Source organism: Heptranchias perlo, chromosome 6 (assembly GCF_035084215.1).
Source record: "Heptranchias perlo isolate sHepPer1 chromosome 6, sHepPer1.hap1, whole genome shotgun sequence".
Taxonomy (NCBI): Eukaryota; Metazoa; Chordata; class Chondrichthyes; order Hexanchiformes; family Hexanchidae; genus Heptranchias; species Heptranchias perlo.
In genome coordinates, this window is record NC_090330.1 from 37,426,873 (window position 1) to 37,875,264 (window position 448,392).

Here is a 448,392-nt window from a genome sequence, read left to right on the forward strand (position 1 = left end):
CAAATAATCGTCAAAGTAAAAATGAAGCTGGTTGTGATGAAAGTGTGTTGCAGCTGTACACTACAAACAAGGCATAGACTTACCTTGGCAGGTTTCCTAATGTATTAAACTTCTTTCACATCTGAGAAAATGACCTCCTGACAGTTGAAACTGCATTCACCTGCTCTCCCACCGCTTCCCATGCAGCTTGGACTGATTTCTGTGACGGATGACCTTGAGACCCAAAGAAGGCAGCCCTCTTTTGATGCACGCCCTTCAGCATCACATCTATGCTTTGAGGTGGAATCCTCCCTTCTACATGGAGTTTGCTAGTACCCTCAGCCATCTCTTTCAATTCAACCAAACTTTTCTTGGTGCTAATTTCTACTACTGCAACTGCCTCTGCCCGTTTAAGGTGTACAGCGGCTCTTTAAATCTGCTCTTCCATCAGATATTCCACTCCCGTGGCCTGCACGGTCCCAGCGCATGAACCAACCTGTGCTGAGAGTGTAGAATAATTAATTAAATGATCTCAGAAAATACCATGTGATCTGCTCCTCCTACAATGAAAGATGTGCTCTCACACTTTCGGGTGCATCACCACTGAGTTAACAGAAAATGTACTCTATGGTTATTAAACAAGCAGCCCATGAGTACACAAATTAGTAATAAATGCAATTTATTGGTTTTATTGAGGAATGGGAGTTGATGGTTGAGATAGTAAACTGAATATTCAAATGAATTACTGTGAAGCAGAAGGCAGCGCAATTCAATCCCAGTGCTGCTGGTCACCTAAACCTGCTTGCCTCATTTTGAGAAAGTCCTGTCAGTTCTTAACTAGGTTGCCACATCACACCTCCCATGGAAAGTGTTCCATTTCTACAAATAGACACAGTCCAACTTTCCGTGTTCAAACAGTGACTCCTGTTGGTCTAAAACAGACTAAGATTAGCATTAATCTCCCAGAAGTCTGTGTTTCAGGTCTTCAAATCTGGAGTGGATTGAGTGGTCAGAAAGAGGGAAAGAAAATGGGAGAAATTAGGAGAAATCTAAATAAAAAATGAACGTTTCAAGACCCATGTAACAAACACTTTTGTTTATATGATGCGAGTTACCAACATTAAAGCTTTTAACTCTACAGCTGCAAATTTAACAGAAAGCGAACATGCTTCTAAATTGAAATTCATTTCAAATATAAGGGTAAAAAGTAAAAATATGGCTGATTCTTTTTAAAAGCATAGTAAATTAAACAGATGAAGAAATGCATTGGTATACATCTGAATAAATAACCTTTTATCAATAGTGTCTTTGTCCTGGGGATTATCTTAAGCTATGTTGGTAAGGATTTTGCAGCAGCATCAGAATGTAGCTTTGGAGAATTATTGAAGCATGCATTTCATCCATACGGATGGGGTGGATATGTTAGTTTCCTTCTCTTTCATTTCCTGGGCAGTTATCTCTTCAGATGTCAGTGAATCCAAACTGTTGCTGTCATCCTCAACCAATGCAGCTACAAATTTGCAAGAACATATTTCAGAAGCTGATATTACTTTCAACTCGATATGAATGGTCAGTATCAGAACTCAGAAATAATAACTATAAGCGCTTTTCAAAACAGTTGAGACATCCATATAGGAGTTTCTTTGTACAACAAACATACGTATTATTTTCAACGTATTACCATTTTATGGCTACGTAAAATGACTAGCCAGATTTTGAAACTATTATGCATGAGTAATATATGCTTATACTGAGCTGCAAGAGGCTGACTAAGATACTGATATTGAGGTTTTGTTGAGAGAAGGTAAGAAAACAAGTTTGGCCTGAACAGGAATCCAATACTGGGACAGACAGAGTGGGTCTGAATCTCAAGACAATTCAGGTCATTATGTGCACACTGACTATGTTGTCTTCAGAAGATTTAAGTAGATTGTACAAGCAAGAGGCAAGCGAGTTGCCAGAGGTCAGTTGAGTGAGAGGGTACCTTAGTGAATGTAAAGAGTTTGGCTGGAACTGGATTTTGGTATTAAGAAGTGTGATTGGCTTGAAACTACTTTTAGTTATGTGAATTTCTGAGGCCTTTATTATAGCAGGACAGTATAAACCTGTGTTGTGTGGAAATTGCATGAGGTGGGAGGGCAATTACAGGTGTAAGAAGTGTCTCCAGATTGACTTGTTCGAGCTCAAAGTTATTGATCTTGAGAAACAGTTGAAAACACTCTGCACTATTTGGGAGAAGGAATGATCCCTAGAGTGCACACTTTGGGTGGTGGTCACGCCACAGCTAGAGAAGATTAATGAGGTTGAAGAAGACAAGTGGGCAGCCATTCAGTGCGGTTTGGGGAGGAGTGGGGAGTTACTACTAGTACAAGAATAACTAGTTTAGGAAAGTAAATGTGTGGCAAGAAGTATAATAGAAGGAAAGGGTTCCGATTCCTGGAGCACTGGTACGTTGTAGGGCAAGACTGAACTAAATAGATGGGACAACCTACACCTGAACAGAACTGGAATAAATAACCTCACGGGGAGGTAAAGCAGAGCTGTGAGGCAGGATTTAAATTAATTTGGCAGGGGAAAGGGTAAGCAAGAGAGTAGAATAGGCAGCTTAGAAGGAAAAAGAAGCTTTAGGTGTATCGGTAATAAGGATGGGAAAAGTTAGCAAGAAGTTAAACAGTTAAAGTTACATTCGATCTTAATATTGTTTAAAACATTGCTATATAAAGACTGCTTCTCTTACCATTGCCATACTTTTAAAAAAGAATTCTAATTAACGTTAACATCTATTTACCATTTTTCACTGGTAAATGAACACAATAAACCATCCAAAGTATCCATAATGCAAGAACTCCATATTGCTACTGATGTTAATTCAACTCCTTTACAGCACTGGGCTTAGTTTACTCAGTAATGGGGGAAGAATTGCTCTGGTTACAATAGATAACAAAACCGTTAACATGCCACCATCCGACTTCACGTGTGGAATGGGTTTCCTGCTCGGGCAGGAGTTAAAATTGCATTCTGGATCTGATCTGCATATTTAAAAAAGGACCCCTCCCGACTTTGGGCGAGCGGCTTAGCCTAGAAGTGCCAGTAAATCTGCAGGATCCGGGCAGGACATTGGCGGGTAAGTCACCCAGTGGATTTTAACTGCTCAACTGCCTGGGAGGGTTAAAATCCATCCTATTCTTTTTGAATGCATTTATAATTCAACACACATAGCGAGCAGAGTAAGTCTTCCCCCAAAGTCACCAATACCTACTATTTAAGTAGAATTACTTCAAACATTAATAGAAATATACAAAGAAAACCAAAGGTGAATGATTCTATGTTTTCATAATGTATTTGCATCTGTACACAACACAGTTTCTAACCCTTTAAGTGTTGGAAGAAATATACACATCTTTTCCATAATATGATTCCTGTAAAGCTAGTTTTCTGTAAAACACCAATGATGACTGTTAAAACAGGTAGATTGAGAGAGGGGATTTGCTAGAATAGAATATTTCTTGGAATAAACTGAAAGGATGTATGAACTTATTTTTATTTTGGTGCATAATTCTACTACATGCCTGAAACGGATGAATGGATTGAGATGTAACCTACTTAAGTGATTTATTAGGGCACATTTTCCTCTTAAGTTTTACTATACCAGTAGTTCCTCTAATAGTGCTTGGTGTTCTTGTTTTTGATTATGCCTCTGTGAAGCACCTTGGGACATTTTTCTAATTAAAGGCGCTGTATAAATGCAAATTGTTGTTTTACATTGTAATGACATAAATGACAGGAATATCGCATATTACCTATCATTTGCACTACAAGCTTTGCTGAACGATAGAAATACTGGTGCAGGGTTGCTAAGTTGGTGAAAGAAGGATTTAAACTTTAATGGACCAATACAATCGATCACAGCAAAGTGGGAGATTTAAATATTTTAACTTTTTTCAGAATTCTACCTTTGCTATCAGCCTTGTGATGCTGTGGCAGGAGCGACAGCATTTTCCTCCTCCCCTACCCAAATGACGTAACTTGCCTGTGGTGGAAACACTACTGGGAACCTGCTAAAATTATTTTAATTATCTTGACCTTGGGAAATCAGCCAGAGCAGAAGTGCAACCGTGAGGTGAGGAGAGGCCCCGCCTTGCTGAAGTTGTCCTCAAAACATACATTTTCTTTTAAAAAAAGACGAATTCCTTGAAATATTATTTTGTATTCAAAAAAGATTTAGTAAACTTGTTCAAGAACAATTAAGAATAAGCCTTTACCACTAACATATAGCCATCCAAATGTCTCATGGCTTACTTACATTTCATCTCGAGTACACGATCAGTATCTTGTTTCTTGTCTGTTGCCTGATTGGGAATTTTACAAAGAGAGATGAGTCAGAGGAACAGTAACAGTTTTTTTACTAAGTGATCACACAGCACCATTATTATTTTTTTAAACCAGATTGATCCAGATATTCACCTTGAGCTGGGTTAGTAGGAATTCCAGCATGCCATGTCATCATTTAAATTGGTTTTCCTCATGTTTGAATGCCCCATTTCAATTATTTTTTTTCAACATTGGTTTGCTTTAGTGTGCAAAATACTGGATACCCTTCTCCGACTGAGACTGTAGGTAAGTGATGTGCAGCTATACCCGTCATCACCACTCTTGATCAAGTTGCTAGGCATGTTAGAGTGTCTTCATTTTGATAGCGGTGATGGGTCTTGGAATTCTACCACTAAACCTGAGATCAGGCAGACACTGAGCGATGTGGCATGACCCATTGGGATAATCACCATTCAAAGACCCCTGATCTGATATATGATTAGGACCACTGGTTCTATTCTAAAAAAGAAATAACTCAAATACTTCAGTATTCCAAGGAGCAATTATACCAACATGAACTAATGAATAAGAGAAACATGCAGAAATTCTCCTGAATTTACTTAACAGTTTAGTCAAATCTATCCATATATTTTATGTTTAGAAAAATCACAATACACAATTATTAATACAGATATTTATGGTCTTGTTATACTACATCAGTGGTGTTCAAACATTTCGATGGGCTAGTCCCTTGCCTATACTGACAGGACGTCCTGTCCTATCTTCCACAACACTGTATCAGCTACCAAAAGGAATACAGTGCTATCATTGCAGAAAACAGCAACAGAAATAATGTGCAATAAGTCAGCAAATACAATCATGCAGATGGATAGAAATCTGCTGACCTTCAGGACTCCCTGAGGTCTCCTCAAGGACTCCCTGGGACCCTAGTTTGAAAATCTGTAAGTGACACCCCTTTCTGGAGGCACTAAACTAAATACTAGCTCACACCCTTTACCCACTTGTGTGATTTGAATTTTCATTGGTCTATACTAGATTGTTGATTGAAAGCTTGACAGCCATTTTCAGTCTGGCAGTTAGTTCTCTTCCTCTGTGGATAGGGCGAGAAAGTAGAACTGAGGTCAAAGATCAGCCATGATTTTATTGAATGGCAGAGCAGGCTCGAGGGGCCATATGGCCTACTCCTGCTCCTATTTCTTATGTTCTTATGTTTCTTGGGTTTCCCTAAAGCACAGGTCATTGCCCAACTGAAAGGTCAAGCCAATCACCAATTCCTAACAGTTCTTTTTAGCTGGCTGCCAGGAGGTTCATTATGCCAGCTTAAAGTGACCTCTTCCCTGATTGTCCCTTCCTCTTTATTGAGTGGTGATAGGCATTTGCTCAGTGCATTGCCCCTAACAGCATGGTTGAAACTGTGAACTTGGGGAACTGTGGGTGCAAAACCACATCCAATCACTCCCTGGCACAGTACATTAGAGTACCAATGATCTGTGCCACCATATCACCACCTCCTTTATGTTGAGATCTGGAAGCGGTATACACATCTCAGCATTTCAACCTACCACCTGCTAGTTCAGAAATTGGGGGAAATAAATATGATTGTGGCTGCCCATCAGTTTCTGCCAGACCTTGCAACTGTTTTCAACTCTTCAAGGGAATCTCTTGATCACTCAAGGGCAATTAGGGATGGGCAATAAATGCTGGCCTTGCCAGCGACGCCCACATCCCATGAATGAATAAAAAAATAACTGTTTCTGCTCCCCAGCAGAGTTAATGCAAAGCAAAAACAAAGTGAAGGAAAAAAAATCCACATTTGCCTGCATAAAAAAGTTTATAATTAGCTAGATAATGGGGGTAATTTTAACCCCAAAGGATGGGTGGTTTGGGGGCGGGTGGGAGGTTAAAGTAGCAGCATTTTGAAGCGGAACCTCAACCTGGCTCCAAGGGCGCATTTGGATGTGCACGTCCACACGAAACCCTGAAGTCCTGTTCCCACTTAATCCCGGCAGGCGGATTGTTAAAGGGACAATTTACCTCATTGAAATTGTTGAAGTACTTAATTTTTTGTGGATTCTAAGTCTGAAACGGATTTAACCTCACCTGCATTGGTTTGCCATGGCTTCTCAATCTCGCCAGTGAAATGGAGATGAGATTCCTGCAGAAGTTGATTTGGCCCTTTAAACCTCTGATTGACACATCTGAATAAAAGCTTAAGCACTGCAGCTGGTCTCAGAGTTCTCTCAGTCATACGTTTGGCTGAGAGTTCTTCTAGCATTGAGACTGAGGGTTCTTTATTGAGACTGAGAGTTCTTCGGTGAGACAGCTTTAGGAAGTCTTTGGAGCCTCTTAAACTGATAAGATCAGGATATGGGGGGGGAGGTGGGGCACAATGGATGTATTCGAGGGGACATCTGAGGAGGAGGAAAATGAGCATCCACGTTAGCCATCTCGTGCTGTGTTGGGACCTGCTGGTGCACAAAACAGAGGGTGCACAACAAGGGCTTGGAAAATAGCAGAAAGGGGACCAACAGAGGGGTCGACATTGCAGAAGGCACTACCCACGTGAGAGCGTATACAGGCAGAGGCTGAACTTCCTGGACCTCTCTGATCAGCAATGCCTACACAGGCTCAGATTGAGTCAGCAGGTGTTCGTAGTCTCCTTGAGGAAGAGTTGCTCCCGGCTGGTTCTGATGGCCATGCATTGCCCATCAGAGAAACTGCCCTCAATTTCTTCTCTGGGTCCTTCCAGGGCGCCACTGGCGACATCTCCAGGGTCTCTCAATCATCTGCACATAAGTGTATAAGGCAGGTGATGGATGGGTTCTTTGCCAGGGCATCCGATTACGTGAACTTCCCCCATGACGACATCAGCCAGAATGAGCAGGCAGTGGGTTTCACCTTTCTGGCTGGCTTCCCACGGGTGCAGGGCATAATCTATTGCACACACATAGCAATCCAAGGACCACCACATGAGCAAGGAATCAAGGAAAGGGCTACCACTCCATCAATGCACAGTTGGTGTGTGACCACAGGAAGAGATTTCTGCAGGTGTGTGCCAGATTCCTTGGCAGCTGTCATGATTCCTTCATTTTGCACGAGTCCAACATTCCATACTTCTTCCAGATAGGAGACAGACGTAATGACTGACTTGTTGGAGACAAGGAATACCCCCTGCAAACATGACTCATGACACCTGTGAGGAACCCCACCAACGAGGTGCAACTGCAATACAACCAGAGCCACATGACACCAGGTGTGTCATTGAGCAAGCCATTGGCATGTTAGAGATGCGCTTCAGGTGCCTGAATAGTTCTGGAGGAGCACCTTCATTACTTACCAGCGAGGGTGTCCAGAATAATCCTGGTGTGTTGCGTTCTGCACAACATAGCGCAGCAGAGAGGATAACAGGTGGAGGAGGACGAAGAGGAGGATGATGATGAGGAGGAGGCAACATTGAAGAAGAGGAAGAGGAGGTCGAGGAGGAGGATGATGATGAGGAGGAGGAAAATGAAAATGGGGCATTCATTGCCAGACCATCCACGTACATTGCTGCCAGTAATGCCAGGGATGCCCTTATATCTCACAGGTTCTCATAATGACAGTTGCAAAATAAAGAAATTGAGATACTCAGGCCGCCCATCACAATCACCACAACCACCAGACCCCTCCACTTCCTTTGTACAAAACAGTCATTCAACCATGCGTACACCCATTGCACATTCGCCCAATGGGTATTTTCATGTATTGGTAATTATGATGAAGTAAATGAAAGGGTGACTTGACACTCGGGACACAATGATGGCCAAGACGTGGTAGTGGTGATAATCAATAAATGTAATGTGCCAATAATAAAAAAAAAGGAGAATGAACAATCAAACATTTCTTCAAACACCCTTGTACATACGCTTGGTGAACTACAATTGCTTTAACTTCCTTTTCCTACTGCTTCTACATGGTGCATCCCCTGTGGCTTCAGCAAAGATAGTGGCAGGCTGCTCAGATCCCTGCCCTGACATGCCAAGATGCTTTTGGCCCATGACCTCTGAGTTTGGGAGTCTGTGAGAGCCCCGCCAAACATTGCTCCAGCTGCACCCGTGCAGGGGCAGACTCAGCCATCTGGAGAGGAGGCAGCATTTTGGTTACTGGTTGAGGGTGGGGGGTCAATGGGTGAGATGTGGGAGCACTTCGAGTGGCGTTTCCACTTCCATGTCCCCTCTCGCCATCATCCCTCTCCCAGGTCAGTGCCACATCACTCCTACCACTCTGCTGGAGAGCAGCTTGGTGCAGAATAATGATGACTTGTAAGGCCACGGATAAGGTATCTGTCATTTTGTTAAGGCGGCTGACATGTTGGCATCCAAAGTCTGCACGGCCGTGGTCATGGCCTACACAGACTCATTTGAGAGGCGTGCTTGAAGCTCAATGGAGGCAGCCACTCTCTCCATTTCAGACATTCTTGCACTTACCTGTGACAACATCCAATAGTGTCGGAGTTGGACCCTTTTATCCTCTCCGCTATTGTGGAGAGTGTGAGTGGCACATTTTCCAGTACCTTGCAAAGGGGCAGCTGTACCTTAATCATCCTCCTTCTCAATGATGGTCTCTAGGGTTTAGCATTTGTGTCCAGCTGAGTAGAGCTTGGAGAGGAGTGCGCCATTCGAAGTGGACTCTCCACAGCTGCCCCTGCTACCAGTGTCATCTTGTGCTCACTCGTGAGTGGTGAATCACCAGGTGACAACCCAACTATCTGGCTAACAGGACCCACTGAGGTACCAGTATCTGCGCTAGTGCATGGCTGTATGTCCTGTGACGCTGCATCCTTAGAAGGAGGTCCTCTGAGGAATCAATGTCTTCCATCTCGCCACATTCTTCTTGAGCGCACGAAGGTCCTGGAAAATGACAGAAAGCGACATTAAGTATTCATCGGCAAAGGACAAAGATAGAACAGAAGTTAAAGTTCTCAATTGGAGAAAGGACAATTTTACTAAGCTAAGAAGTGATTTAGCAAAAGTGGACTGGAAACAGCTACTTGAAGGTAAATCAATGTCAGAGCTTTGGGAGGCGTTCAAGGGGAAGATTCAAGGGATGCAGAGTAAACATGTTCCCACAAAGAGAAAGGGTGGGGCTGCCAAATCTACAGCCCCCTGGATGTCAAGGAGCATACTGGGTAAGATAAGGCAGAAAAAGAAAACTTATGTCAGACACTGAGAAGTAAATACTATAGAAAGCCTAGATGAGTATAAAAAGTGCAGGGGTGAAATTAAAAAGGAAACTAGGAAAGCAAAGAAAGGGCATGAAAAAATGTTGGCAAGTAAAATCAAGGAAAACCCAAAGATGTTTTATAAATACATAAAGAGCAAGAGGATAACTAAGGAAAGAGTAGGGCCTATTAGAGACCAAAAAGGAGGCGGAAGATGTTGGTATGGTTCCTAATGAATACTTTGCAACTGTCTTCACAAAAGAGAGGGATGTTGCAGACATTGTAGTTAAGGAGGAGGAGTACGAAATATTGGATGGGATAAACTTAGTGAGAGAGGAAATATTAAGAGGATTAGTAACTTTGAAAGTAGATAAATCACCAGGGCTGGATGAAATGTATCCCAGGCCATTAAAAGAAGCAAGGGATGAAATAGCGGAGGCTGTGACCATCATTTTCCAATACTCACTGGATAAAGGCATGGTGCCGGAGGATTGGAGGACTGCTAACGCTGTACCATTGTTTAAAAAGGGAGCGAGGAATAGACCGAGTAATTACAGACCAGTCAGTCTAACCTCAGTGGTGGGCAAATTATTGGAATCAATTCTGAGGGACAGGATAAACCGCCACTTAGAAAGGCACAGAGTAATCAAGGACAGTCAGTATGGATTTGTTAAGGGAAGGTCGTGTCTGGCTAACTTGATTGTATTTTTTTGAGGAGGCAACAAGGAGGGTCAATGAGGGTAGTGCATTTGATGTAGTTTATATGGATTTTAGCAAGGCTTATGACAAGGTTCCACATGGCAGATTGGTCAAAAAAGTACAAACTTATGGGATCCAAGGGAAAGTGGCAAGTTGGATCCAAAATTGGCTCAGTGGCAGGAAGGAAAGGGTAATGGTCGACGGGTGTTTTTGTGACCGGAAGGCTGTTTCCACTGGGGTTCCGCAGAGCTCAGTACTAGGTCCCTTAATTTTTGTGATATATATCAAAGATTTGGACTTAAATGTAGGGGGCATGATTAAGAAGTTTGCAGATGATACAAAAATTGGCCGTGTGGTTGATAGTGAGGAGGAAAGCTGTAGACTGCAGGAAGATATCAATGGACTGTCAGGTGGGCAGAAAAGTGGCAAATGGAATTCAATCCGGAGAATTGTGAGGTAATGCATTTGGGGAGGGCAAATAAGGCAAGGGAGTACATGATAAATGGGAGGATACTGAAAGGTGCAGAGGAAGTGAGGGGCCTTGGAGCACATGTCCACAGATCCCTGAAGGTAGCAGGACAGGTAGATAAAGTGGTTAAGAAAGCATATGGAATACTTTCCTTTATTAGCCGAGGCATAGAATATAAGAGCAGGGAGATTATGCTGGAACTGTATGAAATACTAGTTAGGCCACAGCTTGAGTACTGTGTACACTTCTGGTCACCACATTACAGGAAGGATGTAATTGCACTAGAGAGATTTACGAGGATGTTGCCAGGCCTGGAGAATTTTGGATAAGCTGGAGTTGTTCTCTTTGGAACAGAGGAGGCTTAGGGGTGATTTAATTGTGGTGTACAAAATTATGAGGGGCCCAGATAGAGTGGATAGGAAGGACCTATTTCCCTTAGTAGAGAGGTCAATAACCAGGGGGCATAGATTTAAAGTGATTGATGGAAGGATTAGAGGAAAGTTGAGGAAAAATGTTTTCACCCAGAGGGTGGTGGGGGTCTGGAACTCACTGCCTGAAAGGACGGTAGAGGCAGAAACCCTCAACTCATTTAAAAAGTACCTGGATGTGCACCTGAAGTGCCGTGACCTACAAGGCTACGGACCAAGTGCTGGAAAGTGGGATTAGGCTGAGTGGCTCATTTTTGGCCGGCACAGACATGATGGGCTGAATGGCCTCCTTCTGTGCCGTAAATTTTCGATGTTTCTGTGATTCTAAGCCCTTTAAGAATTTTACACGTTTCAATGAGATCACCTTTCATTCTTCTAAACTCCAGAGAATATTGGCCCATTCTACTTAATCTCTCCTCATAGGATAACCCTGTCATCCCAGGAATCAATCTAGTGAACCTTTGTTGCATCCCCTCTAAGGCAAGTATATCCTTCCTTAGGTAAGAAGACCAAAACTGTATACAGTACTCCAGGTGTGTACCAGAATCCTATATAATTGCAGCAAGACGTCCTTACTCTTATACTCCAACATCCTTGCAATAAAGGCTAACATACCATTTGCCTTCCTAATTGCTTGCTGTACTGGCATGTTAACTTTCTGTGATTAGTGTACAAGGACACCCAAATCCCTCTGAATACCAACATTTCTTAGTCTTTCACCTTTAAAAAAAATTCTGCTTTCCTATTCTTCCCACCAAAGTGGATAATTTCACATTTCCCTACATTATATTCCATCTGCCACCTTCTCGCCCACTCACTTAACCTGTCTATATCCCTTTGCAGCATCTTTGCGTCCCCCTCACAGCTTACTTTCCCTCTTAGCTTTGTATCGTCACCAAACTTGGATACATTACACTTGGTCCCCTCATCTAAGTCATTGATATGTACTGTAAACAGCTGAGGCCCCAGCACTGATCCTTGTGGCACCCCTCTCTGTTTTCTGTCTGTTAACCAATCCTCAACCCATGCTAAAATATTACCCCCAATCCCATAAGCTCTAATCTTGTGTAACAATCTCCTGCGTGGCACCTTATATCCAAATATACTACATCCACTGGTTCCTCCTTATCTACCCTGCTAGTTGCACCTTCAAAAAATTCTAATAGATTTGTCAAACATGATTTCTCTTTCATAAAACCGTGTTGACTCTGCCTAATCATATTTGATTTTCTAAGTGCTCTGTTACTATGTCCTTAATAACAGATTCTAGCATTTTCCCTAGTACTGATGTCAGGCTAACTGGCCTATAGTTCCCTGTTTTCTCTCTTCCTCCTTTCTTGAATAGCAGGGTTACATTGGTACCTTCCAATCTATGTGGACCTTTCTAGAATCTAGGGAATTCTGGAAGAGCAAAACCAATGCATCCACTATCTCTGCAGCCACCTCTATTAGAACCCTAGGATATAGGCCATCAGAGCCAGGGGTCATCATGTGTCTGAAAGATGTTAAAGTTCTCCCAACAGGCATATGCGGATTCCCAGTCTCTCCATCTCCCCTGGATAAGGATGCAGCTGTCCCACTTATCTCCATGGTCACCTCGTCGGCATCTGTGAGCTAGACTATCTGTGGTCATCCACCTCCAGTCCTTGTCCTCTTGTGCTCTCTTCTCCAACAAGGGGAGAAAGAGCAGACCTGTGAGTCATTGAAGGTGCCGTATTCACCCGATGGATGCATTGCTTTGGGTAAGTTTGACTATGAAACAGATGCATCAGAGGCTGACTATCAGATAGATGCATCACATTGCATCAAGATTGGGGTGAGTGGCAGTGGTGGGTGCATAAACAGGGAGGTGAGGAAGTGCATAGAAGGCGAAGGCTTGTTGATGCTGCAACTTAAGTGGGTGTGAGGAGTGATGTGATGGAGTAGGGCTGCCAACACAGAGTGAGGTGGTGGGGGGGGGGGGGGGTTCTTGCATGACACAAAATGTGGGTGAATCAGCAAATGTACTCACTTTTCCTGACTTAGTTAAGTCATTAAAATGCTTTCTGCACTGCAGCCAAGACTTGGCACCGTGCTCCTGCTGCTGACCTCTTCTGCCACCTCCAACCAGGTCTTCTTGGTGGATGACCTCCCCCTGCTTTTCACAGCACCCAGCAGTATTTTACCTGACACATCCAAGAACCTGGGTGCTGCCTGTCCTCTATGTGCATCCATCTCTTCACTTCCTCCTTTCTCCTCCAACATCCATTTTTGGATTGGTCCTTTAAATAGTGGACTTCAGATCGTGACATGCGGGTGTGCAGTACGCTGCTGCGCAGCTTGGAGATGCGAAACCCGGAAGTAAGATTAAGTGCTTCAATTTAGTTGCGATTGCAGATTCCGACGCGCTCCGGGTTTCTCACACAATTATCTACCCACCCGCTGAGTTCCTGGCTCCATATAAAAATCATGCCCAATGAAAATAATTTATACAGAATCTGCAATGATCTCACTGTAAAAATGAGAACCTTCACACAATCTCAACGGTTGAAAATAATGGTTTCCTAAAGTGCTGCCTGATATGCACTGATTCCAATTTTACCTTCACTTTTTTGTTGCCTTCCTGGGTTTCAGAATTTTCAGTAAGCTGCTCAATGTCAGAAGATGTAGATTCATTAAGCTCACAGAAGACTGTCGCTGGTTTAATAGATAAACTGCACAAATATTAAAAATTAAATCAACACATTGATACTGAGATCTTACTGCAGCCAATTGTACAGCAAAGTTTATAGTTCTAATGCATTTCCAAATGTTGTGAAATTCACCATTCAGAATTACATCTAAGTAGTGGATCATTTTACATTAATGCTGCGTTAGGTGTCCTGTGGTTGTAGTGCATTGGTGCACTGAGGCATTGCACTGCAGGTAGCCGAATTCTGTGGTTTTGTAAGAGTAATTTTGTAAATAATAATGATTTCAGTGATAATTGTTCACTCATGTAGCTTTAAATTTATGTCTAATTGGAGGACTGACCTATACCTTTTGTATTTCTCATCCAATGAACAGACAAGAAAATTGTTATTGGTTACAATAATTATTAATGTGTGTGGAGTACAAATATTGTAATGCTGCTGCTGGAGAGAATAAAGTAAGTTTCAAATGAAGGGAAAATTATCTTTTTACAAGTTGGCAAGCTTTACATGGAGGATAGAGATAAATTAAAGATCTTTTTAAGAGCTTTAAACATTTCAGATTGATTTAAGTGACTGAAAAGATCTGTATAATTCAAATATGACATAGAATTTGGAAAAAAAACCCAAATCCAGCATATTGAGATGTTTTGATTCGCAGCTTTTAATAAAATAAACTATTTGGTCTTTAAAAACTGAAGTTAGAATTGCCTTCACTGCCCTCTGCGCCATTTATTATAGCTCCTTCAGTAACAGAAAAATAGATAAAGTATTTCTTTAACTTTCACATTGTTACAACATTTTTTCTGATTTCCAAATGCACCTTTTCACAAAAGATCTGGTGCACTTAAAAATATAAGGGCCAGTTCTTTTGGGAAGTGGCTCAACATACTAAGCACGTGCCCAGTGTGTAATCAGGTGGATTGTTCCGAGCGCAGGTGGCATTAAGCACCTAATTCCGTTGTTGCAGAAGTTTGCAGCAATTCAGAGGCTGTGCTGAGAGTGTCAGAGGCCTCTTAATACCTTTAGAAATTATGCAAACTTATATTCATAAGTCCCACACGAATTTTCTCATCTTTAGCTACAGTTCGGCTTTTAATTTATTATGTGGTATTCTGGGCCTTTTTGCGGCTGGATTTTTGCGATATTGGAATCCAGGGTAGAGCTCCAGCCATAGAATGCTGGAGTTGCCAGTCTCAGGTGGAGCCACACTGCTCAGCATGGGTAATTCTATTACGCCTGCCCATGGCTGTTATGGATTTAGATGACGAAGAGGATTTCTGGCAGAAGGAACAAAGGCAAACACGCTTGCACCACAGGTGTCTATTGGCCATGGTACCAAGTTCTGTAATCCAGGCACACTTCATCATATCAGAGGAGACCTTCCTTCAGCATCTTCATTTTACAAAAGTGGTGCTGTCTATTGAAGCCAGTTCTGGAAACAAGATCTACCAGAAGGACAGCCCTCCTGTTGCAGTAAAAACCAGCACCACATTAAACTCTTACACCACTAGTTCCTTTCTAATCATCATTGGCGACATTTTCTACATCAGTCAGACATTGATCCACTGATGTATCAAGCAGGTCACAGAAACCTTGTTTGCTGGGGCAACACTTTTGTCACTTTTCAAATGGAAAGGAGGCAATAACACAAGAGGGTATAGCCTTTTAGCAGGTGGCAGGCTTTCATCACATGGAATTACGTAGAATGTACTGCACAGATACAGGCCATTCGGCCCAACAGATCCATGCTGGTGTTTATGCTCCACAAGAACCTTCTCCCTCCCTACTTCCTCTAACCCTATCAGCATATCCTTTTATTCCTTTCTCCATCATGTTTATCTAGCTTCCCCTTAAATGCATCTATGCTAATCTCCTCAACTACTCCTTGTGGTAGCGAGTTCCACATTCTAACCACTCTCTGGGTAAAGTATTCATTTAGTTCCTCAGCCATGCCTACTGCCTCCACAAGAAGATCTTTTTTGTTCCTAATCGGTTCCACCCTTCCTTTGTCTACCCTTTTACTATTTATATGTTTATAAAAGACTTTTGGGTTCCCTTTTATGTTAGCCGCTAATCTATTCTCATTCTCTCTCTTTGCCCCCCATATTCCCTTTTTTATATCTCCAATGTACTTTCTGTATTTAGTCTGGTTCTCTACTGCATTATGAACCTTACATTCATTATAAGCCTCCCTTTCCTGTTTCATTTTAATCTCTATATCTTTGGACATCCAGGGAACTCTAGCTTTGGATGCCCTTCCTTTCATCCTTGTAGGGATGTGTCTACTCTGCACCTGAACCAACTCCTCCTTGAAGGCCTCCAATTGTTCAATTACTAGTTTTGACTACCAATTTTTGATACCAAACCACCTGGGCAAGATCCCTTTTTAACTCGCTGAAATTTGCTCTCCTCCAGTTAAGCATTTTCACATTTGATTGTTCTTTGTCTTTTTCCATAACTATTCTAAACCTAATGATATTATGATCACTGTTCCTCAAATGCTCCCCCACTGAAACATGCTCCACCTGTCCCACTTTATTCTCCAGAACTAGATTCAGCACTGTTTCCTTTCTGGTAGGGCTGGAAACACACTGTTCGAGAAAGATCTCTTGAGCACATTTCAGGGATTCCTCCCCCTCTTTGCCGTTTTCTCTGTCACTGTCCCAGCCAGTCTATATTGGGATAATTGAAGTCCCCCATTATCACTACTCTATAGTTCTTGCATCTTTCTGTAATTTGCCTGCAAATGTTCTCCTCTATCTTCTTCCCACTATTTGGTGGCCTATAGTATATACCCATTAGCGTAACAGCTCCTGTATTGCTCCTTAATTCTAAGCAAATAGGTTCTGGCTTTGACCCCCCAACTACACTTCCCTTTCCTGTGCTATAATAGTTTCTTTGATCAATAATGCCATTCCCAACCCCCCCCCCCAACTTCTTTCTTTCCCTCCCTATCTTTCCTGAATACTTTGTAGCCAGGAATATTAAGTACCCACTCCTCCCCTTCCTTGAGCCAGGCCTCTGTTATTACCACTATATCATAGTCCCATGTGGTGACTTGAGCCTGCAGCTCACCAACCTTATTTACCATGCTACGTGCATTTACATACATACACTCTAAACTCATCTTATATTGCCTCACAATTGCCCCCTGACTGATCCCTCCTATTTTTGAACTATTCTTTACTCTAGTGCTAATTGGCAATCCCAGTCCTCTGTGCACCTTGTTTCTCTTCTCTCATGTTTCATCCTGGTGCCCCTCCCTCTGCCAAATTAGTTTAAATCCTCCTCCACAGCACTAGTTAACTTCCCAGCGAGGTGATTGGTCCCAGCTTTGTTGAGGTGCAATCCGTTCATCTTGAACAGGTCCCTCCTGCCCCAGAACTGGTCCCAATGCCCTAGGAGTCTGAAGCCCTCCCTCCTGCACCATTGCTCCATCCACGCACTAATCTTTCTTATCCTACTATTCCTATACTCACTAGCGCGTGGCACTGGGAGTAATCCAGAGATTACTACCTTTGGGGTCCTGCTGAGGAATTGCAAATGGAGCTGAGCATTGTGCAATCATTAGGGAACAGTCCCACTTCTGACCTTATGATGGAGGAAAGGTCATTGATAAAGCAGCTGAAGATAGTTGGGTCCAGGGAACTGCCCTGAGAAATTCCTGCAACGATATCCTGGGGATGAAGTGATTAGCCTCCAACGACCACAACCACCTTCCTTTATGTTAGGTATGACTCCAGTCACTTGAGAATTTTACCTCTGTTCCCCACTGATTTGTTTCACTAGGGCTGCTTGGTGCCACACTCGGTGAAATGCTACCTTGATGTCAAGTGCAGTCATTCTCACCTCACCTCTCGAATTCAGTTCATGTCTCTGTATGGACCAAGGCTGTTAAGAGGTTTGGAGTCCGGTGGTTCTGGCAGAACCCAAACTTCTTGCAGGCTGGGTCATCCACCATCAGTGTGGGTTCTCTGCTGATGGCTATGCTCTGCTTTGCCCTTTTTCAAAACTGAACCCTTTCAACGTTAGGAGGTAAGAAAGGGACACCCCAATGAGCACCTTACATTCAAAGGATGAGTAGAGAGCATGTAAGTAGGTATAGGAGCCATAGTGAGTTATCTAGAAAACATGCCAGGGTACAGTAGATGAAACAAAGTCTATCGGTTTGGCAAGCACTAAGTTGGAGGTACAACTTCAGAGACAATGGGGGCAATTTTCACCTTCACCACCTGGGCAGTAATCTGATGGAGCGGATTGCCTGCCCACTGTAGAACTGGCCCAATCTTCATCCCAGTGATTTCAATGCTTTGCTGACTGAATTGCTGATGTGGCTGCTATTGTGGGGCTGAGTGCTTGGTGTATGCAAAGCACAGGCATTCCTTTGATTTGAATGGGCCCCCATTAGTCTTTCCTCAGTCTGGATTTAAAAAAATATTTGTATAAACAATGCACAGAGGATAGCTTTCATTTGATTTGGTTACCTCCGGCCTTGCTTGCAATTCAGTGGTTCTATTTGGAACATTTCCTTCTCCCCCAAAAATTGCTACTTTCCTTAGGGACACCTTCTTCAGTAAAACATTTAAACCATCCTCATTGAAGGGGGCAATTCTGGGAATTCATTCAACCATGTTGTGAGGTAATATTCAACCTCCAACAAAAAACAGCTGCCTCCCTTTCAGTGCAGCGACCTTTTCAGATTTAGTGGACTCCAGATTCCCTGCCCCCATATTACACCATATTCCCTATGCTCATGAAAAATGTGCAGGAAGCATGTGGAGTTTCTTTAAATGGCTTGTCCCTGTAGAATTCAGTAGGGTTGAGAAGCCACTCTAGCTGCACGGGCATATGTGGGAGTGCTAAGAGCACAGGCCATTCGGAACCATGATCAGGGAATTGGCCCTGTTATCTATTTAAAATGTTCCAGTGTATTCACAATCAGCTGTTATTTACAGATTAACAGACTTGACAATGCACAAATAGCATCTTTAAACATTGGTAATTCCTACCTCTCATTAATGTGACCTATATCCTTAAATTCTTCTTCAGAAAGGTCTGTCTCTCGATCAGAGATAGTTACTTTCTGCAATTCTTTCTCTTCCTGGTGATTCAGGGTAATCCCATTTTCTTCCTGAATTCTCTTCAACAGTGTTACGACTTTTTCTTGTTGATGGATGAGCTCAGTATATATTACTGGAGCCTTGTCAGCACAAACTGATGCTGCTTTTTCAGCATCACAAGGTTCTTCTTCTATTTTCTCCTGTAGCTTGGAGTCTGCAGCCAGCAGTGATTCTTTCTTCATTTGGACATTTTGTATGATTTCCAGATGTTTCATATTGTCAAGTGATTCAGTTGTTCCCTGCAGCCAATTGTTCCTTAATTCAGTATCAGCACTATTACAGTAGATGTCACACTGAGAGGTAACTTTACTGATGTAAAGATCTTTCTCATCAACTATACTTATGAGAGCAGGAGCTGAAAAATCTTTCTTCTCTTTGGCATGTTGATGCCTGTCAGTGACAATGTCTTGGAACTTATTTAGTGCTTCATTTATTGTTTCGTGCTGGTGGGTGCTGTCAACGGCAGTCCTTTCAGTTTCTGGGGGATGCAGTTGGTTTTCTGAAATTGGTCTTTCTAGTTTAAGTATGGACACTTCTGGTACACTTATTTCTGCTGAAAGGTTCTCAACTGCCACACCCATTCTTTTCCTCTCTTGTACTGTCCGTGTAAAATCTTTCTGACTATCTTGTTGAAATAGATTTTTACGTAAGTACAATTTTTTTTCCTTAGGTTCGTTGCTAATTTGAGGGTCTGTGAATTCCAACTGTTCCTTTTCTTCTGCAAGACTTTCAATGAGTAAATGAGGATTTTCTGGTGAATTCTTCTTCAATTCTTGTTGACAAATGTTCTCAGAATATGGCCCCACAGTCTGAGAATTCTTTAGTAATACAATACTGAAATTGTGCTCTTCCATTACTTTACCTTGCAAATTACCAGTAGTCCCATTTAGCAGAATGTTATCATTTTCAGTGTTAACAATTATTTCTTGAAGTTTTGCGTTACTGTCCTGAAGTTCTTTACCTGCTTCATGCAGATGGTTGTTCCCTATATCTACCTCTTTCAGTTGATGGTTCAGGCATTCAAATTTTTTTTCAAAGTTTGAGACTGCAACTGCAGGGAGCATTGTATCTCTGTCCAGTTCGGCAATAGATGCCTGGAGATTAATTTTGCTGTTCTCAGGCCCCTTTAACTTACCTTGCAAATCAATGGTTTTAGGTAAATCTTTTTGCACTGCTTTGTCAATGTGACATTCCTGGTTCATTTTCATTTCATCTTTCAGCTCAGTGATTTTAAACTTCAACAGCTTTTTTTCTTTCTCAAGATTATCAATTGAAACTTGAAATGTTGTATTATCATCCAGCAGTTCTGTGATCATTTCCTGGAGATCATTATTCTGATCTATTAATATCTTGCATTTGTTTTTTAGATAAGCCTTCAGTTTACTGGAGGTGAACTGCTCAACATCTAGCATTTTTTTGAGGTGAGTTACATTTAATTCAAGTATTTTCTTCTCTCTTTCAATGTTCTCCATGGCCTTCTGGGTTTTTTCACTACTGATCTGTAGTTCCTTGATTGTCTCTAGTTGTTGAATGTTTTCTAAATCTAAGGTTTTGCTATCATTCTTTTCTTCAGATGTCTGAACAGATAACTTTAGATATTTTTTACTCTCTGGGAAATTTTTGGGCTGTTGTCTGGAGCTATCTGGGTTTGTTTTGCTTTGTGTGTGGTGCTCAGGTTCCATTGGCACTGAGTTACTGCATTGTCCCTCTGAGTTGCAGACACTACTGACTTGAGGAGTTTTTTTCTCTTCTCCAGACTTATTAATGATCTCCTGAAGTTTTGCATTGTTATGTGTCAGCACATTTAACTTTTCTTGAAGTTGTTGTAGTTTTATGTTGGCTTCCTTTAATTGATTAGTTAGATCTGCCACACTTTCCCTACAGTATATTTGTTGTTTTTTAAATAGATTTTTAAACTTTAAAAGAGACTCTGTAAGGGACTCTTTTTCTATCCTATACCTCTCAACAACCAACTTATATTGTCTGCTTCTCTCTTCCAGTTTTTTTGTTTCTCTTTGAAGTTTAGTAGTTTCACAGACCTTTCCCACTGGCTCAACATCATTTTTAACTTTAAGTTCACTGAAGCAGTGTTGCTCTTTAAGATCACTGCCTATTTCATCTTCTGTAACTCGTAGCAATGATTTATCCACATCAACCTCTAGAGTTCCATTTTCATCCAATAGATCATCTATCATATCTTCGAGCTGGCATTTTTGGTTTTCAAGTAACTCGATTTGGTACTTCATTTGAGCTTGCATTTCACAGCCATTTGTCTGATCCATAGAAAGAATGCTTTCCTTTCCGGCCAGCCTAGTTTCTAACGATTTCTTCTCTTCCTCTTGTTTTTTAATAGTCTTTTGAAATTCTTCATTCTTTTCCTGTGCATCTTTAATATTTTTTTGTAGCTGCTTTTTTTCTGCATGATATTCCTTCTTTTGGATCTCCATTTGAACCTCAAGTTCATTAGAATGAAGTTCTTCTCTTGCAATCTTTTTCTCCAGTTCAAAAACTACGGCATCCAGGAAGAGTTTTTCATCATCCTGAAACATAAATTCATTTTTACGGTCTAACAGTTGTTTGCATTCACTTTCACGAGGATCAATAATTCTTGGAATACCTTCACAAAATGTATTTTTCTTCTGTACCTCACTTTCATCAAAGTGTTGTTGTATTTCTCTCACTTTTTTTTCCAGTTCAGAAACCATGGCTGTTAGCAGGCATTTTTCTTCCATAAGATGCTCAATGTACGCCTGAAGGTGTTTGTTACTCTCCATCAGTTCACTGGGCATTTCCAATAGATAAGTATTCTTAAAGACTGCTAATGTAGACTGATTAGTCATATCTGGTGTTTCATTTCCAACACAACATAGCATCTTATCTGTAAGTTTGACTTTTATTTCAGAGTTTACAAGGTCTATCATTTTGTCTGCTTTTTCAACAGTAATCCAAGTCTCACAAGCTTTATTGGTGTTGTCTTGCAGTTCCTCTGTTCTGGCTTCTGGGCAATTATTCTCATCACAATCTGTTGTCTTCTGTTGGTTTTTCATTTGAATACCTTTCTCATCAAAGCACAGATTTTCTTTGGTAAGCTTTGTCTCTAGCTTGTTGACTATATTCTCGGGAAGCTCTTTATCTCCTTCAAGCTCCTCCATGCCCTTTATGAGTTTCCTATTATTTTTTTGCATTGTTTTACTTTTCTCCTGCAGACTATTACCAGAACACTTCGGACCCAGCTGGTCATCCTGCTGAATTTGTACATTTAACTTCTCTGATTTTAACTTAGACTGCAATTTAGATACTGTGGTTTGTAGCAGGAATTTCTCCTGGTTAAGTTTCTTAATTGTTTCCTTAAGATCTGTATTTTCTGTGAACATTTTTGACAACATACCTCGTAGACTTTCAACCTGATTGATATATACCTTCCACTGATGGTTTACCTTGGCTTCTTTTTCACTAAATTGGAACTGTTCCTCTGTAAGAATATTCTTCAGGGTAGCAAGTTTGACATCTAACACTCCATTCCGTTCCAGAGACCAATTAATTGTTTCTTCAAGTTTCATATTACTACTCAGAAGGTCCTTTATTGATTTTTGCAATTTAGAATTTTCAGAGTTAGCTGCTCGTTGCTGGTTCTGCATTTGAGCTTCTATTTTATTCGAGAAGGACTTTTCCTCAGCAAGTCTTTTATCCAGTTCAAATACTTTTTGTTTCAGGAGAGCTTTCTCTTCTTCGTGTTTCTCAAGTGTACATTTATATACCTTCAGCTGCTGAACAATTTCTTGAAGAGTACACTCCTCTGTATTTAACAAGCTATCCTTATGCAACTGTATCTTACTGATTTTTCTCTCTAGATCAAAAAATGAAGCCTGAAGATATTTGGTCTCAACCCCAATATTCTCAATGGAGATCTTAATTTCTTTGCTAACCATTATCACTTTAAGGATTACTTGTATAAGTGAACATTCTCTGGAGGCTGGTAACCTAGTAATAGGTGATTCAACCATGGTTTCGAGCTCTGGAATAGAGACCTTTTTCTCACTATAACTTTTTCTCTCCTGACAAATCACTAAGAGATGTTGGTTTTGTGATTTTCTGATGTCAGACTTATAAATCTTGTTTTGTAATTCTGAAATGTTTAGGCTAAAATGAAGGCTGATTTCTTGTAGTTCCATAACAATCTTGTGAAGACAGTTGATTCTTCCGTGTAGTTTCAAAATGTTGTCTTGAGTGTCAAAAATGTTTTCTTGCAGCTGTGAGACTGACACCTGATGTTTCTCCTTCATGATATCAATAACCTCTAATGTACTTAGTACTGCTTGCAGCTCTGATGAAGAAGCTTCAAACTGGTATTTCCTCTTTTTAGTTGCCACAATTGTAGGTTTAGGTCTTGCATCTTCTTGCAAGTCATAATTAGCAATCCAATGATGGGTTACATTGTGCTGCACTTGTGAAATATATTCTTCTAGACAGCTGTTTTTCTCTCCAAGTTCATTGATTTTGATGTTTAACTGTGCATTCTTTCCCTGCAGGTCTGTAACTAGGAGTTGAAGCTGTCTGCTTTGTAATTCAGCACCCTCTAACTTTAATGTCTTACTTTGTAATTCTGAAACAATTGTTAATAGTTCATTTTTATAGTCCTGAAGGTCATTGTAATTTTTTTGTAGATTAATATTTTTGTCTTCAAGTTTGATGATAGTGGTTGTACATTCATTACTTTTTCCCTGAAGTTCTAGGATCATGAATTGGAGCTTTTTATTGTCGAACTCAGCAGCCTCAAGTTTACAGACTTTTTCTTCTAGTGTTGAAAGAGAAGCTTCAAGCTGGTGCTTACTTTTGCAAAGTTCTGATATTGTGGCCTGCAGCTCCCAGTTCTCATGTTGTAGCTTCAAATTCTCTTCTGTCATATTATTCTGCAGTTCTGGAAATGCAAGAACCTGACCATTCTGAGAAACAGCTGTCTGCAGTTTGAAATGATTTTCTTCTAGTGCTGAAACAAAAACCTCAAGTTGGTATTTTTTCTCATCGAGTTCTGAGATTATGGTTTGCATTTGTTTATTTTCTTTGCGTAATTTTTCCATAATATCCTGAACCTGAGTGACATTATCCTGCATTTGTAAATAAAATGTTCCCTGACAGCCTTGTTTCTTAGCTAAGTCCAGGATCATGGTTTTCAGCTGATCATTCTGTTCCTGTAGTGTTAAGATCCTGAGATGAAGTTCCTGATCTTCAGTTCCAGCAGTTACCAGTTTACAAAGCTTTTCTCGGACAGATGCTTCCATTGGGCTAATATTGCCCTGCAGCTCCACAATAATAGAGTGAAGTTGTTCATTTTTCAAATGTAATTCAGAAATCATAGATTGTAGTTTGCTATTATCTTCCTTTACCTCATCAACTGCAGTTTTCAGATAGGTAATTGATTCCTGCACATCAGACATATGGCTCCACATCTTGTAATTTTTTTTAATCAGATCTGCAACAGTAGATTGCATCTTTGCATTCCTTTTCTGAAGGTTAACATTCTTAGTTTTGAAATCATGCATTTGGGCATCTACATCCAGATTAGTTGTGAAAAACTGATCATTTACACTCCGAAGCTCTTCAATAGCTGTCTGCAACTGCTCATTTTTCCTATTTAGTTCGGTTATTTCTGCTTGCATTTCGCTGCTCTTCAACAGTTGATCTTGGAGCTAAATGAATGACAAAGGAACAACAAAAGATTTTGTATAAGATAGCACACTGATTAGTACTCACTTGTGGCTCCTGAGCAATCAAGGCTATCTTCTACAGCCATGTTTCATGACACCTGTGCAATATTACAGGACACCAACTAAGCACAGTTATAATGAAATGCTGGCATTCACCTGGCTGGCTTCCCATCCTCCATCCTGCCTAAATATCAGCTCATTCAAAACTTTGCTGCCCATATCCTATCCTGTACCATTGCACTCACCCATCATCCTGATGCTCGCTGACCAACATTGGCTCCAGTCCTCTAATGCCTCCAATTTAAAATTATCATCCGCGTGTTTAAACAGCCTTTCATGGCCTTGCCCCTCCCTATCTCCCTAACCTCCTCCAGCCCTACAACCCGTCAAGAACTCTGTGTTTTTCCAATTCTGGCTTCTTGTGCATCCCCCTCTCTCTGCCTCACCATTGGCGGCGCTGCCTTCATCTGGCCAGGCCCTACGCTCTGGAATTCATTCCCTAAAACCTCTTTGCCTCCCCACCTCCCTCTCTTCCTTCAAGACCCTCCTTAATAACCAACTCTTTAACCAAACTTTTAATTATCCCTTCCAATATCTCCCTTTTTGTCTGATTATGCTTCTGTGCAGCACCTTGGGACATTTTTCTACACTAAAGGTGTGATATAAATGCAAGTTGTTGTTGAATAATCATTAAGCACACTTGGGATTTTGAAGCAGTGTTACAGGTGACTTAATAGATCTGGGGCATCCTACAATACAGCCTAGCCAACGTTTTAAGGATCATTATTGTTGTGTTGCATGCTGCATAATTTTGCCTACAAAGAGGCATCAACATGCAGGCCACAGAAATGGAAGGCCCAGAGGAGTATCAAGAGGCCCATGGAGAGGAGCCTGAAGAGGCTGGAGAGCAGAACCTAATGCTAGCAGCAAGAGCCATTTGAAAGCTTTCATGCAAGACACTTTCTCTTACCAGCATTAAGAATTTAATCTTAAAATTAGAGCTAGGTCATTTTGTCATGGAATCAGGAAGCACTTTTTCACTCAATGGGTATTGGAAATCTGGAACTCTCTCTGCCAAAAGACTGTGGATGCTGGGTCAATTAAAATTTTCAATACTCAGACTGATAGATTTTTCTAGGTAACCAAGGTATCAAGGGATATGGAGTAGTCGAGTAAATGGAATGGAGGTACAGATCAGCCATGATCTAATAGAATGGCAGAACAGGCTCGTGGGGGTGAATGGTCTACTGTTGTTCCTATGAAATCTATAAAGAGTATAAGAGAAGCAAAAACATTGAACAATTGATTAAGGAACCCAAGTGAGCACAGATCTAATATTAAGTAAAGTAACAAACAGGAGATGATTGAGCAGGTTAGTCAGATAACACCTTGGGAACAGTGACCACAATATGGTGAATTTTAAGGGTAGTCTGAGGAAGTCCCTGGTCCTGGCTGCTCAGCAGTGGGTCTTGACAGTACTTCCCTTTCTGGTTGTTAACAACGAGAGATAAAACATGGTGCACTGACGCAAGCAGTCAGAGAGTAAGGTTTTTAAAGAGAAAGCTGTGAGGGCTTTTGTTGAGAGAGGATAAATGCAGGAGAACAGTTAGAACTTGTCTTGTTTAAGTCAAATAAGATAACCCACGGATGTGGAGAAGCATGGTGTGCACTTTATTTTGTATTACTATTCATAGATAAGTTTTACTGATTGAATTATATTAGTCTGGCTCATAGTTGCTATTCTCTACGTTCACTTTATTGTGAAATAGATATTTCAGCTAAGGCAGTCACCGATAGGCTGAGGAAGTTAAAGCAAGACAAGACACCAGGCCCAGATGGAGTTCATATACGAATGCATAGCAAAACATTCTTGCCAATATTCATTTCATGCCTTATCTCACCAAGTGTTTGTTTGGTCCACCTTCAGAGAGATTGAAGAAGCATATGTGCAAAATATACGAATATCCAGTTCAGATCACAAGGGGATAATTGTTATGTTCTTGGATTATGCTATCGTACAAGTAGATATAGGGCAAGGTGAGTCAATTCCCATAAAAGTAAGATGTTTATGGAAGCAACTGGCACCACTGAATCCAAGAGGTATCTACGGCAGATCTGAATTTGTAACAGTTAGGTTTATGGCAGAAAAGAGAATAACTAGAATGAAAACATTCAACTTTAGAAAGGTAAATTGTGAGTGGATGAGGGTCAAGCTCAGAAAACTAGAGGAGAAAAGCACTGAGGAAAAATAGATCATGTTTAGAAATACTATACACAAAGTACAAGACCGATACATGCCATAAGGGAAAAGACTGACGTGGTAACAATGGAAGTAATGTGGAGAAAAAGAGCAAAATAGATTGTTTTTAAAGTATAAAGCTATGGGCAGTGTGCTGGACTGACAAGGTAAAGGAGGTTAAGCAACTGTTCAGAAAAACTAAAATAGAAAATAAGATTAGGATTAAAAACAATGTCAAACATCTCTATAAATATATTTTCTATAAGCAGGTGAAAAAGGAACGGTGGGAGCCATGAAAGATCCCAAAGGTTATCAATCAGGTGACCAAGGATTGGCAAATGTAATAAATCTTTTCTGCATTCTCAAAGGAGACCATGAGCAGTCTCCCCAGCACGGAAGTTGAATTTCTGGGGGGGAGCAAAGGAAAAATACTAAAAGAGATAGATATTTCAGCTAAGGCAGTCACTGATAGGCTGAGGAAGTTAAAGCAAGACAAGACACCAGGCCCAAATGGAGTTCACATAAGAGTGTATAGCAAAATATTCTTGCCAATATTTTTAAAGAATCATTAGAAACAAGACTAGTACATAAAAACTGAAAAGTAGCTGACACAACTCCAATCTTTAAAAAGGGCAAAAGAATGTTGCAGAAAACTATAGGCCTGTTAAGGATAAAGTAATAGATGGCATTCTGAAAGCGGGGATAATGAAACGCATAGACAGGTATGGTGTAGTAAGAAGGAGTCAGCATGGATCTATGGGAGGGAGGTCTAGCCTAATAAACTCACTGGAGCTCTTTGACCTTGCTGACTGGACCTGTGGATTTGATATCATAGTATCATAGTAGGTACAGCACAGGAGGAGGCCATTCGGCCCATCGTGCTTGCGCCGGCTCTTTGGAAGAGCTTTCCAATTAGTCTTATTCCTCTGTTCTTTCGCATAGCCCTGTAAACTTTTTCCCCAAGTATTTATCCAATTCCCTTTTGAAAGTTACTATTGAATCTGCTTCCACCACCCTTTCAGGCAGTGCATTCCAGATCATTACAACTCGCTGCGTAAAAAAACATTTCCTCATGTCGTCTCTGGCTCTTTTGCCAATCACCTTAAATCTGTGTCCTCTGGTGACTGACCCTTCTGTCACCGGAAACAGTTTCTCCTTATTTATTCTGTCAAAACTGTTCATGATTTTGAACACCTCTATCAAATCTCTGGAACTCCCTTCCTAACAGCATTGTGGGAGAACCGTCACCACACGGACTGCAGCGGTTCAAGAAGGCGGCTCACCACCACCTTCTCGAGGGCAATTAGGGATGGGCAATAAATGCTGGCCTCGCCAGCGACGCCCACATCCCGTGAACGAATAAAAAAAAAATCTCCCCTTAACCTTCTCCACTCTCCACATAACTGAAGTCCCTCATCCCTGGCACCATTCTAGTAAATCTCTTCTGCATTCTCTCTAAGGCTTCGACATCGTTCCTAAAGTGTGTTGCCTAGAATTGAACACAATACTCCAGCTGAGGCCTAACTAGTGTTTTATAAAGATTTAGCATAACATTCCTTGCTTTTGTACTCTATGCCTCTATTAATAAAGCCCAGGATCTCATATGCTTTTTGATATATTTAGATTTCAGTAACGTTTTTGATAGTGTGCCACATAAGAAATTAGTTCACAAGGCAGGAAGGCATGGAATAGCAGGCAAGCTTCTGAGGTGGATTGGAAATTGTCTAAACAGGATAAAGCAAAGGGTGGTTGTGAATGGAGCTGTGTCAACATGGTAAGGGGATCAGTAGTGAAATGCCACAGAGATCAGTGCTGGGGCTGTTCCTGTTCACAGTGCGTACAAATGATTCAAAGCTGCGGACAGAAACAAAGCTATTTGAGTTTGTGGATAGCATCAAAAAGGTGATGGTTCAAACAATTGGGAAGAGACAAAACAAGTACATTGGGATCTGGATAGGTTGGGAAGGTGGCTGATCAATGATCAATGAAATTTAGTGTGGATAAATGCAAGGTAATAGGTCTCAGCTAAAGAAAAAAATTGGTACATAAACTGAAAGGCCCTAGGCAACAGGACACAGCACAGGAGAGGGAAATAACACTGTGTGGCAGCAGTAAGGAAAGCTAACTATATCTTGGGATGTAATGCCATGAAGAATAAAGCACAATTCTCAGGAGTTATTAGTAAGTGTGTACAAGGCACTAGCATGACCATATCTGGAGTACCGTATACAATTCTAAGGGGTCATTTTAACCTAACCCGCCTGGCAAAAAAGTGACAGGATCGGATGGTCATCCATTTTACTCCCCGCCTGATTTTACTTTTCATTGAAGCCAATAGAAAGTAAAATCGGTGGGGTCAATCCGACCCTGTCAGTTTCCTGCCAGGCAAGTTAGATTAAAATTACCCCCCAGTTGCTGTAATATAGCAAAATTATCCGGGTATTGAAGGCATTGCAAAAAAGTGCAACCAAGCGAATACCCAATTTAAGGCATCTAAGCAAGAAGGGGAGGTTAAATAGCCTGGAAGTGTTTGGAGGAGAAAAGGCTCAGGGAACACATTCAAGTATTTAAGATTCTTAAAGGAATAGTTGAAAATTTTTTTTATAATAAGCTGTAAATGGAAGCATTGTTTCTCCTAAATGTAGCAGGACGGGTTGGAGTGTGTGGTGAATAACTTAATTCGAAGAATAAGAATGAGGTTCATTTTCTTACTGTCCTGTTGCAGAGTTTAGTGTGTAGTTTCGCCACTGTATTAGTACTGCCTGACTTGCAGTGATATCACCCAGTTACCAAATAGTCCTTCTTGTGCAACAACATGAATGTTGCCAAAGGGCTTGTGCGTCACTAAAGCAGGTGTAAATTATAAGCATCACAAAGCTTGAGCATTAGGAACTTATGAGGTGATTATCACACCTAAACAAAAGCTCTTGTCACATTGATTGCCAAAAGCTGCCGAAAGGTCATCGACCTGAAACGTTAACTCTGTTTCTTTTTCGACAGATGCTGCCTGACTTGCTGAGTATTTCCAGCATTTTCTGTTTTTATTTCAGATTTCCAGAATCTGCAGATTTTTGCTTTTGATGGATGTTATCCACTGGTCAGTTTTGTGAAATTAGGCAATTGATTAGATATTAATTGATAGCTGCTAACTGCCTTATGTTGATATGAATATTAATACTTTCTGAAAATCACAGGATCTCTGCTCAGTACTTTACATGCATACGGTGTAATATGAATGGACAGTGGGCCTGAAATTTAGATCTAGGCCAAAGGCATAGAGGCTGTGGAGATCAGAATTTGAGTTGAACCCAGTTCCGCTGGAAATATGCCTCATTGCTTCAATTTCACCATTTTCCAGTAAAGGAGCAGGCGCTAAGGTTCAAGCATTTTTGGCAATCAGTATGACAACAGCTTTTGTTTAGGTGTGATAAACATCTCATCAGTTGCTAATGCTCAAGCTTCGTGATGCCTATAATTTACACATGCTTTAGTGGCACACAATTCCTTTGACAACAAACTGTGGTAGAAACTCTTATATCTGTGAATAACGGAAACGTCACCTTGAAAGAAGAAGGTTCTTTCTCTTGCTGATAAGGTAAAAGTAATTGCAATGCTGAATGGGCTGAAAGTTTCCCAAATTCCCAGAGTGAAATCACTAAACAGTTTGGCGTATCACAGCCTTTTTAAAAAATATGTTGTGCTGCACTGTAATGTGCATATTGTAATAAAGCAAATGACAGGAATACTCCTTCAGTTATCCATGTGTGACCATTGTTACATCACTGTAATTGCAACCCAATGTGCATTCCATTGTTAGCTTCTTGCCAAACTTGATACAACAGTTAAAACAGATACAAGAATAGAACAGTTGAGTGAATAAAATTACTTGGCAAAATCATTATTCTTTACTTGCCAAATCAGAGGAGTTTTCCTCTGCATTTGATAAGGTGCAACATAAGGGAATTGTAATGAAAATGAATGCATGTGGTATTGAAGGGAATGTAGCCACTTTAATAGAATGATGTGGCTCGGGACAGAAAGCAAAGAGTAGGGATAAATTAATATTTCTCAGATTGGCAGGATGTGGGTAGCAGTCTACTTCAGGGATCTATACTGGGACTTTGTGATTCAAAGTCATATAAATGATACAGACAAATGCACAAGAGGCATGATATTGAAGTTTGTTGATGAAATCTAATTAATTTGCAAAGTAAACTGTAAGGAAGAATGCAAGAGAATGCAGGAGGAGAAATAAATAGGTTAGCAGAGAGTTCAGATAGTGGTAGATGCAGTTTAATGCAGAGTAATGTGAAGTAGTACATTTAGGAAAAAAACTGTGAAAGGAAGTATATTTTAAACAGGAAGATTATAAGAGAGGAGGAACAGAGTCTTAAATGTTGAAAAATAAATCTTTAAACTTGGGAGTACACGTAGAAAAGGCCATAAAAAACAAGTCGGATTCTGTATTTTAGGGAAATTGAATATAAAATCAAGGAAATAATGGTGAATTTGTATAGGTTATTGTTTAAGTTGCAGTTCTGGGTACCCCATTATAGTAATGGATACAGCAAACATTTACTAGAATAATACCAGGAATGAGAGGTTCTAGTTATGAAGAAAGACTTGAAATCCCGCCCCTCCCCCCCCCCCCCCCCCACTGGAACAGAAAAGGTCAAGAGGGATCTAACTGAAGTTTTGAAAATTATGAGGGTTTTTGAGAGGGTAAATAGTGAAAGATTGTTTCCACAAGTTGGCAAATCGGTAACAAGGGGACATAGACTGAGGATTATCACTAGAAGAATGAAGGGAGAACCTAGAAGAATTTTGTTTCTAGCAGAGTCTATCACAACATAGAATGCTTTACCACAAGTGGCTATAGTGAAAGAGACTGTGACATTATTTAATAAGGAATTGGGTAACTATTTAAAAAGGAAGAATATTAAAGAATAAGGAAAAGGCAGGGAAATGGGACTTGAGTAGATATCTGCTGTTAATAAATTCACACTGGCACAAGCACAATGGGTTGAACGACCTCCTTCTGTGCTATAATTTCTATGATCCCCGTGGTCTTTCCCCCTAAAACGAAGAAGAGTCATGAGGTAGATAAAGGAGAGAAAACAGTTACAAGTTCAGGGAGCTGCACAGTTTGTGTGACATTGAAATGTTATGCATATATGGCCAGGACAGTGGTGAATAAAGTGGCTAGTTTGGGAAGTGTTTTGCAGCACACATATCATAACCACAGTAGTTGTGAGTTGTTTTTTCAACAACTTAGCCCCTTGTCATTCAAAGAGTTCCTTCAGTTGAGGCACTGTGCTTCTGCCAGCATTGCAGTAGTTAAGGACGTGATACTACTCTGTATGCAGCAGCAGCAAGATCTAAAAAGTTGTTCAGGGGTAAGTTGAAGTCACATTGGTAGGTGAGGGTTGGAGAGTGGAGCTAATAACCCTTGGCACTAACCTTGGTTGATTTCCTCAAGCCCATCATCTTCTTTACATCCTTTCATGTCCGGGGAGGTTCTGAAAACCGCATTTACCATTTCAACTATTTCTTCCCACGCCTGGTAAACTTGACACTTGGTGGTGGGGATCTCCTCTCTTCTGTATATAACTTTAGTCACTTTACACACTCATTGGACCAGTGCCTCCAGAGCCTGGTCATTAAATCTTCTACATTCCACGTGAGCCACCAAATTTCTGGACACAAACAAGTGCTGATCTTGGATGCATTTTTAAACTGGCATAAGTGCCTTTTAAGACCCTTAAAATGTTGGTTAAAGCTAGATGGCAGATACATTCAATTAGCTGCCTTGTTATAGTGCATGGACTAGTGCACTGGGGGGAAAAACACAGTCATGCTTTCACCAATGTGTTAAGTAGTGTTCACAAACCAATACATGGAGAAAGGAGTATTCATAGTGAGAAACTGACCTCTCATGGGGTTGCTGCAGCTGTTGGAAATCACTCTCCAAAAGTACCAATAGCTATTTTAACATTGACGTCTGCTCTAGTTCAGAGACTGAAAATGGAATTAATTTCTTACAGAATATATACACTCAAACTAAGGACATGTCATTTATGCACAAAAATTAAGAAGATTCTTCAAGTCTATAAATTTAGAGACTTGAAGCTATCCTCAGTTCTATTCTACTGTACAACCTTTGGAACTTACACATTTAAAACAACTATGAATGTGTGAATGCAGTCGGAATCTCAGCCCCAGACTCACCAGTAGTGCATCATTTCTCTCCAGTGTACTATATAATTGGATTTCATTTTCTTGGCCTTTCCGTTGGCGTTTCAGCTCTCGTTTCTGCCTAAACAATAGGAAAAGGTCATTAATGTTTTCAGCTGAATTCAAGAGACTTATTTTTGGTGCAATGTGTATCAAAATTGGTGTAACTTTGTACCCATTGTCAAGTATGTGGGGAGACGAGAGAAACTGGGGTTGTTTTCCTTCGAGCAGGGAAGGTTAAGGTTAAGATTTGATAGAGGTGTTCAAAATCATGAAGTAAATAAGGAGAAACTGTTTTCAGTGACAGAAGGGTCAGTAACCAGAGGACACAGATTTAAGGTTATTGCCAAAAAAATTATGCAACGAGTTATTATGATCTGGAATGGGCTGCCTGAAAGGGTGGTCGAAGCAGATACAGTTATAACTTTCAAAAGGGATAAATACTTGAAATGGAAAAAATTTGCAAAGGTATGGGGAAAGAGCAGGGGAGTGGGACTAATTGGATAGCTCTTTCAAAGAGCTGGCACAGGCTCGATGGGCCGAATGGCCTTCTTCTGTGCTGTATCATTCTATGATTCTGTACTGGAAGTATACTGACTGTTCCTGCTGACCTGAGGTGTTTGTAATGATTGACAGCTGCATGAAATCTAATTGAAATGGTTGATTAGTAAACAGCAGAGGGCAGAATTTTCTTTTCAGTATCCAGGCATAAAAACTTGGCTGGCCGAAGTCCTTATCACAAATTTAGGCACAGGCTGTTCATGACTTTCTATCCATTAGATGTCAGGTGCAGAACAGGTAAAGGGGAATCTTGGATCAGTCTTGGCTATTGCCATTACTCTCATCTCTGATTCAGAAGGCCATGGGTTCAAGCCCCACGCTTGGGCTTCAGCACATAATTCAAACTGATATTTCAGTGCAGTACTGAGAGAGTGCTGCTCTGTTGGTGCTGCCATCTTTTCAATGAGATGTTAAACTGAGGCCCTGCCCCATGTCACTATTCGAAGATAAGCAAAGAAGTTCTTCTAATGTCCTGGCCAATATTTATCCCTTAACCAATACCACCAAACACAGATTAACTGGTAATGTAATACATCAACATTGCTGTGTGAAAAATAGCTGATATACAATCTAACTTCACTATAACGAACCCCCTTGGGACCGACAGAAATGATTATATCAGCATGTTCACTATAGTATGGTTTGGCGATTTGCTGTATCAGAAAAATGTGGAAACGACCAATTTAAATTGAACATCATGGTTAACAAGTCTAAAAAGATCTTCAGTTCCAGGTAATGACTGTGTGAAGTTTTGCACAGTTGCGACTGCTTTTCTGAACTTATCCAGTGAAGGGATTACTCGTTCTGGGCCTTCCATGTCCTTGTCATCAGAAGTTTTCTCATCCTCTCCTGATTCAATGTCACTGATTCAATAATTTCCTCATCACCGTTGTCCCATTGCAGTTTGTGTGCAGATGGTGGACCGTCTTATCAGGCAACAAATGTATACATCATGCGGGATTCGTACTACAATAGGTTATCTTTCAATCAGCCTCAGCTTGAATTCTATTGTTGTATCTGGGCCGGTCCGAGTCAATTATGCTTGAGTGTTTGTTGTAGTAGGGCTGATTACAATTGAAACCAGGTCTTGCCATTAGGATCGTTAAAATCGAGGGTTGGTTATAAGCAGGATTCATCATTACATCAAATTACATCGAAACTACAGCACAGAAAGAGGCCATTCGGCCTAACTGGTCTATGTCGGTGGTTATGCTCCACACGGGCCTCCTCCCTCCCTACTTCATCTAACTCTATCAGCATACCCTTCTATTCCTTTCTCCCTCATGTGCTTATCTAGCTTCCCCTTAAATGCATCTATGCTATTTGCCTCAACTACTCCTTGTGATAGTGTGTTCCACATTCTTATCACTCTTTGGGTAAAGAAGTTCTCCTGAATTCCCTATTGGTTTTATTAGTGACTATCTTGTATTGATGACCTCTAGTTTTGGACTCCCCCACAAGTGGAAACATTTTCTTTACGTCTACCCTATCAAACCTTTCATTATCTTAAAGACCTCTATCAGGTCACCCCTCAGCCTTCTCTTTTCTAGAGAAGTTATACTGTATTTGCCTACATAACAACAGTGATTGCATTTCAAAAGCAATTAATTGGCTGTAAAGCACTTTGGGATGTCCTGAGTACATGAAAGGCACTCTGTACTTTCTTTTCCTCATGCATATGTTGCTTCCTATTCTTTCTGCGTATGATATTTCAACCGGCTGCATTTTGTTTGCGAGAGTACTTGTACACGTTTTGGAGGTGAAATTTGTCTTTGCCCAAAGCGCAAAATGAGCGATAGCGGATCGGCAGCGCGTTTTACACTCCTCTCGATTTTCAAGTCAATGGACCAGAAATCGGGCAGAGCGGCGAGGCAATGCTCACTGCAGCTCCTGTGAATTAAATTAACAAAAATACTTACTGTGGGCTCTGTGGCGTCGAACTGCTTGAATTTGAACTTAAAAAAAATTGTCCACTATCAACCCAGCCTCTCAGCAGTGTGAGTTGCCACACGGCTAGAAAAGTCTGCGAGGTGAGGACACGTCCACAAAATCTGTCAGGAAGAGAAGTCACGCCCACAGGTTCAGTCTGCATTGCTCAAGCAGAAAGCAAACTTCATTCATTTAAAGTTACTATTCTGTATGTCATTGTAAATCAACATTTAAATTTTTTTTTATAAAAAGCCAAAGAAATTAAATTTAACCCTAAACCTAACCCTAACCCTAACTAATTGAATTAAATTAAAGAGTAAAGGGAAAAGTAAAAAAAAATGTAATGACCAAAAACTATTAAAATAAGATTCATCAGCCGCACTCACAAGACAGTCCAGAATGTCACCCGAGCACAACGCAACGCCATCGATGCTCTCAAGACCAACTGCAACATCGTCATCAAACCAGCGGACAAAGGAGGAGCCATCGTCATACAGAACAGAACGGACTATTGCAAAGAAGCATACCAACAACTGGACAACCAGGAACACTACAGATGGTTACCCGCAGATCCGACCAAGGAACACACCCACCAGCTCAACAAACTGATCAAGACCTTCGATCCAGACCTTCAAAGCATCCTACACGCTCTCATCCCACGTACTCCCCACGTGGGAGACTTCTACTGCCTCCCAAAGATACACAAAGCCAACACACCCTATCGTATCAGGCAACGGAACCCTGTGTGAAAACCTCTCTGGATACGTCGAGGGCATCCTGAAACCCATCGTACAGGGAACCCCCAGCTTCTGTCGCGACACTACAGACTTCCTACAAAAACTCAGCACCCACGGACCAGTTGAACCAGGAACACTTCTCACCACGATGGACGTCTAGGCACTTTACACCAGTATCCCCCACGATGACGGCATCGCTGCAACCACCTTCTCGAGGGCAATTAGGGATGGGCAATAAATGCCGGCCTTGCCAGCGACGCCCACATCCCGTGAACGAATAAAAAAAAAAACAGCATCAGTGCTCAACACCAACAACAGCCAATCCCCAGACGCCATCCTACAACTCATCCGCTTCATCCTGGATCACAATGTCTTCACCTTCGACAACCAGTTCTTTACCCAAACACACGGAACAGCCATGGGGACCAAATTCGCACCCCAATACGCCAACATTTTCATGCACAAGTTCGAGCAGGACTTCTTCACTGCACAGGACCTCCAACCAACGCTATACACCAGATACATCGACGACATTTTCTTCCTATGGACCCATGGTGAAGAATCACTGAAGAGACTACACGATAACATCAACAAGTTCCATCCCACCATCAAACTCACCATGGACTACTCCTCAGAATCGGTTTCTTTCTTGGACACATGAATCTCCATCAACAACGGGCACCTCAGCACCTCACTCTACCGCAAGCCCACGGACAACCTCACGATGCTCCACTTTTCCAGCTCCCACCCTAACCACGTCAAAGAGGCCATCCCCTATGGACAGGCCCTACGAATACACAGGGTCTGCTCAGACGAGGAGGAACGCGATGGACACCTACAGACGCTGAAAGACGCCCTCATTAAAACGGGATATGACGCTCGACTCGTCGATTGGCAGTTCCGACGGGCCACAGCGAAAAATCGCAAGGACCTCCTCAGAAGACTAACACGGGACGCAACCAACAGAGTACCCTTCGTTGTCCAGTACTTCCCCGGAGCGGAGAAACTACGCCATGTTCTCCGCAGCCTTCAACATGTCATCGATGACGACGAACATCTCGCTAAGGCCATCCCCACACCTCCACTACTCGCCTTCAAACAGCCACCCAACCTCAAACAGACCATCGTTCGCAGCAAATTACCCAGCTTTCAGGAGAACAGCGTCCATAACACCACACAACCCTGCCACGGCAACCTCTGCAAGACATGCCAGATCATCGACACAGACACCACCATCACACGAGAGGACACCACCCACCAGGTACATGGTTCATACTCCTGTGACTCGGCCAACGTTGTCTACCTCATACGTTGCAGGAAAGGATGCAGACACTGCGACAACAGATGAACGGACACCGCGCAACAATCGTCAGACAGGAGGGTTCCCTCCCAGTCGGGGAACACTTCAGCAGTCAAGGACATTCAGCCACCGATCTTCGGGTAAGCGTTCTCCAAGGCGGCCTTCGAGACACACGACAACGCAAAATCGTCCAACAGAAATTGATAGCCAAGTTCCGCACCCATGAGGACGGCCTCATCCGGGATCTTGGGTTCATGTCACGCTTCACGTAACCCCACCAGCGAAAAAAATTTATCTGTTTTTAACACAACGGGTCATTCTCTGTCTTTCTCTTCCTTTCGGATGTTTCTCTCTCTCTCTCTGTTTTGTGTTCTGGCCGTTTGTGTATTCGGTGGTCCTGTAGGTAACATCACTCTGTCTGAACACTTTGATTGCCTTGACAACGGGCAGTGGAAAGATTATCTATAATCACCAGGTATTGTTCTCTGACTATAAATGCGGTAACCTTCCATGGAATCCCACACTCGCTCACCTGACGAAGGAGAAAGCCTCCGAAAGCTTGTGATTTTCAAATAAAACAGTTGGACTATAACCTGGTGTTGTAAGATTCCTTACATTTATTAAAATAAGGAGTAATATGAGACTCTACATTTTAAAAGTTAGTTTTTAGTTGTTTGGCAGTCATTAAGACTTACCACACTGTTAAAGTTTAGTTTAGACCTGGTATTTTTTAAGCGTACCTGTTTGGTGGTGTAATTAGTTACTTTCCAGCTGAGCAGATAAGCAAGTTGGTGCTTTTTCGATGATTTCTCTGATTGTAGCGTGTGATAGCCCTTTAGTTCAAAGCTGTCATATGGCCTGCGAACAACTAAGAGCAAGTTCCGGGAATTTCCGCATTTCACTGTGCGTGTGCAAACGTGGGAACTTGCCCTTCAATCCACCACTAAAAACTGAGAGCACTGTTGAGGTCCTCCATGATTTAGGGAACGATTTCTGGCCCAATGGAAAAGAAAATTGGGCACAGTGCAAAATGCACTGCTGATTCGCTGTCACCCATTTTACGTTGTTGCCCAAGGTGAATTTATACCTCTTTGTATTGAATGCATTGGTTGTTATCTTCCAAAATTCTATAGATAATGGAACAGTTCCTGCAGATTGGAGGGTGGCAAATGTAACCCCGCTATTTAAAAAAGGAGGGAGAGAGAAAACAGGGAACTACAGACCAGTTAGCCTAACATCAGTAGTATGGAAAATGCTAGAGTCTATTATAAAGGATGTGATAACAGCAGACTTAGAAAATATCAATGGGATGAGACAAAGTCAACATGGGTTTATGAAAGGGAAATAGTGATTGACAAACCTACTGGAGTTTTTTGAGGATGTAATTGGTAGAATAGATAAGTGAGAACCAGTGGATGTGGTTTATTTGGATTTTCAGAAGGCCTTTGATAAAGTTCCACATAAGAGGTTAGTGTGCAAAATTAAAGCACAGGGGATTGGTGGTAATATACTGGTATGGATTGAAAATTGGTTAACAGGCAGGAAACAGAGAGTAGGAATAAATGGGTCTTTTTCGGGGTGGCAGGCAGTGATTGGTGGGGGACCGCAGGGATCAGTGCTTGGGCCCCAGCTATTCACAATATATATCAATGATTTGGATGAGGGAACCAAATGTAATATTTCCAAGTTTGCTGACAACACAAAACTAGGTGGGATCATGAGTTGTGAGGAGGATGCAAAGAGGCTTCAAGGCGATTTAGACAAGTTGAGTGAGTGGGCAAATACAGGGCAGATGCAGTGTAATGTGGATAAATGTGAAGTTATCCACTTCGGAAGGAAAAACAGAAAGGCAGAGTATTATTTAAATGGTGATAGATTGGGAAATGTTGATGTACAAAGGGACCTTGGTGACCTTGTACACCAGTCACTGAAAGCAAAAATGCAGGTACAGCAAGCAGTTAGGAAGGCAAATGGTATGTTGGCATTCATTGCAAGACGATTTGTGTACAGGAGCAAGGATGCCTTACTGAAGTTATACAGGGCCTTGGTGAGACCACACCTGGAGTATTGTGTGCAGTTTTGGTCTCCTTACCTAAGAAAGGATATTCTTGCCATAGAAGGAGTGCAGCGAAGGTTCACCAGACTGATTCCTGGGACGGCAGGACTGTTGTATGAGGAGAGATTGGGTTGACTCGGCCTGTATTCACTCGAGTTTAAAAGAATGAGAGGGGATCTCATTGAAACGTATAAAATTCTGAAAGGGCTAGACAGACTGGATGCAGGGAGGATGTTTCCCTTGGCTGGGGGGTCCAGAATGAGAAGTCACAGTCTCAGGATACAGGGTAGGACATTTCGGACTGAGATGAGGAGAAATTTCTTCACTCAGAGAGTGGTGAACCTATGGAATTCTCTACCGCAGAAGGCTGTGGAGGCCAAGTCACTGAATGTATTTAAGAAGGAGCTAGATAGATTTCTAGACATAGAAGGCATCAAGGGGTATGGGGAGAGAGTGAGTATATGGTATTGAGAGAGAGGATCAGCCATGATCATAATGAATGGCGGAGCAGGCTCGAAGGGCCAAATGGCCTACTCCTGTTCCTATTTTCTATGTTTCTATGTTTGTGCCACAGGCCTCATTAAGGCACTTTGCTTACCACCCCCCTTCACTGCTTTCAAAAATTTACTCAAACCCTCCTCTTCAACTGTGCCTTCAATTTGCCATCAGAACCACTTTATTTTTCTCCACCTTTCCCCATGCTTAGTTACTGGAAAGTGTTCTGAGACATCTTTCTGCATGTGGTACCTCTACATAAATGTTGTTGTTAAGGCTCCAGAATACATGCAAAAATATTTAAATGAACACCTGGCACAATTTCCAGGCTTTTGTACTAGATCGCACTTCTGGTCTTCAAAGCCTATTTTGAATGAACACGAAGGAAGCTCCACATGTGGTGGAGTTCTTAAATGGGAACAGACCTCAGATGTTGCTTTTTTGGTTGCTTTGGTACCTTTTTGTACTGTGCTTTTATTGCAGATTTTTTCAATTATTATGACATTTTTATTAGTATGGGGGGGAGACAATATTTATTTACACATTACATCCCAGAACAATGGTCTGTTATTGGTAGCTAAGTAGCTGGAAATCACACTGTAAGTGAAGCACTTACGTATTGTATTAGGAAAAAGAGGGTGGTCAAGAGCAATGTGGGCCCCTTAAAAACTGATAATGGTCATATTATAAATGAAAATAAGGAAATGGTGGACATGTTAAATAATTACTTTGCATCAGTATTTACAGTAGAGGAAGATGCTGGATGCCCCAAGAAAACTAATTTTGAATCAGGCACGGGGACTCACCATAATTAATGTAAGCAAATTAACAGTAATGAAGAAAATAATGGCACTAAAGAGTGACAAATCCCCAGGGCCAGATGGTTTCCATCCCAGAGTTTTAAAGGAAGTCGGTGAGAACATTGCAGAAGCCCTAACTATAATCTTCCAAAGTTCTCTCAATTCAGGAACTGTTCCTTTAGATTGGAAAATTGCACACGTCACTCCACTGTTTAAGAAAGGTGAGAGAGGGAAACCAAGGAATTATAGACCAGTTAGCCTAACATCTGTTGTCAGGAAATTACTAGAGTCTATAATTAAGGATAGAGTGACTGAACACCTTGAAAATTTTCAGCTGATCAGAGAGAACCAGCAAGGATATTCACATCCCGTGAACGAATAATAAAAAAAAATTGTAATGGGTCGGTCACGCCTGACAAACGTGATTGAATTTTTGAAGTGGTGACTAAAGTAGTGGACAGGGGAGTGTCTATGGATGTTGTTTATATGGACTTCCAAAAGGCATTCGATAAAGTCCCTCGTAACAGATTGTTAGCTAAAGTTGAAGCTCATGGAATTTTGTACTGTTAAAATGGAGACCCGCAGCCTCCTTGAAAGCTTTTAGTGACCAACCCACCTCCTGAGAGCGGGTTGGTTGCCCGTCCCTCATCCCGCCTCTGTTAAAACCGGAAATGGTCGGGTTGGACACAGGTTTTAGATTTTAAACATTTTTACTGGTCCCCGCCCCCAACTCACCCATTTTTCCGAGTTAAAATCATGTCCCAGGACTCCAAGGGTTAAATTACGAGGAGAGATTACACAAACTAGGGTTGTATTCCCTGGAATTTAGAAGATTAAGGGGTCATTTGATTGAAGTTTTCAAGATATTAAGGGGAATTGATAGGGTAGATAGAGAGAAACTATTTCCGCTGGTTGGGGAGTCTAGTACTAGGGGACATAGCCTAAAAATTAGAGGGCTTTCAGGAGTGAAGTTAAGAAGCACTTCTACACACAAAGGGTGGTAGAAGTTTGGAACTCTCTTCCACAAACGGCAGTTGATGCTAGCTCAATTGTTAATTTTAAATCTAAGATTGATAGATTTTTGTTAACCAAAGCTATTAAGGGGCCAAGGCGGGTATATGGAGTGAGGTCACAGATCGGCCATGATCTCGTTGAATGGCGGAACAGGTTCGAGGAGCTAAATGGCCTACTGCTGTTACTATGTTCCTAGATGAAAAAAGAAGGCACACAAAAAGGATTTCTTCCATTGTATACTTTCACGGCATCTAGGTACAAACTGCAAAGTCCCATAACAGGGAGCGGCTAAATGTAAGGTTAGCAATAGAGGTTGATTTTAACGCGGTCCTAATACAACATTTCATGGTTGAATTGGAACACATGCCGGGAAGATCAGTAGGCACTTGCTGCACTTACATTATGCCAACAACCATATTTTCAGGCCTTGACACATCTACCTGTGAGGATAACTACGTTCGCAGGTTCCAGCATCTGCTAGAGCCAGTTGCAAAGCTTTGCCTTCTGCTGTAAGGGCACCTGTAAACAATCTGCAACACAAGCATAATAGTGGTTTTCGGCCTCTGTCTCATTCATGGCTGCCACTCCTGTGTTAGCTAACATTCTGGCCATGTATGTATTGTAAAGATGATTGATGCATCTGTGAGCGTTGCCAACATTTTTATGTCATTTACCCACTGAACAGGAAAAGGTTAAAATCTGCCAGGCCTCATTATAATATGATTGATGCTCATGGTTGATCACCATGGCAGAACAACTGCCCACTTTTTCTGTGCAATTTCCAACTCCAACCAACTTTACTTCTCTGCCTCCCAAACTGTCATACATTTTGCTATTTAACTAAATAATAATATAAAATCAAAGCTTTATATAAAAATAAGGACAGAATGTATGATTTTAAAATGGTAACTGAATTATGTTTGTGTACCCTAGTCCAATTATCCCCCGTCCTCCAACTTCACTTCATCTACACTTGAAAGAATTAACTTGTATTTATGTAACATCTTTCATGACTTCTGGATGTCCCGAAGTGTTTCACAGCCGATGAAGTAGTTTTGAAGTGTTGTCACTATTGTAATGTAGGCAATCATAGCAACTAATTTGCGTTCAGCAAGGTCCCATAAACATCACTGAGATAAATGACCAGGTAATCTGTGTTTTAGTGATGGTGGTTAGGATAAATGCTAGCCAGGACACCAGGAGAACTCCCCAGCTCTTCTTCAAATAGCATCATGGGATCTTTTACGTCCACCTGAAAGGGCAGATAGGGCCTTGGTTTAATGTCTCATCCAAAAAATGGCACATCTGACGGTACAGCATTCTGTCAGTACTGCATTGGAGGGTCAGCCTATATTATGTGCCCAAGTCTCTAGAGTGGGGCTTGAACGGATGACTTTCTGGCTCAGAGGTGAGAGTGCTACTGCTGAGCCAAGCCTGACAATATAATTTGTCTTGACTCCCCATGTGCAATACCACAGAGATTGACATTCAGAAATAAATTGTTGCAAAATTTGGTACATTTTTGTGCATGCTTTTATAAGGGTGCAGTTTATATGCCGAACATTTAAAAATACTGGTCATTCTCACTCTGACCTTTCTGTCTTTGGCCTCTTACACTTCAGGAACAATATCGCATCTGCTTCCTGTGCACAATTCAGAACTTTGGTCTGAATACTGACCAACAGCAACAACAACTTGCATTTATATAGTGCCTTTAACGTAGTAAAACATCCCAAGGCGCTTCACAGGAGCGTTTTCAAACAAAATTTGATACCGAGCCACATAAGGAGATATTAGGACAGGTGACCAAAAGCTTAGTCAAAGAGGTAAGTTTTAAGGAGCCTCTTAAAGGAGGAGAGAGAGGTAGAGAGACGGAGAGGTTTAGGGAGGGAATTCCAGAGCTTAGGGCGTAGGCAGCTTAAGGTTCGACCGCCAATGGTGGAGTGATTAAAATTGGTGATGCGCAAGAGGCAAGTACTGGAGGAGCGCAGAGATCTCGGAGAGTTGTCGGGCTGGAGGAGGTTACAGAGATAGGGAGGGGCGAGGCCATGGAGGGATTTGAAAAGCAGGATGAGACTTTTAAAGTCGAGGTGATCCCGGACCGGGAGCCAATGTAGGTCAGTGAGCACAGGGGTGATGGGAGAACGGGACTTGATGCGAGTTAGGATATGGGCAGCAGAGTTTTGGATGAGCTCAAGTTTATGGAGGGTGGAAGATGTGAGGCCGGCTAGGAGAGCATTGAAATAGTCAAGTCTAGACGTAACAAAGGCATGGATGAAGGTTTCAGCAGCAGATGAGCTGTGACAGGGGTGGAGACGGGCGATGTTACGGAGGTGGAAGTTGGCGGTCTTGGTGATGAAGCGGATATGTGGTCGAAAGCTCATTTCAGGATCAAATAGGACACCAAGGTTGCGAACGGTCTGGTTCAGCCTCAGACTGTGGCCAGGGAGAGGGATGAAGTTGGTGGCTAGGGAATGGAGTTTGCGGCAGGGATCAAAGACAATGGCTTTGGACTTCCCAATATTTAGTTGCCGGACAAGCAGTGTAACAAATGAGAGACAGTGGAAGGGTCAAGGGAGGTGGTTGTGAGGTAGAGCTGGGTGTTGTCAGCGTACATGTGGAATCTGACTTTGTGTTTTCAGATGATGTCGTTGAGGGGCAGCGTGTAGATGAGAAATAGCAAGGGGCCAAGGATAGATCCATGGGGAACTCAAGAGGAAATGGTGCGGGGGCAGAAGTGGGAAGGGAAGCCATTGCAGGTGATTCTCTGGCTACAACTGGATAGATAGTAATGGAACAAGGCGAGTGCAGTCCTACCCTGCTGGACAACGGAGGAGAAGCATTGGAGGATGATGATGTGGTCAACCGTGTCAAAGGCTGCAGACAGGTTGAGAAGGATGAGGAGGATTAGTTTACCATCTTCGCAGTCACATAGGATGTCATTTGTGACTTTGATAAGGGCCGTTTCAGTACTGTGGCTGGGGCAGAAACCTGATTGGAGGGATTCAAACACGGAGTTGCGGGAAAGATGGACACAGATTTGGGAGGCGACAACATGTTCAAGGACTTTGGAGAGGAAAGGGAGGTTGGAGATGGGGCAGTGGTTTGGAAGAACAGAGAGGCCAAGGGTAGGTTTTTTGAGGAGGGGTTGATGATGGCAGATTTGAAGGGGAGGGGGACAGGAGAGGGGAGGAGAGGGAACCATTAACAATATCAGCTAACATGGGGGCCAGGAAGGGAAGTTGGGTGGTCAGCAGTATGGTGGGAATAAGGTCGAGGGAGCAGGAGGTGGGTCTCATTGTCAAGATCAGCTTGGAGAGAGCATGAGAGGAGATAGGAGAGAAACTAGAGAAAGATGCAAGTTCAGAGATGGGGCATGGGAAACCGTAGGGGAAGTTTGGCTTGGTGGGGTAGGGGAAAGGAGAGAAGCGGCAGAGGCAGCTAAATGGATGGTCTCAATCTTAGTGACAATGAAGTCCATGAGCTCCTCGCACTTTTCATTGGAGGTGAAGGTGGAGGAGGCTGGGGAGAGGGGTTTAAGAAGACAGTTTGTAGTGGAGAAGGGAAGCCTTAGAGAAGCGTTATCTTTGCATTCCAGGTTGATCCTGGAATAGTGAGCCGTTTTGGCAGAGGAAAGCAGGACCCGATAGTGTTTTATGTGATCCAGCCAGATCTGGCGATGAATGGCTAAATCAGTTGTCCGCCATAAACGTTCAAGCCTGCGTCTCTTGGACTTAAGGGAGCGGAGATGAGGGCCATAACAGGGGGAACGACGAGGGTGAGAGAGTGTAATGGTTTTAATGGGGACAAGGGCATCAAAGGTGGAGGTGAGGGCATGATTTAGCAAATCGGTAGCTGCAGAAATGTTGTGGTGAACGGAGGGCCAAAGACTAGACAATTGGAAATTTGAAAGTGCAATTGTAAGTGACTTGCGGGAGAGTGTTTTCCAGGGGCGGACACAGAAGGAAGTGGGGTTGGGAGGGAGAAGGGGGAGGTGGGTGGTGAGGGATACAAGAAAGTGATCAGAGATGGCCTGATCCATGATTGACACGATGGGAGTAGAGAGGCCACATGAGATGGTAAGGTCGAGGGGGTGGCCATGAATATGGGTAGGGGAGTTTATATGGAGGGAGAGATTAAGGGAGGAAAGGAGTGCAGTGAACTCAGAGGAGAGAGGGCATAATGAGTTGAGATGGCAATTGAAATCACCGACGATGAGAAGTCGCTCGGTGCAGAGGCTGAGGAAGGAAAGCAGTGAAGAGATCTCAGTGAGAAACTTGCCGTGGTACTTGGGTAGGCAGTAAGGGACGATGATTTTAAAGGAGAGTCGAGAAGGGTGGAACAAGGTGAAATGCTCAAAGGAAGAGAAGATGCCACAGGAGTAGGGGGACAGACCAAAGTGTGATTTGGTGATAAGGGCCACACTGCCACCACGGCAGTCTGGGCAGGGCAAGTGGCGGAAGATATAGCCTGGCAGGGAGGCTTCATTAAGAGGGAAGATATCATCACCCATCAGGCAGGTTTTTGACCGCTGGCAGAGTCAACAGGGTCAGCGCTGGGAGGGGTGAGTGGGACGGAAAGGAGATTGGCAAGATTAGCCTCCTCCGGGCACGTTGGGTGGGGAAGTCGGTGAGAGAGTAGGATGGGGCAGTTGGGGTTGCTGCTCGTAAGGAGGCAGCGACGAGTGCCTCGATGGGCCCTTCGGGGATGCCAAGAGAGGCACAGAGGGAAGCTGTAGGCTTATCTAGGAGGGAGTCAAGCCTGGGACGGCAGCAGTTGCGTAGGAAGGTCGCGGAGTGCTGAAGGGTTGGGGTAGGGATTTGGGGGGGCAGAGTACCCGAGAAGGAAAAATGAAAGGTGGCATGATGACAGGAGAGAAGGGCCTAGGAGGGGTAAAAAGAAATGAAGAAAAAAAGGTGAAAAGAGGTGAAATAGAAGCGATGGGCTCGGGTCCGGAGTGGCAGCCAAAACGTACACGTGAATGGACACAGGGAAACTCAAGTTACATAGACGTGTTTACATAGCAAGATTAGGATAGATACATCCTGGTAATAAACAGGGAATAGAGAGGAGACAATAGGAGGGAGTTCAAAGATAAAGTCAGAGGTCCCGTGGTGGGATAAAGTTGGCGTAGATAAGGTGGAGTCAGCTTGGAGCACCGACGAACCAATGTCCAATTTCAGAGATTAAAAAAATAGCAAATCCTGGCAATTTACAGCAGAATCCAAAAATTAATTTCAGATTTCCACAATTCACATTTTTTCTTTTTAATTTCAAATCTGATCTGTCTCCCTGTCTTCCCTGCTGGATTCTCCCAATAGATGTCATTTACAGTCTGCCTTTTGGAGTCATGTCTGACTCACCCCATTTTTTTCAAGTGACCTTTCAGATGACTGAGATGACCTTTCCTAGCACTTTATACATCTCTTCCCATAATTTTAAAATCTATTAATTGGCTATTAAGCCTGTGAGCTACCTCTATATAAAAGTAGTTAGCATATTTGAGCTCTAACCTCTATCTGCCTTCCCTTCCATCTCTAGCTTGAGAGAACCAGGTCTGATGATGGTTCATATTAATAATAATGATGTTCGGAAAGAAACTGACAAAAAGAAAGTAAAGTGAGAATTAAAATAAATATTTAAGATAAAATACCAGATGAAGTTTAATATATCTTCAGAAACAGCACTGATAGATGAGACATATTTATATTATCCTTATATTTTGTGGTCTCATCATTTATAAATTGTGATTTCTACAACTAGAAAAAAGACCGTACCTATTCAAAAGAACCTTCAGATTTCGAATCTCAATCTCTTTTTCTTGAAGTAGCTTAATATTCTCGTCACAATGCTTACATTGTGCAGTTTCAATCTATATGAAGAAAAGTACAGTTTATAATTAAAGCTTTTCTTTCATACCTTATGGATAACTCCTGAAACCGATTAACCCGCGCCCCTTCGTTGAGTTGCAGGCAGCACGTGACATTCATGCTGCCTGGTGATATACCTGATTTCTGCAAGCAGCCAGACCTTCCTGCGCCGTTGAGTGGCTGCTCACCAGCAGGGGGCCCAGATATCGCGAGTGGCTAGCACCACTTATAGGCAGCCTGCACCTCTTAAAGGCAGCCTGCACCTTTTATTTGCAAAATATAAGATGGGGTCCGCACGGAGTCTGAACGGAGATCAGATATCGCACACGTAAAACACAGATGCAGGTTGCGTCCCTTTGTTTACAAACTATTGAGTTATGTTAAAACATTGAATAAAGGTTGCACACTACTAATTCCCACATCCTCCAATCTGCACGCCAGACCTCACAAATCTGCTGATCTGAGTTTGTATCAGGCCTGCGAGAAAGCATGCACCAAGGTTCTCTGATGATGCACTAGAGGCCTTGGTGCAAGAGGTGGACAGAAGGAGGGGCATCCTATATCCGCTGGGGGGCAAGAGGCCCTCCAGACATATGCTCCCGAGACACTGGGAGGCAGTAGGGGATGAAGTCAATGCCAGGCGCTCAGCACCATGAACATGGATGCACTGCTGGAAGAAGTTCAATGCTTTGACACGAACGGTCAAGGTGAGTGAGGTCAACTGTCAAGTGGCGTCTCCTACCAACTATATCACTAGCCGCATCCACTGCTCCACGCACTACACCCCTCCATCACCCATGTACCAACAAACTCTTTCAATCAGTACTCAACTCTTCCAATTAGATGCTTCCTCTCACTCTCAGAAATTACCACTGTTGCAAACCGCAAACCCACAACTCACAGCTCACACACACTGGCAGCTATTCAACCATGATAGCCACATCGCCCAAACATCTTGCAGGACATTCACCGACACACGTCCCGCTTTCTTGCAGGAGAAAGTGGCACATAACAGGAGGCAGCAAGTTGCAGTGGCTCCATGGAACATGAACCTGCTGTCCTCTCGCAGGATGTCAGCTTTCCTGTCCCACCTCTGCCACTCCGCCAGTGCCCTTGCTGTTGCCTGTTAGCAAGCCAGCCCACTTCCTGTAGAGTATTGAAACTTTATTATAGGAACATAGGAAGATAGGAACAGGAGTAGGCCATTTAGCCCCTCGAGCCTGTTCCGCCATTCAATGAATCATGGTTGATCTGTGACCTAACTTCATATACCCGCCTTAGCTCTACATCCCTTAGTACCTTTGGTTAACAAAATTCTATCAATCTCAGATTTAAATGAACAATTGAGTTAGCATCAACTGCCATTTGCAGAAGAGCGTTCCAAACTTCTACCACCCTTTGCGTGTAGAAGTGTTTCCTAACTTCAGTCCTGCAAGTCCTGGCTCTAATTTTTAGGCTATGTCCGCTAGTCCTAGTATTCACATATAGGAGACCTCCGAAAACAGGTACAAATACATCAGCAGCCAGAAGCAATAATCCAGCAACTAACCTGTAACTCCTACATGATTCCTTTAAATAGCGCTGGTAGGGGGTCCTCCATGCTGTTTACGACCTGTTTAGCTGTGCGAGGTCAAGACAGTGTGTTGGTTGGAGCGTTGAGTTGCAAAATTGCATCTGTCCCTTTAAATCAGCATTACACACTGATCTACCTCATATTCTCACTACTTAACACGCTGCCGGCATTTGTTATCTCCATGTGCGCAAACACCTTTACCACGATGGAGTCCGGCACATGTCATGTTAGGAGTGTGCGTGCGCATTGCAAATGCCATTTTAGCTCCCTTGCGGCTCAATTTATAGCTCTAAGTGTCTTTTTATTGTAAATGATGCCTGATTTATAAAAGTCTGCAATAACAGTTTTATTATGAGTAAAATTGGGTTCAATGAGAAAAAGAAAATCAGAACTGTTATTTTGTGTTATGTTGGAAATCATTAAGGAAGAAGGAGGTGTCAGATTACCAGGGCAAATTAGGAAGACTACAGTGGTTTCAGTCCCACTGGATTACGGAGGGACAAAAATCAGCAAGGGGCTCCATTCCTGACCATTGTCCAGTGGCCTTTGCTGGAAAGTGTGTATATGTGCACTTAAGATGAGGACAGCATCAGGCTTAGTTGTCATATCTTCCATACCAGCATGCACTGTCTAGGCTTACACATGGCCACCTAGGCAAGGTACTCAAGGCCCGCTAATATCTGTTAAATTGTGCCACAGAATCAGTTCTTTAGGTGTGAAAGAGAAATGAGAAGAAAGTTGATACAGGACATCCCACATACCCTCGGGACAACCCAATTCACTAATTTATTCATGATTAATACATTACTGTGAATCTGCAGGTGACTGTATGCATATTTCTATTTTTTCCAAGTTATTTTCTTCCCCCCTCCCATGGCCATTCACCAAGCTCAGCTGAAAGACATAGCTTGAGACCAGATCCCGGAGCTCGACCCAAGCTGCTATCGAGCCTAGAGGTGACAGAAGCCTTGTGTCAACTTTGTTGTCCAGTTTTCTGTCACCCTGCTTATAAAAGCACATATCCTACAGTGGCATTGATGAAATCAGAAATTCAGGAGTGCAGGAGATTGTAGCCATGACTCCATATAGTCAGAGTAGTGGCTCAGGGTAGTGTAACTCCAATATTTGCCACTATAGTTTTTATTTTTTACTTTACCTGGAAACAGAAATGAGAATGGTTGCTAACAGTTCCAGATGTAATGGCTGGTCTCCCATTCAGAAAATCCGAGTCCAGCCTTCTCGAATTCCTCCTTACTGTCTATAAGTGAGCCTCACAGGTTCTGGGAGGGCTGTTAGATGGAATAATTTATGGATACAGGGCACCCGATTTATTAAAGAACAAGTCTGGCAGATGGGGATGAATCATCAGGTATCCCACCACACAAGCTGTTAACTAATACAGAGTCACACTTACAAAGGCTAGGTTGAGAATGTAGAAAAAGGAGGTAAAATAGAGAGGCAGGAGGAAACTACAAAATAAAACTATCAAAGTATTTAAACAAATCTATCTTAAGCCTCTCTTTTTGTTATGTGGTATCTTCCAAACACAACAGCAGCAGGTGAATATGGGAAGAACTGCACCGATAATGCTTTCTGCAGAACATATGTTGCTAAGCAGCAGTGACAAGGGCAATGTAACCTCAGACGGTAAAATATAACAGTAATATTACACTTGAGGATTTTAAAGTATGATGGAAACAGTTTACTGTTCCAGAGCAACTGTTGTCATGAAAGGCTACGTGTCAGCGCAAATATCTAGTCTTGCATGCATCCATCAAAATGACATCGAGTTTATAAATAGCTCAATCTCTCAAATGTGGATATGTAAGGAATGAGACTGAAAGCTGAGAAGATGGAGGTCTGTTCAAGAACTCGGGAGAAACATCAAGAGTAAAAATAGAATATGTAAAATTACTCAAAGTCCAGCAATATGGAGAAGCAATGAATAAATGAGGGGAAATGGGTGGAAAAGTAATTTAAATTTTCAAAAGAGTTTTACTTTTTATTCATTATTTGGCTCATAAATATGTTTAGTTCAACATCCAAAATTGAAATGGCTGCAGTAATCATATTAAGATTTGTACGTATGCCAAAACTCGCTATATTTAATAGAGTTGCATCTTAACACATGTTGCTAGATTCTTAAAACAGTTCAGGATCTGCTGCCTCTCTTCCAGTTATTGCAAATAGTATCTGCTAATCACTAATCACTAATTGAATCCTTCGAAAACTTTTTGAAACCTTGAAGGCTTCCATGGATCGCATTAATGCATAATGTGTTCATTACCAGTTTTTCCTAAAAATTGAGTCTCGTTCCTTTATGAAAATCCCTACAGTAGTTCTGAATCCAATCGGGTTGTAGTAGAATTCAAAAGAAGTCAACAAGATTTTTATAAAATGAGCTGTCAATCCTTTCGAACAATTTCAAAAGTCCTGTAGAACTTTCAATTCTGATTATCACTTTGGAAGCTTGTAAAAACTAACTTTTTTTTTGGAAAGGAGAAGTTCATGTATGTATATACAATGTCTACCCTCTCCTGTTATGACTGGGATTCTTCAAACTGTTGAGTCTATACTTGAGTATGAATAATTGTAATAGGCAAGTTACATTTTCTTAAAAAAAACTTGACAACATGGGGCTAAATTGGGCTGCGTAGCCCTGTTTTGTAGGCACTAAGCGGACTCCTAAGCCTCGAAAATGGCGTGTGAGATGCATGCGCACACTTCCGGCGTGACGTGCGCAGGATGCCATATTAGTAAAGGTAGTGCACCTAACGAACGCTGGAAGTGAGTTGAGTAGGGAGATTATAACGTAAATCAGTGTGAAGCAGCAAGCGGCATTTTCAAACTCCCTGCTCCAGCCAAAGGACTGTCCTAACCTTGCACAGCTGAACAGGAGTTAAAGGGCATGAAGGACCCCTTCACCAACGCTATTTAAAGGGAGCGGCAGGAGTTACAGGTTAGTTGCTGGATTAGCTATTCTGGCTGCTGGTACAATCGTGGGTGTTTGTGGAAGTTTCCTATACTTGTAGAAAGTTGCGATATTATATAGAAAGTGGTCTGGGTGGTCATGCAATTCTGTTAGTGGCATTTAAAATAGTGTGCTGAACAAGGTTGTTTCCAAACATGGGTGGCCTGCTAGGGCTTCCTCTGGGAATTAAACATGATTGGGAGCATGCAGAGAGGCCACGCAAAGCAGGACAAGCTGCTAGAAGAGGGAGGAGGAGGAGGAGGCGCAGTGCACTCAGCAGGAGGCCATATCCAACGAGGGCCTTCATGGACCAATTCCCTTACTTCAACTTCAGCGATGACCAGCGCATCCGACGGCTGCGGTTCACGAAAGAGGTCGTGACTGAGATTTGTCAACTGCTGCAGCCACAATTGCAGCCTCATGGCAGGGCAAGGACAGCATTGCCTGTGGCTGTCAAGGTAACCGTGGTGCTTAATTTTTAAGGCTTTGGCTCCTTTCAGGCTGCTGCTGGAGATATAAGCATATCTCGCAGTTTGCAGTGCACTGCAGTATAAGGGAGGTCACTGAGGCTCTGCACGCACTCAGAAACAGATTCATCACATTCCCTCTTAATAGAGACAAGCAGCATGAGCGAGCACGAGGGTTTGCTCGCATTGCAGGCTTCCCCATTCAGGGTGCCATTGACTGCACGCATATTGCCATGCATGTTCCACATCTGAACTAGGCCATATTCATGAACAGAAAGGGATTCCACTCCCTCAACATGCAGCTGGTGTACGACCATACGCAGTGCATCATACAGGTCAATGCCCACTATCCTGGCAGCAGTCATGATTCCTTCATACTGCATCAGTCCAACGTGCCACCTATATTTCAACCAGCACGGCAAGTCAAAGGCTGGTTACTGGGTGACAAGGGTTATCCCCTCATGAAGTGGCTCATGACTCCGGTCTGGAACCCATGTACACGTGCACAGCAGGCGTACATCGAGAGCCTTGCTGCCACACGGAACATCATAGAACACATCAAAAGTGTCCTCAAGCAACGCTTCTGCTTCATGGACCGCTCTGGAGGAGCCTTGCAGTACTCAGTTGAGTGGGTATCAAGATTTATCGTTGTATGCTGCATGCTGCACAACCTCGCCATTATGAGGGGACAGCCCTTGCCACCACCTATCTGGCGAGAACCTGAGCAAGTGGCAGAGGAAGAGGTGGAGGAGGAGGAGGAAGTGGAGGAAGAGGCATGGAGGCAACAAGGTAGACAGGCCAGGTCTCTGCGTGATCAGATTATTAATGAGCGATACCAGTAACCTCGGCTACACCTCCCCATTTACCAACAGTCCCACACTCCTTACCTTTCCTCTCCCACATGACCATCAAATCGTCCTCCTTATGATTACACATTGCTTCCTCCCTCAGCTCATCGCAGAAATCAAAACCAACATTAAATACAAATTCATAGAGTTATTGATTTACACATCAAATGATTCAAAGATATATTATTCACCCTTGTGCATTTCCTTAGTGCCTTCATTCATGTGCCTTTATCTTTCCTACTACTCCTACAAGGTACATCCCCAGTGGCTGGAACATGGGTGGTGGAAGGCTGCTGGTCTTCAATTGAGGAGCATGAAGATGGCCTTGGAGGGCAACCTCGAGCAGCTCTGGGCTGGGAGGGCCCGGTTTCAGATTGCACCATCTTGGCATGGGCTACAGCAGTCTGGCCTGGCTGACTGACAGGGGTGGGAGCAGGAATGCTGTCATCCTGAGAGAGGACAGCAGGTTCGTCTTCTATGGTGCCACTGCCACTCTCCTGGGGCCGTGCCTCAGCAATCCTAGATGATCTTCTGAAGAATAGATTGCTGGACTACTGTGACACCCTGGAAGCCTGTTCCACAGTGAAACCCAGAGCTACGATAGCAGTAATCTGAGCTCCCAAAGCAACAGTGGATGGCAGATGTTTGTGATGCAATGGAAGCTGTGACATCAGTCATCAGACGCTGCAGCATGGTGGGTTCCACAGGTGTTCTAATGGAGGTAACCACCCATTCCATGTGGGAAAGGATGGGCTCCAAGCTCTGCGCAAAGCCATGTGCCAAGTTGGAGCTGGACTCCTCCATGCCTCTGCACATTGTGCACAGGCTTTCTGGCAGGCTTTCCAGTGCACCAAGCATTTGATTGTGTACACCCATCAGCCTTCTTCTGTAGCCTGGCCCATCAATGTCATCATCTGAATCCTCTGCAGCAGAACTAGTGTTCGACCTCGCCCTCCGGCGACTTGGCACCTGCTGCATCCGTTCCCCCAGCCCCGGCTCCTGCACACTTGTGCCCGGTGTCTCACCATGTACAGACCCCTCCTCTATCCTAGCCTCTAAACTACGCGCAGTCTCTGAACTGGTGGCTGCGAGTGTAAGATCAAGTGACGGTGTGTCTTCATCATCACTGTCGTCTTCTTCAGCCTCCTCTGACTGTGCCAGTTCCAGTTCTTGGGTATCTGAAGTGACAAAGGGACAGGGGTGAGTTGCAGTATGTGGAGAGAAGAAAGTATGACGTGCGTTCTTACACCATCTGCAGCACGTGAGCCATAAAAGATTGTGGGATGAGGGAGAAGTGGGAAGCTAGGAGAAGGATTCAGTATGCAGAGACCCTCAATATCGATACCTCCAGCACCGCCTGTGGCCACGGCCGCAGTGACGGCCCGTCCAATGATAGACAGCACTGTCTCCTCCATGGAGGTGAGGACGTGTAGGCATGCCTGTCCTCCCCCAGTTCTTTCCTGCTGCCTCCTGCAAGAAAGAGGGAAATGTGTCAGTGAGTGTCCTACACTCAAGATGTTTGGATGATGTGGCTGTCACAGTTGAATAGCTGCCAGTGTGTGTGACCTGTGATTTGTGGGTGTGAGGTTTTCAAGAATGGTAATGTGTGAGGGTGAGATGAAGCATCTGGTTTGAAGAATTGCGTATTGATTGCAAGAGTTTGTTGGTAGGTGGGTGACGGGGGTGTTTAATGCATGGAGCAGTGGATGAGGCCAGTGGTGCAGTTAGTAGGATATGCCACTTGACAGTTGAACTCACTCACCTTGACCACTCGTGTCAAATCATTCAACTTCTTCCTGCACTACATGCATGTGCGTGGTGCGCTGCTCTTGGCATTGACTTGTGCGTGACTTCCTCCCACTACCTCTTCAGCATATGTCTGGAGGGCCTCCTGCCCCCCTGCGGATAAAGGATGCCCCTCCGTGCCTCCATCTCTTCCACCAAAGGCCTCTAGTGCACCATCGTGGACGCTTTCTCGCAGGTGCAGCCATTCCTCACTATCCTGCAGCACAGAGTTAGTTGCCAAATGAATTCCAGCTCTTCCTGCAGCCACAGTGCACCTCCCCTTTAAGAGTTGCAAACTGCCTTTAAGTGGTGGTAGCCACTCCCATTATCAGGGTCCCCTGCTGGCGCGTGCAGCCAATCAACAGCACAGGTAGCACTGGCTGCACACAGCTATCATTTAAATGATCAGGCAGCACAAATGTTATGTGCTGCCTGCATCGCAACCAACGGGCGTGGGTTAATTGCGGACCACGATCCCAACGCCCGTTTTTAATTTAACCCCTCATGACTGCAAATACAAAATATGTCCAACAAGAAATATAAATACAATATAAACTTTGAAACCAGTCAAATAAACAAGATATTAAACAGAGTAATTGTATTCCTTACAAATAAAAAAACCCTCATGGAATTACATACAATTAGGACACTGATTGGGATAATATGTGCCGATAGATATCTGAAACTTCCACTCAAGATCAGCCTATTCGCTATAGTAACAATTGGGTCCATTTTATCATAGTCTAGAATGGATTCACGGTCACCTAACCCCACAGGAAGAAGGAGAATGAAATGCAGAAGCTGGAATCTTACCGCTACGCTCCCCATTATCATTCCAACTTGCAGGTAATTGTGATTCATGTGATTCTATAACGCATCAACAGGTGCAAACATATGGTTCTTATTTCAACTGGGGCAAAAACATCAGCCATTCTGTATGACATGAAAGAAGCAGTTGCATTTTATATGTTAATGAATTAATAGCACTGTTTTTAAAGGATATTTTAAATGGACATAAAATCCTTGGGAACTTTGCAATAAAATCCAATGTTTGCATAGTTGTAACAAGCACATAGCTAGAAAAAGATAAGATTCACTTTGAATTATCTTACTGAGTCATCAAGAAAGTTACACACTCGCTCTAGTTAAATGCATACATTCTTTTGTGAAGTAACTGAATACATTTGCCCATTAGTCTGTGGTATATATGGCTTTCACTATGACACTCGAGACTGCTGACTGCAGGCTCTGCCTTTAAACATTCAGAAAGGATGGGATGTGGTGCTTACAAATAGCACAGTAGGCTCCATAGGATTACACGAGAAAGAGGTAAAAGAAAATTTAATATTGGAGATAAGGAATAAAAACAAAAAATTCTGGAAGTATATAGCAAATTGATTGGTATCTGACATCAACATTGTTTTCAAGATCTCAGTTTACTGGTAGAGAAAGCAGGGGCACACATTGATATAATAAATCAGATCATTATGTGTATCTGAATCACTTTTTTCAGCTATACCCAATGATTTGAATTAGATTTAAAAATCTATTTTTAAAATTTTTATTTCATGGCAGTTCTAGCAAAGACGAACCTTGAGTAAAACTTTCTGATGTTTTTTAATCCACATAATAGACATTAGAAAAATTGAAGCTCATGGGATTAAAGGGGCAGTGACAGAATGGATACAAAATTGGCTAAGAGACAGAAAGCAGAGAGTAGTGGCGAACGGTTGTTTTCCAGACGGAGGGAAGTATACAGTGGTGTTCCCAGGGGTCAGTATTAGGACAACTGTCTTTTTGATTTTTATTAATGATGTGGACTTTGGTATAGAGGACATAATTTCAAAGTTTGCAGATGATACAAAACTTGAAAATGTAGTAAACTGTGAGGAGGATAGTAGCAGACTTCAGGAGGACATAGACAGACTGGTGAAATGGGCAGACACATGGCAGATGAAATTTAATACAAAAGAAGTGATACATTTTGGGAGGAAGAATAAGGCGAGGCAATATAAACTATATAGTACAATTTTAAAGGGGGTACAGGAACAGAGAGACCTGGGGGTTCACATTCATAAATCTTTGAAAGTAGCAAGACAAGTTGATAAAGCTGCTAAAAAAGCACATGGGATCCTTGGCTTTATAAAGAGAGGCATAGAGTACAAAAGCAAGGAAGTTATGCTAAACCTTTATAAATCACTGGTTAGACCTCAACTGGAGTATTATGTCCAATTCTGGGCACCACACTTTAGGAAGGATGTCAAGGCCTTAGAGAGGGTGCAGAGGAGATTTACCAGAATTATACCAAGGATACGGGACTTCAGTTATGTGGAAAGATTAGAGAAGCTGGGATTGTTCTCCCTAGAGCAGAGAAGGTTAAGGGGAGATTTAACAGTGGTATTCAAAATTATGAGGTGCTTTGATAGAGTAAATAAGGAGAAACTGTTTCCACTGGCAGTAAGGTCAGTAACCAGAGGACAGAAATTTAAGCGAATTGGCAAAAGAATCAGAGGGAAGTTGAGGAGAATTTTTTTTATGATCTTGAATGCACTGTCTGAAAGGGTGGTGGAAACACATTCAATAGTAACTTTCAAAAGGGAATTGGATACATAACTGAAAAGGAAAATTTTGCAGGGCCATGGGGAAAGAGCAGGGGAGTGGCACTAATTGGTACCTCTTTCAAAGAGCTGGCATAGACACGGTGGATGAATGACATCAACAATAACAACAACTTGAATTTATATAGCGCCTTTAATGTAGTAAAATGTCCCATGGCACTTCACAGGAGCGTCATCAAACAAAATTTGACACGGAGCCAAATAAGGAGATATTAGGATAGGTGATCAAAAGCTCAGTCAAAGAGTTAGGTTTTAAGGAGCCTCTTAAAGGAGGAGAGAGAGATAGAGTCGGAGAGGTTTAGGGAGGGAATTCCAGAGCTTATGGCCTAGGCAGCTGAAGGCACGGCCGCCAATGGTGGAGCGATTAAAATCGGGGATGTGCAAGAGGCCAGAATTGCAGGAGCACCAGAGATCTTGGAGGGTTGTAGGGCTGGTGGAGGTCACAAAGATAGGGAAGGGCGAGGCCATGGAAGGATTTGAAAACATGGGTTATAATTTTATAATCGAGGCATGGCCGGACTGGGAGCTAATGTAGGTCAGCAAGCCCAGGGGTGATGGGTGAACGGGACTTGATGCAAGTTAGGATACAGGCAGCAGAGTTTTGGATGAGCTCAAGTTTATGGAGGGTGGAAGATGGGAGGCCGGCCAGGAGAGCATTGGAATAGTCAAGTCTAGAGGTAACAAAGACATAGATGAGGGTTTCAGCAGCAGATAAGCTGAGGCAGGGGCGGAGACGGACAATGCTATGGAGGTGGAAGTAGGCGGTCTTGGTGATGGAGCGGATACGTGATCAGAAGCTCATCTCCGGGTCAAATAGGACACCAAGGTTGTGAACGGTCTGGTTCACCCTCAGATAGTGGCCAGTGAGAGGGATGGAGTCGGTGGCAAAGGAACGGAGTTTGTGGCGGCAACCGAAGATAATGGCTTCGGTCTTCCCAATATTCAGTTGGACAAAATTTCTGTTCATCCAGTACTAGATGTCGGACAAGCAACATGACAAATCAGTGACAGTGGAGGGGTCGAGAGACCCCTCCTTCTGTACTGTCTGATTCTATGATTCTATGACTTTTGTGGAGTCTGCCATACTATTTCTATTGTAAACAATTTTACAACACCAAGTTATAGTCCAGCAATTTTATTTTAAATTCACAAGCTTTCGGAGGCTTCCTCCTTCGTCAGGTGAACGATGTGACGAAGGAGGAAGCCTCCGAAAGCTTGTGAATTTAAAATAAAATTGCTGGACTATAACTTGGTGTTGTAAAATTGTTTACAATTGTCAACCCCAGTCCATCACCGGCATCTCCACATCATACTATTTCTAAGCATGATGTCCCTCTGGAATTCTCAATCACTACACCCGAGTTAGTGGTCTACAGTCATGAAGTGTATATCTGCTATTCAATACAGACCATGTGCCACTCAACTAGTTACACAAAGAAACTATGGGGGTGATTTTAAACCCCAAGAACGGGTGGGTTGGGGGCAGCTGGGAGTTGAAAATAGTTGTTTTTTGGGTCGTGACTGCAACCAGGTTTTATTTCCGGGTTTAACATTGGCGTGTAAAAGTACAGGCTTCCCACTGGGATTGCAAAGTCTGAAAATTTTGCGGTTGCGACCCAAAATAACAATTATTTTCAACTCCCACCCACTCCCAACCCACCCGTTCTTGTGGTTTAAAATTATCCCCTATGTGTCACAATATAGATATACAAACACACTGTGTATACGCATAGGGATGAAGCACCATAAGACCCTAAGAGCATAAGACCATAAGAGATAGGAGCAGGAGTAGGCCATTTGGCCTCTCGAGCCTGCTCCGCCATTTAATGAGATCATGGCTGATCTGATTTTTACCTCAAGTCCACTTTCCCGCCCTTTCCCCATATCCTTTGACTCTCTTGCTGATCAAAAACTCAGCCTTGAATGTATTCAATGACTCGGCCTCCACAGCTTTTTGGGGTAGAGAATTCCAAAGATTTACGACACTCTGGGAGAAGAAATTCCTCTGCATTTCCGTCTTAAACGGGTGACCTCTTATTCTGAGACTATGCCCCCTAGTTTTAGATTCTCCCATGAGGGTAACATCCTCTCAGCATCTATCCTATTGAGTCCCCTCAGAATCTTATATGTTTCAATAAGATCTCCTTTCATTTTTCTAAACTCCAATGAGTATAGACCCAACCTGTTCAATCTTTCTATTGTTGCTATTGCTTCTGTTTCTAAATTATTCCACCCTTGCCATGTATTATAAAGTTATTTTTAATGAACAGAAGAAAAGTAACTACTACTGGAAGTATTATAATTAAAGAGTCTCAGATTTTAACCATGCATATTGGAGTGTTTGCATTTAACTCTTTCAAAACCAGAGAAAATCCAATATGAAATAGTCAGGATACTCAATCCTTAACCAAACTTTTAAGAAAATGACCTATAATATGCCATCTTTTCCACTGATCCCAGTTCTCCTGCTGATATGAGAAGAAAATGGAACACCGAAATAACTGGGAATTTTAGTAATACACTCCAATCAAAATTGCTAACTTGGAGATGCTAGTTATGTTTGACAGTGATGACAGTTAGATTTGCTTGGCTCTTGCATGGCCTTCGTTGGCAGTTGAATAAATATTGAAGTAAAAGTGGTAGGTTGTCTCAGTGAAAAATCTCGGTCAGGAAGGCACTCTGGCAGTGCATCATATTGTTGACAAAGAGCCTGTTACAGTGCAGCAGCACATGTTTGCAGCCAGCAATTATCCACTCAGCAACTCTCAAGTCACAGCTGTGCTATCACTGGGAGGTACTGAGCAGAGACTGGGTTCTTCCCCACTGGGAGAGGGAGAAAATACAAAGTCTCTTGTATGCCTTTTAGCAGCTGTTTATGGAATAACATTCATAGAAGTCTAGGTAAAGGTCACATTGAGCTGCTCAATATTGTATGTCAAGGGGGGAGTGAATCTAAAATAGAGGAGAAAATAAGTACAAAGGGGATACATTTCCTTTTTAAAAATATAGCTATTAAAATGATCAGTGGTATGGATTCAATATTGCACTTATATCGAATACAATGTGGTATCAGTGAGCTGGGTGGTACAGTATGTTTGAGCTCCAATACATTGCACCACGTTAGAATGTGGAATGATTTGGGGTTTACATGTATCTGATCTCAGTTGTGCTACGGATCGAGGCACTCGGGATAGTGAAGATAGGGACTCAAGATAAGGGAAGAGAAGAAAATGTCTTAAAAAGATAGAGACCTAGAATTTGCCCATGCAGCGCCTGTTTTTGGGTACTCACTGGCCAACTAAGCTCCCAATATGGTGGGCAGGAACCTCACGCTTATTTCCAGGCGGATGTGCCATATTGGTTAAGGTACATGGGCAGGTGACAGGTGCGCAAGTCGGGAACATTTAAAGTTCAGAATAATTTGTTCAAATTAGGGTCCTGCACATCTTGCTAAATGGCAGGAAGGCCTCCTCACCAGCACCATTTAAATGGGTCATGCAGTACTTAAAGGATATTTGCTGGTTTATCATTTCAGACTGCTGGTTGATTTCTGGGTGTTGCTTGGTGTGTTTTATTACTCTGGAAAGTTCACTTTGTCTACACAGAGAAAGATTTTGCTGGTCTTGCACTGTTGTTGTTTGCTTCAGAAATAGTCTGGCTGCAGACATGGGTGGTCTAATAGGGCAGACTTCAGGGCTGAAGAGGGGGAGCAGCTGCCAGAAGGAGGAGGAGGCGAAGGCCACTGCGCAGGAGGCCAGATCCACAGGGAGCACTTCTCCTACATTAACTTTACTCAAAAGCAATGCATGAGGCGCCTTCGCTTCACCACGGAGGCTGTCACCGAGCTACATCACCTGACGCAGTCACAACTCGAGCCTCGAACCAGGGCATGGACAGCTCTGCATTTGGCTGCCAAGGTCACCGTGGCCTTCAACTCGTATGCCATGGGCTTCTTTCAGGCTGCAACTGGTGACATATCTCACAGTTTACAGTACACAGATGTATCAGGGAGATTACTGATGTTAATTGTATGAATGATATCAATTAGTGTTAATTGTATTCAGGTGGTGGGTGTCAATTGGGGACTGTCTTGTATCCTTTTTATAGGAGAGCTTAGCTAGGGTGTGGTGTGCGTTTAAGAGGAATCTATGTGACTAAAAGCTTGGAAGAAACTAAAGACCAGGCTCTAGTATTCTATCCTTCACCACTTGGCTATCCAGTTTTAACAACCAAGGGTCTCTAAGTCAGGAGGAACATTTACATCTCCTTCCCTATGGGCAGAGCAAAGCAGGACAAGAAAACACTAGGTTTCACCTGCATGGTAGGCTTCCCCAGGGTACAAGGTACTATAGACTGCACACACATGGCCTGGCATCACCAGCCTGGCATCTTTATTTATCGAAAGGGATTCCACTCCCTCAACTTACAGCTGGTTTGCGATCACAGGCAACACATCATGCAGGTCTGTGCCTGCTATCCTGGCAGCAGTCATTGTGTGCAAGCTCTCTGGCAGGCTGCCCAGTGAAGTTAACATTTCCTGGTAGATGCCCATCAGCCTTCTTTGATAGTGTGGGACATCAAAGTCTACATTTGCGTCCTCTGCAAAAGAACTAGTATGTGACCTCGCTCCCTGGTGAGTTGGCACCTGTGGCTTCCTATCTCACTGCCATAGCTCCTGCGCACTTGTGCCTGGTGACTCACCACATACAAATACCTCCTCTAATTTAGCCTATAAAGCCTGCATGGTGCCAGTATCCGAGCTGGTGCTTGCAAGAGTCAGATCAAGTGGCGATGCACCTTCTGGAAGGCTGGGCACCTCTTCCTCCACTAGCTGAGGGGGGTCCTCATTCTCAGCAGCTGAAATGAAACAGAGGGACAAGGGTTAGCTTATGGCGTGTAGGGAGAGCAGAGAGAAAGAAATGGGTGTTATAAGCATTGGCAGCTTGTCATGCAGTGTGTGTGGAGTGAGGGAGAAGTCAGAGGGACAAAGGATTAGGTATGAAGGAACCCTGCGGGATGTCTCCTCCATCGTTGACAGTCGCCATGGCCTCGACTCTGTTCCTGCCCATGATGGCAAGCACGCTTTCTTCAAGGGGGAAGAGGGTCTGCAGGCGGGCTCTTCCTCTTCCATGGCAGCCTGTTGCCTGCTGTTGTGTGCAACCTTCTCCTGCAAGAAAGTGTGTTTGTGAGAATCTTGTGATGTGTTTGGATAATGTGGCTGTTATGGTGGAATAGCTGATAGTCTGTGTGTGAGTTGCGAGTTGTGGGTAAGTGAGGGTTGTAATAGTGATGATTGTGTGAGTATGAGGAGAAGGAGGTGTAGTGAAATGTGGTGCAATGATTGTAGGAGAGTGAAACAAAGTGGGGGAGGGTAGTCCTGTGAGTGTTGTCAGTGTTGTTATTAATGAGGCTGTAAGTGGTGCATCTGTGAGCAGAAAGTATGAGGGCAGTCTTCTTACCTTAACAACTCTAGTTAGATCATTAAATTTATTGCAGCATTGTAGCCCAGTCCTGGGTGCAATGCTCTTGGCATTAACATGCTTGGAAATTTCTTCCCACTATTGGTGAAGTAGATGCTGGGACAGCTTCCTGCCCCCTTGGGAGAAGAGACTGCCCCTCATCATCTCCACTGCCTGCCTGCACAAGGGCCTCCAGGGCAGCATCGGAGAACCTTGGTGCCTGATTCACTACATCCTTCAGCCATTCCTTCAACACAAGTTCTTCCTGGGTGTTTGCTGCAATAATGCATCTCCCCTTTAAGAGGTGCTGGCTTCCTTTAAGTGGTATTATAGACACCCGATATCCCCCCCCCCTGATAACTGTGCAGCCAATGAGTAGCACGGGTAACATTGACTGCACGTCTGTGTCATTATAATCAGTAGGCAGCATATTACATGCTGCCTGAGCCAACACTAATAGGCATGTGCAGTGCTCGCCCCAGCCCCTGCGCGCCTGGTTTTTAGGCGCGATTGGATTTCTAGGCCAGAGTTTCTTCTAGAAGCAAGCAAATACTGAGTCTTTTGCTGAAGCCACAGAAAGATAGACATTTTCGTTCCAACAGTTTGCAAGGATTATTTTAACCAGCAATGTGAGAACTCTAGAAGGCTCCATAGCAAGTATAGCAGACAGTGACAGGTGTTTGTACGTGCACTATGCAAGAAGCATGGTGCTGGATCCTATTCAAAGTGGAAAGAACTAGAAATAAGTGTTTACAATTGCAAATGCTTTATTTGTCCTTTGAAAACAAAATAGCACTTCAGCCAGGTAGTATAAAAATTAAGATATTCTACAAACCTACAATCACAGGTCTGGCTTGAACCCATTGATCACGTGCCAGATATTTTGCCAAATCACAGCCAGGTCCCTAATGTAGGACACCTCACAACAAGGTATTTTCCTTTCAAGAGAAGGTATAAAATTGACGTACACCGACTCACCACTGAACATGCACCAGTGATACAAATCATTACTTCCACACACCATCTACTTAGCTGAATAGTTCATGATGATGATGATAAAATTTGAATAAAATTCAAGTATGTGCACTATAGAAATATTTTATACATGTTATGTGTGTGTTTTAGAGAAGACCAAAAATTGGGGAAAAATTTAAGTGATAAATTTTTTTTGTCTTAAGATATTTTTAAAGCATTGAAGCACTGCATAAACTGTTTAAATAATTAGTTTGATGAATTGGTACTAAAGATTAGTATACTAATGCTCAGTACAATGAAACAGGGATGAGCTCTGTTCTGATCTAATCCATGCTAGCTGATATTGTAAACGGTTCCCTCTCGTCTGGTACGGTCCTGCTCCCTTTCAAAACTGCCGCCATCGCTCTCCTCCGCAAAAATCCCACCCTTCACCCCTCTGTCCTTGCGAATTACCACCCCATCTCCAATCTCCTATTCCTCTTCAAAGTCCTTGAACGTGTTGTTGCCTCCCAAATCCATGCCCATCTTTTCTGCAGCTCAATGTTTGAACCACTCCAATCAGGTTTCCACCCCTGCTGCAGCACAGAAACGACCCTAATCAAAGTCATAAATGACATCCTATGTGACTGTGACCATGGTGCACTATCCAACCTCATCCTTCTCGACCTGTCTGCAGCCTTTGAAACGGTTGACCACACTATCTTCCTCCAACGTCTCTCCTCCGTTGGCCAGCTAAGGTGAACTGCCCTCGCCTGGTTACATTCTTATCTATCTAGCTGTAGCCAGAGAATCTCCTGCAATGGTTTCTGTTTTTGCTCCCACACTGTTACCTCTGGAGTCCTCCGAAGATCCATCCTCGGCCTCCTCCTATTTCTGATCTACATGATGCCCCTTGGCGTCAGGTTCCACATGTACACAGACAATACCTAGCTCTACCTCACCTCATCCAAAACTCTGCTGCCTGTATCCTAACTCGCATCAGGTCCCGTTCACTTGTGCCCTGTGCTCGCTGCTCTACATTGGCTCTCGGTCTACCAATGCCTCGAATTTAAAATTCTCTTCCTTTTGTTCAAATCCCTGCATGGCCTCGCCCTCCCCTATCTCCGTAACCTTCAGTCCTACAACCCTCTGAGAAAAAAGAAAGATTTGCATTTATATAGCGCCTTTCACGATCTCAGGACGTCCCAAAGTGCTTTACAGCTAATGAAGTACTTTTGAAGTGTTATCGTTGTCATAATATAGGAAACGCGGCAGCCAATTTGCGCACAGCAAGGTGCCACAAGCAGCAATGTGATAATGACCAGATAATCTGTTTTACTGATGTTGGTTGAGGGATAAATAATGGCTAGGACACTGGGGAGAACTTCCCTGCTCTTCTTTGAAATAGTGCCATGAGATCTTTTACGTCCACCTGAGAGGGCAGACAGGGTCTCGGCGTCGCGTCCCATCTACAGTGCTGCACGGAGTTGGAACTCTGCGTTCCTCCAATTCTGGCCTCCTGTGCGTTCCCGATTTCCCTCGCCCCACCATTGGTGGCCGTGCCTTCAACTGTCTAGGCCCTAAACTCTGGAATTCCCTCCCTCTCCGCCTCTCTACCTATCTTTCCTTATTTAAGACAGTCCTTAAAACCTACCTCTTTGACCGGTCACTTTTCCTAATACCTCCTTATAAGGCTCGGTGTCAAATTTTGTTTGATAACGCTCCTGTGAAGCGCCTTGGGACGTTTTACTAAGTTAAAGGTGCTATATAAATGCAAGTTGTTGTTGTTGAGCTATGTCAAGTGGGCAGGCATTGAGCTCAGGCTTCAGTATCTCCCAGAAAGGGGGAGGGAAAATCTGAGAAGAGATTTGTACTAGGGTGATCCTGGATGCTCCCTGGTGACCAACTATTGGGGCATTCCTTGAAGTTTGGGAACAGGTTGTGAGCTCGATCTATCAGTTTCAAGATGTCAGACCAGGCAGATGAAGAAAAAAAGGGCAAAACCACCCACAAAAATAATTCTATGGAAAAATTAAAGTTTGAAAAAAAACATATTTTGACATTTATAATATTTCTGCATACACATAAATGAAAAGCTTATTTGAATTAAAATGATTGTATTGCATTTTCCTATTACTTTTTCTGCTCCTAAAGTATTTCATTTTTTAAAGTTTATAGTAAGATTTACCAGGTATATAGTTAATTAAAAAATACTCAGAATCCACCACTCCTCCGGCCCATCCACTCAGTGACATACCTTACCTGTGACATCATTGCTTTTATTGCCAAAAATGTGGTGCTCTCCTCCCTCTTGGACTACTTTAGATCCCACTCAGAGATTCTCTGCCCAGACTGCATTTGAAGATAGACAGTGAGTGAAGCAGGGCTTTCTGCCCAGATCTGGAGAGGCATTAATAGCTGCAACATTTAGATAATTTGCTCCATTGGTAAAGTATAACGTGCATGCTTGTGGACTAATATGTCAAGTAACAGCTGTTGCTCTTTACAGACTTTGTAAATCTTTACAAATGTGTGAATTATTTTCTGAATTATTCAAACATTTTAATAATGAACAAAAGCTGGTACAATGAGCTAAACTAGGCACCTAGTAAATATGAAGTTTAGCTGTTAACTTATTGTATTTTTTAGATGTGTAATTCTTCTCCAGTTACTGCACTTTTTAAGTAGACAAATATCAACCATAAAATCACAGCTTCATATTATATTCTCTCTATATAGCTGATCCTCCACTCGTTAATTCTTTCAGGACTGCTATACCATTTTACACTAAAATAAAAATAATACAACCTTTTTTTAGTTTACTAATAAGATATTGAAACTATGTATTGCATTCCAATCGATTTTTCTGATTCTGTATTATAATACCCATCATTATGAAATGGAAGAGAGAATTAGTTTTGCAAATGACTTAAACTAGAAGATTTTGGACTTTGTAAACTGCTAAGGATGTTCAGTACTCAAATGATCAGTTGCAGCTCTAAAAAGATTAAAAGTATTCCACAGCAAAAGAATATGTGAAGCTTTTTGATGCCAATGTATTACAAAAATATTTAATACTTTAAACCTAATTGGCTTCATGAAACAATTATTTCACAGGTCTTCTCTTCCCAGTGTCCCAACAAAACAGAAATCTGAGATTTGTGCTTGAGACATGCAATTATATATAATTCCTTAAAATGATACAAACCCTAGTCATAAACAGTAAGCAATTTTACACAGTCCAAAACAGAAAAATAAATACTGTTCTTAAAATTATTTAGTATTGTTACTTTTTTCCTGTTTTAGTTTCCTAAATATCTTACCAAGGATTTTTAATTTCTAAAATAAACTCACAAGTAATAAGGTAAAGAAGTTTCGAGTTAGAAATACTAGATCACTTAGTGTCAGAACCCAATGTATTTTTAGATCATGGCTAGTAGTTTAAGTAGTAGTAAAATAGTTTAATATTCATCTCTTTGACAGATATGTTGAGAGCTGTGGTGTTAGTATCAAGCATAAATCAGACTTCTTTGTAACCCGATAGTACAGTGCTTCAAAGTTACAGAATGCCCTCCAAAAGTACATAGAATAAACTAATCAAAGGTGATTGTAATTATGTTTGTTGTGCTTGGATGTGTTGGAAAATGCTTCACATGTTCTCAGTTTGCCATTATTAAGGAATGAATTTTAAGGCTGTAACTATAACTATGAAGAATCAGCTTGACCTCAAGAAGCTTCTGTACTATCCTTAGGTGGCCATTGCCAAATATTAGATTACAAATATCATAAACATATTCATTGCACAACTTTTAAGCTCATTTCATTACTAGTTAACTCCTGCCTTTACTAAAGCTACATTATGCACTTTTTTGGTATATTTTTGTGCTCATCAAGGTGAGGGATGTTGGTGGTGGGGAATGAAGCTCTTTTCCATTTTGGGAACTTTGCGATAGTATTGAAGAATCCCAGGTCTTGCATAACATGGTTCAGAAGCAGAGCTAAGCTCCCTGTACTGAGTAGAGTTTATTGCATCCTAGCAATGTGCCTTGATTCCAACTCCTGAAGATCAACCCCAACTGTGATTTTTTTAAAATCCTTTCTGCACCTCTGACCCTTAAATCCTCTGAGTAAGATTTTCAGTTTACTACCAGCTTTGGACAGTTATGTGCTGTGGCCCCACATACACTGGGAGCTGCCCAAGGTCAATTCAGTTAGATTGCTTGCAACAAACTGAGATACGTGAGACTTTCATCTCAGCAGTCTGGACTGGATTTGAATCGAAGTCCCAGAAATGAAAGAAAAGCATAGTAACTCACTATACCTCCCAGTCATCTACAATGCACATTTTCAGCATAATAAGAAATTATATTTAGCAGGACAGGTTAAGAGCTGATATGTTTTCAATGCCGTTTTGTTATTTTTTTAACTTGTTAAGTGTCGACAGTGCTCTACAGAAAACAACATCTAAACTAACAGGAAAGATCTGTGTAATCTTTATTTCAGACAACCTAAAGGTGTAAGGAGTGTATTGAAGTACTGTTCAGCCTGCTGTTATTCTGAGGTGTTGGCTCACCTGAAGTGGTCTGTTTCTGTGGAACTGCTTGTGGCATCCTGCTCCCTAACACTCTATAACCATGGATAGATCCACACAAGAGCTCTTCCTGAACTTTATGGTGGTTTTGATGACTGTGCTACTTATGTGGCTCCTTGTTAAATCCTATCAGGAGTGAGAGACAGTCCTCTTTGTAAAACTAGCTCTTACAATAAATTGTGTCAATCTGTCATGGCTTCTGTTGTTCTTTTGCTGTATCTCTAAGGAGGCTATTCAGTGGCTAGTGTGCCAATGATTTAACTGTGCAATCGTTTGCTTGAATTTTGGTACTTTGTACATTACATCTTTGCTAAATGCCCTATTTTTACCCTCTGTAATGTATTTGAAAGGGCATGTGTCACCCCGTTCGTGGTTTGGGGGCATGAACATGATGCGTGAATTTGCCTGCAAAGAGCGCAGTCACTTTACAGTATCACCTTTATAATGTTGCATACAACTACAGCCATTAGGGGCAATGGCCTGCAACTCTACATTCTGACCACCTTTACTCATGCATGAGACAACATGGTGGTGACGATGATGCCCATCAAGGATGTCATCATATTTTCAAGCAGACTTTTAAAACACAAGCTTGGCGTCAAGTAAACTTTACTTTTTTTGATTTATCTCTTTTCTCTACTATATTGTTCAAACTTGGTGTTGCCCAGCACCATGGTTTTTGGCCCTTTAACTAGATCTCAAATTTCTGGTTTGAAATCCAGAAATACAGGATGACACATGCCCTTTAATCCAAGCAGCTACCTGCTTTGCTATTGGCAGTACTATGTGATGGTATATATGTGGTTTTGTTTATCAAATGGCATATGCCACTTACATTTCAAAGAAAATTTTCATTAAAATGGTCAATGCAAAGTGATTTCTGTATAGTGAACAGTTTGATTTATACCTTTTGTTCTTTCTATTCCTTATTATACCTACTCTTGAAATGAATGGTTAACTATTATCTTCACTTTAGATATGGCCTGTAATATTGCTTGAGGCACAAAGTCATGTATAACAAATATACTGTCTTGATTGAACAAGTGTTACAGTGTTAACCCTTAACCTCCTTATGGATTTCTACAGTACATTCAAATGTTTTTTCAGCAGACTAAAGGTTAATGTATCTTCCCTTCATGTCTCATTTTGTTGTAATTAAATATATATCCAAACTATTTCATTGTTCCCATGTTGCTTTGTTCACTGTAACACCAGAACTACCTACACCAGTATATACAGTACAACCACTTGTACTAAAAGTATTGTCAATCTTAATAACTAAATAACGCCACGGTCGATTATATTCACACAACCTGAAAATAACAAAAAATGAATTATAGTCCATTCAATTACATAGTTCTTAAATGCTACTGTGTGCTCACAATATTTTATTGTACTAATAAGATGGGTTATGCTTTTGCAAAACTCAATAGTGCTGACCAGCAGTTGGAACGCAATGAAGACTTATAATGAAAATACATGTTAGATGCTAGTTTTATGGGTTATTTACTTATATTTATTTTGTCCTGGATATAAATATTTTTGTCCTTGCTATTCTCCGGCACATAGGCAGACAGGTGACCTGCACCCAGAGCTCTTCCCACATTGCGAAGAAGTGGGAGAGGGCGGCTGGTGTATCTCACCTCCTGATCCTCTTTTTTTCTGTGAGGTAGTGTCTGGGGTCCACTCTGTATCTCACCCCAACAGCTTGGCAGAGAATCCAAATTGTGGACAGGCACATGCACAAATTCAAGTCCTAACACTCCATACAGTTTTTAGATATATTACTTTGTCTTATGAATTAGGAGTGGCCACAGTATATCGAGGTTAAAAATGGCTTTAATTAGACACATCGGGGGGAATTTGGACCCTTCCCCACAATGGGCGAGGAGGGGGGGTTAAATTGATAAAAATGTGAAACCTGACCCCAACCCGCCGCGAACGGGCCTACTTCCGGTTTAACTGCGGAGGGTTTGGGCGTTCGAGTAACCCACTCTGGAGAGGCGGGTCAGTGATTATAATATTTAAATGTGGCTCCATTCCTCAGATTTTGGGAGCCATTTGAATTTAACGGCTGCGGGCCAGGTTTCCCAGGTCTCCCTGTAAATATCAGGGCCAAAAGTAAGACATGCTGTTTTCCTTTTCATCGTACCAGCTTTATCTTCTTAGATGATTGTCATTATGAAGCAGGAACACAAAACGAGCTGAAATTCACATAAGAATCAGACTTATCGGACAATGGATGTTATTTGTTGTAAATTATGTTTGTTATGATCAGATTTATAATGGTCACAACAGAAAAAGGACCAAACGTACAGAAAGGAAAAATCTGTCACATCAATGTGTTATTTGAATGCCACATGAGCAGGGTGGTGGATGGGGTGCCAATCAAGCGGGCTGCTTTGTCCTGGGTGGTGTCGAGCTTCTTGAGTGTTGTTGGAGCTGCACTCATCCAGGCAAGTGGAGAATATTCCATCACACTCCTGACTTGTGCCTTGTAGATGGTGGAAAGGCTTTGGGGAGTCAGGAGGTGAGTCACTCACCGCAGAACACCCAGCCTTTGCCCTGCTCTTGTAGTCACAGTATTTATATGGCTGGTCCAGTTAAGTTTCTGTCAATGGTGACCCCCAGGATGTTGATGGTGGGGGATTCGGCAATGGTAATGCCATTGAATGTCAAGGGGAGGTGCAGAGGAGATTTACAAGAATGGTACCAGGGATCAGGGACTTCAGTTGTGTGGAGAGACTAGAGAAGCTGGGATTGTTCTCCTTAGAACAAAGAAGGCTAATGGGAGATTTGATAGAGATGTTAAAATTATCAAGGGTTTTGATTCAGTAGATAGGAAGAAACTGTTTGAACTGGCAGGATGGTCGATAACCAGAGGACACAGATTTAAGATAATTAGCAAAAGAACTAGGGGGGAGATGAGGAGAAATGTTTTAATGCAATGAGTTGTTATGATCTGGAATGCACTACTAAAAAGGAGGTGGAAGCAGATTCAGTAGTAACTTTCAAAAGGGAATTGGATGAATACCTGAAGAGGAAAAATTTACAAGGCTATGAGGAAAGAGCAGGGGAGTGGGACTAATTGGATAGCTCTTTCAAAGGGACAGCATAGGTATGATGGGCTGAATGGCCTCCTTCTGTACTGTATGATCCCATCGTAATTATAGTTAGTTGTATAAATCAGATATCAAATTTCACACTTAACCCAGTTTCAACCCAGTACAAATATACAAATACTAAAAATGAAGGCATTATCGTGTATAGAAAACGAGCAACTTCATCTGTCTCCATATTATAGGCTACTAACATTCCTTAGTAAGATCTCAATATAAATTTAGATGAGGCAGGCTGTTTGTCCCACCTTAGTTCATTGATCAACAATTACCTGACTCTGAAGTCAATTTCAAGTGTTGATGTTTGCATGAGGAAGAACCCCCTGACACTAATTCTAAATTTGCCCTTTGCCATTTTAAACCTGTGCCCTCCTGTCCTACTATACCCAAATTTCTCCCCCATTTGGTCTACTGTTAAGACTGATTTTAGTTCTGTGTACTATGTCTGATAGTATTGTTATAAAAAACTGTTCCCTACCTTCCACTACTCTGTAAGTCTCATTATTTTAGTACTGTATAAACCAATCTTACAAAGAATTCTCCAAGAGATTGTACAAACTCATTCCATGCTGTACAGGTTTGAAGACAGTCAGGTTACAGATCATTGCTAATGGGAAGAAACTGTTGAAATCCGTTACTGACACATTGCTAAAGGCAACAGTAGGAAAGCAGGATAATGAAACACTCGGCTACTGTTGTGTTTAGCTATGACCCAGGTTTTACCAAGAACTTTCCCTAACACTCTGTGGCCTAGAAATTCGGGCGTACCCATTTTTAGGCACGGTGGGGGGGGGGGGGGAAGCACAGGGTACTTTCCCTGCGCCTGAATGGTGAGGCCCAAGGCTCCCTGATATTGGGCCTCCGGCCTCATTTTAATGGAGCTGGAGAGGCAATGAGAGCCTACCGGTGAAGAGGAGTGCAAGATCGGGCTGCTGCTAGCATCGCAGTGGCCCTCAGTTAAGTGGGTCCTGGTGCCGGGTCCGGAATCAGGGCCAGGGGTCAGAGATTGGGTCAGGGGTTGGGTCCGGGTCTGGGATCGGATCGAGGATCAGGATCATCGCCGGGAGTCGGATGCAGGATCAGGAATCGCTGGGCTGAGGATCTCGGGGACCAAGGTCGGGTAGGGGCCTCATACAGGCATTAGGCCCCTTATTTGTATAAGCGAAGGGCCTAATGCCTGTTTCTGGCGTGGGTAAATATGACAGGCTTCCTGACCACCACATCGAGGCCTTAGTAGTCCGAGTAGCGCCCGAGATACTGGTGCTGTTAGGACCAATTTCTAAGCCTGTGACTTCCCTCATGATCATATTTAACAAAGCAACAGAATGTAACCATCTTCCAGAGTCAGCAGCTGAACAGTGATATATCTGGTGCCATACAGCAAATTTTGACTCCGATAAAAATTTTCATTGACTCAAGAAGCTAATTATAATGTCCAAATTTGACCTGCCAATAAAATATAGGCTGATCTCCTCTTCAGTTTGCAGCTGTAGTATGTTTCTGCATCTTTCCTCAACACAGCTTCCATTTCTTGTATAAAATAGGCACTGCTGATAAATGTGTTATGGTAATAAATTGTGTGAAGTGTCCATAACAGCAAAGGTCAGCGAGGATAGGAGTGATAGGTAAGTGGAACTCAATACAGGAAAGGATGTAGGCAGCGGAGTTCTAGATGAATTGGAGTGGCCATAAGATGGAGTTCAGAATCAAGGCAAGAAGAAATCAAGTCTGAAGGTGATAAAGGTGTGGGTGAAGATTTTGGCAGCTGTGCGGGTGAGGTATGGATGGAGGTAAGTGATATTGTGGAAATGGAAAAGGGCAATCTTGGTGACAGGCTGGCTGTGGTGCTTGAAATTCAGCTCATTTTTGAACAGGAACCACGGTTGGGTGTTGTTAGTTGATCAGAAGTGAGAACCATGGTTGACTTTTGCTCTCACTGAATCAGAGCGCTGAAGCTTTCTGCTGGAATCAAATTGTTTACTGTCACTGCATTACTAGAACATTTACAGAGAATGATTTTTTTTGTGGCTTTGTGCCAACTAGTATTATTACTTTTAATTATTCCTTACCATTTCTCCAAGTTTTTCAACATGATGCGTTAGGTGTTGGAGTTGTTTCATCTGGTAGCACACCTCCTCATAAACATTAGCAGGTAGTTGGTTTCCAACAGGGTTTGCGAGCAGGGAGTTCCCTGTTGAAGAATCAGTTGTACACATGGATGAGCAGCTGCTTGGTGGTATGGCCATTTCTTCACTTCCACATTCCAGGTCAGGTAGGGTTAAAGTAGAATCTGAACTCCAGAAATTGGATTGAAGATCATACCTCACTTTCTCTACAACATTCTGTGAACTGTGATAAGAATGATCCTCTGGCTTTTGGAGCTTTGTCATTTCAGAGTGTTCTTTCTTCATCTGCCTTTCTGTGTTCTGGCAAACAGATTTAATGAAGTGTTGAAGATGGTTCTCAAATTCAGTCTCTCCATGAATCTTCCATGTTTGGAAAGGCATTGTACTTCTGGGGTTGATGTGAATTGCAGGAAAATTGGAAAATGAAGATGGCTTTCTGGTGTTTAATTTTGGGGTTTGTTTTGAGGTGGAGCTGTAGCATCTTTTAGCACTGCGACATTTTTCCTGGTTACATGTTGAGAAGGCATTAGGAGAACAGTGGTGTTTCCCCATTTTTGAAGTCATCTTCACGTGATTTTCCATAAGGATTAAATCACTCTGGTAAGGTGTGTGAGTATGGGAGGATGAAGTGTACAGCTTGAATGTTCTGCAAGAAATTAATGTAAAAATTTACTATCTGCAAAATATGTACTTATTGCTAAGCTAGTTTAAATGATGCTCGGAACAAGATATTTTGATTAAAACACATTTTAGTTCACAAAGCTATTTATCAGCTAACGTAGCATCTTGGCTGAGCTCTGGTACATCAGTTGTTGGTGTAGAAAAGTGCAGGGAATTCAGAATAACATTGCCTTGTAACTATTGATTGTTTTGTCATGGGAAAAAATGTCAGCGGAAATAAAAACGATATTGCCACTGGTATATCACATTAACAAAGTGCAGTCACAGTGTTGAACTGACTGGAGTTACGAGAAATTGGCAAAATGGGTGGGATTTTAACTGCCAGCGGGATTCCGTGGGAAACTATGCTGGTGAGTTAAATTCCCCCCTTCTCGCATCCATTCCAGGCAGGAAATGGGAAGTTGGTGGTAAGTGATGGAAAAATCGTGAGGCCCGGAGGTCTCCTGCTGACAGCAGGTAAGTGGTGGGATCGGCTGTTGGAACGTACCGCAGGGATCCCACAAATGGGGGGGGGGGGTGAGGGGCAAGATCGCGGCAAGGGAGGACTAAGCTCTCCTTGTGGGGTCAGGAGGAGCACTCTTGCTCCTTTTGGCACCACAAGTTAAGTAAAAAAGATTTAAAATTACCTTTTTGGGCCTCCTCTGACCTCAATCCTCTTTGCTGCAACTGGCCTGGCAGGAAACTCACTGTTGCTTGCTGTTCAGGCCGCCTAGTAAAGATTGCTGTCTGGTCCCGATGACGTTATCGGGACCTGACATGCATATGTTAAAAAGGACCCCGCCGGGTTTGGGTGGGCGTCCTTGCTATCTCCTCAGGAGAGCAGGTGAAAATCGGAACCTGTCAGCTTCCGGCGTCTCCAGGGCGTATAAATAACTTGCTGATTTTAACAACCCACTTGCCGGGCGTTTAGGGTTAAAATCGCCCCTATTGACCAGCATGGAATGACAATAATAAAGTGATTTGTACAAGATACAATGAGAAAGTGATAGGCCTAGAATCACAATAGAAAGGGACAGGCTCAGCGTCACAATGTGAAAGTGACTGATGCAGAGTCACAATTAAAAAGTGCAACACATCTGTCAAAGGCAGTATATGAAAGGATAATACTTTTACTCACAGTTATCCATTAAGTTTACTTGTGGAGAATCTTAACAGATGCAACATGTCATGACATATCTATTTCTTAATTTATTTATTATGGAGAAAGGGGACTAAGTCCACAACCTAAACCTTGACATTTCTCAGTACACAGCTATTGAAGACAACACTGTGTTTTACACCAACCAAGTAGTATAACTTAAATATATTGGGAGAGACTTTCAACTTGCTACCAAAATGGGTGCAAAGTGGACAGGGTGATGTCAACATGAGGCACAAACCCTTTTCGGGTTCATGCCTCATTTAGATTTGATGGATGAGCTGTCGGCGTGAATTGTGCTGGCAACTGGACATCTTGCCGATTGGAGGGAGCAATTTTGGGCAGGCTCAATGTCAGTTCCTGGTGGTCTGCACCTCTTACAGGAAAGATGTAGTGCTCGTTGTGGAGCTCAACTGAAGGCTGCTTGTGTACTGGAAGGCAAAAAATGTTGACTGGAAGAGTGCCCAGATTCTTCAATAATGCCCAGGCGGCATTCCCATTCCACGTAGCACACTAGCAGTCCAAATTAACTAACAAGAGATTTACCTAAGAAAAGCTGATGATCCCCTTAAATATTGCTACAAATAGCACCCTCCATACTTATGATTTCACTGGACGCCTAAAAGAAGCCCCGATGCAGAACGGTGGCGGATGAATCCTGTGTGTGAGACAGGCATGCAAAGTCGTGACCCAACTTTCAGTGCCTCACCCCTCATTTTAGGAAGTAAAACAGGTATTCCCAAGTTGAAAGTCCCCACAATGTACTGAAACAACTGGAGTGCAGCATGAAACTACTGGACTCCAGTCATCTGAAAATGCTTTTTTTCCAAAAGGTATCAAAAACTAATTTTGACAAAATTTTCCTTTAATTAAAAATCCTCATTAATAAAATTGCTCTCCTTGCCAGCCTTCCATCTTCCACCCTCCATAAACTTGAGCTCATCCAAAACTCTGCTGCTCGTATCCTAACTCGTACCGAGTCCCATTCACCCATCACCCCTGTGTTCGCTGACCTACATTGGCTCCTGGTTCACCAATGCCTCAATTTTAAAATTCTTATCCTTGTTTTCAAATCCCTCCATGGTCTCGCCCCACCCTATCTCTGTAACTTCCTCCAGCCCTACAACCGTCCGAGAACTCTGCATTCCTCCAACTCTGGTCTCTTATGCATCCCCCACTTCCTTCGCCCTACCTTTGACGGACATGTCTTCAGCTTTCTAGGCCATAATTTCCTGGAATTCCCTCCCCAAACCTCTTCCTCTCTCCACCTCTCTCTTCTCCTTTAAGGCACTGCTTAAAACCTACTTCTTTGACCAAACTGTCCTAGTGTCTCCTTCTTTGGCTCGCTGTAAATTTTTTTCTGATAACGCTCTTGTGAAGCGCCTTGGGACGCTTTGCTATGTTAAAGGCGCTATATAAATGCAAGTTGTTGTTGTTGCAAAATTGCTCTCTGATAACAGTGTATCTCCAATAGCTACTTAACCAGCAAATAAAAATGTTATAAGTTCTGGCCCAGTGACACACCATATTAGTTATTAGTGTCATGGAACAGCCAACTTTGGATTACAGTTTCAGCAACTATTGCTACTGTAGCTTCTCCTCGCCTATTTCTGCTTGGATGTTAGGGCCATCACCAAAGGAGATAGAGTGGTGACTAGACAGGAGTGAATATCAACAGGGCTTTTACAGATGCACTGAAGCCTCCACAACACAAACAGGAATAAAGATGGACATTTTAAACAAAATTCATAGTAATATTTTACTTCAAAGAAAACTGATAAATACTTACAAAAAACTAAAAATAAACATTGAAAAATAAATAAAAGTATTACAAAACATATAAAATTTTACCTCAAATTGGAGTTAATATGAGAACCAGTCAGCTGTTCACACAGAATGTTTTCCTGCAAGTAAGGACAACAGTAATAATATTACATTTGTTTCCTAGCAAATTAATTCTAAGATGATGTCATAACATACACTGCAGATGATATCATGAAACTGTTTATGACATCACAATAAAGGATTTAAAAAAAAATATTCATCAGCTTTGAACAAGGGACACATAATGGCTAGAAGTAATATAGTAACCTAATAGTTATGATACTGGACTAGCAACCCACAGGTCTTGCATTCAAATTCTACTATGGCAAGTTGAGAATCTGATGATTTGTGGAAAAACAACCACGAAAACTTCTGGATTGTTATTAAAACCCAACATGTTCACTAATGTTCCTCAGGGAAGGGAGTCTGTCAACCTGACCTGATCTGGCCTACACGTGACTCCAGTTCCACATTATGTGGCTGACTCTTAATGACCTCTGAAATGACCTAATTGTGAATCACTCAGTTGTAAACAATCGCTACAAATTTGTGTAGTAAGAAGCAACTCAGGCATCAAAATAAAACTAAGGAAACCTCCGCCCAGTCAACCCTAATACTATCACATTCTGACTCCATACCAATCCCGGACCCTCAGAGCTTCAGATCAAACAAGGTCAAGGAAACCTCCTGCTGAATGCTCCCCTAAAATGATTAATCAGTACTCCTCCGTGGAGGAAGCTCTGAGGGAAACAAGGGCACAGAGTGTTCTCTGGGTGGGGGACTTCAATATCCACCACCAAGTGAGGCTTGGTAGCACCATCACTGACTGAGCTGGCTGTAGGACGGAGCTGCCAGACTGGGCCTGCGTCAGGTGGTGAGGGAACCAATACGAGGAAGTAACCTCGTCCTTACCAAATACCTGTTGCAGATCTTAATAGCATTGGTAGAAGATATTAAAAAGTAACTGCACTGGACACAACAAAGGCTACAGGCCCTGATAATGAGCTAACCGTTACCCTAGCCAAGCTCTTCCAGCACAGCTATGACACTGGCACGACCCAACAATTTGAAAGACCCAGTATGACCGAAATACAAAAAACAGGATAAATCTAACCAGGCTCTTTCTAGTGCTCTTTCAGCCTCCTCCCAATTATCAACAGTGATAGAAGGAGTCATCAATAGTGCCATCAAGAGACACCTACTCACCGATAACGGGCTGGTATAGAAAGGATTAATCTTGGGTAGTAGCAGGGTCCCTGCACTTAAGCTGGTGATTTAATGAAATTTGTTAGATAGTGTAGTAGGGAAAGCTAGCATGGGTATGTGAAAAAGATGCTGGGGATGAGAACAGCTGGTGCCAGAAAAGAAAGGTATCTCACCTGGCCTAATGGGCCTGGAGGCTGCCAGGTTTCCAGGGATGAATAACTGATCAGCTACTTGAATTAACGTGCTGGATAATAAGGTGTTGGGATCCATTGAGAGGAGGTGCAAGGACTAAAGTGTTAGTCTAGCATGAAGAGAAACATCTGTTTTGACTGAATAAAAGAGTGTGGGAACAAATGGGGAATACAGCTGGTGAGACATGCTGACAGTCACATAACCATGATAAGAAAAGGATAAAAATAGAGGGTCTGCACATATACATGGACCAATGCTGAATCCTCAACAGACAAAATCTCGGTGACGTGGCTCCCAGGACAAAAATATTATCATTGTGATCGCTGTGTTCTGTTTGGTAAGGTTGTCTCATACTGGGATGTAGTGTGATGTCCTCTTACTGCTATGAAATATTGCTGCTTTGCTGGTATACTTGAAGTTCGTTACAAGTAAATATTCAATTGATTGTTAAATACATATATATGTAGTCATGTCTGATTCAAACAGGCTTAAATCCAAATTGTGTTTCAAGATTCAGTACATCATCATAAGGTCAGGAGTGGAGTTGTTCACTGACGATTCAACAATACTCCGTTCCATTCACAAGCCCTCCAATAATGAAGCAGCCCATTCCAGCAGGAATTGGATAACATTCAGGCTTGCATTAACAGGTGGCAGGTAACATTTGCATCACATAAGTGCCAGCTAATGACTTTCTGAATAAAGAGAAATCTCAGCCATCTCCCCATAACCTTCAACGGCACCACCAATGCTGTGTGCCCACCATCAATATCTTGAGGGTCACCACTGACCAGATGCACTAGACCAGCCATATCGACACCTGAGCTACAAGAATAGGGCAGAGCCTGGGGATTCTACAGCTTGGATAGCACCTCCCTCCCCTGCCACCGAGAAGGACAAGAGCAGCAATATCATGGGAACACCACCACCTCCAAGTTCCTCTTGAAGTCACACATCATCATGACATGGACATATATCGCCCACCATTCCTTCATCATTGTTGAGTTTCCTATCTAACATCATTGTGGGGACACCATCACCACAAGGACTGCAGCAATCAAGGAGAAGGCCCACCACCACCTTCTCAGGACAACTAGGGATGGGCAATAAATGCAGCCTTACCAGCGTTGCCCACATTCCAAGAACAAACTGTCCCTAGTTGTGACATGATAAGAACGTGTTTAGAATTTTGCTAAGGATACCGACCAAAGAAAAACTTCATGAATGAATTCACCAGGTAGCTACACATAGGGACTAGAGCAATTCTTCTCACAGTATGAAAGTTTGTAACTCTAGAATGTTGTTAAAATTCAGCATTTCATAAAATAAACTATCACATTCAATGCAATAAAAATTGTCATATAATAATAACCTAAACACCTTCACATACTGCTGGTTACTAATCCATTACTATTTGTTGGTCTTCTAGGGGGAAGAATTGGTGTGGTCACTATGTGTAGTGACATTGTAAACATTTTTTCTGAATGCGTTTACAATGTCACTGCACATAATAATTTTGCTAGGCATAGCAACAAAACCAATTCCCCTCCTACCCCTATAGCACCATCATTACATCATTAAAGACGACCTGTATTTTTTCAGTAATATCCTGTTCTCCTGAAGACAGAGACTCTTTCTGGGGAAGGATTCCACCTGTAGCAGCAGCTCTTTACTATGATCAGTGCCTTGATTTCTTCATAAGTTTTTACTTCTTTCTCTACTTAATATTGCTATGTGGGTACTGTACTTAGGGCTACTTTTAAGATGAGTAAAACTATAGTCCTTCTGGAACTTTACAAATTCTTAGCCTATCCATTAACTAACAGTACAGCTGGGTTTTTCTGCTTCTGCACTTGCCAGCCACGATTTTCCTGTCCATTAAATGAATGGGGTGAAAATCATGGGCTGACAAGCACACAAGTGGAAGTTCCAGCCTACTTGTTCAGGTATCCCATAGCAGACAAATACAGACGTCAGATGTATCAGCACCGTTTGAGATGCGCTTTTGGTTAATAGAGCAATTTCTATATTTCATCAGAAGTGATCTTCAGTTGGGAGATAGGTACCCGCTTTCAATTTGAACAAGTTAGTTCTGATCTTCTGCTACATACGCATTGACAGAACAAAAGGAATCAGTTTTTTTTTCTCTTCTCTCCACACTTGGGACAGCTTCTAATATTTGTTTAAACTGCTGCTCAAGTTTTGCTTAGATGATCTCTGCACCTTCAGAGCTCTTGGCAGCCTACACATACTCTGTCCAACATTTCAGCATGTATTGATGTAGGAATCACCTAAGTGATTCTTAATATCAAATATGTTGAACTGTCAGTTCCCTACAATAATCTGTGTGGTACCTTGATCCATGATCAGCTTTCAGATTTAATTTATCTGAAGTTTGTTCCTCATCCCCTGTAGCCAGAATGCTTTGCAACATAACATCCATATATGAATGTGTCTCTGCTTGAGAGCTTTCATCTGCTTTGGTCCCTCCTGATAGTGGAGCTGGTGCCAAATATCAGCTGATATTACATTTTTTCCTGGTTCATGCAAATGGTACACAAGAATCTCACAAGGAGAAGGCAGAGCCTTTGTGTTCTAGATGGCAATTAATTGATATTTTTATAAACCAGTAGAGACATCGAAGGCTTATAGTCAGTCTCAATATAGAAAGAGTTTCTGATGAGATACTCTTGAAATCTCACTAGTTCTAATAACAGCAAGAGTGACTTTCTTTATTTGTTCACACCTTCCTTTCATGGCACCAATTGATCATGAGGCATATACTAATTGCAGCCATTACCTGAAGTTCTGTATGGCAATGCAAGTGTTCAGCATGCATGGGTCTCACTTAAATTGAATAATTATTTAAATCATGCTTCTGTCCAATTCTTCTGACTTTGGACTAGGCTCCACCCATAGCATGCATCTTGCCCATGTAAACTGGGTGTATTGGATATTCTGGGGCCTTGCCTGTTCCAGTGGGCTTCTTAACAACAGCAACAACTTGCAAGGGAAAAAATGGACACTGAGCCAAAGGGGGAGATATTAGGAAGGGCTGGGTTATAAGGAGGGTCTTAAAGGAGAAGGAGATGGAGAAGCTGAGGAATTTATAGATGGAAGCCAGATTATGGCACCTGATGGCACAGCCACCAATGGTGGAGCAAAGGGAGGATGGGCAAGCACAAGAGGCTGGAGTCAGAAGAATGGAGAAGTCGAGCGCAGGGTTGTAGGGCTGGAGTTGGTTACAGGGATAGGGAGGGGCGATGCCATAAAGCGATTTAAACACAAGGATGAGAATTTTAAATTTGAGGCATCAGGGGACCGGGATTCAATGTAGGTCAGCAAGGACAGGGGTGATGGACTTGGTGGGGATAAGATACGGGCAGTAGAATTTTGAATGAGCTGAAGTTCACAGAGGGTGGTCTGCCAGGAGAGCAGTAGAATGATTGAATCTGGAGGTGACAAAGGGACAGATGGAGGTTTCAGTGGAAGATGGATGGAGGTTGGGATGGAGATGGGCAATGTTGCAGAGATGGAAGTAGGCAGTCTATCATGGAAAGAATATGGAATTGGAAGCTCAGCTTGGGATTGAATAGAATGCCAAACTGGCAAACAGTTTAGTTTAGCCTGAAACAATGGCTAGGGAAGGTGATGGAGTTGGTGGCAGGGGTACAAAGTTTGTGATAAGGGCTGAAGGTGATGGTTTCGGTCTTCCCAATGTTTAGCTGGAAAAAACTGCGGATCATCCAAGACTGGATGTTGAACAAGTAGTCTGACAGCTCAGAGACCATGCAGGAGTCAAGAGAAGTGGTGGAAAGGTAGACCTGTCAATGTACATGGGGCAGCTAACCCTAATATTTGTGGATGATGTTGCTAAGGAATAGCGTGTAGATGAGGAAGAGGAGGGGACCAAGTATGGATCCTTGGGGGATTCCAGAGGAAGCAAAGGCAAAGTAATTTAATGTTGCATAGTTATAACGACGAGTATTTTTTGCATATTTTGTTAAATTTTCCTCTATTTGTTGGGGTTGTTTTTGCTTTCTTATTTTGGTCAACACTTTCCTTCATCATTCTTGGTTGCTGCTGCCAATTAAATAGCACCAAACAAAGTGGTGAGAATCTTTGGGGTTTCTGATAGCGTTACATGATTCGGATAAGGAAGACGAGTTCATGAGGCACCAACGAATGCAGGTACAACACCTATGGATAAGCATTCGGTGCACCAGTATTCCTGGTTACACTGGTTACTCTGCAGTGACATCCTCTTAGTGTTTGTGTCCTGCTCTGTCCTTATTTCCAGGTTGGTCTCATCCACTTTCTCCTCCATAGTTAGGCTTCTTTACATTGTAAAGTTGCAGAACACACAGATGACAATCAAAAGCAAAATACTACAGATGCTGGAAATCTGAAATAAAAAGAGAAAATGATGGAAATACTCAGCAAGTCAGGCAGCGTCTGTGGAGAAAGAAACAGAGTTAATATTTCAGGTCGATGACCTTTCATCAGAACTGGAAGAAGTTAAAAATTTAACAGTTTTTAAGCAAGTTCCGAGTCAAGGAAAGGGGGAGGAAGGGGAGGGGAGGGAATAACTAAAGGGAAGGTCAGTGATAGGGTGGAGGGCAGAAGTGATTAAATGATTAAATCCCTTCCCTATTCTCTCCTCCCTTCCCCTTCCTCCCCACTTTCCCTGGCTCAGTACTTGCTTAAAAACTGTTACATCTTTAATTTCTTCCAGTTCTGATTAAAGGTCGTCGACCTGAAACATTAACTCTGTTTCTTTCTCCACAGATGCTACCTGACTTGCTGAGTATTTCCAGCATTTTCTGTTTAATGCAGATGATAATGGCGATTTTGGAGACCCTTGCAGGGTTGCACTTTACGTTGCCCCTTGATCTACTTCTAGATACCAAAGATGTGCTTCATATTCACCCTGATAGATGCATAGGTCTTGTATCTTGTTCTGTATCTGTCTATAGCTGCTGCATGCTATCCTGCATGACTGCACAGATGTGCCTAGTGGACTCCTCCATACTTCTCTCTAGGTCTCGCAGTATAGTTTGATTCCTGAGTGCAATTTCCTTTTATACGGACGTACTGAGAGGTCTAAAGCCAAGGCACTGTAGCTGAGGAAGAATCTGAGCCAGCCCTTTGGCCAGCTGGTTCATCCTCCAACTCTGCTGCTATCACCTGTTCTTCCTCACTTGTTCACTGTAACACGCCAGTGTTACCTCTGTAAGCTCACTATCTACATCCTCTAGGGTGGGTGTAACTCTACTGATGCTTGTGTTGGTTGGTATGATTCAGGATGTTATGAGTTGTTGGTATCTGGGACTTCCTCCAGTTCAGGTTTGTTCCCTTCTGTTATATGCCTTGCAAGTAGTTACACGCAAGTATTGTCCATTGTGTATAAGTGAACTTGCATCATGAAGTTTGATTGTGTTAGAAGGATTTGCTGTTTGATTAAAATCTCTTTTAAGATTTTAGTTTGACTATAGTTTCAGATGCAAGTTGCAGTTTGTACTTGATCCCTGCTGTAGTATAGCCATGAATAGAAACATTTTGAGAGAGTAATTACTGAAAGATTATTTCCACTGTTTGGCAAATTAGTAATAAGGGAGCATAGACTCAGGATTATCACTCAGGAAGAACAAAGGAGTAGGTCAGAAAAAATTGGAGGAGAAATTCAACTTGCACCCCAAACAGGCTGCATGTTGACAGAGCAAGTGCTCCACGTGTCGGTCCATGTCGGCATTGGGCTTCATTTAAACGGAAGCGGTGAGCTGTAGGCGCCATCTGGTCATCCCGATGCAGCTCGCTGGTCGGGACCTGACAAATTCCATGCGGCTCCAATGTTAAGTCGGCCTGCAGGTAGGTCCTGGTGGGGGAAGGCAAAGCTAAAGGAGTGCGAGTTCAGGCTGGTAGTGGCCTGCAATATTTTTGCAGAGCCTGAAGGAGCACTCCTACCCCTTCTGACTCTACAAAAATATAACTTTGAAAAAGGTTTGTGGCTGTTTTTGAGTAGCCTCCAGGGATCCCTTTAAGGACCGTTGGTTAGACCGCTCAAGACCCGGTACAACTAAAGAAGGTGCTGATGGAGGAGGTTAGCAAGAGGAGGGACCACCTCTTTCCGCCCAGTGCAAGAAGGTATCCTGGCTGACAGAGCAGATCAATGCCTGAAGCATTGTTCCAAAGACCTGGTTGCAATGCAGAAAAATGTTCAATGACCTGTAAAGGGCTACTAAGGTAAGAGACCTAACTCATATCTCTCATTACTCTCTGCTTGGCCTTGCATTATCTGTAGTCTCAGATCTTACACCCTTCCCTGTCCATCTTTCCACCACTCTCCTTTGATCACACTTCACTCCACCTCCTGCTGCTTTCACCGTACTGTGCATCTGCTACTTTCGTCATTATCATTTCCCTCACCATCTCACAACTGTGCCATCTTTCACACAGCAGCAACACTATTCTAGCCTGACATGCACATCCTCATTACATCTCTCCAGGCGAACAATGGCACACAGTAACAGGGAGCAGACAACCACAGGAGGGAGCTCAGCATCCATACACATCTTGTCCCCTCTGGAAAAGACAGTAATTAACATAGTGGTCAGGGTGTGAGGCTTCTAGAGAAGCTGGAGAAGTCCCACATGTTTTTTTTTGATATCTCACTCTTTTTGACTTCTCACTGAAACCTCACCCACACATTATGCATGACAAAGGGCTGCTGCTTTCAGCAGTCACTCATCTGTTTCAGTCTACTATTGCCACTAACTGCTACCCTTGTCCGTCTTCTTTCCCAAAACTTAGAGGGCACAGCCAGACTGGAGGAAGGAGAGGTCATCCCTCCAGTGGCAGTCAATCTTACCCAAGCAGGCACTAGCTCAGAGACTGGCACCCTGGGTAGTTTAGAAACTAGAGAGGTCTGCACTGGGAAATTCACTGAGCACATGTGCGCAAGAGCAAGGGCAGGTGGATAGAATGGCCCAGGATGCATGTCGTTGGAGGTTGACCTCTCATCCCAGCCCTGCTGCAGAGGGCGGAGATGTAGATCTTGATTCCCAGCCTACAGAAGGGAACTGTTGGTTATACAACACAAATTTCTAAGGCAGCCTGCAAACGTCCGCACAATGAAAGAGAGTATGGAGCAGTCCAGTTCCAACTTATGCAAGGTCTTTGTGCATGGTATCCAGACCATGCAGATGGAAACTCAGACTGCTGCCATCTTGACTCTAGCCTCCAACATGTCCTCTGGCTTGCAAAGCATGAAAGACAGGATTGATAGAAATATGGGAACATAGGAACCCATTCAATCTTCGAGTATGTTCCGCTATACTATTAGATCATGCCTGACCTGAACTTCATCTCCATTTACCTGGCTTTGGCAGCATCTCATCACTCCTGCACTCTGTTCTTGCAGAGCAGCGGGAGTGCTGAGGCACAGCCCCATGAGAGTCACATTGGCTCCATGGGAAATGCAAATGCTGTCCTCTCTCAGGATGACAACACTCCTGCTCCTCCATCACACACTCAACCAGTGTCCTTGTTGGTGCCAGACAACCAGCTGGGTTTGACTGTTGTGGCCTCCACTGAGATAATGCAGTCTACAGCTGGACCCTCTATGGCCAGAGCCACTCGAGGTCATCCACTACGGCCATCTCAGGAGTCCTCAATGGAAATTCAGCAGTCTTCTACGTCTCTTGCTGTAGCCACTGAGGATGCACCTCATAGGAGCGGTAGAATAGGAAAGCAAGCTTATAAAACAGGCACCAACGGTTTGCAGGAAGGTGATTTTTAGTTCTCTATGTTCAGTATAAACAATTATCAAATAGTGATGTAGTACCTTGATATAGGAAACATTTTGTTTCTTGGCTTGTTTTTGGTCTTGATATTAGTTATGTAAGGGCAATACCCATGAAGTTGGACTGTATGATTGCATTCAGATGGTAGTTGTGAGGACTGGGTTAGGTAGGTGGAGTGACTGTTGGTGCATTAGAGAGGGCAAGGAACATTCATGAGCATCCGTTATCAATGAGTTGTTGCCTGAGAGCTCAGGCAACCGATAGAACTGTTGGGCGTTGCTCTTCCTCTGCAGCCTAAGCTTCCTGATCCCCTTCTTCCTGTTCCTCCTCTTGCAACTCCAACACTTACCCTTTTCGGGAGGAAGCTCATGTGGAGCATAAACACCAGCACGGACCTGTCGGGCCAAATGGCCTGTTTTGGGTTGTACATTCTATGTAATTCTATGTAATTTCCAAGACGAAGATGTGCAGCATGCAGCACACAATGAGAAATCTTGACACTCGCTCCAGGCTTTATTGAAGCATGCCTCCAGATCTGTCGAGGCATGGGAAGTTTTGCTTGAGGAGCCCGCTGGTCTGTTGTACGAGAAAGATCTAATTTTCAAATAAATCATCGCAGATACTAAAGGGGGAGTTATAGAAACAGGCAACTGGAAAGTTGGGCAATGCAGTTTAAGTTTTATTATTGCCCTACTCTTCAAAGTCAAAAACATAGCAAATTTAAAAAGACTAAACTTGGTGCATTCATTTCTTTTATTGTGGTTAATAAAGTTAAACAATCATACACACAACAGCATTACAACTACTATTGAATAATATTTTGAATTTTTAAAAATTGTTTTTCCAATGATTACTCTTAACTTTCCAATAAAGTGAGTAAGCAGGTGTGTTGTGTTAGAGGTATACCGTAAACCTCGTCACCATTTACTACTCTCTATCCTTCTTAAAATACCTATACAATGATGTCCACTTCAGATCAACTCCGCAGAGCTCATACCCACTTTCTGCATCATTCCAGCACGCCTTCTGATGAATCAGGTAAGGAAAAACTCTAACACTGCCAGTAGAGATATCCACAGTCTAGACTACTTTATGGCCCTAATCTGGAACGATAATGCAATAACCTAGCAAATAGCAGCCAACAAGATTTCATAAGGGAAAGATCCTACCAGACCAACCTCAGTGCCTTTTTTTGAGGAATTGACATCTCAAGTGGACTGTGAAAAGCTTTATAATATGGTGTACCCAGATTTCAAGAAAGCCTTTTATAGACCCCCTTCCAAAGGCTCTCACATAGGCTCACAGCAGTTAAGAATTTAACATAAAACATTAGGCCAAGCACAAACTAATTTCTAATCTCTGCTATAACATGTCCCATGTAGCAGTCTCTAATCACATACACAAATTTCTGATTCTTTTGCTTCTAGCACAAGCACTACCCGAACTCCAGTCAATATCTGGGTAATTGTTAAAACATTACCCTTGCTAGATGTTCTCCTTACTTTCCTGTGAAATAGACCAATATTGGTCTGCTACAAATTCTCACCAACTGTTTCCCTCATTTAGCTGACCATAGACATTCACTCGCTATTGTTCTGCCTTTCCTGTACCTTTATGCTTTTCTTTATATGAAACACAGCTCTGCCACCCTTCCACCTCTATCTGTCTCTTCTGAATAGTGAGTAGCAGACTTAGCACTTAACATGCCCAATCACCGTGGACAAGCAAATAAAATGCTGCATTATATTACTAAATTAGTAGAGTATAATTTATAAGGATGTGCACACCATAAGTCCAGTTTTGGTCACAGAGACACAAGGGATATATTCAAGCCTTGGAGACGATACAAAGAAAAGCTACCAGGATCCCTAGTATCAAATGACTCAATTATGAGGAAAGACTGGAGAAACTTGCCCTCTTTATCCTTGAAAGGACATGATAGAGAGGACTTTAGAAATAAAAAAAATATTAATTGATACAGAAAAGGTAAATCCAGGTAACTCCTTCAAGATGGGCCATGAAAGTATGATAAGGGAGCACAGGTTCAAACACGTGAAAGCCAAATTTAGGACTGATGTCAATCGCAAAGAGTGATTAACACTTGAAATAGACCTCTGAGTGGAATAGTGGAGATTAAAGCCTTGGAGACAGTTGCATGCTGTGATGGAAGAAGGCAGGGACAATACTTAGGTAATTAGCGACAAGAGACTGTAGCTATGATGGGCCAAATGATAATCCTCATTTATCCTGCGGGGGGGTGGGGGGAGAGAGATAAAGCAATGAAAATATTTTTTAAAAATGCTTTTAAAGTAGATTTTTAAAAGTTGCTGTGGCCTTTAATCATCACTAGGTGTCTTTAGCAATCTAGCAGGAACATTCATTATAAATAATAAAATATAAATTGATCTGAAGGTGGCTTCACCGCAGCATATTATTGTCTTCCAAAATTGGGTTAAATATCTATGCATAAATACATAATGATCAATTAAATATTAGACCTGGAAGCACATTGCTAATAAGAAAGGCAATAGCATAACTCTTTGTACTCTGTTGCAGAGACCTAAAGATTATAGTGGGTTATAAAAGAAAAATAGTTCCAATGTTGTCGTTGCATTAAAAGGTATCACATAGTGTTGCTACTAAAAAAAAACACACACACAAAGACAATTTTACAACCAAGTACTCACTTTAAACTCTACTTAATCTTTTTAAATTTCTAAACCAAGCATTAACCTGAGCTTTACATTTTCAACCTCAACAGTTTATAAAATTGTTGGCTATTGCTATTGTAAATATCTATCATATGTAGAGTACTATTATTCATAAATTTGAAAGGAGAAAGTTCTCTAGCTTTCAAACCCCTAACATTTTATTACTGCATTTTTCTTCAGTTTTAAGTAAATCAAATTTACTTTACAAGCTGGCATAATATTCCACTGGTACAGAAAAGAGTGAACTAATGAACTCCCATTTTATATCCTTTTTAATAAATACAAAATAAATGAAATGTTAACAATGCTTGGAATCATTATATTTTCACAGTTGTTGATTCAGTGCCTCAAACACTAATAATCCCAGAAAAGTTGACTTTGTTGAGTCATAGTGTAACAGTTAAAATGTTTTCTTCGTGTCCCTTCTGATCAGGGTTCAAGTCCCAATGCTAATAAACACTGAAATTTATCAATCATTCATAGTGAACATTATTGTAAATATTTGGCCATATTGAAGGAGGAGAGTTTCTCAGAATTTTCTCACCTTAACCGTGGAAAAACTAAAGTGCATTTCACTGCATAGCCAGATGTTCCCAGTCTGGTGAGCACAAAATGACATTGCCCTTGGTGTAATTTTCAGCTCTTCCTCCTGCACTCCTTAAGGAGCATACATAATATGAAAACCCAAGAGGATTGCAGTTTTTTTTAAGTGGAAATTGTGTATTTGCCTAATCACCACAGAAAAGTCACAACATTGAGTATAGTATTAATAATGTATTTTCAAAATAAACCTGTGACCTTCATCCAGTTCCATTTAGAGATAAACAGCTGGAATTTCCACCAGGGTTCCTAGATTTCCTGCTGTAGCTTTGGGGAAAACCCAGAAAAACAACATAATTGGCCAGTTACACTGTTACTCTGGGGTTTCCGCCAAAGTTACAGCAGGAGAGCAGGAGAATCCCCATGGAAATTCCAGGCAAGTTTCACTTTTGGCAGGGGGGTGGGGGGGGAACTGGCTGTAGTCGCCCGTTATACTCTCCGCCTGATTTTCCCTTCCACTGAAGAAAAATGCCCAGTCCGCAACCCCAGTTTTCCATTTGTGCCAAAGTGAAAATTAACACCAATGAAAGAAATTTCCGCATTTCTTTTAATCAGGTTCATTTTACAGTTCTTCCTGATTTTTTTTGTTTTCATGCACTAATACACTATACAAATTACAATGATAAAGTAGTCCTCTATTTGAAGATAGTATTAGCTTATTTTACCATGCGTGATTTTAAGACTCTACAGTACAAATAGATACATGTAATTTGCAAAAAAGTGATGTGATTTACAAGCACATTCATAGGAAGTTGTAGAATTACAACTCAATGTAGATATCAAGCAACTGGCGAGATCAAACCGTTTGAGAAGAAAAACTTCATATTATTTTGTAGAAAATATGTGTAAAAGACTTGTGTATGACAAATCAATCAGGTGCTTCACTACTCATTAGGTTCATGTTTGAATGATTTCTGGGATAGTTTAAAAAAATTGAGACTAAACACCATTTACATCTTTTTTTCCCCTAAACTTCTCACAAGTCATATATCAACATTGACGAAGGGGGTGAACAGGACACTTGCTCCAAGCTCTCCACCAATGCAATTTTAAATTGGCATCTAGGAGGTGTACAAGAACATGCAGCAGGAGAAGAGTCAGGAGTTTTCCTTCCCTTTGACCATGTAGGGAAGTGTTTGACTTTTATACACTATTGAAGTTTGGGTCAGGAACTCAGGGTTTCCAGAGTCTTCTTCAGCCTGGGCAAGTGGCTTGGGACAGGGACAGAACTGGAATCAGTGGCAAGGAAGAAGAGTTTACGGTGGACACTGAAAACTATGCCTTCAGGGTTTGCAATGTTCAGTTGTAAGAAATTTTAGTTCACCCATAATTTGATGTCAGACAGGCAGGTGGTTGTGGGATCAAAAGATGATGGATGTTATCAACATACATATAGAAGCTGATACCATCTGCAGAAGATGTCACCAAGGGGCAGCATGCAGATGAGGAAGAGGAGGGGGCCTTCTTAGGTAATAGTGTGGGGGCAGGAAGCTGGTTGTGTTTGGACAGAAAGAAGTGGAACCATGTAAGTGTAGTTTCATGAAGCTGTGCAGTGGAAGAGAGGTAATGCAGGAGGATAGTGTGGTCATCCATATTCAACACTGCTGAGATTGAGGAGGGCAAGGAGGTAAATTGCACTGCAAACATATTCACAGAAGATGTCAGCCATGCTCCTGGTGTGGTGAACACAATTTCATTTCTCTCCCTTTTTCCTAAGGGAAACGATTTATAACACTTACATTCTAATAAATCTGCAACTAAAACTAAAAACCTTTTTTGACATTTACCATCTTTTGCCTTCTATCTTATACCCATTTTTATTATTGGTTAAGAATATTTCGGAAACAATCTGCAAATACGTTGTGTAGAAAGTGTTAGAAGTTAGCAGCAGTGTTGCATGGAGTTCCAGGATTGATGTCTGCTCTATGCTAAGTTAGCTGATCTCAACTGGGGTGGAGGGGAGATACTACAATATACACATAGGGGTAGATGTTTCACTGGCTCCGGCTGGCGAAAATGGAGCAGTAGCGCCCTGAATTTCACAGGAGAAACTTACCGCACCGTTCCTGTTGCTGATCCAGCTGATACCATTTTTTTGGGGTCCTTTTGCTAGGCAAAAGAGCCTAACAAAAGAGCAATGCAACAGCGGGCTGCAGTTTTCAAGATAAATGGCGACAGACCTGTGCAGCCGCCTAAAAAGGTTCCTGCAGCCAATTCTACCAGCTGCCCATTCTTTGGCTGTGGCAGTAAAGGTAAACAGAGCCCTAAATTTTTTCCACCTTGGGCTCCTATCAGGCTGCAGTGAGGGACGTGGCTCACATCAGTCAATCTGTAGCCCATGTCTGCAGTAGACAAGTGATGGATACACTAATGAGTACATCGAGTTCATACTTGAGGCAACAGGAAAGAGCTGTGGGATTTGCAGCAATTGCAGGGTTTCCCTCGTACAAGCAGCCACTGAATGCACACGTGACCATCAGGGCACCGTCACATGACCCAGTGCCATTCCTTAATAGGAAAGGATACCACTTTCTTAACGTGCAGCTGGAGTGCAATCACCACCAGAGAATCATGTAAGCATGAAGCTACCATGATGTACATATACGCCAGCAGTTCACCATCCCCCACTGTTTGACGAGCATAAGCAGGTTAGAGGCTGGCTATTGGGGAACAAGAGGACCCTTTGTACAATTTCTTCTGACACCTCTGTGGAACCATTGCAACCCGGCTGAATGAAGAGACAACATGAGTCATGGCAGAACTAGAGCAATAATGGAGCAGACAACTGGCGTGCTCAAGCAACAGTGCCTGGATAGGTCAGCAGGGATTTCTTATGTGCAGGTCACAAGGAGTGCCTTACATTGTTGTGATGTGTGGCCTGCATAACTTAGCAGTTCAACAGGGATAGGAAATGGAGCCAGTACCAACCAAAAACCTCCCATCTGATGAAAGCGGGCCTGAGGACAGCAAGGAGGAGGGTGAAGTAGGAGGAAGACTGTCCCATGCCAGCAGCTGATAGAGCAATGTTTCAGCTGAAATGTACTGTCTGCCCACTCCAACACTCAAATTAAAAGTCATCTACACAATATGAACAAGTCCATCTACCCTGTAATATAGAAGCTCCATCCATTGACACAGATGCCACCTACCACTGCTGACTCTGTTCCTCCTAAAAACACACAGTACAGATAAAGTCTCAATTTGCTAACATCAGCATTTAGAAGCCGGCGGAGATGGTAGAAACGAGGGACTGAATGAAGTTCAAACTGGTGCCAATCAAAGCTATTCCTGTACAGAAGTCCTGGCTGCAGCGTCCATAGAGGTGACCACATGCTCTATGATAAACCGCAGAACACTAATGTTACACATGCTGTAACTATATTCCTCCATACTCAGACATGCTGCAGAAGGCTGTCCAGTACCACCAATAATTGCTGATGCATATCAAGCAGTTTCCTTTTATAGGCAAAGCTTTGAAGTCGGTATCTTTATCCTTTACAGTAAGCAAGGACCTGGGTTTGCCCTCTGGTGAGCTAACTTTTCTACTAGCTCTTGCTCACTTGTGGTCTATAAATCACCTTGTCCACACCCTTCCATCTCACTATCCCAACTGTGGTGCTGATTTCTGTGCTGGTGCTTGGGAGGGATGGACGGTGTTGCTTCTGGAAGGTTGTCCCCCTTCAAGTCTTCTCTTGTAGGATCTGAGTGATGGGAAGAACTTAAGAGAAAGGGAAACGGGTCAGCGTGGTTGGAAAAGGTTATGTAGCAGCAGATGACTGGCAGCACTAGGCAGCACCAGTGTGTCACGCTAGATTGCTAGAAAAAAGAGGAAATAAAAAAATAAAAAGACAATCACCCTACTGAGTGCTGCCTCCAGCCTTGCCACCAATGATGCTCCTCAAGCTGCCTTCACCAAAGATCAGCATGGCTTTCTCCATCTGCCTGAGGGCCTGAATGGAAGCAGATCTCCCCTCCCATGGCTCTGGTACTTTCCTTTTGTAGTGTGCTAGCTTCTTCTGCAAAAACAGTTGGAGTGAGTCAGTGTGTGGTTCTTGTGAAAAGCTGTGCAGCTTTGTGAAGCATCTTCATCTAGTAGCAAGTTGGGAGAAGGATGGGGAGGTGTTCATGTGCAAGAGAGTGGCTGCAGTGAGAAGTGTGTAAGCAATTAGCAGAAGAGCAATTGGCCTTCCATTTGTGACTAGGTGAACAAAGACTGCTGTTATGTGCCTATTGTGAGGGCACCAGCAGCAGGTGAGTGTGTGATTGTAACAAGCAATAGATCTGGTACAGTGACCCATTGTAATTGGAGAAGAAGTATGTGGATTGGAGAAAGCAACAGTTTGGAATGCTGGGGAGGGGGGAGCAAAAGGAATGGTGTTGCAGGGTAAAATGCAGAGAAATAAAAAGATATCAATCTTACCCTTGCTGTCCTTGTCAGGTCATTGAACCTCTTGTGGCACTGAACCCATATCCTCAGGATGATGCTGCAGGCATTTGACAACTTCAGCTTCCTCGCTGTAGGCTTACCGCTCAGTTTGTTTAGGGACCCTGGTGCCATTTGAGGGGAAAAAGACCTGCCTCCATGCCCTCAGCTGCTCCACCAGGACCGCCACTGCTATGTCACTGAACCAGAAGGTTCTTGATTTGGTCACCTTGTTGAGCCTTTACAAATTCACACAACCAGCCACTATTTCTTATGCATGAAAGGACATGCCTTTTTAAGAGATGCATTCACCCTTTAAATACTTGCCTGCACTGGCATGGGCGGGCTGACCTCACCACTGCCAACACATGGGTAGCCCGCTAATTACATGCAAATGAGGCTCTACCGTCAAAATTGCCCAGGCTTCCGCTCACGCAATCAAGCGACTGGATGAATCACTATGCCCACCAGACACCTGAAACCCGCAGTGGAAATCAATCCCATACTGTTCCCAGGCTAAGGAAGACCAAAATCCATTATGAGCCTTGAATGCCATCCAGTGATCTACACTGCAAACTGCATGCATAGACAGTAAGTGACAAAATGATTAAGCTTGGTTGTGATGGTCAGCACCGTCAAATAGCTTGCCAACATTCATCACCTCGAACTCAAGATGTGGAATGGTCACTTGGATGAGGGACCAGACAACTGCTGTGTCCATGGAATCACATCCCTGCTTATAGGAGAGAAGGGGACATTATTTTGGGAAAAAGAGTTAACATGGAAATTAATAATTATTTAAATTAAAAATACAATTTAAACAAAAGTTACTGTCATTTATCACCAACTAATAATTGACATTACAATTGATTTTTCCAGGGATCCCGATATCTGTTAAACTGAATCACCTGACAGTGAAACTCTGTTAAAGCCCTGGGCATTGGTGATACTTCCTCCCATTCAGATCTGCTACTGTGGTACACCTGCACTTCATCTGTGATTTCATCAGGAGCATAATCCCCACCCAAAATATAAATCTTGTCTGCAATCCCAATAGCCCCTGCATTAAAGCCAGCACACTCAAACGAGCCCTCACCTTTCCAAACACAGGTCTTTGGACAAAAACTGTAGACTTTGTAAGTGGAAAGATCACAAATGTACAATGTGCAATTTACTGGGACAGCTTTCACAAGGGTGGCATGAAAAAACTGGCCAAATTCTGCAACAAGTTCTGACCACTGATCAGAGGACACGTTGTATCTGAAGAAACAATCCATTGATGGATTGAAGATATCAGCTATTTCCACCTCAGATCCAAGGACATATATAATGTTATTGCAGGCACTTGCTTCTGGATAATAAATTCCTCTTGGCAAATGGCTCACCGATCTCCATTCTTTGGTAAGAGGGTTGTAGGATTCAACATTTAAAAGGCTCTGGATTTCTCGTGCTCCTCTGGTTTTCCCACCTACTACAAAAAGCTGGCTCATTGCAATAACCGATGTGTGCATGGTCCGAGTGTTTTTCATTGATGAAACAGAAATGAAATTGTTTGTCCTTGGGCAGTAGCACCATGTCTGGTCAGTTGCATCATGACATGTTTCTGCAATGTGCAGTCGTATTGATCTACTGCAGCTATTCTTACATCCTCCAGTAATAAATATTTTTTCTCCAAAGATAACCAAACTTGACCCTGGAAAATCAATCATATTTGTAGCAGGCAATTCTTTCCAAGTATCGCTTTCAATGTTATAACAAAATGTATGCTTAATCACACCATTTTCTTCAGTTTTGTGAACAAAGATGTATTTTTCTGTTGTGGATGGTCTTGCATCAGGAAAGAGCCCATTAAACTCTTGAAGTTTATTGAGAACATCACTGATGGATTCCATGCATTCAGGATTGTTTGCCAGTAAGCTTTCTGATCTCATAAAGTCCTCCAGAGTTTCTTTGGATAGCTGATGCAATCTTACCAGATTAATCAAGTGAGGCAAATGCTTTTCTCTTGTGTCAACATCATAACGAGTCCACTGAAGAACAGCATTCAAAATAGTGTCCTCATCAGGGACATTCAATGCATCTGCTTCAAGGCATTTTCCTAGTAGTTCAGCATTCATTTCTAAGAAATCATTGGATTTTAACAGAAGAGAGAAGTGCTGCACTACAAATAGCAAAGCACGATTGTACAAAGCAGTAGAACCATAACCCTCAGACAGAGACAAAAGTTGTAAGCAATTGGTGAGATCAAGGGTTTTGATAAGGAAATCACTGCAGGCTTTAGCTAGCAGGGACACTTGAAGAAATGAAGACATCTGAAAGAACATTTCAACATTGGTCTCAGATATCTCCACATGCCCTGTGTAAGCAAAATCCAGAAATGCCCTCACAGCCGCTGGAGATAAATTAGTGATTTTTACACTTCCATCATCCCTTTCCCTCATGTGAACTTCAAACATGGCTCTGCAAGGGAAACAGTAACATAACTACAGTCTTTAATATGACATTACATAAACTGTGAATCTTAAATATTTCTTACATGTTTTGCAGCTTCTATTTAAACAATGCTTAATACATAATATAGTCTAGATTACAATTTCTCAAATTACTTTTTGGGCAGGTTTTCTGCAAGTGCACAAATATCAATAATATTTTTTTCTAAAAATTTAAAACCAATTTAAACATACTGCAGCCATTTTTTTAGTTCATGACCAGAAAACCAAAATGACTGTCAATTCAAGTATATTTGAAGCATAAAAGATGCAGGGCTATGGTGAGTGAGCAGTGCAGTGGAAATAGTTTTGGATTGCTCCAGCAAGGTGCTGGCACAGACACAATGGGCAGAATGGCCTCCTTCTGTGCTGCTACTTTCTATGGTTCAAAATGGAAATTAATGTCTTTGCAATGTGTAATATTTGTGGACAACTGTCCTTTTATAATAATATATGTGTGCTGTAGCATCTTAATATGGCTGAATTCTGTCAATGTTAGAAGTTACAAAAACTTATGTGAGCATTAAACTAGACTATCTATAGAAGTAATGAGGTTGGAGCCATCTAATATAGGTTTTACCAAAACCCCAATATTAAACACACGATGGAGGATGGTTGCTTCAACAACCTCAAAAGAATTTGAACTTCCATTTATAGCTGTAGAAAAACACTTAGAAAGGCATAGGCTAATGAGAGACAATCAGCAGGACATGCTTGACCAACTTGATTGATTTTTTTGAGGAAATTACAGTGGATGTTGTATATATGGATGTTCATGTGTTTGATAAGGTTGTTAAGTGTCTTCTTATGAAAATGAAATGGTATTAAAGAGAATGTAACATGCATAGAGAAGTGGCTAGCACACAGAAGGTGAAGGTTATGAGTAAATGGATGGCATGTGGGTAGTAGTGTACCCCAGAAATTTGTGCTGGGATCCTTTTTGTTTTCAATTTATATTACTGCTTGGGACATAGGCACAAGAGGAATAATCTTGATTTTGTTGATAAATTAGGGGCCTTGGAGGAAGAATGCAGGAGGACATAAAAAAGTTAGCAGGTGTGGGCAGACAGATGACATGCAAAGAAATGTGGAATAAAATATTTTGGGTAAATGAACTGTGTAAATAAGTGTACCATAAATGATAAGATTCTTAACAGAGTGGAGGAACAGAGAGCTCTATGGGTGTAGTTATGTAGTTCTTCAAAAAAGGTGGGAGTACAGGCAGGAAAGACCATAAAAAGGCAAATGGGATTCTGGGTTACATACATAAGGCAACTGAATATTAAAACAAGGTAGAATTATATAATATGGTAGCACAGAAACAAGCCATTTGACCCTTCAAGTCTGCACTGATGTCTTTCTCCACATAGCCATCTAGTTTCATATCACTTGGTTTGCCCCATTTATCCATTAATACTTCTCCTTTTCAAACAACTACCTAATTCCCTTTTAAAATAATTATGGTCTTTGGTTCAACAATGATTTGTGGCAGAGAATTCCACATTCAAACCATCTGTGCAAAGAATATTTTTTCTAATCTCCTCTTTGTTGCTTTTTGTGATTATCCTAAATTTATGCTCTCTTGTTATCATCTTGCCAACCAGTGGAAACAATGGGCACGATTTTAAGATTGAAGAACGGGTGGGTTAGTGGGGGGGGGAGCATTCAAAACCGCAACCATTTCACCGAGGCGGGACGTGGGGCGGGTGACCAACTCGCCCGCTCCCAGGAGGCGGGTTGGTGATTAAAACCTTTCAGGGAGGCTGCGGGCCTCCATTTTTGCAGAGTTTCTGATTTCAACCCCTGGGAGCTGGGATTCCCTGGCCTTCTCTTTCATGCCACGTGAAAGAAGGTGAGAATGCCCGAAACTAACAGGTAAGCGCCTTTCTGGCACAGCTTGTGGGCCCGGAGGAGCAGGAGTGCTTCCCCCGGGCCCAACAAGCCTACCTGTAGCGACCCTCCAACAATCGCAGACACCACCCCCAGTCTCCAATCGCACCCTCCAACGATCACAGACCCCCGCGATGACCCCCGATCCTGACATCCCCCCCAACCGTGACTGACCCCCGATCCCTCTCCCCATGACTGACTCTCCCCCCATGCCCACCGGTGCCCCTGTGCCCCCCATCATCCACACAATCAAAGACTTACCTGAACACGTCCTCTCCTTGGCTGCTCTCCCGTCCTGTCAATCGGGCCGACCAGTCAGATGGCAAACCGACAAAAAAATGACGTCCTTACGTCGAGGTCGTAAGGACATCCGGGAATCCCGTACTTCCGGGTTCCCCGTCCGCAATTTGAACCCCACCCCCACCCCCTTCCCGGCTTGGGGTCAAAATCATGCCCAACCTTATCATAACCCTTGATAATCTTCTAAATCTCTTATTATATCACCGTTAATCTTTTTAGGGTTAAAATCCTTTTAGTTAAAAATACCCTAACTGAAGTTTCTCTTCATAACTGTAAGATCCTAGCAAGTCTACGCTGTACCTTTTCCACTGCTTTTATATGGGGTACTCTAAATTGTCCAAAATACTCCAATGCATCCAAAGATCTTGTGCAAAATTCAACATTACCTTTTTGCTTTTGTATTCTATGACTCTAGGTACAGAAACAAGAATCTATCTGCACTTTTTATGGCTTAATCTACTTGTGCTGTCACCTTTACTAACCAGTCTACCTATGCACCAAGGTCCCTCTTCTCTTCTATTCCTTTTACAATCTTACCATTTACGTGTATTTTCTTTCCTATTCTTACTTCCAAAATATATTACTTCCCATTTTCTACATTGAACTGCATTTGCTGCCTATCTGCCCATCCAGATAGCCTATGTCCTACTGCAATTTGACACAATCCTTTTCCCAATTTGCCATATCTCCCAATCTAGTGTCACCAGCAAATTTCATTACTCCTTCAATTCCTAAGTTCACATCATTTATCTATCCATTATATATTAAATTCGGTACATGGTACTCATTGTAAATGCCTTTACTCCTGTAGGTGTCAGCTTTGGCTCAGTAGTAGCACACTTGCCTCTGAGTCAGAAGGTTGTGGGTTCAGGTCCCACTCCAAAGACTTAAGCATGAAATCTAGGCTGACACTCCAATGCAGTACTGAGGGAATGCTGCACTGTCAAAGGTGCCGCCTTTCGGACGAGACATTAAACCAAGATCCCGACTGCCCTCTCAGGTGGACGTAAAAGATCCCATGGCACTATTGCGAACAAGGGCAGGGGAGTTCTCCCTAGCCAACATTAATCCCTCAACCAATTCATTAAAATAGATTATCCAATCATTATCGTATTGCTCTTTGTGGGTTCTTGGTGTGCGCAAATTGGCTGCCACATTTCCTACATTACAAAAGTAGTTCTATCCCAATGAAGAACATGCCTATCAGCTAGCCATGAAACAGTACTGTCACCTATGTGTCACTGTCTATTTAAAAACAAACCACCCCCACCCTCAATTGTCATCAGAAGATGTTTCAATCCAGGCAGCAATAAATGTGCTGCAGTCTGGCAAAACGCTGGGGCCTGACAGGTTCCTTGCTGAATTCCATAAAGTTCTACTCCCTCTGCTAATACCAATGCTGTGGAAACTATTCCACCACATACAAGACATAAGCATCCTACCAGGTTCACTCAGGGAAGCAACAATCACACTGATACACAAGAAAGGCCAAGATCCCACCTCATGCACATCCTATAGGTCCATACTGCTGATCAATACAGACTGTAAAATACTAACCAATATACTTGGCCTCCACAGTGCTAGCTCTAAAATAGTCCAATGGAACCAAACAGGTTTTATTTGGAGCACCAGGGGACTATTTAATGTGATTGCCTGTGGACATGTAGAAGGTTTTCCTATCAGGTATAGTGGGACTTCCTGCTCCCAGTGCTTAAGAGAATGATACTTGACATTTGGACTAATACATCTATTCACATCCCAATTCTACAGCATATACTAATAGCGACAGCTCCCTTGCATTTCCTTTCCAATATGGAATCACACTTGGATGCCCACTATTCCCCCTTTCTTTTTGCTTTGTCATAGAACCAACAGCCATAAGGACAAATTCATCCATCCATGGAATGAAGGTTGGTGCGACTGTGCACAAAATAACTTTGTATGTTGACAACAAATGTAAGCAGCTCTGCTCCTTCACTACCTGCCATCTTCCAAGTCATCAAGGAGTTTGGCCAACTTTTTGGTTACAAACTTAACGTGTCCCTCACACAAGGCATTTCTACACAAATATACCAATCCTACCCCTCTCCATGGTTAAATATAGGTTTAAGACATCTGGGTGTAACAGTAACCCCTACCCATTCAATCTTATACAAGAGTAATTAATCCCCCTCAATTCATTTGTAAACAATTTTACAACACCAAGTTATAGTCCAGCAATTTTATTTCTCCTTCTGAGGAAGGAGAAAATCTCCGAAAGCTTGTGAATTTAAAATAAAATTGCTGGACTATAACTTGGTGTTGTAAAATTGTTTACAATTGTCAACCCCAGTCCATCACCGGCATCTCCACATCATGACTACCCTCAATTCATAGCAAGTATATACACTGACCATGACAAATTGGGCCGTCTGCTAATATCACTTCTGGGGCAGGCAAGTACAATAAAGATAAATATGCTGTCCCAACTCATCTACCTGTTACAAATGTGTTTTGAAAATGTATTTTGTGCAGAAGCTTGCCTAAAATGGTTAGCTAGTCCACAGTCCCATCTGAGTTGTCAATCCATAGCTAGATAGATAGCTTTTTGGCAACCAAAGATATTAAGGGATATGGGCCAAAGGCAAGTATATGGAGCTAGATCACAGATCAGCCATGATCTTATCAAATGGCGGAGCAGGCACGAGGGGCTGAATGGCCTACTCCTGTTCCTATGTTCCTATGTGTCTTAAATGTGGGATGGGTTATTGTTTTGAAGAGTTCCCAAACAATGATCCATTTGCTAGCAACGTCTGGTCATTCCAGCGACATCTAGCACCTTGATGATGATAAATCTCTTATCTCTGCTAGTCTTTGAAGAGAGGCTTCTTAAAAATCGACATAGACATCAGAAGTCAGTCAAAGTAGGAGTACAGCTGCAGTAGAAAAGCACTTTGGTAGCAGAAAGGCTTTCCTTTTTACATTAAGATTAGATACCCTAAAGTGGACTAGTGGAATGTGAGTTCCTTATATTTTTGTAACAGCAATTGTACTGATTTTACCAACTAAATTTCATCATATTCAGTGTTCTGTATGTTTCGTCTACTTTGGAATAAAGTGGCTTACAAACCAAACAAAACTACCTCATATAGTGTTAACTTGATCCATCTTCAGGGAGGTTAAAAGGAGTATACGTGCTTAAGAATGATGATCTAGTCCAGATCACAAGGGAGTTTCATCGTTACACTCATGGGTCCCACCAACATGCTAGCAGATACAGGGCAGTGAGATTCAGCATCCGTAAGACAGTCACTGACGCCACTAAACCCAAGGAGATACCTGTGGCAGACCCGGATTTGTAAAGCTAACTAACAACAGTCTATCACCACACTTTCTCTTCCCAATAAGGGAGCACTGTAGTAGGTTAGGCACTACAAGCACATCTAATAGGGTCATCAAAGGAAAACCCAGCAGTAGGCAGTAGAATCATAGAATCACAGAAAGGTTACAGCACGGAAGGACACCATTCAGCTCATCGAGTCCATGCCGGCTCTATGCAAGACCAATTCAGCTAATCCCATTCCCCCGCCCTATCCCCGTAACCCTGCAAATTTATTCCCTTCAAGTACTTATCCAGTTCCCTTTTGAAAGCCACGATTGAATCTGCCTCCACCACCTGCTCTGGCAGAGTATTCCAGATCCTAACTACTCGCTGTGTAAAAAAGTTTTCCCTCATGTCACCTTTGGTTCTTTTGCCAATCACCTTAAATCTATGTCCTCTGGTTCTTCACCCTTCCGCCAATGGGAACAGTTTCTCTCTATCTACTCCGTCTAGACACTCCATTATTTTGAATACCCCTATCAAATTTCCTCTCAACCTTCTCTGCTCTAAAAGAGAACAACCCCAGCTTCTCTGAATTCAATCCAGAGAAGTGTGAGGTAATGCATTTGGGGAGAGAAAACAAGGCAAGGGAGTACACAGTAAATAGGAGGATACTGAGAGGTGTAGAGGAACAAAGGGACCTTGGAGTGCATGTACACAGATCCCTGAAGATAGCAGGACACGTAGATAAAGTGGTTAAAAAGGCATAGGGGATATTTTCCTTTAATTGCCGAGGCATAGAATATAAGAGCAGGGAGGTTATGCTAGAACTGTATAAAACATTGGTTAGGCCACAGCTTGAGTACTACGTATAGTTCTGGTCACCACATTACAGGAAAGATGTGATTGCACTAGAGAGAGTACAGAGAAGAGTTACGAGGATGTTGCCAGGACTGGAGAATTTTAGCTATGAGGAAAGATTGGATAGGCTGGAGTTGTTTTCTTTGGAACAAAAGAGGCCTAGGGGAGATTTAATCGAGGTGTATAAAATGATGACGGGACCAGATAGAGTGAATAGGGAGGACCTATTTCCCTCAGCAGAGGGGTCAGTGACCAGGGGGCATAGATTCAAAGTATTTGGTAGAAGGATTAGAGGCAAGCTGAGAAGAAATGTTTTCACTCAGAGGGTGGTGGGGTCTGGAACTCACTGCCTGAAAGGGTGGTGGAAGCAGAAACCCTTAACTCATTTAAAAAGTACTTGGATGTGCACTTGAAGTGCTGTAACCTACAGGGCTATGGACCAAGTGCTGGAAAGTGGGATTAAACTGGATAGCTCTTTTTCAGCCAGCACAGACACGATGGGCCAAATGGCCTCCTTCTGTGCCATAACTTTCTATGACTCTATGATTCTCCTGTCTATCCACGTAACTGAAGTCCCTCATCCCTGGAACCATTCTAGTGTTGCTGCAGAGACCACATTATTTTTAAAAGGGAATTAGAGGCCGCTTATTAAAGGGTAGGGGAGCAAGCAGGAAAGTGAAAATGGACTAGGTTGGCTCATGGAGACTTGATGGGTTGAATGGTCTGTTTCTGTGCTGTAACATTCTATGATTCTATCTCATTGTTGTATGTGCAGTTAGTTACACTTGAATACCACTTTTTGCTAATGGTGCATTTAAAACTCCATTCTTGACTTGCCTTTCAATTTAATACAATACACAATGTATGGACTTTTCTTCTGTAGTTAATAAAATGTTGAACTCAAGCTTTTTTGTTTTTTTTAAAACAGAGAATCACAAATTTTGAATTGCTTTGTTGCATTTTTAATTAAATAGCAGAAAGTGCCTTTAGGTCCAAAGATTTAAGTGATTCCTTTCACTGGTTGACTGACTGATGAAGAATTTGTTAATGGTGTTTGGAACTCTGCAGACAGAAAGATAATTTTCTTCTGAAAATTACAAGAATCTTATCTAGCTTCACACTTGCATAACTTATTCACATTGTCAATGGTATATCTGAATGTAATTTTGTTAAGAATTAAAAATTCAAAAAGAATAATGAGATTGAATGCTGGTGTTTCAAACAGTTTAAGACTTTTGAGCTCTGATATAGGTCAGTCAAATTATTCAGTTTCTTTCTGTGTGTGGTTTGCAATCTATTATATGATGTTATAATATGATTTAAAACAACAGCTGATGTTAAAAATAGCAGCAGATGGTGCAAGGAGACTGAATTTACCATTCAGTGACACAACGTTGTTGCAAACCAAAAATTTTCTTTGCCCATCTGGATGTTCTTGCAAAAGATAATTGACACACAATAGACTTTTTTTCTATGTTGCGTTTTAGCACTTTCAGTATTTGACAAGACTTTCATGTTTCATATTTACATATATTTGGAAACAAGTACAATAGTTGCTTTAATCTATAGAACTGGATCTATGTTTAATATCCACCATTTTGAAGGGAGTTAGGTAGCAGAGTGTGAGATTGTCCAATAAGCAAATCAATGAAAGCAGGATAACTGGTATTCCTTAGGGTATGTACGCAATTTTACACGGGCAGATTACAGAAAAAGTACAGCTTCATAAGGAGCAAAGTCTGCTTATTGAAACCACTGTTAAGACTGTCAAGTGAGAGGAACTATGTAAATCCGAGCATCACAGAACCCACATGTTAATTGTATCCATGTGATTTATATCAATTAGTGTTAATTGTATTCAGGTGGTGAGTATAAATTGGGGCTCTCTTATATCCATTTATAAGAGCTTATCCAGGGTATGGTGTGTGTAATGTGGAGCTCTGTGAATAAAGGCTTGGAAGCAACTGAAGACCAGGCTCTTGTATTGTATCCTTCACCACCAGGCTATCCAGTTTAGAATACCACAGAGGATGCAAAGTGAGGTAGAATTAGCCTTCTATTGATTGATATTCTAAAAACAGTGTCCAAGCTGAAGCAGTCAGTGAAAATGGGTAAATTCAGGTGTTCATGATATCTACATCTGATTATTGTACTGTTTTAATACTGCTGAACTCTGTTGCTTAAATACTTTAGTGTGTACAAGCTCCATTGTCGTTTTGATATTCCATTATACCAAAATCATTGACAGTGTAATACCACTTCAGTAAGCAGGTTACAGCAACTACAGGTTAGCCTGCAAGTTATGCACCTCTGTGCAAAGCGCAATAATGACAATAAAGAATTGTAGGAGATAACGTTCACTTACAGTATTTCGTATAAAACCGTTGCACCAAAGGGATGCTGAGACGCATACTAAATTACAGTTGACAATGCAAACAGTATCCGAAAGATGTCCCTTTAATTTACCTGAAAAAATCACTGCATGCAGCCAGAATACATCTATGACATGGAAACTTTTCTCCTTTGACAAATATAGTGAAGTCAAAGAATACGTTTTGCTCCCGGAAGTTCTGAAGTACATTCAAAACCTGCTTGCCGTGGGTCTCAGCTAACAGAGAGACTGTTCTCTTTTCAGTCACTCCGTTGCAAACAGCCGTAGAAACTGAATCCATGATCGACTTGGTTCACGTCTCAAATCTGCAAAGATAAAAATATTCTGTATATTTTTGTCGCAAACACACTTTCAAGAAATACATCTCTTACTTTCAATACAATTTACAATCTTTAGTCAAAACATGACATGTATAGCCATAAAGTGATTTTCTTAAGTTGTCAAAATAGAGCAGTTTTAGTTAAATTACCTAGATTATGTATAAGCGTATGTTTTAAGAAAAATTGGGGGAGAATTTATCCATTTGTTTTTTGATTCAGTCTGACTTAAAAAAATCTTTTTAAAACATTGTCCCTTCTTTAGAAAATTGTGTGAGACACACTGAACCAGGCTGATAAGGTGCACAAACAACCTACTCTTAAACATAACCATTCGGTAATCACAAGAAGGTATACAAGATGTTTGCCTCGTTTCAAGAGATAGTCCTTCAGTCTATGAATTTTTCTCCACATGGAGTGTTTCCAGCTCCAAATGTGCCATCACAGAGAGCTACTGAACAGAAGCCAGCCACATCCTAGAGGGCAGGAGCAGTCAAAGAATTAAGTACTTTGGCACCACTCACATCTCAGTGCCTCAAGGAGAGGCCTGGAAAAATGAAATGAGGCTTAGCCCTGGGTGAATCTAAAAGGAAAAATAAAAATACATTTTAACAAGCATTCTGCATATCATGAATAAAAGTTGGAAGAATGTTCTAATTATTGTGATCCATGAAAAAGCTTCAAAAATACAATGCTAGTATCTTACAGCTTTTTCCTGTACAGTAAAAGGCTCAATCATCTAGGTATTTTGAAACATACTTCTTGGGTTAATAGACTTAAAACACCCTTGATAGAGTTGTACTTCTTCCTCTAACTTAGAATGGTTATGTTTCATTGGAGTGACAACAGGTATTCAATCTTTGAAACAACCCATTAGACAGTTGTGAATGAATGTTAAATGGATAAATGATACACCATACCCAATCTTGTAATATAAATACCTGAAGAAGTGATGCTAATTTATGGAGATATAGAAAGAGGGTGTTTTAATGAATATTGTTGAACATTTTGTAGTTCAGGAAAACCAGTTGATATTGTGAGTCATATCTGAGGAAATATTTTTATTTTTATTTCTCTGCATATGTTGACTCCAATGCATTAAACAAACACAAAAAGAGCAATAAACATTGGGAAGTAGGGAGCTTTCCAAAGTAACAAAATGGCCATAGGACTTCTTTGGAAAGAACAACAATTGGTCTGTGTGGTTAGTTGGGTTCTTACAGTAAGTGCAAGGCCAAACATGAGGGTACATTGAAATCTTGAATGAAAGGAGCCAGGCAGTTAAGATACGTTTGTGCAAGAGAGAATGACAGATCTGTTAATCTTATCCTATTCCTGTGCATCTTTCTCTATAATTTGTCTTTTCCACAAGAATGAATGTTGTTTAGTTGACATTTCTGTAACTCCTTGTGACAGGAAATTTTGAAATTAATAAAACTCTCAATTTAAAAAAAACCTGTACCAAGCCTACTTAACTGGCATCACTGGCTTTAAATCACTGTTCATTCACAGCACTGGAACAGCTGATAAATATTCAGGAATACACCACTCAATCAATATTAAGAGACTGATGCAGCTAGAAAGCTCTACCATTCTGACAGTATTGATCCTGATGCTGATTCAAGTAGCTTAATCTTGAACTTGCCAAACAGATAATTTAATGTTTTTCACAGTGGTGTGTACCACTTGCTAAGATTTATCAGCCCTATTCGAATATATCGATGACTTCACTGTAAAACAGTTCACTGTTTAAATGTCCACTGTGGGTACCACAGCTCGGACAGAGACTCAGAAGTAACATGGCATTGAGTATACGAACACCCTACGCCACAAATTGCTGCATTGGATTTAATGAGAAGCACCGATAAAACTAGGCTTTTCTCATTCCACCTAGATGCAAATTAAACGCAAAATTAGTGGAACAAACAACAGGGTGTAAGAAGCGAGCACTGCAATTTTGTGCAGCAATGCAGGTTCGACTTTCACCGGAGCGAAAAATTCATGTTTTAATTTTAAAAAATCTCGCACAATTCCAACGAGGCCCAAACATACGAAAGCTGCATTATTTTTGTTGTTATTAATTAGCAGAGGTGAGAAGTCTTATAATTTGCGTCAGATTAACCGCGGCTTTACACATTTTTGGATATTTCATCCGCAGCATCCTTCAGTACCCCATTCTCTGCCCATAAAGCAAAAGATTGATTCCACCTTTATTTTGTGTTCATTATGCTGCCCATATGTGAAATGACACATCCAATACAAATACATATCATACGGTCCAAACTGATAAAGTATTCTATATTCTGACAGATACTCACTGCAGAGAATCAACGTTGGGGCTCTCACTCATACTGCCATGGTGACGGGACAGGAAGCGCCGGGTCGGGACCGGACGTGAGGACTGCCGCTCAGGCGCCACCTTGAAGACAAATAGAAAACAGAGGCACTGCCTGGCAAATTAGCTGCTGAAAGCAACGACCGTGAACGACATAATCAAACCGCCTGATACATTGCTCCGGCAGCTTGATGGAAACACGGGTCGGCGACGCTCTGCCTTGCATTTGTGATGTGGAGATGCCGGTGATGGACTGGGGTTGACAATTGTAAACAATTTTACAACACCAAGTTATAGTCCAGCAATTTTATTTTAAATTCACAAGCTTTCGGAGACTTCCTCCTTCCTCATTTGCCTGAGGAAGGAGGAAGTCTCCGAAAGCTTGTGAATTTAAAATAAAATTGCTGGACTATAACTTGGTGTTGTAAAATTGTTTGCATTTGTGGTTTGATGTCTGAGCGCTGCTGGGTTACGTTCAGTCCTGAGGCTGACAAGACGGGGCTGCTGCAGCTGCACCAGTGTTTTCTGCGGGCATTGCAGACAATGCCGACGTCATTCGCTCATTTAGGCTTAAATTGTGGCATGAGCTGTTAGATGATGGAGAAAAATAAACACGACTTCATATGGGGTTTGAGCAAGCGGTCCAGAAAATTCCTGCCATGGAAACCAGATTGTGCCACCCCCCATTACATCATAATGTGCCGTTTGAGCATGGCATTGCCGTCATCTTCTGCAGTGGTGTGGCCTGTGATTAGCTGCAGTGAATTTGTTCTGCCATTTTATGTCCTCCTAAGAAGCAGGGTTATCTTAAGGCAGCTGCGAATCTTGGGTCACAAGGAGACCCCAACAGTATGTCCGATACTGAATTGCCTCTTTTAATAAACCCGTTAGGAGACTCTGGAACAATCAACCCAAATAAACTGACAAAAGTGCCCCCATTTTAGAGGGGCACAATGAATAAACACCCAACTCATACAAAAGAAAAAGGAAACTTATCAAATTAAATAATATTATTTGCAGTATCGACTATATACTCCAGCCCCTGTGGTGCCCACCGGTCCTGGAAAGCCTTCCGATACTGAGTTGCATAAGACCTCCCAATAGTGATTTGTCTTTTCAATTTTACTAAGTTGCTAAATAATCATAACTGTTGGTGGGTTGGTCTCCCACATCCTCATTCAGACATTTGTCTCCCAATACTCAATGGTTCACGTTCTCACCTGGAGAGGTCTGTCAACGCCATAAATAACTCGTGTTAGCAGGATTTTATAGGAATTCATTGCTGGAGTGCAGATCATTATATATGGATGAGTAAGGGTATTTGAACCATCCAGAACAACCCTACGTTCCCCCCAGTGCTGCACCTAGTTGTTTCTTAAATGATTCCAAGGTTTTTGCCTAAACCACTCTGCCCGGATTTCATTCCATCACTCCTGAAATCCGACCCAAAGTTGTCTTATACTAGTTTGAAACTGTGTCCCCTTGTCCTACTCTCAAGGTTTAATTTAAAGCAGTATTCCAGATCCTTTTCATACCATTTACTATTTTATATAAAGGAAAATCACAGGGAGAAAGTAATTGTAACAGATTCTATGGTCCTGTTAGTGTAGGAAAGTAGACAGAAGGACTAATTTTATGTGTATATAAATATGTCTTAATTTGGTATGTGGGGCATGCATTTCATTGAAGACTCATTATAAATACCTGCAGTACCTGTTATGCTGTGATAGGTTTTTTTAATGTTAAAGGTGTTAAGGTGTGGCACAATGGCTGCTATTTTATAGTCCAAGTTTAGCAATCTGGTCACCAGGTTCCCACAAACCATTCAAAATGTTTTGGAAAATTTTCTTCATTCACCATTTTTTCTCAGTAACTGAAATTTCTATGTCCAAAATAAGGATTTAAACAAAATTTTAGAAATAAATATATTTCACAATAACAAGATTATCCACTGAATTGTCATTTGTGTCTTTTAAGGCCTTTGTTAAAGTTTTTACTTGAAGGCCTGATCCTCTCCCAAAAGCCTGAGCTTGGACTCAATGGGTTGTAAATTGGGCCAAGTAGGACCCAAAATGATGTCTGGAATGCGTGCGCACACTTCTAGCGTAACGTGCGCCGGACATCATATTGGTAAAGGCATTCGCGCACGCGCAGGTAACGAACGCCGGCAGCATGTAAAATAAGGAGAATATGCAGTAGATCAGTGTGCAATGCTGATTTAAAGGGACAGATGTGATTTTGGAATGCAACGCTCCAGCCAACACACTGTCTTAACCCGCACAGCTGAACAGGTCTTAAACAGGATGGAGGACCCCCCACCAGCGTTATCAGGCAGGAGTTACAGGTCAGTTGCTGAATTATTCCTTCTGGCTGCTGATGCATTTAAATTTTTTTTTGGAGGTCTCCTATATTGAATACTAGGATGAGGGGACATAGCCTAAAAACTAGAGCCAGGACTTGCAAGAGTGAAGTTAGGAAATGCTTCCACAAGCAAAGGATGGTAGATGTTTGGAACACTGTTCCGCAAGCGGAAGTCAATGCTAGCTCAATTGTTAATTTTAAATCTGAGATTAATAGATTTTTGTTAACCAAAGGTGTTAAGGGATATGGGGCTAAGGCAGGTATATGGAGTTAGGTCACAGATCAACCATGATCTCATTGAATGGCAGAACAATGGCAGGGGCTAAATGGCCTACTCCTGTTCCTATCTTCCTATGTTCCTATAATAAAGTTTCAATACTCTACAGGGAGTGAGCTGGCTAGCTGACAGGCAACAGTAAGGGCACTGGCGGCATGGCAGGGGTGCGACAGGAATGCTGTCATCCTGAGAGAGGACAGCAGATTCATGTTCCATGGAGCCACTGCCACTTGCTGCCTCCTGTTATGCGCCACCTTCTCCTGCAAGAAAGCAGGACGTGTGTCGGTGAGTGTCCTGCAAGATGTTTGGGCAATGTGGTGACATGGTTGAGTAGTTGCCAGTGTGTGCAACCTGTGAGCTGTGGGTGTGCGGCTTGCAGCAGTGGTAATGTGTGAGGGTAAGAGGAAGCATCTGATTGGAAAAGTTGAGTACTGATTGAAAGCATTTGTTGGTAGTTGGGTGATGGGGGGTGTAGTGCGTGGAGCAGTGGATGCAGCTAGTGATGCAGTTGGTAGGAGATGCCACTTGACAGTTGACCTCACTCATCTTGACCACTCGTGACAAAGCATTGAACTTCTTCCTGCACTGCATCCATGTTCATGGTGCTACGTGCCTGGCATTGTCTTTGTCCCCTACTGCCTCCCACTGTCTCGGGAGCATACGTCTGGAGGTCCTCTTCCCTCTCCCTCCCCCCACCCCCCCACTGCGGATATAGGATGCCCCTCCTTCTGTCCACCTCTTGCACAAGGCCTCTAGTGCATCATCAGAGAACCATGGTGCAGGCTCTCTCACAGGCCCGGTACAAACAGATCGGTAAATTGGTGGGGTTTGGCATGCAGATTGGAGGATGTTGGATTTAATAGTGCGCAACCTTTATTCAATGTTTTAAAATAACTCAATAGTTTGTAAACATAGGGACGGGACCTGCATCTGTGTTTAAGTGTGTGATGTCTGATCTCCGTTCAGACTCCATGTGGACCTGTATCTTATATTTTGCAAATATCAGAGTCCTGCAAATGTTGAGTAGTCCAGTTGTTGCTCATTAAAAATCCCAGAGGTCCCATCATCACCATGCTGCACTATATTGCAGCACAGATTCACTTCCCAATTGACTTCCACCACTCCCTTCAGCCACACTGCACCTCCCCTTTAAGAGGTGCAGGCTGCCTTTACGTGGTGCTAGGCACTCGCAATATATGAGCAGCCACTCAACAATGCAGATAGCGCTGGCTGGACGCAGCAGTCAGGTAAATCACCAGGCAGCACGAATGTTACGTGCTGCCTGCATCTCAACGACTGGGTGCAGGTTAATCGCGCACTGTGTCCCCCGCCCCCCCCAGTTTCGGGGGTTATCCAATATAACCCCCAATATTTTTTCCCTGAGCTGTGACTCTGAGCTGAATTTAAATTGTGCAGTCTGAACATGTAGACTCCACCTAATATTCCAGGATGTATCAGTACTGTTCAGTCAGCTGTACTGATGGAATATTCTAGCAGTTTCTCCTCAAAAGTTTTTCAAAATTATTTGAAGGAAAGCTAGCAGGCAAATTTCAAAATTTTTATTCAAGAAAATTCATATTGAGGGTTTTTTTTAAAAACAGAGAGGTTGCCTGTTTATTGTTCGCGAGCGTGAGTGTGTGAGAAAAAAATGACAGATTACAACTATAGCTTTTGTTTTATGTTCTATAAACTTCAGAAAGTGTAATAAGCTGAGAGAGTTTTCCCCATTGTAATTGAGCTCATTTTTCAAAAAAAGTTAGCTGAATTTAGAAGCAAACTTTACTGTATCTTCTTTCTATTTGCCTTCATGCCTCAAAAGCTGCTGAGGCCCTCACAACTGTTTCTCCCTTTGACAACACAATGCTTTCCTGTCACCATGCACATTATGCACACTGTCTTATGGGAATCAAGAGTTATGGGGATTGGGCAGGAAAGTGGAGTTGAGGCCAAAGATCTTATTGAATGGCAGAGCAGACTCGAGGGGCCGTATTGCCTACTCCTGCTCCTATTTCTTATGTCTTATGACTATAGTAAGTTGGATCGTATATGGTGAGGGCTGAAAGCCTTTGCCCAAGGCACATATTAATTTATTTCTGCTCTTCCTGCAGGAGAAACTGACATACAACAGGAGGGAGACAACCAGCACAGGAGAAGATCCTGCCATTCTAGAAACACTCAGTCAGCATCGAAGATGGGAAAGCTTGAGGCCTGTCACAGCAGGGCTTGTCAGCAACTTCCCTTCCTCTTCTCTTTCTACTTAACTCTTTCAGTCATGCACTCACTAACATCCTGAATGTGACAACCCGGTTTAGCATTGGGTTGCCACTGATCTGCAAGTGTTTTCCTCCAAAACTACATCCTAACCCTTGTCCCTCTCCCCTTTATCTAGGTCATTCAGAAGATTTGGACACTAGTGCCAGACACACTGATGTAAACCCCGATGACAATGCATCGTCATTTGCTTTTACCCTTCCAAGCAGCAGCACAGAAGTCTGCATCCCATTTAACTTAGTGAGTTTGAGGGGATAACACTGGGGCACTTTCAGAGCACAGACGATCAGGAGGAGATGGAGGTGGAAAGGAAAGCCAAAAGAAGAGCTAACCAGATGGCCAGCTCATGTCCTAGTTCTACTGAAGAGGACAGAGATGCAGACTTCAGTGGCCCAGCATTTAAAAATAAATGATTTCCGTGCACCTCTTGAAGGTATTGATGTGCCTGCCAGGGAGCTTCCAAAACATGTCGGATAGTATGGTGGAATTCACTTGCCACTTGTATGAAGGTCTCGCGCATGGCATTGACATTCTGCATTCAACCTTCGAGCATGTGGTCTCTTCAGTGGCTGTTCCAGCTAAGCCCTCCCTGCAGGAGTCTGTAACACCAGTAATAGCATCTCTCAGGGATGCTCATATTGGAGCCTTGCAGGCTTTGGGCTCAGTCATCCTCTCTACATTGGATAGGCTGGGAGATTGAATAGGAGATTCACACTGATCACTGATCTCCTAAAGTGCATCCTTCCGCAGATCAATGGGAGTACTGAGCTCCAGTCTAGTAGGAGTGGCAGCTGTGCATAGGCAATGGAAAAAGATGCCATCTCTCATGATGACAACACTTTTGTACCCTTGCGACCCCCTGAACCAATGACTACAATAGTGCCTGAAAGCAAGCTGGACCAGATTGCCTTGGCAGACACTGAGTTGTTGCAGTCTGCAGCTGGGTCCTCTTCTGCCTGAACTCCTAGTGGTCACTGACCACGAGCATCTCATAAACCTGGGTAATATGTAGGCCTTTATGCAAGCCAGAAAACCACAATGCTGTTTGAAATTTTTATGTGCAGAGAATGTTTATATGGTGGTTGCTGATCTTGCAATGTTACATGACATGAATATCAATTTTGGGCAGATGCTGTTGATTGTAGGGTGGAAGGACTGGGACAGACATTGGAGCTGACTGTTAATGCAAATGAGCATGGATTGTTCAGTTGAAGTTCTCTTTAATGAGTTATTGCGAAAGAGCTCTGGCTGCAGGCAACTGTTATTTCCATGCCGCTTCCTTGTAATCTTCCAGGCCATCAGTGTCTTCTCCCTAATCATGCTGAAGGCCTTCATTCAGTGGTGGCTCCACGTCTTGTCCCCCTAGTAGAGAAAAGATTGTAACCTACAGCAACCACAATTGTATGGGGACCTCTTTCTGGGAAGCCACTAGAACTGTGCAGGCGTCTGAATTGTGATTTGTGGATTCGAATTGTCTGCTTGATGAGGCCTCTAGTTAACGGATGGATCTGACTGTAGCAGAGCTCCGCTCCCAAGCATTCAGTTTTTAAGAGGTGTCATAAGCCAGATGTGCAGTGACAAACGGTGGGGTAATGGATGACTGATGCAATATAAAAACATCATAGCAGCTGCCTGGAAAGAAGGCACAGACTTGCACAATGTGCTGCTGGTCATTACTCACAGGTGTATATTAATAGTGTGGAATATTTTGAGCTTCATGAAGACAGGTGCATTATGTGAAGGAGCCTGTAGGGCAATGTGGGTACAGTCAATGATGCCCTGGACTTGGGGGAATCCTGAAACAGGTGTGAACCTCAGATCTCTAAACTGCTGCTTCTCGACATCCATGGGGAAAGTGATAAATGTATTTGCTCCAGCAAACAAGGCATCAGTCATCTGTTTAAGACAAGGATGAATTGCAGAGCGAATTATGTTGCTTATATCCCCTTTGGCAGTCTGGAATGAACTGGAAACAAAGAAGTTCAAGGCTGCAGTAATCTTGACTGCATCAAGCATTGCTGTACCAGCTGTATCAGTTGGCTGCAAATCTTCTTGCAGGATCTGGTACAACTCGGTCACTGCCTCCCCGCAGAATCAAAGCCTACTTAAGCACTGTTCCTCTGAGAACTACAGGTGTGTTGTTTTGGGAGGGTAAGGATTCCTCCAAGCAAACTTCCTTCTATCTGCTTCCCTCCAGTTGCAGCTTTTCTTACTTCTTCCTTCGGCTCCTTCTTCCCCGCAGCCCCCCACCCCCCCCACCCCCACACCCCCGAGGGGCATTCCTAGAAGGATCTCCATTAAAAAAAAATGCAATGCCATAAGTCCTTTCAGGCACGCCTCTGCTTTGCCTCAGCTAAAACTTTGTCACCTCCAGACTCGACTATTCCAATGCTGTCCGGGCTGGCTTGCCACCCCCCACCCTGCGTAAACTTCAACTGAAACAAAACTCTTCTGCCAGTATCCTATGTTGCACCAAGTCCCGATTGCCCATCACCCCAGTCATCACCCCTACATTGCCACCTGGTCTCCCAATGCCTCAAATTTAAAATTCTCATCATCTTGTGTTTAAATTCTTTCATGGCCTCAGCCCTCCCTATCTCTGTAACATCCTCCAGCCCTACCACCACTCCCCTTGAACACTCCATTCCTCTGACTGGTCAATTGTGCATTCTCCAACCCCCTCCCCCGCCACCCTTCTCACCCCACCATTGATGCCTGTGCCTTCAGCCATCTAGGCCCCACAGTCTGTAATTTCCTTCCTGTCCTCTCTACCTCCCTCTCCTCTTTTAAGAACCTCCTTCAAACCCACCTCTTTGACCAATATCTCCTCCTCTGGCTCAGCGTCCATTTTTTGATTACGTCTCTGAAGTGCTTTGGGACATTTTTCTGCATTAAAGGCAAGTTGTTGTACATGCAGGTATTTTTTCTTTCTGCATATGAGATAGAAAAGTGGACAGGGAGTAGGAGGGACTGAAGAGATAGTATAGGACATAGGCATACATCTTGAGGATGATGACAGGTATACATCATAAGGATAATGGGAGAGATAACATCTCTTAGAGGTCTTATTAGAGTCTAGAGAATGGAGGATAAAATTTAATGTCAATTAATGCAGGCATGTTCTTTATCAAGATCATTGAGATTAGAGTTTTATAGCATCAGATTAGAGGGGATGGAAAGGAGGATTCAGAGACAGTGCATTGAGAAGAAACAAGAAAATGTGCCTGGTGGAGAGGCAGGAAAACAGCAATTGATGTTTCCTTTCCATGAAGTTGCATTAGTAGTTCTAATAATGGATTCACAGATGTTGCAAGTTGGCTTTGATCTTACAGACCAATTAAAACATCAGATGCAATAGGCATAATTTTTACACATGACAGGCATAATTCAACCAAGATGTAGTATCAGAAATGAAAGAAGGGGGATGAGTGAGGTGTGAAACTTTCCATGCCAGCTAGAATTACTTCACTGGCACAGATATAAGATTCAAAAGAGTGAATAGAGCAGTCAGACAAGGGAAAGGCAGCACAATGTAGTTATTGTTTAACAATGATACCTGGAAACATTCACTATTGTTTCCATCATTTTTTTATTTTTAAAAGACCTAAATGTGCAGTCAGCATGCTATTAACAGCACTTCTCATTGTGTTCTTTTGTGGCAAGATGGTGGAGCTCCACAATACTGTAAGCTTGCACAAGATGGTGAAAAGATGCACACAGAAATATGATAGATTTGCATTCCTATTTGGGTGAAACAACCATCCCAATCTCAATTTTTAGTAACGAAAAAAAGTATCCATGCTCTGAAAAATCTTGCAGGATGTCTAATTTATTAACTTAATATGAAGACTCAGTAAGTGTAGAAGCATTTATTCAGAATTATGCCAGGAAAATGAAAATATGTTAAAGCATACAATAATTTCCACTTTTTAATATTCAATGTGTTAAATAAAATAAATAATTCTAACATACTGTAACATAGCTATGCAGTACATGTTTTCTCCAAGACTTTTAACTAATAGAATTAAGTTCAAATTTCATGACTGGACTCACAACTATCCTAATATCAATTATTTTAAATTGCTACAGTAGCATACATGTCCTTTTACATACAATTGTGTTTCCTCTACCATTAGTACTTGTTGAGAATACTTAAACATAGACCAATCTGTTGATTTTTCTGTACACGACCTGTTCCAAATCTACACTCTTAAACTTCGACAACATCCTCCAAATAGCTTTGTATTTATTCGACTAAAACATTTATGTTAATTTCACTCATGTCACTGAAGTAACTGTAAATCTAGTCTGATACTTTTAAGAGGTAGTTTGATTGAAAATTTGAATTCAACTGAATTCTCAACTGACATTTGGGCTTTTACATCTCCATTCCCCGTTTCAACAGATTTTTTTTTATCACGGAAGGGAAGGGGAAGAAACGAATAATTTGCATTTATGTGGCACCTTTCATGTTTCACAAAAAAGTCTTAGTGACTATTATGTAGACAAACATAGTACCATCATTCACACAAGATTCCACAAACAGCAATGAGATGAATGACTAGTTAATTTGTTTTGTGGTGTTGGACGAGGGAGGAATGATGATAGGAATATGCTCTTCTTCTAATAGTGCCACAGGACCTTTAATGTCCAAGTGAACCACTGGAAAAGGCAGTTTAATGGATCACCTGAAGGACACCACCTCCAACAAAGAAACACTCCTTTAGTACTACACTGGAGTATCAGCCTCCGTTATATCTTCAATTCCTAGAAAAGGGTTTGGACCAAAATATTTGCACTCAGAGGGGAAAATGCTATCTACTGGAGCACACCAAAACCAGTCTTTTCCCACAAAAGCACACCTCTTTTCACAGGGTCAGTGAGTGAGGTTGACACTGGCTATGAAAAAGAGTATAAAGCCATTCCCTTTCTCCCATTTGAAGCAGCGTGGTGGTGAGAAACTCTAGCTGCAGACCTTAAAAGGGGAAAGGAGAGGAGAAAAATTCTAAGTGAAAATACTGCATTACTTTAATGAGATCTAAATGTAATGTTATTCATATCTAAGATGAATTCTGGACTTTAGAATCTTCTAAAAGGCAAATAATGTGAACTGAAGATTCTAAGTATTTGACTGCTGGGGTGATCATTGAAGAAATGCCTGTTAACATTATGAAGTCCAAATCCATGCACAACGTTTCAGATAATTTAAGACTGTAAATACAGTACTCTGCTAACTACTGAAGTAAATGTACATTTAAGAAACATAAGAATTAGAAGCAGGAGTAGGCCATAGGGTGCCTCGAGCCTGCTCTGCCATTCAGTAAGATCATGGCTGATCTTCTACCTCAACTCCACTATCCCCATATCCCTTGATTCCCTTAGTGTTCAATAATCTAGCAATCTCAGTCTTGAATATACTCAACGACTGAGCATAGACAGCCCTCTAGGGTAGAGAATTCCAAAGGTTCACAACCCTCTGTGAAGAAATTTTTCCTCATCTTGGTCCTAAAATGGCCGACCCCTTATCTTGAGATTATGACCCCTAGTTCTAGACTCTCCAGCCAGGGGCAACAGTCTCTCAGCATCTACCCTGTCAAGCCCTCTAAGAATTTTATACGTTTCAATGAGATCACCTCTCATTCTTCTAAAGTCCAGATAATATAGGCCCATTCTACTCAATCTCTCCTCATAGGACAACCCTCTCATCCCAGAAATCAATCTAGTGAACCTTCATTGCACCCCCTCCGAGGCAAGTATATCCTTCCTTAGGTAAGGAGACCAAAACTGTATACAGTACTCCAGGTGTGATCTCACCAGAGTCCTATATAATTGCAGGAAGACCTCCTTACGCTTATACTCCAACCCCCTTACAATAAAGACTAATTACCATAGATACATAATATGCCATAGGTACTTAAACATTTTGGGAGGGAGGTGCTGGGTGCAAAATATATTTTTATAATTAACAAAATGGAGCCTTATAGAATAATATATCTGACCTATTTAAAATGCATACAATAAATTTTGATGTCGGACCAACATAAACAGTTATATTTGCTCTCATTAAATGCTACAGAGTTCAACTTGAAACAACGGCTGTCCAAGAGAAGTAACAACTGATGAACCAAATTTGAACTGTGACCTTAATTCTTCAAGGGTTGTACTAGTTGTTCTACATTACGTCCAACAACTATTCACAGTTAACTGTTCAAAGACACAAGTCCAAGTTGTCAAAACATTATTCAACATTTTTTCTGCCACAATGTTATTTTAGAAAATAAAATGTGATTGAAATTGATTGTCCTCAGAATTCAAGAGAATGGTAGTTTTCTGAATGATAGACAAAGCATAATGCTTTATCCACATGATATAATTCCAAGATTCTTTCAAGTATAACAACTCCACCTTTGTCATTTACTGAAAATTAAATCCTTTCTGTATTTAAAAAAAAAGCTCGATCATTATTTTTACCATGATTTACTTTCTTAACAGTAGCAGCAAAGATTTTATTAATTAGTACTGTTAATAGGATAGTCGGAACAGAAGTACACAGACTTAATGTAATTGTCCCACCAGTTCTTAATTTAAACTGCTCTTCTCTCTTCTGACATTTGGGGGGTGATTTTAACCTAACCTGCCAAGCGACAAACAGGTGGGTTCGGGTTGGCCGCCTGCTTTACACCCAGCCCGATTTTACTCCAATGAAATTAATGGAGAATAAAACCGGGCGCCATGTAAACTGGGTGACCTACCTGCACCCACCCATTTGCCAGCCGGTGGGATAGGTTAAAATGATACTGTTGGCTTTACCTATGCTGTTTTACCTTTTAATTTTCTTACTCACTTTCCTTTTTCTAGTTTCCCAAATCTCCTTTTCTGGCTTAATGTCTTCCTTCTATTCTTTCCCTGTTTCTGCAACAGTACTGTTAGAGATAGATAAGCCTGAAACCAATTAAATATGTTTTAATACTAAATTCAAGAACATGGAAGTTTTAAAAAAAGGTTTTGCTTGTTTTCAGATCTTAAAATAAACCAGAAATAACATTTTACTGATTTCATTTCTGTACGTTTTCCAGTCTGATGCATTTAATTATAAAAATGAATTAATGCATGTAACGTGAAGAATGAACCAGCTAAAACAATCACTCCAATGCTTAAAGTGCAATTTTACATGACATTTATGTAAGGAGAAAAGTTTCATTCAGAATACCTCCTCAGTCATTTCTTAACCATACTCATATAATCTCAATTCTAAAGTGATACCAATATTAGCAACTTTATTCTGTAACTAGAGAAAGAGTGGATAATACCTTACCTGTTGTAGCTCTGTCTTAATACATTGTTAATTGTCTGATTTGTATCAATTAGGGTTAATTGTATTCAGATGGTGGGTATCGATTGGGGACTCTTTTGGATCCTTTTTATAGGAGAGCTTAGCTAGGGTTGGGGTGTGCAAGAGGAAACTCTGTGAATAAAGGCTTGGAAGCAACTAAAGACCAGGCTCTAGCATTCTTTCCGTCACCACATGGCTATCCAATTTTAACATACATCATCTCACCTTTGCTGAAACACTATTTCTACTTTCTGTGTCAAAGATATAACAATGTTCTCTCAGGACTAAAGCAATATTTGCATATTTAGTAAAAACAGCAAATAAGTATATAAAGTGCACATTGCACATTTCTAACAAATTAAACATCTAAGGAGCAAATTTCTTATTCAACATTTATTACCAACTGCATGTATAGAAATCCTTCCCTTTAGATATTTTACTAATGGCAGAGGTTAGACATGTTTAAATTTAGATATGTAAAAACAGCAGACATATGCAAAAGTTCTGAAATTCATTGACTGCAGATTAAAGACATTTGTTGAGATAATTGGTAAAAAAACCAAAATTAATACTCTGTCTCTTAATAATATGAAATTAATACTCTAACCATACTAATACAATATTAATACTCTGGCCCTTACTAATATTCTGTAGGGCAATTTTTTAAAAATCGCAATTCGAAAGCATACAGATTTTTAAAACACAATCTGGAGGAACCTATGATTACCTTGACATCCTACTGGATTTTAATACATTTATATGTTCCAGTAAGATCTTATACTTCAATGTTTTTTTTGTGGGGGGTTGAAGCAAAGAATAATACAATCACTAGTTTTACATTAAGAATCTGATATTTTGTTTCAGTAAAACACATTTTATATTACGATCAATGAAGATAAGAGGGCAAAATGAGAATACAAGCTGCTGAAAAACAAAGCTATAGGCAATTTGAGGGCCATCACCTTAATTAAAAAATGGTTTGTTTGGTGGGGAAGAAGAAAAGCCATGCATTATTTTTGCTATTATATGCACAAGAGACATGATGATGCATTTGAACATGATGTATACTTTTATATCATGTTTCCATAAATAAACACATTTTCACGTAGGTGATGCCCCTTTAAGGAACTTCATGTACTACATTTTTTAAAAACTACAGGTTGTCCAACTTTTGCTTTTTAAACATCAACCTAAATTTTTTGTTAATATATATGTCAAGGTAAGGAATAAAAATGCTAAAAATGGAATTTTTATCCATTCTGCAACCAGACATCAGGTTAGCAGATTAGATATGGCACTGGTGTGATGAGTCACAAAGTTTCCCATATACCAGCCTGGGAATGCACTTTAAGCCACATGTTTTATTCTACATCTCAATGAGTAAGATTAATAATGTCAGTCATTGCCAAACTGTAGAATACATTTTCTGCTGAGAACAGATAATCCTCTGGACATATGACAGACTAGACAAACTATATGCCACAGAACTTTTTTTAAAAAATCTGTCAAAACAGGAGATATTTGCTCTAGCTAATCTACAATTAAGCCCAAAGTACAAATATGTAATACACTTAGCCACCCATATTTATTGGGATGTTAAAATGACCAAATGTATGGTTTAATCCCATAAAAATGCATTTATATTTGTACGGTTATACAAATGAACTATTCCTTTGATCAAAGTACATTCTTCCATACTAAGTATTATCTGTAATTTTGTTAAGATCATGATAAAACTTTTAAACTAAAGGACTTTCAGAACTACAGACTACAACATTACAAAGCACAACAAGAGAAGTGCAACTTATCAGTGCTGATGTATGGAAACATTTAAAAAAAAAAGAAATGTCTCTTCAATTGATTAAAATGTAACACTCCATGCTGCCACAATATGAGCAAGTGTTTATGGAGAATGCCTCCAGTATTCATGTGAATGTATAGCATGTGTAGTCCTTTTTACTGCACCAAATAGAGAACTATTATACTTAAAACAAAGCATGCATACAGTCACCATGGTCATCAAATATGCTGGTTGTGATCAGAGGTGAGGCAGTGATGTGAATCATGGCAAGACCAAGGTTTACAGATTCATTAGACTCTCTGAGGCTGCAAAATGAGGGCACAGGGTCATGTTTGGGTTCTGAAGCTGCTTTATAATCCGCTTGTGGAACTTTTCTCGAACACGATTAAATTCCATTATGTCAAGAGGATCCTCCTCAATCCAGAATTTGTGAAACTCATGCATCAGGTAGCCTGTATAGAACACAGGGGAAAAAAAGCAGATTTTAACATTTCTCCATCTTGTAAGAAAAATATGTAAAGATCAACAAACATTTATTATAATTCAGTTTAATTTGTTCAATTACTTAGATGCCATGAAAGCAGAGCTTGCTAATTTACTAAGCTTCCAATCTACTAAGGGACTTGATATATTACATTGGGCAACAAGAGAGTGAGGTTGCAATAATTGTAACGAGGACAAGTCATTCACAAATTTAATACTGGTGGTTGCTGAGAGCACAGAAATGTTTGGATAATGTATAATGTATAATGAAAAAGGCAAGCCAGAGTTTTCCAGTGCCCTAGTGCATGTTCAGAAACCTTGGTTCTGAAAGTGATGGCTAATTCTGCATTTGAACTTCTACATACAAGAGACACAGCCTTTCCAGGCTTTGCATATCTGGATCTGAGCACCAAAAGACAGTTGAACAGCAAAGTATCATTCACACTACTATAAAAGTTTTACATCCAAGCTTGCAGGTAACATTAATGCGCATTAATGCATTTATGTCGGAAAGAACTACATTTCAACAACAATGATTCTCAACAAAAGACATTTGAGTCTAGAACCTACTTACAGAAGATCTTATGGAAGTGAAAAAGTGATGGTGCTTCAGGGGCAACATTATACAAATGGGTTTTCAATGCCCCACTTAGTAGCAGAGTATATGCAAGGTCAGTGATATTAATTCCCACTATTGCAAATGAAAACCTGTAATGGAGAGAACAATAAATAAATATAAAAACAGCTAAGAATTGAATATTTTTATGTATATTTAAAAATGTAATGGAATCAGGATCGTGTAGCATTGTAATGATTCAGCATTGAGTCAACAGTTCTCCTCACAGTGGGTTCCTATTTGGTAGGGTTGCCAAAGAAATGCACCTAATGGACGCAATAGGAAAAAAAGAATGGCAAATCATCCCAAGTACCATCATACACACCCTAGCAGCCTGTTGTAGAATGTCACTGGAACAGGCCTTAGAAGAAATGGTTTACCTTCTTGGCAATGGAATTGTACACGGCACAAGGACCTAAAAAAGGTCAGGGAAAAATATGCATGCGTGTGTTTGTGTGTGTGTGTGTGTGTGCGCGTGCATAGAGAAGGCAGAGTGCAACAACATTCCTTACGTTGTCATTGGAGCAGATCTTAACAATGTCACATAACAGTAGTTTTATACAAAATATCTGCTAATACAAGGCAGTAGTTCAACATGGTGATAAGAGATTACTAAAAGACAAAGGTACAAATATCTTTTTACAATATTGAGGGAATATAGGCAATTCAGAAGAAGATAGTTTTCCTTTACACTATTGTTGCTAGTAAGAGACTAAACAAAGGTTTTTGCTGAATTTATTGTAAAAATGAATTCCCAAAGCAGATTTTTCTTGGATTCAAATTTTTAAATATAACTTTAGAGGGATAGAATTGAAAAGCAAAGAAGCTGTGTTAAACTTGTATAGAACCGTGGTTATACCACACTTGGAGAATTATGCACAGTTCTGGTCACCATATTATAGAAAGGCTATAGAGGCATTGGAGAGGGTACAAAAAAGATTCACAAGAATGATACCAGGACTGAGAGGATTTCCTCATCAGGAAAGGCTGAATAGGCTGGGACTCTTTTCTCTAGTTAACAGCTGACTCAGTACATTCTGTATAACCAATATAGTAGCAATTATTGCCAAAAACAAACCTGTTTGAGTTGCTTTAGCTTGGGCGTTTACAGAACAAAACTTCAGTACCATTTGCTTAATATATTTTGGTAAAGGGATCACTTTTCCTGTCAGTAAGTTGTTCCTAATAAGCAAATTCTCTACTGCGCCACAAAGCATGATTTCTGTTTCAGAATGGCATTTACAGCATGTAAATACGAAGTGTACATTAATGCTTGACAAAATAATATGCATAACAATCATTTGGCAAATAAATTAGCCGTTTTATGTCTAACAAAATAGGTATAGTAATTTTGGATATCAGCAACTGGGCAATATCTGTGGAAGTAATAGTCCCAGACCAGTTCTTATAAATTGATTTACATAGGAACAGGAGTCGGCCATTCAGTCCCTCGAGCCTGTTCTGCCATTCAATTAGATCATGGATGATCTGTATCTTGATTCCATCTACCCGCCTTGGTTCTGTAACCCGTAATACCCTTGCCTGACAAAAATCTGTCAATCTCAGTTTTGAAATTTTCAATTGACCTAGCCTCACAGCTTTTTGGGAGAGAGAGTTCCAGATTTCCACTACTCTTTGTGTGAAGAAGTGCTTTTTGATATCATCCCTGAGCGGCCTAGCTCTAATTTTAAGGTTGTGCCCCCTTGTTCTTGACTTTCCCACCAGAGGAAATAATTACTCTCTATCTACCCTATCAAATCCTTTAATCATCTGAAACACCTCAATTAGGTTACCCATTAATCTTTTTTATTCAAGGGAATACAAGCCTAATCTAGGCAACCTGTCCTCATAATTTAACTCTTTTAGCCCCAGAATCATTCTGGTGAATCTGCGCTACATCCCCTTCTTGGCCAATATACCCGTCCTGAGGTGCAGGGCCCAGCTGGGGTCTAACCAGAGCTCTGTAGACCTGTAACATAACTTCCACACCTTTGTATTTCAGCTCTCTTGAGATAAGGCCAACATTCCATTACCATTTTAAATTATTTTTTGTACCTGTCCACTAGCATTTAGTGATTTCTGTACTTGGATCCCATATGCTTATCCACAGTTCCTAGCTTCTCAACATTTAGAAAATACTCTGATCTATCTTTCTGAGGTCCAAAGTGGATGTCCTCACACTTTCCCATATTAAATTCCATGTGCCACAGTTTTGCCCATTCACCTAATCTATCAATGTCCCTTTGTAACTTTCTGCTCCCATCTACACTATTTGCTGTGCCACCTAACTTAGTGTGGTCAGCAAACTTAGATATAAGGCTCTCTATTCCTTCATGCAAGTCATTTATAAATATAGTGAAAAGCTGTGGCCCCAGTACAGATCCCTAAGGGACACCACTAGTCACATCCTGCCAATTTGAGTACATACCCATTATCCTTACTCCCTGCCTCCTGCCTCCTACCTCCTAACCAATTTCCTATCCAAGCCATTAGGTTGCCTCCAATTCCATGTGCCCTCATTTTTGTTAACAGTCTCTTATGTGGAACCTTGTCAAATGCCTTCTGAAAGTCCATACAGATAACATTCATAGACACTCTCTTATCTACCACGTTTGTCACCTCCTCAAAAAATTCAACTAGGTTTGTTAGACATGACTTACCCATTACAAATCCATGCTGGCTCTCTCTGATCAGTTCATATTTGTTCAAGTGCTCAGTCACTCTGTCCTAAAACAGATTCTAGTAACTTCCTTAGATTAATAGGCCTTTTTTTTTGTTAAATGGGAAAATTCTACTTTTCCATCATTTTTCTTGCTGGGCTACCAACCATGCCCAAAAGGACAGATGGCCAACATGCTTTTGGGCCTCTTTAATTCTGAACTAGGTGCTGGTTACAGAATGGCATTAGTAAGGCTCGGTTGCAAATTGTTTCACTCATAAGCAAATCCAGCAATGGCATTCTATAACTAATTAGAAGAGATGCATCTTTCCATTCGAGTCTTCTTCTCTCAGAACAAAAGCTCTACCTTGGTTCAGCTCAGCACCATCCGTGGTCAGGAATTATGGAGTCTGCTCTATTTTAAAATAGGGTCCTACCAGTCTACTATGCAGCATGTTAGTTGTGCACTAACTCAATGCACTAGCAGGCCTTTTCAGTCTCCATGTCAAGCTTATCTTTGAATGAATTTCTATGCAAAGTCTAATCTTGCAAGTTATAAAGTACAGTTGTACCAAATATTTATCATCCTTCCTCAACAGATGGTGTTTTCTCAAATAAAATTTTTGAACAGAAGAACGATTAGTAATTATGCATGCAACAATTTATCAGTTGGTTTGTTAATCTTCTTTCCCATGAGAACTTACAAGTGAAATACTCACCCAATTGCCTTATCAAACTTTTTCTTTTCCCATTCTTTTGTATTCATTTTGCTATTTAAAAAATAAAATATTAAAAAAACTTAACATCAATTACTTTTCTGAGACTAATGTCCTTTTGTTCATTTAAAGTCAATTTGCACTGTATTTATTACTCCAAACACATGGCAAGCAATTACATTTTAGTCATAAACATCTGTACACTTTCCAAACTAAATACATTTCATAGGTCTTGTCTGCATCCCTAACTTCATGTACTAGGCAGCAAGTAAATCAGTCCTTATAATAGGTGTTATTTTATTTTGTTTATTTAATTTGTTTAAAGCAGAGAGTTCATGTGAATATTAAAATCATTGTTGTCAAGATAGAGGTGAGAGATAAAAAGAAAAAGTTGGAAAACTGAAATAAAAACAGAAATGCTGAAAATACACAGCAGGTTCATCAGTTCTGAAAGGAAAAAGACTGATTAACATTTTGGATAGAAACACTTAATTGTAACTGAAAATGGAAAGGAGGCAAGTTGCTATAAAGGACTGACCAAAACAAAGAGAAGTGAGAACAACAGGTGATGTTATGGCTCAAGTATTTAAATTTTCATTTAATTTTAGATAGTGTTTCAACTTCCACTTCAGCTTCTGCCTGTGCTCTAATTTTTAATCCCCTTGTCCTGGTATTCAAGTATAGGAGACCTCCAAAAACAGGTACAAATGCATCAGCAGCCAGAAGCAATAATTCAGCAACTAACCTGTAACTCCTGCATGATCCCTTTAAATAATGCTGGTGGGGGGGTCCGCCATGCCATTTAAGACCTGTTCAGTTGTATGAGGTCAAGACAGTGCGTTGGCTGGAGCGTGGAGTTCCAAAATCACATCGTCCCTTTAAATCAGCGTAGCACCTTGCATAATCTCACTACTTTACATGCTGCCGGTGTTTGTTATCTGCGCATGTGGCGTCCTGCACACGTCACGCTGGAAGTGTGCGCACACACCAGAGATGCCATTTTGGGTCCTTAGGAATCCGTGTAGCCCCCACTATGTTTCATTCAACAATTGATCTTGTGCCCCAACCTGCTCAGACTGGATCCTCATAGGGAACATGCATGTATTCAATATATCCAATGTACTATATGGAGAACATCAAGTAAACAAATCTGTAAAAGGATAGGTCATCCCTGCCCTTTCTGCTGTTACATTCTCGTTCCTTCAACCGTCAAAACCACAACCCCTTTTACCAATATCTTGCCTAAGAATTATTTTTATATATGTCTGCATTCTCTTGTAACAACATCATAGTATTCTTTCGAACAAATCCACAGACACCTTGACGAGGTGGCCACTTATTTTACAAGTGAATATAATAGCAAACATTTGAAAATATTTTACAGAATAGTTAATGGGATTGATTGAAGTACAAGGTTCAAGGGAGTGGGTCCAAGCTTTAATAAGCTCTGTGTCCTTATTTTTCTGGTAAAAACACTGGAACCTTCATTATGGCCATTATCAGTCCTATCCTGACGGAATTATTGATCTGCCACAAATGTATATGTGGTAGATACTTGGGCTGTTACTTCATATTAAAACATACAGTCTATTTCTGCTAATTTGATTGTTCCTATTAAATATCCTTATCTACCAATGGCTTTTGTTCCATTCTTTTGATGTTTCAATGTCTCCCAAATGCGCACTTTAAAAATGTATGCACATTAAAAAGTCTAATATCTGATCAGGCAGAACTGTACCAATATAGACTCTCCGGACACTAAATAATTCAGGAGACTTTCAGCGGTACCAAATAAATTATTAGAGACAATTCTTAGAGAAGGTCTTTCCGCATGAACAAGTTACATTTCTGTAGCGCTCCTCACATACAGATGCACTTTACAGTACAGAGGAAAATGTAAGAGGAAACAGGAAATTAGAAGCTTGAGGGTGCTTACAAGGCTTTTGGAAGCAGGGATGGAGCTGGTAAGATGGTGGGATTTAGAGATGGGAATTCCAGAGAGGACAGAATAGTGGCTAAAAGAGTGGCTATTGATGGTGGACTGGTGGGACTGAGGAATGAGGAAAAAACTGGTGGCAGAACAGCAGAGGGTGGTGGGCAGGTATAGATAGGGATTGCTGAAATTGGGGAAGGGATACACAATGAAAACTTCTACCCACCTTGTCATTGAGCGATGTGGAATTTTTACTATGCTACCCAGACACTGATGAGATGTTACATTTTGTTAGCTGTCTAAAAATCCATCCATCTCTGTTAACAAGTCAGCTTGGCTAAAAAAATATGAAGCTGAGAGTAAACCCTTCCATTTAAAAACAGGGAAGAATTTCAGTCCATAAACTCTTACAAAGCAAACAATAGCACCACTGAGAATGGAGTACTGAGACACCAAAAATAATCAGAGTCTGATAGATGAGCAAATTGTGCCATTTTGTGACAACGTGTATCACTTTGTTCTTGTGATACACGTTGTCACAAAAATTTCACAGTAATTAATAACTGGTTATTTTAGGAAAGCTTTTATAATTATTGCCTTGATTTGTGAACTTGCAAGAACACTATTACACCTTGTGTGAAATAAAAGGGAACACTGTTTATTCTATAATTCAGTAGCAATAAAGTCACAATATTTTTTAATATTTTATTTCAAGGTCGAGGAATTTTTTTGGCGTGCTCTATGAAATTTACTCTGGTTAAAAGATCAGATTTTATAGAGCAAATCTATTTTCAAATAATTTTATTTCTACTAATAAGTCTTCTGAAAACATCCAGGCTTTATTATTACGAGCTAGAATGGTCCACTGGAGGGCTGTCCGCCGGGGCCGCCAATGGTGGGGCAAAGGGACCCAAGATGCACAAAAGATGCACAAGAGTCAGAGAACCAAAGAGTGTGGTGGGGATATAAGGTTGGAGGAGGATGCAGAGATAGGGTGAGGCGAGGCCATGGAGGGATTTGAAGTTAAGGATGAGGAGTTTAAATTTAATATACTAGGTGACAGGTTGCCAGTGTAGGTCATCAAGAGCACAGTTCAATAAATAGCTGACATAATGTAGTGTTGCCAGCTCCACCCACATCATGAGAATAAATTTTTTAAAAAGACTTTGTCCTACAGTTCTCCTCCACCCAGTGCTTTCAGCTAGTGCTTTATTTTTGTTGACAGATAAGACTTTACCACCGAGCACAGATAATTTTAATGATCTTGACCTACGATAAAAAAATTTTTTATGCAAACTGATTATTTTGTCTGGTACTTTATTATTTGATCATATGTCATACACCATAGGATTTGAACCCTTCAAACAATTTAAAACTGGAACCAGAACTCACAACTATTTCACAATAGTGATTATGTATAATAATCACCCTCAATCAATTAACCCTCAAATAATCAATGGGCCAATGTATGCCCATACAAATCAAAGGTACCAAGCTTAAAGGCACTGCTGTCTAGTTGAACTGGACTACCAAGCAACTCAAAAAAGAAAAAAAAAGCATTTAAGGCCATGAAGGAAAATGGTACAGAATAAGACGGATTCACGAAAGGACATGCCTGGAGTGCACAAAGGGCATCAAAATGGCAAAGAAATTTTTTTCATTGAATATGGTAATAGAAGTGAAGAATAACAAGAAAAATCTTTTTAGTTATATTGAGAGAAAAGGAAAAACGAGCGATGGACTGAAGGCACTGAAAGTGGGATCGGGTGAGGGCATGACAACTGATTAACACAGGTTGCAAAAGTGCTAAATAAGCTTTTGCCTCAGTCTTTACCAAGAAGGAGACAGGTAACTTATTTGATCTGGAAAGGTAACTAAAGGGTGTTTCAGATTTAAGTGGTAACACTATTTACATTACTACCAGCATGGTTGCTGAACAGCTGTATAACCTTAAGGTGAATACATCTCGGGGGCTGGATAAGATGCATCCGAGAATCCTCAAGGAAATAGGGAGGAAATTGTAGGAACTCTGGCTCAAATCTTCCAGAAATCACTGAATGCTGGAGAGGCCTGGGGACTGGAAAAAGGCAGATGTTACTCCTACTTTTTAAAAAGGTAGCAAAAGTGACCCAGGAAACTACAGATCAGTGAGTTTGATGTCCAGTGTGGGTAATGTTATGGGAGCCCTAATTAAAGATAAGATTATGGAGCATCTAGATAAAAATAAAATCATAAAGATAGCCAATGTGGGTTCATGAGGGGAGGCTGTGTCAATCTAACTTTCTTTGAGGATGTGACAAAGAGGCTTGATAGGGGTAAGGCAGTGGATGTGGTGCATTTGGATTTCAGTAAAGGCCTTTGATACAGTTCCTCTGGAAAGGTTGGTGCAGAAAATAAAGAAAGCGGGAATCAGTGGGAATATATTACGATGAATATGTAATTAGTTGACCAATAGAACCCAGAGGGTGGTGCTACAGGGACTATCATCAGCCTGGGAGAATATTACCAGAGGGGTTCCACAGCAGTCTATTTTGGGAACGCTTTTGTTTAATATCATAAATGATCTGGAGCTAGGAGTCAGAAGCACAATGACTAAATTTGCGAATAGTACAGAGCTAGTGAAGGTGGCAGACTCCAAAGTTGAAGATAAGCTACAGGAAGATTTGAATATACTTGGGAATTAGACAGACAGATGGCAGATGAAATTCAATGCAGAAAAATGCGAAGTGCTTCACATGGGGACAAAGATACAGAAGGGACTACTACTTAAATGGAAAGAAAATAGTGTGCATGGAAAATGAAACTGACCTGGGAGTCCTGATTGGCAATAAATTGAAGCTATCCCAACAGAGCTCGATAACAGTGAGCAAAGCAAATTATATGTTGGGATGTAATAAAAGGCAATATTGAGCTAAAATCATGACACTTTATGAATCTTTGGTACAACTGTACTTAGAATACAGTGTACAGTTCTGGTCACCGCAGTACAAAGAAGATATTGCAGCTATTGAAAGTATATGGAAGACATAACCAGCATGATTGAGGGTATGAAAGGATTGGATTATGAGGAGCGATTATGTAAATTGGGCATGTTCTCACTGGAAAAGAGGTTGAGCAGTGATACGATTGCTGTTTTTAGGATTCTACAGGAACTAGACAATGTAGACCATGTCCAGCTGTTTCGCCTTGTCCAGAACAGTAGAACCAGAAGACATGGCTGTGCTTGAAGAGCAGTAAATTCAAACCTAATCTGCAGAAACATTGGCCTCGATATTACCCCCACTCCCACAACATGCGGGAGAGGATCGGGAGGGGGGGTGGGGGTTAAAGACTTAAATATGGGGAATGCGTCCCTGACATGCCTCGCAGATGCTCATCGCCTTTTTTACGGTGGCGGGATACTTCATTAATGTACTTAAATCAGGACAGATGTCAAGTGGATAATACAAGTGAGAACGAGGCTGAATATAGAAAGTTTAGAGGGGAAGTGGCAAAGGAAATAAGAGGGGCAAAGAGAAAGTATGAGAATAGTCAGGCAGCTAACATAAAAGGGAATCTAAAAGTCTTCTATAGGCTTATAAATCGTGAAGGGGTAGCAAGAGAAGGGGTGGGGACAATTAGGGACCAAAAAGGAGACCTGCTCATGGACGCAGAGGCACTAAATGGGTACCTTGCATCTGTCTTTACCAAGGAAGAAAATGCTGCCAAAGTCACAGTAAAGGAAGATGTAGTTGAGATACTGGATGGGCTAAAATTGATAAAGAGGTGGTACTAGAAAGGCTAGCTGTACTTAAAGTAGATAAGTCACCAGGTCTGGATGGATACATCTTAGGTTGCTGAGGGAAGTAAGGGTAGAAATTGCAGAGGTACTGGCCATAATCTTCCAATCATCCTTAGATACAAGGGTGGTGCCAGAGGACTGGAGAATTGCAAATTTTACACCCTTGTTCAAAAAAGGGTGTAAGGATAAACCCAGCAACTACAAGCCAGTCAGTTTAACCTCGGTGGTGGGGAAACTTTTAGAAACGTTAATCTGGGACAAAATTAACAGTCACTTGGACAAGTGTGGATTAATAAAGGAAAGCCAGCATGGATTTGTTAAAGGCAAATCATGTTTAACTAACTTGATTGAGTTTTTTGATGAAGTAACAGAGAGGGTTGATGAGGGCAATCCGGTTGATGTGGTGTATATGGACTTCCAATAGGTGTTTGAAAAAGTGCCACATAATAGGTTTGTCAGCAAAGATGAAGCCCATGGAATGAAAGGGGCAATGGCAGCATGGATACAAAATTGGCTAAGTGACAGGAAATAGAGAGTTGTGGTGGATTGTTGTTTTTCGGACTGGAGGAAGGTATACAGTGGTGTTCCCCAGGGGTCGGTACTAGAGACCACTGTTTTTCTTGATATATATTAATGAATTGGACTTGGTTGTACAGGGCACAATTTCAAAATTTGCAGTGAACAGTGAGGAGGATAGTGATGGACTTCAAGAGAACATGGACAGGCTGGCGGAATGGGCGGACACATGGCAGATGAAATTTAACGCAGATAAGTGCGAAGTGATACATTTTGGTAGGAAGAACGAGAAGCAGGTTGAGAAAGCGGTTAAAAAAGCATACGGGATCCTGGGCTCTATAAATAAAGGCATAGAGTACAAAAACGAGGAGGTTATCAAGAATATTTATAAAACACTGGTTCGGCCACAACTGAAGTATTGTATCCAATTCTGGGCACCACACTTTAGAAAGGGTGTGAAGGCCTTAGAGAGGGTGCAGAAAAGATTTACTAGAATGGTTTCAGGGATGAGGAACATCAGTTATGTGGATAGACTGGAGAACCTGGGGTTGTTCTCATTAGAGCAGGGAAGGTTGAGAGAAGATTTGATAGAGGTGTTCAAAATCATGAGGGGACTAGACAGAGTAGATAGCAAGAAACTGTTCCCATTGGTGGAAGGGTCGAGAACCAGAAGACACAAGTTTAAGGTGATTGGAAAAAGAACCAAAGGCGACATGAGGAAAGACTATTTACACAGTGAGTGGTTATGATCTGGAATGCACTGCCTGAAAGGGTGGTGGAGGGAGATTTAATCATGGGTTTCAGAAGGGAATTGGTTAAGTACTTGAAGGGAAAAAATTTGCAAGGCTACGGGGAAAGGGCGGGGGAGTGGGACTAGCTGGATTGCTCTTGCAGAGAGACAGCATGGGCTTGACAGGCTGAATGGCCTCCTTCTGTGCTGTAACCATTCTATGATTCTATGAGTCTATACACAGATGGGCCATTGCAGACGCATTTAGTGCCACTTACACCATAATATGATTGTGAGGTTGCCACTGTTGGCAGTTCTAAAGTCAGCAGGTAGCAAGCAATGTAAATAATGTGGTGCTTTTGTTGCCATAGATATAGTATATCATCAAAGGAGATTGGCCTGCACTTCCAATGGGTCATTTCCCTGCAAAAGTGTCCATAATTTTGGCACCTGGCGGGCTGAATGGCTAAAGTGCTCACATTCACTCCATATAGGCCAGCAAAGTAGCTTTTCTGTTATTGGCCTGTTCAGGTCTTGCCCGGGCATCAGAGAAGGTTGCAACACTTCAGAAAAGTTACTGTTTGTTACTTTATTACAAATAAACATTCACATTGTCTTAATGTGGATCCATCTGACAGCTATTGCCATTATTGCAAAAGCACTTCAGGAAGTGGCTCTGCAATTGAAAGTTAGTAACAGCTGAATTAATAGCACCAACGGAAGATGATGACAGTGGAATTGCCTGACAGCCCCTTAACGTAATGAATAATGTACTATCTGAGTGTGGGGAGAATTAGAGGGGTGCAGCAAAGAATGTTTTTTTTCTCTGTATTCCTCCCTAGGATATGGGTAGTTCCATGCAACCCCCTTCAATTAGAAGTGCTCAGGCTGTGAATGTTTCCTACACCACCACAGTTCAATAATCAGCTGACAAAAGTTACATCAGTTTTTTGCTTCATCCATTAACCATATAATGGACTAACACAGCCATCTCATCCAAATCTGAGAGACAGCTATTCCTTGGACTCATACCAAAGAGCATTAGGTTGTGTACTCAGTAATATTACCACTCAGCCCCAGATTCATTAAGCTGGAACACAAGAACATAAACAAAACAAGAAAAGGCTTATCAAGCCTGGTCATTCCCCAAATGCTATTGAGGGAAAGCTCCAGCAATAACATATCTAACATTATTCAACCTTGGCAGGTTGCATTCCACAGATGAAACTTCCAGGGTCCCTGCATAACTGCGACAATGTTATTAAGAGCTTTTGTTCATCTATGTCCATATTTATTCTTATATCTTTCAATCCCATTCTTAGTGTTTTCCACCCAGTCTACTCTTAATGATTCAAAGTTGTTTTTGCATGAATACAATTTGAATTATCCAATAATTTGAATTCAGAATGAAAATAATGCACAAAAGTGAGAAATTAATTCTAAAAATTGGGCAAATTTGAATTAAGAGGATTGGACCGTGTTTGAAATCAGAACTCATCATAAATGTAAGTTTTGCAAAAATAAGTAATGAATTTAACAGCAGTAAACTGAAATGCTCTGAGTCAGCATCTGAAACAGTAGAATGGCACTGTTGGAATCTAGTTTCGCAGTGGTACTAGTTTTCTAATACTTCAGAAGAGTACTTCAGAGGCTGTGATTTTGCTTTGACTCATCATAGTTTGGAGTATATATATTGTAATGGATCTGATAATTTATAAATGATTTTAGAACAAATTAGATCAGAGTAATTTTATAGCCATGATTTTTAGCCAACACTGTAACTGTTCAGGGAAATTTCATAAAATCACCTGCTGTTCTCATACTATATATTCAGTTCCAAAAAATACCCAGACTATTTCTCAACTCCTCATTACCCAATGTAAACTTGCTGTTAAGAGATAGGTTGGTGATTTCTAGTTCTGGGACATTGACAATATTTTAAGGGAGTTTGCTTAACAGAAGTGATTGGATTAAGAAACTATTTCCTTGCAATGGGAATAGTGTCATTAATGAATTTCAACTTCGTTACAGCCATATATTTTCACATCTAAAATAGATATTTCAACACTAATGATTGTCCAACAAGAATACTTATCAAACAATGAGATCAAATACAATGAAAGATGTATATGAATAACAAAAAATAAAGTGAAAGAAGTACCTTATATCTTTTTTGATTAGTTCCCTAAATGAAAAGGATGAAATTAAAATATAATAAAGGTCAGCTAAGTTAATATTGGTACAATATGTGAACCTGCAACGAAGAAAATAATCCACAGGATGGAAATGAGGTGAAGACATACATTCGGAATAACTTGTAGAAAAGGTGGGCAGGGGTTGCATATACTCCATTTGCTAAGTAGTTGAATTTATTTAAAGTAGAAATCTCAGCATCAGCAATCCTTAAAAATTGTGATAAAGTTAATTATTTTGTTTTTTGCAATTTTTTTAAATGATTGTTTCAGCAGTGATGGGTGACAATATTATTAATAAAAACAATTGTCTGTTTTTATTTCAGATTTCAAGCATCTGCAGTATTTTGCTTCTGACAATATTGTTATGTTGATGGGGTAACTGTGAAGAAAATGAATACTAGTAAATACAATCATCTTCCCATTGTTATTCAAGAATATAATGACTTCAACTGTTGTATGTTAATTTAGCTTTCCCACATAATATATGTTTCAGCAACGTTCATCTTTCACCTCCCACTAGGTCTCCTTAATCGATGAGCTCCACATGTCAATTTTCCAGTTTTTGATATTTGACTTTTTAAAGAATCTCTAAAGTGAGATTTTTTTAGCCTAATTTGTTGTGTTTCAGTAAGATGTCTCAATAGACTTTGCAGTGAAAGCAGAGTTGATCTTCAATAATATTGCTCTTATATTACTGCACTAAGGAATTCTATGCTGTGTTTTTAATTACAGTGTACAGAGCTGAAGTGTGGGTATAGAATGTTACAAGTGGTGCACTCTAGAGCAAAAAGCCTACTGAAATTCAATCCAGAGCTAATGACAACACATGCTAAATAAAGCATCTTGACCAAAGTTACCTGTACTTTGGCTGGTGAGAATCAAAAAGAACTTGGCGTGCAGTTGCATTGTCATGTTCTGCAAAAAAACTGAACAAAAAAGTTAGAACAAAAAATTAATATGGTTTATGTAATTCATACACAAGAGGCAAGGAGGGGAGAAAACAGAAAAAAACTTTTTAAAACATAGCTCATAATATATACTTACACCAAGTTATATAACCCCAACATCCCCATTCCTCTGAAGTCCGTCTTTGGGTCATCACCTTGGAAACCTATTTCACACCACTGCTTGCTAATTCGACCATCCAACGTCACATCAGGGCGAAGGAAAGTCCATAGCTGACAGAATTTATAGAAAACAAATGAGATATTTTCTGCACAAACTGTTTTTTAAGGAAATGATAATAAGTAGGATAAACAAGTTAGTTAGAATTCAAATTCAATCTCCTACCGTCAGTGTCTACACGGTATAAAATGTATACATTCATTTTAAACAAAAGACCTCGATATGATGCGGGAGTTGTTGATATCATTGTGTTTTTCAAAGTAAGTAATACTATTTGCAGTTACTTCAAAGTTTTTCCTCATTGCTATAAACCACTGAAGGACACCTATAATTTAATGTTAAAATTTGGAGAGATGCTTAAGCTTTAAGGTGAAGCACATAAATTCTAATTTTTAAAAAAATGAAAAATCACTAATTCCTTTAAGAAAGCAATTTGAAAACCAACTCATGAGGCTTGCCAAGTTTATGAAGTGATTTTCTGTCCATCGCCACAAGTTCAGTACAGACTAACTATTTTAATGGGAAGTGGGTCTAGCATTGTATATCCAAATGATTTTAGAAACATGGAACTAGGGGATTTCCATTAGGAACATAAAAAGACTTTAGAAAACAATATATCTCATTCTACCAACATTAAATAAGTAGCACACTACTGCAGAGGAGTGGAAACATAAAAACAGTTGTAGGTTCTGGAGTCTCTCTATCCACTGACCTTCAACAGCATTTCTTCATGTTGTGGATTTTCTGAATCATACTGATCTCTGCGGAGGCTTTCCACTTCTGTAATCAGTCCTCTATATCCAACAATCTGTAGGAGACAGGCCTGCAGAGAAATCCCAAACCTTGGCAGAATAAAATAGCTGTTTCAGGGTGTTTATATTGAGAAACACAATAGCATTCATACATGTGTAATGAAGTCAAGATGTTTCCAGGCATCTCAAGTACTGGAGAAATTAATGGGACTAAAAGCTGACATCCTAGGGTTCTAAAAGAGGTGGTTGCAGAGATAGTGGATGCATTGCTTGTGATCTTCCAAAATTCCCTGGATTCTAGAGCGGTCCCAGTGGATTGGAAGGTAGCAAATGTAACACTGCTATTCAAGAAAGGAGGGAGAGAGAAAACAGAGAAATATAGGCCAGTTAGCCTGACATCAGCAGTCGGGAAAATGCTGGAATCTATTATTAAGGACGTGGTAACGGGGCACTTAGAAAATCATAATATGATTAGGCAGAGTCAACATGGTTTTATGAAAGGGAAATTGTGTTTGACAAATCTGTTAAGAGTTTTTTGAGAATATAACTAGCAAGGTAGGCAAAGGAGAAGCAGTGGATGTACTATATTAGGATATTCAAAAGGCACCACACAAAAGGTTGTTACATATGATAAGGGCTCGTGGGGTTGGGGGTAATATATTAGCGTGGATAAAGGATTGGTTAATGGACAGAAAACAGAGAGTAGGAATAAACAGGTCATTTTCAGGTTGCCAGACTGTAACTAGTGGGTTGCTGCAAGGATCAGTGCTTGGGCCTCAGCTATTTACAATCTATATTAATGACTTAGATGAAGAGACCGAGTGTAATGTATCCAAGTTTGCTGATGATACAAAGCTAGGTGGGCAAGTAAGCTGAAAGGATGGCATAAAGATCTGCAAAGGGATATAGACAGGTTAAGTGAGTGGGCAAGAAGGTGGCAGATGGAGTATAATGTGGGGATATGTGAGGCTACTCACTTTGGTAGGAAGAATAGAAAAACAGAATATTTTTTAAATGGTGAGAAACTATTAAATGTTGGTGTTCAGAGGGATTTGGATGTCCTTGTACATGAAACACAAGAAAGTTAACATGTAGGTGCAGCAAGCAATTAAGAAGGAAAATGGCATGTTGGCCTTTATTGCAAGCGGGTTTGAGTACAAGAGTAAGGAAGTCTCGCTGCAATTGTACAGGGCTTTGGTGAGACTACATCTGGAGTACTGTGTACAGTTTTGGTCTCCTTACCTAAGGAAGGATATACTTGACTTGGAAGCAGTGCAACACAGCTTCACTAGATTGTTTCCTGGGATGAGAGGGTTGTCCTATGAGGAAAGATTGAGTAGAATGGACCTATACTCTCTGGAGTTTAGAAGAATAAGAGGTGATCTCACTGAAATATATAAGGTTCTGAGAGGGCTTGACAGGATAGATGCTGAGAGGCTGTTTCCCCTGGCAGGAGAGTCGAGGCAATTTAGGACCGATATGAGGAGGAATTTCTTCACTCAGAGGGTTGTGAATATTTGGAATTCTCTACCTCAGAGGGCTCAGTCGTTGAGTATATTCAAGATTGAGATCGATAGATTTTTGGACTCTAAGGAAATCAAGGGATATGGGGATCGGGTGGGAAAGTGGAGTTGAGGCCGAAGATCAGCCATGATCTTATTGAATGGCGGAACAGGCTCGATAGGCTGTCTGGCCTACTCCTGCTCCTATTTCGTATGTTCTTATAACATTACCTTGTGCCAGCTGCTAACACGTGTAATATACATTGATACTGATATGGATGTAATTTTGAAAGGGAAAAGAAACCTAAGTGTATAGTTTCCATTAATTAAATCACTTGGGCGACGCAGCATGTTGGAACACTAATGCAAATGGCCAAGGAGGGATGGGGTGCGGCTCTGTACCCAAATGTCCTTACTAAGTGCCTTTTTTTTTATTCGTTCATGGGATGTGGGCGTCGCTGGCGAGGCCAGCATTTATTGCCCATCCCTAATTGCCCTTGAGAAGCTGGTGGTGAGCCGCCTTCTTGAACCGCTGCAGTCCGTGTGGTGAAGGTTCTCCCACAGTGCTGTTAGGAAGGGAGTTCCAGGATTTTGACCCAGCAACGATGAAGGAACGGCGATATATTTCCAAGTTTGGATGGTGTGTGACTTGGAGGGGAACGTGCAGGTGATGTTGTTCCCATGTGCCTGCTGCCCTTGTCCTTTTAGGTGGTAGAGGTCGCGGGTTTGAGAGGTGCTGTCGAAGAAGCCTTGGCGAGTTGCAGCAGTGCATCCTGTGGATGGTACACACTGCAGCCACAGTGCGCCGGTGGTGAAGGGAGTGAATGTTTAGGATGGTGGATGGGATGCCAATCAAGCGGGCTGTTTTATCCTGGATGGTGTCGAGTTTCTTGAGTGTTTTTGGAGCTGCACTCATCCAGGCAAATGGAGAGTATTCCATCACACTCTTGACTTGTGCCTTGTAGATGGTGGAAAGGCTTTGGGGAGTCAGGAGGTGAGTCACTTGCCGCAGAATATCCAGCCTCTGACCTGCTCTTGTAGCCACAGTATTTATGTGGCTGGTCCAGTTAAGTTTCTGGTCAATGGTGACCCCCCCAGGATGTTGATGGTGGGGGATTCGGTTATAGTAATGCCGTTGAATGTCAAGGGGAGGTGGTTAGACTCTCTCTTGTTGGAGATGGTCATTGCCTGGCACTTGTCTGGCGTGAATGTTACTTGCCACTTGTCAGCCCAAGCCTGGATGTTGTCCAGGTCTTGCTGCATGTGGGCACGGACTGCTTCATTCTCTGAGGGGTTGCGAATGGAACTGAACACTGTGCAATCATCAGCGAACATCCCCATTTCTGACCTTATGATGGAGGGAAGGTAAAATTGCCGTGAGCCTGATACCAACTGAAAGTATTCCCACAGGAATTAAGGATAGGAGAGCCTTCCCCACTCTACCTGTGTACACTTTTTAGCAAGTGGTTTCAGCACAATGTTAGCAAGGACAGGAAACAGATCACACAAACCCCCCATCTCCATCACAGCTACAGATGATCAGTGGCATCAGAATGCTAAGGAAGGGAAAAACTTTAAAGGGTTTCTACACTCAAAAAATAAACAAAAATGAAGTTAAGAATAATTAACTTCTGAAACCCTAGTAAGTGTTATTACAACTACCAGAAGATGTTAAAAAAAATCTGTGTTTATATAAAAAAAACTTGCATTTATAAAGCACTTCATCACATCTTCAGGATGTTTCATATCACTTTACAAATGAATTAATTTATTGAACTACAATCACTGCTAAGTAAGCAGTGGGGTGTAAGGAGCCAGAGGATGGATCTCAGTGTCTTGTGAGTGAATAAAGTGCCAAATGTAAAATTGCCTTGAGCATTGCAGTGTGTCAGACACATTTTTTTTTGCTCTGGGACTTGTTCTATTTTGGCCTAGATTGAAGGGTTGAAAGTCTCCTTGCTGAATTTATTTTTTCTTGTGACTGCCCCTTTTTCTTTAACCCCTTCACTTGTCTTGAGTCGCCTGGGATCATCCCTGATCACACGGTTGAGATACCACTACTGCTGCTCTGAAATTTAGACCCCAGGTCACTCACCCTCTTATGGGGATTGCTTCATCTTGACATGGCACCTTTGTACAAGGCCCCAGCTGAAATTGTTGGTATTAGCCTGTGGCCCGACAGCACCTGATAAGGAAAAATATTTTTTTCTTGTGTGCTATTCCTCCTCTTTCTAGGTGCAGTTATGTCATATCATAATCAGCAGCTTGCCCAGGTGACCACTCTTCATAGCTACCATGATGGAGATGCTAAGATTTAGGCCTTGATTTTTAAGGGTGGGGGGTATGGAACAGTGCGTTCCAGCCCAGTAGCAGGCAGTGGACCCGGAGAGTTCGGGGACATGGAGGCCCTCAAAAATCTGGGAAACAATTCTGTGTTCAGCTGATCTGAGTGGGGGGGTTCCTTCAAGATCGGGGGGGGGGGGGGTGGTGTCCTTACAGATCAGGGGTCGGGGGTTGGTGGGTGTTCCTTCGATATCAGGGAAGGGGGGATTCCTACATGATCGGGGGGGAGGCTGGGGCTTGGGATTCCCTCGAGATCACGTGGAGGCCTGGGGAAATAAACAAAAGAGGACACCTTGAGGGGTATTGGGGGAGCACTCCTGCTCCTCCTGGCCCACAAAGTGTTCAAACAGAAGGAAATTCTTACACTGACCTGGCCTCTTCTGACCAATCGTCTCCTCCCGCCGTGGTTCTCTTGCCGGGCAGCAGACCGTGCAAGACCCCCCTGACTTGACTTTAATATTATGCTGCAGCGCCGATGACGTCATTGGGCTGTGACTTTTGCATGTAAAATAGGCCCTTGCCTGCCTTTAGTGGGAGCCTCGTTGTTGGCCTGAATCGCTGGCATTAATATTACAGCAGCCTGGAATACAGCGGGTTGGAGATGGGATCGCGAGGGGTGGTGATTAAAATTGAGGCCAAAGTCTCAGCAGCCCTGAGTTAGGGAGGGTTCTTGTCCTGATTCCTGTGATTCTTGTGTGCAAACGGAAGGCCAACCCAGCATCAGGCTTGGCTGTGATACCCTCTGTGGTTGAATTGCCCATTAACACTAACCATCTAGAGTCTATTCAGTTAATGAAGTAGAGTCCACAAACGCCTTTAAAAAGGGAATTAGATAATTGCTTCATAAACAGTAATTGAATGGTAAGTGATAAAAATTATTTAGGTAAATCAATTCATTCACATTTAACATATAAAAGCCACTCATTTACTGTTTACACAGAATAATAGATAGAGCTATGATATTCATTCCCCTCCCTCCTTCTTTCCCCTCCTTCCTCCCTTTCCACCTCCCTCCCTCCTTCCTCCCCTCCACCTTTTCCTTCTCCCTTCCCTCCTCCTTACCCCTTCTTCCCCACCCTCTCCCCATCCCATCCTTCCCCTTCCCTTCTTCGTCTCCCTTCCCCACTTCTCCCTAATTGCCTCTCCCCTCCATTCTCCCCCACCGTGTAACCCTGCTTGACCATAAAAATTCAAATTGGTCTGGATTACCTGCCTGCAGTGCCATGAGAGATTGACTAGTATAATACTGTATAAGTATATAATGCATAACATGATGTTACTTCAAGTGCACAAAAAATGCTTCATTCTAAATTGGAACCCTGGGAAAACACATCCCTCTCCATGGCTACCACTACCTTTGAGTAACCCCTACCATTTATTCTGTAAGGTTGAGGTTACTTCATTTCCCAGCAAGCAGCTCTACTACGCTCACATACAAACAGAATTGGCATCAGCCCCTCAAACATCGGGAAAACAATTCTGTGTTCAGCGTTGAATGGTTGTAACCTGAAATTCAGTCCTGGACAGAGTTACTTGCATGAAAAGTAATATTTACTGAGAGATGGCACTGCAGTGTGTGTGAGAGGATAATTACTGGCATATATCTTGCATTTGAATTTGTAATTATAAAACATTGTCAAATATGCCAAAAGAACATAGGAAATGCACAGTATAAAGTTCAAATTCCATTACTGTGGATTGGTATCAGGATTAATTCTTTTCAGCTGCATGATGTTATCGACAGTCCTCTCGATATCGTCAGTATGGGTGATCACGGCAGACTGGAGTAGCTGCCAGACAGAAAGAGAACAGATTGAAGAGATACAACCAAAAGATGCAACAAACTATTAGTCAAGCAGAAAATACTTCAACAAAAATTCATTTTAAGCAATTATTATTACATTGCAATAATAATAGTGTTTCATTATATGAGGATACGTTTTTTGTTGCTTTCAGTGGGTTACAGATATCAAAATTGATAGGTATTTCAAGATAAAATATATTAGTGAATCTCCAATAGTGTTGCTCATTATGAAAAACATGAAAAAAATTGAGCAGTCTATGAAATAATTAGAATCATAGAAGTTAACAACATGGAAACAGGCCCTTCGGCCCAACATGTCCATGTCGCCCAGTTTATACCACTAAGCTAGTCCCAATTGCCTGCACTTGGCCCATATCCCTCTATACCCATCTCACCCATATAACTGTCCAAAAGCTTTTTAAAAGACAAAATTGTACCCGCCTCTACTACTGCCTCTGGCAGCTCGTTCCAGACACTCACCACCCTTTGAGTGAAAAAATTGCCCCTCTGGACCCTTTTGTATCTCTCCCCTCTCACCTTAAATCTATGCCCCCTCATTATAGACTCCCCTACCTTTGGGAAAAGATTTTGACTATCTACCTTATCTATGCCCCTCATTATTTTATAGACTTCTATAAGATCACCCCTTAACCTCCTACTCTCCAGGGAAAAAAGTCTCAGTCTATCCAACCTCTCCCTATAAGTCAAACCATCAAGTCCCGGTAGCATCCTAGTAAATCTTTTCTGCACTCTTTCTAGTTTAATAATATCCTTTCTATAATAGGGTGACCAGAACTGTACACAGTATTCCAAGTGTGGCCTTACTAATGTCTTGTACAACTTCAACAAGACATCCCAACTCCTGTATTCAATGTTCTGACCAATGAAACCAAGCATGCCGAATGCCTTCTTCACCACCCTATCCACCTGTGACTCCACTTTCAAGGAGCTATGAACCTGTACTCCTAGATCTCTTTGTTCCATAACTCTCCCCAACGCCCTACCATTAACGGAGTAGGTCCTGGCCCGATTTGATCTACCAAAATGCATCACCTCACATTTATCTAAATTAAACTCCATCTGCCATTCATCGGCCCACTGGCCCAATTTATCAAGATCCCGTTGCAATCCTAGATAACCTTCTTCACTGTCCACAATGCCACCAATCTTGGTGTCATCTGCAAACTTACTAACCATGCCTCCTAAATTCTCATCCAAATCATTAATATAAACAACAAATAACAGCGGACCCAGCACCGATCCCTGAGGCACACCGCTGGTCACAGGCCTCCAGTTTGAAAAACAACCCTCTACAACCACCCTCTGTCTTCTGTCGTCAATCCAATTGGCTACCTCACCTTGGATCCCGTAAGATTTAACCTTATATAACAACCTACCATGCGGTACCTTGTCAAAGGCTTTGCTAAAGTCCATGTAGACCACGTCTACTGCACAGCCCTCATCTATCTTCTTGGTTACCCCTTCAAAAAACTCAATCAAATTCGTGAGACATGATTTTCCTCTCACAAAACCATGCTGACTGTTCCTAATCAGTCCCTGCCTCTCCAAATGCCTGTAGATCCTGTCTCTCAGAATACCCTCTAACAACTTACCCACTTCTTTGTAAAAATATTACTTTATTCCCTTGTCTCTCCTTTAATCTTGTTTCTTACTTTCTGCATCCTTTGCTTTGTGGTTTTCTTTAAATTTTCCTCCGCAATGTATTGATTTTGTTGTCTATCTTTGGCTTACCATTTTATTCTTCCTTGGTACCATATAAAATTTCTCAAATTGTTTGTTTTAGCTGTTAAGTTTATTTCATTCTGTTTATCCTTTTCTCTGCTGGCACTCAGTGGGGGAGACGTAGCAGAAATGGCCAATGAATCAGGGAGAGATGCATGAATAAATGGATAGAAGGAAGGGCGGAAGAAAGAATAATACAGTGACTTATGATTTAAAACTGTAGGATTGATGCAGTGTGGAAGCATAGATTACCTTGAACCACATCATCAGAATATATCAAAGGTTAAAATTGAAAATATCCACTGATAGATGTATATTTTCAATTTTAGCAATTCTCTGCCTCTTTGGGCCCTTCATATTTATGCATGGCAAATATAGTGGGTAGCGATTACATTTGTCTCCCAGATTGATATTATATACCTAGTGTACGCCTATAAAGGGTGGATCATGCATGAAGAACGACAGTTTGGCTTCATCAGGCCATGAGGTATGCCTCCATGGGCATGCGTTAACATAAATACTGCAAAGACTGCCTTCTGCAGGTTTACTGAGGAATCAGATTGCTATCTTGAATCAGACTTCGATTGATCTGGAAAGTATTTGTTTAATCCCAGGTTCTAGAAGGAAGTTTTCAAAGGATCTTGCAAACTGGCTTCAGACTGCTGTATTTGAATGAATTCAAGATCTCACATATACTGCTATTTCTATAAATAACTGTGTGTGAATTAAACTGTTTGGTAGTTTAGTCTATTATCAAAAAGTGTTGGGTGAGGCTCATATTATCCATCTTTCGAAGTGAAATGAGACATGGTGGAATTTATATGCACTAGCCAGTAGCAACAAAGATTTAATTGTTCACCCAGGGCACATCATCCCAGATTACTTTGCACATGAGGTGATGTTTCAGTTCATAGGGACCGAAGGCTTGCTTCTAGAAGGAAACCATTTGCGTTAAACATGAGGAAAAAGTGTCTGGAGGGAGTTCGAATTGGAACAGTAATTTTAACATATTGCTAAATAGGTCTCAGGGAAAAAAATCAATGTGAAATAGTTGTATGAATGATAGAAGTGTTTCATTTAGAAGACCACGCTCTCAAGCTTAGAAGCGGGAAGGTGCACGGTTCAGATTTAAGTACTTTACGCAAACAGTGGAGAACATGTGGAATGGACTGCCAGGAAAGCAGTGGAGGAAAATTTTAAAGGAGAATTTGATAGACATTTCTTGAAGCTGGTGATTGAGAGCGATTAGTTTTTGCGACTAGCCAGATGGGCTAATTTTTTCCAGTCTTGTACTTTCCTATGCACTTGAAAATAGAATAATGCAGCAGATTCAAGAGTGGAGAAGTACCAGCAAGTATAGCAAAGAGCACTGGCAGATTATAAGGGGTAGCAGCAGCAGAGATAAGATGGGAAGGAGAGCATGAGTACTGGCAGGTGGAGAGCAGGCAGCCAGCAAAATGGTGAATGAGGAGCAGGAAAGTGATAGACTGCCTGCTCTTCTTGTGATTGTTACTGATGCCAAACTGCTAGCACTGTTCTACTATACATCTGGCATTGGTATGGTGTGAATGATCAAGACTGTAGCAACTTGAGTCATGCAGTTCTACTGAGGCACTGTGTTATGGGATAGACTGACACCTAGTAGTGTAACTGCTAACTCAGATGAAGTATTCATAACAGAATTGGATCAGGCCTAATTCAGTAGATAACAAAGAAATTCACATCCGGATACAGCTTCCACATTAAATAATAACCATATATAGAATTCCAACAAAGTATTCTACTTACTTCATTCCTGGAGGACTTTAGTGATGACTCTGGCAAGAAAAAGTAGATATCAAATAATTCTACACTGCAGACAAATATATCCAACAGTTCATACTAAGCTGGAATGATGGAGATCCCAACCAGTTTACAGTGGCTGTCATTTTATTGGCTTTATTTAACAACATGTTTACTGCCAGTCTGCTCTCATCCTCGCAATGCAAATGTTGCCTATAACAGTGTAGTTTCAGTTTCAGAATGTAGTAGCTGTTGGATTAGAAAATGAAGCAGCCATCATGCACATAATGTGGTCTGTGGAACCAGGGAAGCACTGCCTTCTCTCTCTCTCTCACTACCTACCAACTTGATAGACCCAATGAGAAAGTTAAGTAGATTTTTATTATTTTTATGGAAGAGGAAGAACATTACACTGAATTTAAATTTAAATGTTGTAAAGGAAGATATCTCAATCATCACTATGTTTTGTACTTCAAAACTGCTGGTAAGAGGCAGTCTACAAACAGACACTTTGGCCCCGATATTACCAGAGAGGCGGGATGGCAGCAGGGGTGGGGGGGGGTGCGGGGGTGTGTGGGGTGACTGGAATCCGTTCGTTCCCCGTGCGATCACGGTTAATTGAAGCCACTTACTGTGGCTTCCGGGTTTCCCATCGGAAACCTGCGCAGCAAGCGGACTGCGCACCCGCATCACAGGCTGTCAGCTGGAGGAGCTCTACTTAAAGGGGCAGTCCTCCAATGCTGCTCCTGCAGCAAAGAACCAAAATTATAGAATGGAGCAGCCCAGGGGAAAGGCTGCTCCCGGATTTACTGATGCCTCACTCCAGGTCTTACTGGATGGGGTGAGGAGGAGGAGGGATATTTTCTACCCGGCGGACGGGAGGAAGTGGCCTATCTCTGCCACCAAGAAAGCCTGGCTCGAGGTGGCAGAGGAGGTCACCAGCAGCAGCAACGTCTCCCGCTCATGGATCCAGTGCAGGAAGCGCTTCAATGACCTAACTAGGTCAGCCAAAGTGAGTGCACTTACTCATTCTCCTAAACTCCATCTTCCACATCACCACACCCACCCCCAACTCATTCTGTACATGCCATAACTACTCTATCACATCACTCCTCACACCCACTCAAAGCTCATCCTCAACTTACCTGCACTTACTCACCTCCCCAGTACTCATCCCACCACTACCACTCAACCCAATCCTCATACAATGTCATGGCTCTGTCTCATACTCACCCTCTGATGCATCTCTTTCACGGTCAGCCTCACCCAAACCAATGCATTCAGTGGTTGGCCACGTCACCATCCCTCACACACGCCTCTCTACTTTCTCCCCTTATAGGAGAAAAGAGCCCAGAATGCATGGAAGAGGGCGAAGACTGGAGGGGGGCCGCAACATCAGGTCGTCCTCATGGACGCGGAGCAGGAGGCTTTTGAAGTGACCGCACCCTCGAGTGCCTGTCCATCGGGGACGCCGAGACTGCCACCCGACAAATGGCTGGTGACAGAACTTCAATATTCAGCACTCACAATAGCAAATGATGTTAACATGCCTTACCATCTTTAGCACCTCAACATCTGTCATCATGCTTAATATTGTCTTCTGTTCTCTTACAGGGCCTTCAGCGACCGCCGTGACGGCGGAGGGTGATTCCTCAGAGGACCTGCTGGCCTCTGAGGGGGCACCATCACATCTGAGCGAGCCATCCACCAGCGCAGATACACACACCTCGGTGGGTCCCCGTCCTCACTTAGTTGGGGTCGCACATGGTGAGTCACCACACGTGAGCACAAGCAGACACCGGTGGCAGGGGCAGCTGTGGAGAGTCCGTGTGGGTGGGAGCACTCTTCTCCAGGCTCTGCTCAGCTGGACACAGATGCTGAACCCTGGGGGTCATCCTTTAAAAGGAGAATGATCGAGGGGCAGCAGCACATTTGCGAGGTGCTGGAACAGGTGCCACACGCACTTTCCACAATCGCGCAGAGGATGGGGGAGTCAAACTCCTGCATGAGTGGAATGGTGGCACAGGTACAGGAGGAAATCTCTGAGCTACTGTCACAGGGACGTGAGGGCATCTCTGAGATAGTGTCGCGGGTAAGTTCGGGAATGTCTCTGATGGAGGGAAGACTAGCCTCCATCGAGCTTCAAGCACAGCTCACCAATGAGTCCATTGAGGCCCTGACAACTGCCCTTCAGATTCAGGGTGAGCAACTTTCTGTCGCCTTGAACAGGCAGGCAGGTACACTAGCACTGGCCTTACAAGGCTTCACACATGTCCTCCAAACTGTCGTCCAGCAGGGTGGTAGGAGTGATGTGGGCCTGGCCTAGGAGAGGGATGATGGCGAAAGGGGACATGGAAGAGGGGATGCAACTCAAAGCGCTCCCACATCTCACCCGTTGCCCCCCTCTCAACCAGTACCCACAATGCTGCCTCCGCTCCAGGTGGTTGAGTCTGCCTCTGCACAGGTGCAGGTGGAGCAGTCTTTGGAGGGGCCCTCACGGGCATCGAAACCCAGACGGAGGAGGCCCAAAGCATCTAATGGGTCAGGGCATGACCAAGAGCAACCTGCCACTACCTCTGCTATAGCCACAGGGGAAGCACCACGTAGGAGTAGTCGGAAGCGTAAGGCAAAGGTTTTGTGAGCACAAAGGGGATGCACAAGGGTGTTTGACAGTTTGTCATGTTTTGTATTTATATTTGATTTTTGTTAATGGCACATTAAATATTATTATTGTCACCACTACTGCCATGTCTTGGCCATTCTTGACTGGCTTGTGTAATAAGTCCCTTTCATGAGATTCACCATGAACACCCACACTTGATGCTACCCATTGGGTCACCCTACAGTGGGTGTATGTGTAGTTGCACGACTATTTTGTGCAGGTGCCTGTGGCGCAGCACTGTGTTGTGGAGCTCCACGTGGCAGAGGTGGACGGCGTGGACGGCGAGGCTGGTAATGTTGCTCGTCCTCGGATGAAGTGATGAATGCAGCTATGGCGACCCCCATCCTGACGGTGTGAGTTTGAGGGGGGCCGCAAAGTAGGTAAATGTGTTTGCACAGCTTTAGGGTATAAATTAATAATTTTGAGTGGAAACACAAAGGTGTTGCAGCCAAAACTTTGTCTGAAGTGACAGAGTGCCCTGCTGCAATAAATGAGGTAATCCCCCCAACTGTCAAATAATCCTTTGCATCTCCCACTGGCTGCTGGCTGAAATATGTCTGCTCCAACAGGGAGTATTTCCCACAGCACGGGAAACAGGATCCTTCAAAATTGCACCCCTGCCAAAGTCTCCACTCAGTGAGGTCTGTCAAGTACCTCAACTAGCTAAATAATTAACTAAATTATCATCCCGCCGGCTTTAATTGCCGGTGGGAGTGCTGCATGTGGGAGCTGCGTGTGCACCCGAACGCGTCATTGGGGAACCCGGAAGTGAGTGGGTTGGAGCCAGGCTCAGAACCCACTCCGGGATTCCGCCATTTTTGGAGCCCCACTGCCCCCAACACACCCACTCGGCCATCGGAAAATCGGTCCCTTTGGGTTAGAAATTCAGGCGCAACCATTTTCGGGCGGGCGGCGGCACAGGATAGGATCCCTGCGCTTGAATGGCGAGGCCCGTGGCGCCCCCAACAGGACTTCAGAAAAACCTGGAAGCAGGTCATGTGCCTTTTTTCTCGGCTGAAAAATGATACACGCTGCAGGAAAAGAAAGAAAAGCTCAATTTTTTTTGTCACCTACCTATTTTCAATGTCCTTTGAGCTCCAGGCTTCCTGCTGTAGCAGATTCTCTGCAGCTCACATTTTCCCGTTATTTTTCTCAGGGCGAATTTGAGAAAACGCCAGAGACATTTGCAGTAAAAGTACAGACACAGTTGGACCAACATCCTGAAGTCAAACAATAAAAATAAATTAAAAACAAAACCATTTCCATTTCATAAATACAAAATATATCAACAACCTAAGATTTAAGAACTTAGATGCTAACCCATATTGAAGTCATGTTTGTTTTTTATTTTGCAACCAACACATATTATTAAATATTTAAAAGTTGCTTTTCATAATCAGAGTCTTCATTTTCTGTCAGATTCCTTTTTCTAGCCAGTCTGAGAGTGCTCTGGTATGATGCCTCAGAACTTTATGGAATCCTTTCAGCCAATCTGCTGCTCTGCCCCTATATGTAGCATTATCAACAGCTGACATGTCAGGGAGACCACCACAGCTAGGGTGGTCAACTCTGTATTCCTGGAGGTTTCCTCACATGACCTCCTGCCTCCAACAGCCCTGCCAGTCATACAGCCTTTTTTCCCCTTCTCCAATATTTTTGTAACAATAAACAAAAGTGTTTAAAGAAAATGAAAAAAACCACACAATTTTAATAATGCCACTATGATTTTTCTCCTGGTTTGTTCTCAGCAGTGTCCAGGAAATTAATCTTTAATTCCTAGAGACTACAGGACAATCTTGGAGAATTGGAAACCCTAGCCAGAACTGTAAACTCACTTTTCAAAACATGACTGAAGCAATACTTCTCCAGCAGGCATTAATGCAAGATTAAACATTAGACAAGAGCCATGTTCATCGAATCTAATGGAAATATTGCCAATACATTTAACGCCTTCCACTATCATCCAAGCTCCTGCTAAACTTTGCTCTTTAAATGGTCACTTTTTTTTTTAAGGTGTCTTATTTTGCTATCAGTCAACAGAATCCCTGATCTTGCTCCTGTACTCCTACCAGTCTCCCCATCTCTAGTGTTTTATTTTTCCTTAATTTCTCTTGTAAGTCTTCCCCTTCCCTCCCCATGGATGGTTATCTTTTTTTCTTCCCAGACCACAAATGACTTGGAACTTAGAGAGAAAACTAGTGACTGGTTCCCAGGCCACTACCAATGCCACTCAAAGTCAAGCACTGGGAGGCAAGTGACAGCGACCCACAAATCATTTTTCTTCAGATTCTTTCTCCTTGTAGGAAAGCAAATGGCCTCTTCTCTGTACCTCCCCACAGTAATGTAGCTGAGCTTAGGAATTGAGTGGGAAAATCAAATCAGCTTGGTGGTGATGTGGCATGCCTTTAAAATAAAGTTTTCCTGGCAATCAAATCAAAACCAGGAAATCACAAAAGAAAATATATAATTGCTGGTGGTACTGAGAATCCAGGCATGAAAATCAAAATTCCAGCACTAATTATATTTCACAAAGGTAACCGTAAGAACCATCACATGATGTACATGGTCTTAAAATTTAAGCTTTGGAAATTTACATAGAATATGAAGGGTTTTGATAGAGTAAATAAGGAGAAACTGTTTCCACTGACAGGAGTGTAGGTAACCAGAGGACACAGATGTCAAATAATTGGCAAAAGAACCAGAGGGGAGAGGAGGAGAATTTTTTTTTACGCAGCGAGTTGTTATCATCCAGAATACACTGCCTGAAAGGGTGATGGAAGCAGATTCAATAGTAACTACCAAAAGAGGATAAAACCCCTGGTCCAGATGTATTGCATCCACAGATATTAAAAGAACTTAGGGAAGAGATGGCAGAGGCACTACTACATAGACATAAAAATTCATAAGAAAAGGGAATAGTGCTAGAGGATTGGCGGACAGTTAATGTGATTCCTATATTTAAAAAGGGAGATAGAACAAGTCCAGGGAACTATAGACCAATTAACTTCACGTCAATGGTAGGAAAGATAATGGAATGCTTACTCAAAGAAGTAATAAAAAAAATATAGAAACGAAAAATATAATAAAACATAGTCAGCACAGTTTTCAAAAGGGAATGTTGTGCTTGACCAACCTTATTGAATTCTTTGAAGTAACAGAAAGGGTAGACAAGGCTAATGCAGTATATGTAATATGTTTGGATTTTCAAAAGGCCTTTGATAAGGTACTGCAAAGCAGACACATGACTATGGTCAGTGCCTATGGAGTCAGGGAGCAAGTAGCAGAATGGATAGCAAGCTCGCTACAAAACAGAAAACAGACAATAGGAGTTAAAGGTAGTTACTCAGACTGGCAAAAGGTAGGAAGCGGCGTTCCACAAGGATTGGTGCTGGGACCACTGTTGTTCACCATTTACATAAGCAGTTTGGATTCAGGAATTGGAAGTTCGATTTCAAAATTTGTGGACAACACCAAATTGGGGCGTATACTTAACACAGAGGAGGACTGTGACAAAATACAGGAAGACATTAATAAACTTGCAGAATGGGCGTGTAATTGGCAAATGAATTTCAATATAAATAAGTTTGAGGTGGTACATTTTGGTAGGAAGAATAAGGAGGCCACAGACGACTTGGAAAATAAGAGTCTAAATGGGGTAGAGGAGCAGAGGGATCTGGGGGTATAGATACACAAACCACTAAAAGTAGTGATGCAGGTTAAGGCGGCCATAAAAAAGGCAAACAAAGCACAGGGGTCCATTTCTAGAGGGATAGAACTGAAAAGCAGGAAAGCTATGTTAAACTTGTATAGACCCTTGGTTAGACCACACTTGGAGTATTGTGAACAATTCTGGTATTCATATTATTAAAAGGATATAGAGGCAATGGAGAAGGTGCAAAAAAGATTTACTAGGATGATACCAGAACTGAGAGGTTATACCCATCAGGAAAGATTGAGTAGGCTGGGCCTCTTTTCTTAGAAAAGAGAAGACTGAGGGATGACCTGATAGAGGTCTTTAAGATTATGAAAGGGTTTGATAGGGTAGACGTAGAGAAGATATTTCCACTTGCGGGGGAGACCAGAACTAGGGTCCATAAATATAAGATAGTCACTAATAAATCCAATAGGGAATGCAGGAGAAACTTCTTTGCCCAGAGAGTGTTTAGAATGTGGAACTCGCTACCACAAGGAGTAATTGAGGCAAATAGCATTGATGCATTTAAGAAGAAGCTAGATAAATACATAAGGGAGAAAGAAAAAGGATATGTTGACGGGCTTAAATGAAGAAGGGTGGGAGGAGGCTCGTATGGAGCATAAACATCGGCATGGACTTGTTGGGCCAAATGGCCTGTTTCTGTGCTGTACATTCTATGTAATTCTATGTATGTAATTGGGTATATACTTCATAGTATCATATTAGATACAGCACAAGAGGAGGCCATTCAACCCATCGTGCCTGTACCAGCTCTTTGAAAAAGTTATCCAATTAGTCCCAATCCCCATGCTCTTTCCCCATAGCCCTGTAAATTTTTTCCCTTCAAGTATTTATCTAATTCCTTTTTGAAAGTTACTATTGAATTTGCTTCCACCACCCTTTCAAGCAGTGCATTCCAGATCATTACAACTCGTTGCGTAAAAAATGTTTCCTCATGTCGCCTCTGACTCTTTTTCTGATTATCTTAAATCTGTGTCCTCTGGTTACCGATCCTTAGAATCATAGAATGGTTACAGCACAGAAGGAGGCCATTCAGCCCATCGAGCTCATGCCGTTTCTATGCAAGAGCAATCCAGTTAGTCTCATTCCCCTGCTCTTTCCGCGTAGCCCTGCAAATTTTTTCCTTTCAAGTATTTATCCAATTCCTTTTTGAAAGCCATGATTGAAACTACTTTCATCACCCATTCAGGCAGCGCATTCCAGATTAAAGCTACTCGCTGCGTTAAAAGGTTTTTCCTCATGTCGCCTTTGGTTCTTTTGCCAATCATCTTAAATCTGTGTCCTCTGGTTCTCGACCCTTCCACCAATGGGAACCGTTTCTCTTTATTTACTCCATCTAAACTCTTCATGATTTTGAACACTTCCATCAAATCTCCTCTCAACCTTCTCTGTTCTAAGGAGAACGACCCCAGCTTCTCCAGTCTATCCACGTATCTGAAGCTCCTCATCCCTGGAAGCTTTCTAATAAATCTTTTCTGCACTCTCTCTAAGGCCTTCACATCCTTTCTGAAGTGTGATCCTAGAATTGGACACTATACTCTAGTTGTGACCGAACCAGTGTTTTATAAAGGTTCGACAACTTCCTTGTTTTTGTTCTCTAGGCCTCTATTTATAAAGCCCGGGATCCTATATGCTTTTTTAATAGCCTTCTCAACTTGTTTTGCTACCTCCCAGGTCTCTCTGTTCCTGCACTCCCTTTAGAGTTGTACCATTTAGTTTATATTGCCTCTTCTCATTCTTCCTACCAAAATGCATCACTTCACACTTTCCTGCGTTATATTTCATCTGCCATGTGTCTGTCTATGTCCTCCTGAAGTCTGTTACTATTCTTCACATTGTTTACTACATTTCCGAGTTTCGCATCATTTGCAAACTTCAAAATTATACCCTCTATACCCAAGTCCAGGTCAATAATATATATCAAAAAGATCAGTGGTCCTAATACTGACCCCTGGGGAACACCACTTTATACTTCCCTCCAGTCTGAAAAACAACTGTTCCCCTAGCCAACTTTGTATCCATGCTACCGCTGTCCCTTTAATCCCTTGGGCTTTAATTTTGCTAACAAGTCTATCATGTGGTACTTTATCAAATGCCTTTTGAAAGTCCATATACACATCAACTACGCTACCCTCATCAACCCTCTCCATTACTTCATCAAAAAACTCAATCAAGTTAGTCAAACACGATTTTCTTTTAACAAATCCGTGCTGATTTTCATTTATTAGCCTGTATTTTTCCAAGTGTCAATTAATTTTGTCCCAGGTTATTGTCTCTAAAAGTTTTCCCACCACCGAAGTTAGGTTGACTGGCCTGTAATTACGGGTTTATCCCATTCTCCTTTTTTGAACAGGGGTGTAACATTTGCAATCCTCCAGTCCTCCGGCACCGTCCCCATAGCTAAAGAGGACTGCAAGATTGTGGCCAGAGCCTCCGCAATTTCCAGCCTTATTTCCCTCAGGAAACTAGGATGCATCCCATCTGGACAGGGTGACTTTTCTACTTTGAGTACTGCTAATCTTTTAAGTGCCTCCTCTTTGTCTATTTTTATTTTATCCAATATCGCTACTACCTCCTCCTTTAGCTTGACATCAGTCGTCAGGAAAATGGTGGAATCCATCAAGGAAGTGGTAACAGGGCACTTAAAAAACCGTAACAGGTTAGGCAGAGTCAACATGGTTTTATGAAAGGGAAATCATGTTTGACAAATTTATTTGAGTTTTTTGAGGATGTAATTAGAAGGGTAGATAAAGGGGAACCAGTGGATGTAGTATATTTGGATTTCCAAAAGGCATTCGGTAAATCATAGAGTCATAGAATGATTACAGCACAGAGGAGGCAATTCGGCCCGTTGAGTCCATGCCGGCTCTCTGCAAGAGCAATCCAGTTAGTCCCACTCCCCCTGCCCTTTCCCCGTAGTCCTGCAAATTTTTTCCCTTCAAGTACTTATCCAATTCCCTTTTGAAAGCCATGATTGAATCTCCCTCCACCACCCTTTTAGGCAGCGCATTCCAGATCATATCCACTCGCTACGTAAAAAAGCTTTTCCTCATGTCGCCTTTGATTCTTTTACCAATCACCTTAAATCTGTGTCCTCTGGTTCTTGACCCTTCTGCAAATGGGAAGAGCTTCTCTCTATCTTCTCTGTCTGGATCCCTCTTAATTTTGTACACTTCTATAAAATCTCCTCTCAACCTTCTTTGTTCTAAGGAGAACAACCCCAGCTTCTCCAGTCTATCCACATAAGTGAAGTCATCCCTGGAACCATTCTAGGGTTCTTTTCTGCACCCTCTTTAAGGCCTTCACATCCTTCCTAAAGTGTGGTGCCCAGAATTGGACACAATATTCCAGTTGTGGCCGAACCAGTGTTTTATAAAGGTTCATCATGACCTCCTTGCTTTTGTGTTCTATGGGGGTGACTTTAAACCCCAAGAACGAGTGGTTTGGGGCGGGTGGGAGTTGAAAATAGTTTTTTTTTGGGTCACAACTGCAACATTTTCGGACTTTGCATTCCCAGTGGGGGAAGCCTGTACTTTTACACGCCAACGTTAAACCCGGAAATAAAGCCGGGTTGCGGTTGCGACCCAAAAAACAACTATTTTCAACTCCCACCCACCCCCAACCTACTCGTTTTTGGGGTTTAAAATCACCCCCAGGCCTCTATTTATAAAGCCCAGGATCCCGTTTGCTTTTTAACCGCATTCTCAACTTGCTTTGCCACCTTCAACGACCTGTGCACGTATACCCCCAGGTCTCTCTGTTCCTGCACCCCTTTTAGAATTGTACCCTTTAGTTTATATTGCCTCTCCTCGTTCTTCCTACCAAAATGTATCATTTCGCACATCTCTGTGTTAAATTTCACCTGCCATGTGTCTGCCCATTCCACCAGCCTGTCTATGCCCTCTTGAAGTCCTCCTCACTGTTCACTACACTTCCAAGTTTTGTGTCATATGGAAATTTTGAAATTGGACCCTGTACACGCAAGTCCAAGTCATTAAAATATATCAAGAAAAGCAGTGGTCCTAGTACCGACCCCTGGGGAACACCACTGTATACCTTCTTGCAGTCCGAAAAACAACCATTCACCACTACTCTCTGTTTCCTGTCTCTTAGCCAATTTCGTATTCATGCTGTCACTGCCCCTTTTATTCCACAGGCTTCAACTTTGCTGACAAGCAAAATTATGTGGCACTTTGTCAAAACACCTTTTGGAAGTCCATATACACCACATCAACAGCATTGCCCTCATCAACCCTTTTTGTTACCTCATCAAAAAACTCAATCAAGTTGGTTAAATACGATTTGCCTTTAACAAATCCATGCTGGCTTTCCTTAATTAATCCACACTTGTCCAAGTGACTGTTAACTTTGTCCCGGATTATTGTTTCTAAAAGTTTCCCCTCAACCGAGGTTAAACTGACTAGCCTCTAGTTGCTGGATTTATCCTTATACCCTTTTCTGAAAGAGGGTGTAACATTTGCAATTCTCTAGTCCTCTGGCACCACTCCCATATCTAAGGATGATTGGAAGATTATGGCCAGTACCTACACAATTCCACCCTTACTTCCCTCAGCAACCTAGGATGCATCCATAAGATGCCACATAAAAGGTTGTTACGCAAGAAACGGGCTCCTGGGGTGGGAGTAATATATTAGCGTGATAGTGGATTGGTTAATGGACAGAAAACAGAGAGTAGGGATAAACAGGTCATTTTCAGGTTGGCAGGCTGTAACTAGTGGGGTGTCGCAAGGATCAGTACTTGGGCCCCAGCTATTTACCATCTATTTCAATGACTTAGAAAAAGGGACCAAGTGTAATGGTATCCAAGTTTGCTAATGATACAAAGCTAGGTGGGAAAGTAAGCTGTGAGGAGGACACAAAGAGTCCAGAAAGGGATATAGACAGGTTAAGTGAGTGGGCAATAAGGTGGCAGATGCAGTATAATATACGGGTACGGTAGCATAGTGGTTATGATACTGGACTAGTAATCCAGAGGCCTGGACTAATAATCCAGAGTCATGAGTTAAAATCCCGCCACGGCAGCTGGTGAATTTAAATTCAATTAATTAAATAAAATTCTGGTATTAAAAAAAAACTAGTATCAGTAATGGTGGTCATGAAACTACCGGATTATCGTAAAAACCTGTCTAGTTCGCTAATGTCCTTTAGGAAAGGAAACCTGCCCTCCTTACTTGGTCTGGCTTAAATGTGACTCCAGACCCACAGCAATGTGGTTGATTCTTAATTGCCCTCTGAAATGGCCCAGCAAGCCACTCAGTTGTAAAATCTTGCTACGAAAAGTCATAATAAGAATAAAACCGGACGGACCACTAGGCATCAGACACGACAAAGGCAAACCAAGCCCAGTTGACCCTGCAAAGTCCTCCTCACGAACATCTGGGGACTTGTGCCAAAATTGGGAGAGCTGTCCCACAGACTAGTCAAGCAACAACCTGACATAGCCATACTCACAGAATCATACCTTTCAGCCAACGTCCCAGACTCTTCCATCACCATCACTGGGTATGTCCTGTCCCACCGGCAGGACAGACCAACCAGAGGTGACGGTACAGTGATATACAGTCAGGAGGGAGTCCTCAACATTGACTCTGGACCCCATGAAATCTCATGGCATCAGGTCAAATATGGGCATGGAAACCTCCTGCTGATTACCACCTACCACCCTCCCTCAGCTGATGAATCAGTCCTCCTCCATGTTGAGCACCACTTGGAGGAAGCACTGAGGGTAGCAAGGGCACAGAATGTACTCTGGGTGGGGGACTTCAATGTCCATCACCAAGAGTGGCTCGGAAGCACACGACTGACCCAAGCTGGCCGAGTCCTGAAGGACATAGCTGCCAGACTGGGCCTGCGGCAGGTGGTGAGCGAACCAACACGAGGGAAAAACCTACATGTCCTCGCCTTCACCAATCTACCTGTCGCAGATGCATCTGTCCATGACAGTATTGGTGGGAGTGACCACCACACAGTCCTCGTGGAGACAAAGTCCTGTCTTCGCACTGAGGACACCATCCAACGTGTTGTGTGGCACTATCACCATGCTAAATGGGATAGATTCAGAACAGATCCAGCAGCTCAAAACTGGGCATCCATGAGGCGCTGTGGGCCATCAGCAGCAGCAGATTTGTATTCCAGCACAATCTATAACCTCATGGCCTGGCATATTCCTCACTCTACCATTACCAACTAGCCAGGGGATTAACCCTGGTTCAATGAGGAGTGTAGAAGAGCATGCCAGGAGCAGCACCAGGCATACCTAAAAATGAGGTGCCAACCTGGTGAAGCTACAACATAGGTCTACTTGCAAACTAAACAGTGGAAACAATATGCTATAGACAGAGCCAAGTGATTCCACAACCAACGGATCAGATCCAGTTGTGAATGGTGGTGGACAATCGAACAACTAATGGGAGGAGGAGGCTCTGTAAAAATCCCCATCCTCAATGACGACAGAGTCCAGTACGTGAGTGCAAAAGACAAGGCTGAAGCCTTTGCAACCATCTTCAGCCAGAAGTGCTGAGTAGATGATCCATCTTGGCCTCCTCCCGATATCCCCACCATTACAGAAGCCAGTCTTCAGCCAATTCGATTCACTCCACGTGATATCAAGAAACGGCTGAGTGCACTGGATATAATAAAGGCTATGAGGACCCAACAACATCCCGGCTGTAGTGCTGAAGATATGTGCTCCAGAACTAGCCGCGCCTCTAGCCAAACTGTTCCAATACAGCTACAACACTGGCATCTACCCGACAATGTGGAAAATTGCCCAGGTATGTCCTGTCCACAAAAAGCAGGACAAATCCAATCCAGCCAATTAACGCCCCATCAGTCTACTCTCAATCATCAGCAAAGTGATGGAAGGCGTCGCCGACAATGCTATCAAGCGGCACTTACTCGCCAATAACCTGCTCACTGATGCTCAGTTTGGGTTCCGCCAGGACCACTCACCTCTAGCCTTGGTCCAAACATGGACAAAAGAGCTGAATTCCAGAGGTTAGGTAAGAGTAACTGCACTTAACATCAAGGCAGCATTTGACCGAGTGTGGCACCAAGGAGCCCTAGTAAAATTGAAGTCAATGGGAATCAGGGGGAAAACTCTCGAGTGGCTAGAGTCATACCTAGCACAAAGGAAGGTGGTAGTGGTTGTTGGAGGCCAATCATCTCAGCCCCAAGACATTGCTGCAGGAGTTCCTCAGGGCAGTGTTCTAGGCCCAACCATCTTCAGCTGCTTCATCAATGACCTTCCCTCCATCATAAGATCAGAAATGGGGATGTTCGCTGATGATTGCACAGTGTTCAGTCCCATTCGCAACCCCTCAGATAATGAAGCAGTCCGTGAGCGCATGCAGCAAGGCCTGGACAACATCCAGGTTTGGGCTGATAAGTGGCAAGTAACATTCGCACCAGACAAGTGGCACGCAATGACCATCTCCAACAAGAGAGAATCTAACCACCTCCCCTTGACATTCAATGGCATTACCATTGCCGAATCCCCCACCATCAACATCCTGGGGGTCACCATTGACCAGAAACATAACTGGACCAGCCCCATAAATACTGTGGCTACAAGAGCAGGTCAGAGGCTAGGTATTCTGCGGCGAGTGACTCACCTCCTGACTCCCCAAAGCCTTTCCACCATCTACAAGGCACAAGTGTGATGGAATACTCTCCACTTGCCTGGATGAGTGCAGCTCCAACAACACTCAAGAAGCTCGACACCATCCAGGACAAAGCAGCCCTCTTGATTGGCACCCCATCCACCACCCTAAACATTCAATCCCTCCACCACCGGAGCACTGTGGCTGCAGTGTGTACTATCCACAGGATGCACTGCAGCAACTCGCCAAGGCTTCTTCGACAGCACCTCCCAAACCCACGACCTCTACCACCTAGAAGGACAAGGGCAGTAGGCAGATGGGAACAACACCACCTGCACGTTCCCCTCCAAGTCACACACCATCCCGACTTGGAAATATATCACCGTTCCTTCATCGTCGCTGGGTCAAAATCCTGGAACTCCCTACCTAACAGCACTGTGCGAGAACCTTCATTACATGGACTGCAGCGGTTCAAGGAGACAGCTCACCACCACCTTCTCAAGGGCAATTATGGATGGCCAATAAATGCTGGCCTTGCCAGCGACGCCCACATCCCATGAATGAATTAAAAAAAAATAATGTGGGAAAATGTGAGGTTATTTACTTTGGTAGGAAGAATAGAAAAACAGAATATTTTTAAATGGTGAGAAACCATTAATGTTGGTGTTCAGAGAAACTTGGGTGTCCTCGTACACGAAACACAAAAAGTTAGCATGCAGATACAGCAAGCAATTACGAAGGTAAATGGTATGTTGGCCTTTATTTCAAGGGGGTTGGAGTACAAGAGTAAGGAAATCCTGCTACAATTGTGCAGGGCTTTGGTGAGACCACACCTGGAGTGCTGTGTACAGTTTTGGTTTCCTTATCTAAGGAAGGATATACTTGCTTTCGAGGGTTGCAACGAAGGTTCACTAGATTGATTCTTGGGATGAGAGGGTTGTCTTGTAATGAGAGTTTGAGTCGAATGGGCCTATACTCTCTGGAGTTTAGAAGAATGAGAGGTGATGTCATTGAAACATACAAGATTCTGAGCAGGCTTGACAGGGTAGATGCTGAGAGATTGTTTCCCCTGGATGGAGAGTCTAGAAGTAGGAGGCATAATCTCATAGGCTGAGATGAGGAGGAATTTCTTCATTCAGAGGGTTGTGAATCTTTGGAATTCTCTACCCCAAAGGGCTGTGAATGCTAAGTCACTGAATATATTCAAGGCTGAGATAGATAGATTTCTGGTCTCTACGGGAATCAAGGGATATGGGGATCAGGCGGGAAAGTGGAGTTGAGGTCAAAGATCAGCGATGATCTTATTGAATGGTGGAGCAGGCTCGTGGGGCCGTATGGCTTACTCCTGCTCCTATTCCTTATGTTCTTATATTCTTTACTGCTACAATGGTAGCATCCTCTTCTCTAGTGAAGATGGATGTGAAGTATTCATTTAGTACCTCAGCCACGCTCTCTGCCTCCACGAGGAGACCTCCTTTTTTGTCCGCAATCAGTCCCACCCTTCCTTTCATTACCCTTTTACTATTTATATGTTTATAAAAGAGTTTTGGGTTCCCTTTTATGTTTGCCGCTAATCTATTCTCATACTCTCTCTTTGTCCCTCTTACTCCCTCTTTTAGATCTCCTCTGTACTTTCTGTATTCAGCCTGGTCCTCTACTGTATTATGAACCTTACATTCATTATAAGCCTCCTTTTTCTGCTCCATTATCTCTAAATCTTTAGACATCCAGGGAGCTCTAGCTTTGGATGCCCTTCCTTTCCCCCTCGTAGTGATGTGTCTATTGTGTACCCAAACCAACTCCACCTTGAAGGCCTGCCATGTTCAATTACTGTTTGATTCCAATCCATCTGGGCAAGATCTCTTTTTAACTCACTGAAATTTGCCCTCCTCCAGTTAAGCATTTTCACATTTGATTGTTCCTTGTCCTTTTCCATAACTATTCTAAACCTAATGATATTATGATCACTGTTCCTCAAATGCTCCCCCACTGAAACATGCTCCACCTGCCCCACTTCATTCCCCAGAACTAGATCCAGCACTGCTTCCTTCCTGGTTGGGCTGGAAACACACTGTTCCAGAAAGTTCTTCTTGAACACATTTCTGGAATACCTCCCCCTCTTTGCCCTTTACACTGTTACTGTCCCAGTCTATTTTGGGATAATTGAAGTCCCCCATTATCATTACTCTATATTTCTTGAAAAGGAAAAAATTGCAGGGCTATGAGGAAAGAGCAGGGGAGTGGGACTAATTGGATAGCTCTTTCTAAGAGCTGGCACAGGCACTAATGGACCAAATGGCCGCTTTCTGTGCTGTATGATTCTATGATTCTGCAGCACAGAAACAGGCCATTCAGCTCAATTGGTGTGTGCTGGTGTTTATACTCCATATGAGCCTTCTCCCACTCTAATTACCTCTTCCCACCCTACCCCCATTTCCTTCTGTTTCCTTCTCCCTCATGTATGCATCAAGGCTCACCTTAAGTGCAATAATGTTATCTGCTTAAACCATTCCATATGGCAGCTAGTTCCACATTCTCACCACTTTCTGTGGAAAGAAATCCCTCTTAAATTCTTTATTTGCTCTCAGTGTCTATCTTATATTCCTTGATCAGGAATCATCCACAAATGGAAACAGTTTCTCCACATCCACCCTATCGAACCCCTTCATTCTTTTAAAGACCTCTGTCAAATGTCCTCCCTTTTCCATAGAGAAGAGCTCAATCTTTCCTGACAGTTGCATCTCCTCTCAATTCTGGAAACATTCTTGTAAATCTTTTCTACACTTTCTTCAGTGCTTCAATATCTTTTTTTGTAGTATGGAGACCAGAACTGTGTACAGTATTCCAAGTGTGCTCTAACTAAGGTTCTAAATAAATTTAACATTACCTCCCTGCTTTTGTATTCTATTCCTCTAGAAATGAACCCAGTACTTTGCACTCTTTGGAGCCTTATTAACATGTGTTGCTACTTTTAGTGATTGATGTATCCTCTACACCAATTATTTTCTTACCAAGAAATAAGTAACCTCCTTATTCCTCCTACCAAAATGAACCACCTCACACTTCCCTGTATGCAATTTTATTTGCCATTTATTCACCCACTCTGCAAGCCTGTTTATGTCTTATTGTATTTTGGTGCAATCCTCCACATTATTAGCTGTACCCCCCAATTTGGTATCATCTGAAAGTTTTGACATCATATTTCCAATTGCTGAGTCCAAATCATTTATGTGGAGACAACAATGGTCCTAGCACAGATCCCTGCAGGACACCACTTCAATTTTCTGCCAGTCCGAGAAACATCCCGTAACTGCTACCCTCTGATCTGTAACCATCTTTCAATCCATTCTGCTATCTGGCCCCTAACTCCACACGCTCTAACCTTTGTCACGAGTCTCTTATGTGGCACCTTTTCGAAGGCTTTCTAAAAATTCATGTGGACCAGACACAATTTCTTGCCTTACAAAGCCTAACCCAAAACCAAATCCTTATATGGGAGTAACTTTTCAGTGCTGCAGTCCTGATAAAATCAAGAGTTGGAATACAATTTCATTGAAAATTATCAAGGGATCAATTTAAGTGAAGTAATGTTATACACTTCAGTTCTTCAATTATGGCACAGAACAATGTACAATTTAAGATAGTCCTAGGCCTCTAGGTCAAATGTGTAATAAGAAAATACAAGCAAGTGATCTGCTTAAGGGATTTAAAACATCAAATTATCTCTTTTGGTTCATATTCCATTTTGATAGTAAGGCAGAACTAGGATGGAGAGGCTTTGCTTTGGAATATTAAACAGCAGCAGCAGCATCATAATCAACAACAAACATGTTTTTATATAGTGCCTTTAATATAATGAAATGCCCCAAAGCACTTCATAAATGTGCATAAGGAAAACAGACAATAGTTGTTGCTCTGTCAAAATAATAACATAGTTATCAACTATTATGCCTAACAAGATCAAGGCGATCTGATAATTTCACAGAATCTCTGGAGAAAATAGTACTATTCACTATTTTGTATTTATTACAAAGATAATTCGGACTAAATTAATACATAAAATGTGTAAAGCACAGTATAAAATATATCAAAAAGCCAAACTATCAAGTTTAAGCAATTCCCATTGAATGTAAAAATCTACAATTGGTGCTGGTATAACGATTGTACTATCAGTTGCCAATAACAGCAATAATTCACTTTTTCAGTGTGTAAATTCAGTCTTCACAAATAAGTCTTCATTTTTACAAAGTGCACAGATTCTTCATACTTGCATCACTAACCTTCCATTTCTGTTACATACTGCAGTATAACCAAGAGTGGGTTAATGTCATTGCACTTTTACTGGTTAAATTTGAAACATTTCTTCAGATTTTCAATTAAACACCATAGAGTATCAGCAAAAAAATGTGTGATGAAAAGGTGTTTTCAACTAAAGTTAAAATAGCACCAGAATGTAAAGCTGAGCTCGCCATACAAGATTTGAGAAATGTACTTTTAAATCTGGAAGTAATTTTTTCTTCAACAAGTCATGTAATGTCACTGCTCAGGAACAGAACATTTTTGACAAGGAATAAGCCTGGAGAATGAATCAATTTGATTACTGTATCATTATTCACATTCACAGCACCCCATAAGAAATTAGGGTATATCACTCTGCCTCTGAGTCAGAAGGTTCTAGGTTCAAGTCCCACTCTAGAGACTTAAGCACATAATCCAGGCTGACACTTCAGTGCAGTAACAAGGGAGTCTTTTGGATGAGACATGAAATCGAGGTCTTGTCTGCCCTCCGAGGTGGACGTAAAAGATCCAATGACACTATTTTAAGAAGAGCAGGGGAGTTCTCCCGGTGTCCTGGCCAATATTTATCCCTCAACCGACATCACTAAAAAACATATAATCTGTTCATTATCTCATTGCTGTCCGTGGTTCCTTGCTGTGTGCATAAGACCATAAGAGATAGGAGCAGGAGTAGGCCATTCGGCCCCTCGAGCCTGCTCCACCATTCAATGAGATCATGGATGATCTGATTTTTACCTCAACTCCGCTTTCCCGCCTTTTCCCCATATCCTTTGACTCCCTTGCTGATCAAAATTTGTCTAACTCAGCCTTCAATGTATTCAATGACTCAGCCTCCACAGCTTTTTGGGGTAAAGAATTCCAAAGATTCACGACCCTCTGGGAGAAGAAATTCATCCTCATTTCCATCTTAAACGGGCGACCCCTTATTCTGAAACTATGCCCCCTAGTTTTAGATTCCCCCATGATGGGTAACATCATCTCAGCATCCACCCTATCGAGTCCCCTCAGAATCTTGTATGTTTCAATAAGGTCTCCTCTCATTCTTCTAAACGCCAATGAGTATAGACCCAACCTGTTCAATCTTTCCTCGTAAGACAACCCTTCCATACCCGGAATCAACCTAATGAACCTTCTCTGAACTGCCTCCAATGCAAGTATGTCCTTCCTTAAATAAGGGCACCAGAGCTGTACGCAGTACTCCAGGTGTGGTCTCACCAGCACCCTGTACAGTTGTAGCATGACTTCCCTGCTTTTATACTCCATCCCCCTAGAAATAAAGGCCAATATTCTGTTTGCCTTCCGGATTACCTGCTGCATCTGTATGTTGACTTTTTGTGTTTCATGTATGAGGACACCCAGATCCCTCTGTACCGCAGCATTTTGTCGTATTTCTCCATTCAAATAATATTTTGCTTTTTTATTTTTCCTCCCAAAGTGGATGACTTCACATTTTCCCACATTATATTCCATGTTCCTTCATCCAAGTCATTGATATATATTGTAAATAGTTGAGGCCCCAGCACTGATCCCTGCGGCACCCCACTAGTTACAGATTGCCATTTTGAAAATGACCCTTTTATCCCAACTCTTTGTTTTCTGTTAGTTAACCAATCCTCTATCCATGCCAGTATATTACCCCCAACACCATGAGCTCTTATCTTGTGCAGTAATCTTTTATGTGGCACCTTATTGAATGCCTTTTGGAAATCCAAATATACTGCATCCATTGGTTCCCCTTTATCCACCCTGCCCGTTACTTCCTCAAAGAACTCCAATAAATTTGTCAGACACGATTTCCTCTTCATAAAACCATGTTGACTCTCCTTGATTGTATTATGAGTCTCTAAATGTCCTGCTACTACTTCCTTAATAATGAATTCTAGCATTTTCCCAATGACAGATGTTAGGCTAACTGGTCTATAGTTACCTGCTTTCCGTCTCACTCCCTTCATGGATAGGGGTGTTACGTTTGCAGTTTTCCAATCCGCTGGGACCTTTCCAGAATCTAGTGAATTCTGGAAGATTATAACCAATGCATCCACTATCTCTGTAGCCACTTCCTTTAAGACCCACGAATGCAAGCCATCAGGTCCAGGGGACTTGTCAGCCTTTAGACCCATTAGTTTACCTAGTACTTTTTCTCTTGTGATAGTGATTGTTTTTAGTTCCTCCCTCTCCTTTGCCCCTTGATTTTCTACTGTTATTGGTATATTATTAGTATCTTCTACTGTGATGACAGATACAAAATATTTGTTCAGTTCCTCTGCCATTTCCTTGTTTTCCATTATTATTTCCCCAGTCTCATCCTCTAAGAGACCAATGTTTACTTTAGCTATCCTCTTCCTTTTTATATACTTGTAGAAGCTTTTACTGTCAGTTTTCATGTTTCTTGCTAGTTTACTCTCATAATTTATTTTCTCCCTCTTTATTATTCTTTTAGTCATCCTTTGCTGGTTTTTAAAGTTTTCCCAATCTTCGGGCTTACCAGTAATCTTTGCTATGTTGTATGCTTTTTCTTTTAACCTGATAGCATCCTTTACTTCCTTAGTTAGCCATGGTTGGTTCACCCTTTTTGTGGAGTCTTTCCTCCTCACAGGGATATATTTTTGTTGCGAGTCATAAAATATCTTTTTAAATGTTTGCCACTGCTTATCCACCATCATACCATCTAATCTGTTTACCCAGTCCACTTTAGCCAATTCCACCCTCATTCCTTTATAATTGCCCTTATTTAAGTTTAATACAGTAGTTTCAGACCCAAGATCCTCGCTCTCAAACTGGATGTGAAATTCTATCATGTTATGATCGCTGCTTCCCACGGGATCCTTTACTTTGAGATCATTAATTAATCCTGTTTTGTTACTCATTACCAGATCCAAAATGGCCTGTTCCCTGGTTGGTTCCCCGACGTATTGGTCTAAGAAACAGTCCCGAATACACTCTATGAACTCCTCCTCAGGGCTATTTTTGCCAATTTGATTTGTCCATGTGAAAGTTAAAATCGCCCATGATTATTGCATTACCTTTTTTACAAGCCCCCCTTATTTCCTGATTAATATTTTGCCCTACAGTGTAGCTACTGTTAAGGGGCCTATATACTACTACCACCAGTGATTTCTTTCCCTTGCTATTTCTTACCTCCACCCAAATTGGTTCGACATCTTGGTCTTCTGAGCCAAGATCATTTCTCACTATTATACCAATTTCATCCTTTATTAACAGAGCTACCCCACCACCTCTACCTTTTTTCCTATCCTTCCGTAATGTTAAATAACCCTGAATATTTAGCTCCCAACCTTGGTCACCTTGCAACCACGTCTCTGTAATGGCCACGAGATCATACCCATTTGTTTTTATTTGTGCCGTCAATTCATCTATCTTATTACGAATGCTACGCGCATTCAGAAAAAGAATCTTTAATTTTGTCTTTTTACCATTCTTTCCTACCCCGGCCCATTTGCTAGTGCACTCTAATGTTTGTACACTCTGCCCCTTCCTGACACACTCTGTTTATTATTACCCCCATCACTTTCCTGTACTACTTCCTTGTCTTTTCTCTTTATCAATCTAAACTTCGCCCCACCTGAGCCCTCCCCCTCTCTATTTAGTTTAAAGCCTTCTCTACTGCCCTAGTTATTCGGTTTGCCAGAACACTGGTCCCAGCATGGTTCAGGTGAAGCCCATCCCAACGGGACAGCTCCCTCTTTCCCCAGTACTGGTGCCAGTGCCCCATGAATCGAAACCCACTTCTCCCACAACAATCTTTGAGCCACGCATTCATCGCTCTGATCTGATTTACCCTGTGCCAATTTGCTCGTGGCTCAAGTAATAATCCGGAGATTATCACCTTTGTGGTTCTGCTTTTTAATTTAGTCCCTAGCTGCTCAAACTCCCTCAGCAGAACCTCTTTCTTAGTCCTATCTATGTCATTGGTACCTACGTGGACCACGACAACTGGATCCTCACCCTCCCACTCCAAATTTCTCTCCAGCCCTGAGGAGATGTCCTTAACCCTGGCACCGGGTAGGTAACACAGCCTTTGGGACTTTCGCTCTTGGCTGCAGAGATCAGTATCTATCCCTCTAACTATACTGTCGCCTACTACAACCACATTCCTTTTTACTCCCCCCACTTGAATGGCCCCCTGAACCACGGTGCCGTGGCCAGTTTGCTCATCCTCCCTGCAGTCCCTGCACTCATCCACAAGGGCTGCAAGAACCTCGTATCTATTGGACAAGTGCAGAGGCTGAGGCTCCTGCAGTGCTACCTCCAGGATCCCTGTACCTGCCTCACTCGCAGTCACACCCTCTTGTCCCTGACCACGTGCCAATTCTACAGTATCTAGTCTAAGGGGCGTGACTGCCTTCTGGATCAAAGTGTCCAGGTAACTTTCTCCCTCCCTGATGCCTCGCAATGTCTGCAGCTCGGACTCCAGCTCCTCAACTTGGAGCCGATGTTCCTCGAGCTGCAGACACTTACCACAGATGTAGTCGCCCTGGACAAAACTGTCCAGTAGCTCCCACATATTGCAGCTGCAACATATCTCCTGCCCTGTCATAACTATTTTATTTATTTAATTGATTACTACAATGCCAATCAAATTATTTTTAAATTGGCTATGCTGTAAAGTGCGTTGGGATATCCAGAGGTCATGAAAGGCGCTATATAAATGCAAGTTTTCTTTCTATTTACAACTTAAAAAAAAATCCTTTAAAGGGCTAATTAGCATGGTTGCCAGTAGAGCAGTTAAATATACTTTCAAAATAATGAGTAGCAGTTTGAGTTGCACTTCTACCCCACTAGTGTAAGATTTTTGAATCGGGGTGGGTGGAGCAGACGAAGTGACAAGTTCCTACCAACTTTCAAAATGAGCGCTTTTAGCTCCCCCACTTTTTTCAGATAACACATTATACGGTGACACAGAACCCATATCGGTCATGTCACTGCAGTTCCAATGGAGGTAGGCTGAACTCATGGTTAAAGGTGGACTAGATCGGTATTTAACTGAAATGAAAAAAATAGCATTCTGCTGGCATCGTATTCATTTAAAATGTTTACATTAATTCATAAATGTATGAACAGAAATCACTTTGGTGCACATTATTGGCAGGATAATCCACTTTGGTTTCTGGTCGTTTAGAGTTGATAATTTTAGAATTAGACACTGCCTTAAACTAGCGTGCATCGTACATCGAATAAACACTTCTTTTTGTACGAGGCGAGAGTGGCTAAATCTGACAATGAAATACATTGGGATAGATGGATAAACAGTTTGCAGGGTTTATCGATCGGTAACCACTTTATTCATCTTGGATGAAAAAATACTGGTATTACAGATTCAGCGTTTTGTTTCTAGCGCGTTACATAACATTTATAGAAAGATATTATCAAAATGTGCACCTTTAAGGTTTTCAGAAACGAAATCATAAAATTAAATTGTTCTTTAGAAAAAAAAACTTATGTAATCCTTTTTAAGAACAATCTTAGGTTGTGTCGTAGGCTAAAATTGTAAACGTACAATTTCCGTTGGTGCGTTTTATAAAGGTTAGGGCTTTTGGTTAACATAATTAATTTCAATCAAATAAAAAGGACGCTACGTGGGGATTTAAAAGAAACATATTAACACTCCGTAAACTCATTGCGGATCATAATGATGTGGTTGTTTTCCTGTCCATGTTAACTGATGCTATCTGGTTCTATGAGGCTGCAGCTTGCCTCCATTTGCTGCATCTCCCCAAGATGTCATGTTGCTGAGAATGAAGGGCACGTAGCGCTGGCGGCTCGCAGCATCGCACTGCAGTCAGGGCCAGGGAGGACGCTTCGTATTTAATACCATGCCCACAAATAAGTGCAATCAATCCTCGAGTTTCTTCTCTCCCCGAAAGATGGAATGGATTGAGTTGCAATAGCAGCGATGGGATCGAGGACAGAATGAAGGATTTCCACCCTCACATACACAACACGGTAAAGAGCATCACCCACCAATCTGTCCCGGCCAAGAACGGAGGTACATTATCGGGGATGTTCAAAACCCAACAGCCGCATCTCGGGGCTTTGTTTCCACAATTTGTTTATTTATTTACTGTCCGGCTGCGGGGAAATAAATAATCGGGCGACCCTCATTTGTCTGTGTGTTCCTTTGGCAACCGTTATATATTATTAGATTTTACTGATAAATGGTTAAATTTTACTGGTTCACGGCTTATCGGTGAGATGGAAACATCCACTCACCGACACGACCCAGATACGATCATAAATCAGCGGCGCCCCTCCAATGGAGCCGGTTTGCAGCTCCGCACCTGCCCTCAGCATCCAATTCAAACCACTGAAGGATGTCCGCATCACTCCATTATTGCTTCTTTTTTAAAAATTATATATCTTTGTGCCTATTCATTTTAATTTATTTTCCCCTCCGCTGTAATTCGAACCTACTCACTCACCTGGCCTGACGTCGCCGCTCCTCTCCACCCGGGGCCGGGATCAGGACCACTTCTGTCACTCGGTGACGCTGTTACCATGACAGAAACTGCGGCGGAAGTACAGGCAAACGGCACCGGAAACAGGCAAGCACACACACCATCCAACCGGAAGCATCCGATAGACATATTCAGGAGGATATAAATCTACACACGGACAGAGTGAGGGAAATCCCATTTTACACATTCGATCCGTCAAAGCTGATGCCCAAGCAGCACTGCCGTCAGTTTCCGGGCGGATAGTAATTAGCGCCGGACAGACATGGCGGCTCCCGGCTGCAGAAACGTGAAATTGTCCAAAGGGCAAAAAAAATTACTGAGAAAACAAGTAAAAGCGCAACACATCCTCCTAAAACACGATGGCATCGCAACCGTGTCTGGGCCGACTAAAGTACGTTCGTTTCTCTTCTGCAATAGATTTTCCTCAGCGACAGTTCGTGTTTCAGTGATGCTTTTTGGGGCCTGCTGTTTTAAATGAACTTTAAAATCCGATGTGACTTCTCAAATCTGCCGAAAACGGTCTCTGTACAAGAGTTGTCAGTACTGGAGAAATGTTAGGGATAGGGTTATGATTAACATGATCGAGAACTTGCTTCTTCCCCTTCACCCCTCCCCGTCCATTTAGTATAATTTAACAGGTTCTGAATCCAAATTATTAATATGGATTAGGAATAGTAGGAACCTCAGCATTAATGTGCCCCCTCCCCCTATTGGATGTCGCCCCCTAACACGCGTCTGCTGTTTTCTTTCCTTTGGCCTTTGTCTACACCCTGGTTTTCCCTTGCATTCCCATTGCTTTCAGTCTCAGTAGCAATCTTTTAATTTTGACCTGTCCATTATCTGTTTCTCTTCTTGACTTGTGGTGTCTCACTTGAGTCAAGAGCTACCCAGTCCACTTATTATTCATCTACCTGATCTATGATGACTCATCTATCCAGTCAAGTACTAGGCATTCATCCTCAAATCCCCTCACATTCATCTGGCTGTGTAAATTCCTGTACCCTCCTCTTGATGGTCATATCCTGTTCATTCAGCTACTGTGTCAGCCGTAGCTCAGTTGGTGACACTGTTGCCTCTGAGTCAAAGGTTGTGAGTTCAAGTCCCAGAGACTTGAACACAAAATCTAGGCTGACACTCCTGTGCAGTACTGAGGAGCGCTGCACTGTCAGAGGTGCCGTCTTTTGGATGAGACGTTAAACAAAGGCCGCACCTGCCCTCTCAAGTAGACGTAAAAGATCCCATGGCACTATTTCAAAGAAGAGCAAGGGGTTTCTCCCCGGTGTCCTGGCCAATATTTATCCCTCAACCAACATCACTAAAAACAGATTATCTGGTCATTATTGCATTGCTGTTTGTGGGTCCTTGCTGTGTGAAAAATTGGCTCCCGTGTTTCCTACATTACAACAGCGGTTACACTTCAAAAGTATTTCATTGATTGTAATGTGCTTTGGGATGTTTTGAGGTTGTGAAAGGCGCGATATAAATGCACATTATTTCTTTCTTACCTGATCAGTAAATAATTATCGTAACTACTCTGCAACATATACAGTAAATGTATACTTCTAATTTCCAATCTGTGGTAGATTCTAATGACTAGATTAAATGGTCTCTGGTGAGATTTCCATGAATATTAAAGATAAACATTTTCACGTTTCTACTAAATGGCCATAGGAGTTGAATTTACAATCTGTGGTAGATTCTAATGACTAGAATACTTGCAACTTTTAGCAGAATTTAACTCCTATGGCCATATAGTCGAAACTTGAAAATGTTTATCTTCAATATTCATGGAAATCTTATCAGAGACCATTTAATTTGGTCTCGTCTGTGTTTTTTAACTTGCTGGTTTTATAAAGCGCACTTATTGCCAGTAGAAACTTTATAACAGTCTATTTTTAATGGTTAATAAAATCATTACCGGTGTAATATCCCACATTGCTTTGTTTTTATTAGCACCTGGTTATAGCCAATGGTGGTCTGGGCAATGGTGTCAGCCGACAGCAGCTGGTTGAAGTTTTACAGGAATTTGGAACAGTTGAGGCCCTTCTGATGCTTCCTAATAAACCACATGCATTTATGACGTATAGCACAATTCAAGAAGCTAGGGAGGCATACAATGCTCTTAATGGACGAGTCTTTAAGACTGATGGAAATACTCAACCTATCACTTTGTATCTGAACTTTGTGGAGGAAGGTAAGTTTGTTTCCATTTTTCTGATCTTCATTTGTGTTGAACTGCAAAAATCACATTCTAGGGTCAGTCCCAAGTTCTTTCATTTGTATGGAATGAAGTTATTAAAGATTTCATTTTGATGTTTTTGCACTATAATTAACTTAGATCCCCTACAATATCAAGACAGTTTGTTCATGAAGAGTAGTATTGTTCAGTCAATACGAACCCTTTCCCAGAAATATTATCCTAGCTTATCAAGGCCTTTTCTTTTCACTGTTTTGCTTTTAAAGCTAATTTTATAATTGTGGCAGAAAAGTATTAAAAATATTTCTTTCCTCAAAATCTGCCAAACCCCAGCTGATTCTGCACATCTACCAAAGCAAGGAATGCCTCCATGTGCAACTAAACCTCATTCATACCCACACTCTCCAATACTGCTAAATACCAGTTATCTACTGCTAACTGGTGCATCTTACATACCATCTTGCTGTGTATTACCAGTTTTAAAACTTGTAATGGGTAAAAATTAAAAACATAGACACATGAATATGTATAAAACAAAGGATACTTTTCACAGAATAATGGACAGTCGTGGAATTCAATACCCAAAGCAACAGAAAAAAATTCCAAAATGGAATTTGACTTATTCAGCCACTGTAAATCAGTGGCTCTGATATCCCTTAGCATAAGATAGTGAATTCTCTTACCTCATTTTGATCAACACTGGAGATTTACTGGAATACTGTTATCAGTTTAAGTGCTTTAGCGAACTAAAACCCCTTTTTCTAACTCCAATCTTAGAGGGTTTTAGTTTTTTTATACTTGCCTTTACAGTTAGAAAATACATTACAAGTACACATAGCATTTTGTAATTTACTGATGAATGCAGTGAAAAGTCAGTTGGCAGCTGTGGGTCAGGAAGCAGCAGTGAAAAATGTAGGACGGGGATTAATTCAATGCAAGCTTGAGCAACAGCACCTCATCTTTTGATTAGGCACTTTACGACCTCTGACCTCAACATTGAGTTCAACAACTTCAGATCATAACCATTGCTCCCATTTCTTTGGATAGCAGGTGCTGCTAATGGTTCCGTAGTTGCATTTACACCTCCTCCGGACCCAGCTTTTATTTCTTTATTGTCCCATTAACTTCCCCCTTTTTGTCTTGCACCATCATCTCTTTTGTCATTTAATCACTCCTGCCCTCCACCCTATCACAGACCTTCCCCTTTGTTCTTTCCCCACCCCCCTTCCGCTTTTCCCTAGCTCTGTACTAGCTTATAAACGGTTAAATCGCTAACCTCTTTCAGTTCTGATGAAAGGTCATTGACTCTGTTTCTCTTTCCACAGAAGCTGCCTGACTGGCTGAGTGCTTCCAGCATTTTCTGTTTTTATTTTTAATTCTTTGGTGTCTGCTGCCTCATTAATTTATTGATTTGTTGGTGTGCCCGCTGCTCTGTGAATTTATCAATTCAGGGGCACTCACTTCTCCCTTCATTTATATATGCTCTCGTGGAATCAAGCTTCAGGAGCAGTGGACCAACCCCAAGTCATTACAAAAATAAATGTTAATGATTTTTTTCTTCTTCTCAGGAACAGTGTGCGAACTGGTAATTAAATAAATAAACGTGATCTCAACAAATGTAGTGGGACTTTTGGGGCAATAATTCATTAAATCTGTCCTGCATAAATGTAATCTGGTTTCAGAGGTAGCGGTACAGCAATTAATTGATCAATAAATTTGCCCTCTGCACTTTAGGAGGGCCACACCACTAATTGGTGCCACCTCTGGAGTAAGACATTCTTGTAATATTTTTTTGAAAGAAGTTGCCATGCCATCTCTGGAGCAAATGAGTCAAATCAAACTCCAGCAGCCTCCAATGATAACCAAGAAATCCATAAAAACAACAAAGGACTTCCAAGCCAAGTCTCATGACAGAGCTGCCAGGTTTTTGCACATTATTCCTTGGAGTGCTGTTCCTGTATCGCTTTCTCTCCCTTTCTCTTTCCCTCTCCACTCCTAAAGTACTTTGAAAATTTAGTATCCAATTCAGTCAAATCATCCAGGAATCTTATCCTGTTAGAAAATTAATGTTAACATGATAGATAACATCTTTACATTTGTCAACAGCAGGCATGAATTAAGGAAATTGTAATTATTTGTGCTAATTAAGGAGTTTCACTTGAGGGGAAAAAAAGTTTTTAACATCTTTTTAAAGTTGTTGGTGAAGAAATTTCCCCTTTGAGCCTACCACCAGGCCTTTTGGTGATTGAGGAATTTATTTCACCTGAGTATGAGAAGAGGCTTTTGGCATTTGCAGATGGAAGTACAGACACAACAAAAGAAAACGGTGAGTAGTACAGAGAAAAGACAGTTGGTAGTGTTCAGAACCAGTGCCTATCACCTAAAAGTACCCAGTGCAGAATTCAGAATGGTTAAGTAATTGTTTATGCCCCATTGTGTAACCATTTTTGTGTTAATTTTAAAAGTTGGGGTAAAGAGGGAATACTTGTGTGTTGCTGCTATTCCATAATTTAATATATATAAACAACATAAAATGTTTCTTCTAAACCATTTTCTGGCTGATAACATGAGCAGGTAACCCACCTAAGCCCCTATCAATCACTCTGCCACTAATCTTGAGGAAGTAAATGATGGCAGATGAATGACTTGTTTTTTGAAGCAGGAAGGGTAAACGTTCATTTCCTTCAAGTGATGTAGTGCCCAAAATCTAGTGTTGTGATCAGTAACTTACCATAGAAAATAGTTGGCAGGAACCAATATCTTGCCTTTCTTTGGTGCAGTCCATTGATGCAGCAATGTGCTGTGATGTGTTCAATTGAATCTTTTTAATACGTCTCTGCACTTGTTAATTTTAGACCATATTTAATTCTACAAAATGGGCCAAGTAATCATGTCTAGCTGATTTTGATATGGTTCTGAATGGAAAGCCATGAAGCAAAGTGAATATACTGAAAGCATGATGGTCAGAAACAGATGGCTGTTGGCATTTAAATTAATATTTGTTTGTATTTTGTTAGCAGTTTTATTTATTTTTCCATGTAGCAGCTTGTAAATTGCAAATCCTTATTGTTTATTCTTTTACTTTTTTAAAAGCATGGGATATAGCAATATAAAATGATACAACTTTTATAGATCTTGTTAAATGAATGTTGCAGCATGCACAGGAATTAAATCTTTAAATGTTTTTTTCTGATTTTCATAGCCCAGAAATCTCTGAAACATCGAAGAGTAAAGCACTATGGGTACGAATTTCGATATGACAACAATAACGTAGACAAGGATAAGCCTCTGACAGGAGGTACAAACGAGACCATGTATTACTGCCTGTTTTGGACTTTTGCTGTGGTGCAATGTGTTTGGTGGAATGAAAACAATTGCAGAAAATATCACAATAAAAAAAACTATATATTCTGCATTGCAGAGTGAATGAAACTTGCCACATTCATCCAGGTGATTTTTGTTCATGCTGGATTTTTAAACTGACTTTTTAAAAAAAAATTAAAATTCCATTTGTCATGCTAAGCAGATTTGTACTTTAAAGTAAAGAATATACAATCCTCTTTTGCTGGCCTCCCACCTTACACCCTCGGTAAACTTGAGCTCATCCAAAACTCTGCTGCCGATGTCCTTACTTGCACTGTTCACCCATCATCCCTGTGTTCGCTGACCTATATTGGCTCCTGGTCTGGCAATGCCTCTGATTTAAAGTTCTCATCCTTGTGTTCAAATTCCTCCATGGCCTTGCCCCTCCTTATCTCTGTAACCTCTTCCAGCCCTACAACCCTCCGAGAACTCTGCACTCCTCCAATTCTGGCCTCTTGCGCATCCCCGATTTTCATCGCTCCACTATTGGCGGCTGTGCCGTCAGCTGCCTAGGCCCTAAGCTCTGGAATTTCCTCCCTAAACTTCTTCACCTCTCTCCTCCTTTAAGGTGCTCCTTAAAATCTACCTCTTTGACCGAGCTTTTGGTCACCTGTCCTAATATCTCCTTATGTGGCTCAGTGTCAAATTTTGTTTGATAACACCCCTGTGAAGTGCCTTGGGATGTTTTACTATGTTATAGGCGCGATATAAATGCAAGTTGCTGTTGTCCTTATTTAGGCAGAAGCCCTAAAGCATATTTTTGTTTATTTCCCTTGTTACGCTTGAAATAGAAACTGAGCAGCATGAGTCTTAGCACGATAGGATAATCCTATGAGAATTCTGTACAGGTGCATTTATGAGTGGGGTATATAACTGTTATGAACCTTTTAGTTTTTTTTAATCTAGTTTTCTTTAGGACTTCAGCTCAGTATTATACCATAAAATCCAAATATTTCCACCTCCCTGCTAATTTCTCTGCTATTTGGTTAAAACTTTATAAATAGTACCTGCATTTAAGTTGCCTCCTTACATTCGGAGATTTAAAAGGCTGCAACATGCACTGTAAAGTTCACAATACTGATGTTTTCTCATTGTTAGCCATTAGAAAACATAAATATTGTGCATGTTTAGTAAATGTTATTGAAAAGCGTTCTCCCCTCTTTTAAGATCCAAGGGTGGGCAGCTCACTTGTTACCTACATTACAACAGTGACTATATTTCAGAAGTGACTAACTTCATTGGCTGTAAAGTGCTTTGGGATGTCCTGAGGTCATGAAAGATGCTATTTAAATGCAAGTTCTTTCTTTTTTACAAGATGTTTGATGCTGTTCCAGTTAGTTACTAGGAGATGTAACCTGGCTGGTCAAATATAAATTCATTTTATAAGTAAGTTTAAAGAATCCATTCGTGTCCATCCTAAATTGTCAATTTAGTGTTCTAGTGCACTGTTTTCAAACCAAAGGTTTATTGAAATTCCAGAAATGAGGATCCCTGATCTCTAATGGTACTCAGACAAAATTTGAGAATATAGGTTCTTTCTTGCATCTCCACTAGATACTGTTAGCTGGTTGAGTTCTCCTTTATTTCAGCAGCACAGGAACCATAGTATCCCTCAGATTATTTGACTATTCCTGTCCATACTTATCGCTATAACATTCAAATCCATTCCCAAGCATTTATTTTGTTCTTTTGCAGTGAAAAGTTATATGCATTCATGCATTTGGATAATTTTTTGTCTTTGTTTTTTTAACTAGGTCTTCCTGAAATTTGTGATGACGTTTTAGAGCAATCCATGGAAAATGGATATGTAAAATTTAAACCTGATCAGCTGACCATAAATCAGTATGAGCCTGGACAAGGTGAAATAAGCTTTAACAATTTCAAATAGTATTTTAAGCTGTTATAAGCATGGGCTAGACAAGTAATGACAGCTAGAATACTCTGGGAGAATCTCTTGTTGTTAGCTAAATGTCAGTTTTGTTGATTTAGGATGACGTGCCTTGTGGTAGAACACAATAATTTATTTTCAACCTCTTTTTATACAACTATAAATTAGATAAACCTAACTTTTTTTATTTTTAAAATGTATAATTTTTAAAGAAGCCTTGCATTCGGTTTTTTAAAAAAAGTACACATTTATATTTTAGTACTTTTTGGTATTATACTCATGTGGAACTGACTAATATATGGGGGGAAAACTCATTTTAGGAGCCTCTGATTATATTGCATTGGTATCGAGGTTGACTTTTCAGATAACGTGTATAGTTTTATTCTGCATTTCACTTAGCAAATAAAGCTTCAAATGTAGAAATTGTGATTTGGTTTTAGTGCTTTTTATTGAGGATAATTAATATTGTATAATTTTTTGCACTTATTCTGACAGGAATTCCTCCCCACATTGACACTCATTCTCCATTTGAGGATGGCATCATCTGTCTGAGCCTTGGAGCAGAGGTGAATTCAGTTTTGGATCTTATCTAACCAGGTTGCTTGCTTGTTTCTTTCAGAAGAAAGATTTGTTTCTGAAGCGAACCTGTACCTTTTTCTTTGTGTTCCCCACTATAACTACTGATTTTACATTATTTTGATATTGACTGTTTGGAATGGGGTGCATTGTGCTTGTGTCTCCTGTTGTCATAAAGATTGTAAGGTATAAATTCTGTAGCCTTCATTTTGCAGCGATGGGTGTCAACTTGCAGCAAACATCCAGGCAGCAGGACCGCAGGCGTACTACATGCGCATGCTTCCTCGTCCTCGTACACTTGCTCGTTTTGCAATGCTCTGCCTCTTCCCACTTCACATCCATCTGACAATGGTGGTAATTATCAGCTGGTACAGGAACTAGCTAGTCTTGTAGTCAACCTATGTTTCCGTTTGCACAGTTCACCAACGGTTTAACTCTGATTGTAATTTTAAAGGTTGCCAGTGAGCCTGTACCATACCAGCTGTTACTTTCTTTACTGGTCATGCTGATGGGTGCAAGCAGAGCATCAGGACACAGGCTGGTGGGTTTTGGAAGGCAGAGGATTGAACTGGTCTAACATGGTGTTTATCACACTATTGCCTGCTCCTATCCCCATCCTGCTTTGCAGTGAAGTATGGCTCCTGCTCTTCATTTTCGCCTCATAATTAGCGCACAACTGGGAGATAAAACAGTTAATAGTATTCTTATGCTGTTGGGCTCAGCTGTCTGAATTTGGCAGGCATAGTGCTTTGGAAACATCTATTCTCAGTGGATTTAGGATTTATTAATCGATGAGAGTAGTGGCAAGAACATTGGTGAATAAATCCTCAATCCACTGAGAACATATGTTTCCAAACCACCAAGTCTATCTGATTCAAACAGATAGACGCAGTGGTAAGTAAATAAGGGCAAATGAAATGGAATGTTCCAGTTTTGCAGCTTAAGTCTCAAGTGCAATGAGTTGTGTTCTAGGAATTTGGCAGTGAGCTGGGACAAGCCTCTGAAGGGTGTTAAAAGTAATTCAGATTGGGAGATGCAACTAACATTAGTACATGTTCCCTCAGGGTGTTCCTAAGCAGCTAGCAACACTTCCTCTGCTTTTAGTATCAAATTCTTTCCAATTTTGGTATGAGATGTATATTGAATGTCAGCCATGGCTCAGCGACATCACTCCTCTGAGGCACTGCTGTTAGCGGGACCTTGTGTGCAAATTGGCTGCCACGTTTCCCTATATTACAACTGTGACTACACTTCAAAACTACTTCGTTGGCTGTGGAAAGCTTTGGGATCTGAGAGCCTGAAAAGCACTATATTAAGATAAATGACCAGATAATTTGTTTGTGATGTTGGTTGAAGGATAAAGGTTCACCATGACACCTGGAAGAACTCCCCCACTCTTCTTTGAAAAGTGTCATAGGATGTTTTACGTCTACTTGAGAGAGCAGACGGGGTCTCAGTTTGACTTCTCATTGACAAAATGGCACCACCAACAGTACAACACTCCCTCAGTACTGAACTGAAGTGCCAATATTACATGCTCCCATCTCTGGAGTGGGGCTTGAACCCACGACCTTCTGACTCAGAGGTGACAGTAGGATAGAGCTGACATCTAATTGAACCATTTTTAATTTGACCATTAAGTGTTTTATGATATGAGATTGCTGCTTTGGGAGTCCATGATTGAGTTCTATTGACCAATGGGATGATAAGTCAACTCAGTATGAATTTTCTTTCCTCGTCAATATCATGGACTCTGTTTGAAAGCAGCTGCTGCATGCACTCTTTATTTTCAGTCGTGAGCCTGATCTAAAGCTGACAGCAAACCCCCCCAAAAAAAATGTTTTTTCTGTAGCTGAACTGCAATAAACACTTCTTGAATAGTGTAATTAAGACTTGTGTTTTAAGCATTTTATCATTGAATGCATGGGTTCCTATTGCTTTCTCAAACAGCTTCCTACTTCTGTGGATAAACACTGGAGAATTTGCACTCGCACAAGCTTCCATCAAAGCTGAATTCTTTAACCATGTGGCGCTAAAATGTGGTATGCTGTAGACTGGTAGGAAATAAATTTGTGCATTCAGTTCATCACACTCTAAGCTTCCAGTTTCAGCTGTGCCACACTCAGCAATGCGTTTCCACAGTGAGGTTAGAGGAAATTGAAGTGTGTGTTACTGTTTTTTATTCTTGCGCACCAACTTGCTGCCTGAGGTCTGTGAGTAGGTTGCATGCTGCATCCTTAGTTGGAGTAAAGTGTGTGGAGGCCTAAAAGAAGAGCGAGTGAAAATTATAACTTGGTGGAGGAAATAGTTTTTTTTACACTAGAATATTCAATGTGTTACAATTTCATAAAGGAATATTTCTGATGTTGAGAGGAGCAGTTGTCAGCAGCTTGATACTTGTTGCATACAGATACCTAGGAGAGCATACAGTCTGCTTTTTGAACTAAAGTTGAAAAGTGCTGTCTGACCAACACTACTGCTTGTTGGTACTTCTAGACTTTGTATTTTAATAAATAGATTTAACAAGTGTAATTAAATGTGGGTTTCTCAGAGTTCTGTTGTCCCTTTTGTGATATCTTGGTTTTAATTATTGTATTTGAACATACCGCTCGAATTGTTCTCAGAAATATACATAGCAAACTGGTCATAATCCTGATGTTGGAATTCTTGGTCTGAACTCCAAGCATACTGCTACCCGCTAAGGTAAGACAACATGGAGAATACACTTCTGAACATAATTAATTAGGAAAATGAGCCAAGATAGAAATTCACAAGGAGACTGGCCTCACTATGCCAAAGTACAGTTACTTAACTTTAGTGATCATGAATTTTCTTTCTGTAAGGGAAACTTGAAACTAATCTTTCAGACCACTCTTGACCCCAAAATAATAACTGCTGCTGCATTTAATTTTGGTGGCATTTGAGCCTTTCAAAAGGAAGAGTAATACTAGGAAGTCAGATCTTAAATGCAATCATCAACAGAATAATAGCAAAGTTAATGGGCCGGATTTTGCTGTAAAGATAACGGTGAGGCTAACAGCACTCACCGTTGCTTACGTGCAAATCGAGCAGTGACTTCCGGCAACCGCACATGCGCACTTAAACACAGAAATCGGGAAGTTGCTGTTCCAGATGCGCTCCTCCTCCAAAAGCTGTGCGAAAATGGCATCTCACCGGCTGACTCATCATTCAAATGTATTGATCTGCGTGAAGTTCCTGTACTTACGCCAAAAAAAGTTGTCAAGTTTAAGTACCCTTTTAATGGCGTGATAAGTCTTAATTACTGCCAAACAGCCTCTCCAGCACTGAAAGTTAACTTTTACAAGTATGAGGTCTAATTTCTTCAGATTTTAATTATTATTGGGCATTTAAAAAAAATGTGTTTTTTTTTTACATTTTCTTTGTCTTTTTTATCTGTCTTTTAATTCAATCTTTCTTACCCTCTTTTTATTTCACTTTCTGTATCTGATTTGACATTGAATTCACTATTCTAACTTACACTTCCTGGTTCAGACTCTGCACTGCTATTAACATTTCTTCAATCTGACTGGTTGAGGAGATGCACAGTTGCTTGCCATGTTCACCCAGGTCCCAGATGCCCTGTAGAGGGCTCCATGTCGTTTGGCTATCCCATTGACAGTAACTCGCCGTGCCAAAGCTCATAAAGTCTTTGGGCAAGTGCAAGTCCGTCCGTTTGCTGCTCACAGCAAAATTCGGCCCAAAAATTCAGAATGCTACTGGTGACCAATTCATTTGATCTAAATGCACCTAGTTCAAAAAGGAAGAATTTTTTAAAATATATTTTTTGGAAACATTATTTATCCTCTTCTACATTGTATTATTCACTGACTGAGATCAGATGGCTAAGCTGCTCCATGCTCTGTGACTGAACAGCTTGAATTTTTAATATAGTTTTAAAACCACAACGGGGGAATTTGATATTGAGCAGGAGTTGGGAGAAGAATTAGTGGAGGTAGCCATAGGTATGTTCAACGAGGTAGGTTCTGAGGAGGTTTTTGAAGGTGGGGAAAGATGTAGTATAGCGTAGGGGTTCAGGAAGTAAATTTCAGAATAGGGAAGAGGCTAATAGCTGAAGGCTGTGCCACTGGTGGTGAATTGCGCAAGAGCAGTTCAATTTGACCTGCTTTTGAATTTTCCCTCCCTTTTGGTGGTGGGGGGTGGGGTGGGAAAAGGACAGCTAGCATCATTTCTGCACCTCCCACTGCAGATCCATTATTACTAGTTCACGTTACATTTTGTTAGTGCACAAAGTGCTGCAGTACAGGAAGGAAGCCTGAGGAAGGAGGAAGTCTCCGAAACATTTATCTGAGGAAGGAGGAAGTCTCCGAAAGCTTGTGAATTTAAAATAAAATTGCTGGACTATAACTTGGTGTTGTAAAATTGTTTACAATAATCTAAAGGATAAATAGTATACAGTCAACTGAAGGGCTTATTTAGATTGCAATAATTTTTTTAACTGCACAATAGCCAACAGAAGTCTCTTTTGTCAACATTATAGAAGCCATAAGTGTACTTTATCTTTGTACAACTGGTGTCTATTAAAGTCTGCAAAAGTAATGTAGAGAAGCACTTGCCAGAATTGGAATGTACTCACTGGCCATTGATTGTCACAGGTTGACACAGATGTGTTGCTAAATTTGTTGGTCTGAAATTAGTGAGCAAATATCGAACAGAATTGTGTTAAAGCTGTTATGTTCTCAAAAAATTGGAAGTGCTGCTAGTAGTCACTAGATTTTAATTTGAAAAGAATTGAGAATTCAGTGGTGTGAATTGATGTATTTATCCAGTTGAATTTGATTACTTTTTCCTGAAAGTTTACACAAGATCTATGTCCCCAAAAAAGTGTAAGCACAATATAACATTACTTACCTAGTTCCTGCTGTGTGTATTTATGCAAGGAGAAAATGTCTGAGCAGAATGTCTGTCAATTGAAGCTAATTGAAATTTGGCTTTTATGAACAAAAAATAAAACCTGGGAGTGGTGTAATGATATTGCAGGGAATGTTGTAAAAAGATGAGATAAAAACAAGAATGCTGAAGATCTGAAATTTAAAAAATGTTAAAAATTGAAATTCAGAACTGGTTAATCAGCATTTTCAAGAAAAAAGGCAATGCCCAGTTCCAGCATTGACTTATCTTTCTATTCTGGATGATGTTTGACCTGCTGTTCAGTTATAGCATTTTCTGAATTTTTATTGCAAAAATACATTATTGTTTTGTAGTCATTTTCCTTATTGGTGGATATCATGAAGATCTTCCTCTGCCCTGTGCTGAGACTATTAAAATATTTCTGAAATTGAAGGCACTTGTGAAACTTTGGCTACAATGGATAGATTGGCTGATGCTTCCCTAAAATTAATAATGGTAGGTTTCTGGCTTGGTGTCTCCTGTAGCTGAGTACCATAGACAATAACCAAACTGAAGTAGTAGCTGGTGTGTAAGCAAATTGTTGCAATGACATTCTTGTCTTGATGAACAACAAAAGAATTGCTGCAAGAAATAAACCCCAAGAACTTCAGATTTGTCTTTTAACCGGAATAAATAGCTAGGATTTTCCTTCTTGGCACGATCTTTGACATTAGAAAAGTGGGGTGAGACAGGCTTTCTGCCTGCCCAACTCACTCTGATAAGTTTTCCATTATCAGTCTAATTTAAATTTTTCAGGTGGGCCCCAGCAATATTCCTCCCTTGGGGATGACACAAAATTGTGGCGGCTGCTGCTGCAGGACTGCAATGCCAGCAACATTTTAAAGGGCCAAGGAGCATTGCCACTGTTTATGATGCAGCTCCCTGCACTAATATTTGCCTCAATCATCGCGCTCTCGTTTGCACCTGCTGTGGCTGAAAACACTTTTTTTCAGATTTGCCGCTGCCTACTAACATTGGACGCCTACTGCATACAGTGTGAACAGCAAGATTGAGGTGACAATGACTGAAAATATGATGCCTTCTGTCATCTTGCTTCATTCATCTATGCCCGACCTTATTTGGGCAGATTTGTCTGGCAGAAGTGACGGGTAAACTAGCGTGGATGCAAAAATGGGCAGGGATTCCTGTTTTTTTTTTATTCGTTCACGGGATGTGGGCGTCGCTGGCGAGGCCAGCATTTATTGCCCATCCCTAATTGCCCTTGAGAAGGTGGTGGTGAGCCGCCTTCTTGAACCGCTGCAGTCCGTGTGGTGACCGTTCTCCCACAGTGCTGTTAGGAAGGGAGTTCCAGGATTTTGACCCAGCGACAATGAAGGAACGGCGATATATTTCCAAGTCGGGATGGTGTGTGACTTGGAGGGGAACGTGCAGGTGGTGTTGTTCCCATGTACCTGCTGCTCTTGTCCTTCTAGGTGGTAGAGGTCGCGGGTTTGGGAGGTGCTGTCGAAGAAGCCTTGGCGAGTTGCTGCAGTGCATCCTGTGGATGGTGCACACTGCAGCCACAGTGCGCCGGTGGTGAAGGAAGTGAATGCTTAGGGTGGTGGATGGGGTGCCAATCAAGCGGGCTGCTTTATCTTGGATGGTGTCGAGCTTCTTGAGTGTTGTTGGAGCTGCACTCATCCAGGCAAGTGGAGAGTATTCCATCACACTCCTGACTTGTGCCTTGTAGATGGTGGAAAGGCTTTGGGGAGTCAGGAGGTGAGTCACTCGCCGCAGAATACCCAGCCTCTGACCTGCTCTGGCAGCCACAGTATTTATATGGCTGGTCCAGTTAAGTTTCTGGTCAATGGTGACCCCCAGGATGTTGATGGTGGGGGATTCGGCGATGGTAATGCCGTTGAATGTCAAGGGGAGGTGGTTAGACTCTCTTGTTGGAGATGGTCATTGCCTGGCACTTATCTGGTGCGAATGTTACTTGCCACTTATGAGCCCAAGCCTGGATGTTGTCCAGGTCTTGCTGCATGCGGGCTCGGACTGCTTCATTATTTGAGGGGTTGCGAATGGAACTGAACACTGTGCAGTCATCAGCGAACATCCCCATTTCTGACCTTATGATGGAGGGAAGGTCATTGATGAAGCAACTGAAGATGGTTGGGCCGAGGACACTGCCCTGAGGAACTCCTGCAGCAATGTCCTGGGGCTGAGATAATTGGCCTCCAACAACCACTACCATCTTCCTTTGTGCTAGGTATGACTCCAGCCACTGGAGAGTTTTCCCCCTGATTCCCATTGACTTCAATTTTACTAGGGCTCCTTGGTGCCACACTCGGTCAAATGCTGCCTTGATGTCAAGGGCAGTCACTCTCACCTCACCTCTGGAATTCAGCTCTTTTGTCCATGTTTGGACCAAGGTTGTAATGAGGTCTGGAGCTGAGTGGTCCTGGCGGAACCCAAACTGAGCATCGGTGAGCAGGTTATTGGTGAGTAAGTGCAGCTTGATAGCACTGTCGACGACACCTTCCATCACTTTGCTGATGATTGAGAGTAGACTGATGGGGCGGTAATTGGCCGGATTGGATTTGTCCTGCTTTTTGTGGGCAGGACATACCTGGGCAATTTTCCACATTGTCGGGTAGATGCCAGTGTTGTTGCTGTACTGGAACAGCTTGGCTAGAGGCGCAGCTAGTTCTGGAGCACAAGTCTTCAGCACTACAGCTGGGATGTTGTCGGGGCCCATAGCCTTTGCTGTATCCAGTGCACTCAGCCGTTTCTTGATATCACGTGGAGTGAATCGAATTGGCCGAAGACTGGCTTCCGTGATGGTGGGGATATCGGCACTTCTGGCTGAAGACGGTTCAGTACTGTCAGCAAACCAATGATAACCTAAAGAAAAAATATTCCCAGTATGTCTTAATTCCCTTTTGTCTAATGCTTATATACTTTAAAATCCCTAGTAATCTTGAGGGACTTCTGCTCCTATAATAAGGGATTTTAATTTAAGGCATTCAGTTTGGAGGATTGACACTTTGGAAATGCAAATGTTTATCCTTACCTAGTGCTGATATTTTCTTTCACCTCAGGGTGTCTGTGTCTGTCTCGTTTGGGGGGGGGGTGGGGGGGAGGAGGAGGTGTGTGTGTCTGTCTGTTGCAGGGCAGGTCTGTGGCAAACACTTCCCACCTCTATGTATTATGAAACTGTGACCATACGATGCAATTTAAATCTGGATACTGAATGTCTTTAAATCTTACACTTCGGAAAATTTTCTTGCAGAAATGGGATTCTTGTTTTACTGTAGATCAGGTCTGTTCCTGACAACAATCACTTAACTATTCAGGATCCTAAACTCAGTTTACATGGGATATAAAAACAGAAAAGGCCGGAAATACTCAGCATGTCAGGCAGCATCTGTGGAGAAAGAAAAAGAGTTAATGTTTCAGGTCGATGACCTTTCGCCAGTTTACATGGGACTCTTAGTCATGCAGAGTTGAATGTTATCCCATCAGCTGGACAGGATTTGAGTTGGGTTTCATCGATGAAAAGGCAATGATCTAACCCATTGTATCACTTGGGTCCAAAGTCTTATTTGAACTGGTCCAAGTTTGGGTATTATATTTATTTGGATTATGCTTAAAATCATAATGTGCAAAAGTCCTTTTTTGTACAAAGCTAGAAGGCTATGCAATTGTATGTACCTCAGTTGATGGTATGTTTAAAGTTCCTTCATGGTCAGGTGTGATTTATTCTGAATGCATCATTAAATTTCTACTCTACAACAACAACTTGCATTTATACAGTGTGTTTTAATATAGAAAAACATCCCAAGGCATATTCAGACAAAGATGGAGATATTAGGAGTAGTGTCTAAAAGGTTGGTCAAGAAGGCGGATTTGAAGGAGGGTCTTTAAAGGAGGAGAGGGAGGTATAGAAGTGGAGAGGTTTAGGAAAGAATTCCATAGCATAGGGCCTAGACAGCTCAGGCAAGGCCATGAATAGCCGGCGAAAGAATGGGAAGATGCACAAGAGGCCAGAGTAAGATAACCAAGTTTTTTTTTTGTTGGGGAGAAGGGGTTGTAAGACTGGGGAAGGTTACAGAGATAGAGGTGAGGCCATGAAAGCACTTGAACACCAGGTTGAGAATTTTAACTTTTGAGGCTTTGGGGGACTGTGAGCCAATATAGGTCAGCAAGGACGGGGGTGATGGATGAGCAGGACTTGATGTGGGATAGGATATGATCTCTCCGCCTCTCTACCTCTCCTCCTTTTAAGACACTCCTTAAAACCTACCTTTTTGACCAAGCTTTTGTTCACCTATCCTAATATATCTTTGTGGCTCAATGTCAAATTTTGTTTGATAACAGTCCTGTGAAGCGCCTTGGGACGTTTTGCTATGTTAAATGTGCTATATAAATGCAAGTTGTTGTTGGATGAGCTGACATTTATGGAAGGTGGAGGATCAGAAGGCAGACAGGAGATCATTGGAATAGTTGAGTCTGGAAATGACAAAGACATGGATAAGAGTTTCAGCAGCAAATGGGCAGAGGTAGGGCATTGCTACAGAGCTGAAAGTAGGCAGTCGTCTGATTGAGTGGATATTGGATTGGAATCTCAGCTTGGGGTCGAATGGAATGCTGAAGCTGCGGACTGTTTGGGACACCCTGAGATTGTGATAGGGGAGGGTACGAAGTTTGTGGCGTTATGGTTTTCCCACATTTTAACCGGAGGATATTGCAGCTCATCCAAGATTGGATGTCTGACAACAGAGGCATTGTAAGGGTTAAGAGAGCTGGTGATGAGTTAGAGCTGGGTATCATCAAAGTACATGTAGAAGCTGACCCCATGTCTTCCGATGATGTTGTCAAAGGGCAGCATGTAGATTACGAAGGGCATGAGGCCAGCAGAGATCCCCAAGGGGCGCCAAAGGTAGCAGTTCGGAGTGGGAAGAGAAGCCATTGCTGGAGATGCTCTGGCTACGATCAGATAGGTAAGATTTTGCCCAGCGAAGGCATTCCCACTGCTCTGGAAATGGAGGTGGATTGTGTGGTTGACTGTCAAAATCTGCAGAGAGTTGGAGGAGGAATAGTGTACCATAGTCACAGTCAGAGGATGTAATTTGTGACTTTGGTTCGGGCCATTTCAGTGCTGCAGCAGGGATGGATATCGATTGGAGAGAGTCAAATGTGGAGTTGCTGGAAAGATGGGCATGGATTTGGGAAGTGACGTCATGTTCGAGGACCTTGGAGAGTAAAGGGAGGTTGGAGATGGGGCAGTAGTTTGCAAGGACAGAGAGGTTGAGGGTGGATTTTTTGAGGAGAGTGATAATGGTTTTGAAAGGGAGGGAGACAGTAGCTGAAGAGAGAGAACCATTTATAATGTTGGCTAGCATGGGGCCAGGAAGGGAAGTTGGGTGGTTAGCAGTTCATTGGGAATGGGATCAAGGGAGCATGAGGTGAGTCTCACGGGCAAGATGAACTTGAAAAGGTCATGATAGGAGATAAGTTAGAGAAGAACGTGGACTCATGGCTAAAGCAGTGGGGAAGCCTAGGGTAGGTTTGGCTTGGTGGACAAGGGGAAGAGGGTAGAAGAACAGCAGAGGCAGCTGAACAAATGGTCTCAATCTTAGTGACAAAGAAGTCCATGAGCTGCTTGCACTTGTTGGTGGTGAGGGGTAGGGGAGATGTTTCACGAGATGGTTGGTGGTGGAGAAAAGGAACTGGGGTTTATCTTTGTTTCATTGAGCATCCTTGCAGCTGACCTTTATAGTTCCAAAGAAAGAAAGACTTGCATTTATCAGGATGTCCCAAAGCGCTTTACAGCCAATAGAACACTGTCCCATCACATAACCTTATGGATTTTGTTTTGGTCCATCATTTTAAAAGCAAATGTGTTTCCCTGTGGCAAGTAATATACAATGTTGACAGATGTTCTGAATTTGTGTGGCTGCTGTATTTTGAGTTTGCTGTCTATTATTAGAAAATGTTATTCTTGATCGTGATAAATCATGTCATTTTGTATCTTGCCAGGATGCCACTTAGCCATGGTGGGGTTAGTTAGGGTAAGGGCAACTTCCTTAAATAAGATTGTGAAATCTTTAGCAAACTTGTGGTTTACATATTTTCAGGTTTAACTGGGGGGTGGGGGGTGGGTAAGGAGAGGGAGGATGCACCTTTTAACTGGCATCTTGATTGAATAGGTGCATTTTGTACAATCCTAATGTTTCTGTGTTACAAAAGAACATAACTGTTCAGTAATAGTGCTCTGAATTACATTTTGATCTGACGTACTGGCAATTATTTTTCACATATCTAGTAAAACATGATAAAAGGAGTACAGCTGTGGACTTGATCTTTCACAAAACCATAATGTTTTTGATTTTAGAATTCCATATGTAAAATCTTGTTTTCATTGATATGGACCAGAAAGTTACTTTCAAGCCTAATGTTTTGGTTTTAATGACATTTGTTCAGGTTTCACTTTAAAAGTTTCAGCTTATTTTATCCCTTTGATTAGGTCACAGCTTTACAGCTCACTCCCAGGAATTTTGTTTTATATTGAGGTTATTAAAATTGAGCAATTCAGTTTGCCTTCTGGGGCCAATATACAGAGAGGGTAGGTGCAGATCTTCCTGTTACACAGAATTACACTGAAATTACAACATGGAAAAAGGCTGCTTGGTCCAACCAGTCGGCATTGGTGTTTTTCCTCCACACGAGCAGTAGTCCTAATCTCATGTGCCTGGCCTGTTCCCATATCCCTTTATTTCCTTTTCCTTCAAACATCTAATGCATTCTTAAATGTTGACATGTTCTCTGCTTCAATCACTATCTCTGGTGATGCATTCCATAGCCTCACAGACCTCTGTTTGTTTATAGTAAAAAAACATTTCTTCTGCTCCCTGTCCTAAATCTCTGTCCATTTAATTTTGGGTCTAAAATGAGGGGGCATAGATACATCAGTCACTGGAAAGTCTTTTTCTATCTACTCTGTCTCATCCCTTCATAATTTTAAACATCTCTAACAGATCGCCTCATAATCTTCCCTGTTCTAACGAAACCAGTCCCCGTCTATTTTAGATTACTTTGCACAGTGCGGTGTTGTGGAACAGGATTGCAAACCATAAGTCAAGTTTTTGGTTTGACTGATTACCTTACAAGCACTGACACTCTAATGCATCTGGAATGTAGTACACATGCTCCCAATAAACTAACTGCATATTAGAGCTGGAGAGTTTGTTTATTTCAACTCCTTTTGATGGCATGTTATTTTTTTGCTGCATCACCTCTAGATGGTGCTCTGGATTAGAATAGCAAGCATCACTCTCGTGTCAAAAGGTGGCTGCATTCCATAATTGAGTGTTCTTGTTTGTTGATCTCTCTTTTTTTTGATTCCTGTATTGCTAAATGCCAAAAGTGACATTGGATGCATTCTCAAAAAGGGACTACAATTGGTTGCTAATGATCAATGTAGGATTGTGCAAGCTCCATCCTGGAATAGATGACCTTGAGTTAATCAGAACACTCTGCTATGCCTTGTACTTTGATTTAACTGTGCACTTATCCGCACATGAAACCTTTACATTCTTCGCTACAGCTGTAGTGATGGAAGGAGTCGTCAACAGTGCTATCAACACGAAATGTGAATTATAGCTTAAGTAAAAGAAAGAGCTTGCATAATACATATAGCATCATTCGATTCCTCCAGCCAATTAATTACTTTTGAAGTGTAGTCACTGTTATGTAGTCAAAGGTGACAGCCAAAAGATACCATTTACTGGAATTAGTCCTAGGTTTTCTGTTTGGGAAATGCAGTGAGCCTAACTAAAAACATTTATAGAAGTATAGTTTCAAACTGTTAGATATAGCCATTTATAAATAAAGGCATAGAGTACAAAAGCAAGGAAGTTATGCTAAACCGTTCTAAATCACTGGTTAGGCCTCAGTTGGAATATTGTATTCAATTCTGGGCACCATACTTTAGGAAGGATGTGAAGGCATTAGAGAGGGTGCAGAAGAGATTTACTAGAATGGGGCCAGGGTTGAGGGACTTCAGTTATGTGGAGAGACTGGGGAAGCTGGGGTTGTTCTCCTTGGAGCAGAGAAGGTTAAGGGGAGATTTAAATGAGGTGTTCAAAATTATGACTGGTTTTGATGGAGTAAATAGGGAGAAACTGTTTCCACTGGCAGGTGGGTCAGTAACCAGAAGACATAGTTTTAAGGTAATTGGCAAGAGAACCAGAGGGAAGATGAGGATAATTTTTTTTACGCAGCAAGTTGTTATGCTCTGGAATGTAATACCTGAAAGGGTGGTGGAAGCAGATTCAATAGTAACTTTCAAAAGGGAATTGGATAAATACTTGAAGGGGAAAAAATTGCAGGGCTATGGAGAAAGAGCAGGGGAGTGAGATTAATTGGTAGCTCTTTCAAAGAGCCGGCACAGGCATGATGGGCTGAATGATCTCCTGTGCTGTATGATTCTATGATTTTGGATATAATTTTAACAGAAATTAGTGAGAGGACTCTGCATGGTGACATCTGTGACTTTGGAAGCCTGTTTTGAAAAGGTTATACATTATAAACTATAAACTATATTTATTTTGGTTTAGTAATGCTTCCTGGTGTTAAATTTATATAGTCTAGTCTTAATTTCATTCAAACTAGGTACTGTTAATCAGATGATCCTGTTGTTATGTTTAATGTAAATAAATACTACTTACTTGGTAACTTTGATGTTTGTCACCTTAAGATCCTGTGTGGATGCTGTCTGCTCAATCACATTCAATAACATCTTTGTCATATGTGTAGGTATTAGCTTCTCACATTCTATGAAGTGTTAATGTATTATTAACGATAGGGCGTTTGGTCTCGCTTTCTCTGACTCATTCTAGGCAGGCTGCAAGTTTGATCTTTATTGATTTTGCCATCACAGAAAATAAAGAAAATCAGTTAAAACGAAGAACTGTAATTGGAAATACTTCAAAGAACATGACTTATGAAGAAGAATCTGTTAAATGGCAGATTGATTCACTGTGGTGGGTGGATTTATCGATTTTGTTTTTTTTTGAAGATTTGGTGAATTAAAATGAAAAGCAGACAGTTTTCTTTTCTTTTTTGACAGTGACACCAGGAAGCTCTTGTCCAGCGCAGTGTATGTCTGTACTTTGTTGATAAATTAAACTCATCAATTAATTATCTTTGGGGAGGGGATTCACTTTTTTCCTCCTTTTCCTCACTCCTTTTTTTGGGTGGAACCTTGCATTTGCTGAGTGCCTTCTTTAGACTGGCAGAGTTTTAAGAGTTTCATGGCCTGTGCTGTTTTAACAGACTTCAATTTCACAGTTTCAAGGTTGATTTCTTGGACCCAGACGTCCTTTACAGCTAACTCTTTAGATTTATCTATTTCAATTGTCTCCATTGGGGTGCTTTACACACTTCTGCCTCAATCCAGTAGTTCTATCTTGGACGAGCACTTCTGACTGTCAGTGGTGCTCCATAAATGTTCGGAAAGAGGTAGGATTTCAGAAGGACAAGTCAGACAATTACTGGGGGAGGGCAAAGAGTGTTCTGTATCAAAAAGTCTTATTTTAGATAGAGTTCTATTTTGGTTACATTGCTATTAAATAGCTTTAGGCCTCAGTAGTTACTGCTAATGTGTCTCGGCAGCAATGAAAAAGCAACTTCTTTTCCTTTCCTCCCTGCCAAATTGATGTAAGACTTTGCGCACCTGCGACGTGGGAATTCAAATTCTGCTTTCAGAACTGTCTAGCAGTTGTCAGCTATGGCATTTAATTTTTTTTGCAATGATGATGAGGGATAAATGCACAGATTAACCTTGCTATTAAATATAGAACAGCACACATGCTGGGATGCATGTCATGTGGCCATAGCACATTGAAAGACTGAATTGATGTGATAAAACTGAAAGCAAAGCTCAACCAATCTGTTGATGTCATTCCAACCTGATGTCTGGAGTCTGATTGTTCTGTATAGTATTCATAGATGAAGTTTGTAGGGCAGTGTTGGTTTTATTTTGTTTCCAGCAAGGTTTTTTTTTGCTGGAGGCAAATGTGTCATAACCAACAACTAATAAGAAACGTTCATTATTGCTAATTTAGCACAGTTCAGCACTTAAGAATTTAAAATTTGTTAGCAGACTTTCTTGAATGCCTACTTGTAGCAGGTGTTTGTCTTGTATAACAATACTTCCCCTTGCTGGAGCAGATTCCTTCAAGCCTGGCAACTTTTTACTAATACCATTCAGATATTGTGGGTTTAGGAGGCAGAATTGACCCTTTCTGCAGTGTCCCATCATCCTGCTACACCAGGGTCTCTGGAGAGGCTGACTTATGAATTCCACAAATGGAATCCCTCTTTTTTTTCCACTTCAATTCTCTCAGAAATCTTTCCAGTACCTGGTCATCAAACTTTGATTTGTTTGACAACTTCCATAGCACAGGGAAATCGCATCATTAACAGCTGCCCAATTCTCCCTTTATGGGTTTAAATGGCTGCTTAGTGCTTTTAACAGGAATTGGCCCACAGCCCTAATCTTATCGCTGCACGGGTATTTTAGTGCACGACTTATCACTGCCGCATACTACTACCACTAAATTCCTGTCCGTCGGCTCAGTAGTGACGATGGGGCCAAATGAGTTCACTCCACTTGTCAGTTCTGAACTAGCTTGCCTGCTTCAGTCATCTGTATCCCTTTCTGTGACAACTCTTGACATTGTCTATCCTGCACTTCTTCGGTCTTCCTCAACTTCTCATAAGAACATAAGAAATAGGAGTAGGAGTAGGTCATACAGTCCCTCGAGTCTGCTTCGCCATTCAATCAGATCATGGCTGATCTTCTCCACTTCACTTTCCTGCCCGATCCACATATCATTTGATTCCCCTAGAGTCCAAAAATTTATCAATCTCAACCTTGAATATACTCAATGACTCAGCATCCACAGCCCTCTGGGGTAGAGAATTGCAAAGATTCACAAACCTCTGAGTGAAGAAATTCCTCCTCATCTCAGTCTTAAATGGCCGAACCCTTATTCTGCGACCGTGTCCTCTAGTTCTAGACTCTCCAGCCATAAGAAACAACCTCTCAGCCTCTACCTTGCCAAGCCACCTCAGAATCTTATGTTTCAATTAGATCACCTCTCATTCTTCTAAACTCCAGAAAGTATAGGCCCATTCTGCTCAACCTCTCCTCACAGGACAACCCTCTCATTCCAGGAATCAATCTAGTGAACGTTCGTTGCACTGCCTTTAAGGCAAGTATATCCTTCCTTAGATAAGGAGACCAAAACTGTACACAGTACTCCAGGTGAGGTCTCACCAAAACCCTGCACAATTGTAGTAAGACTTCCTTACTCTTGTACTCCAACCCCCTTTCAATAAAGGCCAACATGTCATTTGCCTTCCTAATTGCTTGCTGTTCCTGCATGCTAACTTTTTGTGTTTCTTGTACCAGGACACCCACGTCTCTCTGGACACCAGCATTTAATAGTTTCTCACCATTTAAAAAAATATTCTGTTTTTCTATTCTTCCTATCAAAGTGAATAACCTCACATTTTGCCACATTATACTCAATCTGCCACCTTCATGCCCACTCACTTAACCTGTCTATATCCCATTGCAGACTCTTTGTGTCCTCCCCACAGCTTACTTTCCCACCTAACTTTGCATTGTCAGCAAACTTGGCTACACTACACTTGGTCCCTTCATCCAAGTCATTAATATAGATTGTAAATAGAATCATAGAAAAGTTACAGCACGGAAAGGGGCCATTCGGCCCATCGAGTCCGCGCCACTCTATGCAAGAGCAATCCAGCTAGTACCACTCTCCTGCCCTATCCCCGTAGCCCTGCAATTTTTGTTCCTTTCAAGTACTTATTCAGTTCCCTTTTGAAGGCCATGATTGAATCTGCTTCCACCACCCACTTGGGCAGTGCATTCCAGATCCTAACCACTCGCTGTGTGTAAAAAAAAAAAAGAGTTTTTCCTCATGTCACCTTTGGTTCTTTTGCCAATCCCTTAAATCTATGTCCTCTGGTTCTTGACCCGTCCACCAATGGGAACAGTTTCTCTCTATCTACTCTGTCTAGACCCTTCATGATTTTGAACACCTCTATCAATTCTCCTCGCAACTGTCCATTCTAAGGAGAACAACCCCAGCTTCTCCAGTCTATCCGAGTAACTAAAGTCCCTCATCCTTGGAATCATTCTAGTAAAACTCTTCTGCACTCTCTAAGGCCTCCACATCTTTCCTGAAGTGCAGTGCCCAGAACTGGACACAACTGTTGTGGCCAAAACAGTGTTTTATAAAAGTTCACCATGACTTCCATACTTTTGTATTCTATGCCTCTATTTATAAAGCCCAGAATCCTGTGTGCTTTTTTAACTGCTTTCTCAACCTGTCCTGCCACCTTCAACTATTTGTGCACATATACCCCCAGATCTCTCTGTTCCTGTACCCCTTTTAGAATTGTGCCCTCTAGTTTATATTGCCTCTCCTCATTCTTCCTACCGATATGTATCACTTCACATTTTTCTGCATTAAATTTCATCTGCCATGTGTCCGCCCATGTCACCAGCCTGTCTATGTCCTCCTGAAATCTATTGCTATCCTCCTCACTGTTTACCCTTCCATGTTTGAGTCATCTGCAAATTTTGAAATTGTGCCCTGCACACCCAAGTCCAAGCCATTAATATAAATCAAGAAAAGCAGTGGTCCTAGTACCAGTCCCTGGGGAACACCACTGTACACCTCCCTCCAGTCCGAGAAACAACCGTTCATCACTACTCTGTTTCCTGTTCCTTAGCCAATTCTGTATCCATGTTGCTATTGCCCCCTTTATTCCATGGGCCGCAATCTTGATAAAGTGCAGCACGATAGGCTTATCATCAAACGCCTTTTGAAAGTCCATATACACCTCTTTAACTGCATTGCCCTCGTCTATCCTCTCTGTTACCTCATCAAAAAACTCTATCAGGTTAGTTAAACACGATTTGCCTTAAACAAATCCATGCTGGCTTTCCCTAACAAATCCATGCTGGCTTTCCCTAATCAATCCACCCTCGTGCAAGTGACTGTTAATTCTGTCCTGGATTATCGTTTCTAAAAGTTTCCCTACCACTGAGGTTAAACTGACTGGCCTATAGTTGCTGGGTTTATCCTTGCACCCTTTTTTGAACAAGGGTGTAACATTTGCAATTCTTGTTCTCTGGCCCCACCCCTGTATCTACGGATGTTTGGAAGATTATGGCCAGTACCTCCACAATAGCTGAGGCCCAAGCACCGATCCTTGTGGTAGCCCACTAGTTACAGCCTGTCAACCTGAAAATGACCCGTTTATCCCTACTGTCGGCTTTCTGTCTGTTAACCAATCCTCTATCCATGCTAATATGTTACCCGCAACCCCATGAGCCCTTATCTTGCGTAACAACCTTTTTTGTGGCACCTTATCGAATGCCTTTTGAAAATCCAAATATACTACATCCACTGGTGTTCCCCTTTATCTACCCAGTTAGTTACATCCTCAAAAAACTCTAATAAACTTGTCAAACATGATTTCCTTTTCATAAAACCATCTGCCTAACAATATGATGTTCCAAGTGCCCTGTTACCACTTCCTCAATAATGGATTCTTGTTCCATGTACCTCTATATGCAGGGTCTTGAAAGGTGCTCTAGCTGTTTCCATTCTTGAAATGTACCAAACATCGCAGTTGTCCTTCTTGGATTTTCTATATAAGTGTTGTTTCTTGTCCAAGCCATGTTCTTATTGTATCATTCCTGATTCTTTGCATCCTGGATACTCCTCGTATTCCTCTCAACCAATTCATCTCAACCAATTCATCTCTGCTGTTACCCATCAACATTTCTCATGTGCCAGCACTTAGATCCATACAATAATGTGGGGATAACCATCACTTCTTAAATTCTTACCTTTGTTTTTACCAAGATATCTTTAGCTTTCCATATCCTGCTAAATCTTCCAAAGGCAAGTCTAATCCTTCTTTTGATGTCTTCACAAATCCCATTCTGTGATACTAACCCACCAAGGTATACAAACTTTTCTACCTGTTCATCTGCATCACTACTCCATAAAACAGCAAAAGCAGGGGTTAACATTTAACCCTTAATTAACATGGAGACATGAGTGGCCCAGGTTACCTCTTCCTGTGGGAATCACCGGGCCTCCTTTTGGTGCCTTATCACAGCAATATAACTGACATTTAGAATGTAGCACGTACCTTATTCCTACAACTTTGTGAGGCAGTGTAGTATTTCTGTCCATTGCAGCAAGGTGAGGACCCTTCCCTTTGAAGTAGACCTATATACCTTCCTAATTGGTTTGGAACAGAATTTGGGTTCAATTATTAATTCAGATTAAATTTTCGTAATCTATTATGGAAAACAGCAACTTGATTTCACTGAAAATTTGAAAGAAAATGCTATGGTTTTTGTTGAGGAGGCAAGTGAAATTGAACAGAATTATCTGTTATGGCAACTTGGATCCTTTTGTGGGCGGTTTATTAAGTGGATTTGCATGTTATATACATCTCCCAGAGCTTCTAGGCATCTATTTTAACTGGCTGCTCTACCACCCCCTCCTATTTTTTATTTTTAAATTTCCTTTGCTTCCTACTCCATTAACCATAAACATTCCATGTCAATGGAAACTGTGATTCCATTTAAAAGTAAATTCTAGAAGCTACAATTTTTGGAGCCTGCACGGTACACAATCTGCCCACTTGTACCAGGCACTGAGTGGCCTAACCAGCGATCCTTAGAGACCGCTGGAGGCTGCCCAAAAGTTAGCCCAGGAAGCTTTCAGTTTTTTTTGGTGGGTCCAGGAGGTGCTCCTCCTAAGCAGCCCCCACCCCCCCCCCCCCAAAAAAAAACTGCTGGTCCCATTCAAGGCCCTCCTCCCCAGGCGCGACCTGCCAGCTAGGTCAGCGTGGGAACTGGTCGATTTCCTGCTTGGAACCCGCAGCTTGCTAATGTGGCTTGCGTCTCAAAGTGGCTGGGAACCTCATGCTGGTCACTGGTAGAAGGTATCTTGTGTAATAATCTTCCGGAGTTTAATAGAAATTAGCTTGTTACCCTAACACAAACTACTGATGTCTTTGGCTTTAATAAATGCTAATTTTATTAAAGGCTAATTTTTCTCATTTATTGCATTGAAAATAAGAACAAATTTAGTTAATAAATATCTACACAATATATATGTTGGAGTTTCCCATTACTATCAGCTCACACATTGGAAAACTGTTTTGCTGCCAGTTGAAATAAATGAGCATTTCAGTACTTTCCCTCTTCGTGACAGAAGTTTTTTTAGCTTGACATTTTTTAATTTTATATTTTAAAGTAATTTTGGATTTAAAGCAAAAAAAAATGTATTCTTGTTTTTATCTGTAGACTGTGATGGATTTTAAACACCCAACTGGCTGCAGCGTTGCAGTGATATTACCCCGTCGTAGTCTGCTGGTGATGACTGGTGAATCCAGATACTTCTGGAGTCATGGGTGAGTAATGTATAGATTAGACAAACTGCAAATCTTGCATAAATTTCAAAACCAATGGCGAAGAACAATTAAATTATCTGAATTTTGAGTCCTTGATAATGAGCTTTATAGAGAAACTATGAAGATACAGTTATGTATTTTTAATCCCCTTTGTCCTAATGGTCCACTTATGTTGTGTTGCAAAATAGTATCCTGGCAGTCAGCTCAAGGACTTTGCCTCTGCGGCTCAGAATGTGTTGTCTGCATGGAATGATACTCGTTTTTTTTATATATAAAAAGAAAAGCACTGAATCTGAAAAATGCTTAAACGATACAACTTTGAAAATAGAAAAGTTTGTTTGGTGGAGCCATTTGTCAAAGTTGGACCGGTTGCTGACATTTCTTTGTTTTGGCAGTAACCCAGCTTTTTTGGAAAGGATCAGTGAATAAGAACATAAGAACATAAGAAATTGGAGCAGGAGTAGGCCAATCGGCCCCTCGAGCCTGCTCCGCCATTCAATAAGATCATGGCTGATCTGATCCCAACCACAAATCTAAAGAACACAAGAAGTCGGAGCAGGACCCGGCCACATAGCCCCTGGGCCCTCTCCGCCACCCACAGGGCATTGACCGATCCGAACTCAGCTTCATGTCCAATTTCCTGCCCGCTCCCCATAACCCCTAATTCCCTTTACTTCTAGGAAACTGTCTATTTCTGTTTTAAATTTATCTAATGATGTAGCTTCCACAGCTTCCTGGGGCAGCAAATTCCACAGACCGACCACCCTCTGAGTGAAGAAGTTTCTCCTCATCTCAGTTTTGAAAGAGCAGCCCCTTATTCTAAGATTATGCCCCCTAGTTCTAGTTTCACCCATCTTTGGGAACATCCTTACTGCATCCACCCGATCAAGACCCTTCACAATCTTATATGTTTCAATAAGATCGCCTCTCATTCTTCTGAACTCCAATGAGTAGAGTCCCAATCTACTCAACCTCTCCTCATATGTCCGCCCCCTCATCCCCGGGATTAACCGAGTGAACCTTCTTTGTACTGCCTCGAGAGCAAGTATGTCTTTTCTTAAGTATGGAGACCAAAACTGTATGCAGTATTCCAGGTGCGGTCTCACCAATACCTTATATAACTGCAGCAATACCTCCTTGTTTTTATATTCTATCCCCCTAGCAATAAAAGCCAACATTCCGTTGGCTTTCTTGATCACCTGCTGCACCTGCATACCAACTTTTTGATTTTCTTGCACTAGGACCCCCAGATCCCTTTGTACTGCAGTACTTTCCAGTCTCTCGCCATTAAGAAAATAACTTGCTCTCTGATTTTTCCTGCCAAAGTGCATAACCTCACATTTTCCAATATTATATTGCATCTGCCAAATCTCCGCCCACTCACCCAGCCTGTCTATATCCCCTTGCAGGTTTTTTATGTCCTCCTCACTCTCTACTTTCCCTCCCATCTTTGTATCATCTGCAAATTTTGATATGTTGCACTCGGTCCCCTCCTCCAAATCGTTAATATAGATTGTAAAGAGTTGGGGACCCAGCACCGACCCCTGTGGAACACCACTGGTTACTGGTTGCCAGTCCGAAAATGAACCATTTATCCCAACTCTCTGCTTCCTGTTCGATAACCAATCCTCCACCCATGCCAGAATATTACCCCCAATCCCGTGATTTTTTATCTTAAGTAATAATCTTTTATGTGGCACCTTGTCGAATGCCTTCTGGAAGTCTAAATACACTACGTCCACTGGTTCCCCTTTATCCACCCTATACGTTATATCCTCGAAGAACTCAAGCAAATTTGTCAGACATGACTTCCCCTTCATAAAGCCATGCTGACTTTGTCCTATTAAATTATGCTTATCTAAATGTTCCGTTACTGTCTCCTTAATAATAGACTCCAAAATTTTACCCACCACAGATGTTAAGCTAACTGGCCTATAATTTCCAGCCTTCTGCCTACTACCCTTTTTAAATAACGGTGTTACATTAGCAGTTTTCCAATCTGCCGGGACCTCTCCTGAGTCCAGGGAATTTTGGAAAACTATCACCAAAGCATCCACAATCCCTACTGCCACTTCCCTCAAGACCCTAGGATGGAAGCCATCAGGTCCAGGGGATTTATCCGCCTTGAGTCCCATTATTTTACTGAGTACCATCTCCTGAGTGATTTTAATCGTATTTAGCTCCTCCCCCCCGAGAGTCCCCTGTTTGTCCAGTGTTGGGATATTCTTAGTGCCCTCTACTGTAAAGACTGAAACAAAATATTTGTTCAGCATTTTTGCCATCTCCATGTTTCCCACCATTAATTTCCCGGTCTCATCCTCTAAGGGACCTATGTTTGCCTTAGCCACCCTTTTTCTTTTTATATAACTATAGAAACTCTTGCTATCTGTTTTTATATTTTTTGCTAATTTCTTTTCATAATCTAACTTCCCTTTCTTAATCAATCCTTTAGTTACTTTTTGCTGTCTTTTGAAGAATTCCCAATCTTCTATCCTCCCACTAAGTTTGGCTACCTTATATGTCCTTGTTTTTAGTCGGATACTATCCTTGATTTCTTTACTTAGCCACGGATGGCTGTCATTTCTTTTACACCCTTTTTTGTGTTCTTTCATTTTACACACTCAACTGAAGATATTCTCTTAAAGACACTGCACCTCACTGTTCCTAGTCTGTGATGAAACTGCAGCAATGTTGTAAGCATGACAGTGGTCATTTTTTAATTATGGGCTTAATTCTAATTATACATTTGACTGTCTCCAGGAAGATTAATTTATAGGGGATGAAAGTCAAGTCATTCATGAGTCTGACAATAACTCACTAAACATGAAGGAATAGTTAAACAATAGGGCATGAGTGTCGGTACTGGTCCAGGAAATTGTGTGTGGGTATTCTGATTAATTGCAGAAATGGTTGATCAGTTTACAGCACCTGCCAACAATGTGTATGTACCAAAGCAGAAAATTGAGGATAGGTAGCTTTTATCTGCGATCATTCAGTTGGTCAATCCATCTACAGTTTCCAGGAGCTAAACCGGTATCTGTACCTTTTTATTTAAATATTTATTTCACAAGGCTGGTCCCAACCTATTTGTGATTTCTTTATCTATGAATCAACTTCATTTATCACTTCAGTGCTGGTTATGATAGGTTTATCTAAATAGTAGCATCTTGTAAGTTGTGAAGTGCTCAATCCTGATGCATGCATTGTCTTTTTTTGCATCCAACAGAATTACACCTAGAAAGTTTGATGTAGTGCCAGCATCAGAGATCCAAAAGACTGGAACTATCTGTGGTGACATCAGTAACTTGACCTTAAACAAGAGGGGAACGAGGACAAGTTTTACCTTCCGAAAAGTCAGGCTAACTCCCTGTGATTGTTGTAAGTGGTTTTTCTTTTTTCTGAGTTCTCCCTATGCCAAGCACTATTCCCTGACCAAGAGGTTGGCTGGGTGATTTGATCTCTTGAGCCAGTTATTGGGATGTATGTGAAAGTAGTCTGAGACACCATGCCATCTTTTTTTTAACCTGTGTTCCTCACCCCCGGATAATATCTGATGCTGCCAGTTGATTAGATGTTCTTGATATTAATACATGTGCTTTACAGATTATTTTATTAAGCCAAGAGTGAACGGTAATTGGTTTATATATTTTCATTGCACTGTTCAATGACCATAGGACTAGTGGACACGAGTACAAAATTCACAAGTTTTAAGTGTGGTTAGAGAGTAGAAACAACTTTTCCCCCTCATGTTAATGGACATCTGGAGCAGGCTTACCAAGAAAAAAGTTGATTTGGGCTAATTTGACACCCTTAAAGGCAAGCCAGATTGATATCTGTTGAGATTGCAGGCTATAGGAAGGTTATCAGCACTGCTTGAACTATTTTCAGGTGTGGCAACAGAAGGAACTTGCTGTTTCTTAAAGTAAGGATGGGACAGGGAAATAGTCCATGATAGAAAAATCATAAACTGACTCTAGGTGGAGTGGCCTTGATGAGCCGAAAGGCCTTTTTCACTCTGAACTTTAAGTTCTAATGCTTCTTTCCTTAGCTACAAGGCTCAAGGATATGATCAGCTCTTTATGGTGCAGCGGGAACACACTTCTGAAATTCTATGACTGTTGCTGCCATTTTCTCTCCTCTCACTGCTACAGCCCATTATAGAAATTAGCAAATAGTAATATCTTTCCAGCCTGAGGAATATTTTTAGTTTTTTGTAAAAAAAAATTCTCCTCAAGGTGAGGGATGTTGAGGAATTAAACAATGTTCCCCACTCTTGCAATGCAGTGTCAGCTTTCAGCACTACCAGATCAGTTTTGTCCATCAGCTTAGTTTGGTTGGTAGCACTATCGAGTCTCAGCCAAAACATCCTATTGCTGGAATACAATGGACAACTTCATAATGAATTAGTTAGGAGGATGGGAAATGGAGTGTCTGCATAAGGTAGAAGTTGGCTTACTCTTCAAGCAAACACTGTAGGTGGAGGAAGTGCACAATGTATTGATTTTGTGAAACAGCCAATTGAAAGGAAAATTCTGTGTAACGTCAGTGATTTTCATGATGCGGAGTTGACTTTGGAACAGCTATTTTTGTGTCAACTGAAATGTACAACAGTTTTACATGTGCAATTTTCTTTTAGTTCTAATTTCAGATGGTAAATTGGAGCTATTTCAATTAGAAAAAGGATGTTTTTCTCTTGTCTGCAGCTTACCCAGAAGTCTGTGACAGCCAGATTAGCCGCAAGTGCAGGGACCCCCCACCCACAGTCCCAAGCAGCGATGGGGATGCCACAAAGCTAGAGCACAAGTATGTGCACGATGTCTATGATGAGATCGCTGGCCACTTCAGCAGTACCAGGCACACCCCATGGCCAAAGGTGATCGAATTCCTCGAAGCACTGCCAGACGGAGCTTTTGTGGCTGATGTTGGTTGTGGAAATGGCAAATACCTGGGTGTGAACAAGGACTTGTTCATGGTAAATATACATTTCTTAATCTTCAGACACAAACACAAAAAATGGCTGTGTATAACTGCATTTTTTTAAATTAAGGCTACAGTGACTGTATTCAGCTTTGATTATTAAGAATTAATAGTTTCATGAGAAATTGAGCCTTTTAAATTTTACTGGGGGTGGTAAAGGGAGAGAAATGGTATCTTTTTGTATCCTATGCAATACTATAGCAACTGTAATAAGGCAGGCTGCCAAACTCTAGAATGTTTGGCTGGTCATAAACAAGACCCTCATTGTGGGTGAATCTACTAACATTCTGGCACCAACAGAAACCTGGTGTAAGGATGGCGACTTTTTCCTCCTCACCAAAATCTTCCTGTCTGGCTACACATTCCATTACTTGCCCTGCCCAAACATCTGTGGCAATAGTGACGCACTCATCAAATTGCACCTCAGCTTCTCTTTTTCACAACCCTCGCTTTTCCATCTGGCACCTTTTCCTCTTGAAGCCCCTGAGCCTCTTTCATCCCTCCCATCTCATTTAAAATGATTATTTCCATCTTGTACCCTTCCAAGCCCCACGTGTATTCAACACAAATCTCCTCCCTTCGCAACTTCTCGTCCTCTGACTTCAAAACACACCCAAACTCCCTTGGCTCCTCTGCTGTGACTTCTCTGCCCACACTCAATCTCCCCCTTTACATAAGTTCTCCAAACCACACCCATTGCCACCCATTTGACCTCGCCATCTGATTGGGCGTCTTCACTTTCAAGGTCTTGATCTCTCTGATCACTTCCTCATTTTCTTTTACCACCTGCATCCCTTGGCCTTCCTTCAATACTACAACCATTACCCTCGGCTTCAATTTTTAAAAAAAAACAGGCTCCCCCAGCTCCCTCACAAATTTACTCAAACTCCAGCTCCCACTCTTGTGGCCTCCACCTATCACTGTTTCTTTTGAACAACTGCCTTCTTGCCTGTGCTTTCAATGGATTTGCTGGAAACAAGTTCAAACGGCTGTCATCAACCCCATAAAAAGCCCACACTTGACCTGTCTGTTCTCTCCAACAACCACACCATCTCAATTTGCTCCTCAAGGTCCTTGAACATGTTACCATGTTCTAGCTCCGTGCCCATTTCTCCCAAAACTCCATTTGAATCCTGTCAGTCCGACTTCTGCCCTGCTCACATCACTGAGACCCTGTTGGTCAGTCACAAATAACATCCTATGTGAGTGTGACCACAGAGTGCTATCCCTCCTTGACCTCTATGTGGCATTTTACACGATGGATCTGTCATGCTCCTCTATCATTTCTCCTCTGTTGTCTAGCTCTGTGACACCGCTCTCACGTTCCATCTCTACCTGTTTAAACGCAGCCAGTGCATGTCCACCAATTGTCCACAGGTCCCTCCTCTTCATCAAAATACTGCTCCTTGGTAATATCATTTATAGGCATGGGGTTAGCTTCCATATGCATGTTGATGTCACCCAGCTTTCCACTAATTTTCTGGATGGTACAGACCCCTCTGTGCTGTCAGACTGCTTGAGTGGCAAGTTGTGGATGAGTGAAAACTTCCTCCAACTGAACACTGATAAGACCAAAGCCGTTGTTTTAAGCCCTGCCTTAAAATTCACTTACTTGCAGCTGATTAATCCCCTCCCCTGCGCACCCAGGCAATTGCTCAGGCTGAATCAGGCCTTGTGGAATCATGGCATCTTATTTGACCTGGAGTTGAGTTTCAAATCCCACGCCCTATACATGACTGAGACTGTTTACTTCTACCTCCACAACATCGCCTGCTTCTGCCCCAAATCCCCTACTGTCAGCAAAATCCTTCTTTATGCTTTTGTTCCTTCTTAACTCTCCATTCCAGTGTCCTGCTTGCTGGCCGCCTTCCTGCATAGATTTGAACTCGTTCAAACCTCAGGTGCCCGCGACTAAGCCCCACTCACCCCCGTTCTTGCTGATCTATACCTGCTCTCTGTCCCCCAATGTGTTGAATTTAAAACCCTAATTATCTTCAAATCCTGCCACAGCGTCACCCCACCAACATTCTCAGGCTTGCATCCTTTCCAGTGCCCTTTTGGTCCTCTGACACCATCCTTTCACCCTTTCATTGCTGCCAGAGGCTTCCACCTCACTCTGTGGACTTCCCTCCATAAAACCTTTTCTTCCTTTTCTCTTCTCTAATAAAAACCTTCTCAAAACCCTTTTTCTTCAACAAAGCTTTAGGCCACCACTCTTAACTCTTCCCTTGTGTCTTGGTTCCTTTTTATTTTCCCTCTGCAAAGAGCCTTTTAATACTTTTCTACATTAAAACTGTCATGTAAATGCAAGTGGCTGTAGTAATGAAGTCGAGTGAGATACTTGAAATCCTATTTCTCTAGAATACAAAGAATTAGTCAGATTTATAATAAACAATGCTGCATTCGGAGAAAAGAACATGGAGATAGAGGTTTGCACATATCGTAGCAGCAAAATTAGCTGAAATTCTCTTTTGCTCATTGAAAAAGAGCCACTAGTAGCAAAACATCTCATCTGCCACTCACTGTAAATACCAAAGTGTATGTAATATAGCTAACCCATGGGAAACTCCAAGGTAATCAAATAATACAACATAGCAGCCAACAGTTTCACCCTTTGGCCCATACAGGATCTCTCTCTACTCCTCTCTCCCCGAGCAGGGTCTTTCTTTCCCATCCCCTCTTCCTCTACCTGCACCACGCAACTGCCGACAGTAACGCTTTTCACCTGTATTTATTTTTGTTGTGCACTGCTTGTATTATAATTATCGTTAATATGGCCTATATTTTTTTAGACTGTTCAAACAAGTGGTGTTGACTAATATATATTCTGAGCACAGAGAGGGCATTTACATTGCTGGCAGCATGGGGTTAATAGTTTAATACCATAAGATGAAGGTACTTTTGTCTGTGCTGTGTCAAACAAATTATCTGCTACCACGAGATATGCTACAGGGCTGATAGAGTATTGACTGTGTGTGCGCATCAGACTCAATAATGCTTTGAGCTAGGTTTATCAAACTTTCAAAAGTGGTTGTTATTTAGGTCAGGGTACAATTGAATATGAAAAATATTTGGCTCATGGGATCATATTTTGTCCCCATATCTCCCAATTTGTTTCTCTCCCATTCTCTCCTTTTTGAAATGGAAAATCTCACTTTATAGATTGCTTCATATGACTGGCTAAATTGGAGCCAACGGAAATCAAAAACAGCCTGACCGTTGAATTTGCAGCCTCCAGCTTAATAGCCAGGCAGTGAATTACTTGTTCCACTGCGTTGGATCATTCTAATGTGCTGATCATTATAAATCCTTAAATGATTGAGATCTGTGCCGATCTTTCATTTCACATGTTTATCTGGATTCTTACTCTTACCATCAAAGCTTGGGGTTAATAACTAAAGTTGGGTACATTTTTTAAAGTTTGGGTGAGGAGGGAGATTGCCGATTGTGAAGTCTCTTAATAAAATTTACAATGAGAAGTTTGTGATCCACATCAGGTAAATGGGGAGTGGGTGGGAGGGGATTTGCATCTGATTGTGTGTGAGGTTAGATTGGTTGGTTTGATGGTTACACATCAAAATGTATCATCCATTCCTTTGTGGTAGCTTTTTGACAGAACCCCCCCCACCCCCCGCAAAATGTTAAAAGGGTACTGGTCTACGATGAAGATTATTTAATATCAAAATTAATATCTCAGCCATTTACACTCACTTCTGTATGTATTAAATCAGAATGTGTTTTCTTTGTATCCTAAGAAGTGACTTAAGATCTTATTTATATGCTTAATATTCTCTCTCTCTCAACTTTTAATCTGAATAGAAAATGATTCATTGGATTACTGAGATGAAACTGAATTTGTGTATTAAATGAGCAGAAGCTTGTTAATAGTTCATAGAATGGTTACAGCACAGAAGGAGGCCATTCGGCCCGTGCCTGTGCTGGCTCTTTGTAAGAACAATCAGTTAGTCTCATTCCCCTGCTCTTTCCCTGTAGCCCTGCAAATTTTTCCCTTCAAGTATTTATCCAATTCCTTTTTGAAAGCCACGGTTGAATCTGCTTCCACCACCCTTTCAGGCAGCGCATTCCAGATCATAACTACTCGCTGCGTTAAAAAAAGTTATTCCTCACGTCGTTTGGTTCTTTTGCTAATCACCTTAAATCTGTGTCCTCTGGTTCTCGACCCTTCCGCCAATGGGAACAGTTTTTCTTTATTTAATTTATCCAAACCCTTCCTGATTTTGAATACTCCTATCAAATCTCTTCTTAACTGTCTCTGCTCTAAGAAGAACAACCCCAGCTTCTCCAGTCTATCCACATAACTGAAGTCTCTCATCCCTGGAACCATTCGAGTAAATCTTTTCTGCACCCTGTCTCTAAGGCCTTCACATCCTTCCTAAAGTGCGGTGCCCAGAATTGGACACAATACTCCAGTTGTGGCTGAACCAGTGTTTTATAAAGGTCCAAAATAACTTCCTTGCTTTTGTACTCTATGCCTCTATTTATAAAGCCCAGGATCCCGTATGCTTTTTTAACCGCTTTCTCAACCTGTCCTGCCACCTTCAAAGATGTGTGCACATATACCCCCAGGTCTCTCTGTTCCTGCACCCCCTTTAGAATTGTACCATTTAGTTTATATTGCCTCTCCTCATTCTTCCTGCCAGAAGGTATCACTTCGCACTTCTGTGTTAAATTTCATCTGCCATGTGTCCGCCCATTCCATCAGCCTGTCTGTGTCCTCTTGAAGTCTATCACTATCCTCCTCACTACTACACTTCCAAGTTTTCTCTCATCTGCAAATTTGGAAATTGTACCCTGTACACCCAAGTCCATGTCATTAATACATATCAAAAAAAGCAGTGGTCCTATGACCGACCCCTGAGGAACACCACTGTATACCTTCCTCCAGTCCGAGAAACAACCGTTCAGCACTATTCTCTGTTTCCTGTCACTTAGCCAATTTCGTATCCATGCTGCCATTGCCCCTTTTATTGCATGGGCTCCAATTTTGCAGACAAGCCTATTACGTGGCACTTTATCAAAGGCCTTTTGAAATTCCATATACACATCATCAACCACATTGCCCTCGTCAGCCCTCTCTGTTACCTCATCAAAAAACTGAATCAAGTTAGTTAAACATGATTTGCATTTAACAAATCCATGCTGGCTTTCCTTTATTAATCCACACTTGTCCAAGTGACTTAATTTTGTCCCGGATTATAGTTTCTAAAAGCTTCCCCACTACCGAGGTTAAACTGACTGGCCTGTAGTTGCTGGGTTTATCCTTGCACCCTTCTTTTGAACAAGGGTGTAATATTTGCAATTCTCCAGTCCTCTGGTACCACCCCGTATCTAAGGAGGATTGGAAGATTACGCCCAGTACCTCCGCAATTTCCACTTTACTTCCCTCAGCAACCTAGGATACATCCCATCCGGACCGGGTGACTTATCTACTTTAAGTACAGCCAGCCTTTCTAGTACCTCCTTTATCAATATTTAGCTCATCCAGTATCTCAACTACCTCCTCTTTTACTGTGACTTCGGCAGCATCTTCTTCCTTGGTAAAGTCAGATGCAAAGTACTCATTTAGTACCTTAGCCATGTCCTCTGCCTCCATGCGTAGATCTCCTTTTTGGTCCCTAATTGGCCCCACCCCTCTTACTACCCATTTACTATTTATTTGCTTACAGAAGACTTGGATTCCCTTTTATGTTAGCCACCAATCTATTCTCATACTCTCTCTTTGACCCTCTTATTTCCATTTTCACTTCTTCTCTGTACTTTCTATATTCAGCCTGGTTCTCACTTGTATTATCAACCTGACATCTGTCATATGCCCCCTTTTTCTGCTTCATCTTGCTCTCTATCTCTCTCATTATCCAGGGAACTCTGGCTTTAGTTGCCCTACCTTTCCCCTTCGTGGGAATGTACCTGAATCATCTCCTCTTTAAAGGCCGCCCACTGCTCGATATAGTTTTCCCTACCAATCTTTGATTCCAATTTAGCCGGGTCAGATCCATTCTCAACCCACTGAAATTGGCTCTTCTTCAATTAAGTATTTTTACTCTAGATTACTCCTTGTCCTTTTCCATAACTAATCTAAACCTTTTGATACTATGATCGCTGTTCCCTAAATGTTCCCCCACTAACACTTGCTTCTCTTGACTCACTCATTCCCCAGAACGAGATTCAGCAATGCCTCCATCCTCGTTGGGCCGGAAACATACTGATCAAAAAAGTCCTCCTGAACACACTTCAGAAATCCCTCCCCCCTTGTCCTTTACACTATTACTATCCCAGTCTATATTAGGATAGTTGAAGTCCCCGTTATCACTGATCAATAGTTCGTGCACCTCTCTGTAATTTCCCTGCAAATTCGCTCCTCCACATTCTTCCCAGTAGTTGGTGGCCTATAGAATACATCCAGTAGTGTAATAGTGCCTCCATTGTTTCTTAACTCTAACCAAATAGATTCTGCCCTTGACCCCTCAAGGACATCCTCTCTCTCCAGCACTGTAATATTCTCCTTAATCAATATTGCCACCCCACCCTCTTTTTTTCCTTCCCTATCTTTCCTGAACACTTTGTATCCAGAAATATTTAGTACCCTATCCTGCCCTTTTTTAAAGCCAGGTCTCCATTATCGCCACCACATCATATTCCCATGTGGCTTTTTGAGCCTGCAGCTCACCAACCTTATTTACCACGTTTCGTGTGTTTACACACATGCACTCTATATCTTAGACCATCTCGTATTCTCTTAGTCTGATCCCACCTAATACTGTACTATTTCTTATTCTAGTGCTATCTGTCTCTCCCAGTCCTTTGTGCTTGTTGCTGCTTTCTGTTGCTACGTCCTAGTGTCCATCCCTCTGCCAAATTAGTTTAAACCCTCCCCCACAGCACCAGTGAACCTCCCCATGAGGACATTAATCCCAGCTCTGTTGAGGTGCAACCCGTCCGTCTTGAACAGGTCTCTCCTGCCCCAGAACTGGTCCCAATGCTCCAAGCATCTGAAGCCCTCCCTCTTGCGCCATATCTCTAGCTACGCCTTATCTTCCTATTTCTGTACTCACTAGTGCATGACACTGGGAGTAATCCTGAGATTATTACCTTTTTGAGGTCCTGCTTTTTAACTTCCTCCCTAGCTCCTGAAACTCTGACTGCAGGACCTCATCCCTTTCCTTTCCTATGTCATTGGTACCCACGTGGACTACAACTTCTGGCTGTTCCCCCACTCCCCCCCCCGGCAGTATGTTCTGCACCCTCTCCATGATGTCCTTTACCCTAGCACCACGGAGGCAATACTCCATGCGGGACTCATGTCAGCGGTCACAGAAACGCCTGTCTGTCCCCCTGACTATCGAAGCCCCTATGACTACTGCATTTCTACAGTTCACTGTGCCCCCCAGTGCAGTCCTTTGCCCCATCGTGCCATACTCAGGACTGCACTCCTTCGAGAGCTGTCGTCACCCAGAAGGCGGCCATTTGGCCCATCGTGCCTTTGCCAGCTCTTTGAAAGAGCTATCCAATTAGTCTCACTCCCCTGCAATTTATTCCCTTTCAAGTACAGTTGATTTGGAATTTGAGAATTTTGTGATTGTGTAATTCATATTTTTTTTAAAGTTCCTCTGCAGCACCTGTTTTTTTTCCATTCTCATTTAACAGGTGGGTTGTGATCGCAGCAAAAACCTTGCTCATATTTGCAGAGAGAGAAAATTTGAGGTCTTCATCTGTGATGGTTTGCTTGTGCCCCTGCGTAGTGGTGTTTGTGATGCCTGTATTTCTATAGCTGTTGTTCATCACTTTTCAACAGAGGTAACTTAAGACTTATCTTTCTGTATGGGAATGTACTGAGAATTGTAACATATTCCTTATTTTATTTTGTATTCTCTTGGTTTGAACCAGTGAATATTTAATAAAATATTGATTTAGTTTTTTCTTTATACAATAACTAATGAAGATAAAATCACTTAATCTGCCTTAAATTTTAGATCCAATGGAATGTGATAAATTCACGTTTAATAACTGGGCTGAATAGTCACCATAGCTGTGTGTGAAATTAGTCATATGATGTAAAAATGGCACCATTTCTGCTCAGAAGAGATTCATCTTTTTCATTTAACTGTCACTAAAGAGATTGTTGATGTGAAAGCCAGCCTAATCTGGAGTGAGATTTGAGAGATAAATTGCATGATCTATGACTATTAAAGTGTACTCTGATGATTTCAGTTGAAAGACTTACGAATGGAAATGCTCCCCTAATCTTGGCAAATATTCATTACATTTTAGCTGATCAATGCAAATGGGGGTGAAGGAAGGAAATAGACAGGCTTGTGACAATCTTTAAATAGACTCATACCACTTTTTAAAAAAGTAATTCCCAAACCTGTTGTAGAAACCCCATGCTCATTAAACACCCTGTCATTCTGCAGTTTCTTTCCCAAATTCCCCTACCTACCTCTCCAAGCTCATCTCTTCCATGAGACTCATCTCCTGACCAAATGCTTCTTGAGATTGCAAATGGCTCCCATTTGCTCTTGGAATATTCCTCTCCATTTCAAAATCACCATCACCACCCTTCACAAAAGTTCAACATTCACCCACCTCAACACTTCAACTACCACCTCCTCTCTCATCCTCCCCACCTACCGCCCTTCCCTTCATAGGTCCTTGAATATGTTTTTACCTCTCTGCTCCATGCTTATCTCTCTGACAATTCTCTGTTTGAATCCCTTCAGTCTGACTTCTGCCCTGCCCTTGCTCTTTGGTCCTCTGACTCTGACCTCCTATATATTCCATTCTTTTCCTTTTTCACTATTGGTCACAGAGCTTTCAGCCATCTTGGCCCTCCTCTCTAACTCCCTGCCCAAAGTCCTCTGCATTTTTACCTTCCTTCTCACTTCAAAAGCCTTCTCAAAACCCATTTCTTTGACCAAGCTATTGTTGAACAATAACAAATTGCTAGAAATATACAGCAGGTCAGCAGAGAATAGGACAAGTTAACATTTTGAGTGCAGACCCTTCTTCAAAACTGTATTTTGCTTTTTATTTGTTATATAAATATTGTTCTGTTGTGTTTGTTGCAGACTTGATAATTGTGAACTGTGGAGTACCAAGTTATTCCGCTAGTAATGAAGAATTTCATAACTCACTCAAATTATTAGTCCTCTCCCATTCAAAATAAATTGGATATTCCACTATACACTTGGCATAATGTTCTATATCCATTTAAGTTTTTACAAATGAAGACACACTTTTTCCAAAGTCCTGACATTTAACACCTAATCCATGCAAATAACAAAATGTTATAATGAGCAAAGTCAAAGAGTAGTAGCTTTTGTACATCTTTTTAACAGCAAGTTGCCTGCCCATCCCTTATCTGAAGAGTAGTACAGGGTATGAGGGGACCTAAATGGGGATGTGTGTGGATAATAGACATTACTGTACTTAAGCAGTTGTCTACATCAAGTTCTACTGTAAACTGCTAACTGCAATGTGTACAAAATATCTTGCTCCATTTTGCACTAGGCCTTGTTCAGTGAGAACATTTTCTTATTACAGGGAAGGAGGCTGTCAGCCATCAAAGAGATTGTGAGACTTCTACGACCGGGAGGCAAGGGACTTATTTATGTTTGGGCAATGGAGCAGGAACATAACAAAGTAAAATCTAAATATCTAGTTGAAAGAAAAGGAAAACTAATCCAATCACAAAAGAATTGCACTGAAATGCCAAAACAGGATGAATGCTCTTACATCAATGAAGATACTAATAAAATAGATTCAGCTTGTTTCAATCAGTTGGCAGACCTTACTAGGGGCACAGTTGGTAAACAAAACAGTGCAAAGCTGCCTATTCACACAAATCGAACCTGCTTTGATTCACAAGATCTGCTTGTTCCTTGGCATTTGAAAGATGGAGTTAAAAGACACCATAAAGCTGATTGTGCCTCGCCGCTGCCACCTACTGGGTCCAAAGAACTTGCAGTTTTCCATCGTTATTATCATGTTTTCTCTGATGGAGAATTAGAAAACATATGTAGAAATATATCTAGTATTAGGATTGTGCAGAGTTATTATGATCAAGGGAATTGGTGTGTGATAATTGAAAAATGCTAAAATGTTTTAAGTGGCTATTATGTACTTGTATCCCCAGATTTAGATTTTATTTTGAAACTTGTTTCACAAATGGACACATTGTAATAGCATGCATTTAAAAACAAATTCTATTTATGCTTAATAAAAGGTAATTACGACTAAGCCAATGCTTTTTCATGTCGAGGTGCTTGCCTTCATCACAGTCTTCAGCTTCAGGATGTCTAATAGAGGAAATGAAACTGCAAAAGTTTTGTTTTAAGATATTTTTCTCCTCCTTCCCCTCTTAGTCGGTTCACTTGAGAAGATGGGAAACAGCCTGACCCCAGGTCTCTCCAAGAGTCAGCCAGGAACAGTGTGCAAGGAGAAGCGTGACAGCAATCTAGAAGGAATGTCTGTCATTTCTCTCACTTAACATTACCTCACTGTGGCATGTCTTTAAATCAGGACCCCAGCATACAGGGCATCATTGGCACAAATCCATTAACTACTATGTGCCATAATGTATTGGAATGGCATGTCATTGCATTGGCCTGGAACAATGGGGGGTGAAATAAAATCTATTTTCACTAAGTGCTCAATAAAAACAACTTGAATGTACGATCACCATGGCAATGTGGGCGGTGCAAGTGGTGGAAAAAGTATTGTAAAGTGGGGTCTTCTGTAAAGGGCAAAGAGTCACTGCCTAATCCTATGCACTATCAATCGAATCATCCACAATAAGAGCTTTGTTCGTGAGTGAGCAAATGTTTTTGTTTGAGGGATGTACGCTGGCAATGACGGCCTTCAAATCTACTAGATTGGCAAGTGAACCATTCGTGTTTCTTCATTTTAAAATGCAAGAGTGCTCTAACTGAACTGCTTGTTATTGAAGTGGGCTAACTATTTTGAAGTTTTCCAACACTATATTCATTAACGAAAATCTTAAGATTTTTGTTAAAGTATTTATAGTGTTGGTTGGTTTGTTGCTTTCCCTTTCCCTTTCCCTTTCCCTTTCTTTATACCACAGCTGTTGTAACTGAGATTATGTTCCCAATTGACCTTTTATTAAACTAGATTTGAAACTCTCGGAGATGTTTTGTCAATTATAACCTGCATTTAAATTTATTGGATTCACATTGGGCAGCTTTTTATTCTATTTACTAATATATTTGTTGATACTGGAAATGAATGGATATGAACATTCCTGGTATAAATGTACTAATAAATCGAATGGAGAACAAGGTTCTATAATAGATGAATCTAATAAATTTAAAACACATACTATAATGTTAGTGACCACAAAGGTCAATAGTGGCTGATTTCAAGTCTAAGATATAATACTATATGTATGCTTTTTTCCTTAATTAGGCAGGATGGAAACTCTTTTCAAGCAGCATTTGATTTAAAATGCAGCGAACATAAAAGAAATGACAATGTAAACGAACCATTAATGAAAAGGGACTGTTCAATGATTTTTTTGGGGTGTCTTCTCTCTATCAGTAACCTAATCCAAATTGGCTAGTGCAAGGAGAGGAATTTATTCAAGGGTTATTATGACTAAGACTAGTCTCGATTGAAAAGTGCTTAATTCAATTTTTTAGCACTAGATTGCATATCAGAAGCTGTATTTTAGGTACTTGTGTTTCACATAGCAAAGTTGCACCATTGTTTGCTATCTCCTGCAGCAGAGCTACCAACCTCATCTATGACTGGTATAGTTCGGCCCATGGCTATGAAACTGCTGTCTTCAATAAGAACAACAACTTGCATTTATTTAGCACCTTTAATGTAGTAAAATGTCCCAAGGTGCTTCACAGGAGTGATTTTCAAACAAAATTTGACACCGAGCCGTATAAGGAGATATTAGGATGTGTGACCAAAAGCTTGGTCGAAGAGGTAGGTTTTAAGGATTGTCTTAAAGAAGGGGAGAGAGAGGCAGAGAGCTTTAGGGAGGGAATTCTAGAGCTTGGGGCCTAGGCAGCTGAAGGCATAGCCGCCTTTGGAGGAGTGATTAAAATCGGCGATGTGCAAGAAGCAAGAATTGGAGAAGCGCGGAGATCTTAGAGGGTTGTTGGGCCGGAGGAGATTTCAGAGATAAGTAGGGGGTGAGGCCATAGAGGGATTTGAAAACAAGGATGAGCATTTTAAAATCGAGGTGTTCCCAGACCGGAAGCCAATATAGGTCAGTGAGCAGGGGTGATGGGTGAATGGGACTTGGTGCGAGTTAGGATATGGGCAGCAGAGTTTTGGGTGAGCTCAAGTTTATGAAGAGTGGAAGATGGGAGGCCGGCCAGGAGAGCACTGGAATAGTCAGGTCTGGAGCTAACAAAAGCATGGATGAGGGTTTCAGCAGCGGATGAGCTGAGGCAGGGGTGAAGACGCGCAATGTTACGGAGGTGGAAGTAGGCGGTCTTGATGATGGAGTGGATATGTGGGCGGAAGCTCATCTCAGGGCCAAATAGGACGCTGAGGTTGTGAACGGTCTGGTTCAGCCTCAGACAAGGGCCAGGAAGAGGGATGGAGTTGGTGACTAGGGAATGTAGTTTGTGGCTGGGTCTGAAGACCATGGCTTCGGCCTTCCCAATATTTAGTTGGAGGAAATTTTTGCTTATGCAGTACTGGATGTCAGACAAGCAGCATGACAAATCAGAGCCAGTGGAAGGGTCAATGGAGGTGATGGTGAGGTAGAGCTGGGTCTCATCAGTGTACATGTGGAACCTGACGTGTTTTTGGATGATGTCGCCGAGGGGCAGCATGTAGATTAGAAAGAGGAGGGGGCCAAGGATAGCTCCTTGGGGGAATTCCAGAGCTAACAGTGCGGGAGCGGGAAGAGAAGCCATTGCAGGTGATTCTCTGGCTACGACTGGATAGATAAGAATGGATCCAGGCAATCTAAGGCTTTTCTTTGCATTCCAGGATGACCCTAGAAGAGTAAGCAGTTTTGGCAGAGGAGAGCAGGACCCGATAGTGCTTTATGTAGTCCAGACAGATCTGACTATGAATGGTTAAACCAGTTGTCTGCCATAAATGTTCAAAGCTTTGACCCTTGGACTTAAGGGAGTGCAGATGAGGGCCATAGCAGGGGCAACGACCGGGGTGAGAGTAATGGTATTAATGGGGACAAGGGCATCAAATTTAGAGATAAAAGCACAGTCCTAATCAATGGCTGGCTGGGAGTCGGAGTGCTGTCCTCTCTCTGCGGTCTTGTTTATGTATTGCTCCACGTGGCCCAGGTCTGGCCCAGTTCCCGCCACTCCGTTGTCCCAGTCACCCGAGCTAGTTTCCATTTTGTCTGGAGATCCAAGATGCAAACGCGTCGGCAGGGACACCATATAAAAGCCCCCAGACAAAGTGGGGGAAGGCTGTCCTTAATGCCGTCCTGATCCTGATGGCCACCTTTGCGTGGCTGCCTCAGGATGTGGATAGAGCCCCTTTATGAAAACACCAAGGGTCACTAAGTGCTGAATTCCTCTAGCAGAGAAGTGGGTTGAATGACCTCCCGTGTAGTAAACTAATTCTATGTCTCCGTCAACGCGAATGTTTGACAAATGTACTAATTGGCAACACTGCACCTTCCCGGAGAGACTCGGGGTGCGCGCGCAGCTCCCAGGACATTGACCTCTGTCATTACGACGTTTATTTTGGGGCTGCGCGACTGCCGTAAAGTTAGCGTTACTAGGTGAATTCGAGCTACGGCGGCAACATGGCGGAGTATGGAGGCAGATTTGAAAGTGGAAAAGCAATCGAAGAAAGAAGAGAATTTAAACGGAGAGCAAGAGAGGAAATCGTGGCCAAGGTATTGGCTCCGTGCTGTCTGCGCGTGCGCGTGTGCGGCGGCATCTTCAGCAGCCCGTGAGAATGATGATCAGGATCCGCGGCCTGAGTCCTTTAATGGTTAAAACCCACATCGCCAGGGGTAAACACTGCTAGAGGCTAAATTCATGTAAGAAGTCAATGAGTTATGCAACATTGGGGTCTGATTAATTCTTGGGCAACCTACGAAATGTCAGCTACGTATTTTGGTGAATTTATTTTAAAAATTAACCGTCACTCCCTATGTTTAATGTAAACAATCTTACAACACCAAGTTATAGTCCAACAATTTTATTTGAAAATCACAAGCTTTCGGAGGCTTCCTCCTTCGTCAGGTGAATGTCAGGAAATCCTTGAACCTTTCGCATTTATATTCAGAGAACAATACCTGGTGATTACAGATAATCATTCCAACTGCCCGTTGTCAAGGCAATCAAAGTGTTCAGACAGAGAGGTGTTACCTACAGGACCACCGAATATACAAACGGCCAGAACACAAAACAGAGAGAGAGGGAGAAACATCCGAAAGGAAGAGAAAGACTGAAAATGACCCGTTGAATTAAAAACAGATAACTTTTTTTCGCTGGTGGGGTTACGTGTAGCGCGACATGAACCCAAGATCCCGGTTGAGGCCGTCCTCATGGGTGCGGAACCCGGTTATCAATTTCTGCTCGACGATTTTGCGTTGTCGTGTGTCTCGAAGGCCGCCCCAGAGTACGCTTACCCGAAGATCGGTGGCTGAATGTCCTTGACTGCTGAAGTGTTCCCCGACTGGGAGGGAACCCTCCTGTCTGGCGATTGTTGCGCGGTGTCCGTTCATCCGTTGTCGCAGTGTCTGCATGGTCTCGCCAATGTACCATGCTCCGGGGCATCCCTTCTTGCAACGTATGAGGTAGACAACGTTGGCCGAGTCACAGGAGTATGAACCATGTACCTGGTGGGTGGTGTCCTCTCGTGCGACGGTGGTATCCGTGTCGATGATCTGGCATGTTTTGCAGAGGTTGCCGCGGCAGGGTTGTGTGGTATACTCCGCCATGTTGCCGCCGTAGCTCGAATTCACCTAGTGACGCTAACCACACAACCCTGCCGCGGCAACCTCTGCAAGACATGCCAGATCATCGACACAGATACCACCGTCGCATGAGAGGACACCACCCACCAGGTACATGGTTCATACTCCTGTGACTCGGCCAACGTTGTCTACCTCATACGTTGCAAGAAGGGATGCCCCGGAGCATGGTACATTGGCGAGACCATGCAGACACTGCGACAACGGATGAACGGACGCCGCGCAACAATCGCCAGACAGGAGGATTCCCTCCCAGTCGGGGAACACTTCAGCAGTCAGGGACATTCAGCCACCGATCTTCGGGTAAGCGTACTCCGGGGCGGCCTTCGAGACACACGACAACGCAAAATCGTCGAGCAGAAATTGATAACCGGGTTCCGCACCCATGAGGACGGCCTCAACCGGAATCTTGGGTTCATGTCGCGCTACACGTAACCCCACCAGCGAAAAAAAGTTATCTTTTTAATTCAACGGGTCATTTTCAGTCTTTCTCTTCCTTTCGGATGTTTCTCCCTCTCTCTGTTTTGTGTTCTGGCCGTTTGTATATTCGGTGGTCCTGTAGGTAACACCTCTCTGTCTGAACACTTTGATTGCCTTGACAACGGGCAGTTGGAATGATTATCTGTAATCACCAAGTATTGTTCTCTGAATATAAATGCGAAAGGTTCAAGGATTTCCTGACATTCACCTGACGAAGGAGGAAGCCTCCGAAATCTTGTGATTTTCAAATAATATTGTTGGACTATAACTTGGTGTTGTAAGATTGTTTACATTTGTCAACCCCAGTCCATCACCGGCATCTCCACATCATCCCTATGTTTAAACAGTTTATGATATGTCATCCTTAACAGATCACAAAATTGAGTTCTAGTATTCCGCCAACACTGGGAACTTAGCTTAAAGCCACAAATATGCGAAGCACTTGCTGCAGATTGGTGTCGTCTGAGGTACATTGTTGAACTGTGGCTCATGATTTGATTGTAATAACACTGCTTTCCTAATGTATCCAGTAAAAGGTTGATCAAAAAGCTAAATACTGCTGATGCTGGAAATCTGAAATGAAAACAGAAAACCCTTCCTCAGAACTGCAGTCTAGAATATCCTCCAATATGTGTGCATTAGTTCCCTCATTTATTTGAATTCAGCCCTTTTAAAGTTATGAACCTGGTTCCTGGTATTAGGCATTTCTGACTCCCAGATCATGTTAAACTTTATAATTCTGTAGTCGCGGACTTCCAGCGTGTTCCCACTTCCGTTTTATGTATGTTTTCTGGGTCACTAACAAATACCAGATCAGTATGAGCATTGCCTCTGTGGCTTCTATATAGTTTTAAATCGTCCGCATTCCATGTGGACATTCAGCGTTTTTGAAGCACTGTTCACGCTTTTATATAAAGATACATTGTGCAGCTCAGAGGGACTGCCCTTGCTTGGATCCACTCTTCCTATTAAACATATTTCCATCAATTAAACCTATTTCCATCAATGACTTGTCTTCCCATTCCTGCACCTTCACTTTTGGAGACCCCCAAGGATCTAGCCTTGCTCCCTGGCTCCTAGTCTACTTGCTGCCCCTTGGCAGATGGCATGGGGGTCAGTTTCCATATGTAAGTTGGTGACACGCAGCTCCACCGCCTGACCTCTCCGCTGCTTTTGTGTTGTCAGACTGCTTGACCGACATTCAGTCCTGTTTGAACTGCAACTTCCTCCAGTTAAAAATTGGGAAGACCAAAGCCATCATCTTTGGCCCCCACAAACTCTGCATCCTTGCCACCGATTCGATATTCGATCCCCCTCCCCGGCCACTGAAGCCAACAGTTCATAACTTGGCATCCTATTTGACCCCAGAGCTGAGCTTCCGACCCATATCCCGTCCATCACAAAGATGATCTACTTCCACCTCCATAACATTACCCGTTACCACCCTGCTTCTGCCCATCTGCTGCCAAAACCCTCATCCGTGCCTTTATCACTTCCAGATGCTCTTCTATTCCAATGCTGTCCTGGCTGGCCTCCCATCCTCCACCTTCCATAAAGTTCAGCTCTTCAAAAACTCTGCTGCCCTTATCCTGTCCTGTGCCAAGTCCTACTCGCCCATCACCTTTGTCTTGCTGACCTATATTGGCTCCCAGTCCCCTAATGCCTCAAATTTAAAATTCTCATCCTTGTGTTCAAATCTTTACGTAGCCCCTCTCCTACCTATTTCTGTAACGTTCTCCAGCCCTACAACCCTCCGAGATCTCTGCATTCCTCTAATCTCTTGTATGTCCCAAATCCCTTCACCCCACCATTAGCGGTCGTGTCTTTAGCCATCTCGGTCGTAAGCTCTGGAATTCCCTCTCTAAATATCTGCCTCTCCTCCTTTAAGGCCCTTCTTAAAACCCACCTCTTTGACCAAACGTTTAGTCACCTCTCCTGATATCTTTTTTGGCTCAGTGTCGATTTTTGTCTGATTATGCTTCTGTTAAGTGCATAGGAATGTTTTTCTATGTTAAAGGCACTATATAAATATGATTAGTTGTTATTGGATATCAGAATTTCTTAGTTAACTTTTTAATATTCCTTTTCCTCCCACTTCACTTAGAAAAAATGAATTTGACAAAACCCTTCAATTGGATAGTTTGTCAATTTTCAGTTGGCACTGGATGAAGTGTTCTCCTTAGTTCCCAATGCCAGTGCTGTTTAGTCTCCAGTATACCACTCCCATCTATGTAGTTGAGAGTTGACACAAACTCAACAGAATGTGTCTCCCTTACACACAACTGAGCTTATGATTAAAAGGTAGGTGTGTTTGATCTGACTTATACGATTGTGCTTGAAGGAATTTTTTATTAGATATTCATCATGGCTAGTCCATATTTTACTTCAACAGCATGAGTATTTCTTTATATGCCGAAAATTCAATGTGATCCTCCCCAATTCCCGAAAATTTTCAGTGTGCTGTAGAAGTATAACTTCTTCCAAGTGTTTTTTGGATCTGCTGTGTTGGATCTTAATCAGCTTTGGATTTTAAAAAAACGCGTAAATGTTTTTTGTTTTTAATCTTAAAATGAGAACTGACCAGAACATGACTGGGCAGATGGTGTTTTAGAATTTTTCAAAAGTACTTCATTGGAGTTATGTTGGTAAATTATTTTGATGCGTAGTAGAATTTATTATAAACTGAATGAATGAGGTTCCTCCAAAGTGCATCACTTTTTTCTTACTGAACCATACAGACCAGGAAGGTTATAGATTTGATCCATAACCGAGGGCTCCAAAAGAGGTGACTGCAAAGATAGTGAATGCATTGGTTACGATCTTCCAAAATTCTCGAATGGTCCCAGCGGATTGGAAGGTAGCAAATGTAACCCAGCTATTCAAGAAAGGAGGGAGAGAGAAAATAGGGAACTACAGGCCAGTTACCCTCTGACATCAGTCGTCGGGGAAAATGCTGGAATCCATTATTAAGGAAGTGGTAACAGGGCACTTAGAACATCATAATATGATTAGGCAGAGTCAACATGGTTTTATGAAAGGGAAATCGTATTTGACAAATTTATTAGAGCTTTTTGACGATATAATTAGCAGGGTAGATAAAGGGGAACCAGTGAATGTAGTATATTTGGATTTTCAAAAGGCATTCGATAAGGTGCCATGTAAAAGGTTGTTACGCAAGATAAGGGCTCATGGCATTGGGGGTAACACATTAGCACGGATAGAGGATTGGTTAACGGACAGAAAACAGAGGAGGGATAAACGGGTCATTTTCAGGTTGGCAGGCTGTAACTAGTGGGGTACCACAAGGTTCAGTGCTTGGGCCTCAGCTATTTACAATCTATATTAATGACTTGGATGAGTGTAATGTATCCAAGTTTGCTGATGATACAAAGCTAGGTGGGAAAGTCAGCAGTGAGGTGGACACAAAGAGTCTGCAAAGGGATATAGACAGGTTAAGTGAGTGGGCAAGAAGGTGGCAGATGGAGTATAATGTGGGGAAATGTGAGGTTATTCACTTTGGTAGGAAGAATAGAAAAACAGAATATTTTTTAAATGGTGAGAAACTATTAAATGTTGGTGTCCAGAGAGACTTGGATGCCCTGGTACAAGGAACACAAAGTTAGCTTGCAGGTACAGCAGGCAATTAGGAAAGCAAATGGCATGTTGGCCTTTATTGCAAGGGGGTTGGAGAACAAGAGTAAGGAAGTCTTACTACAATTGTACAGGGCATTGGTGAGACCTCACTTGGAGTACTGCGTACAGTTTTGGTCTCCTCATCTAAGGAAGGATATACTTACCTTAGAGGTGGTGCAACATAGGTTAACTAAATTGATTCCTGGGATGAGAGGGTTGTCCTATGAGGAGAGATTGAGTAGAATGGACCTATACTCTCTGGATTTTAGAAGAATGAGAGGTGATCTCATTGAAACATGTAAGATTCTGAGGGGGCTTGACAGGGTAGATGCTGAGAGCCTAGAACTAGAGGGCATAGTTGTAGGATAAGGGATCGGCCATTTAAGGCTGAGATGAGGAGGAACTTCTTCACTCAGAGGGTTGTGAATCTTTGGAATTCTCTACCTCAGAGGGCTGTGGATGCTCAATCCTTGAGTATATTCAAGGTCGAGATAGATAGATTTTTGGACTCTATGGGGATCGGGCAGGAAAGTGGAGTTGAGGTTGAAGTTCAGCCATGATCTGATTGAATGGCGGAGCAGGCTAGAGGGGCGGAATGGCTAACTCCTGTTCCTATTTCTTATGATTCCTGGTCGTTGCTGACATTGCGCATCTCAGCTGGGGTAGCAGTAGAAGCTATACAATTGGTATTGGGTTCTGCAGAACTGGTAAATTAGACAGAACCCCCATTCCTGATTAATACCCACTGAACTACTGGAAAGTGCATTTTTGTGGATGTCTTGTAAGGACAGGCTAGGCTGTGAAGATACCCATGGTCAAACAGCCTATTGACCCATGCTGTCCAGAGTCACATATTGAGAAAAATCATTTAGGCAAGGTACTAGGAGGCCCAGCTGCACTTGTTAAATTATACCCTAGCAGCAGTCAGCATCTTCAGAAGAGATGAGAAGGGGAGAAAATTGGCGAACAAAAAAAACTAAAGCTACGTTATATTTTTGATTGTAAATTTGCACATTGACGGCTGCTTTCAGTGATTTCCATTTTAAAAATATTTTCTGTTGCCTCTAGCAATTGGCTGTCAAAAATTAATTTTTGTACTTTTCCCATTAATTTCAATTGCAGTTAATTATTTTAAAAAATAATTGAGTTGCTGGATGTATGTTCCAATTGAGTTGCTGGATTAATATTCCTCATAGAATAGAATCATAGAAAGGTTACAGCACAGAAGGAGGCCATTCGGCTCATCGAGTCTGCGCCAGTTCTATGCAAGAGCAATCCAGCTAGTCCCACTCCCCCGCCATATCCCCGTAGCCCTGCAAATTTCTTCCTGTCAAGTACTTATCCAGTTCCCTTTTGAAGGCCATGATTGAATCTGCCTCCACCACCCCCTCGGGCAGTGCATTCCAGATCCTAACCACTCGCTGTGTAAAAAAAAAATTTTTTCCTCATGTCCCCTTTGGTTCTTTTGGCAATCACCTTAAATCTATGTCCTCTGGTTTTTGACCCTTCCGCCAATGGGAACAGTTTCTCTCTATCTACTCTGTCTAGACCCTTTATTATTTTGAATACCTTTATCAAATCTCCTCTCAACCTTCTCTGTTCCAAGGAGAACAACCCCAGCTTCTCTAGTCTATCCACGTAACTGAAGTCCCTCATCCCTGGAATCATTCTAGTAAATCTCTTCTCCCCCCTACTAAGGCCTTCACATCTTTCCTAAAGTGCGCTGCCCACAACTGGACACAATACTCCAGTTATGGCCAAACCAGTGTTTTATAAAGGTTCATCATGACTTCCATACTTTTGTACTCTATGCCTCCTATTTATAAAGCCCAGGATCCCGTATGCTTTTTTAACTGCTTTCTCAACCTGCCCTGCCACCTTCAAAGATTTGTGTACATATGCCCCCAGATCTCTCTGTTCCTGTACCCCTTTTAGAATTGTGCCCTCTATTTTATATTGCCTCTCCTCGTTCTTCCTACCGAAATGTATCACTTCGCATTTTTCTGCGTTTAATTTCATCTGCCATGTGTCCGCCCATGCCACCTACCTGTCTATATCTTCTTGAAGTCTATCACTAGCCCCCTCACTGGTTACTACCTTTCCAAGTTTTGTGTCATCTGCAAATTTTGAAATTGTGCCCTGTACGTCCAAGTCATTAATATATATCAAGAAAAGCAGTGGCCCCAGCACCGACCCCTGGGGAACACCACTGTACACCTCCCTCCAGTCCGAAAAACAACCGTTCACCTCTACTCTCTGTTTCCTGTCCCTTATCCATTTCTGTATCCATGTTTTTACTGCCCCCTTTATTCTATGGGCCGCAATCTTGATGATAAACCTACCATGTGGCATTTTATCAAATGCCTTTTAAATGTCCATATACACCACATCAGTAGCACTGCCCTCATCTACCCTCTCTGTTACCTCATCAAAAAACTCTATCAGGTTAGTTATACACGATTTGCTTTTAACAAATTCTTGCCGGCTTTCCCTAATCAATCCACCTTCGTGCAAGTGACTGTTAATTCTATCCCAGAAACTGTTTCTAAAAGTTTCTCCACCACTGAGGTTAAACTGACTGGCCTATAGTTGCTGGGTTTATCCTTACACAAATAACTTCCCATTAATACTAGGGAACTAAGGGACTAGTGAGAAGGAGGAATTAAAGGAAATTAGTATTAGTTAAAAAAATAGTGCTGGAGAAGTTAATGGGACTGAAAGCCGATAATTCCCCAGGCCCTGATAATTTGCATTCCAGAGTACTAAAAGAGGTAGCCATGGAAATAGTGGATGCATTAGTTGTCATCTTCCAAAATTCTATAGATCATGGAACAGTTCCTGCAGATTGGAGGGTGGCAAATGTAGTCCTACTATTTAAAAAAGGAGGGAGAGGGAAAATAAGTAACTGCAGACCGGTTAGCCTAACATCAGTAGTAGGAAAATGCTAGAGTCTATTATAAAGGACGTGATAACAGGACTCTTAGAAAATATCAACAGGATTAGACGAAGTCAACATGGATTTATGAAAGGGAAATCATGTTTGACAAACCTACTGGAGTTTTTTGAGGATGTAACTGGTAGAATAGATAAGGGAGAACCAGTGGATGTGGTTTATTTGGATTTTCAGAAGGCCTTTGATAAAGTCCCACATAAGAGGTTAGTGTGCAAAATTAAAGCACATGGGAATGGTGGTAATATACTGGCACGGATTGAAAATTGGTTAACAGACAGGAAACAGAGAGCAGGAATAAATTAGTCTTTTTCGGGATGGCAGGCAGTGACTAGTGTGGTACCGCAGGGATCAGTGCTTGGGCCCCAGCTATTCACAATATATTTCAATGATTTGGATGAGGGAACCAAATGTAATATTTCCAAGTTTGCTGATGACAGAAAACTAGGTGGGATCGTGAGTTGTGAGGAGGATGCAAAGAGGCTTCAAGGCGATTTAGACAAGTTGAGTGAGTGGGCAAATACATGGCAGATGCAGTATAATATGAATAATGTGAAGTTATCCACTTGGGAAGGAAAATCAGAAAGGCAGAGTATTATTTAAATTGTGATAGATTGGGGAATGTTGATGTACAAAGGGACCTGGGTGTCCTTGTACAGCAGTCACTGAAAGCAAACATGCAGGTGCAGCAAGCAGTTAGGAAGGCAAATGGTATATTGGCCTTCATTGCAAGAGGATTTGGGTATAGGAGCAAGGATGTCTTACTGCAGTTATACAGGGCCTTGTTGAGACCACACCTGGTTTCCTTACCTACGAAAGGATATACTTGCCATAGAGGGAGAGCAGCAAAGGTTCACCAGACTGATTCCTGGGATGGCAGGACTGTCGTATGAGGAGAGATTGGGTCTGTTCGGCCTGTATTCACTCGAGTTTAGTAGAATGAGAGGGGATCTCATTGAATCATATAACATTCTGACGGGGTGAGACAGACTGGATGCAGGGAGGATGTTTCCCCTGGCTGGGGGTCCAGAACGAGGGGTCACAGTCTCAGGATATGGGGTAGGACATTTAGGGCTTAGATGAGGAGAAATTTCTTCACTCAGAGGGTGGTGAACCTGTGGAATTCTCTACCACAGAAGGCTGTGGAGGCCACATTTAAGAAGGAGCTGGATAGATTTCTCGACACAAAAGGCATCAAGGGGTATGGGGAGAGAGCGGGAATATGGTATTGAGATAGAGGATCAGCCATGATCATATTGAATGGCGGAGCAGGCTTGAAGGGCCGAGTGGCCTACTCCTGCTCCTATTTTCTATGTTTCTATGTTTCTTACACCCTTTTTTGAACAAGGGTGTAACGTTTGCAATTCTCCATTCCTCTGGCACCACCCCCATATCTACGGATATTTGGAAGATTATGGCCAGTACCTCCACAATTTCCACCCTTGCTTCCCTCAGCAACGTAGGATGCATCCCATCCGGACTGGGTGTCTTATCTACTTTAAGTACAGCTAGCCTTTCTTCTACCTCTTTATCAATTTTTAGCCCATCCAGTATCTTCCTTTACTGAGACTGGCAGCATTTTCTTCCTTGGTAAAGACAGATGCAAAGTATCATTTAGTACCTCAGCCATCCCCTCTGCCTCCATGAGTAGATCTCCTTTATGATCGCTAATCGGTCCCACCCCCCTCTTACTATCTGTTTACTGTTTACATGTCTGTTGAAGACTTTTGCATTCCCTTATATGTTGGATGCAAGTCTATTCTCATACTATCTCTTTACCCCTCTTGTTTCCTTTTTCACTTCCCCTCTGAACTTTCTATATTCTGCCTGGTTCTCACTTGTGTTATCAACCTGATATCTGTCATATGCCCCTTTTTTCCGTTTCTTCTTACTCTCTCTCTCACTTGTCATCCAGGGAGCTCTGGCTTTAGTTGCCCTACCTTTCTGCTTCGTGGGAATGTGCCTAGACTGTACCCGAACCATCTGCTCTTTAAAGGCCACCCACTGTTCAATTACGGTTTTGCCTGCCAGCCTTTGACTCCAATTTACCCATGCCAGTTCTGTTCTCATCCCATTGAAATTGGCCCTCCTCCACTTGAGTATTTTTACTTTAGAGCAGTCTGTGTCCTTTTCCATAGCTGTTCTAAACCTTATGATGCTATGACCGTTGCTCCCTAAATGCTCCCCCACTGACACTTGCTCCACTTGGCCTGCCTCATTCCCTAGAACCAAGTCCATCAATGCCTCCTTCCTCGTTGGGCCAGAAATGTACTGGTGAAGAAAGTTATCCTGAACACATTTCAAAAATTCCTCCCCCTCTTTGCCCCTTATATTGTTATTGTAATCCCAGTCTATATTAGGATAGTTGAAGTCCCCAGTTACCTCTGGTCTATAGCTTTTGCATCTCTTTAATTTCCCTGCAAATTTGCTCCTCTATATCCTTCCCACTAGTTGGTAGCCTATAGAATACACCCAGTAATGTAATAGCACCTCTTTTATTTCTTAACTCTAACCAAATAGATTCTGTTCTTGACCCCTCCAGGACTTCCTCTCTCTCCAGTACTGCAATATTCTCCTTAATCAATACTGCCACCCCCCTCCTTTCTTTCCTTCCTTATCTTTCCTAAGCACCTTGTATCCTGGAATATTTAGTACCCAATCCTGTCCTTTTTTGAGCCAGGTCTCCGTTATCGCCCAAACATCGTATTCCCATGTGGCTATTTGCGCCTGCAGCTCACTAACCTTGTTTACCATGCTTTGTGCGTTTACATGCATGCACTGCAAACCAGTCCTAGACTTTCTTGTACTCTCTCTTAGTTTGATCCTACCTAATACTGTACCAATACTTGCTCTAGAGCTATCTTTCTCGCATGATCCTTTGTGCCCCTTGTTTCTCCTTTCCAGTGCTACATTCTGGTGCCCAACCCCCTGCCAAATTAGTTTAAACCCTGCCCCACAGCACTAGCGAACCTCCCCACAAGGACATTGGTCCCAGCTCCATTGAGGTGCAACCTGTCCGGCCAGTACCGGTCCCACCTTCACCTGAACTGGTCCCAATGCCCCAGGAATCTAAAGCCCTCCCCCCTGCACCATCTCTCCAGCCACGCATTCATCTGCTCTATCCTCCTGTTTCTATACTCGCTAGCGCGTGGCACTGGGAGTAATCCGGAAATTACTACCTTTGAGGTCCTGCTGCTTAATATCTTTCCTAACTCCTTAAAATCTGCCTGCAGGACCTCATCCCTCTTTCTACCTATATCGTTGGTACCGATTTGGACCACGACCTCTGGCTGATCACCTTCCGCCCCCCCCCTCCCCGGAATGTTCTGCAACCGCTCAGTGACATCCTTGACCCTGGCACCAGGATACAAGACTGGTGACAATGATGTGATTTCTGTTGGAATGTTGAACGATTTTTCTTATGTGGATCAGCTTGTAGTGGCAGTTTTGGTTTCTGTATGTGGACAATATGATTGGATGGGAAAGGAGCCTAAGACAAAACATTTCCTTCTCTCCCATGTAGGGCCCTGCCCCACACTAGTTACCTGCTGCTAGATCTTTGTCAGTGCTGCTGTCCAATGTGGTGATTTAGTTGGTGTGCTTTTTCTTATCCACCCAGCTTCTCTTCCTGTTCGGTGCTGACCACCCACACTTGACCTGTGACCTGTCACAATCAGGATAATTCTGTTTTAAAAAAAATTTAAATGATCTTTTTTTGAAATGCATTTTTGATCGTGATTGTTTTTTTTTAAAATTGAAAAATTCAAATGTCCAGAATGTGAGTTTGAGCAACAAATTATATACAGTCTGCAGCTGTTGATTCAAAGCTATTTTTTGCACAAAACGTTCAAATTGAGCATTTTTTAATGAAACAGCATAGCAAAACACTGCAGGAACATTTTAAAAAAAACATAAAACATCAAAATAACTAAATAAATAAATGTGATTGAAACTTGAGTACTGTACAACTGCACAATGCATAGTTTCTGTAAGTTACACACAGAGTATCAACACCACAAAAACATCAGGGGATTTTAGAATTCCCAGCAGCTTTCTTTTCTCCGCAGTCACCTAGAGCAAAATTTAACGGTAATTTGCTGCCGAGCTTTTTCTCACCTGTGTATTTTTCGTTGATAAAAGCTAGCATTCTGCTTGTAAAATAGGTCAGGCATTAAAGATGGCTTCTAGCCTATAATGAGAGAAAATGTCAGGAATTTTGTTCCTATGTTGTCAGGTCCCATAGCCTTTGCTGTGTCCAGTGCACTGAGTCTCTTCTTAATGTCATGGGGTGTGAACCGAATTGGCTGGACACTGGCTTCTGTGCTGAAGGGGACCTTGGAAGGAGGCTGAGTAAGATCAACTATAAGCGCAAGGCGCTTGCGAGCACTTCAGCCTTGTCTTTTGTACTTAAATTCTGGAATCTGCTATAGTTAAGGATGAGGATGTATAGGGAGCCTCTTTCTCCCTTTAATTACTTGATTGTCCACCATCATTCTCAACTGGATGTGGTAGGGCTACAGAGCTTTGCTTTGATTCGTTGGTTGTAGTTTGCTTAGCCCTTTGTTCTGAAGGGCATCTCATTCTAAAGTATGCCTAGTGCTGTTCCTGGCACACCCTTCTACATTCCCCATTGTACTAGGGTTGATCTTCCAGCTTGATGGTGATAGGGGAATGAGGGATTTGCTAGGCCATGAGGAAAACAGATTGTGGTGGTATACAATTCTGCTGCCCACAGTGCATCATGGATGTCCCAGTTTTTGGCTGATAGCTCTGTTTATAGTTTGTCCCTATATTTATTGCTTTTGACTACTTCAAAGCATGAAAGTTAAGAAATGTAGTTGATGTAACTGTCAGTATGGTGCTTCAGTTCTGGCAAAGTATCAAAAGATGTATCTCGCTCTTCCACAGGTGAACTATGCCTAGCCTTTTGCAGAGTTTGTCTGCCATTTGAGATTTACTCTGAATTTATTGCCCTGCCAAACTCTAAGGAAAAGTGTGTTTTGATATATGTATTGGGAAAAAATGAGACCTGTGATGAGCTCACTGAATAAATCTTAATTCTAGTGACGACACCCATTTTTAGGGAGGCCTGAATGTGAATGTCACTGAGAACTGGAGATTCACAGGACTGTTTTGATGATGATAATCTAGGTTGACTACCTATTGACCATTTATCAGTAGTACTGTCAAAATGAATCTAATTAACAATGTTACTGATACATGCTGAATAGGATAGTCAACCTTTTTCATGGAACCTCCTGCAGTTACATTAGTTTTATCAGCAAAGGATTTTATTGATTGCAGTGAAATTTGCTTTCTGTGCCTGTTAAACAATGTCAGCGAAACTTCTTTTGACATAAAATTAATTATGGATTGGAATCAGAAAGGTCTTGTTGGGTCGTACTAAACCATACTTTATTACTGTCATGCTGACATGTGCTCCAACTTAAGCAAATGTGTGAGCTGGTAGCTTGTAATTATTTTTAAAACTTTGTTTAAAATATTTTGTACATTTTTGCATCCAAGTATTGCTTTTCAAGCAATAAGAACACTGAGGTTTCTAATTTAAAAAGGCAATTTATTGTAATGTATTTTGGATACCCAAGTTTTAGACAATTACAATTCTGCATACACAAGTTTTTTCAGATGTTGTACACTATTGGGTGATTTAAAAAAAAAAATTGGAAAGCACAATAATAATTTAGCACCCGAAGGGATGAAATATTTATTACCAGTATCTCATGTAGTATTGATGTCTAATTTACTGAGAAATTATTTGGAAGGCTATGTCTTGAGGGAGCTTGAGGTGCTGCCAAGTTCTGTAAATCCAGGAAAGGCAGTTCTGTTCCATTTTTTAATAAAAGAAAACATGATTGCATAGTGAAAACCAAGCTGAACCCAAGTCCAGCTTACTTGTATGTTACTGCATTCTACTGAACTCCCATCTATTTTCATTAAAGGTGAAAGTTGTCTTGTTGGTAGGCAAGACTAAGGACTGGAAAAGCATGAGACTCATGAAATGTGTACTAGGAAGGCTTGCGTTTGTTTTCCTCTGGACTTTCACATGTGACCTTGCTGTGCTACCAGTGTGCTTTGACAAGTACTGTATTTTTTTTATTAAAGAGCTTTTTGTGATTGGTAGGTAGGTAGGCCCAATAAATATCCCAAAGTATCCTTTAAAGATCAGACTTGCTTCTTCATAAATTGTTGGTGTAGATATGAACATATTAGCTCTTTTTGGACAGTTTGTCAGGTGATCACGCTTATCAAAACGATTGCTTTTTTCAGTAGCTGAGGTTTTGTCAGGATCTATATCGTGCATTACTTCAAAAATCGGATTTGGATTTTTTTCAGTTATTGGCAGCATACATATTATCACAGTGTCACTTGTACTACTGTATGTATGTTGAAAACTTTTGTGTAACTGTATGTTTAAAATTATATGATAAAACCTCAGCATAAACTCTATGTTTCAGTGTGAAGTAAATATAAGGTAAGAATTCTGAAATGCCTGTTCCTTAAAATATCTGTTGTATGGTATATAGTATGACACACAGGACTGGTGGAGCACAGGTTCAGGCCGACAATCCCCCACACATGAATTCCAGATCTCGTTTAACTGTTACTTTCCCCCATATGGGGGAGGAAAATCAGCTTGAGAAGTCACTTGTCTTGCAAACTTTGTAGCAGCTGGCTCAGAGCAGATTTGGTGGAGGCACAGGAATAGGTTGTCTGCCTATTTTCTCATGTACTGGCTCATGATTGGTGTGTGACCAAGATAAAGTGAAGACTTTAAGAGGTGAGAGTAGTGTTCAGGTTTTTATTTTTGTAAGATCCTTCCAAAGAAAGGATGTGTCTTGTCAGTCTAAATGCTTGAAGTCAGGGTGGTCAACTTGGGATCATTTGGAATGAATACGATAGCCTGGGGAAAATGCTGGTCCTTATTACAATGACTATGCCTAATAGTGACAAAGGCAATGCATCCTAGTGAGCTGTCTCTCTACTGGAGACATAAACATGATGGGCAAATAGATGGCAGATGCAGTCCAATGTAGAAAAATGTGAAGCAGTACATTTCAGAAGTAAGAATAGGGAAAGGAAATGCTTCTTAAATGATAACATTTTAAATGGAGTCGAGGAGTGCAGAGACCTCAGTGTGTAGATAAAGAGGTCATTAAAAGTGGCAGCACAAGTAGATAGGGCCATTAAAAAGGCAAAATGGATTTCCTGGTTTTGTAAATGGGGCATAGAACACAAAAGCAAGGAGGTAATGTTGAATTGAATTAGATCTGAGGCTTCATTTGGAGTATTGTCTGCAGTTTTAGGAACCCCATTATAGGAAGGATATAAAAGCAGGACTGAGGGGTTATAGTTGTAAAGAGAGACTTGAAAAGATAAATCTTTTTCACAGGAGCTGAAAAGGTTAAGGGGTAATCTCAGTGACCTTCAAGATTATGAAGGGATTTGATCAAGTATATAGTGATAGACTTTCCACTAGTCAGTGAAATAGTCATGAGAGGGCACAAATTTAAAATAACACAAAAAAGAATTAAAGGGAAGGTTGGAAAAAAATCTTAAAACAATGGATGATTAGAATGTGGAAATCTATAAAATAGACAGTTGGTCGAAAAAGAGGAATATTAAAGGATATGGGGGTGGTAAGCAAGAGGGTAGGATTAGATTAAGTAGTTTATATAGAGAAAAGTACCAGCACAGAATTGATGGTCAGTTTCTAAGCTGTAACATTTTCTAATTCTGTCTGGCTTTAGTCATTGCTAGTGGTTTCAGAGGGAAATAGCACAAGTAGAGAAAAAAAAATGTACTTTCAACATTATATTTGGTTCAGAATAATTCAAAAGATCTAACAGTATCACAAATCCAAAAAGTTGAGATAGGCTGAATGGCTTGTTCCTAAGCTGTAACCGTCTGTGATTCTGTACAATGATGGCTACTGTATTGTCGGTGGAGACTGGGGAACTCTTTTTCTGCAGTATTAGAATTTCTGCGAACAAATGCTGCCCAAGGTGCATTCTTCCTTTTAAATGTGTTGAAGAAAATAAATTGCTTCCAAAATTGATCTTGTTTCTGCTAATAATTTTATGCATATAAACATTTAAGCTTAAATTCTTTTGGATTTTAGTACATGCATTTTTAAAATCTGTTTTTAAATCTAGCATAATATTCGAACAATCACTATTCTTGTACACATGGATTTAAAATGCTTCTGTTGTGCTGCTGGCTATTAACAAATAATTAATTACACTAAGTGCTTACACTGGTAATTATTTAACTTGCACTTGGAATTATTTGTTAGCAGATAAAATATACTAATGATTTTGATCCAGGGTGATAAATGAAATTTATTTAGAAGCTTGCCAAGGGAAGAATTTTTTTTATTGATGCCATATTGTTGTCAAAGGCTAGCTGACAGTTAGAGGGTCTATTGATGTATATGTTTAAATGCCTAGCAGGTATCATGGAACAAACACTGCCAGGCAGTGATAAATTGAAGTGTATGCTTGCATTCAAGAAGTATGGTACGTCAAAAAGCTGCTCGTGTGTCACCAGCAACATAAGAAATAGGAGCAAGAGTAGGCCATACGGCCCCTCAAGCCTGCTTCGCCATTCAATAAGATCATGACTGACCTTGGACCTCAGCTCCACTTTCCCGCCCGATCCCTATATCCCTTGATTCTGTTAGTGTCCAAAAATCTATCGATCTTAGTCTCGAATAAACTCAACAACTGGGCATTCACAGCCCTCTTGGGTAGAGAATTCCAAAGATTCAGAACGCTCTGAATGAATAAATTTTTCCTCATCTCAGTTCTGAATGGCCGACCCCTTATCTTGATTCTAGACTCTCCAGCCAGGGGGAACAACCTCTCAGCAACTACCCCGTCAAGCCCTCCAAGAATTTTATATGTTTCAATGAGATCACCTCTCATTCTTCTAAACTCCAAAGTTTTAGCATTGGAAGATATTTTATTACAGAATAGCAAACAGTAAGCATTTTTGACCTTTTTAGGTAAATAAACAAAGAAAAAGAAAGAACTTGCATTTATGCAGCGTCTTTCACGTCTTCAGGACATCCCAACGTGCTTGAAGTATAGTCACGGTTGTTGTGTAAACAAATGCAGCAGCCAATTTACACACAGCAAGGTTCTATAAACAGCAGTGAAGTAAGTGACCAGTTAATCTGTTTTGGTATTGTTTGAGGGTAGTCCTGGTCTTCTTTGGATAATGCCATTGGATCTTTTATGTCCATTCCTTCAATACAACATGTAGATGAGAAATAGGAGGGGGCCAAGGATAGATCCAGAGGTAAAGGTACGGGAGCAGGAAGAGAAGCCATTGCAGGTGATTCTCTGGCTACAACTGGATAGATAAGAATGGAACCAGATGAGCGCAGTCCCACTCAGCTGGACGACGGAGGAGAGGTGTTGGAGGAGGATGGTGTGGTCAACCGTGCCAAAGGCTGCAGACAGGTCGAGGAGGATGAGAAGGAATAGTTTACCATGGTCACAGTTACATAGGATGTCATTTGCAACTTTGATCAGGGCCATTTCAGTATTGTGGCAGGGGCGGAAACCTGATTGGAGGGATTCAAACGTGTGAAAGATGGGCACAGATTTGGGAGGCGACAATGTGTTCAAGGCCTTTGGAGAGGAAAGGAAAGTTGGAGATGGGGCGGTAGTTTGCAAGGGATCAAGGATGGGTTTTTTGAGGAGGTGGCTGATGATGGCAGATTTAAAGGGGAGGGGGACAGTACCTGAGGAGGGGGAACCGTTAACAATATCAGCTAACATGGGGGCCAGGAAGGGAAGTTGGGTGGTCAGCAGTTTGGTGGGAATAAGGTCGAGGGAGCAGGAGGTGGGTCTCATGGTCGAAATGAGCTCGGAGAGGGCATGAGGGTAGATAAATGCAAGTTCAGGGCTAGAGCAGGGGGGAACCGTAGGGGATGTTTGGCTTGGTGGGCTAGGGGAAGGGAGGAAAGCGGCAGAGGCAGCTGAATGGGTGACAAAGTAGTCCATGAGCTCCTTGCATTTGTTGTTGGAGGTGAGGGTGGAGGAGGCATGGGAGAGCAGTTTAAGAATACAGTTTGTAGTGGAGAAGAGAAGCCAGAGGTTATCTTTACATTCCAGGATGATCCTGAAATAGTGAACAGTTTTGGCAGAGGAGAGCGGGACCCGATTGTGCTTTATGCAGTCCAGCCAGGTCTGGCAATGAATAGCTAAACCAGTCATCCACCATAAACATTCAAGTCTGCGTACATTGGACTTAAGGGAGTAGAGGTGAGGGCCGTACCGGGGGAATGACCAAGGTTAGAGAGAGTAATGTTTTTAATGAGGACAAGGGCATCATAGGTGGAGGTGAGGGTGTGATTGAGCAGATTGGTAGCTGCAGAAATGTCGTGGGAAATGGAGGGCCAAAGGCTAGACAATTGGGAATTTGAAAGTGCCATTGTAAGTGACTTGGGGGTGAGTTTTTCCAGAGGCGAACGCAGAAGGAAGTAGGATTGGGAGGGAGAAGGGGGATGTGGGTGGAGAGGGATACAAGGAAGTGATCAGAGATGGCCTTATCCACGATTGATACAATGGGAGTAGAGAGGCCACGTGAGATGGTAAGGTCGAGGGGGTGGCTGTGAATATGGGTAGGGGAATTTATATGGAGAGAGAGATTAAGGGAGGATAGGCGGGCAGTGAACTCAGAGGGGAGAGAGCATGATGAGTCGACATGGACCTTGAAGTCACCGAGGATGAGAAGTCGCTCGGCGCAGAGGCTGAGGGAGGAAAGCAGTGAAGATATTTCGGTGAGAAACTTGGCATGATATTTGGGTGGGTGGTAGAGAATGATGATTTTAAAGGAGAGACAAGAGGAGTGGAACAAGGTGAATAAGGTTTATTGGGTAGAAAGTGGGGGAGCGGGGATGTGGGTGGGGGATCACCTTTTACATTACAAAGTGAATAGTGACACTGCGTCTGATGATGTCATTTGCTGTGCATACCCCAGGCTTTCCGAGAAATCAGAACGCTGCTGTTCATGCTCAAGAGCATGATCCAGGTCTAACGAGAGCGAAGAGGAGAGCTTGATCCATCTCCCTGTCTGGACCATGTTTCTCCCTCTATTACCCCGCCTTTGGACCTGGATCACACGCTCCCCCTTCATCCCCCACTGTGCTCCCTCCGGGTTCTCCTCCTTCCCCTGCTGCTTCTGCTTCTGCTTCCTGCGCTGCTTCTGTCCTTCCCCCCTGCTTCTGCTCCCGCCATCCCCCTGCTTCTCCCCGCTTCTGCTTCCGCCTCTCCTTCTTCTACCCTCCTTCCCCCCCCACACCCCCCCACCCTGCTTCTCCCCTTCTGTCCCATTTTGCCCCGCTTCTCTCCTTTCTCCGGGCTCTGCTCTCCACCCACCACCGTGTGGCTACCTCCATTGGCTGCATTTTTGGTGCTCGGCCTCCGGTCCACGCTTTTAGTGAATGGCAACGTGGGTGGTGGTGACCTAAAATGTGCATGCGTGGTTGGTGATCTACAATATGTGTGTGCAGCCCAACAAACTCCGGGCCCGAGTGCGAATGCGTGTCATCGATAGCGGAAGTTATTAGTCCCTGGCGAGAGATCTGGGGGTATATGTGTACAAAACATTAAAAGTGGCAGGGCAGGTTGAGAAACTCATTAAAAAAGCATACGGCTTTATAAATAGAGGCATAGAGTACAAAAGTATGGAAGTCATGATGAACCTTTATAAAACACTGGTTTGGCCATAACTGGAGTATTGTGCCCAGTTCTGGGCACCACACTTTAGGAAAGATGTGAAGGCCTTGGTAAGGGCGCAGAAGAGATTTACTAAAATGATTCCAGGGATGAGGGATTTCAGTTACATGGATAGACTGGAGAAGCTGGAGTTGTTCTCCTTGGAACAGAGAAGGTTGCGAGGAGATTTGATCGGGGTATTCAAAATCATGAAGGGTCTAGACAGAGTAGATAGAGAGAAACTGTTCCCATTGGCAGAAGGGTCAAGGACCAGAGGACATAGGTTTAAGGTGATTGGCAAAAGAACCAAAGGTGACATGAGGAAAAACCTTTTTACACAGCGAGTGGTTGGGATCTGGAATGCACTGCCCAAGGGGCTGGTGGAGGCAGATTCAATCATGGCCTTCAAAAGGGAACTGGATAAGTACTTGAAAGGAAAAATTTTGCAGGGCTACGGGGATATGGCGGGTGAGTGGGACTAGCTGGATTGCTCTTGCATAGAGCTGGCGCAGACTCGATGGGGCGAATGGCCTCCTTCCGTGCTGCAACCTTTCTATGATTCTGTGATTCTAGTCACGGCAAATATGGTTTTATTATTTGAGTACTGCTTAGCAATTGCTTACCGATTCTTTTCAGGTTTCAATTTAGGAAATTGGTTGGAATTAAGTATAGATGTGGACTGAAAATCAAAATATGTATTGTCTTGTCAAGCTTTGGCACAGTAGGTAGCACTTTTGCCTCAGATTCAGAATGTTGAAGCTTCATTGCAAGAGTTGAGCACATAATTTAGGCTGACAATTCAGTGCACTCCTGAGGGTGTGTTACGTTCTTCAAATGAGAAGTTAAACTGAGGCCTTGTATTCTGGAGTGATGATTTTGGGAGATACTCATGATCCCTTGGCAGTACTCGATGAAGAGCAGGAAATTCTCCACGAATCCTTCCCAATGTTCCTCCATCAACCAACATCAGCAAAAACAAATTAATTGGTCATTCATCTCATAGCTGTTTGAGATTTGCTGTGTGCAAAATGACTGCTGTGTTTCCCTGCATAATAACAGTCACTGCATTTCAAAGTAATTAATTGTAGGGAAGTGCTTTGAGAATCTTTTTGTATTGCGCTGATCCAAACTGTACATAGCACAGTCCCCACCGCTGGGAGGGGAGAGGGAGAGGTGGGAGGGGGGCGCCTTTGTAATTGACGCCTATGGTAATGGAGATGGTTAGTGCCATTTGCCCGATATAGGTGGGGATGGTGTAAATGGTGGGGACTGTATTCAAAATTCTTCTTTGCCATTTTGATGCCCTTTTTATACTTTGCATGCCTTTTGGTATTGAATCCGTCTTAATTCTGTGCCATTTCCTTATGGCCTTAAATGCTTTTTTTCCCTTCTTTACGAGTTGCTCGGTAGTCCTGTTCAATCAGGGAAGTGTACCTTTAAGCGTAGTACCTTTGCATGGGTACACATTGGTCCATTGCATTCAGAATCACTTCCTTGAAGGAACACCATAGTTCCTCCACTCCTCTAGCCATATTCAAATCTTCTACCCCCACTCTTCTCAAGCGGAGAAAGTTGGTTGTCTTAAAACTTGGCAATTTTGTTTGGGTTTTAGTAACTACCTATTGTTGTAATGTCAAATATGATCACAAGTACTCAAAGCCTTACCCACCTTTTGTGTTGGTAATTTGATCATCTATTACTCATAATCAGATCCACGATGTTTTCTCTCCTTGTTGACTCTTTTACAAACTGAGTCAAAAAACAGTCTTCCATTAACTCTAGAAATCACTTCCCTGTCTTACCAGTTGAGACATTATTGTTCCAGTCCATTTCTGGTAAGTTGTAAGATCCAACTTCAGTGAAACCTGTAAATTACGGACACCATAGCGATTTGCATCAGCTGTCTTTTTTGTGCTGGTGACCTTATTTTCAAAATGGTACCCAGTATCTATAAGTGGCAGAGAAACCATTCTATCTCTGAGATAGAGCCGTGCAAGAATTCCAATCCCAGAGGTAGAACATTTTGCCTGCCGCTATAGATACTGCTTAAAGAGCTCCCCATTCCACAAAAAATGTTTCTTTCACAAAACCCGCTGCTGCCTCGTGCTGACCTGGATACACTGACCTCATGAGAATTTTGGGACCAAAAGGAAGCAGGCTGCAAGGGGAAGCGCCAATAATCCTGACTCAGTGAATTTTCCAAATACAGCAGCTTTGCAACAGGCTGTGTCCCGTGTTTTAAGTTGTAAAAGGGCTTGGTGCATTGAAGGTTGTCTGTCGTTTGTAATTTGCGAGTGTCTGTGGTTTCAGAGTGCCTCTTTAATATTTTACTATGTAAGTTATTTGGTCTCTCAGAGAGTGTCCATTTTTGCAGGTGTTTGTTTTTTGGGAGTGTCCATTTATACTGGTTTATACAGGCTTCACTGTGCTATAGTTGGTCCCTTACTAGTCATTTTCCTTATTTTAGCCCACAGTTCCAGATCAAAGCTTTAACCCTGGCCTATGGGTCTATAGCATTTCCCCGGTAATAGTTTACCTCTGTTACCATCTATTAATTCTACTCAAAGTGATGCCGTGTCTGCTGTTTTCTTTTTTATACCATCTCTCACTTGTGCATCAATACTGCAGTTTATATATACTACCACACCACCTCCTTTTCTCCTGATATGGTGTCTTCTAAACAATTTATGTCCTTCCAGATATGCATCCCATTGATTGGAATAATTCCACCATGTCTCTGTGATGCCATTGATGTCCAATCTATCACCCTCTGCAAGGCCTTCCAGATCACACATCTTTCTTGTCAGACTTCTTGCATTAATGCAAGCACAGCTCCAATGCTTTTTACCATTCCCATTTACTTTATTAACATTTTTACTTTATTTATCTCCCACTATTGGATTAGACTTATTAAACTTGGATTTGTGTTTTCACTGGTTCCAATGTTATGACCTTGAGAAGCCTACCCACTACAGATTTAGGCTGACTAGTCTATAGTTACCTGGGTTCTCCCTTCTTGAATAGAGTTAGTACATTGGTATTTAGGTGTGAGCCTTGGTTCACTCTTACCTCTGAGTCAGAAGATCATGGGTTCAAGCCCCAATCTAGAGACTTGAGCACATAATCTAGGCTGACACTGCAGTGCTGAATTGTTGGAGGTGTTGCCTTTAGGATAAGATGTTAAACCAAGGCCCTGTCTGCCCTTACCGGTAGATGTAAAGGATCCCATGACACTATTCGAAGAAGAGCAAAGGAGTTCTCCCGGTGACTTGCCCAACATTTATCCTTCAACCAACATCACTAACAAATTATCTGGTCATTTATCTTATTGCTGTTTGTGGGACCTCCCTGTGCACAAATTAGCAGCCATGTTTCTCTACATTATAACAATGACAACACTCAAAAGTATTTAATTGGCTTTGAAGCGCTTTGAGACATTCTGAGACCGTTAAAGGTGGTATATAAATGCAAGTTCATTCAGCCATCCAGTCTTCTAGCACAGTTTCCATGTCTAAGGATATTTGAAAGATTTGAAAAATCGAAGGTGGGGCAACGATTCGCAGGGGGAACCAGAGGTGGGAGGAACTTTGATTCCACCAATAATTAATAGTAACTCACTGAAATTGCACTGATAATTAACAGTAATACTGGTAACACTCAGATTTCCCTCATAACTAACAGTAATACAATAACTCACTGATAATCCATATGTAACTGGTAGTAATAGGTGTGAGGCCCCAATATCCTACTTGTAACTAGTAGTATTCCTATAACCCACTGATATCCTAAAACTGCAACCAGAATCCACTTCCATTGCACAATGTCAGGCTCCCCAATTGATACCACATTTACTAGGTCCCATCTCTCTTCCTATCTCCTTGGACTCTGGCAACCTGTCAGAGCCGATCTGTACTTGGACTTCATACGTCAAAACCGGCCAGCATAGACCGACCTGAACCGAACTGAGAGATTACACTAAGGGCAGTGGGCTTGGTGTTTGGGGTACTTCTCATAGGGCACATAGTCCTAAACTCAGCTCAACACCAACATTTCTAAACCACTTCCTGTAGTCAGCCTCACTGAAGGAGAGTTTTCATAGAATGATAGAAATTACACCGCTAGGAGGCCATTCATCCCCCATTGCTTGTGCCGGTGCTGGCGCTCTCTCCAGTAACCCCATTCCTCCCCCCGATCCTTTTATATTCCTCCTTTTTAAACATTTATCCCGTTACCTTTTAAATGACAGTCTAGTTTGCCTCAAAAGCAACTTGTGGTGAAGCAACCCATGGTTTAATGAGTTGAAGAAACTTCCTTCTCCCTTCACCTTGGTTCATCCTGTGGGAAGCCTCAGCCGATGTGGGAAAAAAAAAAATTCCACATCGTTCACCTGAGGAAGGAGGTAACCTCCGAAAGCTTGTGAATTTAAAATGAAATTGCTGGACTATAACTTGGTGTTGTAAAATTGTTTACAATTGCTCCTCTCTTGGCACTGCTCCCACTCACCACGTTGCTGCTGCTCTCGGCTCTGCAGAAAATATTAATCGCCATGTACAATCAATTCCCCAGTCTCCCTCTCAGCCCCCCTCTCAAGTTCCAATCTTCTTGGCTCCGGCTCGCCCTCTCTCCCCTGACCTCCAGTCCCCTTCTCTTCTGAACCCACATCCCCAGTTTCTCTCTCTCCCCAGAGCCACCATTTCGCAGTCTCCCTCTTCCTTGATCCCCATTCACGAGTATCCCTCTCTCTCCCGAGCCCTTATTTTGCAGTCTCACTCTTCTCTGACCCTCCCGAGGCCCCCCAACTCCTGAACTTCCCCCGATTCTTGACTCCTGAGCTCCACCCGACCCTTTATAGTTTCCGACAGCTGGTCGCTACTCTCTGCAGCGTTGGGGGTGACACCGCCCGGCCAGAGGTTGGAAATTTAAATCACAAAGATCTCCTGGGCTGCGAGCAGCAACACCCGGGTGATCCATGCCCCATTCAGGGAGACTCCCGCGTATTCCGGGAGGGTTAGCTACCTTATTTGGTAATCACGTTCTATCTTGAAGGTAATATCTGGCACTTGACAGCTAAAAGCTGCTCTCCTGGTGAAGAAGGTAACTGGCCAGTTCATATTGTTTGTTCAATTTAATCCATGCAGCTCTATTGACCTCCGACTACCAAAGTCTGTACCACATGACAGAATTCAAAGTCCCCTCACGTTATCCTGTTTTTTTGGGCAGGTTGAGATTGAGTTGGTGCTACATTCAGCTTTTTTTATGCTTCTCCATTGGAAGCCAAATAGAGATTGCCTGAATCAGAGAATCATACACCATAGAAGGAGGCCGTTCGTGCTGACTCTGCAGATCTACCCAATTAGACCTACTCCCCTGCTCTTTCCCCATAGCCCTGCAGATTTTTTCTTTTCAAGAATTTATTCAATTCCCTTTTGAAAGTTATTTTGAATCTGCTTCCACCACCCTTTCAGGCAGTGCATTCCAGATCATAACAACTCGCTGCTTAAATAAAATTCTCATTTCCCCCTGGCTTTTTTGCCAATTATCTTAAATCTGTGTCCTCTGGTTACTGACCCTCCTGCTTATCTACTCTATCAAAATCCTTCATAATTTTGAACACATCTATTAAATCTCCCCATAACCTTCTCAGCTCTAAGGAGAACAATCCCAGCTTCTCTAGTCTCTCCACATAACTGAATATTTGAAATAAAAGCAGAAAGTGCTGGAAATACACAGCATATTAGTCAGCATCTGTAAAGAGAAAAGACAAGTTAACATTTCTCATGTCTGAATTTCGTCAGGTTCTATCTTGTCTTCTCTTACTGATCTGTGTATTTCTGGCATTTTAAGTTTTTTTTATTTTAGATTTACAATATTTGCAGTTTTAGCTTTAATATATATTGTTTGAATATGTTTTAGTTTTGACCCCTAGTAATAGTAGCGACAGTACTCCCTTCTGTCTGGAGTGGAATTGGCCCGGATGTAAGAGTTGAAGTGCTAGATTTTAGAACTGTGTTCAGACTTGTTGTGGCACCCAGTATCCAGCATGTGGCACTATTCATTTTAGCATGCTTTTTATGTATATCAAAGTATCTAAATAAAGTGGTAATCCTAATTGATAACTGAAATTATCCCATTATTTTCAGTTACTTACTTGAAATTATGGGACTTAAAAGGTTAAAAGCAAATTCCTGATGTGTACTGAGTTAGCTAATTAGTCAAAACAGTTACTATCTAGACTTGTATATGAAGAATGGGCATTTAGTAGATGTACTGGAGGGTGCCTAGCAGCTGTGGACCCACGCTCCAACATAAGTCAACACCTTCAGCAGGAGAGAAAATTAAAGGAGGAAAGAAAATCTAAAGTAAAATGTAACTATTTTGTATCAGGCTGGTCCTGTAAATAAAGCTGGATTCTTTTCATCCCTGGAGGTCATGATAAGATGAAACTTTATGTGAACTGGTAAAGGACAACTGCTAGATTTTGCTGCCCTTGTTATGTCTTTCTGTTTTGTTTATTAATCTGAATTGAAATCAGTAATTGGTATTGTGGTCTTTTTAAAAAGTGTATTTTGCAATGACATGTAGATTCTGTTAGTATCTCTGGCACCCACTTTAAATAAAACCACAATGCCAGGGTAAAAGGGAGGTTCTAGAGGCACCATATGTTCTAGGAATTAATATAAATCATTTTGATTGTATTTAATTTATTTTTAGTGGGAAATTCAATGACTGAAGTATTGGAATGGCTATTCTGATTTTTAAAGAACAAGTGCTATATGCTGCTGCACAAAACCATTCTGAATTGCTTGTTTTGGATCTGTACCGAGTAACCAGTGTAAGAGAACTTTGCATCAGAATATAAAGAAAGCACTACAGAAAAAGAATCCTTACGGTAACTGGAAAATACTCTGTACATGGCTGCAGAATCTCTTTCTCGTTATCAACGCATGTCTGTATTTTTAACTCCTGACAATACACTTGTTAACTCATCAGAACTGCCTGAATATAATAAAAACAGGAAATGCACAGCGGGTCAGGCAACATCTGAGAAATAAAGATGAGTTCATGTTTCAGTGGGGCATTTCATCAGAACTGGCATGGTCTAGAAGAACAAAAAGCGGACCAACTGCAAATATGCCAACTACTATATACCTTCTGGAGTTAATAACTCCAGGAAGCATATTCATCCACAATATTTTTTTTTCTCACTAATTTTCTCTTCTCCTTTAGACCATGACGTCTTTCTTGGGCACTAATTGCTGTCTAGTACTTGACCAAAAGGCCACAATACCAATTACTAATTTCAATTCAGATTAATAAACAAAACAGAAAGACATATCAAGGGCAGCAAAATCTAGCAGTTGTCCTTTACCAGTTCACATAAAGTTTCATCTTATCAGTACTTGACCAAGTGGTCATTCCTCATGTGTGAGGCTTGTCAGTGGGCTATCTGGCCATTGAGTGTGTCACAGGTGAACACAAACCTATCCATATATACACACTTCCAAGGTTGAGAGCAGGAGCTCCAGTGCATTTTCCTGTCCCCAGAGTTGCTGAGGCAGTAGACGATCATCCTGGCTGAGTTCAGAGAATTCATTATTGACTGGGGACCCTCCTGGTTCATATGGCTCAGTTACTCACTGAATAAACTTTAAACAAGCTATTTTTTTTATATACAACATACTATTTTTACTTGTTTAGATTGCAGTAAAATTTACCCTCTCATCCTGTATCATACAGAAGCAATTTTTTTTCTAAAGACTAAGTATGTATCTTGGGGGAAGGAGTAAGCCAGAAAATAATACTATTTTGGAGCAGGTGTTGCCAGTTCACTGTGTGACTTTGGTACCATTGTACTAATTGTAGTTGAAAAATCATTTACAGTAGACACAGAATTTTGAGTAATCATCGGCAGATAATTTCTCCATAAACCTGCAGTAATTACAGCACAAACTTTATTTGTTTCTGTGAATTGTCACGCATCATGGATGTGGAAATCACCTTTCTCAGGAAATTAGTGACATGTGGAATGAGAACTGCTGACAGCATAAAGAATGAGTAGAATAAATCCCTATGTAAAATTGAAATAAAGTATGTCCTAAATATTAACAGATACTTAAGAGTAATTATATGACTGTTGTCTAACTGAGGGGTTCAGATGTTTGTTCTGAACATCTGAAATTACACTGTTGTGATTTGATATCATCTGAACCCTTTAGATTGGATTGCAGCCTTGAAATCGCTCTCTAGAATTATGTATGCTCTATTTATTGGCTTCTTCAGCCGTAGCAAATGCTTGAGTGCTGTAGGTGTAATGTATCATGCTTCACTCTTTACCTAATGATTCTGAATCATCTGCATTTATCAAAGAATCATAGTAGGTACAGCACAGGAGGAGGCCATTCAGCCCATCATGCCTGTGCTGGCTCTTCGAAAGAGCTAACCAATTAGTCCCATAGCCCTGTAAATTTTTTCCCTTCAATTATTTGTCTAATTCCTTTTTGAAAGTTAGTATTGAATCTGCTTCCACCATCCTTTCAACGAAACTACGCTGCCTACATGAAAACCAAGAGCAGGGAGCTTGAGAAACTCGGCATCACCACCAGCATCGACCAAGCTTCCCCTGGTACCACGGTTGCAACCACAGGGAAGTCTATCGTCAATTTGTCCGACCACACCCTTCAACCAGACGAAATCGAAGTTCTCAGCCAAGGGCTCAATTTCTGCCCCACTACCAAAATGGACCCCGTTAGTCTCGCGGCGGACACAGAGGAATTCATCAGGAGAATGAGGCTCCGGGAATTCTACCACAAACCCCAAGATTTCAGCAGCGAACCCAATGAGACAATCAATGATCCAGAACAGCAGACAGAGGGATCCGCGGTACAGCAACCGAAGAGGAGAGGAGAGAGTCAAACTGGACTCCTCCGGAGGGTCGCTGCCCTCAGCTTGACATGTATGCCCAAGCTGTCAGGAAATGCGTCAATGCCAGATTCATCAGAAGACAGTCCAGAATGTCACCCGAGCACAACGCAACGCCATCAACGCTCTCAAGACCAACCGCAACATCGTCATCAAACCAGCGGACAAAGGAGGAGCCATCATCATACAGAACAGAACGGACTATTGCAAAGAAGCATATCGACAACTGGACAACCAGGAACACTACAGACGGTTACCCGCAGATCCGACCAAAGAACACACCCACTAGCTCAACAAACTGATCAAGACCTTCGATCCAGACCTTCAAAGCATCCTACGCACTCTCATCCCACATACTCCCCGCGTGGGAGACTTCTACTGCCTCCCAAAGATACACAAAGCCAACACACCCGGACGTCCTATCGTATCAGGCAACGGAACCCTGAGTGAGAACCTCTCTGGATACATCGAGGGCATCCTGAAACCCATCGTACAGGGAACCCCCAGCTTCTGTCGCGACACGACAGACTTCCTACAAAAACTCAGTACTCACGGACCAGTTGAACCAGGAACACTTCTCACCACGATGGACGTCTCGACACTCTACACCAGTATCCCCCACGATGACGGCATCGCTGCGACAGCATCAATACTCAACACCAACAACAGCCAATCTCCAGACGCCATCCTACAACTCATCCGCTTCATCCTGGATCACAATGTCTTCACCTTCGATAACCAGTTCTCTACCCAAACACACGAAACAGCCATGGGGACCAAATTTGCACCCCAATACGCCAACATTTTCATGCACAAGTTCGAGCAGGACTTCTTCACTGCACAGGACCTCCAACCAACGCTATACACCAGATACATCGACGACATTTTCTTTCTATGGACCCACGGCGAAGAATCACTAAAGAGACTACACGATAACATCAACAAGTTCCATCCCACCATCAAGCTCACCATGGACTACTCCTCAGAATCAGTTTCTTTCTTGGACACACGAATCTCCATCAAAGACGGGCACCTCAGCACCTCACTCTACCGCAAGCCCACGGACAACCTCACGATGCTCCACTTTTCCAGCTTCCACCCTAACCACGTCAAAGAGGCCATCCCCTATGGACAGGCCCTGCGAATACACAGGGTCTGCTCAGACGAGGAGGAACGCGATGGACACCTACAGACGCTGAAAGACGCCCTCGTAAGAACGGGATATGACGCTCGACTCATCGATCGACAGTTCCGACGGGCCACAGCGAAAAATCGCATAGACCTCCTCAGGAGACTAACACGGGACGCAACCAACAGAGTACCCTTCGTCGTCCAGTACTTCCCCGGAGCGGAGAAACTACGCCATGTTCTCCGCAGCCTTCAACATGTCATCAATGACGACGAACACCTCGCTATGGCCATCCCCACACCTCCACTACTCGCCTTTAAACAGCCACCCAACCTCAAAAAGACTATCGTTCGCAGCAAATTACCCAGCTTTCAGGAGGACAGCGTCCACGACACCACACAACCCTGCCACGGTAACCTCTGCAAGACATGCCAGATCATCGACACAGATACCACCATCACACGAGAGGACACCACCCACCAGGTGCATGGTTCATACTCCTGTGACTCGGCCAACGTTGTCTACCTCATACGTTGCAGGAAAGGATGCCCCAGAGCATGGTACATTGGCGAGACCATGCAGACGCTGCGACAACGGATGAACGGACACCGCGCAACAATCGCCAGACAGCAGGGTTCCCTCCCAGTCGGGGAACACTTCAGCAGTCAGGGACATTCAGCCACCGACCTTTGGGTAAGCGTACTCCAAGGCGGCCTTCGAGACACACGACATCGCAAAATCGTCGAGCAGAAATTGATAGCCAAGTTCCGCACCCATGAGGATGGCCTCAACCGGGATCTTGGGTTCATGTCATGCTATACGTAAGCCCACCAGCGAACAAAAGCTATCTGTTTTTAATATAATGGGTCATTTGCTGGCTTTCTCTGCCTTCTGGATGTTTCTGCCTCTCTCTTTTTTTTTCTGTTTGTTTTTTTTGACTGTATATTCGGGGGCTCTGTCGGTAACACCTCTCTGTCTGAACACGGTGATTGCCTTGGCAACGGGCAGTTGCAAAGACTATCTGTAATCACCATGTATTGTTCTGTGATTTATAAATGCGTAGGCTTCGAGGAGTTCCTGACATTTACCTGAGGAAGGAGGAAGCCTCCGAAAGCTTGTAAATTTCAAATAAAATCGTTGGACTATAACTTGGTGTTGTAAAATTGTTTACAATTGTCAACCCCAGTCCATCACCGGCATCTCCACATCATGACCATCCTTTCAGGCAGTGTATTCCAGATCGTTACAACTTGTTGCGTAAAAAAAATGTTTCATCATGTTGCCTCTGGCTCTTTTGCCGATTGCCTTAAATCTATGTCCTCTGGTTACCGATCCTTCTGCCATTGGAAACAGTTTCTCCTTATTTACTCCATCAAAACCGTTCATGATTTTGAATGCCTGTATCAAAACTCCACTTAACCATCTCTGTTCTAAGGAGAACAACCCCAGCTTCTCCAATCTCTCCACATAACTGAAGTCCCTCATCCCTGGTACCATTCTAGTAAATCTCTTCTGCATCCTCTCTAAGGCCTTGACATCCTTCCTAAAGTGTGGTGCCCAGAATTGAACACAATACTCCAGCTGAGGCCTAACCAGTGTTTTATAAAGGTTTAGCATAACTTCCTTGCTTTTGTACTCTATGCCTGTGTTAATAAAGCCAAGGATCTCTCTATCTTTAGTCATTCAGGGAGCTCTAACACTGATTGAATTTTTTGAAGAGGTGACTAAAGTAGTGGACAGGGGAATGTCAATGGATGTTATTTATATGGACTTCCAGAAGGCATTTGATAAGGTCCCACATAAGAGACTGTTAGCTAAGATAGAAGCTCATGGAATCGAGGGAAAAGTACGGACTTGGTTAGGAAGTTGGCTGAGTGAAAGGCGACAGAGAGTAGGGATAATGGATAGGTACACACATTGGCAGGATGTGACTAGTGGAGTCCCGCAGGAATCTGTCTTGGGGCCTCAATTATTCACAATATTTATTAATGACTTAGATGAAGGCATAGAAAGTCTCATATCTAAGATTGGTGGCATTATAAGCAGTGTAGATGAAAACATAAAATTACAAAGCGTTATTGATAGATTAGGTGAATGGGCAAAACTGTGGCAAATGCAATTCAGAGTAGGCAAATGTGAGGTCATCCACTTTGGACCAAAATAGGATAGAACAGGGTACTTTCTAAATGGTAAAAAGTTAAAAACAGTGGATGTCCAAAGGGACTTAGGGGTTCAGGTACATAGATCATTGAAGTGTCATGAACAGGTGCAGAAAATAATCAAGGCGGCAAATGGAATGTTGGCCTTTATATCCAGAGGACTAGAGTACAAGGGGGCAGAAGTTATGCTGCAGCTATACAAAACCCTGGTTAGAACGCACCTGGAGTACTGTGAGCAGTTCTGGGCACCCCACCTTCGGAAGGACATATTGGCCTTGGAGGGAGTGCAGCGTAGGTTTACTAGAATGATACCCGGACTTCAAGGATTAAATTACGAGGAGAGATTACACAAATTGGGGTTGTATTCTCTGGAGTTTCGAAGGTTAAGGGGTGATCTGATCGAAGTTTATAAGATATTAAGGGGAACAGATAGGGTGGATAGAGAGAAACTATTTCCGCTGGTTGGGGATTTTAGGAGTAGGGGGCACAGTCTAAAAATTAGAGCCAGACCTTTCAGGAGTGAGATTAGAAAACACTTCTACACACAAAGGGTGGTAGAAGTTTGGAACTCTCTTCCGCAAATAGCAATTAATGCTAGCTCAATTGCTAAATTTAAATGTGAGATAGATAGCTTTTTGGCAACCAAAGGTATTAAGGGATATGGGCCAAAGGCAGGTATATGGAGTTAGATCACAGATCAGCCATGATCTTATCAAATGGCGGAGTGGGCTGAATGGCCTACTCCTGTTTCTATGTTCCTAACTTTGGGTGCACTTCCTTTCCCCTAAGCACCATGTATTTTGATGATCCAGTTGCTAAAGGTACTACCCAATATACTACTAAGTCACTGAGACCAGAAGGTCCTAGATTCAATTGGGATACTACGTGTAACCATACCGCCAGCAAGAGTTAGCACCTTCAGATGAAGAAAGGAGAAAGTTGAAGGGAAAAGTCCATACTTTAGACTTTTTTTTCACAGAAAACACATACCTAGATAACTGATGTATTTTATGATGATTGTAAGTGTAATTGTTATATAGGCCTCTGTCTTCACTAAAATGCAAATTATACTCCTTATAGTTGTAGTAATACTGGTTGCAAGATTGTTTAATAATGTGCATTTGTAGGCAGATGTTAAAATGTAAAGTACCTGACTAGTTCCTTGCAGTTCATTGTGTGCAGGTACATATGCGTTATTAACTCTGAGTGCAGGCTCCATTTATACAGTGTGTGCCAACTGCCTGTAAGTTTTCTGCACATGGTATGTTTGGCAACAAATGAAGCTTTGCAATGCATTTTCGTGAAATCAAGCAAGAGTGTCATGGCCCACATTCGCTAGTTGGTAAGAAAACTTCCGTTCCGTGTTAAAAATTGCAATTTTGCAGTTTCATAAAGCTTGAAAAGGAAAAGGCCATTCAGTGCATCAAGCTGATTCCTTCCATAAACATTATACAATTTGCTCTATCAGGCAGTATCCCCTACATATTCTCCTGAGGTATGTAGGAAGGATGTGAATAATCACAGCTAATATTTCCAAGGTGATAAAGCTCTGTTAAATTTGTAGGTGTGACATCCAAAATAATTTAGTGAAATACCAGAATATCCAATTAACATTTGGACCTGAAAATGCTGAAAAAACTTAGCAGGTCAGGCAGTATCTGTGAAGAAAAGAGGCAAGTTCACGTTACGGGTGTGCTCCTTCTTAAAAACTGAAAAATAAAAGGCAGACAGGTGTATTAATACAATTAGAAAAAGTGGAGGGAAAAATTAGAACCCCTGCACCTCTCCCAACAACAAATCCAGAGAGGAATCACAAGCGGAATGGTGTAACATATCATCACAGTCAAGTAATGGGCAAAAAGATTAAAACAACAAAGAGGATATTACAGATTAAAAAGGACAGCCCCGCCAGCATAGTGTTCTATGGAGGAACTCCACCTCAAGCATCAACAGGTTTCCCTTGCCTCCCTTTTTCTGATTATATTAATACGCTTGTCTGGCTCTTATTTTTTCAGTTTGACTTGTCTCTTCGCTCCACAGATGCTGTTTGACCTGGTGAGTGTTTACAACATTTTCTGTTTTTGTTTCAGATTTCCAGCATTTGCAGTAATTTGCTTTTCTTTTAAACAGTTTGACCTGCAATCTCGTTTCAGCCCAGATTTGTTGCATTTCCACATTCCCATCAGTACTAGAACCATCGCTCCACAGATTATTTAGTTGTCTATATCTTTTGGTTATCTGTACAGTCTTCAATCCCATTTTAATTAAGACATTTATATTTTTTTTTAAAGAAACAACATTGTATTATCTTTTGCTGGGAGTCTGATCCACATATATAGAGAATTTTTTTCCTAATCTCTATACTTGAAGATTATTAATTTAAAATTTGCATCTTGTAGTGACAGAATTCACTTATATTTATCAAGTTATCCAAAACAGCTAAGTTCCTAGTACAACATTTAATGAAGTGAGAGATGTTGATGTAAATGAAAACCATATGCCTGTCTTTATTTAATTCTGGTTCTCTGCAACTTCAAGCTTAAATTACTAAACCCCTTGTGACTTTCTAATTAATGTATTAATTTCGCCAGGTTTAATTCGAGTGGACATAAAATGCTGTCATGAATGATTTGTGTCAGTACAATTCTAAAAGGTAATCTTGATGGATTATGTTGCAATGTTAAATACTTCCATTGGGGATGAAAATTATTATTGATCCAGTGCTAGGCTGCACTCCATGATTGCATTGCAGCACTATTATGCATCACAAGCCATCACGTTGTCATGCAGTTGGGAGGAAATAAATATTTCTTCATTTCAGTTTTCACAAGATATTGTATTATAATTTTCTGTTGTGTTAAATCCCACCTGAAAATTAAAGAATGTACGCTCCATGTTTTCTTCTTGCCTTTAGTAAACTATAAGCATTGTAAAAGCATTATTGTGAATTTAGAGAGAGTATTAAAAAAAAAGCTTTGTTAGTGAATTCAATAAGTTCCCAATGAAGAATACAAGCTTAAGTCTGAATATTTTAGAATGGGCACATTGAATTTACAAAACGAATGCTTCTCATTCTTTGTTCATAACATAGACAAAGGAAGTGACACACTGTCTAAATAAATCAAGTGAGTATTTTAATCATTCCAGAGCTGCTGGTAGCCTCATTTTTACAAGAGTTTGAATCTGACCACTGGAATCTTTGCGTCTCACCAAAAACCTTTAGCGTTCTACACTGGTGCGTCACAGGATGCAGTCTTTTCAGAAGTGAATTTCTGTACTTTTGTATTAAAGGAAATTTTTATTGATAGACCTCTGGGATGGAAAATGTTTTGATACATTGGTATTCAGATGCTTACAAGCGTGCCCCGGTATTGTAATGCTATAGTACAGTCTACTCTTAATTCTAAGTCCTTCAATTTAAATTAATCTGATTCAGTTTTTTAACATTAAATCCCCACCTTGTGTTATTTATATTGCTTAATTCAAATTATTGGATAATTTGTATTTTTTTTAGTGCAAAAAACGGCTTTGAATTATCAGGAGTGGATTGTACTGCGTTTGGCTCGAGGTTCATGGTGATCTGTGAACATTTTTTAAAATTTTTTTTATTTGTTCATGGGATGTGGGCGTCGCTGGCAAGGCCGGCATTTATTGCCCATCCCTAATTGCCCTCGAGAAGGTGGTGGTGAGCCGCCTTCTTGAACCGCTGCAGTCCGTGTGGTGAAGGTTCTCCCACAGTGCTGTTAGGAAGGGAGTTCCAGGATTTTGACCCAGCGACAATGAAGGAACGGCGATATATTTCCAAGTCGGGATGGTGTGTGACTTGGAGGAGAACGTGCAGGTGGTGTTGTTCCCATGCGCCTGCTGCCCTTGTCCTTCTAGGTGGTAGAGGTCGCGGGTTTGGGAGGTGCTGTCGAAGAAGCCTTGGCGAGTTGCTGCAGTGCATCCTGTGGATGGTACACACTGCAGCAACAGTGCGCCGGTGGTGAAGGGAGTGAATGTTTAGGGTGGTGGATGGGGTGCCAATCAAGCGGGCTGCTTTATCTTGGATGGTGTCGAGCTTCTTGAGTGTTGTTGGAGCTGCACTCATCCAGGCAAGTGGAGAGTATTCCATCACACTCCTGACTTGTGCCTTGTAGATGGTGGAAAGGCTTTGGGGAGTCAGGAGGTGAGTCACTCGCCGCAGAATACCCAGCCTCTGACCTGCTCTCGTAGCCACAGTATTTATATGGCTGGTCCAGTTAAGTTTCTGGTCAATGGTGACACCCAGGATGTTGATGGTGGGGGATTCGGCGATGGTAATGCCGTTGAATGTCAAGGGGAGGTGGTTAGACTCTCTCTTGTTGGAGATGGTCATTGCCTGGCACTTATCTGGCGCGAATGTTACTTGCCACTTATGAGCCCAAGCCTGGATGTTGTCCAGGTCTTGCTGCATGCAGGCTCGGACTGCTTCATTATCTGAGGGGTTGCGAATGGAACTGAACACTGTGCAGTCATCAGCGAACATCCCCATTTCTGACCTTATGATGGAGGGAAGGTCATTGATGAAGCAGCTGAAGATGGTTGGGCCAAGGACACTGCCCTGAGGAACTCCTGCAGCAATGCCCTGGGGCTGAGATGACTGGCCTCCAACAACCACTACCATCTTCCTTTGTGCCAGGTATGACTCCAGCCACTGGAGAGTTTTCCCCCTGATTCCCATTGACTTCAATTTTACTAGGGCTCCTTGGTGCCACACTCGGTCAAATGCTGCCTTGATGTCAAGGGCAGTCACTCTCACTTCACCTCTGGAATTCAGCTCTTTTGTCCATGTTTGGACCAAGGCTGTAATGAGGTCTGGAGCCGAGTGGTCCTGGCAGAACCCAAACTGAGCATCGGTGAGCAGGTTATTGGTGAGTAAGTGCCGCTTGATAGCACTGTCGACGACACCTTCCATCACTTTGCTGATGATTGAGAGTAGACTGATGGGGCGGTAATTGGCCGGATTGCATTTGTCCTGCTTTTTGTGGACAGGACATACCTGGGCAATTTTCCACATTGTCGGGTGGATGCCAGTGTTGTAGCTGTACTGGAACAGCTTGGCTAGAGGCGCAGCTAGTTCTGGAGCACAAGTCTTCAGCACTACAGCTGGGATGTTGTCGGGGCCCATAGCCTTTGCTGTATCCAGTGCACTCAGCCGTTTCTTGATATCACGTGGAGTGAATCGAATTGGCCGAAGACTGGCTTCCGTGATGGTGGGGATATCGGGAGGAGGCTGAGATGGATTATCCACTCGGCACTTCTGGCTGAAGATGGTTGCAAACGCTTCAGCCTTGTCTTTTGCACTCACGTGCTGGACTCCGCCATCATTGAGAATGGGGATGTTTGCAGAGCCTCCTCCTCCCGTTAGTTGTTTAATTGTCCACCACCATTCACATAGGAGAGCTCTTACCTATGCTGGTACACAGGTTCCTTAATTCAAACCACAAATTTGTAGAGTTATTTTCTTTTGGTCAGAAATGTTGGATTTTTGAAATGTTATGCCTATGTTAAATTATCAGTGATATGAACTGAACATTGAGTTACGGTTAGCTGAAGGCAAAGATCTATATTCTTTTCAATCATTTTCTTCGCCTCTCTGGTGTCTTTGAGCCTCTATGCTGTTCTCATTCATCTGTGAAAGCTGATAGTCTGGGATTTCATACCTGAGATCTTGTCCGTATGTTTTTTTAAATTGAGAAACCTAAGTGAACGACCAAGACCAATAGCACAGGACATTGCCACGACTAAAAACAGGAAAAAAGTCGAGATAAAGTAAGAATTTGTTTTTGGCCAACATGAGGCATTTCTTGCATCTTGAGATAAATGCACCTGCTGTTCATTTTGCTACTCCCTGCGATGGAACATTCTGCTACAGTGAGAGGCCTCCATCTTAGGATCTGATGAAGACCAGTGAACTGATGAGACCTGAAAACTGAATCCCAGAAGAAGCTGGACCAGCAGATCACTGTTAATCTCTTACTGTGTTAATCTTCATGTTAATTACAGGTTTTCAGTTGGTCACTACAGTTGTCATCTGAACCTAGACAGAAAATATCATAAGAAAATGTAATTGAGTGTTAAATAATAATTGTATTTTAATTTATATGGATTGATTAGAATATTGGGATTTTATTTCTTACTGGCTATTATTGATGTTTAGGAACTGTTACAAATTGTACACGCATAAATGCCATTGATATAAAAACAGAAAATGTTGGAAATACTCAGCAGTTCAGGGAGCGTCTGTGGAGAAAGCAACGGAGTTAACGTTTCAGACCGATGACCATTCGTCAGGTCATCGACCTGAAATGTTAACTCTGTTTCTTTTTCCACAGATGCTGCCTGACCTGCTGAGTATTTCCAACATTTTCTGTTTTTATTTCAGATTTCCAGCATCCGCAGTATTTTGCTTTTGATAAACTTCTTTGATATTAGGTTTTAAAAATATTTGAGCATTAACCATTTGCTAAAAGTTGTTTGGTTTTATAACAATTATTATAATGAAGTGATTATAGTTTATTTTAACAATTATTCATTTCCTATTTACTACCCTCCTTTCCTGAAAATGCCATACCTCACCCAAGTAGCCATTCTTCATGCGTGAGTCTTGAAACTGAATGTTGGCAGGCTGCTCAATTGTAGGGGCAACCGGGCCATGGCTGATTCTAACTTCACCTGACTTTCCAGCAGGGATCATTCTGGCTATGGTAGAGTAGTGGTTATGTTACTGGACTAATAATCCAGAGGCCTGGATAGGAACATAGGCATTGGAGTAAAAATCCCAAGAAAGTGAGTTCAAATCCCATCATTGCAGTTTGAGAATTTGAATTCAGTTTTTTAAAAAAATCTAGAAATAAAAAGCTGGTACCAGTAAAGAGACCATGAAGCTGTTAGATTGTTGTTTAAAAAAAAACACAACTGGTTCAACGTGTTCCTTCATTGTGACTGGGCCAAAATCCTGGAACTCCCTACCTAACAGCATTGTGGGAGCACATTCACTATACAGACTGCAGCGGTTCAAGGAGAAAACCTACCACCTCCTTCTCAATGGCACCTATGATGGGCAATAAATGCCTGCCTTGCCAATGACTCCCAGATTCCGAGAATGAATTGGAAAAAAATAATGATTGGGAGTGGCAATACTGGCATAATTTTCCCTTCTTTAGCCTAGAAGCACTGAGGCCAATTGTAGATAATTCCATGCTGACCAGGGATTGAAGCTGGAGCCTTCTTGGTCTGTGGTTTAATACTACAGCAAGTGATACATTAGAGGAGCATGTGACTACAGTTCTGTTTAGGAAAAGAAATGCTTGGTGCTTAAAATTGGGATAAATGTAAAATAGAACCTGCTAAGAAAAAGCTATAAAATAGACCAAGAAACTTTACCAATATCCGATGTAGAGAGAGCATCAGAATAATTCATTCATGATCTGATACAGTCTTTTTAAAAATGCCTGAAAGCGTGGTGGAAGCAGATTCAGTAGTAACTTTCAAAAGAGAATTGGATTTATACTTGAAAAGAAAAAAAAATGCAAGGCCATGGGGAAAGAGCAGGGGAGTAAGACTAATTGGATAGCTTTTTTAAAAAGCCGGCACAGGCATGATGGGTTTAATGGCCTCCTTCTGTGCTGTACGATTCTATTTTATCTCTCTCAAGTTTGGTTTCTGCCTCCTTTTAGGAGTCTTTGCACCAAACACATATTCAAACATTGATGCGTTATATCTGGAACGGTAGTGATATGGATCCTGCACCACTGTGTGATATCTATTCAATCTAACAAATGAGAGAAAGAGAGGATATTATAATATATGATGACGTGTTATTAGGCTTGGTCTTAATAGAAATGGAATTCCAAGAAAAATAATAAAAAATAGACTTATAAAATGTAAAACTGGTATACAATAGCAGAAATATTGATTGGATTGACTCTGTTTAATGTGCTGCGCATGACAATAAAAGGCTTAGTCCTTGAATCAGAAATTCTTTACAGTGGGAGTACTGGAAAGCAGTTGGGTACTTTGGGATTTTTTTGTTTAGATCACATGTAAGTGTTTATCTAGAGTCAACCATATTTGATTTCCAAAGTGACATTATCTTAATCCATGTGTTATGGTTGTTTTTTCTCATTTGAAAATAGCTGAATAAAAAGATCAAACTATATATTTGTAGAGAATCTTCAGCATTCACATCTTAATTTAACCTTTTCCTGCTTCATTTTAGGCTCAAGCTAAATATGAAAAAGAAGAGAAACAGAAGCAGCTTAAACGCTTACGCGGTGAGGACACATGGATTCTGCCAGATGTGAATGAGCGACTAGAGGAGTTTTCAGAGGTAATAAAAGTGTATTTTTTATATCTTAAATAGGTAACTGCTTGAATTAAATTCTTACTGAGGGTTTTGTTAATTTATTGTAGTGGTAACAAAAATATCAATCTCCAAATGGGGAAGAGATAGAAATGGTTTGAGCTGTTAAGTTAAATGTCTATTTTTTAATTCAATATGGATGATATCAGAGCATTGATGTTTATTGAAGAACAACAATAATTTGCTCTTCCATTGCACCTATAACAAAGTAAACATCTCACAGCACTTAACAAAGGAGAAAAAACAGACTTTGAAGATTAATAGTGAACAAAGACAGATAGATTTTAAGGAGGCTTTTTAAATTGGGAAGAGAAATAGCAATGATTTAGGGAGAAAGTTCCAGAATGTAGCGTCAACAAAGCTGAAGGCTCTGTCACTGAAGATGGGGGTGGAGGAACACACAAGACCAGATTTGGAAGAGAAGAAAGGGCTGCTTGTGTGTAAGGCTGGAGCAGGTTGAAAAGGTTGGGAGGAACAACACCTTGAAGGGATTTATAAACTTGGACAAACATATTGACTTCTGTGTTTTGGGAGATAGGAGCCCAATGAAGGTTGGTGAGGGCAGGGGTGATGGGCAAGTTGGATTTAGCATGGGTTATAATGGGGACAGTGGCGTTTTGGACAAGTTAGAGTTTATGAAGCTTTGATGCTAATGAGGAAAACATTGGAGACAAAGACTTGGTTGAGGGTTTCATTGGGGGTGACAGAGCTGGATGATGTTAATGGAGGTGGAAGTGGACAGTGTTGGTGATGGATAGGATATGGAGTTTGAGATTCAGCACGGAGTCACATGGGATGCAAAGGGTGCGCAGTGTGCAGAAAAGAGCATTTCTCCCCGATGACCTGGCCAATGTTTATCCCTCAACCAACATCACTAAAAAGGATAATTTGGTCATTTTTACATTGCTGTTTGTGGGACCTTGCTGTGCACAAATTGGCTGCCACGTTTCCTACATTACAACAGTGACTACACGTCAAAAAGTACTTAATTGGCTGTAAAGTGCTTTGGGACGTCCTGAGATTGTGAAAGGCGCTATATAAATGCAAGTTCGTTTTTTTCCCCTTTTTAAATATGCTTTTAGGTCAGAATTTCGCTTTTAAAAAGACAACCAGATTTTGATCATACTTCATAAATAAGTCTTTTCCTCATCAAAGAATGTTTTCCTTTCAAAACTGGGCACACGAGAAATCATTTGTATTTACCAGGATCTGATTTGTGCGGCTCTTTCCCTTGTACTTAATCATCCTTTCTGTTTGCCACACTGCTACCATCATTACAAATTAATCACAGTACTCAATCTGAGAACCTAAATGTTGTGGGAAATGTGTAGTTTTATGATCCTATCGTCGAGTGGAGTGCAAACTTTTAAAAGTGTTTTATTATTTTTATATTAATGAATTAATAGTAACAACAAATGTAATGGGAAATGCAAATACATAATCACATTGCCTGTTTTGTAATTGCACACTCCAGTGTGTGTTTGCAAATAAGAGAAAATGTCTTGCGAACAAAGGATAGCATAGAACAAGTTCACCAACCCTGTGCCTTCCACAGAATGTGTACAGTCAACCTTATCATGGACTGTATGTGCCTATTTAATTTCCACAGGGGATGTTCTGGATAATAACTCTCTGATCTGCAAAGATAACTGAGAAAATCTTCAGAATATTCATCCATCCATTCTATTCAATCCTGGCGTGCTGCCCTCAACAAGCAATATTCCATTCTGTAGAAGCTAATCCCTGCTTCCCTAATTCATGGCCCAGGAACAGAGGACAATCATGTTTAATGGAGTATTTGATCGCCTCTTTTAATAACTCACCCTATCACCTCCAATTCCTTCCCTAACCAGACATTTATCCAGCTGCTTTTTGAAGGAGTTAAGCAAAACAATCTCAACAGCTTTTGCTGGGACTCTTTTCCACATATTTGCTACTCTGTGGGTAAAATTAATTTTTCTACTGTAGTATCATTTCAGGTTTAATTTTAAATCTGTGTCCTAAAGTTCTGGGCTACAGTCCAAGTTAAATAGCCTGTTTATATCTGGATTACCTATGCCATTACAGGAAAGGTATTAGAACCAAGGAAAGGATATCGCAAAAAATCACTAGAATAATATCAGGAGTGAAAGGTTATAGTTAAAAGAAAGGCTTGAAAAATTGAAACTGGAACAGAGATGGTTGGGGGAATTCAAAAAAGGTTTTCAAAATTATTGAAGGTTTTAAAAGAGTGACTAGTAAAAGCCTGTTTCCACTAGTTGGTGAATCAGTAACAAGATGGTATCTCATGATTATCATTAGAGGAATGGAAAGGGAAGATTGAAAAACAATTTTCACATGGAGGGTTATTGGAACATGTAATGCTTTACCACAAGTAGCTATTTATGCAGACAATATAACATTCTGGAACTGGATAAGTATTTGCAAAGGAAGAATATAAAATGATGTAGGGAAAGGACAGGAAAATGGGATTAGAGCAGATAGCTTTGGTTGAAGATTAGCTTTGGCATGATGGATTTATTTGACCTCCTTCTGTGCTGTAATTTCTATGATGCTGCTCTGCATTTTTAAAACCTGGATTATGACTCCCTTTATCTTATCTCCTGTAGAAAGCATGTTCAAGCCTGTGAGTCTCTTCTCATAATTTACAGCGCTAAGTCACAAAATCATTCTTGTTCTGAGTTTTATCTAGCACATCAACGTCCTTTTGAAAGCGAGATGTCAATAATAGAACACAATATGCATAATGTGGCCTAACCAGTCATCTATTATAAATGATTATAATAACTTGTTTTGACCTGTGGCAAAATCCCCATAGGATGTAACTAGTGATTGATTAACTTTGTCTATAATGGATTCATATTGATGCAAACATTCAGTGAATGACCAATATTGCAAAAAAACCCACAGCAAATGAGTTAATAGGACTTGTAATGACACATGGTCAAAATTGGCAGAAAGAAAGAGGTTAACTTGCACAATTGTCATTGAGTCATTTAGATAATTATTTAGAAAGGCAGAACACACATATAACCATCATCGGATAATTTGTATCTTTTTTTATAATTATGTCAAAAATAATCATTAGGCATAATTGAAGAAAATAAATGGCTAGAGAGTTTCATGTGTATATCTTGTAATTGTGCCACATAGAATAACCTGGAAAGAAAGTTAATTTAATTTGGGCATGAAGCTTAATAACTTATTGATTTATTAATATGAGTGGTGTTCAGGTTCTGTCAATACAATAAGTTTGTATATTAGTCATGGAAAAACTGTTGGGCATGCTTTGATAGATAGTTACAAAACTATGCTACTGCCACAAAGACAACTTGAATTTATATAGCATCTTTAATGTAGAAAAACATCCCAAGGCACTTCACGGAGGCATAAGAGATAAAAATGGACGCCGAGCCAAAGAAGAAGATATGACTATGGGTGACCAAAAGCTTGGTCAAGAGGTGGGTTTTCAGGAGGGCCTTGAAGGAGAAAAGGAAAGTGGCGAGGAGGAGGAGTTTGGGAGGAAATTCCAGAGCTTGGGGTTAGGCAGCTGAAGGAATGGCCACCAGAGGTGGGACAGAAGGTGAGTAAAGCACAAGAGGCAAAGACAGAGAAATGGAGAGTGCAGGGTTGAAAGGTTGTAGGGCTGGAGAAGGTAACAGAGATGATGGGAGTGAAACCAGTGAGTGACTTAAACATAAGGATGAGAATTTTAAATTTGAGGTATTGTAGGACCACTGTCAAGCGCTCTCAGAATCTTCTATGTTTCAATGCGATCGCCTTCCGTTGGACACTGAGCCAAAGAAGGAAATATGACTAGGGGTGACCAAAAGAGGTGGTCTGTGTATGATCGGATATGTAAGAGTGGAACCAAGCAATGGCAATACAACCAAATTGGACAACGGAGGGGAGGCTGAGTGCTTTACTTTTGCAACAGAAATTATTTGGAACATAAAAGATTAAGATTTTGTGTCCAGTTCTGGGCCCCGCACTTCAGGAAAGATGTGAAGGCCTTAGAGAGGGTGCAGAAGAGATTTACTAGAATGATCCAGGGATGAGGGACTTCAGTTACGAGGATAGACTGGAGAAGTTGGGGTTGTTCTCCTTGGAACAGAGGTGGTTGCGAGGGGATTTGATAGAGTTATTCAAAATCATGAAGGGTCCAGACAGAGTAGATAGAGAGAAACTGTTCCCATTGGCGAAAGGGTCAAGGACCAGTGGACATAGATTTAAGGTGATTGGCCAAAGAACCAAAGGTGACATGAGGAAAAACCTTTTTACACAGCGAGTGGTTAGGATCTGGAATGCACTGCCCGAGGGGGTAGTGGAGGCAGATTCAATTTTGGCTTTCAAAAGGGAACTGGATAAGTACTTGAAAGGAAAAAATTTTCAGGGCTACAGGGTAAGGGCGGGGAGCGGGACTAGCTGGATTGACCTTGCATGGAGCCGGCGCGGACTCGATGGGCCGAGTCGTCTCCTTCCATGCTGTAACCTTTCCATGATTCTGTGAAGATTCCCTACTTCTTTGGAGTACATCGTTCCAGCATCCAGCATTTCAAATATATCTTTATGACATAAAAAAAATTCCACTGCTAGTTTTACAGATGAAGTGACCAGAGATGTTCCAGACTTTTTAGTAGCATGAGAACCCAATGTCAATCAGGATTGAAAATATATGTTTTATAGCAAGAACAAAATGTATTTTTGCTTGAAATTTTATGTTCTCATTTTATACTGCACTTTAGCATCGCTGTGAAGTGACACAAAAGTTGCTGTTTAACTCTATAGTCAGGTTCTGAATTCTGGAGAGAAGCGATCATAGACCTCCTGGAGGAGGTATACTCACAGAGTTGAGTTTGATACAATTTTGGATGCGAAATTGGTTTACAGTGCTCAGGAGGTCCGTTGGATCTCTACAGCACTTTATAAACTTACCCAAAACTTATTGAAATGAAATAAGAGTACGAATGCTCCTACCCACACTTTCAGTACATTCACCTAATAATGCCTGGAAGCAGATCTCTGTGCAAGATCAGTAACTATGGACAATATAATTGCACCCTTCTATTACATGGTTAACATACTGTGGTTTTTAGATCAGATCTCTTGCATCTTCATACATTTTTAAAAGTGGTGAAGTTGACCTAATTTTAAATTCACTAATATTTTGCAAAATTGATTCAATCAACCTTGAAAGGAGAAATGTAAGCAGATCAGCAAAGTGCTAGTAAGAAAATGTGGCTAAAAAATCCACGGTCATTGATTAGAATTAGGGATATCTAACACTCTGATCCGTACGTCACAACTGTGCATCATTTATTGAAAGATAAATCAATGGATCCAAAACTTCTGAAGTCCTGATAGTTGCAGTGATTCCCATGCAAAGAATTTTCTGTCTTTTGCATTACTCTGAAAACAAGTAAAACACAGTGGCACTTGGAACATTGCTAACTTCATTTTGGTTGTGCATCGTCTTTTTTTTATAGTGAAAGAGTTTTCTATTCATTAGACAGGTAAGAGATTAGGATGATTGTGGCCGACCTGGTGCAAGTGTTGAGAAGAATTGTCTTTTGATAACATTTTTCCTTGTCTGCTTCTCTCTTGCAAAAAGAACATATGTACATAAGAACGAGAAAATACCTTTCAGCCATTTGGCTTGCTCTATCATCCATGTACTTTTTTAGATCTCCCCCTTGAAAGAATTGTATACTTCTACTACTGTAGATAAAAAGGCTCACATGCACACTGGGTTTAAAGGATGAAAATGACAATTTTGTGGTATGTATGGTGGAAAAATGTCTTTTTATTTTAGGAAAAATGGCAAAATAAGGCTATTGACACCTTTACAGTGCTGCTACTAACATTAGCTCCAACTTTAGCAGTTTGTATGATACAGATATGCTTGAGTGACTGAATACTGGAGAATTCTGCTTTATCATTGTAATAGAATCAACTTTAACTGTTTAGCCCACCATAGAAGTTGGACATTTTGAGGCTTTAAAAAGGCAGTTCTGTTTTTATCCTTCATGTTCTTTTCATATTTTCAGTCCTGAGACAGTTGGTTGTCTTGCATCTGGGATTCTTGGAGATTAATAATTAGCATTGATCTGGATACTGATCATGAGAAACATGAGCTGGGAAAAGTTACTTGATTGGTCTTTACTATCCTGGCTCTAACATCACTTGATTTTGTCCCTGGTGCAAAAGAATGCCTGAAATGGCAAGACTCTATGCAGCTATATGTTTGCGACATATTTAGCTGTCACCTGTGGTTGCAATTGGATCGGTTTTGACATCGCAGCATCATTATGGTTTCATCACGTTAACTTCAATTGGGCTCAATTGGATTTAGTTGAACATTGACATTAACTTTTCAGCCAATCCACATTCAGCTGCTCACTCAGGCATGATTGAATACTATATCAAAATGAATTAATTATCTATAGTTCAGGTTACAGAGGTTTACGGGTGTTCATTTTCAGAAGAGAATTTGGACTTGCGCTGCTAAGAGGCTAGTTGCTGGTGCTTTATGTCAAAGTTTTGAAGTAAGTGAAGCTTTCAACAGTGCAGTTTTACCTTTTTTTTCAATAGTAAGGAGTAGAATTCCAGTAAAGCATCACAAAAAAAGTAAATGATATAATAAAGATCTGTTGAGTAACATGAAACATAAATATGAAACTAACCCCCTTAAATGCTGTTCAAAGTCACAGTAAAAAAAAGACAAACCTGATTGAATTTTTTGAAGAGGTGACTAAAGTGGTGGACAGGGGAATGTCAATGGATGTTATTTATATGGACTTCCAGAAGGCATTTGATAAGGTCCCACATAAGAGACTGTTAGCTAAGATAGAAGCCCATGGAATCGAGGGAAAAGTACGGACTTGGTTAGGAAGTTGGCTGAGTGAAAGGCGACAGAGAGTAGGGATAATGGGTAGGTAGTCACATTGGCAGGATGTGACTAGTGGAGTCCTGCAGGGATCTGTCCTGGGGCCTCAATTATTCACAATATTTATTAACGACTTAGATGAAGGCATAGAAAGTCTCATATCTAAGTTTGCCGATGACACAAAGATTGTAAGCAGTGTAGATGAAAACATAAAATTACAAAGCGATATTGATAGATTAGGTGAATGGGTAAAACTGTGGCAAATGGAATTCAATGTAGACAAATGTGAGGTCATCCACTTTGGATCAAAAAAGGATAGAACAGGGTACTTTCGAAATGGTAAAAAGTTAAAAACAGTGGATGTCCAAAGGGACTTAGAGGTTCAGGTACATAGATCATTGAAGTGTCATGAACAGGTGCAGAAAATAATCAAGAAGGCTAATGGAATGCTGGCCTTTATATCTAGAGGACTGGAGTACAAGGGGGCAGAAGTTATGCTGCAGCTATACAAAACCTTGGTCAGACTGCACCTGGAGTACTGTGAGCAGTTCTGGGCACCACACCTTCGGAAGGACATATTGGCCTTGGAGGGAGCGCAGCGTAGGTTTACCAGAATGATACCCGGACTTCAAGGGTTAAGTTACGAGGAGAGATTACACAAATTGGGGTTGTATTCTCTAGAGTTTCGAAGGTTAAGGGGTGATCTGATCGAAGTTTATAAGATATTAAGGGGAACAGATAGGGTGGATAGAGAGAAACTATTTCCGCTGGTTGGGGATTTTAGGAGTAGGGGGGACAGTCTAAAAATTAGAGCCAGACCTTTCAGGAGTGAGATTAGAAAACATTTCTACACACAAAGGGTGGTAGAAGTTTGGAACTCTGTTCCACAAAACGCAATTGATACTAGCTCAATTGCTAAATTTAAATGTGAGATAGATAGCTTTTTGGCAACCAAAGGCAGGTATATGGAGTTAGATCACAGACCAGCCACGATCTTATCAAATGGCGGAGCAGGCACGAGGGGCTGAATGGCCTACTCCTGTTCCTATGTTCCTATGTTCCCTAATTCTGCAAGCAATGAACAGATTTTTGCCCAACCCCAATTTTCTCTCCTTTCCTAAAGGTGCAGACTTTTGCTGCGGTACAAAGAGCATGGTTCCATGGGCACTGGCTTCCTTGGTACCTCACCCACGTTTGTAAACCTAGACAGTAAGTTTCAGCAAACCGTATGACCATGTGAGGCATCATAGCCAAGCCAAATGCTAACCCCACCTGAAGTCCATATATTTGTGTTTTCCAACATGATTCACTGAATAGTGATAAAGAGCGGGAATCCTGACTAATTTTTGTTTTGTTCCTCCTTAGCAAAGGAGTGCTGAAGCCAATTGAGGTCAGCTAACTAAGCAGAGACTGGAGTTTGAATTTTGGTCCTTCCTCGTCTGTAAGGTTCAGTTCCACACTAAGCAGTGTTCTGATCAACTGAGTAATCATAAGAGATGATGAATTAACAGTTGAAGTACGTTTTTATGCATCTCCTATGAAGCCTGCTTAGTTTTAATTTATTAAGGAGATTGCTAGCTCTCTGATTTCTTGCCCCGTGGACCAGTCATTGCGATACCAATTTCAAAGATTTCATCAAGATCTGTTCATGCAGAATGTTCATCAAGTAAAATGTTCTAAATTTAGTCATTTAAAAAATTAAGTTAGTTTCCAATTACTGCATTTATACTAATATATTTGAACACAGGTGTGAAGACATCGTCATAATGTCGATATGAAATTAAAGATTGAGAAATTCCCTTACCACTTAAGGCTTTCTTAATTTTAATTGCAAATAATTAAAATGTCATTTGCTTGCTGTATATATTAATGAAATATATGGTTGTACATTCCCAGTAGATTTTCCCAAGATTTTTTTTTAATCAAAATTGACATTATCGATGTTACCATGAAACTGAGTAATAATCATAAGCAGCAGTCTTCATAAAGAACAAAGGGGCATAAATTGCATCTATGTAATCAAATACATTTTGAATAATCAGAATACAGTAGTGAAATTATAGAACATTGGTACTAGAAATTTGCAATTATTTTAAAAAGCAAAGTGGTTTACAATACGTGAGATGCCTGACATTTTCAACGTGGTCACTGATACTGTAAGCTGGATGTATGCAAGTTGGATAAATACTTCCCTTAGCTGTGATGTTAACTTCACTTGACTCCCAATGTCCATGCCCATCTCCAAGAGTCCAATTTTGGTGGACTGTGGGATTGGAATAAAGCCAACCTGACCAGGATACATCAAGTGCCCCACCTTAAAGGGGAGACATCTCTAAATGCGCCGAGATGGGTGAGTCAAGCATGATTTTAAACGAAAGAAATCTAAAAAATTAAATGGTAAAGTCAGGGGTTATAAAACAAAAGATTCCATGCAATGCTCACTGGTCACAGAAGGTATCCAGTGCTTGTTGATGTTCAGGTGTTACACAATCGTGATCTATTGTGCAAAACATGGCAATATTTCCATGAGTCCTATTTTAAAATAGACTGGTGGCAATTTTGGGATTGGTATACCCTAACCTACCAAGATACAAGAAGTGCCTTTCTTTAGGGGCAACACCATTCAGGGAAAGGTGGCATTCCCAAACTAACGTTAAACAAGTAGTAACTAAATGAATGAAATTAAATCAAAATTAGGGGAAATCGAAACAAAAATTCCATGCTGTGTGCACTGGTTACTAAAGGCACCCAGTGAACTGAAGACATATTGGTGTTCAAGCGTCACCCGCATGTGAATTATGGCTGAAAACATGGGCAATATCACCACAAATCCTATTTAAGATAGGTTACTGGGAACTGTGGGAGAGGCTAAGTCTGAACCCCATGGTGATTCAGTGTGTGCTCCCCAGAGGGGCAATATTATTAAAATTTCAGGGAAGATAGGCCACAACAAACTAGCTTTAAACAAAACAGACCAAAGTAACAAATCAAATCAAAATTGGAAGGTCTAGGGAAATCGAAATGGGAATACCTTGCAGTGCCCGCTGGTCATAGAAGACCAGAAGACCAGAAGACCATAAGACCATAAGACCATAAGAGATAGGAGCAGGAGTAGGCCATTCGGCCCCTCGAGCCTGCTCCGCCATTCAATGAGATCATGGCTGATCTGATTTTTTACCTCAACTCCGCTTTCCCGCCTTTTCCCCATATCCTTTGACTCCCTTGCTGATCAAAAATTTGTCTAACTCAGCCTTGAATGTATTCAATGACTTAGCCTCCACGGCTTTTTGGGGTAAAGATTTCCAAAGACTCACAACCCTCTGGGAGAAGAAATTCCTCCTCATTTCCGTCTTAAATGGGCGACCCCTTATTCTGAGACTATGTCCCCTAGTTTTAGATTCCCCCATGAGGGTAACATCCTCTCAGCATCTACCCTATCGAGTCCCCTCAGAATCTTGCATAAGATCTCCTCTCATTCTTCTAAACTCTAATGAGTATAGACCCAACCTGTTCAATCTTTCCTCATAAGACAACCCTTCCATATCCGGAATCAACCTAGTGAACCTTCTCTGAACTTCCTCCAATGCAAGTATGTCCTTCCTTAAATAAGGGCACCAGAACTGTACGCAGTGCTCCTGGTGTGGTCTCACCAGCACCCTGTACAGTTGTAGCATGACTTCCCTGCTTTTATACTCCATCCCCCTAGAAATAAAGGCCAATATTCCGTTTGCCTTCCGGATTACGTGCTGCACCTGTATGTTGACTTTTTGTGTTTCACAAAAGATCCCTTTGTACCGCAGCATTTTGTAGTATTTCTCCATTCAAATAATATTTTGCTTTTTTATTTTTCCTCCCAAAGTGGATGACTTCACATTTTCCCACATTATATTCCATCTGCCAAATTTTTGCCCATTCGCTTAACCAGCCAATATCCCTTTGCAGACTCTTTGTGTCCTCATTGCAACTTGCTTTTCCACCTGTCTTTGTATCATCAGCAAATTTGGCCACAAGACACTCTGTTCCTTCATCCAAGTCATTGATATATATTGTAAATAGTTGAGGCTCCAGCACTGAAACCTGCGGCACCCCACTAGTTACAGATTGCCATTTTGAAAATGACCCTTTTATCCCGACTCTTTGTTTTCTGTTAGTTAGCCAATCCTCTATCCATGCCAGTATATTACCCCCAACACTATGAGCTCTTACCTTGTGCAGTAATCTTTTATGTGGCACCTTATCGAATGCCTTTTGGAAATCCAAATATACTGCATCCATTGGTTCCCCTTTATCCACCCTGCCTGTTACTTCCTCAAAGAACTCTAATAAATTTGTCAGACACGATTTCCTCTTCATAAAACCATGTTGACTCTCCTTGATTGTATTATGAGTCTCCTAATGTCCAGCTACTACTTCCTTAATAATGGATTCTAGCATTTTCCCACTGACAGATGTTAGGCTAACTGGTCTATAGTTACCACTTCCTTTAAAACCCTCGGATGCAAGCCATCAGGTCCAGGGGACTTGTCAGCCTTTAGACCCATTTGTTTACCTAGTACTATTATTGGTATATTATTAGTGTCTTCTACTGTGAAGAAGGCATTTATTGAGCTGGTAGACACTGCATGTTGGTGCTCAAGGACCACCAAGGTATGAGCTATAATTAAAAACATGGGCAATATCTCTAAGTCATACTTTAAGTAGGCTGATTAAAGTGTGGTTTTGGGCTAGCGCAACCCTTAGGGTCACAATTGCTTCTCCTTACAGGTACAGGAGTTCCAGGGAATAAATAAACTTAAATTAAGATCAAAACAAAAATTCCATGTGGTGCCAACTGGTTGTAGAAGGCATCCAGTGAGCTGGTAGGTACCATATATTGGTTTTCAAAACCCATCAGCATGTGAACTACAGCTCTTGTGTCCCTGGTTATCCCCTCAGTGATTCAGGATATGCTGTCTTTTTGACACAGTTGGGTAGGATGAAAACAGAATTAGAGGACAAAATAAGAAAGAGTGGGGCTGGGACCAATGGCGAGGATATTTCGGACCAACCCCTGGAAACATCGATACCAGTGTAAAGTTGCGGAAAGATGGTATACTTTGTGCGTTGCAGTGGTTGTCAGCTGTTTGCCATCCAGGCTCAGGTTGTGGAAGGATTCATCTGCAGCAGCTTAAAGCTAGTCAATACAAGCTAGACTGAAATGAGCGATTAGCCACACATCAAAGTATCAATAAGGGAGAAGTTTTTATGGATGAGATATTAGAGAAGACCACTTCTCGCTCAGTTTAGGAAAGGAATCTCCGGTACCTAAAGGAGCAGGGTGGGTCTCTGTTAGTAAGGGGCCAGAAGTTGCGGTCAGATAGTGGGGCAGGAGCAGTCAACCCTGGTGTTCTCCAATAGTTTCTCTCCTTTGGGGGGAGATAATGTGAGGATGTGCTATGTACTGAGGTAATCGAGCAGCCTATGTGGGAAGGAGGCAAAAAGAGAAAGAGTAGCAAACAAGTTGTGGCAATAGGGGATTCGATTATTCGGTTTGCGGATAGAATTCTGTGCAAAACAGACCCAGAAAAATGACTGGTATATTGCCTCCCGTGTGCACTGGTCGAGAATCTGACATCCTGGGTTGATAAAATGCTCGCGAGGGCAGGTCTGGAACCAAATGTGGTTCCATGTGGAAACGAATAACATAGGAAGAAGTAGACTGGAGGCCCTTTGTGCTAAATTTAGGGCATTAGGATGGAAGCTTAAAGAAAGAACCTCATGTAATATTTTCTGAAATACTATCCATGTCACATGCGAGTGAGGAGAGACAGAGGGTAAATCAAAAGCAAAATACTGTGAATGCAGGAAATCTGAAATAAATACAGAAAATGCTGGAAATACTCAGCGAGTCAGGCAGCATTGGTGGAGAAAAAAAGTTAACGTTTCAGGTCGATGACCTTTTGTCAAAATTGGGACAGATGGTAATTAGGCAGACCAAGGTCTGGCCAAGGATTTGCAGTAGGGAATCAGGCTTTTTTTCCCCCATTTTCAGGATATAGGCGTTGCCGGCAGGCTGGCATTTTATTGCCAATCCCTCCCTAGTTGTCCTTGAGAAGGTGGTGGGTCGTCTTCTTGAACCATTGGAATCCATGTGGTGAAGGTACTCCTACCAGGAGGTAGGGACTTCGAGGATTTTGACTCGGTGACAGTATGTGACTTGGATGGGAACTTAGAAGTGATGGTGTTGCCCTTGTCATTCTAGGTGTTGGAGGTTGTGGGTTTTGGAGCAGCTGCCAAAGAAGCCTTGATGACTTGCTACAGTGCATCCTGTAGATAGTACACACTGCAGCCATGGTACGCTCGGAGTGGATGTTTAAGCTGGTGGATGGGGTGCTGATCAAGTGGATGGCTTTGTCCTGGATGGTGTTGAGCTTCTTTATTGTTGTTGCAGCTGCATCTATCCAGGCAAGTGGAGAGTATTCCTTCAGGCTCCTGACTTGTGCCTTGTAGGTGATAGAGAGGCTTTGGGTAGTCAGGAGATGAGCTACTTGCTGTGGAATACCCAGCCTCTGACCTGCTCTAGTTGAGTTTCTGTTCAATGTTGATAGTGGGGGATTCTGCGACGGTAATACCACTGAATGTCAAGGGGCGATGGTTTGGCTCTTTCTTATTGGAGATGGTCATTGTCTGGCACTTGTGTGGCACGAATCTTATTTGCTACCTATTAGCCCAAGCCTGAAATGTTGTCCCGGTCTTGCTGCATGCGGGCATGGACTGCTTCATTATCTGACGAATTTTGAATGGATTTGAATGCTGCAATCATCAGTGAATAGCTCCACTTCTGACCATATGATGGTGGGAAGGTCCCACCGTTAACTTTACTGTCAGCTTGACTCAGTTGGTAGCAGTCTTGCCACTGAGTCAGAAGGTTGTAGGTTCAATCCTCACTCCAAGACTTTGGCACATAACCTAGGCTAACCCTTCAGTGCATTATTGAGAAAGTGCTGCATTATCAGAGATTCTGTCTTTTGGATGATAAATCGAAGTCCTGTCTACTTGTTCAAGTGGATATAAATGATGCCATGCCATGGTGCTATTTGAAGAAGAACAAGGGGGTTTCTGGGAGTCTTGCCAACATTAGTCCCTCAGTCAATACCGCCAAAACAGATTAACTTATTCATTTCATGTACTGTATGCAAATTGGATGCCATATTTACCTACATAACAATTGTGACTACACTTCGGAGGTAATTCATTGACTTTGAAGTATTTTGGGATACTGTGAGGATGTGAAAGACGTTATATCAATGCAAATTCAATGGGCCAGAATTTGATGTCAAAGTAACGGTGAGGCTAATGGCGTTGTTGTTATTTATGCGCAAATAGTGCAGCGACTTTAGGTGAGGGGCAGATATACGGGATATCCAGAAGTTGCTGTCTGAGATGCGCCGCTCTGCTGTTAGCTTTACGAAACTGGCATCTCGCTGTCTGCCTCACCATTGAAATGCATCGAATGGTATGAAGTTGCTATTTTTACGCTGTAGATACGTACTAAACTCACCACAGAAAGTTAACTCTTGTCCGTTCCAGTCTAAGTACCCTTTTAACAATATGATAAGTGTTAATTACTGCCAGTCAATTTCTCTGGCACTGAAAATTAACTGTTACAAGTGTGGAGTCTCATTCCTTCAGGTTTTAAGTTGGAGATTTTAAAAATGTAAAATTTTAAAAAAATGTTTTAACTTTTCCTTTCTGTCTTTTTTCTCTCTCTTAATCCAATCTTTCTTTCCATCTCTTTATTTCTTTTTCTGTATTTGATTTGACATTGAGTTCACCCACTCTAATTTACATTTCCTTCTCAGTCCTTCCGCTGTTTATTTCTCAATCCTTCAATCTGATTGGTTGCCCTGTTTACTCAGGTCCCAGATGCCCTGTTCCCCTTGGTGCGACGTTATCAGCTCACACTTTTAGCAACTTCCTACACAAAAAATGTAAAAACCTAAACGTGCAAGGACAAGTCTAACTAACGGCAGATAGCGTGAGATACCCTGCTACAGCAAATTATGGCCCATTCTCTTTTAGATTACCAGCAAGTCTGGAGAAATTACAGGCTCTCTGGAGCAGCCATTTAGATACTGTAGTGTCAGATACTGTAATACTAAAACAGACACTACTATTATAGCAATAAAGCTGCCCAGATGTCAGGAGTAGCTAAATTACTCCATCATTTACTATAAGATAAAAAAGTAAAGATTTCAAAAGCAATTTTAAATTTGAAAAAAAAATGCAAGTACTTTATTTCTGCTCAAGTCTATTTTCTTTCATTTCTCTATTTTCTTTGCTCTTTTATTATTTTAGCTACTTTTTTCTCTTTTAGCGTAACCTATCTTATCTTTTCTAATTCTTTTTTTTTGAAAAACTTTAACATTTTCTGGGGTTTTTTCTCTTCCTTTTGGCTACCACCTTCCATTTTAGAGGCACGAGTTACTTCCCAAAAATTGTTCTTTGGCTGATAATCAACTAAAATGTCAAATTTTCACCCATTCAAAGCCAAGTGATTGAAGAAGTCAAGTGAAAATGTCAAACCAGGAATGGTTGCCACCAGGCAAGTTATCTCATTGGTGGCACTTGCTTCCCTACCATACCCAGTTGTGACACAAAGGTTAATCGTGTGATATAAAATGTAAATCTCATCCGTGTCTTTGTTACCTCCAGACTTGACTATTCCAATGCTCTCCTCGTCAGGTGCCGACCTTGCACCCTCCGTAAACTTGAGCTCATCCAAAACTCTGCTGCCCGTATCCTAACTCACACCAAGTCCAGTTCACCCTTTGACCCCTATGCTCGCTGACCTACATTGGCCTGCACTCCAGCAGTGCCTTGATTTTAAAATTCTCATCCTTGTTTTCAAATCCCTCCAAGGCCTCAACTCTCCCTATCTCTGACACCTCCTCCAGTCTACAACCCTCCGAGATCTCCACGCTGCTCCAAGTCTGGCCTCTTGCGCAAGCCTGATTTTTATCACTCCACCATTGGCAGATTTGCCTTCAGCTGCCTAAGCCCTAAGCTCTGGAATTCCCTCCTTAAACCTCTTCACCTCTGTACCTCTCTCTCCTTCTTTAGGATGTTCCTTAAAACCTACCTCTTGACCAAGCTTTTGTTTCCCTGTTCTAATATCTCCTTATGTGGTTTGGTGTCAAATTTTGTTGACTAACGCTCCTGTGAAGCGCCTTGGGACATTTTGCTACCTAAAGGTGTGACATAAAAGCAAGTTGTTGTTGTTGTTGTGGTAGTAAATTCTTTCATTGAGATTCAAGTAGGCATTTGTTATGCAAATGAGATTAACCTATTTATTGCTAATTAAATATGTTTATAAATGCAAATATGTTAATTAGTCTGTAGACTTCGCCTGTGAATTAGAAATTAAAGTCCATTTTCAGGAAACGTAAAAGGAATTTTCATTATGCCAAAAGAACAATTGCCAGAGTATATTAATTAGCCAGAATTTGAATATGTAAACAGATCAATATGATTAGAAAATTGACTTTATTTAGTAACTGAACTATTATAGTTGCCTTTTAAACAGTTGAAAGTTGCCAAAGCACTGCTGTTTTAGAGAAATATCTAGGAATAGTTTTGACAGTTGGACAGCCATATTGTTGGACCAGTTCTGAATTACAGTGAAATCTATAAATTAGGGACGCCTAAGGGACTTGCATCAGGCGTTCTTTATTTGCAGGTGTTCCTATTTTCAAAATAGTCATTGTATGTCCAGTAAATTAAGTGGGATTGTCAATGAGTGTCTCTTTTTTGGAGGTATCCCTTTGTACAGGCTTCACTGTATGTCCATGAACTTTAAATTTTAAAAAGGATTGTATATTTATATACTTTATATCAAGCCCAAAATTACAATATAGAATTGTAGAATCTTACAGCATGGAAGGAAGCCATTTGGCCCTTTGTGCCTGTGCCTGCTTTTTAAAAGAGGGACCTAATTAGTCCCACTCACCGGCTCTTTTCCTTATCCCTGCAAATTTTTTAAAATAAATTTTGGTCAGGACACTGGGAGAACTCCCTCGCTCGTCTTTGGATACTGCTTGGGATCTTTTACATTAATCTCATCTGAAAAACAGCACCTCCAACAGTGTAGCACTCCCTTAGTATTACATTGAAGTGCCAGCCTAGATTATGCGCTCAAGTCGCTGGCGTGGTACTTGAACCGCCAACCCTCTGACTCAGAGGCAAGAGTGCTACCACTGAGCCAAGGCTGACACGTATATTGGAATATTTTTAAACAAGAGGGGCGCTAAATTGGGCCATGTAGTGCCTGTTGTTTTGGCGCTACACGGCTTCTCTGACATCCAAGATGGCGTGTTGGACACGCACGTTTCCAGCGTAACATGCGCCAGACGCCATCATGGTATAGGAGTTAGCAAAAGTGCAGATAACGAACGCTGGAATCATGTAAAGTAGGGAGAAAATGGCTTCAATCAGTGTGCAACGCTGATTTAAAGTATAAGTCCCAAAATGGTGTCTAATGCTCAACTGAATGCACAGTCTTAACCCCGACCATCTGAACGTGTTGTAGAGTGCCTGGAGGACCCCCCACCGGCGCTATTTAAAGGGACCATGCAGGGTTTACAGGTTAGTGGCTGGATTATTGCGTCTGGCTGCCGAGACATTTGTAACTATTTTTGGAGGTCTCCTATTCTTGAATACTCGGATGCAGGGACATAGCTGAAAATTTAGGGCCAGGACGTACAGGAGTGAAGTTAGGAAATGCTTCTACACGTAAAGTTTGGAACGCTCTTCTGCAGATGGCAGTTGATGCTAGCTCACTTGTGAAAGTTAAATCTGAGATTGATAGATTTCTGTGAACGAAGGGTATTAAGGGATATGGGGCTAAGGCGGGTATATGGCGTTAGGTCACAGGTCTACCGTGATCACATTGAATGGTGGAACAGGCTCGAGGGGCTAAATGCCACTGCCACTTGCTGCCTCTTGATATGCGCCACCTTCTCCTGCAAGAAAGCGGGACATGTGTCTGGGTGATGTGCCTGTCATGGTTGAATAGCTGCCAGTGTGTGTGGCCTGTGAGTTGCGGGTGGGCGGTTTGAAACAGTAGTAATGTGTAAGGGTGAGAGGAAGCATCTGGTTGGAAAAGTTGAGTACTGATGGAAAGAGTTTGTTAGTATGTGGGGGATGGGGGGTGTAGTGCGTCGTCAAAATCCTGGAACCCCCTTCCTAACAACACTGTGAGAGAACCGTCACCACACGGACTGCAGCGGTTCAAGAAGGCGGCTCACCACCACCTTCTCAAGGGCAATTAGAGATGGGCAATAAATGCCGGCCTCGCCAGCGACGCCCACATCCCATGAACGAATTTAAAAAAAGTTGGTAGGAGATGCCACTTGACAGTTGACCTCACTCACCTTGACCACTCATGTCAAAGCAATGAACTTCTTCCTGCACTGCATCCATGTTCATGATGCTGTGCGCCTGGCATTGACTTCATCCCCCGCTGCCTCCCCCTGCCTTTTGGATAGATGTCTGGAGGGCCTCTTGCCCACCCCACCCCCGCCACGGATATAGGATGTCCCTCCTTCTGTCCATCTCTTGCACCAAGGTCTCTAGTGCATCAGCAGAGAACCATGGTGCATGCACTCTCGCAGGGCTGGTACCAACTCAGATCGGCAGATTGGTGAGGTCTGGCGTGCAGATTGGAGGATGTGGGATTTAGTGCAACCTTTATTCACTGTTTTAACATAACTCTTCAGTGTGTAAACATAGGGATGGGACATGCATCTGTGTTTTATGTGTGCGATATCTGATCTCTGTTCAGTCTCTGTGCAGACAGTAGACTGTTATTTTCAGCAAATAACAGGTACCCGTTACCTTTAAGAGATTTCTAAGAAACATCCTCCCTTTAAGAGATTGGAAAGTGCAGATTGCATTGATTCCACATGCAAGGCCTGGAATGGAACGCTGATTGCAGGTAAGTCCTTGGGTGGGCTGAAACTTGCGTCCTGCCTGCGCAGCGGCCATTGGGCGTGGAGTAATAGCACATCATGCTACCTGTGCCCAAAAACGGCCCCTATCCAATTTTTCCCCCGAGGTGTTTGTATTGAGCCTTTAGGAAGGTCAATAGAAGAGTAATTTCTTTGTAATAAATAGTAAGAGTTGAATTTATATAGCTCCTTATGTCAGAATGTCACAAAATTGCTTCACAAAATGAATAATTCCTGAGTGTTATGTGGACAAAATGGCAACCATTCTGTGCAATCAGTATCCCCACAAACAGCAATGAAATAAATGAACAATTTGTAAGGTTTCCTTTCTCAGAAAACAATTGATAAATGCTGCTTTGACATAGATGCTTTCACATGTTTTGATGTACTATAACTTCCAATCATATATTCTGCTATTAGTGTCAATATACATTGTTTTTTGTTCACATTTGTGTGTGAATAACTAAGATTTTGATCCTGGCACTACAGTGGATTCAGTACAAACAGGGTAAAAGATGCAATCATATTCTGTTCATTTTGGTTTGTTCAGAAGCATGATTGACTGGTTACACACTTCAGTATTTTTGATCGGTTATGTACAAAAGTGGTAAATTTTCTTATTTTTAATAAGTTGAAATGTACCCTCTTACAGGAACATTCTGTTAAATCCAAAAAGAAAAAGGAGAAAAAATCAAAGAAAGAGAAAAAAGAAAAGAAGAAAAAGAACAAACTAAAGGAAAGGACTGATGATTTAAGTGACAGTTCTTCTGTACGTATAAGCTTAAATCAGGAAAACAAAACATCTAACAGCAAGTTTTTATGTTGTGAAGGACTGCTTTAAATGGGGGAAAAAAACACATTATGCAGCTGTTTAAAAATTGTAATTGTGGCACTTATTTTCTGGCTGCAACCTTTCCCTGATTGGCAGTACAGACAACTAGAGAGCTCAGAGTAGAAGAGGATTTTTTGCCCCATGTTGCCGTTGATCAGGCCATGTACAGCCTAGGCCAGATGATGTTTATGGAATACTGAGCCTCAACAATGTGTCTTTATCCCAGCTTTAGAAGAGCACCCTTACTGGGGCTGTATAGCAATTGTAGTTCCGACACCAGTGACCTGGGGCTCGATTTTCGCGTCGGGTTACCTGCGGGTTTCCAGCGGGGGGGGCCCCGAAAATCCCGATATCCGGTCACGTGACCGGATCGCGCCGAAATCCCGCCCACTTCCGGGTACCGCGCTGACGTGCGGGGCTGCGCGCGCAAGCCCCGCTGGTGGGAATCCCGCAGGCAATTAAAGCCAGCGGGGTTCCACTTGAGAGTACTTACCTTGCTTGTTGAGGTCAGTTAATGAGCTGAAGCAGCTGTCAAAAGAGGAAGTGTGGGATTTTGGGTTCAAGGCAGTGAGTTTCCCACACTGGGGGAAACAGTCTCTCTCCAACCAGGCGTGTTGCAGCCAGCAGCCTGTGGCAGGTGCCAAGGTGCACTCCACGGGGGAGAGCCCTCACCCACGCAGGAGGCCACCGCGTCACATAGGGCAACCCCTGCCCTCCACCACCCCCCGCCAAGCCAGAGGACAGACCGACACGAAACCGCAGCCCCAGTGCGAGGAAACACCCACCTACCCTGCACAACCCCTCAGACCAACACCTGCCAGATGGGTGGTGCGTGGACACCCTCGGAGGACGAACAGCATGACCAGCCCCAGCAGCCTCGCAGTCCACGCCGTCCGCCGCAGAGACGTGGAGCCCCCCAACACGGTGTTGTTGCACGCCCACCTGCACAGCAGGAGGGAGGGCTACCGCAGGGAAAGACGCATCGCAGAGGGCACTACCCTCGCCGCAGGGTCCACAGACCGAGGCGAAGCTCCCCGGACCTCTCCGAGCAGCAGTGCACACGGAGGCGCAGATTCACTCGACATGTAGTCGTGGAGATCTGCAGGCTCTTTCATGCCGAGCTGCTCCTGGCTGGCCCCAGCACCAACTGCTTACCTGTCGCTGTCAAAGTCACCACTGCCCTCCACAACTTCTCCTCCGCATCCTTCCAGGGTGCAGCCGGCTACACCGCCAATGTCTCTCAGTCGTCTGCGCGGAAGAGCCCTGCAAATACACCTGCACCTACTCTGCAGTAACACTGCTCTGCAGTAACATGGATGGCATCAGTGGTGGGTCCTCATAGTGATACCCAGGAGCGGGCATTATTGGACACAACGGACAGGATTCGCGGAGACATGGCAGTGGTGGTGTCAATATAATGTGTGCTGTTTGTTGCTCTGAAATTCAATATAGGTAACACCCAGGACAAACCCTCAGACACCCTTGTGCACCCCCTTCATGCTCACGACACGTTTGCCTTACGCTGCCTACTGCACATATGTGATGCATGCCCTGTGGCTGCAGCACAGGTGGTGGCAGGTTGAGTGAGGCTGGCCGTGAGGGAGATGCACGAGAGGTTGAGTATGGGATGGAGCAATGAGATTGTATGAGGATTGGGTCGCGTGTTAGTGGCAGGATGAGTACTGGCGAGGTGAGTAGGTGGAGGTAAGATGAGGATGGGGTTTGAGTGGGTATGAAGGGTGATGTGACAGAGTAGTGTTGGCGGTGCCGAAGGAGATGTGGGGTTGGGGCAGTGTTGTGGCAGATGGAGTGTAGGGGAAAGACTTTGTGTTCTCACTGTGGCTGACCTACTGCGGTCATTGCAGCGCCTCCTGCACTGTATGCAGGTGGGCGATATGTTGGTGGCGCAGGTGACCCCCTCTGCCACCTCGAGCCAGGCCTTCTTGGTGGCAGAGGCAGGCCGCTTCCTCCCGCCCGCCGGGGGGAAGATCTGTGTCCTCCCCCTCCTCCTCACCCCATATGATGATACCTGGGGTGAGGCATCATTAAACTGGGAGCAGCCTTCCCCCTGGGCTGCTCCATGCTGCAATTTGTCCCATTGGTTGCAGCATCTGTCAGTGGAGGACTGCCCCTTTAACTAGAGAGCCTCCAGCTGACAGATCGTACTGCGCATGCGCAGCCCGCCCGACGCGCAGACCAGCGCCGTGGACCCCGGAGGAGCAGGTAATTGATTCCTATTAGTGTGTTGCCTGCTACGATCGCGCGGGCAACCCACTAATTTCGCCGAGCGTGTTGACCACGCTCCTGGAGGACCACCCGCTGGGAACCCGCAGGCCTGCTAAATTCGAGCCCCTGGTCTCTCTGAGTGAGGCTGCCAACAAGCATACCAAGGTGTATGCCAAATTGTGGACTGTTTTATGCTGTTGGCCAGTCTCCATTAAGAAGTGGATTGAAACTTTCCAGCTAGAGGCCTTGCAATCAGCAGAAAGAAGAGACTTTGATCCCATGAGTCTGTGATAAATTCAAGCCAAGACTTAGAGGTGAAAGGAGAGTGTTGCAATGCAGTCTACACCATTCAGTCCTTGGTGAACGTAGATGTTTTGGGTCAGTGGGATAATTGTGGAATGGAGGGGATGAGTTGAAAGATAGAGCTCAGAAACACTGTGCTATTTGTTGATTCTAGCTGGCAAAACTCTAAACCGTTGCTGAAAACAACAACTTGCATTTATATAGCACCTTTAACATAGTAAAATGTCCCAACAGGAGTGTTATCAGACAGAATTTGACACCAAGCCACTTAAGGAGATATTAGGACAGGTGATCAAAAGCTTGGTCAAAGAGGTTTTAAGGAGCATCTTAAAGAAGGAGAGAGAGGTGAAGAGGTTTAGGGGGGAATTCCAGGGCTTATGGCCTAGATAGCTGAAGGCATGGCTGCCAATGGTGGAGTGAAGGAAGTGGGGGATGCACAAGAGGCCAGAACTGGAGGAATGCAAATTCCTTGGAGTGTTGTAGGACTGGAGGAGGATGGAGAGATAGGGAGGGGTGAGGCCATCGAGGGATTTGAACACAACAAAGAGAATTTTAAAATCAAGGCATTGCTGGACCAGGAGCCAATATAGGTCAGTGAGCACAGTGGTGATGGGTGAACATCAGAATGCAGAAAGATTTTCATAATTCATTTTAAGGGACAGTATGAAAGATTTAGTTTTATGGCTTGTCATGCCACTGAATAAGCTTTGTATATAGTGTTTTTAAATATTGCACGGATCAACATTATACAATATATTTGTACCTTTTTAAAAGCATAATATGATGGATTAAATTAATGTTACTGATGATTTATAAACTGAAACACATAATTCAATAAATCAGTGGCCACTCTCACATATAGACTAATACAATTGAAAAAATTTGTATGCATTACTTGCTTTATTATCAGTTCTGCTGTAAACTTGTTAATTAGTCTTTTCATCTACTGTGACCTTGGACAACTTAACATTCTCAAGTAGGTGACTCATAACAGCATGAAATTCAGTTGGATGGTCAGGTCCACTGCTATTGGTCTAAGCCCCTTGATTTGCTTTTTTAATGTATGACAAGTAGAGAATATTCTTTAGAAGACCAGCGGGATATTATATGCACAAACTGAGATTCAACCTATTTACCATTTTATTAATTTTTATTCAATTAATTTGTGACAAAGCTTAACAGATATCAATTAAGCGAAGCCAAAAATGAAAAACAGAGAAAATAGTGTATCCGGAGCAATAACATTGAGATCAATAGTTCTACGCATGCAATTTTCCAATCAGTAACACAGAAAAATAATTTTGACTCCTAGATTAACAGTTCTACAAACCTGTCCTAAAGTCAACTATGTTAATGCACATCCAATATTTCAAACAAAAATCTCTTTTATGGATAAACATCTGTCCGTGTCACTCATGTAATTGGTTGTGAATGTTTAAATTTGAATTAACTTTCTATCTACTTCAACTACTTTACCTTTTTGAACCATTATCTTACTTTGCCTTAGAGTATCATAAACATCAAACTTTTAAAATATAATCATATTTGTCAATGCATCCTAAACTAAAATGTACATTTTGATCCTGTTATTAATACTGACTCGTGAAACAATGGAATTTGAAAAAAAAATTGCCTGATTATTAGAAGATTTAAAAAATGACGAAGTAATCTTGAATACTGTATGTCATTAACTCTACTATGGTTTTTGTGAATTCTAGAGTTTATGAATTTAAGATAACTAAAAAGTTACTGGCACAGTGAGAATGTCTTTAGAGAAGAAAAAATAATTAAATCAGTCTTTGAAATCTTAAAACATTAATACGGAAAGATGATAAGAATTTTAAGTTGTACATTGTATAGTCAGTTAGGACTGTGGAGGGAAATTAAATTCATTGGGCTGTGAAGAAATTGCTATTTCATCTTTGGTATTAGTGGAAGGTGCTCATGCAACATTGAATTGACAAAAGTGAAAGAAGTTGTTAATAGGAAATGCATGATCAGTATGGTAGTTACTTACCATATCTGTGAAAGCCCTTAAAATGAGATTAATTGGATCTTATTGTCATAGTTAATGGAGAGTATTTTAATTGATTTTTATGTTTCAGGTTTCGGAGATAGAATGGATTGAAACTACTGCTAGTTCTAATCCTGGCAGCAGTGAAAAACCCTGGAAAGTCAAGGAAGAGCAATTAAGTTCTGCAGAAAAAACAGACATTGCTCAGGTATGAAAGAACTTTTCAGAATCTTAGAATATTACAACACAGAAACAAGTCCATAAGAGCTATCAACTCTATGCCAGTATTTTTCTCCACATGAGCCACTTAGTCCAAAATAAAACCAGAAAATGCTGGAAATAAACAGCAGTCCACTGCTTTGATGAAGGATATATACCCAAAGAATTATTTCCAGCATTTTCTGTTTTTATTTTAGATTTCCAATATTTGCAGTTTTTTTTCAATAACCATCTTGTCCTTTCTATTCATCCCATGCCCTTTAATATTCCCACTTTTCAAGCAACTATGTAATTCTCATTTGAAAGTGCTTGTAAACTCTGCTTCATCAACAGTTTGTGGCCCCAAATTCCTCATTCCAACCACCCTCAGAATTAATTATTTGTAATCATCGTGAATTTGTGCCCTCCTGTTACTGCCTTGTCAACCATTGGAAACAATGTGTTACTATTTACTCTATCATAACCCTTCATAATCTTGAAGGCTCCTAGCAGATCGCGCATCAACCTTCTCGTAAAAAAGCTTTAACTTCTCAAGTCTCTCTGTGACTGTAACGCCGTATCCTTGGTCCTCCTGCAATCTTTCACAGTCCCCTTGTCACAATTTGCATTTCCTTGATCTTTTCTTTTATTTCTTCAACAAATTCTATAAGATTGGTGAAGCACAACTTCCCCTTTGGAAATCCATGCTTATTAACTCATGTTTCTCCAAGTGATTAATAATTTCATACTGTATTGTACATTTCATACTGTAGTCTAAACTAAGACTAACTGGCCTACAATTTCCTGGCTTGTCCCTGTTTGCTTTTTTGCCACCCTCCAGTCCACAATTTTCCTTTCCATCGAATGTGGGAAAATTATCATCTGAGCTGTCACTATTTTGTCTGTAGCTTCCCTCAGGATCATCGATTGTAAGCCATCAAATCCCTGTAACTTGTTTAACTAACTTCTTCAGTACCATTCCTCTTTGAACAATAACCTCAACTAACATTTCTGCATTCACCTTCTATAATCCCAACATCTATCTCCTCTAAAAACTGAGACAAAATTTAGGATAACTGTCATTCCTTGAATCTTCACCACAAGCTTGCCTCCTCCATCTCTCAATGACCCTACTCCTACCTTGACTTAGCTTTTCTAATATGCCTGTAGGAAATCTTTGTATTGTTCTTGTATGTCTTTTGTTAATTTTCTTCCTTTGCTGGTCTCTGGATCCATTTTCCAGTTTTTCCTTCCATTTGATCTAGGCATGGTCTGTTTTTATCTTGCCCTAATTTACTTTTTCCAGGCAAGTACTCTTGTCCCCAGCTTTTCTGTTTCTTTTTCTTTTTCCTTTTTAATTCTTTATGCTAAATCTAATAGCATCGTGACCACTGTTTCACAAGTGATCCCCTACTTTTAGATCACTTACTTACTCTACTTCATTACCCAGAACCTAGTCAGGTAGTATTCCCTTTCTTGTTGAAATAGCAATTTATTGACCGAGAAAACTGTTCTGAACTGCAAAAAAAACTACACTTTTTTACCATGAACAATTCCCCTATTCCAATAATTTTTGGATAATTAAGATCTCCTACAATTATAATTCTATTGTCAATACTTGCCTCTGTAATTTTCTACAAATTTCATCCTCAATTTCCTTTCCACTGTTCAGTCTATAATCTACTCCCAGTCATGTGACTGATCACTTACTATTCCTCACTCAATCCAAAAGGATTTGGCTTGGACCACTTCTCTGTTTAAATCTTTTTGCTCTAGTGCTATGATATTGCCTATAATTAATACCTCTGCCCTTCCTCCCTCTCTTCCTTCTCTATTTCTCCTATTGGGCCAAGTGCAGGCAATTGGGACTAGCTTAGTGGTATAAACTGGGCGACATGGACATGTTGGGCCGAAGGGCCTGTTTCCATGTTGTAACTTCTATGATTCTATACCCCAACATAGTTAATTCACATTTATGACCACGCTGCAATTTAGGTTACTGCTATTATGTCCTGATTTTCTATTTTAATCAATGACTTAGTTCTCCAGTTTTGTTTTTTGTACTCTATGCAATAATATACTTAGATTTTAGTTTGGATTTTTTTGAAAGATCATAAACACAATTTTCTTGAATATCTTTCACAGACCACTTCACTCAACTAGAGTTTTCACTAAATCCAACTATTTGACAATGTTTCATAATTGTAACTCGATAAATTGTCACAACAGGGTATTCATTAATGTTTGGTTGAGGGTCACAATCCCAAGAAGTGGCAGATGTAGTCTTACATAACATGTACTACCCAATGTTGAACATGCGTTCTTTCCAAAAAAGGGGACATTGTAAGTACTTTTCGCTCTCCCTTTCAAATGCTCCAATTCATTGATATTCTGCAATTATTGTTAGCACAGCTGGGCTGTCTCTCTTAGAAACTAAGAAAAAGTGCTGACAGTCAATTGCTAATCAGAAATCACCAGCAAAAGGAGTTCTTATACTTTGGCAGGACCATAAAAGCAGCAGTTTTAGAGTAAGGAAATCTTGCTACAATTGTACAGGGCTTTGGTGAGACCACACCTAGAGTACTGTGTACAGTTTTGGTCTCCTTACCATTGGAGACGGTGGAACTAAATAACATGAGTTCAACTCTGCAGAATTTGTAATTTTTTTAACATTGTTTTAATTTATGTAGCCAAATATATTCTTTGATATATTCATTCTGTGTTAGAGGGAAGAATGGATGACGTTGGACTTCATGAGTTTAAAGACTGTATCCACTACAGCAATTCGAGCTGAAAAACAGAAAGAGAAAGACATGGAGCAAGGGAAGATGCAAGCGATGGAACAGGTAATGAAAAAACATGAAAGAAAAGAATAATTAACATCAGATAAACATATGATAGTCAATAAATTATGATACAGTATTGCAAAGTATCAATATTGTATACTTTAGTGTGCTACATTTATATTACAGTGCTGTCACTGTAGGTAACCCATCTCAAATGGTAGTGTGTATTATAAACGAAGTAGCACTAATACCCAGTATGCAGCGGCACAAAATGCCACTTGGAGGTATTTTGCCCTACACAGCACCTCCAATTTCTCATCTCGGTTTTGCAGTGCTGGCCTGTATTGACCACCTCCCAATAGTGGGGGAAGAAAACCAAGTTGCAATTGTGACTTTTCACAACTACAGATATGCAAACTTACGCTTGTACACTTGTTTTAATATTGTCACCATTGTTCCAAAATCTACTTGACCACATAAATGGAGAGAAGTCAGAATATTGCAGCAATACTTCAACAGAATTTTTTATAATTATGGGTTGTCTGCCATCACAGTATATTTCCTCCTCTATTGAAAGCAGGTGTATCAGTGATACCCATATTCTGAGAAGTGGTCGTGTCTGTTTTAGAGACATAGGGGGTAATTTTAATCTAACCTGCCTGTCGGGAAACTGACGAGATCAGGTGCAATGCCGGTTTTACACTCCACCCAATTTTTAATGGAGAGTAATATTGGGCGGGTTGTAAAACCAGCGTCCACCCAATCCTGTGGGTTTCCCACCTGGCAAATTAGGTTAAAATTACTCCCATAGGTTGGATTGCATCAAAGAATTTCTCCCTATCCAAGGCCTAGTAGTTGTTTCATAACCTTTTGTCTCAAACTACAATTTCTCATTCCTCCCTTGCAAGAGAATGTGTCAGTCTCCCGTTTGATAGTATTGTGCATTTGGCAGTGCTAATTCATGTTCTCAATAGGTTCATTGGTTTCTATTAGCAGAGAGGGGATGATTCTGTAAACTCAGAAGTAATAACAGTTAGGTCAAGTTGATTTCCACAGACTCTCTCAAACTTGGGATTATCCACATCGCTCTTGAACAGGCCTGCTTTGAGTAATAGGGACCATGTCTAGTAAATTCTGTGTATGATTTTGAATTAATTATCTTGCTCTTTATTCTGTGCCTGCCATATTTATTGTAGGCTATGAGTGTCCAAGCCTTTTGTTTTCATAGGCCACTAAGGTGCATACCATAGAGTTTCATGGGCCACTTATAAAATTTATCAATTGTAGAAGAGTGTTCCCATTAATTTGCATTTATCTCAAGCTGTATATACTAACAGATCTAGGTTTTCTGATCTAGGATTTATCCATCAGAGGCAACAGCACTAAGAATACCTCTTTCCAAAGGTTCAGGCCCATAAAATTCAAACAGGAGAGACTAGTGAAAAAAAAATATAAGCATAAATAGAACTGAAGTGCCTGGACTTTCTGGGCTCAGTTGCCAGGGCTGAATATGAACCATACACCATGGGCCCGATGTTAGCAGGGCTGCGGGTTCTCGGCGGGGGGGCTATCAGGCGCGTGGGTAACGCGCCCGGTGAAATCAGTGGGATTCGCGTACAATTGTGGCGTAATTGGAGCCACTTACCTCCGGCTCCGGGTTTGCCGCCGCTCAGCTGCGCGCCGGCGGACTGCACATGCGCAGTGACGTCTGAGCGCTGGTGGAGCTCTATTTAAAGGGAGACTCCACCACTGCTCCTCCTGCTGCAACCAACGACGTGGAGAACATGGAGCACCCCAGGAGGAAGGCCGCCCCAAGGTTTTCAGACTCCTCACTCCAGCTGCTGCTGGATGGGGTGAGGAGGAGGAGGGAGACGTTGTTCCCATCGGATGGCAGGAAGTGCCCTCCTTCTACCACCAGGAAGGCATGGATGGAGGTGGCAGCAGAGGTGAGCAGCAGGGGAAACATCACCAGGACCTGGATCCAGTGCCGTAAGAGGTTTAATGACCTAACTAGGTCCGGCAAAGTGAGTACACTTACGCAGTCTTCCACACTCCGTCCTCCACATCACCTCCACCACCACACAACCCCTTCTGCACTACCACCACAGCGCTCTCGCATCACCCCTCACATCCACTCAGCTATCACCCTCACCGTGCCGGCACGTTCTCACCGCCCCTGTCCCCATTCGAACAGTACCACACACCCCAATCCCCATACAATGGCATGGCCATGTGGCACACGCACCCTCCCATCTATCTCCCCACGCTCAACCCACCCACACCAATGCTTGCAGTGTCGCACCATGCAAGCAGTACTCAATCACGCCTCTGCGTTTTGCCTTGACAGGAGAAGAGATGCAAGAACGCCCGGGAAAGGGCCCGGACCGGAGGGGGCCCGCCACACGAGGTGCTGCTCACGGACGCGGAGCAGGAGGCTTTAGAGCTCAGCCACACGCTGGAGTGCCTGTCCGTGGCGGATGGCGAGGCTGGGGTTGCAGAAACGGCTAGTGACAGAAAGCTGACACTCAGCACTCATGATAGCGAATGATCTTAGCATCACTTGGCATCTGCCGCATCACAACATCTGTCCAGATGCCTAATATTGCCTTCTGTTCTCTTGCAGGGCCGTCTGCGAGCGCCGTGACCCTGGAGGGCAATTCCTCAGAGGACCTGCCGGCCTCTGAGGGTCCATCGTCACATCTGAGCCATGCATCCACCAGAGCAGATACATACACCTCGGTGGGTCCCCGTCCCCCCTTAGTTGGGCTTGCACATGGTGAGTCACCACGCACACGTGAGCATGAGCAGACCCTGGTGGCAGGAGCAGCCGTGGAGAGTTCGCGTCGGTGGGAGCACTCTTCTCCAGGCTCTGCTCAGCCGGACCCAGATGCTGAACCCTAGGGGCAAGCCGTGAAAAGGAGAGTCATCGAGGGGCACGAGCACATTGCTGAGGTGCTGGAGCAGGTGCCACGCGCACTCTCCACAATCGCGCAGGTGATGGAGGAGTCCAACTCCTGCATGAGGGGAATGGCGGCATAAGTACAGGAGGGTATCCGCGAGATAGTGTCGCGGGTAGGCGCGGGAATGTCTGCGGTGGAGGAAAGGCTGGCGTCCCTCGAGCGTTCCGCACAGCTCTACATTGAGTCCGCCCAGGCCCTGACAACGGCCGTTCGGATTCAGGGTGAGCAACATTCTGCCGCCTTAGACAGGCTGACAGATACACTACAGGTGGCCTTCCAAGGCCTCACACACGTCATCCAAACTGCCGTCCAGCAGGGTGGAAGGAGTGATGTGGGCCTGGGCTACGAGAGGGATGATGGTGAACGGGGACATGGAAGTGGGGACGCCACTCAAAGTGCCCCCACGTCTCACCCGTTGCCCCCCTCTCAACCAGTACCCGCAATGCTGCCTCCTCTCCAGGTGGCCGAGTCTGCCCCTGCACAGGTGCAGGAGGAGCAGTCTGTGGAGGTGCCCTCACGGGCACCGAAACCCAGAGGGCGTCGGCCCAAAGCATCTACCCGGTCAGAGCATCAACAGGAGCAACCTGCCACTACCTCTGCTGGAGCCACAGGGGTAGCACCACGTAGGGGTTCCCGGAAGCGTAAGGCGAAGGTGTTGTGAGCACATAGGGAATGCACGAGGGTGAATGACTATCTGTGATGTTTTAATTTATAATTGTTTAGTGCACATACCCAATAAACCCCACAGTTCTCACCACTACTGCCACGTCTTGTCCATTCTTGACCGGCTTGTGCAATAGGTCCCTTTCGTGGGGCTCAGCATGCAGACGAACGCCTGGTCCCGCCCATTGGGTCACACTACGGTGGGTGCAGGAGTAATTGCACCACTGTTCCGTGCAGGAGGCAGGGGAGGGGGCTGGTATGGCCACCCCTCTGTCCACGTTGGGAGGTCTGGACGCTGCGGGCAGTCTGCTGTCAGGGGAACCGTTGACATATCAGTGCCTCCCTGGCCTGACAAGCAGCCAGATGAGCCGGTGTTCGCCCCATGGGCCGTTCCTCCTCCTCCTCCTCCTCGGCCGCCTCCTCCTCCTCATCCTCATCATCGTCAATATGGGTGGTGGGTGTGGGCGGGGCCGCCTCCAGTGGCACCCCCCTCTGTTGCGCCATGTTGTGCTGGGCACAACAGACAACCACAATGCGTCCCACTCTGCGTGGCGCGTATTGGAGCGCTCCCCCAGAACTATCAAGGCACCTGAAGCGCATCTTGAGCAGCCCTATAGCCTGCTCAATTGTAGACCTGGTAGCGATGTGGCTGTCGTTATATCGACGCTGTGGCTCGGTGGTGGGGTTCCTCAGAGGTGTCATAAGCCACGTGTGCAGGGGATATCCCTTGTCACCGAGGAGCCAGCCGTTGCCGGTGTTGGGAGCGTGGAAGAGGGGCAGCACGGTGGACTCCCTGAGGATGAAGGAATCGTGGCAGCTGCCAGGGTATCTGGCGCACACGTGTAGGAATCTCTTGCGGTGGTCACAGATGAGCTGGGTGTTCATGGAGTGATACCCCTTGCAGTTGATGAACAGTCCTGGCTCATGTGGAGGTGCCCGTATTGCTATGTGGGTGCAGTCGATTACACCCTGCACCCGTGGGAAGCCAGCCACAGCATGGAATCCAACCGCCCTCTCCATCTGGCTGCGGTCATCCATGGCGAAGTTGATGTAGTGCGAGGCCCTGTGAAACAAGCCGTCGGTAACCTGCCTTATGCACTTGTGTGCAGACGACTGACAGACCCCAGTAATGTCCCCGGTGGCACCCTGGAAGGATCCGGAGACGAAGAAGTTGAGGGCGGTGGTGACTTTGACGGCGACAGGTAAGAAGATGCTGCTTGGTCCGTCCGGGAGCAGCTCGTCATTAAGGAGGCTGCAGATGTCCGCGACTACCTGGTGACTGACTCTGAGCCTCCGTATGCACTGCTCCTCAGAGAGGTCCAGGAAGCTGAGCCTCGGTCTGTAGACCCTGTGGCGAGGGTAGTGCCTCCTGCGACGCATCTCTCTCTGCGGTTGCCCTCCCTCCTGCTGTGCGGGTGGATGTGCCACAGCACCGTGTTGTGGAGCTCCTCGTGGCAGGGGTGGGCGGCGAGGCTGGTGAGGCTGTTCGTCCTCCGAGGAGGTCATGACTGCGACTACGGCGGCCCCCATCTGGGAGGCGTAGGTCTGAGGGGGTCCGCAAGGTAGGTAGATGTGTCCCCACACCGGGGTTGCGGTTCCAGATCGGTGAGTTTTCTTGTTGGGGGGAGGGTGGCGGAGGCCAACCTCTGTCCAATGTGCCGGAGTGGCCGCCTGCGGTGGTGAGGGGTCGCCCCCACCTGTCGAATGCACCTTTGCAGCTGCCATACTTCCGTTTGGATTGGGAGTGTTTCCCCCAGTGTGGGAAACAGTCTCTGTTCACCGTAAAATCCCACCCCTCCTTATAAAACAGCTGAATCAGGTCTGTAAACGACCGGAACGAGCAGAATAAATAGGTTCAAGTGGCATCCCGCTGGCTTTAATTGCCTGCAGGATTCCCACCAGCGGGGGCTGCGCGCGCACGCCGGCGCGTCAGCGGGGAACCCGGAAGTGTGCGGGTTCGCGGCGGGCTCCGGTCCCGCTACCGGATTTTCGGGGCCCACCCGCCAGGAACGCACACGCTGGCGGGTGCTAAAGTAGAGCCCCATATTTTGGATATATATGTTTTTTGGCCATATTTTTTTCTGTTCTGATCTATAATTGTATGCAGTTCCTTTTCCCAGATATATACTGGAAGAATTTGTTATTCACTCCTCCAAAAGTAGTATCAGCTATAAGGTGGAAGTTTTCTTCTTTTTCCTTTTGCAGTCAACATCATGACCAGTATCAACAACAAGAATGCTCCATTCAATTGGTGCATGATGATGTCCTCACTGGAAGCTCACATTTTTGACTTTATCACTGCAAATTACTAGGAAATAACATTGCTCTATATATCATAGAGATATAATCAAGAAACCATTGTATTTAATCTGGTTAATCAATGAGACAGTGGAACCCACAGTTGGCACTAGTCAACTTTCTTTCAAGCCTTTCTTCATATTGGATGGTGTTTAGCTCGGCTGGGCTACTGAAATACTGGATTGCAGTGCAAACTCAGAATTTAAAATCCTCAGTCATTGCTGTTCTCGATTCCTTCATGCTGCTTTACTCAAGGATCCAACTCTGCTACATGCAATAGGCATGAATTCCTGGTCTTACCTAGTTTTGTGAGACCAGGAATTCATGACCAGTATGTGCAGCAGAGTTGGATCCCCATGCAAAGCAGCAAGGAGGAGTCAAGAAATGTGGTGAATTGGGGTTGGAAGAATGCCTCTATGCACTTGGTGGGTTAGAAAGCAGGAGGGGAAAAATGCCTCCATGAGCTTGATGGGTGGAGGGAAGAAGAGGTCTTTGTGAAGTGGGCAGCCAGTGTTGCTTGGCTTTGACACCTAAAATTGTGCTATGCAATGTAAGTAACATACAGTTTGATGCATTTTAGGATGGTTTGCGTATCTCGGGCAAACACACTTGGAGGAAGTGTCTCTGACTGCATGCACTCAAGCTCAAAGTTGTTGAGCTTGAGGAACCGTGTTAGGCTGTATCACCTATGGAAGGCAGTAGGTTCCAAGAATTAGTCACCTTGCAGGCAAAGAGAGATAAAGGATAATGATTGGAAGTGGGTGGCCATCCTTTGAGGTGGGAAGAGAAGTAGGAAAGAAATGCAGGGGGTCCCTTGTGAGCATTGCATTGGCAAATAATTGTCAATACTGATAATTTATTCCAAAGGTGACAATTTGGGGATAGGCAGCCACGAGCAAAGCCACAGCACTGTGAAAAATGTTGACCAAGGGGTTGGGCGGGGGAGAGAGGAGAGCAAGAACACAATGGTAGTGGAAAATTAGATAATAAAAGGAATTGACATTTGCTTCTGTAACCGTAAATGTGAGTCCCGAATGGTGCACTGCCTCCCAGGTGCCAGAGTAAGGGTCGTAATGAGTTGTGGGCGGAGATTTGGCAGATGCAGTACAATATTGGAAAATGTGAGGTTATGCACTTTGGCAGGAAAAATCGGAGAGCAAGTTATTATCTTAATGGCGAGAAACTGGAAAGTACTGCAGTACAAAGGGATCTGGGGGTCCTAGTGCAAGAAAATCAAAAGGTTAGTTTGCAGGTGCAGCAGGTGATCAAGAAGGCCAACGGAACGTTGGCTTTTATTGCTAGGGGGATAGAATATAAAAACAGGGAGGTATTGCTGCAGTTATATAAGGTATTGGTGAGACCGCACCTGGAATACTGCATACAGTTTTGGTGTCCATACTTAAGAAAAGACATACTTGCTCTCGAGGCAGTACAAAGAAGGTTCACTCAGTTAATCCCGGGGATGAGGGGGCGGACATATGAGGAGAGGTTGAGTAGATTGGGACTCTACTCATTGGAGTTCAGAAGAATGAGAGGCGATCTTATTGAAACATATAAGATTGTGAAGGGTCTTGATCGGGTGGATGCGGTAAGGATGTTCCCAAGGATGGGTGAAACTAGAACGAGGGGGCATAATCTTAGAATAAGGGGCTGCTCTTTCAAAACTGAGATGAGGAGAAACTTCTTCACTCAGAGGGTGGTGGGTCTGTGGAATTTGCTGCCCCAGGAAGCTGTGGAAGCGACATCATTAAATAAATTTAAAACAGAAATAGACAGTTTCCTAGAAGTAAAGGGAATTAGGGGTTACGGGGAGCGGGCAGGAAATTGGACATGAATTTAGATTTGAGGTTAGGATCAGATCAGCCATGATCTTATTGAATGGCGGAGCAGGCTCGAGGGGCCGATTGGACTACTCCTGCTCCTATTTCTTATGTTCTTATGAAGCAGATGCAGAAGTACTTGGAGGAGGAGGAGGGGAGAATCAGCCAGAAGTCATGGTTTGTTTTGAAATCAGTGACATAGGGAAGAATAGGATTAAGATCCTACAAAAAGGGTTCCAGAAAATAGGCAGTATATTAAGAAGCATTAGGGCTATTAGATGATGATGATGGCGGCGGCGGCGGCAGCAGCAGCAGCAACAACAACAACAACAACTCGCATTTAGGGAATTCTGGAGTATGGGTCCTACGTGATTGAAAGCATGGCTGCCGATGGTAGGATGAAGGGAGGGGATGATGTATAAGAGGCCAGAATCAGAGGAATGGAGAGTTCAGTGGGTATAGGCAGGAAGAGCTTACAGATTTAAACACAAAGCTGAGAATTTTAAATTTGAGGCGTTGGGAGACTGGGAGCCAATATAATTCATTGGGGACAGGGGTGATGGGTGAGTGGGATTTGGTGCGAGATAGGAAACAGACAGCAAAGTTTTGGATGAGCTGAAGTTTACGGAGACTGTAGGATGGAAGGCCAGTCAGCTGGAAGACCATTGGATAGTTGAGTCTGAAGGTACCAAAGGCACGGATGAGGGTTTCAGCACGAGTTGGGCTGAGGCAGAATTGGAGGTAGGCGAAGTTATGTGGATAGAAGTAGGCGGTCTTTGTGATGGGTCAGAAATTTAGCTCATGGTCGATTAGGATGCCTAGATTGTGAACTGTCAGCTTTAGTGTGAGACGGTAGATGGGGAGGGTGATGGAAATCATGGCAAAGGGTACAGAGTTTGTGGTGGGGGCCGAAGCTAATAGCTTTGGTCTTATCAGTGTTTAGCTGAAGGAAGTTGCGGCTAATCCAAGATTGGATGTCAGACTATGAATTCTGACAATACAGAGGCAGTGGAGGGGTTTTCCTCACTAACTAAGATTTATATGATTTCCATTGCCCTCTCTTTTGAGTACCTTTACAAGATCTGTGCACTCTGTTCATATTTGCTTATATCAATACTAAATAATTTTACGACAATATAAATTTGATCACATGAACATTTGTTTTAAGTGGATCTCAAATCATAGTACTCTTGTCAGTGCTTGTCTGAGCTTTCCTCCCAATGTTTTTCCATCACTTCAAATAGGCTGTTCCACACACTCTTCTTCCTCCTTGATTAATGTAGAAACTAATAGTCATGGTACTGACTCCAATTCTTTTGGAGTTGTTTTTTCTGGACCTCAAAACTTTGGAGCTCCATGCATGTCGCAATCATTCCTTTCTCTACAATCTACAGGTTTTAAAATCCAAGTTTGTCCTTCCTCTTTTTATCCTTGGTGGTGTCCTGCTCCCTGGGCTTTGGACCTTTATTTAATTTTCTCAATAAATAATATATTTTGAATGTAAAATTTTAGAATGTGTGTATACATAGCAATTTTATTTCCCAAATAGATTTGATCTGAGATGAAACACAATTTCTTTTAACTTTGAAGGTGCTCATATAACTGCCTCTGATCATGCGCTGGTGATTGAAATGATGTCGAGGTTCAAGGTTTTCTTTCATCTGGCTTCCTTTTACGTATTCTAGTTTGGCAGAAGCTGAAAGTTGCACATTTCAAAACTTGTGATAAGTTTTGCAGTCACCTTTTGTTTCTGGGTTGCGGTGGATAAGTAAAGTTACAATTTGGTATGCAAAGCACAGGTTGCTGTTTATGCAAGTAACTTCCAGCTCACATTTCATGTCAGCTAGACCTGCATCATCTTAATAAATTGACAGCCACAAATTGAATCTGTCACTTTCTACACTTGCATGCTATTATTTAAGTTCCCTGCCTGGGTTATTTTTATGACAACACTTTTAGGTTTACTATAATGATGTGCAAGCTTTAGGCATCCTCACTTTCTACCTGTTTTAGGGGGGGACTGATAAACTTCTCTTTACTGGATTTCTTTGGTTTTAGCGGGTGTGAATGCATCAATTTTCAAAGAATTCCCAAATATAACACCATGGACAACGGAAGGAAGCATACTGAGTGATTTTCTTTTATAAGTACTGTAATTGTAAGTACGTTTCCAATTTCTCTAATTGATTTCCTCCATTATAGGCTGAGATACACAAAAGAGAACTGAATCCCTACTGGAAAGATGGAGGCTCAGGCTTGCCATCTGAGCAAAGTGACTCAGCACAAGTTCAAAAAGGTAAATGTAAAGCCAATTTCAATTTAGTGCTGTAGCCCATTTTGCTGTTATTTAAATTCTGTTGCTGCCTCTTGCTGTCATGCATCCTTTTTTATTTGAAAAGGTAGGCAAATTAATTGTGGCCTGTCCAACGCCTTTGATGACAAATTTATCTTTTTGATAACTGGACAGAAAGGTCCGTTTTCTATGGGATAAATTGTCCGGTTCCTCTGATGTCAAATTCTGGCCGGGTGAAGCATGTACTAGAATTCCCCTTTTGAAAATTGGTTAGTGAACTTAGCTTCAGTCATTGCTGGGTCTTGAACTTGCTCATGTGAAAGGCATTTTGATAGATACACTACCGTGGTGTTACAAAACTAGACTAAGGATCTCTTGGTTTTAAATCAATTTGTTAACAAACAGACTGGCATCAAAAAGTTGCAATGTAAATTCAGGGTTCTATCTGACTTCGGAGCAAAATGGAGGTAGACTTTGTTCCCAGTGATTCTCATTGCTTCACTGCAGAGTCAGGTTGGACTCTGACTCCAGATTTACACTGAAACTTCGGTGTAGGTCAAAGTAGTTTTTCTTTGTGCCAGTGCTAAAGTTGTAGTGTAAATTCAGCCTTACCCTCAATTTAAGAGACTGCTTTTACACAGACTGTCTCCGCACCATTAGTTGCACATTCCTTTTCTCTGTCATCTGACTCTCTCCTAAAGGGGAAGTGATTTTTTTTTTACAGTTCTCACTACATGTACCATGTATGTCAGTTGTTACCAAAATCTGAATAGTTTAGAATGATGAACTTGCATTTTGCATAGCACCTTATCACATCCTTGGGCTGTCCTAAAGTTCTTCTCGGCCATTTGTGACTTTGGATGGGGCCATTTCATTGTTTTGGCGGGATTGAAAACCTGATGGGAGAGATTCAAATGTGGAGTTGTGGGAAAGATAGACATGGATTGGGAGATGGCAACACGTTCCATGGACTTTGGGAGGTTGGAAATGGGGTGGTAGTTTGCAAGGACATGGGTCGAAGGTGGGTTTTTTGAGGAAGCGGTGATGGTGGCAGTTTAGAAAGGAAAGGGAGGACAGTAGCTGAGAAGAGCGGACCATTTACAATGTAAGTTAGCGATGGGGCCAGGAAGGGAAGTCGGATGATGAACAGTTTAGTGTGAATGGGGTCATAAGAGCAGGAGTTGGGTCTCATGGGCAAGATGAGCTATGAGGGGAAACAAAGGAGCAATACTAAGGAACGAGTTGGCTTTAGGGCAAGGGTGAGGGGAAGCCTTGGGGATCAGTTTGGCTTAATAGGCAAGGGGAAGTCAGGAAAACAGCAGAGGCAGCAGAATAGATGGTCTCAATATTATTGACAGATGCCCATGAGCTCCTTGCACTTGTTGGAAGTGAGGGTGGAGGGGGCAGGGGAGAGGGGTTTAAGGCAACGGTTGACACTGTTAAAAACTGGATAGCCATGTGGTGAAGGAAAGAATGCTGGAGCCTGATCTTTAGTTGCTTCTAAGCCTTTATTCACAGAGTTTCCTCTTGCACACCACCACACCCTAGCTAAGCTCCCCTATAAAAGGGATCCAAGAGAGTCTCCAATCGATACCCACCACCTGAATACAATTGCCAGACAAGTGCCAGGCAATGACCATCTCCAACAAGAGAGAGTCTAACCACCTCCCCATGACATTCAACACCATTACCATCGCCAAATCCCCCACCACCAACATCCTGGGGTTCACCATTGACCAGATACTTAACTGGACCAGCCCCATAAATACTGTGGCTACAAGAGCAGGTCAGAGGCTGGGTATTCTGCGGCAAGTGACTCACCTCCTGACTCCCCAAAGCCTTTCCACCATCTACAAGGCACAAGTCAGGAGTGTGATGGAATACTCTCCCCTTGCCTGGATGAGTGCAGCTCCAACAACACTCGAGAAGCTCAACACCATCCAGGACAAAGCAGCCCGCTTGATTGGCACCCTATCCACCACCCTAAACATTCACTCCCTTCACCATCGGCGCACCATGGCTGCAGTGTGTACCATCCACAGAATGCACTGCAGCAACTCACCAAGGCTTCTTCGACAGCACCTCCCAAACTCGCGACCTCTACCACCTAGAAGGACAAGGGCAGCAGGCATTGGGAACAACATCACCTGCACGTTCCCCTCCAAGTCACACACCACCCCGACTTGGAAATATATCACCGTTCCTTCATCGTCGCTGGGTCAAAATCCTGGAATTCCCTACCTAACAGCACTGTGGGAGAACCTTCATCACACGGACTGCAGCAGTTCAAGAAGGCGGCTCACCACCACCTTCTCAAGGGCAATGAGGGATGGGCAATAAATGCTGGCCTCGCCAGCGACACCCACATCCCATGAACGAATTTTTAAAAAATACTATTAATACCAATTGATACAAATCATACAATTAACAGATATTGGAGAAAAGAAGCTGGCAGTTATCTTTGTTGATCCTGAACATTATGATGATCCTGAATTATTGGGTGGTTTTGGCAGAGTGAGGCCTGATAGCACTTGACGGGGTCCAGCCAAATCTGGTGATGGATGACTAAATCAGTTGTGCGTAAGATACACTGATATCCAGGGGAACAACCTGAATGGAAGAGAATGATTGACTGTTTTACTGGGGCAATGGCATCAAAGGTGGAGGTGACGGAGTAAATGAGCAGAAAGATGACCACAATATTTCTGCAGCGAATGGAGGGCCAAAGACAGTTGGCATTTGGAAAGTGTATTTGAATATAACTTGAGGGGGAATTTTTTCTACAAGCCGACGTAGAGGAAGTGGGGTTGGAAGGAGATTGGGGGATGTTACTGGTGAGGGATACAAAAAAGTGATCAGAGATGGGCTTGTCTGTGATCAAGGCCATGAGAGTAGGGAGGCCATGGGAAATGGCAGGGTTATGTGGAGAGAGCAAAGTAAGGTAAGATGGAGATTGAAACTACCAAGGATGAGGAATCACGGGCAAGTGCTGAGGGAGGACTCGAGGGAGGATATCTCAGTGAGTGTTAAATGCTACCAGTAGCTACAATGTAATCAGAATATTTAATAAATTAATTTAACTTTTTAAATTAAATTTAGATTTTGAAAAATGGTTTTCTTCGAGTCTCCATTGGTGTACAATTATACCTGAACCTGGATTCCTCCAGTCTATCAGGTCTTGACTTTCAATGGAATTTCTCCATTCTGCTTTCTTTTGCCTATAAAAATCATTCATAACACTAAATTTAATGATAGAAATATTTTTTGACAACCTAATTCTAAATACAAATGATACTTGTTGTCGTGTTTTATTACGGTGCACTGTACCATTGTGTCTGTATGCATAAAAGATGTTACTGAGAGGTGTAACTTGTAAAATCTTAACTATAGTGTTTAGTCAAGAGTAGCACTGAATTGCGAAGACTGAGTGTTGGAGTGGGTTAGCAGACTGTTCTTTTACCTCTGAGGCCTGTGTTAGAGTCCAGCTCAGTCAGATGTGATGAATGTTTGCTGTGTGCAGACTTTAGTGAAAAGAGTTGGACAGATTCATCCCAGCTACTAATTTGGCACTAAATTAGCAGTCTCAAACAGAGAGACTCAAGGTAGCATCGCCAACCCTCACCTCCACCCACGACCACTGCAGAATTAAGGGATTATTGAAGTATGTGGGTGCTGAAGGCATGCTCTCCTGATCTGTCCCCAAAACTTTTGACTTTTAACATATTTGCAGCATTTTCTGGCAATCTAGAGCCGACTGTAATTCTGTCTTTCAAGTCAAAAATAATTTCTCCTGAAAGAGTTAGATATTTTAAATATAAGACAACACCTAAGAAAAAGGAAGAAAACAAGAGGGAGATTAAACAAAGAGTGAAAGAAGAAACAGAGACAGTGTTCCTTCCACCCATAGTTATTTTCTTCCTTTTCCTCGCTTGAAGTATACCTTCTCCATGTTAGAACATTGATTCAAGACTTGCTGCCAGATCTCTAGCGTTGCCACTTTACAGGTTTTTGGTGGTAATGGTAGTAGATGTTAGGATGAGAATAACTTAAAGAGGAAGTATATGTTACTGCATTGTTCCACAGTCTCTAAATCTGTACTTTTAAAATGTCCAAGTCACTTTGTGTTGCTTCATTTTATACTTTATGAATGGCTGACTTATAGACCATATGAGGCATGAGGAACTAGTCCAGGATGACTGGTTGTCTGATTCTATTTTCCCCTACATGAGGAGAACTCTATGGGCCCGATGTTACCAGGGCTGTGGGTTTGCGGCGGGGGGCTATTGGGCGCGTGGGTAAGGCGCCCGGTGAAATCAGTCAGCCACCTGCGCGATCGTAGCCCAATTGGATCCACTTACCTTGTCCTCCGGGACCCCCACTGCTGATCTGCGCGTCAGGCGGGCTGCGCATGCGCAGTAAGATCTGTCAGCTGGAGGAGCTCTATTTAAAGGGGCAGTCCTCCACTGACAGATGCTGCAACAAATAGAAAAAATTACAGCATGGAGCAGCCCAGGGGGAAGGCTGCTCCCAGTTTAATGATGCCTCACCCCAGGTATCAATACACTGGGTGAGGAGGAGGGGGAGGACAGAGATCTTCCCCCCGGCGGGCGGGAGGAAGTGGCCTGCCTCTGCCACCAGGAAGACCTGGCTCGAGGTGGCAGAGGAGGTCACCTGCACCACCAACATATCGCCCACCTGCATACAATGCAGGAGGCGCTCCAATGACCTCAGTAGGTCAGCCGAAGTGAGTACACTTACTCTTTCCCCTACACTCCGTCTGCCACATCACTGCCCCCACCCCACATCTCCTTCAGCACTGCCAACACTACTCTGTCACATCACCCCTCATACCCACTCAAACCTCATCCTCATCTTACCTGCACCTACTCACCTCGCCAGTACTCATCCCGCCACTACCACTCAACCCAATCCTCATACAATCTCATGGCTCTATCTCATACTCACCCTCTCATGCATCTCTTTCACGGTCAGCCTCACTCAACCTGCCACTACCCGTGCTGCAGCCACAGGGCATGCATCACATATGTGCAGTAGGCAGCGTAAGGCAAACGTGTCGTGAGCATGAAGGGGATGCACAAGGGTGTTTGAGGGTTTATCATGGTTGTTACTTATATTTAATTTCTGAGCAACTCACATCACATATTATATTCGCACCACTACTGCCATGTCTTCGCGAATCTTGTCTGGTTTGCGCAATAATGCCCTTTCCTGAGGATCACTATGAAGACCCACAACTGATGCCACCCATTGTATCACTGCAGAGTGAGTGTAGGTGTATTTGCAGGGCTCTTTTGTGCAGATGGCTGAGAGACGTTGGCGATGTCCCCGGTTGCACCCTGGAAGGATGCGGAGGAGAAGTTGTTGAGGGCAGTGGTGACTTTGAGAGCGACAGGTAAGAAGATGGTCCTCGGGCCAGCCGGGAGCAGCTCGGCATGAAGGAGGCTGCAGATGTCCACGACTGCATGTCGAGTGACTCTGAGCCTCCGTGTGCACTGCTGCTCAGAGAGGTCCAGGAAGCTGAGCCTTGGTCTGTGGACCCTGTGGCGAGGGTAGCGCCCTCTGCAACGCATCTCTCTCTGCGGTAACCCTCCCTCCTGCTGTACAGGTGGATGTGTCACAGCGCTCTGTTGTGGAGCTCCACGTGTCAGTGCTGGACGGCGTGGATGGCGAGGCTGGTGATGCTGTTCGCCCTACGAGGAGGTCATGACTGCAGCTACGGCGGCCCCCATCCGGAAGATGTACATCTGAGGGGTTCCGCAAGGTAGGTACATGTCTCTGGACCCCGGGGTAAGTGTGCCAGTTGGAGACTTTGATTGTCAGGAGGAGGGTAGGAGGGTGGTGGAGGCCAGACTTTGTTCCAAGTGACAGAGTGGCCTCCTGCAATGAGTGAGGGTCTCCCCCCCACCCCCCCCTGTCAAATGGACCTTTGCAGCTGCCACAGGCTGACAGCTGCAACAGGTCCATTTGAACTGGGAGTGTTTCCCCCAGTGTGGGAAACAGTCCCAGTTTGCTTTAAAATCCCACCCCTCCTCACATAATCCCTTAATCAGGTCAGTTAATGACCTGAACAAGCAAAGTAAATAGCGTCAAGTGGCATCCCACTGGCTTTAATTGCCTGCGGGATTCCCACCAACGGGGGCTGCGCGCGCACGCCGGCACGTCAGTGGGGAACCCGGAAGTGCGCGGGTTCAAGGCGGGCTCCGGTCCCGCTCCGGGATTTCCCGATTTTTGGGGCCCCCCTGCCAGGAACGCACCCGATAGCGGGTGCTAAAATGATGCCCTATGCCTTCATCCAGCATCTTTCCACAGCAGCACAGTTGAAATCATAAGCTCACTGTCTGCACCAACAGTTTCCTCTCGCACCACTTTGTGTGCAGCATTGTGACATTTGGGGAGGGGGAAGGCAAGGCTTAATATAAAATTGAAAACCCTGATTACATACCTGAGTATAGTTGGCTAAGAATATTTAGTATTGTATGAGTTGATACCTGACCTTGCACTCAACAGATGACCCACAAGCCAGGAATCATGCTTTCTATTCTGACGCTCAGGAATTCCTCCCCTTATTTCTTCACCGCATTTCCACCTGAAATGGGGACAGTTTGGGTTCCCACAGCCAAACACAACAGGAGCTCAGTAGCTTGCTGAGGGAACAGGAGCATCTTCTTTGCCAGTATGGGGGCATGAGTGAAATTAAGGAGAAATCTTTAGGAAGGGATTGGATGGGAGGTGATTTTGCTGTCCATTAAAATGAATGGGGGAAAATCGTGGCTGGTGATCACACAAATGGAAAACCTGGTTGATGGTATAGAAAAAGCAAATCCTAAATATTACTTCAGGATAAATCGTGACAGTAGCAGTAGAAAGCACAGGCTTAAAACAACCAACAGGTAAGTTTAGAGTTCGTCAAGCAATTTTGGCTGTGCATTAGTCAGTAGTTGGGAGAACGAAGGGCTCTGTGCACATGTGCATAAACACATTCACAGGTCTCTCTGGTAACAAGTGTGCAAATGCCAGTGAAATTTCTAAGATTAGAAACACAAGGGGCCCGAATTTAGCAGGCCTGCGGGTTCCCAGCGGGTGGTCCTCCGGGAGCGTGGTCAACACGCTCGGCGAAATTAGTGGGTTGCCCACGCGATCGTAGCAGGCAACCCACTAATAGGAATCAATTACCTGCTCCTCCGGGGTCCACGGCGCTGGCCTGCGCGTCGGTCGGGCTGCGCATGCGCAGTACGATCTGTCAGCTGGAGGCTCTCTAGTTAAAGGGGCAGTCCTCCACTGACAGATGCTGCAACCAATGGGACAAATTGCAGCATGGAGCAGCCCAGGGGGAAGGCTGCTCCCAGTTTAATGATGCCTCACCCCAGGTATCATCAGATGGGGTGAGGAGGAGGGGGAGGACACAGATCTTCCCCCCGGCGGGCGGGAGGAAGCGGCCTGCCTCTGCCACCTAGAAGGCCTGGCTCGAGGTGGCAGAGGGGGTCACCTGCGCCACCAACATATCGCCCACCTGCATACAGTGCAGGAGGCGCTGCAATGACCGCAGTAGGTCAGCCGCAGTGAGAACACGAAGTCTTTCCCCTACACTCCGTCTGCCACAACACTGCCCCCACCCCACATCTCCTTCGGCACCGCCAACACTATTCTGTCACATCACCCTTCATACCCACTCACACCCCATCCTCATCTTACCTCCACCTACTCACCTCGCCAGTACTCACCCTGCCACTAACACGCAACCCACTCCTCATACAATCTCATTGCTCCATCCCATACTCACCCTCTCGTGCATCTCCCTCACGGCCAGCCTCACTCAACCTGCCACCACCTGTGCTGCAGCCACAGGGCATGCATCGCATATGTGCAGTAGGCAGCGTAAGGCAAACGTGTCGTGAGCATGAAGGGGGTGCACAAGGGTGTCTGAGGGTTTGTCATGGGTGTTACCCATATTGAATTTCAGAGCAACAAACAGCACACATTATATTGACACCACCACTGCCATGTCTCCGCGAATCCTGTCCGTTGTGTCCAATAATGCCCGCTCCTGGGTATCACTATGAGGACCCACCACTGATGCCACCCATCGTGTTACTGCAGAGTAGGTGCAGGTGTATTTGCAGGGCTCGTCCGCGCAGACGACTGAGAGACATCGGCGGTGTAGCCGGCTGCACCCTGGAAGGATGCGGAGGAGAAGGTGTGGAGGGCAGTGGTGACTTTGCCAGCGACAGGTAAGCAGTTGGTGCTGGGGCCAGCCAGGAGCAGCTCGGCAAGAACGAGGCTGCAGATCTCCACGACTACATGTCGAGCGAATCTGCGCCTCCCTGTGCACTGCTGCTCGGAGAGGTCAGGGGAGCTGCGCCTCGGTCTGTGGACCCTGTGGCGAGGGTAGTGCCCTCTGCGACGCGTCTCTCTCTGCGGTAGCCCTCCCTCCTGCTGTGCAGGTGGGCGTGCAACAACACCGTGTTGGGGGGCTCCACGTCTCTGCGGCGGACGGCGTGGACTGCGAGGCTGCTGGTGCTGGTCATGCTCTTCATCCTCCGAGGGTCTCCACACACCACCCAACTGGCAGGTGTTGGTCTGAGGGGTTGTGCAGGGTAGGTGTGTGGTTCCTCGGACTGGGGCTGCGGTTTCGTGTCGGTCTGTCCTCTGGCTTGGCGGGGGGTGGTGGAGGGCAGGGGTTGCCCTGTGTGACGCGGTGGCCTCCTGCGTGGGTGAGGGCTCTCCCCCGTGGAGCGCACCTTGGCACCTGCCACAGGCTGCTGGCTGCAACACGCCTGGTTGGAGGGAGACTGTTTCCCCCAGTGTGGGAAACTCACTGCCTTGAACCCAAAATCCCACACTTCCTCTTTTGACAGCTGCTTCAGCTCATTAACTGACCACAACGAGCAAGGTAAGTACTCTCAAGTGGAACCCCGCTGGCTTTAATTGCCTGCGGGATTCCCACCAGCGGGGCTTGCGCGCGCAGCCCCGCACGTCAGCGCGGTACCCGGAAGTGGCCGGGATTTCGTCGCGATCCGGTCACGTGACCGGAGATCGGGATTTTCGGGGCCACCCCGCTGGGAACCCGCCGGAAACACGATCCTAAAATCGAGCCCAAGAAGTCCAGTTTAAAAAAGTTGACTTTGCACTGGTTATAATTTTACTACAGCCAGTGTGAAGTGGGAGTAGTATCAGGCTATCTCCACGAGGTGGTCTCAGAACCCAGAGTTTGAACTTGCACTGGTTTAGCTGCAGCTACAAAGCTGAAATCATTTCATAGCAACACAAAATTTGCAGTTCAACTTGCCCATAAATCATAATGGAAAAGTAATGGTCTGTTTTTTGTTTCATCATCAATCTAGCATAACCATCCTGCCTAATTTAGAAGCAGTCTGCTCTTTTGGGCACAGTTCTTTATGCTTCTATTTTCAACAGCTGGAAAGGGGTTTATTTATCAAAGAAACCACCTGTGACAAGTGATGCTGCGATTAGCAGAATATAACTACAACAAATAATCATAATAAAAACTTCTATTATAAAACAATTCTGTGTGGACAGAGATGTGAGAGGCATGCTGATGTAATACAAGTCAAGAGTGCATGAAGGTGTCTTTTTGCTCAGGAGGAAGGGTATAGAATGAGGTGGAGCGTGTACATGACCTGTGCAAGCAAGGGAGCATTGGGAATTTTTGGCGGTATATGGACGAGGGAGCCATCGGGGACTCCAGTAGGCTTCAGGGAGAGCATTTGGTAAATCTGGAAATTTGGTACACTGGGCACTGATACGGCAATGTCTTGCTGTACTAAAATTGGGATTAGTGTTTTGTTTCTATTCTTGAATTTAAAAAATAAAATTAACATATTGCTCTTACTAATGCCAAAATACTGAAGGCTGCACAGTTGATAGTGTGAGGTCTGTTTCAATGTATTTTTCAAAATTAAAAGTTTATTTAAAAAGTGAAAAGGTAGCGGAGATATCGTGGAGCCAAAAGTGTGCGTGTGTTAGAATCTGAAAGACAGAGGTTTATATTTAGTGCTAGGAATAGTTAAGTGGTTGACTTGAATATTCTTATATATTTATAAGAGTGTCTCCATTAATAAAGAACACTGTGATTGGAAATACTTCGTCTCCACGCTCCTCATTATAAGGTGTGTAAGATAGTCACTAATAAATCCAATAGGGAATTCAGGAGAAACTTGTTTACCCAAAGATTGGTAAGAATGTGCAACGCGCTACCACAAGGAGTAGTTGAGGCAAATAGCATAGACGCATTTAAGAGGAAGCGAGATAAGCACACGAAGGAGAAAGAAATAGAAGGGTATGCTGATAGGGTTAACAATTGTAAACAATTTTACAACACCAAGTTAATGTTCCACATTCACCTGAGGAAGGAGGAAGCCTCCGAAAGCTTGTGGATTTTAAAATAAAATTGTTGGACTATAACTTGGTGTTGTAAAATTGTTTACAATTGTCAACCCCAGTCCATCACCGGCATCTCCACATCCTGATAGGGTTAGATGAAGTAGGGAGGGAGGAAGCTTGTGTGGAGCATAAATGCCGACATAGAGCAGTTGGGCTGAATGGCCTGTTTCTGTGCTGCAGACTCGATGTAACTCACTTGACAGCTGTTCAACTGCTTTATTGAAATCCTTTTTGCACATCCTTAGATAAAACAAAATGCAGGATAGTACACTTCTAAAAGAATTATTATATAGTTGGCCACCAAGCTATGGGAAAACTTTCAGTTCCATAACTAAACATTACTTGAAAATGTAATAATTTAAAACCAATCTGTGTTCCCAGTTTCACTCTAAAACACTGATGACTTCTGGCATTGCTTTCAATATCTGCATTTATAGCATTTGTATTTGGAACAAACATGGAACTCATTTTGAATTTGATATTTTTAAACTGTTATTCAGTCACTGAAGCTAAGGTATTCACTGGCCCTGAATATGTAAACTGTTACATTTGGGCTCACATTGTTAAAACTATGTCTCAAGATTTTTTGACCATTTTACACAAGATTTTGGAAAAGGGTTACTTTTGAATGTTGGGTTTCTAATTTGAAGTATTCATGCAACTTTAAAAAAGATACGATAGGTGTTAAAATGCTAATGAGCTAAACTTTGGTGCTGCTTCCACATAGACAGTAAATAAATAAACAAATCATAAGTCTGTCTTGGCAATTGATAATCAGCACACTCCCATTGTGTTGGGAAGTCGCTGGTCCTTACTGGCTGTGAACAGCAGGAAATCAAAAGAAAATCGAGACAGAGATATTGTCAATCAGGATCAGAAAGGCTGTGAAACCAGTTAGGTTTTTAAAACAAAGCTGCATGAACAAGCTTTGGCCAGGCTCAGAAGGAGAATTCAGGTTAGTTAAGAGTAATTTGATTTAAGTTAAGTAAGATGACTCACTGATATGGGCAAGTGTGGCATGTTCAATATTTTGTATTATCACATAACAATCCTTATTTTAAGCATTACAAATTTTACTAAAATCATAATTTTAATTTACACTTAAACATAAATATATTTTGTAAATCATTGAACTTTAAAACTCAAACTTATTCCTCATTTTTTTGAACCAACAGCTACTATGATAGAAGATGGTGGGTTAAGCTGGCTGAAACAATCCTACAAGCGTATGAAGGAACAGGCAGAGAGAGATCAATGTCGACTGGAGGATGTAATTGCTGTGAGATATGGGGTGAGGGCTTTTTAAAGTAACTGTAGCCAAAAATGATTACTGGATTTCTAGTTTTCTTTTAACCTTCATCTTCCAATTCCCAAACTTTAAGTATCCCTTTTGGTTTCCCCTTATTTGGATAAGAAGCTGCATTTCTGTAGATTCATTCCAAGTAAAGTTCAATTTAACCTTGTACGCTACATTGCATTTGACAGATTGTATTGACTGTACTTGCATTTGCTCTTAATCCTTTTGCAGTCTACAGTTTATGAACATTTCTCATACAATGTGTATGAAAACTAAACGGGCCAGATCTTGCTGTGAACGGCGATCGAACGACGCTGTTTGTTAGACTTGCACTTGCCTACAGACTTTCTGTGAGCTTTTGCACGGCAAGTTATTGTCAGTGGGACAGCCAAATGGTGTGGTGCCCTCTACAGGGCATCTGGGACCTGTGTGAACAGGGCAAGCAACATATCTCCTTAACCAATCAGATTGAAGAATTGTTAATAACAGCGCAGAGTCAGAACCAGTGTGTGTAAGTTAGAGTAGTGAATTCGATGTCAAATCAAGTACAGAAAGCGAAATAAAGAGAGGGTAAGAAAGATTGAATTAAGAGACCGAGACAAAAGAGACAAAGTAAAAGTTAAAAAAATTATTTACTTTTTTTTAAATGTCCAGCAATAATTAAAATCTGAAGGAATGAGACTAATTTTCAGTGCCAGAGAGTTTGTTTGGCAGGGTAATGAAGATTTATTATGCCATTAAAAGGGTACATAGACTTGAAATGACGTGACGTAACTTTTTCTGCCGAGTTTAGTCCGTATCTACGAAGTCAGTACAGGACCTTCACACTGTTCAATTTGAATGGTGAATCAGCTGGCGAGATGCCGTTTTCACGCTGTTCTTGGAGGAGCATCGCATCTCGAACAACAACTTCCCGATTTCCGCATTCAAGTGTGCATGTGCGGTTGCTGGAAGTTACTGTTCGATTTGCACATAAGTAATGGTGAGTGCTGTTAGCCTCACTGTTATTTTTACAGCAAAATCCAGCCCAATGAATTTTTGAGTTTTAACAAAAGTAGATTTTTATTCTTTATATTTATACAGGTGGTAAGAGAATGAGTTTGAAGCTTGCTTTTGCTGTAGGCTGAATTATTATTTGATGAATTATAATGCATTCTTACACAGCAAGTTAATAAATATAATTAATAGCAGAAAATGCTTTAAAGAAAACCAGCAGATGCATGTAGAATTCCTTTTGTTAAAAAATATCAGTAAAATGTTATTCATAAAGATACTAACTTATCAAAGCAATGAAAGTTAAGCTTTTTATATATTTCTTTTAGAAAATACAGATTTGTATGGCAAAGTGTAATTTGACATTATAACTAAAATAATAGTCCTGCAAGCCCCAGGCATTGTAATGCACAAGTAGCTTTGGTTCAATGGCTCAAAATGAAATCTGCACTCAGGAGATGAGATGGTTTTTCTCCCACTTGTGTTTGTAGCCAACAATTTCACATTTTACAGCTTACTCCATTGCTGATTTTGCTTGTCCCATTGCCTAGTTTGCTACAGCCCTGATTTAGCCCCCTTCCTATTTAGCAATTCCTATTTTGCATTGTTAAATACCAATAAAGGCGACTTTGCATAAACTTTCCGCAGTAAAATATATATCGCGCCTGATTTGAGCTGACGTTAGATCAGCTGAAGAAACAGGAAGGTATGGAAGGTGAACTAAAACGGCAAAGCATAGACAACAATTGAAAAATGGAGATAAGAGCATAGACATGCACAGTGTCTCTCTGAGTGGACAAAACCTCTGACTGTCCCAATGGGAAAGTGCTCCACATTGCCTCAAATATTATGTGTACACTGAGGGCATGTGTTACCATGAGTTGTATTTCTCTTTGATGCTGCTTAGTTTGATATGAAAATAGTAGTATACATGTTAATATTGAGTTGTGAATGTTTATGTACACAGGGTCAGCATTTAGCCAATTGGAGTGCTAAATTTGCTAAACCTGCTTATATTCAACCTGCGCTTATCATAGCATAATTGCATTTTACTTTGTGAATGCAGGCATTGAAATTCAAAGCCTTTAAAGGCTCAGTGAACATCAGATGCAGGTACAGGTTGTAATGTGTCACAGTAAAGTTTTGAATTGAACAGAGGAGTTGGCTGTTGCTAACTAGCTTTGTATCTGGAAAAGCAGCAGCGTAGAGTTATTCAACATTGCTAAGCTGCGTATTTACTGGTAGTGCTGTAGAGCAACAAGAGCTTTTTTAAGATCACTTTTAGAATGAATTTCAATTAAATTATTATGTTTTATGAAATGTGTACATGAAAGTTTGAAGTTAAAGGTCTTAAATCATGATCACAAGATAGATTCAGCTGAAAAAAGCCCTTAAGTCCATTTGTGACTGCATCCTTCGATAAAGAAGCCCTGCCGTCCTCCCATGACAGTCTTTAGTTTCTTAAATGAGAATAGCAAAGGTGCCATTGAGATGAGAATATTTTTCACCTAATGCTTTTCAGTGCTAGATAGGCACTGATATTGAGACACAGATCAGTGAAAGGCCATGCTGGATAATGACTCATGATTTATAATGTCAAGTTATGAACAGCAAAACATATTATCTTCTTGCATAGTGATTTAACATTATTGTGCAAGGTATTGCAAAAAAGGGAAATCCAAATTTTGATTCAAGTACAGTAATATTTGTATGCTTTATCACTGTTTATCAAAATAATAGGTTTAACAGTATGATGAATGTGTACCTAAGTTTCTATGAAAATCACAATCTCAGCAGCACACCATAATTGTTTATTTTTTTGATGATTATGCAAAAAATGCATCCTCTAGAATCATCTGATTTCATTTCCTCCTTGTAGGTTATAGTATTATTCACTTGTTCCAGGAGTTGGTGGAAATGTATCTGGGAGTTGGTGAGGCGCTGTATCAAATGAACAGCATGGAGCACTCCCATGAACAATAATTTTACATAAACTGCAGCTTTATTTACACCAACAAAATGGCCACCAATTCAGGGTTGAACCTTGTAGATAAATCAGTTTTCCTTCAGCACAAAAGGCACTGGATGCAAGTATACTGCTCAACTGCAGTAATCAAGTTTGGCAAATTTAAATTTGTTAAATACCTTGTTAACTGCTTAACAGGTGGCTCAGCAGGATTGTTATGGGTGTATTCTGATCAGTTGTGCTTGAATTCTGACAATTTTGATCGTACAGGAATCACTATTCAAAATAATGCATTCCTAAAAGTTTTTTTTAGACTGGCCAGAATAATAAAGGTAGTTTTAATTAATGTTTAGAGCACAAAAAGTTATTCCACCTATCTAGTGTTAACAAAAACTACACTATTAAAAAGATCTGTTAAAAACAGCAAAATTGTTTTGCATTAGAACCGATCGAGAATCACACAAATGCCTGTTGAAGATAACTTAAATTGAGCAGTGTACGCCAATTATATTATACGTTTTGTATCAGTGTGACTGGCTTTCAGCTTCCAGCTAGTCACTAAGCCTTACATCTGATTGATCTGAAAACGGCATTCTAAGAAGGTATTTATGTGCATTAGTATTTGTGGGAATTAAAGTGATCTTATCAGATGAATTATTTTTATTATAAAGAATTAAGACTTTAGAATGAAGTGATAATGAAAGAGATCACAATACAAAGATTTTATTATAGTGACTGTTCTTATTTTCTCCCTCCCCTTCAGTCTATGGAGGTATTCCAGCAGAAGCTACAAGAAGCCGAAAAAGTTGCAGCATCAAAATATCAAAAAGGCAGCGATAGCACTCGGAGAGAGAGTTGGAAAAAAACAAGAAACTGGAGTTCTGATCATAATGATAGGAAAGAATGTGGTTCTCAAAGGGAACTGAGTGGAGGCAAAAACAGATGCATGGAAGGGGACAGAGATACTGAAAGAAAGAGATCGAAAGAAAGTTTCCATGGCCAATTCAGGCAGAAAGAAAGGGATAATGAAAGGAAAGACATTATTGATAGATACAGAGACAAATATAAGTCCAGTGACAGGGAGGCAGAAGTGGAGCGGGCCAAAGATGTATGCACAGATAAAAGTGGAGAAATTAACAAAATCAAGGAAGAAAAACATAAACAGAGAGGACAGAGAAATATTATTGGTAGAGGTTTAGAAAGTGATCATTTTCATGATATGGAGAAAGATAAATCTTTATCCTTAAACAATTTCAAATCTAAGTTTATGAAGCCTGAGGATGTAGCAAGTGGTAGCAGCAAATGGGGTATCACGTTTCCAAGCTCCTTTAACCGCATGCCAGAATCACACAGTTCCTATAGTAGTGGTTTTCAAAAACCAGACAATGGTAGTGATAGAATGTCATCATGGTGCAGAATCAATAGTGGAGACAAATCACCAGAAGATCCCATATCATTACCACCTCAGAGCAATGTTTCAGAACGTGAAGGAACCCCAAACTCTAAGGACAAATGGATAGAGACCAAGCCTAGAGAAAACAATCCTGTGGAAGCAGAATCTTCACAAAGCCAACAGAAGTCAAGTTCCAGGTTGGTGTACTTCAATAAATAAGGAAGCTTGGGTGCCGTTTCCTTTTGTTCATATTGCCATTATATGAGATGTGACATGTCAGTGCCAGAAACCACTCCTGTGACAGCAGCAATTGGCTTAGCAGATTCAAAGCTGCATACTATTCCAATGACACAAAAAGTTTAAAATTACTGCTAATCAGGAGGGGTATGCTGCAGAAATAAAATATTATTGTACATCAGAGCTGAAGTTAGGGTGAATGGTTGATGCATCATCTGGCCTGTAATTTCTGAGCGTTGTGCTCTGATAATCAGTACAGGAACCAGGTAATTTCTGTGTCCTTCCTCGCATGTTGAAATATTAAAAACGGAAACATATTAAAAAAGAGAAATTGAATCTGTACCCCCAGAGTTGTAGGTCAGCTCATAAGTGCTTGTTAGGATCATGTTTTTAAGATGCTTGGGGTTAGTGGCTGAGGCGGTGATTTCCACTCCAATTCAGGTGATCTGACTTTAAAACACAGCCTTGACTAATATTCAAATTTGGATGTCCTCTGTAGGATGAGTTTTGGTTTTTTTTTGTTTGCCACATGATTGCAGAACAAACGGGGGCAGATTTTCCTGTTCCCAAACCTGGGCAGATTAGATTACCTGGACACAACATGTGGAAGAAAATCGGGTGGACTTCCTTTATAGGTGTGCAATTCTCCCAACCTGATTTTTGGCTGAGTAGGACTTTGTGTGAGATAGGATGTAGACTGCCGAGTTTGGATGAGTTGGAGTTTGTGCAGGGTGGAGTTGGGAAGGCGTGCGAGGAAAGCATTGCAGCAATCAAGCCTTGAAGTGATAAAGGCATGGATGATGGTTTCAGTCGCATAGAGGTGAAGGCAAGCAATGTTTGAGGTGGAAGTAAGTGGTCTTGGTGATGATTTGGCTATGGGATTTGAAGCTCAGCTCAGGGTCATACAGGACACCTGTTGATGTCTTAGTCCTGTAGTCAACACATAAAGCAGACTGGAGAGATTTGAACACTGAGTGGTGGCAGAGGTGGGCATAGAGCTGGGTGGCATTGATGCACTCCAAGACTTTAGAGAGGAAGAGCATAAAGGGATATGAGAACAGGGCCGGCACATGGAATTAGGACTACTGCTCGGGTGGAGGATAAACACTATCATAGACTGGTTGGGCCGAAAGACCTGTTTGCATGTTGCAATTTCTATGTCATTCCATGTAAGATTAGATTGGAGAGGGGACAGTAATTTAAGAGGTCAGAGAGGCTCCGGTTTTTTTTTTAAGGAAGGTGGTGATGACAAATCAAATGCAAAATAGCATCCCATTCAATATTATCTTTGAACATGCTCCAATGAGTATTTTTTTTTAATGTACAATTTTAGGGTGCAAAGACTAAATATCCCTTCCTGTTTAAGACCATTTTTAATCTTTAAGATATGGTCACCATAGGATACATTTGGATAGCAACTCTATCTATTACCATTGTTGACATTGATCACAGACTATCTGAGTGAATTATTACTGAAGAATCCTTGAACCAGTTTAATTTAATTTTCTATGGCAATTAAATGTTCTTTTAAAAAGGGATTCTTATCTTTGGAATACAATGATATGCAATGCAGTGCTTAATCTTTTCTCATTCTAAATTTTGCAAAGACTATTGGCAAGACCCAGTAGATGATTTGCATATGAATAAAACATCAAATTTGAAGCATACAGTCTCCTGGAAAAAATGTTTAATTCTAGCACTTTCAGATTATCTTAGTTTTGATTGAAGTATATTTTTTTAAATTGCAGGTTGTATGGTTTTAAATATTCATGGGTTATATTTTGTAACTGTTTACATTTATATATTTATTATTCAGAGTGTTAAATCCTAATGTTTTCTCCCCTGCTCTGTAATTCATGTAACACATGTATGATTTTTCCTTACTTCCATCCATTTGTGACATCTCCATTGCAATGCAGAGTGGATTGATGCTGCATCCCACATTGCTGCAGTCACCACTATGCAATCATAAATATTTGGTAATGTTTTATTCTCTAAATCCCATTTGATAATGTATTAATAAGGGATAGCTCTAGAAATATGCATAAATGTCATATTATTTTATTTGACAAATCTCCACTTGGATAATGGAATTATGTGAAAGAACACCTGTTCTTTATCTTCACAGTTTAAAAATTATGGAACATGTTGTTTCCAGTAATCTTATATTCAATTTACAGTAGCTTTTGACCTTCTTGAGATGTTCTACTGACAAAGCTGTCCTTGACTTTATTCAGAGAGACTGCTGTAATTATAATGGGGGACATGAATCTTCATGTACCAACCTGTCGCTCACAAATTAAATAACATCAGTCTCAATTGTAATTAAGCTGATGACCTGTGGGTGTTACTTTAATAGAATTGAATGGTTAACACATTAGATTCAGTGCAGTTTCTTAGCCTTTGAACATTTTATTATTAATTGCTATAGCACACTCAAGTCTGCACATTACGACTAATGACAGCAACCGGAACTGAAGATTGTGGCCCAAATGACCTAGAGTGAAATTGCTGGTAATGAATAAGTCGAACAAAGGCTTCCGTTTGTCCCGAATGTACAAAGCAATTAGCAGTTCCCAATTAATTGCGAAGACTGAAGCCTAAGGCATTTAGTAAAAGCTCAAGAATTACATTGAAAATACAATGGATAAAGGCATGCTAGTAATAATATTGTAGCTATTTTCACAGGTTTGTCAGAGAAATATATCTAATCTGTGCATATTTTTAATTGAGCAACACCAAGCTGTTAAATATTCTATATAATCACCTAAATAGGTTATCTACATAAATGTTTAGTGTCAGAAACAGAATAAACGTTATTACCTTTAAAGTTAAGAGATTGCAAGTTGCTCTCTGCCTAATAACTGGTTAGATTATCTGTCAATAAACATTAACAAACATCCAACTTGCCACAAAATTAGACCTCTCCTCTTAACTCCATAAACTTTCCTGATTGCCATTTTGGGCTAAATCTGGTAGCCTGGAATCTTGTGTGTGCTTGACCCTGAGCTGAGTTTATTTACTCATACCTATTCCATCATCAAACCCACTGCGTTTCATCTTCGAAACATCACCTGCCTTTGTCCTCACCTCACCCCATTACTGCCAAGACTTTAACCCATGCATTTACTACTTTGAAGCTTGGGTTCTCAATTGTTCTCTGGAGCTCCTTTGCCTTGCTACTTCCCTCTCATGCTTTTAAAAATCTGTCCAAAATATTTCCGTAAGTCTTCCATCTCTTCTGTATGTCTCTGTGCGACTCTCGCACGTGTTACTTTACCAATGTACTCAGTTATCTATCTTATATTTTTTATGAACTAAGGTACACAGTAAGATGGAAGATAACATATACTGAGTTGGAGTTCAAGATGGGGAAAAGCTGTTAGAAAGGTGCAACAACATAGATGGTTGAGAGATTAGATAGGGCTAAGCAGGGGCAGAGCTAAGGTCGAGGGATTGGGGGAGTCGAAGTCCAGATTAGGCTGACTTGGTCAGCACAGCCTCGACGACATCCCCAAAGTTGCATTGCCGTTTGTGTCAGACTTAAAACGGCAGCATGATCAGAATTTAAAAGTTAAGTGAGTAAATTATTTACAGTCAGTTTTGCTGAGCTCTGATATACAAAATTGGCCGACCTCAAAGTGAAGGTGGGGGGTGGGGGGTGGGGGGTGCTCATGACAACTCCCAAATTCCACCACTCGGGCTAAGGGCTGGACCAGGAACACTTGGGAAGGCGGGTTGGAGCAGGTTCAGCTGGGAGTCCAGCATACTCTGCAGCACTGGCGAGAAACCAAAGTATTTGCTAGTGGGCAAGAGAGTTTGGCATATTCCATTTAATTGGAGCAAAATCCTGAAATTTGGAGCAAGTATTTTGTTTTTATATTTTAAATCTCACCTTTATTTACAGCTTACTTGAGCACTATGTCCACCCTGGATAATAAGTGTCGTCAAAGCCTATCTAATTTAGCAGTCCTGAAACCTTTTTGGGATGATCCCCAACAGAAAGTTCTCAGCCTCCCATGCTACTTTACTAATATTGGTACTGCTATGTCTGCAAAAAGAATCTCTTATTCCTTCACTTATTTCTCTTTATTTCCTTTTCCAGTTCTGTTCGTCTCTTCCTCATTTCTGCTTTCTGCATTTCTGTCTTTCTCTACCACTTCATTTCTGTCTTGGCTATCAATGCCACCCATGCATCTCCTCCTCCACATCTTGCACTCTTGCTTGTTTCAGTTCTTTCTTTTTATCACTCATTCTCTCGCTCTTTTCCTTCACTTCTCATTCTCTTTTGCATCCCACTTTCCCATCCCGCTGTCCTCCTCTTATGTTCTCCACATCTCACTCTCTCTCAGTCCCCTCTTTCATGTATTGGCGGGCTGGGAAGCACACATCTATGCGGGTGAAAGAGGATGCGGTTTTGCTCGTCTAGACATTGGTGAGGTCAGGATCAGGCTCTGCTATGATTTGCCCTCCCCATGGTTGAGTAGCATAACAGCAGTCACTGCCTAGGCTCAAGAGATGAAGAGGAAGCTCTTGATACTGCAACTATTTCAGATAGGGTATAAAATTGGGGTTGGAGTGGGGGATGACCTTTACGGCATGTATAGAGTAGCCAAATTTTTAGAGGTTTGATTTTAGCAATAGAACAAACCCCCCCCACTACAAATTGAAATAAATGATCTACTATTCAGCATTAGAAATTTATATAAAAAAAAGTTTATGAAAAGGTGCCTCTGCTGTGAAAGATAAAAAGGACATTAAACATTCAAAAGGTATTGAAAAAGGTGTAGATATCCGTTAGATCTAAATGTCAACTAGACATTCACACATTTTCAACTAGTGAAGCTGAGGACCAAGGTCACATTTGAGGATTGTGAGTGATCTAAAAATGTGTTGACGTGTGGAACAAAATTATCCCACATAAGAAGTGAGTGCAATAATCCCATCACAGGAAAAATATTGCATTGGATTCCTAGACCAAATCCATGAGAGACCAGACACAAAGTTAATGTGACACTTAATTTTATCCTTACAATCTCTATCTTATGACTGTTGTTGCCAGATTCCTCCCGTTAACATGAATCCTTCCAAATAGTTTATATCAAAAAAAACTGCAATCATACCTTGTAAAATGATAGTTTAGAGTATTTGCACCTTAAATTTGCAGTATGTAGGTAGGTAAATTTGTAACATTATATGTATGTTGAAAAACAATTAGTACTATAATGTATACTATACTGATATTAAGTGTGGGTTTTTGAGAGAGAAAGCCATTTCGGTTCTGCTCTTATGAAGCCTTCTTTCAATAACTGACAGGAATGTAGCAAGAATGTATTATATGAAGTGCAGTATCATAAAAGGCAAACCAGTCTGTTAAGCATTCATCTCTCTCCTGTTGCTGAGATTATTAGCTGCTCTGAAAACTTATAAAATATTCAGTCCTTCAATGTATGATTTCCATAGTTTGGGTGGTTATTAAAGGTGGCGTATTGGGGGGGGGAATATAGTTATAGGTTTGATTGCGTATAAATGTTGAAATCCTGCTCTCAAAACAACCACACTTCGGTATGTTAAATGGTGTAGAGATGACTTAATGTGGCTTTAATTTAACTGAAGGTTTTGAGATGCATAAACCAAAGTACTTTGTGAAATCAATTGTTCTGTTTTCTCCTTACATAGAGCAAAAAAGTTGAATTTGCCTGTGTAAGTTCGCAGAGTTTACCATGGCCCCTTGAAGTTGGGAAACATGCAAGGTGTCTTGGGATGTATGTGTGAAAGTCAATGTTTTCAATGCACTAGGTAAAACAACAACAAGCTAGTATCACACTGATTTGTTAAAAAGAAGCAAATGTGAACAGACTTGGGCCTTAAAATGAATGCTGTGTGATAATATTGTACAAAGTTGCATATTTGTCTGAAATTCCTTTGTCTGCTATTTTAATGAAGGCGCTAATGGCCTCTCCTAAATTAGATGAACTTGGTAAGCATTTATATGCTATTATTCTATAGTTTGATTAAAAAGCCTTCAAAGTCAGAGCAATTAAAAATAAGAACATAAGAAATAGGAGCAGAGGTAGACCATACGGCCTCTCGAGCCTGCTCCGCTATTCAGTAATATCATGGCAAATCTTCGACTTCAGCTCCACTTTCCTGCCCGATCCCTATATCCCATGATTCCCTTGGAGTCCAAAAATCTATCGATCTCAGCCTTGAATATACTCAATGACTGAGCATCCACAGCCCTCTTGGGTAGAGAATTCCAAAGATTTACTCCTCTGAGTGAAGAAATTTCTCCTCATCTCAGTCCTAAATGGCCAACCACTTATCCTGAGACCATGCCCCCTAGTTCTACACTCTCCACCGTGGGGAAACAGCCTCTCAGCATCTACCCTGTTAAGCCCCCTCAGAATCTTATATGTTTCAATGATGTCACCTCAGTCTTCTAAACTCCAGAGAACATAGGCCCATTCTACTCAATCTCTGCTCATAGAACAACCCTCTCATCCCAGGAATCAATCTAGTGAACCTTTGTTGCACAACCTCTAAGGCAAGTATATCCTTCCTTAGGTAAGGAGATCAAAACTGTACACAGTACTCCAGGTGTGGTCTCACTAAAGCCCTGTACGATTGCAGCAAGACTTCCTTACCCTTGTAATCTAACTCCCTTGCAATAAAGGCCAACATACCATTTGCCTTCCTTATTGCCTGCATGTGTGTTTCGTGTACAAGGACACCCAAATCCCTCTGAACACCAACATTTAATAGTTTCTCACTATTTGAAAAATATTCTGTTTTTCTATTCTTCCTAGCAAGGTGAATAACCTCACATTTCCCCACATTATACTTCATCTGCTACCTTTTTGCGCACTCACTTAACCTGTCTATGTCCCTTTGCAGACTCTTTGTGTCCTCCTTACAGCTTACTTTCCCACGTAGTTTTGTACCATTAGCAAACTTGGATACATTACACATGGTCCCTTCATCTAAGTCATTAATATAAATTGTAAATAGCTGAGGCCCCAGCACTGATCCTTGCTGCACCCCACTAGTTACAGCCTGGCAACCTGAAAAAGACCCGTTTGTTCCTTCTCTCTGTTTTCTATCCATTAACCAATCCTCTATCCATTCTAAGATATTACCCCCAACCCTATGTGCTCTTATCTTGCGAAACAAACTTTCGTGTGACGCCTTATCGAATGCCTTTTGAAATTCCAAATATACTACACCCACTGGTTCCCCTTTATCTACCCTGCTAGTTACATCCTCAAAAAACTCTAATAAATTTGTCAAACATGATTTCCCTTTCATAAAACCATGTTGACTCTGCCTAATCATATTATGATTTTCTAAGTGCCCAGTTACCACGTCCTTAATAATGGATTCCAGCATTTTCCCGCCGACTGATGTCGGGCTAACTGGCCTATAGTTCCCTGTGTTTTCTCTCCCTCCTTTCTTGAATTTCGGTGTTACATTTGCTACCTTTCAATTCACTGGGACCGTTCTAAAATTTAGGGAACTTTGGAAGATCACGACCAATGCATCCAATATCTCTGCAGCCACCTCCTTTAGAACCCTATGATGTAGCCCAGTGGGTTCATGGGATTTGTCAGCTTTTAGTCCGATTATTTTCTCCATAACTTTTTCTTTACTAATATTAGTTACTTTAAGTTCCTCACTCTCATTAGACCCTTGGTTCCCCACTATTTCTGGTATGATTTTTGTGTCTTCTACTGTGAAGACAGATACAAAATATTTGTTTAACATCTCTGCCATTTCCTTATTCCCCATTATAATTTCTCCTGTCTCAGTCGCTAAGGGACCCATGTTTATTTTGGCTAATCTCTTCCTTTTTACATACTTGTACAAACTCTTAGAATCTGTTTTTACATTACTTGCTAGTTTACTCTCATATTCTATTTTCTCGCTCTTCATCATTTTTTTGGTCATCCTTTGCTGGTTTCTAAAACTCTCCCAATCCTCAGACTTACTACTCTTCTTGGCAACATTATAAGCCTCTTCTTTTAATCTAATACTATCTTTAACTTCTTTAGTTAGCCACGGATGGATCACTTTTCCTGTGGAGTTTTTATTTCTGAATGGAATGTACATTCTTTGAGAATTATGAAATATTTATTTAAATATTTGCCATTGCTTATCTGCCATCATATCTTTTAATCTAATTTCCCAATCAACTTTAGGCAGCTTGCCCCCCCCCACCCCATACCTGTAATTGGCTTTGTTTAAGTTTAAGACTAGTTTCGGACTTAAGTACATCACTCTCAAACTCAATATGAAATTCTATCATATTTTGATAACTCTTCCCAAGAGGATCCCTTACTATGAGACTGCTAATTAACCCTGCCTCATTACACAAGACAAGATCTAAAATAGCCTGTTCCCTGGTTGGTTCCACGACGTATTGTTCTAGGAAACTGTCTCGAATGTATTCCATGAAGTCGTCCTCCAAACTACTTTTGCCAATTTGATTTGCCTAGTCTATAGGAAGATGAAAGCCCATAACGATCATTGTATTAACTTTGTTACAAACTCTTATTTCTTGATTAATACTCTGTCCAACAGTATGGTTGGATAATAGTGAGTAAGATGAAACGGAAAAGAGGGGCGTATGACAGATGTCAGGTTGATAACACAAGTGAGAACCAGGCAGAATATAGAAAGTTCAGAGCAGAAGTGAAAAAGGAAATAAGAGGGGCAAAGAGAGAGAGTATGAGAATAGACTGGCGGCCAACATAAACGGGAATCCAAAAGTCTTCTGCAGGCACGTAAACAGTAAACAGGTAGTAAGAGGAGGGTGGGGTCAATTAGGGACCATAAAGGAGATCTACTCATGGAGGCAGTGGGGATGGCTGAGGTACTGAATGAGTACTTTGCATCTGTTTTTACCAAGGAAGAAGATGCTGCAACAGTCTCAGTAAAGGAAGATATCGTTGAGATACTAGATGGGCTAAAAATTGATAAAGAAGAGGTACTTGAAAGGCTAGCTGTACTTCAAGTACATAAATCACCCTGTCCGGATGGGATGCATCCTAGGTTGCTGAGGGAAGTAAGGGTGGAAATTGCAGAGGTACTGGCCATAATCTTCCAATCATCCGTAGATACGGGGGTGGTGCCAGAGGACTGGAGAATTGTAAATGTTACACCCTTGTTCAAAAAAGGGTGTAAGGATAAACCCAGCAACTATAGGCCAGTCAGTTTAACCTCAGTGGTGGGGAAACTTTTAGAAATGATAATCCGGGACAGAATTAACAGTCACTTGGACGAGGGTGGATTGATTAGGGAAAGCCAGCATGGATTTGTTAAAGGCAAATCGTGTTTAACCAACTTGATAGAGCTTTTTGATGAGGTAACAGAGAGGGTAGATGAGGCAATGCAGTTGTGTATATGGACTTCCAAAAGGCATTTGATAAAGTGCTGCACGGTAGGCTTATCATCAAGATTGCGGCCTGTGGAATAAAGGGGGCAGTAGCAACATGGATACAGAATTGGCTAAGGGACAGGAAACAGAGTAGTGGTGAACGGTTGTTTTTCAGACTGGAGGGAGGTGTACAGTGGTGTTCCCCAGGGGTCAGTGCTGGGACCACTGCTTTTCTTGATATATATTAATGACTTGGACTTGGGTGTACAGGGCACAATTTCAAAATTTGCAGATGACACAAAACTTGGAAGGGTAGTGAACAGGGAGGAGGATAGTGATAGACTTCAAGAAGATATAGACAGGCTGGTGGCAGATGAAAAGTGCAAAGTGATACATTTCGGTAGGAAGAACAAGGAGAGGCAATATAAACTAGAGGGCACAACTCTAAAAGGGGTACAGGAGCAGAGAGATCTGGGGGTATATGTGCATAAATCGTTGAAGGTGGCAGGGCAGGTTGAGAAGGTGGTTAAAAAGCATACAGGATCCTGGGCTTTATAAACAGAGGCATAGAGTACAAAAGTATTGAAGTCATGATGAACCTTTATAAAACACTGGTTCGGCCACAACTGGACTATCATGTCCAGTTCTGGGCACGCACCTCAGGAAAGATGTGAAGGCCTTAGAGAGGGTGCAGAAGAGATTTACTAGAATGATTCCAGGGATGAGGGACTTCAGTTACGTGGATAGACTGGAGAAGCTGGGGTCATTCTCCTTGGAACAGACTCGGTTGCAAGGAGATTTGATAGAGGTATTCAAAATCATGAAGGGTCCAGACAGAGTAGTTGGAGAGAAACTGTTCCCATTGGCGGAAGGGTCAAGGACCAGAGGACATAGATTTAAGGTGATTGGCAAAATAACCAAAGGTGACATGAAGAAAAACTTTTTTACACATTGAGTGGTTAGGATCTGGAATGCATTTCCTGAAGGGGTGGTGGAGGCAGATTCAATCTTGGATTTCAAAAGGGAGCTGGATAAGTACTTGAAAGGAAAACATTTGCAGGGCTACGGAGAAAGAGCGGGTGAGTGGGACTAGCTGGATTGCACTTGCATGGAGCTGACGCAGACTCGATGGGCCGAATGGCTTCCTTCCGTGCTGTAACCTTTCTGTGATTCTATGATAACTACTGTTAGGTGGCCTATAAACTACACCCACCAGTGTTTTCTGCCCCTTGTTATTTCTTCGCTCCACCCATACTTATTCTTCTTCGTGATCTTCTGAGCCAAGATCTTTTCTCACTACTGTCTTTATCTCATCCTTTATTATTATGGCTACCCCCCCCCCCCCCCCCCGACCTTTTCCATTTTGTTTGTCTTTTCAAAACGTCAAGTACCCTGGAATATTTAGTTCGCAACCTTCATTGCCTTGCAACCACGTCTCAGTAATGGCAACTAGATCAAACCCATTTATCTCTATTTGTGCCATTAATTTGTCTATCTTGCTCTGAATGCTTTGTGCGTTCAGATAAACGCCACTAATTTTAAATTTTTATTATTTTTCCCTGATTTGATCTTATTCACTGATGCAATATTACCGTTAAACACTCTGTCCCTTCCTGACACTCTCTGCTCATCTTTACCCGAATCACTACACTGCTCTACGGCCTTGACTTTTCTCTTTAGGTTTATAAATTTACCCTTCCCTGAACCCTCCCCGCTCCTTTTTAGTTTAAAGCCCTATCTACTGCCCTAGATATTCGATTCGCCAGGCCACTGGTCCCCACCCGGTTTAAGTGGAGTCCGCCCCAACAGAACATCTCCCTCTTTTCCCAGTACTGGTGCCAGTGCCCCATGAATCGAAACTCCTGTCTCCAACACCACTCTTTGAGCCACGCATTTAGCTCTCTGACCTGTTTGACCCTATGTCAATTTGCGTGTGGCTCAGGTGGTAATCCAGAGATTATTACCTTTGAGGTTCTGCTTATTAATTTGGACCCTAGCTCCTCAAACTCCTTCAGCAGAACCTCAATCCTAGTTCTATGTTGTTGGTTCCTACGTGGTCCACGACAACTGGATCCTCCCCCTCATGTTCCAAGTTCTTCTCCAACTGCAAGGAGATATCCTTAACCCTGGCACTGGGCAGACAACACAGCCTTCGGGACTCCCGGTTAAAATTTTCCCAGTTAAAAATCATTCATATAATAATGAAAATGCTGACTTAAGAGTAAGTGAATCTTTCTGTGGACTCCTAGAGACTGCTGTTGACCGTGCCTGAATTGATGAAGTAGTTCTTTTAAAAATAAATTTACCAGGCTAGAAAAATATATTTTTTAATTACAGCCCCTGACTATATCAATTAAGTAAATACTTACCAAAATTCTCATTGAACTAATCATATATATGTATAGAAAAATGAATGGATTTAACAGTATGAATCCCTATGAATTTGTGCTGTTTACGCCAAGGTAAGCTGTTGAGCTCCAGAATTGAATTTAAATAGAATATAAAAAATAAAATACACTTTTTTCATCTTTATTTCATAAAGAGTTTATTTAAGTGTTGAAATCACTGTTAACAACACTTTTCAGTAATTTCTGATATGATGTTGCTGAATTTTATGAAAAGCAGTATAGAAAATACAGTTAACAAACAAGATTGCATGTTAAGCAACTTAATAATACATAATTTATAGATCAAGCAAAAGATTTTTTTTCTTTTATGATTGTGAAAGAAGCACAAATCCTGTGAGTCTTTGCATGTTTCTGATGATATTTTGTGAATTTTGAAATAACATTTCCTTTCTATGGATTTTACCACTTTCTCCCATGAAGCAGTGCTACTATTCCAGTCAGATCTGTTGCGACAAGTGAAGAACCTCAACAACCCCTCAGTGAGGAAGAGATGAATAAACTGGGAGCTAAGATCATCAAAGCAGAACTGATGGGAAACCTGGTAAGATTCAGAAGAGTTAACATAACTAAATTGTCTTGACAAAGCCAGGGTTGTTAATTGCAAAGGTGGTCAGAGTACTGACATTAAAATGCTTTTAATATAAGTAAACCATTTGTAGCTACTGTCAAATTTTGGTTAAGGTTGTATGTTTAACTGAGATAGTCCATGGTATCTTCTAAGTCAATGAAGTAAGGGGTTTTACTAGCAGCCCCACTTGGAAATCCTCAACAGCTTTTATTGGGTTTTTAATTAAACTATTATTTGCACATATGCAAGGATGCATACATACTGATATAGCCAGGGATTGTACTTGTATATATAAAAAAGCTTATAGCTGAATTAAAGAATTATTTAATCAACTCTGCAATTCAGCTAAGTCACTGACAATCCTTACAGCTCCATGTAACCAACCTCTTACGCCTTTCATGTTTATTGGAATCATTTTCAATTTTCTCGAGATTCAGATGTTTGGTATTCACTTTGAAGAAAGCCTGTAGCACTCCATACCATTAGCACATCTCTCTCTGCCACAATGTGAAAGAGAGATGTATTCTGGTGTGCGCTATGTATGTTTCCGTAAGAACCATTAATCTGGCTCTCAGTTCCCTCTATACTAAACTTTTGTTTCTGCAGAACCGTTTTCATTTCCAGAGAATGTTGTCAATATCCATGTCTAGGTTATTTTCCTAAGTCCATCTTATGCTTTTGAAGGTAATCCCTATTACGGCCAGCTGGCTTTTGTATGTGTTCATGGCTGTAGGGTCTCACCTCAATACGTTCCTGCAGTACACACTGGATTATGGTATATTTTACCAGTAGGAATTGAAACAAACTTTTTTTACGTTAAAGATACTATATAAATGCAAATTATTGTTAGTGAGGAGTAGAGATCAACTGTAACTTAGCCGGTAGCTGTTAAATCTCTAACGGTTGCAGCTGAAGGACAATATTATGCTTTACCCCTTATTACAATAATTTTGTTATATTTCACAATACACAAACAACAAAGATGCTTCCCCCTAAGCTACCTTGCAACATACATTGGACCTTTAAAATGGTTGCTCACTTCTTGTGTAGTGAACCACTGGTGTGGAGTCAATCTAGCCAAATTCCTTTGCTGGCAACAGGTGGTAGACTTGACTTCTAAGGTAAATTCAGCCACAGAAATATGATTCCTTTGAAGTTGTATGGAAACAAAGCTATTCGCAAAAGCTGCATTTTCCTTGACTATATTCAGTGGATAATCATTCTTTGTCAATTATGTAAGATGTTTGCCCTCCAATTTGAAATATCTGTGATAGTTATACTGCTATTGAATTATCCATAACTGTAGTAGCTTGTGCAGCTTTATCAATACTTTAGTACTTGGGTATTATATACGTACCACCGTCTATCCTAGTCTTCTGATAGATAGCATGTTGCAGAATGCCAGTAATTGTTAATGCAGAGAGATCAATACTGATGAAGTACTGACTATGTACATAGTCTTTCAGGGGCATGTAAGCATCTAGAACATGGGCTCAGGTGATCACCAAACAATTTATGGACCACATCCTGATTACACTGTTTTGGGGGCCTTAGTAACCAAAACAATGACGAGATCCAAGGATCCAAAAGAGAACCCTTGCCACTGTATGGTGGATTATTGCAATGGTACAACATGATTCTACCTGTGTTTGGTAGGTTGGTTGAATGTACATTCTAACAGACTGGGCATCAGGCTATAAACCAACAATTTATTTTGCATAGGACAGACTTGCAGCACCACAAACATTTTCAGAAAGCATTAAGTGCAGTGAGCAATTGGTGCTGGGCCTGATAATACATGGAACTGCTCTCCAATTTGCAACATTGCTACATGCCCCAAACATCACGTTATTGGTATCCATATGTTTGGCATGTTGTAACACTGAAAGCAACATCAATGTTGTAACATGGGCTGCTTGGATGTTTAGCTCAAATAGTGCATTTGGGTTCTTACATTACAGAAATTCTCCTTTTTCCTATTGAAAGAATCTATGCAATACAAGAGAAAAAGTGCATATTATACTTTTATGCATTATCATTTAGGATAACATTTTGTGAAATATGTTCAAAGTTTGTTTCTAAAGTATGTCTAGAATTTATGTTCATTGTCCTCTGCAGAAGTAAATCAAACTAATTGTGTAACGAAGTGAGGAATTTAATTCTATTAGTACTAGTGGTGTGAGAAATTTCAGCAGTGCAGTATTTCATCTATATTACTCATTCTAAATTTTCTGTGATCAAAGTCTTTGTATAGATATCATTGGTGTAAGTAAAGGATAAATGATGAGACATGTGGTATTATTTATGTACAATGAATGGCTGACCTTATAACTGTCAAATAAGAATGGCAATATTAATAAAGAGTTCTATCTAGAATGTAAGGATGTCCTTAAAAGTTGCATTAAGACAGAATTGAGAATTAAGAACTAGGAAAGGAAATGGCACAATTCTCAGTGTGCAATGGAGATAAGTTAGAGGAGAAAATCTGCAGGCAGTTCAGAGAGATGTATAAGAACAGCAGAATAGTAATAGTGAGTGATTTTACCCATCCCAAGATAGACTGGAATAAAGAATGTGGTGAAAAACTTTTAGAAAGCATCCAGGACTGCTTCCTGGATCAGTCCAACAAGGAAGGAAGTAATGCTCGATTTGGTTGTGGAAAATGAAGTGGGTCAAATAACTGATGTGAGAGTAGGAAACCAATTGGAAAACAGTGACTACAACATTGTTAGCTTCAATGTAAGAATAGAAAAGGATAATGACGAGCCATAGTTAATGGTGCTGGATTAGAAAAGGGCAAAACCCAGCGAGTAAGAGGGGATCTGGCCCAAGTTAACTGGGTAAAAAAGTTGACAAGCAGCAGAATAGATCAGTAGTGGGAAACCTTCAAATATAAGCAGGAAAGAGTACAAAATAAATATATTCAATTAAGGCGAAAAGAGGGTACATCAAAAAATAGACATAATAGACTTGTTAGCAAAATTGATGCCCACGGGATTAAAGGGATAGTGGCAGCATGGATACAATATTGGCTAAGAGACCGAAAGCAAAGAATAACGGTGACTGTTTTATTTCAGACTATAAAGGATGGTATACAATGGTGTCCCTCAGGTGTCGGTATTAGGACCACTGCTCTTTTTGATATAATTGACCTGGGCTTGGAAATAGGGAGTGTAATTTTAAAACTTGCAGTTGACACAAAACTTAGTAAAAGTGAGGAGGATAGTAACAGACTTCAGGAGGACATAGACAGACTGGTGAAATGGACAGACACATGGCAGATGAAATTTAATGCAGAGATGTGTGAAGTGATGCACTTTGGGAAGAAGAATGAGGAGAGGTGCTATAAATTAAATGGTACAATTTTAAATGGGATGCAGGAACAGAGAGACTTGGAGGTGCACAAACACAAATCTTTGAAGGTGGCAGGACAAGTTGGTAAAGCTGTCAAAAAAGCATATGGAATCCTTGGCTTTATAAATAGAGCCATAGAGTACAAAAGCAGGGAAGTTATGCTAACTCTTTATAAATCATTGGATAAGCTTCAGTTAGAGTATTGTGTACAATTCTGGGCACAACATTTTAGGAAGGACATCAAGGCCTTGGAAAGGGTGCAGAGGAGATTTATCAGAATGATACAAATGAAGGACTTCAGTTATGCGGAGAGACTAGAAAAGTTGGGATTGTTCTCCTTAGAACAGAGAAGGTAAGGCCAGATTTAATAGTAATTTTCAAAAGGGAATTGGATAAATACTTGAAAAGGAGAAATTTGCAGGGCTATGGGGAAAGAGCAGGGGAGTGGGACTAATTGGATAGCTCTTTTAAAGAGCCGGCCCTCCTCCTATGCCATATGATTCTATGTGCTCAAAATTATGAGGGGTTTTGATAGAGTAAATAAGGAGAAACTGCTTCTACTGGTGGGTGAGTCAGTAACCAGAGGATACAGATTTCAGATAATTGGCAGAAGTGCAGAGGGGTGATGAGAATTTTTTTTTACTCAGTGTGTTGTTATGATCTGGAATGCACTCCGGGGATAGGGCGGGAGAGTGGGACTAATTGGATAACTCTTTCAAAGAGTCGGCATAGGCACAATGAGTAGAATGGCCACCTTTTGTGCTGTATCATTCTATGAAAAAGAGTTCTGCGGATAAATAGAGAGGTTGAAACTAAACCGAAATGTAAAAAGGAGGCATATGATAAAGCCAGGTCTAATAATCTTGAAGATAATCATGATGAATATAGAAAATGTAGTGAGGAGGTGAAAAAGGAGATTGGAAGGGTTAAAAGGAATATGAGAAAAGACTAGCCGATAATATAAAAGGAAATAGTAAGGGCTTTTATGAACATACTAAAAATGAAAGAATAATTAAGAAGGATGACTGAGGGAGCCTAATTGTGGAGGATGAAGGTATGGTGGAGATAGTAAATAAATATTTTGCATTGGTCTTTTACAGGTGATGGTGGAAGTGATAATGTAGCTGTGCTGGAGAAGCACGTGGAACAATTGTTAGAGATAACTATAGAAAAGGAATTGGGTTCTAAACAAAAGGGGGAAATTGGTAGAGCACAAGGTGAATAAGTCACCAAGCCTTGATGGCATGCAACCTGGGCTAATGAAAGAAGTTGGAGAGGAGAGGCAGAGTTCCTGGCCACAATTCTTCAATCGTCCTTAAATGTGTAAATTGTGCCATGGGACTTGAGAATAGCCAGTGTAACACTTTTGTTTAAGAAGGGAAAGAAGGATAAACCAGGTAACTATAGACCAGTGAGTCTAATGTCAGTTATGGATGTACTCTTAGAATCCATAATTCAAACTAAAATTAGCTTTTAAAAGTGCAAGGGGTAATCAAGGACAGCTGGCATGGATTTGTTAAAGGCAGATCATGTATGACAAGTTTAATAGAGCTTTTTGAAGAATAGACTGATTGGATAGATAAGGAGATTGCAGATGATGTAATGTATATGGATTTTCAGAAGGCATTCAATAAGGTCTCTTACAAGTGGCTTGTAAGAAAAATGCAGGCATGTGGTATAAGAGGAAATGCAGCAGCATTGGTAGAAAATTGGTTGACAGACAGGAAACAAGGAGTCCGGGTGAAGGGGTGTTGCTTGGATTGGAGGAGATTTGGAAGTGGGGTCAGTTCTGGGTCCACTTTTGTGTTCAGTATATATAGATATTTTGGACTTGGGAATAAGGAGCACAATCCCAAAATTGCAGTTGTTGTTGACCTACATTGGCCCCCATGTAACAATTTCAGTATCTTAATCTTGATCTACAAATCCCTCCATGACTTTGCCCATTTCCTATCTCTGTAACCTCCTGATTTTTATACTTTTCCCCAAGTCCTTTGTTCCTGTAACTCTGGCCTCCCGCGTGCCTATATCTGTTCTATTATCAGTGCAGAATTTTTAGTTGTCTCAGCCCTAATCTCTGGAACTCTTTCTGTCTCACTTACTCTCTTCACAGCTTTAGGTGCCATCACAAAACCAACCTATTTGGCCATGCTTTTGGCCACCTCCTAACTCCCCCACTTATGCTCTGTACCCATTTTTACCCCTTCATGAACTTCTTTGCAATATTTTTCTATGTCAAAGGCTCTATATAAATGTTGGTTGTTGTTCTTCTGAGCCTAAAATTTTAATGTCAATGGGCTATTCATCTTCAGAGGATATCACAACTGTCCTTATGAAAGTCCACATATGCTCTTTCTAGCAGGGGTCAATGGATAGTGATCAGGAAGTGTGGCCCTCCCTGGCCTAGGGATGCGGAGGCTAATTGTGGTGCTTCTACTGCCAGCCAACTCAGCTCAGACCAGGAAGCAAACCTGTTCATATTGTCTTCTGTTTATACCACATTGTGGACGAATGATTAAAGTGATAAAAGGTAGATGTAATATTAATGGGAAGTAAATACTTAACATAAAATTGCAGAGGAGTGCCAGTAACATCAATGTAAATGTTTTTATGATCGTTCCCTCTGAAATCATCTTGATGAATATTTTTTCTGTGCTATAATCCATCTGGACATTCTGAATAATCAATAGAGTTTTAACTTTGTTTTTTAAGGACGTGGCATCAAAACTTAAGGCTCAATTGGAGGAAGCTCGTAAATTGAAGATTCAAGGACAAAATCAAATTACAACAACTTCTACAGCACCAAAGAGAACAGACAATGTGGTAAGACAGCACTGACAGCTGATTTAGGAAGGTCTAACTAATATCTTCAGTGCTTCTATCCATGTGGAAACTGATAAACAGCTGTAATATCCTGTCACCATAAATTAATCTTTTGAAATATTATGTGAGTAAAGTCAATGCGACATACGTTTTGAGGTTTTGATAACGTCAGAAGTATATCTGATACCCACAAAAAAAACCTTGCTACATTGAATTACACTGAACACTGTTCACACTATATTTTAGGCAAATGATTAAAATGATAAAAGTAGAAATCAATTTTAATAGTTGATGGGAACTATATTGATTGGGACCGGTTTGCAAGTCGTACGTGATATTAATGTAATTTTTTTCTACAGATCTCTCTGTGATATCATCTCCATACAGCATGAACATTTATGCTGTGTGTTATCTAGTCTGACATATCCATATCAGCACCGTACAGCCCTTACTGGTCCAGATTTAATTTTTTTTCAACTTTCATCTATATTTTGAAATCTATCTTCACTTCTTGATCACTTTTAAAATGTAATTTAATAGCGAGATGTTTTGGTGGATTTAGAAACATAATGATACTCTTTGTCTTAATTCCCTAACTATGGCACCACCTGCTACAAGGATATATCTGCCTTGGAGGGGGTGCAGTGCACATTTACCAGAACAATACCAAAGCTAAAAGGGTTAAATTATGAGGACAGGTTGCACAGCCTAGGCTTGTATTCCCCTGAGTATAGAAGATTAAGGGATGATCTAATTCAAAGTATTATAGTATCATAATAGGTACAGCACAGGGGGAGGCCATTCGGCCCAAGGGGCCTGCACCGGCTCTTTGAAAGTGCTTTCCCATTTAGTCCCATTCCCTTGTTCTTTCCCCATAGCCCTATAAATTTTTTCCCTTCAAGTATTTACCCAATTCCCTTTTGAAAGTTACTATTGAATCTGCTTCCACCACCCTTTCAGGCAGTGCATTCCAGACCATTACAACTCGCCACGTAAAAAAATATTTCTTCATGTCGCCTCTGGCTCTTTTGTCGATCATCTTAAATTTGTGTCCTCTGGTTACTGACTTTTCTGCCACTGGAAACAGTTTCTTCTTATTTACTCGGTCAAAACCATTCATGATTTTGAACACCTCTATCAAATCTCCCCATAACCTTTGCTGTTGTAAAGAGAACAACCCCAGCTTCTCCAGTCTGTCCACATAATTGAATTCACGCATCCCTGGCACCATTCTAATAAATGTCCACTGCATCCTCTCTAAGGCCTTCACATCCTTCCTAAAGTGCGGTGCCCAGACTTGAACCCAATACTCTAGCTGAGGCCTAACCAGTGTTTTATAAAGGTTTAGCATAACTTCCTTGCTTTTATACTCTATGCCTCTGTTAATAAGCCCAGGATCCCCTATGCTTTTTTAACAGCCTTCTCAACTTCTCCTACCACTTCAAAGATTTGTGTAAGTGCACCCCCAGGTCTCTCAGTTCCTGCACCTGTTAAAATTGTGCCATTTAGTTTATATTGCCTCTCATTCTTCCTACCAAAATGCATCACTTCACACTTCTTTGCATTAAATTTCATCTGTCATGTGTCAGCCCATTTCACCAGTTTGTTTATGTCCTCCTGAAGTCTGTTACTAACCTTCACATTGTTACTACATTTCTGAGTTCCGTGTCATCTGCAAACTTCGAAATTATACCCTCTATGCCCAAGTCCAGGTTATCAGTGTAGATCAAAAAGAACTGTAGTCCTAATACTGACCCCCAGGGAACACCACTGTATACTTCCCTCCAGTCTGAAAAACAACCGTTCACCGCTACATTCTGCTTTCTGTCCCCTAGCCAATTTTGTATCCAGGAACCAAGCCAGATATATGGAATTAAGATACAGTTCAGCCATGAATCTAATTCAATGACGGAACAGGCTTGAAGGGCTGAATGGCCTACTCCCGTTCCTATGTTCCTACACCAGTTACCATTCTCCCCGGTTAATGAGCCGTAGTCACATCTACAGTTTAGTAAATTTTTAGGTGTTATGGAACTGAGGTTTGCAAGCTTTTTTCTGTGAACTTGGGAGATGCGATGTGAAAGGCAAAGTGAATGTGAATTGTATCAAGGGAAAGATGTAACTTAGGTGGTTTGAGAGAATGAAGTTTAAAAACAAAGGTATATGGAATGAGGCTGGGAGTGAAGAGAATGGGGTGAGAAGGTTTGTATTAGGTTGAAGTGATCACAGCAAGAGAATACAGTGTATGACTGACTTTTCACGTGTTTTATGTACTTAATTGGGACTGTACTTCCTTTTTCAAATCAGAGCAGTATATTGGTTCTTCACAACACACTATTGGAAATACATACTGTTATATTGACAATTTCTGGTAATTCTACTTCTGGTCTCTCATCATGGATATTTCTCCATAAAATGTGGACATTTCTTTATGTATCTGGCACTTTTCAGTGCACACATGCTTACTTGGCAGTGTGTGCTATGTATCTGACTATGTTCATTTAAGTTATCCACTATTTTTGAAGTAATTGGTATGAAATGATCTTGGTTGAGATATGGAACCATTAACTTTTAAGAGTCAAAGATCAGGGCCGCAGGATAGATGTTATTTTTATTAAAAACCAACTGACTTTGCTTATACAATAAATCAAAGATGATATGTAACTGAAGTAAACATTTGTAAACAATTTTACAACACCAAGTTATAGTCCAGCAATTTTATTTTAAATTCACAAGCTTTCGGAGACTTCCTCCTTCCTCAGGTAAATGTTTCAGGAGCTCCTTGAAGCCTATGCATTTATACATATAGAACAATACATGGTGTTTACAGACTGCCCCTGCAACTGCCCGTTGCCAAGGCAATCACCGTGTTCAGACAGAGAGGTGTCACCTGCAGAACCCCCGAATACACATTCAACAAAAAAACAAACAGGGAAAAAAAAACAGAGAAAAAAAAACAGAGAGAGGCAGAAACATCCGGAAGGCAGAGAGAGCCAGCAAATGACCCATTATATTAAAAACAGATAACATTTGTTCGCTGGTGGGGTAACGTGTAGCGTGACATGAACCCAAGATCCCGGTTGAGGCCGTCCTCATGGGTGCGGAACTTGGCTATCAATTTCTGCTCGACGATTTTGCGTTGTCGTGTGTCTCGAAGGCCGCCTTGGAGTACGCTTACCTGAAGGTCGGTGGATGAATGTCCATGACTGCTGAAGTGTTCCCCGACTGGGAGGGAACCCTCCTGTTTGGCGATTGTTGCGCGGTGTCCGTTCATCCGTTGTCGCAGCGTCTGCATGGTCTCGCCAATGTACCATGCTCTGGGGCATCCTTTCCTGCAACGTATGAGGTAGACAACGTTGGCCGAGTCACAGGAGTATGAACCATGCACCTGGTGGGTGGTGTCCTCTCGTGTGATGGTGGTATCTGTGTCGATGATCTGGCATGTCTTGCAGAGGTTACCGTGGCAGGGTTGTGTGGCGTCGTGGACGCTGTTCTCTTGAAAGCTAGGTAATTTGCTGCGAACGATGGTCTGTTTGAGGTTGGGTGGCTGTTTAAAGGCGAGTAGTGGAGGTGTGGGGATGGCCATAGCGAGGTGTTTGTCCTCATTGATGACATGTTGAAGGCTGCGGAGAACATGGCGTAGTTTCTCCGCTCCGGGGAAGTACTGGACGACAAAGGGTACTCTGTTGGTTGCGTCCCGTGTTAGTCTCCTGAGGAGGTCTATGCGATTTTTTGCTGTGGCCCGTCGGAACTGTCGATCGATGAGTCGAGCGTCATATCCCGTTCTTACTAGGGCGTCTTTCAGCGTCTGTAGGTGTCCATCGCGTTCCTCCTCGTCTGAGCAGACCCTGTGTATTCGCAGGGCCTGTCCATAGGGGATGGCCTCTTTGACGTGGTTAGGGTGGAAGCTGGAAAAGTGGAGCATCGTGAGGTTGTCCGTGGGCTTGCGGTAGAGTGAGGTGCTGAGGTGCCCGTCTTTGATGGAGATTCGTGTGTCCAAGAAAGAAACTGATTCTGAGGAGTAGTCCATGGTGAGCTTGATGGTGGGATGGAACTTGTTGATGTTATCGTGTAGTCTCTTTAGTGATTCCTTGCCGTGGGTCCATAGAAAGAAAATGTCGTCGATGTATCTGGTGTATAGTGTTGGTTGGAGGTCTTGTGCAGTGAAGAAGTCCTGCTCGAACTTGTGCATGAAAATGTTGGCGTATTGGGGTGCGAATTTGGTCCCCATGGCTGTTCCGTGTGTTTGGGTAAAGAACTGGTTATCGAAGGTGAAGACATTGTGATCCAGGATGAAGCGGATGAGTTGTAGGATGGCTTCCGGAGATTGGCTGTTGTTGGTGTTGAGTATTGATGCTGTCGCAGCGATGCCGTCATCGTGGGGGATACTGGTGTATAGTGCCGAGACGTCCATCGTGGTGAGAAGTGTTCCTGGTTCAACTGGTCCGTGGGTACTGAGTTTTTGTAGGAAGTCTGTAGTGTCGCGACAGAAGCTGGGGGTTCCCTGTACGATGGGTTTCAGGATGCCCTCGATGTATCCAGAGAGGTTCTCACACAGGGTTCCGTTGCCTGATACGATGGGACGTCCGGGTGTGTTGGCTTTGTGTATCTTTGGGAGGCAGTAGAAGTCTCCCACGCGGGGAGTACGTGGGATGAGAGCACGTAGGATGCTTTGAATGTCTGGATCGAAGGTCTTGATCAGTTTGTTGAGCTGGTGGGTGTGTTCTTTGGTCGGATCTGCGGGTAACCGTCTGTAGTGTTCCTGGTTGTCCAGTTGTCGGTATGCTTCTTTGCAATAGTCTGTTCTGTTCTGTATGACTATGGCTCCTCCTTTGTCCGCTGGTTTGATGACGATGTTGCGGTTGGTCTTGAGAGCGTTGATGGCGTTGCGTTGTGCTCGGGTGACATTCTGGACTGTCTTCTGAGTGCGGCTGATGAATCTGGCATTGACGCATTTCCTGACAGCTTGAGCATACATGTCCAGCTGAGGGCAGCGACCCTCCGGAGGAGTCCAGTTTGACTCTTTCCTCTTCGGTTGCTGTACCGCGGATCCCTCTGTCTGCTGTTCCGGATCGTCGATTGTCTCATTGGGTTCGCTGCTGAAATCTTGGGGTTTGTGGTAGAATTCCCGGAGCCTCATTCTCCTGATGAATTCCTCTGTGTCCGCCGCGAGACTAGTGGGGTCCATTTTCGTCATCAAACCAGCGGACAAAGGAGGAGCCATAGTCATACAGAACAGAACAGACTATTGCAAAGAAGCATAATGGGCATAAAACATATAAAAAGTAATCTAATTGCATATATGTTATATTCAGGTGAAATTATTATAGAAATATACTTTATCAAGCTTTCTTTTTCCACAACTAAAAAAAAATGAACGAATGCCAATTTCTATTCAGACATAAATATGTTGTGCTGTAGTGACATTTGGCAGGTTACACCAGTAATTTCCATCTCTTACTTAATCACTGTCATGTTTACTTCATGATGTGGAGATGCCGGTGATGGACTGGGGTTGACAATTGTAAACAATTTTACAACACCAAGTTATAGTCCAGCAATTTTATTTTAAATTCACAAGCTTTCGGAGACTTCCTCCTTCCTCAGGTAAATGTTTCAGGAGCTCCTTGAAGCCTATGCATTTATACATATAGAACAATACATGGTGTTTACAGACTGCCCCTGCAACATGACAGTGATTGAGTAAGAGATGGAAATTACTGGTGTAACCTGCCAAATGTCACTACAGCACAACATATTTATGTCTGAATAGAAATTGGCATTCGTTCATTTTTTTTTAGTTGTGGAAAAAGAAAGCTTGATAAAGTATATTTCTATAATAATTTCACCTGAATATAACATATATGCAATTAGATTACTTTTTATATGTTTTATGCCCATTAAATAGAAGATCTTACTCATTCTTTAAAAGTTTAAATAAAGCCAACTCAACTTTGATCTTGGTTGCAAATGATCTAGGTGCAGAGAACTCATCAGTTTTTAATTAGTGTAAAAGGTTGTCTACTTATCTTTAAGAATACAGTTAATCATTGTTCTTCAAATATACTTTTGATTATATTGCAACTAGTTTGAAGCTGTTATGATGTAAAGGCACTTCTATATTGATAGTGTGCTGCCAGTGGCTGGCATGTGGTATTCGCGGCATCATTGGCACGCCAACAAAATTAATAAAGTGAACTTCATGCTTCTGACAACATCTGGGACCTACTTTTGGTGAGTCCTGAAAACAGCTGTTGGAGGCACAGGAAACAGGGGCCTTTCCTTATTGGCCATTGAACAGAGACTGGTGGCACACAGGTACAGCTGAAAGGGTAGATCTTGTCTGAGATCACAAATTAGCTTGGGCCCGTTTTTTGGGATCAATGCCTGCACAGATTGGGCGCAGGCTGTCCCACTACGAAATTGATTTGCTTTGTAGCCATTTTATGCGCGGAAAATGGGCGCAATGCATACCAATTTCTATCCCCATGAATCTTCGTTTCAGTGCTTCGCCCAAGCACTAATATAAAAGTTCTTTCAGACTATCCTCCAAATTTGATTTGGCAACTTTGCACCTGACTTGCACTACATATTTTATACTGTTCCAATGCTGGAACTGCCTTGCATCGACACAAAATATGTATTACATTGCACAGCGATTTTGAAAGTTGAAACCAGATTATTTTGCAGTAAATGTATATATTTATTGAAGAGGTTATGTCTTTTTTAACTAATCTAGGCTGCAGATGAAAATCAGGAGGTGATTCTTGTTCGAACAGATCAGTCAGGAAGAGTGTGGCCTGTTGGTGCTTCGGCGGAATCCATAAGACATAAAGGAGGGAAAAAGAAAAGACAGATGGTAAAGTTCACATAACCTTCAGTTTGATTAATAGTTATAACTTCAAGTTAAAACATAAGTAACTGCTTCCAAGAACTTGACTTGGCTCCTAGCAGAAGTGTCAAGATTCCACTTTGAATTCATTTCAGTGCATCTTACATGTTTTTCACTTTTAGCTATAAAACCCAGACACTCTGTTCAGCGAAGAGAAATTAGAAGATTAAGGTTAAACCTTGTTGCCATTTATATAATGCAAAGTGCAGATAGTTGCCTGATGGACTGGAGTTTGAATGGCCTCAGTGCTATTCCTTTCAGTTCACCAGAATTTCTTTCACTCTGAGAGAATGATGAGTATTATCTTCTTTAACAGTTGGTGCCATAGGTGCCTAAATCCTTCCACTATTTTAAATATTTATATCTGCCAGTATAAAAATTCTCATTGTGCTGCAGAATACACTGATTCTTCGGTGAAATTATGCTTAGATTTCTCTTGCTGTTTACAGCAAATCTTGCCCATGAATTCTGCTTCTCTTTAGAACAAATGACAAGTGGAATTTTGTCAACTATAATTTTATTGCTTTCTAATACGGAGTTACTAATGCCAAATGTAATGTCCGCCGTGAAATATCCTTTTGATTTCAACTAGAATTTTAGAATATACTAGTTGATCTATTGTGGTGTTGCATGCAAGGAGTCAAAAACAAGTGTAGTCTTCAGGTGAACGTGGGGAGATAATTGAACTAGGACATAGCATTTTTTATAAAATACTTAATTTGATTTATGATTTATAGTTTTATAGCTAAATTTGGAAAAATATGAGAAGCAGAGCTGGTTGTTTCTCTGCAATATTGGCTGAGCAAGTGAGAGTTGTAAAACTGAGGCACTAAAACACCACCACTGGCAAGTGAGTGTAATTACAGCATGACAAGTTTACACAGACAGTTTCTATTATTAATATGGACATAGAAATTTGTAATGGAAGAATTTGAATTTGACAACAGTGGAAAAAAACGTGACAACAGGAAGTGTGATTTTGTTACCAATGAGTGCATGCAAACATAAGATTTTTACTACATTGTAGATTCATAGCTTTGTCCTAGAAAGTTAGCGTGACTTTAAATAAAAAGCATGACATTTGATAGTAAGTACTAAATTAATCTAAATAAAGTATGTTTCTCAGTGAAAATGTACCGTTGGCCAACAGGCTGCTAAAAATTATGACAATACCAGTTAATTACTAAAGCAGTCAGTCTTATAGTTGAGAATTCCCATGAAGCTGAATGCAAAGTTGAACAGGTAAGAATTACTGATCCTTCCAGATTGAACATAATTTATATAAAAATGTACTAGTTCCAGGAAAGTGCAAGATATTTTTAGCAAGAGTAATTGATTTTTAAATCAATTAAATAAAAAGAGAAAACTGAATGCTGGAAATCTGAAACAAACAGAAAATACACATCAGGTCAGTGAGCACCTGTAAAGAGGAAAGATAGGTTATAATGTTTCAGTGGATACTTTTCATCAGACTGAAGTCTAAGCAATAAACAGGCATTTTAGTAAGGGTGAAAAAATTGAGGACAAAGAGAGGGGGAGCAGAGGCAAAGAGAACCAACAGATACATCAATCACAGAGAGAGAGAGAGAGTTAATGCGTTAAATGGCCTGCAATAAGCTAAATAAAAAATAGAAGATATCAAAGATATCCACTGAGATAATGAGGAAATATAGAAAGCACAAAAGAATGTGCAAATAGTGAGGGATGGGTGAAAAAACACAAAAGAGGTCCATGTACGAGAAGTAAACAATAATGAAAGAAAAACAACTGCAGATGCAGCAGAAATGGAATTAAAACAGAAAATGCCAGTGAGCCAAAATGGATCTACTATTCATGAGAAGAGCAAAAGAACAGGTCCACATCAGGGGCCTAGACCACTGTTGGCACAGTGCTCTGATAAAGGGCCTCTGACCCAAAAGTCAACCTGCCTCTGCTCCTCATTCTGTGAATAGAATGAAGGGTGTAGCTAACGTTTGAAGTTACTAAAATCAATTATTTTTAAACAAAAATAGAGAATGCTGAAAATACTCAGCAGGTCAATCAGCATCTGTGTAAAGAACAGACAAGTAAGTTAAACTTTCAGGTGTGGACCCTTTTAAACAGATTGTTTTGATTTTTGTTTATGTTCAATTAATTTTAAAGAAGGTTTCAGCACACTGCTTAAAATACTCTGGACTTCAGTAGCAAATGATCTAATGTATTCTCTTAGTCCAAGTGAAAGGTTAAGGTTCTTTGAAAATAAATGCTATAAATTATCCTTTACAGACTATATGAAGGTTAGTGTATTTAGTCAAAGGAGAAGATTATCAGTAGCAGGGCAAGTTACTTGAGGTCTTGATGCTGTATCCATCTTGGCTCTAAAAAAGGCAGTGATACAATAAAGTTACTGCTTTTTTTTCATTAGGCTATAGTTTATTCTTAACAGACCTCCTGCATGAAGCTTGCAGCATTATAATAATGCCATCGAATTGTTTCTACGGTTGATTGGAGTTTAGAAATGTGGTGTTTTTTGTAATATTTTACACAACTATAGTATAGCAGTGTCTTTGTTTCAGATTGAGACTCACCATGAGGGAGAGCGCATTAGGTACTTCCAGAATGATGATAATTTGAGTCTACAAGACTTGGTCAGACAAGAAAAGATGACTACTGCAGAGGACCAGAATGAAAGGTTCTCACGAATGGCTTCTAAAGTAAGAATCTCTTTTGGTTATAGTATAATACCAGAATATCTGCCAATCTCAGTTGCTAATGCAATATTAACCCTTTGTACATTACTCAGCCTCCTATTCTGTTTATTTGCAATATATTATTTGCTTGCAAATAGAGGTAATCATTAGCTGTGGAGTGCAAGTGCACTCAGACAACTGATTGGATTGCTATTCACCCAAATGGCTGGTGAATAAGAGCATCCTGAGTTAATTTTCACTTCAGTTTTCTTTCTTGTCCTATGGGCATTTCCATCAACTCTTCACCTCCCCAACAGCCTAATTTCAGGCTCACCTCAACGATGTTCACATGTTGTGTGAGACTTCTTCCAAATTCCATGAATGTTTTCTATCTTTAAACTCTGGGCCTTCTCTTAATTCTTGTAGTAGCATGGTGGTTATGATAGGACTAATAGGAACATAGGAAGAGGAGTAGGCCATTCAGCCCCTCGAGCCTGTTCCACCATTGAATTAAATCGTGGCTGATCTGTATCTTAACTCCATCTACCCTGAGCAACCTAGCTCTAATTTTAAGTTTATGCACCCTTATTCTAGACTCTCCCACCAGAGGAAATCGTTTCTCTCCATCGACCCTATCAAATCCTTTAATCATTATAAAACTCAATTAGATCATCCCTTAGTCTTCCATATTTAAGGTAATACAAGTTATGTAACCTGTCCTCATAATTTAACCCTTTTAGCCCCGATATCATTCTGGTGAATCTGCGCTACACCCACACCAAGGCCATGATATCCTTCCTGAGGTGCGGTGCCCAGATGGGGTCTAACCAGAGCTCTGTACAGCTGTAACATAACTTCCACCCCTTTGTATCAGCAACCCAGAGGTCATGAATTCAAATCCCACTGTGGCAAGTTGTGAAAATAAATTCAATAAATCTGGTAATTTATGGACTAGTGCCAGAAAATGACCAGGAAAGCTGCTGGATTTTTTTTATTTATTCGTTCATGAGATGTGGGCATCATTGGCAAGGCCCATCCCTAATTGCCCTTGAGAAGGTGATGGTGAGCCGCCTTCTTGAACCGCTGCAGTCCGTGTGGTGAAGGTTCTCCCACGGTGCTGTTAGGAAGGGAGTTCCAGGATTTTGACCCAGTGATGATGAAGGAATGGCAATATATTTCCAAGATGGGATGGTGTGTAACTTGGAGAGGAATGTGCAGGTGGTGTTGTTCCCATGTGCCTGCTGCCCTTGTTCTTGTAGGTGGTAGAAGTCGCGGGTTTGGGAGGTGCTGTCAAAGAAGCCTTGGCGAGTTGCTGCAGTGCATCCTGTGAATGGTACACACTGCAGCCACAGTGCACCGGTGGTGAAGGGCGTGAATGTTTAGGGTGCTGGATGGGGTGCCAATTTTTTTTTTATTCGTTCATGGGATGTGGGCGTCGCTGGCGAGGCCGGCATTTATTGCCCATCCCTAATTGCCCTTGAGAAGATGGTGGTGAGCCGCATTCTTGAACCTCTGCAGTCCGTGTGGTGAAGGTTCTCCCACAGTCCACAAGTGGGCTGCTTTGTCCTGGATGGTGTCGAGCTTCTTGAGTGTTGTTGCAGCTGCACTCATTCAGGCAAGTGGAGAGTATTCCATCACACTCCTGACTTGTGCCTTGTAGATGATGGAAAGGCTTTGGGGAGTCAGGAGGTGAGTCACTCGCCACAGAAAACCCACCCTCTGAAGCCACAGTATTTATATGGCTGGTCCAGTTAAGTTTCTGGTCAATGTTGACCCCCCCCAGGATGTTGGTGGTGGGGGATTCGGCAATGGTAATGCCGTTGAATGTCAAGGGGAGGTAGTTAGACTCTCTCTTGTTGGAGATGGTCATTTCCTGGTACTTGTCTAGCACGAATGTTACTTGTCACTTATCAGCCCAAGCCTGGATGTTGTCCAGATCTTGCTGCATGCGGGCACGGACTGCTTCATTATCTGAGGGGTTGCGAATGGAACTGAACACTGTGCAATCATCAGCGAACATCCCCATTTCTGACCTTATGATGGAGGGAAGGTCATTGATGAAGCAGCTGAAGATGGTTGGGCCGAGGACACTGCCCTGAGGGACTCCTGCAGCAATGTCCTGGGGCTGAGATGATTGGCCTCCAACAACCACTACCATCTTCCTTTGTGCTAGGTATGACTTCAGCCACTGGAGAGGTTTTCCCCCTGATTCCCATTGACTTCAATTTTACTAGGGCTCCTTGGTGCCACACTCGGTCAAATGCTGCCTTGATGTCAAGGGCAGTCACGCTCACCTCACCTCTGGAATTCAGCTCTTTTGTCCATGTTTGGACCAAGGCTGTAATGAGGTCTGGAGCCAAGTGGTCCTGGTGGAACCCAAACTGAGCATCGGTGAGCAGGTTATTGGTGAGTAAGTGCTGCTTGATAGCACTGTCGATGACATCTTCCATCACTTTGCTGACGATTGAGAGTAGACTGATGGGGCGGTAATTGGCCGGATTGGATTTGTCCTGCTTTTTATGGACAGGACATAATTGGGCAATTTTCTACATTGTCGGGTAGATGCCAGTGTTGGAGCTGTACTGGAACAGCTTGGCTAGAGGCGCAGCTAGTTCTGGAGCACATATCTTCAGCACTGCAGCCGGGATGTTGTCGGGGCCCATATCCTTTGCTGTATCCAGTGCACTCAGCCGTTTCTTGATATCACGTGGAGTGAATTGAATTGGCTGAAGACTGGTTTCTGTGATGGTGGGGATATCGGGAAGAGGCCGAGATGGATCATCCACCTGGCACTCAATATTGTCATAAAAACTCAACTGTTTCACTAATGTCCTTCAGGGAGAGGAACTTGCCATCTCCTAGCTGGTCTGGTTTACGTGTGACTCCAGTCCCACACTACGTGGTTGGCTCTTAATGCTCTCAGCTACTAGGGATGGGCAATAAATGCTCCCTTCCCAGTGTCAACCACATCCTAAGAGCAAATAATGTGTAAAAAATATTTTTTTTCTTATGCCCTGATCTTATCGCACTGTGCACTATTGGTAGCAAGGTATGTTACTTGCTTCCAGGCTTCAACCTATGCTGCTTTCAGGTGGCTGTTTGTAACAGCACTGCAGCAAAGGCCTTTTCTCTGAACTTCCCTGTCCAGAGCAATAAGATTGCCATGGTAACTCAGCAACATTGGGTGATCAAATCTGAACTCCATCACTGCTACTAGTTATTTTTCTTTAATATTAGGTGAACAGGAGATTCCATTCAACATTGAATTTTAAAAAAAATTATGCTAATTTTTGTCAGTGATTGGTGTTACAAATTCAGGACAACTTATAGATATATTCTTGGGTATAGTGGTGCCTGTTGCTGCCTTAAATGGTCTGAGTACCTATTTTTTATGGAAGTTGACTTCCAATGCCCTACTTCTACTTGTACAGTAGCGGGACCCAGGCGTGTACCAATGAAACTCCTTTGTGATGTTCGTTTCTTATGTACATATACTCTTCTCATGTCTCCGAAAACAGACTAAGTTAACACTGGCAACATTTGGTTTGGATTCTAAATTCCTTTATTCCATAGTTGGTAAAACATACAGAACAATGAGATTGACGAGAGTCGCTTGAAACAGTTGTTACAACTTCTGTTTGCATACTGTTAAAATAAAGAACACACAAGGATTTTGGTGGGCCGCCTAACTCAATTTAAAAGCACAATCTCTATCTTGTCCAGCTGCTCGGGACAGCGGTTTATTCCTGCTGCTCAACTCCTTGGTATGTGTGTTCTGATTTTTAAAACCTTCTCTCAGCCCCCCAGGGATCAAAAAACACCAAGGTATGAAGTACCTCTCTGAATAACCAGACATGACTAATGAAATGTCCATTGTTTGGGTCTCCAAGAAACATCTTCCCATCTTGCATTATGATTATGGTTCATCTATCTACTGATCCACAGCTCACCTTGGGGCTGTCTTGGGAAGCTCAACCCTTTTATCTTGTGTCCAAGTCCTTTTCATGAAACAATGGCCAAAGGATCCAGAACTGTGACAGTTGGAAAAGGAGTATTTTACATCTTTGTTTATTCACTGTCAATATCAAGCACTTCTGGATCGGGCTATGTGCTCTTTTCTCTGCCTCAGCAATGACCATTAATGCCAACCTCAGAGGACCATTCACTGCTCCAGTGTGAATTTTCTTATATCCCACGCCAACCATCCTTATTGTCTCTTTGCTGGACAGTTTCTTCTGAAGCTGTCTTTGGTTTTAACGTGTGGACCTGTGTACAGTAGGAAACTGGGCAGGACTGAACTGCCTACACTCCTTTCACTTAGTACCCTAACAGGCAACAGAGGAAATTTGATCCCTTTAATCTGGGCAGATTTCTCCTTCCATAAACATTGATTTATGACCTTAGATTATAGATAGCATTAGATCTTAACTAAATTTATGATGTGGAGATGCCGGTGATGGACTGGGGTGGACAAATGTAAGGAGTCGCACAACACCAGGTTATAGTCCAACAGCTTTATTTGAAATCACAAGCTTTCGGAGCTTTGCTCCTTCGTCAGGTGAGTGAAGAGTTGCATATATGCAGGGCCTTTATGCAACTCTTCACTCACCTGACGAAGGAGCAAAGCTCCGCAAGCTTGTGATTTCAAATAAAGCTGTTGGTCTATAACCTGGCGTTGTGCGACTCCTAAACTAAATTTATAACAGACTTCCTGTTATTGGGCACTGGAGGAATCAATAACCAAATCAATATTGTGGCAACATTCTGTTTAATGTTCGACTGCCAAGGTAACTCCATAAATATTACAATGAACCAAAAATGCTCCAAGAATTTGCACCAACATCAAATATATTAAGTGTTAAAAATAACACAATCCAAACCAGGTTTTGGTTGATGCAAAACTTTTAAAATCGGCTGAATGTGAAATTTTGAGTCTACCTTCAGCTCATGATGTTGGCTCTTTCGTGCAAATTTACACAATGTGCTTTACCCTCACAGTTTCTAAAATCCAATCTTCTACTTATTTGTTTCTCTCTCTTCGCTTTGCTCTGCTCAGTTTGATTTATTTTATTTCCTTGTTTCCTCTGTGGTTAGATAAGTAACTGATGTTGTATTTAAACTTCAGTCTCAACTTAATGTTTGCACTCCAAGTTTTCTCAACATGAAGCAGGTTATTGGACAGAGAGGGAATACTGATAACTTGAAGTACACACACCACTCGTATGAAGAGACAACCTTTTAGACATTGACATACATGCCGCTTCCCATCCTTCCTTCACTGCTGAGACAACACTGAATTGAATTGAATTTATGTACAGTTGTGTACACTGCCTATGTCTTCTATGCAGAGAGGAGAGGGAGAGAGAATAGGTAGAAAAGGACATAAATACATATAAAAAGAAAGTTACAAAACCAAAATAAAGAGTAAACTAGGCAGCAGTTACAAATTTAGTTCTAAATCCAGCTAAATAAATTGTACTTATTATGCATGTTTTGCATGGTCTATCTACAGTCATGTGCTCCTAACAATAAATTCTGACATTTTAGATTATTGTTTCAGTCTTATGATATGGCTATGTTGTGCAATAACTAGAGCTTTGAGTTTGCTGTTTTCTTGTTGCAAGTGTTGATCAAAACACAGTCCACTGGAGACGTACTTGATAGGTTTCTTAAAAGGATGTTAAGAGCTCTGAGACACTATTTATCATCCTAACTCCTAATTTTCTGCTTTATCGTTTGGAAATAAATCTCATTAGAGTACCTGACTGGGTAGTGTACTGATGGATTCATTCAGTAGTTTGTTGTGATTGAGGTTGATTTCCCAGAGTATTTCTGTTTTATATATTGATTTACATTGTTGATAAATTCAATAATGTCAAATACTTTTTCTCTTGGGAACTGTAGGAGAAACATTTCTCACTACTATGTCTGAAGACAGACACATTGGGCAGAATGTTGACACTGAGCCGGGTGGGCTGATGGTGGGGGGGGGGGGGAGGGGTGATTTTCGGGTGCAAAACCCGGAAGGTAAATTGGCAGTTTAATGAGGTAATAAATTTTACATCTGGGCTTCGTGCCCGTCAGCCAGCCTGATTGACAGGCCGGGGAGGAGATCGGATGGACCAGGACTTAGAGATCGGAGGTCGCTCGAAGTCGGGTGAAGAGTCAGAGGTGGGGGTGGGGGGGGTGCTGGAGGGTCCATCATTGGGTTGCCGGGGGTTGGGGCGATCACGCAGGTGTTCCTGTCAGCGAGGTGAGCTTGTTGGGCCTGGATGAAGCACTCCTGCTCCTCCGGGCCCACAAGCAGTGCGATAAAGGCACTCACCTCATGGATCCAGCCTTTCCCACGTGCTTTCACTTGACATGAATCGGAACCAATGGGAAACCTGAACAGGTAAGGTTAATTTCATTTTAATTTTCCAATACACAAAATATTAAGCACCTTAAGTAGCTCAGTGAGGTACATTGCCCTTTTAAGTATTGGCCCACTGGCTTTAAGTAGGGTTGGGACTTCCTGGTGTCTGCTGTGCACACGCATACAAACCTGCCTGGGTTAAATCCAGAAGTGGGCGAGTTGGAGCCGGGATGCGGTCCCGTTCCAAAAAGCTGATAATTTAACCTCGCACCCACTCCCAACCCACTCGTTCTTGGGGGTTAAAATTACCCCCATAATCTTTTTAATTCGATCTTTAGTATTAGTTTTGTAAGGGTTTAAATGCCACAGAGCTAAGAGTGTAGTGGGAAATAAAGCCTTCCATTTAGGGAAGTAAGTCTTTAAATAGAAAGTCGGCTGCAGTTGATATTTAGTGACAGATGATTTTGACTGTGTTGGCTAAGGACAGTGATGATGATTTTAGGTCCTGAATGAAAAACTTTTATGTAGGATGTGCTGTAATGCCATCAGTTTAATATATCAGTGTAATTTTTAATTTGGGCTTCATTAAATATTTGGCTACAATGGGGCATCGGGTCAGAGTTACCTGAAGTACAGTTGACAAATTGAAATGAGTACAATTTTTAATTTATAGGAATAACTTGATTATGACATTTCAGCATATATGCAGTCTACAGTTTTAATTTCTTGATGTTGCAGTGTACTTGAATACAATTCTTTTCATATTTTCCCAAAATGAACAGTTTTATTTATACAGTCTTTTGTTTGGTTAACATCAAAATTTAAGAGTAAGCATAAAATGTCAATCATCAGTGACATTACTCTGCTCCTAAAGTCCCTTTCAAACACAGATGCAACACATCAAAGACAGCACATGCTGTTATTTAGGAAGCCAGAATAGAAGCAGATCCTTGTAATAATAGTGTTTACATTAAAGAAATAGACTCTTACAGTATTACTGGATTTTAAATATGTTTTAAAATATTAATGAAAATTATTCTAGTGTTAGGTTTACTGTATATAATATAGTCTTAATGTCAAAAAACATATCATTCATGGTTATTGATTACCTATGCTTTTAATTATCTTAATGGGGATTTTCTTTTGAAATGCAGCATCTTATGGAGTGAATTTGCAATGGTGCTGTCTTTTTGATTCTCGTTTTAATAGTGTCTATCTGAATTTTATTGACTTACTGGGTAGAAATGCCAATTCATTACCGAGCCTCCTGAGACACACTTCCTTCACATAAATCTTCGATACTGGTCTCTACATCTTCTATTCCATCTTTTCTTCTAGTTATTTCTTTTACTCAGCTGCGCTCTAAATGCACTAACATAATCTGATTACTTAAGTGACCATGTGCTGTGATGTAATGATCCACTCTCTTTAGAGATAGTTATAGAAAGCCTCTCTTCAGAGAATAAGTGGTGATGTAAGGGCTTGAAATCTAATTAGTCTGTGCCAATGCATACTCCTTTCTAATTGTCTATCTTAGCACTACTGCTGAAATGAAAATTGGTCCATAAACACAATTCCTGTACATACGTAGATGCACTCAGCTTTTTTATTCACGAATCTTACCAGAGATGGCATTTTCAGGAGAAAAGAAGTGAAATTCTCATTATTTCCATCAGTGTCAAATTTTCAGAGTTTTCTTGTGTTAAAAGTAAAATTATGTATTGGATATGATTCTAAAATGAAAAAGAATGCTCTCAATCTAGCAAAAAATACAGTAAATTAATAAGAATTGTATCTTCACTACAGGGTATTAATGAGTTAATAATGTGAAACTACTAACTTCAAGTAGTTATTCTGTCTTAGATGTTGTAATTTTGCTCATCTGTAGTCATTTCCTTGAGTAAAAAATCATCCTTGGTAAAATTATGTTGGCGACTCATTGATAGGTCAGTTGTAAATGAGATACATTAATGAAATTATGTGAAAGAGTTTATTAGGTTCATTTCACAGATGGTGCTGTGATGTGATGCAGGATTTTAGAATTTCACTTTGCTATGGCATTAACCTCTTGATGGAAACTAGTAATTTCACATACCTCCATTAGATAATATGAAATAATTGATTTTCACCCACAATTCCCCACATGGTGGCATTCCAATCTCTCCTTTTCCTATGTTCTTATGAGGGCCAAGGGGCCAAGCGTTTCCATACAGAACATAGAAATTTGTTACAGAATGCATTGGCAGAGAGTAGGGAGCAGCTCATCAGTCCACTCTCTGAGTCTGCTAGGAAATCCAGAGTTAGGGGAAAATACCTATTCCCCTATTTTGTTCCCACCTTTCTTGACTACATCAACTCTTGTTGATGTAGGAATCCACATGTGCTGGCGAGCTCCCAAAACCTCAACCAAGTGATCATGATTCACGTGTGAGCCTAGACAGTGTGTTAACAGACTAGTAAATCTTGGAGAACATCACAACCAAGCCCAATATTCTGTTCCGCAAACGATGTTCTTCTCAATGGTCACATTGACTTTCCAGCAGTGGTCAATGGATAGCAGTCAATAACAGGAACCTTGTCTGATTTTTATTTTTTCCTTCCCCTGACATAATTGTCTGAGGCCATTTGTAGTATCCAACTGCTGACCCAGATGAGGTGAAAATTATATTTTAAAAAATAACTCAATTTCTTTGTTATTTTAAAAGAATACTTATTATAAAACATATAATACTTATTATGAAAAGAACATTTCTTTTAGATCTCAGTATGAGTTAACAATAAGGCAAGGAGTACAGTGCAAGCTAATTATGATGCACTTGTTTGTATGTTGCTAATTTGTTCATTATAAGCAGTTGTCCAGTGCAGCCTTTGTATAGTATTTTGAAAGTGAATCCTATGAGAGCAAGTAATTAGGATGTTATTTTAAATTAATTGAGCTGCTTCTCCTGTAGCTTGTTTTTTAAAATCATCTTTAGTGAACATAGTGCTTTGTACTAATCTGTTGCTGAGGATATACAATGCAGTTGCTGACATGCAGTTTCAAGGAACAGTATTAGCATGTTTATCTATCCATGAAAAGAAAGGTTATCAGACCCATATGCATCTACCCCATCCACTGGCTAAGTGCATCGCTGTACACCAACCATCCAGGAGCACTGATGTATTTTCACTTTTACCAAAACCAGTATGCTGAGTTAAAGAACATGACACTGTCAGAAATTAACTACTCTTTTATCTAACTCATAAGTGTCATGACACATTTTAGAGGTGGGTAAATATATTCTAAGAGATTTCCCATTGTAAAATGAGCAGCAATTAGCTGTCATGGTTCCAGTCATGGCAACAGGCTACCACTAGATGGAGTTTCAGAACCTGCAGATACCCACAGTTCAGCCTACATTGTTTTATAAGCTCTTAAATTACAAATTTTTGCCTCCTCGTATCTTTAAAGGATTGATTTAATTTTTATATTTTTAAATAAACTCTCAAAAAACTCCAAGATTGGAACCTATAAGCCCATTCCAGTTATCGATCAGCTTCCATTATTGCCTGCCGCACCTTCCACCTCTGAGGTCCTCACTTTTGCCCACTGCCCTCTGCCCTGCCTTTTCTGAATTTTTCAGTAGCTTATTTTTACATTAAAAGTATTTTTTTCATTAATTTCTCGTGAAATAATGATTATTTTCAAAAATCAAGCCGACTTCATTTAAAATTTTTAATATATTTATATGTTCAATAAAATTAAAATACTTTAAGTACTGCTGATTTTCAATTTTTTTTAAATGTAAGCATTTTGCTAATTTAAATTGGGTCACTGATTTTAATATTTACTGAATAACATTAATTATGAATTCCATATTTAACTCAAATACGATAAATAATAATTTTAACAATTTACTGAGTGAGATTAGGTATGAATATTGTATCCAATCGAGAGCGGAGACATTCAAGCTTTGAAAACAGTGCAAAGAGAAGCCTCGAAGCTGATTCCCAGTCTTAAAGGCCTATTAGGAGGAAAGGCTGGAGAAATTCAGGTTTCTCAGCCTTGAACGGAAGTGTCTGAGAGTTGATCATCCAGAGGTATAAAGGATAGTAAATGGTATGGAAAAGACAACTCTGGAAAGTTACTTTAAATTGTGAGAGTAGGACAAGGGGCTACAGATTCAAATTATTTGAAGGAAAACTCGAGACTGATATCAGGAAAAAAATTTCACACAAATTGTGATCAACACATTGAAAAGGGGTTCCCAAGTAGAGTAGAGCCAAACCCCCGAAATCATTTAAAAACCAATTAGATACTGCAACGGGGGGGGGGGGGGGATTTTATGGTCATTCTGAATGGATCAGCTAAGATGGGCTGAATGCCTCCTGTGTGATGTTGTGAAGTAGTGATTCTGATATTTTAATAAGGTGAGTAATGTTCTTAATATTTAAATTAATTAAATTAATTAATGATGATCGTAATTTTTTTTGAATAAAATTAGATGACTGATTTAAATGTTTTACTGAATAAAATTGGATTAATGGTGATTTCAATATTTTACTAATGAAATTGGATGAATTGTGATTTTAATGTACTTAGATTAGATAAATTACAATGGGTATATGATAAAATTAAATTGAATTAAATTAAACATTTTCAACTGCCCATTTTATCTTTTTCTGTAGTTTATGGAGAAGATGGATAGGGATTACTACACATTAGATGACATGTTTGTGTCAAAAGCAGCCAGAAAAGACCAATCAGGCCAAGAAGATGAAAGACAACGAAATAAAGCTATCCATGAGCACAACAGATTGGCTGGCCGCATGGAGAAATGTCAGTACTGCTTTGACAACCCAGAACTTCCAAAGCACCTTATCATTGCTATTGGTGTAAAGGTAAGGTAAATAGATCTTGAGAAGTTACCACAAGATTATGGACAATCAGTCCCTATTCTGGGTTAGCCTAGAGCGCCAACCCTCCAGAATTGTCCTGGAGTCTCCAGGAATTAAAGATCTGTCTCCAGGACACTGCTGCAAGCAATCCGGGAGAAATATTATAGGGGCATTAAAAAGAAGTTTGTTTTCTTTTTCTTTGAACACTTTTATCAGTTATAAAAATATTGGAGATAGGAAAAAAGGCTGTTTGACTAACAGTCAAGAATCATCTATTCAGATAATGAAGAGTCAGGCATGACAATGGATGTGTTGGGCAACCAGTGGTGAGTGGGGTGGTTGGTGGTGGAAGGTCATGTGATGAAACCTCCTGAAATGCATCCAACCAGATTTGGCAGTCCTAGACTAGACTCCTGTCCAGTGATTTTAAAAGAAATTAGCAGATCTCCTGTCACATTGCTCGCAGTGAATCAGAGGATTCTCTGTTTTTTAACAATAGGGGTATTTATACCTCACAGGAGATAACTTCAGGCCATTGATTTCCAATGATTGAATAGCGTACTGGTGCCCAAGGGGAAAAAAAGGGAGAGTAGCCAATGTGTTACCTTGTCTGCCCTGATTAGGTCGTTTAATTCCTTGCGGTGCTGATATGCTGTTCTGGGGTGAAAGAATTGGCACTCAGTACCAGTGCCATCTCCCTCCAGTTGGCACAAGACCTTTTTATGTAGCTTCCTCCCATGGTAGCACCACCCTCTGCTGCTGCTCCTCCTTCTCCACGATAATGACATACAAGGATATGCCCGTAAGCGAATGCCATACCTGCTCCTAAGAAGCCCCCATTGTGAATGAGAGAGGGGCGGGACAGATGAAAATATGCCAATGGTTTGACCCTGCCAGAAACACTTAGAAGCAGGAGCAAGTGTCTGTAGGCAGAATTGCAACAAAAAATAAAATTAAAAAAGTTACTCAGCTGCAGATATCGCTATTCAAACTCTCCAGATTCTTCAGGATCAAATACCCCTCATTCTGCCTGTATCAGCTGGTCCTGGCAGCTGCTGCACCTCGTACATCCCAGTTTAAGTTACCTAGAGTGCATTAGGAGTGGAAATCCAGGAAACTTGGAGCCACATTTTGACATATGCAAATTAGGTCAGTCAGGACTTGGAGGGCTGATTGTGGGAAAATTCAAAGAGCACGAGAAAACTCGGGGAAACATTTTAATGGTGGAAATCAGGTGGAAACGGTTGCCTGAAAAAAAATTTCCGTTGTCATTCATGCATCACTATTGCATTGAAATTACTGAGGAAAATCGCCACGGTCTTTTTGACAAGGTATTGGTTCAAAAATGTCTTCTGTTTGTGGAGTGTTTGCTTTAGTTGCTGATGCTGTACATCATAGACAAATGGAAGAAGGGTAATATGGGTGGAGGAGAAAGCTCCTTCACAAAGGATTTATCATCTTAGGATGAATTCGTTGGCTCTGTATAGCAGCTTGGGCAACTGCCTGAGGCTGTCAGAAGTGGCCTCACTGACATGTGACACACACTGTGGTAACAAGCTGGAATTGTTTTCCCTTTTTGTGACAGCACTTTTAGTCAAAGTGGACTGCTCACTTTTAGTCAGTCAGCTGGTTCACTTGAGTGTAGTGATGTATCATCAAACTTAAGAGAAACCAAACTCTTGAGAAATCCACTTAAGTAGAGTTTCTGTTTACCTGATATGGAATGTGCACACTTTCCCTGTAGGGACACAACCCAGTTACCTAATCCGAGAGCTCTGGTACAAGTTGGCAAGAGCTAAGGCATAAGGACTCACAATGTGCATAAGGGTTCTGTTGCAACTTAACCAGCAAAACACTGGAAATCTTGCTACTTGTCCAGATAGTACTAGCCTACTAGCCATTAAGGCATTGGCTTGCATGGTTATCAAGAGCTGAGTAGGAAGAATCATAGCTCCTAGTGACAATTCTATCCTTCCATGTCCCATCAGTTAAGCAGAAGTTCTCCAGATTGGCATACTGAGCCAAAAATGGTGCATTTCCACCATCCTCCTGGATACATACCACAGTCCATCAAATGGTGGTACCACCAGATTGATATTCAAACCTTTAGGAGCAACTGCTTGCCTGTCTGCAATCCCATCAAGATAAATAAAGAACAAACCTGAATCTATATAGTGCCTTTCACAACCTCAGGACGTCCCAAAGAATTCAGTCAATGAAGTACTTTTGAAATGTAGTCACTGTTGCGATGCAGGGAAACGCCACAGCTAATTTGCACACAGTAAAGTCCCAAAAACAGCCATGAAATAAATGACCAGATTATGAGATGATTTTTCCACTTACATTTATGCATTGGAGGAGCTATGAATTGAACTTGTTGTGAAATGTTCAGCAGGCAAAAGAAAGCATTTTGTTCATTTTCATTTAATTATGTGAATTGAGACATTACCTCTCTTTCCTAGGTATATTTGTGCCTGCCCAATTATCAGTCAATGACTGAAGGTCACTGCCTAATAGTACCTCTCCAGCATCACACTGCAGGTACCATACTGGATGAAGATATCTGGGAGGAAGTACAGGTCAGATTAACACTGCAAATTATCTTTATCTGCTTTAAAGTACCTTTCTAATTATGATATTTTATTAGACCATTGCTCTTTGTTTTCAATTAAACCAAGATCAAAATTGCCAGGCATTGCATGGGACTTTCTAAGCACTAATTACCAGCAAGTCTTGCCTTTTAACCTTATTCTCACAAGGTGAATGAAAACTAAAAAGTGCTTTGGATTGATGTAGAGCAATGACCATATGCTTGAATGAGCTTCAGATGAAAAACGAATATGAATATTCTGGTAAACACTTCATTCAGCCTTTTAAACATGTACACGTGACTGAGTTTGAAAGCTTAATGAGAAGGTTTTAAATGATGGCTATCAAAGCATGCAGTCAAACTGATGAAGGGACAGGACTTAATTTTTAGATTCCCCTAGATACTTTTAAAGGAATGCTCCAGGTTAGCTATTCCAAAAATGTAAATCAAACTAATTTCATGTTCGTGCACTGCATTCTCCCCACTGGCTCAGCTGATTAAGGTAGTGAATAGCTGAGCCACACGGGCCAAGAAGGTTCCAGGCTCGATTGTGTTTAGCAGATTTCAGCTGGGTTAGGGATGGGAAAATTAGCCAGGCTTTCAGCTCCTGATCACTATGCAGTAATTCCTACTGGCATTGCTTATGAATGATTCGGGATCAGCTGTGATGTTCCCAGAGGTCGAATACCCTGCCAACACTCAGTCTCAACTCATTAACAGCCTTTGCTGAGGCTCATATGTTAAAGAAGGCAATTGGAAGATGACTGACATCTGTGTAATGATGCCGAAGCAAATAGTTTTAACCTAGATTTTCCAATTGGTGTTATTTTAAGGTCAGCATTAAAGTAATAGCAATCAGAAAATCTAGGCTAATGCCTTCAGCAGAAGAGGAAAGGACTGAAAATTGATGGGAAAAAAGAGGGGATAAAACATTGCATCTCTTGGATCTCCTGACTTAAAAACAAATGTCATTGTCCATGTCTGCCTTCTCGTCATTGCTAGCATCTTTAAAAAAATTTTATGCCAGTCTGACTTGCTGTTGGACAGCAGTATTATTATGTCCTTGGATCTGTTCAAGGACTCCCTAAGTTCTGTGGAACCCATTTGAAAATCTATGCTATAGAGTTGAGATGGAACATTTCTGGAGGTTTCCGAATAAGCTGAAAATGGGCAGCTGGCTGTTGAAAATGGGGGAGAGGGGAGGCACTTTGGCCATCCCTTTGACACCTAAGGTCCACTCAATGCAGTTTTCGGGCAGGCCTGTAAATGGGTGAACAGCACGCAATCCCCCCCCCCCCCCCCCCGCGCCTGTTTCTAATAGTAGGCTGCTAAAATATGAAAATCAGGAAGTAAACAAGCGCCACTTACAGGCCATAAGGATGGCAGGTGTCCAAGAGGAAATGGTCAAAGCTAACATTAACAACTACCTTGAGAATTACAAATAGCTTATGTGCGCTGTGGCAAAATTCCTTCTTCCTTGGTATGCTTTGAGATGCATTTCAAACCTCTCCGTGCACTGGCAAAGAACTTTTTGGTGACCCTTAAATTGGCTGTAAATAATTTGAGGTGCTTTATCTAGCTTCCTCCAAAGACATGGGTCAATGGGTAGTGACCAGGAGTAGGGAAACCTGGTTGATTTTTCCTTTCCTAACCAAAGGGAATCCTGGCTAATATTTCCTAATAGCATAAACCAATGTTCAAATGTAGGACCTTGTTGTTAGATGATTTAAAAGTAATTTGCTTCCTTGTCAGTACAGAGGACTGAACTATCTGCCTTTTTAACAGCTATTCCGAAAAGCCTTAGTAAAAATGTTAGAAGACAAAGATCTCGACTGTGTCTTTTTTGAGACCAATATGCGTTTGAAGAAACGCTTTCATATGGTGTATGAATGTATTCCTCTACCAAAGGAACTGGGAGACATGGCTCCAATCTACTTTAAGGTAAGCCCTGAATGCTGAGAGTGATGATGGTGGAAATGGTCAGTAAATTCATTTTCTGAGATGGATAATTAAGAGCCTCCTAAATAGGCTTCTGTTGCAGAACTGACTTTTCATTGATCCTTAAAACAAGAGCTAATGACTAATCTTTACAGATATTTTAATAGAATGTTTTGGTACTTTAATAGAATATATTAGCAGAGTAATTTGCAAGAATATTTTATTCCCGTTTAATCTTATTCAGTAATTATTCTAGTCTTTCAAATTTAGGAAATGTCATTTTAGAAAATTTAGTGCAGTTTGTTGCCAGCGAGTGAGGACAGGTACAAGTTTGAGATTCGCTCCACTCTTTTCCTGACCCGAGCTCTGCCAAGAAAAGGCTACAGTGTCTCCTAGCGGGGCATAGGGAGGGAAAATTGAAGGGGAGATTCCCACATGTATAGTCTCCAGTACCTCCTAGGGGAAGCTGCACAGGACATTGGTAACAGGCTGTGTACCCATTCTCTCACCTGCAAGAATCAGGCCAAAGAAGTGAGAAAAAAAAAAGAGGATGAAACTACAAGATAAACGAGCGAAACTCACCCTAATATCCCCATAAAATAAAGTTTGCAAGGCAATTAAAAAGCAAAACTATAAATGCTAAAAATCTGAAATAAAATCAGAAAATGCTGGAGCTACACAACAGGTGCATCAGCATCTGTAAAGCGAAAAGACAGTTTTAAATTTTGGTTGTAGCACATTCATCAGAGCTGGAAGTGAAGCAAGCCCAGTAATAATACTGAGCAAAAAGGGGAGAGAATAGAACAACAGCTGGAAGTCAAAAGTCAGGAATGCTGACTTCTGGCACAGAGCAGTTAATGGACAGTAAACAAGCTTTTTAAAAAGTTGGAAAGAGGTGAAAATATGAACGATGTATGAAGATCTCATTGAAGCCACGAAAAGGTATTTAAAGAACAAGCATTAAAAAGCTATGTATGGTAGTGAAAAGGCACGGGAATGGTACACATAAGAAAATGGGGGAAATTAAAAAGGAAAAAAAACTGTCGATGAAGGAAATCTGAATTAAAACAGAAAATGCTGGAAACACGCAGTAGGCCCATTAACATCGATAACCGTCTGGGTGCAGACCGCTCCCCCCCACCCCCCAAAACATCAAAACTATGTTCCAATTAAGGATCTACACCTGAAAAATAATTAATGACTTCAAACTTCTTCAGAACTAGTCTGGACTTTGACCAGATGCTATATTAATTACAACTTCTATTTTAAATAGAAATATGTTTACCATTGAACAAGAAAATGTTGAGCAACGTTGCAATCAAACTTTCAGTAGAAATTTAAATGGTTGCAGCCTGAGATTTAAAGGAAAGCAGATGACATAAAACAGCTGGTACTGAGTTAGGAAATTGTTTTGAATCAGTAGGCAGGAATGAATCGTCTCCGATGAAGTCATGATTCCCATTATTTTAAAGGAGGTGCTCACTGACAGTTAAGCACTTATTTAGGGTCTTCCCAACCTGAAATGTTGGGTGTTCATGGAGGTTCGGGCAGCAAATTAAATTTAATGACGGAGGACTAAAAGTAATATTCTCCTTTAATAACTTCAAATGACTTAACTGAAATGTACATTGTTTAATACGTCAAAAGGATTATTCTAGATTATAATCTGTGGTGTTATTAGAAACAAACCTGAACGTTAACTTGTCTTCCGAATGACCGCTATATAGACCTTTAATTTTATTATTTTTATGCTTGCATACTCTAGAGTATTATTTCTGACTACAACTTGGACAGTATCTTCTTTCCTAAATTTGGTATAAGCTAAAATGTTCTGAACCATGTAGTTTCAAAGAAGAAAAAGTATTTTTTCCCTCTGAAATAGTTGTCAAATATTGGAAATCTAAATATAAACATTGTTAAATAGTATTGTTGGTCGTTTGTTTGCCAAAACATTTTCTCATTCAGATAACATTAATTGACATTTAGCATTACTTTTTCTAATTTATATAGCAAAGGGGATTTAAAAAATCTAAACACCAGATTGTATGAGAAACCATGCGCTGAGTAATCTTTCAGATTCCCAGAAGGACGCCAACAATTTTCTTGGAGGTCTGAAATAATGATCTCCTGTACCAATGTACAGATCATATATAAGCATTTAAATTTTCATAATATGGTAATGGTTGACTCACTGCTAGTAAATACAATGTACTCTAATACTGTAGTTTTACTTTTGTTTCCCTATTGTTGGCTTATTGATGTAATGCCTTTCCTAAATGTAGTTATTTTTCTTTACTGCAATAATGTACTTCTATTCTAATGTACTCAAAATACCACTTGTACAATTTATGAAAGAAAGCTATAATGGAGGCTGATGAAGAGTGGGCCATGAACAAGAAGCTAGTTGACCTTTCCACACGGGATGTCCGCAGAGCGGTAAGTACTTATTCCTGTTATCTAAGAAATTCTTCAAATATTTGTATCTAAGGATACACTTGTAAGGAGAATTTTCACTTTCCTGTTGCTGTAAGATGTACTAAATATCAGATGTAGCAAGTTCAAACAACTACATTTACAGACTGGATGTTCATTTCACAATGCATAACTCCTCCAGGGAAGAGACTGTGTTTCATAACATAAATCCCACTTTATCTTATCTTGGGCTCTTAACTTAGGCTCCATACTTGTAAAAAGATAAGTCTGAGTCAACATTTCTTGTCAGTTTATACAAATTTAATTCATCCTGAATTCCTCAGCAAAAATATCTTCCTTCATGGTCTGTGTGCTTCTCCAGATCTATTGCACTATGAAAAAGTAAGAAGTGCTCTTCAGCTTCATTCTGCTTTCACTATCTAGAATTTTTTAATAAAACCAGACTCTGCAAATGGTTACTCAACCAAAACGATGTCCTGACTAACCAATAGCTAGTTCATATGTATTTAGAATGACTTCTGGGAGCTTTAGCTAGGTTTGCTTCTCTCCAGTTCAATCCAATGTTGAGGTATTGATCCATCATAAAATTATGACCTTGTCAAAAAGTACAAATTCAGATAAAATATACCAATCAAGAGTATTTAATTTTCAGGCTACACTGAGCTGAGGTTATTTTTGTTATTTCTGATTTTCTTACATTTTTCTTTAAAACCTTCAGGAGCAAAATTTAGTTATCACTTTGGCAGTCTCTAGCAGTGCTGCATAGTGAATGTATCTTTGTTCTTTTCCTTCAGATGTATTGTGAATAGAAGAAAATTAGTTGGTTGATTTTAGGATTGAAGCTCATGTGTAAGGCTTGGAGCTGCTTGCTATTTACTCCCATACCAGAACTTTCTCATGGATATTGTTCTTGTTTTGGTTAGTCAGGAGCTATTCCCCCTTCTCTTGAATCTGAGTTTTTAATCATTCTACGCTTGGTTTTGTGCCTGCTTGCACTACTTGGGTTTCTTCTTGTTTAACACTTGCCTATTATTTATAATTGTTGTATTTTGATGGAATATGGTTTAATTCTGGCTAGATTGTTTTTTTTACATCAAACCGTAGACAATGACTTCCAAACATATAAGAAATGTACTATTTTGAAATCATTAAAGAAATCAATGTGCTAAAAAGTGGGGTAGGAAGAAAAACTCACATCAGAAAAAAAATCTTCTGCAATTCTGCAATAAATAATAAATATAAAGGTCATAGGTTTTAAAATTTTGGATTTGAAAACAATTCAAACAGACTAAATCCTTTGAGTTTTTATATATATGACCACATATCCGCTCCATTGCCAAGACCGCCTACTTCCACCTTCATAACATTGTGTGTCTCCGCCCCTGCCTCATGCTCATCTGCTGCTGAAACCCTCATCCACATCTTTGTTACCTCTAGACTTGACTATTCCAATGCTCTCCTGGCCAGCCTCCCATCGTCCACCCTCCATAAACTTGAGCTCATCCAAAACTCTACTGCCTGTATCCTAACTCGCACCAAGTCCTGATCATCCATCACCCTTGTGCTCGCTGACCTACATTGGCTGCCGGTCCGGGAATGCCTCGTAGTCAGACAAGGCTACAATGTTCCATCACTAGCAGCAGGAGGAAAAAACTCTCATTTGAGTAAGTCAACATAGTGGGTGGGATGAGAAAAGTCAAGCAGCAACAAAAGCTCACAAAGAAGGTATTGTGTACAGTTTTGGTCTCCTTACATAATGCAGGATATATTTGCCTTAGAGGGGGTGCAGCGAAGGTTCACTAGATTGATTCCCGAGGAAAGATTGAGTAGAATGGGCCTATATTCTCTGGGGTTTAGAAGAATGAGAGGTAATCTCATTGAAAGGTATAAAATTCTTAGAGGGCTTGACAGGGTAGATGCTGAGAGGCTGCTTCCCCTGGCTGGAGAGTCTAGAACTCAAGATAAGAGGTTGGCCATTAGGACTGAGATGAGGAAAAATTTCTTCACTCAGAGGGTTGTGAATCTTTGGAATTCTCTACCCCAGAGGTCTGTGGATGCTGAGTCGTTGAGTATATTCAAGACTGAGTTTGATGGATATTTGGACACTAAGGGAATCAAGGGATATGGAGATAGGGTGGGAAAGTGCAGTTGAGGTAGAAGATCAACCATGATCTTATTGAATGGAGGAGCAGGCTCAAGAGGCCATATGGCCTACTCCTGCTCCTATTTCTTATAATAAAGAAAGAACTGATGCAGCACCTTTCACATCCTAAAATGCTTCACAACTAATTACTTTTGAAGTGTCGCCACTGTTCTGTTGACAAATGCAGCAGCCAATTTGTGCAAGGTCCCACAAACAACAGTGAGATACCCCTAAGTTAGATGCATACATGTCTAGTATGAAATTCTGTAACCCTGCCCCACTTTGCTTTTAGGTTTGCATCATATCGTTAACCTATTCAGTTAAGTGTTTTGTTATTAGTACACTGTGCCATTATTTTCAACCGAGAAGCTCAAATTGGTTGTTTAAAATTTCATTATGTTTGCATGAGATGAAAAAGCAATCAAACTACTCCACCACATTATATGACCATCATTGTGGTTCATTAAAAAAACAGTCCCCTTTGTTTCATAACACTGAATGTCATCATTAAAATTGATATTTAATTTACTCATAATGCTTCAGCACTGCAGAAGGTAACTAAGTTTTTTTGGTTTGTCGGCCAAAATGCTCCAATAGAAGAGCTCAATTACAGTGAAACCATTCTAATAATTTCCCCATGATCGCAATAATTTAACTTCTGATGTATAGCCCAAGTCTTTATGATATATTTAAAAAATCAAACATTGGATGTACAATGTTTGTTGGAGCTGCAGTAATTTGGAGGCTAACACCTAATTGATGCACTTACATTGCAGGGTATTATCACCATCCACAGCAACAAAACAAAATAAGCTTATCTTCCCTTCATGTGAGGAAATGTTTTTAAAATCTGTTTGTGACAGTGTATTCTGCACTTGCAGGTTTTGTGCTCAGGAAAAACTCTCTGCATGGGGAATTGTTGACATGAATCTATATTCTACCATTCCACGCCTTATACTGGTATATCAGCATTCTGTGCTACTAGAAAAATCTAGACCCCAATCTTTAAATGCACAATATCCACAGTGTATTTTATTTTAATAAATAGCTTTATACCATAGTCTAAAAGGATGTAAAAAATAGTTTGTTGGTAGCAAACTGAGCTAACACAGATTTTCAAAAAGGAACATCTTTGCTTTGCTTTTGGCGTAATTTTGAAAATGCCAGAACAGAAAGTCACTAAGTTCAGTGTTGTTAAAACTGCTAACTAAACTGAAGGATGAGACTGTTTTGCAGGATGTGACTAGTGCTGTCCCACAGGGATCTGTGTTGGGGCCTCAACTATTCACTGTATTTATTAACGACTTAGATGACTGGATAGAGAGCCACATATCCAAGTTTGCCGATGACACAAAGATAGGCAGCATTGTAAGCAGTGTAGATGGAAGCATAAAATTACAGAGAGATATTAATAGATATTATAAGTGAAAGGGCAAAACTGTGGCAAATGGATTTCATTGTAGGCAAGTGTGAGGTCATCCACTTTAGACCTAAAAAGGATAGATCAGAGTACTTTCTAATTGGTAAAAAGCTCAAAACAGTAAAGGTCCAAAGATACTTAGGGGTCCATGTGCATAGATCATTACAATGTCATGGACAGGTACAGAAAATAATCAAAAAGGCTAATGGAATGCTGGCCTTTATATCTAGAAGACTAGCATATAAGGGGGTAGAAGTTATTCTACAGCTATACAAAGCCCTGGTTAGACTGGAGTACTGTGTTCCCTTCTGGGCGCCACACCTTAGGAAGGGTATATTGGCCTTGGAGGGAGTGCAGTGTAGATTTACTAGAATGATACCTGGACTCCAAGGGTTAAATTACGAGGAGAGATTACACAATCTAGGGTTGTATTCCCTGGAATTTAGAAGATTAAGGGGTCATTTGATCGAAGTTTAAAATATTAAGGGGAACTGATTGGGTAGATAGAGAGAAACTATTTCCACTGGTTGGGGAGTCTAGAACTAGGGGACATGGCCTAAAAATTAGAGCCAGGACTTTCAGGAGTGAGGTTAGGAAACACTTCTACATGCAAAGGTTGGTAGAAGTTTGGAACTCTCTTCCACAAATGGCAATTGATGCTAGCTCAATTGTTAATTTTAAATCTGAGATTGATAGATTTTTGTTAACCAAAGGTGTTAAGGGATATGGGGCTAAGGTGGGTATATGGAGTTAGGTCACAGATCAGCCATGATCTCATTGAATGGCGGAACAGGCTCAAGGGGCTAAGTGGCCTACTCCTATTCCTATGTATCCACAACCATGCTTTTTGCCGCATAAAAATCAGTACTTGAAACCTGCCACGAGTTGTGCATTTATTCCAACTGGATTCTGTTGCTACCAAGTTTCATTTGCTTTTATAAGGCTAGTTTATATAAGGGGCTTAGTGGACAAGTATATGATGATGAAAAGTCACTCCCCACTAAACCAAAATGTAGTAGCTTTTCTCTGATGATAGGTCTAGATCTCTTTCTGACTTCAAGTAAAAAAACTTAATAGCATTGTCAACTGAACTCACAAATATACAGCTGCAGACAATCGATGTAAGGCACCATTTTATGAAGCAAAGGCTCTAATGCTGTACTGAATTTAATTTATGTACCTGTATGTATGGTTCTCCACAGTTTGCCATTCTATATAATGAATGAAGTTCATGCACTTTCCCTTGCACATATGTCAGTGTCTATCCTGATGACACTTCATGAGCTCGCTGTATAGATTGCATTGCCAAGATGTCGATCTTTGTATTTGAATTGGTGATGGTCTCGTTAAATTAATTTCCAATTGCTGACAAGTTAGATTTTTTGTAAACTTATCCCATCATCAGAATCTTTTTACTACTAATTTATCATTTATGACCCCGGATTCTGTGTTAATCAAGTTGTCACTATGTCTGTTCTATTAGTATTTGTGAGTAATGGGACATAACTTATGACAAATGGTTATTATTGCTATAAAAATTTGATACGTGCCTGCCTTCTGCATTGTCATAGTCAGAATACAGATTTGTTGCCTTTCTTCCCATTAATCCTGTAAAATTTCAGGCACTTCTTGAACTTTTGCTGCCAACAACTATTCTTCACATCCTTTTAGGCTATGGTGCAACTTTCTGACTCAGAGGAGAGTGTACTACCACTGAGCCAAGCTGACCTAATGGATGGGTCCCCAACCAAGTACAATTGCAGCAATTAACCACACCATGCATGTCTATGCTTTGCCTGAGGTGTGAATATTCACCAGATTGTAATGTACAGTTCTGTCAATTTGCAGAAACAACTAGCAGTAACTGGCCTTAACTTTGTGTGTGCTGTGCCCAGCAAGAAAGAAATAATTAATTTAACATAGACGAAACTGCTTCATTTTTGTCATAAGCTGCTTTCAGTACATTATAAAAGAAACTAAGCAGCAGTGGTACCAATTTGGGAAAAAGAATTTGGTAGACTACAGGAATTTGTAACTGTTCTTTGGCCCTAGCCAAGACTGTAGAGTCTAAGACCTGCAAATCTTCCTTGAACAACGAACAAAGTAGAAGACCTAATCAGGTGCTTTCTGTATTTTGCTTTGGGTGATCTAGGATGTGCACAGGAAGGTGTAAAAGTCTGTAATATTGTTACTAATTTCAGCAGAGTTGAAGAAGGGTTTACTTTCTTAGTGATGTGATGAGCCTCCTCCTTACTTGTTATTTCAGGGTATCTGGAAGGTGCTACTCCAATGTGGTAGCTTGCTTGTAGTATTTTTCTTAATGAACTGGATAGCTTTTCTACAGTTGCTCGGTAGCAGATTGTTTAGGTTTCTTTTGATCTGAATTGGGCCCTTTACATGCTTTCCCGTTGATGTCCCTTGTATTATATTTTGAGATATCTTTCCATTCAATGAAGAACCTTGTGGGTTTAAAATGTCCTACATTCCTTAGAGGAGGTACAGGCTGTGATGTGGCCCCTGAAGGCTGTTTTGGTGTTCTCCGAAAATAATGTTTTGGAGATGATATGGCCCATGATCTTTGAAAAGGACAAGGCAAGCTTCAAACACCTAAGAGGGCGGACAACCTCTACACAATTCCAGTGTAGTAAAGGTATTAGATCTTGCTCTGAAGCTATTGTGCTAAATAGAGTTGCATTGATATTCCAATATAGCTCAAATGTGGTGATAAAACTTAAGAAATAGGAGCAGGAGTAAGCCATATGGCCCCTGCTCCTGCATTCAATAAGATCATGGCTGAATTTCACTTTCCTGCCTGATCCCCATATCCCTTCATTCCCTTAGTGTCTAAAAACCTATCAATCTCAGTTTTGAATATACTCAACGACTGAGCATCCACAACCCTCCGGGATAGAGAATTCCAAAGATTCACAACCCTCTGAGTAATGAAATTTATCCTCATCTCAGTCCAAAATGGCCAACCCCTTATCCTGAGACTATGACCCCTGGTTCTAGACTCTCCAGCCAGAGGAAACAGCCTCTCGGCATCTATTCTGTCAAGCCCTCTAAGAATTTTATACGTTTCAATGAGATCACCTCTCATTCTTCTAAACTCCAGAGAATATAGGTGATGAAGTTCTTGTAGAAAGTTCTAAGCAGAGCCAACAAGTCATGAAAACCCACAACTTCCTGCCAAAAAAGACAAGTGACAAGATCACCTTCACTGCAGCCCTCATAGTGAGTTATTAAATTCCAATTATAAAACACGATTAAATCAAAATATAGGAATTTGAGAACAATACTTTATATTTTAGAATGTATTAGTGTTATTTTCAAACAATACTGTACAAACATTAACCACTATTAGAAATGATCTGTTAATATCACATGAAAAACTTTCTCTTGGTAAATTCTATAACAAGTAAAATAACTATTAGTTATTATTAATCAGATAATTCATGATACATCATTAGGAATAACCATTTAATGGGAGATTGTATTAAAAACTGAGTAAATGGCAAAAAAAATTCTGGTACGAATACGGTATTTTTCATTGAAGTCAACAGATAAGTTCATTGACTTAATATTTGAATAGTATGTAGTTTGTTGAATGTGTTCACCCTGTAGCCCAGAACGTTTAATCTTAGGAGCGCAGATTTGAGGATCAGATGCACAGGTCAGCGCGTCCAACTAGCAGCACTCCCAACTCTCCGACCACTGGTTTTAACAGACCGAAAATTGTGAGGGCTACAAATCGAGCACGCTGACCTCAGTGGCTCATTCTCTGATATGCTCCTGTAGACTGAAATTTCGTGTCAAAAGCACAATTTTGCAATAGCAACCAATTCTGCCAAAGTTTTGCATAGCATGATGTTTTTTTCTATTGTAGAGTTAAAATGAAGAAAAGGTAGTCAGGATTTCTACAAATATTGGTCCCCTGTGTTATGCAAACAAAAATGAAATTAATGAGTTAGTAAAAGTTTGTAAACCTGTGATAACAATTTGTGAATCTTAAAAAATACAACCGTTTAATAGCACTATCTTACTGGCACAACAATGGCAAAATATATTGAAACACTAATGCACCGTGTCATGGAGGGATAGAATACAGGATCAGCCTCGCGATTCCCCACACTGTCATGGTGAGAAGGTAGGTACTGCCATACAGGGAGAATGGGAAAATTGGGAGTCTTGAATAGTGAGTTTTGAATCATTATATTCACTAAGACATGGGGAAGACAGCATAACATATTCTGCTTCTTAACACTAGTATACCAGAACTTGTTTTCATAGAAAATCAAGAGTAGTTCAACCCTTTATACGTTTTGGAGAATATTTTGTATTAATTGAAGACACCAGTGAAGTTGTAAATTTGTGTGGAATTATGGGGATGTGAACCCTACTAACAACTGATTTCAAACTGCACAACTTTATTTCACATAGGACCCTCATGGGATGAAAGTCTCCTCTCTGTTGACTATCAGTTTGGACCAGAATAAACCCACAGTCCTTGGGTCTTACAACTCTGACATTACCTGTGTTCATCCAGATGCAGACAGCTATACTCCACAAAACTAATAGTACATAAATCATCAATATTAATGACAATAATTGCTTTCTTTCAGGTTCCTAAAGGTCTCCCTTATTTTTCTGTGGATTTTGGTCTCCAAGGGGGATTTGCTCACATCATTGAAAATGAAGAGAAGTTTCCTTTTTATTTTGGAAAGGTAATTCCTTATTGCTGTGGAGCTTGGTGGCACAAACAATGAACTCCATGCTTCCATAAATCATTTTGGAAAAAATTCAATCAGTAGAAAAACTCATAAAATGGTAAACTTTTTGGCTCTACTCCTTGAGATATCGTGCTAATTATGGTATATTGAATTTGTCATTCAAATAATAAGTTCTTGTTGCTGGTGTGTTGTGCTGTGTGAGGTGTAATGATTTGGTCACAATGTGATTTCAGGGAACTACTCACAGACTCCTCCTCCATGTTACTTTTGATAGTTCTACTTTCAGTGCTGGAAGTCTGTTTTAAAAAGTCCAATTTAATCTCGCACAGATTAAAGATTTTTTTTTCAAAGCTGCATTTCTCTAGAAGTATTGTTGATGAAATCAGTAGTACTCACCAAAATATTCAACAATTTCAACAAAAAGTGGGATTTGAATCCATTTAGTGGTGAGATACTAGAGGAACAGAATATTTTCATTTGGCACTGATGGCTGTTGAATTGCTAATATCTGATAAATAAAACACATTTTAAGTTAAATAATTAAAAGCTGAGTAACATCCCTGGTAATCTAACAGGGCTGATATAATCATTTGGACAGGTTTGAGGAACTGCAAATGCATGATTCTACCGATGTACAGTGTGACCTCATTTCCTAGGCAGCATGTAGTGCTAAGGCGTGTGCAGTATGCTCACTGTGTCTTCTGTCACTCAGAGACAGGAAAGCAGATAGAACCTTAGAACCATTCGCCCCATTGTGTTTGTGCTGGTGTTTTTTCAAGAGCAATCCAAAACAAATCCCACTGTCTCACTATCTCCCCATTATCTTCTACTTCAAATATTTATTCAATTTTCCTTCAATTCACACAATGGTCTCTGCATCAACCACTCCGTGTGGAAAAACATTATATGCTCCATCAACCTTCTGCATAAAGACATTTCTTCTAACCTCTCTCCTCAATCTTAGTAATAATTTTAAATTGAAGTCCTTTTGCAACTGATTCCCCAACCAGAGGAAATAGTCTTTCCCTATTCATTCTATCAAAACACTTCATACTTTTAAAAACTTCTATTAAATCTCCTCTTAGCCTTCTCTGCCCCAGTAGAAACAGTCTGAGTATCTCAAGTCCCACCTTATACATTATCCACTCCATTCTGTATCTTTCCATTAAGTGTATATTCCCATTCTTTGTTATTTCTCCCAAAATGTATTACTTCACATTTTCCAATTAAATTACTTCTATGCAATCAGGAGTATTAATGAAAGTTGTACAAAAAAAGAGATTGCCTAAGAAACTAATAACAATTAGCCAGATAGTATGCCAACTTTCTTCACCAACACACTTGTGAAACTGAGTTGAAAGCATGGATTTGGGACCATAGTTCACTGCATTAACAGAGTCATCCAAGTGAAGGCAATGCAACTGTAAAGAACAAAGACATCAAAAATAGAATAGGATGCCTCAATGCTGGTTAAATTCTTTAATTACATTATAAAGGGTGGGACTTAATATTTACAGTAATTGTCTTCATATTAGAAGGTGGGGGGAATGCACTTCAACTCAGAGCACTCCCAGTGAGCACCTCAGACCAGAGGGAGAGGGAGGAAGTTAACCCTGACCCCAGCTGTGGCTGTGAGACTAAGTTACATTATCTTCAGTTAAAGTTTATCTAAGCAAATAAAATTTGATATTGTAAACAGTGGTGAAATTCCATCAACTCTCGAGACACTTAATCATCACAAGATATCGCGTGTGTGGGACAGGGGAGACAAAGAAGAAATAGAATAACACAAAAAGGGGGAATAAAAATTTGCAGAAGAAACATTGACATAAGCTGCTTTTTTTCTCTTTAAAGGAAATAGTTGGCGGCATGTTAGACCTGGAACCAAGGCGTTGGCGCAAACCAAACAGAGAAAACTTTGATGATCAGAGGAAGAAAGTGCTGCAGTTCTCACATTGGTGGAAGCCATATGACTTTACCAAAAATAAGGAATAATGTCACCTATTGCAGCAACATGGTCACACTGTCTTGAAACATGGTGAGGGGGTGGGGGGGAGGAGGACAGGAACTCTGCGCTTCTCTACTGTGGTTCTCTAAGATGATCATGGCAGTTTGAAAACACTGAATAATTTCAAGATCCCACTGTTTTTATAATGAAATGTTGAGAAGCCAGCCTATTTAAGATATGAATTGTGCTATACTAAAAATGATTTAGTTGCAAATTGATATCATTTTGCACTGTAAACAGAAAATCCAGGCTTCTTAATGCTTGCTGTTGTATATTTTTTTAAATTCATCCTAGGCTGTGAGACTAAGTTGCATTATCTTCAGTTAAAGTTTATCTAAACAAATAAAATTTGATACTGTAAACAGTGGTGAAATTCCATCATTTTACCATGAACTCTCGAGGCACTTAATCATCATAAGTTCTCCCTTCAAGTCGCTGAGGACTAGCAAAACTGCACATAAATGTGTTGAGCAGTCAACTTACAGCCAATACACAGGCTCACAATGGTGACCACAGGGTTGTGAAGCAAAAGTTTTAACCTTTATCAATCTGTTGCTATGTTGTCATTGTGTAAAACACCTTTATTTTTGAAAGAACCTGAGAATACCAGTATAAACATTTAGCTCCCTAACTTCATACAAAGAACAAATTGTCAAATTCATTATCTGATCTCTCACAATCTTTTGCATGATGTGGAGATGTCGGTGATGGACTGGGGTTGACAATTGTAAACAATTTTACAACACCAAGTTATAGTCCAACGATTTTTATTTGAAATCTACAAGCTTTCGGAGGCTTCCTCCTTCCTCAGGTACATTTACCTGAGGAAGGAGGAAGCCTCCGAAAGCTTGTAGATTTCAAATAAAAATCGTTGGACTATAACTTGGTGTTGTAAAATTGTTTACAATCTTTTGCATGAAATTGAAGTGCTTTTATTATTCTAATTCCATCCAACAGGTTGTAACTGTGGACTATTGCTATAAAGCACCTGAATTTAAGTGTTCATCAGTAGTTTGGGAAGGGATGAGTAATTCAGAGTTACTGTTATCACAGGTGGCCTATTTTTCATATCTCATTCCTATGAAAGCAATCTTATCAAATGGAGAATATCAGAATACATGGGATATCAAGTTTGATACAAACCGTGACCTGTCCTATTCACTGTTATATTTTGTTTATTTTTCTCTGTGGTGTATTCTTAAAATGTTGGTTACATACTGTTGAGTCGCAATTTATAATGGATCACGGTTTAATCTTTTACTACATAAAATGATGCGGACTTCCTTGCCGTTCAGTGCAGTGTTGAATATTAATATTGAGATGTAAATAAAACTTTTTAATATTTGTTTATTCTTGCTGCTGCACAATAATTTGAACTAGCTTCTTATCTTAAATGCTCAAGAGGCACTCTCTGCAGGAGATATTTAAATTCAAAGGATGATGGAATAAATGTCATTATTCCATCACCTGTGCAAATTAGTTTTAAAAAATTAATCCACACTCTATGGAACTGCAAGACTTCACACTTCAACGGATGTAGTATCTGCTGGATAGTAAATACTCCCTCCTGCTCGACGATGAGCCTGGCAAAAATCTTCCCAATACAGCAACTGTGCACCTTTGTGCAAACTGTAATTTATATGGTGAACATAAGGGGATTATTTTCCAAGACATAGTTGCATATTTAAAAACACTGGATTGACCTCCAGCCCTTAATGTACTGGTCACCCTACATTTTCACTCTTGAAGAAGCCTGTTAGCAGTGAGACATACAGTGGCAGCATGCTAGTGTTAGTCTATACAGTGAGTTTATCCACTGAGTAGCTGAACCATGAAGACCAGGAAGGTCCCAGGCTCTATCCGTGGTCTGTGCTGAGTTTGTTGATCCCAGTTAGGGTGCTACAACTTGCCTAATTATAATTTAATCAGATCAGGTAAGAATTTTTGGTTCTAATATGTTCCACTGAACATTTCCCTTCTGTTACTGTGGCTGTTAGTGTTCTCTGGATATACAGAGGTATCATACTGACTGCATGTCTGAAAACTAGCTGGGATATCAAATTTAAGGAAGTTACTGTTCCACTTTGTACTCAACAGTCATCAGTTTTAAGTCTGAATACATTTACCCAGCATAGAATTTTGATAAAGTTTTCAAAGGCTTTTCTGTTTCACAGTATTACTGTGTAATGTCAGCAAATGGAATAATTGCAGAGTATTAATCATGGGTCTAGTGATTAAAGTGTTAAAATATCCTTGGAGATTTAAAGTTCCTGGGATTACAATGCAGAACACTGTGCAGTCATAAATTCACTGAGCTTTTTTTTGATTATTACTTTGCTCAGAAATCTAATTTTTCAACATTCTTCACTTTAACCTTTTTTGAAAGCTGCTTGGGCTGCTAGAAGTCCCTCTACAAACAGGTCAACAAAAAGGGATTAATGGATTATTGAAGTGGCTGCTATCAATCTGTTCAGATCCGAACCTGCTGTAAAAGTACAAACAAGATGAGATTTTGTAGTGATGTTCCAATTTTTGCCATGTATGGAGTAAAATCAATGATGTGAAGTGCTACTTGTCTGGAGGGTAATGCTGATCAGAGAAACATTAAGATAACAACAGTTCAGAAGTGGTAGACACAGACAATTGGTGCACATGCGCTGATGATGGTTTCTGCCACAGTAGAGTACGAGGGACTCCTGTGGTAAATTACCTGTTGAGCCTATATTTAACTTCTTCGGAAGATACAAGCACAAGGTCATGATAAATGGATGTTTGTTCTTGCTTTCATCAATGACCTGGACATTTTTTTTAAAAATTGTTCTTGAGATATGGGCAGTGCTTGAAAGGCTTGAAAGGCTGCCCATCCCTAGTTGCACTGACAAGGTGAACCACTTGAGTCCGTGTGATGGCGCTGCCACAATGGTGTTAGGGAGGGAATTCCAGGATATTGACCCAGTGACAATGAATAGTGATATATGTCAGGATGGTGTGTGACTTGGAGACAAACTTAAGAGATGATGGTGTCACCATGATGTTGCTGCTCTCATCCTTCTCAATGGTAGAGGTTGTAGGAGAGGGTGGTGCTGGTGAAGTAACCTTGATGAGTTGTTGCAGTGCCTCCTGTAGATCATACATACTGCAGCCATAGTGCTCCAGTGATAGAGGGGGTAGATAATGAGTCCAGTAGCAGGGGCACCAATCAAGCAAACTGTTCTGGCTGGTATCAAGCATTTTGAATTGCAGCTGCACCCATCCAGGTGAGTGGTGAGTATTGCATCACACTATTGACTAGCCTTGGATAGGCTTTGACAGGTCAAGAGGTGAGCCAATTATCGGAGAGTACCCAGTCTCCGCCATGCTCTTGCAGACATGTTATTGATATGGTGAGTCTGGTTCTGGTCATTGGTGATCACAAATATATTGATGGTCAGGTACATGGAGATGGTGATGCTGTTGAAGGTCGGGGGAGTTGGCTGGGTTTTCTCTTGTTCAAGGTGGCTATTAGCTTGCACTTATCAGCCCAAGTCTGGATGTTATCCAGGTCCTGCTATAGGCAGGCATTGGCTTCATTCAAAATGAAGATAAATCAAGGTCTAACAGATGTCCTGCTCACTGTGTTGTAAAATTTATTCTGGTAATTTATCACAATTTCCAGCTACAGCACACAACGGGCAAGAGATAACAATTTATCAACTTGGTGCAGCTCAAGCCCATCTGTGTAGTGCATAATTAATGTATGTCTCAGTGCAATCTGTTCCATGTGCAATATATGCACTTAAATATTAGCTCCCCAGTTTCTATCATATGAGAGCAAGACAATTTGTGCTGGTGATGGAGGAGTTGATATGTAAGAGCTGGACAATCCAGGTTTGTGACAAAGGATCTGGTATTTCAGGTAAGACAGGTTGTTTTCATGTTAATCGCTGGTTCTAATCTTGTCTGGTGTCTCAGATGGGCTGTACAGATGCCATGCATCTCATGTACAAGCTAGTATTTATTTGGCTTGGCTGCAAGAGCACACTCAATGAATCACAGAAATGACTAATGTTTCAATTGTGGCCATTATGGCATAATAATGGTTATTATAGTATTGTAATATCCAAAAGGCTCAGCTGTGTGCCCCAACCATGATAAAAATTGTACAAAACCACATCAAAATGCTTAGGAACAGGAAAAGGCTATTTGGCTCCAACAAGCCCAGTTTTTTTTAAACTGAAAGTAGTATGGAATGGTACGATGGAATTCCAGACATATTTATTTAGATAGAACCATATAGGCCTATAAGTGGAGCAGGAAGTAGAAAATTGTGATGTTGATGTGTGCTTTGAATTTAGCAAATCAGTAGCCAGACTGAACACATTTTTTGTCTGCCTCTGAGAATGGCTTTCATTGAGCATGTTAATAGGAATTAGCTAGGCTCACCAGTAGAGGAAGCCCTGACAGAACAAAAACAATTTAATCATTTAACTCACAAAACAATTTTTATCTGGTATATTGCAATGCTCGTTTTAGCAGTTTAAGCCACTTGTGTTGAGAACAGTATTATTCACCTGCAGCCTCTTATAGGCTAGAGCAATTAGGCAAGTCAAAGCAGAGTCCAAAGTCCAGTGAGCAGTGCACTGACCTTCGAGAGCCACCTTCTCCTATCTTTTTCTTTCTGCTCCTTGATATCACAAGTCAAACATTTTTCTTCCCTCTTTCTTTGAAGTTTTAGTTGACTTCTTCAGAGAAAAGAAAAATATACACATACAAAAGACATAAAGTAGAACATTGTTAGTGATACACTCTCTTATGGTAGAGTGTGCTCTTGCAGCCAAGCTTTGGTGATGCTATTCACCTGCAGCATATCAGCTCAAATTGAATCAACTTGCAGAAATGGAAATGGGACCAATTTTAATTAACTGGATATCAAGGTTACATCTGCAGAATTTGGCTAAACAGGCACAATTCAGATTGGTGTATATTTCAATTACTGAGTTTCTTAAAAATTGCTTTCCACTTGTTTTGATAAAGGACAAAACATATGTGAAAACCTATTTGTATTGAAGGGAGAATATGGGATAGGTTTTTAACCTGCAAGTATTCTTTCCTCTGTGATTTAGGCAATCTATAGTGCTCTCATACTATTGGATTCTAATGATACAAAGATATAAATAAAATAACAAGGCTGAAATGTTCACTGGCTCAGTTTTTCTACTGGATGAATTACATTTTTTTTATATACAGAAATATCATAAATGCAGAAATCTTTAACCATGTGTTGTTGGTCAGCAATTCAAAGAGAAAGGTTAACAGTTCAAATCAGTTCCAATCATCAAATGAAACATTAACCTTTCTCTTTCATATGCTGACCAATCCACAGTACACTGCCAACATTTATGTTGTTGTTTCAGATTCTCAGCATTTTTTATCTCTATGTACATTTTAGCAGCTCTTAAATTTTCAGTGTATTTTTCCCTCCAAAAAACTTGCTATCAAAATAAATTTAGAGAAATTTAGAGAATTTAATGACCATCTCCAACAAGAGAGAGTCTGACCACCTCCCCTTGACATTCAACGGCATTACCATCGCCGAATTCCCCCACCATCAACATCCTGGGGGTCACCATTGACCAGAAACTTAACTGGACCAGCCACATAAATACTGTGGCTGCAAGAGGTCAGAGGCTGGGGATTCTGTGGCGAGTGACTCACCTCCTGACTCCCCAAAGCCTTTCCACCATCTACAAGGCACAAGTCAGGAGTGGGATGGAATACTCTCCACTTGCCTGGATGAGTGCAGCTCCAACAATACTCAGGAAACTCAACGCCATCCAGGATAAAGCAGCCCGCTTGATTGGTACCCCATCCACCACCCTAAACATTCACTCCTATCATCGCCGATGCACTGTGGCTGCAGTGTGTACCATCTACAGGATGCACTGCAGCAACTCACCAAGGCTTCTTCAACAGCACCTCACAAACCCATGACCTCTACCACCTTGAAGGACAAGGGCAGCAGGTACATGGGAACAACACCGCCTGCTCGTTCCCCTCCAAGTCCAAGTCACACACCATCCCGACTTGGAAATATATCGCCATTCCTTCATTGTCGCTGGGTCAAAATCCTGGAACCCCCTAACAGCAATGTGGGAGAACCTTCACCACACGGACTGCAGCGGTTCAAGAGGGCGGCTCACCACCACCTTCTCAAGGGCAATTAGGGATGGGCAATAAATGCTGGCCTTGCCAGCAATGCCCACATCCCATGAACAAATTTTTAAAAAACTACACTAAGATGACCACTTCTTGACAGCAAGTATTAAACTGCAATACATTTAGCTGACTGTTGGCTTCATAGCCTAGTTAAAAAATGCTGAGTACTTCTGTTAGCTGTTAACTATCAACCCATGTATATTGATGGAAGACCCTGCCAGTTTGGTGCTGTATAAAGAAATGATTTGAGCCAACATTCCTTTGTTTGTTTTATTAACTATGAAATAAGTGGTTTACATTCCACATGGACAGCGGAATTGAATATCACACTGGAATTCTTAAGAGTTGTTTTCGTATAAATTCCGTTCCTCTCTGCTGTGAGTTTATCGTGACAGTGTTCAAGACTTTTCAATAAACAGCAAATGTCAGTGTAAAGATTACAATCAATCAGTACAAACTATACTGAAAGCTTAGTTTTATCTTAATACTGCTTTTTTATTGTTAGTTCTCATTAACTTTTTTTAAAGTTAATCTTTCAGAATTCTACGATCTGGGAAGGTTAATTATCTGAGCAATTTTGAGCTTGCTGCTAATTCCAGAAAGTTGGGCCAATTTATTGGTGAGTAGATATAACTTGTCAGTCAAGCAGACTTGCTGAATGGAGTCTGCTGAAAGCTCTTTGGTACTAAACTGGCAAGTCTCACTAAAAAAGGGTGCAGGATGACTGTTGTGAGGAATAGAAAAATGTCACATGGGTGCAGTAGGGTTAGGGCACATTCTTGGGAAGAGTACAGGGAACTTTTAACTATGTTATACCTGTGTTGGGAATGCTTTATGCTGACATTGGTTACCTAAAATGAGAGTTTCCAATATGAATTGTCCCTCATATTGAACACAGAAAAAAAAATCACTAAAAAAGGAAAAAGAAAAATGCTGTTTATCCCTCAGGTTACAGAGCAATATTTCTGGAGGCCTAGTGATATATATGTCTGATTTTCACTTTTATTTTTAGGAAAATCCTGCAGGCTTATCAGAGAAAGCAGCCTTTCCAGATTTTTAAAATGTTGGCACCGATGGATAATGTAGATGAAAACTGGTTATTTAATTTGGGCTCTAAGCATTACAAGAATCACAAGACACAAATGTAAAATTAACAAGGCTGAAACAGGACTTGTGATTACAAGGGACATTTCCGACAGGGTCATGGTTATGTGGAATAGATGCCAAGATAAAGCAGTTATTTTAAATCAGTTAACATCTTTAAGATAGGACTGGACAAATATCTGGCTAGGAAGGTGAGGGTTATAAATTGAGATGACAGAATACTATGATGGTTTCTGAGCTACTGGCACCATTCAAGCACAGACAACAAAGTCATGGATGAATAAGAACATAAGAAATTTTGGACTGAGATATGTCATTGGGCCCATTAAGCCTACTCCATCCTTATATGGTTATTCTATCATGCCTCCCTCACCACCACCACTACTTGTCAAAGCCCTCCTTTAAGAGTCATGAGTGGAGATTTTGAAGTCGGGCCCAAAACAGGCATGATATCTGAAGTGAGACCACGGTGACTCCGCAAGGCCACAGAAGGCCTGAACCATTTTCAGGTTTGGTCTTGTTTAAATTTTACCGACTGGTGCCAAACGGGTGCTCGGCTGCAGCTCGCAGGTTTGGTGCAGTGGAAAATTGCCTGCCTTCAGCACAGAACCACTTCTGTTACTGTTTTCTCCTGTCTGAGAGCTGGCATGAGCCCTGTGAGGCCCTCTGAAAGGCCCCAAACTTTTACCAAGCGAAGGTAACTGATCCCTGTACAGATCAAGAGCTTTTCAAAATTAGCCCTTGGACATATCCTAGTGGAGTGCGTTTCGGTCACTCCGCAATCTGCAGGTGGTTTGGGGTGGAGGCCACTGTCACACCCTTGCAGGCAATGGTGTCCTGCCCCATCTGCACAGATGACATGATCGCTGCAATTTGCAACAGAGGTCAATGGCTTTGGGAATGAGAGCACTTATGGAATTTTGGCGCCAATTGTTTAAAATACTGCAACTACATTTATTATTTGTTGCATGGAGTTAATATTGCAATTATAAAGCTACTGCTCTCATGTGTAGTTGTATTAGGGTCTGTATTAGTGTCAGTGTGTGAGCTAAAAACTTTTTAAAGTGGGGTGGGAGGGAACTCTCACTTCCCTGAAGCTACATGCTGTTAAGAGGATAAAAATCTTGAATGTTTTATAAAATCAAAAAATATCATAGGCAAAGTTCATGCAATAAAGTAATCTTTCCCACTTAATCTAGGTAGATCATTGTTCAATCTAAGGTCTTAGCAGCCCAGGGGCATCAAAAATTGATAGTATTTGTGAAAGATGTCTGTGTGTGGCTAAATTGCCTTTGGAGAATAATTTTACTCATCTAAGGGATAGATGCCAAATCCTTCTCCTCCGAGTTAGAGGAACATGGAGAATGTTCCACTCAGTGGCAGACTACTGATCTGCTACATTGCACCTCAAATCATAAAATTGGCTGTTGAGCTGATGTAAACAACTGGTTAGTCAGCATGCAGCTCTCATCTCAGCTCAGTATTCTTCCTGACCTTGGCAGCTGATCCCAAAGCAGTCAGCCAAGTACCAATAGTAGCTTATTGTAGTCCAAAAAAGGCTTGGATATGGAGATTCGTGGGGAGGTAGCCCGATCTGCTTTGGAGGCCGAGGAGCATGGAAGGGAGCATCAGGAGGATCAGCATTTGGGAGACTCCTCAGTGACAGCTACAAGGGACATTAGAACTCAATTTATAAAGTATTCTCCTCTGTTTAAGTATCTCGTTGACACTACTGCTACTACTTCATTATGCCCACATCTTGGAACTTCATTGCACATCAGACCTTTCTACCCATGCCAGATCTGGCATGAGCCATGAATAAATGAGCACAAAATAAGTGCACCTACTCTTCTATTAGCACAAAAATAAATATCAAGTTGCCATCCTACTCCTTCACACCATATTTCACCTGGGTGTCTAAATGTGCTTTCCTTTCTCCTATTCAGTTACAACCTGAAGGCCAGTATCATGACAGGTGATTGGTGGCTCTTGTAGTACAAAAGACTCCTGGGACTGAAGTGGCACATCCTCGCTTAGACTATCTGGAGTATCTAAGCTCGTGCATTGAAGTGAGGAAGCAAGTGATGCAGGAGGTGCTTTGAGGGCTTTGGAGCCGAGAAACCTGGCGCAGCATCTTGTTCCAGGGACTCCTGTGGGGCCTGCTCTTTATTATTCCCATTGTCATCATCCTCATCATCTTGGTCTACAAGGAAGACATTTCTTCCTGCATCGACATCATTTATGTCTTCTTCATCTTCCTCTGCCCTTCATTGCTGTGGTAGTTTTGCAGGAAACAGGGTATAACCTAAGAATGGGTGATCATAACCTCTGGAGATTAAGTAGACAGTCAAGGGTGAGGAAACTGCACGCTGCTTTGCAGGAATCACATGGTGATTGTGTAGGTCTACACCCACTAACCTGCAGCCTGCACTGTCCCAACGACCTCATTGTCTCCTATAATTAAAGAGAAGTGCCTCCCCAGGAACTCAATGGCCTGCTCCTCATGGAGGCTAACCCTCTAATATTGGATATGCCTCCTCCGCTCCCCTATCTTTTCACGGGTTCTGAGCACAAGTTTCTTCTGAAACAAGATTGAGAGCATTAGGAGAGGGCTAGCATTTGCGGGATGTTTCCCACTTGGCATCAAACAACTAATGTAATAGATCTGCTGAAGCACTCTGTTAAAGTGGAGGAAGGGGTTTTAAGGCTTATCATGCAAATCATTCTTGTAAGGGTAATTGCTAACACATAATGCGAACTAGAGTTAGTGAACCTTTAAACCACCAAAGTGAGGAGGAGGACTTGTGCAAGATATATTAGAAGGTTAAGAAAGTGTTAATGTCCAGTGTCCAAGAAAGAGAAGGGACAGTGTTACATTTTAAACTGCTATGACTACATTTAGTCTTAAAGGTGGTTCACCACTTATTTATTGCTCCTCCAGCCTGCAGCTGACAGTTTAAAGTGAGTGCTGATTTGAACGACTGCACCTGAAGTTCTCTTCCTCATCCGCCGACTACTCCCATTTTAAATGGGAGCTACACCAACACCAGAGTATGCAAATGATCTGACCCCACAAATTATAGTGGGGCCAAAGCTGGACTCGATCAATGGACACAAGAACAGGTCAGTAGCGTTTCTTTGGGGCAACTGGCTGCACACAATTTTGAGGCCCTGTTATTTGCAACTATGTGGATTTTCAACTATGGCCTGAAATGGGTGCGAAGTCAACAGTTTGCTCGCCACAAGGCCACAGTTAGGAGACCAAAACCATTTTCAGGTTCGGGCCTCATGTGAATTTTACCAGCGAGCTGCGGGTGCCAAACGGGCACTCTGCTGCAGCTCACCTGTTTTGGACAGTAGAAAATCGGCTGACTTCTGCACAGAGCCAGCTAACAGGTAGGGCTTGTTGGGATGGGAGGAGTACGGATTCCGGGGAAGGGTGAGAACAGGCTGGCAGCTGGCCAAAAGACATTTGTAGGGTCTGGGGGATCATGAATGCTTCTCCTAGCGCCGTAAGAATCTTTTTTAAAAACCCCAAGGACTTACCTTTTTCTAAGTGGCCTCCAGTGATCATTTAAGGGATGCTGGTTAGATCATTCAATGCCTGGTACATCTGGGACTAACACGTACTATTTGTAAGTTAAAATAACATTTGGGGTCCCACAACCTCGATTTGCTTATTTAAACAGCCTTTCGCCTGTTTTGGGCAGGAGTGCTCGGTGTTCATTTAAAAGTCTGCCAGAAAATTAAATCAGGCAGGCAAATGGGTGTCCAAGGTAGCCACCAGATTTTCCTCTGCCAGTCCCCAATTATGCAGGTGAGAAGTAGGTGGCCAGCAGTTGAAAATCCCCTCCCCCTCAAATGTATTTTAGTGTCACTGGTCCGACTATTGGCATTGGAAAATCGCATCAGAGACAAAAGAATTACATTGGACTTTGAGAGAAGACGAGGCGGATATAGCAAGTTTAATAATATACATTGACGAAGATCTCCACCAAACCTCCAGAAAATTAATATAATTTGCTCAGTCAGTAAACATTGTACATTTGTCGATTTAACAATAAAGATCTCACAAGAACAAAAATAGCAGAAATACAGGTTTTGAGGAATGTACAATCTGAGGTCACAAAGATCCAGATTTATAAGTAAAGCTCACATCAGTGATTCTAAACCTTTCCCTTGAAACACAAAATAAATAATTTGGTAAGGACCTTAAATAAAATGAAGCCTAGAGCAGGATGTTGACATTACAGCAATACACCACTGCTAATATCACCACGAATCTCCACAGTTTCTGGTTTCTCAACAGTTTGCTCAGGGCTGTTTAGTCTCGACGGTGAGATCCCTCTATGCTTTCAGCCTCGCGCTGCTGGCCAGGTTGTATTTGATCCACAGCTGTACCTCTTCTGGAAAATCTGGGCACTCCACCTTCCTCTTACACAGGAATTGCAGTAACTTGTCTGGGGTGCTGTACAGTACGTTCTGCCGACACAGCATGGTGGCACACACAAAGCTGTCCCTGCAGGAGATGAACTCCTGCTCAACATAGAAGGCCTTTTCATCCCAGCAAAGAATCTGTTGGAGGGAGAATACACATTTCAGTAAAAACAAACACTGACTGTATTACCACAATAGTCATGATGTGGAGATGCCGGTGATGGACTGGGGTTGACAATTGTAAACAATTTTACAACACCAAGTTATAGTCCAGCAATTTTATTTTAAATTCACAAGCTTTCGGAGGCTTCCCCCTTCATCGTTCACCTGACGAAGGGGGAAGCCTCCGAAAGCTTGTGAATTTAAAATAAAATTGCTGGACTATAACTTGGTGTTGTAAAATTGTTTACAATTACCACAATAGGGCAGATTCCATACGTCCCGCACAGAATCATGCTGGCAGGGAGTGTGGGACAAAGACAGGGCTACGACGCCGTAGCTTTGATTCTCCAACCCAGCGCGGATTCAGCCCTAATATTCAAACTACCAACACAACGGTAGACTGAGATGCTCAAATCTGCTACAGACGTGATGGTTCATGTGCAACCAGGACTGGATGGGGCAAATAATGTATGTGGAGAACAATAGGACAGATACCTTTAAGAATTGGGGATTGTTCATGCAGAACTTGTCCTCAGGAAATTAAATGGCTGCTAGAATCTCCAAAAGCGAAGACTACAGATGCTCTGTGGAAAGAACATGGCCTTTTTTCATTCCGTGCTTATCTTTTTAAACTGTAACAAAAATCACCATTTCCACACTGAACTGCTGGGTTAGTGATGTCCATCACTTAAACATCAATTAATGTGGAATGAACCTGATGTGCAGTAATTTACCCTGAAGTGCAAAATAACCCAACATTCAATCAACTCTACTGACAGGATTGCATCAGGCAGCCACAACACAGTGTACAGCAAATTCATTGAAGTCTATTCCCAGGCAAGAGGAGGAGCAGTTTATGCAAAACAGACTCACTCCACAGCAGCTATGCTTTGATCTGGCTGGGGCAATCATAATGAGTACCTTAATTCGCAGGTCACAGCACATGGAAAACCAGATGGAAATTAAACTCTTACTACTACTGCTGCCGTTTAAGTGCTTACACCTGCTAATCCAATAATGGATCAAATGCAGCACTGGCTGAGAATCATCTACATAGGGGCAATCCAAGTCTGAGTAGCTTCTATAAACCAGCCGTCTCTGTTCCAACATACAGGGGTTGAAACTGTGCTATGCAATGTCAGTAATCAACGCGTCAACATGTTTGTACAAAACTCCCCTACATTATTTTAATGAGGGTGTTAACCCATTCATCATACAACATGATTTTAACACCCTGAAGAACTAATCTGTATCTGAACAATTGTTCTCCTTGTCCACGCACTGTCATTGACAGGACATTTACACTCAGACTTCTGAAAACATTTAATATTTTTACATACATTTTATCTACAGGAAGTATTAAAATAAAATTAAACTTACAACTCTTACACCTCCGTGAATCACCATGGGACATTTTTCTACATTAAAGGTACCATATAAATGCAAGTTGTTGTTGGCACCATTTGTATTTAATCTTCCTCGATATTCCAGCCAAAATAAGACAAGCAATTACCAAAGGCAAATACTTAACTCTGGCAGAGTTTTAGATAGTTAGTTTATAATTAATCCGGGCCAAAAGCAAAATCTCAACAGCAATTGAGAATAAAATATCAGCTTGTGGGGCAGAGCAGCATGTTACAGTAGTATGTGTCATAGAGTGATGGGTCACGAGTCTGCACGCATGATTTCCCACAGGCTGAATTACCAAACTTATACCGAGGATCTTCCCAATCAATCATGTAGATCAAAGCAGCAGCAAAGAAAATGTGGGTATATATGGAGGGGGGGGGGAATAGTTTTTAAGAAGGATGTTAAAGGCAGAGAGAGAGGTAGCAAGGCAAAGTAATATGAAGAAAGAATTCCATTGGGCAGAGTTGTAGTGATTGGTTGTTTGAGCAGGATGTATTGCTGAAGAAAATCCATCCGAAAGGGTCCAGCAAAGCCATGGAGGGAACTGAAGATGTGGGGAAAAGATCCTATATTCAATTTGCTGTGGCACGGGGAGCTTGGCTAGGACAGGATGGGGAAGGGGAGAGGGTGTGTGAGACTTAATGGGGAATCTGAACGGGCAGCGGGTTTTGGGCGCGCGGGGGGAAGGGACGGGCGTGACAGGCAGTGCGCCTGCCTGACGTCATCGTTCTGAGCATTTTAACTGCTGGGCCTCTTTGCACATGATTGGCAGGCTGACTGCCCAATTGCGTTGGTGATAGGCAGCCCACCCACTTTCAGGGCAGGATTTCCAGCGGGCCTGCAGAACACTATTTAAAGCGTGAATGCACCTCTTAAAAGGGAGGCTGCATTCACAACTCTGGCACCGGTCTCTGCATTTTCTGGAAATATCTCAAGTTGGTAGATCAGTAGGAAGCAAGGCCCCAGGTTTTCTGCTAGATCCCTGGAGATCCTAGTTGAAGAGGTGAGGGTACGGATGGATGTCTTCTTTCCATCAGATGGGAAAAAGATGTGAAAACAGAATATGCAACAGGCCTGGAGAAAGGTAGCAGAGGTAGTCAACATTAGGAGTATCACCCCCAGGACCTGGAGTCAATGCAGGAAAAGGTTCAGTAACCTGACCAAGCGGCAAGTGTGAGTTCAGGTCTTCATATCTTCATATCTCTGCATTACAGCTGGCAACAGCACTTTCCCACCCAACTTCCCCAGCACTCTGAACACTTCCCTCCCCTGCACCACATCCTCCTTCATCAATCACAAGGGGACACTCTACCACTGCTCCTTCTCATTCCAATCACATACTCATTGATTGTTTGCTGCCTTCACAGCAGCCACCAACAGAATTCTGTTCTGACCTGGTCGCAACTGAAAAACAATGAACTGCTCTGATGACTCCTCTCTAACTTCATAGTCCAGCCACCTTCTTTCCATTGAACACCATGCTATCCTGCTCGCAACTTGCTTTTTCCCCCCTCCTAGCATACACCCTCTATGAAGAAGCCCCACATGTATGCTTTGCACTTTGCAATAGCCATTCACTAAATCTCTCCCTCGGTTTCTGCAGGAAAAAATGGCTCACAACACAAGTGAGAGGAGCAAGACTAGGGGAGGACCAGCTAACATCTAGGCCCTTAACAAGATGGAGCAGACAGCCCTGGAGATGATAGGTCCATCAAGAGCAAAAAGCATTGGAGTTGGCGAAGCTTGGGCAACACTGATTGGGCGCCTGCCTATTACTTGTACTATTTCATTATCTTCAAGCAATCACACAACCAGCTTGACAACTTCATGCTACATAGTAAGCCTGTCATTGGCTACCGTCAGTGCCATGCAAACTCGCCCTTTTCTCCAGGTCCTTGTCAGCACCTGGACCTTCTGGAAAAGGATTCAGAGGAGAACAATTACTTCAGAAGAATGGTCCAACACTCCATTTCTCCCAAACACCAGCCAGAGATTGACACCCCTGGTAGATTAGAGAGCGTGTTAGAGGGGTCTGCTCTTGGTGAAGCACCCAGCACAAATAAGCAGGAGCAGGGACCAGTGGAAAGGACAGCCCAGAAGATAGCTTGCCAGAGGACAACTTCAGCTCCAAGCTTTGCTGAAGACAGAAATGCTAACTTCAGGGGGCCCAGCCTTCAAAAGTAAACTCCTTTCAGCACACATGCAATTGTACGATGCATTGGAAAGGCTGCCAAAGAGCTGCCGTACCACGTCTAAAAGTTTGGAGGAGTCCACTACCAGCTTGTGTGGCGTTCTGTTGCAGGGCATCGGCACTCTGCAGTCTATCGTGGAGCGTGTAGTCACCTCCACTGACACCGGATTCTCACACCAGGAGTCTGTGTCACCAACTTTTGCAGCTTTGACGGAAGCTCAAACTTCTGCTATACAGACTCTGAGCTCCAAAGTTTGCTCCACCTTGGAGAGGCTGGAGGACCACTTGGCATCACTGTTCTCAAGTCTGCTCTCCCACAGATAAGTGGGAGTAATGAGGCGCATTCCCAGGGGAGTGGGAGTGGCTCATGTTGCCCTCAAGATGTCAGCATGTCTGCTCCCTCACCACCCCCTCAACCAATGTCCGTTATGCTGCCAGAAAGCCAGCTGGGCCAGACTGCCCCAGCAGCAGCGGAGGCACTGCAGTCTACTGAGGCCCAGGTCCTCTAAGGCCTGAGCTCCCAGAGATCACTGACCACGAACATCTCAAGGGTCCTCACTTGAGCAATAACAGCCTTACACTAGCTACAGTGAAACCCTTTGTAGGAGTAGTAGGATTAATAAAAACATAACAAAAGGCACTATGGGTTGACACTTGGGTGAGAAATTATGCTAAGACTATTTTTGTTGCAGACTTTGAAGATTTCACATTTGGAACTTTTGTCTACAGTGTGGTTTCATAGTTGGTTATTAGACTGCATTGTCAGGATATCATAGATATGATAGTTGGTTTAATGGTGTAAATGTTCTTTATTTCAGGGTTGGAGAAGTGACAAACGATGAAATCAAGACTGTTAATGCAGAGGGGATTGTAGAACTTTTGAGGGGAACAAGCAGGTCGACCAAAGCCCTGCACTATCAACTCATCCCTGGTGTCTCTGGTTACAGGTGGTGTAGTGGCCCATCCTTCTCTGAACCTCTCTTGAATTCGCCAGAGTCTTCCTCATCAGATGGTGGGGGGGGGGGGGGGGGCGTTTCTTGTACTGTTCCCCCTCCATGTGAAATCCTCTTTGCATTATGAGGTTGTGCAATATGCAGTACACCACCACAATGCTGGAGATTCTCTGTAGGATGTTCTAAAGGTGCCCCCAGACCTATCCGGGCACCTAAAGTGTTTCTTCAAAAGCCCAATTGTGTGTTTGATGGCTCTGGTTGTACTTCATCTGTGCAGATGTGCTACCGTTATGGCGGGGTATCATAAGCCATGTGTGGAGGAAGTAGCTTTTGTCCCCTAGCAGCCATCCTCTGACATTCCTTGATTGGTGGAATAGTGGGGGAATGGTTGACGGGCACTGGATGAATAAATCATAACTGCTGCATAGAAACCTGGCACAGATCTCTGGTGATGATTATTGACCAGCTGCACATTGATGGAATTACACCCTTTCCTGCTAACGAATGGTCCAGGCTGGTTTTCGGTTGCCTTGATGGCTAAATATGTACAGTCTCTGATTTCCTGCAGATGAGGGTAGCCAGCCGCTGCAGTAAATCCCAGAACCCTTTCATTCTGACTACTGGCGTCCATTGGAAAGACTACGTGGTTGTTGACCCTGCCAAAGAGGGCATCAGTGACCTGCTTGATGTATTTATGAACAGCAGACGGACATATGCAGGAAATGTCTCCTGTAGCACCCTGGAAAGAGCCTGAGGCAAAGAGGTTAAGGGCGATGATGACTTGCACTGCCACAGGCAAAGCAGGGCTCTAGGCCAAGCAGGCAGTAGGTCTTGTTTCATGAGATTGCAGACATCTGCAACAGCCTGTCTGCAGGAAAGTCACTGAGCCTGTAGACCCTATGAGCTAGGTACAGCTCGCTTCGAGCAGCCCCTCCCCGCTGCTCCTCATGTCAGGGCAGCCTGCTGCTGTTGCTCCTCTTCATGCAACCAAATCAAATAGCAAGAATGGCACCCATCATAAACTGCGTGTTTACTGAGGGTGTGCATGCAGAAGAAATGTGGAAAAAAAAGCAATATCCAAGGCAAACGCTCCTGTGGAAATCTCAGAAACGCAACAGCAAACAGGTACGTACGATCTGAGTGCTTATAGATGAGTGCCCCCCTGAAGACTGCCTCTAATGACTCTTTGAAAACCAATCCCACTGGGTTTTACTCAGTGGATTCGGCACTGGGCGGGACATCCATTTTTGTACGTTAAAAACGCATCAGGGCCCAATGATATGCTATCAGCGGGTGCCTCGGACACTTAACACCTGAAATAATTGCGCTGTTAAAATGGCGAATCAAGCCAAAATGGGGCGGTAAGTCTCCAGAGGTCATTTTAACTCCGCCATTGTCCCATTCCGGCCAGGCAAGAGGATTTAAAATCACTCCTTTTGTGTGAAAGTTGTTTCTTCGTGTGTCATCAATGGCCCAGTCCGCCATTTTAGTTGTTAATGGGAAGGCCATGATTTTCACATTGCTGGCCCATGAACACCTCTGCTGGACATTGGGGAAGACACATGACCAGGAAACAAAAATCATTATCGTGTATTTTTTAAAACAAACAAAGCACAATTGTCTTAATATGCTATCTGTAGTATGATAAGTCTTCACCTGCTGACGATTGATTTTTAGTTCATAATTTCAGACCTCGCTTTCATGCCTCTGTAGCCTTTGGAAACTCCAAGAGATTCTGCCTCACCGCATCAGCATTTACGTTTAGACTTTGCAAAATAAAATCAGATCCACTAACATTAACACTGGCAACCATGACAGTAACATTAGGAGATGCAGAACAGAAATAGTACAGGAATTCAATATCCAGAATACAGCTGATTTTTCAAGCCCTCATACAGCAAGATATTTCAAATGGTGTGAGCATGCACTGAAAAATTGCGGGCCAAATGCACAAAGTATGTGAGGTACTTGCCACACACAGGATATGGGAAATCTACCCTTCTCTCAGCATCAGAGAAGTGGATGGAAAAGGGACTGATTTCAGAGTCACAAAACTGCAGATATTAGGCATCTACACATGATCTGAAATCAGTCTCCTCTCTGACTTCTGATAAAACCACTAAGCAAGAATCCTTTTATTTTTCTTTGGTGGCTTGATTTTATCTTTTTAAAATGTAAGGAAATTTATTTTGAAGTGCTGTATGATGTAACTGCTTTTAATGTTGATGGCAAACACCTTGATGTTGTAGTGAGGTAGCTTGCCACATGCAAGGACACAGGAAATCTACCCTTCTCTGCCAGCAACAGAAATTGGACTGATTTCAGAGTAACTCAACAGTCTTTAAAGTTGGTGGCAAACACTTTGATGTTGTAGTGAGTCACTGTATTAACATAATCAGAGACAAACTGGTAGGCAGTAGATGCTCCTTCTGCTTCATCGCTTAGTGACTCTGCATTCAGCTGAGCTGTCCAATTATCAAGCCATTAAAAGACTCCTTTGCTCTTAATAGCATTTGCTTCAAGAATGGAAGCTGCAGGGATGTAGGACTGAGCAGCTGTGCAAATGAGTAGGCAGGTTGGGAAGCACTCACGACAGACAGACAAGTGGTTGGACTCAGGGTGGCTGAATAGGAGAAGGAGCAGGCGGGCTGAAACTCACTTATGTTCGACACCTGCACTGTGCTGGTAATGCTGTTTTTGATCACAAATCAGAGGCTGTGAAATCCTCCTGTAGCCAGTAATTCTTTGGAAAAAATCTGATGAAAGGCATCACTGGTAGTAAAGTTAAATGTTCTTATTGCTTGGTCCGCCATCTTGGGTCTGCCAATAGGCAAGGAGTCTTCTCATCTCTCCGCTTATAGAAGGTCCGGTTGTCATTTGTGGCCTGTAGGGACCTCAGCCTGACATCCGGCCAGTTGTGAATGCACAACTCAGGCACTTGTAAAGTAATCCCATTGTTGCCAAATCTGCTGTGTAGTATAGTGATTTGGGGAGCCTACACAATTACAAACAGCTTCCAGTGTAAAAACACCTTTAAAAAGATAGGGGGTAAATTCTAGCATACTGGCGGAAACTTAGCCGAGGGGGGAGGGGGTCAATGCACAGGTGGGGAACTCTGAAATCTTTCTCAGGCCTTCTCTCAAGCGATCGCGACTCAATTGAAGGCCCTTAATGTGACTTCCAGGTTTCGCGTCTCTAAACTGCACAGCGGGCGCACTGTACACCCGAGTGACGTGCTGGATTATTTAAAAGGCCATTGCAACCATGGATTTTGAGGGAGAAAGGAGGAATTGAGCCAAATGGAGCAACAAAGGATGAGGCCAGCACCCCAGTTCAGTGACTCTTCGCTGGAATTGCTGTTAGCCGGTATGAGGAGCAAGATGGATACATTGTACCCAGCTGACGGCAGGGAGCGCCCTGACTGCCACCAAGAAGGCATGGCTCTAATGGGCAGAGGAGGTGAGCAGCAGGAGCACCATGTCAAGGACATGTGTGCAATGCTGAAAGCACTTTAATGACCTAACCAAGACAGGAAAAGTGAGTACAGTTACTGATTCATCTACATCCTGTGGTGCACATCACCGCCCCACCCCCGCCTTCACTCTGTCCTGCCAAGCCTATTCTATCACATCATTCCTCACACCAACTTCAGGCTCATTATCAACTTACCTTCACTTTCTGTGCACTTCCTCATCTCCCCATCTGTGAACCCACCACGCCCACTCACCCCTGTCTGATACTCACCCTCTGATCCATCTCTTTCATTGAATGCATTGCTCTGGGTGAGGCTGTCATCGGGTGATTGCATCACCCTCACTCACTCACATGTCTTCTTTTTCCCCTTTTAGAAGAGAGCACAAAATGCAAGGGAGAGGATGAGGATTGGAGGGAGGCCACCACAAACAGTAGCCCTGACAGAGGTGCAGGAGGTGGCCTTGGACCTCAGCCAAACAGTAGTGGAGAGGATGGAGGAGTCCACCTCCAGCACTAGTGGAACTGCGGCGCAGGTAAGTGCGGGAATGTCTGCGATGGAGAGAATGGCAGTCGCCATTGAGCTTCAAGGACGGCTCACAAACGAGTGCATTCAGGCCCTGACAACAGCCATGCGGACTCAGGGTGCCGACTATTCTGCTGCCTTAAACAGGCAGACAGATACTTTGGCAGTGACCTTACCACGTGTCACAGATGTCCTCCAAGCTGTTGACCAGCAGAGTGGTAGGAGTGATGTGGCCCTGGCCTCAGAGAGGGATGATAGTGAAAGGGGACATGGAAGTGGGGACGCCACTCAAAGCACTCCCACGTCTCACCCGTTGCCTCCCCGTCAACCGGTACCCGTAATGCTACCTCTTCTCCCGCTGGCCGAGTCTGCTCCTGCACAGGCGCAGGTGGAGTAGTCTTTGGTGCGGCCCTGACGGCCTCCAAAACTCAGAGGGCGTAGGCCAAGAGCATCTCAGCAGTCAGGCAGCCTGTCATTACCTCTGCTGAAGCCACCGTGTAGAAGCTGTAGGAAGACGAAGGCGAAGGTTTTGTGATCACCACGGGTATGCACAAGGGTGTCTGACGGAATGTCACGTTTTTCATTTCTCTTTGTTTTTTGTTACATTCACAATAAATGACATACTTGTCACCACCACTGCCACGTCTTGTCCATTCTTGAGTCCCTTTTGTGAAAGCATCCTTGCATATGCTTCATCGTGAATGGCAAGACTTCATGCCACCCATTGGGCGCGTTTACAATGGGTATGTGTGTGGTTGAAGGACTGTTTTGCGAAAGCGGGGGCGGGGGTGGGGAGGAGTAGGACTGGTGGTGGTGTTTGTTCCAGGTGGTCTGAGTACTTCACTATGCAGATCTCCTTATGGGAATCGCTCACGTGTGACTCTCTGCCATCATGATTAGCCAGATGTGCCGCTGCTCTGCCGATGGGTTGCCCATCGTCGTTCTCCTCCTCCTCGCCTGCTTCAATGTTGCTGGCAGATACGGATGCGCACAGGAGCTCCTCCACCTGTAACCCTCTCTGCGCGATTTGGTACAGGATGCAACACACGACTATTATTCTACACACCCTCTCCGGTAAGCACTGAAGGGATTCCCCAGATCGATCCAGGCATGTGAAGCACATCTTGAGCAATCCAATGGCTTGCTCAATGACAGATCTGGTGGTGATGTGACTGTCATTCTACAGCAGCCATGCCTTTTCTCACAGGTTTCATGAGCCACGTCTGCAGTGGGTAGCTCTTGTCTCCAAGGAGCCTACCCTTAAGTCTGTCTTCTGTGTGGATGAGGGCCAGGATGTTGGACACGTGCAAAATGGAGGAATCACGGCAACTGCCAGGGAATTTGGCGCACACCCGCAGAAACCTCTTCCGGTGGTCGCAAATCAGCTACGCATTGATGGAGTGATATCCCTTTCGGTTTATGAACAGTCCTAGCTCACGTGCAGGTCCTCGGATTGCCACGTATGTAATCAATTGTGCCCTGTACCCATGGAAAGCCAGCCAGAGAGTGGAAACCCACTGCCTTTTCAGTCTGGCTGATGCCGTCATGGGGGAAGTTGACATAGTCGGACGCCCTGACAAAAAAGCCATCCGAGACCTGTCATATACACTTACATGCAGATGACTGAGAGATCCTGGTGATGTCACTAGTGGCGCCCTGGAAGGATTTAAAAAATTTTTTTTTATTCGTTCACGGGATGTGGGCGTCGCTGGCAAGGCCGGCATTTATTGCCCATCCCTAATTGCCCTCGAGAAGGTGGTGGTGAGCCGCCTTCTTGAACCGCTGCAGTCCGTGTGGTGACGGTTCTCCCACAGTGCTGTTAGGAAGGGAGTTCCAGGATTTTGACCCAGCGACAATGAAGGAACGGCGATATATTTCCAAGTCGGGATGGTGTGTGACTTGGAGGAGAACGTGCAGGTGGTGTTGTTCCCATGCGCCTGCTGCCCTTGTCCTTCTAGGTGGTAGAGGTCGCGGGTTTGGGAGGTGCTGTCGAAGAAGCCTTGGCGACTTGCTGCAGTGCATCCTGTGGATGGTGCACACTGCAGCCACAGTGCGCCGGTGGTGAAGGGAGTGAATGTTTAGGGTGGTGGATGGGGTGCCAATCAAGCGGGCTGCTTTATCTTGGATGGTGTCGAGCTTCTTGAGTGTTGTTGGAGCTGCACTCATCCAGGCAAGTGGAGAGTATTCCATCACACTCCTGACTTGTGCCTTGTAGATGGTGGAAAGGCTTTGGGGAGTCAGGAGGGGAGTCAGGAGGTGAGTCACTCGCCGCAGAATACCCAGCCTCTGACCTGCTCTCGTAGCCACAGTATTTATATGGCTGGTCCAGTTAAGTTTCTGGTCAATGGTGACCCCCAGGATGTTGATGGTGGGGGATTCGGCGATGGTAATGCCGTTGAATGTCAAGGGGAGGTGGTTAGACACTCTCTTGTTGGAGATGGTCATTGCCTGGCACTTATCTGGCGCGAATGTTACTTGCCACTTATCAGCCCAAGCCTGGATGTTGTCCAGGTCTTGCTGCATGCAGGCTCGGACTGCTTCATTATCTGAGGGGTTGCGAATGGAACTGAACACTGTGCAGTCATCAGCGAACATCCCCATTTCTGACCTTATGATGGAGGGAAGGTCATTGATGAAGCAGCTGAAGATGGTTGGGCCTAGGACACTGCCCTGAGGAACTCCTGCAGCAATGCCCTGGGGCTGAGATGATTGGCCTCCAACAACCACTACCATCTTCCTTTGTGCTAGGTATGACTCCAGCCACTGGAGAGTTTTCCCCCTGATTCCCATTGACTTCAATTTTACTAGGGCTCCTTGGTGCCACACTCGGTCAAATGCTGCCTTGATGTCAAGGGCAGTCACTCTCACCTCACCTCTGGAATTCAGCTCTTTTGTCCATGTTTGGACCAAGGCTGTAATGAGGTCTGGAGCAGAGTGGTCCTGGCGGAACCCAAACTGAGCATCGGTGAGCAGGTTATTGGTGAGTAAGTGCCGCTTGATAGCACTGTCGACGACACCTTCCATCACTTTGCTGATGACTGAGAGTAGACTGATGGGGCGGTAATTGGCCGGATTGGATTTGTCATGCTTTTTGTGGACAGGACATACCTGGGCAATTTTCCAAATTTGTTGGGTGGATGCCAGTGTTGTAGCTGTACTGGAACAGCTTGGCTAGAGGCGCAGCTAGTTCTGGAGCACAAGTCTTCAGCACTACAGCTGGGATGTTGTCAGGGCCCATAGCCTTTGCTGTATCCAGTGCACTCAGCCATTTCTTGATATCACGTGGAGTGAATCGAATTGGCCGAAGACTGGCTTCCGTGATGGTGGGGATATCGGGAGGAGGCTGAGATGGATTATCCACTCGGCACTTCTGGCTGAAGATGGTTGCAAACGCTTCAGCCTTGTCTTTTGCACTCACATGCTGGACTCCGCCATCATTGAGAATGGGGATGTTTGCAGAGCCTCCTCCTCCCGTTAGTTGTTTAATTGTCCACCACCATTCACGACTGGATGTGGCAGGACTGCAGAGCTTTGATCTGATCCGTTGGTTGTGGAATCGCTTAGCTCTGTCTATAGCATGTTGCTTCCGGAGGCAAAGAAATTGAGGGCAGTGGTGACTAACTGCGACGGGCAGTGTGTCCACTAGGCCCAACCGGGAGCAGCTCTGCATGAAGGAACCTGCAGATGTCCATGATGACCTGGCGACTCAATCTGAGCCTGCGTAGGCACTGCTCCTCAGAGAGGTCCAGAAAGCTCAGCCTCTGCCTGTGGACCGTCTTACGTGGGTAGTGCCTTTTGCGACGTCGGTCCCTCTGTTGGTCCCCTCTCTACTCTTCTGCAGGTCTTTGTGGTGCACCTCCGTCTTGTGGAGCTGCAATTCCCAGAACTGCATGCCGTGCCCAGTGATGTGCCTCCTCCTCAGATGTACTGTAGAAAAGATCCATTGTGCCCCCATCCTGATGTTATCAATTTGAGGGGGTCCAAAATGTAAGTAAATATGTCTGAGCACAAGAATTCTGAGTGCGAACAAAGCAATCTCAGTCTAAACACAAAGAATTCCCAGCCAAAGGTTTGTCTGAGAGAACTGATTGCCCTTCTGCAAAAACTCACCTTTTCTTCATGTATGTCAATCACTGATTTAAAGGTCCAAATGAGGGCTGGCTGCAATTCACCTCTGTTTCCATGGTGTGCTTCAGAGGCCATGAGAGATAAGTTCATAAGTAGCTGAAATGCTTGTGTAGGTCCACACACAAACACTTTACAGCTTTAAGGACTTTAAATAGCTCAATTGGCCCTATAAACATCATCCTGCCAGCTTTAAGTGCTGGCGGGACTTCCCGGGTTCAGAAACGTGCGCGCACCCGATTGTGTCTGGGTCAAACCCGGAAGTTTGTGCTGTGGAGCCGGGATACAGTCCTGCACTGAAATCAGAGAATTTTGACTGCCTACTCGCCCCCAACCCACCCGTTCTTGGGGGTTAAAATTTACTCCAGGGAGTTAGTAGAACCAAAGGGTGGTTCACACAATAAAACTTCACTCCTTAACTTCAGTCTCTGTAGTACTTTTCTTTCTTAATAACATTTCAACTGCAAAGTTAGAATCAGGAAAAGAGATTTATATCAATTTAGTTATTTTTGGAAAGTCTGACCATTTACATCAGATTGTGAAGGAGCAGTAGTGAAATGGAATCAATTCCAGAAATTTCCAGTAATGACTCATCTGAAAAAGCTGGACACAAGTGATTTCACACCTTATTACAACACAATAGGAGTCAGACATGTTTTTCAGTACAATAGTCACAGTCAGGAAGGAGCTCATACTTCTTTCAGTAGCATATTGAAATTGTAATAAGAAGAATTTTGAGTTTCATTCATTGATGGAGTTCTATCTGTACGAACATTAATATCAATGAATTAATCCCACTGAAATTCAATCTAATAGCTCAAAGTGGTGCACTGAGAGCACTTTTTCTTAAACTGTAGCTGAAAATTGGACTTTTACAGGTTTATCTCCTACTAAAAAAATGAATGACAATCCTGGGAAGAGGACAGAAACTTGTCATGATTGAGATGGGGGCAGCTAACTAGGATGAACTAAGCCTGCAGTAGAAAACCCTCAACACAATAGTTCAAGCTGCAACCAAGCAGTCCAAAATAAATCCCAGCCTTTCAACTGTGGAGTGAGTCCCAGAAAGTGTGGCTGGTGGCTAAAGGCTGCTTCTGATATATCACCCATACTATATATACGTTTGTATACATACAATGTTAAGAATAGACCCCTCGCCCCCTCTCCACCAGAAAAATTGTAGACTGGTTTTCATACTTTCTTTTTCATCTGTTTTTTCCCCATAATTTTCATCTGAAGAGACACTCTTTGGCTCACTACTGGTATAATGTTAACAGAAACAGTGATGACCTTATTTGTGAAGCAGCTGTCTACATGTTTCAAAAAAACAACTAGCCATCAGGGATTAATACTTAGCAGTATTGTCACCAGGATTTCAGGAAGACATAATGGTGTGAAATTTTCATCCAATGTTCACTTGAACTGTGAACATACAGCGTTACAATTATAGATTCTGTCCTTACAAAATTTTGTCTAAGAGAACATCTTAAGCCATTTAACACCAGGCTGAAGTAGAGGTGGATACAGCCCGGTCACTGCTGGTGCAGCAACGTGAAGTGTTGAATTAAGAGCATCATATAAGAGGCATATGGCACAACACTAAAGGCCCTAACGCACGGAATCTGTGGATGCAGAATTTGCCACCTTGCCTTTGAAATGGGAGAATCAGGAGAGGAAGAACTGGAAGGAGCAGGAGAGGGGTGAGAGATAGTTAGATTTTACAGTACAGCAAGAACAAGACTTCCGTATTAACTAAATGGTTTATTGTAAAAGTTGACTGCTTCTCTTGCACAACAACTTGCATTTATATAGCACCTCTAACGTAGTAAAATGTCCCAAGGCACTTCACAGGAGCGTTATCAAACATACTCTCCCACTCTTGATCCTGCTGCCGCTGCTCCGCTGGACCTGAGCACCCCATTCCAGACTGATAGTTGGCCATTCCAGATCTCAGCTCCAGCTTATACTCTGCTGCTCCGGTCTCCTAAACTCCTCCTCCTCATCAGACACTGTAAATTTATAATTCAAGGGCTTCTTTCTAAGCTTGTGCTATACACTGAAATCTAACAATTGTTGCTGTTACACATTTCCCTAAATATAAATATGGGGGGTGTTCACCACTTAGTAATGTAGTAAGAGCTCCTAAGTAATGTGGAACTGGAGTCAAATGTAGATCAGACCAGGTAGAGTGGGCAAGTTCTTTCCCCGAAGGACCTGAAGGGGTTTTACAAGCTGACAGCTTCCATTGTCGTTATCTGGTGCCAGCAAATTTATTGAATTCAAACTCACAACTTACCATGGTGGGATTTGTACACTCAACTTCTAGGTTTCTAGACCAGCACCAAAACCATTAGGCTGCCATACCCTTTGTGTTTGTGAAAAATAGATTATTTTAAAATAATCCAATATTTTCTAGTCATGCTTTTTGCTTTTATACTTTCTGGAAGCCACATGAGCTACGCCTGGTCTCAACATCTCCCTCAACATTACCACTGTATGCTTGACCTGCTCTCACCTGAAGATGCATCACACAATGATGCAATTCAACGGTTTTCACCATACGTTGGCAAAAGCACCTCTATGTATTTGTGGATCCCATGAAATCCTATACATGCCATGACCCATTCATATATGTAAAATGCATGTTTCTTCATGCATCGTGACCTTTAACATATCATAAACTAATGCAGACTTGATTAGGCTGACACTTCAGTGGACTACTGAGGGACTGCGATAGCAATGAAAGCACTGACTTTTGGATGGGACTTGAAACGAGGTCCTGTCTATCTGGTCAAGTGGTTGTTAATGATACTCTGGCACTAATCAAAAAGCAGGGGCATTCTTCCAGTGTCCTGGCCAACATTATTCCTTCAATTAACATCACCAAAAATAGATTAACTGATCATTCATCCCATTGCAGTTTGTGTGTAAAATAGCTACCATATAATTAATTTATTGTATGTGAAGCACTTTGAGATGTCCTGAAAGATGTGATAAGGCACTATATAAATATTACTTTCTTTTCTCATATGTAAACTTTGCAGATGACAAATCTATCCATACAAAAGTTTTGAGCACATCCATCACATTTCAGATGTCATACTTCAAGGTGTCAGAAGTATTAAAAAAGCAAATATTTTATGCTGTTTTTTTCTGATCTGGGGCTGGCAATTTACAAGCACCTTCCAATCTGGAAACTTTCTTTGATAAATAACAATTAAACTCCAACTGACCTAAAGATGTGTTTACTTAAAGACTTTGTGAGCTTAAAAGGTCAGGTCAGCTTAAACACATCTGCATCTTACTAGCAGAGTAAATTGTGTATTACATGGTATTAAGCTCCTGTCATTATATAACAGCATATCACCTGACTTGCTTTGAGCATCACCATGGGATATCCACTATGAAAATTATAAAATAATAATCCAACCTAATCACGTTGACTTAGCATTCTCTTTTGTATGACGTTAAAGAGGAAGTACCAACTTACTCTAGACTGAATCTTGAATTGTTCAAATAAATGCAGAGATCGCCTGTATCGTATGGTTGCGGCACCAAGCACCATATTAGCTTTTAACTTTCTTGTTGCATGGAATAGACCATTGCGGACATAGAGGGAGAACCTGGAAATTACACAAAATATAATTTAAGGAGCATCCTGAAACCATTCCAGCATTATTCATATATGTACAAAGTTCTGGAGTAGATATTATCCCCAATAATGGGAAACACTTGAATTCAAATCCAACTTATTTCAAAGGAACAGTTCTGAAATAATCCTGACATCTCGGTTAAGTAAGTAAAGTTTGGACTACATCAGAAAAAAAAGAGCCGATGAGGATATTTGGTGGGCAATTAATCAACTGTCACAAGGCTGGAGAGTTAATTTATCAAAGTCGCCACGTTTTCTCTGTGGAGACTGTAATTCAAGGTAGGAAATGGGCTGCAAATCTGCACTAGTTTGATCGCTGGTTGTCTAAACATGACAACTGACAATCAATACTGTTCAACATTCCCTCCCCCGGGTCACCAGAATACAAAATATAAATTGTGTGCCAGACATGCACACCACAAATCAGGGATAAGCTTTCAAGTCATTTGTGATCGAGTCAATTTTGATTTTATCTGTGTCAGAGTAATTTGGACATAACAGGCAAGACACTCCTCCCTGATTTTGCTGTTTCTCTAGTAGAAATGAGGCAAGAAATTAAGCAAGGACCCGAGCCACCGGATCCCCACCCCTTTCTGCGATCTTCTAGCATCACTTCTAACTTCTGCCCTGGAACCAAGCTCTTCCCTCTTCTTTTTGTTGACAACCTTCCTCCCCTCCTACTCTGGCCCCCTTGTCCCATCGGCTATTTCCTTGCTCTCTACCATCAGTTGCCTTCTGCATCTTAAACCAACTACCTGATGCCCCAACCCACTCACTGCTACCCCTCCACTGAGCTCCTCTCACACCAAACTCCCAGGATTGAGTTCCTCCTGATTTGGACCCACAACTTCCCTCTGCTCAATTGTAAGCATCCTATGCTGCACCCATGCTGCTGCATGGTTCCTGCCACTTACTCTCTCAAAGTAACAACCCATACAGTCTTATTCCCCTATCTCAGCGTAAGCCTATCCATTCTTCCCTCTGGTTCTCCCCTCCACTCCAACCACCTCCATAAGTCACCTACTGTCCGTCCACTCTGCATTACCCTTTAAAATGTCAGCACCCTTACAAATAAGGTTCACATCATCCACAACCTCATCCTCAATGAGTCCACTGACATCTTTGGCCTTACTGAAACCTGACTCACAGATGATGACCCCATCTCCCTTAATAAAGCCGCCTGCTATGCATTCTGTCAAATTCATCTCTAGCCATCATGGTAGTGGCAAGGCTAGGTCCCATCTCAATCCATCTCCTTACTTCTCTGGCATCTTCCCCCCCCACCGCCCCACTTTGAGCACCTCAGCCTCTACCATGCCTCGTACTTCCCTTTCAAAGTTCTTCTCATTTACTGCCCTCCAAAGTCCTCTGGTAATTTCCTCCTCTCTCCACCACATCAAGTGAATCTTCATCCTTTATGATTTCAATTTTCACTTTACTTTAATTGGCCTGACTCTCCTACAATTTTTCCACACTCCTGTCCTTTCTCAACCTCACCTTTCAGGTGAATTCCCCCACCAAGCCCCATCTCGGGATGCCTTGCCACCTCAGATTTCTATCTATGACACAGCCGTCTCTGATCACTTCACATTTTCTTTAATATCCACAATTCCCTACCTGCTCAATAAGGCACTTGGTCTGTGAACCAGGCCAGTTGTGACCATTGTCTGTAGATGCTAACTATTCCTCTTACTTGAAAGCTGCTAATTTGAACTACTGGATAATTTTTTTTTTTGAGCAAAAAATGACTGAGTTAACAGGAGTAGACTGTATGCAGCCATGGGAATTCCATTAAAAACTGCCTGCTGTGGCTATTACAAAATCCGTGAAAGGATTCCATTCCAGGGTCGGGAACCTCCGGTGCCAGTACATTGAGGCTTTGGGCAACACTCTGCATACTTGGAACTTTGGTCTGATATGTGCCCTGATCAATTTATCACTATTTTGCTACTCCTCCCCATCTCCATGGAGGAAACCATGTCCCCAATTACATGTAAATAGATGGGGACATTCTACAACAGGCTCTTGAACCACCACTGGTTGTGGGATTCTAGTATGCCGAAGTGATTCCGTGAAATCACCGACAGTCTTGTTCAGGGAATTACATCGGTCATGCAATTTGCTGCGATGTTCCCTGAATGTAGCCTGGGGAATGATGCCAGGTTCTTCTTATTTTCCTCAAATCCTCCTCCCTTGAGGATCTCAGATGAAGGAGGTCCTACTGAAAATAGTGTAGCTGAGGACTATGCTTATGTAAGTAAAAGGTGGGTCATCCATCTCTCTTAGTGGGAGAGGAATACAAAGCTGGATTTGTTTCAAGAATTCATTTTGGGTAATGGTTTGGGAAGCCTCCGGTGCCTTTATTTCTACTTGTTTTGACTATCGCTGAGAGCATTACTGGTTGCTTCAGTGATATTGTTCAAGTTGAAGCTGGGATCTCTAAACTACGGAGTCTAAGTCTGAGGACAGTCCCATTTTACTAGATCAATAGTTACATCTTTGGAGGGATCAGGCGTAATCCACAATGATCGGCACAGAATTTGCTGTTAGTCTGCGATGATAATGTCTTGGCACTAATTGAGCCAACATTCAATTGGTACTGTTTAATGCCAATTAACCCACAGAGGTGTAAAAGAGATCTTAACACTCGTAAATAATGGTGCCTCTGACCGGTTAACATCAAGTCAAATTGCTGAGTCCTTGCAACCATGTGGTGTCGGGCCGGGGTTGGGGGGGGGGGGGGGTGGTGGAAATTGGTCTTGGGCGGAAGCGCAAAACGGGTGATAGCCGCGAATCGGCCGCCTGTTTTACACTCCACCCTTGTATGACATTTTCTAAAGGCTCATCATCCAGTGCCGACGGGTATAAACATCTTAGTTTCCTGAGAAACCTGAAAATAAAACCCACACAATCGGAGTACTGGCCTATTCAGCATAATGCCACTGAACAACGCTATTTCCTGTGTAAAGCTCACAGACCAGAATTATTTGTATGCTTTTTGACTTTCCTTTCCTCCTTTGTCCCTATTTTAAATTAATTTCTTTCCCTTCTCTTTCCATTTCATCCATCTCATCCTTAGATACAGGGGTGGTGCCAGAGTACTGCAGAACTGCAAATGTTACATCCTTGTTCAAAAAAAGGGTGTAAGGATAAACCCATCAACTACAGGCCAGTCCGTTTAACCTTGGTGGTGGGAAGCTTTTAGGAACAATAATCCGGGACAAAATTAACAGTCACTTGGACAAGTGTGAATTAATTAAGGAAAGCCAGCACGGATTTGTTAAAAGCAAATTGTGTTTAACTAACTTGATTTGAGTTTTTTGATGAGGTAACAGAGAGGGTTGATGAGGGCAATGCGTTGATGTTGTGTATATGGACTTCCAAAAGGCGTTTGATTAAGTGCCACATAAGAGGCTTGTCAGCATAGTTGAAGCCCATGGAATAAAAGGGGCAGTGGCAGCATGGATATGAAATTAGCTAAGTGACAGGAAACAAAGAGTAGTGGTGAACGGTTGTTTTTCGGACTGGAGGAAGGTATACAGTGGTGTTCCCCAGGGGTTGGTACTAGGACCACTGCTTTTCTTGATATATATTAATGACTTGGACTTGGGTGTACAGGGCACAATTTCAAAATCTGCGGATGACACAAAACTTGGAAGTGTAGTGAACAGTGAGGAGGATAGTGATAGACTTCAAGAGGACATAAACAGGCTGGTGGAATGGGCAGACACGTGGCAGATGAAGTTTAATGCAGAGAAGTGCGAAGTGATACATTTTGGCAGGAAGAACGAGGAGAGGCAATATAAACTGAAGGGTACAATTCTAAAGGGGGTGCAGGAACAGAGACACCTGGGGGTATATGTGCACAGGTTGTTGAAGGTGGCAGGGCAGGTTGAGAAAGCGGTTAAAAAAGCTTACAGGATCCTGGGCTTTATAAATAGAGGCATAGAGTACAAAAGCAAGGAGGTTACGATGAACCTTTATAAAACACTGGTTCGGCCACAGCTGGAGTACTGCGTCCAATTCTGGACACTGCACTTTAGGAAGGATTTGAAAGCCTTGGAAAGGGTGCAGAAAAGATTTACTAGAATGGTTCCAGGGATGAGGAACTTCAGTTACATGGAGAGACTGGAGAAGCTGGTATTGTTCTTCTTAGATCAGAGAAGTTGAGAGGAGATTTGATAGAGGTGTTCAAAATCATGAGGGGTCTAGTCAGAGTAGATAGAGAGAAACTGTTCCAATTGGCAGAAGGGTCGAGAACCAGAGGACACAGATTTAAGGTGATTGGCAAAAGAACCAAAGGAGACATGAGGAAAAACTTTTTTACGCAGCGAGTGGTTATGATCTGGAATGCACTGTCTGAAAGGGTGGTGGAGGCTGATTCAATCGTGGCTTTCAAAAGGGAACTGGATAAGTACTTGAAGGGAAAAAATTTGCAGGGCTACGGGGAAAGGGCGGAGGAGTGGGACTAGCTGGATTGCGTTTGCAGAGGCGCTACGGACTCAACGCCTGAATGGCCGCCTTCTGTGCTACAACCATTCTATGATTTCCTGCTCGAGAATGTGGGCAAGTAACCTGACCCTAGGCCTCAGTCACCAAGCTGATATATCAGTTGATTTTCCCTTTCTCCCTTTGGGGAAGCATCTAGTTTGCATCTACTGCATGTCACGACCAAGATTGGGAGTTTATCATGTAGGAAATTGCAGGCATAAACTGGCTTCTTTCCAACATAATGCAGAACAGAACATTTAAGCACCAACACAGCACACTTTTTAACTCGGCTTTAAAACATCTGTGGTTTAACTTGCACAAGTCAAAATAACCAGAAAATGAAAGAAATGAGACACATTTTGCGCTACAAGCCAGATATGTCATATTAATGATACAGGTGCACTGTGTAGTAAACAAAAGGTTATTTAGGGGCTGGGAAAAAGGAAATCAGTAAAACCTTATGGATACCTCCTCCAGTCATTTCCCTGCAATAACCAAGCAAACATAACATTTTTAGCCAGAACATGGCACAGTTTCCTAGAATTTGAAGTAAAGAGTTCATCAATTGAAACGTGACATTTAATTGCAATACATATCATCTCGCATAATAATTAAACATAGAAAAAAACCTGGTTGACTTACAGGCTGCTGAGTCAACATTTTATATTTAGGTATCCAAGGAAACCATGTAGCCAATATCTTTCTTGAATTTAACATCTGCAGTTCCCTACAGCCTAGCAAAATAGGTAGGATATGATTGAAGTAATTTTGTACTGACAGGTGAATGCATTACTTAATCAGCCATGTTAATATGGATGGCAGAGCTCAAAAGAGAGAAGCCATTAAAAGACCAGTTACAAAATCATTCTCACCACATACAAAATACCATAAAAAGTTAGTTATGTGTTAGAGTGGAAGACAAACAATTAACAAAAAGTAAAAAGCACCTTTTATTTAAAATATGTTTCATCTGGGTATTAAGGCTTGCACACATAACAGCAATGTCAGTGCATACCCTAACAGGCTGTCTTTGAAGACTACAGTCGTCATTCTGAAGAATTTTAAATGAAAGGCAATCGTCACTATAGGAAAACCAAAATAAAGTGTACTAAATTTACAATCACCCGGCAGGGGGGTGGGGTTTGCAAAGAAATATTAGTCTATTATTAACCATACTTTTTTTAAAGCAAATTTTGCACTCAAGATGAAGGATGTTACAGCTAAGGAATAGTAGACTTTTCATTTCAAACAGCCAGAGTTAGCATCCAGCACTCCTAGGTCATATATATATATCATGGTTAGATTTAGAGTAAAACACCCTCTACTCTGTCGCAATAAGGTGTCTTAGCCACAACCTCTGAAGAACACCAGTGACATTTTCCATTTCCCACACCAGGCATCCTGTGACACCCTTAATTTGGCACCAGCTGGCAATTGCACTTATGAGCAGTTTTGTGCTTTGTGCCACATCCATCAGAAGCAGGGATGAGACTGTCCAAATTCATTCCATATATGACCCTTACAGCCAACAGCCAGAGGTAAAATGTACTTAATTATAATTGAATTCATTTCAATAATTAAACTGCCAAGTTTCTTCTTCGAAGTGTTTTCCAAGATATTTTTTCCAGAACTAGAAATTAAGCATAGGTCAGGACAGATAGTCACTTCCATAGGCTGAACCCAATCTCAACCCTACTGAGATTGTGTCTCAGAAAACAGTTATCAATTTGTTCTATCAAGATCTTGCTGACTGGCAGCAGAAGGGTTATGTACTATTCTCAAGTGGCAAAATGTTTTCTATGCATTTGGCTGTCATGCAAATAAAATATTATACCTGAAACAGAATTCTGTAACTTCTCCGTAACTGAGGGATACCAAGACCAACTACAGTGCTGCCACCTCTTCTTCGGCTGAGACCAGTTAAATTAGGACTTTTAAACATGGGACCCTGCTGGTCTGATTAGCTCAGTATCAGACCATGTAGTGTGCTCACCCACTGAACCATCAGTCACTGAAAGAATTACAAAGTGACATAAGTGAAGGACAGGTTCAGATTCATTTCCAGGTCGTGAAGTCAGAATCTCATGCAGGTTTCTTTTAATGATTCTGTGGTATGTATTCACACCAGAATTCCCAGAAAAACAGTTGCGGTTGTGGCATTTACCTCCTTCAAAAAGGAATTAGATAATATGGGAATGGGATTTGCGGTGATAGGGATAAGCACGGACTGCGTTAATTAAATGCTCCACAAGGTATGATGGTTCCTGTGGGAGGGAAGCAAGAATGTTTTCTATGGAGGGCAGCTAACCTAGGTTGAATAGTGAAGATGATGATGGATGAATATTCTGGAGTTTTGCGCAATTATCCCTGTGGATCAATCATTACTTCTTGATTTATCTGGTCTTCTCTCCTACTCTTTTCAACCTTGGTAGTGTTCTGCACTTCAGGCCTCAGTCCTTCACCTAAATTTCTCAATTTAAAAAAACACAGAATATTCCCTTGGGTTAATTAAACAGGGCAGAATGATAGGGTAGGTACACTGTACATGAGCTGTGGAAGTAGGAGGGGTGGTGGGCCAAGTGGCCTTTTCTCATTTCATGTTTAAATGAAATTTTATCTTTTGGAATTATTGATGTTTTAAATCCCCATTTCTGACATAATCCCACGTAATTTAGCATAAATGATAAATACCTGGCAAAGTCACACTCCCGCAAGTATCGAGAATTATTCATGTGGCCCAGGAAGTCAATGTCTTGCAAGAGCGCAATACCTAGAAGGCAGGTAGTAGAATAAACATGACATTGTTAGAAATGGATCTGCGTCAGCCCAAAAAATTACTGAAATATCTATAAAAGTCTACAAGCAATGAAAAGGGGAGGCAAAAATATGGAAATTACAGCTCCAATGAGTTTTCAAAATGTATTTGTTAAAAACAGTGGTCTCAAAATTGTAATGGTATTGCACCCGTAGGCAGTACTGTGAGCAGAATGATTCATTAACTTAACTGGGATTTCCCTTAACATTATGTGACAGGCTCCTGTGGTCTCCCTCTATCTTCCAGATATTCAACATTGGTATGTATTTTGAGAATCCTAAATGACCTTCCTATTTATAAGCTGATTTATAGTTCCGTTGTTTTATATAAAGCCAGCTGAAAACTAAAACACAAGTTGTCTCCATAGGCAATTTATTGGGATGAAAGCAGGAAGCCATATGGGGAGGAGTCATCAACTGCAGTATGGACATAAAATGACCCCGCGCCAATAGTTGAAAAGTTCAAATTCACTCAAAGATGCTGCGTGTCTTATAAGTTACGATACCGCTCCTTAACTTGATTTAAATAAAAGAGGGAGAAAACTAAAATACAAGTTGGGCCCATAGACAATTTATCAGACAAAAGTAGAAGAGTGGAAGCAGGAAAAGTCATTTACAATGGCAATGCCACTAAATGGTTTGAAATTTTCCTTAAAAAACATGTTCTCCTTGGAGCACCAGGAATGTAAATGGCTCAACTTACAATCATCACTTCCAAAAAGAAATCCTGACCCTTTTCCCCGAATCCCAAAATGCCTCAGAGTGCGAGTAGTAGCAGCAGACACTATTCCCAGCAACTGTCAGTGGGGGAGGAAGAAAATTCAGGAAAACTCTTTGATCATCGAATGAATGCATATCATAGTTACAGACTGGCAATTTGTCAGCAAAGCGGTAGGCAAAGGAACTTGAGGTTGTGCTTTCTGTGACCAAGTCCAAATCATTTATATATACAGAGAACAAAACAGGACCCATCACTGACCCCTCGGGTACACTACTTCCAACTATTCTCCATCCTGAGCTATACCCATTTGCCCTAATGCTTTGTTTCCTGTCTGTCAACCAACTTTCTATCCATACTGCAACATTTCCTCATTTACATTGTGCCTGAACTTTTTTTTAAAAACAAGCCTCTTGTGAAACACTTTATTGAATGCAGCTGAAAATCCATATACACTACATCTACTACATTCCCTTTATAACATCTGGCACCTTAAGTAGAAATTCTTCACATGAACCTATCAACAGGCTAATTTACTTCTGGGGGAGAAGAAAACAAGAGTTGAGCCCAATCCTATTTACACAAGGGCACTGAAGCCAACAGTAATTCCTCAAAGGTACCCCAATTATGGTCTGTTGACTCAAAGCAGACTGGGAATCAAAGCCTAGTGTGTATGGCTCAGTACCACATCACTTGGTGCATTTATCCACTGTCATCAGGACACCCAAATTTGCCACTTTTGGTCAAATATGCAACAACTTGCATTTATTCAGCGCCTTCAACGTAGTAAAATGTCCTAACGCGCTTCACAGGAGCGTTATCAAACAAAATTTGACACAGAGCCTCTTAAGGAGATATTAGTCCAGGTGACCAAAAGCTTGGTCAAAGGGGTAGATTTTAAGAAGCATCTTAAAAGGAGGAGAGGGAGGTAGAGAGGTTTAGGGAAGGAATTCCAGAGCTTAGGGCATGGGCATCTGAAAGCATTGCCGCCAATGGTGGAGCGATTAAAATCAGGGATGCGCAAGAGGCCAGAATTGGTGCATATTCTTCATTCAACTGTATTATGCCTTAAGGAATATAGGTCTTTTTTGCCATTGCATACTACAACCAAATCAAACTTTTTAATATAATTGTTAGCCACCAAAATCATAGTCTGACTTCTCCAAAAGGCAGTAAGTATCACACCATCAGAACAAGGCATATAGGCTAAAACTAGTCGTCCAATTTACTTAAAAATAGAATACACAGAAACAATTTAAGACACAAGTTACTGAGTGTACAATATAGCACTTAAAACAATAAATCCACAAGGCATTTAAATACCTGTCTTTGAATCTGTTTCTTACAGCTTGACAATCTGTAGGACTTCTGAATGAAATAGCCTCATGATGCAATACTGCACCTAAGTGACATTTTCCAGTCCAGACCCTGAGAGTTCAGCTATCAAGTCAGAACAGAATTAAAGTTGAGCCTACGTCTACAATTTATGCCAAAGGGAAGTCTTTCATGTCAGGATTTCCTTACATTTGTCAACCCCAGTCCATCACTGGCATCTCCACTTCATGTCAGGACACACACTTTAAAGATCAAACAGCAGCCTGAATGTTCAACAGAATCCACATCTTGGAAGGTGAGGTGCTAATATTGAGAATTTACTGTTTACCTCTTAAACATTCCCCCACCCTATTTCTAGAGTCTGCTGTTGATCCATATACTTTAACACTTCAAAAAAAAATGTCCACTATGCTTCTTTGATCTAATTAATTTCTGAATACAGCAAACAGCACCTAGGGCAACCAGGTGACTCTCATTAAATTTGTTGATGAATTTGGTTGGTTATGTATATTGCCCCCTCCCCAGTCACAGACACAAATAGATTATTTTAAAGATACAGCTAGGAGAAGCCATGTGTAAATCAGAGTTATCCTATCCATGTGAAGTTACATAAAGCATAATAGAAACCTCTCCACTTGTCAAATCATTTCCTGAAGTATAGGGTGGCAGATAATGAGAACATGCTGTACTGCGACTGCAATGCGAAAACACCAATGTTTGGGGCCATTGGGGAATTTCACCCTGGTGATGTCCTGTTTCTTGGCCAATTTCCTTTGGGAGAATCTGTCTTTGTTGGGTATCTGCCTCCGGCCCTGAATGCCGAAAATTAGGCCGTTTCTGCCGCAGTGTGTTGTGGGTCGTGAACCATCTCCTGGGCGCTCAGTTATCGCGACAACGATATCTGGCCACGGAGGGGATGGCAGGAAGAGTGCGGAAATAAAGCGGCCGGCGGAAAGCCTCACTCACTCACTGGGTGACCTCCTCAGTCCCCTCGTTATTGAAACCCACTGGTCCAGAGCGGACAGCGGTTCGCCGGCAGCTCCGGCGATTTCAAATCAATGAAAGCGAGGCTGAGCTCGAGCTCGAGCTCCCGCCGCCCTGGTGCAGTGAGCTGTCGCCTCATTAGCGGCTTTTCTTACCGCGAACCGTTTGCTCCCTCAGGACATCCATCACGGGGGCCTCGGAAGAAGCGATCAGCAGCACCAGGACGCCTCGCAGGAAATACCACAAGTCAAAAAAGGCGAACGGCAATACCGACAGTGCAGCCACGGCGAGCCACATGATGCCGGCCTGAGAGCGGGGTGAGGAAGAGGACCGCAACTGACTACAGCTTCATCCTCCGCGCATCTGCAGCAACGGCTCCTCCCCTCGATCCTAAAGCGGGCGGTGTCCGCGCTCTCGGGCCGCCCGTGCGACTCACGTCCGCGTCTCAACGCTGTGACGAGCCGAGTGCTCGTTTGGTGGCACGAGCTCAGCACAGGCTGCCTTGACAACTTAAAAAAAAAACTGGCACAAAGGGACCTAAAAACCCTGACAATTCAAGAAAGGCCCTGATCATAAGCACGCTGTATGTATCCTGAACATTGCTTACTTATTGCTTACTTTTTTTTTTATGATGGTGGGGGAGTCTATAACAGGGAAATCAAAATGAAGGCACAAATTTGGTGATACATTTCTAGTGGTATGCCTTCCTGTAAAAAAATATTTAAAATGATGCGTAGAATCATAATAAGTTACAGCACAGAAGGACACCATTGGGCCCATCGTGCCTATGCCGGCCAAAAAAGAGCTATCCATTTTAATCCCACCTTCCAGCTCTTGGGCCGAGGCCCTGCAGGTTACAGTACTTCAAGTACTTTCCAAATGAGTTGAGGGTTTCTGCCTCTACCACCCTCTTGGGCAGTGAGTTCCAGACCTCTGCTGCCCTCTGGGTGAAAAGTTTCTCCTCAGCTCCCCTCTAATCCTTCTACCAATTATTTTAAATCTATGCCCCCGGTAACCGACCCCTCTGCTAAAGGAAATAGGTCCTCCCTAGCCACTCTTGGCCCTTCATAATTTTATACACCTCAATTGAATCACTCCTCAGCCTCCTCTGTTCCAATGAAAACAACCCCAGACTATCCATTCTTTCCTCATAGCTAAAATTCTCCAGACCTGACAACATCCTTGGAGATCTCCTCTGCACCCTCTTTAATGCAATCACATTTTTCCTGTAATGTGATGACCAGAACTGGACGCAGTACTCTTGCTGTGACTTAACTAGTGTTTATACAGTTCTAGCATAACCCCCCGCTTATATTCTGTGCCTCGGCTAATGAAGGAAAGTATCCTGTATGCCTTTTTAACCACCTTTTCTACCTATCTTGCTACCTTCAGGGATCTGTGGAAAGGCATTCCAAGGGGTCTCTGTTCCTCTACACCTCTCAATATCCTCCCATTTATTGTGTATTCCCTTGCCTTGTTTGCCCTCCCCTAATGCATTACCTCACATTTTCTCCGGATTGAATTCCATTTGCCACTTTTCTGCCCACCTGCACAGCCCATTGATATCTTCCTGCAGTCTACAGCTTTCCTCCTCACTATCAACCACATGGCCAATTTTTGTATCACCTGCAAACTTCTTAATCATACCCCTTTCATTTAGGTCTAAATCATTTATACATACACACCACAAAAAGCAAGGGACCTGGTATTGAACCCTGTGGAACCCCACTGAAAACAGCCTTTCTGTCACAAAAACACCTGTCGACCATTATCCTTTGTTTCCTGCCACTGAGCCAATTTTGGATCCAACTTGCCACTTTCTCTTAGTCCCATGGGCTTTTACTTTTCTGACCAATCTGCCATGTGGCAGATTGGTCAGCCTTGCTAAAATCCATATAGACTACATCAAACGTGCTACCCTCATAAACCTTCCTTGTTACTTCCTCAAAAAAATTCAATCAAGTTAGTCAGACACGACCTTCCTTTAACAAATCCATGCTGACTGTCCTTGATTAATCTGTGTCTTTCTAAGTGATGATTAATACTTTCCCTCAGAATTGTTTCCAATAATTTGCCCACCACTGAGGTAAGACTTACTGGCTTGTAATTACTCGGTCTATTCTTTTCTCCCTTTTTAAACAATGGTACAACATTAGCATCCTGGTTATTTTTTTCTTTTATACTGCACAATTTAACCTTTAGACTCACCCAATACTCTCAAACAGTGAGACTCGCCTCCATAGTCTTTTTTTTTTAAAAACTTTCCTCCATAACTTTTCCCTCACCATTTTCTCCATCAATATCCTAATTGCTCCGTCCCGCTCATAATTTATCTCCCCAATCTCTTTCGCGCTGACCTCCAATCTGTGCACCTCCTAACTTCAGTTTTCCTCCATCCCCTAACATTTTTTTAAATTTCAAAATATACTTTATTTCAATAAAATTTAAGGATACACACAGTTCAATGTAAATACACAATTACAATTCAAAAAATACAATATAGATCGTACATACTCCAATCTTATCTTCGAATACATTCTGTACAATACAAGGTCAAATGGCCTTACACGGTGGCCTTTCCCCAGAGCCTTTGCGTAGGCCACACCTTGCTTCAGTGTGTCCTGCAGCACCTACTCCTAAACATTGGAGTGTGCCAGTCGGCAACACTCAATAGTGGTTAGGTCCTTCAGCTGGAAGACCAGCAGGTTTCAGACGGACCAAAGGGCCTCCTTCACCAAGTTAACGGTCTTCCAGCAGTAGTTGATATCTGCCTCGGTGTGTGTCCTGGGGAAAAGCCCATAGAGCACAACCCCCTGTGTTACTGAACTGTTGGTATCTGTCCCAGTTCATCTCCAACGCATCTCTCCACACCTGAGCGAAGGGGCAGTCCATCAGGAGGTGGACGACGGTCTTGTCCCCACTGCAGCCTCGAGGGCAGTCTTGTGGTGGTGATGAGATTCCATGCGTCTGGGAGGGCCCTTTCTCACCACCATCCAAGCTACATCCTGGTGCCTGTTGGTCAGTTCCGGCGACAAGACGTTCTGGCAAATGGCTTTGACCGTGTGGTCGGGGAACTGCCCTCTCCTTTCCCTACAGGACCCCCAGAACGTTCCGTGCCGACCATTGTCTGAAAGCCTTGTGGTCAAAGGGATTCCTCCTCAGGAACTTCTCCATCTGGGATACGTGGTGGGGTACAGTCCAGCTGGATGGGACTGGTAGAAACACAGCATGTAGTGACACTTGGTGTTTGCATACTGGGGCTCTACACACATCCTGAGGCAGCCACACGCAAAGTTGGCCATCAGGATCAGTTAGCATTTGGGATGCCCTTCCATCCTTTGTCTGGGGGCTTGAACATGGCTTCCCTGCAGACACGGTCTGCTTTGGACCTCTAGACAAATTGGAAAATTGCTTGGGTGACTATGACGGTGGAGCAGTGGAGAATGGGCCAGACCTGGGCCACATAGAGCAACACCGCGAGCGCCTCACACCTCATCACCAGGTTCCCGCTGGCCATGGAGAGGAAGCGATCCCCCCCCCCACATACCAGGCTTCTGTTTGGCCTAGGCGATGCGATGCGATCCTCCCAGATTTCGATGCAGGCCTAGGACCCCCCAAACCTTCAGGTAGTCGGACCTGACCGTGAAGGGGACAAAGGATCAGGTCTCCCAATTGCCAAAGAAGATGGCCTCGCTCTTAATGCAGTTCGAACAGGTCACAGATGCTCAATCGGTCTGCGGACTAACCACTGATCGGAGCAAAAGACGCTGATGTCCTCCATGTACAAAGAGGCTTTAACCTGAGAGCCTCCGCTACCTGGGATCGTCACCCCCGATACCTGCATCCTTCCTGATGGATGCAGCAAATGGCTCGATACAACATACAAGGCCACAGAGAGAGAACAGTCCTGCCTGACTCCTGATCTGATCAGCAAGCTCTCCAACTCCCATCCATTAACTAAGACCGTGCTACGGATGTCCGCGTAGAGCAGTCGGCTCCAATCGCGGATTTCCTCCCCAAACGCCATTTTGGAGAGCACGTCCATCATGTACGTGTGGGATATTCTGTCGAAGGCCTTCTCCTGGTCCAAGTTGACGAGGCAGGTGTTCACCTCCCTGTCCCGCACGTAGGTGATCGTATCCCTGAATAGTACAAGGCTATCAGAGATCTTCCTGCCGGGTGCAGCAGAGGTCTGATTGGGGTAGATCACCAGCTCCAGAGCAGATTTGAGCCTGTTCGCAATGACTTTAGACCAAGTTTTGTAGTCGACATTTAGTAAGGAAATGGGTTGCCAATTTCTGATTTCTTTCCCCTCCCCCTTCCGCTTATAGATGAGAATGATGATGTCTTTCCTCAAGGATTCTGACATGCTACCCGCCAGAAGCATACTCCCATACACTTCCAGCAGGTCTGGGCCTATCCAGTCCCACAGAGCAGAATACGACTCAACTGTCGCTTCCAAGAATTCTACTCTTCTCGAAGGACCAGACGGCCTTTGTCACCTCGTCCAAAGTCAGCGGCTGATCTATGCTCTCCCGCTTGCTGTCCTCTAAAACTTCTGTGATAGAGGACAGGAAGGAGCGGGAGGCTATGCTGTCTCCGAGCTTCATGTCAGACAGCCTGGCATAAAAGGACTTACTGATCCTCAGTAAGTTGGCCTGCGAAGATGTCACCGGGCTGTCTTCCTCCTTCAGGCTGCTGATCACAGAGGCCTCTCTGTGCAACTTCTGGAAGAAGCAGTGCAAACACTTCTCGATGATCTTTGAGGCCTCGGAGGCGAAGAGCAAGGCTGCAGTATTGTATCCAATTCTGGGCACCACGCTTTAGGAAGGATGTCAAGGCCTTAGAGAGAGTGCAGAAGAGATTTACTAGAATGGTACCAGGGATGAAGGACTTCAGTTACGTGGAGAGACTAGAGAATCTGGGATTGTTCTCCTTAGAGCAGTGAAGGGTTAAGGGGAGGTTTGATAGAGATGTTCAAGATCATGAAGGGTTTTGATAGAGTAAATAACGAGAAACTGTGTCCAGTGGCAGAAGGGTCAGTAACCAGAGGACACAGATTTAAGGTAATTGGTAAAAGAACCAGAGGCGACATGAGGAAAAAGAAATTTTACACAACGAATTGTTATGATCTGGAATGCGCTGCCTGAAAGGCTGGTGGAAGTAGATTCAATAACTTTCAATGGGAATTGGATAAATACTTGAAGTGGAAATATTTACAGGGCTATGGGGAAAGAGCAGGTGAGTGGGACTAATTGGATAGCTCTTTCAAAGAGCCGGCACAGGCACTGTGGACTAAATGGCCTCTTTCTGGGCTGTATGATTTATTCAATCACCATAAATCAGTGGACCCAATGATATTTTGCATGTACATAGAATAAATGGATGTATCCTCCGACTCACCATGAGCACACCATGGCAGATCCATAAGTAATTACATTAAGGGCTGGATTTTACTCTGCCCATTGGATACATGGGGTGGGACTTCCACCCGCCCATGTGATACCACTGGGTACCTGCTGCATTTTCTTGGGGATGTCCTTATTTGATTTTCAGGGTGGGTTTGTAGCTGTATTCCTGCTCCTGACTGGTTTGCTACGGCTAAGGGAGGGAAACGTGGTTTAGGCCTGGCATTTAAAAGGCTGCAACTACTTAAAGGGCTGAAGAGCGAGAGAGAGCATGAGATCAGAAGCTGGTGTGCAATGCAGCAGCATAGAGATGAAAGCCCTCAGATTTTCTGATCGATTGGCAGAGATGAGGGCAAGGAGAGACCGGCTGTTTGGCACCTATGATTAGAAACCCAGAAGGTAATAGAGGCAGTATGAAGGGAGGTGGTACAGGCAGTCAGTGCTACCTTGAGCACCTCACTGTTGGCAAAACAGTGCTGGAGATGATTTAATAATCTCATGCGTTTGGCCAAGGTAAGTCGTCATGAGTACCTATGCATGTCCTTACACTTTCACAGCAACCACCTTCACAATGTAAATTAGTTAATTGTTGAATATTCACAAGGCCCCTCACACCCTACACATGCACACTCTTTATAACACAATTTCATTGCAAGTTATCCCATTTCCTGAGACTGAGGGTAGTGTTAGTGAGAAATGTAAAGATTGCAGCACAGCCTGCACTCGAAAGAAGTCTCCCCATGGGTGCCAGGGTGAAATTAAATTTGAGTCAATGCATGTGGTGGAGGTGTTGCCTTTCTCAATCTGTATTCTCCTTGCAAAGGAAAAGGTCATCCATAACGTGTGATAAAGTCGTCCCATGGGGGAGGAACAGCAATCATCAGGCTTTTAAGTACACAAGAAAGCTCTTCAACTTTTTGGCAGACACACTGGGAAAGTGGTGGGAGATGGTGAAGTTAGAATGCTGCCAGGAAAAGTTTGGCAATGGAGTGGATTGTCTGCACAATTAAGGTGAAAGTCTGAAGACTGTAAGACTTCCTATCATTGCTCAGTTACTTTTAGGTCACATGAGAGCCCACCTTCCTAAAAAGGTATACCGTTTGTAACCCTCCTAGATGCTGCACTCATAGAAAATGGTTAGTCTGAAAAGTAGACTGGCAGCTCTATAGCAACAGCTCATACACTAACCTCACCAACTATGTCATGGCACCTCCCTTTTTCAAGCACAAGCCCAGATTTGGAGGGGACGTAAATAGTGAGAGGGTATGTCACAGTGAGACATACCAAACACCAATGAGTACGAAGAGCTGAGCGGGGAAGTAGAGCGGCCAGCTATGCCTCCCTGGAGGAGGGAGAAAAGACTGCCCTCAGCTGAGAAACCTGAATCTTGGGCCTAGTTTTAAAGAAACAAGTGATCAAAAAGCATTGATCTCAGGTCCAAGCAGTGGCGACATCCTCTATGAATGTGGTGGTGGAGATGATGGGTAAGTTGGAGGAATGCAGGAAGTTTGCCAGGCCATTCAGAACACCCTGAAAAGTGGTAGTCCATGAGATGTCTGCAGTGACGAGGCTTCAGAAGGAGGTTTGGAAAGGCCGCTACAAATGCTTCCATAGGTTCTTTGTAAGATACTCTTAACAGCACCAAAGTTCAGGGCTTGCAAGACCTAAATGTGACCATTCAACCTGTTCTTGCACCGATCATTAGCAAATAAGTCCATGCCTAGTACCGTAGGGCTGCAAGGAATGGTAATAGGTATCGCTGCCAAAATAGTGACACTAACATACCTTTCTCCTGACCCCTTCTGATGCCAGCACATGAAGGAGATTTATGTCAACCTTTGCAAGTGCAAAAAAGATGAAGCAGAAAGCAGGTCCTTCTAGGACTGCAACTTCACTGAGATGAGTGACACCTCAGCCTTGAGGTTTTAACAGAAATGTCTCAGCCACCCTCCTATCACTCACCCTCTCCTTTGTCAATGAGGGAGACCAATGTAGAAGGGGTTAGAAATACAAAATTAGTAAGAAAGTCAGTACAATGATAAGAAGCGGAAGTAGTCTGATGTGATTTACTGTAATTTAAAAAAATAAAATGTCAGCCAAAGCATATGCATGTTATTCTGATGGAGTATGCTTCTGCATGTTCCTCACGCTAATGTGAGGGTATGACTTTTCCCTGAAAGGGCCAAATTTTATTTATTGCATTGCAGAATAGTGCTCATAGTAGGGGGAGCCAGGGGTCCCTCTGTGTATTGTGGTCTAAAATAAAAGCAATGATTGATCTTTATTGGAAACAGTTGGTGATCATTTCCTGCCATTTTTCTTCAGCAACTGGTATAAGTTTCTCAAACTCCTCACCATCTTGATCAGCCTCCTAAGGTCAGGTGATAGACAACCTCTTACTTCACCCTCATCACCTGGAAGGACTAACCCTTTCTAATTGCAGCAATGATAATTCTTGAAATCCTTACCAGGCTGTAGTGCAGGGATACTCCAGACTGATTGAGGCACTTGGATCGAGGCTTTAACATGCTGATCAAATTATTAGAGAAAACAGTTAGATCCTATACCTGTACTCCACTGTGGAACTTGGGTGCCAGAGAATTTGATGAAAGCTCTCTACTTGTTCTCACTGATTAGCAGGATCTGTGACGCCCTAACCTTTCTCAGCTAACCAACTACAGATTAATAACATGCCACTAATAATTGTTTCCCCATGGAGGGTCCAGATGCCCCCAAACAAGTTATATCTCAAAAAGGGGCAACAGCATTGATTAGGTCAGGCAGTGGTGACCATTAGGAAGGTAGAATAATGATTAATATGTAGCCAAGGTCCTTTTGTTCTCCTATTGTTCTGGGACCCAAATCTTATTTCTGTGTATACAAGCGTAAACTGCATTGATGACTATCAGCTAAAGACTCGGCTACAAAGTCCAGATAAATAAGGTCAAGGAACCACAAACTTGACGATAGCTGACCTAAGCGATGAAATAGCTGATAATCATATGGAAGAATAGGTATTACTCAGACTCAGTTGATTGTTAGTTTTGATCCCATCCATGTGGTCAAATAACATTGTGACTTGAAAACAACTACTATATAAAGACTAGCTCCAGAGCAGGGAAACAGTCTTCAACCAGATCAGAGAGCGATCTCACTTGAAGGCTCTTTAAGACTTCTGTCATACTAATGTTCTGTCGTCCTGCCACATTGAGCTGTTGACTGCCGAGAAGCAATGACTGTCCAGTATTTGATTCTCTATTACCGCTTGTTAAATTGCCTTGTTTTGCCATAATAGGAGCAGGAGTAGGCAAATTGGCTCCTCGAGCCTGCTCTGCCATTCAATTAGATCATGGCTGATCTACCTCAACTCCACTTTCCTGCCCGATCCCCACAGAGTCCAAAAATCTCTCAGCCTTGAATATATTTGACAACTCAGCATCCACAGCCCCCCTGGGGTAGAGAATTCCAAAAGATTCACAACCCTCCGAGTGAAGAAATTCCTCCTCATCTCAGTCTTAAATGACCAACCCCTTATCCTGCGACTGTGCCCTCTAGTTCTAGACTCTTCAGCCAGGGGAAACAACCTCAGCATCTACCCTGTCAAGTCCTCTCAATCTTACTGTTTCAATGAGCACCTCTCATTCTTCTAAACTCCAGAGTGTATAGGCCTATTCTACTCAACTTGTCCTCACAGGGCAACCCTCATTGCAGGAATTAATCTAGTGAACCTTTGTTGCACTGCTTCTAAGTATATCCTTCCTTAGATAAGGAGATCAAAACTGTACACAGTACTCCAGGTGAGGTCTCACTAAAGCACTGTACAATAGTAAGACTTCCTTACTCTTGTACTCCAACCCCCTTGCAATAAAGGCCAATATGCCATTTGATTTCCTAATTGCTTGCTGTACCTGCATGCTAACTTTGTTTCTTGTACAAGGAAACCCAAATCCCTCTGAACACCAACATTTAAAAAATATTCTGTTTTTTTATTCTTCCCACCAAGTGAATAAGCTCACATTATACTCTGTCTGCCACCTTCTTACCCAGTCATTTAACCAGTCTATAGCCCTTTGCAGACTCTGTCCTCCTCACAGAGTAGTTTCCCACCTAGCTTTGTATCATCAGCAAACAGATACATTACACTCAGTCCCTACATCAAAGTCATTAACATAGATTGTAACTAGCTCAGGCTCAAGCATTGATCCTTGCAGCACCCCACTAGTTACGGCCTGCCCACCTGAAAATGACCTGTTTATCCCTACTGCTTTCTGTCTGTTAACCACATACCTATCTAGTTCAGTTGCGACTGTCTTATACTTTGTTTGGTTTAAGACAAAATAAATTGCTTTTGCTTGGTTATTTTGACTGACTGATTTGTTGAAGTGAACCACAACTCTTGAGCTCAGTGGCACGGATGTGACAACCCCTGTGATCGCAACCCCTGAACTGCTCCCCAGATTGCTGGAATGCGACAGATCCAGAGAAGTCTATAAATTGACAAGCCTGCCTAAAGAGAATCCATCTTGGTGCAGTGATGTGTGGTTGGCTGATGGTCACCTGAGGCTGCCTGGAATGATCCAGTGGCATAAAAATTCAGAGTTGTCACTTTTTTAGCTGCTGACAAGGCTATGCTCCTTGTTGAGATGGGCTTCAAGTCTGCAGTGAGCAGCTGGCACAGCTTTCTGATGCCTGTGGGGGAAGTGCAGCCTTCTAACATGTTGCTTCATGGAAAATTCAAAGTAGGACTCCCGAGGGCAGTAAACCTGTGGAGTGGATATTGATGGGTAGGGTGAAGTTGGCTTCTATGGTGTAGCATGCTCCTTCCATCTTCTACTCCTCCATGTCCTTGTAATCCTTTTCTTCACAAGACAGGAACAAGGGTAATCTATTCCTTGCCCAAAATGTTGCAAATGTTTTATGTACTCATGGTAAAGTTTAGTACTATTAAGTCCCTGAAATGAAATGTTTCCTAAAACTGCAGTTACTCAGTCTGTTAAAAACTGCAAGTAAATAGTATTACCTGAAGCTATGGCCTCTGCTCTGCTCTCTTACCTCTGACACTGTTTTGGCCTTGCTATTGCAACATGATACAAAATTGGCTAAGTGACAGGAAACAGTAGTGGTGAATGGTTGCTTTTCAGACTGGAGGAAGGTATACCCTTGGTGTTCCCCAGGGTCAGTACTAGGACCACTTTAAAAAAAAATACATATTAATGACTTGGATGTACAGGGCTCAATTTCAAAATCTGCAGATGACAAAACTTGGAAGTGTAGTAAGCAGTGAGGAGGATAGTAATAGACTTCAAGAGGACAGACAGGCCGGTGGAATGGGCAGACACATGGCAGATGAAGTTTAACACAGAAGTGGGAAGGGATACATTTTTGGCAGGAAGAATGAGGAGAGGCAATATAAATTAAAGGGTACAATCCTAAAGGGGGTGGAGGAACAGAGACCTGGGGGTTTTTGTTCACAAATCTTTGAAGGTGGCAAGACAGGTTGAGAAAGCAGTTTAAAAAAGCATATGGGATCCCAGGCTTTATAAATATAGAGGCATACAGTACAAAAGCAAGGAAGTTATGTTGAACCTTTATAAAACACTGGTTCGGCCACAACTGGAGTATTGTGTCCAATTCTGGGCACAGCACTTTAGGAAGGATGTCAAGGTCTTAGAGAGGATGCAGAAAAGATTTACTAGAATGGCTCCAGGAATGAGGGACTTCAGGTACATGGATAAACTGGAGAAGATGGAGTTGTTCTTAGAGCAGAGAAGGTTAAGAGGAGATTTGACAGAATGTTCAAAATAAGAAAGGTTTAGATAAAGTAAAAAAAAAGCTGTTCCCATTGGCAGAGGGGTCAAGAACCAGAGGACACAGATTTAAGGTGATTGGCAAAAGAACTAAAGGCAACATGAGGATTTTTTTTTAAATGCAGCAAGTAGTTATGATCTGGAATGCACTACCTGAAAAGGTGGTGGAAGCAGATTCAGTCATGGCTTTCAAAAAGCAATTGGATAAATACTTGAAGGGGGGGGGGGGGAAATTAAATCACAGGGCTATGGGGAAAGTGCGGGGGAAATGGGACTAACTGGATTGCTCTTACAAAGAGCCAGCATGGGCTCAATGGGCCGAATGGCCTCCTTTTGTGCTGTAATCATTCTATGATTTATAATGGCACTTATTTCTGGAGGCAGTATAGGGGTGGAAACCAAGCAAAATAGCAGTCAAGCAAACCATGTCCCTCTGTCTCTATTACATATGGGCTCAAAAGGAAGGTTCTCACTTACTGATGCTCCCCCAGAGGAAAGTTATGACAGGCTCTTTTTGGGATAGATTCTCAGCAGGACACCTCGCATTGTGGGTTCAATTTTAAGTCCCAAACGTGAATGCAGCAAATCAGTTCGGGAGCAGCGGCAGGCAGGCTATAAAAACTGAGAACAGACAGGTTAGCACAATGGACAGACAGGTGGTCAATGTAATTTAATAAGGTCATGCATTTTGAGAGAAAAAATAATGAGAGTTCATATTCAATGAAAAGATGCTGAAGGGTGCAAATGACCCATTTCACTAGCTCTGAAGAAGCCACAAAAAGGTACATTTAAAATTATTTTTGTAGGGGCAGGAGTTGCTGAAGTACTCCTTCTGGCCACAAAAAACAACCTAGGCCACTGTCACTCGGCAGTCTCCCTCCACGATTGTGACCCCCACTCACAGGACTTACCTTGCTACCTGCCTCTGAGCCACCAATAGTGCAATGGCCCAAATCCAGCAAGCTGCATTGGGATGCCTGTTTGGAGTGGGCAGCTCGCCAGTTCAATTTAAATGAGGCTCCGGTCTCTTCCCTGCCAGAACAGGTAGGTGGCCTGCACACTCCGCCGGTCAGCCGCCCAAAACTTTAAATGTACCCCAGAGTGTACATTTACCAGGAGGATGCCAGGAATGGGAAACAATAGATAAAAAGGAAAAACTTAAGATACTGGGCCTATTACCACTGGAGCAGAGAAGGCAGAGAGAGATTGAGGAGATAAACAAAACAGGTTGTTGAATATGGAATTCTTTGCTACAGGGCACAATTGAGGCAACGGCCATCACATCTTTTAAAAGAAAAAGACAGGAACATTTAAAGCAGGGGAAGATACAGGGCTAATAGGATAGAGAGCAAGGCAGTGGAATTAGTTTTGGATTGCTCTAGCACACACATGGGCTGAATGACTTTGTGCTGTGAACTTCTATAGTCCTTTATTGGATCAGTTCATGTACACTGTTAGCCCATCCAGGTAATTAAAATAATCTGAAAATACTTGATGAAAATGCCTGACATCTAGGATTCAACTTTAGCTGTATCATAAGATGCTTTGTCATGTAAAACAGTGGGAATGATTTAAAACAGTGACACTTAAAATTAAAAAAAGATTAATTTAACTGTCTATGTCCTCATATCGATGTATAAAATGGTACAATTAAGACATTGTTCCTATTGGAAATAGCCACTGTTGTAGATATTGCAGAAATATCCAAAAATATTTGGCAGAATGCAATCAGGCTTTTAAAAAATTTTCAGCCCAGTTTAGTGCCACTTCAATATTGCTAATTTCTGACTGTTCCTCTCATGTTATGTCCCTGGAACACTTCTCTGCAACATGTCCACAGATTCATTTAAGACAGTTGCACATTTATAATGATCTAGAGTCTGCAGTTTTTCCTCCCCATTTAAAAAAAACCAATGTTGTTTCTTCACTTTAAAAAAGTAGCAATTTGTTACAGTGTAGGAATGATTAATGCACATCTTGGATTCAAAGATCAATCCTTGTTAAGATTAGGTATTCAATTTTTATTTAAAAAACAGATCTGCACACACACACTAGAATGGGGATTATTAACTGGAAAATCATAATGTTCCAATGCCCACAATCAAAGTAGGAAATAATGACACTGATTTTATCTGTGTCATATTTAACTTGTATTCCCTGTTACTAGAGATAGCACATGAGGGGTTAAAATCCTACAGTGATGCAGGATGTTTCTCAAACAAGAACTCATGAGTTCAAAGACCAGGCCAATTGGGGTAGGCTTTATAGGCATGAATTCTTCAGGAAAGCACAATAGGAAATCTAAAATGCTAACTTGGTTAAATGGCCACAGTTTTCACATTGCATGTGAAGTGTCACATTGTCAAAGATTAGCTATTATTAGAGTCTTACAATCTCAACCTTCTTCATACAAGAAATGATACACATTGGTCAAGGACTACCACATTTCTTTTAATCCACTCCATACAAAGTCACACTATAGTACCTTTGGCAACACCTAGTACACTTTCCCAATACACAGTACCTTTAGCAATGCCTAGTATGCTTTCCCAGTCCCAGGCTCTTTCAGCTGTCTACAGCTACCTTGCAACAGCCTTTCAGCTCATCAATTTCTTTACAGGCTGCAGGGGCTGAGCTGCTTTCCAGCTTCCTCCTTGGGCTGTATTCAGGGGGCTCTAACTCAATAGCAGCTTTGTTTTTCTTGTGCCTCGCCCTTTTAACTCTCACTTGACTGGGTAAGGCCCACATACTCCAGCCTTAATTACTTCTTAAAGGTGAGGTATCTTAAAAGGGCCATACCCCTCCTCTTAAAGGGAGGTTTCTTAAAAGGGCCGCACCCTTACTCAGGGATCAGGACCCTCAGTTGCTCTGCTACAGTATATATCTAAGGAATCTTGCAACACCAGGTTATAGTCCAACAATTTTATTTTAAAATCACAAGCTTTCGGAGATTATCCCCTGATTCACCTGACGACGGGGATAATCTCCGAAAGCTTGTGATTTTAAAATAAAATTGTTGGACTATAACCTGGTGTTGTAAGATTCCTTACATTTGTCCACCCCAGTCCATCACCGGCATCTCCACATCACAGTATATATCTAATAGTGATAAGGGAATTGCAGGCTTTTGTTCCTGTATATCTTCAAAGGATGTTGAATGTTTTTTCTGGTCGGACTTTATGCTAGCAAACAGTCAGTTTCCAGGTGGGCAGCAGATGGTCTGTTTTTTTTATTCACTTTTCAGCAACAGATGTGTTTTGTGTTTAAGTATGTGCTAATCAACAGAGAAACTATGCAAGTTTGAAACTGCAGCATGTTTCACAATGTAAGAAGTGAGCTTCCATTTTAATGTCTATATATAGAGAGAAAGTGAGTAGCATGTTTAATTATTTATGTATTGCGGAGAATAGTGTAGTGTCTGATTCACTACTGTATACAGTTCACCAACCTGTTTTATTTAAACAAACTGATTGTTGGTTTACAGCCTGAGGACCCAAATTATAATCAGGCAACTTGGGCAGAATCATCTGATGGGGGCTGGAATTTGAGGTTCTACCGGGATTCCACACCATTTACGCAGACTAGCGAAATTCTGGTGGGGCGGGAAAGTGAGGATTAACTGTCTGATTGCATCTCCCCTATGACAAGGGAGCTTGCCTGGGGGAGTTCCCAGCCATTATGCCCTCAATAGGCCACAGCACAACTTGCTAGTGAGTTCCATGGTGGCCCCAGACCTTGCACTGACGAGGGTAATCAATGGGACACCCATCCTGGATGCCATGGATTGAAAATTGGTTAACAGACAGGAAACAGAGAGTAGGAATAAATGGTTCTTTTTCGGGGTAGCAGGCAGTGACTAGTGGGGTACCGCAGGGATCAGTGCTTGGGCCCCAGCTATTCACAATATATATCAATGATTTGGATGAGGGAACCAAATGTAATATTTCCAAGTTTGCTGAGGACACAAAACTAGGTGGGATTGTGAGTTGTGAGGAGGATGCAAAGAGGCTTCAAGGCGATTTAGACAAGTTGAGTGAGTGGACAAATACATGGCAGATGCAGTATAATGTGGATAAATGTGAAGTTATCCACTTCGGAAGGAAAAACAGAAAGGCAGAGTATTATTTAAATGGTGATAGATTGGGGAATGTTGATGTACAAAGGGATCTGGGTGTCCTTGTACAGCAGTCACTGAAAGTAAACATGCAGGTGCAGCAAGCAGTTAGGAAGGCAAATGGTATGTTGGCCTTTATTGCAAGAGGATTTGAGTATAGGAGCGAGGATGTCTTACTGCAGTTATACAGGGCCTTGGTGAGACCACACCTGGAGTATTGTGTGCAGTTTTGGTCTTCTTACCTAAGAAAGGATATACTTGCCATAGAGGGAGTGCAGCAAAGGTTCACTGGGATGGCAGGACTGTCATATGAAGAGAGATTGGGTCAAATCGGCCTGTATTCACTCGAGTTTAGAAGAATGAGAGGGGAATCTCATTGAAACATATAAAATTCTGACAGGGCTAGACAGACTGGATGCAGGGAGGATGATTCCCCTGGCTGGGGGTCCAGAACGAGGGGTCACTGTCTCAGGATACGGGGTAGGATATTTAGGACTGAGATGAGGAGAAATTTCTTCACTCAGAGGGTGGTGAACCTGTGGAATTCTCTACCACAGAAGGCTGTGGAGGCCAAGTCACTGAATATATTTAAGAAAGGAGCTAAATAGATTTCTAGACACAAAAGGCATCAAGGGGTATGGAGAGAGAGCAGGAATATGGTATTGAGATAGAGGATCAGCCATGATCTTATTGAATGGCAGAGCAGGCTCGAAGGGCCGAATGGCCTACTCCTGCTCCTATTTTCCATGTTTCTACCACAAAGTAAATAGGTCTATGGTTCCAGGGGGAGAGTACAAAAAATATTGTCAAGTTTTTTGTATTAGGTTCCATAGTGCAATCGATGGTCTGTGATTGGTTGCATTACCGAAATGGCCTTTTAAATTTGAAACCCCATCCACGCAGAGGCCCTTAGCAATGCTGGTCACCAGGGATGCATTGATGTCCCTTGCTTCCAATATTGCTAAGAAAGAATTTGCATTCATATATCGCCTTTCATGACCTCAGGACATCACAAAGCCCTTTACAGCCAGTTAAGTACTTTTGAAGTGTAGTCACTGTTGTAATGTTGGGAAACATAGCAGCCAAACAGTGCACAGCAAGGTCCCAAAAACAGCCATGATATAACGACCAGATAATCTGTTTTAGTGACATTGGCTAGCAAGGGATAATTATTGGCCTTAACACCGAGAGAACTGACCTGCTCTTCTTCAAATAGTGCCATGGGATTTTTTATGCCCACTCTTGCGCCTTTCCTTCCCATCTCTTCTGAAAAGGCCCCTTGGTCTTGACTCCCCATGTGCAGAGCCAGAACATCTCAAGCAATGGCTTCACCTCAAGCCCCCGCACTGTCACCTCTGTAGTCCCCCAAGAACTCCTTGGCCCCATTCTCTTCCTCAGCCACAAGCTGCCCCCGGTAATAATATCTGCAGATATGGAGTCAGCTCCCACATGTACACTGACGTGAACCAGTTCTACCTCGCAAAGATCTCGAACCCTCTACTAACTCTGTATTGTTAGACTACTTGTCCAACATTCAGTGCTGGATGAACCTCAATTTCCTACAGTTAAACAATGGGAACAACAATAGCATCAACAACAGCTTGCATTTCTATAGCACCCTTAACGTAGTAAAACGTCCCAAGGTGCTTCACAGGAGCGTTATCAAATAAAATTTGTCACCGAGCCACAGAAGGATGTATTAGGACAGGTGACTAAAAGCTTGGTCAACATAAGAACAAATGAAATAGGAGCAGGAGTAGGCATAAGGCCCCTCGAGCCTGCTCTGCCATTCAATAAGATCATGGCTGATCTTCTGCCTCAACTCCACTTTCCCGCCCTATCCCCATATCCCTTGATTCCCGTAACAGGTAGGTAGGTTTTAAGGAGCGTCCTAAAGGAGGAGAGAGAGGTAGCAAGGTGGAGATGTTTAAGGAGGGAATTCCAGGCTTAGGGCCTAGGCAGCTGAAGGCACGACCAAAGCCCCTGTCTTCGGTCCCTACCACAAATTCTGTAGTCTTGCCATCGATTCCATCCTCCTCCCCAGCCAGTTTCTCAGGCTGAACCAGACTGTTCGCAACCGTGGCATCTTATTTGATCCCAAGCTGTTTTTCCATCCCCATAGCCTCTCCATCACAATAACAGCCTACTCCCACCTCTGTAACATTGTCCACTCATTGCTAATGCTGAAACTCTCTTCCATGCCTTTGTCACCTCCATACTTGACTATTCCAGTGCACTCCTGGTTGGCCTCCCATCCTCCATGCTCCATAAACTTAAGCTCATCCAAAAGTCTGCTGCCAAGTCCTGCTTGCCCATCAGCCCGGTCCTAGATTGGGTCATTATTCAATGTTAGCTTGCATTTATAATGCTCCAAATCTGCCACCAATGAGGCACCGCATGGCCTGCAGACCTCTGTAAAATTTACTGTAATAATTCATTCTTAATTTCATTTATATACAAATATTTTTTATTTACCTCTTACTTTAGCCATCCTGTCCTGTGCTCCATGCTTCCATCCTGAAGCCCTTAACCTCCTCCATTCCTAGAATTGATCCTGCTCCTGCTCCTCCCTGCGTTCTTGCCATTTCCCCCTATTTTAAAGCCACAGGTGCTCCATTATGCTTCAATCTGTTTCTCAGCTTCCAGTCCCAACCACCACCTCAACCTACCTCTCTGCTTCAAGCTTCAATCCTGCTATGAACTTTGCCAATCTCTCCTTTGTGGCGATAAATATTCATTAATTTACATCACTCACAATTCCCTCCTCCTGCTTCACCTGACTGCTCCAATATGCCTCATCCTGCCTCCCAATTTCATCTTCTTTTGAACTTCATAGCCTTCCAAGAACATGTATAAAACAAACGAGCTCACACTGCAACCCCAGCCTCGAAAACACTTCCTTAAAACAATCATCAAATCTTAGTGCAGCCTGCCGAATGACCCCATTTTATTAGCGTGACCACAGCTGCAGCATGAATGAGCAAGAGGTCTTTAGAACCATTTGTGTGTCTACAAACATTTCATTATGCACATTTCAATGACTTTCACAAGCCAAACCTGCTGCATGAAAAAGATACATATTTTGAAAATCCCTTCACAGCTGCCAAGCATACCAACCCCACCTCCATAATCAAACACTGTTAGAACAGTGGGTTTTGATATCCTGTCAAATATCTGTGAAGGAACCAAATGAATCCTTAACCCCTTCATCTTAACTCCTCACTAAGGAAATATCTGGGGTTTACCACCCTGCCTAACCCTAGGGTGCAAGATGCCTAGGTTTCGCACACTGAAATGTCTTACATCACCCAGCTTAGATTGAATTAACATTTACTGTAGAATGGAGTTTTTACAGTGTGTATAGGACTCCTTTCTTACCCAGTATGTGAGAAGCCCAGCAAGAGAGGAATCACTGCTGGATCTAGAAATGGAAATGAACCAGAACAGATAAGAGAAGTAAGTGTAGGGAAACATTTAGGCAATAGCAATCACAATATAATAAGGTTTAAAAATGATTGAGAAAGACATAAGTATGACAAAGACCAAAGTAATAGATTCGAAAAAAGCTAATTTTGAGGGGATGAGAATGGAACTAGGGAAGGTAAACTGGAGAAATCTTTCACAAAGAGACAGAACAGCAATGGGAAATATTTAAAACGATGATCAAGAGTTCAGGAGAAATATATTCCTCTAAAAAGCAAGAACAAACTAGCCAATAGTGAAACGCTATGGATGAATAAAGAGATAAGGGTAAAATTGAAACTAAATAGAAAGGCATACTCTAAGTACATAGACAGTAAAAGTGAGGATGACAAAAGGGAATATGAAGAGGTTAGGAAAGAAGTCAAAAAAAATTAGGAAAGCAAAGAGGAACTATGAAATTAAATTATTAAGGAATATAAAAAGAAATAGTAAAGTATTCTACAGACACATAAAGAAAAATCAGGATAGGGATAGGGCCACTAAGAGATGCACAAAATAAGCTCACAGGAAATGACAACAAAATGGCAGAAATACTGAATAGTTACTTTGTTTCAGTGTTTACAAGAGAGACTATCAAAGTGGGCATGACATTAGAAGAAGAGATCAAAAAAGACATGAAAATACTTAAGATAGAAAGGGGGGAGATAATTGATAAACTAGTCAAACTTAGAGCGGATAAAACAGCTGGTCTGGATGGATTGCATCCACAAATATTAAAAGAAATAAGGGAGGAGATAGCAGAAGCACTATTACATATATATAAAAATTCATAAGAAATGGGAATAGTGCCAGAGGACTGGTGGACAACTAATGTTATTCCTATATTTAAAAAGGAAGATAGAACAAGTCCAGGGAACTATAGACCAGTTAGCTTTACGTTGGGGGTAGGAAAGATAATGGAATCATTACTCATAGATGTAATAGAAAAACATCTAGAGAACAAAAATAAAATAAAGAACAGTCAGCATGGATTTCAGAAGGGAAAGTCATGCTTGACCAACCTTATTGCATCCACAAATATTAAAAGAAATAAGGGAGGAGATAGCAGAAGCACTATTACATATATATAAAAATTCATAAGAAATGGGAATAGCAGTAACAGAAAGGGTAGATAATTTAATTTCATAGTTCCACTTTGCTTTCCTAATTTTTTTTGACTTCTTTCCTAACCTCTTCATATTCCCTTTTGTCATCCTCACTTTTACTGTCTATGTACTTAGAGTATGCCTTTCTATTTAGTTTCAATAGAAGTAACAGAAAGGGTAGATAAGTGCAATGCAGTAGATATAATATATTTGGATTTTCAAAAGGCCTTCGATAATGTTCCACATTGTATACTCATGACTAAGACTCATGTGGAGTCAGGGGACCCATAGCAGAATGGGTCGCAAGTCGGCTACAAAACAAAGAACAGAGAGTGGAGGTTAAGGGTACGTACTCAGACTGGCAAAAGGTGGGAAGTGGTGTTCCACAGGGGTCGGTGCTGTTCACAATTTACTTTAACGATTTGGATTCGGGAATCAGAAGTACAATTTCAAAATTTGTGGACGACACTAAATTGGGGGGTGTAGTTAATACAAATGAAGAATGCATTAAAATGCAAGAGGACATTTTAATAAACTAGCAGAATGGGTGTGTAATTGGGAAAAGAATTTCAATATAGATAAATATGAGGTAGTGCATTTTGGTAGGAAGAATATGGAGGCCACATACTACTTGGATAATAAGAGTCTAATTGGGATAAAGGAGCAAAGAGATCTAGGGGTACAGATCACTAAAAATAGTGACGCTGCTATCAAGGCCATAAAAATGGCAAATCAAGCACTCGGGCTCATTTCTAGAGGGATAGAATTGAAAAACAGAGAAGTTATATTAAACTCGTATATAGAACCTTGGTTAGACCAGTAGTGGTTGTTGGAGGCCAATCATCTCAGCCTCAGGACATCGCTGCAGGAGTTCCTCAGGGCAGTGTCCTAGGCCCCACCATTTTCAGCTGCTTCATCAATGACCTTCCCGCAATCATAAGTCAGAAGTGTGCAGGTTTGCTGATAATTGCACAGTGTTCAGCTCCATTCGCAACCCCTCAGATAATGAAGCAGTTCATGCCCGCATGCAGCAAGACCTAGACAACATCCAGGCTTGGGCTGATAAGTGGCAAGTAACATTCGCACCAGACAAGTGCCAGGCAATGACCATCTCCAACAAGAGGGAGTCTAACCACCTCCACTTGACAAACCTATTGGAGTTCTTTGAGGATGTAACTAGTAGAATGGATAAAGGGGAACCAGTGGATGTAGTGTATTTGGATTTTCTGAAGGCTTTCGATAAGGTCGCACACAGGAGGTTGGTGAACAAAGTTAAAGCACATGGAATTGGGGGTAATATACTGGCATGGATTGAAAATTGGTTAACAGACAGAAAACAGAGAGTAGGAATAAACAGGTCTTTTTCAGGTTGGCAGACTGACTAGTGGGGTACCGCAGGGATTGGTTCTTGGGCCCCAGCTATTCACAATCTATATCAATGATTTGGATGAGGGGTCCAAATGTAATATTTCCAAGTTTGCTGATGACACAAAACTAGGTGGGAATGTGAGTTGTGAGGAAGATGCAAAGAGGCTTCAAGGGGATATAGACAGGCTAAGTGAGTGGGCAAGAACATGGCAGATGGAATGTAATGTGGGAAAATGTGAAGTTATCGACTTTGGTAGGAAAAACAGAAATGCAGAGTATTTTTTAAATTGTGATAGATTGGGAAATGTTGATGTTCAAAGGGACCTGGGTGTTCTTATACATGAGTCACTGAAAGCTAACATGCAGGTGCAGCAAGCAATTAGGAAGGCAAATGGTATGTTGGCCTTTATTACGAGAGGATTTGAATATAGGAGTAAAGATGTCTTACTGCAATTATATAGGGCCTTGGTGAGACCACACCTGGAGTATTGTGTACAATTTTGGTCTCCTTACCTAAGAAAGGATATACTTGCCACAGAGGAAGTGCAACAAAGGTTCACCAGACTGATTCCTGGGATGGCGGGATTGTCGTATGAGGAGAGATTGAGTGGACGAGGCCTGTATTCTCTAGAGTTTAGAAGAATGAGAGGTGATCTCATTGAAACATACAAAATTCTTACAGGACTCGACAGGGTAGATGCAGGGAGGATGTTTCCCCTAGCTGGGGAGTCTAGAACCAAGGGTCACAGTCTCAGAATAAGAGGTAGGCCATTTAGGACTGAGCTGAGGAGAAATTTCTTCACTCAGAGGGTGGTAAATCTTTGGATTTCTCTAGCCCAGAGTGCTGTGGAGGCTCAGTCATTGAGTACATTCAAAACAGAGATCGATAGATTTTTAGATATTAAAGGCATCAAGGAAAATGGGGATCGTGCAGGAAAATGGCTTTGAGGTAGAAAATCAGCCATGATCTTGTTGAATGGCGGAGCAGGCTCAAGGGGCCGGATGGCCTACTCCTGCTCCTGTTTCTTATGCTCTGCTGCACAGGAGGGGAGGAAGAAGAGTGGCAGGGCTATAGTGATAGGGAATTCAATTGTAAGGGGGGCAGATTGGCGTTTCTGCGGCCGCAAACGTGACTCAAGGATGTATGTTGCCTCCCTGGTGCTGGGGTCAAGGATGTCATGGAGCGGCTGCAGAGCATTCTGGAGGGGGAGTGTGAACAGCCAGTAGTCATGGTCCATATCGGTACCAACGACATAGGTAAAAAAAAGGATGAGGTCCTGCAAGGTGAATTTAAGGTGTTAGGAGATAAATTAAAAAGTAGGACCTCAAAGGTAGTGATCTCAGGATTACTACCAGTGCCACGTACTAGTGAGTATAGGAACAGAAGAATAGACCGGTTGAATGCGTGGCTGCAGGAATGGTGTAGGAGGGAGGGATTGAGATTCCTGGGACATTGGGACCGGTTCTGGGGAAGGTGGGACCTGTACAAGCGGGACGGTTTACATCCGAGCAGGACCGGGACCAATGTCCTCGCAGGGGTGTTTGCTAGTGCTGTTGGGGACGGTATAAACTAGAGTGGCAGGGGGATGGGAACCTGAGCGGGGAGTCAGAAGGGAATAAAGTTGAGAGCAGCAAAAGAGGGGAAGACCCAGGGGAAATTTACAATAAAAATAGTACAAATAGTTGTTCAAGAACTAGTGAAAGGGACAAGCATAGAGCAGCAAAAGAAAGTGTACTTTAGGCACTACAGATAAAGTGAAAACTAGAAGGTGTAATGCAATTAACCCAGCATCAAAGCTGAAGGTCAGGCTAGGGTGTGTGGCCCAACTAAGAGTTCTGTATACAAATGCACGGAGTATAAGGAATAAATTAAATGAACTACAGGTTCAAATTCAAATTGGAGGGTATCACATGATAGCTATTACTGAGACATGGCTGCAGGATGTCAGGATTGGGAACTAAATATACTGGGTTATAAGGTCTACGGGAGAGATAGGGAAAATGGAAGAGGGGGAGGAGTAGCCTTAGTGATTAGAGATGAAATCACTTCAATGATAAAGCAGGATATAACGAGAGGTAAGCAGCCAACAGAAACCTTATGGGTTGAATTGAGAAATAGGAAAGGATCTAAGACTATAGTGGGAGTTGTATATAGGACCCCTGGCAGCAGCTCTGAAGTGCTAGATTGTATAAATGCAGAGATTAGACAAGCGTGTAACAAAGGCATAGTGGTCTTAATGGGGGACTTTAACCTTCACATAGATTGGGAAAAGCAGACTAGCAACTGTCAGAAAGGTAGTGAATTTCTTGAGTGTGTCCGGGATAGTTTTCTACAGCAATATGTCCAAGAGGCAACAAGGGGGCAAGCCATACTAGATTTAGTAATGAGTAATGAACCAGATTTAGTTAACAGCTTAACTGTGCACGAACATCTATCCAATAGCGATCATAACATGATCGAGTTCAATGTAGTGTTTGAAAGGGAAAAAAGTGAATCAGCTGCTAAGATTCTAGACTTGGGTAAGGCCGACTTCAATGGGATGAGACAGAGACTGTCCACAGTAAACTGGGCAAATCTGTTAATGGGTAAAACAACTGATGATCAGTGGGAAATGTTTGAAGAAACATTTAAACGTGATACAGAATCGGTTTATACCCCTGAGGGGCAAGAACTCTACTTGCCAAAAAAAACAGCCATGGACAACAAAAGAGGTAAGGGACAGTATAAGACATAAGGAAAGGGCATACAAAAAGGCAAAAAATGGCACAGTTCCTGGCGAATGGGAAAGATACAAAGATCAACAAAGGGTCACAAAACAGATAGTAAGAGCTACAAAAAGAGAGTATGAAAAGAAACTTGCAAGGGATATCAAAACCAATACGAAGAACTTTTATAGTTATATTAGGAAAAAGAGGGTGGTCAGGAGCAGTGTTGGCCCCTTAGAAACTGAAAATGGGGATATTGTCATTGACAATAGGGAAATGGCGGACATGTTGAACAATTACTTTGTGTCAGTATTTACAGTAGAAAAAGAGGATAGCATGCCGAAAATCCCAAGAAAACTAATATTGAATTGGGGACAGGGACTCAATAAAATTAACATAAGTAAAGCAACAGTAATGAAGAAAATAATAGCACTAAAGAGTGACAAATCCTCAGGACCAGATGGTTTCCATCCCAGGAAGTAGGTGAGCGCATTGCAGATGCCCCAACTATAATCTTTCAAAGTTTTCTAGATTCAGGAACTGTCCCTCTAGATTGGAAAATTGCACATGTCACTCTGCTTTTTAAGAAAGGAGAGAGAGGGAAACCAGGGAATTATGGACCAGTTAGCCTACAAGAGCAGGTCAGAGGCTGGATATTCTGTGGCAAGTGACTCACCTCCTGACTTCCCAAAGCCTTTCCACCATCTATAAGGCATAAGTCAGGAGTGTGATGGAATACACTCCACTTGCCTGGATGAGTGCAGCTCCAACAACATTCAAAAAGCTCGACACCATCCAGGACAAAGTAGTCCGTTTGATTGGCACCCCATGCACCACCTTAAACATTCATTCCCTCCTCCACTGGTGCACCATGGCTGCAGTGTGTACCATCTTCAAGATGCACTGCAGCAACTCGCCAAGGCTTCTTCGACAGCACCTCCCAAACCAGTGACCTCTATCACCTAGAAGGACAAGGGCAGCAAGCGCATGGGAACAACACCACCTGTACGTTCCCCTCCAAGTCACTCACCATCCTGTCTTGGAAATATATTGCCATTCCTTCATCGTTGTTGAGTCAAAATCCTGGAACTCCCTACCTAACAGCACTATGGGAGTACCTTCACCACGTGGACTACAGCGGTTCAAGAAGGCGGCTCACCACCAACTTCTCAAGGGCAATTAGGGATGGGCAATAAATGCTGGCCTTGCCAGCGACGCCCACATTCCATGAATGAATAAAAAAAAAGGCCACACTTGGAGTACTGGGCACAGTTCTGATCTCCATATTATCGAAAGGATATAGATACATTGGAGAGGGTGCAAAAAAGCTTCACAAGGATGATGCCAGAACTAAGGATATCCTTATCAGGTAAGGCTGAAAAGGGCGGGGCTCTTCTCTCTAGAAAAGAGAAGGCTGAGGGGTGTCCTGATTGAGGTCTTTAAGATAATGAAAGGTTTTGATCGGGTAGAAGTGGAGAAAATGTTTGCACTTGTGGGGGAGTCCAAAACTAGAGGTCATAAATATAAAATAGTTGCTAAAAATCCAATTGGGAATTTAGGAGAAACTTCTTTACCCAAAGAGTGATAAGAATATGGAACTTGCTACCACGAGGAGTAGTTGAGGCAAATATCATAGATACATTTAAGGGGAAACTAGATAAGCACATGAAGGAAAAAGGAATAGAAGGGTATGCTGATAGAGTTAGATGAATTAGGGAAGAGGCTTGTGTGGAGCATAAATGCCAGCATACACCAGTTGGGCCGAATGGCCTGTTTTTGAGCTGTATTTTCAATGTAACTCAATGTCACCTCCAATTAAGATACCCACAAGCTACTTGGTGAGATTAATTTAGGCTTCAGCTGTCTAGATAGCTGACCAGTTAACAGCATTAGATAGCCAGTCTAGTGGACAGATTAGAGTCTATGTGCTAGTGATTAGAAATGTTCCAGAATTTATACAACCTTGTCCTTATGGGTTGAGTAGTTGAATTGACTGCTCGCCTTCCTTTGGATGATAATGTTGACTTCTGGGACATTGAGTGATGAGCTTCTTCTGTCGAGGTGTTTGTCTGTTCCTCTTGGATCCTTTGCTCTAGCTGAATCCGCCTTACGCATTAATAACTGTATCTGAACAAGCTGGCTTAAATCTCATCTTCCTTGATGTCAGGCAGACTCATACATTTAAGTGACATCTGCCTGTAACTGGGTGGTATAGCCATGCTATCCAACTTCTTCTTTGTCCTGGGTATGCCTTGGCCCTTGTAGAGACACCTTTCTGTATACACTAGGCAAAGACTACTACAGAAAAAAAAACTAAAGAGGATGAAAGAAACAAAGAGAATCCGCTGAGAGGTGTGCAAAACACCTTCTCATTTACCTTAACTTTCAAAGAAAAACACCTTTCCATTCAATTGACCAATCTGAGTTACACATGTGTCGGAAGAGTTCACCTCTTTTGGTGTCAGTCACTTAAAACAATCATGTATGTGCCCTTGAAGAACTCCAAGTTAACGAGAATAGCATGCGAGATCACACTTTTGTGCGCTAGCTCCTCAATCTTTCTACAAAGAAAGGGTTTTCTGGCTCTTTCTCTCTTATGATTGCAAGGGATGGCCCAAACATAAAGTCTCTTCGTGTACTGGCAATAGAGGGGGCTGAAAGGATGTAGCCTCATTGTCACTATCCTGAGAGGCAGTGACATCTGTTACCATGCCATGCCAGCCTACAGCAAGAACTGGATAACATCCAGGCTTGGGCTGACAAGTGGCAGGTAACATTTGTACCACGTAAGTACCAGGTAATGACCATCTCGTACAAAAATCCTATCCATCTCCCTGATCTTCAATGACATCACTATTGCCAAGTCCCTCACCATCAACATCCTCGTCAGATCCTTCCCTAGTAACAGCCTTGGTGAGGGGCACCCCAACTGGATGACCATCGATCTGTGTAGAACTATTGCCTCCAATGTGGGTAAAGTCTACTGTCACAGCGCTTTTCAAATGATCTCAAAGTCTGTCAATACCTGTAGGTATCCAAGATCTCAATGACACCAGTTGTAGCATTCATGAGTTGGCTGCTTTGAAGCTCCACTGCAGATGGTCATGAAAATGCCAGACACTCTGTGGCTGCCAACTATGGTCCAAATCTCTTCCGCTGCTGATAACCCAATTATTAATCTGTTTTTTAAAATTTTGCACACAGTCTGCTCCATCTTCAAATAGTGATCCAATTGCCGACACAAGCAATCCCTTCTCATTATGGCAATTACTGGCTACAAGATACATCTGAGGAGAAATACATTACAATATTCCCACTGTATCAGGCATTTAGGGATTGTTCCCTTTTACCTAGAGTTCAGGAACAGCAGTTTCCTTTTTAAAATTGTTATACACATCTTTGGGCCCAAAATTCTGATGGCTTGGCAGAGCGTAACCCTGACGGATCTAACTGGAGGAGGGGAATAGGAATATGGGCTTTAGAAAGATTGTGCTGGTTTTACACTACCTTTAAGTTCTGCTCTAAATTGTACTGGATGTAAGGGCAGGCATAAAATGTGACACCCTAGATAAGGTGCCACCACACAATGATGGGTTTAGGCCAGGATCACATCGTAAGTCCTAAATTCTGTCATTTATGCCCGAGGAGCCACCGATGTACTAAGTTAGAGGAACAGTAAGTTGTGTAGATGGGAGCAGGAAGTTACAAAGGGGCATAGACAGACTAAGTGAGTGGTTGAAACTACGGCAGATGGAGTTCATTGTGTGGAAGTGTGAGGTCATCCACTTTGGATCCAAGAAAGATAAATTGGAATATTTTCTTAATGGTAGGAGCCGTGGAGGAGCAAAGGTATTTAGGCATCCATGTAAAAAAAATCACTAAAAGCTAGTTTACTGAAACAAAAAGTAATCAAAAAGGCAAATAGAATGTTGGGCTGGCCTCGGGCCTCATCGAAATAATCTGGGTGAGCTGCCTGTGGAGGCGTAGGTATGAATTTTGGGCCATTTGCCTTGCCATTAGTGACCTCTGTAAACGATTTTACAACACCAAGTTATAGTCCAGCAATTTTATTTTAAATTCACAAGCTTTCGGAGGCTTCCTCCTTCGTCAGGTGAACGATGTGAAAAGATTTTTTTCACATCGTTCACCTGACGAAGGAGGAAGCCTCCGAAAGCTTGTGAATTTAAAATAAAATTGCTGGACTATAACTTGGTGTTGTAAAATCGTTTACAATTGTCAACCCCAGTCCATCACCGGCATCTCCACATCATGATTAGTGACCTCAGGTAAGTGCCGGGTTGGGGGGGGTGGGGGTTGGAGGACAGCAGGAAGGGAGCCGATTGCGGCCAGCAGTAGCTCTCAAGAGTGCTGTGGGTTGAGACCAGGATTCAAGTACAGCCAAAGGCCTGTAGATGGGCAGGGGCTGAGGCCATGAGGTAGGGCAGGGTTGAGCAGAGAGGCCAGCATGGAAGTGGACAAGAGGCTGGGAATGATTCAATTAGAGAGTGGAGCTTGGAGAGGAAGGGTCCCTGACCCTGACCCTGACGACTAATCCACACGTGAAACAAGAGGACCTAAGATAATACAGGTGACTGTCTAGTTTGATGTAAAAAGTAAAGACCCATCGGGGTGAATAAACTAAACTGGTTGGATACCATAGTCTGTGTGTCTAATTCACTACTGGGTCCTAGGTCGGTAACAGCCTGTTACACTGTTTAAATACTGGCACTTGATTGGTATCTGCCTAAGCATATGTTAATGGTCAAGAGATTGGCAAAATGAATCAATGTCTGGAAACGGATAAACGGTGATGGACATAATTTTTATATTGATATAAATCTGTTGCATGTTTAATGTTCTGTTGTGTAATATATGTTGTATCTAAGTTGTGCATCAACATCAGCAGTTATTAAAGTTTGGGAAAGTATTCTGCCATGGGATTAAAGGGACAGTGGCAGCGTGGATACAAAATTGGCTAGGGGACAGAAAGCAGAGTGTAGTGGTGAATGGTTGTTTTTCAGACTGGAGGGAAGTATACAGTGGTGTTCCCCAGGTCGTCAATATTAGGACCACTGCTCTTTTTGGTATATATTAATGACCTGGACTTTCGTATACAAGATATAATTTCAAAGTTTGCAGATGACATGAAACTTGGAAATGTAGTACACAATGTGGAGGATAGTAACAGACTTCAGGAGGACATAGACTGGTGAAATGGGCACACATGGCAGATGAAATTTAATGCAGCGAAGTGTGTAGTGATACATTTTGGTAGGAAGAATGAGGAGAGGCAATAGTAACTAAATGGTACAATTTTAAAGGGGGTGCAGGAACAGAGACCTGGGGCTACACAAATCTTTGAAGGTGGCAGGACAAGTTGAGAAGGCTGTTATAAAAGCATTTGGGATCCTGGGCTATATTAATAAAGTACAAAAGCAAGGAAATTATGCTAAGCCTTTACAAAACACTGATTAGGCCTCAGTTGGAGTATTGTGTTCAATTCTGGGCACCACACTTTAGGAAGAATGTCAAGGCCTTAGAGAGGTTGCAGATGAGATTTACTAGAACGTTGCCAGGGATGAGGGACTTCAGTTATATGGAGAGCCTGGAGAAGCTGGGGTTTGTTCTCCTTAAACAGCAAAGGTTAAGGGGAGATTTGATAGAGGTATTCAAAATCGTGAATGGTTTTGATAAAGTAAGTAAGGAGAAACTGTTTCCAGTGGCAGAAGGGTCGGTAACCAAAGGACACCGATTTAAGGTGATCGGCAAAAGAGCCAGAGGTGACCTGAGGAAACATTTTTATATTCAGCGAGTTATAATGATCTGGAATGCACTGCCTGAAAGGGTAGTGGAAGCAAATTCAATAGTAACTTTCAAAAGGGAATTAGATAATACTTGAAGAGAAAAAAATTACAGGACTATGGGGAAAGAGCAGGGGAATGGGACTAATTGGATAGCTTTTTCAAAGAGCCGGCACAGGCATGATGGGCCGAATGGCCTCCTTCTGTACGGTACCTACTGGCTATTTGCACAATGGTTTGACCTTAGTTCTGGTTTCACCTTGAATTCAGAGCTGTAACCATAAATTATTAAATCTGTAGCAATGTGCTTATTCAATATTTTTCAGTAGTTGCTATGGTAACATATACCATATGTACCCAGTGCTGAGGTCCAGATTCTGCCATCAAATGACCTTCTCGCACACCCAAGCACCCAATCAGGATGCATCTGTAATAATGCCACTTTTACAATTCTCAAGCATCCAAGCGGTTTCCTCTTTTGGTTAGAAATATTTTTTAACATTTGCCAATCAAAATGGTGGCTAGTCACAATTTTCCTGTGGTCAATTGCACAAAGCACAAATTCAGTAACAGAATGAGAGAAAACCAGCAATCAATATGCACCAAGTTGGGTATGGCAGTGTAGTGGTTATGTTACTGGACTCGATTTTAAAATTCTCATCCTTTTTTTCAAATCTCTGTAACCTCCTCCAGCCCTACAACCCTCCGAGATCTCTGCTCTCCTCCAATTTTGGCTTCTTGTGCATCCCCGATTTTAATTACTCTACCATTGACGACCGTGCCTTCAACTGCCTAGGCCCTAAGCTCTGGAATTCCCTCCCTAAACCTCTCCACCTCTCTACCTCTCTCTCTTCCTTTTAAGATGCTCCTTAAAACCTACCTCTTTGACCAAGCTTTTGGTCATCTGTCCTAATTTTTTTTTTATTCGTTCATGGGATGTGGGCGTCGCTGGCGAGGCCAGCATTTATTACCCATCCCTAATTGCCCTTGAGAAGGTGGTGGTGAGCCACCTTCTTGAACCACTGCAGTCCGTGTGGTGAAGGTTCTCCCACAGTGCTGGTAGGAAGGGAATTCCAGGATTTTGACCTAGCGACGATGAAGGAACGGCGATATATTTCCAAGTTGGGATGGTGTGTGACTTGGATAGGTGGTGTTGTTCCCATGTGCCTGCTGCCCTTGTCCCTCTAGATGGTGGAGGTCGTGGGTTTGGGAGGTACTGTCGAAGAATCCTTGGCGAGTTGCTGCAGTGCATCCTGTGGATGGTACACACTGCAGCCACGGTGCGCCGGTGATGAAGGGAGTGAATGTTTAATAATGTTCTAATATCTCCTTATGTGGCTCGGTGACAAACTTTGTTTGATAACGCTCCTGTGAAGTGCCTTGGGATGTTTTACTACGTTAAAGGTGCTATATAAATGCAAGTTGTTGTTGACTAGTAATCCAGAGGCCTGGACTAATAAACCAGAAAATGTGAGTTCAAATCCCATTATTGCAGTTTGAGAATTTTAATTCAATTAAAAAAATCAGGAAATAAAAAGCTGGTATTTCTAGATATTAAAGGCATCAAGGGATATGGGGATGGTGCAGGAAAATGGCATTGGGGTAGAAGATCAGCCATGATCTTGTTGAATGGGGGAGCAGGCTCGAGGGGCCGGATGGCCTACTCCTGCTCCTATTTCTTATGTTCTTATGTATTAGTGGAAGTGACCATGAACCTGTCGTTTTGTCATAAAAAAAACCTTACCCAGACTGGCCTATAGGTGAGTCCAATTCCACACCAACATGGCTGACTCTTAACTGTCCTCTGAAGTGGCCTATAAAGCCACTCAGTTGTATCAAACCGCTACCAACGGTTCAAGAAGGCCCATCACAACCTTCTCAAGGTGGTGGGCAATAAATATTGGCGTTGCCAGTGGCACCCACATCCTGAGAATAAATAAAAAATTTAATAAGACTGTTAGCATACTTACCAAACATCTGAATTACGACTTAAGAGAGAACAAATCCTTGTAATTATAGCTTGGCATCCAATTTATGTGCACCAGAAACAGGAAGGGATAAAATACAGTGAGAAAATGAGGGAGTAATAGAGGCAGAAGAGGACAGTAATCGAGGTAGAGAGAAACAGGGAGAGAACAAGAAACATTAAGAGAAAGTGGGAGATTTTGACTTTGTGCGATAGTGTTAAATGGATGATAGCAAATCGGCAGCCCGTTTTACATCTCCCAATTTCCATTGGCTTCAATGGAAATAAAAATGGGGAGTGAAAGTAAAATGGGCTCCTGAATCGCTATCGCACAAAATCAAAATTACCCAAAGAGTTAACGGAGACCTGGGGGGAAAGTAACAGACAAAAACACAGAGATCAGAGTAGCAGTAAGAAACAAAGACATGGAGAGAAAAGGAGAGAATAAGAAATTTCTGAATTTTCCAGGAGGATGCGTGGCCCAGCACCGGGAATAAGAGCCTGTCCCTTCTATTCATGAGGAAAGGGCCCCACAATACAGCTCTTGCAGGATGTTCTAAAACCTCTTGAACCAACACTGACCAAATGTAAAGTGAAGCTATTCAGTCTGTAGCGAAAGGGAATCAAGTTTAAAAAAAATAAGCATCTGTCATAAAATATGGTCAATAAAATTAATAGTGGCCAATTGCAGAGCTCACTCAGACTGGCAGAAGAACCAGGCAATAAGACCATCACATCCATCTCCCTGACTGCAGTACCTGGTATAGTATCAATGCCTGTTGTGCGCCGTTGTCCCCCTGGTCTTTCATGGTGAGGCATCTGTCCATGATATATGATTACCATTTTTCTGACTTTATCTGAGGTATATTGTAAGAAATCCCCCCAAGTATCTGAAGTGTTGCATTAACACTCCACATACTGCTCAAAAAGGACTCTGGCTCACCCATATACCTGGTTGTATTTAGTCTCTGCTGCTGTAAGTGGTAACTGGGTGGTGCAATTGAAACATGTGCCTGAAGACGTCGAACTGAGGCCCAATTGAAATTGGGTCTTGGGCCTCGTCTGCATGAAACTAGCAAGCTGCAGATGCCAATCGGGTGTCCTGATGTAACTCGCCGATTGGGGCCTGACCAATTCCGGCTAGTTCCAACGCCCAGCCAGCCTGCAGGTAGGTTCAGTTAGGAGGAGACAAAGTGGAGGTGGACAGGCCCGGGTTGGCAGCTCCTCCTGGCTCCACAGAAATGAAACTTTTAAAAGATTTTCTGGACGTTTTATCAGCGCCTCCTTAAGGACCGCTGGTTAGACCGATCAAGAGCCAGAACAACTGGGCGGAGCATGTGCAGCGCAAGCTCCACCCCTTCGCAGATGAATTTCAATTGGGGTCCTACAACTGCCATTAGGACCCTGATCTGCATACTCAAGGTGCCTAATGCCCGTTTCAACCGAGCGTCCTGCGCACCTAGAAGTCATCAGCTGCGGGTGATCGAGTGTGGAAGATTGCGACCGAAAATTGGTCCCCCCAACATTGATTTTACGCCCAAAAAAACAGGCGCAATGATATTGAACTTCTCCCCCACATGTTTTTTTGCTACTGCTGCTGATATTTCAGTTTTTTTTCTAAATTCCACTTCTTTTTGCCCTTTTAGTCAGCCTAACTCCTGCTGTTTGTATATTTTTTAAGTCCCGCTCCACATGTTTCTATTTTAGTCTCGCCTCTTTCTCCTGTACTTTTTTTTTAGTTCTGCTCTCATTGTTTCTGTTTTTAAATATAGTTGTGTTGTTTCCCTTTGACTCCTACTTGCACTTTTTTTAAACTATAGCTCTGGTCTTCTTTTTTACTCCCACTCTCGGTATTTCTTCATTTTTTGAATGTTGGTTCAGCTATATTTTTAGTACCACTCTCGTTTATCTGTTTTGAAATACAGCTGTCCTCTTTGCTTTTTACCCCCAATCCCAGTATTTCTGTTTCTTTTAGTATTGCTCCAACACTGATCTTTTTATTTACTCCCATTCCCAGTGTTTTGATTTGTCAATCCCACTCCTAATATTTGTTTTGCTTAATCCTGTTCTCACTTTTGTGCTTTTTTCTGACTGTCCACAGGCCATTAAAGTTCCCAAGACTTCTCGATGAATTTCTACATTTCCTTCCTACATTTTCTCTCCTCATTCCCTTTGTCACAACTGTCCCAACTGTCTCTTTCCTGCTGACATCTCATCCCACTATCCTGTTCTGTGCTTAATACTTACCACGGCCAAATTAACTTCCAGCCTCTAAATTTCCTTTTGAAACTTTTCAGCACTTCCTGTTACTCAACTTTTACTACCCACTCACCACCTCAACTTCTTTTCTACTCGGCACTACCTCGCCACAGTGCAACTGTTTCCTCCTCTTTGCTTCCCTAATGTTTCATACCTCCTCATCACTTTAGCGTAACTCCCCAAACTACATCCAACTTTGCACTTCTGTTCACATCACCACAGGAACTGACTCTTACACATTATTACATATTCTTAATACTTTTCTATATTATTGATATGCAAGATACTACATACAAATTGTGTTCCATAGTTTATAAATATTATAGAGAAAAATTCCATAATTTTCTTTATATACACACTATTACATTACATATATAAATACATGTCACTGTACAGCTCATTTATTTCACATTAATTTATTTTACCCTACTTTCGATTTTCCAAACCTCTACAATTAATTATAAACCTTTTCACACATAATTTCATCCCAAATTGTAATTTCTATATAGTTCTACAATGACACATTCTCCATCAAACCATCTGATTCTCCTATCCTTATCAAACAACACATCATCTAACTTTGCATAAGCAGTATCGCAGGTCATCAATTGTATGTATCTTGGGGGTGGGGAGGAGGTAAGGACCAGGACTGGGAAGGTGTAGGAAGAAAATGTGGGATGCAGCGGTGTTGAATGCAAGTAGGCCACAGTGAGGCCACAGCCAGAGCTGGGAGAAGAGTGAGGTCAGATCCAGAGAGCAGTAGGAGCAGAAATCTTCTTACTCCTGGGCCTGGCCTCCACCTTGCCCCAAAAGTTTTCTTCAGCCGCTTTTTCAGCTGGTCTTGATGCCTCGTCGCCCACCACCCACTCATCGAGCTCCAGCTACCTGCACACCCATCACACTATGTTGATATAAAACAACACATCACCACAGGGATTGACTAGTTATATAATAAATTCAGAATGTGGGCCGCGTCTTTCATTGGAAATTTATTATTAGTACTGCAGTACCAGTTACTCTTGAGTGACACTGCGGTAGGTAATATCAATGTTAAAAGTGTAGCACACAATAATTGAGAGAAAATAATCATTAAATAATTCAGCTTCAATTATGCCACCATGTTTATTTTTTAAAGATCCAACATCTTCCCTAACCCCTCATTTATGGCATCAAGCAAGGAGAAGGAAGCAGCATTTTGTGTAGAATGGGAAGTGAGGTCGAGCAGACAAGAGCAGGGAGTGTGACTGAGCAAGCAGCTGACTCCAGAGAAGAGCTTCATCTAGAGCGGAGCACTGTCTCAAAAAAGCAGCATTGCAAGGGGCCTGGTAAGTGCAGAGTGTGGTCAAGAAATGGGCAGCAAATTAGTGATTTCAATTAGGATTGTAGGTCAAAAGGCTACAAAAAATTGCACAACTTTTTGCTGGGAAGGATTTGCAGTGCAACTGGAATCAAAGGAAGATATTAAGAATTAAACTGCAGAAATAAACTTCCTAAAACTTCTTTGCAATTTCTTAGGATCCCTCTTTTTCTCTCGCACTTTGCTTCTTCTCTATTTATCTGGTGTACTCTAACTTAAATTGGGGTGAGGAGCTTTATATCTTAAATTCTACTAAGACAAGCTAACTTAAGGACCAAACCTTAGTAGCCAATCAAAAGAATTAACTCTGTCACATGGATCCTTTCCAAGGTGTCATTCAATTAGATAGGTATGTATCCAAACTATGATTGCTGGATGTGAATTAATTTAACAAAGGCTAGATTCTACCCTTTTTGCTTGTGCTTGTTCATGAGCAGGGCATTCAGTTTGTGACCCAGACTATTTGAAGGATTTTTCTGATGGTTGGTCTTTTTGTTCCAACACCCATAGAATGTTACTTGGTTCACTGTTCATAACATTGAGAGGTCTCGTTCAGATCCAGCCAAACAGGCTCCATTCTATTAACCTTATGGTAACTCCAGGATGTATAGGTGCTTTGCATGACTTTCAGTTTTGCAGTACTCAAGGATTAACCTTTTGTTTTACAGAATGTCTATGGTGTGTTTTTGAATGGCAGCTATCCTATAACCTTAACTAAAAAAATCTTCAGAAAAAAATCCTACATGTCATCTAACTTGGAAATTGGTGTGCACATTAGTATCCAAGAAATAATATCAGCATTATGTATAAGCATTCTTTGAGTTTCTCCATATCAATGTGGAAAATATGATTATGGCAAATAAAATCGTTTACAGTTCTACTGAGCCGTTTTTAATCCAGCCAAGACTGATATATACAGAATGGTGTCAGCCAAAGTAAATACACTGTATTGCAGGATTTTTTGTACTTGACACTTATTATTCCACTGATTATTGGATACAATATTTTTATAAGCTTTCAAAGTAACAAAGGTGAGAAGTGGAATGATTAAATGTTGTTAAAGTTTATTATATTGACGATGATTGTAGTATTAAATTGAAGTACAAAGGGTGATTTGCTAAAGATCTATGACATACATAAAATAAAGCTGTGAGGTGAATTTGTGGCAAAAAGAGGAAAACGGATGTGGAGAGGAAGGTTTTGGCTTACACTGACATGTTGCTCACCAGCCAGGAGGGTAGTCAATCATACAGTAAGCATGTCTACTTGCTAAAGCTCCTCACACAAGGATCTGGATTAAACAGTTTTTCATGAGTAAGCCTGGTATGTAGCATTGGATTTAAACATCTGGCACACCACGATGGCTGGCACATTGCAAGCTGTCCTGCATTGGTCCTTCCACCGTGCTGAAGGCAGACATTAATCGTTTTAAATATATTATCCCATATATTTTACATTGTTATTTAACTTCTATTCCCTTTATTATGATTATGTGGTCAAGTCTCTGGAGTGGACCCACGACCTCTGACTCGGAGTCAAGACCGTTACCGCTGAGCCAAGGTTGGCAGGTTGTCAAATGTCAAAACACTAATAAAATGGGATCTCAGAAAATATACAAATAGCTAAATATAACTTGTCTATTCAAAGCCAAAAAAGAGTCACTGGGAACTAATCCTCGCACTTTAAAAATTGCACATGGCTGAAAATATAGTTTGAAAAAAAAACAATGAACATAGCATCAAAGTCAATCCTACCAGGATATTCAGGTGATGTCAAAAGCTGCGGACGCCTCTTTACTAACTATACATTGAAGTATTATCGGGGGGTGGTATCCAGATACCAATGGACAGAAAAACGGCGAATAGAGTTTTCAACAAAGGACTTGGAAAAACTAGTGTTTGAAATTCTTTTATTGACGAATGGAACAAATGGAATCAGCGCGGCATTATCCAAAATGGTGCCAAATGTTATCTGTTGACATGTTGGATGGTCTACTCCAAGAATCCAAACCTTGGGAGGGTGGTGACCTTTTCCCACTTGGATCATTTATGTGTTATAACATATCCGATTTATTTTTCTAATTGAGATTATTTTCAGTGTTTTCTTACTCATTCTGATTGCTTATCGTCCTAATGTTAATTCCACATTTTTAAAATGGTATTGTAAATGTTTTTAAACACGGGACTCCCGAGATTTGCGATTCTAATCCTAAACTCAAAATCAACATCAAACCACTTACTGTAATTTTAAACCAATTTCATCCTAATACTTTAATCCAAATTAAAGGTACTCGAATATAAACCTAAATGCTATCATTGGTATGTGTGATATTGTAATATTTAATCGCGAAGTATAATGTTGATATATACTATTTATATGCCTTGCTGCCATATAGACTCGCTTTAAATGCCCAATGCCGATTTATTTCATCAACTCCGATAGAAAATGCGATGTGACACACCGCTGGGCTCGCAATTCGGCTCCCGATGTGTGCCATTAATGTCACATTAATTTACCAGCTGTCTTTGACGTGAGCTTGTGCACAGTCCCGTGGTCTGTGGCAGTCTTCAGAAAAGCAAGAAACTGGTCTCGAATATGCAAAAACTCACTAACTTCATTGGTTAGTCAGATATGTTTATTTTCAGCAGACGGGATGCAATTTTTCATGCCTTCGTTTCTGCCTTTGGGGTTAGATTGTACAGATCCAACATCTCTTCCCTTAATTATTTCTCCCATTTCCTGAAGCCATTCATTTCTTTTGTACAAACTATATGGAATTGTGTGTCGTATGTACACTAAGATTTGCTGGGCGATTTCCAAAGATCATCATCTCATATGTACATTTTCAAACCCTGGGAATGTGTCTCACGAGGTACATTTCCTGCTGGACATAGTGAGGTCCATGCACGCTTTGTACTCTGCCTTCTAGTCTGGTATGTCTGAAAGAAGAAACGTACGCATCTCGTAATAAAGCTCAGGCACTTTGAACAGAAGAAAATAAAAAATGACGTTAAAAACAATTTCGATAATTAGTCAATGCTGTCCTTCTGGAGCATGTGGTAATGATTGTGAATAGAAAATACAAATAGAACGAGAAAGATCTTCAGTTTTTAATGAAATCTTGCAACATTGATCATCCCTACTTAATCTCCAAAAATCCTCGTTAAAAGCTGGAAAATATGAAATCATACTATATTATGCAAATCATTGGCATTGGGCACGGTACATACGTAATAGACTTCATTTTCGTATGCTAAAACGCATAGGTCTGAGATAACCGCCTTTTCCTGATGGGTAATAGGACTCGCTGCTTCACCACTGTGCCTGTTCATGGATAACAACCACTGAGTCAATATTATTCGCTGATATGATACAATAGGATCAGCAATACATGCACAATATATGGGCATGACTAATACAAGCCGCATTCAATGCAAGGACAATGATGCGTATTCACATATGCACATAGAGTAAATAAACATCGCCTGGTTGGCTTCTTTTATATAACCCAGTAACACTGAAATCCTTCCTCGTCTTCCGCATCTTCCTGATCTTTTGGGGTCTACCGAATCCTTAGTAAACCTGTGAATGCAACTTTCTCTGTAAGCGTAGGTCGATTTAATAACCATTACACATCATGAAAACGTGTTAAGAATGTATAGTCCGTGCCTCGTGGCTAACTTTTAAAAGTAAAGATTAACTTTCAGCACTCGAAAGAACTGCAGTGTAATTTTTTTAATCAAATTACCAAAAGTTTAAGTTTTATAAAAGTTTCAGGATCAGGAATGCACTGCCTGAAGGGGTGGTGGAAGCGGACTCAATAATAACTTTCAAAAGGGAATTGGATAAATACCTGAAGGGGAAAATTTGCAGGGCTACGAGGAAAGAGCAGGGCATCTGGACTAATTGGACAGCTCTTTCAAAGAGCCGGCACAGGCACGATGGACCGAATGGCCTCCTTCTGTGTTGTATCATTCTATGATTCTAAGATAAAAGCGACCACTTTTTTTGGATTAATTCGCAACGGTGAAAAACTCATAAAATCAACACCGCTCCAAGCAAGGAATGAAGGAAGTAAATCAAAACTCATTTAATTCTAATAAGCCTGATAATCAGCGAGTTTAAAAACTTCCCTCGGAGCTACATTATTGCAGCAGTGGCTCCACGCCAGAAATAACAGTAGATTCTTAGTAAAATATTTCTCAAAACCCTTCGATGTGAGGTCACTTT

General features: G+C 41.9%; 8 protein-coding genes and 1 long non-coding RNA gene across 12 annotated transcripts; 4 read left to right on the top strand and 5 right to left on the bottom strand.

The window, feature by feature from the left end:
* Positions 1-1,185: 1,185 nt before the first annotated feature.
* On the bottom strand, positions 1,186-21,673 carry LOC137323176 (putative leucine-rich repeat-containing protein DDB_G0290503). The gene is made up of 3 exons (XM_067986685.1): positions 18,789-21,673; positions 4,283-4,328; positions 1,186-1,489 (listed from the first exon to the last, which is right to left on the bottom strand). Exons 1-2 carry the CDS (start codon positions 21,671-21,673, stop codon positions 4,286-4,288), a joined length of 2,928 nt encoding a protein of 975 aa, XP_067842786.1. The 3' UTR covers positions 1,186-1,489; positions 4,283-4,285.
* Positions 21,674-21,735: 62 nt separating this feature from the next.
* Positions 21,736-50,432, bottom strand: LOC137323177 (putative leucine-rich repeat-containing protein DDB_G0290503). Its single transcript, XM_067986686.1, has 5 exons — positions 50,298-50,432; positions 47,747-47,841; positions 33,072-33,159; positions 21,809-24,586; positions 21,736-21,741 (listed from the first exon to the last, which is right to left on the bottom strand). The coding sequence occupies exons 1-5, from the start codon at positions 50,430-50,432 to the stop codon at positions 21,736-21,738; spliced, it is 3,102 nt and encodes a 1,033-aa protein (XP_067842787.1).
* Positions 50,433-66,840: 16,408 nt separating this feature from the next.
* LOC137322499 (sarcolipin) lies at positions 66,841-70,280 on the top strand. Of its 2 annotated transcripts, none has more exons than XM_067985421.1 (2): positions 66,841-66,885; positions 69,018-70,280. In XM_067985421.1, exon 2 carries the CDS (start codon positions 69,149-69,151, stop codon positions 69,242-69,244), a length of 96 nt encoding a protein of 31 aa, XP_067841522.1. In that variant the 5' UTR covers positions 66,841-66,885; positions 69,018-69,148; the 3' UTR covers positions 69,245-70,280. The 2 variants fall into 2 exon arrangements, with proteins under 2 accessions (XP_067841522.1, XP_067841521.1); XM_067985420.1 differs by having other exon boundaries at positions 66,853-66,961.
* A 25,483-nt stretch (positions 70,281-95,763) lies between these two features.
* Positions 95,764-97,387, bottom strand: kbtbd3 (kelch repeat and BTB (POZ) domain containing 3). The gene has a single exon (XM_067985422.1). It carries the CDS (start codon positions 97,381-97,383, stop codon positions 95,788-95,790), a length of 1,596 nt encoding a protein of 531 aa, XP_067841523.1. The 5' UTR covers positions 97,384-97,387; the 3' UTR covers positions 95,764-95,787.
* Positions 97,388-122,911: 25,524 nt separating this feature from the next.
* On the bottom strand, positions 122,912-172,490 carry elmod1 (ELMO/CED-12 domain containing 1). The gene is made up of 11 exons (XM_067986137.1): positions 172,274-172,490; positions 151,272-151,417; positions 147,542-147,570; positions 143,899-143,996; positions 138,322-138,451; positions 137,529-137,662; positions 137,342-137,410; positions 136,451-136,474; positions 127,333-127,383; positions 123,913-124,046; positions 122,912-123,307 (listed from the first exon to the last, which is right to left on the bottom strand). Exons 2-11 carry the CDS (start codon positions 151,414-151,416, stop codon positions 123,135-123,137), a joined length of 987 nt encoding a protein of 328 aa, XP_067842238.1. The 5' UTR covers position 151,417; positions 172,274-172,490; the 3' UTR covers positions 122,912-123,134.
* On the top strand, positions 172,397-216,850 carry alkbh8 (alkB homolog 8, tRNA methyltransferase). Its single transcript, XM_067986136.1, has 11 exons — positions 172,397-172,700; positions 174,263-174,503; positions 176,701-176,832; positions 177,709-177,804; positions 179,624-179,728; positions 180,253-180,323; positions 200,639-200,745; positions 203,972-204,123; positions 205,449-205,717; positions 213,388-213,537; positions 215,284-216,850. Exons 1-11 carry the CDS (start codon positions 172,572-172,574, stop codon positions 215,836-215,838), a joined length of 2,007 nt encoding a protein of 668 aa, XP_067842237.1. The 5' UTR covers positions 172,397-172,571; the 3' UTR covers positions 215,839-216,850.
* Positions 216,851-219,447: 2,597 nt separating this feature from the next.
* On the top strand, positions 219,448-370,998 carry cwf19l2 (CWF19 like cell cycle control factor 2). Of its 3 annotated transcripts, none has more exons than XM_067986138.1 (19): positions 219,448-219,592; positions 253,711-253,750; positions 259,938-260,048; positions 279,607-279,723; positions 284,421-284,537; positions 287,254-287,373; positions 297,257-297,350; positions 308,945-309,060; positions 312,789-313,615; positions 325,860-325,980; positions 332,074-332,184; positions 338,924-339,043; positions 341,632-341,769; positions 352,769-352,981; positions 355,441-355,557; positions 357,354-357,509; positions 359,862-359,942; positions 368,125-368,226; positions 370,087-370,998. In XM_067986138.1, exons 1-19 carry the CDS (start codon positions 219,510-219,512, stop codon positions 370,225-370,227), a joined length of 2,925 nt encoding a protein of 974 aa, XP_067842239.1. In that variant the 5' UTR covers positions 219,448-219,509; the 3' UTR covers positions 370,228-370,998. The 3 variants fall into 3 exon arrangements, with proteins under 3 accessions (XP_067842239.1, XP_067842240.1, XP_067842241.1); XM_067986139.1 differs by having other exon boundaries at positions 325,863-325,980; XM_067986140.1 differs by lacking the exon at positions 253,711-253,750.
* A 10,475-nt stretch (positions 370,999-381,473) lies between these two features.
* LOC137322917 (protein THEM6-like) lies at positions 381,474-409,232 on the bottom strand. The gene is made up of 4 exons (XM_067986141.1): positions 408,964-409,232; positions 405,649-405,727; positions 398,305-398,437; positions 381,474-382,114 (listed from the first exon to the last, which is right to left on the bottom strand). Exons 1-4 carry the CDS (start codon positions 409,103-409,105, stop codon positions 381,887-381,889), a joined length of 582 nt encoding a protein of 193 aa, XP_067842242.1. The 5' UTR covers positions 409,106-409,232; the 3' UTR covers positions 381,474-381,886.
* Positions 408,725-416,507, top strand: LOC137322918 (uncharacterized). The gene is made up of 2 exons (XR_010963253.1): positions 408,725-409,391; positions 413,140-416,507. It is a non-coding gene; the product is annotated as an uncharacterized lncRNA (long non-coding RNA).
* The last annotated feature ends 31,885 nt before the right edge of the window (positions 416,508-448,392 follow it).

Excerpts from the sequence above, each read along its gene's own strand:
- kbtbd3 (XM_067985422.1), bottom strand. The coding sequence starts at position 97,383 with ATGTTTGAAGTTCACATGAGGGAAAGGGATGATGGAAGTGTAAAAATC.
- alkbh8 (XM_067986136.1), top strand. The coding sequence starts at position 172,572 with ATGGCGGCTCCCGGCTGCAGAAACGTGAAATTGTCCAAAGGGCAAAAA. Across the intron at positions 174,504-176,700 it reads TCTGAACTTTGTGGAGGAAG|TTGTTGGTGAAGAAATTTCC; the intron begins GTAAGTTTGTTT and ends ATCTTTTTAAAG. Across the intron at positions 177,805-179,623 it reads GGATAAGCCTCTGACAGGAG|GTCTTCCTGAAATTTGTGAT; the intron begins GTACAAACGAGA and ends TTTTTTAACTAG.
- LOC137322917 (XM_067986141.1), bottom strand. The coding sequence starts at position 409,105 with ATGTGGCTCGCCGTGGCTGCACTGTCGGTATTGCCGTTCGCCTTTTTT. Across the intron at positions 405,728-408,963 it reads GAGGGAGCAAACGGTTCGCG|GTATTGCGCTCTTGCAAGAC; the intron begins GTAAGAAAAGCC and ends CCTGCCTTCTAG. Across the intron at positions 382,115-398,304 it reads AATTCAAGATTCAGTCTAGA|ATTCTTTGCTGGGATGAAAA; the intron begins GTAAGTTGGTAC and ends TCCCTCCAACAG.
- elmod1 (XM_067986137.1), bottom strand. The coding sequence starts at position 151,416 with ATGTTGGTCCAACTGTGTCTGTACTTTTACTGCAAATGTCTCTGGCGT. Across the intron at positions 138,452-143,898 it reads AATCCTGATACCAATCCACA|GTTTGGGATTTCTCTGCAGG; the intron begins GTAATGGAATTT and ends TATTCTGCCAAG. Across the intron at positions 136,475-137,341 it reads TCTCACCAGCCAAAGTACAG|GGAACTAATCAAAAAAGATA; the intron begins GTAACTTTGGTC and ends CTTTTCATTTAG.
- LOC137322499 (XM_067985421.1), top strand. The coding sequence starts at position 69,149 with ATGGATAGATCCACACAAGAGCTCTTCCTGAACTTTATGGTGGTTTTG.
- cwf19l2 (XM_067986138.1), top strand. The coding sequence starts at position 219,510 with ATGGAGGCAGATTTGAAAGTGGAAAAGCAATCGAAGAAAGAAGAGAAT. Across the intron at positions 219,593-253,710 it reads GAGAGGAAATCGTGGCCAAG|TTTGACTTGTCTCTTCGCTC; the intron begins GTATTGGCTCCG and ends TTATTTTTTCAG. Across the intron at positions 341,770-352,768 it reads TCTCACGAATGGCTTCTAAA|TTTATGGAGAAGATGGATAG; the intron begins GTAAGAATCTCT and ends CTTTTTCTGTAG.
- LOC137323177 (XM_067986686.1), bottom strand. The coding sequence starts at position 50,432 with ATGTGCTTTTATAAGCAGGGTGACAGAAAACTGGACAACAAAGTTGAC. Across the intron at positions 33,160-47,746 it reads CTGAAGGTTCTTTTGAATAG|GCAGAAACGAGAGCTGAAAC; the intron begins GTACGGTCTTTT and ends CCTATTGTTTAG. Across the intron at positions 24,587-33,071 it reads AGAGAAATGATGCACTACTG|CTCCAAGATCAACTGTTGAA; the intron begins GTGAGTCTGGGG and ends TCATTCATTTAG.
- LOC137323176 (XM_067986685.1), bottom strand. The coding sequence starts at position 21,673 with ATGGAGAGTAACAAACACCTTCAGGCGTACATTGAGCATCTTATGGAA. Across the intron at positions 4,329-18,788 it reads ATAGGTCACATTAATGAGAG|GCAACAGACAAGAAACAAGA; the intron begins GTAGGAATTACC and ends ATTCCCAATCAG.